General features: G+C 37.2%; 10 protein-coding genes across 26 annotated transcripts; 4 read left to right on the top strand and 6 right to left on the bottom strand.

The window, feature by feature from the left end:
- Positions 1-214: 214 nt before the first annotated feature.
- Positions 215-39,517, bottom strand: LOC123683404 (cytochrome P450 4C1-like). The gene is made up of 12 exons (XM_045622425.1): positions 39,358-39,517; positions 39,000-39,178; positions 37,049-37,155; positions 36,647-36,737; positions 36,126-36,311; positions 30,107-30,176; positions 28,692-28,818; positions 20,349-20,534; positions 5,781-5,849; positions 4,679-4,847; positions 2,260-2,439; positions 215-442 (listed from the first exon to the last, which is right to left on the bottom strand). The coding sequence occupies exons 2-12, from the start codon at positions 39,169-39,171 to the stop codon at positions 282-284; spliced, it is 1,518 nt and encodes a 505-aa protein (XP_045478381.1). The 5' UTR covers positions 39,172-39,178; positions 39,358-39,517; the 3' UTR covers positions 215-281.
- A 43,715-nt stretch (positions 39,518-83,232) lies between these two features.
- On the top strand, positions 83,233-100,065 carry LOC123683199. 2 transcript variants are annotated; one of them, XM_045622105.1, is made up of 4 exons: positions 83,233-83,365; positions 91,384-91,612; positions 92,634-92,896; positions 99,216-100,064. In XM_045622105.1, the coding sequence occupies exons 1-4, from the start codon at positions 83,318-83,320 to the stop codon at positions 99,720-99,722; spliced, it is 1,047 nt and encodes a 348-aa protein (XP_045478061.1). In that variant the 5' UTR covers positions 83,233-83,317; the 3' UTR covers positions 99,723-100,064. The 2 variants fall into 2 exon arrangements, with proteins under 2 accessions (XP_045478061.1, XP_045478066.1); XM_045622110.1 differs by lacking the exon at positions 83,233-83,365 and adding an exon at positions 90,977-91,311 and having other exon boundaries at positions 99,216-100,065.
- A 2,242-nt stretch (positions 100,066-102,307) lies between these two features.
- LOC123684717 (zwei Ig domain protein zig-8-like) lies at positions 102,308-378,034 on the bottom strand. The gene is made up of 7 exons (XM_045624097.1): positions 377,795-378,034; positions 308,578-308,699; positions 244,145-244,326; positions 196,521-196,731; positions 180,404-180,531; positions 143,591-143,759; positions 102,308-102,601 (listed from the first exon to the last, which is right to left on the bottom strand). Exons 2-7 carry the CDS (start codon positions 308,633-308,635, stop codon positions 102,501-102,503), a joined length of 849 nt encoding a protein of 282 aa, XP_045480053.1. The 5' UTR covers positions 308,636-308,699; positions 377,795-378,034; the 3' UTR covers positions 102,308-102,500.
- Positions 119,834-122,032, top strand: LOC123684730. The gene is made up of 3 exons (XM_045624124.1): positions 119,834-119,994; positions 120,362-120,526; positions 121,788-122,032. The coding sequence occupies exons 1-3, from the start codon at positions 119,937-119,939 to the stop codon at positions 121,952-121,954; spliced, it is 390 nt and encodes a 129-aa protein (XP_045480080.1). The 5' UTR covers positions 119,834-119,936; the 3' UTR covers positions 121,955-122,032.
- Positions 208,792-209,437, top strand: LOC123684723 (60S ribosomal protein L18). The gene has a single exon (XM_045624110.1). The coding sequence runs from the start codon at positions 208,829-208,831 to the stop codon at positions 209,393-209,395; it is 567 nt and encodes a 188-aa protein (XP_045480066.1). The 5' UTR covers positions 208,792-208,828; the 3' UTR covers positions 209,396-209,437.
- Positions 378,035-430,794: 52,760 nt separating the features above from the next.
- On the bottom strand, positions 430,795-441,300 carry LOC123674146 (sodium channel protein Nach-like). Its single transcript, XM_045609030.1, has 10 exons — positions 441,185-441,300; positions 439,066-439,272; positions 437,725-438,012; positions 437,317-437,344; positions 436,073-436,201; positions 435,532-435,808; positions 435,020-435,073; positions 434,849-434,969; positions 431,126-431,235; positions 430,795-431,068 (listed from the first exon to the last, which is right to left on the bottom strand). Exons 1-10 carry the CDS (start codon positions 441,298-441,300, stop codon positions 430,935-430,937), a joined length of 1,464 nt encoding a protein of 487 aa, XP_045464986.1. The 3' UTR covers positions 430,795-430,934.
- Positions 441,301-449,396: 8,096 nt separating this feature from the next.
- LOC123676873 (UDP-glycosyltransferase UGT5-like) lies at positions 449,397-477,698 on the bottom strand. 14 transcript variants are annotated; one of them, XM_045613198.1, is made up of 6 exons: positions 477,540-477,698; positions 477,031-477,264; positions 474,664-475,168; positions 450,185-450,474; positions 449,795-450,014; positions 449,397-449,736 (listed from the first exon to the last, which is right to left on the bottom strand). In XM_045613198.1, the coding sequence occupies exons 2-6, from the start codon at positions 477,260-477,262 to the stop codon at positions 449,439-449,441; spliced, it is 1,545 nt and encodes a 514-aa protein (XP_045469154.1). In that variant the 5' UTR covers positions 477,263-477,264; positions 477,540-477,698; the 3' UTR covers positions 449,397-449,438. The 14 variants fall into 14 exon arrangements, with proteins under 14 accessions (XP_045469154.1, XP_045469165.1, XP_045469174.1 ...); XM_045613209.1 differs by lacking the exon at positions 474,664-475,168 and adding an exon at positions 472,110-472,614; XM_045613218.1 differs by lacking the exon at positions 474,664-475,168 and adding an exon at positions 468,550-469,054.
- Positions 477,699-485,431: 7,733 nt separating this feature from the next.
- On the bottom strand, positions 485,432-494,900 carry LOC123682085 (sodium channel protein Nach-like). Of its 3 annotated transcripts, none has more exons than XM_045620485.1 (7): positions 494,594-494,885; positions 492,726-492,843; positions 492,164-492,440; positions 491,567-491,620; positions 487,681-487,798; positions 486,776-486,885; positions 485,432-486,718 (listed from the first exon to the last, which is right to left on the bottom strand). In XM_045620485.1, exons 1-7 carry the CDS (start codon positions 494,779-494,781, stop codon positions 486,513-486,515), a joined length of 1,071 nt encoding a protein of 356 aa, XP_045476441.1. In that variant the 5' UTR covers positions 494,782-494,885; the 3' UTR covers positions 485,432-486,512. The 3 variants fall into 3 exon arrangements, with proteins under 3 accessions (XP_045476441.1, XP_045476460.1, XP_045476450.1); XM_045620504.1 differs by lacking the exon at positions 494,594-494,885 and adding an exon at positions 493,414-493,545; XM_045620494.1 differs by having other exon boundaries at positions 486,525-486,718; positions 486,772-486,885; positions 494,594-494,900.
- Positions 494,901-503,885: 8,985 nt separating this feature from the next.
- Positions 503,886-505,545, bottom strand: LOC123677085 (tRNA pseudouridine synthase A). Its single transcript, XM_045613547.1, has 4 exons — positions 505,169-505,545; positions 504,949-505,115; positions 504,524-504,895; positions 503,886-504,438 (listed from the first exon to the last, which is right to left on the bottom strand). The coding sequence occupies exons 1-4, from the start codon at positions 505,468-505,470 to the stop codon at positions 503,918-503,920; spliced, it is 1,362 nt and encodes a 453-aa protein (XP_045469503.1). The 5' UTR covers positions 505,471-505,545; the 3' UTR covers positions 503,886-503,917.
- Positions 505,546-506,131: 586 nt separating this feature from the next.
- Positions 506,132-517,426, top strand: LOC123677080 (mothers against decapentaplegic homolog 4). Its single transcript, XM_045613535.1, has 7 exons — positions 506,132-506,287; positions 506,832-507,095; positions 507,164-507,365; positions 507,464-507,877; positions 511,635-511,978; positions 513,909-514,299; positions 515,606-517,426. Exons 2-7 carry the CDS (start codon positions 506,850-506,852, stop codon positions 515,851-515,853), a joined length of 1,845 nt encoding a protein of 614 aa, XP_045469491.1. The 5' UTR covers positions 506,132-506,287; positions 506,832-506,849; the 3' UTR covers positions 515,854-517,426.
- The last annotated feature ends 5,261 nt before the right edge of the window (positions 517,427-522,687 follow it).

Genomic DNA, 522,687 nt, shown 5'->3' with positions numbered 1-522,687 from the left:
CTTGAAGTTTACACGAATTGCTTATTACTTATCTGATCCATTTCGTGTCACGCATGAGAATAATATGTCTACCTACATCGTAAATTTCCCTTATAATAATAATCTTAAGTACCTACCTTCAAGGTTGAACCTTTTACCTACCCCAATGAAATATCGTTTAGGAAACCATGAACAGATTGGAGTAGTATCAACTAACCAGTGATTAAAACTCAGATTGACTAGATTATTTATTAACAGCCAGTATGACAACATTACACCATAAATTAAATGAACACTTAAAACTAATTTCTGGGCTCCAGGGATATAAATATTCCTTCTTGTGGCTTAAGGATTATATCCCCGTAGAATTTCATATCTTCTGGTTTGAGCTTGGATTTTATTTTGTACTTTCTCAAGATTGCCGTCAGCATGGTTTTTGTGTTTCTGATGGCGAATTTCTGACCTGAAAATTCAATTTAATTAATTGGTTGATTTCATTCTTACGAATAATAGCATTGAGAATCTAATTTAGGGAGATGCTGGAAGTGATGCATGATCAATTTTACGAAAATTCTAAACAATGTTGAAGCAATCTTTTCATAATTTCAGAGTCATTCATATTGTTATCCTCAATTAGATCATAATAATTCAACTGCTATAAGCCATATGTATTTGAAGAATAATGTATGTCTCAGAAGTTTTGGCAAAAATTTCAACTGTTCGAAATAGTTTGAAAAATTACAAATATCGAGTCGTTTAAAAAAAAATTGAACATAGCCGTACAAATCTGCTTCCGCCGTTTTTTTCCCGAAATTCAAGGTTTTTTGTGAAAGACTGGTAATACATTTATGATTCAAAGTATTGTCCATTGCTGGTCACTACTTTCTCCCATCTTTCGAGCATCGTACGACTTCCACGTTAAAAAAACCTGGTCAAGACCGGAAAAGCTGGTCAGCCAGGGCGTGTGCCATCGATCGGAACTAGTGATAGTCCGAGGGAGCAACGTCTGAAGATTACGGCGACTGGGGTAGGACTTCCCATTTCCAAGCATGTCTCCAAGTATGTCTTGACCACTTTCACATTGTATTGCATCCGTTTGTCTTTCAATGCTCGGCTCAAACACATCAATTGAATTTGATAACGATCACAGGTGATTGTTTCAGTCGGTTTTAATAATTCATAATACACTACGCCGAGCTGGTCCCACCAAATACTGAGCATGACCATGGAACTGTGAATATTAGGTTTGGGCGTCGACGTGAAAGCATGGCCGGGAGATCCCCATGATTTTCTGCGCTTGAGATATTCGTTATTCACCTACTTTTCGTCTTCAGTCACAATACGTTGCAAAAATCCTTTCCGTTTTTGCCTTGCAAGCAGGTGCTAACAAGCAAACAAACGGCGTTCAATATCTCTCGGCTTCAACTCGTACGGCAACCAATTTCTTTGTTTCTGAATAATTTCCATGACTCTCAGGTGTTTTGAAATGGTTGGTTGAGTCACTCCCAATGATCCTGCCAATTCTTTTTGCGTTTGACAAGAGAGTTTTGATCAAGAAATGCCTCCAATTCTGCATCTTCGAAAACCTTCTCTCTTCTATCGCCATACTGGACTTCGAGGTCAAAATCATCGTTCTTGAAGAGTTTAGACCACTTTCGGCACGTTTTTTCACGAATAGCGGCCTCACCATAGGTATTTCATAGCATTCGATGAGCCTCAGCCGCATATTTCTTCATATTGAAGCAGAAAATTTAAGCCTTCCGCAAATGACGAGAATTTGGCTTGCAAGCTGACATGCTTAATTGAGAATAACTTTATGATGCACACAAAAATCGACTAATATTTCGATGGTGTTATGTTTACAAATATTTAAGCTTATTGTATGACATATACGATCTATTTTTCGACTACCATTTACCGCTACAGCCATTGCAGAACGGCGGAAGCAAAGTTGTACACCTAATAGATTCAGCTCTTTATTATGCAGTATAGTTAAGATGAAATAAAATGGAAAGATAATCAATCGACCAGTAACCAGTAAAAATAATATAGAATATTTTATATTCTTAGGTTGGCATCTTCGAGAGTAGTAACCATCAATAACGAACCAAATATACAGTTTTCTCTGAGCACATTGACCGACACTACAAATGATTTATAGGCAACTGTCACTGATGACAGATAATCATGGATGCCAACCTAAAAACAACAAAAACGTTCTCTATGACCCCAACCACCGAATTGGAGTTTAGTCATAGAGTTGAATGAATGAAAACTTACCAATGCAGTTTCTGGGCCCTGCACTGAACGGAATATGAGCATAGGGGTTCCTCTTGGCAACGTTTTCCGGCAAAAAGCGATCAGGATCGAAGCGGAAGGGATCTGGAAACTGCTCTGGGTCCTTGTGGACGTTGGTAATGTGGATGGCCACGCAAACACCGGCTGGTATTATCGTTCCCTCTGTAATGAAGATATGGCTGATTAACAGAGTGGCCTTCGTTACAACTATTGCAGTGCTGAGCACCATCGTGCTCAGATCGCATGTACAACACCGCAAGAGGAGGTTTTTGCGCCTCAGTATCAGATGTAATGTTCTGTTGTGAGAGGCAACAGATAATCTGATTTAATTAACAAAGGGACCCGGCAATCTGGACTTGAGGGAATGGCCGAAGTTTGTTGTTGGGTGTTCCGACTATTAGACGTCTTGGAACATGCTTGTTGCGAATACGTTGGGACTAATTTAATTTTGGGTGATAACGTTCAATGGTCATTGATTATTTGGGTCTTCACTCGAGTGATATCAGTAAACATTCGATTATCTACACATAGGGTAAAACAGGGAGAGATGATTCAATTCGATAATTCGCGTTTTTGGGACACACAGCGCCAGTTGACCAAGGCAGGTGCATACAGACGGTTTACTCTTGCTGTTCGAAAAAAATCATGTTGAAAGTGAGATATACTTACAAGATATTTGGTGATATATAATTGATAAGTACCTAAAAAGATTGCAAGGTGATCCACTATTAATTAGAAATATGCTAAAAGTCGACGTTCTGACGAATTCAGTTTGAAGTTGGGTTATTATAAAAGCTATATTCACTAAGCTAACTCTATCTAATTTCTTGTAACATAAACAGGTGCGTCATCTATCCCATGGGTTTTGGGATAGATGGACGCATGATATTTCGGGACACAGATGACGCATAATAGTTTTTTATTTTCAGACCCAAAATACCGACGTTTTACACTATTTTCAAGAAGAAATTCCACTTTGAGCATTTGAAAGGCCAAAGATTTATCCATGTACCGAGCTGAAGGTTTGAACAAAGAAGGGTACAAAAATATTTTGAGCTTTTGTCTGCACATCAGAAAAAATATACCCAAGAAGTTGATGACAAACAACCTTGCTAGAATAAAACGTGTAAAACGACGTTTGGTAAGTTCTTCCTCTGAAGTAAATGTTGCAATGGAAAATGATTCCATAGACGAAGAAACTTTTGACGAAAATGAATGCTTAGTTTACTTGGAGTGCTACGAAAATAACAAATCTACAGTGGAATGAACTCAGTACGTGGAGTGACGCAGGTGGCTTTATGACACGTGCAAATCCTTTAAAAACTACTATATGTCCTGTGGAAATGAAACAATTGCCAAAAAGTTATATTGAGTCCCTTGAGCAATCTTTCCCAAACCCAATGCGTCGTCTCACCCATGGGATGCGGGAGAGATTGCCAAAATCAAAATTTTGTATTTTATTTTATTTTAGAAAAATGTTTGAGTTTTTTTCATGTTGATGTTATAATATAAAAGATCAATAACCAAAGATTTATTTATGATTTTAGGACCACGATCAGTTCAAGACAGTAGATTTCCGGCGAATTTTTCAGAAGGTGTGGCATCTCTCCCTGTTTTCCTATATTTCTTATAAATTGAATTCGAAGTGAGCCTACCCTTTGCATCTTTTTTGTGCTGAACACTGTTTTAAAAATATCTTCAGAAACTGTAATTCATTTTAACGTATCTTAATTCGATCTTCACTGGGGATATGATTTATCTACAATTTATATACTAACTGACAAAGAAACTGCAACACCGAGAAGGAGCTGTTTAAATTTTAAATTGTTTTTGGTAAAACATAGATAGTATAGCAAACAGTTTATGATTGAAATTTGAAGGAAAAAAACGAAGGGTTTACCATTTTCCCCAATAAATTTGTTAATTATGTGTTTGTCCACCGTGATTATCTATACACTCCCCAACACGTATCGGCATTGATGCAATAAGATGGTCTATTTCTTCTTGAGGGATATCATCCCAAGCTATCTTCATGTCTTAGAGCCGTCAAAGTCTGTGGGGACTGGGGTAAATTTCGAAACCTTCTACCCATGATGTCCTAAATATGGTCTATGGGCGAAAGATCGGGGGATCTGGGTGGCCATGGAAAAAGATCCATATGGGTCGCTTCGAAAAAGCTTAAACTAACTCTGGCAACATAAAGTCCGGCATTATCTTGATGAAATTTTGGATTCTCGAGCCGGTTAAGGTAAGGGAGAACATATGGCACCACTATTTCTTGAAGGTAACGCAGCGCTATCATGTTGTAATTCAATACACATTGAATCTATGAATTTTTCATTTTGATAGCATTCAATATTCTCTCATAATTAAATGGGAAATGAGAAACTAGACTAATTACCAATTTCTGTGTCTTCCTCCAAACGTCTCATTATGTATGGTACAACACTGTATATCCTCAAAGTCTCTTTCATTACTCTCTCCATATACTGCATTTTTGCAATATCCTCAGGCATTATTGGTCTTTCTTCACCATGGAATACCGAATCTATCTCTTCGTAAACTCTTTCCTGAAATATGAAAAAATTTTGAATATATGCTAATTAAAAAATAAAACTTGCATGTGAGGAATAAATTCAAGCAATCTCAAGAGTATTCCAAGCTACTCAAAAAGTCTCGAAATGGCACCTCCAGTGCTGTTTTTTTGCTCGTTAGTATCGAGCTTCAAAAATTAGTCTTCAACGACAACGTACTAATTTGAATGACAATTTATTTGTTTGGATTCCAAACACTGACAGGAGAACTAAAATAGCGGTGTGTGACGTCATCCCTAATAGAGCGTATTGACGAATAAAGTCAAATTCAAAAAAAAGTTGCAATTTGAGCTAAAAATCTTCCTGCTGCACGTCAGTACATTCCTAACTAACCAAAATTTCAGCGTGAATCACTGATGAGGAAGAAATAACGTTTTAAGCTCCACACCCACCTCAAAACTCTGGTAAAAACACGAAAGACCACCGATGTTATTAAAAAAAGTTTCCTGAAAACCCTGACGTTCCTATCAAATTTCTGTCTTACCAACCTAACGACGTTAACATCAAACGAGTCCACTCCGTTCATATTAATCCCCTGATATTTTCTCATAACGGCAAAAATTCACGTGGATTTTTCTTTTTTCATTAAGAAGGACCCCCCAGATCCGACCGGGTACTTCCAAACTTGCCGGCTCATGGGAGAATTATTACGGAATTTGATACAGAGTGGGAATGCGAGAACTTTAAGGCGCTTACGAGATCGCAAGAACTGGAATAACCAACCCCCTCTCCCCCTCTACCAACCCTTTCACCCTCTCGGATTGGAAACTGCGAACGATGGTGGGGATTGTAATTGCTGGGGCTCAATTTATAATGAACAAGATAATTTATTCATTGAGATGCACATAGCCGCATATAAATCTGACTTAGAATTCGACGTTTTGTTACAGTCTGAGAATTTCCACCTACCTGAATTTCGGGGTAATTTCCTAGTACGAATAGGTTCCAGAGGACTGACGAGGTCGTTGTGTCGTGTCCCTGAAAAAGAAAATATGAAGTTTCAATAAAAGTAATAATTTTTAAATCATTCAAAATTAAACAAATAAAATTTTATAAGCAATCAAACAGAATAGAATTGAATGAAAATTATAAGATAACCTTTCACTATTAGATAATAAATTAAAAATATATATTCTTGCTGTGAAAATACTGCAGGAGTATTGAAATTCTGATTTAATCCTTGTTGAATCCCTCGTACTCGAAGTCTTAATCAGGGTGTTTTGGAGTATAGATGGTTTTTTATGTCTTATTTATATAACTATTATTGAGTAACTTGAAGTTAATACATATGAACAACAGGCAACTCAGAATAGATATGTGGATAGAAAGGATTCCATAGGTTTTAAGTTGAAAATTATTCATATCATCTTCGTCTGTGCTGTAAAAAATTCAATGAATTTAATAAAGGATAACCCCATAGAACAACCTTATCGTTGAGGTGGTTAAACACAGTGAAATAGTAAACTAGTGAGATCATCTGCGAATATTACTAGCTAATTATTCAAAGAAACAAATAAATGGGTCTTGATATATTCAGGTCAGTCATCAATAAAAATGAAAGAGAATAAGAGTCACAAGACCGAGCCCTGAAGTACACCCTCTTTTTTCAGGTTACTTAGCTAAGCTATGTTGTCCAACTCGAGCGGACAACCATTGATTGATTGGTTATAAAACTTTGAATCCATTCATTGAAAACGCCCCTGAAACGCAATTAGAACAATTGATTGACTACGAAGTAGACTTCAGAAATCGAATAATAATCCCATCACAAAAAGTCCATCTTCCAAACAACTGTACACTAAGCTCACAAGATCATATGCCGCCCTCTCAGAAACCATGAAGTCAGTTCGTAATGGATGAAGATTTATTAAAGTATATCTGGTCAAAAACTATTCTATCGATCATTTTAGATGAATAATTCAGTGAGGAAACGGAACGGTAATTACTGATGTCATTATAGCACCTTTTTTGTGGATAGGAATGATCCAAGCCTTCTTAAGCAGAGAAGGAATCCTATAGAACCTAAGATGATAGAAACTCTTTTTTTTTTTCTTATTTCACAACAAGTACGTGTATTTTATACTAATTACATTAGGTTAGATTATGTTTTTATTATATTATTTAAGTCGATTCTTGGCGCCAAACCGATAAGTACGGTCGTGTCAAGAAAGCGATAATTAGTGGAAAAGTGAGTAAATTTGAAAAGACTTGTGTGGAGAAGTGAGAGAAAGGTGGAATTCTCAGGTGGTGATAAAGGCAGTTGATGAGATATTTCATAGTAAGAATATAAAGAAGGAAAATATAGACTTAAAAGATTGAGGTTAAAATAAACTAAACAATAACAGAGATTGAAATCATAGGTTTTCTGCAACTGAAGCGCTAGCGAGAGTATCGGGTCGGGACCTGAATCGAGTAGGGGACCGGCGGCGGCGCAACCGTGCTCTCGACGCACAGAGGTAGCGGAACGAGATTTGTGAATTCTGAAGAGAGTGTTGTAACTCTCTAATGAACAAGGGCGATTTCAAAAGAAGTAGAAGTGAAGAAGAAGAGGAAGATATTTTCGCAAAGTCAAAAAAGGTAATAAGGTCACCCAATATCAAAAATAAGGGAAAAGATATGGAAGTCGAGAGTTTGAAGGCAATGTTTGAGAATATGATGGAGCAGATGAAATTGGAGATGCGAAGAAATACGGAGGAAGTAAAATTAGAGATGAATAAATTGAGGAAGGAAATGCAGGTTAGGGAAAGTCAGTGGGAAAATGAAAAGAGAGAACTAGAAAGTAGAATAAGGAATTTGGAGGATAAAGTAGACCGAGAAGAAAGAATGAAAAGGAAGAATAATATAGTTGTGAAAAAATTAAAAACAAGTGATGGAAATGAAAGGGAAAAGATCGAAAAATTCATCAATGAGGAGCTGAAGATAAAGGTAAACATAGCTAAGGCATACAAAATAAATCGAGGAAAGGAAAATGAAATGATAGTTGCTGAAGTTGAAAGCTGGGAACAGAAACAGAATATAATGAGAAAGAAACAAATGTTAAAGGGAAAAGATATCTTTATTGATAACGATCTGACAGCGAAGGAGAGGAAGATACAAAATCAGATTGTGGAAATAAGCAAGGAGGAGAAGAAAAGAGGGAAGAATGTGAGGGTTGGATACAGAAAATTGTTCATAGAAGAGAAGGTTTTTGTATGGGATGAAAGAGAACAAGGTGTAAAGGAACAAGAAGTTCTGAAGAAATCTGACCTGGGTCAGAGTTCAAAAAACCAATAGGGATAGATAAAGGACGGCTGATTATTAAGATGGAGACAAAGCGAGGAAAGGAATATGAGTATAGGAAAACACAAATGGAAGAAATGAGTAAAGAAACTAGAGAAGTAAAAGAGAAAAAAGGGAGAGATAACTGGAAGTTGGCAACCTGGAATGTGAGAGGTATAAAAGGCAGAGAGGACGAGCTAATACAGGAATTGGAGAGGTATCAGATAAAAATATTAACGGTGACAGAAACAAAGAAGAAAGGAATAGGAGAGCAAGTGATGAGGGGTGATCATTTAATGATTTACGGAGGAGTGAAATATGAACAACATGGAGCGGCAGGCGTGGGATGCATAATTGACAAGAATTGGAGAAAATATGTGGAACACTGGCAGGTATATTCGGAGAGACTATTGAAGGTACGTCTGAGGAGAGAAAAATCCGAGTTGTGGAACATAATAGTAGCATATGGACCAAATGAAGACGCAAAGGTGGAGGATAAGAACAAATTTTGGGAAGAATTGAACATGGTAACAGAGGAATGCAGGGGAAAAATCGTGGTGTGTGGAGATTTTAATAGCAGGGTTGGAATAGGAGGAGGAAGAGATGGGATCGTCGGTAAATATGGAGAAACAAAGAAAACGAACAACGGAGAAAGACTTATAGAGTACTGCAGGATGAATAATATGATAGTTTCGAATACATTCTTTGAGCATAAAGATGTACATAGGTACACAAGGCATGGACATAACGTTGACGATAGATCAATAATAGATTACTTCTTAGTAGAAAGAGATAATAGAAGGGACATCGCAGATGTAAGAGTGCACAGGGGAGCGGAAATAGGAAGTGACCATTATATGCTTGTAGCAAAGATAATGAGTGAAGGAAAAGAGAAGGTCGAACATTGGCAACTTAATGAAGGATATGAAAATATAAAAAGCTATAAACTGAGAGAAATGAGTGTAGCAGAAGAATACAGGAAAGATGTAGAAGAGAATATGACTAGGGTGGAAATAGGAGTTGAGGAGGGAGTGGAGGAAGTATGGGGAAGGTTCAAGAATATACTAATGGAATCAGCAAAAAGAGTGTGTGGTAGTGTTAAAATTGGGAGAAACAGAAGGGGCACAGCCTGGTGGAGTGACAACTTGAAGAGACAAATCAAAATGAAGAAAATATTGTGGAAGGAATATCTAAAGAATAGAAATGCATGTAATTATCGGAAATATAAAGAACAAAGGAAGAGAGTTAAGCAAGTAACATTGGAAGAAAAGGAGAAAACATGGAGAGATTTTGGAGAGAGAATGGAGAAAAATTACACGGAAAATAGAAAGCTTTTTTACAGAGTCATGAAAAATATGAGGAAGGGGGAGAAGGTTGACAATACATCGATCAAGTGTAAAAGAAACAGATTGCTTGTGGGAGAGAAGGAAATAATGGAAAGATGGAAGGAACACTTCATTGAATTACTGAAGGGAAATGAAGTCAAAAAAGAAGATACACAAAAAAAAGATAAGCGATGGGAGGACGACGGGGAAGACTTGATAAGCATTGAAGAGGTTAAGGTAGCTCTCAGAAGAGTCAAGAATGGAAAAGCTGCAGGATACGATAGAATTACACCGGAAATGATGAAGAACATGGGAGAAAAAGGTATAAATGTATTCAGGGAAATATGTCAGAAAGCATGGAATTCGAAAGAAATACCACAAGATTGGAAAATGGCGATGATAGTACCAGCTTACAAGAATGGGGACAGAAAGAAATGTGATAATTATAGAGGTATAAACTTGCTATGTACAGCTCTCAAAGTATACGAAGCGATATTGGAGAGTAGACTAAAAATAAGCACAGAGGACACACTAGATAAAGCTCAGAGTGGGTTTATGAGAGGGAGAAGTGTACAAGACCACATTTTCACTCTGAAACAGACCATTCATAAGATGAAAAGAAGTGGAAGAAAGGCTTATTTTGTATTTATAGATCTGGTGAAAGCTTTTGACAGGGTTAGTAGATCGAAAATGTGGGATATATTGAAAACAAGAGGGATAAACAGAAATTTGGTGGAGTCTATTAAAAGTATTTATTGTGAAAGCTTGAACTGTGTTATTGTCAGAAATATGAAGTCGGAGTTATTTGAGACAAAGGAGGGACTGAGGCAGGGTGGAGTGCTGAGTCCGACATTGTTTATACTGTTTTTGGATGAGATAATCAGAGAAGCAAAGGAGAGAACAGAGAAGCTTACAATTGGTTTTAAGAACTTAAGAAGAGTTGTAATATCAGAATGTGCCTTTGCGGATGACATCGTATTGATGGCGGGAACAAGGAGGAGTATACAGGGAAATTTGGATATATGGAATGGAATACTGAGAAAATATGGGATGGAAATAAATAGAAGAAAGACAAAAGTGATGGAAGTGAACGATGAACGGGAGGATGATTGGAGATTGGAAATTGAGGGAGAGGAAGTTGAAAAGGTGAAATGTTTCAGATATTTAGGAGTGAACATAGAAAATACGGGAAGCCAAGACAGGGAGATTAACGAGAGAATTGAAAAAGCCGGCAGATTATACCACACAATTAATAGGAAATTCCTAAGAAGAACTGAAGTCGAAGAGAAAACTAAAATGACCGTGTTTAAGTCGATATTCAGACCTGTTCTGTCGTATGGATGTGAAACTTGGAACACAACAAGGAGAATGAGGAGTAAACTACAGGCAGTAGAAATGAAATTTTTGAGAGGAGTGAAGGGGGTTACAAGGATGGACAGAAGGAGAAATGACGACATAAGAGGTGAATTGGGGATAAAATCATTGGAAAGGTTTGTGGGTGAGAGGCAGTTGGGATGGTGGGGACACTTACATCGTATGGAGGAGGAGAGACCAATCAAACAAATATGGGAGGCAAAAGTCGACAAAAAGGCAAAAAGGGGGAGACCGCAACAAACATGGGAGGATATGGTAGAGGAGGAAATAAAGAAAAGAGGGAAAAGCGTCAGGGAAGCTGAGATGATGACATCAAATAGGACAGAATGGAAGAAATTCATTGAATCAAATTAGAATTATTCTTAAGTTATTGTTAAGTTGGAAAATGTAGATAATGAAACCCATACACCGAAAGGTATCAAATGGGATACAGATTATATATATATATATTTAAGTCGTGAGATCAACTACAGTAGTTTGAATCATTAGTTGTTCAAGTGATTTCCGTAATTGTTGTTAATTTGTCTGACTCTTCTACTAAAAACCGATTCAGGAGAAAATTTCAATGAGGTTTGACTTGAACTGGGATCTTTCAGGCTAAACTTCAAACTAACGTTTTCATACCATTATTTTTTGATTTGGACTCAACATATTTGAAAAGTTCAGTACAGCAAAACAAATCAATAATTTCTTCACAATATTCGGGAAAAACAGATTTAAAATCTCATACGGAGGTACTAAAATGTTTTTGTGAAATATAACCTTGAAAGCATACCTCTACCATAGGGGGGTTACTTCTCAAGATCTGTTGCTCCATAAGAGACATTTGAAAGAATCAATATTTGTGATCGAAGAATAAGGTGAAGAATTGTGGAGCACTGAATCTGAGACACTCTAGTAATAGAAAAATAACTCAAGACGACAGGATTCTGTTTGTGTGAAAAAGGTTCGAATGATTTTCTCAATGACCAAGAATATGAAGACTGAAATGACCACAATTCTGTAGCTGAGGGAAGAAAAAAATTCCTTGGCCATTTATAAAGTATGAGCATTCAAATCCAAAGTAATTATTCACCGTTTTTCCCCCTCAGAGAAAATCCTGCTTCCTCAAATTCCATTCCATAAACAACCTCTTCCCATCAATATAAAATGCAGAACAAACAAAACCACCAACTCAATTCTCGAAATCTCCCCCCAAAGTCCACCAAATTTCCATCTCCCACCCAAATCCCATCAATTGGAGATTTTAATTGAACCCAACATGGAACAAATTCCTTTGTCGGAAGAAAAAAAAAAGATGTGTAGGGGCCGGAGAGTCCAGAGGGACAGAAGGAAGAGTTCCCGGGCGTCCAGATAGAACCGTAAACTTTTTTGGAAGATCTAGCCTAACCTAATCTTGAAGGCCCCAATTTGAAACGCACCTGATTGAAATTTTGTAGTTTTGTGCATAGAAGTACTAAAGCTTCTAGGTATTCTGGGTGACAAGAGGCATACCTCCACCTTAGAGGGATGGGGGTTACAAGAGCTATTGCTCCATCAAGAGATATTTAAAAGAAAAATATTTTTGATCGAAGAATAAGGTGGAGAATTATGGACCATTAATTCTGAGACATCCTTAACATTAGTTATAGAAAAATAACTCAAGACGAAAGGAGGCTGTCTGGGTAAAAAATGTTGAAATATTTTTTCTCAATGACCCAAAATATGAAGACTAATGTGACCACAATTCTGCTGCTGAGGGAGGACAAAATTTCCTTGGCCATTTATAAAGAATGAGCATTCCGATCCAAAGTAATTATTCTCCGTTTTTCCGCTTTGAGAAAATCCTTCTTTCTCAAATTCCATTCCATAAACAACCTCTTCCCATCAATATAAAATGCAGAACAAACAAAACCACCAACTCAATTCTCGAAATCTCCCCCCAAAGTCCACCAAATTTCCATCTCCCACCCAAATCCCATCAATTGGAGATTTTAATTGAACCCAACATGGAACAAATTCCTTTGTCGGAAGAAAAAAAAAAGATGTGTAGGGGCCGGAGAGGCCAGAGGGGCGGAGAGAAGACTTCCCGGGCCTCTAGATAGAACCATAAACCTTTTCGGAAGATCTTACCTAACCTAATCTTGAAGGCCCCAATGTGAAAGGCACCTGATTGAAATTTTGATGTTTTGTTCACAGAAGTATTGAAGCTTCTAGGTATTCTAGGTTACAAGAGACATACCTCCACCTTAGAGGGATGGAGGTTACAAGAGCTGTTGCTCCATCAAGAGATAGTTGAAAGAAAAATATTTTTGATCGAAGAATAAGGTGAAGAATTATAGACCCCTAATTCTGAGACATCCTCAACATTATTTATAGAAAAATAACTCAAGACGATAGGAGTCTGTCTGGGTAAAAAATGTTCAAATATTTTTTCTCAATGACCAAAAATATGAAGACTAAAGTGACCACAATTCTGCAGCTGAGGGAAGAAAAAATTTCCTTGGACATTTATAAAGTATGAGCATTCAGAACCAAAGTGATTATTCTCCGTTTTTCCCCTCCGAGAAAATCCCACTTCCTCAATTCCATTCCATAAACAACCTCTTCCCATCAATATAAAATGCAGAACAAACAAAACCACCAACTCAATTCTCGAAATCTCCCCCCAAAGTCCACCAAATTTCCATCTCCCACCCAAATCCCATCAATTGAAGATTTTAATTGAACCCAACATGGAACAAATTCCTTTGTCGGAAGAAAAAAAAAAAGATGTGTAGGGGCCAGAGAGGCCAGAGGGGCGGAGAGAAGACTTCCTGGGCGTGTAGATAAAACCGTAAACCTTTTCGGAAGATCTAACCTAACCTAATCACGAAGGTCCCAATTTGAAACGCACCTGATTGAAATTTTGTAGTTTTGTGCATAGAAGTACTAAAGCTTCTAGGTATTCTGGGTGACAAGAGGCATACCTCCACCTTAGAGGGATGGGGGTTACAAGAGCTATTGCTCCATCAAGAGATATTTAAAAGAAAAATATTTTTGATCGAAGAATAAGGTGAAGAATTATGGACCACTGATTCTGAGACATCCTTAACATTAGTTACAGAAAAATAACTCAAGACGATAGGAGTCTGTCTGGGTAAAAATTGTAAAACATTTTCATGGCCATTTATAAAGTATGAGCATTCAGATCCAAAGTAATTATTCTCCGTTTTTCCCCTCAGAGAAAATCCTACTTCCTCCAATTCCATTCCATAAACAACCTCTTCCCATCAATATAAAATGCAGAACAAACAAAACCACCAACTCAATTCTCGAAATCTCCCCCCAAAGTCCACCAAATTTCCATCTCCCACCCAAATCCCATCAATTGGAGATTTCAATTGAACCCAACATAACAAATTCTTTTGTCGGCAGAAAAAAAAAGATGTGTAGGGGCCGGAGAGTCCAGAGGGACAAAAGGAAGACTTCCCGGGCGTCCAGATAGAACCGTAAACCTTTTTGGAAGATCTAACCTAACCTAACTTTGAAGGCCCCAATTTGAAACGCACCTGATTGAAATTTTGATGTTTTGTTCATAAAAGTACTAAAGCTTCTAGGTATTCTAGGTTACAAGAGGCATACCTCCACCTTAGAGGCATAGGGGTTACAAGAGCTGTTGCTCCATCAAGGGATATTCAAAAGAAAAATATTTTTGATCGAAGAATAAGGTGAAGAATTATGGACCACTAATTCTGAGACTTCTTCAACATTAGTTATAGAAAAATAACTCAAGACCATAGGAGTCTGTCTGGGTAAAAAATGTTCAAATATTTCTTGTCAATGACCAAAAATATGAAGACTAAGGTGACCACAATTCTGCAGCTGAGGGAAGAAAAAAATTCCTTGGCCATTTATAAAAAATGAGTATTCAAAGCCAAAGTAATTATTCTCCGTTTTTCCCCTCAGAGAAAATCCTACTTCCTCCAATTCCATTCCATAAACAACCTCTTCCCATCAATATAAAATGCAGAACAAACAAAACCACCAACTCAATTCTCGAAATCTCCCCCCAAAGTCCACCAAATTTCCATCTCCCACCCAAATCCCATCAATTGGAGATTTTAATTGAACCCAACATGGAACAAATTCCTTTGTCGGAAGAAAAAAAAAAGATGTGTAGGGGCCAGAGAGGCCAGAGGGGCGGAGAGAAGACTTCCCGGGCGTCTAGATAGAACCGTAAACTTTTTCGGAAGGCGCAGTTTCCAACTTGAATCAATTTACTTGGAACAAAGCCTGACAAGAATCGACTTCGCAACTCCAAGAGACAGATACAAATTCAGGATGGAGTGAGCGAATTGAATCTGGATGTAGCTCGTGGCTTTTTCCGTTCTGCGGGATTGAATGTATGAATTTGAACTCTGGCCCCGTCGGAGATTTATGGACCTGGCTTTCCATGGAGACGCCGTGATGATTCGACCCCAACAAAACAGGGTTTTGGGCCAATAAATTTTTTTTTATAACGCGCCGATGGTAGACGGAAAGGTTGCTGTTTTGTGTTCTTATATTTTATTCGTTGTATTGAATATTGAGTGTTAGAGGGTTGGATGTAGCAAAAACTCGAAGAGACAGGGCTTGTAAATATACTAACTGACGAAGAAACTGCAACACCCAGAGGGAGCTATCAAATTTTGAATAACAAGAAATGGATGATTGAAATTTGGAGATGAAATTGAAGGCTTTACAATTCTTTTCAATGAATTTGTTGATAACGTTTGTCCACCGCGATTATCCATACACTCCCTAACACGTTTCGGCATTGATGCAATGAGATGGTCTATTTCTTCTTGAGGGCTACTATCCCAAGCTACCTGTACTTCATATCTCAGAGCTGCCAAAGTCCGTGGGGGTTGAGGTAAATGTCCAAGCCTTCTACCCATGATGTGCCAAACATGCTCTATGGGCGAAAGATCGGGGGATCTGGGTGGCTATGGCAGAAGATTCACATGGATCGCTTCGAAAAGGTTTAAACTAACTCTGGCAACATGAGGTCTATTACTTCTTGAGGAATTCTCGAGCCGGTTAAGGTAAGGGAGAAGGTGACCTACTAGCGGGTGCGATAGCACTCCACACCATAACGCCTACTATCAGGTGTAAATGACGCTCTAAATCAAACTGAGGTTCACTTCTTCCTCCTCGACGTCGTTTAACCCTTCTTGGGCCATCGATTCTTGATTCTCCTTTGGTGCACATCTCAAGGAGAATCGAGATTCATCAGAAAAGACGATCTGATGCCATGCCACATTCCAATGTTGACGTTTTCTGCAACACTGTAATCGATGCCGGTCATGCTCAACCGTCATAAGGTAACACAAGATGGGGTCGATAATGCTGCTGACTAAAAAAACTTATCCGGCGGTAAACCATTCGGACAGCTACAGTATGGCCTTGTTCTCCCAACCACTCATCGGTCATAGATCGAGTTGTCCTTAATCGGTCTCTATTGGCCATAAGTCTTAGACGAGGATCTTGAACATCATTTGTGCCCCTTCGACGTCCAGTGCCTACTATTCTTCGATTTTGGGCATTATCAAACCACGCTTGACAACATCTCATAACAGTTGTTGGATTTCTCGAAATGACAACCCCGTCGCCCGTAGACCAGTAATTCGACCTCTTCCAAATTCATTTATATGGCGATGAATTCCGCGTACAAGTGCTCTAGGGATTTTAACAACAACCAAACATCGACTTTGGATCTCCTCGAATAGCTGGTTTAAAAAAACTTGCAAAAAACGACTACAATATTTAAGTTACAAAAATTGTTCACATGAAAAAATCTTCAAAATTTTTGTCTCCATATTCAATAATTTACTCCTTGCTGTACCATCTATGTTTTACCAAAAAAAATAATAAATAAAAAGCTCTAGCTGGGTGGTTTGTTTGTCAGTTAATATATAACCTCGAGTATTGGAGTTATTGTTTGGGAGAGGTAGACGTAAGATAGCTTTTAATGCTATGAATAAATATCCCGAAGTGCAAGAAAGCCTGACAAGAATATTCTGTGCCTGAATTTCACTGATCGACCTGTCTGAGTGTTTTCACAAATTCTTATTCGTTGTTGGTTATTGAGGGTGGAAACTTTCAAATGAGACACCCTGTATATTCAAGTATATTCTATTCCAAAAATATGAGATTACCGATCCTCACAGATTCTTGTCGCTACATCCAATCAAGCACAGCTCCCCCGGAACATCGAAATGACCATCCAACTCCTCCCACCAATATCAACCTCGATTCATCAACCCCAAATCCAAAGAAAACCCCGGATGAACCCGTCCTGATGAGGTCCATTGTGATCGGAATGACAAATTACCGGGTATCGTGTAATTCGTGAATGAACGAAATTAATAGGATTACCGACGCTACTCGTTGTCGGCAACCTCCGCGCGGCAATTATCCCTCTCCCAAAATAGTGATGATGAAGTAATATTTCCGCAAGGGTCGAGCCTAGGAAAAAGCGCCCTCTCCCGGCCCAAAATCGGATCCTAACCCGTTCTGAATGCGAAACTATAATTAATGAACGGAGTTCCCCGGGATCTGCTAGCCATAATTCACGGACGGTGCAAGACCTATCTTCAGACAATGTTCGAACGGTGTGTATTGTGCTAAGTTTAAACGTGAATCGGGGAGGTCGGAGGTCGTTGAGTATCCTGTGAACGGTGAATCTGAAAACGGTCTTCCGTTCTGCCTTGTTGGAAGAGAAGGGGAAGAGAGGGAGATCTGGTGCAGTTTGGTAGCGATCGGTGTAATGCTTGGAATGGGGAATTAAATTAGGGGGCATCGTTTGAATATAGATTCAACTAGAATTGCAGGGAAAGATGATTAATTTAGCAATTATTATCCTTCGGCGACTGAAACAATTCTGGAACTTCTAAAAGTCCGGTACTTTCACCTCTAGTTAACTTAATGTATCTGTAAGTGTGAATCAGCTGTCAGCTGCGCGTAAATAGATAATCCCTAGGGTTGCGTTATTCGATGTTTCAATTCAGGGACTTCAACGTGGTATGCGTCAACTTTCACCTTAGATTCTGCTAGTCTGATTTTGGCATTATTGAATGATAATAATTTATCTTTTACTGACACAATTTCTAAAACTTCTAAAAGCCTGGTAGTTTCACCTCTAGTCAACTGAATTTATCTGACAGTGTGAATTCAGCTATCAGCTGCCCGTGAACAGGTAATCTTTAGAAACTTAAGTGCAAAGGTTGCGTTATTCGGCGGTACAACTCAGGGACTTCAAACGTGGCGTTGACTTTCAGCCTAGATACTGCTAGTCCGATTATGTTATTGATGAATAATAATGAATCATTTACTGACAAGATTCTAGAAGAAGCTGATTGAATTAAAATTTTTTGTTTTTGGAAAACATAGATAGTATAGCAAGGAGTAAATGATTGAAATATGGAGAAAAAAACGAAGAGCTTACAATGTTTTTTAATGAATTTTTTAATGATAATATGTTTGCCCTCCGCGATTATTTATACACACCCCAAGACGTCTTGGCATTGATGTAATAAGATGATCTAATTCTTATTGAGGGACACTATACAAGGTAGATGTACTTCATGTCCCCAGAGTCCGTGAGGGCTGGGGTAAATTTCCAAGCCTTCTACCCATGATGTTCCAAACATGCTCTATGGGCAAAAGATCGGGGGATCTGGGCGGCCATGGCAAAAGATTCACATGAGTCACTTCGAAAAAGTTTAAACTAATTCTGGCAACATGAAGTCGGGCATTATCTTGCTGAAATATTAGATTCTCGATCGGTTAAGTGAAGGAGAACATATGGCTTCTCTATTTCTTGAAGGTAACGCAGCGCTATCATGTTACCTCGAATAAAGACTGAAGGTGACCTTCTTGCTTCTGCAATAGCATCCCATAACATAACCCCCACTGTCCGGTCTACATGACGGTCAACATCAAACTGAGGTACACGTCTTTCTCCCCGACGTCATCTAACTCTTTTTCAGCCATCAAGTACACCCAAGCAGAATCGAGATTCATCAGAAAGGACGACCTGATACTATTCTACATTCCAATGTTGACGTTCTCTGCACCACTGTAATCGTTGCCGGCGATGCTCAACCGTCAGAGGAGATAGGGTCGATAATGCTGCAGTCCGAAATACCTTATCTGGCGGTAAACCATTTGGCCAGTTCCAGGATGGCCTTGTTCTCCTAACCACTCATCATCCAAAGAGTTTTCGCAAAACGGTCTCTAATGGTCATAAGTCTTAGACGTCGATCTTGAACTTCATTTGTGCCCTTCGACGTCCGATGGCTACTCTATCTCATAACAGTAGTTGGAATTCTGTTCGTACGGCTAGCGTACGTACCTCTTTCAAATTTACTTAGCTGCCGATAAATTCCGCGTACACGTGCTTCAGGTATTTCAACAACAACTAAAAATTGACTTTGGATTTCTTCGAACAGCTGGTTTGTTCTAAAATTCAAAAAACTTGCAAAGAGGGATTAAAATATTTGAATAACAAAAATTGTTTATATGAAAAAACCTTCACGATTTTTTCTCCAAAATCAATCATATACTCCTTGCTTTACTATCTGTTTTAGCAAAAAAAAAAATTAATTTGAATAGCTCCTTTTGGTAGTTGCAGTTTCTTTATCAGTATACTTTTAGTAAACTTTGTATTCAATTTTTCTTACCCTCAAAATATCTCATCTCATGCAGGAGAAGTAAATTAACTCAATCAGAAATAATTCAATTTTGATGTGGAATGGTAAATTTAGCAACATTAAACGAAAATATTTTTCTGGAAAGCTCTGAAAAACATTCCCATCGAAAATAACAAACCGGAATGGCAACCCCCATGTCATTCTGACGCCACTGTTACAGAAATGAGGTCATTAATTCTTCATCGGAAACCGCAAGAACTCTTTGCCTCATGAAAATAAATGAACCACATCTCTATTTTCTTTGATTTAGTGTCCTAGTCCTCGGAATGTCTCATATATCATCTACCCCTGTTTGTTACAGTTTGTCGTAGAATCTTTGCTGGACCCCTTCATCTCATGTCACGTGATATGAACAGCTTTTTATTAAAGTTTCGCTTCATCAGATTCTTTTCAGACTGTTCTGATTAGATTCGAGATGGATTCCGTTTCTTTAGATGAGTATGTTAGAGGATGAAATGGAGACTGAAGTGCTGCAGGATATAATGACGTTACGTGAGATGGTATTCAATCTCAGTGCAATTTTTGATGAAGCATCTTCGTTTATTGCGATTTGCAGCTTCAGTCACTAGATGCCTAACTCGCTTGTATCAGTGAAGTAATAATTCATGAGATATCTAGGGCGTTATGAGCTATAAAATGACTCAAGAGCCTACCTTTGACTTGAAAGTAATTCATTCACTGCAGTCATTTTAGTCATTCGGAAAAATTATACCATTTCAAGTCATGGACGTAAAACTTCTTATTTCTATGGACTCTGTTTCATTCATTATTTTCATTGCAAAATTTCAAAAGATGAATTGACTCACAGCAAACATGAAGGTGTCAACTTCCTCCCTCAATTCAGTATCGGTCCATTCATTCTTCTCCATGTTTTGCTGCAACAATAGATCCAAGAAGGCCAGTCTTCTCTTCTTACCAAGAAGCATGTCTTCTTCACTCAGTTCTTCAACTCCTTTGGAATTCTGGATTATCTTCTTTCTGTCAGCTATAACCTGAAAAAATAACAATGTTATTACTGAATTTAGCTTAATTTCAGCTATCACCCAGTCAGCTATCGATCCTGAAAATGTCGATTCACTTTAAGATCATATAAATTTTTTTGTTTTTAAGAGCTATTACGACATTAAATGACAATATTAGAGTTGTCAATCCCAACTGATTTTTCAAGCTAAATACTTAGCACTATAATTACTTTAGACATTGAGTTAACTCCAGATATAAAAAAAGTGCAAAGCAAGCTTTTCAAAGCATAAATTAGCTCATTAATTGGTGGCTTGTAATATTCTGTAATAAAATAATAATAAATAATAATAATCTTTTCATAGAGACACGACGAAAGAATCTTAACCAGAATAATCAAATACCATGGAAGTAACTTCTAAGCACGTTGGCTTCTAGTTATGGATCACTGCAAGATCCGAAAAGATCTGGTTTACAGTTAGAACAGGCTCCACGTTTTCACTAGATTCTTCAGGTGGCATTGCTGCCTCAGGAAGCATATAATTAGCAAAATGGTTATCAGAAACTATCGAGTGCAGATTACGAGTGAGAAAGCAAGTGCCTTGACATTGCAAGCCAACGCAAATATGCTTATTGATGAGAAGTTTGTTGGAGTGAGTAGGTAACCTCCTTGAAGCCATCCGAGATACTTCATTAGAACTCTGGAACTGGAAGGTTAGCTGCAGATCTTGCATCAATTCATCTGATGCAGACACAATAGACTTCAAGTTCACGTGAAAGTTAACCCCTTAGTATTACTCAGTAAGCTCGATTGCTGAAGATACGACTAATACTCAAACAATCAATTCCAATGCCTATCATTCTCACCAAGCTGTTTTCCGTCAATATTCTATTGATGATGTTATCGATGTACTCCAACCCTCTTGCTCTCTTCACCGACGTGACCCGAAAACTAAATCCTCTACAACCCCCCAATTCTACCCCGAATATCCGGTAATATTCCAACAGGGACCGCTTCGACGTATTAGCATATAGAACAATCCGACCCGGAAAAAAACATCAAATAAATATTTACGCAGAATATGGAACATCAAAAACCATTCTTAGACAATTCGGCCTCAGCCACCGGAGGGACGCACATTTGCATTCTGACCGCACGCTGACTGTAGCGAATTCACGAAACGTTGAAGCGGATGTGGTATCCTGGGGTTTTCATTTGGGGTACAATGGGTCCTAGGGGTCGGTGCAGCTGTTTTGTGTTGGGTAGATTTGGAGGGAAGACGGTTGGAGGCTCGTGGAAGTGGTGTCATGATTATTATGAATATATGTTGGGATTATTGAGGATTATCTGTATATGAAGGGCGTTTTTTTTAGAGCTATAGAACTTAAAATTGCAATAAAACAACGATGGATTATTCGATTGACATGAATTTTATTTATCCGCAAGATAATCTTGTGGCATTACATTTTAAATATGATTTCTGGCATATGACCGCCACGGCTGGCTCGGATATAGTCCAATCTGGACGTCCAATTTTCGATGACTTTTTCCAACATTTGTGGCCGTATATCGGCAATAACATGGCGAATGTTGTCTTCCAAATGGTCAAGGGTTTGTGGCTTATCCGAATAGACCAATGACTTTACATAGTTCCACAGAAAGTAGTCTAGCGGTGTTAAATATAAGATCTTGGAGGCCAATTCACAGGTCCAAAACGTGAAATTAGGAGGTCACCAAACGTGTCTTTCAATAAATCGATTGTGGCACGAGCTGTGTAACATGTTGCGCCGTCTTGTTGGAACCACAGCTCCTGGACGTCATGGTTGTTCAATTCAGGAATGAAAAAGTTAGTAATCATGGCTCTATACCGATCATCATTGACTGGAACGTTCTGGTCATCATCGTTTTTGAAGAAGTACAGGCTGTTCCACCAGCCCATGAAGCGCACCAAATAGTCAGTTTTTCTGGATGTAACGGTGTTTCGACATACACTTGAGGATTAGCTTCACTTCAAATGTGGCACTTTCGTTTGTTGAGGTAGCCATTCAACCAGAAGTGCGCTTCATCGCCAAACAAAATAACGTTTGCGATTAAATTCGTCCGTGATTTTTTCCTCTACTTGGAGCACTTGTTACACTTGTTGAGTATTGGCTTTGGAAACCGAACTATTCCAGCTGTATTATCTTTTTTTCATCCGTTATTGCCTTCAATCTTTCTAGAATTACCGCTTCCGATATCTTTCCTATGCACGAGAAAAAACTGTTCGGGTGAAAGTTCTGAAAGAATTTATGGTTGGTTCGGAAATCGACCGCTCCATAAATATTGCTCTTTGCTTTGACGCAAGAGAAACTCCAAAATCAATGTACAGAAACTCCAAGTACACATTTCGAAACCACCAATTCAATCGCCGCACCTAAAACTCCCCTTGATGTTATCTCAATAACCAAACCTGTGCAGTATCCACATTTCCAAAGCCTCAACTTCCAGCCAAAACAGGAAATCGGGAACCGCATCGTGACGTCATAAATATTCCGCCAACAAATTTTCATCCCAAAACGTTCCGATGTGATCCGAATTGATAATCACCCCTGTGACGGTCCATCGGGGTTTGGAAGTCAGGAGACATGTCGGACATCTCGACAATGCGGAATCCGAAATTAATAATTCAAGTCAATAAGCCGTGTCACGTGGTGCTGTTACTCCTCCCCGTCGATATACAGGGATGAGTACGGTGGATTTGGGACATCAATACCTAACGGAAGTAATTTCTGTATGTGACGAATTGGTTACGCTATCGCGATGAATGATGTAGGTCTGTGTGTATATCCTGATCGGACGTTGATATGCGGTCGTTTGTATAACTGAGTGATATCTTGTAAATTTCTGTTCAGAATTGATTGGTAATCAGCTGTAGCTGTTTCTGCTGTTGGAACTTGACGCAAGAATTGTTATTATTTGGAGTATGACAGTTTGAGACCTGATAAAGATAAGCTAAGATTTCAAGTAACCAGAGAAAAAAAGACTTGAACAAAAACGAATTCTACTTGAGTGCACAAACTTTCTGTAACAATTGGTGCAAAGTGAAAGAACCTAACTTTTTCTGCCAGAACCCCTGACAACATCGTTTCCTGAGGGCGTATATAGCAGGGAAATCTGCTTTAGCTCTTTCTGACACTACAGTTCTGAGCTCTTGATATCTTCAGGTATCGAGTTCTTCTGGATGGAGAAGGTAGAAACTGGGGTCGAAGTGTCCAATAACTTTTTAATCTTCTTCATTAACGACTCAAAGGTTGAGTCCAGTAACAAGTTGGTCGAGTAGTTCATCCTATTCAGTTCTTAGTGAATAATGTATGTCAACAGAAAGCAGATGTCAGTTAGATTAGATTAGTTAACAGGAGGGGCGAAAGATCATCTGACCTCGCAAGCACCTTGACCTAGAGATCTATTGTGCTTTCTTGTGCTGTTTACTAGCCTGCAGGTGATATCCAAATGAATGTTATTACCTCTCTGGGAGCTACATTCATCATTTGTTCGGGCTTCAAAAACCAAGAGACAAGGTGTTGTATCTTTTTCCGGTGAACAACTTCACATTCGCATAGCAAGTGCTTGGCTGTTTCAATGTCATGTGTCCTCAGACGCTTTTCTATGTTTCAGATGATACCTCGCAGGTCAGTTTCCCCAGTTCTTGTTTACTGAGAGAGGTAACTCTTTTAGTCTATCTCGTCGAGTAGGAGAGTAGTGACTTGGCTTGTATCTGACCATTGATTGTCCGCCAGAACGCAAGCTTCATCTTTTGTTTCCAATTATTCTTCTTGACTGCCATCGCTTGATGACTGGCTGGAAAACCACAAAATGGCTCTAACTCCTTTCTCCGAACAGTTGGTCAGCCGTTTCATAGCCAGGTATTTCGGAGTGGCCAGGCCCCCAAATAAGGTTGATCCGGTTTCTTTCTCTGAATACATTAAGGGACGTTTCACATTCCCATTCAACTTTGACTTAACTTGTGGAGAGTCAGGCACTAGCAGGGCTGCTTTGCTGTCGAAAGCTTTGTATATTTTTGCTCTTTGGTGGTTGCGCCTCGTACAGAGCGTAACGCACTCTCTTATGACAAGGGTTTCTGCGTGGAACACCGAAGGGTAGAAATCCACTATTATAACTACCTCATTCAGAATGCGGAGGCGCCCTAAGTAGCAGTTTATAGTTCACGCTTCTTTGCCACCCTGAGTGTCATCTGGCTGCCTTAATTTCCAGAAATATATCTGGAGAAGGCAAATCCAAGATGATTTGCAAGTCAACTGTTCGACAAATGATTGAAGCTACTGTGATAAGCAGACACGCTGTTCGTTCTAGTTTTTCCAGGATTAATTTTCTCACTTTTGGCCACCAAATGAGAGTCGCTTAGCTCTCATGGATTTGTAGATCCAGTTCGTCAGTTAAGGTTTTAACTTCCACGTTTTTGTGACCATCTTCTGGCTTGTAAAGAGAGCTCTCTCGATGTGAGTTACTTAACTATTGAAGAAAATAGGTTTTCTCGTTCTAGATCTTTTTCATTTGACTATACAAGCTATAGATACATATTCAATTAATGTGGTTTTAAGGAGATCGTTGAGCAAACATTTCAGTAAAACTGATAACTCAGACATTTGATCGAACTTGAATTCAATACCACATCATAAGAAATCTTCAACAAGTGAATCAAACCTTGTTTTACCATCAATCTCCAACCACCTCCGAATCTCCACAAATTGAATACCGTTACACTGCAATCGGCGTGAAGATCTGATACCCTAATGCACCGTTCAATAGCGCATCCCGCCAGATCGCTCAACGGCCTAGCTCACATGGAAATTTATATGGACCGGCTGATGTGTTTGCACAAACAAATTGACCCTGCCGAACAAGTTTCGCCTCATTTAACATCCGGATCTATCCGGATTTCGACCAGTAAGTAGTTTTCATCCATATTGTCCAAATATTTGTCGCACTATCCCTGCGGCACCGATGACATCCGGCCAGGATCCAATTACCTAATCGACGGAATTCTGTTTGACGTCGACGGAATATTGAACGGGCTACAAAGCGATGATTTGTTAGTCAATAGTAGGCGGCTGCAACCTGGCGGCCGGTAGATGAACTATGATGTGTATGAATGTACTTACATTGTTTTGATATTGTTCATTTTGTTGTGTTTACTGATTTGAGATTAGTGTGGTTAGGCTTGTTTGTGTAGGTGTTTGTATGTATAAAATAGGTCTGACATTTTGCGAATGAAAGGTTAGTTTTTATCAAAATCTGGAATGCAATAATCCTAAGAGCAATTCGTTGTTGTGTATATGTACAGAAGAAAAAGAAGAATATCATGGTCATAATTGTTAGCTGACCTGAACAGTTTTGGAAAGGAATTAGTGTCACGTGAAGAGCCATCATTAGATTTAGATTTCCACTGCATCCTCATGATCTGTTGTGACTCCTCAGAGATACTCTCATTATTAGGTGATCTACAGCTTGCTTTCCAGTTCCAGAGTTCAAATGAAATTTTTCGAAACTCTGATAAAACTTGACTTTCTTTATCAAAATTGAGATTAAATTGAGAAGGTTCTGTTTCACTGCGACCTAATGGTCCATTGTGCCCCCCATAAGAAGTATTCTCTCCATAACGTGATTTACAGCTTGCCTTCCAGTTCCAGAGTTTTAATGAACTCCATGGCTTAGAAAGGCTAATTCCTCACTTTTACAAGTTTTGTGTCCAAAGAAGGGTTTTGCGTTGGCTAGCGATGGCAAGGCATTCCGTTACCACGTGATCCGAAGTTTCTTCCTCCTCCCCATATTGTCACTTGTCATTTTCTGTTAGACCCATTCTCATGAGGTGTTTCCTAAGGCTGTGAGGAATTCAGTGAGGAGGTGTAGCATATTTTTACTAAGAACCAAATACTCCTTGGATCTCGTAGAGTCAAAGTTTCGAAGAAACTTTTTGGAGTGATCCAAACCAGGAAGATTCCACCAGAGTATTTTTCTTTCGGTTTCTTCCTTCTCCTGGAACTTTTTTGTAGGTACATTCGTCTTCGCCACAGAAAGGTTCCGGGCCGATGAAAGGAGTTTGTACTGATTTTCTCGCAAGTGCGTTGGCCGCATCATTCCCTCTAATTCCTGAGTGCTGGGAATCCAGATTGAAAAAACCTTGTTATTCTTACCTATCTCATTGAGTTTTCTTCGGCACTCCAATACCATTTTAGAATCAGCGAAATGTGAGCTTAGTCCTTTGATTGCAGCCTGACTATCAGAATGTATCGCTATATCACATTTCTGATAGTTTTTTGGTAGGTTAATTTCTACACTTCTTTTTATTTGCAGGTATTTCTGCCTGAAAGACATTCAGACAGCGACCTAGCGATAGCTGCTTGTTCTGAATACTCTAGCCCATCGTGGTTTTGGAACAATCTGTGTATATTTTGATGGTATTTTTTTCAAGAACTGGGATTGTGGATTCTTTTCCCTACTTTTTCTTTACAATCTACCCTAAATAATTTGCAAAGATGTCTATCATGTTCGAAGTCAGCTCTCACATTGGCCGATTTGGTTGCTGACTTCACGTCAGAGCTTTCCTCATTTTTCTACAGAAAAACAATTTCTTGCTTCGTTCAAAATTGTGTACAGAATGCGTTGTCATAATCATAGAAAATTAAAGCATAATATTGAAAGAAATGCGAAAAGCACTGACGCGAAGTCATGGGCTTTCGAGCACTCGTTCATTGATGCCCCAATTGCACCCTTTGATACTCCGTATACCTAAGATGCAATTGGTGCATGAAACCCTTAACCCTATATTCGGTTTTTGGCCTCCTAAAGTACAATTTGTGCTTGAATCAGCAAACGCTCGAAAGCTCGCGACTTCATGTCATTGATTCAATTTTTCAGCTTCACATAAGAAATCTGTGAATACTTTGTCCTATTATCCAGATGAAATAACACACGAAGAAGAATTTCGTGGAATAACATTCCAAGAAAGAAGAATATTCGATATCAAGAGTATATCGGGTGTCCCAAGGTGAGTGGCCTATTAGATTATTATGGAAACTATTGATGGTAAAAATTTCAAATTTTGTGGATAGATATTTGGCCATGTTAGGTACATTTTTAAAATAATTTCACATTTCCAGTGTTGCCGGATGTACCACAATTTGGCAACAACTTTGTTATTTTGAATAGGACATACGGTATTTCTATTTTTTTTATGATGCTTCATAAAATATTAAATCTATTCACTCTTACTTTTCCATCCCTATCTTCAACGGTTTTTGAGTTATTAATTATTTTTCGAAATTTTTGATCAAATTGGCGTATTACGAAAATGACTCTAGTTCGTTCAATATTTGAGATTTAAGTCAGAAAATTTTGCAAGTCGTTAGATATTGATCTGATCTGTGTCACTGCTCTTGAGTTATGGTTGTCAATAATACGGGACGGACCAAAAAAATTCATCATTTGCCAAGTTACAAAATTGTGAAAAAGTCTATTTTTTCAAATTAGACACCTAGTATATTTTTCAAATTTTGGAATCAGTACAACACACTCTACAATTTTTCTATTCACGTCCCTATACCTATCTCACCTGGATTCAACTTGGCAAATGATGATTTTTTTTGGTCCGTCCTGTATTATTTACAACCATAATTCAAGAGCAGTGACACAGATCAGATCAATATCTAACGACTTGCAAAATTTCTGACTTAAATCTCAAATATTGAACGAACTAGAGTCATTTTCGTAATACGCCAATTTGATCAAAAATTTCGAAAAATAATTAATAACTCAAAAACCGTTGAAGATAGGGATGGACAAGTAGGAATGAATAGATTCAATATTTTATGGAGTATCATAAAAAAAATAGAAATACCGGATGTCCTATTCAAAATAACAAAGTTGTTGCCGAATTGTCATACATCCGGCAACACTGGAAATGTGAAATTATTTTAAAAATGTACCTTACATGGCCAAATATCTATCCACAAAATTTGAAATCTTTACCATCAATAGTTTCCATAATAATCTAATAGGCCACTCACCTTGGGACACCCGATATATATACACCTATCCGATTTATAGCGGAACTTCCAAACTTTCAGTCGTTTCCCAAACGACTTCTATCTCATAAACATCTAAAATGTGTAATGCTCGATATTGTACTCACTTTGTTGGAGAAGCCGTGTAGAATTTCGAGGACTTTCTTCTGTTCCCTGCCTTTTGACGTTAACGCGAAGATGAAATCGGAGTGAAGCCAAGGTCGGAACCATCTATAGATGAATATTTCAAGGATTCTGGGATGGAAGAGAATATTTAGTTACATGCCTGGCAGAGTGCTCATAAATTTAATCATTATCCGGAAAAATTTAAGTTATGTTCTATAAAAGTATTGAATAACATAGAATTTCGTCCAGATGATTCCTTAGACAGTAAAAGGTTTTTTAATGAATGTGCAATGTTTGAATTATACCCCATATTAATAATTTTGGCTGTCGTAAGTGCAGCATTTAGATCATCCTGGCTTTGGATTTTCCAGGTAGCGGGTGTTGAAGGTGCATACAACTGAGACTAAATTACGTCAGAGTTTTCAGAGCCTGAAATATTGATGAAAAGCTATACTATAACATTAGGTTTTTGTAAATAGAGCGCTATCGAAATATTAGTCGATTTGTGTCTGAATCAAAGTTATACTCGATTGAACATGTCAGCTAACTATATAAATTCTCGTCATTTGCGGGAGGTTTTAATTTTCTACCTTGATGTGAAAAATCTCATCGAATGCTCTAAAATACCTATGGTGAGGCCGCTATTGCTGAAAAAGCGTGCCGGGAGAAGTATCAACGCTTCAAGAACAGTAATTTTGACGTCGAAGACCAGCATGGCGGTGGAAGAAATAAGATACAGAATTGAAGGCATTGCTTGATCAGGACTCGTGTCAAACGCAACAAGAATTGGCAGGATTATTGGGAGTGATGCAACAAGCCATTTCAGAATGCCTGAAAGTCATGGGAAAGATTCAGAAATGAGGAAATTGGGTGCTGTACGAGATGAAGCCAAGAAATGTTGAACGGCGTCTGTTTGCTTGTGGACAGCTGCTTGCAAGGCAAAGACGGAAGAAATTTTTGCATCGCATAGGGACTGGAGACGAAAAATGGGTTCACTACAATAATTCCATGCACAAAAATCATGGGGATATTCCAATCATGAATTTTGAGGAAAAATAAGTTTTTATTGATTCTTGCCAAGACTTATTGAGTGAAGTGTTGTACATGTTTCAGTTTTTTGATTGATATTTTCAATATCATGCACCTTTGCCACCTGCTACCTGCTTAAACTTTCTTTGACTAATTGATAAATGTTTCGCAACATTTTCAAATCTTTGAGGTCATCAGTAGGCAAAACTATCTCAATTAACACTCAAAAAATTCACAGATGATTCTCAAAAAGGCCAAACCGAATCACCATGTGGTCCTCATTTTCAATTCTCTCATGATATCCCCATTTTGAATGAACATAATTACGCCACTGGTCAATAAAATACTTAATACATAGGTATATGTTGAACGAATTAGAAAAGCTTACCTATATATAGCTTGGACATATTCAGAATCTGTACATTTCATTGCGTTTATTTCTACTCCCATAGCAGTCTCTGAAAAAAATATTTGAAATTTAATATGATAGGATATCTGATGTTTCGGTAGAATCAACATATTACATGACCTAGCTGGATTTATGGATTTATCTTTTAATATGTAAGATTGACTATTTATTATTGACTTTTTTATCACTGTAATTTTAACATGTAAACTTGACTATTAAGTATTGCCTTCTGTTCTGTGATGCTTTGTTAAATAAATGATTGATTGATTGATATGCCATAATTAATCGAAGGATATTTTATTCTTCTATACTTGCCAAACTTTCATGAGGAAATATAGTGTGGGGTGATATGATTTGAAGGCAAGGTTAGACATTTGGACATATTGAACATTTTTTCGACAAACTTTTTTTTTGAGACACTTCGTACTTTGGTAAGAACCTAGTTGAATTTCTATGTGGACGTAAATAAGAGCACTTCCAAATTTCCTCTCATTTTCAGTCTCGAAAATCCAACCACTAGTTCATTCATGAGTTCTTACCTAAATACAGTTCTATTTTTTCAACAGGAAAAATTGACGCAAGAATTGAAGAGCGTTTCAATGTTCCCGAGTTCACGTTTTTCCTGTGGTGACTCTTCACTTGCTCGAAAGATGGCGCCGCACAATGGTAATTCTAGGAAGAACGGAACCGCATGGAAGATATATCCAACTGTGAAAAATTCACGCTCTGGGGATGGTAGGTGTATATATAGGGTGTTTTTTTCGAGGTATATAACTTTAAGTTGGCATTACTGTTCAAGATGGAGACCGATTCAACAGCTGTCAGGTGATTTATTCTCAGTTTGGTTTGGCAATTTATCATGAATAGACTCACGCCTGAACAACGCTTGCAAATAGTGCAATTTTATCTCGAACATAATGGTTCTGTGCGGAATACCTATCGCGCAGTACGTCCATTAGCGATGAAGCGCACTTCTGGTTGAATGGCTACGTCAACAAACAAAACTGCCGCATTTGGAGTGAAGCTCAAGTGTATGTCGAAACAACATTACATCCAGAAAAACTGACTGTTTGGTGCGCTTTATGGGCTGGTGGAATCATTGGTCCGTACTTCTTCAAAAACGATGATGGCCAGAACGTTACAGTCAATGGCGATCGGTATAGAGCCATGATTACTAGCTTTTTCATTCCTGAATTGAACAACCATGATGTCCAGGAGCAGTGGTTTCAACAAGACGGCGCAACATATCACACAGCTCGTGCCACAATCGATTTATTGAAAGACACGTTTGGGACCGCCTTATTTCACGTTTTGGACCTGTGAATAAGCCTCCAAGATCTTGTGATTAAACACCGTTAGACTACTTTCTGTGGGGATATGTAAAGTCATTGGTCTATGCGGATAAGCCACAAACTCCTGACCATTTGGAAGCCAACATTCGCCGTCTTATTGCCGACATACGGCCACAAATGTTGGAAAAAGTCATTGAGAATTGGACGTCCAGATTGGACTACATCCAAGCCAGCCGTGGCGGTCCTATGCCAGAAATCATATTTAAAATGTAATGACATAAGATTATCTTGCGGATAAATAAAATTAATGGCAATCGAATAAGCCATCGTTGTTTTATTGCAATTTAAAGTTCTATAGCTCTAAAAAAAATCACCCTTCAGTAGGGACCACTGAGTTGTCACACTATTGATTCCGTCAGTGTTAATGCGATGATCAGTCACCCAACCAGCATACATATGTATTTGGAAAATTGTTGTTATGGATTATATTCCTGTAATTATTGTGTTCAATGTATATCCTTGTCAGTAGCTATGAACTAAAAAGCATAAAAACATTTTATTAGGGTCGCCATTCATCCCTAAATCTCGCAACTTCACATCCAACCCTACAAATCCCAACGTCAGTGGATTCCTCGACTTGTCAAAAATTTCACCCAACACAGATTCACGTTGAACACACACGACGTGGCCTCCTCCCTTCTCGACTGAAGTAAAAAAGCAGTTTATCCAGCCTTGAAGTGGATCTTGAGGGCGCAACACTGACAGAGAGTGCCGTGCCTTAGCCGGCAGTTCGACAGTTTGAGCCGGTGCCACAATGGGGGAAAAATGGCGTGGTCGGTAATGCAGCTCTCTACAAATAGAAAAGCAAGCGGAGGATTAGCCTGCAGGAAATTCGTGTCATTGATGTGTAAAGCGGCGAAGAAGGAACGAGGTTATCCCATCTTCCTCATTCTGTGGGGTTCTCGTTTGTTTTGCAGCGGATTGAGGAGGGACTGAAACGTGTAGTTTTTCGAAGACAAAGGGATTTTCAACGGACCGGAGTTGGAATTGTACATGATGTTTTCATTTAGTCGTTGATGTACAAAGTGGATTGCTTTTGGAGAGGGTTGTGGCTTGTTTCATTATGGGGGTAGAGGGGGGTGTTTTGAAAATGGTGATTAGGGTAGTGGAAATATTCAAGATGATTTATATTGGACTGGAAATAGCAGAGAGCCTAATTCAATTGGATTCGATAATGAATTGAAAAAAAAGGTTGAAGAACAAATGCTGCCAATAATTTTTGGTTAACAGGTAAAACTGCAGTTTCAAATGTTGTATTTGACTCGCGTCTCAGCACTTCACTCAAAAAATCCGCTGCATAACCAGTAAAAACACATTTTTTCCCGAATATTGCACTATATCTGTCAAGGTCTTTTTCATGAGTAATTGGTCGATGAACTCCAACACTCCTCTAATTTTACAATGACTTTACTGTAGAACGATTCATCCTTACCTCCATTAGCGCTTAATGCTTTTCCCTGGAGCATTTCTTATACTCACTGGGGGTCAGATCTGGAGGATGATCTTGATGGTCGAATAGTTGGAAGTGCAATTAGTTCAATTTGGCCATGGTGTTCATCAAGAAGCATTGGTGGAAGAGAATTTTCGTGTTTTGCATTGAAGGCCGTTTTCCCTAATTTCTGCTCTCATACGATCCAAGCACTTAATGTAATATTCAATGAACAATATAATACATGTCCCAGAATAATGTAGCCTAGCCTCGCCATCAGTTGATGTTTGAGATTTTAGTCGCTGTGGACGGCTTTCACCGACTGTTTTCCACTCAGTTGACGCTCTGTTTGAATCAAAAGTGTAGTGATCCATTCATGTTTCATCTACTGTCACATATTGATCTAAACAGCGTTTGGAAAAGAAAATGTGTAGTTGCTTTTGATCAGCAGTGAGCAAGCTCGTCATCAATTCAGAGCTAAGCTTTCTCACGAAAGAATGTTTATGCAAAATAGTGCATATCAAGGCTTTTTATATCATCAAGACCACTGCTATCTCATATAATTTCAACTTACCATCGCTCAAAACGATTTTGTGGAGAATTTCATTGTTCTGGTTTGTTCGCAATGCCCAACTTTATCTTGAGGCAAACCTGTTCTTCTTGAAATTGCTCTTAAACTTTCTCAGGAAAGCAAAAAACACCTTAACTGAATAGTCAGAGAATCTCTCGACTATAACAAATCTTCCACCAGGTACAAGCGTCTAGAGCTTGTACACCAAATCGAATTTTTCGGTGACTGTGCACTGTTCTACTCAATTCTCACCCAAAAGGCCCGTTCAGCTAATGTTTCCTTTCTAAATGACTACAAAGTTAACAGGCAATCACAATTTACGCCATTTAAATACTTTCACATAGTGTGAAACTGGGGATTCATGGCTTGACTTGATATTTAAGCTACTCGACTTGATATTCAAGCAGCTTGACTTGAATTCATTTCCAGTTCAAGTCAAGTAGTAGTTTTTCAATGAGAAGTAAGTACTTGACTTTACCTTGAACAACTAGCACTCGACTTGAACTTGAGTTAACTTCAAGTCAAGCCAAACTCAAATAGCTCGAATATTGAGTCAAAGATCTTGAATATCAAGTCAAGCCGTGAATTCCTAGGGGAAAGGAATATTTGACGCGTATACTCCAGGGATATTTAAGGGCAAAACTATTCCTCTACCTAAAACGCAAAACCTACGACAGCTGTATATCACCAGTGGCAACTTATGGTCTAGAAACTTTGGCAATAACGAAAAAAGTGGCAGAACAACTGAGAGTAACTCAATGGGCCATGGAAAGGATTATGCTGGATTTAAGCTTAAGGGACAGAATTCCGAACACCGAAATACAAAAAAAGACCAGGGCACCTGCCATCATGAGTAGAATAGTGAAACATGTGTCAGTGGCAGTGGGTGGCACATGTTGCAAGGCAGAATGTGGAGAGTTGTTCACATAAAGTGACGTTTTGGAGACTTCGAGATACAAAAGAAGTGGAGGATGACCGAGAAAAGGATGAATGAGAACAGCAAAAGACAGAGAACCATGGAAAAAACTGGAAAAGGGCCTATATCTGACACTGGATGAAAGAGGACTGAAAAAGAAAGAAGAAGATATTCCAAACATAAGGTTGGGTTTAATGAGTTAGGGACTCACGCTGTTCTATCTTCCATAAGGTTCCATGCTTTAACAAAGAAAAAAACTAACGTTGTACTTTGGCATTTCACTAGTCAATCTAAATATCAAGACCATAGGTTGTAACTACGAGATACAGTCAAATAACAGAATGTTCTCCCACTTTCAAACGCTTTCAAGACATATTCTCTAAAATGGCCCAAAACTGCCACGAATCCTTTCAGATACGACCAACCCCAAAACCAATCTCGCGCACCCAGACAAACACCCCACAAATAACCTCAAGATACCCGATTATATATCCCAGCGATACAATCGCCGGATTTTTACAGAGCCGTTTTATTTTCGACATTAAATTCAAGTTCCGGACCGCTCTAAGATCCCGGACCCGTGGCGGCGTCTAGGGGGTAAATTCCACGATTTACGATCTGTATAAGGAGGGTCTAACCGCATCACGTGGCACAGCGGATTCCGGCAACTGGGCCAGGCATTATTGCAGACATTCCGCTTGTGAAATTGAAGTGAAAAGAATTATGGAAATTCGGCTCAGCGTGTTACGTCAATTTTGTCGAATTGTACCACCCGTTTGAGAGGAGGGTGTAGTAAGGGGTTGGGAGAGGGTGTGTGGGGGTTTGAACAAACAGTAGCTTTGTCGTCTTCGGTCGCAAGGAGGGTGGGATCGTTCAGGGATGCAGAGGAGCAGAGTAAACGATGATTATAAGAAGATGACGTGGCAGATTGTTTGCTTGAATTTGTGTCTCCTTTTCCGGAATATTCAAGCGTTTGGCTTGAATTTTGTTTGATGGGACAAACCTTAAAACCCATATTAGGAATCAAATCATAAAATAGACGCTATAAAGCGTTTATCTTAGTGAGACTTTCATATCGAATTTTGGTCAGCATTCTGTACCTACTTTATAAATGATAACTTTTTATTGAAAGAGACAAAACTCCTAGCTAATATCTACAGCATTTGAAGTATGTATCGCCAACACTTCATGTGAAAGAAAATAAGTTAGGTGAAATCCAGGCCACCTTCTTTTTTTTGTCTTCCAAGACAATATCTTGAGTGATACCGAAGAATTGATTCTGTTATCTATACTCTCAATAATATTTCAAAACGGATAGTAGATTCTCAATTGATAAACCAAAATTTTTTTATTTTTGTCTATTTCAGCGATGGAAAATAAATTTTTGGTTATACAGGGTGATTCACCGCAATGGCCTATTGGACGTTTATGGAAAACTAATAATGAGTTTGTGCAGAATCGAAAATCATCTAATAGGCCATCGTGGCGAAGCACCCAGTATATCGCAATGATAATAGTATATGTAGTTGAAATATTATTTAGGAAAGGTAAATGAATTTTTTTCAACAAGAAAATATTAGGTATCGCGGGTTGATTATAATGATTTAATCACCAATAGCAAAATTATTATCAGATCAGTTTATCTTCTGGCCAATTATTTGACCTACAAATTCACTAAAATTTCCTAAAGGAGTGGATACACATATAATAAGGAATAGGGTATCACTCACCACAGATGATATCTAGAGCACAATGTGTGACCAATGTACTTATATCGAAGAATTTTCCATCAGCTAGTGGTTTCAGCTCATCCAATAAGAGATGAGCCTTCTCTGAGAATACTTCTTGGAAGGAGTCTAAGATTTTGAAGTGGAACGTTGGGGTTATAAGTTTACGATGCCTTTGCCAATATGACCCTGAAAAACAATTTGATTATATAGGGTTTCATCAGTTTTCAAAAGTAATAAAGATATTGAAAATAATATACATTTCAAGAATTCACAATTCTTGGCTTGAAGGCTGTTACAAAGAATTTTACGCTAAGCATAGATAGTGAACCTCTTGAGATGAACTGCAGTATCAGAAATATGTAGCGTGATGCGCCATCTCTTGTAAAATAATGGTTAGACTTCAAGTGAGATAGCCATCATAAAATTTTGATTATTTCATATGTATTGAAGGTATATACTTAGATATTAATGAGCAAATCGTTTTTCCTTTTCGGATCTGATACCCTGTATGTGATCCTTACCTGTTCCAGTGATCAATCCATCACCTAACCAATGCTTGACGAATGTATAGTTCATTCCTTTGGTAATGTTGACACTGCTCCTCAAAATGATCTGAATAATGAAAAGACGTATATATCATTTCAAATATTTACCAATGAAATGCAAGGTTCTCTCAGTGGTAAAAATCTCAAGACTCTAAATGTCCTCTATCAAATATTTCTCAGAACTATTTCATTTATACGAAAGGGATTGTGATGTATGTGAGATAAATATAAGAAAATACTTTTCGGCGCACAGAATTGAAAATTTATCTGCACGCCGAAAAACTATTTTCTTATTTCATTTATTTGAAAACACTTGAGTTATATTGTAGATGAGTCTTCAGACACCTCCTAATATAATCAAAACCGATGTATACTTACTTCAGCATGCCTGGCTCTTGTCAAATGAATCTGAGGTATAAATCCTACCCAAGATCTGAAAATAGGGCCGAATTTCTCTGTACGATCGTAGATTGACTGATACAGTTCTGTAAGAAAAAATATGTTGAAATACGAGAGGGGAGTCATTAAGTGATAAAAGTTTTTAGGTGAAGAATCAATCAGTGAAAGGGCCACATAAATTAATTGTATATTGGTTCGAAAAAAAAATGGTTGATTTCCTCTTATCTTAAGAAGTGTAGTTTCTGAAAATGTTATCAATAATGGAGAAGCTTCATCGAAAATAAACTTCATGCGATGACTACAAAAATTTAAACATGAAAGAACTTTTCATTTAACAATTCAGAAGAACTGTTACCCGCCACTGCGTTGATTGATATTTGATATTCAGATTAAAGAGTTCAACAACCACTTCATAAGCACTCTGAATTGTTTTTGTCTTTGTTTCAAATTCCCGAATACGATTAGATATTTCAGTATTGAAGGAGACAGTGACAAGATTTTATTTAAAAAAAATGATTTGGAATATTTGTGTTTTTGAAAACGCTACACGAATTTTTTTGTGATCTCTGAAAAACACCCTCAAACACTATTTCACAGTGTTTATAGATTTCGTACTACAAAAAATTTGGTGAGAGTTTCGTGATAAGTTAACTAAGGTTGGTTTGAGCGTGCGTAAAAGAAGGACACTAGTAAACACAATATACGTTATATTTTAACATCCAATTAAAAGTAATTTTGGATCATTCGATTCCGTTCCGATAATTCCGATGTCGAACATGCACCACGCACTGGAAGGTCAATTGTCGAAAATATCGATGAAATCATGGACATTAACGAGTCCGAACGTTATGTACGCACTGTTTCAAATGCCCAAAAGCTAAAGCTTGAAGCGGTTGGTGACTGGCAATGAAAAGTGATTCACTAACGACAACGTCAAGTCAAAACGGTCGTGATCGAAACACGGTGAGTCGGAGGAAACGGTGGCCAAGCAATAATTGATGACCAGGAAGGTATTGCTGCATGTTTGGTGGGATTTGTAGTGAATTATCTACTATTAGCTGCTCCTCTGTGAGACAAATTTTAACTCGGAACTGTACTGTTAACAATTTTCACAAAGCCAGGCGACACACATCGATAGTGACTAGCCAGCAGCTCCGGAAACTAGGTTGCAACCACCTTATAGTCCAGACCTGGCAACATGTGATTACCATCTGTTCCTGTCCATCGCGAACAATTTTATGGTGAAAAACTCGCTTCAACAGAGGCTTGTGAACATTGACTGTCTAAATTTTTGAAAATAGAGACGAGGACTTCTATGACAGAGGCATAATGATATAACCATCAACATGGCAACAAGTTATCGAACAAAACGGTTTAAATTTGACTTCAATCTGATCTGTCTATCTATGGTAATTAAAGCCTTGTTTTTTCATATAAAATTAATGAATTTCTTTTGACTACAACTTATATGTATATGTAAACCTATTCAATAAATATATGTTCTTGAAATTAATTGGTTTCAAACGTGAATTTACCAACTATTCTATGTCTATCTTATCTTCATAAAGTAGGGACAAAATTTGATGGCCTGGACTGAAAGACTAATTCTTTCGGACCGAAAACTGTCTGGGAAAGTTCGTTGCTTAGCGACGATTCGGAATACTGGATTAGCGTATTTTGTAGGTATTCATGAATGATTCCAGAAAAAAAAATTTAACGACCATCTTCATCTTGCCATCTATAAACAAGACCTTCTGCCTTGCCAACATATGTCCTTAGCAATACGAATATCAAGAATTACCTAGCTCAATCAATTTTATCCAATCGTTAAATCGTGATTACCGTCCTTGATGCTCAATATACTATTAATGTTTTATTTGCTAGTTTTTGAATGTGTAGAATCATCGAACTGAGTATGAAATCCACCTACCTTCTCTTGGTGTCGTGAGTTGGTTGAATGTTGTCCCTATAATCGGATACCATGGTGCCCCGCCAAATCGATCCACAGCATCTGCTGCACGTTTACGTTTATCCTTGTCTTTCAAATAAAGAAGGGAAAGTAGTAAAATTACAAAAATAATGAGTATTGTGAACAACCCCATTTCAGATCTGAAAAAAATCAAATTAAGGCTTGCACACTTTTTATTACGTCAAAAATGAAGTAGGGAAAGAAGTTGTAAAACATAAAATGGGTTCGACTAGGGTGAATACATAAAATTGATCGCTGGTTTTCAAGATTCGAACAATTATTTGGAAAATTGAAAGAAAATTGAGAAAATTGGACTTACCTCAGCTGAGGGCAATAAATGTGAGGTAGACAGCGCTACCTTTCAAAACTGACGATACGTGCATCAAATATGTCTCATTATTATCTGAGATTTATCTCTTTCGAACAATCTTATCGAATGGAAAGATTGATCTCACTTCACAATGCATATTTTACACGCCAACAGATCACAAAAGGTTCTATCCAATAATTGAATTCCATAAATAACATTGTTTCGATAAATTCATTTGTTTGAACTTGCGGACCGGTGTTGAAATTTTTTTATCGGTGTATCTTTCCAGAGATCAGTATCATGAGGATTAAGGAGGTTTATGCCTTCGATTCCAATGATACTATTTTCGCCAAATATGTTCTTGAAATTATCTGATGCGGATTTGATTCGTTTTTTGTTTTATTTGCGGAGTTTGCTAGGAAGTTTTTCTTTTCAGGAACGTGAATCATTAATATTTTATATCTCCATTTCATTAAGCTTTTCTTATCTTTCGTTTCCTAACATTAAACAGTATTGAATGGTAAGATGTCGTATTTATAACTGCAATATTTTTGCTTGATGTTTTTGACCTCTCAGGTTGAGTGATTTGGGAGATATGGCTGTGTTTTAGGCTTGGTAATTTAGCACAGTGGTGTTTTGTTTATAGATGCTTATTCATGTATCAGCAAAGAACTTATGAGAAATGTTTTTTCACTGAATAAACATATAGAAACCTAATTTTTCCTGAGGTCCATCAGTTGGTATGGAAAATTCATATTTCATATTTATATTAGTTCCCGAAGCTGTAAACTATTTTATTGAATTTGAGGAGTCATCGTAAGTGCGTGCTTTCTTTATTATCTTTGAATCATAATTTATCTTGTTTATTGAGAAATTGATGGAAATTGATCTAAATATGATTAAACAGTAAAACACTTTGTTTACGTTTATATTTATTGATTATACAACAATTGTTTCGTCAAATTATAGTTTGACTTCATTAGACAAATTGTTCAATTTTTTCGATTCTGACGTTCCAAATTCTGAAATATCGATTTCAATTTTCTTGGCAAAATCCATGAAATGTTTACTGTTTCATTTCTGCTTCCCTCAAAACAACATTTACATCATGCGTTCTAAATTTCCCAGATTGTTTATTGGAGAAAGAACTTGTTGTCTCTCAATACAGGATGTTGCGATTAGAGATACCAAATTTCATCTAGATATAAAGCTACTTGAAATCACCTCATCGTTAAACCAATGAAATCAAATCGCATTTATTCAGGTTATGCGAAAAAATTATCTGCGATATCTCTGAATTTCCGAAAAATCCATTGTTTCATAATCCCAAATTATTGAATTGTGATAATAAATCTTGAAATCTTTACTTTCTAAGTAATTTCGTATCGATAAGTTCTAAGGGTTTTTTATTGATAACTAAATAGATAAACCGATGTTATACAACCTATCACAGCTGTTGATGTTCAGGATATGGGATTTTCCTTTTATCTATAACAAATGTGAAATTGGATGAATTTGAGATAATTTCCGGATTTCAGAGTTGATTTATCTTCATCTTCAGATCACTTGTTTCCTCTCAACGTTTGATTGTTTATGATCTCTTATTTACTTTTACCTATTTACTTACACTTATTAAATAAATAATACTTTGATCCTATTTACTTTAAAATAAATAAATCAAAATGAAATATTAACAGCTGCTGGAGTCAGAAGGGCAAGAAATAAAAAAAATTGTGATGAGTATGAATACTATACCACATGGATATGTTGAAATTATAGTGTTAAAAATAAAAATTGTCTTAGGCCTTTTATGGATATCTCTACAATATTAGGATAGTGTAATTATGAAAAAGAACCAAATGATTTTCAAAATTGGGGTTTGGAGTTATACAATTTCAGGAGGTGATTTTTGAAAATTTTTTGGACTATAAAAGGCCAATTGAGAAGTTCCCGGTGTACTATAGTAAAACACATTTTTTTGGCAAAATTCGATTTTATTATTCAACAAAGTTGCCTTCGAGGGCGATTTAGCGATTATAGTGATCTTCCAACTTTTTGATACCATTTTCGTAGTACGATTTGTCTTTCGCTTCAAAATAGGCCTCAGTTTCGGCGATTACTTCTTCATTGGCGCTAAATTTTTTTCCAGCAAACATTTTTTTGAGGTCTGAGCACAGAAAAAAGTCGCTGGGGTTCAGATACGGTGGATACAGAAGCAATTCGAAGTCCGATTCATGCAATTTTGCCATTGTTTTCATTTGTGACATGGCTCATTGTCTTGATGAAACAGCACCTTTTTTTTCTTCAAATGGGGCCGTTTTTTAACGAATTCATTCTTCAAACGGTCCAATAACGCTATATAATAATCGCTGTTGATAGTTTGGCCCTTTTGGAGGTAATCAATAAATATTATACCCTTCGCATCTCAGAATACTAATGCCATAACCTTGTCAGCTAACTACTGTGATTTTCTTTGCTTTGGATTCGGTTCATCGTGTGCAGTCCACTCAGCTACTGTCGATGGCACTCCGGAGAAAAATTATTGAGCCATGTTTCATCTATTGTCAGATATTGATTCAAAAATTTAGGTTCATTGAACTTAAACAGCTTCAAACTCTGCTCAGAATCATTAGCACGTTGTTCTGATCGATTGTGAGCTCACGCGGCACACAGCTTTCTCATGTACAAATATTCGTAAAGGATATAATGTACACGTTCAGATGACATCTAACAATGTCTGCTATCTCGATCAACTTCATTTAAAATTATTTTGTGAATTTTTTTTGTGTTTTCGTGACAGTCTCTTTTGAGCGTCCACTGCGTTCGCCGTCTTCGGTGCTCATTTCACCACGTTTAAACTTAGCTTACCAATCAATGATGGTTGTTTTTTCTGGTGCAGACCTCGGAAACTTTCCATAAAGTCAAGGTTTTGCTTCAATTCTATTTTTTCCTTCAAAAAGTAATATTTTATCAACACATTAAATTCTTTTTTTCATCTTTCTTCAAATAACAAAAGTAGCTACACACAACGCAATATCTCACAAACTAATGGTTGGAATGCTGTCAAATTTTGACACGTATCGTTTGAAGGTTGGTACTAACTAAAAATCATATGGATTTAATACTTGCACCGCCATCTGTGCATCAGACAGGACACTTTTCAATTGGCCTAATATGTTTACTTACAAATATTTTTCTTTGTAGAATACAGTGGAGAATTGTAAGACAAGCATGTTTCAAGGGCTAACATGAATACCTAAATTTCTCTTCCTATATCAGTACTTTTCTTCAAACTTGTGATAATCAGGTTCTATTAAATTCTGATCAATATGCCTTCGGTGACTCGATAATTTTCCATCAAATCCTAATCCTTAAAATCAATTTGAAGGATTGCAAGGCGCCATTACCATCAATTAAGTGTAATATCTAGCACCTGACGTGAAACTGTTGAATTATTCTGATGGTGAACGATCTTCAACATCTTTAGTGCCTGGAAAATGTCGGAAATTTTCCTGTTATATCCGCTATATCGGTTATGGACGTCATAAATTCGTTTTATGTTCCTCTAGACGATTTATCATAATGGAAAAGGCAAACGTTATTGATCTGAGTACTGTTCCTTCAGATTAATCTTTGCCATAAATACTCTAATCTTGCGAATACCGCAGATATCGAAGTTATACTCGTGGTCTGGTAGATTGAAACAGAAACTGTGTAGTAAATATACAGCTGAAGTGAGGCTTTTATGGCCTGAGAAAATTAATAACTGTTTCGTACCAGAATAAGAAAATTTTACAGCTGACTTCAAGCAATATCCTGATATCAAAAAATTGCCGTAACCTGTCTTGACGTTTACTATCAGGTTTTTTTAGGACAAGGTTTTTTTTCTCATGTTGTTTTTGGTAATGTCTTCTCGATATTTTGATGGTATTTTTGAGTTCTATTTTCCTGTGATGGTGTAATTTCACCTGTTGGAAAATAAAGGCTTATCATATGATGCGGAGTCTGATAGACTCCGTATCACCAGTTATGGGTTAACTTTGCTCCAATGGAAAAAGGAAAAGGACCGAAAGCCCGAAACACGTGTCTACGGTTAGCACTTCTCCTGAGGGCATGTCCAATATTCTTTTTTCTTGCATTACAATAATACCCTCGATGACCTTCTCACACATATCATTACCAGGACTTTGGATTTCACGCAGGTAGCTTTAGCTTCCCACGTCGTTATGTTGGTTGTTGCCCAAAAACATTAGGTCTTCCTGCGGAAACCACAAATGGACGGCTGGCTTCTGTTGTGGACTCCGTTTGTTTGTTGTTTTCCTTCAAGTGTTGCTCATCTTAAACTTCGTCACCGTACTGATGGATCTCCTCGAACAGCTGGTTTGTTGTTAAATTCAATAAACTTGCAAAAAGGACTACAATATTCGAGTAACAAAAATCAATCAATCATTTACGCCTTGCTATACTATCTTTATTCCACCAAAAAGAATTTAAAATTAAAACAGCTCTTTCTGGATGTTGCAGTTTCTTATTCATGAAATTTAGGTAATGGACTAGTTTATTGATGTTGATAATACTATATTTGACACGATTGAATTAAAATATAGAGCAAAACTGATAAATCAGTGAAAAAATTTTGAAAATCCATCAAAAATGACTGAGAAATAGATCATTTAAATTTACGTATTTTAGCGCGGAATGCTTTTGTCTGTGACGTCAAGGCTCTTGCCTGTGATCGCTACACCATAATAGTTATTTATGCAAAATGTGCAAAAAGTGAATGTTTATTGCACCTGACGGAAATTGTCCGACGAGGCCGTTAGGCCGAGTTGGACAACACGTCGAGTGCAATAAACAATTTTTGCACGAGTTGCATACAACATTTTTTCTACGTTCATGCAAAAAGCAAAAAATGTACAATATGTATCATGAGGTGTGGTCATAGTACAGACAGTTTGCTCTATGGAGGTAGACGGTTACAAATCGGATCAGTTTCGATTAAGGAGTTATACTCGGGAAGCCATTGTTTGTTTATCTCTGGCTGCTTACATTGATAAAAAAATAATATAAAATATGTAACTGTTTGAAACGTATTGCCAATCTCACAGCATATCTGATAAATATGTAGTGGGTTTGAACGTTTATGTTTGTCATGATGACAGCACGTTGAAGTAGAATGACAGATGAGTGCAATAAAAACTTTATTGCACTAGTGCAATAAAGAACTCCTTTTTCCACTAAATATAGTCCAATAAAATTTTGCTTTTTGCATGAATGTAGAAAAAAGTAATTTATATGTATGTATATAAAAAGTTATTTCAGCCATCGTGTAGTGAACAAAACACGACACGAACGGCACAAGTGATTGTACACCAATGAATTCGTAAGCACTCTGCGAATACCAGTCGTCTAGTGTGTGCCGTCACGACACTTACACGTACTATAAAATTATTCTTCCAAGCGCAACTTCAAAGTCCAATAACTTTTTTTATTTCTAGAGATATTTCAATGATTTTTCCACATTTTTGTTTCATTTTACTTAAATTTTTAGAATTGATCCTTGACAAAAAAATGAAAACTAGTCGATTGTCAGAAAAATTCTGATATGATAGTAAACCACTAGAATTTAGTCAGTTTAGTAGTGCCTTTGATTCTTCATTTCCAAATTAGGCAAGTTATCAAATGCAACAAACTTATAATCCCTTAATAGACAACAACAGTACTAAACAGTAGTTTTCCCGATTAGTCCTGGCCATCCTGCATACGAAAGAAGACAGTTTCAACTTTAACAATGTATTATTCATTTTTACTGTACGTCAGGAGTTACGAAGCTGTTACTTAACCGGCTCCACCAGCTTTTATCCAGGCTTCGGCTGGACCAACTGCAATATTCAATGATGTGAAACCCCACCATATGGTGACACTCCCTGCTCGACGTAAAGTTCGAGTTTAGTTTTAGTATCATTCGGGAATAAAGCTCACCACACCTGTTATCACTGAATACCTCCACAACTGCTCCTAGATTATTTAGACTTTACGGCACATGAGTTGCTGTAATAGTGCATATAGGCTATCCAGGGCGGCTGTGAACGAAACAGAGATATTTAATCTGTGGAGTGATATTGTTGAAGTCTCTGGAGTTTTCGATGGGGATCGTTAAAGTAATGGACTGCGTTTTTTGGAAATATGCGGGTCGTTAATTTTAGTGTCGGTATCTATTTGTGAAGTTGGTATGTCGGTTGCGAATAGCTTTGGGATGGATTCCATAACTTTCTGCCTTTATACGTGAGGTATTGTTGTATATTTTGGATTAAGCGTGGATGATTTTTATGTGTGGATTTTGGCAGAGATATGGCATCGTATTGCTCTTTTAGTTTTGGAAGGAAATCTTGGAATATTTGGGTTAATTATGGAAAGTACTCGTAATATTTCTCTAGAATTGTATTTGTTTTGTTATTACAAATTTTTGTATTTTTTTTTATAGAGGTTAAGTAAGAGTAGCTATGCTAAACTTCGCTTCTTGATATGTATTTTTCTTTTCTTCAATAAAGGCATTTTATTATTATTATTATTTTTATATGGATAACGGAAAGATTGAGTTTTAGCCGAGACTGACACATTCATAACTGGTAAATGTAGGAAGATAAGATAGATCATTCGATTTAGAAATCCTCAATATATTATGTTGTCTGTACTATCGGCTTCGAGACTGTTTTTGTTAACAAAATATTTCAATAGTTTTTTCTGATCTTATTATCCTTCAGAATTTTTTCTCCAAACAGATTTCACTATCATTTGCTCATGATGTCTATATTTATAGGATTTTGTGCAAGGAATGATCTCATTCGATAAGGTTTGCCTCGGTGATGATGAATTCGTTGTCAAATCCAATTCAATTGGAGATTAAATACATATTTACCAGGAAAAACAGAAAATACAACGATAATTGGAATTCATATTAATTTGGTGGTATTCAAAAATATTGAATAATAAGATTTTCAAATTATTCATTAGAAAAAATGTACATGACATAATCAGTATATCAAAACTACAATATATAATTTTTAATTAGCGTAATATATGAAAATTCATTAAATAATTTCCTGTATTAATTTTAAGAGATGTTTTATAGCTTACCGTATTGTGAAATTTAATTTTGGTCGAAATTATTGTACAACTCTGATTTTAAGATAAAGATTAGATATCAAACGATTAATGATGATTTGAATATTACAGATTAATCGAACAATCCAAAATATTTGTACTTTGTAAGAATGGATTATAGTTAGGAACCTGTATCAGAATTTAGGAGGTAAAATTTAAAATTTAAAATTTCAAATCAATGTAGCATAAAATATAGAAAAAATTTCAAATTTTTATAATTTTTTGCAAAATATAAGGAAATAGGAATTCAAATAATTTTCAAAAAATAATGAAAACACTTTATCATCATGAAACGAGTGGGTTGATTGAAAGTTGTTGAAGAGACAACATCGTGAATTTGAAACGAAAACATGGATGAACCTGAACCTAACAAAATTCATATGAATATATTCTGTACATTAGTTAGAGCAAAAGAAATACGATACATATTTTGAATTCTGAAAATTGTGGAAAGTAACAATCTGAAGCACGATTTGTTTCCACGTTTGAATGAATTGAATTGACCAACATTGAGGTTTTGAGTTATAGATTTTGGGTATGGCTAGACCAGGAATTTAGATGAGCAGAGTGAATTTTTTTTTTAGCTTGGTGATATTTTTTTGTTGAAAGCTTCATCAGAATTGATTCTTAATGTTTCAAATGTATTCCTGCCTTCATTTCATGTCAAACTTGAAACCCGACTCTACTGTCACATCATGTATCCCATTCTACGTAAGATTCAAATTATTAATTCGACGAAATGGAAGACTGTGTTACCAACACCAACCCAAAGAATTCGCACCTAGTGATGATTGAATTGTGAATATGGAGGTCTTTCACAAGGAAAAATTTATGAGCTCACCCATTCAACAGCACTTGAAAATTCCACCCTATAATCGCTGAAATTCCAAGTTAGAGTAGTTTATCAGTTTGGAGCAAATTTGAAGATTGCTTTTGAAGCGAAAACCACTTGAAAGTTCTGGATAAATTGCATTGAAACCTAAAGAATATGGATGTAGCTGGTACTTAAATATTCAGAAGACAAGGAATTTAGATGAGCAGAGTGACATCTTTTTCAGCTTTGTGATTATTTTTTCATTGAAATCAGAATTGATTCTTAATTTTTTTCAATGTCACTTTAAGCAGCGCATCAAACGTAAGATTCAAATTAGTAATGTGACTGAATGAAAAACTGTATCACTTATACTCACTCATTTAACAGCTCTTGAAAATTGCACCCTCTAATAGCTAAATTCTAGGTTAGGTTAGGTTACCAGTTTCATAACTTTTTCAATGTATTCCTGCCTTCATTTTCTATCAAATTTGGAAACCTCATTCTACTGTTACATCAAGTAATCATCCTACGTAAAATTAAAAAAACTATTTATTTGATTTGATGAAAGACAGTGTCACGAATATCAACCCAAAGAGTTCACATTTGGTGATAATTGAATTGTTAAATGTTGGTGTTCCACAAGGTAATACTTATGGGCTCCCTCATTTAACAGCACTTGAAAATTCCACCCTCTAATCGCTATAATTGCAGGTTAGACTATCGGGCCAATGTTCCGATCAGATGTGCTATCCGCAATTGCATGTAATCCTAAGTTTAATGGGAAAACCTCTACAGGGGGCTTATCTGAGCTGCGATCCATATTAACGCTTTCTGCAGACTATAAGGGAAGGGCCGATCATTGAGTGTTTAAACACAGGGCGATCAATCATGCATTATAAACGATTGGGCTGGTACTAATTTTGGACCTAGGGTTCTGTATTCGCTTCGCGTTTCGACCCTGGCGGGGGAGTGAATGCTATAAATTTGATTTATATTCGCTGCTCCACCTTTCCAGGACTCACTGCAGAGGGGCATGACACGTAGGAGTGTACAGAAGGATATGTAGGATTTTTTCTGGATATGGAATGAAAAGTATGAAGATAGTGAGTCAAGTTTGGTATAGTTTGTGAATCTGATGATCAAGGAATTTTGTTAGGTATTTCTTCTCAATAAATAATCAGTCAAGATTCAATAATGAAGAATTCTTTTCTGTTGTATTTCGCCTCATTTGAATAAAAGTGTGAATATTCGTAACTGATGTTATCATTGTTATCAATCTACTTCATTCTATTAATTCCTTCTTGTAGTCAGCATTTTAACAACACGCAAAGAGGAACGTCACGTACCAGAAAGTGTTCTCTTCATCAGGAATGAATATGTCACTGTTCAAGATTTTCCCTATGTCTTCATTATCGTCTGGTAAATCGAGATGTGCTATTTTGTTCTTCGTTTTTTTTCTGGAACACTTAAATATTTCTTAATAATAATAATATCTTTATTGAAGAGAAAAAATATTACAATTCCAAAAAAACAACAGAAAAAAATCACAGGGCGGAGTTCAGATGGTGATGAAGCCATATAACCCTGCTCTTCCACTCAAACCCTGATGAAAAATATATGAAAAAAAAAACTTTCATATACTTCGAGACAATAATGATAGAAAAAGAAGAAAAATAACGTAAGTAACACAAAGAAAAAATGTCAATAACTTTCTAGTTCCAAAGTTAATTATAAGTGAGTCATATGACAAAAAAAAGTTACTGGTTATTGAGCTCTATAAACTACATCCCTGACTTCAGTTCTGAAAGATGATTCAGACAAATTCACAAATGAACTACAAATATATCTGTTATAAAATCTATAGATTAATACCCATTATTATTCTTATTCATCTAAGATGTCTTGAGAACGCAACTAAGTAATCGACTCAAATAGGTCATTTTGAACATTCCCAGAAAAATGTAACTACATGTGGCTAGAGAAGATACTCAACAATTGTAGTCTTGTCACACTCAGTTTTTTCATCGAATAAATCATTTATTCTTACCACTATTTTCAAACTTCTTCTTCTTCACTACCTTCATCTTCGACACTGCAGCTCTAAATAACTCAACAGCACTGCACTTGTACCATTATCTCAAGTTGTTTGACCAGGAGTTGCACAACTAGTGTCAATGTATAGATTAAATTGAGTTTTTATGGGAGAAAAAGTAACTTAGCTGATAAAAAAAAAATATATACATTTGCTGCGAGTTTTGTTGCTATCAAGAAAATAAATAACTTAATAAAAAAATGACTTCCAACACTGGTTATGTGGGTTAAGGGTCCAATCAGAAAAATATTACAAACTATTTTAGAGATGTGCTTCTTGCAAACAAAAAGTTAACAGTTCTAGAAGGTGTTCCCACAATTCCAAATAGAATTAGATGAATTCCTCGTTACTGAACGTCAAACAGTTTCTGTAACAGAAATGAGGAAGAAGAGTAATAAAATATTTTTGGTGCCCTATTTTAACTGTACATGAAATCCTACTGAATATCATTTATTCAATATGTGCGGTGTTACCTGAAATAATATTCATTTCACCATTGATAATTTTAAATAATAAATTTCTGTGATACCACTGATGTAACGTATGGAATAGTACTTTTTTTCGTACGTACGAAAGCGTGGAGTCTGCGAAATGAACCTCCACATTCATATACTTCTATAAATAATACCGAGTTTACCTAGTAACAAAAAAAATACAATAACACTTGTTCTTGGTGCTACTGGCCGAAATCCACAATTATCATTCATTTCAGAGGAATATTATGAAAGATACTAAATACTGTATGGAAGAGCAGACGAGAATACGGCAAATTAATTAAAACATGGTTTTAGAGGTGGCTTCTAATAAGTTACGCATCCTTGAACTTGCTATATATTCTCTGTTTCTTTATGAGATGGAAGCCTGAATAGTCGAGTTGGCAACCTTGAGGCAGATCGAAACATAATATGTAGGTCTTTCGCATGATGTTCAATATTTTTTGATCGGATGAATTCGCGAATTAGAGTATGTCAGGTGGTGTTGATGCAGATAGAGAGCTTTTAACATTTTCTTCTTCACAAAAAATAGCAATTGAGAAGAGGGAGCCCTCACAGAGGTTGTAGAGAAAGGCATAAAACATTCTTCATCATAATTCAGAGTAATCATTTATTTATAACCAAAAAAATGTATAACTATGGAAAATCTCCTCCACCATTTCCTTAAGCATTTCAAATAAACAATATATAGCAGTGGACCCAAGATAGTTCCATGGGGCACACCACAATCAACAGGAGACGAGGAGTTAAGATGCCGGCCAACTTAAACACGCTGACTTCTAGTCGATAGGTAACTTTCTTACCAATCCAGAGGTTGATTTCTAATTCCGTGATCCTCTAAGGTCTTCAGTAGTTCCTCATGATTCGCGGTGTCAAAAGCTAGTTCCAGATCAATAAATATACATGGTTATCATAAATCTTCATAGAAAGGGACGCTCACTTAAAAAATAAAAAGATTGTAATGAGGTCATTGTGTTGAGGTTGAAGTGTCTCTGAGTTCAGTAAAAATTCGCTCTTCCCCTGAAAGAGACAATTTTCTTGGTGATTACATCATCTCACGATCTTCACAGGAACAGTCGTCATAAAAGTAGTTCCAATAGTTTCAGCGCATCTGATAAATCTGAACTGCATCGAAAGCTACCAATCATAGACAAATCAAATTCGCATCAATTCACCGAGTGGAAAACACGAACTCCTATTGTTCTATAGTGTCGACTCCGCTGAAAACATCGAAATCTCTCATATTTATCGCGCGATTTGATACAAAGAAATCGGCTGGGAGTCTAACAGCGTATCCCTTCGAAACTTGTCACGGTATCAAACTTGAGTCGGTGAGATTTATCGTCCTGCACTTATTCGACGCTACTCGGGGACTTTGCCATGCGAAAAAAGTTGCGAACAGGCCTCTACATGAGAGCCCGATGCCGTCCTATATCGGGAGAAATACATTCGCGCCACTCCGGCATACGATGAAATAAATTGTGAGTTATCTGCTCCATAACACATTGATTTACGAGACAGGGGGTTTCTCCCATCGATATCCCCTTTTCGTCAAACTGCCGTCCTTGGAGGCTGAACGGAGCTTGTTACTTGGGCTAGAACGGTTAGGAGTTGGCCTAGAGGAAGGTTTGCAGGAAAGCTGTTAAATTGATCTTATTACTTTTCTACACATAGTTACTCTTAATATCAATTATCTTTATTTGAAGAATAATTGCCCAATTTGGAGATGGAGATAAAAATACGTCAATTACAAAATAAAAAGAAGCAACTAAGCCAACACAAAGTCCTCAATCTCAGAAGGTTCCTGTTGCAACAAAAGCCGATTATGATTGCGTACTCTATAGAGACATGAAATTGTTTGACAAGTTGTTTGTTTGTTCGAGCTATTACATTAGCAAAGCCTAACTGGCATTACTAATTGCCAAACAGTGACATTTTTACAGATTTAAATTGAATTTAGGAGGGTTCCGTTGCACTCCAACCTAATGGTCTATTGTGTCCCCCCATCAGAGCATTTCTCGCCATTACAGCTGGCCTTCCAGTTCCAGAGTTTCAATGAACTCCAGTATCTGGGATTGCTTCTAGAAGGTTTCTTCCTCACTTCTACAAGTTTCTTCTTCAAAGAAGATTTTTCGTTGGTTAGTGATGGCAAGGTATTCCGTTACCAGGTAATCCGGAGTTTCTTCCTTTCCCCCAGAGAATCTGCACTCGTCATTTCCCATTCTCATGAGGTTTTTTCTGAGGCAGCAATGCTATGTTAGGAATCCAGTGAGGAGTTGTAGTATATTCTTACTATGATGCAGATACTTTTTTGATCTCGCAGTGTCAACTTTTGAAGGATGTTTTTGGAATGATTCAAACTAGGCAGATTCTGCAAGAGTGTTTCTCCCGAAACTCATTCTTGTAGGTTCCTCTGCCTCTACCACAGAAAGGTTCAGGCTATTGAAAGGAAACAGCAGCATAGTATGGCTGTGCCTCAATAATGGGTTACCCATGTCTCGAATATAGATCCAAATGTGTCCAGTTCAAGGCATGCACAACAGTAGGTCTGGCTTGGTACGTTATGGCACATCCACAGAAGTACTTATTTGAAAATGGCGAAGGTGCCACTCAAATCGTCAATTCTCATCACTATAGCTAAATTATTATCGTTTTTTTGCCAGAAATTAATGATATGGAATTGGAAGCGATGTGCTTGCAGTAAGATGGTCCAACAAGCCACACAATAGAACCTGTTTTGGCTTAATTAAAAAAAAAACTTCCAAGGCTCATAATTTCTTGTTTCGGCGATGTGAATTGGCCACCAATATCATATGATTTATGGCCTTTGGATTTTTATGATTCTCAGACTATTGATTACCTGAAAACCAATATCCGTCAAGCTATTGATGAGTTATTGCCCGGAATGTGCTAGCGAGTTATCAAAAATTTACCACACATGGATCGAACTGTGTAAGTGATCACGAGAAAGACATTCACATGATATTCTGTTCCACAGATACTGATCAATATCGATATTCTCAATGAAAATGTTTTATTTATGGTTTATTTTTCTTATGGAGAACCAAACTAAGGGATGTCATGGAGGAAGTAGCAGTCAAAAAATGGAGATGGCTGGTCAGATATTCAGACATAGCAGAAGCAGAACCAAGAGAAATAGAGGATGACCACAAAGAAGGTGGACAAAAACTGGCTGAGTCAGGCCAGAGATAGACAGATGTGGGAGAGTAAAGGGAGAAGTGAATGGTGAAAAGCTGAAAAAGAAGAAGACATAATATGGATGTTTAAATCTTGAAAAAACTTGATTGACTTGATTTTTTCATTTCTACGAAGAATAATTGAAAGACCTCTGTATCAACACTACTCCTAGCTACATTTCTTAGAATCAACACAAATAATTATTCCTGAGGAAGCGTCCTAGTGCAGTTACGATTTATGTACAGAACAACACCAGTTCTTTCACAAAGACCATCTAAAGTCTAAATCAAATAATCTTCAATGAAAATTTGTATTATTTATGGTTTTTTTCGGAAATACAAAATGGATAACCCTTTATGAGCAATGTGTCACTTTCAGCACTGAATTTGCTCCCTTTTTCAGTCAACAGAGTTGATCGGAAGTCTTTAAAAGCCAACATCTCCTGAAACCCTCACCCTTTCTAACCACTCACTACCCCCAAACCTCCTAAACGCCGACATCTCAGGAATCAAGTAGACATCTTTTTTTTTCGAGCATGGGTCTCGAAGACGCTCTCCAGGCAATTACTGTAAATTACGGTACTTTGATATTTCCCGTTTCTTGAATCCTAAACCCTACACGAGAAGTAATGCTAGTCATCCGTCTCACAATCCTCCCCCCACCCGTGTTGTACAAAAGAATTCCAGAAATAAAGCGTAGGTCCTTTTTCTCGCGTAATATCCTCGAGGACAATATGAACGATGGTAATCAGTTAGAGAGGGTATTATTATTACCGCCTCACATTTCTTAATTTGGGTTGGTCCACGGGGATGAGAGATCATCTCGCGTCAAGATGCGAAGACAATGATGTAAATGTTTGAGATGGATTATTCTTGGGTGGGGATGGGGTGTTCTTACAGCATCTTGGTGGTATTTGGGGGTTTCAGACAAGAAAAGTGGTCCATTTTTCAGGGGGATTCTTAATACACCAATTCGAGATGGAATTGACAGAATAATTAGATGAAAGGGAAGAGGGAATAATTGGGTTTTTATTGAAGAGGGGATTTTATCATTTATATTTTTCATTCTTGAATGAATGGAATTATAAGGCACAAAGCTGAGAGATTTCAGAGGTATGTATCGCTCGATTACACCACTAGTCTTAATGACAGCTATCATTACCAGGGAAGTGAGCTTTCGAGGTATTTAGCTATACTTTTCGAACAATAATTTCGTTATGATCTGTGTTATTTTCGAATGAACCAAGATAACTATTAGATTGCTTAGATTTTCTCCTTTGAACTGAAAACTTCATTCTCTTGTACAGTTAGGCCTTGTACAGGGTGTACCAAATTCGATGCTCACTGAACCATCTCGAGAACTCTAAGACTTGGAGAACAAATTTTCATGAACTCCGGATCTCTTTTTTCGAAATAATGAGATAACAGAAAACAGAAAACAGATCATAAATATCAAGATGCGAGAATTTAGAAAACGATTCAAGAATTGTTTCCAACTTACATAACGTTTCTAAGAAATGAATTTTTTTAGTCTAAGTATATGATTTTTTGACTTCTTTTTCAATGGGAGTGTTTTTTCTCTAAGTCTTATAGTTATCGAAATGTTCTCAGTGAAAATAGGACACCCTGTACTGCTCAATCTAGGTGTTATTTACTTCGGGAATTAATGAGTGACAATAAGCCAATAAAAATTGTGAAAGTACTTATTACATATCTATCTCTGGATCAGCCGATATTTGGTTTAACATGCTCTTCATTAAGGATTGTTTTCTTGTTGCTCTAGCTTCTTGAATCTCGGGGTTTCTTCATCGTAGTCACAAGCCTTCCTTCTAATGTGTTTGCGTCTTTGAAGGTCTTATTCTATTGAATGATCACCTAGAAATAGTATTTTCAGGTCTTAAAGAATCCATATGTTACTGATGAACCAGGGTGATGTCATGTCTTGTCTCAGGATTATATTCTGCATGACTTGAAGTCTCTGCAGATGAGACATTGCAGTGTAAAAACCAGCTGGACTTGTAGAGAAAAGCTTGTTGAAAATATATATTTTCCTGCTTTTGCAAAGTAGCTGTTGCTATGAAGCCACTGTTGTCTTTTCCCTTTGTATGGCAGAAGTGACACTGTGTTTTTTCCGAGTGAACTTTGTGTCAACTATCACTACCAGATATTTGGCCTCGTCTTTCCATTACATCCTCCTACCGAACATTATGATGTGTTCTAGGAGATATTTCAATTTTCAGCAGGAGAGAATAGCCTTTTCCTTCTTAGGGTTAACTTCGATACTAAATAATGAAGAGACCAAAATCAGGGATGTTATGGAGGAAATAGGGGTCAAAAAGAGGAGATGGGCTGATCACATAACCAGACAAAATAACAGCAGTTGAACACTAAGAACATAACAATGGAAACTTCGCGAAACCAAAAGAAGGAGAGGCAGACCACAAAGAAGATGAGTGCATAATATCCGAGAGATGTTAGATAGAAACTGGCTGAGGCATGCCAAAGATCGACAAATGTGGATGATTATAGAGGACGCTTTCATTCAGAAGTGGATGGTGGATAGGTGAAAAAAAAAGAAGTAATAATATGGGTGTTTCAATCTTGAAATAACGTGACTACAGATATCATTTTTGCATTTCTACAAAGAATAATAAAAAAACCTTTGTGTCAACACTACAACAAGCTACATTTTTTAGAATCAATAGAAATAATTATTTCTTAGGAAATGTCCTAGCAAACAGTAACAATTTCTGTACAGAACGACACCAGTTCTTTCACAAACACCATCAAATGTCAGAATAAAATAAACCTGAAAATATCCCTCTAATTTCCAACTTGAAGTAGAAATTCTTGTTGCCATATATTTTCACCATGACACGACCCAAGCTAGATTGAGAATAAAATTTAACATCCACGAGAAATGATCCTCGTAAAATGAAAACGATTTCGTCAAGTAGTTTCATCCAAACGAAAGGGACGTTTCAACTGTACAGATTTATGTCGACACCCTAAATCTTTTCCTGTGATAGTGAGGAAGATTTAAGACCATTTTAGTTTCAATTTTCAGTACTCGAGATATCATTCATAAAGATATTTATTCATATTGCCTTCGAAATAGCTTTTCGAATTGAAATGATGTAAAAAACTGTATTCGAGAGATGTCTGCTTGGTGATAGATATCTAGACGTTGCGTTCTTGAGAAGTGAAACAAAGGAGTCGAAAGCTTCATTATAACATTCTCTCGACGCTATTTTCTAAATGAAGCAATTACCTAGTAGTTCTCTAAGGAAAGTAATATTTTAACATTACAGACACTCAGGTCTGATGAGAGTATTGTATTTATTCTTCATTATGTCTGACTGATATTGAAATAAGCACTGAAAATAGAGTAAGCGATATTAGAAATGTTCTACCCAGGCAGAATAATGCTCAACTCGAATTCGTTTTAAATCAAAATTCAAACGCTCTTGTGAGAAATTCTATTGATGTAATATTCTCCTATTCTTCATATTCCAAACATGTTCAGTACCAGAGAGAAGTCAAGCAGAAAATTATATTGTTGGTATCAAATACCAATTTCTATCTTCATGCAAAATATTGTGCTGATCACGTGGACACTGGACAGTATTTATTCGTCTTATTCATTGATTTCAGCCTTCGTTCAAATTCTCATGTCGAACATGGTACATGAAACATGATGTTGAGTCTGGATCGAGAAATTAAATGTCAAGTGACAAGGTTTTTTCAATGAAAAAATACGGTACAAACCTAGCACAGCTATCGACCACAAAAGTGGTGTGCTGACTAATTATAACGATGCTACTGAACACTCTGATCAATGTTGTTTCATAAAACATTTTTGTTTTGAGCTTTCATAAATTGAAGTGGTGAAATTTAGCGATGGAGATGAAGATATCAGAAGGTAATATGTTCACTATTTCGTGGGAACAATGGTCCATACATAACAAAGCTATACTCGAAATGGATGCAGCTTTTGTGCACCGCTGATTGAAAGCTTCAATGTTCTGTCGATTTCGAACGCTATTTGAGAGGAATGAATAGGATTTTTACATCGATATGAGACAGTGGATGAAACATGAACTCATTACTACACCGCTGAGTCATAGAGAGAGACGGCTGAGAGGAAAGTAGTCTTTTTCACCAAGATAATGCTGCTTGTCACAAATAGATGAGAATGTAGTGACTCCGCATGCTCGAGAGGTGGCATTGCTGGCTTCGCGTCACTCTATAGCCAGGCATCGGTGAGTTTATAAAGAATCCCCGAATTTGTGCAGAGTCACCTCTTCACGATGGTGTGAGAGAGTGTGTCTTGGGCAGAGATCGCTGGATTGACCTACTCATGAATCCACCAGCGATCTCAGGACGAAACAACGTCCTAGAGACAGGATGCACCTATGTCATTTGGCTCGGGAAAGCATCGCTAAACGAACAATAGTCAAATTGTACGAATTGCGCTTCTAATAGCCTCACAATCCGGCTTGTTCTCTAGATTTGACCTTCAGTGATCATCAGTTTGAGCAGACCTCAATGGAAAGCTACAGGGAAACAAATATGGCTATAATGAAGGAGTGATAGCCAGAATTGAATTAAAAGAACAGAACTCCTATTATAGATAAAATAACGGATAACAATCATCCTATGGTTGATCACATCTCATATATATTTAAATTATTGATATCTTAGGTCTCTCAGAAATAAACGAGCACTAAAATCTCTGCCTCTAAGTCTGAACTTTCTTCGAATATTTCCACGTCAAGCAACCTGATCCCGCAAAGAAACACCAAACCCAATATCGCAACAATGTTCCATCAACACAATTCCCGTATGCGCGGTGAAACAATAAGAAATTGGATAACCAAAGTCGATACGTCGCTTGGTGGGCTACAAAGGCAAAAATGCATTCCACATCGTTGAACGTATCTCCCGGTGCCTCTCGGTCGGTTTCTTCCCATAGTCTGGAACTTTTCCCTGCGCTTAGTATTGCTCACAATGGCGGAATTATTAGATTTCCAATTCGGCCCAATCGAAAGTTTGTGCCTTGCCGAGAAAAAGAGAGGGAGGGAGAAAGGGACGTGTTCCAGATTAAATCAATTCATCAGTGCGGTATTCCCGACTCGATATGATCGAGTTTTATGGATGCTGCGATCCTTTGTCGGCGGAATTGGGAGGTTGATCTGCTGGGTTTGCAGACGAAATTGTCGCGAACGTTGGCCGAAATTCGGTTGCTTGAACGAATAAAAGACATATTGGGTTTGGATAGATCAAAGCGAGTTTTTGGGCTGTTTTCTCAGAGTTTGGCGATCAATTGAAACTTTTATTCGAAGATTTTATCTGCTCATTTTTCGTTAAGAATGTAGACAAATATACAGGGTGGTTGCGAATTAGACGTGATCCTTGAAGGAGGTGTTAGTATCATACATTTGCAGACTATTAAGCCATAACTAAACTGCTCCACATGAGTTAGGGTTATTGACTTAAATTGCAAAAAAATATAGTTTAAATGAGACTTTTGTGATGAGAATTCATATTTATATGATTTCAAGTTGCAGGAAATAAAATTAATTTTAGCCTGTAGGTCTCCAGCGTATACAGGATCGTTAAGAAAAATCAAGTAAAATAACAAAATTTTATTCTCAGAGAATTCAAGCATTTTGAGACTATCAATACAATGTATGGCCTCCACGGGCATCATTAACAGCTCGACATCTTCTTTGTTTACTACACACGAGGTTGTTGAACATTTCTTGAGGAATTTGGTTTCATAAACGGGGCAGAAGCTCTCTCAGATCATTTAAGGATTCTGGGGTAGGTTGATGATTATCTAATCTTCTTTGGAGCAAATACCATCCATGTTTTATGCAATTCAAATCTGGTGAGTGCGGAGGTATTGGTAAATGTGGAATACCAAGCTCCTCGCGCGCATTCTCAACTATGGCTGCACGGTGCGGTCTAGCATTATCGTAGTATCGTAAAAATTTGGCACAACATTGTCAATGACATGCTCCCTATAATGTGAGGCGGTCATATTCCCAGGACAAATGTGTAGATCTGTGTGCCCGTTGAAACATATCCCGGCTCATACCATAACAGTACCCCCACGGAATGGATGGACTTCTTGGACATAGCGACGATTACGGGGTATGTTGCCTTGCCCATTCCAGTCTTTGACGCTTGTAGTCACGTGTTAATGGAACTACTCTCAATAGACGTCTAGAACCTAGATTCACCTCTCTCAAACGTCGTCTGATGGTTTCGATGGAAACTTGGACCCCATCTGCATTTTGAAGAGTATTCCGTAGCATTCTACACGTAGATGTAGGGTTTCTTCTCGCCGAAACGGTGATGAAACGATCTTGAGAAGGTGTTGTTTTTCGTTGCCCACCAAGCCTTGGTCTTTCTAACATGAAACCTGTCTCCCTGAACCTATACCAAAGTCGAGATATCACACTTTGGCTGACTGAGCCTGACGGAGCCTTTCCGCTACAAAAACCTGAGTTAGGCCACCCTGTAGCATTCTGATGGCCTCAGCGTTTATTAATTTACGTCTTGGCATTTCCAGAAAACTAGTTTCAAATCGAAGCCGTTGATAAACTGACTCCATTTCAAAATGAGAACATTCATGAAGCATATCCAAAGAACCTAACTTCAGAAAAAAGGCAACCAGATTGACGAAATGTCTCATACTAATTTTATTGGATCGATTCAAGTTGTTATTGAGTTTTGAATGATTTTACAGCGAAAACATACTTAATAAACATCACCTTGGAACTAACTGTTAGTTCCATTGTTCCATTTTACAGGCTTGAAAAAGGGCACTGCCCAAAACGTTGCCTATCAAATGACAGTTTGAAACAAAACAATAAATATATTCAGAAACAACCCTGAAATTGAATTTCACCATAGAATAAAAGCTGAACAGGGTAAATAATTAAATCAATAAATATTATTATTATTTCCCATGGCGGCTGTATGTCTTCGATAACTTAACGAATTTCATCTGTAGGATATATATCGATTGTGAACATAAATAAAAAAGTGTGATCAACACACACTCCAAAATTTCGATTGTTTTGTTGCTTGTGTGGCAGGTATTCCTGCTCTGTTGAAGCTAACCGTCGTCCCCGTGAATAATAATAATAATAGCATTACTTTATTGAATATGCAATTGGCCATCGACCAAAGGTCCTTCAGCCAGTAATTCAACAATCTTTGGTACATTCAATTATTGTTTTAGATTCAAAAGGTTATTGGTTTACATATTTCAATGTTTTTATATCAAACTGTTGATTTTAGCTAATAGTGGGAGTTCTGGATGTTTTCTCTCAGATGTTTCCCGTCCATCTTCCTGGTATTGAGGAATCACTTCATCCAACTGAAGTAAATTCTTTTCTCATTTTTGAATAGTGAAGGAAATTTAAGAATTCAACGATATTATTCAGGTGACTAGTGAGGTTATTATTGTTTTCCAACTTCAAAATTTCAGATTTTCCAACCAATAGAATATTTAAGTATAACATTATTGTTTTTTCTACCGAAATGTTTTACATATGTTACAAGCAAAATTCTTTCATAGTTCGTTCATATCTTGCACAAGTTGCAATGAATGAATGGAATGACACATTCTCTGCTCATTGCTGCCAGATATCAAACGTTTTCCGACAAATTACATATTTGCATAGATAACTCATCTATTAGCTAGTTTGATATCTATTCGCAGTCATAGTGACGCGACAAGCTGGCTCTATATATCCTAAACGAACACACTAAAGGGTACCATACACAACAAGATTCACCCACACTGTTGCCAATTCCAAATTAAATCGTCAAATTCAACGAAGCGCATTCAATCCCACAACTTCAACACCTCCAAGATTGCATTATCCGCCTGCATAACAACAAAGGATCCAGACTGTCAACGACGCAACCTGAATCATAAGTTTTCCATATTTTATTCATAAACACACCCACCCCATCGTAGTCGGGAATTGGCTGCTCCAAAGCAGCGGATGGAAAAAATACGAGAATTTATTTATGAAACTTCGAAAAGATGGAACTCTCGGAATTGAATACCAGATGGCGGTGTAATGAATTTGCACTTCAGGAATTGAACTAGCGCTGTATGCATGATGAAAAAAGCCTTTACCGTGAATTTTTGATGTTGGGAGAGAATTCGCTCGCAGATGGTTCGATACCCAGCGATTTTTAGCTACGAATGGAATTCGTATTTGAAAATCTCGATTTCAAGAGTGAAGCTTGAATGGGATTCAATGGATTGCATTCTGGATCATTAATTATCGACGTTTGTTGCTGGAACCAAGGTACACATATCTCTTTTTGCGAATTTTTTTCCATTAATTCACCAACTCCATTTAATAGCATCAAAGTTGAAGCCATCTGAAATTTTATTTCCAGTACCTACTCTGAAAATACCGAATAAAACTTAGTAATCAGTGAAAATGAAACGATTGAGTTTTCTGAATCCGCTTAATGGTATTGTTCCTAAGAACATTCTTGATTTATTGTTCTGTTTCCTGGGACTTAAGTCCCTAAAAAACGACCTTCCATAAATGGTTTGTCAATAGATTTCATTTTGAATAGTTTGGTATCTCAGCAGCTGGCATTGAACAAGTAAAAACTACGTCATTACTAAAATTTGAATGATAAACGCTTCAACATAGTACTTCTCGTGTGTATCGATGAATGAGTTTATGGTAGTTTATGAGTTCAACTCATAATTCTATCAGCCGCAAACCAGAATCATTGACAAATTCCTCGCTATTCCCTGCTATTTTCCTGGCTACTCACTCTTGCATTCAGGTCACCTACTACGATTATTTCCTGGCAAGTTTTTACCCTCCTCAGAACGTCCGACAACTGCGTATAAAACTCCCTCAACTTGCATGGTGGCGTCATCATTTGGTGCATCTACCCACACAATTATTGCCTGCAGACCAAATAATCGAAGGGTCATAGTAATTATACGCTCAGATATTGGCTCATAGTCTTCAATGTACTTTTGAATGTTTTTCTTCACCAGTATCGATACACCTGCCTGTGCCTTTCTGAGATTTGTCCACTTCTGACCAACAGTGGAGGTAACCATCTAGGAGTTCATTACCATTACCCTTCTTTTTTATCTCAGACAATACCAAGATGTCCATACTACATTCTGTTACTTCACCCACTACTTCAAACACTTTATTAGTAAAACGTTCCACGTCCCAATTCTCATAGTCCTTAGTCGTCTCCAAGTATTATCATCCAAATTCCGAGGATGATTCGAGGTTCCTTCAGCAAATCATTATTTTTCCGAGTAACAGGCTGCTAGCACATTACCTCAACCCTCATTCTGGAGCACCAGTCTTCTCTTTCTTCAGCTCCCTTTCATCCAGTGTCATATATAAGCCTCATCCAGCTTTTCCATGCTTCTCTGTCTTTTGCTGTTCTCATCCATTGCTTGCCGGCCACATCGACTATGTCGTCTATCCATCTTCTTCTCGGTCTTCCTATGCCTTTTTTTGTCTCTCGAGGTGTCAAAACGTCATTTTGTGTGACCATCTCTCCACACTTTGCCTTGTAACATGTGCCACCCACTGCCACTTAAGTTCCGCTATTGTACTCATTATGTCTGTTACCCTGGTCTTTTTCCGTATTTCGATGTTCGGAATTCTGTCCCTCAAGCTTATAACTAGCATAATCCTTTCCATCATCCTGTGAGTTACTCTCAGTTGTTCTGCCATTTCTTTCGTTATTGCCATATTTTCTAGACCATAAGTTGCCACTGGTAATATACAGCTGTCGTAGGTTTTGCGTTTCAAGTGTAGAGGAATATTTTTGTCCTCAAAGATGAAACTCAGTTTGCCGAAGGCTGTCCATGCTAAGCGGATTCTTCTCCCAATTTCCAATATTTGATTTTCCTCTCCATTTTTAATCATATGCCCCAAATATACATATTGTTCCACCTTCTCTATGCTTATGTTATCGTTAGTGATATCTTCCTGACTATGGCTCATTATCTTCGTTTTGTCCAAGACCAGTAATAACCAATAATATAAAACCTTTAGTAGTTGTCACGGAAACGAATTAATAACAGCTGGCGTAGCCGATATCATTTTGACCGTTTCATAATAGTGTCGTGATTTACCACCAGTTTTTGAATTTGACTAAGTTTTTAGAAGAAGTATAGTACCTAAACAACTCGAGTTTTACGACAATTATGCCATTCTAGAATTACGCAACTTTTTCTAGTCGTGCGTAATATGCTTCTTAAAACTCTTGTTATGTAATATATTATTATATGCGCTTCACTTTCGAAATTAACTAGCGTTGACCCGAATTTGATGATTAATTTCGATTCTACACCCACCCTGAATCACATCAAGACCAGCAAGCATCACAACGTACGTCGAGCCACGTAACCTCCCAAAACCTGCATAATCAGCTTTTCTGCCTTCTCCTTGCTCCGTCCGTTCCCAAACCCTTCTCACCAAACTAGACTTCCCAAATCCCCCAACATTCACCCCTTAAACTCCCTCCTACCACCCCCTCAAGCTTCAATACTGATTAATCACCTCCAGCTCGACGCAGAATCCACCTTATTTTCCGAAAAAGTTATCACTTCTTGAAACTACGTTTACTCCAATTTCTGGCCCATAAGTGGGGTGTATAAATTGGGGTTTCCAATTACATTCTGTCTAGATAATCCCGAAATAAAGATTCGGGTAACAAACGGGTCTTTTGCGTGACTGAATATCCATGCGAACTACCAAGGCAATGAGATGATTTGACTGGCTGCCAGCGTTTTGGCCTCCCAGCTCGCGTAATTCGATTACGATTAATTTTACTCGTTCAAATACTAATTCCTGCTGGCAGCAGGAGCGTTCGTTAACTCGCAGGATGAAGGGAATTAATTTTCGGCAGGACCGGATGAATTTGTATCAAAAGTAATTGGGAGAACGTCTATTATGCTGTTCAAGACTCTTGAAGAAGAGGCGTTTTTTTTTCATATAATATATTGATGATCCTCTGAACATTTTACAAGCCAGAATTAATTCCTGCATAATTTAATATGATGTGTACTTGTGAAACAATTTGAGCCTTGTTGCTCGGCTATGGATACTTTTTTTCTTTTTGTGAAGATGAATTATAATGGCACTTCGTTGGATAGCGAACATCAAACAACTGGGGTTTGCAGTATTCGATGGAATTGACAGTAATTAATTATGTTCGAATGGCGTTTTGCAGTTGCGATTGTGTTTTGCATCAAAGTGAATGGAATTAGCATTGAAACATGGATTTTCCAGGAAGAGGTTCCATTCAGAATACCCCGCTATCTGTCACCTTTTTGTCATCATCATGCATCAAAAGCAACGAAACAATAGCAATTTAGCAAAGTTTCAGAAGAAAAGAATAAATTTTAAATATGACAGTTCAAACTTTTAAAGACCAAAATATGGATAGCATATTATGAAACTATCTAGTTAGCCAATTTGCTTCTGTTGAAAATAAAAAAAAATACTCACAGACTATTGAAGGAGCTGCAAAAATTATACAGGTCTCATTACCATAAATATCCTGGAAAATTTATGAAAAATCTTTCAAGAAAAGAAGTAATTGGTGCCAAAATACAAAAATAGATGAAATTCACAGCGAAAGTGTGTTGTCTCGTAACATACTCTCGCTATAAATTTCATCTATGATTCGATAGAGAACCATTTAAATGCTTCCACGCTTCAGTCACGTTATTCTGTGATAAAAATCAGTCATGCGATCAAAGATAAAGTTTACAGGAAAAGTATTGTAATTTCGAAAAAATGTTTGTAAAAGTAAGTAAAAGCATTTTCAAAGGATTGTCAAACAAAATATATATCTGAATACCATAGATTACCCAAATCATCTCCCTATACTGCATATAAAGCTCATCAACGTTATTCAAGGGTAAAGAAAAGTGCAGTAGAAACTTCGTCAAATACCATCCAATCCAAATTGACGTGATGCGATGAATGTGGAGGGCTCTTTTGGCACCATAAATGTCATACAATACCTGTGGGTTTGATCGAGTTGACAGCGTATGAACGTTAGCCGCGGCGTTGTCCTCGGTGTTAAGAGCTGACATTTTATTTATCTCTTCGACATGAAAACGTTTCGTCAAATCTGTCAATGCAGGGACCAATACACCGAAAGGAGCAGTCGTTATATGACAACTGTTTGAAGGTATTGCGAATTGGGAATTGAATGACTGTAAATTTGGGTCTGATGAGCATGTTGAAGGCATCAGAATAAGTATACTGCATCAAAGAATGCAAGGAAAATTTTTAGAATACTTTGAGTAAGTCATTTCGGTGAGATCGAGAAATTTAGGTTGTTTTTTTCTTTAGGAGTTGAATCTTATGAATAAATTATTCCTTGGCCGACCTGGAGAAAAAAATCAGTTGCTTTGTCTCTATGGAGTACTTGTTGCAGAAAATAAATGTATCAAATATCATGAAAATATACTGACAAAGAAGGAGTAGTATAAAATTTCATTTATTTTTTATGAAACATAGATAGTATAGCAAAGAGTAAATGATTGAATCTGGAGAAAAACATCCTGAATTTTTTTTTATGTGAACAATTTTTGTTACTTAAAATATTGTAGTCGTTTCTTGCAAGTTTTTAAAATTTTCAACAAACCAGCTCTTCGAGGAGATTCAAAGTCGAAGATTAGTTGTTGTTAAAATGCCTAGATCACGTGTACGCGAACTATATCGACAGCCAAGTGAATTTGAAGGAGGTCAAATCATTAGTCTACAGGAGGAAGGGGTTATCATTTCGAAAAATCGCTAACCGCATGCACAGACTACTGTTATCGCATGTTGTCAAGCGTAGTTTGATAAAGCCCAAAAGCGAAGAAGAGTAGGCACTGGACGTTGGAGGGGCAAAAATGAAAATCAAGATCGACGTCTAAGACTTATAGCCATTAGAGACAGATTTTCGACAACTTGATCTTTGGCTGATGTGGAGTGGTTAGGAGAACAAGGCCATCTTGTAACTGTCCGAGCGGTTTACCGTCGGATAAGATCTTTTGGACTGCAGCATTATCGACCCCATGTGTTACCACTGACGGTTGAGCATCGCCAGCAACGATTAGAGTGGTGCAGAGAACGTCAACATTGGAATGTGGAATGGCATCAGGTCTTTATTTCTGATTAATATCCATTCTTCTTGGGTGCACATGATGGCCGAAGAAGGGTTTGACGACGTCGGGGAGAAAGACGTGAACCTCAGTTCAATGTTGATCGTCATGTACACCCGACAGTAGGCGTTATGGTATATGGTGCTATTGCACATGCAATTAGGTCACCTTAAGTCTTTATTCTAGGTAACATGACAGCACTGCGTTACCTTCAAGAAATAGTGGAGCCTTTTCTTCTCCCCTACCTTAACCGGCTTGATAATCTAATATTTCAGCAAGATAATTCCCGACCTCATATTGCCAGAGTTAGTTTAAACTTTTTCGAAGCGACCCAAGTGAATCTTTTACCATGACCGCCCATATCTGCCGATCTTTCACCTATAGAGCATGTTTGGGATCTTTAGGGTAGAAGGCTTGTGAATTACCCTAGCCCACAGGGACTTTGGCGGCTCTAAGACATGAAGAACAGGTAGCTCGGAATAGTATCCCTCATGACGAAAAAGACCATCTTATTGCATCAATGCCGAGACGTGTTTAGGAGTGTATAGATAATCACAGTGGACAAACAAATTATTAACAAACTTATTAAAAAAATTTAAAACCCCACGTTTTTTTCTCCAAATTTCAATAATTCACTCTTAGCTATACGATTAATGTTTAACCGAAAAAACAGATCTTTCTGGGTGTTGCAGTTTTTTTGTCAGTCAGTATATACGAAGGGTGTTTTTTTTAGAGCTATAGAACATTAAATTGCAATAAAACAACGATGGATCATTCGATTGACATGAATTTTATTTATCCGCAAGATAATCTTGTGGCATTACAATTTGAATATGATTTCTGGCATATGACCGCCACGGCTGGCTCGGATGTAGTCCAATCTGGACGTCCAATTTTCGATGACTTTTTTCAACATTTGTGGTCGTATATCGGCAATAACACGGTGAATGTTGACTTCCAAACGGTCAAGGGTTTGTGGCTTATCCGCATAAACCAATGATTTTACATGGCCTCACAGAAAGTAGTCTAGCGGTGTTAAATCACAAGATGTTTGAGGCCAATTCACAGGTCCAAAATGTGAAATTAGGCGGCCACCAAACGTGTCTTTCAATAGATGGATTGTGGCACGAGCTGTGTGACATGTTCGCCGTCTTGTTGGAACCACAGCTCCTGGACATCATGGTTGTTCAATTCAGGAATGAAAAAGTTAGTAATCATGGCTCTATACCGATCACCATTGACTGTAACGTTCTGGACATCATCGTTTTTGAAGAAGTACGGACCAATGATTCCACCAGCCCATAAAGCGCACCAAACAGTCAGTTTTTCTGGATGTAACGGTGTTTCGACATACATTCGAGAATTAGCTTCACTCTAAATGCGGCAGTTTTGTTTGTTGACGTAGCCATTCAACCAGAAGTGCGCTTCATCGCTAAACAAAATAAAATGGACGTAGTGCGCGATACGTATTCCGCACAGAACCATTATTTTCGAAATAAAATTGCACTATCTGCAAGCGTTGTTCAGGCGTGAGTCTATTCACGATAAATTGCCAAATCAAACTGAGAATAAATCACTCAACAGCTGTTGAATCGGTTGCCACCTCGAACAGTAATGCCAACTTAAAGTTATATACCTCGAAAAAAAACACGCGTTATGAGGTCGTTCGAAACCTTTGGTTGATTGAAGAAATTGACAAAACACTCAGTATTTTTGTTTTAGAGAGAGATATATTCAAATATAAGTTAATCTGTTCGCCCCAGTGTCCTATATCTATCCTAAATTTACGCCCATTCACCAATGACTCATTCTCTATAAAATTAATTCCCGAATTCAAATACACCAAATGCTTCGATTCATACTGTTGGTGCCCCTGTATCTCCCCACTCAGGGTTAACATTCAAATGATCACGATCCCGTCTCCATGTCTTGCCACGAACCGAACGTATCGATTGAACAGTTTGCAATTCAGATCTTGTCCATTATGCAGCCTGCACACTGAAACCCCGACGTTGCATTCTAGCCCATTCGCATTGTCGAATAACTCAAGCGAGTTGCTAGAGGAAGAATGCAATAATTCACACTTCGTAAAGTAACCCCCGGAGGAGATTTATAGCACGGAAGTGACACTCAATTACGGCCTACTTTTCCCAGGAAACTCATTATTATTTCAATTTAGTGGCAGAGTTTCGGAACGTATGTACGTTCTCCTATTTTTGCGGGCGTCTCTCTAGGATAATGGAGTTAGTTAGGAAGTATGTAGAGCAGTCATATTATCAGCTGAGTAATTTCGAGAGTTATATTTCACCTTTATGGTGGGTGTTTACCTTGAAATACAGCGGTAATGTTGGCTGGAAAATTATGGAATTGTTGGGAAACGATGCTCATACCCATTTTCCGTGGAATATTCTTGATTGAGAGTTATGAGAAAATTGAGATAGTTTGAAGTATTCTTCAATATGGCTGTTGTCACATTCAGACTCCCTCCGGTATAACTTGGATACAAAGAGAAAAATGAAAAAATGGCCATAGAGATAAATATTAGGAGACTTGTGGAAATATGCTTCCTAATATACTTTGGCGAGACGTTCTCGAGCCAAAATACTAGGTGCGTCTTCTCCCAGGGGTTTGGTGTTTTGTCCCGATTCGCTGGTGGACTCTTCAGTTAGGCTATCCAGCGATATTTCCCTTCACACCATCGTGGAGAGGTGACCCTGTTACGTTGCGACAACCAATCCATATCTGCCGGGGCCGAAGTAGTATGTCACGAAAACCCATAGCGCTATCTTTGAGCAGACAGAGTCACTACAATACTATTCTACAAGAGTTGAGGCAATTCATACATTTTGGGATTGTTTCTTAAGTTTCAATTTTTTCCCAATTTTTTTTTTTTAAATGAGAAATCTAAATGTTTTCACACCTCTCCAAATCTTTCATTGGTCCATTTCTCATGAATTCCAAAGTTCAAGTTGAAAATTTATTTTAAATTTTGTAGTATTGAATTAGTTCACTTAAAAAATTAAGTTCAATAGAGAGTATGGTCTTCTCGAACTTCAATCACAGCTTGACAACGCCTTTGCATACTTTTAATCATGGTTGAAGTAACCTTTGTCAATTTCTCTTCAGAGTTGCGCAGAAGCAATTGAGGAGTTAGTTGGTGAGAATCTAAAGCTTTCTGTAACTGAACCCAAGCGTGTTTGACGAGATTGAGGTCTGGTGAGCAAGGGGACAAGGCCAAATGCGGAAAACCATAGATTTCCAGAGCTTCTTCGACAATTCTCGTTCAATGAGGTGGGGTATTATCATCAAATAATGAGGAATTTGACCCAACAGCAGCATGAAACAAAGAAATGATATAGTCAATAACTTGCTCAATGAAAATCTGCGCATTTATGGTAGCATCAAGCACTAACAATTATATACGTCCGTTGAAACAAATTCATCCTCAAACAAGAATTTTACTACATCTGAACAGACGAACTTTCTGAATCGATCTGAAATTTCTGGGCACCAGAGGATACCCAAAAACGTCGACTATCTGAAAACCGTCCATATCTTCACTCATCTATGCACAACATAGACCTCTATTGATTGTTCCAATTCACGTGCTCATTGGCTCATTCCGATCGCAGTCTCATGTGATTTCGAGTTGATTTTTCTTCTTCTCAAAATTCGTCGAGAATTTAGACTATTGCCTCGAAGTCTTTGCCGAACTGATTCAATAGAAACCAAAACACCAGAAGCGTTCAAAAGTCGCTGTTTCAGTATAGGCATTATTGCAAAACAAATTTTTGGGGTATCGCGTTTTCGTCGGTATTATTGAAACACTTATGGACGACAGACAAGAACTTCATTGTGGTACAGCTCTTAGAAACATCCTTGAACACTCTACTAACTCAAGTGGTTATCACCTCTCAACTTACTCCACTGAACTCTCCTGTTACAAACATAAAATCATATTGTGAATTTCTTCTTTCTTCTCTTATTCTCTAAGTTGTGTGCCTGCGCAATCAGGGTGAGGAAAATATATTCTTTATTGTATCTTTCTTATAACCCTATGAATGAGAAAGTTGTATGCATAAGTACCACGAAAGACCATTGTTACACTAATGCAGGTACATTCATATTAATAATTGTGATGACAGTTTCGGATAGAGACGGAAATTATTACCAATTGCTTTTTGTCGTCACAAATTTTCAGAATTTGAATCAAAGTTGATCGTAAGAACAAAAACTGATCCAAAATTCTTAGAAACGCAAACAAGAACATGCCTGAAACCGAAAAAGTTATCGAAGAGGAAGTGAAAAAACCATTTAGATATAGTAAAGATTTTATTTTCCATAAATGAACATTTGGTTGACAAGAATTGGCAACTTTTGAAACGATCGTAACGGTTTGTAAAGCAGTATATATTTGGAATGATTTAAAGATTCTCCTACATTGAATGCAGCATGTCTCTATTGATGAAAGTGGAGACAAATTTCTTCAAGAAAAGAGTCGAATTCTTGAGAAAATCTGCATTTTATTAGATAGGCCGAGACTAACTGAGTAGAATGTTATAAACAATAAACCAAAATTATGTCAGTCTAGTTTCAACAAACGCACAAAAGCTCGTCAATCGTTTCCACCCATTCAATTTGAGTTCACATGTAACGAAATCTGGCTCAGGTGAGATAAAAGAAAAGCTCATGTCTTCACGATTGTATGTTCACATGAATATAAATTTGGTGAAGGTAACATAAGAACCTCTGCCAATGTATTCAAGAAAAACCTCACGCACTTCATTTTCATTGCCTCAGACACCGGACAAAACCTACGTGACCGATAAATATTCAGTCCGAACTGACCCGCCACCACGTCGACGTCGACACCAAACCGTCCTAACCTCTAAATATTCATCGCCCGATACCGTAACACCGATCCACGTTGCGTAACCGTGATTCTGACGACACGGAGCGTCGGGGGAGACCCCGGAACACCGTGAGCGAATCGCTACGCCCCAGAATTCGATTATACCCATCCTCTGCGACTCGTTCGCTTTAATACCAACGAAACAATTCGACTTCGTGCCGTCGCGTGTTCCGTAGAACACACAGAATTTGCGGCGTACACGTTGGCTCAACTCAAAAGGCATATAACAATTTGCCGTAGCGTCTACGGAATTCAAATATTTACCTTTATCCCCTGTAATGGGGGTGTGTTACCCCTTGGGGTGGTGTACCTGGTAGTGACAGAATATAGACGGGTTGTATGGTTGACGAATGAATATCGAGTGTAGATTCTGATGGAAAAAAAAAGATCCATCTATTGACGGAATGCCTCACCATCGCTTTCCATCACGAAAAATACAGTTTGAATCTCAAAACCCGTGCAACATCCTTTAGAATTACTCAGACTAACAAGATAAAGTTCGTCCTGAAAATCTCTTTTCTCTTAGTTATATATTGCCTTCTATGTCTTTCGTCAATATTTTATACCAACTTGATTGTCATTTGATATCTCCTAGTACTATAAGATGCTGAAACCTTTTTCAGACCACCAAAGTAGTACCTAATGAAACTCTTCAGAATTGTTAAGTTACTAATATGGTTCCACTGTGAAGTAATTGTCGTCAATGCTTGCTGCACAATATTTTGTTGATTATTACATAACTTACAACTAAGTCTCCATTATATATATACCCTACTATGGGTATCAGAGCACTGTGGGGTTGAAGAAAATGAGAGAGCGGATGAGCTCGCAAAAAGTGCATCAAGGTTAAGACCTGCTGGACCTGTGGACCTTTCTGTGGGATAGGAAAAGACCAATACAAAGCTGCGGTTCAGCTATGGGAGTTGAACAGTAGGACAATCCACTGGACTAACACTCCTAGACTTGCTCAGGCAGAGAAATTCGTGAAGATCTCACCTACTTACACCAGAAAGCTCCTGAAGCTGTCACGAGCGGAGCTTCGGGTGATGGTGGGACTGCTGACGGGGCACTGTCGGTACAAACATCATTTCTACCGTATGGGTAAGTCAGCAGACGAGATTTGCAGGCTCTGTGGATCGGAAGTAGAAACGGCCGAACACTTGATATGCAAGTGTCTAGAGCTGGCTGGCATAAGAACCATTCACATGGGCAAGCCGGTCCCGGATACCAGAGAGGTAATGGCCAAGGCCCCTAGGGAGGTTGTCACTTTTATTAACGTCGTTGACGACCTCCCTGGGCTTCTATGAATGAGTAGGGTAGTGAACAAAAGATCTGCATGGTCGCAGTTCCCGGAAGGCTTACCGAAGCAAAACGACCCCAGTTCAAATAGTTATAATAATAATAATTCTCCATAAACAAAAACAACATTCACTATTCACTTAGAGTAGATAAGTAATTCAAACTTTTGTTACGTGTTCCCTTGAACAAAAAGAATTTGCGGCGTACACGTTGGCTCAACTCAAAAGGCATATAACAATTTGCCGTAGCGTCTACGGAATTCAAATATTTACCTTTATCCCCTGTAATGGGGGTGTGCCACCCCTTGGGGAGGTGTACCTGGTAGTGACAGAATATAGACGGGTTGTGTGGTTGACGAATGAATATCGAGGGCAGATTCTGATAGGAAAAGAGAGATCTATTGACGGAATGCCTCGCCATCGCTTGCTATCGCAAAAAATGCTTCGAACAGAAGATTTGCCTAAGTGAGGAAGTAGTCTCTTTGAAGCAATCTGGGATACCGGAGATCATCAGAACTTTGGAACTGGAGGGAGAGCTGTAGACAACGATGACATGGCGAGATGAGGGGCACAACAGACCAGAATCTCTTTTCTACTGTAGTTATTTATTGCCTAGTACTATAAAATGCTGAAACCTTTTTCAGACCACCTTTTAAAATAGTACCTAATAAAACTCTTCAGAATTGTTAAGTTACTAATATGGTTTTGCTGTTAACTAATTGTCATCAATACTTGCTGCACAATATTCTGTTGAGTATTACATAACTGACAACTAAATCTTTCTTATAAACAGTAACAACATTCACTATTCCCCTAAAGTAAATAAATAATTTGAACTTTTGTTGCAATTCGACTTCGTGCCGTCGCATGTTCCCTACAACACACAGAATTTGCGGCGTACACGTTGGCTCAACTCAAAAGGCATATAACAACGATGGTAGTTTTTACACCGTAGATGAATTCCTCCGTTGAATGGAACCGGCTGGTCCAGCTGAGTTGTTGTGCGTTTGTTTTCTGATTTGTTGATGTATGTTTATTTTCGAATTGTATTTTATCGTAGAAATTTTAACATGTAAGATTGACTATTTATTATAGACTTTTTTATCACTGTAATTTTAACATGTAAAGTTGACTATTAAGTGTTGCCTTCTGTTCTGCGATGCTTTGTTAAATAAATGATTGATTGATTGATTGATTGATTGAAATTTGCTGTAGCGTCTACGGAATTCAAATATTTACCCTTATCGCCTGTAATGGGGGTGTGCCACCACTTGGGGTGGTGTATCAAGTAGTGACAGAATATAGACGGGTTGTATGGTTGTTGAATGAATATCGAGTGAAGATTCTGATAGGAAAAAGGAGAACATATATTGACGGAATGCCTGGCCATCGCTTGCCATCGCAAAAAATGCTTTGAACAAGAGATTTGTATAAGTGAGGAAGTAGTCTCTTGAAGCAATCTGAGATACCGGAGATCATTGGAACTTTGGAACTGGAGAGCGAGCTGTAGACTACGATGACATGGCAAGATAGGGGCACAATTGATCAGAATATCTTTTCTACTATAGTTATATTGTCTTTTATTTCTTTCGTCAATATTTTACACCAACTCGATTATCATTTGATATCGCCTAGTACTATAAGATGCTGAAACCTTTTTTAGACCACCTCATAAAATAGTACCTAATAAAACTCTTCAGAATTGTTAAGTTACTAATATTGTCTCACTGTTAATGAATTGCCATCAATGCATCCTTTAGCATAACTCAGATGCTTCTAGTTCATCCCTTCGCCAATGCAGACCAACGTAATAAAGTTCGTCCTGAAAAAACTTTTTTCTACCATAATTATATGTATATTGCCTTTCATGTGTTTCGTCAACTTGAATATCAATTGATATTGTCTAGTATTATGAGATGCGGGAACCTTTTTTCAGATCACCTTATAAGGTAGTACCTAATAAAACTCTTCAGAATTGTTAAGTTACTAATATTGTTTCATTGTTAACTAATTTTCATCAATGCTTGCTGCACAATATTTTGTTGAGAATTACATAACTGACTACTAAGTCTTAATTATAAACAATAACAAGATTCACTATTCATTTAGAGTAGATGAGTAAATTTAGCTATTGCTCCATCACGAGTGAAGAAAAAGATTAGATAAAAATTCTGAACTCACTATTGAACTCACCAGATCATGAATAAATTTATATTCGAAATTGTTTTTCATAATTTCATGGGTCAATTCATGGAAAGAAACTTACCAAAGACATTTCATTGTATAATGTAAAGAATAAATTGACTACATACATTTCCATACCCGAGACAACTTCCAAAGATATCTAACAATTTGCGAAAGCGTCTACGGAAATCAAATATTTACTCTCACTCCCCCTAATGGTGCTTCCACCCCCGGTAAGGGGTCTACCTGGCAGCGATAAAATGTTACACGCGCTTCAAATAAATATCGGTTCTTCCTTGCTCAAGCTACATGCTCAAGGCGGGAGATGACACACAATTAGAGCACATAGCTTGAACACGGTAATTCGCCGGGTTTTGTAAGGCAGTAAGATCGTTATCTTTATCCGTGTTCGCTCTGGGGCAGTTCAATTGGTAGCTCATACGATTGCGTGGGTTTCTGATTGGGAATGAGGGGTTTGTGTTTTCTGTTTTAATGTGGTAATTGGAAAATAGGCTGAATCTACAGCGGTAATTGCTTGATAGGATGATAACAGGTGATTAACTAAGTCCTAGGTCAAGAGCTCTGACGGCACTGCTAGTGCCATACCACTTTATTTTTTTTTTTATTTTATTTTTTTTTTAAACGACTTTATTCTTCAATTAGATACAACAAGGCGACATTTGGCTTGAAGCTACTCTTACATGTAACCTCATCATACCATAACATGTACAACACATCCATGATCTAGCCGGGATTCGAACCTGGTACCTTCGGCATCACAGCCGTCTCCTAAACCACTGTGCCACCAAAGGTAGACTTTTCTCTTTTTTATTTGTGTGTCAAAATTTATGACCAAATATTTGAAGAATTACAAGAAGAAATCGAAGCAATGACTTCAATAATGTTATTGAGACTAGTAATGTAGTTTGAGTTACAATCGGGACATCGGGAAATTCGTCAGGAAGAGACGCAGGGAATGGAATGATCATATTGGTAGAGTGGGCTATGAAAGACTAATAAAGATAGCACGAGATCGAAAGCCCATTGGAAGGAGAGACATAGGAAGACCAAGAAAAATTTGGCTGGAGAGCTGGGTATCCACCTCGGTAGAGACACCGTGAAGAAGAACAGGTTACGTCCTAAATAAAAGAGGAAGAAGAAGAGTTACAATATCCAATTGGAATTCATGGTTGATTGAAACAATACTTTGTTATATGTCGTCAATGATTATTTCTCAACTACATTATTGATAAAGAAGCATTTCATTTGAATAGATTCATGCAGATACATTGACAAAGCTACATAGTTCTAGATTTGAAGTTATTATTATTCTTTACGAAATTAGTTGCGTAAATGTACAAGTTAATAATTCTGTTAAAAAACCATCTTTGGTAATCCCATCAGTATTTGTCTATTATTTCCACCCTGAGAGTACGATGTGACTGGAACCTGAGTAGATGACCTTGCCAGTGACATGTAGAGTTGGTGGATGAAAATTGGCATACTACATTCGAGGGTACATCACATCTGGTAAATATGGGTTATTCAGGAAGGAAGAAAGAAAATCAATAGCAACTGCCATGGATATTGGAATTTGACCTACATTACAGACCGTTCCAAAAAATAACGGTCAAATGCTGACTTCAAACGAGGTAGAATTACCACCAATGACGCTCTGGTCGCCAGATTTGACAGTTGCTTCAGAAAATTCCACGAAATGCTTTTGCGCGATATTATATTAAAGTTGTGTGAGATAGCGGTGCAGTTGAAGGTAGAGGCAGTATATTTGTCCATGAAAGAGCTTTGTTGGAGATAAATGCCATCACTTATCAAACGAACAACGCACCATAGATTCCGAAAGCTGTTTAATCGAAATATACAAAAATGTTTGCGGTGATATATGACAACATGGATTCATCACTAAACTGCTGAGTGAGTTGAAGAGAGCGTCAGCTGATTGGAACGCAGTTGGTGAAAGCCGTCCAAAGCGCATCAACTGGCGAGGTTATGGCGTTCATCGACTATCTTGACAAAAGTAAACCATCAAAAACGTTATTGGATTGACTCAATGCAGAATATAAGAAAAAACGTCGTCAAATGCAATTCTCTTTCACGAAGACACTGTTCTTCGTCCTAAATCGATGAAAACCATAGTCAAATTGTGCTTCCAACGGCTTGAACATCTAGCTCATCATCCAGATCTTGCCTTCAAGGACTATTGGCTTTGTGTATGACTACTGGCTTCTTGCAGACCTCAAAAGAATGCTCCAGGGGAAGAAACTTGGCCTTGACGAAGCACTGATTGCCAAGATTGAAGCCTATTCCAGAACCACCATTTTTCCACAGAAAAGGTATTGAAAAGTTGACGGAGCATTGGAGTACATGTATCATTTTTGTAGTTAACTATGTTGACGGCTGAAGTTAAATTTGAAAAAGAAATGTTTTTTGTATGGTTTTGAAGGGTGCAATTGTTACATGAACTAATGGGTGTGTCTGCCTTCCTAATATTCGTTTCAAAACTGTCAGTTCCTCGAAAGTTTTCGAAATATTTCTCAAAAACCTCAGTTCAATGTTGGCGACAACATTCTGAGAAATTCCGCTGTTTGTAGCTCAACTACAATGATAAAACAACAGTCTCGTCAAAAAAATGCATATTTTTCAACTCTTAATGAAACAAGAGGTCCGTTTTTCAATCTGCTCTTCTTCGCCAATTATTTTCGATTCTGAAAAAACGAATGACTGCAAAATGAACTTCACCTCTCCGTCAATTCAGTCATTTATTTCAGCGACATGGAAAGCCTAACAATCATTAGTAGCACTCAAATATTATGTTATAATAATACTCTTAGGAATGCTCATTACAACAGGGAGCTGAGAATTTTTTTTGTGCCCCCGACAGCCAAAGCAGATAAAAGTGTGCGGTAAAAGCCCCATTTTGCTCTTCATAAAGGAGGAGACGAGGAGTAAATTTTAATAATCCACGCCAGAGAGTTATATTTGAAGTTAACGACCTCTTGTAACAAGTGTTGTTGTGTAATGTAGGGCAAAATTCCGGCCATAAGCACCATAAAACTGCACATAAATCCACTGGGGCGCCTACTCAATATTTCAAGATTTCCCTTAATGATATGACTTGGGGAAAACCTTTGTTGTTTTTATGAAAGAAGATAATGCGAAGAGAGTTGGAGAGGCATTCGGATGGGGATTTATTCTAGGATGGAACTCAGGGGAGTAGGTCGAAGCAGGGGTAACTAGGGGTGAGTTCAAGGCTTTGAATGTTTTGTTAAAGGTATTAGAGGAGATTTTTTGTTTGGATTGTAACCTCTTGTCGAGTACGTCTTGAGATGTAAGGACTATTTCTCAGTTTAAATGATATTCCACAAAATTATAACACGATTAGAGTGAAACTCTCAACTTTGCATTGACTTGTGCGCCAATCTGGCTGATGGTAATGTTGATTGCGATTTCAAACAAACTAGTATGTGTACCTTGTGTAAGGAACAAATCTAACATTTGTTGGCCACGGCTCAGTCCAAACATCACAATGTCTTCCAGGAAGGTATCATTTATCCACTCCTATTGAATTATATATTCATTATTCAACTGCTTTTGAGCAATTTATAGTATTTATCTACTCCTATTGAATTAAATATTCATTATTCAACTACTTTTGAGAAATTAATAGATCTATTAACAAACAGCGTGAGTTATAGTAACTCACTGCTTCAACTCGAAATAATGAATCGGAAAAGATGGCTACTTCTTTACTTCTGTGCTTCAATTCGGTTGGCCGAAAAGGAACATTCCATTATTGTTATCAAGAGGAGGAATGTCACTTTGATAATTTTAACGTTTATAGATAAGTTTTGGAGTTTGTCACAATAATTATTTTTCTATTCTTGTATTTTTGTATTCATTTTTATAGTCGTAGATAAAGTATAGTAATCAACTTGCGGTAATGGTCATAACTCACTTGATGAAATACAGCACTCGCCTGCGGCTCGTGCTGCAAACTTCATCTGCGTGAGTTATGACCTACATTACAGCTTGTTGAATAATTTACTAATTATTAACAATCAACGTGAGTTATAATAACTCACTGCTATAACTCACTATAATAAATCGGAAAAGATGGCTCTGTGCTTCTATATTTCTGTGCTTCTATTCGGTTGGCCGAAAAGGAACATTCCATTATTGTTATTGAGGGGAAGAATGTCACATTGATAATTTTGACGTTTATATGTGAGTTTTGAGATTTGTCAATAAAATTTCTTTCTTTTCTCTATTCTTGTATTTTAGTATTTATTGTTATAATCGTAGATAAAGTATGGTATTCAACTGGAAATGATCACAACTCACTTGATGCAGTACAGCACTCGCCTGCGGCTCATGCTGCAAACTTCATATGCGTGAGTTATGACCTACATTACTGCTCGTTGAAAAATATACTATTTCACTACTAGATTTTAATAGGCAAGTTTGTACAGTATGTATTCAACAACCGCTGTGTAGTCCATCGAAACCATAAAAAAAAACGCAGATTGGACAGAGCCGATGGCATGCAAGATTGAATCGATCTCCTTTTACGAAAATCCCGATTGGCCGCAAAACTCGAACAAATAAATGCCTGGAATACTTTCTCGGGGTTCATTAAAATCCGGAGTAATGAAGTCCGTGAGTTCCCGGACAACAATTGAAGTAGCGAAGGGATCGGAACAAAGGTATTCAGGTAGAAGTTCCGCCCTATCGAAGGTATTTCCGAAATGGGATTTCCAGGATGCTGATCGGGATTATAGATTGGTTTTGGACTATCGCAGCATCATCTAGGATGCCCGAGCTTGGAAACAATCTAGGGAGCGCAGTTTAGTGGTGTGATATTCGAAATATATCGAAATCAATCGAACTTCTCTTTGAAGTACAGAATGCAACACGAAGAAGGCCTTGCAGTTTTTCGATCAAAGATGGCAGAAATGTTCAATGAAAATACAAAAAGAAAGAGAAGTACGATTTTCAAGTGTGCAATATCATACGATATTAATCATCTATCTGGTTAATGTATCAACAAAACCATTGTTAAACAAAATATTTCCGAGCTATTTCATGGAAATCATAATCGAAAGTAAACCAAGGAAAATGTATGTCATCAAGGGAGAGTAGCGATATACCAGTTTCACCCTTATTAGGAATCATCAGTACCGCATAACTCAACCCAAGATGACGAACAAACGAAATAGCAGGCATCTTATTGAACGCTGTCAGCTGTTAACAAATAATATATTATTTATTTTATTTCGCGCTGTACGTCGCTTAGGCTTCACAGAAGATTTTCCTAGTTGACGTGGGAATCTGCTTTTTCGAGGTACCCGTGGAGGAAGTAGTTAGGTTTTGTCCGCTGGGTGGCTCACCGCAGTAATCATACTGAGTTGCGCCTGCCAGCGTCCAATGAGCTATTGCGTTTGTTCGTCATCTTGGGTTGAGTTATGCGGTACTGATGATCCCTAATAAGGGTGAAACCGGTATATCGCTACTCTCCCTGGATGACATACATTCTCCTTGGTTTACTTTCGATTATGATTCCTATGAAATAGCGTGGAAATCTTCTGTTTGACAATGGTTAAGTTGATGGCATTTTTGTTGATACATTAACCAGATAGACAATTAATATCGTATGATATTACACACTTAGAAATCGTACTTCCCTTTTTTTTTGTATTTTCATCATTCATTACCAAGTGCAGATGTTAGCCAATAATATATTATTCATTAGAAATGTTCAACTCGTTGAAAGTTTTATATGTTAAAGTTCAATATCTCTTTCGGAATAATTTAGTAGTCAAGGAAAACTTGACGTTTTATTTTATATTCGAATCGAGATTTTCCAGTACTTTTCTTGAAACATTAAATCGATCTCAGTATTGTATTGGGTTGAAATTCTTTTTCAGTTCGACAGTTCCAGTTCCTGAAGTGTATCCTGCTCCCTTGAATTGAATGACATGATATTCCAAGTTGCAAACCGCATCACATTTGGATTTTTTTTTACCTCAGGCAGGGTGCTAACCTTGCCTTTGAACCCTTCTTCTTTATCCGGGCTTGGGACCGGCATCATAGACACTGAACTACTCTGTCCATCCAGCAGCTATGCAGGCGGAATTCTTTTTATATTTTATGTTTTGAGGGATTATGTGTACAATGTGACAACGTGAGAATTATCGACAACTGACTGCAATCAAAAGAGGTCGCAGATAATGCTCATCCTCTTAATCGACTTACCCCTGGAGTAGGCTCTATTATGCATGTTCTAGAGAAGGTCAAGAAGGTCTCAGACGGAGAAGTGGACAGCCAAGACAAACAAATGATGTCCAGGACCACCATCTTCGATTAATTGCATTCAGACACCGATTCTCGAATACAAAAGCAATAGTCGAACAATAGTTTCGAAATGAAGGACGAGTTACAAAGGTAACCCTTCGTGTTTGTGTTGAAATTCTTGTGGCTAGCGATGAATGCTCACTCCAAGTGTATTTCAGGCAGATCAGATTCAGCAATACATTTTGGAAGTTAGGCTGCTATCAAAGCATTGAGCTCCCATAAAATCAATTATAAGATATTAATGTAGTGCCGAAGAAATGAACTTAACGTGAAGAGGAAGAAATACATGGTCTGTTTAGTCTAGGTCGCTCAAGAATCGGAGGAAATGAAGAGGCCAACACACTTGTCAGAAAAAGAACAAACTTTTTTCATTGGCCAAAACATGCTGTGTTCTGGCCACAGATTTGCTGCCAATCTGCAAAGAAGGCAGCAAATCTGCAGATCTTGCAGATTTGCCTTCAGCAAAATTTTAGAATTCAGAAAAACTTATAGAGAAACACTTTGACGGAATCTTCGTTGGTTGGATCATTTCAAAAAGTTTCTTCTAAACTCTGATAGTGCGAGATCTAAGAACTATTTGAATGTTAGCAACAATATGCTACAACTCCCCATTGGATTGTTTACAGAGCATTACCGTCTCAGGAAGCATCTCCTGAGACTGAGTATTCCAGAAAACGAATGGTGCAGATACAGTGGGGAGGAGGAAGAACTCCAGTTCGACTGGTGACGGAATGCCTCGCCATCACTAGTCAACACAAAAATGCTATGGAAAAGAGACTTGTTGAAATTAGGAAGTAACCACTTTAAATCCATCCTGTTTACTGGAGTCCATTAGAACTCTGGAGTTAGAAGGCTAGGTGTAGACTACGACTACTAATTATGAGAACATCTCTGATAGAGGGCACAAAGGACAAAAGAATCTACAACCCTACGTAAACTTCACAGTAGAATTAGAGCTTATGGCTTGCAGTCCTTTCAATTATGTCTTGCTCATCCGCTGATGGTTTATCAACGACTGAAACGTCTGAAGTGGTATACTGAATTGGGACTTAGGCATGGGATGGTCTTCAGTGACGAATCCCGATTCTTCTTAGAAATGCATGATGGTCAGAAGTAGACCTTGAAGAACGTCTGCACAATGTGCAGTTTTCTGTTGAACGGTATGTGCACCTCACTTCAAGAGCTATGGTATGGGGTTTTCAGTTCTTTGTTTATTCTTCTAATTTCTTAGTTAGTGTTCATCTCAGGCAATAGATATGTCCACTGATATGTTAATGAAGTGTAGAACTATAATTCTTTCGAAAGCTGAAGGACCTGATTTTCCAATATGGCAATAATAAAACACAAAGCCTGTCTTTTGCAAGACATTCTATGGTCCGCTTTAGAGAGACCAATTTCAATATCTAACTGTGGCCGTCCAGATCTCCCGATATTTTGCTTATCGATCATGTGTGAGACATAATGGGTAGAAGACTGAAGCAATTAGCAAATCCCCGACAAACACTAGAATCTCGCATGAATTACAGATTGCTTGAGATGCAATATCTCAGGAGGAAACCACTTGGTAGAAGCCATGCCAAGAAGGGGAGTGAACAACTAATTCTTCAAAAATGCTACTACTACCTTTAACTTTTAATAAGTTGAGAAATTCAGCTAAGTCAAAAACTCAAAAGGCTCCTAGGTATTAGATTTTCATGTCACAGAATATTTATTTGAACCAGGTGTGTTTTTATATTGAGGAAAATACACTGAAATTTTGATATGTTTTGTTCCTTTCTCTCTATCTGATCCGGCTTCCTTCATCATTGTTTTCTTCAGGAGACCTCATAGAGATTATTATTATTTGAACTGGGGACCTCATGTAGATAGTCTCTCAAATCCCTGAAATGACTTTTCAGAGTATTGTATTGATTAGTGACATTTGCGAGACCTTGAAAAGGATTGTTGTTTAAATTATTACATCAAAATTCACATAATAAAATACGTAAATAATCAAATTTGGTGGAATCGCCGATTGCTACTAACTAGTAAATCAGCGCATTCGCCAATTCTATACAATCATACAACTCGGAACGAGCAGGAAGAAGATCTAATCGCCAGAAACGGACGGTCATTACTATCGACAACCAGTAATTACCTCAGTGGACGTCGATAAAATTGCATGCTCTCGGACGGCAGTCGAGAATATACCCATTTCCGATTCAATTCCATTTAACATATTTCCCACAGTGCGATCACGAAATTTCAGTGATGAATATTGGCTACCGTGTTTTATGTTTAATGATCAAATTCTCCCTGGTGAGTCCTGGATTGATTTGTCGATTGTGAATTATAGCCGGGTGGAGGGTGTACAAGGGTGGGGGTCGGTTTCAAAGGGGTTGATTATTTGCAGGGGCGGGGACACCTGATGCTGATGGTTCATTGCAGTAATGACGGAAACAGTTTGAACGATTCATCACACGGAAATTTGCCTTTGCTATGTAGTTTAGTTTAATTCGAGTTTTTCCGAGTAAATGGTGATTGTTTGCAATTTTTGTTCATCCCTGGGATATTTACAGGCGGTGTTTTGCAGTTGAAAACGATACGAATTTTACACATGGTGTCGGTTGTTTTTACGTTGCCTTGAATATTCAGTGGGTGAAAATTGGGTCTTTTTGAATTGAATGATAGTAATCCATATTTCTCTAACTTTGTGACTAATCCGTTCATTCTGCTATACTTTGTAGAAGAAAATCTGAATCGCGCGGGAATATCTTAGTTTCGAACAGATTTTGGAACTTTCCTGTCATGGGATTTATCGATTTTATCTGTCAAATTGGTGATACAGGAAAGAGTTCTACCATAGAATAATCAACATAGATAGAGGGATTATATGCAATTTGTACATGTCGTCAACATGGTTAGATTACGTTGTCGGGTTGTGATATATTTTCAAATCCATAATTTGACTATATCGTTATGAATCTATATTATATTGAATGAAATATATTCATTTGAGCGATCCACAATTAAATATGCAAATTTGAATATTTGGAATCCGATACTTTTCCTTATTGTAGAATTTACAATAAGCAGAATACTTATTATTTTCTGTATCTACCTGCTGAAATCCAAGGTTTGGCAACTTTTGCTCTCCTAGTGTCAGTTGTTTCACGTCGTTTGGCGCACTCTGAGTTTGTTTTCGGAATTTCTGGTATATTTAGGTATTCATATATATTTTGAGTTGATATGAAACGTTGATTCACTATGGGACATAAGAAATGAGTTCTTTGTAGAGATACTCGCGAATTAAGTGAAATATCTTATCGCTGATATGTTTTCATTTCCGCGCGCTTCATGTCAATTTTGATAGTTCATGTTAGAGACAAAATTTGCTCGATGAAAATGACATAGGCTTTCTCTATCTATGTTTATCATTCTGAGAGTTCTGACAACCAAAACTCATCAATGTAGAAATCACTTTGTCTATAATTTCTCACAATTTTTATATTTTTCGATTTTGGATAGGAAAACGTTTTCAAACGATAAGGTTTCACCCAATGACGATAAGTCTATACTCCAATTCGATTCTGTTCGTCCGTTCGACCGTTAACAACCAAACGAAGTGAGCTAGAAACTTGAAATTTTCATTAATGGACAAAACTCGAAAAGGGTTCGCTAAATAATTTTTTCTGTAATAATTCGAAAACTACATATTCAGATCAAATTGAGTTCAATTGAAAGAAAGTCTAATTTATTATCGAATAAATTTTCTGTCACGAAAATCGATTTGGCCTTCTGTAAAGAGATATAAACATCATGCATCTCTCCTATGTTGGATTCGATCTAGGCGCAATCTAGATAATATCACTAGATGATTGATATTGTGAGATTATATGGAGTTTGATGTCAACAGATATGTGATTTGAATATTCCCATTTGAATATCTGTGTTCAATAATTTTGATGTTACAAGACAAAGCAACATTGAATTAAACTACCGAATAGTCATCATATTTTAATTTCTGAAGCAGACTTATGGAACTGAAATTATTTCAACTGATTCATTCGATTGCCATAAGCTAAAAAAAAAAACAAATCAGTATATGATAAATAAATTGTGTACCGTCGAAAATTTATTGTTTTTGCTGCTTTTCAATTCGATTGAGTAGGATATTTTTTTGAGTTATTGCTCAGAAAAATGGCGACAACTTTGAAATCACGGGGCAGATTTGGCCTTTTGAATAATTCAATCGGAGTAGTTAAACTTTCTTCAAGTTTTTCGGGAATATTGTGCTCATATTTATTGGTCAAGAAGTAAAAGTTTTCGAAAATAATTCAGTGGTTGAATAATTTAAAGAGCTCTATATTGAATGAAATTTGTATGCTCTTTAATGAAGTTCATGCTCACCAAGCAAATAAATGAAACATATTTCCATCATATCAATAAAATAATTCGAATTGAAAAATTAGTTTTAGAGTAAACCACTCACTAAAATATTATTGGTGGCAGAACAATGAACAATAACCGAATTATATTTGGTAATGCTCATATCAGAATTAATTTGAATGAATTGACTAAATATGTTTTGTATTTCTCGTTTTATCACGCCCAAACGATATCATGATATATTTCATCATTCGCTTGGAGTGGCAGTGTATAAAAAATGATTTAAATTTGTCACATGAATGAAATGAATGTTTGCAATTTGATGCTATTGTAGTTACACTCATCGGTGACAAAAATTTGAAGGTTTATACAGAGTGACTGGGACAACGGATCAGTGGAGATAGAGGATCTCAAATTGAATGAGGATTGAGGGCTTAAAATGTCCCATAAGGATATTAGGTTTGGAAATATAGTGTGATTTATGAAAAAATGCTGAAACTATGAACTCCCATAACTCCGTCAAAATGTCAAATTTTCAGCTGATATCTTACAGGATTGTTACTATACGCATTCTCCATCAGCTCACAAAATAAAATCGAAAAAATTGCGGGCACGTATCGAAAAATTTCAATTTACTTGTCAGGTGAAAAATATCACTCGGTACACAGGGTGATTCACCTCGATGGCCTATTAGACGTTTATGGAAAACTAATCATAATTTTGAGCTGAAAAATTGCGTATTGAGATTTGAAACAATGATCTTTCTCCCTAAAATATTTTCAGAACTATACAACTTCCGGTTAACCGGAAACAGACTACTACTACTATCTTATTTCAAATAGCACACCTATTACATTATTGCATCATTAAATAGCTTTTTTTTATGACAATTTCAGCTATATGCCATACCTTAGGTGAAAACTCAACGGTTCATGAGTTAATGGGATTCCTATGAAAAAAAATGGTGGCGATCACGATTCACATATTTTTGAATTTTTCGGTAGAAAAAACTTTTTTCGAGAGAACGTTTTTCCTATTCGATTCTGTAAATACGTAGTATCATAAGACTGTTTGCAGTTTGGACCAAAAATGTACAGGATGTTTACAACAAGGTCATGAACTTGGACAACTCAAATTCATCAAATTTCAAGATTTTCGAATTAGACCCTATATTTTTTTATTATTTCAGTTGATTCTACGTACGAAAATAATGGGGATTATTCGAGCAAATGCTATACCTGAAAGGAATACTTCAAGAGTTATCGAGGAAGAACCTTGAATGAGGAAAAACTATTTATTCGCCCTGTATATAATATACCTCCGTGATTTGAACTTTTTATTTATAAAGTGAAAATTGTTTTTATTATTAGTTATTTATGAAATATGAATAGAACGTCATTTTTGTATTTTGTCTCTTCAGTTGAGTCTTTATTTTCTCATATTATATTTTGCATTCGAATCCCGTTCTACCACTCCAGATCGATTCTACTACTGCTACTATCTGAAAGCTTTTAAAATAACGGGTGTTTTTTTCGAGGTATATAACTCCAAGTTGGCATTACTGTTCAAAAAGGCGACCGATTCAACAGCTGTCAAGTGATTTATTTTCAGTTTAGTTTGGCAATTCATCATGATTAGCCTCACGCCTAAACAACGCTTGCAAATAGTGCAATTTCATTTCGAAAATAATGGTTCCACTTCTGGTGGAATGGCTACGTCAATAAACAAATCTGCCACATTTGGAGTGAAGCTAATCCTCAAGTGTATGTCGAAACACTGTTACATCCAGAAAAACTGACTTTTTGGTGCGCTTTATGGGCTGGTGGAATCATTGGTCCGTACTTCTTCAAAAACAATGATGGCCAGAACATTACAGTCAATGGTGTATAGAGCCATGAATACTAACTTTTTCATTCCTGAAATGAACAACCATGATTTCCAGGAGCTGTGGTTCCAACAAGACGGCGCAACATGTCACACAGCTCGTGCCAAAATCGATTTATTGAAAGACACGTTTGGTGACCGCCTAATTTCACGTTTTGGACCTGTGAATTGGCCTCCAAGATCTCGTGATTTAACACCGCTAGACTACTTTCTTTGGGGCTATGTAAAGTCATTGGTCTATGCGGATAAGCCACAAACCCTTGACCATTTGGTAGACAACATTCGCCTTGTTCTTGCCGATATATGGCCACAAATGTTGGAAAAAGTCATCGAAAATTGGACGTCCAGTTTGGACTACATTCGAGCCAGCCGTGGCGGTCATATGCCAAAAATCATACTTAAAATGTAATGCCACAAGATTATCTTGCGGATAAACAAAATTCATATCAATCGAATAATCCATCGTTGTTTCTTTGCAATTAAAAGTTCTATAGCTCTAAAAAAGATTCCCTTCAGAAGTTAATGAATTCAAACCACAGAAATTTTCTTTCGTTTATTCGAGGTGGGGAGCATCTCAAAACTTTCGGACCCCAAAACTGCCACAGATGAAATGGGTCGTGGAATAGATTTTTCTAAATAGGAAGTAACCCATAGCGACGTGGGCAAAAGGACATCGGAATCCTTTCAATTCTGCGACTGCACATATATAATATATGATTTATGGACTCTGGTCCCTCACTGATATGGGTCCACTATCCAATGACAGGAACTTGTTTTCTACACCAGAAGTTTCCAATGCTCTCGTCATACAGAAAATATTTCGCAGGGTGAAAGAAATATCCTGGATATAAATCACGTGGGCGCAGCCTTGAAGCTCGAAATATAACGGTCAGTGGGATGTAATCGCAGGAGGCTGTGGCAGGAATTTTCCAGGTTTGGGCACGGGATATTTTATATTTTTTCTACGCAAGGCAGATATACTAGAAATTATATATATATATATATAGAAAGTATATTTTTTGTTCGGAAGAATTTAGTGCCTGTGATACTCAGAGTAATGAACATAGATAGAGGGGCATATGAGTCATTTTCAGTAAGCAAATTTTGTCCCCAACATGAACTATCAAATTTGACAAGGAGCGCGCGGAATTGAAAACATATCAGTGATACCTACGATATTTAACTCAATTCGTGAGTTTCTCCACAAAGAACGCACTTCTTATGTCCCATAGTGAATCAACGTTTCATATCAACTCAAAATATGTTGAAATAAATACCTAAATATATCAGAAATTCAGAAAAAAAATGTGCGACAAACGATGTGAAACATTCGATGACACAAGGAGATCATAAGCTTCCAAACCTTGGATCATTCCAATTTTAAGAATTAGGTCCAACAATCCTAATATAAAACTTGGAAGTGACACAATAACTCCAACAGATTCATGCAAATACCTAGGCATAAATAATGATAACAAGTTGAACTTCGAAGCACACATAAAACTTCAAAAGAAAAAAACCATAACACGAGCTGGGCATTTCAGATCTCTTACATATAAAAACAAAGGAATCAGTAGTAAAACAGCTAGTACCATATATAAAATGATATGCAGACCTTTATTGGACTATAGACATATCATCTTCTCAAATTCGACAAAAACAGCTCTGAATGCAATTGAGGTAGCGGAAAGAATTTGCTTACGTAAGATAACAAAAATGAGACATCCCAACAACCCACTGCACAATCCATCCAATCAGCTTTTATATCAGACAACGGGAATAGAACCAATACTGGAAAGAATGCAAAAACTATGCAAAAAATTCTTCAATCACCAAAATAATATCAACATAATGGAGCCATTAATACAACATTAAAATAGAGCAACTACACCAAAGGCAAAGTTGCCAGCTTTGCCACTTTTAGAACACTTGGAATCACTAGGATGATGTTTATTTTTACTTTTTTAATACTGGCTGGAAGACTGTGGTCGATAGCCATTTGATTTATCAATAAATTTAATATCTCTCCCTCTCTCTATTTCAAATTCATTTTATTAGCTTCTATGAAAATTTCTCTATACATAATGTTGCGATAAAAAATCCAATGGCTACAAATATATCCAAGCAACAAATACAGAATCACAATTTTATTTGGTCAACCTACTCTGATAAGGTTCACTTATCTCAAGATAGTAGATATATCTTTTGAAATATTATTTTCATCCACAACACATCGCTGGCAAATGGGAATCTTCTAAAAATGAGTCATAGTAAAATCTAAATCAGGAAAAAACACAAACATTAATAAACTATTCGTTGTATACTAACCTAATCACCCTGTTCAATTTAACATGCTCATAATCGTCATATTATATTATTTATGAATTCGTCAACACAACGTCCGCTCCATGGTCCTACATACGGGATTTACATAGCACCGTACAAGATTATACCTAATTGATGTAGGGATGTAGGAAGGGTTGTTACCACCCTCGAATATATGTAGGTCGAGGATTGTGGAGGAACCAGAAGTGTGAATTAATATTTGAATCTCAATTAGTTGAGTAGTGTGGCTTACTAAAGGTTTGAAGTTTGTGTTCCTTTCGGGTTATACACAAGGGACTGTATGTTTTGAGGATTTCCCTAGTTGTTTAAAAATGTTTATCATCTCGGCTGTTTAGTTATGTCAACTGTTGAATTAAGGATATTATAGTTGAGTTGTGCTCCCAGTAGGAGGAGGTTGGTTTTCAAGTTTGAGATTTGGAAATAGTTTAATTGGATTTATCTAGATCCTGAAAGTTTCTTCAGTTATCTTGGATGTAATTGTGGATTATTTTGAGCACTCTTTCCAATAGGTCAATCATTAAGGAATTGTTAGTTTTTCATTTGATACCAGAACACTTTTTTGACATTCATATGAACTTACCACACAAAAAATCCACAAGATCTTGTTCAGCAGTTCACAACATTGAAACGAGATATTACGTGCCTTGGAATTCTTTCTAGTAAAATAGCTTGTTTTACCATTTTGCTGGAACTACATGTCTTCCAATTCCATAAAATAATTCCTGGCCAAAAAAGTCAGTAATCATTTGGTTATAGCAGACCAAATCAGATTTCCTTCTTTCATCTTGAAGAAAATTCAGTGCGAACAATCCTTTCTCCAAATGTTGTTCAAGCACTCAATCGGCATATTTTCTAAGGATTCCATGGTCAGTTGGCTACAGTTCTTGTGTCAACTCAGTATTATGAGAAAGACGATGCAAATTTGGATGCAAAATACGCCAAAGCGTGTCATTAGAGAGGTCCAAATGTTTTGCGCGCTGAGGAATAGATGAATTTGGATCTTCATCAACAGTTTCACTAGGGACAGCAATATTTTCGGTTAAGTGTGTTTTCTTATGATGTATGAGCTTTAAGACATCAGTAACAGATTTAGTCACTTCGAATTTTTTCAATCTCCTACCAATTGTATACACTCTGATGGGTGATTATGTCTACCATTATTCACGAAAAATACTACAGAATCATTATTTTTGTAGTACCTACACGTTCAGCAGTAAATTAACAATCCATATTGTTAAATGGCTCACCTTCAACTAAATATGTGACGCTTCGGATGACAATTCTGTTTGACATATGTCACTGAAACATGGCTTTCAAATCCTACGAACTACGACTTGAATAGGTCAGTAGTACAAAATAATAATGCAATCTTAAGCTTTTTGTAGAAGTTTCTTGTTCACCGTGGCATCATAATTATAAAAATCGAAAATTCAAGCATAATATCGAAAAAACATAGCCAAGACTATCCAAACGCCATTCATTTGTATGCCAATTGCACCCTTGGAGACCACAGAACCCTATATAGATAATTCATTAGATGTGATTGATGAATCACATCTCATCTCCATCTCTGGATTAATAGATTTGGAAATCCATGCGACAATAAATGGCATTTTGAAAAAGCGTGCAAAATGTCTCGATTTCAAGTCAGTGCTTTCCCATTATTTTTTAAATCACATGTGCACATTGTTTAAAATTGATGAAAGTATCCTTTCCAGATAAAAATCATCGAAGCGCAAGAAACCCCTGAAGAGGAAAATACGATAGCAAATAACGATCCCCAAGAGAAGCCAACTACCGGATATCTTCAGGACATTGAGATAATAAAAATTTACATGACATCGCTGAACAGTCTGAAAATTTTCTGGGGTAGTCTTCCTGAAGACATCAAACTCAACAAAACCTACGGAGTATTTTACGATGTTGATACTAAGGAGAATTTGATAGGTTAGAGACATTTCTGCTATACTTTATTATTTCTACTTTCCAGAGAAGGAAGGTCGTCAAACAAATTTGGAAATTTTTGGTAAATCTTTCGCTTCAACTGCTATGCTAAGAAAAAAGATACCAGGGAATTATTCATTGTTTTTTCATTCATTTTTTGAGTTTCGAAATAGCGTCATAGTCGAGAATAATCACAAAATGAAAGAATATTTTGACATTAATTCTCAAGAAAATAATTATAGTTTCCATTATAAAGCCTGATAGTATGAATCAAAGCACTTCTCTTCTACTATTAAATATTTTCAATTCTCCAAAATGATATCATTCTAGTCAAGGTTTTGGTTTGAATGAGCTGCAGTTCCTAATTACACAAATTCAATGAAGATTAGCGATACCACAACATTTTTCGAGATAATAACTGTTTCGCATCTATTATGTCCTGGCTTATATCAGGAAATGGGTCAAGGTCATAACAAATTGGTTTTACAGTTGGTTTGTCAGGCTGATGACAATGCAAGGTACATTGCTTTCACTTATCTGGAAAATGTTAATGGTGAGGAATTTTTCTTTGGAGCTTCATTGCAGAATTGAAGCTTTGTTCTTACTTTTGAAATAGTAATTTACGTGACAAGTCCGGAAAATAGGGTTTTTTTGGACGAATAGACAAAATTCCAGGACGAGCGTAAGCGAATCTGTGAGTCCAAAAAAACCATTTTCGGGCGTGTTGCGTACAATATTTTTTCGGCAACCATGTAAAATAACACTATCGCTGCTGCTTTCCATATTTAATTGCGATTGCGATAAAAAACATGCAAATTTTTGACAACTAATTTCATATGAACTGTCAGCCGTTATCTCGGTTGCTATGGATTCTATGATTCTTTTCTTGTAATTTTATAATGAGGGCAAAATCGACAATATTTTGGCGTTTACAATTTGATATGAACTTTTCATCTATACTCGAACCAAAATTTCATTTTAATGACTAAGTCCTCTCTCTGTCTCTCTTTCTCTATGCCTCCAGAACCGAAAATCAAAACGCAGGACCCCTGCCTGGAAATCCTGAACCTCGACTACTGCAAGAGATACTTTTTCGCTGTGGCCCCCCTTAACAACGGAACTGGTATCAATCCAAACTCCAGCTACATCCGATCAATCTCAACTTACATGGATCCGATGGCTCCGCCCCTGGACTTACAAGCCGTCTTCCTTCCAGCAACAACTCCCTGCCTGCTAATCAAGTGGACTGCTTCGTGTAGGAATATTCCCGATCCTGTTGGATATAAGGTGAGAGCACACGGGAGTTCGAATCGGAAGTCAAAGAGAAACGTCTTATATATGTATATACATTCACCTCATCTTGTATTCTACGAGGCGTATTCTATTCCGCGAATTCGACGAGCAAAAGCCTCAGGATCTTATGTGTATTTCGAATTCAAATTGCAGCGTTGTGCATTTTGCGAACGCCTAAGAGGAGATGGGAGAACTTGACGTGTATGGAGTGCTTTAGATAATGAGAAGTCGTGAATGATTCGTTTGATTCACTCGATAATCTTTCGGAGTGATTCACTAGTAAATTAAACGTAAGCAACAGGGAATGAGCACTCAAGAATAACGTTTTTGAGTTACATACTAACAATGGCTCCAATTTAATGCTAAGAGCTTTCAAGGGGGGATTGTTCAATATAGGGTTGGAATTCAATATTGTCTTTGAATTTCCAGAAGTTCGTTCAAAGAGAGTGATCACATTCAAATTCTCATGAATCTTTATATGCCAGATAATTATCTGAGAATTTCAAATGAAAATAATAGTCAATTAGAAAATGATGTTGAAATTGCAAATTTCTGTGATGTATATTATGTTAATGCTGGTTTGGATCGGGCTTCAAGAATAGGGGAACCCACCTTTGACGTTGCGATGAAATACCCTCCTTTGATTAACTCTATGGCTCTTAGACCTGTTTCCAGGAAACAACTATCATAATTAAGCATTTTAGCTCACTAAAGAACAACAGTGCACCGGGTATAGATGATATACCAACCAAGTTGATAAAAAAATACCACAAACATTTTGGATTCTTTAGTTCACATTGTGAACAAAATCTTATTAACAGATATAGTCCCGTTCTCATTTAAAACATCTGTTATAACGCCTATTCATGAAATGGGCTCTATGACAGTGCATTAACTCAGCTGAATGTAGTACAAAACTTCATTCTGAAAGTAATTCTATTTAAGAAAGAAGATTGAGCTCCACAGAGAGTCTATACATTGAATAGATTCTGAATGTCCGAGGTATATACTATCTTAGTTACCAAATTTTTTGTTTTAAATCCAAAAACGTTCATTTTGTGAACCACTGTTATTAAACAAAACAGAACACGCACGAGCATATGGTGGTGCCCTTTAGGAGTACCAAAGATTCATAACATCCTGAAATAAAGATGATAGCTAATTACAAACGTTTTGTCAATGAATGCAGATATTTCATACATATAAATAGTATTCAAATTCATAAATTGTTATAAGAGGTTGATTGATGGATTCTGTCTTTGATTTTGTTATGTAACGCCATGTCAACGGTGCTTTCTATTTCTTTTTTTGTGTCTAGAATAAATTTCTTTCAAAATTGCACACACAGGTGCATGAGTAGAGTATATATAATGAAATATATTGTAATGATATTTAAACTTCTTTTGGTATTCTTCGGGTATTAATAAATTATAATAATAAAATTTCATTTTATATTAACATCCCAAATTTCAACAGGTGGGAGGTGTTAACTAATGTTCAACCCTCTCCAATCTCTTATATTCATCATCCAGGAGTATTGTCCTCTTCCAGGTCCTCATTTTCCCTCTATTTCGCCCAGGGCCCCCGCAAGGGACATCAACGCCCGCGTGCGGAATATATTTTGGCGCCCCTTAAAGGGGGGATAATCGAAAAATATTTTTTTAAGTTTGTTAAGAATTTCTGTTGTGAATTTTTGTTAAGAATTCAGTGTAGAATGGTTGAAAATCTATCAGCAAACTTCATTGCCTTAAGAACTTTATGGTGTTAGTTATTACATAATACTTTTCAAATGTGTTTCAAAACTTAAGCTGTATTCTTCTATAAATTATTCATAAAGGCATAAACATTCAATTAGGATCAATCCAGAAATTGAATGGATGTTTCTCTAGATTTGGCTGCTGCAAATTTTTTTAGATTATCAATCAATCAATTTTATCGAGTATCTTTTGCTCTATATCTAAGATTGCCAAACCAGAATATCTTTCTTATGACATGGTAGACTTCAAATAGTTTTTAATTATTTTTAATTTAGTGAATGATCTCTCACCAGAAGCAACAGACACAGGTAAAGTGAGAATGATACTTAAGGCAATACTAAGATTGGGTAGAGAAGAAGTTAGATTATTTTCAAAAATATATTGTAGAATTTCAAGAGGTTTTGACGCTCCAGAAAACAATCTTAGGTCTTTTATCTCGTTGAATAAATCATTTTCTTTCACGTCTCTTTTTTTCCTGATCAGTTAGCTTTTGTTGAAGAGTATGACACCATTGTAAAGATGTTTGTCATTTAATTTAGGAATATCACAAATAAAACAAAAAACGTTTTGCACTCGGCTAATGTCAATCACAGGATCAAAAGACGAGATCATCTAAGAAAGTTTTGAGAAAGCTCCCATAATCATATTCAAAAAGTATTTTAGAAGAACCTTGAAAAGGTACTTACCATTTCATAAAATTTAATTTAATCACAACAAAAAACAGTTAAGCAAAACACAATACAAAAAATACAAATCTTGTCAATTTTCAATTATCTGAGTATTTAAATTCTTGACCCTTAAACGTTGCGAAATAAAATCTATTATTTGGATTACGCCGTCTCGCTGTTATAGCGCAGCAAGCAGATTTTGGTAGTTTCAGATATTCTGCGTAACTTGTAGTATTTTTCCTACAGATGGTGTCGAAAGTTTCAGTAATTCCCCTGGCTAAAATTCGTCGTTTCAGTATTTATGATTGTTTATGTTTACCATATGCTTGTGTTAGTGATAATCGAAGAGATTCGTCTCATACCGATTGCGACGTTCGGAAACTTGTATAAATTGCAAGAAAAAAGTTTGAGAAAAAAATTGTTAAAAAAATTTGAAAAAATCTTTTTCGAAAACCTTTGATCCATTGGTTCTTCATGCGGTCTATAAGAGGTTTTGGCGCCCGCGTGCGGTGCACGCGTTAAAAAATGCGTTTTTTGGCAATTTAATGAAGTGCTGACGGTATATGTTAGTGCACTAATGCCTCCGGGTTCACTTATATATCTTTTGTTAATTTAATTCCAAAGAGTTCTTCTGGGAATGTTGTACACTTCGGAAGCTGTCTGTATTGGAATGTTTTCATTTCGAACAGCATTGATTGCTCGGATTAGTGTTTTTTTCCGTTTAATTACTATATTTCCTTTCATCCAACTATCTTTTGTATCGACGATCCATAATTGTGCCTCAAAATAAAACAGGTGAAACAAATTTAGTTTGTGGCAATTTCGTCTACCAAAGGGCCACAGTAGAAGAATTTCCTGAAATGTCGAAATCCTCTCAATCAGTTTTTTTTTAACGTGACGTTCAATGAATATAAAGTAAGCTGCTTAATATATTTGCATGTACCGTTCGCCATATTTTCCGCACAACTCCTAGTATTTCGCATATATACCCACGTTGAAAAATTACCCGTTCACATAACATACCGTAGCACACCATTTAAAGTACGCCAGACGACTGCGACGGTTGCAACACGTGGGTATATAGTGTGGTTGAAGGTTCCGATTCGTGATTTCTGTAAGATGTTGCCAACTTTACGAAAACAACGTGAAACTCAAAATATTAGGCAGTTCGGCAAAGTCACACCGCTCTACCGTAGCTAAGGTATAATAATATTTTGGGCAGACGCATTCTTCATCAGTGAAAGAGCAGTCTCTTCATAGAAAAGGGCGGTCTAAAATAGCACATCCTCAATCCAACATAAACCATTTCAATATGAGAAAGACGGACATACGGCATAAACGTTCAAATTGTGTCGATCCACTCTTCATCTAACAACTAGTTACCCAATACCAAAAGACCAGTCAGCCAAATCATCAGCTTCCTCGCTCACGTCTCCATAATCTCCATTTCAAACCTACAAAAACTCCATGAGAAGTAAAGAACATCGATGGCCAATTCAGAAACAAATCGAACTGAGACAATCACTCAGCAACACGGCAACTTCCAATTCCCCCAGCATCCAATCAATCCGCATCTCCGATACTCAGCATCCAACGACCCCCCGATGGACCCGCAGTAACAACAATTACCACCCGACAAACACGACGATCGACAAGAAAAAAACTCCATTCCCATCTTCCCAAATTAGGCCCGGACTGCATCAATACCTCCCACCTCTCTCTCGTCTCTGTAGCAATTTGCATATTCCTCCCCTTGCTGAAACTCATTTCGTTGCCGGATACGCCTAATAAAGTTTTTTTCGGGCGGTTCGCAGACCACAAAAGCATCAAGGACGGTGCCACACGTTCATTCTTGCAGTTGTATACCTACTTGCTCGCCTACTTGCAAAATGTATAGAACATGATTAATTTCTTTTTATGTATTTTTTTTAGTATTAATTTAGTAAGTTGAAACTAATGAAGGCACTGATCAAAGTTTTTAAGAGCTCTTTCATTGATTCATTAATTCATTTTTTCATTCAGCTATTCATTTATTTATTCATTTATTCATTAATTTAATTATTCATTGATAAATTTAATTATTTATTCATAAATTCAATTATTTATTCATTCATCAATTCATTCATTTCTTTATTTATTCATTCATTTTCTCACTCATTTATTCCTTATTTATTTATTATTCAAACGACAACTGCACCCTTGTAAATCACAAAGCTATATATGAGTGTTTCTATTTTTGATATATGCCAACCGACAAAGAAACTGCCACTCCCAGAAGGAGCTGTTCAAATTTTAAATTCTTTTTTGATTAAACATAGAAAGTATAGCAAGGACTTAATGATTGAATTTGTACAGAAAATCGTGAAGGTTTTTTCATGTGAACAATTTTTGTTACTCTAATATTGTAGTCGTTCTTCGCAAGTTTTTTAAACAACAAACCAGTTCGAGGAGATCCAAAGTCGATGTTTAGTTGTTGTTAAAATGCTTAGAGCACGTGTACGTGGAATTTATCATCAGTGAAGTGAATTTGAAAGAGGTCGAATTATTGTTCTACGGGAGGCAGGGTTGTCATTTCGAGAAAACGAAAATCGTATGAACAAAAATCCAACTACTGCTGTGAGATGTTGTCAAGCGTGGTTTGATAATGCCCAAAATTGAAGAAAAGTAGGCACCGGACGTCGAAGGAACACAAATGAAGTTCAAGATCGACGTCTAAGTCTTATAATCATTAGAGACCAATTTGCGACAACTCGATATTTGGCTGATGAGTGGTTAGGAGAAAAAGGCCAACCTGTAACTCTCCGAACGGTTCACCGCCGGATAAGGTCTTTTGGACTGCAGCATTATCGAACCAATCTTGTGTTACCTCTGACGGTTGAGCATCGCCGGCAACGATCACAATGGTGCAGAGAACGTTAACATTTGAATGTGGAATGCCTTCAGGTCGTCTTTTCTGATGAATCTCGATTCTGTTTGGGTGCACATGATGGCTGAAGAAGGGATAGACGACGTCGGGGAGAAAGACGTGAACATAAGTTTAATATTGAGCGTCATGCACACCTGGGGGCTATTGCACATGCAATTAGGTCATGTTTTGTCTTTGCCTCAAGAAGAAATAGACCATACTTTTTGCATCAATGCCGAGATGTGTTGGTGAGTGTATAGATAATCGCGGTGGACAAACACATTATTAACAAATTCATTGAAAAATATTGTAAGCCCTCCGTTTTTTATCACACAATTTCAAACAGTTACTCCTTGCTATACTATCTATATTTTACCAAGAAAAAATTAAAATTTCAACACCTTCTTCTGGGTGTTGCAGAGTTTTTGTCAGTTAGATGTCCAATCACAAAAAGATTTAGTATTTTGTATAATTTTCTGAAATTCAGCTGGTATTTCCTGAATAGTAAGACCAAAACACTCAGTAAGTAATATTGTTAGAATTCAGATTAGTGATGAATTTGCAAAGTTTCAGAAATGATGAAAACACTTATTATTGAATATTTTGCTTATTCCTCTACTTTTTTCCCTCTTGTATACTAAGTAATTGAAGATTTTGTTCTTTCAAATATTTGAATAGATTCTGAAAATTTTGAGACAATAATCATGAAGAATTTTCAACAATTTTTCAGTGTTATCCAAATATTTGTATGAATTTCAGTGGTTATGAAAGAGCAACATAACTTTCATCTATTACCCCAAATGGAACACTCTGTATTTGTAAAATATTCTGAGAATGTGCTCCTAAATATTTCTAAGATGACTGCAGAAGAAATAAATTCAAACATCTGCTCGAACTGGCGGTCACAAGAAAAACTAATGACAAGGACCACCCTGTAGAATTGGAGGTCACTTATAAACGTCTACTTATCATTTCGTTTTCAGATACGCTTAATAGAGAACTTCCAGGACGGTCCACCGACCACAAAAACATCGACAACACTTCCATCCACAATCTTCCAACATTCCTGCACCGTTCCTGTATCGTACGGGGCTTTATTAGAGATCAGCGTGTCCAATGACGTCCCTGGATCGACGTACGGAGCTCCGATACATGTGCGAGTACCAAGATTCCTGCAACCGTACGACGTGCGCCTGGCCGTCAACGCCAGTAGCGGCGCATTCCTGCTGTACTGGAGGGAGCCATACGTGATTGGATGTGACGGTGGTTATTTTTACGAAGTACTGGTTTATGAAACGAAGAATGTGACTAGGGGTAGTCGCGCCGAAGTTTTTAGGGTGAACAGACCCGGGTTTGTGTTTAAGGGTAACGGTAGCGAATATACTTTTGGGGTTGATCTGGTGTGTTGTGATTATTCGCAGAGGTCAGTGGTGTCGGATTTGGTTTATGGGAATGTGAACGGGGTGATTGAACGTATTGTGCAGTTCTGATTGAGATTATTGACTTTGTTTCGATTAATTTGATGAAATTTTTGAATTTTAAAGGCAGAAACAAACTTAGTCGACGCAAAGCAGACTAAGGGCCAGTTGAACCATTTGCCTAATCGGTGATTAAAAATTTAAACATTCATTACGTTCTGATTTCTCTTGCACCATCTGTCAAATGACGTTTAATGTGGCCTAATCACCGATGACACTAAACAGGAAAATTTGGACGTTTATTTTCCCGATTAGTTTTAAACAGGGTTCTGCGTATAGACCTAATATCAATTTGACATTAGGTCTATGGTTCTGAGCAACTCAAAACGTCGAAACATATGACTTATTGCATAACCTGAATATTATTTCTTTATGGACATAACCTGATGGAGTCATATTGTACGTTTCTGTGTTTGGTTTTGTGAGGAATTTCAGAATTGAAATATGGATTCAGATTCAGATCGTGACATTCATACATTCAGAACATTATACTAGAAAATTGGTAGTCCTGATTTTTCTATGATCACCGTCAATATTTTTAAATGTTGCCAAACATATCTCCTGTTTAGCTAAACATCAATTATTATCAATCGGTGCAATCGGTAGAAATTTTAATCATCGATAAGAACTAAACATTGATTAGGTAAACAGTTTTTAATTTTTGAATGGTGCAATTGGCCCATATAATCACAACTTGACGATTGTTGATGGTGACTGTCGACTACCGATATGAAAGATCCTGTTTTTCTTCGATTCGTCAAGAATACCTATCAGCATTGTCTATTATCCGTAATAATTTGACAAGAGTATGGAATCAACTACATTCCTAAAGATTTCTAGTACTTAATATTTCTTGTACCTGCAGCAGTACCTGTTATAATGGTAGTACTGTGTCTTATAACTCCTCATCAAACTCATTATAAAAAATAATGTTCATTTAGATCATTGTATACTCGTAACAATTTGAATAGTCTATGCAAATATTATTCACACACTGTATGGTGGGAAGAACTGTTGTGATCACAAAAGTGAATTGACGCGTCGATGAGGTCTAGCCAGTGTTAGGTTTCGTTGATTGTAGAATGTTCCTGCCTCAATTGTATGACGTGAAGAGTGAAAGATTTCGGTCTTCTTGTTATCTTATCATTATAACCACAATTTTAATTTTGTTTCCGATTCTGTTCTATTTTTAAGTTATTCAGAAGTAAATGTAGAATACTCAATGACCACAAGGTTGATTTCAGACACTTACAAATAGATATCTAATTGGTTTTCAGTTAATGAAAGTTCATTCGAATAAGAATTAGAATACATTTGATTTCAATAATTTGAATTTAATCGAATATGGCTTTATTACATTTTTATTCTTCCAGATGTTGAAATTTATAGTTATTTTTATATAATTATACTAATTTTTTCAGCATATTCCCTTTTTTATGCTCAATATGGAATATCTGTTTTCGAGTAACTTCCCAAAGACTTACAATCATTAGTTTTTCAATGAAACTTAAATTGTAGTGAGTGCACTGAAGTCCACAATCTTTATATGTGGTCAATGAATCATTTTTACAACGATTTGTTTTCATTCAAATACTAAAAGTAACTGTTTTGTATAAGCGTGATTATGATTTAAAATAGTGGTTCAGCGAATCGTTTTGACAAGGATTTTGTCATCTTCTCAAAACTTAAACGTTATAGAGAAAACCTTCATGTCGAAATGATTCGTTGAACGTTTATAAAGATTCTACGTATCAGAATGTGGTTTCTACAAGTAGCATATAATATTTTCTGCGAACTCAAAGAACTTGATATCATTGAAAAAAAACTTGTTCTTAATTATATTAACATGTTTTCAGTTTTCCACTTTGAAACAATAAAAACTGTTCATTTATTCAGTATCTCGAGGGAGATTTCAGTACGCATGAATTCAAAGAGATCAAGGATATAACGTCATTCCCACAGTGCCAGGATAACGTAAAACTGACACCATAGGTTGATGATTGAGCGACAACGCCCTGTGACGTGGGAATTTTCAACTTATCAAAGGTTGATGGAGCACTGAGAATGAGATAAAAGCTTTCCACCATTTGGGATCATTTCGGCTTGACAGATTGAAAATATAAATGAAAATATATTACCAGGTTTTAAATAGCCATTCTTTCAGAATATGTCATTTTCGGAAATAACTATACCTATAAATTCAGTTGAAATGAATGGGATTTTTGTATACTTAGGAGTTCTTTCTCTTTCGATAGTTTTGAGAAGCTGAAAAAGATCTTTTTAAAACATCAATTGATGGTCTATTTATGTCAATAATTTATAATTGATTAAGATTTGAATATTTAAACAATCAAATTGAGAAATATTTTCTGATTAAAATAACATTTGGAATATTTCGATTTGTTTATACATAAAGTTTCTTGTGATCTTTATACTTCTGTGAAATATTTTTCATAACAAAACTTTTAATGCGATTTGTTCTGCTTGAATCATTCTTCTAATTGATTTCTGTGAATGTTTGCATACACTTTTCATTTCTTACTGAATTGACTAGACACTAAGAATGCTCGAAGTTGATAAAAAAAAGACCAACTTCACATACTATAACCTTATATTTTACAAAATTTTACAGTGTTCTTACAGCTATACTTCGAAAATGCCTTGAAGGTATTGTATGTACAAAAAAGTCACTTCGAACTCTTGAAAATTTCTCCACATTCCCAAATATTTACATACATTTACACACCATACAAACTAGAATGTGCTTAGCGAAGAAGATCGGATGGAATTTCATGGGCCCAAAACGGCAACGAAAACGCTCAGCAAACATGCCGAGAAGGGATATTCTAACCGCAGTTGGCCACCGTGCTGCATTGCCGCTGGGTGCTCTCCTGAAAAAAAAAAAAAATTAATTCAATTTATGTTCGAAGATAAGAAAAAAGAAACATGTTTTATAGTCAATTATTTTGCAATTGTTAACGCTTGGATTATATGGTTCGTAAAAAATAAAGATAGTACAATTTTCTTCCATTTATTTTTATAGTGCGAACTATTACTCTCTTCTCGAATTTTATCTTCTGAGAAAATGAATTGTTGTTTTTCTGGTACACTGAGAGAAATCCATATTTATTTATTAATAAAGCACTTATTTGGAGGTTATTTATTCACAACTATTACAGCAGATTTATATTTAATATATTCATTAATAGTTAAATTATGCATTCACAAAAGTTTATTAATAGGTAATAAAATATTTGTTCAGAGGGTATTTGATATAAATCGGTTATAAATAATTGATATGAACTCACGTTATCTCCACAAATAACATAAATTCATTATCAACATATTTTCAACTGGTAGTTAACGAACATTTGCTATTTATGAAAAAACTCTTACAAGAATTCAATAATTTATTCACTCAGAATATAGGATTTATTAATAATTAACAAACTAACAGAGTTCTAGCGATCAATCTGTGGAAATGTTTCAGAACACATCCCTCAAAGAAAAGCGCATCTCCTTGAAGGATCTGTCCTTAATTTTTTTCCTTTGATTTGAATTTCCTTTTCAAACATGAAATCGATTTTATATCGATACGTTATTTCTTGTATCAAGCGGTGCTTATAACTAACGTATTGTTGAAGACAACACACAAATTTAAAATAATGGTATTCCGACTGGATGAACCTGATACAGGGCATTGAAAACTGCAGTTGACAACATTATCAGAGAATTCGATACGAAACTCAATTGTGGTGCTATTTCATTTAGTTCAATTCGACGCTTTCCTAGTTTACTGTTCAGGCCGGTTTTGCTGCTTATTGGGCTGGCCAGATAATCATTGTATTCTGTTCTCCAGAACATCCATGAGGAGTTTACAGTTACAAATCATCGTTGTGTTGTTTTTAAGAAAATTGGATTATAAATCATTATTCCGTTTTTTCTCAATAATTCCCTTCTTGTTTGAAGAATGAGATCAAATACTTGCTCCTTTCTTCACCGCAACTTGGTTAGTCGAGAGAGAAGAAGAAAGGCTGATTGTTATTCGTTTCCGTGGCAACTACTAAAGGAATTATCTTATTGGTTATTCGACATGCGATTCACTTTACAGATGCTACCGTATTGGTTGTTGATCGTGCTTTATGTTTACGGTGAAGTAAATCGCAGTTTTCCGTTCCACAGTACTCAACTAGACAGTTACATATAGTTGGCGAGTTGAACGATTTTCGTCTTTTTCTGTAGGGGCAGTAGAAAAAGTTGTTTTTCGTTCTCATCGAGGGTTTCAATGATTCCCGTAAACGAATCCATATCATTCAACTTAACAGTTCTATAATTGACTAAATGGGAAAAATGAGGAAACCCCTCGAATTTTTCCAACGTTATACAGCCCGATCTCTGGTTTCGCCTGTATCGCCAAAACAACGTGCGTAAAAAGCGTATCCCCATCTGCATCAAATTCCTACCCAGAGGGGGTTCGTACAGTCGCGTTGCTCGGAGACCAACGCCGCGCGACGCGCGCTCTACCGGATTAATACGGAAGTTCCCGGTAAAAGTTCATCCGAGCCCGGGGTTAATTAACTTTTTTTTTACAGTAGCGTTACGGGGTTCGAATTCCTGATCTGGCGGATATTATTCATTCTGTTTCCGCCCACTGATTCGGAAGCGATGTATCATCGAATCGCGATAGGGATGAATGACGTTCGGTCTCTCGGATTGAAATTAGGTTTGCGCGTCGATTCGTCCCTGTGTCTTTTGGAGGTCTGTTTTGTCCCTGCTCGTCGTGCGTTTCGATTGAGGAGGCTGTGAGCAGTGAATGGGGGTCTGTTGTTTCTGCGTCAATGGAGTCGATATTCAGAAGGGATTTGAGAGGAAGACTGACGTCGACAAAGGAGGTTCAATGAGCTTCTTCATCTTTATATTTTTGTGCGCTAGCTTGTTCACTGAACTGATCGCTCCGTCATTTCGTAATTAGGTTTGAGCCGATGTCACGAAGGAAGAGAGCTGAAAACTTGAAATATCGGATGTCGGGACGCAGCAGTTGATTTCGGTAATAAGCAACATTTGACTATGGATTCCGCAGTGGTACCGGGGTTTTGTGGTATTGAAGGAAATGAAAAGGCCGATGAACTCGCCAGAAGGTCATCAAGGTCACTACCGTCTTGATGGTAAAACCCTTTCTTCTATTTCGCATCAGTGTGACCTTGGCGTGACTGTCACGACCGACCTTTCGTGGTCCAAACATATTGCGCATATTACTACCAAGGCAAAGCAGACTGCTTTCATTCTTTCAAAATCTTTTAACGGCTGTAACAACTCTACGCTCAGTAAACTAATAAAATATTATGTGCGACCTATTCTGGAATATGCAGGACCAGCGTGGTGTCCTTCATCTCGAGCGGACGCAGCTTTTCTGGAGTCGGTTCAAAGGTGGTTAACTCGATTTCCTTATGGACCCATTAGACCTTCTTATGAAGGAAGACTGCAACTCTCCAGTTTGCCAAACTTTGAAGACAGGAGAACAAGAGGCGATATCATTTTTACCTTCAAAGCCCTTCGCAATCATTTTGGTGACGATATCCGTCGCTTGTTTTCCAGAAACCACAATCACCTTAGGGGCCATTCACTTAAGCTTAGGAGAGAACAGTTCCGCACGCCTCAGAGACAGCAGTTCCTCACAAATAGGGTGTTCCACTTATGGAACAGTCTACCGAGTGATCTTGTAGATGCAACCTCCACCAACGCCTTCAAGAATGGATATGACCGATGGATTACCCAACCTCGAGAATAATACGTCATAATTTTTTTCTCATTGTGAACCATAATTTTTGTTTTGAGTTATATTTAGTTTCCGAATGTTATTTTTTTAAATTTGAGCTTATAGGTATTTGTACCTCTACTCTAATTGAAACAATAATAATAATAATAAAAATGAAGGTTGACACCTGTGGGTCCTGAGCTCTCCTGCGGGCTTGGAAAATACCAATACAAGGCAGCAGTCCAACAATGGGAAAGGGACAATAGGAAAACCCTCTGGAGGAATACTCCGGGTCTTGTTCAGGCACACAAATTTATGGTGCTTTCACCCACCTTCACCAGAAAGCTCCTGAAGCTACAACGAGCTGAGCTGCAGATAATGGTGGGACTGCTGACAGGACACTGTCGGTGCAAATACCTTTTGTACCGCATGGGTAATTCATTAGATGTGATCTGCAGACTTTGTAGAAAGGAGGTAGAAACAGCCGAGCACATAGTGTGCAATTGGGATTAATTGGTCTTAGAATCACTCACATAGGTAAGTCAGTTCGGGATACTCACAAAGTAATAACCAAGGCTCCTTAGGATGTCGTCGGTTTCTTTAACATCATTGACGGCGTTTGTATGAATAGGTAGGGTTAAGGACAAAATATCAATTTGGTCGCAGTTCCTGGTAGGCTAACAGAGTCGTAATGACCCCGATTCAGTGCAATAATAATAGTAATCATGAGTTCCTAAAAAGAGGCTGTTGAAATCACATCTTCCAATAATGTTGTGATTTTTATTGATCAACTGTTTTCCATCGAAAGAACTCTCGAACGTTCTCCGAACTCAGTACCTATAATCCGTTCGTTTTAACCCAACACATGTAGGTTATTCAGTTTCTTTCTAGTCATTCCAGACCTTACTTTTTCAACGCGATGGTGTTGAAGAAATAGACTAACTAATTAATTGAATCCTACGTCTCCATGTTCGTTGATGACACCAAATTATTTAATTTTTTTTTATTTAATTATTCTACGCCTATAACTACTAATGACTGCCTTCAAAAAGATTTGTCCACCATCCAACAGTAGTGGAATGACTGACTTATACCCCTCAACACTGGAAAATGTACTGTCCTACACATGGATAAGGAAAATCCTAAATATCAGTATGTCATTAATGGTGTTACACTTTCACATTGCTCGAGATATACTGATCTAGGCGTCACCATAACAGAGGATCTCAGTTGGTCGGATCATATACAGACTACCTGTTTTAGGGCCTCCAGAATTTGTTACATGCTGGAGAGAGTGTTTGGAAGATGTTCAATCAGTACATGTCGTACCCTGTACACGACTGTGCGTCCTATATTAGAATATGTTGTACCTTTTTAGGATGCGAGACTACTTGGGAGAATATCGAGAGGTGAGTCACAAGTTACGAAGATCGGCTTCTAATTTATTTATTTATTTAACACACATGGATCTACCCTGTTTTGAAGATCGTCGCATGCGTGGTGACCTAGTAAAAACATATAGATATTCCGATCAGAGTCTACGAGGTCACCAGTTCAAACGCTACACCGAAAATTTTCATTGCGCAGCGAAAAAAAAAATCCTACCAAATCGGGTTTTTCATGCCTGGAACCGGTTTCCCCCAGTAGTGGTGAACAGTGGTAGTGTGAATTCCTTCGGGAACTATTAAGACCGTTTCATTTCCCAGTTAGATAGATACTATTTGCACTGTATCTGTATTTGTTTACATGTATACTGAGTCTTAAAGATTTTAATCTTGACTCTTATCACAAATGCATAATAATAATAAAATGATAACTCCTTCTGAAAACAGCTAGTATTCATTTCAATTCTTCTTTCGACGAAAAGAGCCTTAATTCCAATATTATTTTCCATGACGCTTTGAACACCTTCAGCGTTCAATCACCTCCATGAAAGTCTTATAAACCCCAATAGTATTCGGAAATCTCATATATACGGATCATCATAATAGAGAAAACTTTCGGTTAAACACGAATGGAGCATGTAATAAATGATGAGCAAAAATTGAGCTGTCAAAACATAAATTGAAAAAGTTGTTGAATGTTTGAAAAAATGATAGACGTATAACGCATGTAAAAAATGGTGTAACCGTTCCCCTGTCCCCATGTCTAAACACGTTTGCACTGGTTCGGAACGAACAAAAACCTAGTACTTTCTGATGATCAAAAAAACCCCCTTGAAAGTTATTGCGATGCACGTCTGAAAAAACTTTTCCCCTCTGCATTTTGTAATTAGTTCCATATAAACCCGAATCCCGCATTATGGAAACATTCGTGGTCGCGGCAAATGTGCGAATGCACTTAGCAGAAAATTTAAATACCGACCGATGCAGCGCAGTGGTGTCTAAATCGAATTAACGTCCAAAAAGTTTCGATAATGTCATTACTCCTGTGTACAAACTCGATCGGATTCATCGACACGTTGAAAATATGGCTTGGGGCTGGACAACAAAACGGAAAGTTTGGATAAAGGTTTGGTTGAACGCCGATTGACAGTGTAAGCAACTGTGTCAACAACGGTATTATCGAATTTGGTTTGTAGTTTCCAATGATAAATATAACCGATAAATGTCAGCAGAAAAATTGCTTTGGAAGAGGCTGAATAAAATTTAATATCTACCACCGTTCAATTTTTCTTTTTGACTAGCCAAATCTGCAAATTTTCTTCTTCCTCTTATAGCTAGAAGAAAAAGACCGTGTCGTCTTAGTTTGATATAGGCCTCATATGTTTGATCTTCGTTCGAACTGGAAATCCATCTTTTGCGTTGTCTTCCCCGGTATTTGCCTGATATGACCATTACTTTGTTTTCGCATCATTGTTCAAATGAAAGAGTTATCCTTTCAAATTATCATCTGATTCTGTCGTCATCTGCAAACTCTATTAGTTGGAGAAGGAATCGAGACATTCTGTTACCCAGCTTGAGGTTCTCCAAGCTTAAAGTAGAGTAGTGAGGAATGTTGGATTGAAGATATCATCCTGTCTTAGATGAGATGAGATTTAAGGGAGTTCTATTTCACTGTGACCTGATTTTTTTTTGTACCCCATCATAGCTTCTCAGCATTACGTGATCGAAAGCTTGCCTTTCAGTTCCATGTATCTAATTAGCTCCAATATCTGAGATGGCTTCAAGGAGTCTACTTCCTCACCTCTACATGTTTTGTCCGAAGCAGATTTTGTGTTGGATAGTGAAGGCAAAGCATTCCGTCACCAGCAGATGAGCAGTTTGTTCCTTCTTCCCACAGAATCAAAACTCGTCGTTTTCTGCTAAATCCATTCTCATAAGGTGCTTCCTGGAGCGACAATTGCCTGTGAGGAATCCACTGAGGAGGTGTAGCATATTATTGCTAAGATCCAGATACTTTTTAGATCTTGCAATGTTTACATTTCAAAAAAAGCTTTAGGAATGATCCAACCCAGGATAATTTCACCAGAGTTTCTCTTCAGGTGTTTCTTTCTCCTGAAACTCTTTCTTGTAGGTACAATTATCTATACCACAGAAAGGTTCCGGGTCAATGAAATGAGTTCGTGCTCTTTTTCTGGCAAGTGTGATGGCCTCTTCATCTCCTACCTGCGTGACCGGAAACCCATATTTGAAAGACCTTGTTATTCTTGCCTATTTCATTCAATGCTTTGATTTCAGCCTGGTTGTCTTATTGGAATAAGGCAAGGTGATAGCCTCTGGATATGACATTGGAATTTCTGTCGAGAACTCATTGTTTATTTCGAGAATTGTGGTGTGGCTTCTGTCGAGCTCTGCGATTAGTCGTATGATCCACAGCTCTTCACCTCGCTTACTAAGTGTATTGGTGACACCTTCCTGAGATTTGTGCATTATCTTGCATATACTTGAAACCAAATATTTGACCAAGGAAATCTTCACTACGTTCGATGTAAGTCCAGACTACAAAGTTTCATCAGAAACTACAGATAATTTATGTTTCTGATTAAGACATCCTCATTGTTGAAACGGGCGTCGAACATTCAGTTGGAAATATTATTACAAACATTGGAAATCAGAAGCTTTGAGCGCTATTTCATTTATGCGCCCATGATACCTTGGAGACCACAGAACTGATTATAAATATTTCCAAGGGACATACCTTACCCTATTTCGTCACTCTGAGTGAAGAATCCCTATAAAGAAATAGGTCTACAATCTTTTGTCAAATTTCTATTCAAATAATCAAATTGTACCCTGGAATCGACTCGAATGTCTTGCATATATACGAATCTACGAATGCTACGATAGAAAGGCGAAATCTGCATTCCATTACCCTTTGAATGTCCCCAACTGGAAAAATGGTGCATATCTATCTTCCAGACTGCAAGATCATCTGCATAACTGATACGGACGAATTCGAGAGGAACATCCAGGTACCTTTCCCGCAGGCAGAGAAAAAGCATAGGGAGACGGTGATTCGATAATTGAATATTTATACTTCAATTTTTCGACGTGGCCTTAGCCTACATTATTCAGTCGTTATCATGTCCAAGATTTATCTTTTCGGTTGAAGAAGTTCGCCCTTTGTGCATGCCATCTTGTGTTTTATTGATGATTACGGAATTTGTAACTATGATTTGAGTGCTTTTGAGTAGATATGTAAATGACGTTCATACAAGTGCAAAAAGCAAAAATAAAGGAAATCTCCTAGGAGAAGTCAAAAGCTGTTGCTTTCTTTGAAGAAATATTGGATGAACTTTCAATTCAATATCTCATAACGTACTAATAAATTTCTGTTAACAATAAAATGTTCACTTACATACAGATCTTCCAGCGAATATGAACATTTTATAATATTACAGATTTTAACTTCAATGATCCAATGATCGAAAGAATGTACATAAGTTTTTCTGAAAATAAGTTTGGAGTCTATACTTCCTGACACTAATTTTTAAGTTATTTGTCCCCAAAGTTCCATAATTATAGAATACAATTACTCTATTGATTAACACAGGAACATCTCCTCAAAATATAGTATTAAAATATTCACCTTTCAACAAAATGTACTTAATCACTCCGATGACAAATTGAAGAAACGAAAAATTTAATTAATTTTTTTTCCGTCATCTCGTTTGATTTCACTCATTTCGTTCGAGAATCAACGAACATTTTGGAAAGAATCAATCCTTCAACAATTATGATTCAAGTTTTGTGTCGAAACATTTCAGCCGAGAATAGAGTGAAGAATCGCTACCTGACCCATCCGTTCCAGCCACAAGTGCTTCCTTGAACTTTTTCATTCATTTTCTATGATTCTGAAGCTGCCAACAACAAGAAAATTCTCAGGCTTGGAATTGCTATTCTGAATTTCGATTTTATAAGGTCCACTGAAATAAAGGGTATTTTTTTAGAGCTATAGAACTTTAAATTGCAATAAAACAACGATGGATTATTCGATTGACATGAATTTCATTTGTCCGCAAGATAATCTTGTGGCATTACATTTTAAATATGATTTCTGGCATATGACCGCTACGGCTGGCTCCAATGTAGTCCAATCTGGACGTCCAATTTTCGATGACTTTTCCCAACATTTGTGGCCGTATATCGGCAATAACAAGGCGAATGTTGTCTTCCAAATGGTGAAGGGTTTGTGGCTTATCCGTATAGACCAATGACTTTACATAGCCCCACAGAAAGTAGTCTAGCGTTGTTAAATCACAAGATCTTGGAGGCCAATTCACAGGTCCAAAACGTGAAATTAGGCGGTCACCAAACGTGTCTTTCAATAAATTGATTGTGGCACGAGCTGTGTGACATGTTGCGCCGTCTTGTTGGAACCACAGCTCCTGGACATCATGGTTGTTCAATTCAGGAATGAAAAAGTTAGTAATCATGGCTCTATACCGATCATCATTGACTGTAACGTTCTGGCCATCATCGTTTTTGAAGAAGTACGGACCAATGATTCTACCAGCCCATAAAGCGCACCAAACAGTCAGTTTTTCTGGATGTAACGGTGTTTCGACATACACTTGAGGATTAGCTTCACTCCAAATGCGGCAGTTCTGTTTGTTGACGTAGACATTCAACCAGAAGTGCGCTTCATCGCTAAACAAAATAAAATGGACGTAGTGCGCGATACGTATTCCGCACAGAACCATTAGTTTCGAAATGAAATTTCACTATTTGCAAGCGCTGTTCAGGTGAGAGTCTATTTATGATGAATTGCCAAACCAAACTGAGAATAAATCACTTGACAGCTGTTAAGTCGGTCGCCATCTTGAACAGTAATGCCAACTTAAAGTTTTATACCTCGAAAAAAAAACACCCATTATTAGACTTGGGTTATTCCACATCTTCTTGATACTATCCCCACGAAATTCTGCACACAGTATGAGGTGGTTTTTTTTTATATCACACTATATCTCAAAACCATCCACTCAGTTTTTTGAAATTGTTATTTAACATTCAAATGCATATCTTCATTCGGTGAAATGCGACCATTTTGAAATGAACAGAAAAGCAAAATTTCGAACGGCCATGTCAACGGAACCTCTAATTAGATTGAATCCACAAACTTGTCTGCTGCATTGAAAATCCTAATCTGTCCTTCAAATTCAAAGTGTCCAGCTTTTCACCTTCGAGAGTTATCTTCTTTATGGTCGGACGGCTTCCATTAGAACAACATTCTGCAATTTGACAACATAATTGTCATCAGTGGATTCAAAAAACGAAGATCGCATCGAAAGCATCAAGCACTCTCTAAAGGCCATATGTAAAATTTTATTATTTCTTTCTTCACCCCACCTGTTCCGCCCCTGATGCGGGGGACCCTCAAGAGAACACCATAGATTCACGATACCTCATAAGAACATCCTCTCCGCTTCAGTATGTAAATTTATCAGTCAATATTCAATCCTAATGACGCTCTTGAAATTCAAATTTCTTGCTCTTTGTCGTGCCTTCTGTTGTTGTTTCATCTAGTCAGCTCGGCGGAATTTGTTTTTATGGTTTTTTTATTGCGAGAGTCGAGGCCTCGGCAATTGAAACGGTTGTTCTTTGAAATGTGCCAGGAGAGGTTTGACTTGAAGTCAGTCTTCCGAATGATATTGCCTACTTTCGGGAAAGCCACATAAAAGTCTGATTTTTCCCGAGTGAATTCGGAATATTTTAACTTCGATATTACTTGAAGAGAGAATTCGCAGCCAAAATTGCACGCTTCAATATTTTTTTCGTATTGATGTTGAAGAACTGATGATTGAATTTCTGATACCCTAGATTTGGCGATATTTATTTCTAGGTTTTTTCATTCCTCATTTTACGTATAAATTCCACTGAGAATTCTTAAAAGGCACGAAACCTATATTATCGCTTTCAAATTTTCAGTGATTTTGGTTTTGTTATATAAGTTTTTCCGTCTAATTTTTGGCCGTTAACCCGATAACTCTTGAAGGAAAATAGCTAAAAACTTGAAATACCCGATGTTGGTTTGAATATGAAATACCACGGTCAATTTCCCAATTCAAAATTTCAAACTTTGTGCATAAATCGATGTTAATCGCGAAACTGCAACAAGACAATTTTCAAGAAAAATATCGTTATAACATTACCTAATATTTTCGTGACCACAAAAAAACCAGCGACGATATTTTGGTTGTTGATATAAAAGTACGATAACAAGCGCAGTGCCAAATTTCAAGCTGATTATTTCATCATAACCCTAGAATCCCGGAAAAAATATTGTGAAACAAATACTCCATAATTCCATGTTTATAGATCTGGTAAAAATTTAGCGGTCAAAAGTCAAATATCAATTTCAGGCTTCGGTCGATATTTTGTGTTCTTTGCATGATCAGAACCATAGGAAATCCAAGCTAAAATTCTAAAAAAAATGAGGGAAGTACGGATGTGAAGTTAGGAGTCCTGTTGTCTTCAAGAGTGCAATTGGTCCTCGAGTTAACGAGCGCACAAAAGCTCTTGACCCATTCTTATTTTGTCACCTTGAACTATTGCATTATTGGGAAAAATGAACCAAATCTATAATTCATATGGGACAATAGTTTGAGTGAACTTTATCACTCAAATAAAGTTTATTAACCTAAGACAATAAATGAAGACATTCATCAAGGACTTTTTTTTGGTAGTCGGAAATACTTATAATATGATTTTTATTTTAATGAAGATAATTGGAAAATAATGAGGGTACATACAATTGTAGAAAGTTGTTATTTCATTGTTGTACGTTATGTTTATTTGCGCTATTCAAGGAACATGTCATTTGATAGAGTTTACTTCAATGTTAATTTATATGTACGCAACATTCTGGAATGTCCCATGTCAATATAAATCACGACCGTCTTTTTTAAAATGAGCTGCTGGAATGGGAGTATATTGGTACTGCGATTACTTCCTAGTAACGGGTGTTTTTTTCGAGGTATATAACTTTAATTTGGCATTACTGTACAAGATGGCGACCGATTTAACAGCTGTTGAGTGATTTATTCTCAGTTTGGTTTGGCAATTCATCATAATTAGACTCACGCCTCAACAACGCTCGCGAATAGTGAAATTTTATTTCGAAAATAATGGTTCTGAGCGGAATACATTTTATCATCGACAAAATCGTCCATCAGAGCAGTTAATTCGACTAACCATAACAGAACGTTTTCGCAACACTTTTACTCTTATTGATAACTCGCATCCTCAGAGACGCCGTACGGTGCGTACAGAAGAAGCTATTGCTGCTGTAGAGCGTAGCATTGAGGAAGACCCGAATGAGTCTATCCGCCATCGAGCACAGGAATTGGATCTGTGTCCATCCACTTTATGGAAGATTTTGCGGAAGGATCTTGGTTTGCATGCTTACAAAATTCAACTCGTGCAAGAATTGAAGCCAAACGATCATCAAGTAAGGCGTAGATACGTCGAATGGGCCCAAAATGAGATTGCCGTTGTTCCCGATTTTCATAAGCGAATTTTGATTAGCGATGAAGCGCACTTCTGGTTGAATGGCTACGTCAACAAACAAAATTGTCGCATTTGGAGTGAAGCTAATCCTCAAGTGTATGTCGAAACACTGTTACATCCAGAAAAACTGACTGTTTGGTGCGCTTTATGGGCTGGTGGAATCATTGGTCCGTACTTCTTCAAAAACGATGATGGCCAGAACATTACAGTCAATGGTGATTGTCTTGCGGATAAATAAAATGTATGTCAATCGGATAATACATCGTTATTTTATCGCAATTTAAAGTTCTATAGCTCTAAAAAAAACACCCTTTATATTCGGTCTCTAATGGCCATAAATCTAAGACGTCGATCTTGAACATCATTTTTGCTCCTTCGACCTCCAGTGCCTAATCATCTTCGATTTTGGGCATTATCAAACCATGCTTGACAACATCTCATAACAGAAGTTGGATTTCTTTTCGTACGGTTAGCGATTTCTCGAAATGACAACAATATTTTACATGAAAAAACCTTCACGATCTTCTTCCCAAATCCAATCATTTACTCCTTACTATACTATCTATATTTCAGCAAAAAAAATCAATTTGAACAGTTACTTCTGGTTGTTGCAGTTTCTTTGTCAGTTAGTATATTTAACAGATCATTTTAACACGATTTGCGAATTCTCTGGAATGAATGGAAGCTGAATTTGTTTGAATTCGTTATCTAGCATAGGCGGAAACTCGACCAAAAATTTGAATCGTTTTTCGTTTCGTTCGTTTTCCATCGAACTGATTACGTAACCCTCGACGCTTAGCAATCAGCGCTTGAGCAAACAAATATTCGAGGGACGGTGAGTTAGCAGCCAGGATGGAATGGGTTATGTAAACTCTCGAAGCCGATAAAACTATCCTTTACTTTGCTGATAAGTTATTTTAGAATTTGAATTCAAGAATAGGAGACAGAACATTCCCCAAGGGGAATGTTCTGTTTCAATTTGGCACCATATTTTCCGGACACCCTGTATTAGAACACGTTACCCCAGCCTGGGTTATACAATTTTTTTTCTCGTCGGTACTAAGCTTCAAGAGATGCGCCTCAAAAGCTTAAGTGGAGATTCATTTGTTGTTGTTTAAAAGATGGATGAAAACGAGATCCTGAATTAATGAAACACTGTCTTTTAATGGAAAAATATATTGTTCGAGTAAAGCAATAACTTGATTAGTGTTATCCAAACAAGTATATAGTCCATCCATTCAACAACGGTTAAAAAGTGCTCCAAGAACAGAAATTTGACTCTAATGAAGAAGGTTGAAGCCTATTTCGAAAGCAAAAACGAACATTTCTACTGAAAAAATATTGAAAACCCAGGGCACGTTGGGCTACATGTATCACTCTTGAAAGTGACATTTTTTTCGAATAGAGTCCAATGTTCAATGGAAAGTCTACGTAATTGGATTGATCTTTCTAATTTCGTCAGAAAATCTGTAATTTCAAATATTGAGCACGATAAGGCCTGAAATGATTGCATTCGGACTTCGATAAATTCGACAAAATGAGGTCATTCAAAAGTTTGTTTTGACAATACTTTGAGAACTAAGAATTAAGAATAGATAAAAGTTTACAACCAGCTGTAGAATAACATAACAATTTCAAGCTTCGTATAGAGTTTATGTTGATTGCATCAACACCAAAAAAAAATATAAATATTTATTGCAGACAACAGATTCAACCTGGTTCATACATTATACATAATCAATTTCAAGTTTCCGGCTTAAATGCGTTATCAAAACCACACACCGAAATTCAAACAGAATGAAGGAAAAAGATACAGATATAACAGTGACAACATCGTCTTTTGCGTATAGATATCTATAACATTTTCAAACTTGGTGCACAACTCGATCTGAATCTCATCACCACATTCGTAAAAAATTCTGGCAGGAAACAACAAAAAACTTATGCAATATTTCCGTAGCACTGGATTCTATTCGAGATGTAATTTGAAGGTTTCAAATAATCTGTGGAATTTCAGGAGGATCTCGTCATCTAGAAACCAACATCAAGATAAATCATATCTAATACATACAGTTCCATGGCCTCCAAGAGCGTAATATGCGCATTGATTTGTGCAAAGTCAGAGCTTCTCTCGAATTTCACATTTACGGAAACCAATAATTATTTTTTTCTGTGACGGGAAAAAAATTTGACATTTTATCTCTGTTGACAGGTAACAAAATTTGACTTTTCACGAAATTACTTTTTTCCCCGGGAAAAAAGTGAGTACTTTTTTCCCGGATATATATATCTACATATAGATAAAGGAAGATATTTTATTTCAGAATCTTTTATTGAACATTAGTTACATTTCCTTTATATCAAAAGTACAATTATTAAATGTGCATTGCGTAAATGACATGTTCCTTGAACTATTCGGTACAACAGACGAATTTTCTTGTGTTGAAATAATATTTTTCTCTGACATGGACACAACTGTTGTTGATGTACCTGGTCGCAAATCGGGTGTTATTTCAGAACTGCCACACGTTCTGAACACTTTATTAGCAATTTCTGTTCTGTGTGCCACTGATTCATCAACATACCCTTCAGCGACCGTTGATGATTTCCAACCGCCATGTTTCTTTAGTGTCATCAAGTCTCCCCCAGATTCAACTAAAAGTGTAGCAGACGATCTTCGAAATGAATGACCTGTATATGAGTGAGCACTTTCAAGTTGAAGAAAATTAGCTACTGTTTCAGGTACCTTATAAAACTGATTTTTACCCACAACCTGATTGATACATTTTCCATTGCGATATGCATAAAACAGGCGGCGATCTTTTGCTGCTGCTGGACGAAGGGCTATGTACATTCGGTAATACTTGATATATTCTTCAGTAACTACGAATCTTCTGTTTACATCATTCTTTGTTTGCTTCAGTTTCACAATTAATAACTTTCCCGAATCTTCAATATCATCCAATGTTACCTGACTGATTTCACAAATTCGACAAGCACCTGCAATCCCAAATACAACAACAACCTTGGCCATTAAATAAACTTCATCCGGTGCATTATTTAAAAAATCACTAATTTGCGTACTCGTAAAAATCGCAGCTTTCTTGGGCGTGTATCCTTTCCCATTTTGTTTCAGAAATGTAATTAGTTTGAAATATTTTGAAATGTCTACATTATTATTGGATCGTAACAAACTTTTAATCATTGAATAATTCGACCACACTGTTGATGGCTTTTGTTGTTGTGCCAGTTCCGAAAAGTAAGCCAATAACACTGTCTCCGAGAAAGAACTGCATTTCTTTTTCATTTTCCAATCCATAAATCTTGAATACGCGGTTTCGTATATTTTCCGCGATTTAGCTGGCAATAACTTTCGTGACGCTACTTGCGCTGCTTCTATCAACTCCGGTGGAGTCAGAGAAAACTCGGAATCAGACATTTTTAACTTTAAATTATTCAACAAGATAACTACTAAACAATTAATACCGAGTTCGCAATTTTTGAATCAAATCACAAAATTAAATTGACAGATATTTGATTACTTTGAAGTTTTCCATAGCAACGCTGGTCTAATTGCAGCTCACTAGTTTAAAAATTCTGACTCTAATGCATTATGTTCTTCCACTATTAAATTGTCGTTTTTTCCATCACAGAAAAAAATAGTGTATTATACACGGGAAAAATATTAGATTTTAGCTCTCGGTTTTTTGTCTCCCTCCGCTTCGCGTCGGGAGACAACATAACCTCGAGCTAAAATCTAATACTTTTTTCCCTTGTATAATAAATAACTATTTATTATATTGAATTGAACATGCGATTTGATTGAAACTGAATTTTTTGCATTTTGCAGCAAGATTTCAGAGTGAGAAGAATTTCATATTGAATCATACTGTAAATCAAATAAAAGTTTTTCGAACAATTAATGCTTCTCTTGATAGTCAGAATTGAAGAATATTCAGACGAACCTTTGAATTCTTTTCTGAATCATTGACTTTAGTGCAGCCATAAAATATTCTGCATGAAATATTCTTCTCAGAGTTCAGCTCAAAAACTTTAGGATGAAGCAATTCTCAAAGAGCGAGCAAATCATCTTTATTTCAATAAACATTTGATCACCACATATATTCCGATAAGGAATTGCTCAGTTATTGATATTCTATTAAAACCACATTTATAAATGACTTGTCACTGATTACAGATTCATCATATTCAGAATTTGTACTATATGATTCAGAAATGAATGACACCAGAGGAAACTGTTGACACTATTCTGCGAATCTTCTAGGAACTTTAATATGTGCAATTTAATTTCTTTAGGAAAGCTGGAAGCTAGAAATTGATTTTCAATTTTAAAACTTTAGTACCAATTCAGGGATCAAAAAGAGCAGATTAGGAAAGTATTCAATATTTCATCATTTTTGTCATTTTTAATACTACTTGAGATATAATAATAATCGTATTGAAGTTTGTTGTTTGGCAATTTCTTTAATGACATTGGTATCTAAGGAGCATAATATGGGTAATTTTTCGAAAAATTTTATCATTCTCGAAAACTTTTGAGTGGAAAAGGCAGTGAACCTTGATTTTTTCTGTTAAAGTTGGCAAAATTATGTATTTTGAGTCCCTAACCGAACGAGCAGATCAGAAATCCCAGTATTCATCGATACTTATATGTTATTCATTAAAAAAATTTTCTTTTATCATATTTGTAGTGATGTTGCATAAATATTTCATATTAATAATCTTCGCTTTTTTTTTTTTTCATATTCAATGAATGATGATGTCCGGTGCCTACTCTCCTTCGATTTTGGACATTATCAAACCACGCTTGACAACATCTCATAACAGTAGTTGGATTTCTGTTCGTACGGTTAGCGATTTCTCGAAATGACAACCCCGCCTCCCGTAGACCAATAATTCAACTTCTTTCATGAACACTTAGCTGGCGATATATTCCGCGTACACGTGCTCTAGGCATTTTAACAACAACTACAATATTCAAGTAACAAAAATTGTTTACAATACCTTCACGATTTTTTTTTCCAAATACAATAATTTACTCCTTGCTATACTATTTATGTTTTACCAAAAAAAAAATTGAAATTTAAACAGCTCCTTCTGTGTGATGCCGGTTCTACGAGAGGTTCTTTGTCAGTTAGTATACTATTTGAAAATTCATCGTGCAGTAAATCAAAAACATAAAACATTATGTTGAGGAATATTTCACCGATTGACGTAAGGTATCTCCTGTTATCGATTATCTCAACGTCAATGAATCGCCCTGTAAGCCTCGCGATATCCAAATATAACGCTGCCACAAGACAGGCGTCTCATAAAGTAAATATACATACATAGGGAAAAAACCTTATGAGAATGCGTTATATCCCCTCTACATATATGATTCACGAGGAAGATAAATCGAATAGGTGAAACTCATGCTCTGATTACTGGATCCACTCTCACCCAAGTCTGTATTTCATACTGAAGTGTAAGTTTCAACCGGCTTGTGTTTTTCTCACTATGGACTCCAAAAAGATAATTTATTTATCGGCTTGCTTCATTTTAGCTGTATCTACAGGTGAGTTTTGATTGAAATTTAGGTCAATTGAATTGTGATAAGTGTCACTATCACTCATTATTTCCAATAATGTTTTAAAGTTCATATTCGGAAAGGAAAAATTCCTTGTATCTAGATTTAAAATTTACATCTTCTCGTGAAATCTGTAATCGATCACCTTATATAATTGAATGAATCGATAACATAAAATCTTTATGTCATAACAACATCATAGAACAAAATGAATATAATAAAAACATGTATTTTAAATATTCTAAAACGTAAACAGTTGTGAGCAATATTACTCCAACTATTTCAACGTGTTCATTATTGGAAAAAATGAAGCAAAATTAGAGCTTCCAGCATAACAAAATCAATTTTTTTTCAGTATCCGCATTGAATTGTATACAGTGCAGCATGTATCTAGATTATAACGACAATAGTACAAATACTAATGATAATACAACAGACACTTGTGATAAGAGAAAGAACGGAACAGGGACACCCTGTGCAGAAGGGGAAGTTTGTTCAACACAATACAATCCCGTTACAAGTGAGTAATTCTATGTTATAGTCATAGGAATATATTTCAACCACCCTTTTGTTGATTATTCAAAGAGAACAGAAATACTGGATACAAGAATACATATAAACATAAATTTTCTATTAATACCAAGCCTTACGTAACAAAGATTATAAAGTGGGTCAAGATCCACCAAATTTATATTTGTGTTCGTATATAAAATGTCTAGAGCTCTCAATTCATCAAGAGTTGAATGTGAATATTATAATATTAGGGGGTTATTTATTGTGGAACACAAAACATTCTTTTCATGAAGATGCATACTCTAAATCCAATATTCAGGATGTTCTACAAGCTCTTTGACAAGTTTTGAGACATTCGTTTACGTCTAGAAGTTATGAGAATTGAAGGGAAATATTTTTTTTCAAGTCCGAACTTTGAGCATTGTTGTTATTTCTTATTTGTTTTGGCACAACTGAATTAAATCAAGTAGTTGTTTATAAGATGTGTTTCAAACAAGATAGACAAGCTATTTCATAAATCCTCATAAATAAAAATCTAACTGATTGAGATCCGTTGCACGAGGTGGCCTTAGAAGTAGTTCCCCATGACCTATCCATTTATTCGGGAAATTTTCATTCAACTTAGCAGAAAGTCGTTCCATTCTATGTGGTGGTTGTACCATCGTGCTAATAGTTGATATTTTCAAAATGTTAAGCTCTAAGATCATCAATGATGTTTAAATGGTGGTGCTCCAAAGAAGGTTCATACAAATCTGCATTTAAAGTGGAAAAAACCTCGCATGACAAGCGAAATTAATCTTTTTTGTACATGTTGTTGAAGTTAACATTGACTAAATTCTAGTTGTCATATTCATCCATACGAGCAAGGAACTGTTACAAATTTCATTTCATATCAACTGGTGTTTTCGTTAGTCGACCTACTTTTAATTCAAAAATCCATCGGACCTCTGTCAAAGTTTGTCAAAGTGCTTGAGAATTCTACTTCATAAAAGAAGAACATTTTGCTATGATCTATTACTTTTTCGGATGAAATTCTTTCAACTAATTTCGCAAATATTTTAAAAATTAATACTGACCATTTTCGGTTCGAAAAAAGACAATTACACAGTCTTGGAAGAAAGAACACAACCGGTTCACCTATACAGTACAAACTCAAAGATTCTGAGGGGTCCCACAAGGGCCTAGCAGAGTCGTGATAGAAAACATAAAACATGAATAAGCAGTCAAAAAAAATTTACCAAGTTCTAACGTTTAGATTTTTGTTTCAGAGTTACTCACGAGAGGCTGTGATAAGAAAGAAATATGCAAGAATGTTCCCGAAAACTACAATTGCTCCACATGTTCATCAGATCTCTGTCAAAGTTCTAGTTTCCAGATACATCCCGTCTATGCTCCTATCGTAGCTTGTTTACTGTTCGCCACCTTAAGCAGATGAAGAATTTTTCACAATTGAAAATCCTTTTGTATCATTTTTCATTAAATTATGGAATATCCCATCAATTATCCAATTTGATATCGATTGATATTATTTTAGAATTCATTAAAGTAATTTATGTATACACACCGTTAGACAATGATGAAACTAAATACTAAATGAAGCTAGCTGTCGCATTGTGTACGAGTACTATTTAAAATTGTGCTGGCCCCCTCTAAAATTTGACATACTAAGGCGTAAAGATTGGCAGAACTATAATTTCGCTTTTCCTTGCCCCCCATTGAAAATATGGCCCCCTCTTGGCGACCCCTGTTTTCGAAAGCTGGCGTCGCCACTGCCCATAATCGACGAGGAATCGATAGTCCTGGGTTTTCGTCAACATAACAGATACAGCAGCAATATTCTCAGTTGTTTTTGAGCGAAGTACATGGATGTGATTTCAAACATCACTAACTTGTCCCAACAGCTCGAATTTTTTCACTTTTTTCAATATTACCGCCGGAGAAGCTGTAAATTTGGGGTGGATTCTAGTCACAAATAAAATAAGTTTTTTTTTTAATTTCAAAAATTTAGAATCATATATATTTAATTTTTTTTTAACAGAACAATTAACCTAATTAATCTATCTAACCTACCTATCTTCTCTAATTATCAGCAAAATCATATAACAACAACTTATAATTACTTATCTTATATTCAAAATTCTTCTCAGGTTCCTAATCAATTCTTTCGACTCAATTCTGCTATCAATTCCACTTCATACATGTCCAATTCAATAAATCCTTCTATATTTATTCATTTATCAACAAATAGCAATAATTCTTTGATTTTTTGAATTGGAATTTCATGTATTATTCCAGGACTAAGCCTTTTAATTAGGTACTTTGAATTCCATATAAATTTGAAATAATTTATATGGAATGTGAATTTTAATCAAATTGGAAATCGAATTAATGATTCTGTGACTATCCAGCCACGCGTTGGGCGCCAATTGATATTTTTTACAGAAATCTATCTTTTAATGTAGATAAATCATTAATTTTCTGAAATTTCGAAAAAATCTTATTTTATTTGTGACTAGAATCCACCCCAATTTTAAAATAAAAAAAAATAATAATTAATCTACATTAAAAGATAGATTTCTGTAAACGAAATCATATCAGTACCTTCCAAAAGTAAAAATCATTAATGAATTTTAGGACAAAAAAAATAAGGAAATATGGTGAATTATTATCATTATAGGCTAGACATAGTTCGAATTAGAAGAAAGCTGCTAGTAGTAATTTTTTCATGTTTTTAGAACCACTCTACCACTAGCACATACCCAAATATCTGAATATTGTTAGACTTGGAAAAAACCAGCAAAATTTTCTAGATTTTTTTCAGATTCATCTCCTGAATCAAACATCTCCGCAAAATATTTAACTTTTTTTTTTAAAAAAACCTAAATTTGCTACAATTCGAGACTAGAATACGCTCTCTCTCTCACACTACATAGAAATCGCCTCTTAACCTTAACTGTTCAACTCCATAAATGAATTTCAAGATCAGAAGCTTTTTCCAAAACACAAAACCTCATCAAAACCATCCGGCTAATCAGAGATGAAAGAATAATCCAATATCATCTCTTGCAAGACCGAAAACCGGAAACGAAGACGCATCTCCCCTGATCCCATTCAATCTAAGCCCTGTCGAAATACGGAAAACATATGATGTGAGCGAAAACGGATTAGAGAAAAACCATCGCCCCTTTATCTCGTTATATTGAAAATTTCCTCTGACAGAGGCCGGGACGAATGTGAACCCGAGTGGGATGCTGTGGCGTAGAAATTTAAGTTTGATAAATCATCGCGGAACCCACATTCGATTTATTTTCGTCAGAATCAGAGTCGTTGCGAGGGAGCATTTGTATTACCCTTGTCTGGACGAAATGGGAAAGTTCTTGATTCGGTTTGTTATTTGAGATGACGACGGTTTTTCCTGGGAAGGAGGTAACGTTCTGGAATATTCGTTCGATTATTGGTTGAATCATTATTAGGATGAGCAGTGGAAGAAGTGATGAGCTTTTGCGTGGTTCTTCAAAGACGTACTTCACTGCAATTGTGTATCTCAGTCAGCATTAAGACATGAAAGGTTTTCCAATAACTGGTTTCATTTTGAATAGCCTGCTATCTGTCACTTTCGAAGCTGTCATCATTTGACACTTGACAAGTGAAAACTACGTCATTATTAAAAATGCAACTATTCACGCTTCAACCACCTACGCAAGAAGACCATTAGGACGGCCATCAAAATGATGGCGAGACAGCTGGCTATCTGAGTACATCCCAGGAAACAAATAAACGGGGATGAAACAGAAATTAAACAGGCCTTTTAAAAGAAGAGGAAGAAGAAACTTTATTCTTTGCAATCAAGGAAATGATGAAGTCTATGTCAATGCTCCATAATCGATTTAAGATCTTGAAAATGGAATTTGTGAATTTATCGAGGAAGTATTGTCGCAAATGTGCGAATTGATCAAGGAAAATTTCATGAAAGGGATTTGGTGCTGTAACCGTAGCTATTAGCTATTTGCTGTAGTTAATGGCATGACTTCCTCTTCAAAATAATAACGCACTCCTTCATCGGCGCTAAATTCATTTCCAGCGAGCATTCTTTTGAGGTCTGAGAACAGGAAAAAAGTCGCTGGGAGCCAGATCTGGCGAATACGATACGAAGCAATTCGAAGCCTTATTGATGCAATTTTGCCATTGTTTTCATTGATTTGTGGCACGGCACATTGTCTTGATGAAACAGCACCTTTTTTTTCTTCAACTTTCAACGATTTCATCCTCTGAATGATCCAATAACGCTTAATAATAATCGCTGTTGATGGTCTGGCCCTTTTGAAGGTAATCAATGAATTTTATACCTTGCGCATCCCAGAATACTAATGTCATAAACTTGCCAGCTGACTGTTGTGTTTCTTCTCGACTTGGATTCGGTTCATCATGTGCACTCTACTCAGCCGGCTATCGATTGGACTCCGGAGGTTCAGTTTCATCGCACTTAAACAGCTTCAAACACCAATCAGAATCATTACCAAGTTGTTGCTTTTGATCGATTTTGAGCTCGCGTGACCCCCATTTTGCACACAGCTTTTTCACGTACAAATATTCGTGAATGCTATGATGTACACGTTCAGATGATATCTTCACAATGTCTGCTATCTCGATCAACTTCACTTTACGGTCATTCAAAGTTATTTTGTGAACATTTTTGATTTTTTCGTCGGTGACCACGGCGTTCGGCGTCTTCGGTGCTCGTTTCATCACGTTTAAATTTAGCATACCAATCAATAATGTTTGATTTTCCTGGTACAGACCCCGGAAACTCTTCACCAAGCCAAGATCTTGCTTCAACTGAATTTTTTTCTCTTCAAAAAGCGATATTTTATCAGCACACAAACTTCTTTTTTTTCAAATAACAAAAGTAGCTACACTCGCAACGCAATATCTCACAAACTAATGATCGGTTTGCTGTCAAATTTTGACACGTATCGTTTGAAGGATGGTACTAACTGAAAATCATATGGATTCAATATCAGCACCGTCATATGTGCATCAGACCGGGGACTTTTCAATTGGCCTAATATAAGCACCCATTGATTTCTTTTGAAATATGCTTGTTGAAAAATGTTTGATCATAGTTTTTTGTTAGTCAATTTTGAGATTTTATTAATTTTAATTCAGAAAGATTGTCATCTTGTAGGTGCTTTGTCCGTGATTAGGTTCATTCATAATATCAATAACCTTAATTTCACATGAAGTTCACGTTCTCACATACTCAGCCTTTATTATTCTTGACTCATGAAGCAAAACGACCAAAACCCAAACCCATACACACTTATCGCTATTTGAAAACAACAAACTATATCGTGTTGTTGAAGTATACGAGCTACATCTAATCCAGCTCCTGGAGGAGCTGTAATCTCAACAGGTTGTTGATCCTGAGCCGTCGTCGAACAACAAGAAAGATTTATATATCGTGTTGTTTCCTGTTATTGTCCAACACGACCTACTGGGATGTAGTTCACACTGGAGGCCTTGCCTTCCGGGGTGACGTCGAAGGAAGGCCTAATCCTTAATTTTCTCCCTTATCCCGGATCATCCTTCCATGGTTCCATCGCCTCCCATCATCTTCACAGTCGGTGTTCTTGGGGATATATAATGTCCAGGAAAATGGGGATATTTATTCTTTTATAAGACTTTCACTATTCCTGGCGTGAATGGAGGAAATGTTTCATTTCCTTCGAGTGAAAAATAACCTAATGACACATAAAGGATGGAGAGGATTTTCAATAATCTTTCTTGAATTTTTCTAGCCTATGTTTTTTGTATTCATGTGTATTAGACAAATTTAAAAAAATTTGCAACAATTTGCGTTATTTGTCCAAAATGAATGATTTCTTCTTCTGACCTACAATCTTTTTCATTGAATATTTGAAGAAAAAGCGGCAACTTTCAAAGTTTTTCGGATGACATGCGATATATTTGTGTGAAGTGGCATATAACCTTACAAATGTTTTTGTGTTTTTAGATTTGTTATTCCAAGGCTAATATCCTCCAAAATTTAGCTGACGCCAGCATTCTTCGAACGGCAACTTCAGCATTGGTTTTTTCTGCTGCTGAACACAGTTGTTCTGTTTGGTTCAATAGTGCTCATGTTCATGAAATTGATGCACAGCTTAACTTTTCTATAAGAATTATCAGTGGAACTATTAGATCTTCACTCTTACATGGATTACCAGTGCTATCACATATACTTCCACTTCATATTCGTAGACAGGTCTCAGTCAAGAAATCTTGAGAAAAATTTCATTTCTACCCGAACTTATTTGCAATTGCATCTTACCTACCAGATTATAGAACTTTCAGATTAAAGTCACGTAAACATTTATGGATTAATCTTCCTTCAATCTAATGAGAGTGACAAGGAAATTTGGTGTTCAGAATGGAGTTCTTGTGATGTCTTCAACAAAGATCTAATTGTTGAGCCTTCAGAGAAAGTTCTAGGTTTCAATATTCCTAGGAAAATTTGGTGTATTTTAAATCGACTTAGGACTGATCATGGTCGTTGTAATAGTATGCTCTTCAAATGGCATTCTATTGATAGCCCACTATGTAAGTGTGGTGTAGAAGAAACCATTGACCACTTGGTCAACACTTGTCCAATTTATAAATTTCATGGTGGTTTCCAAGCTATCCATTGAGTTCAAATCAATATAATGGAAACTAACATTTATTTATTTCTGCTTGTTTTCTTTTTTCGTTTTCAGATTTGATTATAATGTCGTCAACCGTTGGTTTAGAGAAAGAATGGAAAAGATTTAGTTTGGATGAAGGAAGCCCTTCAATGAAAATATGTCAACTTATTCTGTAAACAAATACATAAACCTGTCATTGCATTTGCTGAGGTTATTATGTGTGCTCTTGTATCATACATTGAAATGTATGATGCCCCGTTTGAACTTCTTCTGCTGATACTGAGATTACATCTACATATGCTTTGTTGTTGGAAGTTGATAATTTTTTGTATTGCTCTATCTCCAAAGAATATATATAAGATCCAAGATTTTCAAGACCATTAAAATTCAATGTGTATAATTCCCAATGGCGATATGATCAGGCAACACCAAATATTAAGAATAAAAAGTAACTGTTCTATTTTTCCGTTTCTGTTCTTTCTATTGCCTTGATCGGCTGATTTAGAATAATTCACACCCTTTCACGCACAAAAACAATTCACCAATCGAATGCTAAGACACCCATTTCTTTCATTTCCACAAATTCAGCTCTATCGAATCCAAATAACAAATCTTTCGAATACACCGCCTGCTCCAATAAAAAAAATTATCTACCTCTCTTCATCCGTCGGCTCCAAAGCGTCCCAGCGACTTTTACAACCTCCACACCAAATTGCCAAAACGTAAACAGCTAGCGCAAAGGAGAATAAACGTAGACGTTGAAGCACCAAATCATCTTCAGGCTGGCAGGGCAGGAAAGAGGAGAAATTATGTGACATTCTCAAGATCGGACCGGAATCTAATTTGCTGATGAAATTGAACTGTCCTCGAGCCCCGAACAACAAACAGCAATCCGGGGTGGGCTGTAGGTCGTAAAGCAGTTTTTAGGATAAGATAAGGGGAGATTTATGGTGCGTACACATCCCCCAAGAAAAATTATTGCCGCTCAAATCGCGCAATAAAGTGGACGCGTGCGTTTCACGGCTTGATCCCACGGCGGGATGCGCGGGGAGATAAAGCTCGATGAGAGGATGTAGCTGCGTGGCACTTGGATGTACATCCTGTATGTCCGGTGAAGATAATTCTATGCTGGAGTGATTATTTTGTATGGTGGCTGAAGTCATTTGAGGATAGTACATTGGCGTACAACTTTGCTTCCGTCGTTTTAATCCACGATTCGAGGCTTCATTGTGAAAAACCTAATGATTCAAAGTATTGTCCATCGCTGGTCACTTTCTTCTATCTTTCGGGCAGCGTATGAATCCCGCGTTGAAAAAATCCGGTCATCTTTTGAAGCGATTCACGAATAGATCCAATTTTTACTTCTTCATGAGACCGAAAGTGCTGGTCAGCTAGGCCATTCGCCATTGATAAAAACGTCTGGGGAATACGGCAGGTGGTGTAGGACCATTTCAACGTTTCAGAGTATGTCAAGACCACTTTCGCAACAAGGGGTCAAGCATTGTCATGCTGTTAAATCACTTCATCATGTCTCTCGTTGTATTACGGCTGTTTATCTTTCAATACTCGGCTCAAACGCATTATTTGGATTGAATAACGGTCGCCAGTGATTGTTTTCATCGGTTTTAGCAACTCTTACACTACGCCGAGCTGAGTATGACCTTGAAACCGTGAATATTCGATTTGGCAGTCGACGTGAAACGATGGCTGGGATATTCCCATGATTTTCTGCACTTGAAATTATTGTAATAAACTCATTGCTTGTGTCCAGAAATCCCTTCCGTATTTGCTTTGCAAGCAGCTGTTCACAAGCAAAAAAACGCCTTTCAATATCTCTCGGCTTCAACTCGTACGTACCCAATTTTCTTGTTTCTGGATTTTTGAAATGGCTTGTTACGTCGCTCTCTCCTGCTTCTTCTTATTGCGTTTGACACGAGTCTTGATCGAGTTATGCCTCCAATTCTGCATCTTCGAAAACCTTTCCTCTTCCACCGCCATGCTGGCCTTCGACGTCAAAACCACCGTTCTTGAAGCGTTGAAACCACTCTCGGCACGTTCTTTCACTAATAACGCGGCCGCGCCATAGATATTTGATGAGCCTCAGCCGCAGATTTCTTCATATTAAAGCAGACAATTTAAACCTCCTGCAGATGACGAGAATTCGGCTTACAAGCTGACTTGTTTAATCGAGAATAACTTTATGATGCAGGCACAAATCGACAAATATTTCGATGGCATTATGTTCACAAATACCGAAGCTCATTGTAGGACATCTACGATCTATTCATTTCGACTACCATTTACCGCTACAGCCATCTATTGCAAAACTGATTCAGGTATTAAAGGAACATTTGTAGTTTTATCTGAATCCGTGAATTGTTTTCTAGCTATATTGACTATGGAAAACATTTGTCATTTCTCGTTTTGCCCAGCTACATCCTTTGCGTGAAATTTTCATTTTTTCTTGAGATGAATAGTTTCAACCGAAATCGAATCTTTTACTGGTGCTGCAGCTATCAATACACCTATGTCAGGTCCATCCAATCAGAATACCAAAAACATTCAGAACAGAGTGTCCACCTGTAATTCCTGCAATTTTTAATTTGTGTTTGAAATAAATTTATTTGGAAGTGTATCTAGCTCCGTTTCATTTATATCTTTGTCAGTACTAAGATATTCTTCAAAATGAATCAATATTTCTACTATTCTCGTGCATAAAAAAGACCAGATTACACATTCAAAAGTGTTATTTTTCTAAACTTCCGTTATTTTCAGAAATAAAAAAAAATTGCAATCTCAAGATAACCGGTTTTCTTGCAAAATTATCGTTGATTCTCACGCACTCCTGCAATTATTACCGAAAATGTTACCATAGTTTCATGACTTTGCTTCTCCTACATCAAATTCAGTTGTGCTGATTTGAAACATTTATTATGTCATCTCCCATATCTGATTAATTCCGAAAAAACATCTACTTTGACAACGACGCCATGAATTCCCATTTTGTTCCATCCCAGTTGCCGCTGCAGGATTCAAGGAAATATGCCATAATATCTGCCAGTTCATTTCCCGAATACCATGAAATCCCCTTTCCTCATAGGGCCACCAGAGCTGGCGTAATCTGATTTCCAGACCTGAAAGCTGCACAGGATATAGCGCGAGGTTGACACATTTCAACCGTGCAGTAGAAAAAAGGTCGATTCTGCTCAGTTTCCAACAGGAAAAACGCGAGCGATTTATCAGGACGAAATCCTCGTTAAAGTCTTCTCGTCTGATGAATTTCCGTATTGGAAGCCGTGATTTTTCAGGTGGTTGAAATAATATATCTCCGACGAAAATAATGCCCGTTTTATAAATCAGCGTCGCCCTCGTCTTCTTGGCATCGAAAACTGCATTTTCTTCGATCTTGTATTAGCAGGTATCTTCGACGTACTCGTTCGATATCTCGATGGGATATTTTTCACTTTGTTTGGTTGGGTGGAGGGATATTTTTCAGTTTGGGAATGTTGAATTGCGCAAACAACGCGGTTAATCTGGGGAAATTGTGGATATTAATATCGGATATTGATGTGTGGGAGGTTTGAGAGCTATTTCTTAAAGTGACTTTGATTTGTTGCCTAGGTTTCTCATTCCAAGTTAGAATTTTTCCTTGTTCGAGGAAGCATCATGAGTAGACGATATGTCAATATTTTTTTATGAACAACCTTTGTTTATGAAAAATTTTTCAAACAGTGTGTGTTAAAATAATATTAATAAATTCATAATTTCGTTGTTGGGTGTTTTTAAGCAAACTATCCAACAGGTCAATTCGATTAACCACATTATGTCATAAAAATTTTACTATCAGTTTTACATAAAGACATTTGTTTTTAAATGAATACCCAAATTTGGTTTTTCTGATTTATGCATCGATGCAACTTATCGAATTGATGGTAGTACCGTAAATAACAATTCTTTTGAGAAAAAAACATATTTTCTATGAAAAATACCTACTAATTTCCAAGGATTGTGGAAATTAACAAAACAATTATTATTCTTGTTGAGACACAAATGAACACCACATTTTGAACATTTCAAATGAGAGAATGATTTGCAAAAAGGTAATTTACAACTTTGTCTCACATCATCATAGGTAGGCCAGTGGCCAATAGAATCGGTCCTGACGTCCTTCGAAGGAACATGCGAAAACACTGTGGACTTTTTCTTTTTCGCAACAAGCATATTTTCGACGGAATCCTTGGATGGTCTACCTTGTTTCTTGTTTCAATTTTGTGACTTACAGAGTCATTATGCTATTTCTAGCCGAACATCAACCTGTTTGAGCTCTTGCTTTCCAATCCTCTTGTGGAGCAACCATGTATTTACTAAGGTCATGTCGACTAAATTGTAAAAAAGACGAATATACCATTTCTTAGATCTAATTTTAATTTTATTTCTGCCAATATAACTGTCCATGGCATCAACGCCTCCCATATGAGCATTGTATTCCGGGACTAGGTTTGGACACTCAATATTCACATACTTTTTTGATTTTTTGTCCCACCTTCTCACTTCTTTTGGAGGCATTTTCCCTTTGAATGTTGAGAGAAAAGTAACTGGCTTATTATCTAGCCATGTAGAATCCTACGGTCTCCAAGGACGAAATGAATGAACCACCGCTCAAAAACTCCTGATTACCCGTCAGTGCTTTCCTCAGTTTTTATTTTTCCGATAACTTGCTGCCTCAGACTCATCGAAACTTTTTATTGGCCCTCGAAGTATGATGGTTCCTTCGCCAGACTGCAACACAAGGACGGAAGAACTTCCATTTCTGCCTCGAAGAAATTACGACTCAACTTCCGAGTTAATTATTACGTGACAATATTCGAGATCGGAAAGCAAATTGGGGAAAGTTGAAGAAGTTTCCATCTCCGGCTATAATCAATATCGCGAGACACTCAGAAATTGTGCACGGGTCGGGAAAACTAGAGCGAAAATTAGGAAGATGGAATGATATTTCGTTGTTAATAGGTGTCGTGGAAGTTGAGAGAACCCAATATAGACGGTATTCATCGTGATGAATTGAAATATGATTACTTTTCTTATGAAGGTGTTTTACTTTTTGTGAATATTCAGTTCAGTTGGTCGGTATACCAGCAGTGATACATTTTCGAGCTTTCCTCAAACTGATTCACATCATTTTTAGCTGAGAATTCAAGTAGAACGAAAGAAAGAAAGAAGAAAGAAAGTTCATTCAGAAGTAGGTAACAGAAAATCATTCCAAATTTCTTACAATTACAAACTATAATAAATTTTAAAATAAAACGAATAAGAAACTACGATACTTATTCCATTGGAAAAGATATCAGTGATGAGTACTACCATGATCTGTGTCTTCTCATCTCCATCTGAGAGTGTAACAAAGTTGACAGAATAATGTTTTCTTTCCTACTAGTTCTACTAGTTCATTCAAAAACTCGCCACTTCATGACTCGTTTTTGGATTTCGAACACGAGGAAGAATATTAATTGCCTTTTGCACTTGTATTATAAATAGATTTCCGCTGAATCAAGGGTTCTACAATCTGAGATTTCGTTCTGAATAGCCTGGAAGGTGCTCACTTTTGAAGCTTTTTTATTTTGAATCTTGACAAGTTAAAACAACACCATTACTAAAAATGGAACAATAAAGGATGCAACAGCGCAACAAAATTGTTGAAATTCACTACAGATATGGTGAAAACTTCGGTGTCACAGTTCAGAAAACTAAAGCACTTTTGAGTCGTCGTGAAGCACCTTTCTCGGTGGAGTTGTTGGGACAAAATAGTGATGTGAAGCGTGTCCATCTTCAACGTTTCACTTCTCAGCGCGTTGTTTTGGGCTAGTATCGAAAATGGGGCGAATGGATTGCGCTATCGAGTTATGATTAATATTTTTTTATGGCCGGAATTAGTAGATATTGATGTGGACGACGTTTATACTCAACAAGACGGCGCTATGTGCCACACAAGAAACGAAAAAATCGCAATTTTGCAAGGAAAGTTTCCTGCAGAGCTATTTTTTCAAGAAGTGATCGAAAATGATCACAGAGATTCAACACTTTCAGAGACCAAAGATAATTCTATGCCATGACTCCACAAACGATTCAAAATCTAGAAGATGATATTAGTGAGGTTATCGAGTCATGTAGAATATATATCTGCAATCGTTCCACGACAGCCATTTAGCTGAAATCGTTTTTCATCGTTATTGGCATACCTACTTATCTCTTTACAATGAAATGAACATATATTGTATTCTTTTAAGAAATCTTTTTTTTTTTGTAATATTTACCTCATTGGAAAACCCTATATTAGATTCATTTTATTGAGCATATTTCGTCACTCAACTATCGAAGCAGTAGTATTTGAGCTCTGCTTTTTTAGCATTGAATCTAATCTACTTAAATCAGAATATTTTCAGTTTGGAATGAAGCACAAATTACAGACATTGGCATGAAATGTTTCCCAGGACAATACACAAACAAACTTCATCGAAAAACAACCTCAACTTCCATGTTCCGAGCTTCGTTTTTCTCGATATGGAAATAATAGAACAACGTATAGTGCACGTAGCATTGCCAGATTCACAATAGAAACATCGCAATGCAACTACTCTTTATTATTTATTTTCCTACTGCTACCAATGCTAAATTAACTCAATTATAAATTATTCTGGATGTTTAGTAGGCTTGAACATTCGTTTTATACGCCAACGTCCGATGATTCACATTTGCATTGAAAAAAGGTTGGGCACAGTTTGAGTGAAAAAGTTTTTTCATTTATTTGGAAAAGCTTTATCAAGGTGGTTATAAGGAAAAAACTCTCGCTTTCTCGACTTTCCTAATATATTTTCCTCGAACGTGATGAAGTTTCATGATTCATTTAAACCACAGAATTTATTCAAAGACTCTTTTCTTTCCTCGCTGTGATCAAGAAGTGAGTGAATTATAGCAGGATCTTAAGATGAATTCGATGAATATGTTCCCACTTATTTTAGTTGAGAATGGATGAAATGTCTACTACTGTGCAAGGTTTCCCAAAAACAGGTTTTATATTCATGTTAAAAAAAGAGTATCTATATTTAAGGAGAATTCAATAGATGCTCATTCCATTCTGAAGGAAAAGCTACCTATGCCATTAACGATCGGAAACCATATCAGAAAAATGATCCCAACGGCTATGATTTCAACAATATCCTATTCATTAAATTTTCCATTACCATTTCGAACATTTGCGGCTGTATATCTACGATAACGGCACGAAATCCATATTCAAAGTCTTGAATCGATTATGGGGCATTGACATAGACCTCATCTTGTCCAATCAGTTCGAATTTTTAGACGAATTTCTCTATTGCCAGCTGAGAAGGTGCTTCCTGACGACCCAAAAGTGCTTTAGTTTTTCGAATGGCTACTGCAAAGTTTTCACCATTTTTGTGGTGAATTTTAACGATTTCAATACATTTTTGAAGCGCGTAACGTTCGATTTGGTAATGGCGTTTTAACTTGTCAAATCAAATATCGAAAGACGTCAACTCTATAAGTGAAAGGTGCTCGTATGGCAGGCTGTTCAAAATAAAACCTGTTATTGGAAAACCCCTCAGATATGGGTTCACTCCACAACTGATATGTCTCCTTCAGTCCTATCTATTGCGTCGCAGGCAGTATGCTCTTATTGAGGGTTTTCATTCGCTCCTATATTAATTTGATTCTGGTGTGCCTCAGGGCTCGAATCTTGGGCTACTGCTATTCCTATTGTTTATCGATGCTGTGATTCATATGATTCACACAATACGACTATTGTTTCCGGACCAATAAATTATTTGTTGGAAATACTGGTTTGTAGGACTACTGTGTCTTATGAAGTACTACTACTTCAGATGTATTGCTGGGTTGATGTGAAATGAATTAGTCTGAGGTTGAACTCATCTAAATGAAATGTTACTAGAAAATTATACTCTCGTGTTGATTAGAGCCTCAGAGTCACATAGATAGAGGAAGCAAATGTCATTTTCAGTAAACAAATTTTGTCCCCAACTTGAACTATCAAATTTGACATAAAGCGCGCGGTAATGAAAACATATTTCACTCAAGTCGCTAGTTTCTCAACAAAGAACGCACTTCTTATGTCCTTTAGTGAACCAACGTTTCATACTAACTCAAAATATATTGAAATAAATACCTAAATATATCAGAAATTCAGAAAACAAACTTCAAGCGCGCCAAACGACGTCAAACAACCGATGACACTAGGAGAGCAACAGTTACCAAACCTTGGATTTCAGCAGGTAGATGCAGAAGATGATGAATATTCTGCTTATTATAAATTCGACAATTAGGAAAAATATGGGATTCCAAATATTCAAATTGGCATATTCAATTGTCAATCACTCAAATCAATATTTTTAATTCAATATAATTTACAATTCATAATTGTGTATTTGAGAATATATCAAAATCCGACAACGTCATCTAACATGTTATTATATGTTTATTACCTATGATTAGATCGAATGTTCTGAAGGATTTGGGTGTTCATTTTGAGTGTTAGTTGACTTTTGTTCCTCACATCAATAATTTATTGAATACTGCTTGAATGTTATAATTTCATTTTGGTAATTCTGAGATTTTAACTGAGAACAAAGTACAGTGAACTTCACTGTATTTTCTAAAGATGAACTGCAGGAAAACGTTAATTACCAGAAAAGTTACTTTCTGATAATGAAGCAATAACAATATTCATTTTGTTTTATCGTAAATTTTTGTCAAATTCAAGTTTCTCGCTGTATTAAAATATTTCCAATCGAATCATAGTCCATAATAACAATCAAATATACAAAAACTATCATCCGTCCATCCGGTCGAAAACAATTTCCAGCGTACGGAAACCCCGGAAAAGATCGCATGAATTTTAATGGGTACATCTGCATACATGGCGGACACCGAAAAGATTATATCAAAAATCTGTAATGGTACAGCGGCGAGTCAGTTGGAAATCTGATTAGATCTCTTGGTCCCCGCAATGGGCGAATCGACATTGCATTTTGCGGGATATTCTGTGTTTTGGCACAAACAGGATGGATCCGAATGGACATTCGCGATGACCGAAAGAACTGATTGCCAGTTGAAATCCTATGCGGTTCCGGGTTCCGTAACTGGGTCATCTGGTCCGTTTCCTATGTTGCAAATGATGCATCGATCTCGGAAAGAACCGCTCAGATAGGAGAAATTCGGGGTTGGGTCGGCTTAGGGAAATGGGGAAACTCTCGGGAAAACTCATTTATAGCTGCTGAATTTATCCGGTGTTATCTGAGTAGATACTTACAATAATCAGTTATAATATCACAAGGTCTTAGACAATATTCGATTATACACCGATTCACGAGACGTAGTTCGCGAAACATCACGAGACCGCATCTCGAGTAGTGTTTCGCGAATTATTATACGTCGAGTGAAGAGGTTCGTGTAATCGAAATATATTGTCTATGCTCGAGTGGTATTCGTTATATAACGAATAACCAATTTCACTGAATTTGATTTTTATTTCATGTTCATCGAAATATGAGTAATAATATAATCACTGGAATATTTCATTCCGACCAAGAATTTCTCATGGAATGAATAAAATTATCGAAAAATTGAAAAGCATAGCGAAAAATGCGTCGCGAAAACATCCCGATTACGATGAAACCACAAAAAAAAATGGAAGAGGCACACATCATCAAAAGTCTTGGCCTCCCTAGGTTTCTCAAGAAATTAACAATCTAAATAGAGGGTTTTTTTTTCGAGGTATATAACGCATTACTGGTCAAGATGGCGACCGATGTAACAGCTGTCAAGTGATTTATTCTCAGTTTGGTTTGGCAATTCATCATAAATAGACTCACGCCTGAACAACGCTTGCAAATAATGCAATTTTATTTCGAAAATTAAGGTTCAGTGCGGAATACGTATCGCGCACTACGTCCATTTTATTTTGTTTAGCGATGAAGCGCACTTCTGGTTGAATGGCTACGTCAACAAACAAAACTGCCGCATTTGGAGTGATGCTAATCCTCAAGTGTATGTCGAAACACCGTTACATCCAGAAAAACTGACTGTTTGGTGCGCTTTATGGGCTGGTGGAATCATTGGTCCGTACTTCTTCAAAAACGATGATGGCCAGAACGTTACAGTCAATGGTGATCGGTATAGGCCCATGATTACTAAATTTTTCATTCCTGAATTGAACAACCATGATGTCCAGAAGCTGTGGTTCCAACAAGACGGCGCAAAATGTCACACAGCTCGTGCCACAATCGATTTATTGAAAGACACGTTTGGAGACCGCCTAATTTCACGTTTTGGACCTGTGAATTAGCCTCCAAGATGTTATGATTTAAGACCGCTAGACTACTTCCTGTGGGGCTATGTAAAATCATTGGTCTATGCGGATAAGCCACAAACCCTTGACCATTCGGAAGACAACATTCGCCGTGTTATTGCCGATATATGGCCACAAATGTTGTAAAAAGTCATCGAAAATTGGACGTCTACATTGGACTACATCCGAGCCAGCCGTGGCGGTCATATGCCAGAAATTATATTCAAAATGTAATGCCACAAAATTATCTTGCGGATAAATAAAATTCATGTCAATCGAATAATCCATCGTTGTTTTATTGGAATTTAAAGTTCTATAGGTCTAAAAAAAACACCCTTTATAAGCGCTTCAGCAAAAATACTAATCTACTTCGACTTCGACAAAATGAGCAAGTAGAGTGATGAGGACTATGAGGACTTTACAGAGAAAACATGCAATATGGAATGTATCCAAAAAAGTACTGAAGGAAAAGTACTACAGAAGTTATAATATTACTGTCAATGCATTGATCAAAATGAAATTAAAATCAGCAAAGAAAGCTGAACAAACTGAGAGAAAGCACCTCCACACGATTTCCAAGAAGAGAAGAAACAGTGTTTCTCAAAAAAGACGAATAATACAGATTGGTTTTGAATTGTCATGAGGACACACATTGATACAAAAAACGTGAAGATAACTCCGGACAAAATTGTGTTGATTCAGCAAATATATCTAGAAGTGAATTCGTGCATTGCAAACTTGAATAATTCGTAATAATCAAAATATTTGTCAATATTGACAATATTTATTTGCCTGTAGAATTGAGGTAACCTTATTCAAATGAATTCTGCTCGAGAACAGCTTTATAATATTCAGTCTGTATGCAATCATTGTTCAAATATTCATAGAGCAAATTTCCAATAACTGCTACTCTAATGGTTTCAATATCATTCGATTCTCATATTTGATCACTCTCTAGATTACTCCAGGAGATATCTAACGAGCTAGTCTTTTGTGGTTATTTCATCGGAGTGTTATCGATTCAATTCAAACGAGCCTGTTTCGATGCTTATAAGCACCGCTTCATCAGAACTCTAAACTGACATCTCCGGAGGCTGTTCAAATCGAGAAACTCAGTAAATTTGTTTTCGAGGAAGTTGGTGAGAGAAACAATTATAAACTTGTTTGGATAGCGTAAGGAAGCAAATCATTGGAGTTTCTATTATGTTCTCGTTGGTCGTTTGTTTTCAGTAAAACAATCAACTACGTTGAAAACATTTCCTGCGTACGTTCAACCGAAGAATTCTTCAACATTTAATTTTATAGGACTCTCTTCAACTTTGTAACCAGTCAAATGAAACATGTATGGAAAAATCGATAGTTACTGGATTGATTAACTTGCCTAACATGTTTCACAAAGGTAATAATTAATCAAACTTACACAAAATATAAAAGAATATTTATTGATAATGTGTTACAGTATCCTTATTAGTTTGACACTCTCGCATCCCTCTTGGAATGGATTCCATCCAGTGATTTCCTCCTTAGGTATTGCGTCTTATAGGCAATCTCTAATTCAAGCCGCAGAGCTTCTTGAGCCTGTGGAATATTGGCTTATTGCTTCAGTTTTACCCATCATGTCCTACACACATGCTCTATAATCCAAAGGTCAGGAAATCTAGCTGGCCAGTGTCTTCGAGCGTTCCCTGAAATGACTTACAATGAGACATGCTTTGTATAGTTGAAAAATAGGGTATTCCAACTTCTGAAGAAATCTTTTTTTCACTCCACTAACGAAACGGTAAAAACTCATATTACCTAGATTCCAATTAAGATATGCTTTCATAAATAATAGTAGCTCATACCATAATCTGTGAAGTTTGCTGCACATGACACTCAACAAAAAACTACACATTATGGCGTTTTCCATTTCTACGTCTGACCATTGTGTATTCTCAAGCAGAATGAGTTCTCTAGATCTTTGAGATGTGAGCTCTCTATCTTGCAAACCGAGACACTAGCTGTCTATTCTTGCACCCAAGAGTGTTTCAAAAGAAACCTCAAATAGGCACGTATTTACATCTCATATTGCCAGGGGTCTCTTCTGACATGGAACTTCCGTAAAAACATGAAGCAACTAGCCAGATGTAAAAAAGTAACTCTACTATAGGTATTGGGACATTGTGGTAATGAAATAAATGAAAATGACATGGGACTTCCGTAATAACATAAAGCAATTAGCCAGAGGCAAAAAATTAACTCTACTATAGGTACTGGAACATAATGGTATTGAAGGAAATGGAAATGCTGATGAACTCGCAGAAAGGACATCAAGATTGATACCTGTTGGGCCTGAGCCCTTATGTGGGCTTGAAAAATACCAATACAAGGCAATAGTCAAACAAAGGGAGGGGTGACAATAGGAAGATCCTCTAGAGAAATACTCCGGGTCATACTCAGGCAAAGACATTGGTGTAGTTTTCACCGACCTATACCAGAATGCCTCTGAAGTTACCACGAGCTGAGCTTCGGGTAATGATGGGACTGCTGATGGGATACTGTCGGCGCAAAGTCCTGTTGTACCGCATGGATAAGTCAGCAGGTGAGATCTGTAGGGTCTTTGGAAAGGAGGTAGAAACAGCCGAATACATATTGTGCGAATACCCTGAGTTGACTGGACTAATAGCCACTCACATACGAAAGTCAGTTCGAGATACTCATGAAGTAAAAGGCAAGGCTCCTAAGGATGTCGTTGGTTTCGTTTACAGCATCAACGGCCTTCCTGGCTTTGTATGAATAGGTAGGGTTGAGAAAAAAAGATGAACTTGGTCGAAGTTCCCGGTAGTCTAACAGGGCCATAACGACACCAATTCAGTGCAATAATAATAAGCAGAATCGGTCACTGTAGACCATCTCATGCTATTTCATGTTCCAATCCAGGGCAATCAATTATACCATTATACAGGGTGTTTCCTAAACATGCGGCAAAAATTCAGGGGGTTGTTCCTTGGACTATTTTAAGCATGTTTTGTCCTTGGATGATTTTTGAAAAACCTCTTTGTTTCGAAGATACAGGGCGAACAACATTTTTCATATTTTTAAAATTAATAATAGTTTAAATAAAAATGCGTACCGCACTGTGTTTACTAAGTAGGTACAATTTATTTTTAAATTTGTTTAACAACATTCCAATTACTAAAAACGGCCAGTTTTTTGACTAAAAATTGATAAAATCATTAGTTTATACCACTCCAGTAGAAAATGTGGAAGACTTGCGAAATCGGATCATTGCTGGGTGTAACTTAATAAGAAATGATCCTGGTGTTTTTGAAAGGGTTCGGCAGTCAATGAGGAGAAGATTGGATGCTTGTATGCTGGCTAGAGGTGGTCATTTTCAACAGTTTTTGTAGGTTGAGTTGAATTTTCATGTAATTTTTCATAATAAAATGTTATTATCTGAAATTTTGTTTCCCCTATATCTTCGAAACAAATAGGTTTTTCAAAAATCATCAAAGGACAAAATATTCTTAGAATAGTCCAAGGAACAACCCCCTGAATTTTTGCCGCATGTTTAGGAAACACCCTGTATACATTGCTGTCGATGATGAACCGTCAACGAGAGTAAGAAATATAGGACGGCAAACCTAAGTTCTAATTCGATATTAAACAGTACAAAGGGTTACAATATGTCCTTAGAGTCGTAAATATTGGTCGGCTTTTGATCTTGTACTCGAGAATAGGTCGTTTGATGTCATTACTTAAGGATGGGGGTCCTGCACCTCATTTGCCCACCTTGGCGTCTTTGATGTTCTTGACCCACTCTAGACTATGCTTGATAACACCGTTTTACAGGAGGATTGGTACCGTTTGCGACGATTGACGAAGTCTGAATGGAAAACACTTTCACTTAATCCATTAATGAGAACCCTGCCGAATTCACTCAGTTATCGATATTTTTCATGTTGTAGCACTAACTAGTGGCCTCAAAATGAAAATAACCTTCTGTTCGAAATATATGCAAACTTATAATCGAATGATATTTAAAATATATCCTGAAACGAAACTGAAAATTCTCAAACCACAGAAAACTCCTAGGTCACTTTGAGATGGAATGAAATAAATAGAATGTCAGCATTCAGAGAACCCGAGAGACAAAGAAAAATGCTCCGGATGAAAGCGCACGAAGTGACGAATGAAGACAGATTCCACCTTTGGGATTAATAAGAATTGGTCACGTATAATTTTATCAAGGCGTGGATCAACGTACTCGTACGTTAACTAAGGTTGACAGGGCTTGAAAAAACTGTGATGTAGATGGAGCATCGCTATGGTGGGAAAGTTATTCCGTCACAGTTTTTTCTAATTAATTGAAAACTAACAACCCAGGGAGCAGTCTACTGAAGGATTTGTGTAGTATATACCCTGTAGCTGGTATATTTTCATTTGGTCGAAAACGTTTATCTATTTTCATTGATTCATTCATGCATGCTATTTATCGAAGTCCATTAGAAAAAGATACCTATTTGTATCGATAATTTTCCCCTTTTATCTCCAAGAAAATAATTATAAACGTCGAACAATAAAGCATGTGAAAGGGGCATCAAATATTTCAACGTATGTTATCCACGAGCACAGATAAAAACCTCAGTAAAAGCTCTGTCTCCCCTTATGAGTGTAGTGATTAGTTTGTGTATTTGTTAACGAAAGAGCTTCTTTCCCTTCCGAATAAAATGTTTTCCATCCTTCTTTTTCACCAGAAATTGACGATGAATATATTACAATCAAACCTCAATGCAAAGTAAAATCCACCAGATAGGAGTAATAAAAGTTATTCTTTCCTTTATATTGATTTAAAGTTAGCAACCAATTTTAAAAACAAATCTATAACTGTATGGCTTGCAGGAAACCACCGTCAAATTAATTAATTGGACAATTATCAATCAATTTTCAATAGTTTTTTTTTACGCCATATTCGCATAGTGGATTTTGATAGAATACCATTTGAAGAGCATAAGATTTAAAGGATCATGAAAAGGACTAAGTCAATTGAAGATTGAGACCTGGAACTTTCTCTGAAGGATCAACGATTAGACCTTTGTTGAAGATATTACAGGAAATCCATTCCAAACGCCAAATTTTCTTGTCTTTGTCATTGGATGGAAAAAAAGTATTGATGCAACAGGGATTACGTAACTTCAATTTGTCAGTTTTATGTTAACAAGAGGAGGCTTTATGTGTCAATGCAACACCTCTAAGTGCTCTAAAAAGATCGATACCGATCTATAGCTACTCATCTTAAGAGACAGCATAATACTTTGTAGTTAATAATAGATTTACATCAAGTAAGAACCCAGTTCATTGAATTCTCTCAACCTGTATTTCTACCAGTCCATCATTCTTGTTTGTCTTTGGTCGTTTTTCGTTAAAATGTTTTTTTTATTATTTTGTTGAATCAACTACTGTTCAATTGGGAAGATGAGCAGTGAAAGCTGAATTGATTATAGTTTTGCCATTTATAATTGAAATTATTCCTTTTCTCGTGAGTTTTTGTCACACTATTTCATTGTCTGACATACGTAAATGTGATGTCTGAGAAATCAAAAATGGACATTATAAAAAGAAGTTAACGATGTTGAAATATCTTTAAGATTGTGGAAAAATGATTGCTCAGCTCCGCATGAGATGGAGCAGAATGATAGCAAAAAATCTCACCCAAATTTAACTAACCTTAACATCCAAAATGCTCATAGAAATCTACGAAAGTTGAATCGCAAAAAACTCCAACTCGAACCTAACTACTAACTTCGCCGATACCAACCACCCCAAAGCTGTTAGAACAAGAACTCCAAACCGACTCGCATCTCTAATACCCTCACCCATTTCTAACACACGCCCTGGCCCATTAAGCCGGAATAATGGCTCAATCTAAAGTTCCCACCCACACCTATGCCGGCACATTAAAAACACGTTAGCGATGCAGGTAAAGCGCACCATCCACGACAGGATCTAATTACGATGAGATGTCACTCACCGTTCAGAACGTGTACGATGAGGGTCTTGGGGTTGGCGTTCGAGGGGCTGCAGGTGTACTTGCCGGAATCCGAGTCCTTGGCCTTCTGCACCAGGAGGCAGCTGATGGTGATGTCGCCCTTCTCCGTGTAGACGCTGACGCCGCCTCTGGGCGAGTCGTAATTTATTTCCTGAAAATAAATTCATTATGAATCATTAGAAATTAGGAGATGGGCTCCAGAATTCCTAGTATCGTACAATCAGAACTCGACCATTTATAAATAACTGTTTGTAGATATAAAGGGTGTCTTTTTTAGAGCTATAGAACTTTAAATTGCAATGAAACAACGATGGATTATTCGATTGACATGAATTTCATTTATTCGCAAGATAATCTTGTGGCATTATATTTTAAATATGATTTCTGGCATATGACCGCCACGGCTGGCTCGGATGTAGTCCAATCTGGACGTACAATTTTCGATGACTTTTTCCAACATTTGTGACCGTATATCGGCAATAACACGGCGAATGTTGTCTTCCAAATGGTCAAGATTTGTGGCTTATCCGCATAGACCAATGACTACATAGCCCCACAGAAATTAGTCTAGCGGTGTTAAATCACAAGATCTTGGAGGCCAATTCACAGGTCCAAAACGTGAAATCAGGTGGTCACCAAACGTGTCTTTCAATACATCGATTGTGGCATGAGCTGTGTGACATGTTGCGCCGTCTTGTTGGAACCACAGCTCCTGGACATCATGGTTGTTCAATTCAGGAATGAAAAAGTGAGTAATTATGGCTCTATACCGATCACCATTGACTGTAACGTTCTGGCCATCATCGTTTTTGAAGAAGTGCGGACCAATGGTTCCACCAGCCCATAAAGCGCACCAAACAGTCAGTTTTTTTGGATGTAACGGTGTTTCGACATACACTTGAGGATTAGCTTCACTGCAAATGCTGCAGTTTTGTTTGTTGACGTAGCCATTTAACCAGAAGTGCGCTTCATCGCTAAACAAAATTAAATGGACGTAGTGCGCGATACGTATTCCGCACAGAATCATTATTTTCGAAATAAAATTGCACTATTTGCAAGCGTTGTTCAAACTTGAGTCTATTATGATGAATTGCCAAACCAAAGTGAGAATAAATCACTTGACAGCTGTTAAATCGGTCGCCATCTTGAACAGTAATGCCAACTTAAAGTTATATACCTCGAAAAAAAAACACCCGTTATATATTTGGTTTCAGAGGGTGCATAAAAAAACGAGAATGTAATAGTGAATAGCCACTTGTTCTGAATAAAGTTTTTTGTTTGTAATACAAATATTTTTTCATCAAAAGTTGTTTTTATATCAATTGCTTTTCATTTACGAAACCAGCACGAGTAGGTTATTTCTGATATATTCAGGTGTTCATCTTGATACATTTCGAGTTGATATGAAACGGTGATTCGCAATGGGACATAAGAAGTGCATTCTTTGTGCAGAAACTAGCGAATTGAGTGAAATGTTGTATTTCTAATATGTTTCCGCATTTCATGTTTTGTACGGGGGCTCACAGTATTCTTTCCACGCATAATGTTTCGAAGGGATAACATAAATCAACTCTACTCTGGATACCAACCAATAATATCAATTAAAGGTAAGCCAATTCGAAAAAATCGTCAGAATATTTGGAAACACTCCTTTGGACAAAAAAAAAATTGAGGCACGTGAAAAAGTTCGAAAAGACTGCATATTTTCAGCTGAAAAATTCTCATCAATATTCATTACACAAATGTCTACAAAATTTTTCAATATCTTCAATATGATTGAAATAAGATTCGGTCCGATTTGAAAACAGTTTGCAGACTTCTGATCCCATCATATGAGACTTGTTCAACTGAAAAAAAAGACCTTCTTATTGAGAATTTCAAAAATATTGTTGAAAGTATGGCCTTCTTCATTTAAATGATATGCATATGTTGACAGTACACTATTAGAAGAATAAAATAACGTCGGACAGATTTGAACAGAAAGAACTATGATCATTTAACAGTTGAACAGCTCCAAAGTCCATTCCAATGAATACAAATCTCTGACGTATATTTTTAAATGGAATTATCGATTAGTATACTGAAAATGAAATTGTCAACACAGTTCAGGTTCACCCTGTTCATTCAATGTTCGAATTTGATCACTCAGAAAGGAACTATCAATCCGTATTCATTCCCCATTTCGAATAAAGCAGGTCGAACGATCAATTCTCGCGCCATGTCATCAACAAACAGCCATTACTATAAACTACATCGTTTCAGTCAATTTTAAATGGACTGCAAAGACAGTAATTTCAACAGTACTTCAGTTTCTGCATTCCATTAAATTGATATGGTAGTTTGGTGCATTCTAGAACACTTCCTTTTTCCATTAACCAATAGATTATCTGCAGAAGTCCTAGATTGAATCAACAGTTTTTCCACAATGATTAGGAAATGCAATTCGGAAGTTGAGAAGTGAAAATGTAGTCTAGCTCAGTGAAAAACAGCAAATTTAATACATTCATGAAAGAAATGGACAATAGTTGAGGGAACTCATTCCGGTTAATTGATTCAGATGTTGGAGTTGGAGAAATTAGCATGAATTTCCCGAATGGTAATTTTCCTGGCTTCCATACTGATGAGTTCAACGTGTAATGAACGAATTCACAGTTACGATGCTGCGGAATTGTTCTGAGATAGAAGTACCTATTTAACGTATTAATACTTCAATATAATTGAAACGATTCAAGTTGTAGAAGAGCTAGTAATATTTATTACATGGTTCAGTTGTTGGATTCATAAAGCACATTAACGTTACAACTACATTATTTCGGTGTCAGTTCGAAAAATGAGTCTTTTTCCTTAGCTGTTTATGTTAGCTGTTAGGATTATGGTATCCTTATTTTAGGACGTGCATGTTTCATTGCTGATTGATTATCTTCACAGAAGTAAACTATCAACAGTGAATAAAGGATAATGAAGTTATCATATCTCATTTAAATTAATTTGAAGATTAATTGATAAGAGTAGTTTTTCCTCCACGATTTCGTGCCAACTTAATGGTATTGGATTGGTTGAGTAGGTACACAAATTAAATGCACTAAAGTTTTTTAACAGGGAGTAAATAATAAAGAAACTATTATGGACCAACCAAGAGGAAAAATAGAATTATAGAACAATATTCAATAGTATAACATAAACATTAAGGCTGAAGCTCTGGCTGAAGTATATTATGATATTGATGGAGATTTGATTTTTTCAGAATAACTTCTGTCAACGACTATTGTGTTTGTACTACAATATTAGGTATGTATTCATCGTTATTCATAATTCACTAGTAAATGAAAATTAATTTCTAGGAAAAGTCATAGCTTTGTTCGTTATTTGAATAACCATTAAAACGTTTAAGGTTGAATGATACCTTGATTATGAAGTCCTCCAGAACTGTGACCAGTTCGATTTTTAGTTCCATACCCAGCTCAATAACTCGCTTATCGTTTATCATATTGACAACTCTGACAATATCAGTGTCAGCTTGACTATTGCTTTGGTAAGATTCAGTGCAGATTTTTCCAGATGTGAGCTTCTGAGTAATGTTAGCTCTAGATATTTGCAGACTAAGTATTCTGCGATTTCCACGTACGATTTGTGAAGCCTGTAGATATCATCTAAGGAAAAAGGTTTTTCTATCTTCTATCGAGAATACCCCCACCAGTAGTTAGGATCAGAGTGGAAAAAGCTAGAGCCACATTTACTTAAATAGAAAAGATATTCTGTGGACGAGATCTAAGCCTTTAACTTAAAATTCGCCTTTATGAGATGTTACGTGCTGTCAATTCTTTTCTACGGAATGGAATCATGGACATTAGAAGAATAGGAGCATTCGAGATGTTGATGTACCGTAGGATTCTAAGAGTATCGTGGACAGAGAGAGTAACGACGAGATCTTGGGGAGAATGTAGAAAGAGAAGGAATTGGTACTGATTATTAAAAAGCGCAAACTCCAATACCTGGGACATATTATAAGGGGAGATAGATACCAGTTGCAGCAGTTTATTGTCCAGGGAAAGAAAATGGGCAAAAGATCAATAGAAAGAAGAACAAACTCATGGTTGAAGAACTTGAGAGAATGGCTCAGTTGCAACAACTGCCAATTGTTTAGATCTGCAGTATCGAGAATAGGCATATTTTTGATGATAACCAAACTTTGAAACGAAGACGTCACCTGAAGAAGAAGTAATTACTAGCAGTAGTTAATCAGTATATCAGGAAAGGTCTCATACTCCTCTCTGTCAACAATACCGAACATTCTCCAAGACGCGACAAATTTCGACTTTTTAAGGTTATTTGACTCTTTTCAGTATTATTCGTGGTGTCGTTGGCAACAGAATGATTTCACGATCCATTCTCTGACCTGCAAAGTAACTTCCGGTGTAATTTTTGAATGATTCCTGTTATAAGAAATATTCAGACGTTCCTCTATTGTTCGAAGAATTTCACCAGTTTCCCATAACCACATCATCCTTCATTCTAATTTTAGAGTTGCACAGAGCTGTGAGCAAAGTTCTAAATGAGAATCTTGAATTGAGTAGCTATTCTAGGTTATCTCTTGTTGATTTTATTACCTTTGTCTATTTAGTTGTCAGTTAGACTCTTTCTTGTTCTCTAATTACATCAAACAAGAATAGTTTCCTCTGTCATCACCACCAAATCATCTACAGTTATAACGACATCCGAAAAACATAAATATCTCGTCTATTCGAAACCTCGCAATTTCAGCGGTCCCCAAACAATCCACCAGCCAGACGAGACGTCGCAATAAATTCCGAAACGACCTGCGTCAATATGGAACTGACAGAAAATAGAAAACATATTCATTATTGTTTGAGTAATGGTATTTATTCTGACGCTGAAACAAATGAATTATTCATGCGGCTCGTTTGTCTGTCCATTATTTTCCCGATAAATATACGGCCCTGCTGTATATTGGACATAATGTAGTAATGTGTCGTTTAATGAGTTTCGGAACGGAACCGCGTCCTTTATTATTGGGGAGTTCTTTGGCATACGGGACGGGATGGAATTCATTATTCATTCTTGCACGTCATCACGGACTCATGGCGGATGTTATTATCATTCGCGAGTCGAGCTTGGGCAGGTAAGGTATGCGGAGAATTCTCATTTTGCGATAATCGTAATTGTCGGTGGGGGTTTGAAAAATGTCGACGCTTTCTTTGACGTTGACATGGAAATTTGGAAATGATGTTTTTGACGGTTAATGTTCACTACCTGATTTTATTTGAGCGAGGTGTTATCAGCCAATTTTACCTGCACTTGGAGGATTAGATCGTCTGTTTAAAAATACACCTACCCAACTACATAGTGAAGAGTCCTGATTTTGAGTTGGAACGTTTCTATTCATCATGGAAATAGCCCAAACAACTGTCTTACATTTAGTCCATCATCAATATCCAGCCAAGTAGTGCCGTTCGGTTTTGTGAGGCCAAACGATATTCACTGGACCAATAAATAACATAATAAAAATAAGCGACAATATTAACGGACTAGGCGATTAGGAATTCAATATGGTCAAGCGGAATGGTGAGGATGATGAAGACATCACTGTGAAGATAATTTGAAAGGTGACCGCAAAAGTATCGTTTGAAAAGTATTCCAAGTAGTAGGGTATTATTGCGTTTAATCCGTGCTTCTATATTGAATTCAAATGAGCAAAAGACGCGGAACAGACATCAGCTTTAAAATATTTCCGAGAAAAAAAGGGAGAGTTCAGTGTTTCTCAAATGATGAATCCAAAAGTTTGTTTCTGAAATGTCAGGAGGACACACCCGATGGATTGCTGAAATAGCTATTTTGTGTTTGCGCTGTCGGCTGAATTTGGTGCGGTGGAATATGGAGCAGGTCTCTTACCTCATTCTCAGAGAAACAAGTGTGATATCATGGTTAATTAGAAGGAGAATAATTTCCTCATTTCCTCCAAAATAACACAACGTGAGGAAAGAGCATTAAATCCAAATGAAATGGTTGATCAGAAATGGAACAAATCTTGATTTGTGTCCTATACAATTGTGCAAATAATTTAAGACTAAGCAGGAGGGAATTGGGTAACACCGGATTTAAATCCCTTTACGTAGTTGAGCAGAGGCATGGTATAAGAATATTCCTGTAGCCAAATAAATGGCAAAAACTGGCCTGAATACAGAAAAAGTGAAAAAAATCAATAATTCGATACAATCTACAGCTATCTCAAGTGCTGCAGAAAAACGTGTGAGGAGCAGGCAGCAGCTTATTAGATTGCCATTGAATCACTTGAACCATCACAATGTATATTCAGTTAGTTGAAGGTCAGAAGGTCACCATGAATTAATAATTGCAGAAAAGCGTTAAAATGAGCTGAATCAAGTAGCACTGCAACTGATTTTTGTGTTAAAATCCGATGATGTATCAGCAGCAGCTATCAATGCTCCTGTATCACGCACATCCAATCAGATTACCACAAAATTTGAAATGGGGACTAGGACTCAGGAGCTTTCGACCGACTGTCAGGCGTAAATGCGCATTCGGAGACCACTTAACTGTATATAGGTGTATGTGGTCTCCATAGAGTAATAGACATAGATAAAGGAAGTATACGCAATTTTTACATGTCTCCAACCTGGATAGATTGCGTTGTCGGATTGTGATATATTTTCAAATCTACAATTTCACTATATCGTTATGAATTCACTATAGGCTAGGTTAGGGTTAGGTTAGGTTAGGTTAGTTTAGGTTAGGTTAGGTTAGGATAGGTGAATGTATATTATATTGAGTGAAATATATTTATTTGAGTGATTCCCGAATGAATATGCGAATTTACATATTTAGAATCTTATAATTTTTCTAATTATCTAATTCATAAAGCAGAATATTTTCGATTTTCTGTATCTACCTGCTGAAATTCAAGGTTTGGAAACATTTACTCTCCTAGTGTCATCTGTTGTTTCACATCGTTTGGTGCGCTTGAAGTTTGTTCTCTGAATTTCTCATATATTTAGATATTTATTTCAACATATTCTGAGTTAATATGAAACGTTGATTCACTATGGGACATAAGAATTGCGTTCTTTGTGGAGAAACTCGCGAATTGAGTGAAATATCGTATCACTGATATGTTTCTGCGCGCTTCATGTCAAATTTGATAGTTCATATTTGTGACGAAATTCGCTTTCTGAAAATGACATATGCTCCCTCTATCTATGTTAATAACTCTGAGGTGGATACCAAAGACGCGTATATGAACAAGCTCCCAATAGCTTCCAAATATATGTCAGTGTTTTCCTCATGTTCCACTTCCGGAATCGGAATCAACACATGAAACTTTTTACAATTCAGATAACGGTTACTCATCCATATAAAGTATCGACAAACTGCACCTACTGGTTATTTCATAACACCGCACAGTAGCGTAGCAGAACAGCTATCCATTTCCTCCGATATTGTTTTCCTCGCACAACGCTGAAAATGTTAACGTGTCCGAACGACGACGTCTAGAGATACGCCGATGCGCCGAATATATCAATGAATTACGTCCCTTGAAGGCTTGTGAGTTTTATGAAGCCCGATACGAGCCGGCCGAGATTGCGCTCCCAGATTTCCCAGGCGTATATGATTTTCGGAAGAATTGAAAACTGGATGCGGCCCTAATAATTTTCAATGAACTGCTGCTGCACGGAAAACGGCTGGCAACGAGACGTGGTGGGAGCAGGTGAGATTTTATTGGCCTAGGTTGCCGGGAACGAGTTTTATCGTTGTTTCATTGGACGATAGAGGTTTGGATTTGTAGTTGAAAGTTATGCGGATGATCCGCTGTTTTATGTTGATGTTATTTCAGTTCATAATAGTGGTACAGTAATGGTTTGCGATATTATTCGAATAAACTCTACGTCTATGGAAGGGATTCGCACGAATTGATACTACGAGAATTTTTCTTGGTTGATTCTGTCGCACTCACAGGGTCACATACTTTCTATTCATCTACTTGGATGGTTGAAATTAGTGTCTTCAAATTGAAAATAATATCAACAGCCAGTGCATCACGAAGAGCGAAATATTTTCCAGGATTGATCAGGCAAGGGGGGCATTCATTTTTTGCGAGATCAGACCTCAGCCTGATGCTTAGAACTCGAATGGCCAGGTGTTATGTTTTCTTGGTCTTGCTCTATGGATGCGAGAGCTGGACGGCCTTCGAGATCTATGTGTACCGAAAGATGTTGCGAGTTTCATGGACGCAAAAGGCTACTAACGAAGAAGTGCTTCAACGCATGGTTAAAAAGAGAGAGCTACTGAACACCATCAAAGAGAGAAAAATGCAATATTTGGGCCATGTAATGACATGCGAAAGATAAGAATTGCTTCGACTGATCATAAAGGGTAAAATTCAAGGCAAAAGATCGGTGGAAAAACTCGTGGCTGAGGGATCTCAGAAGGTGGTTTGGTGGTTCATCAGCGGAGATCTTTCACGCTGCTGTTTTCAAGACTATGGTAGCCATTTAGATCGCCGACCTTCGGAAGGAGAGAGCGCAATGAGAAGAAGTAATTGAGAACAATTTACTCTTTATTCGCACTACTTAAATATGAATCTCAGTCACTAGGTTCTATTCGTTCGATACCATTGTTCACATTTCGATTGAAAATATGTCCAGAGTCAATGTAAGAGTGAAGTTGGAGCTCCACGAATCTATGGCCTACCCAAGAACCACAAAGACGGCGTTCCATAAAGATCTATCGTGAGCACCATGAACTTACCAACATATTATGATCTGGATAAAGTCTGAACATCAATGCTTGAGCCTCTTGTTAAGAATTCGGAAAGCTACGTCATGCATTACGATCACTTAGTCGAAAATCTATAACATATGGAACTGGAGCCAAATTACTAAGTTGTGAAGACATAACACAACTCTTCAAACTCTGCCTTACATTCAACTATTTTATTACGCTGTAGTAGGAGAAAAAATCGAGAAAGGGAGTCCACAAGCCCAGCTGTCAAAAAGTGTAGCACCAAATGGTTCATATGGTTCTAAAAACATGATGATTACTGGCGGTTGAGTATTCGAGGCTAGCTTTAAAAGCTTACTATCCTTAGTCCTCTGAATATTAGAAATATAGAATATTTCAGGCAAAGATACTTGCTATTGAAAGATTCGTAGAAATGAGCCTAGTATTGAACTGCCGAAAGAAACTCAACGAAATAGGCAAGAATAACAAGGTCTGTGAATTTTATGTTCTCGGTTGGTCGAGTGCAGATTCTAGGAGGAAGAGAAAGAAACTCTGGGTTACTTGGGGACAGAATTCCTCGTCATCCCTAGCCAACACAAAATATGACTACGACAAGAGTGAAGAAGTAGCCTCCTTGATGTGTAGATTTCATTAGAACTCTGGAAGCCTTCATCTTGGCTGACGTATATGGATAATATGTTTCTCTGGTCAAGATCATTCAAACACATTTCTGAAACCATCTCAATACTAGACACCTACAATTTCAATTCAACATGAAAATTCAGAAAGATGGCGCTCCACCATTCATAGATGCATCATACACATCAAAAACAGGGCTCCAGATATCATTTTCAACAGATCGATCATTACTGTTCATAGGTGTATTATGTGGTCTCCAGAGTTTAAAAAGCTCTTGACTTCATGCCACTGCTTTTCTCATTCTTCTATAACGAATAAAAATGAGGAAAGCACTGCCTTGAAGTCAAGAGCTTTTTGAACTTTGAAGAACACAATATGCTTTACGCAATTAGCTAGGATGAGTAGGTTACAACTCTCTTTATCTTTAATTGCGTGAAGATTTTAATGTTTAATGTACTTGTTAACAACATTGTTACGATATATTCTCATTCACTGATCCACTTCGAGAGATCAAAGTGGATTTTACCTTCTCATTTGAACCAACCATCTTTGACATCTAAAAGATTCATAAACTAATCATGTTGACGCTCTGAAAAACAGAGAATTATTCACCATGCGAAAATTCACCATACGTCCCAGCTGTCTTCCATCTCCTTACGTAACCTCTCCGGAAAACTCCCATCCACCGACCTTTTAATTAAATTAAACATTCTCCACCAGCCGCCCCCTCGTCCTCCTATAAGTTTCAATCGCGTCGACCCAGATCACCGAGAATAATCTATAAACTTGACGGAGGCCGGTATGCCGAGTCACGTAGGGTGGCTTCAATCTACTCCCGACGATCTTGTGGCATTCGGCTTGCATTCTGTGAACTCAGCTGGGTCACGGATCGATGGGGTGGCGGTGGCTGTGTGTGGTTTGTATGTCACGCGGGGGTCGGTCGGCAGATTCAATAGGACAAGGCGATAATCCCGCGGACGATATCCGTTAATGACGTTAACACCTGATAATGACATGTTGTGATTTGTGAGGATGCGGTGTCTCTATCGAGCCTATCTTCTCACCGCTATTTAGTTATAGTATATCCAGAGTCACTTGGAGGAAGCTGACTATTTCGATTATAAAGGGTATTTTTTTTAGAGCTATAGAACTTTAAATTGCAATAAAACAACGATGGATTATCGATTGACATTAATTTTATTTATCCGCAAGATAATCTGGTTGCGTTACATTTTAAATATAACTTCTGGCATATGACCGCCACGGCTGGCTCGGATGTAGTCCAATCTGGACGTCCAATTTTCGATGACTTTTTCCAACATTTGCGACCGTATATCGGCAATAACACTGCGAATGTTGTCTTCCAAATGGTCAAGGGTTTGTGGCTTATCCGCATAGACCAATGACTTTACATAGCCCCACAGAAAGTAGTCTAGCGGTTTTAAATCACAAGATCTTGGAGGCCAATTCACAGGTCCAAAACATGAAATTAGGCGGTCACCAAACGTGTCTTTCAATAAATCGATTGTGGCACGAGCTGTGTGACATGTTGCGCTGTCTTGTTGGAACCACAGCTCCTGGACATCATGGTTGTTCATTCAGGAATGAAAAGTTAGTAATCATGATGGCTCTATACCCATCACCAATGACTGTAACGTTCTGGCCATCATCGTTTTTGAAGAAGTACGGACCAATGATTCCACCAGCCCATAAAGCGCACCAAACAGTCAGTTTTTCTTAATGTAACGGTGTTTCGACATACACTTGAGGATAAGCTCCACTCCAAATGCGGCAGTTTTGTTTGTTGGCGTAGCCATTCAACCAGACGTGCGCTTCATCGCTAAACAAAATTCTCTTATGAAAATCGGGAACAACGGCAATCTCATTTTGGGCCCATTCGACGAATCTACGCCCTACTTGATGATCGTTTGGCTTCAATTCTTGCACGAGTTGGATTTTGTAAGTACGCAAACCAAGATCCTTCCGCAAAATCTTCCATAAAGTGAATGGACACAGATCCAATTCCTGTGCTCGATGGCGGATAGACTCATTCGGGTCTTCCTCAATGCTACGCTCTACAGCAACAATAGCTTCTTCTGTACGACCGTACGGCGTCTCTGGGGATGCGAGTTATCAATAAGAGTAAACGTGGTGCGAAAACGTTCCATGGTTAATCGAATTAACTGCTTTGATGGACGATTTTGTCGACGATAAAATGGACGTAGTGCGCGATACGTATTCCGCACACAACCATTATTCTCGAAATGAAATTGCACTATTTGCAAGCGTTGTTCAGGCGTGAGTCTATTCATGATGAATTGCCAAACCAAACTGAGAATAAATCACTTGACAGCTGTTAAATCGGTTGCCATCTTGAACAGTAATGTCAACTTAAAGTTATATACCTCGAAAAAAACACCCTATACCTCAATTTGGGAACACTCTTACTCAATAGTTCGTAAATTGAACATAGAATTTCGTGATTCCTCAAAACGAAGCACACATATAAAACTTTGTCCATTTCACTCAGAACGATTCGAAGCCATCCCTACGCCTTCAAAGTCAAACAGACATAACGCTGAGTACATAAATTTTCCACCCAAACGCGTCCCCTATCCCAATATGTAAACAGAGATCGGGCAGATACGCCAGGTCAGAATTGGCAGTTGCTCAAAACGAACGGGGTCTGAATTGTCTTATCCCTCGATGTTAGCTACCAGTCGATGCTTGAATATCAATGATATTCCCGTTACAAAGGTTCCTATCGCGCCCGTATTGATGCCGTAGGCTGGATTCCGTCAGTTGATAATCTGGCATAGGAAAGGTCGAAGGTTCATAAGTTTGCCGAACCGTACTTATTGGATCGTAGAGAGGGAAGGGGTGGCACTTCGACGTGCCACTGGATTTTTTCGGAAAAGGGGAATTTTCGCTTTCGTAGAGGTTGATAGGGACGCGTGTTTGTAATGAGTGTTCGTATGAGTGGGTATGAAGAGATTCAGCGGAATTTTGTTGTGGAGTTCTTGACAAGAGAATACGTCGTTGTAAGAAGAAACTCTTGATGTATTGAGTAGGTATTATTATGTTTAATATGTGATTGACCCTTGTCTCAAAAGTTTTGGCGAGAATTCCAACTTTCAAAGATTAAAAATGTCGAGTCGACTTCGAAGAGAACAGTCAGTCAAAGATTTGTTATTGGATGACAGTTGATTCGGTTTACGAAACCAATTGTGTCGTGATGGTTAATCAAATGGATCTTGAAAAAGAGTGTTAATAATTAAGTTAGGTAGATGACTGAAGCTCATCACGAACAACAATATATCATACAATAGCAGAATGTGAGGATGGTTTGCCATTCCTAAATCTTTAGCAATGTTGAAGACCTTGGGTTGGTTCCATAAAAATTTTATCGTGGTGATTTTCTCGATCAAATCTCTTCTGTGTTCAATTTGAGTTTATTTTTGACACTTTTGTCGTAGGACAGTCAACCTCGGACATCTGCACACTATGTGTTCGGCTGTTTCAACCTCCTTTCCAAAGAACTTGCAGATTTTATCTACTGATTTAACCATGCGGAACAAACGATTTTTGCATAAACGGTGCCCTGTCAGCAGTCCTACCATTACCCGAAGTTCAGCTCGTGGTAGTTTCAAGAACTCCCTGATAAATTTTGGTGAGAGCACCACAAATTCCTTTGACTGAGCAAGACAACTGTTGGACCTCTGTCTCATATCAGTCTTTTCTAAATCCACAAAAGAGCTCAGGACCAACAGGTTTTTGAACATTCCTTCATTCTCAAAAAGTTTGAGCGAATTATTCGCTCAATTTTCTTCATTGGAACATTAGGGAAGAAATTCTTGTACCATTTATTGGTAAATTGAATTTTATGGAATTGACTGAAACCTTCTTCCAACAAGGGGGTACAAGTGCAACGGCTGCATTAGTTTGAACACTGAGTATGAATTTCCTCCATGATCTAGCGACCCTATTTTTTTAATTACCCATACCTGATTCAGTCCAAACTGAAGGAGAAAATTATCACAAAAATGAATAAATTAACTGGATAATGTCTCCAATGCCATCACTAAAAGATATGGTAAATGTTTGTGCAGGGAAGTGATCATTACTAGCAGCTCCTTTAAACTATTGATAAACATCGTTAATTGTTGTAACAATCATTTCAATAGTACAATTATGCAGAGGTTCATTCTACGACTTAGGAAGAATTCAAGATAGAAACATGGAACGGAAGGAATGAGAAAAAACTATGGAAATAATTCTCTCGCTCATTTTATCCGGTCTTTAATGTCACCATCATTTCATTTCAATCTTCATCCTCCTAAAAGAGGAAGTATAAAACAAAAACGAGAAACTTGCGAGTCAACCAAAAACCCACACACATATCCACTCGACTCCAAATAGAAAAAAAAAAGTTAACAGGACCCAACCAGCGTACTCAACTCGCCGAATATTTCATAAATATGAAACTCTCAGCGTCAGAACAATACACCCGCAGTTCCAAACTAGTTTATAACTCAACTCCCATCTGTCCATCAAATTAACCGAATAATCGGTTTTTTGTCGAACTCCCATGCCAGAGTTAAACGGCCGCATACGAGGAAAACTAATAAATGACCCCCTGCCTTAGCACTTGCCGTCAATTCAGCGGAATTTTAACATTTTAATGTCCACCCCGAAAATGTGGGATAATTGTCGTTGGACGAAGCGAAGGCTGAGAGAGGTTTTGGAGCATTGACAGTTAGACAAGTGGGGCTACAGGGGATTCTCGCAATATCAAATTTATTATAACGTGTATTAGAGTGGATTTTCTATGACAACAAGTTGCCTTAGCTCGTGTTATATAGATCCCAGATTGGAAATATGTATGTAAAAAAATATTAGTTACAAAACCTCCATTTCAATTTTCTTGAAAATCTGAACTTGAGTGAAGCTCCTTTTCATTTAATTCAATATTTATTCAGCAGAGTAGACCTAGACGAACATTACTGGCGAAGTGTTACCTACATTAGTTATCATAACATTTCTTGTTCGTCTTGTACGTCTTCGATATATTTTCGATTTCAGTATGACTCAGGTTTCCGAATGGAAGCAGAATTCACCTAGACCAAACTCTCGTTGTGGAAATGTTTATCTAACGAAAGAGCAATTAGACTTTCGGATACATATCTGTCCAAACGTGATCATTTTGTCAGTTATAATGGATACAGTTCTGTCGGTTACTCTACATCATCCGGTATACCGCAGGGATCGAATCTTGGACCACTTTTATTCATTTCGTTCATTAATGATCTTCTAGAGTTGATTCAATGCGGAAGACTCTGTTATGCTGATGACTTGAAAATGTTTTCTATCATAAGGAACTTCGACGATTGCGTCAACCTTCAGGTCCAGTTGATGTTGGTGTTGAGTTGGTGTGAGCAGAACAAATTGAGATTGAACGTCGACAAACACAAAATTATGACTTTCTCCAGAAGAACTGAAATATATTCCTACGATTATGAATGCAATGGTAAAAAACTTGAAAGGCATATTGTTCTCAGGGATTTGGGCGTTTTGTTTTATACGGAGCTGTCGTTTGTTGAGCACATTTCACAGATAGTTTTGGATGCTTCTAAGGTGTATGGGTTCATGATTAGGAATTGTAGGGATTTCACCGAGATGAACTGCCTTAAAATCTCATAATGTATCATGTATGTATGTATAATGCAGTTATTCGTTCAAAGTTGGAATATGCAAGTGTGGTGTGGAGTCCTATAATTATAATTATTATATTCTCCATAAGAGAAAACTTGATAGTGTTCAGAGAAGATTCATGAAGTTCCTTCTGTTGACTGATGGAGTGTATCCACCCCAAGGGTGTGACGGTGCAATCTTGTGTGAGCGAACTGGATATTTGAGTTTAGAAATGAGAAGGGGAATTGCTTCTTTATCATTCCTTTTTAATGTGATCCATTATAATGTTGATTGTTCAGAAATATTGTCGAAGGTCAACTTTAACGTTCCAAGTTTCAACTCAAGAATTGTCCTGGTTTTCAAGCCAGATAGAGCTCGAATGAACATTCTGCAAAATGCACCTATTACAAAAATGTGTGAGAGAACTTCAACTCATTTTGTGATGGCCGAGATATATTCTCCTCATCAAGGGGAAATTTGGTCAAGTCATTATTCATTATTTTTCAGGGAATGAATCTTAGATCATGTGAAATTTATGTTTTTCATATCAATGCTATCTGTCGTTACTTTTTTGTAATTTATATTCAGGGAATGTATCTAAGATCATGTGAAATTTTTGTTTTTTATTTTTTGTTTCAATGCTATCTTTCGTTATTTTTTGTAATTTATATTCACATTGTCCTGTAAATGGGTTAAACTGTTGGACAATAAAGCAATTAATATTATTATTATTATAATTTTGCCGATGTTTTTTTTTTAATTGCAATGGTTATCATAACGGGACTGTTCCATCATTAGTTAGTCAAACTTTATCGTTTCACACCATTTCTGACTCAAAATTCGAAAATGGCAGACGTTGTGGAAATTACAAAGAGATCGGTTCATAGAACGAGCGCTCAACTGCAGAATCCTCCAAAACAAGGACCGAATTAAAATACGGGAACTAAATTCTCCTCATCTTGAATAATGAATCTGTCAAGGTGTGGAGGCACCAAATAAATAAAGCGTGGTAAATCCTATTTAAATCAATGCATTATTTAACGAGCGAAGAAAGTAATTTTCATTCTGAGGCTCTATACATCCACTTTGGTAACTCGGAATGGGGGAGAACTTTGGGCGCTTTGAAATATTTTAATGAAGGTGTTAAAGAGGGAAACGAGGCCCCGAAAGTTATCCCTGGGATAGGAAATACGCGAAGCTCGTTGGGCTTTTGATGGATTTTGCGGTCTCAAATTTGGAAGACCCTTCAAGAACGCTGATGGACATTTATGAAGATTCTCACTTCCATTGCTGGGATCGTCTTCAATAATAGGTGTTGTTATGTGATTTGGACTGAGCCAAGAGTAGATTATAGCAGGAATCAATACTGATAGCTATTTTAGCTGAAGAATGATAATCTGATGAAATTTGATAATATGATAAGTCTTTTATTTGATAACTCAACCCAGTTAATTGGAACTCTTGTGCTATATTGATGTATTTGAATTTCATAAGATAATTGGTATCCTGTTATAGTCCAATTGGCAATGAGGGAAATGATCTCTCGAATGTTTCTACTGGATTTCAAAAAGAACGAACCATCAGAACACCCATTAACATAAATTAACCGACAATTCATCTCAATAAATTGTATATCACGTAATCTAAGATGGCACCCAGTGCCATACCACTGTTTTTCCATTACTCGATACCAAAGCTTCAAAAAAAGTGTGTCAAATTTGAGGAGCCAAGAATCTGGATCAATACGTTGAATGTTAAATGACGCTACAGTTGTTATTTGTAAAACTGATAATAATGAGACTGTTGTCTGATAAAATCTTGATACTCGATATATACCAAAGCTTCAAAAAAAAGTGTGTAAAATTGAGGAGCAAAGAATCTGGATCAGAACGTTGAAGGTTAAATGACGCTACAGTTGTTATCTGAAAAATTGATAATAATGATACTTTTGTACTGATTGAATCTTGATATAAATGAAACAAAAAATACACACAAAGCAATGGTTTGATATTCAAACTCTGCTCCATCGACAACAACGGCCTAGGGATAGAAGTTTGGCTCTGAGGAAGAAGTGATTATAGAGGATGAAGTCCATTTTGAAAGCAAAAAAGAAACATTCAGAGAAACGTTTAGCTCTTGGAGGTGACTAGGTTGACGAATAATGTTAAATATAAAAATATATGTTTTGACTTATTCAGTGAACTATTTTACAAAAGTCAATGAACGCAAAGAGCTTGTGGGTTGTGGTCCTTATACTGTGTTTAAAGTAGGTCACGGCCGAGGACAATTTAGGGAAATAAAAGAACGGGATAAAAACACTTTTTCAATTTATTTCCAACCCACTAAAAATGTGTGAAAAAGATGACAATTTGTCTTATCGATTTTTAGTGTCGCTGGTCACTTGGGTCGTTGCCAGTACTTTTTCGTCGGTCTCGGGAACAGATGTAAAAATCTTCTCGTTGTCGGTGCTAGTGTTGAACATATGTTGTAGTTGTAGACTCAATTGAATTATTCGCCCTGAAATGCCGAGTTTTATGGGCATTCATGCCGTTTTCCATTCGACCGTTAGCAAAGCCTTTTTACGGATCTTTTAGGGGTGTGGCTTTGATCATCCCAAGTTTTTTCACCGTTTTTAGCATTTAGGTTCGAAATTTAACTCAACTCGAATATTTTCGAGGGAATCGATAGATTCCCTACAAGCTGACACTTAGTACGTGTTTTTTCCAAATTTTTTCGAGTGTTTATATTGATTAACATTCATCAAGTAGGACTTGTTCAAACCTCAAACTTGAATTTTCACTCCAATAACATTTTCACTTCAATAACAATTTCTTTCACCCATCAAGTCCATAAAAAATCGAAAGTGTAACATCTAAGCCTCCTTCCATTCGCCCGACATACTCCAACAGCCATTCGTCCCATAATTGGTGGCATTACGACGGAACGTCTCCCTCGGGAACCGCGCAGATCCCGTAATTTTTCAAGGCCACATCCCGTCAGCCGTTCGCATTCAATATCGCCCCAGAAAAAATCACATAATCAGGGCACATCCTCAAAACGAATTTGAATCACAATGAACACCCCAAATCCCTGTAACGACGCCTCAATCTCTTCATCCGGCTCATTTAACACCCAGCACTTCGTTCCTTGATTTCCTACATTCTACTCGTATTTGCCTGCAGCAGGACCATTCTTCGCGGGAGTCAGAAGGCAAATCCTGAAAGAGCTGTCTATATTTGTGATTAATCACGTCGTGAAATGGGATTTGAGGGGGCTGTGGAGGTGTTCTTTAGTTATGTGGAGGGAAGAATGGTGTTTGTTTCCAATATGTAGATTAGCCGAAGAGATGATAGCATCTGCCAACATCACTCTGAATTTCAGATGAAGATTTATGATTCTTATATATTTCTTATTGCATTTCCATCATTCTTGAGAAAAATTGTTTGACGACCGTGAGATTCATTTGTAAGGGCGTGTATTGTGTTTCATTGGACAATTATCTGTGGGTCTATTGTGCCCTCCATCATCAGCCATTCACGGCATTAGATGTAAGCGTAGTCTACATCTCGTCGTCTAGTTTAAATATTCTAATGATTTTCAAGAGATGGTATGGCTTCAAAAAAGTTACATTTTTACTTCTACAAGCCTCTTGTCCAAAGAACTGTTTGTATTGGATAACAATGGCGAGGCAGTCCGTCACCAGGTGATCCAGACTTTTCTCCTACTCTCCACAGAAACTGCACTCGTCGTTTTATGCTACACCCATTCTCATGAGAAGTGCTTCCCTCAGTACCCAATATAAGGTTAAATATCCAGTGAGGAGATTCTTGCTAAGATCCAGATACTTCTTAGATCCTGAAGTATTAAAGTTTCGAAGTTTCTTCTTCTTCTCAAGGCATAGTCTTGTTTCTTCCACTATTCAACCTCTTGGGAAGCAGATGTCAAGCTTTCGTGCTATATCTTGGAAGGTTGGCCGGGAGATCTCTCTGAATTCGGTCTTCCATCCTTTGCCCATCTTTCTCATCGATTTTCCATCATTCTATCGACGTGGTCTCTCCAATATCGTCGTCTAGCACTCGTGAATCTTACTATGTCTCGAATTTTCAGATCTTCTCTTATAGCTTCGCTTCTTATTCAATCCCTTAAGCTTACCTCTTTAATAGTTCTCAATATTTTTTATCTCTGCTGCCCCCATCGTATTCTTGGATTTTGTTGTGTCCGCTCAAGTTTCTACTGCATATGTAAGTATAGATATTATAACTATTTGTTTGTTGAAACTCATTTGTTTTTCCATATAAGGTTCTTCAGATAGCCAGAAATTCTTGAGGCTTTATTCACTTGGGTACGTGCTCCTTGTTGTAAGTTTTTGGAGCTTGTTCGACTCTTTAGTATGTACATCGCATAAGCTGCTGAATGGAATTGTCATTTACAGATAATTTACATCTTGTTGGATATTCTGCTATGACCCTGGATACTGACAGATATCAGCATATTGAGGCTTTCAGCTGTTGTCTGGAAACAGCATAGCAGTCGCTGCAAGTTGTCCCGTATTCTGCCATCAGGATGTCATCACAAGCATAGCATAATATCTTTATGGATCTTTGACCCATCCTGTGTCCTCCAGAGACTTTTTTTACACTGCTAATTATTTTATTATTGGAATTGTGATGCTGTTTCCCAAAACCGTAGGCACTATTTGGGTGGAGATAATCTTTTGAAATAACATTGTTTCTAATTTAGGTCCTGCTACTGTTTCGAAATATTCAACCCATGAATATTTTGCCGTAGTATTTCTCTTAAGATTTCTTCTTCTCCTGAATCTACTTCCGGTAAGTAAATTTTCCTATATTAATAGAAAGTTCTAGGCCAATGAAAGGGGTCTTTTTGGTGCGACTAAACAAACGTTGTGATGGTTGCCTATTTCATTGTCTTCGGCTCTTCAATTCATCTTAAATCAATTATTCATTGTAGAAGTAGTGTTATTTTCCTCCGTCAGTTTACACTCCACCTGGTTGATTTATGTGATTGTTACCTGTTTTTTTCATTTTGTGTGCCTTCTGTTGAGCTGATTCTAACGTAAAACTTTCAGGAATCTTTGTGAAAAGGTTTCTGTTATTTCGTTTTATAATTCTACACATGAACTTTTATTTTCATTCATTTCTTCATGTTTCAAATCTCTTCATATTCTGAGAATCTTAGTTAGTGTTTTCTGAATCCACTCCAATCAGTAGCTTATTTCTTTGTAGCAACTCAAGATGAAGTTCGACACATCTCTCATTCAATAATGGATAAATGGTGTAAAATTTTGACTTGGAGATTTTTATTATAATCAATTTTTGTACGATCGATTCAACTACGGGAAAGATGGAATTTTTTCGGTTCATACACATCAATCTCACAGAAATGCCCTCCAGTCTAGACGCTAGATATCGCCATCCTGCCTGCAAATACCTCCAGCAGCATAACAGATGCTATCAGACTACAATAAGCAACGAAGCCATATATACATAATAGGACAAAACTCACGCTAAACCACTTTTCATCATGTACCTCCTAGTCGTGAGCAACGGTATTATTAAATTTCATACGTTGCAACCCCCGCATCCTGTGACGTTCGTATGAGCCCATATCAGATTCCATAAATCATCGAGGTCTTCATACTTCCAGGAAATCCTTTGTGAATCGTTGCTATACGCTTGGTAAAATCGGTATGACTCAGGTTTCTGTAGGTGTTATGACGCATTGACGGATCACTTCAAATGTTGGAATGACGTCTATAAAAGTTTCAGATCTTCAGATGTAATAGCAGAAATACTCGAGGTTTATATGGATGAATTTCTCTACCCGATATGAAGATATAACAACTGGAGCATTTCATTTTGGCGACGCTAGAATAATTTTATTCGAGACGGCTCCAAGACGGTTCCAAGTAATAACAATGCATAACTCTGCAGCTGTGCATCTTTCTGAAAGATGTCCAAAGATCAGGTGACTATTGAGAAACTATAGAGAGTTAGAAACCAAATTTCGTGAAGTTATCTCTAGAAACGAATGAGTTATACAGTGCATCCCATTTTGGGTGAGACAGCCAGGTTTCTCGCTTGTTATTTAAGATAGAGCCTTGCGGTTTTCGCGTTCCTGTCCTACTTTTTCGTGAAACTCAAGTTGGTCTAATCAGATTTTGCATAACTGTTTCCGTTCAAGAGATACAGGGTGATTTTGGAAATTGATTCTTTTCGGACCCCTCCTTTATCTCCGAAGTTATTAGAAATAATGCTGAGGTAAAAACTACGTCTGAATCAGAATTCTGCGTAGAATCTTGTGGCGTACTCACATTTTTTTTTCGGGGTATGGTTTTGAAGATTTAACACAAACCTATATTTTTTCTAATGGAACACCCTATATATCATTATTTCGTTGAAATCGTTATTTTTTTCCCTCCAAAATAATGTATGATACTATGAAGGTAGGATGTTCAGAAATGTTAAAAAAACACTAAAACATCAAATAATGATGATTTTTTGTGAATGGGTCATGATTTTTTAATTTTCAATAAGAGGATTATTACTTTTGATTTTTAAAAGTAGTAAGTCATTGATGATACAAACATTCTTGTTATTATGGCTACAATGCATTTGGGAGCATTGTTTTATCAAGTAGGCATTGGAGAGAAAAAAACCAATCTGATCTGGCTGTTCTCGCTATGAATTATTGTTAACAATTATTGATTCTCTTTTTATATGGGAAATCCATTGCCCATTAACAAAAAATCATGATTATTTGATGTTTTAGTGTGTTTTCAACATTTCTGAACATCTTACTTACATAGTATCATACATCATTTTGAAGGGAAAAAAATAACGAATTCAACAAAGTAATGATATACATGGTGTTCCATTAAAAAAATATAGGTTTGTGTTGAATCTTCAAAACCATACCCCGAAAAAAAATATTGAGTACGCCACTGGATTCTACGCAGAATTCTGATTCAGACGTAGTTTTTACCTCAGCATTATTTCTTATATCTACGTAGATAAAGGAGGGGTCCGAAAAGTGTCAATTTCCAAAATCGCCCTGTATCTCTTGAACGGAAACAGTTATGCAAAATCTGATTAGACCAACTTGAGTTTCAGGAAAAAGTAGGACAGGAACGTGAAAACCGCAAGGCTCTATTTTAAATAACAAGCGAGAAACCTGGCTGTCTCACCCAAAATGGGATGCACTGTAAAAAAAAGGAAAATATCGATTTTCAGTTTTTTCGAAATATCTCGGGAACCAGTGGAGATATTTTGGATCTGTTAACACCAACACACAAATCCCTGAATAACGCAACTTTTTTGTAATTCAAACTACCCTGCATTTTTAACGATTTTCGATATACCTGTAATCCCCGTAGAGGCCATCTGAATAGTTCTAACCTTATATAGGATATGATCAGGATTCAATAAATTCTCTGAAATGAGGTTCGCCAGGTTTTATGGATGAAAATAATTTCCACAATGTCGCCTCATTAGGTAACCTCACAAAGTGTCTTAGTGACCTGATGTTATTTCACCTTTCATCTCTCTTCTCTTTATCCATGAGTATATTCACTATGTATCAGTTTATATCCATGAAATCAATATTTATTCACCAGAAGTAACCTTACATTCGTATCTATTCAGAGCTAGATGCAGATCGCCTTTTTCCTGTCAATAAAACGTTCAGGAATTTATATGAATTTCTGAGATTGCGAATTTCTGAACAGCATGGGAGATCTCTTCTTGGTTGTCGAGGCTTTCGAATAGAATGTACAGACTTTGAATTCACTCACATCGTTCAATTCCAATTCGTGTGACTGAAAAGAATCTTGCAATTTATCGTCCAATATGATATAAAGGCTATTTTCTTTTCTATTATGGCATTCCGATACATATTGGATTTGGCCAGTGCAAGATAAATATTATTAGATAAAACAATGGCAGGGCTAGTATGCGTATTTTGAAATTCTTAATTATTTTCGAAAAATGACTCTAATTTTCTGCAATTGAAAATTATTATCAAAGCACTTGGTAAGCTATCAACACTATCGACTGATTGCACGTTAGTTCGCCATATGGTTCTCTTCAGAATTATCAAGTACTAAAAGATACGAATAGGTTAGCTTCAAACATATTTTCATTTCAAGTAAAAGCGTTTACACTGAAAGAATAAAACACTCACTAGGGAATCTAGGAAGGATTGAATATCTGATCGTTGATTCAAAATTGATGTTCATTCATGTCGAGTCTTTAATGAAAAGATTGGATGGCCACATTCAATACAAAAAATATTTCTTGAATCTTATCATTCATTTATGAAACTCTCTACAATAAATAATCATGCTCAAAACAGTGTGTTTTACCTTTTGAAACGAACTGTTAATATATCAATAATTTTCATTGCTTCTGGAATCGAATCAGTCGAAAGGTGTCCATCGACATTCTTGCAAGAAAAAAATTGAATTTTTATAGCTATAAACTGTATTCACTGGTCTAAAAGTATAGTATACCAAATTGTGCTCTCCAGTACTGTTAAGTACTAAAGTGTTAGGTTTGGATAGTTCACGTCCTACCTCATTTTCATTTGAAAGAAGTGAAGGACTTCTGCAGTTCTCACAAATTACTGATTAACTGATCAACTCTTCAATTTGACAGTTCATCTATGAAATCTATATTGAAATTGAATACAGAAATGATTCGATGGCAACAATTGATACTTTGAAAGCCTCGTCGACTGATTATTTATCTCTTAAACTTTTTTTGAATTGAAAATCATAAGCAAAACAGTTTGTTGGCTTTTCCAAAACGAATTGTTCATCGATCTTTTCATATAACAAAACAGCAATGTCAAGTACTAAATGATACTAAATGATCTCTTGAGAAAGTAGTACCTTATGGTAGTCTTCAGCGTTGTCAAGTGAATACTGAAATATGCATTGTCGTTTCCTGTATATGAATGCAAACATTTCGCTCTTTTGAGTTGAGATTTGTTCTTATCATCGAGGAGATGTTTCGTTGTCATATTATTCTGAATTTCTGAAAATGAATTTGTGTATAGTTTCGATAATTCATACTGAAAGTGTTGGGGGCTGTCAGATCTCGAATCACTTTGCTGACACTCACTCAAATTCACAAAATGTATTCTGTTATACTTGTGTAATTCTTGATTCCATGAATAACAATACTAAGAGTCTCATGAGGCTCCTCTCAGTGAATTCAGTTTTTTTCACATCCCCTTTTTCCACCCTTATAACAATAACATCAATAAAACCACGACAAACGACTCCGCAGGTAGGGCTGTTTATAACAGCGACACTTACGTCACGAACTAACGGTATCGAGTTCATTCAAATGGCAGGCCGCGAGTGCTTTAGCCCCGGTGATCGATCGCTATTCATCCAAAGCCATCTGGGGACATATTTCGCGATCCACTCCTCCTTCTCGCCTTGTTATCGGCGTGGAAAAAGTTGAAAAAGCGTTCTTTCGTGCAGAGTAATAGGTGAGGTCGTTTCATGGGGGTTTCACGACGTATATTAAGGGTTGACTTGTTATCCACTTCACGCAACTTGTGGATCATAATGGCGGCACGGCAGTTTGGGAAGTTTAGTGGGTAGGACATCAAATTGTTTTCACTTTCGCGTCTGCGGCGGTCCTGAATGTGATTTAGATGGGCCCAGTTGTTCCGGCCTTCGACGTGCCTGTGGTTTATTGGCTTTTTAACGCGACCTCATCGGATATGATGAAGGGTTTGGTGCCTGATATTATATAAGTTCTGGTGGGCGACAAAAAAAAATCTTTTCACTATTTTACCGATTTCGATGAAGATAATCTGGAAAGAAAATCGTGAAATTCTCAATGCTAAGCTTGGCACCTGCTTCTGCTACTCTGTGTGCTGGATATCCAGGGTGTCCCGTAAAGACCACGTCAAACCGGGGGAGAATGTAGATCAAAGGATAACCTACCTGCTATGACAAAATTCCTATGATAAAAGTCTTACCGCTTTCGAGATTTTTTGTTTTTTTTTTTAAATAATGAATTTTTGCCCCTTTCAATAGTTTTGCCCTTACGGTTGGTACAATTTTACATCTTTCTGGTTGAATTTTTCAGTAAAATATTGCTGAAGAATGATTTTAACGTTTACATTAAAAACATCATCCGAAAATTTTAAAGGGGGGCTATGAGAAATATTTTTATTGGAAATTTTGGTAGTGGATTATTTTGTTCACGAACTTTAGCCCATCGTAGTGGAAAAAAAATGCACCGAGCTACTGCCGCACATTACACCAATAAATTGTCTATTTGATAGTGGTTTCAAAGAGGTATCACACAAGTCATTTGTTATTAAAAAAAAAAGATAGGGCTGTTTTTATCCAAATGGGTACGTTTCTGACAAAATCAAGTTTGTCAATTCTGTTAAGAAATCTTCGATGTTGCATTACTTAGTGAACAATGGCAATTGTTTACGTGCGAAAATATTACTCGCATAATTATTCACCTCAACGAAATTCAATTTTGCCGGCAAATTTTGGAAAACATCATGCAGATCCAGATTGTTTTAATAAGATCATTCGGAGCGACGAGTCTTCCTGTAACGAAGATGGGTACATGAAGACCTAAATCCTCTAGACTTTTAATATTGGGGCTGCCTAAAAGATAAAGTATACGCAACACCCATACTTGATGAAGCCGAATTGCGGATGCGTTCTCTCAATTCGGCATCATCACGTATGGGTGTTGCGTATACTTTGTCTTTTAGGCAGCCCCAATCATAAGTCCATAGGATTAAGATCAGGTGAACGAGGAGACCCCAAAATTTTACCTCCTCTTCCAATCCACCGGTGGGGATAAGTAATGTGCTGGCCGCTGGGCACCCATCATGTTGAAACCACAGACTACGTCGCAGCGCAAGTGGCACATCTTCCAATAAAATGGGCAGCTGGTTGGTTAAAAATTCCAAATAATTGTTTGCGTTCAGTGATGGCGGCAGTTCGATCGGGCCCAAAATTGCACCATTAAATATTTCAGTCCATAAATTGATCTTGAATCGATATTGTGATCTATCTTCTCTCACCTCGTGTGGATTAATGATATTCCAGCTATGCAAATTGTGGAGATTCATGTACCCATCCTTGGTACAGGAAGACTCGTTGCTCTAAATGATCTTATTAAAAAAAATCTGGATCTGCATGATGTTTTCCAAAATTTGCCGGCAAAATTGAATTTCGTTGAGGTGAATAATTATGCGAGTAATATTTTCGCACGTGAACAATTGCCATTGTTCACTAAGTAATGCAACATCGAAGATTTCTTAACAGAATTGACAAACTTGATTTTGTCAGAAACGTACCCATGTGGATAAAAACAGCCATATCTTTTTTCTTTGAATAACAAATGACTTGTGTGATACCTCTTTGGAATCACTATAAAATAGACAATTTATTGGTGTAATGTGCAGCAGTAGCTCGGTACATTTTTTTTCCACTACGATGGGCTAAACTTCATGAACAAAATGATCCACTACCAAAATTTCCAATAAAAATATTTCTCATAGCCCCCTTTAAAATTTTCGGAGGATGTTTTAAATGTAAACGTTAAAATCATTCTCCAGCAATATTTCACTGAAAAAATTAACCAGAAAGATGTAATATTGTACCAACCGTAAGGGCAAAACTATTGAAAGGGGCAAAAATTCATTATTTTCAACAAAAAAAAAATATCTCGAAAACGGTAAGACTTTTATCATAGGAATTTTGTCATAGCAGGTAGGTTATCCTCTGATCTACATTTTCCCTTGGTTTGACGTGGTCTTTACGGGACACCCTGTATATAATAGCTGTTATAGGTTAATGTTCCTCTGTGACTGATTCTGGAATATTCCAGTTTTGATATTGCTAGAGTTTGGTTTTTGATGTGCGTAGATATTATAATATTTTGGAATTGGGGATTTATGTTGACTTTTGATTGTGTAAATTGTACCGTTTTTGTTTCGAATGTTTTTGTCATCTTTGTTGTGTTTTAGTCCTGAGGAAGCAGATGCAAATCTGCGAAACGTCGCCAAATATAATTTAAGAATTTGATACCATTTTATTTTGAATTCTATTCTTTTTATGACCCAACTCTAAACAAGTAGAAGCAAAAAAACTCGAAACATTAGCTCAACTACTAGGAAAGTTCAACTTGCAAAAGCGAATAACGGAAGCAAAAAAAACTAATTCCACCTGACAAAATGGTGGTTTGAAATTTTCGCCTATCTCGCTGGTTACACATCCGGAAAAATTCCATCCGCATTCCAGTTTTCCGCAGTTCAGAGAACGGAACGAATTGAAAAAAAGCCAAAGCACCCTTATCGTGTGTAGTTCATCATGAACGTACTAACGCACACTCTTCGGAGTCCTTATTTTTCGGCGTATAGGTATATATATTTCGAGTTGAGGGCATACTCGTGTTTATAAATCAGGGCAATGGTATTCGGGGAACGGGCAGAATTTGCGGTAAATTTGATATATGCAATCCCGTCTCTCAATTCCGGGATTTCGGGATTGGGGAGGCTGGATAGCGGACCACAGATCGCTAGACGGAAGGAGCGTTTAGGAAAAAAGTTGATGTATTACGGTTTATTAATTTTGTGGATGTTTTTTTTAGCTGCGACGTTGATGAAGATTACTTTTTCTTGCAGTGAATTTGATAGAGATTAATTTTGGCTTATTATTTCGAGTGAATTACCGTTGAAATCTTTCGCAGGAAAAATTTTAAACTAATCTAACCTAACCTAACTCTACCTGAGGAATAGATGTGAAGGGATCCAAAGCGATGTTTAATTTCATTAGTGTTTATTGTTTTCAACTTTTATTATCATTAGAGAAAAAATATCTTCGAATAGTCCTTTTATGTTGAAAGTTTCCGTTTTGGAATGTAGAAAACCCAAAAATCGAATGGGAACAAACGTCTCTCAGCCATACAGAGCTATCCTTGAAAACCAAATGGTCTATTTGCATGAAATTTGATACGATCTCGTTTACTATATCGCATTCATGAATTTTTGGAGCGACTAATTGATAGAAACATAGACGAAATTCATTTTCAGGAAGTTTTCAATAAATTATAATTAATTGATTGATGTTTATTGCTACGACTATACTGTCTCTGATATTTTTCACCGAAGAGTCCTAGCACTTGAAGTAAAAGAGATATGAATGTCTTGAATTTTCATTGCTACTTGAAGACTTGGGGTACGAATCCCTTTAAAAAAACTCGTATTTGAAGCGTAGTAGCAGAATGGTCCCATAGAGCTTGTTGTTCGAGGCGCATATCTCAATGCTCTCTGATAAACGACAGTTGACCAGGCTTTCAAATTCAGTGTCACAATTAATAATAATAATAATAATTAAAATGTTTATTTGACCCACATACAAAACTTTCTTACAATCTTTATAACATTATGTACTAATTAAACTAACAAGAGTTCCATTAACCCTCAAAATGTCAAAAAAAACATTAGAAAAAAATATATATCTTTCCCGAAGGCACATCCATTGGCAAGCCACTGGATCTGCCTTGTGTGGGAAATTATTATTTCATTTACTCAAAAACAAAAGGACACTCAAAGAGAAGCAAATCCCGAATATATATGAAAAGAAAATACATCTCATCTTGAAAGGGAAGAAAAACTGAGCGAGCAGGTACATTATCTAAACATGAACAAATGAATTTTTTATACAGAGCATTTCTTCGACCACTCCTGCTGACATCATTTTCAACCAAATTTTGATTTTCCTCTTGAATTCATTAAGAGTTGCGGAATTTTTTATTGTTGTTGGAACCTTATTGTAAATAAAGGGGGCTAGGTATGTATGTGACCTCTGACCTATCGTTTTTATTGTTCGAGGAAAAATAATCCAATTTCCTCTATTTCTGGTACTATATTGATGATCATTGAAGCTTACTGTCATCAAGTTCTTTCTCTGGTGAATTGTCAGAGTCAAGAAAAATAGTTTTCGCAGGTCCATAATTCCACTCTCGGCGAATAAGCGTTCAGTCGAAAACAAAAAAGGTTTTCGAAAAATTATCTTGATCAACCATTTTTGAGTCACCTCTAGTTTTTTCAAGTGAGCTTTTACAACAGCACCCCATCCCAATATTCCATAAAGCAGATGAGGCTGGACCAGAACAATGTAGAGCCTCCTCAGCAGCTCTAAATCGCAAAATTCTCTTAAATTCTTGAACTTCGGGACAAGCATGCGCAATTTATTCACCAGATGGTCAACCTGATTATTCCATCTAAGATGAGCATCCAAACAAACACCCAAATATTTGAATTTATACACTGCATTGATCTCACGTGAACAGCCGCATTCTCTAAATGATAATGTTTGGAAATTGGGCATTCCAACAGAGGTGACAGAAAAGGGCATGAAGCACGTTTTTTCATAATTGAGGGTCAACAATCGAGAATCGAAAAAATCTTTTATTATCATGAAATCATCTTCCGCCAAACTCCTTAGTTCCTCCCACGTATCAGCTTGATAAAATATAGCGGTATCATCTGCAAAAGCAACCAATTCACCCCTACTATTCAGAGAAAAGATGGAATTCAGATAGGTAATAAATAGAAGAGGACCCAATATTGTACCCTGCGGTACACCACATTGAACACTAGAAAAAGAACTAAAGGAGCTTCCAATCCGTACACACTGTCTCCTACCAGTCAAATAGCTTCTGTACCAATCCATAGCCCGACCTCCGACTCCATAATCCTCCAATATTCTTAATAATTCTCCATGATTCACCGTATCGAACGCTTTTGCTAAATCTATAAATATAGAAAGACAAGGCTTAGATGAATCAAGTGATCGATAAATTTTGGGTGTCAAATTTGCGAGTGCATCCTGTGTTGATTTGCCGCATCGAAATCCGAATTGTCTTTCATTCAAAATTTTACAATCTTCCAGGAATTTATAAGTTCTTTTATGAATTATTGTTTCCAAAACCTTGGAGATACTTGAAGTCAAGGAAATGGGTCGGTAGTTATTCATCTGTTCTCGAGACCCCGACTTGAAGATCGGTATTATGATACTTTCTTTAAGTATTTCTGGAAATATACCCGACTCAATAGACATGTTGACTATATGTGTAAGTGGTGACAAAATATACTGCGCAACGGATTTAAGTATGTTTGAGGTGATGCCATCCAAACCAGGTGCCTTGTTGGATTTCATGGACCTCACGACTGCCATGATCTCCTGCTGATCCGCTGGCTGAAAAATTAGCTCAAGAGGGTTTTTTTCATTAGGAATTCTATTGTCATTAGATGTTTTTAGTTTTTCCGCTAGCTTCGGTCCGATATCAGAAAAGAATGAACTAAAAGCCTCCGCTATATCTTTGCTGTCATCAAGCATAACATTATCCTGTTGTATTATATCAGGCTCTCTGTTGGGTTTGTTATGTTTATTATTGATAAAATTCCATAATTTCTTTGGTTCATTCTCATACTTTAGCAATTTCGTTCTGTAGTATTCCTTCTTTGCACTCCGTATGAGTTTCTCGAGCAACTTTTTATAGATTTTATATTTAGTAATAAGTTCTGGGTTCAGAGGGTCAATTCTTATTTTTCGAAAAATCATATTTTTCTCATTAACCGACTTAACTATTCCAGGAGTAATCCAGCCCTTACGCTTCATCTCTATTTTTCTTTCCTGTCTCTCAAAAGTGCTTTCTGAAATATACTGTTTGAAAACCGTTAAAAATTCTTCAGTTGATTTGTTTGGATCCCTCTCCTTCAGGACATTGCGCCAATTATGAGATGCCAAGTGATTTTTAAGTTTGTGGAAATTAAGATACTTTTTAGTCCCCTCCTTACGTGCTATCGTTTCGGATTGAATCCTTAGGAACAACATTATCGGATAGTGGTCAGTTATATCACACTGCAAAACAGCCGCCGAAAAATCTTCTTCTCGCATCTCAGTTTTTAGAAATATATGGTCGAGACAGGTCGAACTGCTTGGTCTTGTCACGGAATTAATCAAAGAAATGAAACCCTGCTCGCACATTACATTTTGATACTCTTCATCCACCTCCTTGCCCGACAAAATATCAAAATTTGTGTCACCAATAATTATATTAATGTGATCTCTTTGCTTGTTTTTCCGGAAAAAATCCGTGAAAAATTCATTGAATAATTCTTTAGAAATATCATGTGGTCTATAAACTGCTATAAGATTAATTACACAGGAGCCAAAAAAAGCCTTTAATTGCATTAAATTCAAAACACCATCAGTAAAAGTATGGCATTTAAACTTTATATCATTTCTTACATAAACAACAACACCATCATTCTGGTTAACACTACCATTGTTATATACTAAGCTATAATCGGAAATTTGAAACATTGACACATCCACGATTTTCCATGTTTCAGTGAGAACTATAAAATCATATGAACAATCTATTTCATTCAGAACTAGTTTTAAAGAGTCAAGATTTTTATTTAAACTTCTTATATTAACATGGAACATCTTTACATTGAAATCGCGCTTTACCCTCACAAAATCATTCAAATCTTGAAAACCAGAGAAAATGTCATTATTTGATTTGTGAATAGATGTTATATCAAAATCTTCAAGATAATGATCCATAATTATGCAATAGTATTTGAAGATCTATAGTCCGTTCTTTCACGTAGCTTTTTAATTTGGATCTCATACAAAGGACAAATTTTATCAAGTACAGAGTGATTTACATCATATCTGGTTTTAAATTTGTTATTATTTTCTACACAGTTGATACATGAAAATTTTTTGGACTTACAGTCTTTGTAGTAATGAGAATCAGGACACTGGGAACACTTGGTGGGGCCGTTATATTTACAGTCACTAATTTTGTGGTTGAAGCCATAACATTTATAACATCTTGATACTTTCAAATTCTCCCAAACAGAACATCTTTGGAGTCCGATATATATTCTGCCCGCTGAAATCAATTTTTTGAATGCTGAACCGTTACATTCTATTATACCGTATTGTGATGTATTATTTCTGTTTATTTTAGCTAAAACTAGGTCCAGTTCATCTGTTTCCTCAAGAAAAGAATTTTGGTTTCGAATTGCCTTTATAATATCATCCTTGAAAAAGTCTTTCTCTATGTTCGACACAACAATGCTGGGTTTACGCATTTTCGTTTCTTTTATGTCATAATTTTCTCCCATTTTTGAAGCCAATTCATCTCTCATTTTATTGGTAGATCCATTTGAGTTACATTTAATTAACACACAGCCATCCCTTCTGTTCAATACCGAATTTATTCCTACTGATAGTTTACTCACATCCAATTTATCCACTATATCCTTCCTTGTTCTAGAGCAATCCTGTTTACTTTTCGGTTTGCATACAATGAAAGGAACGTTAGGTATGGATTTATTTCCGTGGTCTGCTCTCTTATTTACGGCTTCCGCATATGTGAACTGGTGGCTTGAAGGTGTTGTAGCCAAGTTATCGAATTCTTCCCGAAGTTTCTTGAGATCCTGTTCTAGAAGTCTTATGATTTCTTTCTTACTCTCTATAAGGTCATCTTTAGTCTCTATTATTTTATTAAAAAGTTCGACGGATTCACCCCTCAAGCAGGACTGGCAGTAAAATTTCATGACGCGTTTGACTTTCAATTCAATCACTGTTATTTCCGATGATGTCAAATTCGCACATTGTTTACAAACATTCCGCGAACAACCATCACAGCTGACCACCGGTAATTTCGATGAGGCGGATTTTTTGCATTTCACGCACTCCATCACCTGTTCCTCTTCCGCTATCTGCACTGGGAACAGATGTTGATTTTCACATTTTCAGTAGACGATTTGGGTCAGCTATATCCACAAAATAACCCACTTGGAAAAGTTCTCCCGGAACTAAATTTGATCCAGTCGGAATCCACAATTTTTATTCTAAATACTGGTACAAAATTCAATTTAGAAGTAGTTGATTTTCCCACTTTAACAGATATTAATATCAGAGCGAATACTCGAGACAACCTCCACAATAGATACGAAAATGGCCTGATTGATTTCCAGATTATGAAGAGAATTCACTCATCACAATTCTACTATCCGTAACCATCCAGTTTAAAGGTAGTATTTCTGAACAGAGAATACCACACACTTCATTAAAAAAAGTGTCAAATTGGCTGAATTCTTCATATGTTATAGTTCAAGTATTTCCAAGCAAGAAGTTCGATAAGCTCAAATTTTTCTATAGGCTAGTTTTGACTCTTAGAGACCCCTGAAAACTCTCATTTGTTCTCCAATTGTTGTATTCTCGAACAATACAAACGTTAAGCTGTATAATCATCACTATTCTGAGATATCAAGATGTTGATAGTCATTAATATGAGATACAATGAGGAGCATTGTGCTTTGGTGTTATAGTTAGCCAAATATACAGTGTGTTCCAGCAATTTACAACTTTTGAAAACTATTTCTTCGGAAATGGTAACAAATCGCCTTAGCGATCTATAATCGAACAAAGTTCATGAATCTTATTCTGCACCCTTACTTTCCACCACATTCGAAAAAAATACAGATTGCTCCTTTCAAAAGGAAGCGAAAGTTATATTCAAAAAGCATGCAGAAGAAAGCTGAAGCTCTAAATATCAGTCAGAATCTCATCTCAATTTTTGTAGTAGTAGTAGTCGTAGAAACAGGAGAAGAGAGGAAGTATCAAAATCGCACTGAGACTTGTAACGAATTTAGAAGCTCCAACTACACTTTAGAATCATTTGAGAGATTAAGATGATTAAGATAGAGAGAGAAGATAATGAGGCAGCTGAGTTAGAATGAGTTCAGCAACACGCAGATTAGAATATTGGTTATTGGTAGCATATTATATTTTCTGGTGAGTCAAGGACTGAACTCAATCCAGATTTGAGAAGGGTTCGCGTTTGGAGAATTTTAGTAAATGTGGAAAGGCTGCAAGAGGTTTATGAGTGTGGCGAATTTAATTTCATCGAAAAAGACATCTCGTTTTGCTGGAGGGATTTCTGAAGGCCGAGGCATACGTGCAACCAATTTTTCAACCTGTTGTTATTCCATATGCTGCTGAAATTGAAGGAGATTCTCTCTTGAATCATGACAATGCCCATCCACACCCTGTCTGCACCGGTTGAACATGCAAGAAATATGTTACGAAGAAGAGTTTCTCATGGGCGAATATACCACAGCAACAATTCTAGAACTTGATTTGAAGTATGTCAATGCTGCTATAGGCGGAGAGAAAATCTAGAGGGGGAGATACTCTTCTAGTCATTACAGTTTAGGGATATTTTCGTTTCTTAAATCTTTGTAATTTATAGTTCTGAATTTTGGTCTCATTGATGTTGACAAAAAAATTAATACTACTAATGAAAATTAAAAACGAAATAGATATGAATTATCAATTAAAAAAAAATTTAAAGGTATAAATCATGAATAAAATGAATATAAATTGATTACAAAACTGAAAGAATGAATCAATCAAAATTAAAAATGAATTAAGAAATGAATTCTCATCTTTTATTAATCTAATTTTGATATTTTGTACATCGTATCATCACACCCGAATAAAAAGTTATGAAATATCCCTAGATTTCTACCGTATGTGTAGTTTAAAAATTCTCAACTGATCCTCATCCGAACCGGTTCCAAATTTCGGTCCTCCGCATCCCGGCTCATAAAGTTCCGGCAACGTAAACGGTCGTTTCCCTCAACTTTCGAAAATTTATGAGGGGGCGACGTGAACCGTGGCGGCAAAACCTGAATATTCTCCCGTCCGCCAGCAGCACCGGAAAGTTGTTGTTATTGTTATAAAGCTTACGGAACTGCTCGTTTTATTTCAGGTAATTCGGGAAATCTTTCACGTCTCGAGGAGGGGGAAGTCGAGAGGAGATTTTTCGTTGCCGGGGGAACATCCTGATTATTTTGCTTCATCGGAGAGAGGCCTGTTATCTTACTCGTATCCGAACACCTTTTTCGCAGGTTGAGTTTTCCGATTTATGTGGGTTGAATGTGGGATTTTGTTATTTTTAAGTAGGCCTAGATGATTTTGCAGTTTGATGAATTTTTTTTCATGGAGTTGGATGGAAATATAGGGAAATACAAAAATCTCAAAAAAATAAAAAAATATAAAAAAGCATCGCTCTGTTAATCTTGTATATTTGTTCCATGAACAACAAAGAAACTTAAATCAACTGAATGTATAATATTTCAGCTCCCTGACACCCGTTTCACACTTATACGGTTCGATTCGGTTCGGTGCGTATTCGATTCGTTTTCGGTAGCCGCCGGAAAAGTGTGAAACGGTGATACGGTGTGTGTTCGGTACCTAATAGATAACTGATTAAACGAAAAGCCCCCTCGACACGAATCGGTTTCGTTCGGTTTCCATTCGGGTCCAGAGTTCGCAAGAGCAATTGGTCGTTTACACACATACGGTTTAGTTTCGGTTCGGTCACGTTTTCGGCAAGGGAAATATTCATTTTCTCATTTTAAATTTTGTAATTTACATTTGGCAATGTCTGATTCACTTGACATTAATATTGAGCGGCTGATTACATTAGTTCAATCAGTCGAGTCGTGAAATCAAACCTTATACTAACCGAGTGTGTGTGAAGAGTTTTCATTCGTTTTAGGCGCTACCGAAAACGAATCGAATACGCACCTAACCGAATCGAACCGTATAAGTGTGAAACGAGTCTGAAGATGGTCACAATGATGTCCGGATGATACAATAAATGAGATAGATCTTATAGAGCTTGACTATCACACCCGATTTCCCCGAATTAACAGAGAAACGTGTTTTGTGTTTGATTCAAAATTATTTTCTGGGAGAGTTTTTGATTTGATAGTATTCAACCCTGATTCAGATGAAAATTAGATAATTTCAAGGATCATGGTCTTAAAGTCCATGAAAGTTCGTACGTTTCCTTAGAATTCGGCTGCCCAGAAACATAATATATACTGGATGGTCCAAAGAAAACTTAACACCTCCATTTTCTGACTTTAAAATGACTATAAAGGGTGGTGCGATAACTAATTTTGAAGATCGTTTCGAGTACTATCTGACCCTAAAATTTCACATCGATAATGAAAGAACAGCGAAATAGTGAAAGAGGCAATGTGGAATTTATATCGAGAATAATATCTGTATCCGACACATTTCAAAGGTATTTAGAAGTTAGTACTCTTTCATTATTTACCTTTCATTTCGATATCCATGGGAATTTTGAAGTGAAATTTCAAGATCAGATAGTACTTGGTAAGATCTTAGAAATCACTCATCACTCATCCCTATTGAAAATAAAGGGGTTGTACTTACTCCCGTTAGGGGTTGTAGTAACGGGGATGCAGAGAGCTCAAAAGTTGTTTCCTCTGGATTCAAAAATTGACGGGTGCGAGTAATTTCTCTACATTTTCATTTCAGAGCCGGAAAATCGAGGTGTTAAGTCGCAGTTGAACCACACTGTATATATGACCATATTTAGGTGAATCCAATCAAAAGTTTGACATATTTTAATGTCTCTGAAGGTTATTCTCCACTAAAACATTCCATCTTGACTAAACGATCAAAGTAGATGATCATAAATCGCAAATGAATAAAGGAACACGAATATTTTATTAATTGTATTCCAATACGAACTAACAGAAATAAGTATAGATACGAATACTCACTAAGTTGTTGTGGCTCCACACGATACTCGGTGGTGGTTCTGGACTGTGCTTGACAATACACGTCAAATTCATCGTGCTTCCTTCGTTTATGTACATTTCTGGTCCACCTAGTAGAATTGTAATTGGTTCTGAAAAATAAAATGAACTTCAGAAACAATTCGATTGCCATAATTGAATCAGGAATTATTATAAATCATTAGTATACAATTTTGAAGTTAGGGGACTCAATTCGAATGAGCTCATAGCATGTGATTTTAAATTAAATGTGTTTTCAATTTTTCCAGCCCTAATACTGAAATAATACACAGATTGAATATATTGAGTGAAATATGCAATGTAATATGGTATAACTATTAAATATTCATTTATATCAATTTAAATTGATGAATTATACAGAGAAACTCATGGAAAATCATTGAAAACCTTCCAAGGTTTATTTATTCTGCTGCATTCAATTACCATTTCCATAATTACAAATATGACATGGGTAAAATACATGTTATTTGTTAATATTGGTCGAAAATTAATTTTTGGACATCAAAACTATACGATTCGCCAATTACAGTTGTGTGATCGGTCAACACATTTTTTTAATCGATTTTCAGATTCTTCTCAAACCAGAAAAATTAAAAAAGTTTGGAAAATTTGAGAGGCTCGTATGTGAATATAGGTATGTTGACTATCACAAAATCTGTGAGAGAAACTTGTGAAGGTATTAGTTACAAGGTGAGTTAATTGCTAGAAATAAATCTCCAGTTTCTACTTCAGATATCCTAAAAGATACTTTTTCACTTCAGATCAGATTAGATTAGAGAAAGGGCGAAAGATCATATATCGCTTGCACCATTACAAGATCTATTGTGAACCCTTGCGCTGTTTACCAGTCAGGCAATAGTGTCTCAATGAACTTTATCACCTTTCTGGGGGGTGCATCCATCATTTGGTTCGACCAAGAGCCAAGTTGTTGTAGCCTTTTCCGGTAAAAAGCTACACATTCGCATACAAGTGTTAGGCTGTTTCAGTGCTCACTTGACAGACGCTTTTTCCATGTTTTTCAGATGATTCCTCACAGGTCAGAGTACCTCGAGTTTGTCCGTCAGTTTACTCAGTTCCTGTTTACTGAGTGGGAAAACTATTTAAGTCTAGCTGGTCGAGTAGTAAATTAATGACTTGGCCAGTCTTAGACCATTGACCGTCCGCCACAACGCAAGCTTCTTTTTATGTTCCCATTCTTCAACTTCAATCACTTGATGACTGGCTGGAAAGCCACAAAATGGCTCTGGACCTGTGAAAGGGGGGACCGACCTGCTCTGCTGTCGGATACTTCATATATTTTTCCGTACAAAGTGCAACACACTCCCTTACAGCAAGGTTTTCTGTCTGAAACACCAAGGTGCAAAACTCCAATCAATATTTCACTTGCTGAACCGATTGTTTGAATTTCAGGAAAGTATTGTAGTGACTCTTTGATTGCCGATAGGTGGCGTCATGGACTGCACATTTCTTGGAAGAGCGGCACCACTTGGAGCTAAAGCCCAACCATACTTCTGCAAAATTACCAATACTTTGTTACGGAGATTGTTCGAGAATATGGCACGAAAACTGAGTGTCATACTGATGGTTCCATCGGCGTTCTTGGTATGAAAGACCTCAATCATTTTAGAATATTGACTGAGAACGCCTTGTCACAGCACGAAAAAGGGCAGCAGTGCACGAGTGCTGTTTTTTGCCAATGATCAGATTTTCAAATTCCCCTTCCTGTTTTACTTTTTTTCGAACAATTCGTTGAATGAATTTAAGAATCAAACGTAATAGTAAAAAATAATCAGAAATGCAAATGTAACCCAAATGATACTGCATTCTCCTCAATTCTATTCCTTGATGGCTGCAACTCCAGAACAGTTTTTCCTTTGATATCAAGATGAAAAAAATCGACTCCTTCAAAATTCCGAGAGGCAGAGTTCAAACATACTATCATCTGAAGGCACCACTTTGCTCCCTCATCAACCAAACTCGATATCCGACGTTCAAAGACCGAGAGAAGCTCCCGTCTGGACCGAGTTAAATCATTTTTCCACAAGACCTCCTACATAACCTGTCCAGCTTATCAGATTACGGGCATCACCCTCCGACAGCTGGGACAGAACGAAAAAAGTTCGATTGTATTTTTGCGTTGCAGCTGACAGTCCGCCCTCCGGGAAAAAATACTTCCTTCTGCGAGAAGAAAAAACGAAGCTCATCTCGATAGTTCGAAAGGTCCAAAACAACCCGGGGCCATCCGAATGTTTATCCGGAAGTTCCGTTCAAACTAATTATTTCGTTAGAGAATTGAAAACGTGGAATTATTCCTGGATGAATTTATGAGGACAGTTTTCTCGTAATTGGATCTCAGGCGACGGTAAAAACAAAGTACGGGGAAACGAGCGTCTGTTTGCTGTTTTCTGATCAGATAATCTACGTACCTAATTTTTAGGTCATTTTTTATGATAATGAATGACTGGATTAGTTCCAATAACAGTTATAAATTGAAGAATCAACACCAGGCTATGAAAGCTAATTGAGTTGTTAAGGGTGAAATGAACATGACGACAAGATGATATGAAGTAGGTATATTTGGTTTCAAGCGCGGTTAGCATATTTCAGCGATCGAAAACACTTATTCCTTGAGAAAAGTGTCCTCTCACTCTCATAGAAGTCCTATTGGCAGAAAACTAGGACAGTCGATTTTCACAAGTCTCTATTGATGCGAATTTTTCATCAACAAAATAATTCGCCAGGTTCGAACTATAAAGTGGATGCATATAAGAACCTCCCAAACCAGCTCCTGGAGCTTCTGACGAGTCAATATCGATGTGGGTGGACTGGTGTTATCCTGATGGAACACAATTTCTCTCCTATTGGCCAAAGCTGGCCGATTCTGAGCAAGTGCTTCTTTCAGACGGTCCAAATGTTGATAGTATAGTTTCGAGTTAACAATTGTGTCGTTGGACAGCAGCTCATACTAGATAACTCCCTAACAACCCCACCAAACACATCTTCTTGGACGTCACCTTGGTCCCCGGATCTGCCAGCACACTGCGTTTCGACCACGACCGTTTTCGCTTGACGTTGTCGTAAAAGGCGCACTTCTCATCATCAGCCACCAATACCTTAAAAAATGGGTCGATTTTGTTGCGATTCAGCAGTCATTCGCAGAGGAAAGTTGAGTCAATGAGGTTTTTTACGTTAACTCTTGTAGTACCCATACATCGAGCTTTTTCTTGAGACTAGCCTTATGCAAATAGTGTCAAAAGTTTTTCTGTGCAATATTTAGCTCTTTGGCAATTGAAACAATGCTGACAGTGTTTTTTTTTTATCAAAAAGCAGTGTTTCATTAACTCAATGTTATGAAATTTTGACACTCATTCTTCAGAGTTTTGTTAGTATCATAAGGTTAAACATAGATAGAGGGAGTATAATCATTTTGAATGTATATTATATTGAATGAAATATATTTATTTGGATGATTTTCAATAAAATATACAAATCCGAATATTTGGAATCCGATATTTTCCTAATTGTCGAATTTATAGTATGCAGAAAATTTACTTTTTTCTGTATCTACTTGCTGAAATTCAAGGTTTGGCCACTAATGCTCTCGTAGTGTCATTCGTTGTTTCACGTCGTTTGGCGCGCTTGAAGTTTGTTTTCTGATTTTCTGATTTTCTGATATAGGTATTTAGGGATTCATTTCAATATATTTTGAGTTGATATGAAACGTTGATTCACAATGGGACATAAGTTATGGAGAAACTCGCGAATTGAGTGTGATATCATATCACTGATATGTTTTCATTTCCGCGCGGTTCATGCCAAATTTGATAGTTCATATTGGTGACAAAATTTGCTTACTGAAGATGACATATGCTCCCTCTATCTATGTTTATTACTCTGAAGTTAGTACCAACCTACAAGAGATTAAAAAAGAGCTCTTTTTGGTTAATACGGGAACAAATAGTATTATTCAACTGATGGCGCCATCTGTGTGCCTGACCCGGAAATAATTGAATGAAGTTGCCCAACAACGGAATAATTTTTCGTGTTAGTGTATGAAAATACACTTTAACATACAGTGGCGTTACGAGAACCCGAAAATGGTTAATCTCAGGGGACCGATCTCCCATTCCTGCTACTCCAAATTTTTCCGGTCAAAACCTCAACCTGCGCCATCAAAATTCAACAGACCCGCTGAAGAACGCTGTCTGTCGTCCCGCATTCATCCGAAACCATTATTCCTGTACTTGATTCCCTTCAAACTCAATTTCGTGGGTGACATTAGCATACGGAACCCATTCAGCTCGGAGTCATTAAGCCCCGTCGCCAGAGGCTCCCGGCGTCCTCTCTGGGTTCAGCCCTCTCTCTAGTCGGCCGAGGAAAATATCTCGGGGCCAGATGCGGCCACGCGGAAGGTTAATGTACCAATTTTGTGCGATCTGGGGGTTGGGATGTCGACTTTGATTTATCGACGATCGTAATTTTTTCCGTTTATGAGAAACCGACTACGCCGACTGTGCGTTATTTGCAGGTTGTGTTTTTCGGTCGGTGGCGCTGTACTGCCCCCAGTTTGTGAGTGTGATAAGGGTATCGTTTCTGGAATATCGTAGCAGAAAACAAGAGATGTAAAATAAATAATAATACACTGCTGATTTCCACAAAATTTATTGATGACGACAATTGTTTCGCTACACTGTAGCTTTTTCAAGTCGGGTGCGTTCAGCACCCGACTCGAAAAAGCTACAGTGTAGCGAAACAATTGTCGTCATCAATAAATTTTGTGGAAATCAGCAGTGTATTATTATTTATTTAAAATGAATTTCCATCAAGTGAAGACCGAATCAATCAAATACAAGAGATGTAGGTAAGGTTTGGCTTGAAATCAAATTTCTTCAAATGGTATGAAATGCCAATAGTGGAACTAGTTTTTCAACTAGTTTGATGAAGAGCCACAAAAAATTGTATGAAGTAGAATTTTCGTAAGAAGCAACACCTTCTGGATGAAGTAGTATTCGTGGTAGTAATAACATAAAACGTTGGATCCAAAATTGTCAATATACTCTTTTGACGGCAGTTGAAAATATGTGGTTCGTTTTATTGTACTTGTAATTTTAATTGATAGCGGCTAAGTGCCAGTTTTCTTGTTCACAGCATTCACATAATTTGAAGGAAGTACTGAAGTTAGATTAACTTTCACGGTGAATTTTGGGGTGACAAATTGGGGCTGATTGAAAAATAGTTTGAAATAATGTATATTATTTTGTTTTAAATTAATGTAACTATTTCTTGTACCTAATTACTATATTTAACATGAATATTTCATCCATTCAAGGTATATCTACTAAAAATTTATTCATTAACCCTTCCAAACTAGTTTGACAAACATTTTGAATTTTCAAACTTGTAACCATTGTCCAGTTTGATTTGACTTGAATCATTTGTCAGAAAGATAGACTTGCTTTTACTTAATTTCAAGTCAATCTCAATAATTCAACTCAAACTTGTGGAATTGTAGTAGAATTTTAAATTTCTAATTGCTGATAAATAAAGAGAAAAAAAATGCAGATTAACCCATTTTAGAAAATTTTCTAATATAACTCTTCGGGTAAGAGCCTGTATTAAAAAAAGTGTCACACCGATGCATTTCCTGACAAAAACGAAAGAAAGACATAATAGTTGCTAGTTATTAACGGAGACCAAGATTCTGAAAAAAAAACTTGGTCTTCAAATCAAAATCCGAAGCTATGGCGAGATATTGAGGGTATGAATTTGATGAATTCAATAATTCATCACATTCAAACAACTGCGGTTTTATGGACTTGTAAGGTAAATGTTTTTTCTTCGGAGTATTTTCTTGAGGTTTGCAAAAAGCAGGTTATTACTATGGGTCAGATTTACTATGGGGGATCAAGAAGTTGGAAGAGCAATTTGACTATAGATTTCATCGACCTCTGATGAGGAGCATTGTGAAAGAAAATTGTTCTTATATAGTATGGAAACTTTGTCAAGATTATCTTGAATGTTCCAAAATACTGTTGCCATCATCTTGCCCCCCTATGTTTGTGCCTTTGGTTGCTTTCATCGATTCCTTCAAATACTGCCGACGGTCTCTAAGATTTCGGAAAAATCCTATTTATTCCGCTCAAATAGCTCCAAACAGTATTCTCAATCTAAGATGCCTCGGTAGTGCAAGCTATTAATCTTTTGCCACTAAAAACCACACTTCCACTCTCAATGGAACTTTATACCTTTTCAATCTCCTTAGATATAAACTCAAATTATTTCATATACATTGTTTGTATATTTATGAAAACACAAAAGATTCTCTTGGAAACAGAATCTATCATGCGTTATAAAATATAACGCATTATGTAAGATAGATAATCATGTTTTCAATAGGAAGACCCTATATTTGTGACAAAACTGAACTGAGAAAAATAATAGAAGAGCCGTTATATTCATAAGCTTTGTAAATCCTATATTGCTCTGAATATAATCATCATGTTGCCAAGTTGAATAAATCGTTCCGTTTATCACTGGGAAGTTTCGGAACAGATTGTCAGGCCGTCATAATAATTAGTAAACTCCTAATCAGCAGCTTCCCACTTTGTTTTCGTTTCATCATCAGATACCATCAAAATTCAAATATGCAATTTTAAACTCAGCGGGATTGGGTGGATCTAAAAAAACGGCTTCAACTGATTCAACCCTCGAACAGAGTATGCCGTTACGCATCGTTTTTTTTTGCCCGATATGACTGCAAATATCCGGCAGCCTCATGGACCGCCCACGCTAATCAGTGGAAAGTGACCGAGTCGCGTTATCGCTGTGACACAGATTGGATGCAGCGAGTTTTAATGGAATTTCGATGGGAGCGGGCGAAAATTGCCTTTGTTGCGTTGATAAGCCTCAAGGGAAAGTCGTTGATGGACGGCCGAAATTTGGCCGTGGAAAAATCGTGACAGAAAATGCATCGAATATTCTCTGCTTTTTTTTTAAGGTGGATGATGAATCCCGTAGGAGATTCACAGTGACGACTTACAGTGGCGTTTAAATATTCAAATTCAAATTCAAATTTATTCATCACAACATCTAACATACAACATTCTAAAATACATAAGTATCCGATCAGAAATGTACGACCTAAGCAAAGCTTGTATTTCATACACTGCGAGCAACAAATATATACGCTACATTAAAAATCAACCAAATCCAAAATAACTGTCCTATAATTTATAAATAAGAAAATAATCTCTCTAGAGGCTGCGAATATAAACTAACATATATTCTCGAATACAGAGTAAACTATATCAGAGTTTTCCACAATGCAAGATTTAAACTTTCTTTTATCTTTTTTGTTCTTAACATTTTTATCCAATTTCATCTCAACTGGAAGTGGGCAATATGGAACGAAAATATGAATTTTTGGTCTCTATCAGAAAATATTTTATTTCAATGAAATATCGTTGTGATGCGACCTAACAACAATAAGGCCTATATGAAATACAGGGTTTTTCAACAAGAAATTTGTTATATTATGAATTACTTTCTATTAGTAAATTTTTATTGTATCAGAAAAGTAAGCCCCAAACTACCTAAGAATTAAGCCCACATGAAATCAGATTCACCATTTTCAAAGTTATTTTTTATTACTTCAATACGATTTTTGATTGTAATTCAAACGATTCTTATATTCGTCCAAGCTTCCACTAGATTTGTCAAACAACGGAATTTCAAAACTGACGTACATAGGCGTACAACTTTGCTTTCGCCGTAAAATACTGGTTATACGTTTATGATTCAAAGTATTGTCCATCGCTGGCCTCTACTTTCTCCAATTTTCCGGGCAGCGTACGAATCCAACGTTGAAAAAACTGGTCATCTTTTGGAGCCATCCACGAATCTATCCAATTTTTTACTTCTTTATGAGACCGGAAGTGATTGTCAGCCAGGCCGTGTGCCATTAATAAAAACAAGTGATAGTAGAAGGAAGCAACGTCTGGACAATAAAGCGGGTGGGGTAGGACTTCCCATTTCTACGTTTCCAAGTACGTTTGACCACTTTCGCATCATGGGGTCGAGTATTGTCATAAAATTACTTAATCATGTCTCTCGTTGCATCGTAGCCGTTTGTCTTTCAATGCTCGGCTCAAATGCATTAATTGCGTTCGATAACGATCGCCTGTTATTGTTTCAGTCGGTTTTAGCAATTGATAATACACTACGCCGAACTGGTCCCACCAAATACTGAGCATGATCTTGCAACAGTGAATATTTGGTTCGGCCGTCGACGTGGAAGCCTGGCCGGAATATCTCCATGGTTGTCTGTGCTTGGGTTATCGTAATGAACCCATTTTTCGTCCCCAGTCACAATGCGATGCAGAAATCCCTTCCGTATTTGCTTTGCAAGCATCTCTCGGCTTCAACTTGTACGGCGCCAAATTTACTTGTTTCTGAATCATTTCCATGACTTTCAGGCGTTTTTTAATGGCTTGTTCCTTCACTCCCAATAATCCTGCCAATTCTTGTTGAGTTTGACACGAGTCTTGATCAAGTAATGCCTCCAATTCTGCATTTTCGAAAACCCTTTCTTTTTCACCGTCATGCTGGTCTTGTTGCGTTTGACCATATTGAAAAACAAGGACCCTGTTGGAAAACTCCTCAAAATAACAACAGCAGAAATTTTCTGGATATTGCATTATCATTATTTGAGATCTGAACCAACCCTACGAATTTCAAGTTTCTAGGTTCTTCTGATCAAAAATCGTCCACTCTGTCATCCAGAGGGATGGACAGAATCCAATTCTAAATTAAAAATTACAGAAATTGTGATGAAATAATAGAGCAATCCATTCGGAGATCGAGCTCTCGAACTTCCTCAACCCAAAAACAATACTTCCTCTCAAAAACAGCCCAGAACGGAAGAAACTTCTTTTCTTCTTCTCCCCGTCACGCCCCCAATCCCACTTCAACCCACTTCAATGTTTCACAATCAATCCGCTGGATATTTCGAAATTTAATTTCGGCCCTTCAAGGCCAGCGCTAAGCTGCACTCCGGGCCGGATTGTATCGGAACTCCGGGCCCGAGGAATAATGAAACGGAAACAACGCGAATTTACTCGTCCGTCGTTTCAGGTCGTTACGCGCGTCGAATTAAGCCCCTTTCACACAGGGTCGACGGGGCGGAGCGGGTAGTGGTTATAGCCGAAGCGAAAGTGGAGACGGTTGTTGTATCTGGTGGTGATAGTAATGTGACGTCATTTTCTAAGGTAGTTTCAGCTCCACTGATATCTCTTCTTTCGAATGGTAGAAATGTCTATCAGGATAAGTTCAATTTGAAAACAGGTTCCTGTGTTATCTAGGGTGGTAGATACAACTAAAAAAGGCGAATCAGATTTTTCTATAATTTACCTTCTCTATATGTCAACTGAATACAAAGACTATGTACTACATATACAGGGTGGCCATTTGAAAACGAAACAGACGAGATTACAGACGAAATAAAGTTTTTCGATAGAAATGCTGGGACAGGTCGATTTCTGTTTCGAGGGGGACAACTTAAGATGTAGGTTACGGACGCATAGCGCTTCAACCCTTGCTGCTACAACCCCCACCCCCAATTTTTGAATAGGGAAGATGGGGTGAGTGATACCTCAATTTATAATGATTTCAGCACAGTAATTGTTTTTTCATTTTATGCTTTAGTTCTCGAAATATTCATGCGTAAGTTAGTTAGGAAGGAAGCCACAGTCATGGTTGTTTGAAGCTCAAAATGTCGATTTTTCACAAAACACTACAAGTTCCATGAAAACACTACTTCATTTTCAAATACTTAGTCAAGAATATTTCGAGAACTAATGCATAAAATGAAAAAACAATTACTGTGCTGAAATAAGTATAAAAATACCTTTCAAATGAGGTATCACTCACCCCATCTTCCTTATTCAAAATTTGGGGGTGAGGGTTGTAGTAGCAAGGGTTGAAGCGCTATACGTCCGTAACCTACATCTTAAGTTGTCCCCCTCGAAACCGAAATCGACCTGTCCGAGCATTTCTATCGAAAAGCTTTATTTCGTCTGTAATCTCGTCTGTTTCGTTTTCAAATGGCCACCCTGTATAGGTAGATATAGCTAACCTGTTAGATATTCATTCAGGACTGCTTTATTAGTACAGGTACTGAGTTGGTATAGGAGAAGAACAATCGGAACGTTCAGCACTTTATTTCCTGCACAAATCTGGTTAGGTACACCATAAATGAATGTAACCCTACGCTCACACCAAAAACAAAAAAAGTTTGCTCGTCTGAGCAAACTCTTTAGTTTGATTGTATCCAGAAATGGAGAGCTTTATCATGATTCTCAAAAGTCTATCAATCTCAACAAGAAACTATTCCTAAAGGGTCATTGATGATCGAAGTGAGTGTCCATTTCTTAAATGATTAGAAATTTTATGGATAATTGGCAATTGCTTGTGAGACTCGAATATAAAGTAGTAGGTAGGATACTTCACCAAGAAATCCAAGAAATGGCAACAGTATTTGGAAAAATACATTCTGAAATAATTCCTTAGTATGAGTACAGGCTGGAAACCATCCTGGAGAATGAACGCTATAAACTGTATTGGGTTCGTATGGTTATGACTAAGAACAGATCATTGTTAGTCGATAAACTTCAGAATACAGCACTACTCTTCCTTGAGTTTCAGATTGGGGAGCGGTGTGAAACGCTTTCAATAAGAACTATTTCTATTATTATTAAGAGCAATTTATATCACGGAAAGAGCAGTAACTGAAATATCAAAGAACTGGATTTTTGTGAGGATCGATGCAATATGATGCAGAAGCGTTGTCTTCAGGTTTATCAAGTACGGTTAGAAAGTTCTTAGTTACTGACAGAATGACATAAGGACGAGCAAGATTGCGAGGACATAGCGAATATTTCTTTGGCGAGGAGCGAGAACTGCGACTAAGAGATGGTAACGATTAAGGACAATGGAGAATAAAAAAGTTCTCCATTCTTTTTTGTGGTAACCAAAAGACGTATGAATGTCCAAGAGCTCATAGTTGGTGCCCTTATCGAATTCTGCCAATTTCTTGTAGATAGCGCATTATGACCCAACCTGCAGATAAGCTCATAGGTATTAACTTCCCTGTTTCGTTCGATCTAAATCTTCGAAGTGTGCGCCAGCCTTAAGGTCGTTAAGAGGGCCGAATCAAGCCACCACGGCGATGCAACGAGCGTGCACCTTCATAACGACAAGCTCCCGAGCACCTGAGCGTGACTCTACCCGATCTGCGGTGATAAAACATCGAGATGGCGTTTTCTAATTAAGGTCGAGGGGGGGGGGGGGGGGGGGTTAAAAATCGCGCCGGATCGTCTTTCAAGAGAGGAATCGGGGCGAAATTCTCTCGTTTATTGCCCGGGAAGATCCCGTAATTAGCCCTTCGGAAAATGGGACTACGATCAGCGCGCTCCGCCGGGTCTTGGTGTGCTTTGGCTTTCAATGTTCGATTTTCGATGGGAGAACGAGCGTTTGTTTTCTGGAGGTTCGCGGCGGGCGCGTGGGAGGGGAGGGGTGTTTTTTCTTCGTTTCTTGAGATTCGTAGTCGAATAGCGGAGCGTTCGATGTTTTAATTGGGTTCATCGGGAAAGATTGCGTGATTATTCTGATCTTGTTGTTTTTAATGAGGTGATTGCGAAAGTTTTGAATACTGAGTATAGGAATTTCGGATTATTGTCCTGGAATTTCAGTAGGTATTTAATTGAACACGATAAGAACTCAGACTCTGATGATGAAGCTAGATAATGATAAGAAAGGAAATCAGACAACCGAATTTAAGTTGAAAGTTAACCACTCGGACTAGTGGAGTAGTAGTTTATAATGGAGCTCATTAGTATAGTCAACCCAGCATAATTTTGAGATCACGATCCATGTCGAAGGTGAAAAAAAAAGAATCAAACTAAGAAAAGAAATATTCAAGAATCGGTCGACGTAAAGGGTGTTTTGTTAGAGCTATAGAACTTTAAATTGCACTAAAACAACGACGGATCATTCGATTGACATTTATTTTATTTATCTGCAAGATTATCTTGTGGCATTATATTCTAAATATCATTTCTGGCATATGACCGCCACGGCTGGCTCGGATGTAGTCCAATCTGGACGTCCAATTTTCGATGACTTTTTCCAACATTTGAGGCCGTATATCGGTCATAACACGGCGAGTGTTGTCTTTCAAATGGTCAAGGGTTTGTGGCTCATTTACACAGCCCCACAGAAAGTAGTCTAGCCGTGTTAAATCACAAGATCTTGGAGGCCAATTCACAGGTCCAAAACGTGAAATTAGCCTGTCATCAAACGTGTCTTTCAATAAATCGATTATTGCACGAGGTGTGTGATATGTTGCGCCGTCTTGTTGAAACCACAGCTCCTGGACATCATGGTTGTTCAATTCAGGAATGAAAAAGTTAGAAATCATGGCTCTATACCGATCACCGTTGACTGTAACGTTCTGGCCATCATCGTTTTTGAAGAAGTACGGACCAATGATTCCACCAGCCCATAAAGCGCACCAAACAGTCAGTTTTTCTGTATGTAACGGTGTTTCGACATACACTTGAGGATTAGCTTCACTCCAATTGCGGCAGTGTTGTTTGTTGACGTAGCCATTCAACCAGAAGTGCGCTTCATCGCTAAACAAAATTCGCCTATGAAAATCGGGAACAACGGCAATCTCATTTTGGGCCTATTGCAAGCGTTGTTCAGGCGTGAGTCTATTCATGATGAACTGCCAGACCAAACTGAGAATAAATCACTTGACAGCTGTTCATTTGTACCGTATTGTAAAGTCAGCAGACAAGATTTGCAGGCTCTGTGGATCGGAAGCAGAAACAGCCGAACACATGGTATGCAAGTGTCCGGAGCTGGCTGGCCTAAGAACCATTCACATGAGTAAGCCGGTCCTGGATACCAGAGAGGTAACTGCCAAGGCCCCTAAGGAGGTTGTCAGTTTCATTAACGCCATTGACGACTTCCTTGGGTTTCTATGAATGAGTAGGGTAGAGAACAAAAGATCTGCATGGTCACAGTTTCCGAAAGGCTAACCGAACCAAAACGACCCCAGTTCAAAAAATAAGAATATCTTATAATAATAGTTCGAGGAAGCACACGAAAATGGGTTCATTGAATTCAATGATATAATTATCGAAATCCTGTATTCCGGTTAGTGAATATTAGCTGGATATTATAGACGAGGTAATTGAAGTGGAAAAATATTGAGAATTGACGGTCTGTCAAAAAAATAACTTGTCGTTCAGGAGAAATGATCTGCTATGGCTTTCATTAGTGACTGCGCCGGTTCAGTTTAGACTTATTCTTTGTGATCGATACTCCACGTAACTGACAGAACGGTATGTGACGTAACTAAATGAGTTGACTTTTGACCTCAGTTTGAAACAATTGCTATCTCTGAATTTGATGAATTGCGACGAAAGGATTGCGAGATCGGTTTGGAAGCGTGCGCTCAAAAACGATTAATATTCATATTGAATCGTACTGCACATCATTTAGCCATCGACCCAGGATTCTCATCGAAATAACGTCAAACACGAAGACGAATTCCTGACGTCAAAACCCTAATTCAGCTATTCACTTCGATCATTCCAACTCCCCCTAATATTCACCAATTTCCCATCATCGCTAGCCTCCCATCGCAGCCGTGAAACTGAACAAGACAAATCGACAAAACCAAGGGGTTATCTGAAGAACGATCCGTCCATATCAATCGAAGAAAGTGCCTCAGCCTTCTCCTTCTCCCGCATCCATCACCATACACCTTCCGTCTCGAGAAACCGGAACCTAAACGACCGATTCCGGTGTTTTCCGGGCACTGGAACTGATCGAACTCGAAGGCAAACACAAATTGCTCTGAAGAGACCAGAACGTTGCTCTCTGAGAGGTTGAATCATTCATTGATCATGGAATGAATCGAGGTAAGATGATAAAAACAGAAGTAGACAGCTTGATAGTGGTATACAACTCTGCTTCCGCCGTTTTTCAATAGATGGCTGTAGCGGTGGGTGGTAGTCGAGATAAATAGATCGTAGAAGTTATACAATATGCTCAGGTATTTGTAAACATAATGCCATCGAAATATTAGTCGATATGTGTCTCTAGCCAAATTCTCGTCATTTGCAGTAAGTTGTAATTTTCTGCTTTAATATGGAGGAATTGCGGCTGAGACTCATCGAATGTTCTCAAATACTTATGGTGAGATTGCTATTAGTAAAAGAACGTGCCAAGAATGGTAATTTCGACATCGAAGAACAGCATGGCGGTGGAAGAGAGAAGGTTATCGAACATGCAGAATTGAAGGCATTACTTGATCACAACTCATGTCAAACACAACAAGAATTGGCAGGATCATTGAGAGTGATACAACAAGCCATTTCGAGACGCCTGAAAGCCAAAGGAATTATTCAGAAACAAGAAAATTGGGTACCGTATGAGTTGAAACCCAAAAATGTTAAACGGCGTTTGTTCGTTTGTCAACAGCTGCTTGTAAGGCAAATAAGGAAGGGATTTCTGCATCACATCGTGACTGGAGACGAAAAATAGTCTATTAAGATAATTCCAAGCGCATAAAGTCATAGAGACATCCCGACCATGCTTTCACGTTGACGGCTAAACCGAATATTCACGATTCCAAGGTCATGCTTAGTATTTGGTGGGAGCAGCTCGGCGTAGTGTTTCATGAGCTGTTAAAACCGACTGAAATAATCAAAGGCGATCGTTTTCGAACGCAATTGATGCGTTTGAGCCGAGCATTGAACGGTCGCAATACGACAACAGACATGATAAAGAGATTTTAAAGCATGACAATGCTCGACCGCATGCTGCGGAAGTGATCAAGGCATACTTGGAAACAATAAAATGGGAAGTCCTACCCCACTCGCTGTATTCTCTAGACGTTGCTTACTCAGACTATCAATAGCACACAACCTGGTAGACCAGCACTTCCAGTCTTATGAAGAAGTGGATCGCTTCAAAAGACGACCAAATTTTTCAACGCGGGATTCGTACGCTGCCCGAAAGTTGGGATGAAGTAGTGGCCAGCGATGGACAATACTCTGAATCATGAATGTATAACCATCTTTTCACAATAAAGCCTCGAATTTCTGAAAAAAACTGCGGAAGCAAAGTCGTATGCCCATGTTACATCCTATGAGATGCTCCTCATTTAGTTTAGTTCAATCAGATTGTACGACGAAAGTTCAGTGGTTCTACTTCAGTCGGATATTCTTATAATATATGAGAACTTTCTGTTTCTATAGAGCTTTTTTGTTTTCAAGGCTAGACAGAAAAGATATATTCAGGCAGGCAGATGGTTATAATAGCACTGTGCACAATTATTTTGACCCTTTAAAGTCATTTGTGTTTGATAGGTTATGTTATTAAATCATGGAAACAAACGCGCTTCAATGCTTTGATATCCTTGATAATTTCATCAAAATCACTGCTCATTTGTGAAACCTGGAAGATTTCATGATGCAGTCTGAAATAGGTACATATTTTCACACCTTATTTTTATATGAAGGATTTTTTCAATATTTACAATTTTAAACGGTCCAATTCTCAATGTTCTTCTGTCTAAATCGTCAATTTTTTTCTGCAAGAAACAGGAGTTTCAAAATTTGCAAGAATTGTTTGAAAAAGGCCATGCTAGGCTTATAGGAGTTGGTGTGCTGCAAAGTCTCATTTACTTCATTTTTATTGACAAAAAATCTTCAGGAGATATATGATGAAAAACTTATGAATATATGTGAAGCTTGCCGACGAATTTCATTCGATTCCATTATAACTCATTCTCATTACATCAACGCTGACAGAATGCCTTGCTTCCAAAATTGGTTTCAAGTTAAATTTAACTTCAATTCAAGATATCCTAGCATTTCATTCATTTAATTTTGATGATAATTATCTTTGACATATTGGTTGTTTGAGCTTCATTACCTAACATAACCTAACATAAACAATGCAGCGATCACACAAGGCGTCGCTTTCAATAATCCAAAATCGGGCTTACCGACAACGGATAGTATCATGGAGATTCCAATAGGTGGCGTCGTCCCCACTTGACATTCATAGACGCCGCTGTCCTTCCGTTGCGGATAGCGGATCTGCAATGTCCAATCCTCGGTCATGGGATTGTGGATGCTCGTGAATCTTTGATCCGACGTGTAGGTCGATCGGCCGACAGTCAGCAGATGTAGGTCCCTGTGCCTTATCCAGGTTACCTGGAACGAGAGAAGACGGTGAGTTAGGACTGATTGAATTACCGGACAAGGACAGTGGCGGAGAAAAGACGCCGGGACTAGTGACCCTTGAAAATAAGGTTTAGTGGAAGTGAAAAGTTTCGTTTTTATCCGCTTTGTTAGTCTTGAATCGTTCATCGTTTCTTTTTGGGATGAAAGTCAATTGAAAATGTGAAATATACGATACATTCTTCTAGAAATTATGTATGTATATAGAAAATATTCTTCGGTCGGAATATAAATTGGATCGAAATGTTATTGTGAATGTAACAGAATTCATCTGATTTTTTTGTTGTAGTTCAATATCCATTTCAACCTTCATTGAAATTTTTCCATTAAAATTTTGTAATTATTAATATTTGAAGCAACATCGGAAAATTTGTAAGCTATTCTTTTATCGATCGCCTAAGATTATGATTCGATAACCGAACAAAATGTCTTTATCTGTTTGACAATTATGTTCAGAAAGAAATACTAGTTTACAATGTTACAAATATTCAGTTTCCTCTATATACGATATCTTAAAACGGTATTGAATTACATCACAGTTATTACAGTAGATTATTATTCAATCTAAAGTCATCAATTTCTCCTTCTTCAGGAGTCTTAAAAACCGTCATCATTATCTCAGCAAATGCAAATTTTTGCTATACAAAATAACAGTTGGTCCAGATTCGTTTTTCTCTGCAAAGATGTATAGAAGAAGAATAGGGTAATATGATTATGAGGATGTTTTGAAACCTCCTGTATATAATTTATAGAATTATATGTATGTATAGAAATTTTGTTGATTTGAGTGTGGTTACTACAACTTAAGTGTTGATTGCTAACTGTGCTTTCATCCTTAAAACTAACATATCATTAAACAATATAGACTGTACCTCATTGTTGAGAAAACCAAGTTGGTATTTTTTAGATATTATAATATTTATTTACATTTCGTGTCATCAATATTAATAGCCGAAACGTCTTTACTCTCAATGTGTGGCAAGTAAACAAGAAAAATCTATCTGCCGACAAACTAAAGAATTCAAGCCGCCACTGCTGCCATAGCCGGGCATTCAGCTGAAGGCGTCAGACTCCTGCGGTTGTCGGCACGGTGTTCCTAATGGAAGCGTGTAAGGGCTGATTTCAATGGCGGCTGGGTCGTGTTGCCGGCGACAAGAGGAGGTGTTGTGTTCGCTGGTTATGGCCGTTTTCTGCTAGGAATACGATAGGATTCGATCTGGCGTGTCTCTATTCAATCGTGCTTATGCGGTTTCTTGCATTATTGAAGGCGAATTCGAATGGCTTCACAGAGAGCGTGGCGTTCCTTTAGATTTGCGTGGGCATGTAACGAGGCGTGTTTTGGTTGAGAAGTATGGCTTGAGTTGAAAGTCTTTTGGTTTCGCTATTAGATGAAGATTTACCTCATAGTAGATATGAAAATTCTTTTATCATGTTCTCCAGCAATGTTATTAGGGTTCAGGATTCGAAGCCATGAGGTATGATGGAAAAAAATATACATTGTTTGAATGTTTCATTTTGTTCACGAAAATTACTATTGTTCTCATTATATCCTTTTGCTCTAGACGACGGATGGAGTTAAAGCAAATCTCCCAAGAATGTCATTGTTAGACTGTCATCTTTGGTTATCATAGACCACGAACATTGACACTATGAATTAATTGAAGTATTTACATATGAAAACTTTTATCCATATGGTGTCTACAAAAGTCCTTTGTTAACCTCAAGATTGACTTGTCATAGCAGTATCTGAGGTAGACCATCAATGTGACCTTCATTTAGAAGTAGATGACCACAATCAATGAAAACGAAATTCCTGTAGTGAGAAATCAATCTTTTAGTGCAACGAAGCAATGGAATGCTAAGCGTTATTCAAAGCCTACTCAATCGACAGTTAAAAGTGACGATAATTTTAAATTTGACTCTGATGAAGAAGTCATTGTTGAAATGGAAGCCTATTTCGAAAGCAATGACGAAGGTGCCTTAGAGTACATGTATCACTTTTGAAGGTTACTTTTTTGACGGATAATTAGGAATTTCCCAAGTGAGAAGAGGGTTTTTATAATGTTTTACTTATCGAAATGTTGAACGAACAAGTAAACAAAGAAATTTCAAATTGAATCAGCTGTGAGTTTCTAATTCACAAAGGTCAATTCACAAACCCAATTCTCACTAACTGAATTTGAAGACTACATACATAAAAGTCTGGTTTCGAGAAGCGACAACCTAAACGTCGATGGATCATGATGGCATGGGGACGTAGAAGGAATAGGCAAGATGCCTAAACAGAAAGAAGAAAGAAGGACAAGATATATAAAAGTGAACAGAATTATTACGAACAGAAGTGTAAACCCACAGGAAACGAAACATAGACAGCTCAGAGAAAATGACTCTAATCACAAGAAACTCTTCAAAGCAAACAGAGGAGCTCCAAATCGGATCAGCCGTCGATTTCAGAACGTCAAGTACCAATCAACACAAGAAACTCGTTACCAAACACAACCGGGGATCCCGTTGACAAACTGACAAAACTAATTCTTCTCCAAACTCCATCAAATACGGAACCCAGCACCTTCCTCCTCGGTCCATCTCTTTCTCTTCAAGCCAAACCTCCTCCAGAATATCAACCGGGACGCTGTAAAAACGGAACACGTCGGGGATTATTAAGTTCTCCCCGACTTGGATCGTCTCTAGGTCCGGATTTCTGCGAAGAATCCGAAACTATACGGCGTCCCGAAGGGCGTCGACGTCGCTGGGTCTCGCGCCCCGATGGCAATTAGGCCGGATGAGACCCTTCAGGAATTTCGCGGGTGAGCGATGATAGGGAAACTAATTAGCTCTTCAGGTTTCGACGTCAGTCGGACGAGGTCGATGTGGAAAAAAATGCGGGGAGGCACTGACGTGAAGTCAGGAGCTACTGAGCGATTTTTCATTGATGCGCCAATTGCCCCAGTGGAGACCTTGAAACTGGAAAATTCCGGGCTTTTTAACCGTGGTCTAGTCGTTTTCGCACTCTAAAGTATCGGGTTTTTCAATGGGGCCTTGACAACTTTTTCTCAAAATAAAATTCAAACCATTTGAGATACGAGGTGTGTATTTAAAGTAAGGTCTCCATTTATTTTTTTCACATTAAATAACATTTATTAACTAAGTGTTGTACATTGCTGTAAAGCTTGAAATCTAAGCTATTTTTCTGCGTAATCACCATTCACTTTGATGAGCTTCCTCATTCGTACGACAAACTTTTGTTTCCTCTCCTCGAACCACGATCCCGCCACCTCGCGCAAGAATGAAATGACCGCTTCATGAACTTCTTCATCGTTCGCAAATTTCATTCCTCCTAGATGTTTTTTAAAAGAATCTCCTGTGACGATTGAATCAAGAAACTCTTTCCCTTCCTCTTCAAAACTGGCGAGAAAGTCTTGGGCACATTGGACACGTTTGACTTTGTGTTCCGGGGCAAGCATTTTCGGGACCCACCTGGCTGACAATTTTCGGTATTGCAGGTTATTCACCAAAATTGAATTAATAGAGTCTTTACTTCACACATCTTGGATTTTTGCGGCCAACTCATTGAGAGTCAACCTGCGATCTTTCATCACAAGCGACTCAACTTTCCGCACTGTTTCGTACGAGTGTGACGGCCTGGGACCGTATTCTCGACAAGTGATCTTTCAAAACGTATACGCCCATTCAATGTTCAGAGCACTGAAAGAACGTATACGTTTTGAAGGATCACTTGTCGGAAATACGGTCCCTGCCGCTGCGCTCCTCGTCGTGAACGTTTAGTCTGCCAGCAAAAAATTCTCTACACCATTTTCGAACGTTTTTCACGTCCATACATCTTTCACGATACACTTCTTCCAATTGACGATGAATTTCTATAGGTGGAGTTTTTTCTTTAGTGCAAAAACTTAATGACTGAACGTAACTCGCACCTGGCGGGAGCGACAACCGGCACTTCGATTGCAAATGGCTGCTACGTCAAGACTGAGCGTCCTAATTAGCTCCACCAGGTGCCGATTGGTGGAGGGGGCCTAACGTATACAACAGTGTTGCCGGAGTTCATCTAGCGCGACTTGCGGCGAAACAATGGCCTTGGAGACCTTACTTACTCCTCGTATTTCAAAAACTGTATTATCGGGTTGAAGTACAATCAAAACATTTATGAATGGAATTCAACTTCGTTCATATGATCACCGCGGGTACGTTTGCAGCGGTCGATTCGTTGGACCCAATTTTCGATGACTCGGCCACACCTTTCAGCCGAAACGGCTGCTATTTCGCGTTCAAGCGGATCAAATTCATCTTGAGCACTTGTTGAGATTTTTACCAATATCTGTATTGGTTTGTGAATTGTTTTTAAGTTGTGTCTTGCAAGAAGTTTTTCCATTTTGTATGTCACTGATGGTATATGAAGGTAAGTTAACTTTCCTATTGAAAATTATTTCTGGGTCCGTTTTCTTGAGGCTGACATCATAGCCTTATTGATCGTTCGATTCATTCCAAACTATAACCATTGGATAAGAATGTTGGCCTCAAAATATTGATTTGCTCCTGGATGTATTATGGCTCACATATACATCGGGCTCTTTCTTCCATTGTTTTGAATACACCTCGGTTTTGTTGTTACGCTAAGTTTGAAAAATTCTCTGGAATAATTCAAATAGCCTAAGGATACTTCTATAGGAACAATTGTGAATAGCAACGCAACATCGAAATTCACAAGTAGGTCATTTGGCTTCAGTATAATATATTTTAGTTTCTGAATTCCCTTGCTTGAAGCTCAAGTATTAGGCAATGAGATGTAGACTTTCAACTCTATCAAATAATCGGTGAAAGTTTTCATTATTATATAACACACATTGTGGTGGAATGATGGAGCTAACTGTTCGCTGAATAATATATAAATATAAATTTTTTTTGCCCAGAAATATGATTCCCCCTACGGTTATGCGTAAAAACAGTCGGTCACGTTCGAAGAAACGTAATGACATCCAGAAATGGGATTACAACCGCCCGATACAAGCCAAAACTCCATTACAACCGGCTCCTGACCTCTCCAGTCTACCGCCCATAAATTATCCTAATGGAAGACCTCCATCCCTGGCCATATTCACGGCACATAAATTCCCATAGATCCGTTCTCGAGACGACAAATCGTATTTTTATTTTATGACGCCAAGATGGGATAGAATGAGATATAACTCCCTCGGTTGTAGAACTTGTACAGGAATATGAATAAATTTGCAGATTTCCAGGCGCTTTGGAGACATAACCAGACGCCTCTTGTCGCAGTCCGGAGCCCTAACCTTTTTTTTTGTTCTGGTGGTGCGAGGGATGAATCTGAATCGGACATGTGTTCAGGGGGGGCAGAAATGTCCGGTACAGAAATACTGCACTGAGAGATAACTGATGAATTTTTATTTGGCGGTACGTTTATAATACTCGAATGAGTCTACTAGATTAATGTTATTCAAAAGAAGTCATGAGTTGTTATGTGTACCGAATACTTTCACATTTGATATCTACAAAAAACTACATGATAGAGTTAGTAAATTTAGGTTTAGGTTAGGAATTAAGTGTAAATAACAAGGTGTGCGTTCATTTTTGGGCAAGGTGTCACCTATGAGATGTGCTTAGTAATTTGAATATTCAACTATTATTTCTATTCTATTTCTATTAGTGATCTCATATCATTTGAGACCCGCGCATTCATCATTTTGAGACGTCTAGTTGACTATACTAACTGACAAAGAAACTGCAACACCCAGAAGGAGCTGTTTAATTTGAATTTTTTTTTGGTGAAACATAGAGGTTTTTTCATGTGAAAAATTTTTGTTAAGTTCTTTAAATTTTACAACAAACAGCTGTTCGAGAAGATCCTAAGTCGATGTTTAGTTGTTGTTGAAATACCTAGAGCACGTGTACGCGGAATTTATCGCCAGCTGAATGAATTTGAAAGAGGTCGAATTATTGGTATACGGGAGGCAGGGTTTTCATTTGAAGAAATCGCTAATCGTGGGAACAGAAATCCAACTACTGTTATGACATGTTGTTGAGCGTGGTTCAATAATGCCCCAACAAGAAAAAAAGTAGGCACCAGACGTCGAAGGGTCACAAAGTTCAAAATCGACGTCTAAAACTTATGGCCATTAAAGACCGATTTACGACAACTTGATCTTTTGCTGATGAGTGGTCAGGAAAACAAGGCCATCCTGTAACTCTTCGTATGGTCTTTTGGAATACAGCATTATCGACCCCATCTTGTATTGCCTCCGACAGTTGAGCATCGCCGGCAACAATTACAGTGGTGCAGAGAACGTCAATATTGGAATGTGGAATGGCATCAGGTCGTCTTTTCTGATGAATTACCCTTGCGTGCACATGATGGCCGAAGAAGGGTTATTCGACGTCGGGGAGAAAGACGTGAACCTCAGTTTGATGTTGAGCGTCATGTACACTGGACAGTAGGCGTTATGGTATGGGGTGCTATTGCACATGCAAGTAGTCTTCATTCGAGGTAACATGACAGCGCTGCGTTACTTTCAAGAAATAGTGGAGCCATATGTTCTCCCTTACCTTAACCGGCACGAGAATCCAATATTTCAGTAAGATAATGGCCGACCTCAGGTTGCCAGAGTTAGTTTGAACTTTTTCGAAGCCACCCATGTGAATCTTTTGTCTTGGCCGCATAGATCCCCCGATCTTTCATTCATAAAGCATGTTTGGGACATCATGGGTAGAAAAATTGAAGATTTACCCCAGCCTCCATGGACTTTGGCGGCTCTGAGACATGAAGTACAGGTAGCTTGGAAGAGTACCCCTCAAGAAGAAATATACCATCTTAGTGGGGAGTGTATAGATAAACGGGTCGACAAACACATTATTAACAAATTTATTCAAAAAAAATTGAGAACCTTCGTTTTTTTCTCCAAATTTCCATCATTTACTCCTTGCTATACTATCTGCGTTTTACCAAAAAAAAATTTGAAATTTAAATAGCTCCTTCTGGGTGTTGCAGTTTCTTAGTCAGTTAGTATATTTATTCATACGTGTTTCGTTTCCTGTATTTTGAGGTTGTGTTATAGCGCAACATAGAGGCTATTATTTTATTAATTTCATTCTCCCCATGTCCGAAAAGAAAATGATAAGACCAAAATCACATAATAAGCAAAGGTTGCGGCCGTCTGGTTTACAGACAAATGTGTTCTGGAGCTGAGGAAGGTTCTCGCGTACCCAGAACACATGTCCCATTTATATTCACACCGCAAAATAGAACATGGGCCCGAACGAGAAAATTTACGAGCAGGTCTACCAACGGACGGAAAAAAGGGACACCCTAGACCGCGACACAAGGCTTCTGGTTCTGTCTACGATGCGCCTTTAAAATCTGCAAATTTATTCATATTTCTGCGATAGTTTTACGTCCTAGAGATTATAAGTGAAATAGGAATAAATTAGTGGATTTTTCTTCAAGATGATCATTTTGAATGGAGTTGTTTTTATATTTGATTTATTCGGTCTTTGATGTTCGTTTATTCAGTTAGTTGTGAATTCGGAGTTGCATTAAATAGTAATAATAACAATTTTCAATTCTCATCGCTAAAACAACAATATAATCTGGGTCAATTTTCAATTTGAATAATATGTGAAATATGTTATTCGAATTCTATACATACAAAATATTACTTTTCGCATGAATTTTAGTACTCAATATAGCATATTTCCGCATTCATTTGCGTGCGCTAAATAATATTTTCCTACTAATTCTACAACTAGTACTTTATCCTCATGAAGTGCAAAAAAATAATTATACTCAATAATCTCATTACTATGAACACGTGTCCTTTCAACTTTTACTAAATAAACAATCCAAGAACGATTCTTTATGCAAACAAGTATTTGTTAGAGTCCGATAGCATTGGGTTGTATATAGTATTTTTTTTGCTTCTCCTTTCCATATCCTTTTCATTCATCAATCATTACTCATCTACAGTTCTGTTAGCCTTCCGGCAACTGGGACCATTTGGATATTTTGTTCTTGACCCTACATACAAACCCAAGGAAGCCGTGGATACTCTTTACGATACCGACAACATCCTTAGGAGTCTTGACTATTACCTAGTGGGTATACAGGACTATATTTTCCATATAAGAGGTTCCCAGTCCTGGATATTCGCGCACCATGTATTCAGCTGATTTAACTCTTTTCTACAGAGGCTGCAAATCTGATCTGCTGACTAACCAATGCATTACAAAAAAAAAATTGCACCAATAGTGTCCTGTCAGCAGTCCCACCAATACTCAAACCTCAGTTTATGGCAGCTTCAAAAGATTCCAGATATGGGTCGGTGAAAGCACCATAAATTTCTTTGTCTGAGCAAGACCACGAGTGTTTCTCCAAAAGGTTTTTTCTTCCGTTTTTAAACCGCTTATATTAGTCTTTTAAAAGTCCAGAAAAAGTCTCAGCGCCAAAAGGTGTTAACCTTACTGCTCTTTCTGCTACTTCATGGGCTTTCTCATTTCCTTCCATACCACAATACCCCAGTAAAAGACATAGCAGTGTAACTCCATTGGCAGTTACTTTATAGTATTCTGTGTCAGCAAAGATTCCTATAGCTTTATAGTACAGCCTACAGCGTAGCATGGCTATTCGTAAGGATATAAATATGCGCCTTTTCAAGGCTCTTTTAAGATATTCTTGAACCTATATATTAACTTTCTTGGTTTGTTTTCTGTTGATTCTTTTCTGGATTGAAAGGGTGGTGAACCTACCACTCACAGTTAGCTCATCCACTTCTGTCAACAGGATTTGGTTGAGTATTGAATTATTACACCCATTGTCTTTTGCATATTCCCTGATTCGAATGCGATTTCAGAAATACATTGCCTATTCCATGGTATTATAAGGTGAAATCACAATTTTGCGCCTGACAATAGTTCATAACATAACAAGAGTTGGAAGAAGTATATTACGCATGACTAGAAAAAGGACTGGAAGTGCGTAATTGTATTACAACTCGCGTTGAATGTATTCAGAATCATTTCTATTGAATATTCCCCAAAATAACATGTTCTTTGATCCAGATCCTCTCAACTTCATTATCAACCATAGCTACAACCACAATTCCTCCGACACCTCAATGAAACTCCCACTGAAACTCCTCGCCAACAATCGTCCAAAACACAAAACCACCTACATAATCGAAGCTCACAATTCCCCACCACATCTAAGGAAAATCCCCTCTCTAATAACCATCATACCGAAAATAAGCTTCGGAAATTAGCCTAAGCCTCCATTCACGCCCACGCAAGAAGTCCCTCCTCGCCGGCATAAAGGTGAAAACAGCGCTTTCGAACCGATACTCCAACGCCTCAAAAGGTGTTCCGTTCTCGCATTCGCGACAAATATGGAATTTATGGCGACAAGAGCGGCAAAAATCGATTTTATTACCCGACACAACGGCAATATCTTCCAGCGAACAAAGAAACTTACTCCCCGTTCATCTTACCGCGGAGGATGCATTGTAACCCACAAACGTATCTGATGCTGAAAGGGTTGTTTAGGAGCTCGAGATGAAAATAGAAAAGGGGCGAAGAGGAGGGGGGCGGTGAGGTTGTTGTTGTTGCTGGAGAGATGCGCTCTTCGATCTAATCAAGGCTGGTGGGTGTGTTTGTTCCAAGGAAATACTACTGCACGTTGAGGTTTATTGCCTTGGGTGTTTTGGATTTTTAGATTCGCTAAATATTTGCAGACTTGTGTTTTCGATGTATTAGGCTATGTATCTAACGAACGAAGAGGTTTGGAGATATGTGATGATATTAAGTTATAGACAAAATTTGCTTTCTTACATTGAGGAAGAATATGGGTTCTATAGGAAACGCTAGGAGATATACATAATGTCTGCTGGTGGGTAATGCGAGTAACATCTTGAGAATAGGTCATATATTATCCAAAAAATCATTCAAAATTTCAAAATTATCAGATGATTTATTTTTGTAATGAACAATGACAGTGGTGTTTAAAATGCATTATCATTATTATTATTTTAACTGGGGTAGTTGGGGCTCGGTAAGCCTTCCGGGAACTGCAACCATGTAGATCTTTTGTTCTCTACCCTACTCATTCATGGAAACTCAAAGAGGTCGTCAATGGCGTTGATGAAACTGACAACCTCCAAATTATGTTTATACCGACAGTGTCTCGTCAGCAGTCCCACCATCACCCGAAGGTCAGCTCGTGATAGCTTCAAGAGCTTTGTGGCGTACGTAGGTGAAATGTTGAAATAATCACAGGGTGATTTATTGGCTCACCTTAAATCTTTGCCAAATGAAAGGTGATGTGATTTTATTGAAGGCACATTATCGAAACTGTAGGATTTTAACTTCAATGCACTGTATGCATTTGAGATGGTAAAATGTGCCCGTCGGCTATTATATAATAATAACCTTCCTGATTATGTTCACATATTCTCAATGAGATCCTTATCGCATCGATAGAAACTACCTCCATCTTCCTCATATATTTTTTTGTTTTTTCCTATGTTTCTGAACCATACAAGACGATAATTATCAAAACTCCCTTGACCTCCTCTTCAGTATCAAAGAAAGAAAGACCAGATACATAGGGCATGTGATGAGGGGTGCGAAATATGAGCTCCTTAGGTTGATGATAGAAGGAAAGATACAGGGAGAAGATCGGTGGGTAGAAGACAAAATTCTTGGCTGAAGGATTTGAGAAGATGATTTGTGGCAGCTACATCTAGAGTTTTGATTGCCAGATGGATCGCCAACCTTCGTTAGGAGATGGCGTACTAAGAAGATTCAATTCCTTGCTTCATAAAATGAAGGCAAACTAACAATTCCTTCTCTTGCCTGAACTAAACTTCCTTCTGAATAAATTAGAATTCTCTTTCTCCTTAGTAGCATTGACTCTAAGCTACTTAGAGTATCTTTTCATCTTACCAACATCTCCAAAATCTAAGTTTGTTATTTTCTATGACCACAAACATAAATATTTCGTCTTCTCCAGATTTTCCTTCAATACTTCAAAATTGCCGTATTAGTTTCCTCATCACTGTATATTTCCATTCCATATATCATAATTTTAAATCAGTTTGAATAATTTACACATGATATGAATATTCTGTGATCGTCTCAATATAATCAAGAAGGACGATATATGAAAACTTGAAAAGAACATTTCCATAGTTATCACGGTAGAAGCATAGTGATATTTTCTAAAGACGTAATAAAAAAACGATTTTGTAGCCTCAACCTCCACAGCAATAACTTTTTGAATAGTTTCCATTGAATCATTTGTTTGAGAACATCTGGCTGAGTAAGTATTAATTAACAATAAAAAGGCATCAACACGAAGAGTTCATTGAAAAATAATGAGCCAAGGCAATGACCTGGAAATGTTCTAAACGTTGAATCCAAGGAATTCCTACGATTCACAACAACCTTTCACCCTCTAGAGTTGCAACATTTCCTGAATATACATATAACACAAAATGGTATTGCTGAGCGAACTCATCCCTCTCATCCCTGAGGCATAGTTCCTTCGGAAACCTCAACCAACCGGAAACGGAGAATGATATCCCCTGGGTGACCAATCCGGGACTAACCTACTGAATTTTTAAAAGGACATCATTAAGGATAACATTCCAGCTTCAACATATCTATCAGAGTGAAAGGACCATCCAACTTTTTAGGTCAGGCACAGACCCTGGATGATTTTATGGTTGTTAGGATCACACCATAACCGATATTTATTTTCTTGACCGTGTGAGCACAAGGACGTGCAGTGGCGTAGAAACCGAGATGTCCTGACATGGATAAATTTATTATGAAGGAGAAAAATCGATGTTGAATACCTATTTAACGTTGGATGTAGAAGTAATTTTCTAGATTGACGCCAAATGGTATTTGTTGTGTTCCGATAGAAGTTAGTTCCTCATCAATACATAGTGAAGAAATTTACATCACATGGAAATATTTCTAATATATATAAGTTAATATAGATAATATAGATGAAACAAGAAGGTTGGAAACATTTCGGGGCATCATGGGTATAGATATTGAACACAAATACGATCGTAAGGTTCGAAGGACCGAACCTAGATCCCAAGATGTATATTTACGACTTTTGGTGAAACTCTACCGATATCTGGCTAGACGTACAGATGCCAAATTCAACAAAATAATATTGAAGAGGCTTTTTATGAGCAGGATCCATCGTCCCCCAATAAGCATAGCTCGCATTGTAAGATTCATGAAGAAACCTGGTCGTGAAAACCTTACAGCAGTAATTGTTGGTAACGTTACTGATGATTCTCGCATTTGGGAGCTTCCCAAATTGACCATTTGTGCTTTGAAAGTATCTGACAAAGTTCGTGCCAGAATTGTGAAAGCAGGTGGTGAAGTTATTACTTTCGATCAACTTGCTCTGAGATCTCCACTTGGACAAAAGACAGTCTTAATGCAAGGGCGTAGAAACGCTAGAGAATCTGTGAAACACTTCGGCCCAGCTCCAGGTGTTCCCCACTCTCACACTAAGCCATTCGTAAGGTCAAAGGGACCCAAGTTTGAACGTGCTAGAGGACGTAGGAAGTCTTGTGGTTATAAGAAATAAGCATTTTATTTTGCTATGACAATATAACATTCAAGTAAAAAATTTCAACCCCCATGTTTCTGGGAAAGAGTGCAGTGACTATTGTATTATATGTTTTTTCTTAGTTGTTTTCAATCCCCTAAATATCAAATTGTCTCCCACTATGATTTGATGCAAAATAACATCAAAGAAACATGTAGTGTTTCGTCGGTGATATGTTTCGAACATTCCAAAATAGGCAAATGTAGATCACAAATTGAAAATTTACTTTTCAAATGAAACTACATTTTCAAGAAGGCGAAAAAAAAACTGTTTCTAAATATATAGTTCACTATTTTTCTTGTGAACGGTTTAATATAATCTGAAGGAGCCTTTTTCCACTCATTAAACTTAATAAATTGAATGAAAATTATCAATGAATAGTAGGAGACACAAAGAATTACCATATGAACTAGAAAATAAAATGAAAGAATACAATTTTCAATTCCAATGGCATCAGATGATTGTCCTCAGGGCACTATAGGCTATTTATGATATATAGGTAAGGTCAGTGTTGAGTCTTTTAATAATGTATAAATCTCCACAGTGCGGTTAGCAATTCTTTGGGGCACTTGAGAGGGTGGCAATATTTGTTCTGCTAACGGGTGTTTTTTTCGAGGTATATAACTTTAAGTTGGCATTACTGTTCAAGATGACGACCGATTCAACAGCTGTTAAGTGATTTATTGTCAGTTTGGTTTGGCAATTCATCATGAATAGACTCACGCCTGAAAAACGCTTGCAAATAGTGCAATTTTATTTCGAAAATAATGGTTCTCTGCGGAATACGTATTGCGCACTACGTCCATTTTATTTTGTTTAGCGATGAAGCGCACTTCTGGTTGAATGGCTACGTCAACAAACAAAACTGCCGCATTTGGAGTGAAGCTAAGCAAGTGTATGTCGAAACACCGTTACATCCAGAAAAACTGACTGTTTGGTGCGCTTTATGGGCTGGTGGAATCATTGGTCCGTACTTCTTCAGAAACGATGATGGCCAGAACGTTACAGTCAATGGTGATCGGTATAGAGCGATGATTACTAACTTTTTCATTCCTGAATTGAACTATCATGTCCAGGAGCTGTGGTTCCAACAAGATGGCGCAACATGTCACACAGCTCGTGCCACAATCGATTTATTGATTGAAACGTTTGGTGACCGCCTAATTTTTAATTTTGGATCTGTGAATTGGCCTCCAAGATCTTGTGATTTAAAACCGCAACTCTCTTTGTGGGGCTATGTAGAGTCATTGGTCTATGCAGATAAGCCACAAACCCTTGACCTTTTGGAAGACAACATTCGCCGTGTTATTGCCGATATACGGCCACAAATGTTGGAAAAAGTCATCGAAAATTGGACGTCCAGATTGGACTACATCCGAGCCAGCCGTGGCGGTTATATGCCAGAAATCATATTCAAAATGTAATGCCACAAGATTATCTTGCGGATAAAAAAAATTCATGTGAATCCAAGAATCCATCGTTTTTTTTATTGCAATTTGAAGTTCTATAGCTCTAAAAAAAACACCCTTTACAAGACGCATAAATTCCCTCTACGCCACTGAGGTCATGCTGAATTTTTAAAAGGGTACCATTAAGATAACATTCCAGCTAGCTACAACATATCTATTACAGGGGAAGGACCATCCAAGTTTATAGGTCACGCAGTCCCTGGACGATTTTATGGTTCTTAGGCTCAACACCATAACCGATATTTATTCCATTTTCAGCATGGGGTCATTCGAGCATGAGGTCATTCAAACAATCGTTCACTTTGCGTTCCTTCACTTGCCGTGGACACGGAACTTCGTAATAAAAAAATAATCATCGGGTTATGGCATGCCTTTACGTGATGTGTATCCAGAGCGGCAGTTATATGTTTAGAGCGATATTGAGAGACTTTGGAGCTGTGCCTTGAATAGCATCAATAACGAAGTTTGGAAAACGATGATTGATCCACTCAGTTTTCATCAGGTTCTTCTCTGCTGTATAACTGATGGTTTTGTATTCGGCTGAGGAATGTTGTGATGCTGAAATTAAAGCAGAAAATAAGAGATTTTAATGAGGTTCCTGGAGTCATAAAACTATGTCATATTGACATCAGAGTCCCGTAATACCATAAAGCAACTAGCTAGTGGCAAATTAAAGCAGAAAATAAGAGCTTGGGTTCTGAATTTGTAGATACATTTTCCGCGAAATCTTTAGGAGTTTATTTCTTTATGATTCAATGTGCAACTTCTTTTCTGTTATCAGACAAAAACTAAATTTTTTTCGGTGAGAATAGATTGTTATAAATTTGAATCTTGGCTGAGAGAAGAACATAGAAGGATCTCTAGATCTCTGGAAAGTGAACCATCTACCTTTGCAAACCGAGACTAGCTGTCTATTCTTGCGCCCAAGAGTATCATAAATTAAATCTCAAAGAAACGCGTATTTATATCATTACGGACAGCCAGATATTCCTGAGATTCCTTGAGTCATAAAGCTATGTCCTATTGACATCCAGATCTCGTAATACCATAAAGCAACTAGCTAGTGGCAATTAAGTACCTCTTGTATGGGAACCGGGGCATTGTGGTATTTGAAGGAAATTGAAAAGTCGACGCACTTATGAAGGGGGCATCAAGGTTAACACCTATTGGTTCTGAGCCCTTTTGTGAGTTTGGAAAGTACCAATACAAGGCAGCGGTCCAAAAATGGGACAATAGAAGAACTCTCTGGAGGAATATTTCAGATTTTGCTCAGGCGAAGAAACTTCACCGACTTATTCCAGAAAGCTCTTGAATCTACCACGAGCTGAGCTTCGGGTGAATATGACGGCTGACAGGACTTTGTTGGTGCAAATACCTGTTGTACCGCATGGGTAAGTAGGCAGATGAGATCTGCGGGCTATGTGGAAAGTAGGTAGAAACAGCGGAACACGTAGCGTGCAAATTTCCGGGACTGACAGTCCTAAGAACCACTCACAAGGGAGAATCAGTTCTGGGAACTCACGAAGTGATGGCCAAGGCTCCTAAGAATGTCGTCGGTTTCGCTAACAGTGTTGACGGCCTCCCTGGGTTTGTATGAATAGGTAGGATTAGTAACAAAAGATCAATTTCGTCGCAGTTTCCGGAAATCAAACAGAGCCATAACGACCTTGATTCAGTGAAATAATAATAATTACATGAACTCAGTCGTTAAGCTATATCATAAAAACCATCTGGAAACATGCTAACGTCGAAAGTTAGTAGATACAGACTGATTTCGCTCATTTTAGATCTAACCAGTTTCGCAAACCCAAACATCGCTGACCAACAAAATGAAAACTGTACCAACAGTTACATTAACGTTATGTTATATTTCATCTTTGTTGGCATCAACGCTTTGAAAAGCCACCATTAATAATTCGGCCATCATGCAAAATCAGAAAAAATCCGAAAGAGGTAAACTTTCATGGACCTTACATATACAACCGACTTAAAATGTCTCCAGAGGAGAAAATTCTGAGTCTTGAGAGCGTAGTTGATATTCAATTGGCTCTCTTCAACTCTGTGCATTTTTCTTTGGCCATTGCTCACATCTTGACTTTTTTTTTTATTTATCGTAAGTACTAACAAAAAAGTGTAAGGCATTTTTGAGGAAGCAATCAAATTTCCTTGAAAATGAGGTATCAGCTCGCAGGGTTGATACAATCTAAATGAAACCGACCGTATTTAATGTTCCCCTCGAATTAGAGTTCACCCCTTTCTGCTTTTTTTCAATCTGCATGGAGGCAGTGGTTCCTTTTCAAATTGGCACACTAATTTGCCTTCAAGCATTCCAATATCCCCTGAATCGAAAGCTACCCAACTCGAAACACACTGTGATGGCTAAAATTAATCCCATTAAGACTGATCCCGACCGTTATTGGATAAACCCTTGAAAATCTTGTACACCATCCGACCGAAACAAGAAGAATCCGACTCCGAGCAATATCATATACATTCCATAGTTCCATATTAATCTCGACGGAATGAATTCCGGCAGGATTTATATCCCAATTTATTCCCCCCGACCCTTGAACGTACAAGGGAACGAATAACATGGACTCACATTTATGAGATTTTCATTTCAAGCAGGACGATCCTAATCTGATTTTCTGAATTATGCTGCTGAAGGTTAATAAGTCGTGCAGGAATTAAATACGCGGAAAGTCCGGGTACGTGCGTCCTGCCGCCGGTTTTCTAATTTGCATTTTGCGTCCGGCAGGAAGAGTTGCCGAGGGTGGGGGCATGAAGGACTTGGAGCGGAAGTAAAACATATCTTTCGTTTTTGAGTGAAACCACAATTTCCAGAAATATTGAACTGTTACTAAGCAAACAGTTAACGTTAACAAAAAAATTCCTGTGGAAGTCAAAGTGATGGTGAAATGAAAGAGAATGTAAACCTTATAAAGAGGATTAGGACTAGTAATGGGTAGCGACCAGAGATCGAATGGAATAGTTGATCTGGATGTTCAAGTTTTGTATGTCACTTAGTATATTTCTCGTCGTACTTAAGATTTATAATATGAAGAAAAACTAACGCTGTAACGGAGAACGGCTGAAGGTAAATAAACCAAACATCGGACTGACAAGAGTCTGGGACAGTAGTTAACCACAACAAAGCATGCCTCCATCGGAAGTTGATATCGATAGTCCAGTTTCACCCCTTTTAGAACACATCAGTACCACAATGACAACCAAGTGAAAATAGAAGAAATTTAAAGCATTAATATTATAAGTGTCAATGCGCAACATGGCGTTCGAAACTAAAACTATCCCCCTGCGGTAACTAAAGGAGCATGAATCTGTATGCCTTCTACTCTTCTTTTATTATCTACGCATAATATGTCATTTTTCCAATTTTTGATTCAAATAAACTAACCGACAAAGAAACTGCAACACTCGGAAAGTGGTGTTTAAATTTTAATTGTTTTTTGATGAAACAAAGATAATATAGCAAGAAGAAAATGATTGAATTCGAAAAAAAAAATCGTCAAGGTTCTTTTATGTGAACAATTTTTGTAACTTAAATATTGTAGTCGTTTTCAGCAAGTTTTTCAAATTTTACAACAAACCAGCTGTTCGAAGAGATCCAAAGTCGATGTTAAGTTGTTAAAATGCTTAGAGCACGTTACGCGGAATTTATCGCCAGCTAACTGACTTTGAAAGAGGTCAAATTATTGGTCTACGGGAGGCGGGGTTGTCATTTCGAGAAATCGCTAACCGTGCCAACAGAAATCCAACTACTGTTATGAGATGTTGCCTACACTGGTTTGATAATGCCCAAAATTGAAGAAGAGTAGGCACCGGACGTTGAAGGGGCACAGATAAAGTTCAAAATCGACGTCTAAGACCTATGGCCATTAGAGACCGATATGCAACAACTCGATCTTAGGTTGATGAGTGGTTAGGAGAACAAAACTATCATGTAACTGTCCGAACGGTTTACTGCCGGATAACGTCTTTGGACCGCAACATTATCAACCCCATCTTTTGTCTGACGGTTGAGCATCACCGGCAACGATTACAATGGTGCAGAGAACGTCAACATTGGAATGTGAAAGGGCTTTAGTTCGTCTTTTCTGATGAATCTCGATTATCCTTGGATGCACATGATGACCGAAGAAGAACTAGACGACGTCGGGGAGAAAGACGTGAACCTCAGTTTGATGTTGAGCGTCATGTACACACGACAGTGGGCGTTATGATATGGTGTGCTATAGCACATGCAAGTATGTCACCTTTAGTCTTAATTTGAGGTAGCATAACAGCATTGTGTTACCTTCAAGAAATATTGGTGCCATATATTCTCTCTTACCTTAACCGGCTCGAGAATTCCATATTTCGCCAGACTTCATGTTGCCAGAGTTAGTTTGAACTTTTTCGATGCGACCCATGTGAATATTTTGCCATGGCCGCCCGTATCCTCCGATCTTTTGTCAGTTAGTATAGTCATTCCCAAAGCTATTTTGAGTTTGAGAAATATTCGAATCGAACAAACTTGTCAGTCTCATCGTCTTGTCTGTTTTATTAATGTAAAAGGAGCGTCGCCAAGGAAGTTTCTTCACTAGAAATGAAAGGAAGGAAATAGTCAATGAAATATTTAGTGTTAGGCTTAAAAGTAGCTAGCTGATTCTCAAGAATAAGCAGGTGAAAATCTTTGACTTAACTCATCACATTAAAATCCTGAATACTAAGAATCCTCATCCAATTCTACTGAATCTTAGAAAACGTCTACTCAACATAAACACATCTTCCTACACCCGGCAGCATGTGTTAATATCAAGTAATCCACTTCCTCAAGTAGTAAGCGATTACTCCTCCGGCATTGTATAAAACCGAAGGAAACCATAATTAATTTCATACTTAAAACCCTAGCCGGCACACATAAGGCACATTTCACGGTTTCACCGACGCATATATTTCGTTTCGCTACCTTTCATCATGCGAAACGTGCAACCCCAAAATTGCAGAACGCTGTCTAATTATTCAGCAGAGTTGTTCGGGGTGGTAATGAGTTAAGTTTCTCATTAAAGGGAGTATATTTAACGGGAACACAATTGTTATCGGTAAATACAGTAAATACAGGCGGCACTAGGTGGAATGATAGAATTTTCACCGCGTTATTGCGGTTGCGTCTTGAAAGGTGGTTTCAGCTGTAATTATATGGCGCTAGGTTCCTGTCGCACATTCCAGGTTGCAAAATACCACGAATTTCACACTTTGGTGATTGCCAAATCAGTTAAAAAAGCAATTGACGAAATGATATAACCACGAATCACGGTAGTTTATGGAAAAAGTTCCTAGGTGAGTACTGATGCTTATGATATAGGTTATGTAGATTCAAGGGGGATTTCATTGCAACGCTATATATGGTCTATTTTGGCCCTCATCAGAGCAGTTCTTGCCTTTGGTCGTCGTAGTCTACAGCTTGTTCCTCAATCCCAAATTTGTAATGAACTTCAAGATCTGGAATGGTTTCAAGCAGGTTACCTCCTAAAAATTATGTTTCCACCTTTTTTCACCTTTTCTTTAAGTTTTTTGCTCAACTTCATATATTGTACCTAAGAGTATAATCTTTTTCAGAATCTTTGGTTTGATAATGGCGAATACGCCGAAACATGTAACCGGATGATTTAATATACAAGGTTCCAACAACAGAAGTGTTTTATAGACTTTTCCTTCAATTTTATACTCAACACTTCAAAATGGGATTTCATGAGATTAAATTTACCTCCTCACTTCTACAAGTATCAGGAGTTTCTAACTCTTCACCACACAATCTGCATTCTTCGTTTTCTGCTAGACTCATTCTCATGACATGCTCCATGAAAAGGCAATGCCCTATAAGGGATCCAGTGAGGAGGTGTATCATATTTCGCTGAGATCCAGTTTCTTCTTAGATCTCACAGTATCAAATTTTTGAAGAGACTTTTTGGAATGATTCAACCCAGGAAGAGTGTTTCTCTTTCGGTTTTTTTATGAAACAATTCATTGAAGGTACATGTATTTATACCACAGAAAGGTTCTGGGGTATTGAAAAGAGTTTGTGCTCCTTTTCAGGCAAGTTTGCCTTTTACTTCTTGAGTGACCGGGAGCCCAGACTAAATAGACCTTGTTCTTTTTGCCTATTTCGTTGAGGTGCCTTCGGCACACCAACACCATCTTAGAATTGATATGTGAGCACAGTGCTTTGATTGCAGCCGGTCAAAATATATCACTAAATCACATTTACGATAGTTTCTCACTAGGTTAATTTCAATACATCTTTCTATTGCAAGTATCTCTGCCTGAAAGACACTTAGACAGTGGCCCTACGATAGTTCACATTTGGTGCCAGACCGAGAATACTCCAGCGCCAGTACCTGGCGTGGTTTTAGTACCAATTGTGTACCATTTGATGATTTTCCTTTTAACCTAAAATCAGTTATCTCGATGCTAATTTTCTTTATCATCTCGCTACTGGAAAGGTCTGCTGATGGCATGTAATTATTAAAAGACGACAAGGCTGCCTGATTTCAAAATAAGTAATGGAAAAGAATATACTTTATAACTCCAATACTATAAGTTTTGGTAACTTGCGGTAAGAAAATATTGTAGTCAGTTCAGTATCAGCGTAGCATTATATTTTCAATTTCACGCAAATGTGGAAAACACTGTTAATATTGTTTCCTTGATGTTCGGCTTATACGTTCATATTTCGTTTTCTCAATTCAGGAGGACCAAAGCAGTATAGCTACTAATTTTTGCAGCAAATTCGATTTGAAAATCATTTGTCGTTTCCGAGAAAATATCTGAACGGTTGACAATCCATCTCGATTTACTTTTTTCAATAAAATGTCACAAAATATTGATTCAAAAAAAGTTTCAACTAGTTCTGTACATTCTCTTTGAAATTGATCGATTTGTATCCACATCATGAGGCAGAAAAATGTTCAAAGTTTTTCCTCAAAATTCGATGAATATTCAGATCAAAAGTTAAAGCACCCTGTATCGACAGCTCGTTTATTCTGCATAACACGCGAAATTTTTGGACAAAGTTAATGATGCACAGTATCCATCAATGGAGAATTTTCTTCCATTCGCCCATAAAGCAAATAAGCTCAATTCATAAAACCCAATCAGTGTTTTTCATTCCGAAAGCACGAACGTTCTGGCCAGATTTGAATATTTCGCTTTAATCCTCAGCTCTTAATGATGAAACCAATTCGAGCAGACTCAAAAATTGGCTTTTCGCAGAAGCCGTATATACGAAATAACCAAATTCACCGTATTCGAAAAATTCTAATTTTTGTGAATGGCTTCATTAAATCCTCATTCAACTGTATTGAATTGCGTCAGTGGAATAACAGATCTGATTTTTTTTCAGTGGAGTTCTCATGAACAATAATAATTGAGGGCTGCTCACTATAACTATAAAATATTAACATCCCGTAGTTCTCCACAAAACGTAGGTATACTTTTTTCTTTGAACAAATCATTTCCTGAAATTTGAAATAGTTTTCTTCCTAGCAGGAACGCAAAGTGCTACTTTTCCGCATGCCAATACAGTTAGACGATCCACTTAGCGCAAGTGCAAACTATTTACCGACTGACATAAAGAACAGATTTCATTCACTAAATGTCATCAACTACTATAATACTATTGAAATATTATAAAGAATAATTTGGGAGTAACAGATAAGGTCCAGATAGCTTATATCAACAATGGGAATTCTACTGTTCATAAACGTTCACCTTATATTTGTGACAGAGAACCTATTGTGTGGCAGATTGTACAACCATATGGTTTTGTAGGATTTACATAGTTTATTCAACTCGGAAATAATAGATAAGTAACTCATTTCAGCTATTTTGGTTGGGTATTCATAGAAACTGTAGTATTATTATTATTTATCATTTGAACTGGGGTCGTTTCGGTTCGGTAAGCCTTCCGGGAACTGCGGCCATGCAGATCTTCTGTTCTTTACCCTACTCATTCAAAGAAACCAAGGGAGGTCGTCAATGACGCAAATGAAATTGACAACCTCCTTAGGGGCCTTGGCCGTTAACTCTCTGGTATCCAGGACCGGCTTACACATGTGAATGGTTCTTAGGCCAGCCAGCTCCGGACACTTGCATACCAAGTGTTCGGCTGTTTCTGCTTCCGATCCACAGAGCCTGCAAATCTCGTCTGCTGACTTTTCCATACGGTACAAATGATGTTTGTACCGACAGTGCCCCGTCAGCAGTTCCACCATCACCCGAAGCTCGGCTCGCGACAGCCTCAGGAGCTTTTCGGCGTAGGTAGGTGAAATCTTCACGAATTTCTTTGCCTGAACAAGTCTAGGAGTGTTAGTCCAGTGGATTGTTTTGCTGTACAACTCCCATAGCTGGACCGCAGCTTTATATTGGTCTTTTCCTACACCATAGAAAGGCTCAGGTCCAGCAGGTGTTAACTTTGATGCACTTTTTGCAAGTTCATCAGCTCTTTCATTTCCTTCAACCCCACAGTGCCCTGGTACCCATAGTAGAGTCACCTTATTTCATCTGGCCAGTTGCTTTAGGGTGTTACGGCACTCCCAAGTCAGCAGAGACCCCTGGCAACATGATTCCAGGAATCTCAGCGTAGTTTGGCTGACCGTGGTGATGTAGATATGCGCCCCCTTGAGATTCATTTTGAGACACTCCTGGGCGCATACATAAACAGCCATTACCTCGGTCTGTAGAATCGAGGGCTCACTTCCCTGGGCTTTAGAGATCCTCAGTTTAGGTCCATATATTCCAATGCCGGTGCCCTTCTCTGTTTTTCATCAATCTGTGAACCAGAACAGACCCTAACAAAATTTTATAATCTACGACCATTCCAGATTTCTTCGCATATCCGCACCGATCTGCGAACATAACAACTCCATAAACAACTAAACCCACAAAGAAAAAACCTCACAATACGACATACAAACAGTGTTTTTCCGTGAGCACCCATCCTCACGAAAAAAATAACTAACCGAAAAACTAGAACGGGCATTTATCCGTGGAATAAATTTTATTATGCCTAGTTCTGAACCCCACAATGCTTCATTGACGTAGACATTAGTCGCTACCATTGTCGGTCGATGAATGTCCCCCCATTCGTGGCGTGAATGCCGACAATTCCTCATTCTATTCTTTCTTCGCTTTCGGGAAACCCGGCCGCCACCATTAGTTTTTGATTTATGAAGAAATATCGGAATGCTGGACTTTCCCATTATGATATCTACGCTCTGAATTATGTTGCGAGGGGGTTTTAATGTGGGAAATCGACGGACGCTTGTCCGAATGGCGCGCTTATCTGATGATGGGGTCCGTACGAAGCCAACTGGTCGGTTTCACAGTCATTGTTCAGTTGATTGCAGTCAGGTTGTATTTGGTGAAATCGGACAGAAATGAACAGGGGGCAGTCTGAACAGATAAGCATAATCTGACTCACTTTAAGTTTTGAAGTTTCACTTTCATATGAGGAGTTTCAGATAAAATATATTAATATGATTTACAGTACAATGTGAACATGAAATACAAAAAATAACAAAAGATAGCATTGAAACAAAAAATGAAAAACAAAAATTTCACATGATCTAGGATACATTCCGTGAAAAATAATGAATTGCCGACTTGACCAAATTTCCCGTTGATGAGGAGAATAAATCTTGGCCAACACAAAAGGAGTTGAAGTATCCACACATTTTTGTAATAGGTGCCTTTTGCAGAATGTTCGTTCGAGCTCTATCTGGCATGAAAACCAAGACAATTTTCGAGTTGAAACTTAACGCTTAAGCTGACCTTTGACAATAGTGTTTAGATCACAGTACAATGAGAATAACTACTAGCTTTGTGTTTATCTCATCAGCAGGTATTGATCAAGCTTCCACTAATAAGAAATTTAGGATGATTGTATTCCAATTATTGTCCTGGGCCTTTCTTGAAACACGTGGTATACAAATGTATAGTGTTCTTCATCGAGTTAATAAATTTCAAAATTTCAAATCCAGAAAATTGGAAAACATTGCAAGATTGTACTTCTTCATTCGGCAGTCTCCATCTTCAAATGGTTGTTGTCTCTAAATAGATACCACGATCTACACCTAGGCAGAAATAAGACCGATATGCAATCGACGGTCACTGCCTGACTCCTGTTGACCATCATAATGATTTGGGCTTATAGTGTCTTATGATTAGACCTGGTTTCACTAAGTGGCAGCATAGGACAGCCAAATGACCTACATGACTTAGAGATCGTTTAGAGGTTGCAGTCTGGCAAAGTGTCGAACACTTTTTTGCAGCTATGTACGTCCTTCGACGAAGTATACCGGTATGGTGCCCTTCTCTCAAGAGCGACCAACTTCTCTTCAAGTCTATACAGTGTTGACATACAGGGATTCACTTTGGGAGGATAAGACCAGGCTATCACGCTCGTTTGAGACTATAAAATCTAAAAACCTTTAGGGATCAACGAGATAGAGGTGATCTTATTATGACTCATCGGGTTCTGCATCGGTTCTTCGGTGTGAATCTGGATCACCACTACATGAGAAGCAGCACCCAACTCCGTGCATGTGCTTTCCAACTGGCAAAAAAGGATTTCAGAATCACACAGTGTCAAATGGCTTTTGATGGAGTATGCCGGACATGTGTGGTGCCTTCTCTCGGGAGAGATCAACTTCTTCTAGAGTCTATACAGCGTTGAAATGCAAAGATTCCCTTTCGTAGGATAAGACTATCATTTTTTTCAATCTGCAAACCTTTGAGGATAGACGAGACAGAGGGGATTATATTGTGATTTATCGTGGTCTGCATGGGTTTTTGGTTGTGAATCGTGTTCAATTGATGAAATAATATTTCCAGTAGAAAAATATCACTGATTTCGAGGCACAGAAGATAAGTCCGCCTCATTTCAATAAAATAATAAATAGTAATATAATAATATGAAGGAGTACTCATGTCATCACTTTAGTATCTCTCCTCTTCTTATCCTTCTTCAGCCCTCTTTCATCCAGTGTCGGACATAGGCCTATTCCAGTTTTTTCCATGCTTCTCTGTCTTTTGCTACTCTCACCCATTGCTTGTGGCTACATCCACTATGTCGTCTATCCATCTTCACTTTGTGTGACCATCTCTTCATACTTTGCCTTGTAACATGTGCCACCCACTGCCACTTAAGTTTCGCTATTGTTCTCATGATGTCAGTTACTCTGGTCTTTTTTCGTATTTCGGTGTTCGGAAATCTGTCCCTGAAGCTTATACCCAGCATAATCCTTTCCATGGCCTTTTGAGTTACTCTCAATCTAGTAGTATCTTTCGTATCAATTGTAGTATCTGTACAAGACAAATATATCCTGACAATTATTAAATTATTCTGTTGAAAACTATAATTTCTTTAGAACGTAGGGAAGTAACCCCTTCGAAGTTATCCCAGATACTGGAGTTTAATAGAACTCAGAAACTGGAGTGCGAGCTGGAAACCAAGACGACTAATTGTGAGAACAGGTATGATGAGGAATGATGTGGATGAGGGCACAATAGACAATCAGATCAAGGAGCAAAGAAACCCCTAGATCTAAATCTAAAGTTCAATCGAAGTCGTTAAATCTGCTCAGTCAATTTGCTCAAGTATTTTATTCATTTTCCTGCTCGATCTTTCACTGAGCTCTCTTCAAATGACCTTCTTCGAAACCCATCGGACAAAGCCATTATCCATATGAAACGAATTAAAACAAAACGACCCAGATCAATACCGGAACCACAAACACAAACTTCACTCTCCCACCACGCATTCCAACTCATCACTCGAAACGAAAAGACAAAGTCGAATTGAAAGAGGCAAAGGAGATCAAAGAGGGCCGCCGGCGACGCCGGGAACTGGAAGAGTCCTTTCTCTTCCGGAAAAGCTTTACGTTTTCTGGATAAACGGTATCCCGACATATATAATATGGGAGGCATTTTAAGTTCACGCACGACGTGTTACCATCGTGTGAAATATATGCAGAATATGCCGGATACTAAACATCTGCGTCTCGGGAATTGACATAATGAATTGTTTAAGGAAACCCCAGAGCGCAGTGTTCCAATTAGAGAAATATATGGGATACCGCTGAGATATGGTGGAGGAAAATAGATGTTATTTGTGTGTGTGTGGAAATCTCGCGTGGTATAGTTTGGGATATTTTTCAGCGGAGTTGTTTGTTTGTTTGGGGGAAAACGGTATTATGAGTTCTCTGTTTGATGTGAATTTATCTGAGCCAATTCGCATGCAGTTCGGGTTGATAATTGTCAGCTATGAAAAGTTCCACAGTATGTTTTAACAGAAATGTTTCAATAGTTTTCTAGAAGTGAAACAACGTAGGAAATGGCTTCAATGAAAGAGTCAGTCGCAGAGGGATATATTTTTCTCGTTTGGAATAGTGGATAGTGATTTCTGCAGGTCTTAAGGTCACAAGGTTCATTACACCGATATGTCCTTGTAGGCTATCGGCTCTATGAACTTCCGTAAATTGAATTTTCCGAGTGTGATTAGGTGAACGAACAATGAATCTCACTTCCATCTATTAGAGTGTGTTGATGAGCCCAACTGAATTATCGAAACTGGCCAACTAAAACCCAAGAAAGATTGACCAATGTCATCATGAGGACAGCATCAACGTTACAGAGAATTCTAAATAGTACTGTGTCGAATTTTTTGCCCTAAAATATAGTAATTCAGATGAAATCATGATCCATACAGATTTGGATGCTACAGCACACATATCTTATCGTTCACGTGATACTCTCCAGATGAAATTTCCGAAACAGGTCTCTTGGCACGAGAAGCTCCAGTGGCTTTCAACTCTTCAGATCTGTATTCCTGTGATTTTTTTCATGTGTTGTATTTCTCAAAGTCGAAGTTAATCATCGTCCAAGAACTCTGGACGACCTGAAGATCGTAACTGAGGAATGATCAAACAAATAACCCTCACCACTTTAGAGTCAACTTCACCAGAAAGCTCAATATGAGGCTTGCTGAGGACATCATTTCGGTAGATGGAATTTTCAAAACACATCTTTGAGAAAACAACATTTTATTACTTCGTCCGAATAATTTTTTTTTATCTCATGCATTTTTTCTATGGCCTTTCGAATATCACCTCCACTGGAGAACTTGCTTGGAATAAAAATTTCACGAAATAGTGGCAGACACAGATCTGGTGTGTGTGGAGTTTAACCATCTGAACAAGATATTGGTAAACGCTCCATTGTCTCGTTTACGAATTCTACCTTTGCAATATTCAATTTTATAGCAGGATCCTTAATTAATCGTTTTATTTTTGGGCCATCTAATAGTTGTGAGTTTTTCTGTGCTCAACTGATGCATTATTAACCCTTTATATGCAAAACATGACCCATTCTCATCAAGAGCCTTTTCAATCTGCTTCAATAAGTCCAACTCTATATGAAACGAAAGAAGTATGATTTCTTCTCCTACTTGCCCAAGTTAGAGGATTAAGAGGGTCAGGTACCTGGTAGGCAATGATTCCATTTATAGATGCATCTGAAATTTACTCAATTACAGACTAACAAAAAAACCATTGTACCTACCTACTTCAATGAATATATAAAACCTAATTTTAGAAATCTAATAAATGAATATACTGAAGGTAACCAAAATTGGTAGATGAGTTGATGTATCTAAAAGAGTAGAGCTGATAGAGAACAACAGATTGCATGTACAGATTTAGAGTCCCAAATATATTTCAAATCAGCTTTAAAATCCCAGGCACCAAAAACAAAAATTGCCATGTAAATGAATATTAATATTGATTTATCGGCCCTGTGGATCTAGCAGCCATATAAATCTATCAGCGCAATTGATCTATCGGCAACGTTGATCCGTCAACTATATCGGTCTATAGTCTTACTTTTTACACCTATAACCTTCAATTTCTTTTAGACCAAATCTACAATTCAACTCCCCAACCCTAAACCAACCTCACAATCCTCAATCGAAGAAAAAAAAATCCCTGACCAGACAACTCCGGAACCGGGATGAAACGCCCACCGATCCAGGGACCCAATCACGCCTGGACAAATCCCGAAACACGTACCGTGTAATCTGGCAGTCGTCCGGGCCGGCCGTAACAAGAAAACGATAACCGTTATCTGTCCGGCGACGCATCCCGCTATCTAAATAGGCGGCATCCATCTTGCCGCGCGCGAATGACAAGGCCGGGAAAAACAAGACGGCAAAAAGTCCCGTATAACACGAGGCTTATCTGCTAGGCTCCGGCCCCGGGATCGCCGGGTCGGAAAAACTGCGTGATCTTCGTTTCCAACGGCCGGCCGGCCAGATGGGAGAGCGAGACCAGTTTCCGGTCCATTTGGATCGGTGCTGAGAAACAGCAGGTGGGACAAAAATAAGAATTAACCGGTTTGAAGGTTGAGGCGTAGGGGTCGTTTGGGATTTCACGGACGGTTGGAGGTATTGATTGTGTGTAGGTGTTTTCTTGAAGGGAAAGTGAGGACTCATAACACGGTACTCAATATGTCCCAGGAGTTTCATGAGGAAAAAGATCGAAAGAGACATATCTGTAGGAATGTTCCTTCGTTGGATCTTTCCAGAAAGTTCCTTTGATACTTTGAATACTGTCAGGTCTAAGACATATCCGAATCTCAGCAAGAATATGCTACACCTCCTCACTGGATTCCTAACAGGACATTGCCGCCTCAGGAAGCACCTCATGAGAATGAGTCCAGCACAAAACGACGAGTGTTGAGATTCAGCACGGAGGACGAAGAAATTCTAAACCACCTGATGATGAAGTGTCCTGCCATCGATAGCCAACGCAATAACTGGTTTGGACCAAAAAAACCTAAAGAAGTGAGGAAATAACCTCCTTAAAGCCATCCCAGATATTAGAGTCCATTAGAACTCTGGAACTTGAAGGCGAGCTATAGACCTAGAAGACTAATTAGCGAGAACAACTCTGATAGAGGCACAATAGACCATAAGGTCGCGGTGCAATAAACCCCCCTCCTCAAATCTAAATCTAAATCCAAGGACCGATGCCCAGATTGCACCGCCACTGCCAATTCAGTTTTTCCTCGTTAGTACCCAAAAGATGGATGTCAAAATTTTCGAACATGGAGTTGAGATATTGAAGTTTTAATGACGGTGAATTGGTTGTTATTAAAAAATTGACGAAGAAGAGATTCATGTAATGATGAAATACGGCAGTCCAAAGGGAATAAAATCTAAACATCAGCTGGAATGATGATGGAATTCATATTTTGAGACGTGCATGATTCATTGTGTGATCGCAATTGTTTCTATTGTTTTCAAAATTCCAAATCATTCTGAGTGAATTTCGAATAATGGAATGGGTTATGGATAGAGCAATGCTTAGCATTGTTTAAGAGACAAAGTATATAAGTCATGAAATCATTAGAAGAACCAAAATTAGTTATATAATAGAGAAAATCGCAGAATTGCAGCGGCTGTAGATAGCGTCCAAAATATCAAATATCAGCTGGCGAAGCAATGGTTTTTATATTTTGTGATGTGTTTGGTATATCTAACTGGAGTCAAACTATCAACAGTGAATATTTTATAACGTATCGTATCAATTGTGTTCAAAAATTGAGAAGAAACTTCCTCAAATGACATAGAATTTTCATTTCCTTTCGCCAACATGCTTCTTCGCACAAATCGATGAAATTCATGGTTGAATTGATCGGATTGTACCTTCAACTGCTTAACCTCCCAGTTCATTTTACAGATCTTGGCCGTAGTGTTCACTGGTTTTTTGCAGACATCAAAAGATTTCTCCGGAGGAAAAATTTGGCTCTTATGAAGCTGTAATTGCCATAGTTGAATTCTATTTTGAAAGCAAAGATGAATCTCTCCACAAAAAAGCTATTGAAGAGTTAGAAACGTGTTGAAATACATATATAGAAACAGGAAGACAGTGGTGTCTGTCTCAAAAATGTTTTGCGGACAAGCAAATTTTAAATAAAACCAAAAAAACGTTCCCATCGAGCTTTGATGGAGTCAACTCTTAATTATGGTGCTGAAGTGTGGGCACTGAGATGTTTAATGTGTCGGCAGTATAGATGGATTACTTGCAGGGATGTCACGAATGAAAAAAAAATCCAAATCATGAACGCAGGTGACAATGGAAACGTTCCACCTCTTTGATAGAATCAATACTTTGTAATTTCAAGATATTCTGCTTCTTCATACTCGCTTGTAATGTAGACCCATAGTTTTGTATTGATAAAAGGGCTTTCTCAAGAGGAATTCCACATTGAAGGAGTCTTGGTTCATCTTTGATTACTCTAGCCTTGCTCTGGCAGTTCTGCTTTCGTTTTTGAAGGGATTGCTGCAACATAATTATGATAGCGATAGTAGGCTGCATGAATAACTAGCTTCTTGAAAATGAAGTTATTCGTAAGTTAACTCGAAACTGAAAACTATAGTTATCAAATCCATTAATGGGGCTAGAGACCCTAAGAGAAACACTTGATTGAATAATTACATTAGATCTATTGATCACTCTCCTTCTATCCAAATGCTAATGACAAAAAAACTCCCTAATGACGAATGAGCGAATAATAAAAATCAGTAAAAAATTCTCGATATCCATCACCCCTATGTGGCCTCCATAAAAAGCCAACTGCTCTCTCCAACCCCCATCATCAAACGCAATTCCCCCCACACGATCAACCTCATCCAAAGTCCATCTCCCACTTCCATGAACTCCTCCAATACGAACAGCTCCCGCGGCGCTGATATTTATAACCTCATCCAGCCTCCGGAGAGCCTGATAAAACTGAGGCAGTTGACGGAATATCGAGAGATGACCGCGCCCCCCCTCTCCGCCTTACACCCCCTCAACTGCACACTCGGAAACTTTTTCAATTTGGAGCGGGCTTCGGAGCGCCCTCCCCGCTGACCGCGGCGGCCATCGGAAACCATTAGCGAGAGTGAAGAGGGCCCTTCTGACGGCCCTTCGTTAATCTGGAGATGAAAGCAATTAGCCGACTGGATCTGCGATCGTGCGGAATGGATATGATGTCGGTGGAGGGATCGAGATTCTTGCACGGTCTATCGGCGATGGTTACGGTGGAAAGGTTTGGAAAGCGATAGCGTAGAGAGGGGTGGAAATCGATAGGGTGCGAGGGTTGGCTTTTTTGTTCAGGCAATTGGTGGCCCTGGTGACTAAAAGTCAAAAGCGGTGTTACCACATGTGCTGCTTTGCATCATAAAAGTACTCAGGACGTTTATATATTATATAGGCGTAGAATTTTGCTCCCGCCCTCTTTTTTTAAAATGTGAGGCTTTATTGTGACGAACAGGTAAAACATTTATGATTCGAAGTATGGTCATAGATGGTCTTTACTTTCTTCCATCTTTCGGGCAGCATACGAATCTCACGTTGAAAAAACTCATCTTTTGAATCGATCCACGAATTGATGAAAGTTTTTACGATCGAAACAAGTGATAGTCCGAAAGAGTTACCTCTGGAAAATACGGCAGGTGGGGTAGAACTTCCCATTTCAACGTTTCCAAGTATGTCATGACCACTTTCGCGAAATGGGGTAGAGCATTGTCATGCTGTAAAAACACTTTATCAAGTCTATCGTTGTATTGCTGCCATTTGCCTTTCAATGCTCGGTTCAAACGCCTTAATTGCATCGATACCGATCGCCTGTGATTGTTTCAGTCCGTTTTAAGAACTCGAAATACACTACGTCAAGCTGGCCCCTCCAAATATTAAGTATGACTTTGGAACCGTGAATCTTCGGTTTGCCTGTCGAGGTGGAAGCATGGCCAGGATATACCCATGATTTTTTACTCTTGAAATTATCATAATGAATCCATTTTCCGTCTTCGGTCACAATGCGATGCAGATATCCCGTCCGTCTTTGATTTGCAAACAGCTTTTCACAAGCCAGCAAACGCCGTTCAACATCTCTCGGCTTCAACTCGTACGGCACCCAATTCCCTTGTTTCTGAATCATTCTCATGACTTTCAGGCGTTTTGAAATGGCTTGTTGGGCCAATCCCAATGATCTTGCCAATTCTTGTTGCGTTTGAAACGAGTCTTGATCAAGTAATGCTTCCAATTCTGCATTTTCGAAAACCTTCTCTCTTCCACCGCCATGCTGGTCTTCGATGTCAAATCACCGTTCTAGAAGCGTTGAAACTACTCTCATCACGTTGTTTCACTAATAGCAGAATAGGTATTTGAGAGTTTTGATAAGCCTCAGCCGCAGATTTCTTATTATTAAAGCAGAAAATCAAAACATCTTGCAAATGAGGAGAATTCGGCTCGTAAGCCTACATGGTGAATCGGGAACAACTTTATGATGCAGACGAAAATCGACTAATATTTCGATGGTGTTCTGTTCACAATGACCTGTGCTCATTTAGGGACATCTTTGATCTATTTATTTCGATTACCACTTATTGCTTCAGCCATATATCATAAAACGGCAGAAACAAAGTTGTACACCTGATAATTTGAAGGACTCTTTAACAAAATGAAATGCTTAAAATCTAAAATGACGGCACGATTGTTGATATTTATCGTAAAACAGTCACATATAAACATAAAACTTGACAAGCTGGTAGTTTGGATAATCGATATTCAGAACTTGACTGAAAGTCCTGATTGGTTTTTATAAAAAGAGTCTGCGTTTCATTCCATAACTCAACTGAGTTGCTTGAAAAATACAAAATGAGTCCGCTGAATGAGAAATGTTTCTAAGCAACTCAATTCATGAGATGAAACACAGGCTATGAGATTATTGACAGAAGAAGCTTTTAGACTTGGCCTAATGAAGGACCATAAACGTACCATGAGAATTAAATGTTTCCAAGTCTCCTTATTACAAAAGTTGATATTTTTACTGCTGGACGAAAAGCACCATAGACTTATAACATCATGTTGGAATGACAGGCATACAAAAACTGGTGAACAAAACTGAAATTAAAACAAGAATTATTTCCCCACACTCCGACTCCATCAGATCTGCATTCCCATCAGACATAATTATTGAATAATCATGTCAATCCGCATCTCTTTCAACCTAACCAAACAACGTCGCTTCTTTCTGCGTTATCCGACAGTTATCATACGTGCATTTGCATCAGGAACGGGAGCTAGGGTTGTTTTGCTCCAGAACTATCCTCTCTGTAATTGAATAATTCCAGCCGGAGGGACGGGTTCGGTTTATTTGCCAGCATAATTTGATAAAACGGGGTCAACATGAGTACCGTAGACGTATCTCTAGTGTCATTATCGCTGTCGACCATCTCGTGATAGATGTTACAGACTATGTATATGCGGCGTAGGAACTATGTTGGCGCGGAGAGTGTGCATGATCAATTCGAGTCTGGGAAGATTGTATCACACGAGTTTTGTTTGTATGATTGATGGATTTTCAGTTTGAATACTTTTTGGTTGTTTGGTGGTAGATTTTTGGTAGGGATGATGAACTGTTCTAATTGTAACAGGACGAAAAAACGTGACCCTCATCGGTTGCCAAAGGAAGGTGCTCTGTGCCCCAATACGAAACACATCATAGGGTTATTGAGAGGTTCAATTCTATTGCTTTCTTTCTTTGAAGTTATGTGAAATATTAATTCTACTTCAATAATTGAAGAATTTCCATCTTTAGGTTAACAACAAACCTCAGATGATGCCGTCATACTGTATTCGATTTCAAGATCTTGCTGGAGATCCGTCAAGATCGACAGAATTGCAAAATTCAGGACTTTACAGTTGTAAAATTAAAAAATGAAGACCTAATCAAAAATATTCTGTTTCACTGCGACCTAATGGTCTATTGTGTCCCCCATCAGAGCTTTCATCTCCATAACGTGATCTACAGCTCGCCTTCCAGTTCCAAAGTTCTAACGAACTCCATTATCTAGGATGGCTTCAAGGACGCTAATTCCTCACTTCTATAAGTTTCGTGTCCAAGGCGTTGGTTAGCGATGGCGAGGCATTCCGTCACCAGGTGATCTGGAGTTTCTTCCTCCTCCCCACAGAATCTGCACTCGTCGTTTTCTGTTAGACCCATTCTCATGAAGTGTTTCTTAAGGCGACAATGCCCTGTGAGGAATCCAGTGGGAAGGTGTAGTATATTCTCACTAAGATTCAGGTACTTTGTGGATCTCGTAGTGCCTGAGTTTCGAAAAAACTTTTTTGGAATGAGCCAACCTAGGAAGATTCCACCGTGTTCTTCTTTTGGTTTTTTCTTCTCCTGAAACTCTTTCTTGTTGGTACAATTGCCTATATGACACAACGGTTCCGGGCCAATGAAATGAGTTGTGCTCCTTTTCTGGCAAGTGTGTTGGCATCTTCACTCCTTTTAATTTTTTCTTTCTACTGCAGTATATGTGGTATAGGTGATTGTATCTAGTACACAAAAGAGTTTCAGGAGAACTAAAACACCAAAATAGTAATACTCTTGCGCAATCTTTCTGGGTTGGAGCATCCCGAAGAGTTTCTTCATGCATTGAATACTGCAAGTATTGGATTGATTCGGCCTTCAATAAAAATTTAATGATATTCATTATTTTTCCACTTTCAGTTATTCGATATAAAAATTATTTCGCTACATAGTATCTTCAGATATTTCACATCTTTGAGTAACTTACTTGTTTAAGTGATATTATTCCTCATACATATAGATGAACAATAATACGTTTAGATAGATAGGAGGTATTGACACTGGATCTTGGAAATTACAGCAAGAAATGGTTGCAGAAGAATATTCAACAGCGTCGAATTGTTTGCGTCCACTTGGTCGTTGAACAATATGCAAGATTCGAGAAGTATCTGGATCTTAGCAAGAAAATGCTACACCTCCTGAATGGATTCTTTGAAGGGAATTACCGCTTCATAAAGCACCTTTCGAGCATTAGTCTAGCAGAAAACGATGACTGTTTATTCTGCAGAGAGGAGAAAGGAACTCCAGATCACAGAATGCCTCGCAAACGAAGAGAATGTTTCAGACAAGACACTCGAAGTGAAAAAGTAACCTTTTTGAAGCCATAACAGATACTGTAGTTCATTAGAGTTCTAGAACTGTGAGGCAAGCTATTGACTACGACTTTTAATAACGAGAACAGCTCTCCAGTAGACCATAAGATGACGGTACAATAAAAGCCCCCTTGAATATAAATCTAATCTACACCATTATAACACACAATTATGAAATCCTCGTCAGAAACTCAATAATTCTCTTAGAACAGATGTCTTCTATTCCAGATATGGCCCTGACGACATTCTTTCGTTTCCAAAACCTAAATCACTATATGAAGTGTTTCTGGAAAGATAATTGGGTTGAAACAGTGACAAACCCACAAAAACAGATCAATCAATTGAGCGCGTTTTGTTTGTTTGCAATAATCTTTTTCAAGGCTATTTTATTCAGCTCTAAACGTTTTGATTGTGAAATGGAAATAAAATTTCTCAATATCTAACGAATAGATATGTATTTATCACTCTCAAATTCAACTATGGCAGAATATCACAGAAAGTCTACTGGAAAACAAAATAAAACAGATGGCTTTGAACTCGGAAACGCATTCTAGATTTCCTCTATTTATAAATGATAAAATCGGCGCATTTGGAGTATTTGGACCTCAAACCCTAAATATTTCAAGTCTTCTCTTTGTAAGGAAAATCTGTTAGCGACATCATAGAATATTCTTATAGAATGTAAGCCGACTTGAATCGAGCGCACAAACAAAAATAACGAATAGATAATTGAAAATGACGAACAATAAAGGGAATGTTTGAACTCCGAAAACAGCCTACGACACAGCAAACATTCCGCATGCCTACGTTAATTCTTTCCCAGCGATATGGAATTCGAAATTCCACCTGATAGGATTATTTTCCAAGGTAAACAATCGTTCTTTTTCTCGTTATCCATGTTGACTTTCAATTCAGTTTCGCATAGAGATAGGAATATAATGGAGCGGTCACCGTTCAAAACGGCATAACAATCAAGTACGTAGCGATGACATCAAATAGAAAAAAAATCACCTATCCGTCCAATTTCAAACTTCTATTTCGAATGTACTGCGGAATTTTTAAAATTCCATCGCGTGGTCCTTAACTCGTTCGTTTATTTACCCCCTCCGCTCGTCCTATTGGAGCGTCCAAACAGTCAACGCCGATGACAAAGTGTTGTTGGGAATGTTGACACTGCGACAGCATCCGGTCATGATCTGGATTGAACGGTTGCGCCTGGGATGAAAACTGGACGTGGACTTTGGACCGTTTCAATTAGTTTTTTCTATCGGACGTTCCGTGGAATAAGCAGTTTTTCACGATGTGCTGGTTCTTTTATTTGACAGATATGAATATTAGAATGGAAAAAAATGATCGATTTGAAAGAGTTCGAAAATGTAGTGTCATAGTCGGATTTCCACCTCAAGTTAGCCTACAAGTTATGTAGGCATCTCCAGAGATTTCTCGTTCAAGATTAAAACTCGAGACTAGATTTCTCCGACCTGTTTGTTTCCAACTACAGAATTAATTACGGGCTGTTGGTTCAATGGCCAGAACCGATTGCTCCTATTCCGAAAGTCAGGAGTTCGAGTCTAAGACTGGGAAAAATATTTTCTCTTTGTTGTTACAGGAGACCAACTACTGTTGGAAAAAATTAAGAGTTTTATACTTGAAGTGGCGATGGGATACAAGTAAAAAAGCCTACACGAGGCAAAACTGGTTTTCCTAGCACATACAAGTTCAAAGTTCCTGAGATGTCTTCCAGAGTCCTAGGTGAGTCAGAATAGAAAAACAGAAACATCAACAACAGTATTAAATTGAGTGTACAACTTTGCTTCCGCGGTTTTGCAATTGATGGTTGTAGCGGTAGGTGGTAGTCGTAATAAATAGATCGAAGAAGTCATACAATACACTTGAGTATTTGTGAACATAACGCCATCGAAATATTAATCGATTCATGTCTGCATCATTACGTAATTCTCGATTAAACATGTCAGCGTCATTTGTGGGAGGTTTCAATTTTCTGCTTCAGTATGAAGAAAACTGCGGCTGAGGCTCATCGAATGCTCTCAAATACCTATGGTGAGGCCGCTATTAGTGAAAAAACGTGCCATGAGTGGTTTCAACGCTTCACGAACGGTGAATTTAACGTCGTAGACCAGGTGGTAGACAGAAGGTTTTCGAAGATGCAAAATTGGAGGCATTACTTGATCAAGACTCGTGTCGAACGCAACAAGAATTGGCAGAATCATTAGGAGTGACGCAACAAGACATTTCAAAACGCCTGAAATTCATAGGAATGATACAGAAACAAGGAAATTGGGTGCTGTACGAGTTGAAGTCGGGAGATGTTGAACGGCGTTTGTTTGCTTGTGAACAGCTGCTTGCAAAGCAAAGACAGAAGGGATTTTTGCATCGCATTGTGACTAAAGACGCGAAATGGATTCATTACGATGATCCCAAGTGCAGAAAATCATGGGAATATCCCGGCCATGCTTCCACGTCGACGACCAAACTGAATATTCACGGTTCCAAAGTCATGCTCAGTATTTGGCGAGACCAGCTCGGCGTTGTTTAAACCGACTAAAACAATCACAGGCGATCGTTATGAACGCAACTGATGCGTTCAAGCTTAGCATTGACAGACAAATGGCTACAATACAACGAGAGACATGGTAAAGTGATTTAACAGCATGACTATCCTCGATCCCATGTTGTGAAGGTCTAAAGACATACTTGGAAACGTTGAAATGGGAAGTCCTACCCCACCCGTTGTATTCTCCAAACTTTGCTCCCTCGGACTATCACTTGTTTCGATTAATGGCACACGGCCCTACTGACCAGCACCTGCGATCTTATGAAGATGTGAAAAATTGGATAGATTCGTGAATCGCTTCAAGAAGATTACCTGTTTTTTCAATGCGAGATTCGAATTCTGCCGGAAAGATGGAAGAAAATAGTGGCCAGCGATGAACAATACTTAGAATCATAAATGTATGACCAGTTATCTACAATACAGCCTCGAATTTCGGAAAAAAACGGCGCAAGCAAACTTGTACGTACGCATATGTACTTTATTCATTAGGTAAAATGACTTTTCTGTTTTTTTGGAATTGCGTGCGTTTCACCACCATTGGTCAATCGATGAATGAGTGCTCAAAAGCTCCTGACTTCACCTCAGTGCCTTCCCAAATTTGAAAAATATTATTTCGATCTTAAAACCTGTTGTAACTCCCTTTCAATCCCATATCAGTATTGAAATTTATTATTTTATTATTAAAATTATATGTTTGTGTGAATTCTTTCTTAGAAATAGCTTATTCTTTTGTACTTCATTATATATGACTTGTTCCATACATTCTTTGTAATGTCAATAAAGAATTAGAATTAGAAAATTAGCTCTAGCGTCATTCAAAGGAAATATTTCATCCGAGAACGGTCCCATCTGTGAACACCCGACTACATCTCCTCGCCGAGATAATACAGGCAAAGAAAATGGACGTTCGGCATTCCTGAAGTGTTTCCTTGAAAGGTGTTTCCTTTAGGTGATCCGCAAAGTACCAGATCTGCCGCGTTAATAGACTTTTTATGAGGCAATCTGAAAAGTGGAGGGTAACAGAATTTTCCCACAGAGGATTGAATCCATTTCCACAGGATTTTTACGACACGCGTTATAACTTCATCCCATGTTCTTTCCTATCCTAAGAGTGCTGAAACAACAGGGGGATTTGATCTTTAATCATGATTTCCTTGTGCTCTGAATTGTGTGATGGAAGTTGACGAGGTGCGAATAGGCTTTTTTGTCAGAATTCGGAAGACCAAATATTAAGACTAAGTGCTATTCATTTATGATCATCTTCAATGTAAACTGTTTGTGTTTTCGACTCTGCACAATATTTGAATCACGATATCATACAGTATGGTTGAAGATACGTCTGGATAGGGAACGTATCTAATGCCAGAAACGGAGATAATATCTCATTTGTTATTTGGAGCGATGATTTGTTAGTCCAAATCTTGCCTATAGATAAAACGCCTTTTTCGTCTTGCTCTCAGCACACCATTTCAAGAAGGTACTTTTTCTTCTTGCAATGCTAATCCACTAATGAGTATTTGTGCTCACCCTTCCTAACTCATTTTTACTTCCCATCGTTTGAATTGGGCTCCATATGATTTTAAGATATTAGTATTCGCAAAATAATAGGATATACCAGACTTTTTGAACACCATCGGAGTTGGCGAATGCTGCTGAGAATGTTACCTTGAATTTGGTGCCAAGGAAAATTGATAATACGCTTACAAATGTTTCATAGATTGCCAAGATCTGAGAATATGATGATTGCCCACTTCTTTCGATTATCTACGAAGAATTTACGTGATGGCTCTATGATAAAAGCTACATTCAGTATAAAAATTGAGGTTGATTTCTTAAAATAATCTCAATTAAATGCTTTTTGAATCTTCAGAAGAGTAAATAATTATAAAAAATAAAGAAATTATTCACTAATGCACAAATCACAACATTTATCAACCAATCACTCAATATTGATTAATAAGATACGTTCAATTAGCATTTGCGAATTCTAAGAATGTTACCGTGATTAGTTATACAACTGACTGTATACAACTGACAAAGAAAATGCAACACCCAGAAGGAGATGTTTAAATTTCAATTTTTTTCTGGTAAAACATAGATGGTATGGCCGGCAGTAAATGATTGAATTTGAAGAAAAATATCGCGAAGGTTTTTTTCATGTGAACAATTTTTGGTACTTAAATATTGTAGCCGGTTTTGCAAGTTTTTCAAATTTTACAACAAACCAACTGTTCGAGGAGCTCCAAACTCGATGCCAGAGTTAGTTTTGAACTTTTTCGGAGCGAACTATGTGAATATTTTGCCATGGCCGCCTAGATCCCCCAACCTTCGCCCATAGAGCATGTTTGGGACATCATGGTTAGAAGGCTTGGAAATTTACTTCAGCCCTCATGGACTCTGGCGACTCCGAGACATGGAGTAGAGATATCTTGGGATAGTTTCTTTCAAGAAGAAATAGACCATCTTATCAACACCGGGCGTGTTGGGGAGTGTATAAATAATCGCGGTGGACAAACACATTATTAATAAATTCATTGAAAAAAACCCTTCGTTTTTTTCTCCAAATGTCAATCATATACTCCTTACTATACTATCTATGTTTTACCATAACAGCTCCTTTTGGGTGTTGCCGTTTCTTTGTCAGTTAGTATATAGAAAATTTGAATGATATTGAAGATTTTGAATATAAATTCTTGATTCAGAAACAGATGTGAATATGAACAAGCCTAGATCAAAGATAAAATACGAAACAACAACTTTACGGAAATATGTTGAATGCCGTCCACAACATTTTGAAAGTTGGCGCTATTTCCTTTAATATTTAAATAGGATTTGTTGTAGGGAACTAGTGGAATACATCAGGTTGGCAAATTTCCTCAAATTGTGCAAACTTTTTACATGAATACATAATACATTGTTTACGTCAGTCATCTGGAATTTTTTGATCCAACTCTGAAGCTGAATTGATTGCTTTGAAGGGGTGTAGGGAATGGATACTTCCAACGCCAGCTTCCGAAGTAACGGGTGTGTTTTTTCGAGGTATATAATTTTAAGTTGGCATTACTGTTCAAGATGGCTACCGATTTAACAGCTGTCAAGTGGTTTATTCTCAGTTTGGTTTGGCAATTTAACATGAATAGACTCACTCCTGGACAACGCTTGCAAATAGTGCAATTTTATTTCGAAAATAATGGTTCTGTGCGGAATACGTATCGCGCACTACGTCCATTTTATTTTGTTTAGCGATGAAGCGTACTTCTGGTTGAATGGCTACGTCAACAAAGAAAACTGCCGCATTCGGAGTGAAGCTAATCCTCAAGTATATGTCGAAACACCGTTGTATCCAGAAAAACTGACTGTTTGGTGCGCTTTATGGGCTGGTGGAATCATTGGTACGTACTTCATCAAAAACGATGATCTCCAGAACGTTAGAGTCAATGGTGATCGGTATAGAGCCATGATTACTAACTTTTTCATTCCTGAATCGAACAACCATGATGTCCAGGAGCTGTGGTTCCAACAAGACGGCGCAACATGTCACACAGCTCGTGCCACAATCGATTTATTGAAAGACACGTTTGGTGACCGCCTAATTTCACGTTCTGGACCTGTGAATTGGCCTCCAAGATCTTGTGATTTAACACCGCTATGCTACTTTCTGTGGGGCTATGTGAAGTCATTGGTCTATGCGGATAAGCCACAAACCCTTGATCATTTGGAAGACAACATTCGCCGTGTTATTGCCGATATACGCCACAAATGTTGGAAAAAGTCATCGAAAATTGGACGTCCAGATTGGACTACATTCGAGCCAGCCGTGGCGGTCATATGCCAGAAATCATATTTGAAATGTAATGCCACAAGATTATCTTGCGGATAAATAAAATTCTTGTCAATCGAATAATCCTTGTTCCATTGCAATTTAATGTTCTATAGCTCTTAAAAAAACACCCCTTACTAAGGGGAGATAGTAATAGAGAGAAAAATTAAAAAGGGATATTCTTCAACTCGTTATCAGTGACAAGTATTTCATTATTATCGAAAAGGTATACAAAAATTTGTCACTATCAATATTGGCATTTCAAAATCCCTCACTGATTTTCGCATCATGTTTCAGTCAATCCACTCCACAAAGCGAATATTTCTCAACGAAATAGGACGATAAGCTCCAAATATTTCATCGACCGTTATCATCGTATCCCTCTCAACATTCTACCCCAAATATTCCTCAGACCTCTGACGTTCAACCCTTCATCCCTCCATCACATCACCAAAATTTCCAACGAGAGCAGGCGGTGTCAGCATCCTGCATATTCTTATCTCCACCTCGTCCACATCTCCTCAAATATCCGAATGCTGAGTGAATTAGGGGAAGAAGAAGAATAATTCAAAGAGACACGACCCCAGATTTCGCAATGTTGGCATCCCGATTGAACTTCCATTGGCTGACTGTGAGTCGACAGGGCTGGCGAAAAAATTAAAAAAGTTGCCAAAGTCAAACAAAAGATTGGTCCTGGTGTGTAGGAAGGGAGTTCCGAAAGAGAAATTTTGCCTTTCTTATTGTCAAGTCGAGCAAATAGTTGGGTAAGAGAACGAGACTGCTCGGTTTCGAAAGTACAACAAGATTTTTTGATACTGTTGGAGTTATAATGAAGTGTTGAATGAATAATTTATTCGGCTTTCAAGCGGCAGAGATGGAATGAAGAACTGGAGCGAGAATTTGAGCAAGTTGAAAACCGTTCCGCATTATATTTGAATTTGTAGTTGGTGGAAAACGGTATGAAAAGTTCCCTTGAAATTATTTACAATAATTGTACCCCGTATTCTGCTCATTTTGAAGAGTTTGTAGCTCGGTATTATTTTGAATCGAATTCATTATTCATCAATAAGCGAAATTTTCGAAAAACTTGTTCATTATTATCAATTCTTTCTACAAAAAGAACTGCCGCCAGGATCGGCAAACCGGACACTTTTCAGGGTGCGAAATTGTAGGGGTGCAAAGTCATTGGATAAAATACTTCTTGACACAAATTTTTTTTTTTACCACTCAACACCCTTTGTAGTAGAATGAAAAAATGCCGAGTATCGGATGCTTTTCAATGTAATGTTCGCTTAGCGCATTTTTAGTTGAAACTACTTTTTCTAGGAGAAGTTCCGCTAGATCAGATCAATAACTTCAACACTTCTATATTTCGAAACCTAAAACTCATCTCAATCATCTTCGTGGAACAATGAAACCTAATATTCAACCTGCAACATTATTTGTTGCACTTTCAGCAGCCATTTCAGTAATGTATGCAATATCAATATCAACTTTATTTCTTTCGAGTTCAAAGTTCAAACAACCTTACATTTCTGTCAGCTGATAAAATAAACTCACAAACCAATCACTACATCTATACGGGGAGTCAGAGTCTAAATTGTACTCTTGTATCATACAGTGAAATATATTTATATATTTCCTCCGCTAATGTAAAATGGTTATTTGACCTGTTATTATCATTTTTTATCATAATACTGAGATTTCATCTAAACATGCTTCACTTTTCGAAGTTGATAATATTTCGTATGGCTCTATCTCAAAAAAATATATTATATAAAACCTCACATCTTCAAAAGTCTTGGCCACCATAGGTTTCCCAAGAAATGAACTATCTATGTTTTTGAAATGAGTTGAATATTTTCCTGTATTTCAACTGCAATATATTTGATAGAAAAATCTTTGTTTGTTACTTTTTGCGTTATGCATTATGAGTCAAAATAAGAATAATAAAAACTATAAATTTATCGATTATTTATTTCCGATTAATTTTAGTTATTCCACAACTAAATCCAAATTCAATAGTCCGTATGACCACCACTTCTTCCATTCAACAGCTCAGTAAGCCCAGGCATCCACGAGTAAAATCATTAGTGAAATTTTCAGGCATATCGTTCCATTCTTTCTGAAGGGCTAAACTCAATTCCTGACAAGTGGGTTTTACCGATTAGATATTGCCATCTCTAAATAATCCCATAGGTAGCTCAATTAGAATTGGTGGTGAGTTTGCTAGCCAATTTATTCTCAGGATATTGTTCTCTTGAAGTATGTTTTGAACCCTTCGTGTATGGTGGGGTGGTGAGTTATTATCCAGATAAATAAAATCATCCCCAAATTCGTTGACAAGAGAAAAATTGATTGGTTCGGTGATGTTTTCTACGTAGATGACTCTAGTTATTGTTCGTTCAACGATAATACTAGGGATAATATGACCAAACATCGTACCCCTTCAGCACATTATTGAAACGTCTTGAAAGGGCACAACTTTCAGGGCAAAATTGAGCCGCTCTAGTCTGCCTGGACCTCTTCAAACCCTTTCTCGTCAACTATCATTTTGTAAACCGAATCGTGACTCGTCCGAAAAAAGTACGTTGCGCCATTTTGGTAAGAGCCAGTCTTGGTGTTCTGCCCATTGCCGATGGGTAGCTCTGTGTCCAGGTAATAGCCTAGGTACTCTTAAAGGTCTCCATCTCTTCATGGTACTAGTTGAGACTACCTATCTATAGATCTTCCAAAAACGACTTCAAAGGGCTGTTATAGATACCATTCGATTCCTTCGAGTAAAATTTGCGATATAATAGTCTTCCTTTGCAGATGTTGCTCTGGGTCGACCAGACACCTATTTCCGGGCAACACTTCTGCCGGTTTCCAGGAAGTGGGCCACTATGAGCCTCACTAAAGTCCGCGCAGTATTCAAACGTTGCGCAATCTGGTAGTTTGAAAAAGCTAGTTGATGAAGGGCTACTATTCTTGCCCAGTCAAACCTTGAAATTGGATGTCCGGCATTTTCCAAGGAAAATGATGTTGATGTTACAACTCTCGTTATTCGCTGAACACTGATCAAATCCGAGTACTACTGAATTCTCCCTAACAAGAAACATTTTTTGCTGGTTCATTTTCCTCGTTTAAGTGATGAGATAGTGAAGATTCCACTCACAAAAAGTCTGCATGTTACATTCAACAGGTTGAGAGTTGATAAGGGAGGTCAAGCTTTTTTACGATGTGTGGACATTTGTGCGCTAGATCCGTAACTTATCGAGTGACATAGTACGAGGAGTGTATTTAAAGTAAGGCCTTAATTTATTTTTTCACATTAAATAACATTTATTTACTAAGTTTTGTACATTGCTGTAAATCTTGAAATCTAAGCTTTTTGTCGACGTAATCGCCATTCACATCAATAAGCCTCCTCATTCGTACGACAAACTTCTGTATCCCCTCCTCGAACCACGATCCCGCAGCCTCGCGCAAGAACGAGATGACCGCTCGCTTGGTATTGCAGGTTATTCACCAAAAGTGAATGAACAGAGTCTCTACTGCACATTTCTTGGAGTTTTTCGGCCAACTCATTGAGAGTCAACCTGCGATCCTTCAGCACAAGCGCCTCAAAACTTTCCGCACTGTTTCGTCCGAGTGTGACGGCCTGCCGCTGCGCTCCTCGTCGTGAACGTTTAGTCGGCCAGCAGAAAATTCTTTACACCATTTTCGAACGTTTTTCACGTCCATACATTTCTCACCATACATTTCTTCCAATTGACGATGAATTTCTATATGTGGAGTTTTTTTTAGTGCAAAAATTTAATAACTGAACGTAACTCGCACCTGGTGGGAGCGACAACTGGCACTTCCATTGTAAATGACTGCTACGTCAAGACTGAGCGTCCTAATGAGCTCCGTCAGGTGTCGATTGGTGGAGAGGGGCCTTACGTATACAACATTATTTCCGGATTTTATTTAGCGCTACTTGCGGCGATACAATGGCCTTGGAGACCTTACTTTAAATACTCGCCTCGTATTTTCGATATACGCCTTCTTTTCAATTTGTAAACCCGAAACCTCTACAATTATCGCCACCAAATTGCATCCCACAAAACTACAAACAACACACTCCATCCTCAGAAACCAAACCTCGTCCCAATCATCTCCGCGCACAAAACAATGGACCCTCTGAGCAGAACCGGATCCTTCTTACATGCACTGGCGGTAATTTCTCCGATGTCAATTTCTATTATCCTCCCCGTTCCCCGTTGATTGTTTCAGACGAAGTGGCTCTGGAAACGCTCCTTCTCGCCTCGTTCGTCCACAATAGCCCGGCAGAAGAGAAAAAAAACGGGGGAATTTATCGTTCGGTTTCTTTCAGTCCGATTCGGTTGTTCGATTCGTTTTCGAACGGATCCATTGACGTGCGAAGTGTGTTTTTTCGGATTGCTTTTCAGCGTACAAAGGCCAGCACTTAACGGGCCTTCCATTGAATCTTCGGAGATACGGGCGGAAAAAATCTCTTTTCTACGTTTCTCTCCGGTTGATCGGACGGGGGAGGCGGGGAGGGTGGCGTAAGCAGGGGTTCGATTCTTGCGTCGGCTATGATTGAGACGTTTTGTCAATTACGAGTCGATATTGTGCGAATGGGGGACGCTGACGAATTCGCGTTATTGTTTCGTGATACGGTATATTTTTAGGGGGTGTGGGTGTGTTTTTTGTACGCTCGTTCGCCGAAAAAATCGTCGAATCGTTTTTTTGAGATGTCTGTATTCCAACGATATGGTTTGACTTACTGATGAAGAATTCTTTGTCGTATTTTCTTCGTTTTGTCCATTCAAATGTGAACATTATAATTGCCGAAAAAAATGAGCTACAAAATTCAAGTTTGCATCTAGAACGCCACAGTTGAGATCGCGAATATAAAGAGAAATTGATACATTTATTTGTGATCATTACAAATAAAACAAAGCTATCACATCGTTTTCATCAAAGTTTAAAAGTCAATTCAACAACCACACAAAAAGACACTCAGCCAGTAATTAATTCGGTTCACCCCATGGTTGTAAGGAGTGGAAAACGCAACACCTAAAATTTATTTCAATTCAACTTTTCGTCTTATTATTTGTTCACCATTTAAAAATTCATTTCCGATAGCCTGTTTCATTCTGAACAAAAAATGTTTCTCGGGTTTTTTTGCCCAAAATAAACCAGTTCGCAGCAAAAAATTATTTTACTAACAACTAGAGAGATACATCGTCATTAATGCGAAAATACGAAACTAATCTATCTAGTAGGTCGCTATTAGCGATAGTGACAATGTAGTTGTTCGTAAAATAATGAACTGATTTATTTTGGGCAAGAAACTCAAAGGACATTTTCTGTTTAGAATTAAAAACGCTATCAGAAAAAATTTCTTAAATGTTGAACAAATAATAAGACAAAAAGTTACATTGGAAATGAATTTTAGGGGTTGCGTTTTCCACCCCTTACAACCATGGTGTAGAACAAATAAATTAGTGGCTAAGTGATTTCTTTGTGGTATAAAACGTCAGGTTGATTTCAATACTGTAACTTTTTTAGTGCTTGTGAAAAAAATTGTTATACAAATTTTATGTACTCCCTTTAGGGGGCTGTATCTTAATAAGGGATGCTCCAGGAAATTTATTTATATGAAAGATCCTATCGTTTTTTCGATGAGGAATCACCTCCTCATATGTTTTACACTTATTCAGTTACACACTGTATAATTCATAAGGAGAAGTGCTACTTTTTATGGCGACCCTGTGTTAAGCCGCTGAACGTACTTACCGTTCTGTTTCCCAAATTTCTAACTCTACAGTACAAATAAGCACTTTTCCCAACTAGAGCCGTCACATTTTTCGTGACACTTCTTTCGAAATAAGGTCCCCTATCGATTATCATCGGTTCCACATCTGCTTCGTTGTCTACATCGTTGGAATTGTCGTCTTCCATCTGGGATTTGCACATTCCTGCAACAAAAAATTAACAATTTTAATCGATCCGACATAAATACCAGAAGATAGGTTAACAATTCAAAATAATAAGAATATTTCCATTTTGCAACGATTCTGCATGCTTCAATTCATGTTACGCTACGCGGTAATTTGTCGATTCGTCGTGTGTGATTGGTCACCAATGAAACGCCAACGGATGCACGTAGAAAAAAACAGAGAGGATTTTCTTAAACATTTTCAATTATTATCGAGACTTCAGGAAATATAGGTGCCTTGTTTTAGATCTCAGCCATTACTAGTTTGATTTGAGATTTAGAATTCAATTTATCGGCAAGAATTGTATCGAAATTCTCGGTAAGTGTTGGCATGAATATTTTCGTTCAGCAAGTAATAATCTCACCAGAAGGAATTGATTAATTTCAAAACAATAGGTTTTTTTTAGAGTTTTTTAGAATTCTTTTTGTCTGGAATAATTTCAACGAAACTCCTTCTCAGGTTTATTTCATGATGAATTTTATTATTTCTTTATAATTTCTTGTTGAGAAATCCGAGAAGGAGTTGCAAATTCAGGTTAACATATTCTAATATCGTTGTCCATTTTCCCAAAGCACCTCCCGTGGGATTGGAACAACATAAACCTCTATTGGGATTGAAAAATATCAAGAAGTAAAACCTCCCTTGGGATTAAACAATTGAAATCTCTATTAGGTTTGAAATATTGTAAAGAAGAACTTCCTTGATATAGAAATTGGAATAGTACGAACGTAAAACCCCTTTAGTTGCTGAAACTAAGAGAATACCTGCGTAATACCTGGAGTTATTACATCAACTTCGCTGAATGGGAATTACTATAGTTTCCTGCTGAGATCTGGTGTTAAGAAGGCTGAAAATAATCTTCAGAAGAGGTTCCTTCCTTATAGCACCGTAATTGATTAAAAACTGGTTTAAGTTAAGTTTTTATTTCAATATTATTTGTTCAGAGTAAAGAAGATCGATCTTTGTATATTTTAATTTAATTGAATTTGTAGAAACCTAGGTAGGAGTTTCGTTGCCAAATAAGCCAAACCACCCCTAGAAATCAGTCTCAGAGTCACATGGGCAATTGTAACGTTACAATTGTTACAGATCCAGGAAGACACATTGAATCTTCCTTCGCCTTGAAAAAACCACACAAGTTTTGGATGAATATTTGAGCGAGTTGAGGGTCGACAATAGAATTCACTAGAGCAAAATCTACATTTTTTCGCAAGTTAGAACCATACAAAATTCAAGGAGAATATTCGAAAAGAAATGATAATATTTTCGTTATTACAGATCCAGGAAGACAAATCTAATCTTCCCCTTCCTTAAAAAAAACACACAATTTCTGGGTAAATACTTGAACGACTTGGACCTTGAAAATGAAGTTCATTAAATCAAATTGCATCAATATTATTCCAAATTCTCTCTCACAAACAATCAACATTAAATTATTTGTTAAATTTAATATTCCAATAACCCGGTAGATGACGCCACATGACAGTTATAACCTTATTCAGCCGAAACCAACCGCATATCAAGCTTCGACGCAATATCGAAACTGTTGAATCCCCGCGGGTAACCAATAACGTCATCAATTTGTCACATCCCATTATCGGATATCTGTTTTATTGTCGGATTAAACATTGCTTAAATTATATGCTGGGCGCAAATGGTGAAATCATTATTTATGTCTCTACGCTTTGATAATTTGCCCATTTAAAATTCGAGGGAGCATGAAATCCAGTGATATCCACACCGATAATCTGATGAACGATTGCTAACGATTGGATTTATGCGATGGTGTTTTTGAAGGGCTAATCGAGTTTGTAGGCATGATTTCCAATCGGTTAACTTTCGGTACTCAAGCACTTTAAGGTATTATATCTTACTCTGAAACAGTTTTCAAGAAATATTACATTGTGAATTGTGTCAATCGATTCTTCGTTCTTTGTCAATTCATTTTGATTGGGTGCTTTATGGTATAATAATTTTCCTTCGATGAGTGAATACATTACGATTGAAATCTGATTGAAAACACACATCGTCCAAGTCTTGGCCCACCCTATCAACTTCCAACTTGTTGAATGTAACATGACAATTTTTGGTGTGTGGAATCCTTAGTATCTTATAACTTGAATGAAAACAATAAATTAGAAGAAAATGCTTCTTGTTCGCGAGAAGTGAATCAGTTTTTAGCGAATAACGATAGTTGTAAAATTGAAAATATTCCGTGGAAAATACCAGAACAACCAATTTCTCAGATTAACAGGGCAAGAAAAGGAGCCCTGCAAGAAAAATTTTAAAAAACCTACATGAGAATTCCATGGTATCTTGTCAATTGATTCGATGACGAAAATCACGGAAATGCTTGCTGTTGGCCGATTATTACATTTTTTCAGAAATTACAGGCAATAAACAAAAATTTTCAAAAAAAAAATGTATCAATTCTCTTGAGGCTGGCACATCATGGGCTCAAGATACAGACTTGAAATCTCAACATGTTTTAGGTCATAGCTCGTTCAATAAAAAACGTGGTTATTTGAGGGGTGTGTGACAAATATTTCAGGAGATATAACGATTCTTGTATTGAAATTCAAATATTTACTGATTTTTCCAAAATTTCCAGTTGAAAAATACTTAAACTTTGAGGTCAACGAAATAGCGGAAAGCGGAGTTGATCTTCATGATCCCTAATCAGCCTGATTTTGAACTCATCCAAAAATTTCTAACGATTCTTGTATAGAAATTAAAATTTTTTTTGAATTTTCCAAAATTTCGAGTTGCAAATTTCTTGAACTTCGAGGTCTACGCAAAATCGATGAGCGGAGTTGGAATTATCGATCCTCAATTAGCCTGATTTTGAACTCATCCGAAAATTCTCATGTCGAAATAGCTGGCCGATTTGTCCATTATTTCAGAAATAATAGGCAATAAGCTGAAATTTTCAAAAAAAAAATTATTAATTTTCTTGGGGCTGCTACATCTCTTGGGCTCAAGATACGGACTTGAAATCGGTGAGCGGAGTTGGACTCAACGATCTTTAATCAGCCTGATTTTCAACTCATTCGAAAATTTTCATATCGAAAAATATTGCTCAAATTTGCGATACCTAGACCTTAAAAAATACGAAAAATCAATAAAATCTACATGAGTATTTGATAGTATTCGGTCAATTGATTCGATATATCGTGATTGAATATCACGAAAATGACTGCAGTTGGCCGATTATTTCAGAGATTATAGGCAATTAACTAGAATTTTCAAAAAAAAAACACTCAAAAAAACAACGAAGGTTCTTTCATTGAAATAGGTATAAAACTCGATCCCCTAAATATTATCATGACTCCAAGGAACACCCTTTATGTATGTATTTCCTCATAGTGTTGACGAAAAATGAAAGAAATAGCTTTGCCGTAGTGTATGGGAACATCGTGTAACCTGTTACACGGTTACCTGCCTAATAGCCTAATGGCCCTTTATTGCCATTTCAATATCATTCAATTAAATCCCCTGGAATTCATCGATCGGTTCGAAAATGCGAGATCAAATGGAACACAGGAGCATTGTACGCTTTCACGTTTTTGCTGCTCTATTTGAGCGTAAAAACTGCATTAAATCTCAGAGAGATCAACACAATGGCGTGATTCTACTGGACTATACGATTGAACTTCAATTCGATATTTCATTAGCGTCTTTTCAGAATTGTTAGCGATAAAATTTCATCGACAATCAGCAACCTCTTCTGAAAATTTTATTAGGTATTTACCTAAAGTTTGCTCTGCGTAATGATGACAATTGAACTAGACAGTGTTTTCAATCAAAGTTATTGGAAAAAGAATAGTTATAAGGGGTTCCTACTTTGTGATTTAAAAAAAAATCAACATTGATATAGCTATAGCGACTAGAATTCACTATTTGATTGATACGTTCTTCATTTTCAAAGATTTATAGGCTAATCAGTCCACTAGATCGAAATACATACCATACAGAGATTTTTGTGTATGTTATAGTCTCATCCGTGACATGAGCATTTTTACTGCCTGTATGTGACAATTATCCTTTTTTTCAATCTACCTAGTGTAAAATGTGCTGTATGTAATGCATTCCATGGTTACCTTGCTCTTGTTCTTGTGGAAATTGAACCTTATAGCGATGTAGATGCAAATTCATGTGCAAAATACACCTTAGCGTGCCGTAGAAGGGGTCCAAATGTTGTACGCGCCGAGGAATGAATAAAAGCTCTTAGCAATATTTTCGGTTGAGTGGGCATTACGATGATGTATGGGCTTTAAGACATCAGTAACAGATCTAGTTTGTTTAAATTTTTCACTGTCTTACCAATTATACGTTCGGATTGACCTGAGCGTATACTGTAATGCACTAACTTACTACTACTACTACTAAATTACCACAATTTTCACACTAGATGAAATTAGATAAACGACATTTTCGTTTGACAAATGTCATTGAAACAGGACTGTTAAATCTGAACCGAACAATGACATGGATAACCCAGTTCATAATAACGTCCATCATTATTCTGTAAACAGATACACAAACCAAACAGTGAACCTATACGAGGACATGGGGTTTTTGCTGAGGTTTTTATCTTCAGGTACTCATACTTTGAAATCTCAGAGTAATAAACATAGATAGGTGGAACATATGCCCCGTTAGCTAATTCTATTTCCAACCGAACTATCAAATTCGACATGAAGCGCGCGGAAATGAAAACATATCAGTGATGCAATATTTCACTCAATTCGCGCGTTTCTTCACAAAGAACGCACTTCTTATGTCTCATAGTGAATCAACGTTTCATTCTCACTCAAAATATATCGAAATAGACACCTAAATATATCGGAAATTCAAAAAACATACTTTAACCGGGCCAGACGACGTGAAACAACCGTTAACACTAGGAGAGCAAAAGTTGCCAAACCTTGGATTTAAGCAGGTAGATACAGAAAATAATGAATATTCTGCTTATTATCAATTCGACAATTAGGAAAAATATCGGGTTCTAAATATTCAAATTTGCGTATTTGATCGAAAATCACTAAAATAAATATATTTCATTCAATATAATATACATGCATAACGATATAGTAAAATTGTGGATTCGAAAATATATCACAATCCGACAACGTAATCTAACCATGTTAGGGAAATGTAAAAATTACATTTACTCCCTCTATCTATGTTTATTACTTCATGCTAATGTATTACATTTCCTCTGATAATACTGAAATTATTTTTCAGCAAATTAATTCCCTGTTTTTCATTCGCTCCAAAAAAAAACAATCCAATCCAATGTATTTTTCAAGCTTCCGAGTTCGTAAAGTATCGAATGGCAATTAAGTAAATGAACACCCAGTATTCATTCAACTGAAATGTTAATAAATACCGAGAGAAAGAGCCATGACGTAGTGCGCAAAAAAAACCGAGTACAATTTTCCGGTTACCTACCTGTCAGAAAACCGAAAACATCGGCATCGGCATACCCGATTCATGAATATGGCTTTTCCAATTTCCGCGTGGAAACCTTAATTCGGGGGGAGGATGATGAACGAGCTTCCATAACAAACTTTTCGCATTTTCCGAACAGTCGATAAAATCTCCCGACATAAATTCGGCAGCGCCAGTTACTGTCACGTCTGCTGGGCAGCTCAGGACTTGTATAACCGGATCGAGATATTTATTTAACGGTTATATGATATCCGAAAGTTCCCCTGATCCACTGAATGAACCTTGCGGAGGGCCATAGAAAACTTCGACGCCTCCAGAATTGGACCGGGAAAGGTCGGGGATTATGCAACGCTGCATTTTTTCCTCGGAGAGAATGCAATAGGCGAGAAGATTAATTTATCACGTCGGAAGTTTGGAGTCAACGGGATTTTTTATTCGGAGCTGTGAGTATGATGAATAGATTTTGCAAATTGGTGGAGGCGCCGGTCGAGATAGGAGGAGTGTTATGTAGAAGTGTCAAAGATACCTATCGATTTGAGAAATTTTTTTATATAGGAAACGAATCTAAGATTTTATTCGTTTAAAAATTCAGTATGTTGTGGTCATTTCAACAATTTCCTTTCCAACATCGCTATGAGGGAAGGGGGTACGAGTATACGTGTTCTAAATGATTCGGTATAGGTTATTCAAATTTTGAGTCAGTATTCTGTTGAAAATGAGAGTGAATTTTGTTTTAATCAATGAATATAGTATTTTTATAATATTCGGAATAACTATAGTATTTTCAAGAAATATTAAAAAGCTGTTAAAGAATACAAAAAAGAACATGATTCCATTTGGATTACAATCTGCGAAATGAATAAGAGCGCTCGTTGCAGGAGTTTTTTGTGCAATTTCATCTACTCATGTGATTAAGATCAATACAATGTACAAAAGAAAATGGTGGACACACAGATCATACTGCTTTGTTTAAAGAATATAGGAAATTAGACAATGAACACACGACTAGAAGTTCGACATCTTGCGGATTGAGTGAAAGAAGGGAATTAAGAATTGAATCTATAAAGGCAAACTTCATTTGTAATACCTAAAAAATAAAAAAAAAGATTCGACTATGTTGATCATTATTATATTCGAGGGTACGATTGAACATAGATTCGATTATTTGGAATATTGATAAGATTTCAGCCTAAAGAAGAAATTAAAATTGTTATTCTCAAAACTAAGCAAATCATTCAAAAACTATATAAAAATTAAATTGAAATCAATAAACTAAAATATATGCTCCTTGAACCATGCAATAACCGAGCATTCTATGTTGAATATTTTCATTCTTAGCTGTTCTGAATTTTCAGGTTCTGGATGTAAATTTTTTGGGGCATGCAACCACACCAAAAAAAGTAGACTGGAGTTGAATCTGGAGACCTTGACGGCCTTGGCTGCCTCAGAATTCAGGATATCCTAGATTTTTGCCGACCCTCTGACCCCACGGATATGGAACACAAGAAGAATGAAGAATACCAACATAAGATTGACAGGACATTCATTCAGAACTAGATTCAACGAACATCGAACGGATTTTACCAAAAATAAGCGATTATCTACCTTTGCAAAAACAAAGATTATGATAACCCTTTCCCTACAATTGACAAAATGACAATTATACATTTGAAATGTAAAGGCAAGACTCTCAACTCTTGAAAATCGAATGAACTTTATAATTTTGACACATGAAGTAGTAATAAAAATCTTATTCAGTAGTATTCTGTGATTCATTCATTCGATGCTTACACTCTTGAATTAAATCATGTGAGATATCATCTGTGATCAGTTCAGTGTGGGGTAAGAAATAAATATCCTTTGATGAGTCTACAGAATATTAATTGACCATTCCTTCTACTGTATAACGATTGACCTACCCTAGCTGGGTACATCACCATTCGGTGAACAGAAATGATTTAAAAATTACGAATGAACAAACAAAACTCTTTTACAAATTCAATCCTCAAGTTTACAATATCCAATTTTATTGAATGTAAAAACATAGAAAGTATAAAACTAGTATTAATCATGAATTCGGTGTGTTTTCTTAACGCAATGAAATATAAGGATACGTGCAACGCGTATCATCATTAACTTACATAGAGTTGTACTTATGTGCATATCTTAGAAGGTATATGGTCTATACAATCAGGTCCAGGGATAGCAAACTGTACGTACGTAAAATTGTTTTATCTAGGAATTCAGCTCAATATAATTTTTGGCATCAGGATTATATTATTCATAGCTAACATTGAAATTCGACTTTTCCATGACACACAATCGATTTATACGTTTGCACTCGCTTTTTAGTAGCTTCAATCAAGATTTTTAACATCGAAACGCCCTCTTAATTCATCTGTTACATTTATGATTAATTCAATTCTATCTAGAATTTCGTTCGTTGCCATCACAATCCATTCGAATATTTCACCCAAATTCATGCAACGGTTATTTCGGTATCATCGATTCCATTTTATTTACGATCAGGCACGCTGTGACCAAAATGAAATTCATTTTTTCCTCTTTCCCTCACTAATTATCGCTCCAATCATCGAATGGAACATTTTCAATATTCATTATGGTGTTCATTGAGGCGAAACCTTATGCATTTTCAGTGATTATCAAGGCACTGAAATGTATTCCATATATTTCAAAATTGTACCAATCCGAATTGGATACGTGTTGTTGGAATAATTGTGAGCGAGGACACAGGACTATAAATTAATTACTGGGATGTACCATTCAATTATTTTCGTTGGAATTTATCGATCGCTTCAAAAATGCTAGATCAAAGAAACACAGGTGAATTGTATGAATTTTCATCACTCGTTGTGTTGAAAAATCATTAGTTAGTGGTTTTGAATTGGTTCGGAAGAGTATTTTTCTATTATATTAAAATTTTGTAAGGTTTTTCTCTATAATATGTACAAACGACTAATACGTACTCTTTGGCTTAAAAATTTCGATTTGATTCTTTTTTATCGTTCAATTTATTGTGATGATTCAATGTGGTATAGAATAGAAAATATAACATTTATTATTTTTTTTGGTTCTTCTTATTATATTAGATATTATTATTCATAGCTTGGTAGCGCAATCCATTTATCGTGACACTTGCACCATCAGCCCAAAAAGGTAACAAACAGTGACACGTTGAGGATGTAGGGTGTTTTCAATAATCATTCTTCGATTTTATGAGCCCAAACACGACAATTCTGGTCACTTAGTTGGCTTTACGACGACCCAAAAGTGTTTTTGTTTTGTGAACTGTTACTACAAAAATTTGAAGTGAATTTTAATCATTTGAAAGCGTTGTTCAAACGTATGTCGTTGCATTTCACGTAATAGCGTAGTTTTTGATAATCTAATGTTACAAGATGACAGCTTGTGTTTACTGAACTTTTGAAGTCTTTAGAACCAAATCTTCATTCAAAATACGGTGGAATGTTGATTGTAGAATGCCTAATACCCAAGATCCACAAAGAATCGACCAACCTGGGTTTTCGCGTACCTACACTACAGGCTTCAGCCAATTAGAGGATATTGATGTGAACAACGTTATTTTTCAAATAGACGGCGCTATGTGCCGCAAAATTAATGAAACAATTAATTGCAATCTGGCAAGGAAAATTTTCTGAATGTGAAATTTCTCTAATTGACATTTATTTGATCATCGAGATGCGTATCAAATCACAATGCTCTACAATTGATGCAAGATCTCAGAGATGCAATTTGTGAATGTGCGAATTGGTCATAGAATATATACGTTGCTGCAACCGTAGCTGTGGCAACCATTTGTCTGATATTGTTTACCATCATTGATGGCAAACCTTTTTCTTTTACAATCAAATAAACATTCATTTATTACTCTGGAAATATACTAGAATTTTTTTCAATTTCAAAATGAAAATTTTGTTGTAAAACCCTTTATTTTCAAAATAGCGTTTTCTTAACATGTTGTCTCAAATCAACGTTCATCTCTATATTAATTTTTTTCGTTGATTCATGAAACATATTTCATTCGAAGAAAATATCAACAGATTGAATCGGTAGGCATATAATTTCCAATAAGTGTAAAAAAAGTCGGATAGAAAATAAGATATTTCCTCCCGAAACATAGGTCTAAAAGCAAAGCTGTAGTACAACGAAAGCTACTGTCACTCGCACGTTTCCACTTTCATTTCTCCTCGAAGACAATAATACACATTACTCCCCTTTATGCGTAGGTATTCCCGCATTCCAGGTATTGTTCCATCGAAAACAGGATTCCGCATACGTCGACGAAAAAGCATTTTTCCGGCATTTTTCCATCGGAAAACAGCCAAAAGCATGCCTTGTTTTATCGAAACGACGACTAGGGATCGCGTGGGTAGATATCGATCATAAAGTTCACCTGGATGACGACCTCGGTTTTGGCGAGCAAGATAAAACTCGTTATAACTTTCATCTAGGCCCCATATCAGTTACGTATTTTGGGACAAGTTCTTACGAGACGGGTGGAATAATTGATATTTCAACCGTGAAATATGATTTTGAATGGTTTCAAGTTCGAGATGAATTCATTTCCAGGACGTAGGCGATGTCGTCTTCAACGCCCAACGTTGGATATAATCAAACATGATTGAAATTAATTTCGAAACTTTTTGATGTTTGGGATGGAAGGTATTTGCTGAAAGTGAAACTATTCCGGAGATTATTCTGTACGGCTCTCTGAAACTATTCAGGGTCAGACTCTTGGAGTAGAGCTCATGAGATATCTGATATACTGAAATAACCCTGAACTGAAATGTAGATGTTAATATAGTGATCTGATCATCTATCATCTTCACCTTCACTTTTCCTGAATAGTTCAATTTAAGATGTAACAGTAATTGTATATAGATCGGTACCCTATTATCCATATAATAATATCCAACAACATACACCTCAGATAGTAGTACCATATCGAACTCTTCAGCGCTGTCAAGTGAGCATTGGAATCCGCTTTTCTGAAATCCTTCAAGAATTACTACTTTCTCGGAGTGGATTCAGTCCACAAAAAAACGATATTCCTTCATTCTGATCCATTGCTATGCAATGAACTTTTCCTGATTATGTGCTTTCATGATTCGGTATTCATAAGATAATGGCTTTCAAGCATGTTGTCATTATTTTTATATGCTATATGCTTTTCGATTTCCTTAAAGGCAATATTGTATTACTCTTCCATAATATGTAAATTATAAATTACAATTAGAAATGAGTCCCAGACCTCGACTGTTAAAACTTTTTTTTGTCCCTTCTTGAGTAGATTGGCGACCAAATTGCAAATTTTCCGCCCTTTCGGCCATTGTGAACTTTCGTTCGGACATTCCTATTTTTCCAGTCTCCTATACTGTTCATATTTGTTTTCCCTTTTTCCTCTTTATGATAATATAAAGCAATTAATACTTGTCAATAGATGTTAATAGCTTTCTATTTGCATCAACATTGTCCAGCACCCTCTTATTCGACACATCATCTGTCCAAGACATCTTGGGAATTCTTCGAAAGACTGACATTTCAAATGCTTCGATTCACCAACTTCGGTATCTATGTTTTCATCCTATATAAAAAAACACAGTTTTTATAGATAGCATTTAATCCCTCGATGACGTAGCTCAATGTCAAAGGATATGATTTTTCTTTCTTCATTCGCTCAAATGCTGATCTAGAAGACCTTTATTCTTAACCTCATTTCAATCATAAAAATGTATTGACCAATGAGGTAAGCTTCAATAGTTATACCTATACTCCTACACTCATATAACCTTTCCACTACAATTTTTGTAGAGAGATTTCACTTTCTCCACTTCTAACATAATCTTCAATATTGGCAATTATTTGTTCATTGGGGCCAGAATCATTTCCCTGGAGCACATTTAACCGTTGTTGTCGATGGGGCGAAGTCTGATTAACACTTATTATGCCATTATTTCGCTAGCACCTTTCTCTATGCGCCAGTCCTGGGACTTATTGAGTGACAGGTTATTTCATGTCTTAACTTCTCAATAATATAAATTGAGATTATACATTGCTACGATGATATTAAATCATTATCATGAAATCCTATTGCATTATGTTTTAGAAGTTATGAATTTTTGAATTCATTATTGATTCTTCAGGGAATAGCGTACTGATTTTTGACGGTGAGGACCTGGGTTCATGCCCACCGTGAAATAATTCCTTCATAAACCTTTTTTTTCTATTGATTTTAGATTACCTTCGAGAAAAATACGATGTCAAATTTGCAGTGTTCCACATTGAAATGAAGTAATCGTTATTTTCCACAGTTACTTCCAGTGATCAGAATCTCCAGTTCCTAATCACAACGCCCCATTATATAACGAACGTAAATCGCCACCAGTGAAAACCATTCTCCAACTATAATTAACGCGAAATGGCGGATGCTGCGCAATGAATCAGGCATTTGTTTCGTGATCTTATCGAATGTTCCGGTCCATCGCACAGACCAGATCTCTCGCAATTATTAAATCCGCATTTTGGCGGCCGAATCTTCGAATTTCTGCGCCTCCCAGGATTGTTTCCAATTAGGAGACTTCGCCCTGGGTAAACTTCGGACCTCTATTAGGACAACGAACGTGGCGCAGAGGATATTTCTCCTCCGGATTTCTCATTAAAGGAACTGCTACTGCGGAACATTCACAATTATTAATTTCGGAACGAAATTAACTAGTGTGAAGGACGAAGATTTATAGAGGAAACTGTTACAATTTAGTCGGGAGGAATGTGCAGATGTTACTGTTGGTGACATTAATGAGACGGTCCTGACGGTCCATTTGGAATCTAAGTGTCCGTGTTGAGAACTCAAAGCTCATAGCTAAGGCTTCAGTCATGAGAATATTAGAAGCTTTTGTAGTAAATTCTTTTTTCGGCAACCGTCCGGGAAGTGCTCACTTCCCGGACGCTTCTTCTCTGAGAAAGTAGCATTTCCCGGCCTAGTCCGGAAAGTACGTACTTCCCGGACTAGGCCGGAAAAGAATCATAGAATCCATAGCAACCGAGATAACGGCTGACAGTTCATATGAAATTAGTTGTCAAAAATTTGCATGTTTTTTGATCGCAATCGCAATAAAATATGGAAAGCAGCAGCGATAGTGTTATTTTACATGGTTGCCGAAAAAATATTGTACGCAACACGCCCGAAAATGGTTTTTTTGGACTCACAGACTTCCAGGACTCGCTCACGCTCGTCCTGGAATTTTGTCTATTCGTCCAAAAAAACCATATTTTCCGGACTTGTTACGTAAATTACTATTGTGTTCTCAGAATTCGGAGAAAAAAAAAACGTCACTTTTTTTTGACGATCGTTTTCTGTTTTCTCCCTTAAATAGCCCGAAGAAATGAAAATCTACTCTGAAAAATTTATTATGTATGTTAATAGGACTGTAAATACGTCAACTCTCGAATACAAAATTCTTCCGCATCTTGTAGAACAAAATCGTGCGAGAATATATCAGGAACGCATAGTTTTCATGGTTATATTTTATTATTATATGTTGGTACTCCGAACTTTCCGCCACGGCTTCATCTGTCAATTCATCAATTTGACTTAAAGAAATCAGTTCTGCCAACCAATATTTTTCAATGCAAAAATCACTAAATGATATTTATGGAAATATTTCATTAATTTCATTAAGAATGCAATGAATCAGAGAAAATAATGTATGATACTCGTACAGAAGGTTCATTCTACCACTCGTTCATTCAAAAACTCGCCACTTCGTGGCTCGTTTTTGAATTTTGAACTCGTGGAAGAATATCATGCCTTCTGCACTTGTATTATAATAGTTATTTATAATACAAGTGCAGAAGGCATTGATATTCTTCCAAGAGTTCAAAATTCGAAAACGAGCCACGAAATGGCGAGTTTTAGAATGAACGAGTGGTAGAATGAGCCTTCTGTACAAGTATTATACATTATTTTCTCTAATTCATTGCATTCTCATTAAAATTAATGAAATATTTCCATGAATATAATTTAGTGATTTTTGCATTGAAAAATGTTGGTTGGCAGAACTGATTTCTTTAAGGCAAATTGATGAATTGACAGATAAAGCCGTTGCGGAAAGTTCGGAGTACCAACATATAATAATAAAATATAACCATGAAAACTGTGCGTTTCTGATATATTCTCGCACGATTTTATTCTACAAGATGTGGAAGAATGAACGGAATAACCACAGAATTAGAGAAAATTTATTATGTATGTTAATAGGACTGTAAATACGTCAACTCTTGAATAAAAAATAACAGAAACATGAAATTTTCAAAGTAGATTCGGGTCAACAAAAATATTCATTTCTCTAATTCTGTGGTTATTCCGTTCATTCTTCCACATCTTGTAGAACAAAATCGTGCGAAAATATATCAGGAACGCACAGTTTTCATGGTTATTTTTTATTATTATATGTTGGTACTCTGAACTTCCCGCCACGGCTTTATCTGTCAATTCATCAATTTGCCTTAAAGAAATCAGTTCTGCCAACCAACATTTTTCAATGCAAAAATCACTGAATGATATTTATGGAAATATTTCATTAATTTCAATAAGAATGCAATGAATTAAAGGAAATATGTAGTATACTCGTACAGAAGGCTCATTCTACCACTTGTTCATTCAAAAACTCGCCACTTCGTGGCTCGTTTTTGAATTTTGGACTCGTGGAAGAATATCAATGCCTTATGCACGTGTATTATAAATAACTATTTCAGAATTATCATCAACATGGCAGAAAAACGAAACTAAGTCAGACAGATCTGAAAATTATTTCAAACATTAATGAGATCTTTGGCATGCTTCCTTGAATTCCAGTAAATCATAAGGTTCTGATTCGGTAATAAGTGCATAAAGTCTCTTACGAAACGTGTTATATTCTGTTGTATAATGTAATGCACATATAAGTCATGCTCCTTTCAGTTAACGTTAATATGTGACAAGGAAAAAAAGTACTCGCTAATTCTTCTCATCTCAAATGCTACCATTGGTTTCTTCTGCCTTTTTTTTTGACATTTTTTAACAAAGTTGTTGCCTGCTTACGGTTTCCTTTATTCTTCGATCTAAATTCGAATGTTTATTTTCGTGGTACATCAGTTTTTGACTTTGATTGAAACATAAGTATATTCTTCAATGCTTCAGAAACTTTATTCTCATCCAGTCGTGCTCTTTTATCTGCATCATGATTTCGAAGCATTACATCGAAATTTTAGCAGGTATTTTTTTTCACGAAATAGAAGCTAATAGCATCTCGTTTCAACTCCCTACTTTTATACGGATTCGAGACCGTCAGTGATATCCACAGATCGAATAACCCAGGCGGCCATCTATCAAATTTCTTCCTGTTTACTTTGTATTCAGATGAACTAACGGAAAATAAAATTCTGCATTACTCAGTGCTCAGCTAGAATTTCTGATACGAGTGATTGATTTTTATTGCTCAAAATGCACTCAACGAATACGTGGAAGTGGAGACAGCATTTCACAAGGTTATAAAAGTTGTTTATCGACTCTATAACTTTGACGTCATGCTTTTGTTCCTAACCTTCAATGTGAGGAGGATATGGAATAAATTTTTTTAATAATAATCCTAAAACCTCTCGTTATCTGAAACGAATAATGACTTTCAGATCAGAAGATTTCGTTCGAGTGAGAGCTAAATATTTGAATTTTAGATAACTCACCCCATCGGCTATCACACAAAATGAGATATTGAGTTATACAACGATAATAATATTTTACATTCGTAGCAAAAAATGTTTCTGCTTCAATGGAATCCACTAATATACAAAATAAAACACCAATCAATTTTAATCACTATAAGTATCAACTCGAGTCATAATTAATTCTTCTGATAAATATAACAATATTTTTTTATTTCGGTTCTACTGAATTAATCGTTGCGCAGACATCGATGAGTAATGTCGGCGTCGAAAAAACCATTTACTGATGCCTTTGGCCTTGCAACTGGTAAACAAAAAGTACCGTCTATTCAACCGGAATCGTAAGTAGTTCAAAAAACCGAATCGTTCAAAGAAATTCTACTCATGGTACAATTCTCTCGCAATTTGGAATAATCATGATGAACATAATATATAATTCATTATTTGCGACTGATTTCTCCTCCATAAAACAAGCAGATGGTCATTCTTTTGGTTTTTCGCATCAACAGACTCATCTGAAATATAATATAATTCCTTATTCATCCTGAGAAATCACAAATTACGAACCACATCCAACGTAAAATCCAGATTATTCAATGAAAAAAACCCTTTCTGATTACTAAAATGATAAATATTTCAATGATCACTTGACTGCACTGAAGAGTCCGATGTGGTACTACTCTATAAGGTGATTTAGAATAAAATGTTTACTGAGCAAAACTATAAACAGTTATTTTCTTTGGAATGAAGAATTAGGATTCGAAGGTCATAAAAGATAATTCAGAGATTTCATCGGACCCTGTTTAAGGGTAAACAAATTAGCCATCTTCATTTTCCATATGTAACTGGTGTTTTTTTTTTCGAGGTATATAACTTTAAGTTGGTATTACTGTTCAAGATGGCGACTAATTTAACAGCTCTCGAATGATTTATTCTCAGTTTGGTTTGGCAATTAATCATGAATAGACTTACGCCTGAACAACGCTTGCAAATAGGGCAATTTCATTCCGAAAATAATGGTTCTGTGCGGAATACGTATCGCGCACTACGTCCATTAGCGATAAAGCGCACTTCTGGTTGAATGGCTACGTCAACAGACAAAACTGCCGCATTTGTAGCGAAGCTTATCCTCAAGTGTATATCGAAACACCGTTTCATCCAGAAAAACTGACTGTTTGGTGCGTTTTATGGGCTGGTGGAATCATTGGTCCGTACTTCTTCAAAAACGATGATGGCCAGAACGTTACAGTCAATGGTGATCGGTAAAGAGCCATGATTACTAACTTTTTCATTCCTGAATTGAACAACCATGATATCCGGGAGCTGTAGTTCCGATAAGACGGCGCAACATGTCACACAGCTCGTGCCACAATCGATTTATTCAAAGACACGTTTGGTGACCACCTAATTTTACGTTTTGGACCTGTTAATTGGACTTCAAGATCTTATGATTTAACACCGCTAGACTACTTTCTGTGGGGCTATGTAAAGTCATTGGTCTATGCGGATGAGCCACAAACCTTTGACCATCTGAAAGACAACATTCGCCGTGCTATTGCCGATATACGGCCACCAATGTTGGAGAAATTCACCGAAAATTGGACGTCCAGATTGGATTACATCCGAGCCAGCCGTGGCGGTTATATGCCAGAAATCATATTTAAAATGTAATGCCACAAGATTATCTTGCTGATAGCTATAGTTCTATAGCTTCGAAAAACAACACCCTTAAGCAGGCAAATTTTGGTAGAGGAATTTTTGAACAATTCTGACCTAGAATAATTCATCAGCGACTCGAGCCAAATTGCTCAGTCGGATCGAAATTCGAAGATCACAGTTGTTTCACCAAAGTTATATGTTCAAGCGCTTCAGTTACGCTCAATCCGTGTTTCCCGACAACCTGTATACACTCACCTTCCTCCCCTGCCATCAGATCGCCGTTACTCACCCCCCGCCGATCAAAATCCAATCGGGAGACCCGAAACAATTAACCACCTCCATATATCCCGCGCGGCATCAAGATACAGGTTAGAACCAATTACGTCCGCAAAACCGGTGTAACGTCAGCGTTACCATCGAGACTCTTCGACGGGGCCGATTGGCCGCAGATTACGTCACTGCCATCGGGAATAATAGGGCTTCAAACGTCGGAAAAAAAACGGGAAAAATTGGGACCCAACTCCAGAAAACGACCTCCGTCATGTCGCGGCCGGTTTGTCGATATCCAGTCGGAACTTGTTCGGGATCGTAAATAATGGAGGATGTGGGATGAGGGGGGGTTCAAGGAAGGAAAGAGAGGGGATCGATTAACATGTTGCTGGGTTTAATCCACTTTCTGATCGAGTTAATGCATAATGCTGCGATTGGGATAATTTTTCCGGTCGGTTACCGTCAGAATCGGATTTATGGAGGGGTGGGGATTTGTGAAATTGGTTGGGATCAATGTGCTTCTGTTCTGGAAAAGGGGGGGGGAGATTTTGTACTGGTAAAACTGATCGGAGGTGTAGAGTATGTAGATTATGTAACAAAACAAGATAAGATGAGATTTGCTGAGATTTAAGCAATATATACAGCATGTTTCCCAATCAGACATGGACCTTGAAGGAGGTGTTAGTATCGCTCATATGCTGTCGATTGAGCTATATTTATTCATGAACGAAAATCAACAGTCTCCGAGATATTTCAATTCTTCTGTTCTCATCTTTCTTAATTTTTCGTAAATATTTCCTACATTGACCAGGGTTGATCTAATTTAAGATTATTTTCATCAGAGGAGAAAATTTATAATAGGTATAAAGAATGCAGAACTATTCGGTATTAGAATTTGTAGAAGAGAGAATAAGTATGATTTGAATGTTGGTATATGAAGAGAAGTAAAGTGAATTTCTCATATAAATTTGCCTGCAACATCCACATAATGTATGACAAAATTTCTTGAGAACTTGCCCGATTCCTTTTTCATTCCCTAAAAAAGTTTTCGTTAGAATGCATGCACTAGTTTTGTTTCAGCAGATTGTGATTGAAATTTTCTTTTCGTTTTATTCAATATAACAATTGTTTCGCTACACAGTAGCTTCTTCAGATATTCAGCATTCTTGAAAAACTGATATTTTCAGTTATTAGAAATGTTAATATTCAAAGAAGCTATTGTGTAGTGAAGCAATTGTTTTATAGAATAATTGAAAGTGGCAATGGAATAACTGTCACGTAGTTCCTGTTGCAATGTATATCCAACAAGTGAAGAATCAATTATATTGCAATTAAACGCAAAATTGCCGTAGAGAATATATTTATGAACTGTGTTTCTTTATACGAGCACGTGCCCTCTTTCTTATTTTTCAGTTGTTACTTTTCTCCAGAAATTTTCTTCAGATTAACGGGGATCAATCACAAAAAAGGACTGCAAGGTTTGCAAGCGTTTGCAGGCCGATACTTGAAAGACTTCTTATTCCTAAAATTATCCAAGGAATCTCTCATTTTCCTTTGTACCTTTGGCAAGTTTTTCTCGAGTCAAGTACGAGGTGCGTCCTCTCTCGAGAGTTTGGTATTTCGTCCCGAGATCGCTGGTAAATTATTCAACGATCTCTGCCTAAGACACACCCTCTCACATCATCGTGGAGAGGTGACCCTGTTGCGTTGCAACAACCCCTTTTTTATCCGCCGGGGCCGAAATAGTGTGGCGCGAAAATCGCGTAGCGCCATCTGTGAGCAGACAGAGTCAGTACAATATAGTTCGCACACTATATTCGAAAATCCCAAACATTATTTTTGGTACGAAAAATATATCGAATAGAAAGTTTCTGAGTATCTAGGGTTAAGCCTCTAACACAGTCAATATTCTGAAACATTCGCGAAATCCTATCTCGTATAGTTTCGCAGATCCCCATTCATACAACCTCATCCCATTATATTGACCGCGTCCACTACGTGACTCTTTATACGCCGTCAAATCCCAATTTGATACGTCGCGATGCCACCGGCGCCGGCAAAAGCGTAAACCGAACGACGTCCTCGTATCGAATCGCAACACGGTAAAAACCGACTCACGTCCCGGAGAGAGAAAACATTCGGGGTCGGAACAGAACGAACTGACAACCGCACACGTATTTTGCATTTCTCGTTCGCCGTAGAAGCAGGTGGAAATTTTTCGATTGTGTACTTTGCGAATTGACTTGTCGTTCGTTCAGACGACGCGAGCGTCCCGAAAAGTGGGAATGCGAAATTGCAGTTGCGATAGAACGACACGGTTTGATGTTTGCGTATCGTATCCGCTTTTTTGTAGGTCCGGTATGTGTTTGAAGCGCGCAGTATAGAGGAAATGTTTTCGATTCCGGAGCGATGTCCTGAAAATATGCCTGTATTCTTTTATGCAATAACTTTGTCAATGCTTTCAGTCTACGACTGAGTGAACGACAGAAGTGAAGGGTGCAACGATTTTGCAGGCTTCAATTCATGTTACGCTACTGGAATTTTCAAAGACGCGGTAATTTGTCAATTCATCGTATGCAATTGGTCGCCGAAGAAGCGCCAAAGGATGCGCGTATCTAGAGAAGGAAAAAGAGGGAATTTTCTGAAAGATTCTCAATAATTCCAGACTTTAGGAAAGATACGTACCTTGTTTTAGATTTCACACATTACTAGTTTAATTTAATATTGAAAAATTTTAATTTAATATGGATAATTTTCAGTTAGAGTTTATAGGTTTAATGTACTTCAACTGTGTAATTTTGCTTAATAATAATAATAATAATAATTTGATTTATCGCCGAGAACTGTGTGTCGAGATTCTAGCACCTCCCGTGGGATTTTAACTACTTACAGAAACCTCTCTTGGGATTGAAAAATATGAAGAAGTAATTCCTTGTTATATAGAAGTTGGACAAGTACATACGTTAAATCACTTTAGTTCCTGAAACTGAAAGAATACCTGCGTAATACCTGCCTTCAATACATCGAATTCGCTGAATGGGTATTGGAGTATTATAGCTTCCAGCTAAGATCTGGTGTTTAGAAGGCTGAAAATAATCTATAGAGTCTGATGAGCAATTGTAACGTTACAAGGGTTTTCCATAAGAGATTTCATGTTGATATTAAAAAAACTTATATTTTGGGAGAAACCAATGAAATGTTTGTACCGACAGTGCCTCGTCAGCAGCCCGACCATCACCCGAAGCTCAGCACGTGACAGCTTCAAGAGTCAGAAGATGGCAGCTTCAAATGTGACAGCTGCTTAGATAGCGCGCCATTCAAAATTAAACTCTTATTGAAAAACCCTAAAGGAATAATCCCTGAACAATTCAGGTGATAGGGAGTAACAGAGATGTAAAAATTGAGACCCAATAACATCGAAACATAAAGAGTTAAAATTTAAATATGTTTCTTGGACAAATATCAAATGAAATCCAATCCAAATTGGGTAACGTTACAGATGATTAATTTAAAATCAGGTATCGTTCAAGGAACACTAATAATAAAAACCACTTGCTAGTCAGTCTGAGCAAAAAATACAGTTTAGATATCTGAATGATTATAACGTTAACAAATTGAAAATTAAGGAGGAATATCATAAGAATAACTTTGATATTCATATGATTTCAATTTGAAATTTTTCTTTTAGATTAAGAACATTTTGAAACTCCCTGCAGAATTTTATAATGATCGCGTATCGAGAATTGAAAAGAACAGATGCGATCGTGTTGACATTCTACATAAAGATAAGTAACATTTCTGAGTAAAATGCAAAATTTCATGTTTATGTGGAACCCTGAAATATTTCAGCCGAATAACAAAAAAAAATACTGATACGACTCGACTTAACTTAATAGACACCCAATTGAACAATAGAAAATATTCTTGTTAAGGAAATTTCTCAGAATCTGCGTAACTACCACGAAGAGTTCATGGGAGAATGAAAAAGAATGCAATTAATCAAAAAACGGCTAAGTTCTTAAAAATAACTTGTTTTGCACTTTCTCTCCAAGTTTTTCATTAACCATTGACAAACTGGATTCGACGAATCAGCCCCAATGAAAAGACGAACTTTCCATCGCCCAACTTCAATTGGTTTTTGTATCGACCAAAAACCCCATAGTCCCAAGAAAACAGAACAACTTTTGTTCGCGTCAGTTTCCACCCCGAACAAGAACGTAAAAAACTTCAGTTCCCAGGGTCGAGCCGTCGTTTTCCCTGCCAGGTAGGGTCTTGGGCCTCGGAGGGGCAGTTCCGCCGGCCGCCACCGGCCATCGGCCTCGGAGTCCTGAGATTTGACGGCCGCAAAACTTCCCTAATGGCCAAAATTTCGTTCACTTACGGATCCCGTGTTTTTACCCAAGGCCCTCTGGGGGTTTCGACTGCTAATGACGTTTTGCCTCCCGCGGCGACCTAACAAGTCCGGCTGGGCGTTGACCGTTTCTTTCAGCGTTGAGGGTGCACTAATTTGTAAAAAGACGTGTCCAATCAGAACACAGTAACTTGAAACCGTTGGTTTTTGACAGAAGTAGAAGACGGACTCTAAACTTCGTGTTGTGTTTGATAATGACGAAGTAAATGATTGAAATATCAACTTGAATACATGAAAATGGGATATAAAGACACACAAGCTTTTTTTTTAACCCACATTATGGGTAGCTATATATATATATTTTGAATCGGGGTAATTGCGGCTGGGAAAAGGTAATCATAGGAATCTTAAGTTTTCTTTCCTACCAATTCATATATACCTGAGGAGGCTGTCGATGGTGTTAACGAAATCGGCAGCATCCCTAAGAACCTTGGCTGTTGCCTCGTGAGATCAAGGAATGACTTTTCAATGTAAGTGGTTCTTAGGCCAGTCAATCCCGGACATCTGCACACCAAAAAATGTCCGGCTGTTTCTACCTTCACTCTACAGAGTCTGCAAATCTCATGAGATGACTTACTTATGCGGTACAAAAGATATTTGCATCGATAGTGGCCTATCAGCAGTTCCACCATCAGCTCAGGTCGTGCCAGTTTCAAGAGAATCCTGATATAGCTCGGAGAAAACATCACAGATTTCTCCGTCTGAACAAGACAGAAATGTTTCTCGAGAAGGTTTATTCTATTGTCGCACTCCTATTAGTCAACCGTTACCTTAAATTGGTCTTCTCCAAGCTCACAGAAATACTCGGAGCCAACAGGTGTTAATTTCATGCTCTTTTTACAAGTTAAATGAATTTATTATTTTCTTCAATACCACGCTCAAGCCACAAAAACACAAAATTCTACCTTATTTGTCATCATAGTCTCCTTCAAGAGGATATATGAATATGTACTCCAAAGCTTCTCCAACTGTTCTGTAACTTTTCTAGAGAAAAATTCCTCATTGCTTTCGAAGGAAGCTTCAACCTTGGCAATGACACCTTTGGACAAAATTCTGTTCCACTGGAATTAGCATGCCAAAAATTTTATTTCGCGTTGAAAGGAATGCAATAATGATTCATTTATATCTACATTAAGTCTTTAACATCTTCTTAACTAATGACGTTGAACAATCGTTCTTCTTCTAGTAGCGATGCTTCCTTCCAAGAATAACCTCTCAGAACCGAGGATAATTTCACATCCATCAGTAAGAAAAAACCTTCTTGATGCATATTCATATCTCCAAAACTGACAGATCATTACGGCATATTCTAGAGTTCAGGCTCGACTCCGATATTGACACAAATGCCGATACTTCCAGGCTATCCGTGAGATCGGCAACAGGTGGCATATTGATAGACATAAACATCGGAATGTTCGCTGGAATTGCAAACTGATAGTGGCACTCTCAGGGATGCGGTCGATATACTGACAGCCTGCGATATTTTCATAGTGATATGGAATGGAGTTAGTAGAGTGAGCTATCTTCAAGCTACCCAATTTGAATAACCAATTCAGAATTGATTTTAATGTCGTATTTTATGACTCGAGTCGTTAAAAGCTCCTCAAATTTCCATAATAATCTATTGAGGATTTCTATACACCAGATTCGATCACGAATCATGATGATCTTCTTGAAACCTAACAGTGTTTTTTCAAAAAGAATGAATGAGGTCTGACGACTTTTTGGAATATTATTTCTCCATATTCATGGCTTTCGTTTCTCAGAAAATAAAGATCAATACCACAAAATTTCTCGATACCATGATGTTCATTTATCCAATAATATCAGTACAACATAGGTAGACCACGTATTACCACTATATTTTCAACTACTTTATTCAGAAGCTTATTTATTTCTTCTTGAGAATTAAAAACCACAGGGTAGTCTATAGCATTATCTGTGAAGAATATTTCATTCATTGTAATTCAAGGAAGTAGTATCATATGTGACTCTCCAGCTCTGTCCAGCTAGCGATCACCTATTGAGGGGATTCCTCAGCATTGTCAAGTTATATATGAAATTGATTTACCATTCATTAATACTACCTGTTTACAACTCAAAGCTAGTTCGAATTGAAATTAGTCATATTTGAAATGTGTCCTCAACGTCTTTTAATGCCGAAGCCTGGCACAAATGCCGGTGTCATGCCACTTTTTTTACCAAGCTTCAGAATACACATCCAGCAGGACAACCTCATCGCAAATCGAAGAAAGACAGAATAAAATGAAAAGAATTATACTCGTTTCACACTTATACTGTTCGATTCGGTTCGGTGCGTATTCGATTCGTTTTCGGTAGCCGCCGTAAAAGTGTGAAACGGTAATACAATGTGTGTTCGGTACCTAATAGATAACTGATAGAACCGAAAGCCCCCTCGACACGAATCGGTTTAGTTCGGTTTCCTTTCGGGTCCACAGTTCACAAAAGCAATTGGTCGTTTACAAACATACGGTTTAGTTTCGGTTCGGTCACGTTTTCGGCAAGGGAAAATATTATTTAATATTCATTTTCTCATTTTAAATTTTGTAATTTACATTTGGAAATGTCTTATTCACTTGACATTGATATTGAGCGGCTGATTACATAAGTCCAGTCGTGAAACCAATCCTTATACTAACCGAGTGTCTGTGGAGAGTTTTCATTCGTTTCAGGCGCTACCGAAAATGAATCGAATACGCACCTAACCGAATCGAACAGTATAAGTGTCAAACGAGTTTCACGCTACCAAATACATGACAACCAAGTTATTCTCCAGATCTGGCTCTGATTACTGATTATCTGTTGGCCTCTGAGGAATAATCTGGGTAAATAAATTCGGCTCTAATGGAGAAGTGATTGCGGGTTTTTAAGCCCATTCTTCAATCGAATACCAATCTTTCTAGAGAAAAGATATTCAAAAGTAAATGTTGCGTTGAAGTACATGTGTTACCCTTGAAGGGGACTCTGTTGACGAAGATAGTTGTATTATCAACAAAAAAACTTGGGTTTTCGCTATATTAAACACAATTTCTGGCCTAATATCATTTTCACATTTTCCTTATAATATTTATCAAATTCCAATATATGAAAATTCAAAGATTCTCAAAGAAAAATCAGAACGATCTTGATCCTTTCACTATCTGAAAAAACCAATCTCTCGGAACTGCTTCATCACGATCCAACGCCACGTCAACACCTCCAACGATTTGTCAACCTATCCCTCATCAATATTTCAAGCCGAGTCAACAGTTTCCGCAAGACCCAAGTCCTCTCGTCTAGCCGCCTCCTTAAGCTGCACTCCATGAAATTTAATATGACGGCGATGACGTCGTCGCCGTCGTAAAAACGATGCCATGATGAACTCCGCCGGCCCTGCCGACTCGCAGTAAATTTTCCAAAAGGGACGTCGTCAGCCAGTCCGGCCTTAATCACGACGCGGCGTTTATTTGATGAAATTATGCCCGCTCAAAAATAATTCCCTCGGTTAATAAACCTGGCCGGGGACGTAAAATCTCGCCGTCTTTGAGTCGACAAAGGCTCTGAGAGGTGATTGCGAGAGAGAGTTGATGGTGCATAACTTTGTGTACACGCTAATGCTGATTACTCTGCAACATAGTTTACGATCGCGATCGTGTTTACGGTACGCCGTCTATCGTAGTTGGCGTTCTGTCTGGCGCGATTACGCTAATGCTGTCGCGAGAGAGATGGATTAGGTCTCTATTATGTAACGTTTTTATCGTATTCTGTAGGATAATGAGCTGCCGAAATTGTTGGTTGAAGAGGCACTTCGTCGTATGAGTATGTTGATTAATCGCTCAGTTAAACATAAAATTTGCTTAAACTTGTGAGTTTAACATAATTTGAACAGAATTTGTATTTAACGATTAATAGTTGTAGGGAAAGGATGTCAGTTCCATGAAAACATAAAATTTTAAAGTACAAAAAAAAAAACAAGAAAATATCAAACATTCGTTCAGAAGGAATTCATGGTTCCACATTTCTACCAACACAGCAGTTGAAGAATATTCACAGCAACATTATAAGCAAATTGGTTTTGTATTTTGCAGTCTTCTCGTCTGATGTACCAATCTTCTTCTTCGTTTAATTATTCCAAGCAATGTTTTCAGGTATTTTGGTTTGTTCACTTATTGCTATGGTGTGGTGCATAGATGACAGCAGTACAACTGCTGTTTATTGGAGAGTGAGATATTTTGTCGAACCATATAAACTTTCTTTCACTTGACGAACCATCTTAAATACCTTTCCTTGGAAGATCCAAAATGTTATGCGAATCAGACTTACTCGAATCTAAATTATGATACATACGTAACTGGTGACAGGGAGTCTCCTCGACTCTGACGACTATGTATTTTGCTATGTAATAATTTTGACGAACTTGCTCTTTTCAGTGTTTGGAGACCGTGGGAAATATTATGATTGGTGTCTGGTAGACTCTTTGTGTAACCGGTTAAACTTGTGAGTTACAACTACTTCACGAAAAATTGTTAATTCAAAAGTTTCTCCTTATTTGGTCATGAATATAATAATCGGAAAAAGCAGTTGATTCATGAAGAAACGAGCCTAATCTGTAAAACATATTTTTTTTCTTAAAATCTGGACTTTATTCGTCAACTTAGTTATCTTCAAGATATACTTCAATCCTCTTCTATCTTCTCAATCCTTTTTCGTCGGGAAGATTTGTCGTTGCTTTCAGAGAAAGCTTCAACCTCAGCAATCACTCCTTTATTGAAGTCAGATTTCATTCTCTGGAGCATTTTTATGTGGTCTGAAAAAAGTAAGTAATACTTGAGGGTCAGATCTGAATAATGCACTGGATGGTCAAGCAGTTTGCAGCGCAGTTCTTACAAATGAACCATAGTCATCGATTTGCAGCAAATTTCGTTGTCTTGGTAAAAAATAATGTTTTTTTTCCATTTGAAAACATTTCTTCTTAATTTTTGTACACAGCCGACTTTATAACGTTATATAATATTTAATGTTGATGTATTTACTCTCGTGAAGATAGCCAATGAACAATATATCATCTTCTTTGTCAGTCTCCATTTGTCCACTCCTGAGACACTCCTGGACAAAGTCCTTGCAATGCTTTGTATCCTGCGTCTTCTGACATCTCCTCTAGTCCTTCAGTCCTGCTACATGACCCACCTGATGCCACTTCAACTCTGGCATCTTCTCCATTATAGTCATGACTTTGATTCAGTTGAGGATTTTTTCTTTCGTAATGCCAAGCATGGCTTTATCCATCACCCATTCAAGCAATTGAATTTTTTAGGAATCATCCGAAATTTCGTTTGTAATGAGAAATAAAGCTGAGACGTTCTGAGTTCTTCCTCTTGCAACATTTGGAATGGAAGCAAGTTGGTACGTCCCAAATATGAATGCTATAACAATGCCAGTTGATGTTTGGGAATTTTGTCGCTTTGGATGGTTTTCACCGACTGCTTTCTGTTCAGCTGACGGTCTTCGACTGTGGAGCATTGTGAGGAATCCATATTTCTTCCACTGTCACATATCAACGCGTATATTCCGCTTCAACACTTCCAATCAAAGTTCAGAATCAACGATGCGTTATTGCTTTTGATCAGGGATTAACAATAGCATTTCGAGCTAAGATTTCTCCTAGACAAAGGATCAAGTAAAAAGGTGACCTTCAACATCATGAACTGACAACAATATCAACATTTCTCAAGGGTTGCGGAAAAGCTTTAAGGATTAATGCTGAAGAAATGAAGCCACTCAAGCATCATATTGCTAACTTTACTAAATTAGATTCCATAATTTGAGGGTACAATGAATTATAATTCTTTTTTTAACTTGAGTCTTGCATTATAAACCCAGATTATAGTCCTTATCCTCTCCGAAATAAATCTCTAGTAATCTCATAATTCGATACTTCTGAATATAAGTGACTACAGTATTTCACTGTTAGCTAAAAACTCCGGGTTGTTTCAATAATCCAAATGGTCGCGGAACTAAAATGATATATCTCGAAACTAGAGTGCGGAAAAACAGGAAAAAAACTCTGCATAGATATAATGTATTTGGAGTTTCCCAACTTCGCCAATAAAAAATTATTCTGAAAGTATAATGACCTCGTCTGGGTATATTTTCTTTTCCAAGTTAGAGACGGAACACGAGACGAGCTCCACATTCATCTCAACTTGGAATCCCCATGACAGATGGCAGTGAAATATTTTTGGGAGAAAGCCTTCGGGATGTTATTTCTCCGTATTCGTTCTGTATCTACGTTGATCAATCTTGCCATTTTTATGAGGAATAATGTATAATTCAATTATTCGAAACTTTTCCGATACTCGTACAAACTTTTTTCATAGAATTCTAACGACTGTAATTTTTTTCTCTATCATCATTTGTGTAAATTTCTCCATATGTTATGGGGAGTTTTCAATGGTGACAACTTGAGGTATTTTGAAGAGATTTTTCAATTGATATTTCAGGTTCAAATTCCTGAATATTCAGTTGTTACGATTACGGCAGGACCATCTTTAGATTTTGGATGAAAACAATATTTCATTCTTTTTATTCTCATTTCGAGTATTTCATCAGAGAATTACTTCTACCAAAGTACGGAATTGAATGATAATGAAAGGAACTCGTAAATGAATTATTTCTCTATCTTCACTCCTGAGGATTTAACAACATGATGATATTCATCAATAAAATAGGTTTAGTGAGTCTACTCCATGAAGGATATTCAATATAAATATAAAAAAATTGACAACTTTGTGTCTATTCCTTCACAATACATAATATCTATATTCATGATATATTCGGTTTATTCTTGTCTTGGAATCTAATTTCAATTCTAAAAAGGACCAAATAATTAATCAACCAAAAGAAAATTCAAAATAACTAAAACTGTACTGATTGAGTAAACGGTTAACAAATTGAATAACTGAATTGATATAAAGAGACGTACGTTTCGGAATTTTTGTATTCAATAATACAATTTTTCCTCGTCAGTGCCTTATAGTTCAACAAAATTACTGAATTTATCAACTTGGTGAATTCATTAAATTGAACTGGTGCTTCCAAGAGGCAAGAAATCGTCCTAACTATTCTTGCAAATTGAAATTAATGGAAACATGGTGATCACAACACTAATCCAGTGCTAATCTTTCCTTGAAATCATTGTTATTGAATCTCAGATTCGTGCTTAAAAATAATTTATTATCACTATTCACTTCAAGAAGCCAGAACATCATCTAAAAGAATATTGATTTGAAATTTTTAATCTGGTTCTTCGAGACTAGGGCTGGATCAGTTAAAACGATTCGAATTCGAACGTTTTCAATCGAAATATTAAGTTTATTTTTTCAGACTTTCTTGTGTTATGGTACTAACATGACTTCGTTGAATTGAATATTCGATTATGTTTTCGGATCAGAAGTATCAATCTCCAAGTGAAATAGTCAAACGTAGACATTTCATATTAAGCTGATTGAAGATGCTGTGGATGATCAAAACTTGTTGAAGCTGACATTCAATAGAGTATTCTTTTCAATAGTGCACACAGCCTGGTAACCAGCATTAGGTCTTAACTCGAGATCTACCAGAAGTGAAAGGGATGAGTCTCATAGCTTCGCCTACCTAAAGTGGAGAGAGTATAAATACCGCATCAAGAGAGAAGCATCATTCATATCGGAGAAATGCAGTGTCAAGTTACAATCTACGACCTAGAATACCTATCTTCAAGATTAAGATGTAATTGAAAAGATTCCCTTTCACTGCGACCTGTTGAAATATTGTGACCTCATCAATTCTCTCCATGAAGTGATCTACAACTCGCCTTCCAGTTCCAGAGTTCTAATGAACTACAGTACCTGATATGGCTTCAAGGAGGCAAATTCCTCATTTCTACGAGTTTCTTGTCCAAAACACTTATTGCGTTGGCTAGTGATGTCCAGGCATTCTGTCACCAGGTGATCCGGAGTTTCTTCCTCCTCCCCACAGAATCTGCACTCGTCATTTTCTGCTATACCCATCTCATGAGGAGTTTCCTAAGACGACAACTCCCTATGAGGAATCCAGTGAGGAGGTGTAGCATATTCTTGCGAAGATCCAGATTCAAAGTTTCATCGAAACTTATTGAAATGATCCAACCCAGGAAGATTCCGTCAGAGTGTTTCTCTTTCTGTTTTTCCTTCTCCTGAAACTCTGTAGGTTTGTAGGTACATTCGGCTATACCACAGAAAGGTTCCGGGATGATGAAAACAGTTTATGCTTTTTTTCTGGCAAGTGTGTTGAGCTGTCTTCACTCCCTCTAGTTCCCGAGAAATTCTACCTTGCTCCCAGTTAATAAAACACACCCAACATCTCTCCTATCCAATTTCGCCAGAAAACTGGATAAGACTCCCCCCTTTCGGATGGTAATTCATCATCCTAATAGACCGATCTCCCCCTCGCCAGACGGATTCCTCAAATTCCCAACACTTCCCGGTCAATCAACCCCTCTGGCAAAAACGCGCACTGCCAATCTGGTATAATTGCACGGGCGCCAAATGAATATCATTCATGACGATACAATCGGCGAGATTGGTTTAATTTGGCCCTCTATTCGTTCGGGCCGTAACTTTGATGAAAGAAAAACCGCGAATGAATATGCAAATGGGTGGCAAACTGCCGGAACGGTCCAATTCGTGAATGCCGGAAAGTTTACGCGTCTGAAGACGACGCGGGAAACGGGAGCAGAAGTGAAGATCCGAGAGGCCGATAGGAAGAGATGTTCTTCGATCTCCAGGTTCTGGATGAATGGGGTACTGATTTATTGCAGCGTCCCGGGGCTGTTAAGCGGTTTCTGTTGGGATGGTATGGGGTGGGGGGGGGGGTAGACGATAAGGAGTGAGAGATAACATCGACCCGTGTAATGGATTCGTGCGTCGTTGTTGTTTTGTTTGGTTATGACGGAGTTGGTAAATTGTGTCATTAGTGGATAGTTGTTGATTGTTTGGGTTTGGGAATGTAGTTCGAGAAGTGTGTTGTCCCTAATGTGTGTTATATTTGTTGATTGTGTCTTTAGTTGATGGGAGTATTTCGTCGCAATGTCTGAAACTTAACTCACTAAACGTCTATGTGCTGAAGTGGTTGTGGAGTGATATAAATAGGAAATCAATAGGATAGAATTTTCTCTGATTTGATAATTATGTTGTATTGTATTTAATAGCTTATGCTAAATGAAGTGAATATTATTATTATTATACTAATAAAGAATTTGTTGCTCCAAACACGATAACTCCTGATCGAAATGACGAAGAGAGTTCAAGAAAATTTTCAGAGTAGATTGGTAGATTCAGTTCTTTAATGGGCAGAATCCCACTAAAAGTTTTTAAAATTTTGACGTCCCAAATATTTCATTCCTGATATTTCAAAACTACATGATTCAATCGATATAAAATTTGCAATGTGTAAAGGCTCTCGATGGGTCATGCTTTACATATTTAGGGGCAAAATTGCATCAGTTGAGCACAGAAAAACTCAAAGCAGCGATATTCGAGAGTCCACAAATAAGACAATAAATCAAGGATCCTGCTTCCATAAACTCAATGAATCAAGTTGAACGAGAAGCTTGGGCATCATTTGTTGCATTTGTAAAAAAATTTCTAGGTAAACATGAAGCTCAAAACTATGTTGAAATGGTTGACAAGATGCTCAATAGTTTCAGATCCTCAGGGTGCAAAATGAGTATGAAAATAAACTTTTTACACAGCCACTCAGACCGTTTTCCAGAAAATTCAGGAGACATGAGTGAGGAACAAGGTTAAAGATTTCACCAAGATATTGAAGTTATGGAACCAAGAAAGAGGGGACATGCACATAATGGCAGATTACTCCTGGAGTTCAAAAAGAGACTGTTCCAAAAAACATCCAAGAATGTCGCAGAAAAAAGCTTCTGAAGTGTTGTCCATTTGATTTTTTCAATGTTTTTTTGCTTGTAAATACGACATTATATTGTAATTTGTTCAATTAAAATAGAAATTTCGTATCTACTTTCGTTTACTATACTTACGGCTTTGAGTTAAAATAATGTAACTTATATTTATCTCAAATTGTATATCTTACGAATTCGAGCTGATAGGTGAAAATGAATACGTTATTTGAATTCAGGATATCAAATTGATATAGAATCAACTCAAAAAATCTCGACACTAAAACAGTTGTTTCCCTATGATTCATTGACCTTTTTATAGAGATGCCACAACCTTACCAGTCAAGAGTGATGTGAAAATATCCACAGTGAATATAACAAGAGGAAGAAATTATTGGATCAGATCCGGCCACATGCAAAATATGCGAGAGTAATGAAAACACGACAAAATATCCTTGCATGATATGGTGCAGATATATTTTGTTATATATCCAAAGGAAGACATTTGGAACTTCCGTTGAAATTGCAGAACTCTTTCATATAAAGCTTTGAAGTTAAATATTGTGAACAAATAAACCTAAAGCTCTACAGCCCTTCCAAATCTGATGTTATTCATAACGAATTATCATTTACCCACCAATTCTGACTAACAGAATGTTTAACTTTTTGAATATCAATAAGAGGAACGAAAATCGCCTTGAAACTGATGAATTCGTCACTCTTTATCTGATGATGCTCTATAGCAGTAGCGAAACATAATTTGATTAATTTCAAAATTATCAATTGATGCTCAAAAATAGCTTACAAAGTGATTTATTCATAAAGATTCTTTCGTGCTTCAAAACGGTCAATGTTTTTCTCAGTTCAATGAAGTAGCTATAGTGAAGTTATGAAAAAAGGATTTCTGATAAAGCATTCAACAATCAAATCAGGATTCTCTGCGTCTATAGCTCGGACACGAAATCGGCTAGCTCGATTGTAATTGGTGACACTTAACTTCCATCTCTCTTGTATTCAGGATCGATCAATTGTTTACTTTCCGTTCCTTCTATCTATATTCTAAGGTTCATTTTTATTGAAAAAAAAATAGAATAAGCACTGAACCATCCCTCAGGAGCCATATATCCTGAAGTGCATAATTCCCCCGATCATAAAATTCAAATCGACCCCCAAATGAAAACAATCTCAAATATTAGACTCATCAAAAAGTCATCCGGCCATGATCGAAACCAATTAGAATATTCATGATGAATTCCGTCCCATTAAACTCATGTGAAATTTGAATCCCGGATACGGAACCCGAGGAGGAAACACCGGCAGGCGAAATCGATGGAGTCAATAGACCCCATCCCGATTTCCATAAAGTAGGAACTGAGAACATCCTCGGATCCATAAACGGAAACATAAAAATAAAGTCGCATAGGTTCCAGAAGTGGTGCCAACATACGTATCGGAAAAAAGAAATAACAACAACTGGTGAATGTTTTGGACGTGTGCAATGGCGCTGAATCGAATCGCTGCAGTGTTATCCATAAAAATCAATTGCCGGATGAGACTCGTGTAAATGAATTGGAGACGGTCCAAGGATGAGACGTTTTCGTGGATTTTAAGTGGTAATCGATTCTTCCTGAATGACTGCGATAGGAGCTGCACTTGTTATTCGCGTTTTTATGCAGTGGAAATTATTATGTCATTTTGAAATATTTTTGAAGAATTGACTTCTTGATGTTATAATGGCAGCGGTCCATTGACTAGAAATACTGTTTTTCTTTTACTCTACTTGCTCAATTTCAAAAAAACTCATTACAATCTCCTTTCTGAATCATAGTCCTATTGTGAGGAACTAGCAAGCCCTACGCCACTGCTTCTTTCTAGAAGGTACCGGACGCACCGAGAGCTCGTTAGAGATAGAGATCAAGTCCATTCTAGAGAGAGATGCCAGCGGTATATCGAGCGGTATATAAACAATGGAAGCCGCAGAGGAGAGAAGTGTCGACGTAAGCGGCGGTCAGTGCCGTAAAATCAAGTAGATATAAGTTGTGGAAATGAATTGAGGTAATAGTGGAAATTAATTATTGTAGTAGTATATGCGAATAGTTGTATATGGATGTGTATCTAAATAAATTAGTGTTAGTAAGAATCGCCGATTTATTCAACCGAAAAACGTCACATTATCATGAAAGGATCAATGCTGGTTCACCCTTATACACACATCGTCAAAAGTCTTTGCCACCCCCTCATCAAATCTAAACTTGTTGAATGCAACACGACAATTTTTTGAGAGTGGAATCTTCATTATCTTCTCAATTGAATGAAAACAATAAGCGAAACATGTTTCTTATTCGGAAGACTACAGGTTTATTTGAAGTGAATCAGTTTTCAGCGGCGGAAGCACCTCTCTTAGGGGCAATAGAAGATTTTTCCGTTGAACAGAAGCGTTCGATGAAGAGGCAGCGGATTGCGGAAGCAACTTCCCTTGGTGGCAATAGAAGGTATTTCCGTTGAACAGAAGCATTCAATCCAGATGCGGCGGAAGCACCTCTCTTGGTGGCAATAGAAGACATTTCCGTTGATCAGAAGCGTTCAATCAAGAGGCGGCGGAAGCACCTCTCTTGGTGGCAATAGAAGATATTTCCGTTGAACAGAAGCATTCAATCCAGATGCGGTGGAAGCACCACTCTTGGTATTTTATAGCAAGATTTACTAATGTTTGACATTTTTTTTTGTATTACGGTTTGAGTTTATAGGAATTATTTCCTCTCCTCTTATGTTTGTATCGATAATCATAATAATAATGATATTGCACTTAAAATAGAGGAAAATGGTCATCTCATTTCCAGAAGATGGAATGCTATCTCTTGAGAATCCTAGGGGGGCCAAAACTTTTGAAGATTTTTATATACTGGTAATCACATGTTACTAATAAAAAGGCTAACCTAGAAAATATTAACAGGAAACATGTGAAGATACTCACTCCTCTTGGCACTGAGCAATTTTACTGAGCGAATTTAGCGGTACGTGAACCATTTTTGAGACTGAATAGGTACTAAAGGGGTATGCCTCAGAGAGGGTGACAGACCAGATTAACACATCACGAATTTATATATTTTAGTCATTCGATCAGAGTTAATCGAGCAGTATTTAGTAGCAATTATCGAGTGTACTAAAACCTGAACAGCTTGTTACATTGTGAACTAGATTTGGGAGATATTGATAATAGATTTGTAGATAATCAAAGAATGTTGAATTAATTCGACCTCACACAAATTCAAACAGGTTAGAGAATCATACCCTTAGGTTTTCTATCATCATCATTCTCAGCTTTTTTTTATTTCTATGAACCTTATAAATATTAATGCTCACATGTGATTCATGTTGGGACCAACATTTTTAATCAGTTGCCTATTCATAGAACTAGCAATTGCTAGATTTTCAGAATAGTTTGTATTATTGTACTAGTTACTAGCACTGACGAACGAATAGGTTTTTGCCAGTTTTTGACTGATTCTTTGAATTGGATTTTGAATTGTCTAATTGAATTCTCACCTGTCCAACGACAAAATTATTGACAATACAAATGTAGTTTTACATTCAGTTAGAATTTTTCACGAGAATATTCTCCCAACTCACTCATTTGCCTCAAAAACAATCGTTCTACACAAAATTCATACATGTATTTCTACTTAAACAAAATGATATTTTCCCCATGCGCTGAAATATTCTATAAGAGACTCGAAAATAGCGAAACATTGCATGAGATCCATCACATATTCCTCCCAGTACGAGTGATCCCATTCAAATATTCGCAAAAGCATACCCGACGTTTCAAGCGTGAAAACAGGAATTCTCGAGACATGTTTTTGTCATTTCGCAGCCTAAAGAGGCGGTACCGAAATGAAATAAATGTCAATCACGCTTCCCTACCTACTTTCCTCCAACGGGGAGCTGCTCTAAGAGGATTCAGCCACTTTGATCTCATTTTGTGCCTCCAAATTAACTGTCTCGAGAAACAGGAGCGAAAAGGTTGTTTACAGCAGCAACTTGGCGTTTTGCCGTCCCGAATCGGGTTCATTTTGGAATCGAGAAACGAACCCGAATTTTCTTTAGTTATTTTCGATAATGAACCTTTGTTGTAACTGCTGGGAAGGAATGAGATTTGAGTTTCACTGAAAAAGCTTTGACTGAATTGATGAAAGATATGATTATATGGAAATGATATATTGTCAGTCCTCATGAGAAAGCATGAATTGGATCACAGCATGAATTTAATAATGGCATATAAATCAAGAGTGTCTTCTAATGCAAAAGCAGTCTTCGAATTATATTCCATCTGCAACCATCCAGAACTGAGGACTTCTGTTATTACTGTATAGTACTAGCAATTTTGAATCTGAAATAATTTTCGTGATTCTCGAATTTTTTGTGGAGAAGTTTTCTGAAACTTCTCTCGTTTTCAAAAGAGGAAAAAAAATCAAAGGTGTGTTTAAAATAACAATGAGAGAATTTCACGATTAGTATCCATCATGCACAGAACTTCTCACTCAATTAGTTTGGGTTCTAACCAGTAAAAATATATATTTTCATACAGATTCGACTTTACTCGTCAACGTAGTGAACTTCAAGAGTAATACTCGTACTCCAGAGGCCAACACACTCGCAGGAAAAGAAGCACAAACTTTCATCATGGTCTGAAACTACCTGGGGTATAGGCAAATGTACCTACAAGAAAGAATTATAGGAGAAAAAAAAACCGAAAGAGAAACACTCTGGCGGAATCTTCCTGGGTTGAATCTTTGACACTGCGAGATCTGAGAAGTATCTGGATTAAGAATATTCTACATCCTCTCGCTGGATTCCTTACAGGCTATTGTCGCCTAAGGAAGCAACCCACAAAAAAGGGTCTAGCAAAAAACGACGAATGAAGATTATGTGGAGAAGAGAAAGATACTCTGGATCTTCTGGTGGCGGAATACCTGGCTATCACTAGCCAAAGCAAAATCTGCTCTGGAACAGAAACTTATAAAAGTGAAGCCATTTCAGATGTTGGAATTCATTAGAACTCTGGAACTAGAAGGCGAGATGTAGATCTCGTAATGGCCAGAATGGATCTGATAGGGGCACAATAGACCATAAGGTCACAGTGCAGAGGAACCCCCTCCAATCGAATGTTATCTACCGTGACTTTTATTTGAGACTGTTGAATCTGTGGACGTTAATGTTACTAATTTGAAACATTAAAATCACAATACGAAGCTTTTCATCCCATTTCAATTATATATTCCGTTGAGGATTGTACGAAACGTACAGGAAATCTTATTCATATCATAATCTTCTAATAATATTCACACAAAATAATTTCAGAAGGTATTTCATATTATTACTTGGTTATCATACATTGTTATTTAATGAATAAGAAAATATTGGGAATATCGGACATAATTTTATTCTATTGTTTAAATTGTAACAACGCCGACGTTTCGAAACATTTCTTTTTTTTTCAAGGCTAGTTACGACAAACAATATTGTACGTTTATTAAAATCATTAAGACAATTTCGATTCCTTGAAGATTGTCTTAATGATTTTAATAATCGTACAATAATGTTTGTCGTAACTAGTATTTCATATTTCTTGATCAAACGTAGATTGAAGGATGTGCGTCTTCAATTTGTTTATAAAATTAGCATTTTCATTTCCGTTCGGAGTACGTTAACCAGAGAAATACCAAGTTACTTTCATATTTCCGGTGAACTGTGGAAGTTATATCGCATCGATAAATCTATTGTCATCATATTTTCATTGGTCTTGACGTCCCTAGAATCATATTATAAATACTTGTTAGTTTTAGGAATAAAGTGCATTTACACACGATCTGCCTTTCAGTCATAACCCTTGAGTCCTTAACAAATCCACTATCTTAAAATTCTAGGTACGTTGTGACGCAACCCCAACATTGGTCCTTCGAGCCGGATTACAACCCAACAGGATTCTTGGTCAATTCGTTTTTCAGTAACTAAGACTACTATTTACTCAGGTCCTGGTATTTGTGATTCTATGTGTGTTCTGTCTTCATTTCCAGATGTTTTGGGAAGTTGATTTGTTTGCATCGCAAACAAATTTTTCTGTTAAGTGGAGGAGTGTAATGAGAAGCATACTGAATCTTCTTTTCAATTAGATGACTAGCGCATCGAAGCAATGGATCAGTATTAGAGGAGAAAAGAATAATATATAGAATAATAAATAACTTCTCAATATTATTGACACATTCTAGAAGACAAAATACCAAGAAGAATCAGTCAAGAGCAGTCAAGGTTAATCGAAAGCAATTCATCGCGGCGAATAGCTTCTTAAAGAAAACAACACAATCCGATATAAACGAAAACGGCCCAAATTCCCAAAGAATACAGATCGCCATCGTCTCGTAACTCAAACGGACAGCAATAACGTCCCGTAGATAACCGGAAAGACAAAGGGGAACCCCCGGTAATGACGACATAATTGCAAACGCAATTTATTATGCCCGATTGAAAGGAATCTCGGGACGCGCAAAAAGCGGAAACGCCCGTTTTGATAAGCGGCGCAAAACTCCTGCGGCCGTCCTGCGGAGCGATCCTCACTCCTGCTGCGGAGTAATTATACCGGTCCTGCGGAGGTGAGGGAGGGGGGGCTATAAGTGGCGTAATTACTTCAAAAAATGGATCGTTCGGCTTCCACCTAATGTGACTTTTCGCTACTTGTTAAGTCGGGGCGCAAACGGCCGTTTCCTGCTGCGATTAGTCCGCAGGACGGACGTCCTTGCGCTACACGGACAATTAAAGCCTTTGTCTTTAATGTTAATCTGTTTCAGAACGTGGAGTTAAGTGGAAAACGATCCCGGAGATCTTTTACGAGGGGGGACTCATGGCGGAGGAGTGGGAGGTGTAAGGGGACGGCTCTGATAGACTTGCAGGTAGAACGAGAAGGGGTGATTTATATACCGGCTGACAAATGTTTGGTTTGTTACATTTGGAGGAGACAAAAGGATATCTTGAGAGTATTCAGATAAGGAAGTGAAATATCAAAGAAATGATTAAAAATAATTCAAGAAGAACTCCATTCATTCTTAAAGACATTAGTAGTGATTTCCATTGTGCTTAGATACAAAATTCATAAAAAATCTCAAACAAGAGGAAAACACTTTGCAGTTAATAAATTTCATTTTTGACTTATTGATCATTCAAACCACACGACAATAATCTCCCTAAAAGTCTTCACAAAATTGAACATTGATAGTTCTTGGCATATTTATTTCTTTCCAACAAGAGCAAATCCGAAGCTTGCTGACTCATTTGCTACAGTTCTCCAAGAATCAACCGATGATCTTCTGACTTCCTGTTCGATATTGATTAAAGAGAAATCAATAATTATTCAATTTATTCACAATGAAATCAATCTATCGTACGCTTTATAATGCTTCATGGAACTTTTCGCACTTCAGCGCACCAACGAATCAGCAACTCATAACTCAATATAGATTATCTTGTGGTTACTTTTGTCAATCTTCAGAATCGAAAAACATTCATTAAACTGAGACAACATGAGTCTCACTGATTCCGTGTAGAGATGAAAAACTGCCTTGTCAACTCAGACCAAAAAAATTCGAAAATCATTATAATTAATAAAGCAATCTTAGAAAGGAAAGAAAATCCTCTGTAAAACTGCTATTATTAGTTTTCGACGCCAACATCCATTCCTCAACTATCCATAAATTCTCCGAATAGAACTCCCATTTCTCACAAGCGCCAATGATAATTCCTGCCGTGTAAGGGTTCAACAACACGAGCAAGTTGAATATCAGCCGATAATTGCTTCGAAACTTCAACCAGCAGCGTCGTTAAACCTCATACCGATCGCCCGACAAAGGTATATCGCTCGACTTGGCTCTACGAAGATAACTCAACCTCCCCCCTGATACTGCTATTTCTAGATTTTCAAAGCGCCCCTTTCTGTTATCGGAAGAAGACTTGCCTGATACAGTACACACAAGTAGAAACGAAGGAGAGGGGGGTTGATATCAATTAGCTGTCGCGTGGAATTAATTAATTAATATGGAACACCGAGCAGCTATGCGTGTAATATGAAGCTCAAAGGCAGCTGAAGGAATTCTTGTATCGTCTGTATCATTTCGAAACCCTTGTGGTGTTGATATTTTGGGGATTCCTATGAGAGGGGGAGCGTAGCTTGTATATCTAAAGGTAGGGAGGTTGGGGATGCAGGTTTTGATCCCTGACCAAAATACTAGAGTTTCAATAGGGTATGATCCTGAAATTTTGATCTGGAGGCTCCATCCGTTTATACATGTTTAATTATCTGAAGTTGCTTATGTGAAAAAAATACTATCACACAAGATGCAGAGTTAATTATAACAAACAGAATAGAACTAGCTTACTATACAGGATCTAAGTCGAAGTGATACCAGTGAGGGCCATATCGAAAGTTTGTGTTAGAGCGACGGTATCTTGGTACCAGCCCTGAAGATTGGGTTCAATCATAGCATGCGCCTGATTGATTGTATAACAATGGCCTCAGCATGATGTGCTTGGGATTTTATGGTCTCAGTATTACATGGGCTTAGTATTAAATTATGAATTGCTAACATACATATTAATAATGTTGTTGAACTCAAGTTCTGTGAGTCAGTTCTACATCAGATGTGGGAGATAAGCACAATATCTCTAGTACATGTCTTTGTTTTGAATTATTTCTACACTTCAACCTTCTATACATATTAAAAGTACAGATAAAAAGAATAAGTACATAACCTCAAGCAGGAATGCTAACCGTAAAAACCTGTTTTGGGCCTCATCAGTACGGTGAAAAAGTGTGAGGATGAGCAACATTTGAAAGAAAACAACTACAAACGGAGTCAACAACAGAAGCCAGACGTCCATTTGTGGTTTCAGCAGGAAGTTTTTCTGCTAAAATTAACAGCAGGAAGACTTCCTGCTGAAACCCCAAATGGACGACCGTCAGCAGGAAGTCTTCTTGCTGCTAGTTTCAGCAGGAAAGCTTCCTGCTAAAACTACAAATGGATGGCAGGCTTCTGTTGTTGACTCCGTTTGTTTATTGTTTGCTTTCAAGTGTTGCTAATCTTAACACTTTTTCACCATACTGAAGAGGACCGAAAGCACGAAACACTTGTCTACGGTTAGCACTTCTCCTTGAGGGTATGTTTTTATTCTTATTCCTTGTTTTATGAACAATCCCCTTATTAACCATTCTACATATTAATAATTTTATTGAACTTAAGTTCTGTGAGTGAGCTCTCAATTCCACGAAGGAGATTAGCACCATCTCTCTAATACATTCTTAATTTCTAATTATTTCAGAATCTTTGAAGAATAAAGAAGATAATAGTCTTCTGATCTGCAATGAAACAAATGAGCGTTTGTAATTACAGTCTGATGTGTACGAAACGCTGGGTCCTGGGATCTGCAGCACAGCCCAAATTCATTGTTATCCATCATCAACTATCGTCTTATCTTAACGAGCTGTGTACCCAACTGCTTCTTTCCGCTTTACTCTCCTTGATTTAAATGCAGGAAAGCTATTCGAAGCTTAATTGCGTACGGTGCCTCTAGAGTTCATTATCCATTTCATAATAGCTTTGCTTCATTGTATCATCCATGCAATTCGAAGGGAAAATATTAACTCGATATACTTCTTATTTTGCGGATATACAAAGTTGGGTTAGGTTAGTTCATAAGGTTATCATGAGAAGAAGTTGAATATTCTGATATTTCGATGAAATAGTTCCTTGAAATCGAGAGCAGCTCAATCACAAATCAACACAAGAAATATCTGCAATTTATTTCAAACAGATCGAAATCCAGGAGTTGATAATGAAATCATGTCGTGATGGGAATGTATTCCATGAAATTCCTTAAGACCTTTGTAGGTCCATTGCAATATCTATTTATGATCGCCAACCACACATCTGAGGCATAATGACTTCAACCAATTTTTTTGCAGTTTGATATTTATTGTCAAAATCTTATATCCTCCGAAATTACTATCTACCTGAACTTCTAGTGTTAGATAGTATAGTCATCTTGCTCGAAATTTCCTGGTTTCTGAAATTGTCAGAATATCCATGGAACGTTCTATTTTTTCTTCAGTTTCCTAGATAATGAAATTTTAATTTCATCCTTAATTTTTTCCGATTCAATCATAGGTTCAAAAAAATCGATATCAAACTGATTTAATATCGTTTCCTTGAATGCAACATGGTCGTTCAAGACGTCCTGTCGGCGACAAAATATGGAAATTTTCTCCTTGCCTACAAAATAAAAACTAAGAACGAACAAGCCTACGTGTACCTCCCTTCCCTCAAAGTTATGTTGGAAATGGAGTTGTTCAAATGAGAGCATCATTTCATCTCTATTCAACTAAAATGGGATTTCATCTCTGTTCTCTGATTGATAGCTAATACTGCTCATAAATAACAGACCTTTATCTTTGAAATCGATAACGAAAAATATGTTTGTAATAATACAATTTGAGGACTTTTGAAATGTCTTGTTGCGTCTTTCTCAATGATCCGGCCAATTCTTGTTGCGTTTGAGACGAGTCTTGATCAAGTAATGCCTGCAATTTTGCATCTTCGAAAACCTTCTCTCCACCACCGCCATGCTGGTCTTCGACGCCGAAATCATCGTTCTTGAAGCGTTGAAACCACTCTCGGCACGTTCTTTCACTAGTTATGGCCGCAATTTAAGTTTTTGAGAGCACTCGATGAGCCTTAGCCTTATTAAAGCAGAAAATCAAAACTTCTCGCAAATGACGAGAATTTGGCTCGTAAGCTGACATGTCCGATCGAGAATAACTTAATGATGCAGTTAAAAATCGACTAATATTTCGATGGCGTTATGTTTACAAATAACTAAGCTTATTGTATGACATTTAAGATCTATTTATTTCGACTACCACTGACCGCTACAGCCCTCTATTGCAAAACGGCGGAAGCAAAGTTGTACACCTGATAGATACAAAAGCTCAGAAAATTATATTAGAAAACTGAAATTCTTGATAACTCTACGAACACCGTCGTCATTTCACAATGTTGCCAAACATACCTCCTGCTTAGCTAAACATCAGGAATCTGCCAACGATGCACTCGGTGAAAATTATAAACATCGGTTAATACTGAACATTAATTATGGGAACAATGTTTATTTTTCGAACGGTGCAACTGGCCCTAAGGGTTGAATAACCAAACGAATGAAAATAAATCATCCACCAACCCCCGTCAATTCCCAAAACATACCGCCAACATTTTACCCGAATACGAATCCGTTATTATCCGTTCCGATAGGCAAGAAAACAACCGGCCGAAGTTTCGGACCCGAAGTTCGACCCCCCCCCTCTCAAAACAGACCCGTCGGTTAAATCGGGTTTATCAAAACAGATTTATGGACCGGCGAACCGGCCGAGACGTTAACTTCGCCCCCCTACAGAAATTACAAACAATTTACGTAATTTCGTGCCTGATTAAACCGGGAGCGGCGCTGCTGCTGCTGCTGCAACAACATCAACACGTGAACTCTGGAACTTATCCAGATTTCGGCCCCGATCGCATTTCGAATTGAATAAGTCCATCGGGGTGGTGTTCCCCATGGACGGAGAGAGAGGATTCGTGGGCCGGGCCAAATCGCATTAAACGGGGAATTTTCTTCCGATAGGTATAGTGGGAGTAGGTATAGTAGGAGTACGATTCTGTGGTTGGTTGGAACGCAGATTCCGTCGAATCGATCATTTGATGAAGTTTGAGTTTCAACCTGCTGGAATGATGGGGTAGGTAGAAGTTGATTCGAGGTCAAGGCTTGTATAGTTTGATCTTAACGTTAGGTGGTTGTGGAGTTGAGTCGGAAGATGTCACTTCTTGCTACACATTTCTTTGAGACGAAGCAGCAACTCTGTATTTAAGATGGAATTCACACACGAGTGTACGCTCAAAAATGACCTAGACAAACCGGATCAAACTAACCATTTCGTTAGAACTGTTGGCAACATCAATTTTTTTCAATATGTGTCAAGGTTTGTACAGGGTGGGCAAATTTCGATGTTTTGGCACTACAATTTAATCAGAGAAGATTGACAAGATCTGATACCCCATTCTTGTTCCTTTTTTCTGAGAAACTAACAAGAGTAGTATTCATTTTTGGCCACCTTCTTTTGTTTTCGAGTTATAAGCGATAATAGGAAAAACAACAATATAGAAAAATTGTATATTTTCGCTAATACTAACGATAGAGGTCTGAAATTAAAACAATATACAGGACTCAATTTTTTCCGTAGAAAACCCTTTTCATTTGAGAGCCTCAATATTTCTATATTCAACTGTTGATGAGCTCAGAAAAACTTGATCCTCACTTAAAGATATTACTGAACAATTGTTATCAATTGTTAACAATGTTATCTCCTCTGGTGTAAAAGTTGTATTCCTAAAACATGGAATCTTGCCAACCCTGTACAACGAATTTCTGTGGGTTGTCCAATAATCTTTGTTCAAATATTTTTTCTCTATCTCTGCTTAGATCACACTATGTCGGGAGCTTTTGGACACTCTTCAATTTCGTGGCATACAGACAATTTTTCAATTTCGGAAAAGGTACCTCCTAGAGCGGGACTAGAACACGCAACCTCCGAATCACTAGTCTGGTGATCTACCATCTGTGCTACCTAGGAAGTTGAAAATTCCAACCGCATACCAGGAACCGCTTCTGCCAGAATCCTATGCGGTTGGAACTTTCGAATTCCTCGGTAGCTCATATGACAAAGCACTGGATTAGTGATTCGGAGTTCGCGGGTTCGAGTCCCGCTCAAGGAGGTTCTTTTTCCGGAATCTAAGTATTGTCTGCATGCCTCAAAATCGTGTCCTTGTAATTAATTCACAGACGTTATAGAACCACTATTTCGAAAAATTTAAGGATTCATCATATAGTAAAGCAACTGTTTATCCGTGGACACCATGTGGCTGATTTCTTTTCACAATGGGATAAAAGTCTCTCGATTCCTCTCAAAATATACTTTTTTTTATCAAGATGGAACATTAAATTCAAAAACCCTCTAATACGTACTGAATGATCACTTAACATCAGTTTTTTTAGACTTGTTTCAATTGATTCATTTGATAAAATTTCGTTCGAATAATAATGTACAAAATGGTGAATGCGTCAATAGTAAAAATAGTTGATCCTTCTCACAAACGAATATATGGATTCAATTACATATACAATAGTGATAATATGCTCCATCTAATCGAGCCTTGATTATGATCAAATTCCATGACCGTTCATTCACTAAGCGTCCAGTAATCAAGGATTGATATCCTTGTCAAATATCAATTCACGCATTATGTTGATATCGAACAGAGGTCGAATATAATTGTCAGACCTAACCAACAAAGGCCGTTTACCCAGACAAAGCGGTCTTACACGATAGATTGCAGATTTATTGAACATTTGCGGTGTTGATAAATCTTCGGTGGATTTCTGTTTTCATTAACATCTAGTCCCAATTACATGGGCTGTTTATATATTGGATCCGAAGCTTGGAATAGCATCAACAATAATAATAAATATTGACTGATGGCAGCGTTCTGATATAATTTCATGTTCATATTTGGAATGTTTGATTTACGATTATCGAAAGCTTTCAGTTTTGCTTACTTTGTAATTATTATTTTCGTGATTCATATTAGGAACAGATCGAAGAAGGAACTTTTAAACATCAAAAATAAAGAATATTAATAAGCTTCATGTGCTTTATAGCATTTGTTATTTTATGCGGCGATTGTATCATTGAGGATCCCATAACTGTATTTCGTTTAGTTTAGTTTATTATATTTGAGTTCATTATATTATATAGCTTCGATGAATTCTACCTTTGAATGACTGTGATTGATTCAGTGCATTCAATGTTATCATTTGTTTATGTTCATTTTGTCCTTATTGTTATGTTATTTTATTAAAATTTTTCTTTTTTCAATTCACAATTATGAATATTTCTATATATTGACTCTGAAGTAATGCCTCTTGTTTTTAATAATTTGTTGAATAGAAAAATAAAAAGGTAGAAAGCTCCTGACTTCTCATCAGTCCTTTCCTCGTTTTTTTGGGTATTATTCATTTCGTTTGAAAATAAGCAGTTCTTATGTTTTCAGTCAACATCACTGAATAATTTGAGAGAATTCACCTTTGGTAAATTGAAAGCAAAATATATTAGTACTAAAATTTCATAGGATACCTTCAAAGTCATAAATTGAAGCCTACGTTCATCAAGTATGAACTTCCTTTTAAGTTACCAGAACTTCATAAGAGGTTTACTTCAAGATCCCAATTTCCTGCAAGAAATTGAAAGCATTTAACCAATGAACTTACACGGAAATCCCCTGGAAAATCATTTTCTTCTCTCCAATATCACATAAATAGTTCTTTCATCTTACAACGAACTCAAATTTCAACGTTTGAATAAATTACATTCAATCATCAATTCCAAGTCTGTTCTCTTACATGCGAACTTTCAGCCAAATGTTCCGCTCGATAAAATTTCCATGGAAAATTGACTTTTCTAATTGAATATCCGTCGCTACTTCAGAATACTTGAGCATGAAACTTCGTTATTAGTTTTGCATATGTTGGAACTAATTCGGAAGGTTAACATTACGGCTGAGGATCGTCATTTTGAGCTGAAGCAATTGAAACTTTTGGTGTAAAAGGGGTGTTTGATAATTCAGTGGGTTATGGGAAAAATAACAATCCTTGAATATGGTTTACTTACAGGAACACGACATTTATTCAAACTTCTGAAGAATCTTACATACGGGATGGCGTTTTTTCGATTTGCTCAATCTGATATAAGTGTTCTTCAATTGTCACATTTCGTGTCAAAGTGACCCATTGGTTTATCATCAGTGAAATAAGCTAACTTGCTCATTTCAATTCATTATTTTTCATCCAACTTCTCATTTAGAATTTTCTACAGGGTTTCCCAATGAAAGGTTTCATTTTGAATAGGACGCTTTCTAGACAGCAGTCATTTTTGAAACTACGAGTATCATCTCAACTGTTTGTGCAGTTTTTGGGCTGATGAAGTGATTGCTCCTAGATTGCTCGTGCAACCATTACGATGAATAAATTGTCTACCTAACTATGATTAATGTTATTTTATTGTCGGATTTGAAAGACATTGATGTAAAAGTCGTTTATTTTCTAAAAGACTATGCTACTTGCCACACAACCAAAAAACAACCGTAATTTTGCGAGGAAATTTTACTAGTCGTATTATTTCTCGAAGACGTGACGCAATTGGCCAGCGAGATCTTGTGATTTAACAACTTTAGACTTTTTCTTTGGAACCACGTGAAAGATGAGGTATATGCCAAATATCCACAATCGATGCAAGATCCTAAAGAGGGAATTCGTGAAGTCATCGAGGTCATACAGCCACAAATGTGCGAATTCATCTAGAAAAATTCCATGAAAATGGTGCTGCAACCTTAGCTGTGGCGGCAGTTTGGCTAATATAGTTTTCTATCGCTAATGGTATACCTTTCTCTTCACATTAATATAAATATCTATTGATTTCAATATCAAAATGGAACCTGTCATTAGAAAACACTCAACTTAATCGAATCTTCTGAACACGAATCTGATATCGAAACTTACTGGCCTGTGAAATGCCAATAAAACATAGATCGACCGATTTTTTCAACACTATGTGATTAATCGTTTCATTGAAATAATTCTCTTGAGAAAACGGATAAACATATAAATCCTTATAAATTCTAGTTTGAAGAGTTCAAATTGTCTTCTTGAAAATTATTAATTTGTATCAAAAGGCACCATAACATGGAAGGAATAAAATTTGCATGCAAACCTGCATTGAACTTTCTTCTTCTTTTTCTTTCTTATATGAGCTGGTAGTTCATATAGGTAGGCATCTGCCTGTTAATAATTAGTCAGCCTCTTCCGACGTAGACGTCCATCATTCTTTCCAACGTTTCGGTGGTCTTCCCTGGGTTCTCTTCCTCGTGGGTTTGTTCTGCCTTGCTCCTTTTACCAGTCTGTTGTCAGGCATCCTGTCTATGTGCTTATTCCAATATTTTCTCCTCTGCCTCACAAACTTTTCCACGTCCTGAATCCCACTTCGTTCTCTCAGTTCCTCGTTTCTCACCCTGTCCAGTAGAGTCTTTCCATGTATTCTTCTTATTATCCTCATATCTGTCGTTCTCATCATTTGTGTTGTCGTTGTCGTATCTGGTTTTGTCTCCGCAGTATAAGTAATGATGGGTCGGATAGCTGTCTTATATATTCTTACTTTGCTGTTTATGTTAGGATATTTGTTGCGCCATATAATATCCTTAAGACAACCTGATATCCTCGACGCTTTCATTGTCTGATTTATTACTTCCCGATTTAAGTCTCCGTCGCTAGTGATGTCTGCTCCTTAGTATGTGAACTCTCTCACCTGTCCCACCATCTTTCCATCAATCTCCAGTTTACATCTTACAGGTTCTTTAGATGTTACCATACCCTTTGTTTTGGTTGTGTTTATGAGCATATTCAATGATTTGGCTTCCTGGTTGAAGCGTGAAGTATTCTCTGTAGATCGTCTTCTGAGTCAGAAATCAACTAAACCCTGAATCATAAAAATTGTAGACGTAACATTGCCCGACCTACTACATTGTAAAATGTCTTTCAGGATGAATTAAACTATTCTATTCTACTGCGACCCGATGCTCCGTCAACCCGTGACTAAGTAAGGTGGCCCGATGCAACTACGAAAGTCCGCAAATTGAATTCAACGGGCCCGATATCACTAACGCAAACTCGGGTGAACGGTGAAAGGTCCCCATAAACGTTACGGTCCCGTAGTCATGGTCAAACATTGAATGTGGACTTTGGCCGTGTCGTAAATAAGCAGAGGAAATTGGGAACAGGTTCACAAAGGGATGTCGGTAACAAACACCGCCGGTTATGGATGGTTCCTTTGATACTCGTTGGGGGACATTAAGGGTCGCATTTACAGTTGACCATTTATCGATATTACTCGAGAACAAATTGGATTGTTTCGGCGGTGGAGGCAGAGTGGCCACGAATTCCACCCTGTGGATTCTGTCGGTTGGTATACGGTGTTGGGAACTGGTTGAAAACACGATATCCGAGCAGATAGAACGTATTTTGTCGAGATCATTTATATGCAACGCGACTTTATGATTCTGCGCTACCGGAATCCTGTCACTCATCAAGATAACTCCTGAAAGAAAGACCAAGAAACTTGAAATTTTTATTGTTAGGTCTAAAGTTTGTTAATGAACTGAATGTGTCCTATAACAGTTCTATTGAAAAGTCCCCGGTTGACCATAGTAAAACACATTTTTTTTGGCAAAATTCGATTTTATTATTCAACAACGATGCAGCGATAATGGCGATCTTCCAACTTTTCGATACCATTTTTGTAGTATGATTTGTCTGTCGCTTCAAAATGGGCTTCAGTTTCGGCGATTACTTCTTCATTGACGCTAAATTTCTTTCCAGTGAGCATTCTATTGAGTTCTGAGAACAGAAAAAAGTCGCTGGGGGCCAGACCTGGCGAATACGGTGGATGCAAAAGCAATTCGAAGCCCAATTCATGCAATTTTGCCATTGTTTTTATTGATTCGTGTGACACGGCGCATTGTCTTGATGAAACAGCACCTTTTTTTTTTTCAAATGGGTCCGTTTAAAGATTTCATTCTTTAAAAGATCCAATAACGATATATATTAATCTCTGTTGATGGTCTGGCCCTTTTTGAGGTAATCAATGAATCTTATACCTTGCGCATCCCAGGGTACTGATGCCATGACTTTGCCAGCTAACTGTTTTGTTTTTCGTCGTTTTGGATTCGGTTCATCGTGTGCAGTCCACTCAGCTGACTGTCGATTGGAGTCCGGAGTGAAATGATGGAGCCATGTTTCATCCATCGTCACATATTGACGCAAAAATTTAGGTTTATCGCACTTAAACAGCTTCAAACACTTCTCAGAATCATCAACATGTTGTTGGTTTTGATCGATTGTGAGCTCGCGCGACACCCATTTTGCACACAGTCTTCTCATGTACAAATATTCGTGAATGATATGATGTACACGTTCAGATGATATCTTCACAAAGTCTGCTATCTCGATCAACTTCACTGTACGGTCATTCAAAATCATCTTGTGAACTTTTTTGATTTTTTGCTCGGTGACAGCCTCTTTTGGGCGTCCACTGCGTTCGCCGTCTTCGGTGTTCATTTCACCACGTTTGAACTTAGCATATTAATCAATGATGGTTGATTCTCCTGGTGCAGACCCAGGAAACTCTTCTTCAAGCCATGATTTTGCTTCAACTGTATTTTTCCCTTCAAAAAGCAATATTTTATCAGTACCTGAAATTCTTTTTGTTTCATCTTTTTTCAAATGATAAAAACAACCTACACTCACAACGCAATATTTCACAAACTAATGGTCGGACTGCTGTCAAATTTTGACACTTTTCAATCCAATCGAACTCCTAATATGAAATTGATGTGAACACCAATTTCAGTTATAGGAGTTCGATTGGATTGAAACATCCAAGTTTGTTCTTCGCAAAATTTCATGAGACTTATACAACAACAAGATGCAACACAATTTTTCATCAAAATTAACTAAAATGAATCAATAAAGTCAAACAGTATAAAAAAAGAATGGAATTAATGAATTCTTCATTTCGTGAAAAAAAAACACTCTCCGACCCCTAATTCACCAATCAAAAGAATCCCACCACAGATAGCCATCTTTCAATCTATATCGACAATCTTTCCGGTGACCTTGAACGTCAACCAATGACGTTCCAACCCCATAATGAACCTCCAACCACCACCCCAATCTCGATCAACCCCACCGTCCAGCCTGTTAATTGCTCCTAGACCAGATATTGCGGGGCCCTTCTCTACCCCTACCCCCAACCCTCCAACAACCCCGAAACAGACGCAACTTCGTCGATTTCCTGGGGGGCGTCGGTATTGTAGACAGGTGTTCTAAACGTCGTTTTATGGCCAATAAATGTGTAAAGTCGTCTGGCGTCGCGACGGCACCGTTATAGTTTCTAGGTTATGCGACAGCGGATTTCGGTAGATAACACCTGCTGTGATCCTTATTTAGTTATATGAGTTTTTCCCAATCTTCTCTATGGAAGGTAGACTTTTTATGGCTGCGGAGATCAGTATGCTTCGAAATAAACAAATTGGAATACAAAATGTTGTTTAAAATTACAAATTCAACATGACAAATATTCCGAACAACTAATAGAAAAATAATTATCCAAAACTACATAATTTAGTTAACGTCCAATAAATTAAATAACCAGAATTAACAAAACACAGACGGAGGTTCTAGGAGTTTGTGTTTTTTCAATCTAATTTTTCTTCATCAGTTCATAGTTCGAAACAATTGAATTGAATTGTCAAACTTATAACTTGTATATTCATTTCACTGATATTCTTATATGCAAGCATATAAGAATATCGTAGTGGATTCTCATCTGGTAATGTCATATCTCTTACTCTTCTGTGAAAAGGATATGCAACTCATAATTTACAATTTAAATCAGAATTTTCCAGAATTCAATTTTATCCTTCGGTTGATGGTGACTGTGATAATTATGTGATAACTCTGAATTCTAGTCAACTTGATGAAGATAATCTAATATAAATATCAATTTTCATATGAAACCATTGTGCCAAAACGTTTATATTTGATATAAGTTTTTGATATATTTTTTGTCTAAGAAAATGATTCAAACATAACAAATATTGAAACCAATATAAGGAAAAATGAACAATTGAGTCATTTCAGTTGTTCAATTTTTATATTTGTCATAAATATAAAAATTGACCACTTTGTGTCTATGCCTTCACAACAATATATCTTCATGATAGATTTGGTTGATTTTTGTCTTGGAATATAATTCCAATTCAAACAATGACAAAATAAATATTCAACTAAAAGAAAATTCAAAATAATTAAAACTGTACATATAGAGTAAATGGTTAACAAATTGAATGACTAAATTAACATAGAGACAGACGTTTCGGAATTTTTGTATTTAATTATACAATTTTTCCTCATCAGTGCCTTATAGTTCAACTAAATTAATGAATTCACCAACGTTTACAATTTACAAACATTGAGTTAGTTCGAAGTTCCTCAATTGCAATTTTTATGAAGTAGATGTACAAGTGGTGAGTTGGTAAATTCAGTAATTTTGTTGAACTATAAGGCACTGATGCGAAAAAATTGTATCATTAAATACAAAAATTCTGTAACGTGCGTCTCTCTTCATGTTAATTCAGTTATTCAATTTGTTAACAGTTCACTCTATTTCTACAGTTCAGTTATTTCGAATTTTCTTTTGGTTGATTATTAATTTTGAATTTACGAATTTGAATTATATTCCAAGACAAAAATAAACCAAATATATCATAAACATATATACAAAATTGGCAATTTTTCATACTTATATTGAATATTCATCATCAAGTTAACTCATTAAACCTTTATAAAAAAACATGTGTTTTGTTGAAATTGTGTTTCTTGACCAAAAGGTATATATTTGAGAGGAAAAATCAGATCGTGAAGGTTTTGCAACAATGATGTCATAATTTTACACATTGGTGTCAAACGTCCAACGTATCTGTGAAGTTTTTTAAGTGGTTTTCAGTTTTCATCGATTTCCAGTCTAATATCAAATCTTGTTATCTTTTTTAGTTTTGTATCAGTTGTAATAATACCCGAAAAAGCCACATAGAAATAAAGGTGAATATAAAACAGTTGGGACAGTTAATTCTGTTTTATTTCATTTCCTACCCTTTTGTCTTCATCGGTTGATCCCTCAATTCTACATCCTCCAAATAAAACTGCATAATATCGCCGATAGGTTTATCCCTACTTTATCGCCTCCAAACTCGAAAAAGTCACCTCCGACCAAGCCTCGGCCGTCACGACTAGCCCCCGTTATAGATTTCAGGTAACGAGGCACTGGATTCCGCCAGATAACGCCCCCGAATCCCCTTGATATACAATTTCGTGACCGGGCCAGACACTATGCTGAGCCCTAAAAATGGTCCTGCAAGGAGGATATCGCCCTGGTCCATCGATCCGGGATCGCGGCGGACCGGACTTCGTATGTAAATTCGTCCGGGTGCAACGGAAGCACACGTATCCCCCTTTATTAGAACGTGGATGAACCCTGTGTAAACTCGGAATAATTTGTGAATATTGGATTTGAAGCGGCCGAGTCGTTATGGCTGGATTACACTAGTGATTAGTGTGTGCAAGTCGGCCAGAGTGCCGGTCGGTGTGAAGTAGGTGCGATTACTTTCGTGGAAATTATGGTTTTAATCGAGTATTCGACCATGAACTCTTGTGCTCATATTGTTGGCTTCTGTTAATGGAAAATATAGTTCGATAGTACGTTGAGTATCTTGAAATCAAAGGAAATCATTCTTGGACGGCAATGAATATTTAATGGATTCGGTTCTTACTTGATGGAAAGTCATTAAAGACAGAAATAAGCCAAGGTATTTTCCACTGAAGATATTAGTGGAAATCACTGCAGGGAAGCATTCTAGGACCCCTTTTGTTTTTAAGATATGTCAATGATCTGCCTAATGTCATTCCCTGTTGGCAAGAATTCTCCAACAATTTTGCAGACGACACTTATATCTTGATAAAGGCCAAATCTTCAGATTCATTGGAAATTCTTACCCAAGATATCATTTTCTCTATTGATGAGTGGTGTTGAGCTTATAATTTGCAGATCAATATTACAAAGACCAACCAAATTTTGTTTTCTCATTGCTGTTCTCGATCTGTTGACATGTCTACTTTTTCCTCTGGGGCACTTACTAAGTTTTTGGGCCTAACTCTTGAGTCACAGCTAAGTTGGCAGCCTTTCACAAAGAATGTAATTGTCAGACTTAGATCTATGATTAATGATCTAAGGGTATTGAAGAATGACCCTTTTTGATGGCTGTTTATTACGTCAACTTTCAGTCCATCCTGTCATATGGATTGATTTTCTGGGGTGGTAGTATACATGCGGAATCAGTTTTCAAATTGCAGAAAATGGTGGTTCAGGCTTTTTCAGGAAGAATGAAATGCTCACACTGTCTGGTTTGTACAGGGTGAGCAAATAAGCGAGGTGAGCGGCTATATCTCAGGATCCACTCATCGTAGAGACTTGCGGTAAAAAATTTTACCACTAAAGTGTACAAGAAAACACAACGGAAATTGTTTTGAAGTTCATACCTCCACCGTTAGGGGGCGTAATAGCTATCGTCGAGTAGAAAAATGAATTTTACTCGAAAATGTTCAATATGAAGTTGAAGAAAAAATATCATCACTGTAATCCTTGTGAAATTCTCTATCCTTTCGAATTGGCTCTTTCGATTTTACGACATCAAATAAGGTAAAGTGAAAGGGATTTGATTGATTGTCACAACCTTTAGACACAATTTGATTTTTCGCCGTGCATCAGTTGAAGAATATCTTCTTTGGGCCATAACTGCAGATCGCCTGAAACTATCGCTTTGCGACCTTCAGGTTTTTTCATGCAAATTTTATGGAACTTTTATTTCTGTTGAGAAAATTTTATCATTCTTTTGAAAATTCGGAGTAAAATGAACAAAACAATGAACTTATGACTTAGCGCCCCTTATCGAAAGCAGCAACAACAAATTTATCATATATATATATTTATATATGTATATTTTGTCCACAATCAACAAGATATTATCTTTCAGACGAGATCTAATTTGCTCAAAAATGTTGAGCCAAACTGAAGTTACAAGCATTTCAATTAGTCAGATTTCTTCCGTTCCCCTACCCTTATTTGATGTCGTTAAATCGAAAGTAGCTTCGTCTCATTGCAATTCAGTCGTCCTCCAGCTTTGGTCTCGAACTAAAAACACTTCTCGGAAAAAATCGTGCATTCGACTGAAATTGTTATTCATTCTAGCCACGAATAGTCAGATCTTCACTCCAAATAAAGCAATAATACTATTCCTAGAGAATCAAAAACTCAAATACTAGTTCGAAAATTGGTGTCAAACCGACAACCCTAACTGGCTAACTCTCAGAGAAATAGTTTGAGCACTGAAAAAATTTCCTCAATAAGCAAACTGGTTGTAGCAAACAAACCGTGATAGCCTTCAGCATGATTCATTTTCAATTAGCTCAGTCTGTCAATTTGCTAGACATCTGTTCCAAAGATGCCTCAAACTCCCCCAAAAAGTCTACAACCCCCAATCTAATTCTAATACTTCCTTCCAAATAGTCGAAGCCACCTTAAACGTGATCAAACAAGGTTAACCAAATCCCATTCCAACCTCCACCACTTCATCGCAAGTTAATTGATCATTTGGGCCGATAACGCAAAGTAGCTGAGTGCTTTCCGTTGTAAGGCTCACAGAAATGAGTCAGCATGTAGGATACGACTTGTCAGAGGCTGCGTCGCATCAGGCATTCATCTCGATGGATATGAAGATGGCAATACCTGGGAGGGAGAACGAATTATGTTACTTCGGGATTTGGGATTAATATCGCATTTGCTGGAAACGGATTCCGTCGTCTCCGCGATGTATGCTGAAGTATTGGTGTGGAAGTTTGGGGTTGGAATGTAATTTGGCGTGAGGTAATTCCTCAGGTGGAAATTTTTCACGAATATATTCGTCTATGGATTAGGGTGTTTGAGCAGGATTAATGGAAAGTTGGCAAAACTTCCGCTGGAGATGATGCCCAAATTGTATGATTCTGTCCAACCGCGAGAGCGTTCAGTATTTTATTAGATGTGTTAATGATTGATAGCTGATATACTGGAAAGAGTTAAAATGAATCAATGAAAACTTTTGTCTCAACTACGAAGATTAATAATTTTCAAAACAAAAGTAGCCGTAACTATGTCTCTAATTTGCCTTCATATAACAATTGAAGAAAGGAACTATAACGTAGAGTGATCAATGAATTTTATAAATGTAGAGGCGAATTCTCCACTTTCACAAGTTTTTGCAGCAGTTAGAAGCGACAAACAATTTCTTCGGGTCCGTTTTCTAAGCCGGCGTCATTTCAGCTTACAGTCTCGTGATGTTTTCTAGACGATTGGCTGCCAGACGAATGGCAAACCGTTTGCTGATAGTAGTAACTGCATGAAAAGTAGGAAACCAGGCAGATATAAAATGCATTGACGATGTTTTGGCAAATTGGTTGCGTCTACTTGATAGTAGTCGCTGGCAACAAAAATGGAGTAAATCCCACATCAAACGTAGCAAGTATCACTTGATATCAGTTCTTAATTCGTATAGATTGAAATTAATCAATTCGCATCTCTCAACAACGTGAACTGAATTATGGAATAAAAACATTCTGCTATTAGTCCCGAACTGGGCACAAAGATGACACCGCCAGAGGTATACACCTTTTTGTTTTCGTTAGTATCGAGTTTAAAAGATGCGTGTTAACATTTCGTGATATAGAATTGAGTATGGATCGAGATGATGAAGGTTAAAAGACGGTACATTTTTTGTTGACCCTGTTTAATCACTATGTTTTCAGCCAATATGTCTTATTCATATCATCTTCATCTTCAGAATTCAATGTTCTAGCATGATCAGTGATGGAGTCTCATTAGCTATCATCTGAGAAAGTAGTACCATTTGTGATTCTTCAGCTTTGTCAAGTAAGCGATCACCTGTGAAAAAGATACCATACAGGATTCTTCAGCTCTGTACAGCTCTGTCAAGCTAGCGACTATCTAAGGAGAGAGTATCGCTGTCAAGCAAGCATTGAGATTCACTGTGAATTGAAGTTAACTTGAGCTAACTGTTCTCCACTTGGAGCTAGTTCTAATAAGTCGTGCTTTGAATAAATTATTTGAAATTCACTTTGAGTCGTCAGCTAGCGAGTTGAGGGTATTCTTCGGCTTTCTTAGCTGCTCTAGGTCTTCGCTCAATAAGTTCCTTCGTTCATCTTCCATCTATGAATCTTGCGACATGTCCCAACTATTTCCATTTTTGTCTGATTACACGTTCGATTATATCAACCACCTTGGTTCTTCTCACCGCTGATCAAGAGCAACAGATTTCAATCGCTTTTCGTATCAGTTTGAGCAGATCAATCAGGTAAGTTGGATGAAACTTGGACCCATCACTCCACTCGAGAGTCAAAAAGAGCATCAAATAGGTCTGGAGCAGTCCATGAAAGCCGTCCAAAGCGACCAAAATCTCAAACAGAAACTGGCAAGGTAATAAAACTTGAGGCACCGTTTCAGTATATGTAGCACTCTTGGATGTGTCTATATTGGAAAATGTCAATATTCTGAAGAAGTTATGGATGGGGTTTATTAAGTGAAGTATTATACATAGCTAAGAATCGACGTCTTTGCATTTTATCCGAAAGGGTAGCTGAATTATCGTTAAAATTGTGGTTTATAGTTGTGAAGTTTTACAGGTACTACATCTCAATCCTGAAGAAAACACTTTACGCAATAATTCCTCGAGTTGAAGTCCAAGTTACCCAACTAACAAAACTCCAAACACAATCCAATTACTCCAAATCGTTCCACTCCGCTCCATTTCACCTCATCTCGAAATAAAGTGCACCTAAGCAACAACACATTAAATCATCGAAAACAATGACTCCCCCTCCTCTTTCACGGCTATCGCCGGCTACAAAATCCGCCCCGTTGTTCCTTCTTCTGGCACCCGGTGTGCCGGCAGGACTCACTCCTGCTGATTTATCGGCGTTGTCGCGGGAATCACGACCGGAGAGAAACAAAGACCGGCGTGTATCGCAACTCGTTTTCGTTACCGTTACGAGAATGGACCGTAGTCGGGCCGAACAGAGTTCGGCGCGGTTCTTCTTCTTCTTCTCGCGCGGGCCCGACGCCTCTGTTTGTGACCGTTCCGACGGCACCTATTTGTACGGCGATAATTGCTGCGAAATTTCGCCGGCTTCCTGCTGACAATGGCGGGGGAATGGCGCTGAACAAACGCGGAACTGTGCATCGTCTGTTTTTGTTTTCGGTGTGGATCGGCCAGAGAGGGGAAAGGGGAACGGACAGGGAGAAAGTTTTCACCGTGAAAACGTCCTCGAGTTGGAGTGGGTAAGGAGGGGAAAGGGGTATTAGAAGTTTGGACAGGGTTGGGACGGAGTAGAGTTAGGATTCGATAGAGATAATGACAATTAAAAAAATGGAGCGAAATTATGTGGAGGTTTTGAGCTCATTGATGTGCCAATTGGACACATAAAGACCTGGATATATGCAGAAATATTAAGGCCTTTTTTTAATTTTCTTCTTGGATTGTTTATAATTCTGATGATGCGATCGAATGTAATGGTTATCCTAAATATACACTTCAAATCTCTCAGTGATCTAATATGTTATCACGGAAATATTGGCCAATTCTCTTTTTGCCACAAGTTTTTATGATTCTGGTGATGCGATCAATTTGAAATTAGGAAGTCAAATAAGCAAGCAACGCTAAACAAATAAGTTCCAAACGATTCCCTAGAAAAGGAGGGAGAGTTCAGTGTTTCTCAGAATGAACAAATACAAAAGATAGGTTCTGAATTGTGAGGATGACCAGATGGATTGCATAAAAAGCTGTTTTGGTTTCGCTTTTGAGACAGCTTGGCGTGGTAGAGAAAGAAGTAGGAAATTAACCTCATTATCCATGTGAAGAGTAGTAAGAAAATCGAAAAAAATAAGTAATAATCCCATTTTCTCAAAAACAACTCAATTTGGGTATAAAGCATTACTCAATTCCATCAGATAGGCAATTAAAAATGAAACGAATCCTGATTTTTGTCCTATAAGATTGTACCAAAAATTCATGAAGAAGCGGATGGGAACTGCCTAAAATCTACTATTTATATCTGTGAATCACTCTTGGAAATCAGTCAAAGTATGGTATGAGAATATTTATATAGGAAAAAACCAATGGGCTCTAGATTGGCTCAGTATCCAGCAAAAACCGGCATGAGTACAGAAAACATAAGTAAATCATTCGATATCTTTTACAGATGTATAAAATCTAGCAACGATAGATGTCGACGAGAACCAGCTTTTTATAGGGCAGGACTGCTTATTCTTGAGCCGGTCATTGATGAGCGTCTTAGTGAATCGCTTGGAGAACAAGTCTCCCACATAGTAAACCGGAAGATCAAAATCAGAAAGGGTATATGGGCCTAAAAAAAATCTCTAGATTCCTGAGAAGGGAATCCTCTATCTTATCAACCGGGACACTAGCTGTTCATAACTGATCCCAAGAATGTTTCGAAAGAAACCTCAAAGGAGAGCGCATTTATTTCACTACGGACAGCCAGGCCACGCTGAAGTCCCTGGAATCACTTGTTAGACCAATATAAGGTAGTGATCCAACAATGGAAGTGAGACAATGGAAAAACCCTCTAAAAAAACACTCCGGATCTTGCCAATGCAAAGAAACTTGAAATGCTTTCTCCAACATATACCAGGAAGCTTCTGAAGTTACCATGAGCTGAACTTCGGATAATGGAGAGCATGCTGAGGGACACTGTTGGTACATATGCCTTTTGTACCGCATGGGTAAGTCAGGTGATGAGAACTGGATACTGTGTGGAAATGAGGTAGAAGCAGCCAAACGCATAGTGTGCAAATGCTTGGGGCTGACGGGTCTAAGAATCACTCATATGGGAAAGTCAGTTCTGGATACTCACGAAGTGATAGCCAAGGCTCCTAAGGATGTCTTCGGTTTCGTTAACCGTATCGACGGCTGCCTTGGGTTAGTATGAAGAAGTAGGGTTGAGAACAAAAGATCAAATTAGTCGCAGTTTCCGGAAGGCTAACCAAAGCCCAACGACGAGTGAATAATAAATATTAACTATTATCTAACTTCTGAGCCCAAAATCAATAGATTGCGTTCGGAGTTCAATTCATAATTTTCAATATAAAACCAGTGAACCATTCATCCCTTTACCTCTACCTCAGATAAAGCAAAGCTAAAATCAACGCCACCCTGACCCAATCCCGCTCATCTCCGAACGAAACGTCACCCCTTTTACCTCTACATCAACTACATCCACACCAGAACTGTCGAAACAACAATCCGACCTCCGAGGTGAGCGCGTCGAACGGAACACTCGTTATCTACGAATTCCCCCATACCTCAGACTACGCCCCGGCGCTTCCAAACTCGCGACACAGAATATCCTTTCATCCGGAGGCTTCCATCGGAAGGGGGCATCATCCTCGGAGTCGGCAAATCGGGTGGGATCCGGCCTGACAATAACGACGAGTTTCTAGGGGGAAGGTTGAGGAAGTGACAGCTGAGAAACGATTCCCAGATGGGGTGAATCGGTGAATATGCAATCCGGATAAATATGGAGCGAACGACGAGTTGCTCCCTCCTTGTTCCGTCGAGTTTAGAGTCTTTTGGGGCGGCGGATTCGAATTTGTGAAAATGGAGAGGAAAGTTTTCGTTGATCAACGGAAAGTGATTAATTCCGGATGAAGTACAGCCGTGTGTGGTAAGCTTTAGGAGTCCATTTGAATTATCAATGTGAAACTAACTATCTCTTTTAGTCAAGCGGCATCTTCTTCATATGGAGAATTTTTATTTTATATTCATATGAAATTACTAACCAAGCTGGAATATTGTGGCATTCGTGGGACAGCACTGAATCTGCTGAGATCTTATTTACATGATCATTCCCAAATCGTAGACCTTGATGGGAAGAGATCTTCTGAGAGGAAAATTTCCGTAGGAGTACCTCAGGGATCCGTACTTGGACCCATTTTATTTGCTATATATATAGATGACTTGGTGCACAACGTTGAAGCAGATGAAGAAGTTCTGTACGCAGATGACGCATCTTTTCTCAACAGAGCAAAGAGTGAAAGTTTATTGAAAGTAAAAACAAACAATTCAATTGAGAGTGCTGTTGATTGGTTCGAGAATAACAGCATGAAAGTCAACACTGAAAAAACAAAAGAACTATTAATAACTACAAAGCGAAGTACCTAACAAGGAAAGTATCTCCCTTCTCGGCTTGACAATCAGTGGAAACCTAGGTTGGGCTCAACACATAGATGAATTGAGTGAAAAACTCTCAACAGCACAGTTCGCAATAAGGAAAATTAAAAACTCACTCACAGAAAAAGAGGCTCTCATGGTGTACCATGCTCAATTTCATGGAAGAATGACATACGGCATTATCCTTTGGGGTGCTTCTACGGAGGCTGGCAGGATCTTCTTGAAGCTGAAGAATGCTGTAAGAACTGTGGCTGGAGTTGATCGAATGACGAGCTCTAGGCCGCTCTTCAAAAAGTATGGAATACTTACTTTCACATGCTGTTACATCCTGGAGTGCCTCTTATATGTCCATAAGAACAAAAACAAATTTCAAAAACACTTGAGCGTCCATGATCATCATACGCGATTCAAGGACAAATATGTGACTCCTTTACATCGTCTGGAGAAAACACGAAAGATGTTTATATACAACAGTTTGAAACTATACAACAAACTGCCGGAGAGCGTAACCTCCCTCTATTCAAATGTCTTCAAGGGAAGAATCAAAGCACTGCTCAGGGAGAATGCACTTTATTCCATGGACGAGTTTTTTTCCCTAAATATTTAGTCGATCACTTGTGATTTTTTTTTCTTGTTTGTCTGATAATTATTGTGTGATTGTGCTATATTGTAATATTATCTGATGTACTGATAGTATATATTAATGTCATATATTGGATTGATTTTGACACCATCTGTGATATTGAGATGAATAAATATTATTATTATTATTATGCAAGGGATAGAAAATACTTTCGAAAACATTTTCTTGGTAGGTCTCAAACAACATTGAATAATATTTGAAGTTTTGAGAATGAATATGTTGGATCTCGATTATGTAAACTATAAATAATGTAAATAGGGTCTTTAATACCCTTTCTCCTTGGAACTGTGCTATTTTGCCAAGCGGGATTAGCGAAAGGTTCAACATGGTTAGGACGGTACTGGTTACATCCCTGATACTGTTTAGAGGCTACACCGGTGTACCCAGAGGAGGTGGGTAGACCAAAGAACATCAATGCATTTCGTTCGGAGTGAGACTATAGATTATCAACAATATAACTTATTAGCCTTTTTACAGCAGTGGATTTGAATCTAATAAGGTAAAAATTATTATGAACTTTTCAGTAATCTTTAGTTCCTTGAGAGTATAAAAGCAGTTTTAGTCACAAACAAGGCGTAGGTGTGTTTTTACCACATTTAGAGAATGATATCAAGGGAAGGGGATTTGGAGAAAATAGAAATATTTAGTTAGAAAACATAAAAGCAACGGTATGAACACAAAGCTTATATATCGGTGTTCCCACGGAATGTTATTGGGATAAAGATCTGAGAATGGACGGAGAAGTGAGCATATATAAGTCATCTGTGAGACCGATTATGACATATTATGCCATCGAAGCGAGAGACGATGCAGCAGAAACGAAGAGGATTCTAAGAACAACAGAAATGAAAACGTTGAGATTAATAACTGGAATGTGAAACCAATAGGCAGAAGACTATCGGGACGTCCTTTCAAACGATGGTGAGACAGCTGACAGCCTACATCACAAATACGCCTACAGAACTAGGAAATATAATAATCGATAAGGAAGGCGAGTTTCAAATGACTATTTAAAAAATTGTAAACGTTAGGGAAAAACGGTTTCATTCATTAGTAGCAGTAGGAAATACAATTTTTTTGCTCGGGTTTTGAAAACGACATCACTAAGATGGAGGCCATCAGCAGCGACACACTGCTGTAGTGGATTTTGAAAGTTTTTATCCACTCGTCGGCATATGACGAGGATTTCTTCACTAAGGCACTGCTTGAGTTCTGGCCGGGTGTATGAAGGATGTTTGAAGACCTAATTTTTGAGGTGGCTCCAAAGGAAGAAGTCGCAGATGCTCAAATTTGGTGAGCGCGCTGCCCTACCCACGTCTCCTCTCAGAGAGAGAGAGCAGTCTGTTTGGGAACATCTGTCTCAAAACAGCGAATGAAGTTCGAGCTGTGTGGGCTCCAGCGCCTTCTTGCTGGAACCAGATGTCACCTAGATCGTGTTCTTCAGCAATTTCTTTCGATTCAGGCTGAAAGAAGGTTTCCAAAATTGACACATAACGCTGGGAACTTACTGTGACGGTAACATTAGCGGCCTATCACTACGAATTGAGACACAGCACAACAAACTGTGACTTTAAGTGAATGGAGTGGTCTATCATGGAGTTTAAGAGGATAACATGCAGCCCAGTACCGGCAATTTAGCTCATTCACTGCTCCAGAAAATTTCGCGAACACAGAACGGTTATTTTCGTAAAACGTGCGAACGGCAAAGCCTCGATACTCTCCGGTCCAAATAAGCACCTACCTGTCCCCACCATATATCAAGCAATGACCTGTCAAAACTCGTCAATCGGCTCTGCCGCAGCCTGTTATAAGGGGTATAAAAAAATAGCATTACTACTTGAGAAAGTAGTTAGGTTCAAATATGTATAATCTTGTAGAGGAATAAAAAAAAAGTACATAGATCGTGAACTTCCTTGTTATCCCAATGCAGATGTCACAAATGAATTCATAAGCTCCCAATTTCGATTTTTAGAAATTAGAATAATCCAATACATCAGAGTAGTTTTGTTATATTGCCTATTTTGGTAATAAGAAATAAATGTGAAATGTACATCATAAGTGACATCAGAACATCTTTTCATATAAAATTATTTCTGATGAAGATACCGGATGTACTCAATCCAAATGCTAATCGAGAAACATAAAGCAACATGAAAGCATTCATTCTATCTGAATTTACCCATCATATTCAAAGCCATTTCATCAGGCAACGAAAATATTTACATTCTGAAAACATCAAATCATATCGGATAATATTTATTGTTTACGAATGGTTCCGGTATTCACACACCGCAAAATCTCGTGTCGTTTCGAACGCGATTGTGCGCTCGAAGCGAAAAAGGGAACATGAAATAATTATTAAAACATATTTCTTCCCGAACGGATCTTCACCCTACCATATATTTCCCCTTTTTTTTATCTTTTTCACCCATGATTTATTTCTCGGTTGGATGAATTCTATACGCTTTGGTTCATTTCGTTTCCATCCCTATCGATCTGATTTATGCATACCATTATTGCTGATCAATAAATTACTGATGATAATAAATCTTTGATTCCTTTAGGCACACATGACAAAAAAGCAGATGAGACAGTTGAATTGCGTAGACCTCCATTTTTCATGTTCAGGTCTTCAATTCAATAAATATTCACAAAATATTCAATTTGCGTCATATAATTTTTACATCTTATTATGAAAGAAAAGATAGAGTTTTTGTTTGAAAGTTCTCGATAAAAGCCTTTCCTCTGTCAAAAAAATTAAAAATGACTTTTGAAATATATTGATGTTTCAAGCCAAAGAGCCTTGTGGATGTTTATGATAGCATGATGAATATGATCAGATAAATGATTTATGAAAGGAAGGGACCAACAGAATCGATGCAGAGTGTTGTAGACCTTGAATTAATTTTGATTGAATTGAGTGAGTCCCTGTGGATAAATTATTCACCCATCAGAGACGAGCAAATAAGAAATTCTTACATCAGGTATACAGTTGTTGAAATTAACTCACCTGATGCTGCGCAAGCTGTGAGGAACACTAGTTTCAGGATTATATCGTCGGCTACCATATTTTTTCTGTTCGTTGGTACTCACATCACATTTAACACCACTAGGTCTATAGAATAGTTCATCCTGTAAAAATTCAGTACTTTAATACTAGTTATCTACATTGTTGAGAAACAGCTAGGGCATATACTCAGTTCATCAATTAGCTCTTTTAGTATATCAAGAGGGAACACGAATACGTGGTTCAGTTCGAAACGAAATTAGAGATATTTCTTCTATTCTAGATATTTACTTTGTTCCAAGCACTGATATATTTTTTGAAAATTCGTGAGAAAAAAACTACCAAAAATCATTAGAAAAGAGGTAAAATTATAATTCATATTTAGTGCTTCCCTCTACTTATTTGCTCCGAAAAAAATTTATTTAGCAATGAAAATAATTCTAACAAACCTTCAAACAATAATCTCAATTTAACATTTCCGCTCACATTCTTCACAAAATATTTAGGTGGCATGAGGAGAATTATTCATCCAATATAGATCTATTACTCTTTACGGTATTCCGTATTCAAACATTCGAAAGCAAGATGGTTTCGGAGCACATTATACATAAAAATTTCAAGATTTTAAATGAATCATAAAACATGGAATACATAGAGTAGAATAAAACTGTATTCTCAACACTAACAGCCAAAACTTGGAGTTTCATGTCATGAAATTTTTACTATCAATCGAAATTTATATGAATAAAGTTTTGTATTCTCTGACCATAATATAAGATAACCTCGGTCTTTACTTATTGAATATTCAATTTGGAATTGGATTTGACTTGCATTCAAGATTAGTGGCTCAAACGTACGATGGGGTTAGTGTAATGTCGAGAGAAGTAAACGGTTTACCGGCAAAAATCAAATTTACAACACCAATAGCGATGTTTACATACTCATTGCCATATACATGTATTGAATCAGGTTTTAACTAATGCGTACAGTTCAATTCAACAAGTTGAAGTTATCTTTCAAGATTTTCAAGATTTTTTTAAAATTATCATCAATTATTAGCATTGGCGACGCTAGCGGGGGGCGCCCGGCCCCCCCCTAAAATTTGACATACTAAGGCTAAAATATTAGCAGAACTATAGTTTCACGTTACTTTGGCCCCCAAAAAAAAATCGGGCCCCCTCTTGGCCACTCCTATTTTTGAAAGCTGGCGTCGTCACTGATTATTAGTAATAAATTTCATTATAATGTTTATTATGCAACTGACATAGTGAACTTCACTAGATAAACTTTCTCTGTAAACGTGAAATATATATGTATATTCTAAAACAAGTTGCAGAATAGGCTCCTATTCCAACACGAATGCAGAATTCATGCATAGGTGTTGGAATTGCCTGCTGCAACGAGTATTAGACGATATTTTCTCTATTTCAGTCAAGGCTTGTGAAATATTGTTGAAACTCAATGGAAAATACAGATTATGCATCCAAGTGACTTTTGTATTTTATCATGGCAGTTGGTGCCATGACTGTTACGAAAATTAACAGATTACTGAATTTGAATTGTACGTTTCGAATCCCTAAATAATTAATGATTACGTGATTTAACACCACCAGAATCAAGAGAAAATATCGAAATTATATTATATTGACAATTGACCTGTGTTGAAATTTGCTAGGATCGAAAGTCAGTGTAGACAACCACAAAACGAAAAATAATATTGAGAACAATGCAGTAATGAGTTCATTACAGCACTGTTTTTAGTACTGTAATGAACTCATTACAGCACTGTTTTTAGTATTGTAATGAACTCATTACGACACTAAAATAGAGAAATGTAATTACAATAATAATAATTTTTTTTTCTGATCTGCCCCACCATCTTATACTGTCACTAGCCGCCACTGTATAGCTGTGGAGTAATTCCGAGTCTAATAATGAAGTCGAATCTGAAACCTCACAGAAGCCTCAATATTTCCCTAGTTTTATTTTCTGTAAAAATTGATACGTTTATTATTGAAAGCTCCCAACTCGCTTTAATAACGACGTTGATCAAAGTGAGCGAGTCGTGGCAATCCGCAATGGGAAAAAATAATATTAAATTCGAGAAATTAAATTCGGTTCATCCCCTATCCTCGTCACGTCTGTTGCTGGTCCGGATGAAAACTCCGGGATTATGGAAACTTAATATCGAGTCAGCAACTTGCATTCCAGACAGGGTTGCAGACCGAACTAGATCCTCCAATATCGGTAGCGAATGGGGAAACGCAGAGAGCGGACTTTTTCCTTTTTCCACGAAACTTTGTGAAATTACACATCTTCCGAGTTAATGAAACGAACTATCAGCCTCTTAGTCCACCGTTGATATTGTTCAAGTTGGCTGTTCCTCGAGCTAGAAGTATCTGTTCAGATAGGAAGAATTTGAATCACGTTTAAAAAGGATTTAAGTTGCTGTTTATTTTATTCGTCCACTCAGATTACTAAGCAGCACAATTCAGATTGGCAAGTATGCATTGTATTTCAAACTTCTCTGAGACGGGTACTTCCATCTCGATTGAATAAAGTTATCTTTAAGTGCAAAATTGGCTATTAGCTAACAGAATTGATGAAAGTACCAGAGTACTTCTATTAAACAACTTTTATCGATGTGCAATGAATGTATTGAAATTATGTTAGAAGTTGGCATTAAATTCAATAGGGTTCATTTTTTCATTGAAAGATGCAATCATTCTCCACTCGTAATTATTTTTACATATGTTGAAATTAAACTTCGATACAAACCGCTGACCACAAACATAGATTACCTTCGGTGATTAACAGCTGGCAACTAATTTCACACCGATAGATAAATTTAGTTGACTGGAGGGGAAAGTATTGAGCTTCAGATCAATGCCACAAGCTTGACGGTTAACTATCAAGCTAAGATAATCAGATGTCAGACCCTAATATGACATTATTTTTAAACTTTCCAAGGTGCGATATTTCCACCTCCGGTGTAATAATTTCATCTGACAGTGTGAAGTTGGTTTCTCGTTGCCCGATGCAAGTTGAGCAACGTATATCAATTCATGGAAATGTAGAAGTAGAAGTTTGATGTGATATTCCAGCAGTTAATTATAATGAATGAAACTAGAGAAATATGAACCAATTTTGGGCTATATTAAGTTAAGAAAATTTACTGAAACTCACCCAAAATTGATAATATTCTAATAATTACCCAGTCGGCTTCTAACATTCCAGAAAGAATTGTACTGAAATGGACCACACATCCCATTATCGTCAAAGAATAAGAGAAGAAGCGTCTTCGACTGAGCTCAGACTTTTTCATTTTTCCGAAAAGTTTTTAATACTTAGTACAAATTACAATTGTCTAAGTTAATGAAACGAACTATCTTCCACTTAGTCCGCTGTTGAAATTACTAAAGTTGGCTCTTCTTCCAACTGGGATCCGCGTCTATTGAGATCGGAAGAGTTCGAATGACAATTAAAGTCGATGAATCTCGCAGAAGTTTTTTTAATTTCTCCACTCGAATGAACTTTCCGCTGATTTGAGTTGCTGGAATTGAATGGCTTGCTAAGTGAAATCGACTTCGTTAAGTCCCCCAAGGTTCTTATACAGAGTGATGACCTATAAGACGTTTATGGAAAACTAACCATGTTTTTCATTTTCGTTTGTGCAAATACGTACTATTATGAGACTGTTTGCTGTTTGGATCAAAAATTACAGGGTATTTATCAGAAGATCATGAAGTTGGACAACTAAAATTCATCAAAACTCAAGATATTCAAATTAGAACCTATATTTTTTTTTAATGCGGTCAGTTCTAAGTATATATGGAGGGGGTTCACTAAAACAAACCCTAGATCTAAAATGAATAGTTCAAGAGATATCCAGAAAGAGCTTTAAATGAGGAGGAAACTGCAATTTCTGTGTGAAATAATCTGTGACTGTGACGGAAAACACAGAAGGAAACTAAAATTTGATGTTTGAAGACCAGCATGACGGTGGAACAGAGAACGTACCGAAGATGAAGGAGGCATTACTTAATCAAGACTCTTTTCAAAAGCCTGAAAGTCATGAGAATGATTCAGAAACAAGGAAATTGGGTGCCGTACGAGTTGAAGTGGAGATATATTGAACGGCGATTGTTTGCTTGTGAACAGCTGCTTGCAGCGCATAGACGGAAGGAATTTCTGCATATCATTATGACTGGAGACTAAAAATGGATTCATTACGATAGTCCGAAGCGCAGAAAATCATGGGGATATCCCGGGCATGCTTCCACGTCGATGGTCAAACCGAATATTCACGGTAGCTCGGCGTACTGTATTATGAGTTGTTAAATTCGACTAAAACAATCACAGGCGCTCGTTATCGAATGCAAATATTGCCTTTGGGCCAAGCTTTGAGAACAAAAATGGCCGCAATACAACGAGAGACATGACAAAGTGATTTTACAGCATGATAATGCTCGACCCCATGTTGCGAAAGAGATCAAGGCATACTTGGAAACGTTGAAATGGGAAGTTCTACCCCAACCGCCGTTATCTACAGACGTTGCTCCCTCGGTCTATCACTTGTTGCGATCAATGAGACACGGCCTGGCTGACCAGCACATCCGGTCTTATGAAGAAGTATCATATTGGATCGATTCGTGGATCGCTTCAATAGATGATCAGATTATTCAACGAAGGATTAGAACACTGCCCGAAAAATGAGAGAAAATAGTGGCCAGCGTCGGACAATACTTTCCCTCGGTTTCTGAAAGACTGATCAAATCTGTGTTCAACGAATAAAACATAGAATTTAACAGCGATGTCAAATCCATTTGGGTTCCTGGAATGTTGTACAGTGTCTGCAGCTTCCAACTTGTAAGGAAAATTTGAAATGCGATTCAGAAACCCAAAATGACGTTTGACGTACAATTTACGTGGAATATTTGACCACTGTGTTAACTGACAGAATGTTTAAATAGAAGGAGTTGACCTCACTTTCAGCAAACCAAATGAGGCTTGACCATAGAATTGACAGCTGTTAAGTTCATTCGTACGTTGATTGGTTTATCAGAAAGTGGCCGTTTGAATCATAAAAGTATAACCAGTTTTTTGCAATAATGCCTCGAATTTCTGAAAAAAACGGCGGAAGCACGTTTTTGGTACGTCTAAGTATAATTTATTAAAGATGTATATATTATTATATATGGAAGGTAAAATTGAAGGTCGTCGAGGCGTAGGAAGAAGAAAATACTCCTGACTGAAGAATATTCTTGATTGGACTGGTATGAACAAGTGCTCCCTGTTTCAGATTGCTAAAGACCGAGACAGATTTGCTGAGATTGTGTCCAACCTTCATTGAGTGGAGATGGTATCTTTAGAAGAAGAAGTATATTATTGCGAAGTTTGTTGGAAAACCTTCTTGGTGCTGCATACATAAAAAATTCCTAAGGACTCTTCTCCTCGCAATGAAAACTCGAAATATCTCACATCCATATGAACTTTTTTCTGTCCATCCAATCTCACTCAGTTAAACGATAAAAAGTCCATCGCCAGTAATTCGCATTCCCAAGCACTCCTTCTGCAAACTCCTGTCTCTCCACTCGAACCGAAATAACCCCTACAAAATTTCGCCAACGCCCGTATCAAAACCCCCTCGGAAAAAATTCCAATCCGACGGGTTCTCATTACAGCCCGACGTCCGGCTGTAAAACCGTCTACTCTGCTACAATATCAGAAAACCAAAATGACGCTTGACGTACAATTTACGTAGAATATTTGACCACTGTGTTAACTGGTTACTTTCAGCAACCCAAATGACGCTTAACCATAGAATTGACAGCTGTTAAGTTAATTTTTACGTTGATTGGCATTTCAGAAACAGACCGTCTGAATCTTAAATGTTAAACGAGTTTTTTTTACAATAAAGCCTTGAATTGAGGAACAAAACGGCGGAAGCAAAGTTGTACGTCTATGTTTATTTTGGCGAAGTTTGGTAGAAAAATTAGTCTTCTAGGTGCTGCATACTTAGAGTATATACAGTTTTGGAAAATTCACTCGGAAACATAGGATTTAGCGTGCCAATTTCCAAGTCGCTCTGGCTCCAATGGAACAGTGGAAGGATCGAAACATGAGTGCGATTCCATACCGAATAAATCCTAAATCCTATGTTTCCGAGTGAATTTTCCAAACCTGTATACGAAATTCTAAGGACTCTTCCCCTCGCAATGAAAACTCGAAATATCTCACATCCATATGAACTTTTTCTGTCCATCCAATCTCTTTCAACTGAACAATAAAAAGTCCATCGCCAGCAATTCGCATTCCCAAGCACCCCTTCTGCAAGCTCCTGTCTCTCCACTCGAACCGAAATAACCCCTACAAAATTTCACCAACGATACCCCCCCGAAAAAAATTCCAATCCGGCGGGTTCTCATTACGGCCCGGCGTCCGGCTGTAAAACCGTCGACTCTGCGACAATATCCTCCCACGCCTGCATCCGGCCGGACCACCCGCGGATACTCCGACAAATTCGGCGGTCTGGCCGGCGTAATTAAGCCGGGAGCTTTTTCCCATTTTCTCCGGGAATTGTCCTTCATTATTTCCTCGGTATATCGCGCTCTACTTCGCCCCCCGCCCCTCCGCCGCCGCTGCTAATGCGGCCGTAATACGTTTTTGCGTATTTTCGTCGGTTCGTGACTGGAATTTCCCTAGTCGGTTTGACGAGGTCCGTCGAAAAAAGAAGAAGAAGAGTGGGGTTGGTTGGGTTAGGGTCTAGAGGGCGCCACCGCTGGCGAGTAATGCGACGTCGTTATCTTGGGTAAAGGGATTGTTTTGGGGTCGGTTGTTACAATGAGAACTGAAAAAGCGTAAAAATTTTTTCTCAATTTCAGTATCGTAATGACTTCATTACAGTACTAAAACAGTGCTGTATTTTGTGGTTGTCGACACTGACTTCCGATCCTGTCAAATTTCAACACACGTCAATTGTCAATGTATTATAATTTGGATATAGCGAAATGATTTGCAAGATTATTTGCAATTTCTCTTAATTCTGGTAGTCTTAATTCAATTTCTTCGAACATAATTCACGAATTTAATGCGTAATCAAAAATTATTTCAAAATTAAACACGTGCGATTCTAATTCATATTCCGTAATGTGTCGATTTCGAAACAGTCACACCAACTACCAAGATACAATACAAAAATCACTAGGTAGTATTATCTGAATTTTTCATTGAATTGCGACAATATTTCACAAAACTTGACTGAAATAGAGAAAATATCGTTAAATACTCATAACAGAATGCAATTTCAACACTCAACTCGCTACTTCGTCGCTCGTCTCTGAAAATGGTGGGGAATATTAGAACGTTACAATGGCCCATGAGACTCTAAAACCTGATTTTTGGGGGTGATTTGGCATATTTGGCAACAAAACTCCCATCCAGTTCTTTACAAATTCAATAAGATTAAAATATACAAAGATCGACCCCCTTCTCTCTAAACAAATAATATTGAAATAAAAATTCAAATTAAATCGGTTTTTTATGAATTACTGTGCTATTAGGATGAAACCCCTTCTTTAGATTATTTTCAGCCTTCTTAACACCAGATCTTCGCAGGAAGCTATAGTACTCCAACTTCCTTTCAGCGAAGTTGATGTAATAACCACAGGTATTACGCAGGTATTCTCTCAATTTCAGGAACTAAAGTGGTTTGACGTACGTGCTATTCCAACTTCTATATCTCAAAGAAGTATTTCTTGATATTTTTCAATCCCAAGAGAGGTTTCTGTTGTTCCAATTCCACGGTAGGTGCGAGAATCCCGACGCAATTCTTGATAGATTGAATTCTAAATCTCAAATTGAACTAGTAATGACCGAAATCTAAAACAAGGTACGTATCTCTCCTAAAGTCTCGATAATTATTGAAAATCTCTCAGAAAATCCCATCCGCTTCCGTCTCCAAACTCGCGCATCCGCATCCCGACCAATCACACACGACGAATTGACAAACCCCGCGTCCTTGAAAACTCCAGCAGCGCAACATGAACTGAAGCGTGCAAAATCGTTGCAATATTTATATTCGATTATTCAGTTTTTCCAGTAGAAACAAAATTAAAGATTTGTTTGTCTCCTGAAGATACTCTTTATAGAACCATAAACCATTGTTGAAGTGTCAAAAAATCATGATTCCACAAATCTTGTCATATAATTCATCGATGAAATCAAATTAGTACCTGAGAAATCTATCAATTCATGAATGTAACAGGCATTTTTCCCAAATATATGGCAACATAAGTCGTACCAACGTGCAACAGAAGAACCTCACATATTTGGCTTCTTTTCAAATCCCTCCGATACAAATCAGCTGAATCCCACTTCAATTTTTTGTGCATCACAATTCCAAAAGCACTCAGTCCTTGCTTCAAGACCCGCCAACTAAAATACAACCTTTCAAGCCACCATCTCGCCAACAAAGAAGAAGACCACATCCCACCACTCTAGGCTATTCCTTGCAACAACCGCCAAACTACAGAAACAACAACAACAAAGTCCTACGAGTAATTAAACCCGAAGGTGGCCCGACCAACATCGACTGTTTATGCAGATGAGCGTGTAGAAGTCAAACAATTTGCACGGCACACGTCTGACAGTTACGGTGGGGCAGAACCACCCTCGTCTTCGATGACGTATACAAACATACGAAATGGGACACGTTCGCGCCATTGATATTCTGCGGGCGAGGAAGTTCGGGGCGAGGGGTTGAAGTTTCAATGTCATCGCTCATTCGTGTACTCGACAGTTGTTACCCTGATTGCGATTAAGGTAACTGTGCGATTCTCGGTGAAGGTTTGTCTGAGACATCATTAGGGTAATTTCTTCAGTAAGGGGGGTGTGGGTGGTTTGAGTCGTGTTGTCTTGAATGAGGGGTTGGATTATCTGATCAAGGAGTGTGGAATGCATGAAGTGAATTGTTTAGTAGGAAGATTTGGGGTTGGTGTTTCAGGGGTATTTCAAATCCTCAATGTGCAAGAAAAATTCTAGGTTGTCTCGAAACGCATTTATTTTGTCGTAATTGGGTATCTTATGCAATACCAGTAGGGGTGAAATTTTGCTGTCTCAAATTTCCTCTCGGGTATTGTTAGATATGACTATGTCACGAGAAAATTACTCAAAAAGTAATATGATAATGTTTGAGAAACCAAAAAAGTTTTGAAGTATAATATTGTAACATAATGATTTTTCATTAATTTCCAAAGTATCAATTGAAATTTTTCTGATTGATAATTTGGAAATCATTTCTCCACGTTACAGCAGACGGAATCAGATTTGATGAATGTTCTGATTCTATCTTCTGAAAATTTCAATTGCAGATAGCAAGATATCAGATACATAATTGTTCCCTCTTGGATTCTGAATAATGTAATAATTGACCTGTAATAATACAGGTCAAGAAGAGCATGCATTATTGGGAATAATGCATTATTTGAATAATAATAATATTATATACTGAATTCGGGTCGTTGCGACTCTGTTAGTCTTCCAATTTGATCTTAACCCTACCTATTCATACGAACCCAGAGAGGCCGACGATACGGTTAACAAAACTGACGACATCCTCAGAAGCCTCGGCTATTATTTGTTGAGTATCCAAAACTGACGTTCACATGTGAGTGGTTCTTAGGCCAGTGAGCCCAGGACATTTGCACACTATATGTTCGGTTGTTTCTACATCCTGCATATCTCATCTGCTGACTTACCCATGTGATACTCAAGGTATTTGCACCGATAGTGTCGTTTCAGCAGTCCCACCATTACCCAAAGCTCAGCTCGTGGTAGCTTCAGAAGCTTCCTGTTATACGTCGGGGTGAATGCACCACAAATTTCTTTGCCTGAGCAAGACCCGAAGTATTTCTCCAGAAGGTTTTATTCATAAAGAATCCTCGAAATTGTCCAGAGTCACCTATTCACGATGGGGTGTCTTGGGCAGAGATCGCTGGATAGATTAACACCAGCGATCTTGGGACGAAACACCGTAATTCCTCGAAAGAGGGTGCACTTACACAGACTTGGCTCGAAAACGACTCGCCAAACCATTATTACATTCGAAATCACATTCCAAATAGTCTTCACTGAGATGTCCTCAAATTCTCAGTCCTGTCGATCAATATTTTTGCGAGGATGCTTATGGACGTCTCTTTGTCAAGGAAATATCCTTTGGCCTCACAAAAATCAATGAACTGTCGCCATATATACCAGCTACGTGTTGAGTTCGGTTTTTTCGGTTCATTTCACCTATATTTGTCTTGATCAATTGGATCCAGCATTCACCAAATGCTACATTTCGAAGTTTATTTGATATATTTCAATTTTGTTAATTACTTCATCAGCAACAGAATATTTTCGCGATTCAATTTTCACTCTGCAGTGGATTTTTCCTATAGTTTCATCCAGTCCAATGAAATTTGACAGAACTAGTATATCTTCTTGTTGTGGAAACGTTTCAAATTCACCCTCTAATTCACCATAGTGGAACGTATGAGTCCCCCCCAAAAATTTAAGGAAATTGTTCCTGATTTTATATTCCGCATCTGACGAAACAAACCTTCATCTCCGAGCCCTTCGACGTGAATTTTTTCCATATGTAACGACGTCCCCCACCCCTCTGCAAATTCAATGAAAACATACAATTCTCATGTTTTATTCAATCCCCCAATAAATAGATAGTTATCTCGGGATTCGAGTTCGACAGCGTACCTCGTTCTATGGAAATGATTACCCCCCCTTTTGTTATGAAAAACATGAATTTGAAGAACAGCTGCGCCCCGGGAGTACAACTTTCCCGAGGGCCTGGAAGGGATGCTGTACTAGATGAAAAGCCCAATTCTGCCAGTCTCGTTTGTATTCCGGGCAGTGGCGGCTCGTACGCAATTGGCCCGCTACGCTTGATGCATTTCCCTCTTGGAACTGGAGCTCACGTAACTTTTCAGCAAAAATAAAAAATCGACTTTATCAACGTCAGTAAAAAATTTATTAAAGACGTCAGTTTCCGTCCAGCTTCACAAAAGAGAACTTCTATTTACGTTCACTTTGACGTTATAAATATTCAATAGGAAAAGTAAATATTACTTCAACTCTCGAATATAATCAACGATAAAGTTACAATTATGAAAAAAAAATGCAACACACAAATTCAGTACATTTTTTAGGTCAATAGTTCAATTTTGAAATGACTTGTTGCGTCAATCCCAATGATCCTGCCAATTGTTGTTGCATTTGACACGAGTCTTGATCATGTAATGCCTCCAACTTTGCATCTTCAAAAACCTTCTCTTTTTCCCCGCTATGCTGGTCTTTGACATCGAAATCATCGTTCTTGGAGCGTTGAAACCACTTTGTTCCACTAATAGTGGCCTCACCATAGGTATTTGAGAGTATTCGATGAGCCTCAGCCGCAGATTTCTCCATATTGAAGCAGAATATCAAGACCTCTCGGAAATGACGAGAATTTGGCTCGTAAGCTGACATGTTTAATCGAGAATAACTTCATGATAACTGAAGCTTATTCTATGACACCTCTGATCTATTTATTTCGACTACCCCTTACCGCTACTGCCATCCATTGCAAAACGGCGGAAGCAAAGTTGTACACCTAATAATTCACAGAGGAAAACAAGCGAAATAACACATCAGAGCTTTACGAAATCAATATAATTTTTTGCACATCGATTAAGATAAATGACGAGAAATCTAAACAAGTTGATTTCACTTTGAGAAGGGAATCTTGCCCATCAGTCCACACTGTCATTAGAAAATGAGTTTTTGCTGTACAAAACTGTTATTATACCAATGTGGTCCTATGGAATAAAAATTTGGGGATGTGCTAGCAAATCGAACGTAGCTATTATGCAAAGACCTCAATCAAAAGCTCTTCGAATGATGGTCAATGCACCTTGGTACGTAAGTAATCAAACGCTACAAGATCTAAGAATACCATACGTTATTGAAGTCATAAAAAACAAAAGCACAAAACACAAGGTTGGAAGGGCACGCAATCATGCTTCTGCAATCACTTCTTTCAGACTACCAGCCAAGAAGATTGAGAAGAATAGGCCAGCTGACTTACTGAAGAACTAGAAGATTCTCTCAATGGAGGGGACTTGCCACGCTATTTCCTAAATGTTAATAATTAGCTCATTTATAATGTATGATCTGATTGCTGATGAAAATTAATAAAAAAAAAACTTGATATCAGATCCCATCGATTCTACGAAGCGTGTATTTAAAGTAAGGTCTCCATTTATTTTTTTTCACATTGAATAACATTTATTTACTAAGTTTTTTACATTGCTGTAAAGCTTGAAATCTAAGCTATTTTTCTACTTAATCGCCATTCACTTCGATGAGCTTCCTCATTCGTACGACAAACTTTTGTATCCCCTCCTCAAAACACGATCCCGCCGCCTCGCGCAAGAACGAAATGACCGCTTCATGAACTTCTTCATCGTTCGCAAATTTCATTTCAACAAAATTGAATGAATAGAGTCTCTACTGCACACATCTTGGATTTTTCCGGCCAACTCATTGAGAGTCAACCTGCGGTCTTTCAGCACAAACACCTCAACTTTCCGCACTGTTTCGTCCGAGTGTGACGGCCTGCCGCTGCGCTCCTCGTCATGAACGTTTAGTCGGCCAGCAGAAAATTCTCTACACCATTTTCGAACGTTTTTCACGTCCATACATTTCCCACCATACACTTCTTCCAATTGACGATGAATTTCTATAGGTGGAGTTTTTTTTTAGTGCAAAAACTTTATGACTGAACGTAACTCGCACCTGGCGGGAGCGACAACCGGCAATTCCATTGCAAATAGCTGCTACGTCAAGACTGAGCGTCCTAATGAGCTCCACCAGTTGTCGATTGATGGAGGGGGGCCTAACGTATACAACAGTGTTGCCGGATTTCATCTAGCGCTATTTGCGGCGATACAACGGCCTAGGAGACCTTACTTTAAATACACGCCTCGTAATTAATAGTGGATGTTAATGTGGAAACCTCATTAAACTATAATACTATACCCATGTCGAATGTTCACGTGCCACCACTGATCCCCCGTTATCGGAGATAGACAGACATATCGGATCGTGCTGGCCCGGAGTCGAAATCAGACCCGATGATTTCCTCGTCAAAATGGAAATTTCTGTATGGGGATATTATCGAAGGAGATCGCTTCGATTGAGAATGGAATGTTTCGGGGTTGGGAACCAATTCCGGACTAACCTCGAATCGGAGATGAATAACAGGTGTTGCCTTCGGGGTGTACGTGGTTTTGATAGAATACAACGTTAATACAAAGCGTGGTTGTCCTTTCCGTGTTCTGTTATTGAATTGAAATAACGGTTATTATCACGTGATCGAGACAAGGAGGTTGATCGCGGGCATGCTGCCAATTGAATTATTCTTATCAATTATGGGTCTACACGAAAGAATAGATTTTCAAATAATCATCATTTGAGACTGAAATTAGTCCTTCATGATTTTCAGATTGATTTTCCATGATATTTTGGATTGAGCTGCTTGAGCAACTATTTGACTTAGAGTCACTACAAGATTTATCAGCAAAGCTTATGCTCGAACGATAATTTGGAAACCTGACTGCAGCGAAGTTACTTATTTGTGGGTCAACATCCAAACTGAGGTACTAACTCCAACCTCGGTCCCTTTGCGTACACTTCTTCAAAAAGATTACTATGGGTAATTTTCATAATTTGTTATTTTACAATATATTCATGATAGTTGTTTTAATTTCATAGATATCACTGTTAGTTTGGTAGCAAAACAACTATTGATGCAATTTGCATTTTATGCGATTACACCGTCTTGTTGAAACCATCTAGTCTTATCTCATCAGTCTCATCTGTCTTCCAAACTCATCTAGCCGTTGGGAAAAAAATTCATGTCAACATATCGATCCCAATTAAGTGTCACTGTGACCCAAAGAACCAGCCACCAATAATTAAACTAAAAGAAACCGCACATCACAATGCGATTACCTGTGAATGTAAAGCATCTGATGCAATTCTCGAGGAATGGTATCAAGCCAGTAGCCTATGTTTTAGTTTTTGATGGTTCCATAAAATGATGGGCTTTATGGACGTTATCATTGAAAATAAAGAATAGCGTACTCAAGAATGGCTTTCACTCGAACTGCATACTCATAACTCTGCACAATCATCATTAATTTTGTGAAAATCATTAATGATATGAAGATCATCATGAAAGATCATCTTTGAGAAGCAGTTTGCGCGCAAAACAATAGGTGATTGCAACTCTTAAGCTCTCACTGCATCAGCTAAAGGACACCAATTCTTCGTCTTGTACTTGTAGTGTGTTTGAACGTAGTGATCACAGTAATAATTGATTTTCGGAGGACAGAGGCTAAATTGAAGCGAATTTAAAGGGTGCAGCTGGGTTGAGATCTCAGAACATCCACTCGAAAAATTAAGTCTAAACGCAAAATGTAGATACGCTCTTCATTGTTCCAGAGTATTATGGCGACTGAACTGTCAGGAACGGAGCCAATAGCTCTCCTCTATGACATCAACCGACTGAAGGGCGCTCATTTTTGAAAAGTTATGTCACAAATTCTGGTGAAACATCCATTTATCTTTCCAGAAGTCAAATCGAACATACAGAAAATAGCAAAAATAACATAATGAACTTCAAACTTAGGAGAATTGAAATGAGGCGACCGTTCGGAATTCCAAAACCCTGTAATTTTGACTGCATTATATTCATTCAAGGACGTGAAAGCGCCGATTTCAATGGTAACATGATGGTGTGGAATCGCAACTTGAAACTTGTTATTATTGTAATTTATTGCATGCAATTTTATCAATAGTGGTGTGGTAAATTGTAAATAGTGTTTAAACCCTCTGCCTCTTCACATATTCTTCTTCCACAAATATATATCCGATTCGAATGTTGGCAATCATAATTTTGTTGGTAGCAGCACGAAATAGTTGTGCTTATCTCTTCCCAAAACAGGTTCTCAGGTTCCCCAACAATGATACCTTTCGAATCCTCTATTACCAGCTTCTCTCCGTTGAATTATTTCATATATACGCCCCAGGTATTCAAACTTTCTTCTCTTAGCTGAAGAAGTACATTGTGGAACAAGTAGGGGCCAACTTTTCTCACGAGTGTCGCCTTTCAGGCTCTTGCCGCCAACACATGAGTGAGAAAAGGACATTTCCTACAACTGCTAAGGAAAATAGCGTATTCCTCATAGCTTACTCAATTTCAAAACTATTTATTGCTCATACTGTGAAAATATTATTCCACACGGCACTTTGCTCACACCTCGCTTGGTAGACCAATGAAAGTCGTGTCTATGGAAAAGCAAGAAATGAACTGAAACTACCAACGATGGCCATTTTGGATTGAGTTGGGTGCATTTCTTGAATTATTTGAATTTTTGCAGTTGTAGGAAAAGTATAGTGTGTAACACGAGGAGAAAGTCCTCTTCACACTCGTGTATTTTCGGCACTCGCCTTTCGGGTTCGTGCCACAAACTTCCAGACTCGTGAGTAAAGTTGGACTTTATTCATTGCAGAATATAATATTTCCTACAACTGCTACGAAAAATAGCGTATTCTCCATAGCTTCCTCAATTTCAAAATTATGTATTGCTCATATTGGGAGAAATATTATTCCACACGGCACTTTGCCGACACCTCGCTTGGTTGACCAATGAAATTGGATTTTTGAGAAGTCATTGGATACAATTGGAGACGCAATAAATGAACAGATACTGTCAACGGAGGCTATTTTGAATTGAATTTGGAACATCACTTGAATTATTTGAATTTGTGCAGTTATAGGAAAAAACGATTTCCAGGCCTTTTTCCATTCTCTCTAGCACTCCTTTCCCTCACATCCTTCACATCTACCCATAATAATAGCCAATCAACACAACCAACCATCCCTTTCGAGTTTTTCCCATTCGAAGGCACTTCATTCCATATCTCCTCTCCACAACATCTCCGCACAAAGACCGTCCAACTCCTCGAGCACGCCCCTCCCCATTGTCGCGTCTCCACGCACATCTCCCAACTCCACCACCTCCCCGAACAAAGATATCCCTCCACCGGAAATGATTGCACCGTTTACCAGCATGACAAACATGTCAGTCTGAACGCGCCACCGTTTTATCCCAAAACAAGGTCCCATTTAGCAGAAGTGGCGTCGGGGAGGTAGGAGAGGGTAGAGACGGGGTGTAGAGTTCGGGGGTCGGAAGGAGAATTAGAAATGAAAATTACGCGAAGCGGAAGATAAAAAGTTGAAATCCCCGTCGCCGTCTACACAGTCCCATCTGAGGGGGGCAAAGTGGAATTTTCGCCTTTACTTCATTATCTGGAAGCGTTTCAGCTGTGATTTTCGTGCTGCTGTGTTGGCTGGATTGACCCAGATATTAGCCGGAGGACGTTGGCTTGATTAGCTTTCGATTGGGATGTGCAGGACTGGAAGATTGGAGTCGCCTCGTTCGTTGGAACGATTGTTGTTCTTGAGGTCGAATTCTGGATAGGATCTGGACGGAGTGGAATTCTCTATAGTTTTGTCCTCATTGCATCCTCTCAAGGAGAAAAAATAAAGAACTGACTGGAGCACTTCTTCTTTTTTAATCAAGCAATTTGCCATTCAATGATGGTGCTCTTTATTCGATACGATTGGACTGCACTTTTAGCTCTTGCTGAGAAAAACTGGTTTTTGTCATCGGCTGTGATAATGCATCAACGTTCGAATGGTACAAGGTACATATGTAACCTTTCTCTCTGAGGATTAGATTCACTTCATTATCTGGAAGCATTTCAGCTGTGATTTTCGTGCTGCTGTGTTGGCTGGATTGACCCAGATATTAGCCGGAGGACGTTGGCTTGATTAGCTTTCAATTGGGATGTGCAGGACTGGAAGATTGGAGTCGCCTCGTTCGTTGGAACGATTGTTGTTCTTGAGGTCGAATTCTGGATAGGATCTGGACGAAGTGGAAGTCTCTATAGTTTTGTCCTCATTGCATCCTCTCAAGAACAAAAAATAAAGAACTGACTGGAGCACTTCTTCTTTTTTAATCAAGCAATTTGCCATTCAATGATGGTGCTCTTTATTCGATACGATTGGACTGCACTTTTAGCTCTTGCTGAGAAAAACTGGTTTGTATCATCAGCTGTGATAATGCATCAACGTTCGAATGGTACAAGATACATATGTTACCTTTCTCTGTGAGGATTTGATTCACTTCATTATCTGGAAGCATTTCAGCTGTGATTTTCGTGCTGCTGTGTTGGCTGGATTGACCCAGATATTAGCCGGAGGACGTTGGCTTGATTAGCTTTCGATTGGGATGTGCAGGACTGGAAGATTGGAGTCGCCTCGTTCGTTGGAACGATTGTTGTTCTTGAGGTCTAATTCTGGATAGGATCTGGACGTCTCTATAGTTTTATCCTCATTGCATCCTCTCAAGAACAAAAAATAAAGAGCTGAGAGGAGAACTTCTTCGTTTTTAATCTACCAATTTGCCATTCAATAATGGCGCTCTTCATTTGATACGATTGGACTGCACTTTTAGCTCTTGCTGAGAAAAACTGGTTTGTATCATCAGCTGTGATAATGCATCAACGTTCGAATGGTACAAGATACATATGTTACCTTTCTCTGTGAGGATTTGATTCACTTCATTATCTGGAAGCATTTCAGCTGTGATTTTCGTGCTGCTGTGTTGGCTGGATTGACCCAGATATTAGCCGGAGGACGTTGGCTTGATTAGCTTTCGATTGGGATGTGCAGGACTGGAAGATTGGAGTCGCCTCGTTCGTTGGAACGATTGTTGTTCTTGAGGTCTAATTCTGGATAGGATCTGGACGTCTCTATAGTTTTATCCTCATTGCATCCTCTCAAGAACAAAAAATAAAGAGCTGAGAGGAGAACTTCTTCGTTTTTAATCTACCAATTTGCCATTCAATAATGGCGCTCTTCATTTGATACGATTGGACTGCACTTTTAGCTCTTGCTGAGAAAAACTGGTTTGTATCATCAGCTGTGATAATGCATCAACGTTCGAATGGTACAAGATACATATGTTACCTTTCTCTGTGAGGATTTGATTCACTTCATTATCTGGAAGCATTTCAGCTGTGATTTTCGTGCTGCTGTGTTGGCTGGATTGACCCAGATATTAGCCGGAGGACGTTGGCTTGATTAGCTTTCGATTGGGATGTGCAGGACTGGAAGATTGGAGTCGCCTCGTTCGTTGGAACGATTGTTGTTCTTGAGGTCTAATTCTGGATAGGATCTGGACGTAGTGGAATTCTCTAAAGTTTTGTCCTCATTGCATCTTCTCAAGAAGAAAAAATAAAGAACTGACTGGAGCACTTCTTCTTTTTTAATCAACCAATTTGCCATTCAATAATGGTGCTCTTCATTTGATACGATTGGACTGCACTTTGAGCTCTTGCTGAGGAAAACTGGTTTTTGTCATCGGCTGTGATAATGCATCAACTTTCGAATGGTACAAGGTACATATGTAACCTTTCACAACATAATACTTCTTTCAATGAGTTCCTGCACTAACCAGTAAGAACACATTTTTTTCTTGATAATTCGACTTTATTCGTCAACGTGATACCTGCACAACGATGTTTCAATAACTTTCCTGGAAAAAGATTCTTTTCTGCATCCATAAGATCCCTGTTTCTTTCCATGGAGTATATTTTTCATATCGAAAAATCACTGTGGGGTCAGATTTGAAGAGTAGATTCAATGATCAAGCAGTTGGAAGCTCAGTTCCTTCAGTTTGACCATGAACCTCATCGATTTGTGACAAGGAGCATTGTCAATACCCGGAACTTGTGAATCTTCATTTAAACAAGAAAACCAGTAGTATGGCACTGACAGTTTTATCTCTGTGCCAAGACCAGGACTCTATTATGGGTACCAAGGCATTGTGGCATTATAGAAAATGAAAAAGTCAATGAATTTGCAAAAAGGGCATCAAGGTTAACACCTTCTGGTCCTGAACCCTTCTGTGGGCTTGGAAAATACCAACACAAGAAGGCGGACCAACAATGAGAGAGGGACAATATAAAAACTTTCTGGAAATACACCGGATCTTGCAGAGGCAGAGACATTTGTATTGCTTTCACTGACTTATACCAGAAAGCTGTTAAAGCTGCCACGAGCTGAACTTCAGGTAATGGTGGGACTGCTAACAGGACACAGTCGGTGCCAATAGTTTTTGTACCGCATGGGTAAGTAAGCAGATGAGATCTGCAGGCTGTATGGAAGGAAGGTAGAAACAATCGAACACATAGTGTGCGAATGACCGGACCCGAAAGGCCGTTGTATTTACCTTTGATGAATGCTATATTTATTCTTTGAGAATTTATTTCCTTGCAAGGTTTCGAGCTCCTATCCAAAGGTTATTAACTTTTGAAGGTATTCGATTCCTACAATTTCAAAATACGCTTTGTTTCAAATATTGCTAGGTAACCAGGAAATCTCACTTTTCATTCAATCCCTTCCCAATTCATTGCATCAACCTGCTCTTTGATTTTCCAACATTTTGAAGTTAGCTTTATACATTAAATTGGAAGAAACATTATCCTGATCTTAAATTAATTTCAGCAATATTTAAAGTTATAATGCAGCTAAAATAGCGCAATTACATGAGTAGAACAACGCTTCGCGTCAAACATTCAAACTCGTTGCCCGTACTTCAAAGGTTCACTTATTGTATCATAATATGCTATTATTTTCTCATAATACTGTAAGGTAAGAAGGTGTTCATTTTATCGCCGCCATTCTTGTCGTGAAAACACCAATAATAAAGTCATTACAAGCAACCTTCGAGATCGTTTTCAAACTTTATTCGTAATATCGTGACAGGAAATAAGTTAAAGAGGATTCACTATGAAATTACGTTCATAAAACTCTACCTACAATGAAAATTGATACCATTATTCCACCTACTACCAATAGACAATTCCAAATAGTACGTTACTGGATTTATTGTCTTAATTGGGTTTTTACAGCTCTATTGCTGTAAAGTGGTAATTTGTACCCATCAAAAAAAAAAAAAACTCGAAAACTCAATATTTATCAAGACATTTCGGAAAACCGATAACGGTATGCTTTTCGACAAATCTGCTGGTCAAAAACAGTGTAGAAAAATATAGGGTGTTCCAGTTTTCCTCTTCATCTCTGAAACGTTTATAATTTTTTTCTATCATCTTTTCATCTGTTATGACTGTTATGAGTACCATATAAACCATAAAATTACTGAAAAAAGGTGTAGAATTCTTTGATTATCCCAAACAAAAACCAAGATATAGTCATTTTTCTAGAGCAAATCAAGATGTGTATGATTTGATTTCTGGATATCTTATTATTTCGAAAAAAGAGATTGGGGTCCTTGAGGATTTTTTCTCTGAATCTCATAGTTCTCGAGAGGCTTTCAGTGACCATCTAACTTGGGTCACCCTGTGCAAGTAGTGATTCTTTATGGTCTTTATGTGGCCTTCGTTCGGGAACCTATATATACACAAAGACAATTCCTATAACCAGGAAAGAATCAGGTTGGTGGAGCTTATTAAGGAACAAATGACAAGAAGGCAACACGTGGAGGAATTAAAGATAGACTCTTTTCTGAGTAATGACTATCACCACACTCACAAACTAAATAATGATCCTAAAAACAATTCCATGAAAAAATGTAAATCTAAATATAGAATATTTGAGCCAAAATCAACCACCAACGAAATCTGAACATCAAAATGAACGGTAAAAAGCTGAAGATAATTTCTCTATGAAAAATACCGTTCGGTTAATATCGTGTACATCCGTAATCATTTCGAAACTACCGCAAAACCCACATCTGAATCCGTAGAAGCTCCAGATCTGGAGTTCAATAGGATACCCTGTCGATATTGCAAAACGCCAAGTTTGGATCAGCTGGAGCAAGTTTCAACGACGAGTTAGTGGAGCATTTCAAACTCTCGACATGGGAACACTGATCGATAACGTTGGGCCTTGAATGGCCCATTAGCAACGCATTGTTCGTGGGTTCTGCAGAGAGAGAGGCATCTCTCGCCAACTTATAATTCGAAGAATCCAGGGAACAAACTCCCATTTGGGTGCATCGGAAAGGAAACTATCCAGGAGGATAGAACTTTGATGGATGTTTGAGAGTTCCCTTTAGATCTTCCGCTCATTTGATGATTTGATTTGGATTCTCTTCGATTATTGTCTGTTCGCACTATTTGATTGTTGATTGTGTTTGATTCTGTTTGAATTGATGGTGCATATCACACATTTGAAAAGCATCAGTGTGCTGGATCTCGCCCTTTCAATTATTTCTATAGCTGTAAAAGTTTTGTTTGTTTTTCATCAAATTAATCGAATGAATACCTCATTATTATTATTGTAAAGCTATGGGAAATGATTATCCAATATAAGAGGCTCATTGTGATCCTAGTACACCTGAGGATTCGAATAATCATCGCTTGGAGAATCGGTCCTGATTGAAGAGACTCTTCCACATTTTGGAGAAGATTTGGTGTTATTTAATGAATAAAACGGCAGATATTTGGAAATGAATGATGAAAAAAGAAAGAAGTACAATTTCCAATAGTGTAATAATATCATATGATATTAATTATCTATCTGGTTAATGTATCCGCAAAATGCCATCAACATAACCATTGTCAGACAGAAGATCTCCACGCCATTACGTAGGAATCATAATCGAAAGTAACCCAAAGAGAATGCATGTCATCGAGGGAGAATAGCGATATACCGGTTCCACCCTTATTAGGGATTATCAGTACCGCATAACTCTACCCAAGATGACAAACGAAATAGCATCTGATGATCCCTAATAAGGGTGAAACCGGTATATCGCTACTCTCCCTCGATGACATGCATTCTCCTTGGGTTACTTTCGATTATGATTCCTACTTAATGGTGTGGAGATCTTCTGTCTGACAATGGTTATGTTGATGGCATTTTGCTAATACATTAAACAGATAGATAATTAATATCGTATGATATTATTACACTATTGGAAATTGTACTTCTTTTTATTTACTTGGATATTGAAGAGATTTCTGAGGACAGGAGCGGATATTGGTCATAGATAGTGACGCGATTGTGATCCTTCTCAATATACCCGCATGTCAAATGAAGAACAACTCCGTGAAAGAGAATTTTCAGCAGATTATGTATTGAAGGATTGCCCATTGAAGTATTTTTGTGGTCTGGATTGTTAGGTTGAGAAATCATTTATAAGTGGTATTGAATTGGTCCAGAAAAGTGAAGTTGACGGAGTATTTTGTATTACTTTGAAATTTCGTAATATTTTCGCCATCAATATGTACAAACCCCCTTTAGTCTATGAATTTCAATATGATTCTTCCTTATCCTTCAATTCATTGTGGTGATTTCAATTGTCATCATTCAATGTAGTATGAAATGAGGACTATAACATTTATTACTACTCTCTGGTTTTTTTTTTATTCGTTTTCAGATTTGATAATATATGCGTCGTCAATTGGAGGATGGAGGATGAAAGGATTTTGTTTGAATGAAGAAGAAGCCCTTCAAAATAAATATGTCGGCATATTTTGTAAACAAATACATAAACCAGTCACTACACCTATACGGGGAGATAGAGTTTTTGCTGAGGTTGTTATTTGTGCTCTTGTAGCATACGTAGAAATGTCTGATGTCCTGTTCACATTTCCACTGCTAATACTGAGATTCATCGACACATACTTCATTGTTTGAAGTTATAAATATTTGTATTGCTCTTTCTCGAAAAATATGTTTGTTTCGAAGACATAGCTTATAAATTTTCAGGGTCATTTAAATAATGGGGAATCGATTGAATTTTCCATTTCCCTATTTATTTTCTTCCATTCAACTCGAAAGAATTGAAAGTTATCTCCTGTGTTTCGTTGACAAATTTCCTACATTCTTCTTCGGTTCATTTTATTCAATGTATTCAATCTATTGATTTGAATTACCTTGATGAGGCATTGTATAAGTTCTCCAAAATCCTTTAGTTTCTGCCTCTATTCAAGCAAAAAGAAGTCAAACTTCAAGTCCTGACAAATTTTCTATATTTTTTTTGGTTGATGGTACTTATTGATTCAAATTACATGGGTAAATGAAATAGCACAAGAAAGATGCTACATCGAGTGCTTTCCTCTATTTTTCAGATTAGGATCCGAATGAGATTATGTTCTATTTTTCTCTTCTTTAGCAGCTCTGTAACATCTCTTAATAGGAATATGGTAATCCCAATTATTATGAAAAGACTACATTTACTCATTAGCACGAAAAATTTTCAGGCTCCACAAAGGTTTGCAACCCAACCGTAAATCTACTTAGTTAGAAAATTCCCCTTTTAATACCTAATTCAACTCCAGGACGAACCCTTTCCCTCCTAATTCAATTCATACCATTCGTATTAACATGCAAGTAGCTGTAGGTATACGAAAAAGGATATAATAAACACAATATACTCCTGTTCGAGAATTAGTTCATCTGTTCGCGGTATGTTTTCGGATATTATAAAAATATATACAATAAAAATGTTGAAAGCATTTTCATGTTTCAGACATCATCACGTTACGCATTTATTCCATTAGGAAATTCATGTTGTAATGGACTTGGCAAGGAAATCATTTTTTAATATGTATATTATTCCATATCATCTTGATATTCATACCCCAGATGTATTTAAGATATTATGTGAGAGTATTTTTCGACATAAAAATATTTTATGAATATGTCGATTGTCAGATTCTTGTTTAATTTCCGCGTTTTTCCCAAGAAGTCCAGTAGATATGAACATTATACCTGAAAAAAATTCTGAACAGGTTTTTTGGGAGTGCTGTAGGATGAGTCTGTCAAGGTATCCAACGCTCTGTGCTAACTTGCGGATGGCCGAAGGAGCTCAACATTTTCGGAATTTTTCCGGTATTTTGCTCATAATTTCTACAGTAAGCGGTTTCCGATCGAAACATTCATGTTCAAAGCTGTAGAACATTGAATTTGCTAAAATTTTGTTTCAATGAACTTTTTCTTAAACCTAATATCAATCGAGATACAGCTGATCAAAATTAGATGAATTGTCTCGAAATGGTAAAAGTAGGCAAAAAACAAAGGTGTCAATCTATCTAATGAAGATAAGCTTGTAGAATCAATGAGTAATAACCAAGAATTAATTGAAGAATATAATTGCCATAAGAATAATGGTAATACAGGGTGATTCACCGGGATGGCCTATTAGACCTTTAATGAAAACTAATCATAATTTTGAGCTGAAAATTTGCATATCGGGGTTTGAGACAATGATCTTTCACCCCAAAATATTTTCAGATCTCTACAACTGCCGGTTATACAGGAAACATACTTCTACTTCCTTATTTCAAATGGCACACCCAGTATATTATTGCATCATTAGATAGCTTTTTCGATGCCAATTTCGGCAATATGCCATACCTTGGGTAAAAATTCAACAGTTCATGAGTTATTGGGATTCTTATAAAAAAATGTTGGCGATGAGCACTCACATTTTTTTTAATATTTCAGCAGAAAAAGCTTTTTTCGAAATTTTTTTTGTTTTCGATTTCGCAAATACATAGTATTATAAGATTGTGTGCGGCTTGAACCAAAAATGTACAGGGTGTTTATAAGAGGATACTGAACTTGGACAACTCAAATTCATCAAATCTCAAGATTTTCAAATAAGAACCTATATTTTTCATTATTTCAGTCGATTCTATGTACAGAAAAATCCCAATAACTCATGAACCGTTGAGTTTTTACCCAAGGTATGGCATATTGGCGAAATTGACATCAAAAAAGCTATCTAATGATGCAATAATATACTGGGTGTGCCATTTGAAATTAGGAAGTAGTAGTCTGTTTCCGGTATAACCGGAAGTTGTAGATATCTAAAATTATATTTTTGGGCGAAAGATCATTGTCTCAAACCCCGATATGTAAATTTTCAGCTCAAAATTATGATTAGTTTTCCATAAACGTCTAATAGGCCATCCCGGTGAATCACCCTGTATACGAGTATTATACAATAACGCAAGCATAGGTTTACAATTTATATACAAAACCTTAACGAAGCCAATAACAATTTGGAGCGTTTTGGGGTTGCTGCACCATCTTCGTCGTCGTCTTAGTCCATATTTTAGACATGGACATGTCTGGTAGGTATAGGTTAAAGTGGGAGATTTTTCTTAGTCTTGTCATCACTATCAACTTCGTTGGTCAGGCTGAAGGTTGTTTGGGTATGGTGTGCCCATGCAGTGCTTGCATAGTGTGGAACACAACAGACCAGTCTTTTTACAGCTGCAGCCAGCAAGATCTTATCTTCAGCGTCAACAATTTGAGGTGAAGCTACCTAAGGATCCTTGAAATCTCCAACATTGCGGAGAGGCAGAGGTCCTTCTGATACATCTCTATCACCTTCTGTTTCCCAATTACAAGGGGTGCTGACGAGGTGTTCATCCACTTACAGCGTACAGGAAAAGCATGTCCTGGGGACCGTGTTTAAAAGAGTGGAAAGAATAAAGGATCATCTTTTCTGTTAATAGACTTTTTCCTTTGACTTCCCTAAAACATGCTTCAGCACTACAAGATCAATGTTTTCCCCCGTACGGACTACACTGTCATACTCCTCGGAAACTGAAACAGCATCAGTCTGTACAATCAGAACATCAGCGTCTTCTACTACCTGCTTGACTTAGATACCCTTGTTTTCCAGTCCACACTTCAGCATCGTTATAAAATTTATCTTGTTTGTGTCTTTGGAGCTAAATTTTGCCTGCGTGACGGTGCTAACTGAGGTTGTCTTTTGGAAAACACAAATTTAAAAGAGGGGATCAGCAAGGAACGTAAATAACATTCTACTACCTTGGTGCTCTAGTATAACCATCAAAAACCACTATGTCATTGCTCCCAAAGTGATTTTTGATATAGTCCACGTAGTTTTGGCAGACTACCTGGAATGTTGCTTCGCTTGGCTCCAATATGCCATTTTGAAAAAATTGCTCTAATTTTGATTAGATGTTCCTCAGTTGATATTGGGTTCAGGAAAAATTTGATGGTCATATACTTCTAAGTTTAGATCTTATGAGAAAAAAAACGATAAAAGTCCTGAAATGTAGAGGTACTTTGGCCATCCTCGAATTAGTACAGGGACCTCGTGTTGAATAACTTGACAGATTCATCCCACAAAACCTCCGAACAACATTCATTGAAGGTTCATTAAGTTCCTAATTTTTTTCACTTTTTTTGCTCTGTCTACTGGACTTAAGTTCAAATACAATACAATAACTTTCATGAGACCAATAAAATGATGAGTTTGTTATGATATTTTACAGACGTTTTCCGTAGAAACAATATGTGAAGTTTTCAGATATTCAATTCGGAAAGTTCAAATATTGAATGCACTCAGAAAATCTGCATAGTCTGCCAAATTGTTTCCGCAATAGTTTTCCAATTCTGATCGAACGACAATTTTTCAACTGCTTTCAATAGAAGGAGGTTAATGGCTTTTCTGTAGCCATAAATGTTGAATAAATCATCTTGAATAACGCATATGGAGCCAATGCAGCTATAGATTGCTGCAGCACGTTAGTATTCAGAGACAAATAGTCGCACATATATATAATACATACCGGTGTAATATGTCATTATAGTTGTTTAGCCTATTGTATTTCTGATCCATTGTGCATCGGTAACTGAATCGAAAATGAGATAGTGGAAGGACAAGCCAGGCACGATTATGATTCAAATGTAACAATTGATCACAATAATAATTGAATAATGTGTATAATAATTTAATACTCTTCGTGCCCAGAAACAAAGATTTCCATATTAAATTATGAAATGACAATGACGAATTCTACTCGTATATTCAGAATCTCATTTCACCATCATTGTGAGATTTGAATCTGTTTATCGAAACCACCATTTACAGATTCGAATAGCATACTATTTGATTGTTCAAATCAAGGATCTCGGATGAAATTCAGTTTCGATTTTGATTCCTTAGTTGATAGAGGATTGTCGAACTGATCAAATCTCCTTAATTATATCGGTATCAAATGAACTTCAATTGCTAAGATCTGTTAAAGATATTGAGATGAATGAATCGATTGAAACTCAATGAAATAAATAAAACATTAAATATCAATGAATGAAAATACATTTTTTTTTCAGTATCGTAATGGGTTCATTACAGTATTGTTTTCAGTAATATTTTTCATTCTGTGGTTGTCAACGCTGACTTCCGATCCTATCAAATTTGAACTCATATCAATTGTCAATATGATATAATTTATATATAGTGAATTGATTTGCAACATCGTTACACCAACGTCCAAGATACAATACAAAAGTCATTAGGATGTTTGATCAGAATTTTTCATTGAATTTCATATTTCAGAACCCTTGACATAAATATAGAAAATTTCGTCTAACACTCGTTGCAAAGAGCAATTCCAACACTCATGCATGAATCATTTGTGTTGGAATAAGAGCTCATTCTGCAACTTGTTCGAGAATATACTATTATAAATTTTGGATTATTCTGTTAGGAAAGCCAATGTCTAAAACTCCCATTCACAGAGCAATAAACACCTCTGTCATTTCAATTATACTCCTCTGATCAACGCTCATAATAATGAAAGAGAAGTAGCAAACTTCTAATCTGATATTACAAATTAGTATTGATACAACAAACTCAACTCGATAATTGATTAACTTCATTAGAGGGATGGAGTGAATAGAAAACAAGATGATTAATTATAATGTTAGATTGGAATTAAAGTACTAATTGCCATTTCTAATTTGATAAGCCAATAATCAGAATATCTAACGCTCCTAGATACGAATAAATATCAAAGCATTCTCTAATTTTGATCTGATCTATACCTCTATTTACGTATTTATTAATTACGTGTTCACTAATTAGTGAGCAGACATTGTTGAACCATCATATTAATTAATTCCATGACTAATGAAGAAATATTTCCACCTGCTCCTCATTGAGATACTCGAGGTAATTCTCCAATGAAATATCAATTTTGTCAAGCGTAACACTATTTGGAGCAACACAGAAGAACTCTTGCTGAATGTTTTCAGTGTTGTCATCAGCTAAGACATGAAAAAGAAACAAGAACTGCCTCTAGGCTTAAATGAGCAATAACTCAATTCTGTAAAAAGGAATGTTTTCAGAAGAGTTTCATTGTTGGAAATTTCCTCCAGGAACAAGAACTTATGGGATATACATATATTGACAGATAATTTTGTGTTGTTGTGGTTTGATTAAATTAGGAGTAACAAATTCCGAAGATGGCCAAATAACCACATGTTATAGAAGATCAACGATGTTCATATCTCAAATGCCGCAATAAAGTTAATACTTCTAATCTAACTAAGGGTTCCATAAATATTTGGGATATATGGGTACCAATATATGTAGCCTCGAAGAGATCAATTTGCAAGTGAATGAAATAAACCCTGGTATTTAGCAGATCGCGGTTTCCACTTCGAAGGGACGTTTTTATAGACCAGTTCAAGTGACTTCGGATATACTATACCAGGGCATTGTGGTACTGAAAAAAATTGATATTCCAAAGAACTTGCGAAAAAAGCATTGAGGTCATTACCTGTTGGACCTGAGGATTTCGGAGGGCTTCGAAAATACCAATATAAGGTCCAACAATGGGAGTGGTACAATAAAATAAACCCTCTAGAGAAATACTCCAGGTCTTGCTTAGGCAAAGAAATTCGTGGAGCTATCACTGACCTATACCAGGAAGCTCTTGAAGCTACCACGAGCTGAGCATCGGGTAATGGTGGGACTGCTGACAGGACACTGTCGGTGGAAAAACCTTTTGTACCGCATGAATAAGTCAGCAGATGAAATTGCAAGTTATGTAGAAAGGAGGTTGAAACAGCTGAATACATAATTTGCAAATGTCTGGGGTTGACTTGCTTGAAAACTACTCAGTCTTGGATGTAACAACGAAGGCTCCTACGGATGTTGTCGACTTCGTTAACAGTATCAACGGCCTTCTTGGTTTTGTATGAATAGTTTCAATGAACTTGAAATCCTCTGAAGCATCTCCAGAGGATTTCGGGACATTCCAAACTCTTCATATTAATGCCGAATATAAACTGATTAATGATAATTTTGATGGAGACAGCCAACAGCTAATTTCACTCTGTCAGTTAATTTCAGTAACTTCGCTATAAATCCAATATCTTCTATACAGAATTTCAAGGAAAAAATTTCGTAAAATTAAGTTTTGTTGCTTTTTCCGACCCCAATAGACTTATCTCTTCGAATCGAAAATTTCCAGCAGAAATTCCCAAGATTCTTTCTTGCCAAACGCTTCGAATTCACGGTATGTATAACGAACGGCGCCCGTCTACAAGAATTCGATAGAACATTAAGTTGGGAAGTTATATCAACGTCTAACTTACCCCGAGTTACGTACACTTTGATGTTCTCGGAAGATATCTCAAGTGTTGAAACTTTTTAAAGGATGGAAACATCCCGGTTGCACTTCGCGAATTGCTCACCTCGTCTGATATCGGCCTCGGCGCCTCGGAACGCTCAGAAAGGGCCGATACAGGCAACTTTAACACTCAACTTTCGGAATAACCGGGAAAGATTTCATTCCGAATTTGTCAGGAATATCAACTTCGAACGTTTTGATTGTTGTTGGGAAGTGCTCGAGTGGAAGACGATCAATTCGAGTTTACGACGCGATTTAACTGGAATATGGCCAGATTAGGTACTTTTGCGAGATGTCTGCTGAACCATGCTTTTTTTTTAGAATTCGGATTTGGAACGAAGTGAGTTATGAAAAGTTTCGCTTTATTATATCCATTTTTAGTTAGTTTGATTGGTAGTTCGCTAGTTCATTAGTTTATTCACTTTGTGGTTTTATCAGTTTCACTACTCCAAAAGTTTAATTCATGTTCTTTAGATGTTTCAGTTTTTAAGTGGAAATGGGCTTAGTGGAAGAATGTCAATATAGTTTATCATGGTGACAGTGTCTGTGTTAACTTTCGGTTTCGTTTTGATATTGAGACTTTTAGTATCAAGTTTGTCATGTACTGAGTTTTTGATAAAAGTTAACAACATCAACTTAGAACAAGTGCATATATACACGTATTTGGGCCATGAGATCGGCATTAGAAGAGATAATCAAACTCACGAAATCGAAAGAAGAATATGTTTGACGTGGGCGGCCTTTGGTAAACTCCGACATGTACTGAAAACAACTGATATCCCAATGTGCTTGAAGAGGAGAGTCTTCAATCAGTGTATTTTGCCTGTTCTCACGTATAGAGCTGAAACACTTACATTAACAAAAAGGAACACTATGGGAGTTACCCTCAGAGATAGAATACCTAACCAAACCATAAGAAACCGAACCAGAGTAAGAGACGCAGTTGAAGCTATCTTACAGCTCAAGTGGAGCTGGACATGTGGCTGCACGGAGGCATACGATAGCTTCGGAAATGTCAGACCGATCTTTGAAGGGGATTCTGCATGAGGATTTATCATTCGAGCAGTCGTATAAAATCATGCTTGTTCAAGAGTAGAGTGCTGCTGAATAGGTGGACCTCAAAAATCGTTGTAAGGAAATGAAAACTTTTTCAGTAACGATGAGGCACATTTCCACCCTTCTGGAACACTAAATAAGCAAAATTTTCGGTACTGGGCAGCATGTAATCCTCTTCAACTCCATGAAAGACCACTCAATTCACCTGAAGTCACAGTTTGATACGCTGTGTCTCAAGTCGGAGTGATAGGCCCTTATTTCTCCGAGGTGGAAAATGTCACCGTCACAGTAACTTCCCAGCGTTATGTGTCAATGTTGGAAACCTTTCTACAGCCTGAATTGGATGAATTTGCTGGAGAACACGATCTGGATGCCATCTGGTTTCAACAGGATGGCGCTAAAGCCCACACGGTTCGAATTAGCTGTTTTGAGACAAATGTTCCCAGGACAACTGGTCTCACTGGGAGGGGACGTAGGTTGGCCAGCGCGCAAACCAGAATTGAGCATCTGTGACCTCTTCCTTTGGGGCCACCTCAAAGATAAGTTCTTCAAACCCTGTCAGAACTCAAGCAGCGAATAACCGAAGAAATCCGGGCCATACCACTCGATATATGCCGAAAAGTGGTCGAATACTTCCAAAATCGACTACATCAGTATGTGGCTGTTGACGGCTGCCATCTTAGTGATATCGTTTCCAAAACTTGAGTAGAAAAACTATATTTCCTACTGCTTCGAATGAATAACACCTTTTTCTCTGAATTTCACCATTTTTTTAATAGCCCTTTGAAACTCGTCAGTCGGCTCTGCCGCACTCTGTAGATTTCCGTCAACACTACGAACTACAGTATCAGTAGCAACTACAGTTGATTTTCAGCGATGCACATTGTTTCGATTCTTCCCAATATCAACTCGTCCCATCAGCTCAAATTCTTTCACCATTTTCACTAACGCCCTCGAAAAAGTGCTTTAGGGCGACCCAAAAGAGCTCTAGTTTTGCGACTGTAACTCCAACATTTTCAGTATTTTTGTAGTGAATTTTGTCAATATCAATGCGTTTTTGGATCGTGTATCTTTCAATTTCAAGGTATGACGTTGTTTTACTCATCAAATGTCTAAAGATGACAGCTGCCCAGATAGGGGGAAAACTCTATAAAATTCCATGATTGTCGTTTCAATTGCTTTAATGATTTTGTTGAATTTGCATTCAGGATCCTCTAAGGAACAATAAAAACGAATTACACTAATTTTTGCTTTTTTGCTCCAACATCCATGCATCTTGACTTAACGAACGTGAAATAGACTATCTTCTCTTCCTTGCATGAAGTTCAATTCATCGCATCGTAAATTCAAGGAGAGCTAGTTACAGTTTGCCAACTAGAGATCATCAGTCAGTTTCCTAGCTAACGAACCATGAAAAAACTAGTTTGCGAAGAAGCTGGAAGCTGAATTAATCGCTTCTATTAGTTAACCCTCTTGCTCAAGTCTATAATTTCGTAGCTTGTACGGCTCAAGTTTCCATATTGAGATTTATGCTGAATTGAAAACTTCATAATCTGTCATAGGAAAGACAAGACCGAGTTGAAATTTCAAGACGTTGTTCGGATTATAATGAGAGAACTAATTGAATCATTAAGTTAATACAGAAAATCGACTACATCAGCAAATTGAAAAAGAGATGTTTGAACAAGTTAAAGAAGATCAACTCACCATTACTGCGAAACTAATTATGTCATGGAAAAAAATTGAATCAAACAATTTTGTAACCAGAACGAACTGTTACTAATATCGATAAGCAACTGACTAGATTTAAACGTCGAAGGATTTTACTTGATAAAGTATTCAAAATGAATAACTAATCCTCACATTCTTGTGTTAAACCTTCATTCCACTGCCAAAGTTTGTATCCAGCGAAAAAAAAAACGAAACGATGCAGAGCTGTACAATCCAATGAAACAGCTAATACATCGAATGAAAAAATCTACATGTGGTTTCATTTCATGAACGGTTTTGTGTTGAAGTGAATATAATTGAATTAGTTATTAAGTTTTCTTCACCTTCTTGGAAGAATATGGCGTTGGCGCTTACACAAAAAAAGGAAAACTGTGAATTGCTTCTCTGATTCATCAAGTATATAATAAATGATTGGAGCTCTAGTACAGGTCACAGGTCATCGTAATTAGTTGTAAAATTCAATATTATTATTTTGGCTATGATTAAATTTTGTGTCATTTCATTTAATAATGAATTTTCATCAGTGAGGACCGAATCCCCTATGGTTGAAATTATATTTCTCTATTTCAGTATCGTAATGAGTTCATTACTGTTCTAAAAGCAGTGCTGTACTGAACTCATTACAACAGTTTTTTCAGTTATATTTCTCGTATTGTGGTTGTCTACACTGACTTCTGATCCTATCAAATTTCAACACACTCCAATTGTCAATATAATATAATTTAGATGAAATGAAATGATTTGCAACACTATTCGCAATTTCTCTAAACTCTGGTAATGTGAAATCGACTTCGTCAGACATAATTCACGAATTTAATGCGTAATTAAAAATTATTTGAAAATTCGAAACGTACGATTCAAATTCAAATTCCGTTATGTGTCAATTATCGTGGAAGTCACACCAACTACCAAGATAAAATACAAAAGTCACTAAAATGTATAATCTGAAATGTTCATTGAATTTCGACAATATTTCACAAAACTTGAGTGAAATAAAGAACTACTGTCTAATACTCGTTGCAGGAGGCAATTCCAACACTCATGCGTTCGAAAATTTTCGTCTTTCGGATTCATGTTGGTATAGGAGCCAATTCTGCAACTTATTTCAGAATAAACTATCGTGAAACTTGCAACGATTTTGCACGCTTCGGTCAATGTTACGCTACTGGAATTTTCGAAGACGCGGTAATTTTTCAGTTGATCGTGTACCATCGGTCGGAGCGCGGATGCGCGGATCTAGAGAGAATCTTCTGAGAGATTTTCAATAGTTGTCGAGACTTCAGCAAGGATACGTACCTAAGATTTAGATTTCAGTCATTCTTAATTTATTTAGAGTTTGGAATCTAATTTATCGGCGAGAATTGTGTCGGGATTCTTGGTAAGTGTTGACATGAATATTTGTATTCAACAAGTAATAATCTCACCAGAACGAATTAATATAATTTGAAACAGTCGTTTTTTTTTAAGAGTTATCCATCTTGTCGAAACGTATTTCAGGTTTGGTAGGATTCTTTTTGTGTCAAACAATTTCAACAAAACTTCTTCTCAGGTTTATTTGATGATAAATATAATGATTTCTTTGTAATTTCTTGGTTAGAAATCCGAGAAGTACTTCCTTTAGATACAGAATTCGGAATAGTACGTATGTTAAACCACTTTAGTTCCTGAATCTGAAAGAATACCCTAAGACGATTGGCCAAAGTACTGTTTAGTGGCGTCCGAGAATGTCAAAAAGAAGCGTCGGACGTCCACAGGCTAGATGAAGAGATGACATCCAACGACATGCGGGAAAAAAACTGGATTCAAACCGCCCAGCAAAGGTTGACATGGAAGTCTTTGGAAGAGACCTATGTCCAGGTGTGGATATCTAGAGGCTAAAGAAGAAGAAGAAGAAGCACCGAATCCACCAAATGATTAGATTTATATTCCTAGGCAAATATGAATGAGCTTAAAAATAAAAGAATTCTGACAGATCAACCACACTCTTTGGGTAGCAAATATTCCATAGATACTTGCGAAAATATCAATTCTGAACGCGCCGTTAGGATAGCTGGTCGGAATTTCCCGAGTGAAGACCGATCAACTCGGATTTATGCGTCGCTTTATCCGGCAACTAGGCGTGATCGTCGATGATTCTGCACCGGGATGATCGAAGTGGGCGAAAATGGAGAAGGAATGGAGTTCTAATGGGCTGCTTGATGGAAATGATCGGATATAGATAGGAAGGGGATCGGTGAATAATGCAGCGATGTTACTTGTTTTGATGCTGACTTCAGCCTGCTGATGGCCTTGGTTAATGGCGGAAAATAAGAGGGGGGAGGTATCTGGGATAAATTGGATGTTTTGAGAGCGCTCCATCTGATGGGAGATTTAATACACCTTTTAGCGAAAACTGATGAGGCTGAATGAAATATTTGTTTTCGATGTTTTTGAGTACTCGTTCCCTGAAAATATAACCCCATGTTGTGATTTTCGATTTTCGAACTGGGAATGGACTCAGAGTACCTACACTCACCTGCAGAAAAACTCGGAAGTCTGCAATTCAAGAACATCGATTTATTAACGCCCTATGAAACAGTTCTAAATATTTGTAGAGTTTACGTTGAGTGTAACACAGAGACCAATTTTTTGGCCAACTTTCAGTTTTTATTCCATCTTTATATCTCGATTCATTTTGAAGATGCGCGTTTTCGAATAAACGCCTGGAATTTTATGAGCACGCCAAGTTCTATCAAGAAACAGACCGATATTATACACAACATTACATTTCGTATCTAGGACCAAAATTCATCAATATATTGCCTACTTCATTGAGAGATGTAAGTACTAAAAAAAAAGTTGAGAGATTAAAATTATTTTTAGTGGAGAATATCGCAGTTTTTATGGATTTGTTTTAAATTAATTTCCGACATCCCCTGCATCACCTGCTTCTTGATTTCTCATTCCGATTTTTGTATGTTTTCACTATTTTATGAATTTAAATTTTTTTTTCTCGCAATTGAACTTGCCTAGTGTAATTTTTTTGTGAGTTCATATTATAAGGTACACTTGGACGAAGTTACACAACACAAGCTTGGCTTAGGTGTCTCGTCCAAATATTGAACTTTGTTTGTATATTACTTTCCTGAATAAATTGATTGATTGATTGATTGATTTTGATATAGCAATAGCAGCACGTATTGAATCAATATTTATTGAAAACGAAGCTCCAAATGCTCAACCTTACAAACAAGACGTACTTCAGGAAGCTAAAGTTCCCTATGCTCCATTTGTTGGAGATTACTTCATTTGAATGCACGACAATGCAAGACCACATATAGCAAATATTGTTAACCATTATTGGGATATCTTGTCGAGACACGTGTCCTAACCTACTGCCACTTCAATTGTGCAACACTGGCGACAAGAATGACGAAACGCAGTGTAGGTCGACCAGAGAGAAAGAAGATGGCTTGATGATATAAGATAATATGAGGGAAATAGATGTTTTCAAATATCTCAGGACCAGGACAGGATGGAGGAGGATGAAAGAGGCCTACATCATGGACTGGATAAGGAAAGGCTGACGAAGAAAAAGATTTGGATGAGGTTGATATCCACCGATTAGAATGATCTGCATGTAGTCCGGATCTGAATCCGATTGAACATTTCTGGAATGAAATTCAAAGAAACATTCGTCGTCTTCCTATACTACCCGAAACACTTGACGAGCTGCGTTTTGCATCTGGAATCTGAAAATGGGGTAATTCCCTAAGATCCCATTATTCGACTAATCAGTTCGATGTTCCGGCTCTAGAGGTGGGCATACAGAATTTTGAAAAATTCCTATTTTGATTTTCTTTTTGTTAAAATTTTCGTTAAATATTGAAACATCGTCAATTAAATGTTTTGCCTAAAACAATTCCTGGCTTTAATTTGAATTCATGTATCTTTAAAAGAAATCAAGAGATCAAGGTGAAATGAAAACTGAAAGATGGTTAAAGCAATGTTCTTTGTAATGAACTAAGCGTAAATTCTACAAATTTTCTGAACTGTTCCAGAAGTTGTTAAAAAGTTAAACTAAAAATACATGTTTTTTCATTTGGTGTAAATAAACTATCAACTTTTTTGAAACACTTTTCTGGAGTTTGTTTTTACAACAAAGAATTCATCTTCAATTAAAAATAAAATAAAACGAAGTAATTCCACTATATTATTTAATTGTTAGCAACAATTGTTTCGCCACACTGTGGCTTCATCAGGCTACATTTCTGAACTGATAAGAGTACAGAGGTTTTCGGAATCTTATATAGGAGCAAAATTGACAGAAAAATATTCGAAAGGGTATCATAACTTTGTAATTTATGATACCTTTTCGAATTACTTCGTTTTATTTTATTTATAATGAATTTCCGCCAAGTAAGGACCGAATCCATTAAATCTTCAATTAAGTTTAAAAAAAATTGAAATTGACGAAAATTTACGAAAGTTCTCGGTAAACGAATCAAAATTTCAAGAGGCCGAGATTTTTTGTCGGTGAATGTATATCTGAAATGTTGAAAAATGGCTTCTTCAAAAGGAGAGGAACATTCACTGTATTGGAAACAACAATGACACCAAGTCTCTTTCTCTAAAACCTCGCTGACAAATCTGAAAAGAATTACTTCGCAAAATTCAATTCACAAAGGAATTAACCATCTTTTAATGATTTTAATGATGCTAGCAAAGATCTCACTGTAATGTTGTGTCTCGATGTTGGGAGTTCCTTTGACCTTGTATACTATTGCACAGTATTTGTGGAAAAAAACAAAACTCACTTCGTATAGTGGACTGTATTTATATTAAACTACACTAATATTTACAGCTTGTCGTTGTCTACCCTTGTAGTCTGGGCAGTTATTTGCGATGTAATGTAATAGAGTACTAAATTCACCCTGTCCGTTTACTATGTACGGCTTCGAGTTTGCGCACTATGAGCGTCGATCTGGGGGACTTGTGTACAAAGACTTAACACTCACACTGACTTGTTTTTTAAAAGTGTGATATCTTGGCAAGCTTCGTTAAAAGATAGTTAATTCCTTCATGGATTGAAATTTGCGAAGTAATTCTTTTCAGATTCCGCAATGAGGTTTCAAATATAGAAAGGGCTGGCGCTGAGGGTAAAACAGTAAAGCGACCGTTTCAAGCGCCTCTATTTGAGGAGTGGCAATTCGGCTCAGTTGGCTGGCCGCCTTTTCATATTCAAGTTATGGTAGAAGGAAAGTAATATTGTTTTCAGTACTTTTGCTGCAAGTGCGCCGAAAAATTCTTTGCTTCGGGCGCCAAAATTACTCGCGCCGGTCCTGAAGTTAGAGGCTTGGTCAATCCAAAGTTGTTCATGAATACCTTATTTCGAAATTATTTCTATTCACAACCGGCAAAATAAGACATCCAACATTACGCCAAGTAGCTTTGCCAACGTTTCAATTCACAATTACGAAGATTCTGATTTGAATAGTCCCATCGAAAGCGCCAGAGGCGTGCTCGAAGCCCCATAAATCTCCATCTCGCGGATTTTTTTCGCAGTTTTGATCAGCATTCACTTCATTTCTCCGAGAAATAATTCCCCAATTTGAAATTCATATAATCCGCAGAGAAAGAGAGGCAAAAAAAGCCAGATGCGGGTTTTTCCGCAACTTTTGAATTATTCAGGGGATTCCCATCTCGACTATTGCCAAAATTAATTTGCTAACTCCACTTAACTTTTCAATTTCGCCCATGAAAAATGACCCATACAGCCACTAAATACCAATTTATTCCTCATGGGAAGGGCAGAATGATTCGGCTGAAAGCTTTCTGAAAACGCAGCAGGATGAAATGTTTTCATTGATTTCGCGAATTATTATTCATTTCCCTAAAATACTTGGGGGGAAAACAACGAGGATATGAATTATTTCAACTGCACAGTAAAACTGCCCTTTTTATCATAAAAACTGGTTATACATTTAAGATTCAAAGTATTGTCCATCGCAGGGGAGTGGGGGTAGAACTTCTGATTTCAACGTTACCAAGTATGTCTTGACCACCCTCGCAACATGGGGTAGAGTGTTGTCATGCTGTCAAATCACTTCATCATATCTCTCGTTGTATTGCGGCCGTTTGTCTTTCAATGCTCGGTTCAAACGCATTAATTGCTTTCAATAACAATCGCCTGTGATTGTTTCAGTCGGTTTCAACAGTTCATAATACACTACGCCATACTGGTCCACCAAATACTGAGCATGACCTTGAAACTATGAATATTCTTTGGCCGTTTGGCTGTTGACGTGGAATCATGGCCGGTATATCCCCATGATTGTCTGCACTTGGAATTATCGTAATGAACCCATTTTTCGTCTCCAGTCATAATGGGGGTGAACTTATTTCAATCAATTAATCCTGTGGCACTGTCTGATGGATATGTTATAACTTTCACTTTCAGATTTTTTTTCATATATTTTTAATATTTTAATTTGACTTGATTTCTCTTCATCATATAATTATTTAATGCATTAATTCAACATTACACAACTAGTTTATTACCAGTAACACATTGACAACAGACATTATTGTACTTAAGAATATAGTGAAACTTTTAGTTCATGATGATAACAATATCTTTTTTGAAACACTGTTCAACCTAGGATAAGCTATCGTTTCTGTATCTGAATTCTATATTATCCTTCCTATGAATCGAAATATGCCTCCCTCTGAAATCTGTACGATGCAAGGAACACTTTTGTTATGGTGAATTCTTAGGTTATTTCACCCTCTGAATACCGTAGTCTTATACCGAAAAGTATAAAAGCTGATTAGGACAACGAGTTCTGAAATGTTATAATTGTGTCTAAATAGGCCTACTCACCTGTGCCAGTGAAACTTTGGAATGAGGGGAATAGGTTAACGAGAATGAACATAGAATTTTATATAACCAATAAAAAATAAATTGCCTTAATGGCGTAATGAAATAACTTTGCCCTCTAAAAGAGCTGAATAGATACTCAAATTTGATTTGGCACTTGAATTAAGGTGCTTTATTTCAGTGAACCTATTTAATAAATTAATTTGGTAGTCTTCATAACGAGAATGTTTTTGTTTTTTTCGTTCGATATGAAATGTAGATCGTGTTCTTTATTTAGGATTTGAAGAAGATGAAGGTAAGACTATTCATTGTAGGAGTTACTGGACAAGCCAATAAACTGGCAAAAAAGCATCAAGAGTAACACCAGCTGTACCTGAACCTTTTTGTGGGCTCTGAAAAATTACTACAAGTAACAGTTCAGCAAAGGAAGTTCACGAAAAAGAGATTCTGTGGTCTTCAAGGGCGTAATTGGCGCATAAATAGAGCTCTCTACTTTACGTCAGTACTCTCTCATTCCTCATGTTATATTATTTCATGAGAGTAACTTTCAATAGTTCCGTCTTGAATCATAATATTATACTATATCAATTATCATAGATAATTGATTCTCTTTTGAATTTCAAAGTAAAATTTATTCATGAAATTGAAGTCGAGAAATAATATTCTTCAAAGTTTAGCTGGTTCTTCATGGGGTGCTGATGTCAGCACCCTTCGTACGGCAGCTTAGGACTTGTTTTGTCTGCTGCTGAATATTGTGCACCTGTTTCTCTAGTTTCTAGATGGCGACTCTATGGACGATGACATCCAGCTTTGTTACCAGCATTTGGGTGATCTTCTGGTTTGTCTCTTGGTATTCGGTTTTCCGTATTTGACGATTTTGAGAAGTTACTATTCTTCATCCTTTAGTTCCATTCTTCCATTTCTGTTGTTTTGGAACTCAGTTATTTATCCGTTATGTATCGTAAAGTTCATATCTCGATTGTCTTAAGTAGCTCGTTCTGCTGCTCTCATCTCCGCAGCACATGTTAGTACTGGTCCCATGCATACCTTATATATCTTCATTTTGTTTGCTATTAACATGTACTAATTTCGCCATGTGGTGTCCCTGAGTCGCTCTATTGTGTCCTCAACGTTTGAATAGAAGGATCGCAAAGATTTTGTTTGGTCGAAGAAGAAACCCTTCAATATAGCTATGTCAGCTGATTCTTCAAACACAAACATGAACCTATCACTACACCCAGAGGAGAAGACAGAGTTTTTACGAGGTATTTATCGTTGAAGTCCCGGTTTACATTTCCTCTGCTAATACTGAGATTTATCTACACATGTTTCATCATTTAAAGTTAACATTTTTTTTTATTCCTCCTTCTCCAAAGAACATATATGTAAAATTCTGGTTTGTATTAGTCCCAGAACACGAAATTTCAACTACTGAGTATTGCAGGGGCTACATTAATATAAATAACGACATTTCGTTTCATTTGGACTTGATTATATCTAACATTCCGGATTTCGTGTTCGGAATAGAGAAACGTGAATATTCTCCCAGACCTTTTTAGCGAGACGTACAGACGAAATTATAACGCGGACTTACGAACCATCCCTGAATTCTAATTTCGGAATACTGCCCCCAACGCCTCCGGCTAACGAAGAATGCGGGCCAATAAAGGATGCATCTAGTAAATATAAGGTTTCCGGAGTCCTGGATACGATTCAAAAAACAGACGAGGTAAAACACGAAAGTCGGGAATGAATGTATGCTGTAAAGTCCGTTAGTGAAGGAACTGCCGAAATAATGGTGAAGCACTGACGTTTCCGTATACACATTTCATTTTTTAGTGCCTGGAGGTCTGCAATTGGCGAATTTCGGAGTTTATGCGTTGCAGATTGTCTCATATTGCAGTATGGTAGAGTTTTATTACAGTTTTCTGAGGTCGTTTTGAACAGGATGTTCCATTGTATTTCATGATGTTCATAATAATTATAATCTCGATCAGCTTTTATGATTTCAATGCACCAATATATCAATGAAAAAGTTGAGGAAATTTTTCGTTGGATGACCAAATCTATTCAAATGTCAACCTCCTGTGAATAACTGAAGAGAATGCTCACTTAGCTGTTCAACACACCTTCTTCAACTTCTTTTCTGCATCTGTCGATTCGCTTTTTGTGTATTTATTCGGTTCAGATTTGAAATCTGAAAGCTATCAAATAATTGCATAAGATAATTTAATCAAGACCAGTTGTCTTACAGACGGGTGAATTTTTCTACTTGTGAGAGTTGTATTACTGGAAAATCACTTTTTTGGACAGTTCAGATTGAACATATAATAAAACATTTAGTTAGTTGTTAAGTGTATTCCCTTTCAACCTTCAAGTCAATCTTCTTCGATATGGATGTTCCTAGCAACATGTATTTCACATTGACCCTGAACAGTCCTGAATTGCGTAGTACATCATTCAGGATCAATTTGTGAGAAATTTTGCAAGTTGAAACACAATTTCACTGATGGAGTCCTTGAATTGTAGGTTCCGAAGATAAATACACATCATTATTGAATCGGTAAGTCTTTCAGGATCTGCGGCCACATAGTTCTTTCATTCTTAGCCCTATACCTTTTCATACAATCTCAAAAAGGACGTCGATACTGTTAACGAAGCCGACGACATCCTTAGGAGCCTTAGCTGTTACTTCCTGAGTAGGTATCCAGAACTGACTTTCCCATATGAATGGTTGTCAAGCAAGTCAACCCTATTTGCACATTATGTGTCCGGCTGTTTCAACGTCCTTTCCTCAGAGCCTGCAAATCTCATCTGCTGACCCACCCCTTGCGGTGAAAAAGATATTTGCACCCACCTTGTCTTGTCAGCAGTTACAGCATTACCCGAAGCTTAGCTCGTGGCAGCTTCAAGAGCTTCCTAATACAGGTCGGTTAAAACAACACAAATTCCTTCACCTGAGCAAGACCAGGAGAGTTCCTCCAGAGGTCTCTTGGACCCGTGTATTATATTGGTCTCTTCTAAGCTCTTTGGCATTGCAGTTCTTTTTGCAAGTTCATAGGCGTTTTAATTACCTTCAATACCATAATGCTCCATTTCTCATAGTAAACTTAAATTATTGCCTCTGGTCATTTGCTTCATTGTATTACGACCTCACTCCCATGTCAGCAGAGACCCCTGGCTATATAATTCCAGAAACCTCACCGTGACCTGGCTGTCCGTAATGATGTAAATATGCGATCTTTTAAGGTTTCTTTTAAGACAATCTTTAGTGTACATTTAGATAGCTAGTGTCTCGGTTTGTAACAATGAGAGCTCACTTTCCAGGGATCTAGAGATCTTCATTTCAGGTCCGTATATCTCAATACCTGGGCTTCTCTTTGATTTTGATCGATCGGTATACTATATGAAGGCCTTTTTGTACAATCGATTCACGGAGGTACACTGAAACGGTCAAAAAACGGTTCAGAAAACTGCTTCGAAAACAAAGATAGTTGGCATTTAATCTGATGTTTTTGCCAACAGGGTTGAAACTAATTGATCCAATATCCCCATATCTTTCGGAGTTAATAATTTGGTTCCAAATACGATTCAAAATATGAGCTGTATAAAATACGAACATCGCGGATGAAAACATGCTTTGAGGTCAGTCAGAATTGAGGAACTTTCCAGATAATGGAGAACCAGTGACGCCATCATATACATTTCATTTTATTATGGCAGGAAATTACTGATATTGGCAAATTTCACGTTTTATGTGATGTATATTGTCCAATATTGCAGCGTGATGGCGATTCAGTCTAGTTTTTTTTCGAGAACACTCGCTAATTCAATGATATATCATGATATGCCTTCCACAATGAGCCTGAATGGAAATTGTGGTGGAGGTAGTGAATTCTTTTCTCGCTGGTAATAAATCTTTTACGTCAACGTCAGGGAGCGGCAGCGCCTTCATGATCCTTTAAAAAATTGAGTGTCGATAGTCTAGATGACTTCCGACACTTCGGTGGTGGGTTATTGAAAAGCCGTAAATTTTCACATTGGCCATTGTTGAGGGAGGATATAAAAGAGTTAGTGACAAGGCAAGTGCAATAACCAGGAAAACTATAAACTTCAACTAGGTTTTCTAGCAACTATATGAGTATGTGGAATCCATCTCATCTTTGATAGTTTTTTGCGGAAAGAGTATTTCAAATTTATTTTTTTATAAATCTTGCAGACTACTACATACACTTATTTATTCGAAATTGTGTTTCTGTTTTCCAGTTTTAAACGTAACAAAATAACTTGTTCCAAATAATGAAGATGAAGACGACGACTGAAGTGTAAAGCCTTTTTTAACTGTATGGAGTGGAGTCTTTCAGAGGCTCGACAGAAAAATGTTACGAATCAGTTGGATAGAATACGTCATAACTAATGGAATGTTGTTAATTTTGATGAACAGGAACTTAATAAATTATCAATAACACGAGGAGAAGAAATATGGGGTATTTTGCCCACATCATGCGGAATGAGTCAAAATATGGCCTACTCCAGCTAATCATACAGGGCAAGGTCGGGGGAAAAAGAAGTTCAAATAGGAGAAGAATTCAATGGCTTAGAAATTTAAAAGTTCGGTTCTCAACAGCAACAGTTGGACATGCCGGGCAGCGGTCAAAATAGCTATAAATATCTCCAATATCCGAAAATTGATTGGCATTATCAAGAAGAATACAAACACTGAAAGGTGAAATGGATATAGATTATATATATACTATCAAGAAGAAGCCAGTATATGTATTAGGTTTACAACTTTATTTCCGTCGTTTTGCAATAGATGGCTGTAGCGGTAAGTGGTAGACGGAATAAATAGATGGTTGATGTCATACAATAAGTATTTGTAAACATAACGTCATCGAAATATTAGACGATTGGTGTCTGCATCATAAAGTTATTCTCGATTAAACATGTCAGCTAACGAACCGAATTCTGGTCATTCGCGGGAGGTTGTAATTTTCTGCTTTAATATAAAGAAATATGCGGCTGATGTTCATCGAATGCTTTCAAATACTTATGGTGAGGCCACTGTTAGTGAAAGAAAGTGCCAAGAAGGTGGTTTTGACTCCGCATACCAGCGGTGGAAGAAAGAAGGTTTTCGAAGATGCAGAATTGGACGCTTACTTAATAAATACTCTTGTCAAACGTAACACGAATTGGCAGGATCAGTGGGAGTGACGCAACAGGCCATTTCAAAACGCCTGAAAGTCATGGAAATGATTCAAAAACGAGGAAATTGAGTGCCGTACGAGTTAAAGCCGAGAGATATTGAACGGCGTTTATTTGCTTTTGAATAGCTACTGGTAAGGCAAGGACGGAAGGGAATTCTGCATCGCATTGTGACAAGAGACAAAAAATGGGTTGATTACGATTATTCTCAGCGCAGAAAATCATGGGAATATCCTGATCTTGCTATCATGTCAACGGCGAAACCGAATATTCACGGTTCCAAGGTCATGCTCAATATTTGGTGAGACCAGCTCGGCGTAGTGTATTATAAGTTTATGAAACCAACTGAAACAATCAGAGGCGATCGTTATTGATGGCCATAAATGCGTTTGAGCCGAGTTTTGAATGACAAATGGCCGCAATACAACGATAGACATGATAAATTGATTTTACAGCATGACAATGCCTGACTTCATGTTGCGAAAATGGTGAAGACATACTTGAAAACGTTGAAATGGAAAGTCTTACCCCACCCGCCGTATTTTCCAGACGTTGCTCCCTCGGACCAGCACTTCTGGTCTAATGAAGAAGTAAAAAATTGGATGGCTTCGAAAGATGATCATTTTTTCGACGAGGGATTCGTCTGCTACCCGAAATATGGGAGAAAGTAATCGCCAGTGATGGACAATATTTCAAATCATGAATCTACAACCAGTTTCCCACAATAAAGCCCCGAATTTCGGGAAAAAAACGTTGGAAGCAAAGTTGTACGCCTATGTAGATTACATGGCAAACATCTCTTTCTGAGGCAGTCATGTTCAATCTCCATTATTTCACTCTAATTTCTTCGAAAACCACAGTTAACGAATTTTGGGTTAAACCTTTCCCGATAGGTACACTTCAAGCTCAACGGCGGTCCGCACGTCTCATCCACCTCCAATACTACCAAAACCACTTCCGGAAACGTCCAAACCACAACGACAAACTATCCAAACGCCGTCGATGGACCAGACAACCCGTAATCCGCACTCAACGGAACGCATCCCCGTGTGCACGGTATGCAGGCCACGGTCCATCGGGTGGAGTCTCGTGCCATTTTCGATAATTTCCGTGACAAGGTCGCGTTTCGAATTTTCCGAAGCGACCGGGCGTAGCGAGGAGCAATTAGCGAGACATCGCCGCCAAATAACTTCGGTAATTGAATTCTAATTTATTTACTGGCAAGGACCGGGACGGGCGAAAACGAGAATTGAATTTTTTTTTTCGGATTAGACTGTTTTTTGGTAGTCGGTGGGTAATTGGGTAATTGAATTGGGGGAGCGGGGAGAGAGAAGGAGCTTCTCGGGTGACTTTTGGTGGGGGAAAAAGTGGGTTTTAAATGTTCGCTTTGAATTGGTGATGTTGTCTTGGAGTATGTCTGTAATAGGGATTCATCAGGTCTGGTAGCTTGATATTGTAACCAACTGATTGACTGGGAAATCAAGCTCGTGATAAATTAAATACTTGACTTGATATCATGCTAATTGATATGCATGGATCGTACAGCATATATTCCCACAATCTTGTACGCGCTCGGACAAAATAATCATGTTCAAACAAAAATACAGTGATTTTGACATCAATCTCTGGAGTTTATCCAAGAAATATTCTCTAAATCGATCGAATGAAATGGCTTGGCTGTATGACATAGACAAATTCTCAATTGAACCTCATGCTGACAATTATGAAGAAAGGTGGATGAAACACGAAAACGTTTTTCCAAACTTGGCTAAAATGGCCAAAGATTTTTGATAACGCTCACATCTTCAGCTCGTGTTGTAAGACAATTTTCCAGTGCTACTCTGAAAGTTACAAAAACCAAGCAGAAGCTCAGGCGAAAAATCCATAAGTTGCCTCATGTGCCTTAGATCATGGATGTAAAAACAGTGCCTGCAGGTTTCTCAATGAAATGTATCAAAGGTAAACCCGTTCACAGTGAATAGAACAGAACATCAATGAATCATTTGAGTGCAAATTTCCAGAAAGAATATCTTCAAATGCTAAAAAAAAGAATTCTATTTCACCAAGACAATGCTCCTAGTCACGAATCGATGAAAACAATATCGAATTGAACAAATTCATCTTCCAATAGCTAATTTCCCAAATCAGACCCCCGATGATAAACGGCTTTATTCAGGCCTCAAAAAAATGCTTCAGAAAAAAAAAAGCTCTAATCAAACAGTGATTGTCGAAATTGCAGCCTATATAGACACCAAAGACGAATCTCCTCACAAAAAAGGTCTAATTTGAAAAAAGAGGTGTTTCAACTGGTCTGTCCTGGGACTTACTCAGTATTTTATTCATGTCTTCTTCTTCCTCTCTGAATAGCAAGAGTTCCTGTTCAATCTTTTACCCTCGTCTGGGATCTTCCTGAGATACCGAACTCCAGCTCTCGTACCACCTTTTCGGTGGTCTGCCTACCGGTCTGCTTATTTTCGATCTCTGAATTTTAGCTCACTTTCCCCACCTGTGTTCTGGCATTCTTCCTTTCTACGTAACCTTCAGAATATTTTTCTTGTTCTGACCCATCGCACTACATCCTATACGCCATATTTTTCTATTATGTCAATACTCCTTACTTGGTCACTGAGTGTGACCCCCTTGACGGTTGGCAACAGTTTTATCTCTGTGGTTCTCAATATTCTTTCTTTGTTGATGTCTCGGCTCTGTTGTCTGATGCATATTATGAGAATAGGTGTCTCACTCACGCTTTGTAGATTCTGGTCTTGCTCTGTGAGCTCATCGCTCTGTTGTTGTCAACAAAACAGACACACAATGGTTTTAGTGAACTCTATCGACTTTTCTACCAACAACAACTAGTACAAAAGTAATACAACCAATAGAAGAAGATCTCTGATACCACATCGATAGGAGGCCAGGTAATCGCAAGTGGCTTGTGACCTGGTTTGCTATCCATAAATCTGCTCAAACATCAATATCCAACCTAACTCGCCGTATTGTATGTTTTTGAATAATTTCAAATCAAATATCTACAAGTCTATTCCAATCAACCATATATTCAGTTATAATATCACAAGAGCATAGCCAATATTCGATTACACACCGATTCACGAGACGTAATTCGAGAAACATCACGAGAGCGCAGCTCGAGAGGTGTTTCGCGAATAAAATCGAGTGAAGAGGTTCGTATAAACGAAATTGTATATTGTATATGCTCGACTGGTAATCGTTACGATCATATAACGAATAATTTCAGTAACTATAACCAAAGCACTGCATGCGAAATTTACTGATTCTATTGATTCATCAGAACATGAGTTGTATAATCACCAAAAGAATTATTTCCGTTGAAATTCCATACTATATTCTTAAAAACCACACCCAAGGTCCAAAACCGAATAGAAATAACCGATACCCAAACCGACTGAAACGCAGGGAACTAATTAAAATTCATATTTTCCCTACGTGGATGTTTCGGCAGGGCCGACAAAACACCAGCATCTACATTCAGGTCGGGGCGTTCATTCAGACGCGTTATCCAATCGGGAACGAGGTCTTTATTTCGCAACAGGGTGATCGAGCGGTGGTAATATCCAACGACGACGCGATCCGTGAACAGAATATCGAAAAGTGATACCAATTAGTTATGTAACGGTTTGGGGGAAAACAAAGGAATGTAGCGGGGTGGTAGGGGGGGGGGGTATGGTGGAACGGGGAATGAGAATTCCGGGCATTCTCGATGTTCTTTTCTTCTGGTCGGAGAGGTTGTTGTTGCCCCCCTTTCGGAAGATGAATGGGGAGGCTCATTGGCGATTGCGATGTCGAAAAGTTTCTCTTCGATTAGTTGTTTTTTCGGCGATTCTAATTGCGTCCTTGTTTGTTTTGATCGGTGGAACATTCTGGGAGAGAACGTTCATGAGTTTTGGCGCTTTTATACAGGGTGTTTCATTGGAATACGGAAATACTTCACAGGTGCATAGGTGTCACCATGGCGGTTCTGGAGATACCCCATTTATTGGTACTTACTCTCTTCGTAGCCGAGATACAGGGTGATTTATGAATTTTGCCCGTTTCTTTCTGAGGCCATATCAAACGAACGACCCGGTATATTTTCTTCATATTTGACAAATATGAAGAAAATATATTCCTACCAGAATCACTTTTTTTAGCATTCGCAATTCGAAAATATTCTAATACCACAATTTTGATTAATATTTGAATAAATTATGTGAAAACCCATAAAAATTTGGGATTTGAAAGAAGAAATATTTCTTATTTCGTTCTGAATTGAGCAGTGACGTGATTATGTTCCTCCTTAAACATATCAAATAAGAGAAAATGAGAGAAATTTTCCCAGAAACGTCAAATAGGCATTCAAACATTCTGAATACAAGATTATGTAATAATTTATATTCGAAAAGAATTTTGGCAATCTCTGTAAACGGGTTTCTAAATGATGATTGAGATTCGTTCCATCCATACTGAGGTTGAAAACTCATGGTCGGCATTTCAACAGAATTTTCCAAACCTCATTCACTGGAATTCATTTCGGAATTTTCTTTAGCCACTCCTCTCCCATTCCAGAGGAAGAGGGACTTTCATTCCTCGAAAATAACGTAATAACGTCACTTCCAAACGAAATCACTATGTTCTAAATTAAAGTCAGTGTATCGCTCAATCAACAACAGGAATAACGTTGAATAACTCCAGAATAACTGACTACTTTCACTTCGATGCGAGCGAGTTCTTCCTCAACTCCATTTAGTTGTTTAATTTCAAAAGCTAATGGTTTTTTGTTGTACCTACTTTTCACAAATATTTTCAAAATACATCAGTGCTTTGTAGGGAGACTATAATATCATCAATCCTTCTGTGGAAATCGAAAACTTAACAAAATTGCTATTTTTTTAGCATTCGCGATTCGAAAACATTGAGATACTACAATGTAGATTATTGTTAGAAGAAATTATGTGAAAACGTCATGAAAATCGATGATTAGTAAGAAGAAATAATTCCTTATAATTTCGCTTCCAATTGAGCAGTCCCTCTCAATCATCAGTTAAGAGAAAATGAGAGAAATTTTTCCAGAAACGTCTCATAGGCATTTCAACATTCTATCAACGAGATTCTGTTTTAATTTATATTCAGAAATATTTTTGGCAATCTCAGAATTCTTAAATGATAATTGCGATCCGTTCTATTCATTCTAAGGCTGAAAACTCACAGTCAGCATTTCAACAGAATTCTTCAAACCTTATTCACTGCGATTCAATTCGGAATTTTCTTTAGCCACTCCTCTTTCATTACAACAGAATATACCTCGAAAATAACATAATAACGTCACTTCCAAACGAAATCACTATGTTCTAAATTAAAGTCAGTGTTTCTCCCAATTAACAACAGAAAATAAACACGAATAACGTTGAATAACTCCGGAAAAACTGTTACTCCGATGCGAGCGAGTTCTTCATTAACTCTATTCAGCCGTTTGATTCTCAAAGCTCATAATTTTTTGTAGAATTCTCTACAAATATTTTCAAAATACATCCGTGCTTTGTAGGAACACCATAATTTCATCAACTTCCTAATGGAAATAGAAAAGTTATCGAAACTACTATTTTTTTTTAGCATTCGCAATTCGAAAACATTGAGATAGTACGATGTAGTGTATTGTTTGAAAAATTATGTGAAAACGCCATAAAAATCGGAGATTTGTAAGGAGAAATAACTCTTATTTCGTTCTGAATTGAACAGAGTCACGTGGTGGTTTCCTTCTTGATCATATGAAATGAGAGAAATTTTTCCAGAAACGTCTCATAGGCATTGTAACATTCTCTACCTATACAAGATTATGTAATAATTTATATTCATAACGATTTTTGACAATCTCTGTGAATGGGTTTCTTAAATTATAATTGCGATTCGTTTTATTCATTCAAAGGCTGAAAACTCACAGTCAGCATTTCAACAGAATTTTCTGAACCTTATTCACTGGAATTCAATTCGGAATTTTCTTTAGCCACTCTTCTTTCATTTCAACAGAATACACCTCGAAAATAACGTAATAACGTCACTTTCAAACGAAATCACTATGTTCTAAATTAAAGTCAGTGTTTCGCCCAATTAACAACAGAAAATAAACACGAATAACGTTGAATAACTCCAGAATAACTGACTACTGCCACTCCGATGCGAGCGAGTTCTTCATTAACTCCATTCAGCCGTTTAATTTTCAAAGCTACAGAAAATATTTTCCAACATTGCGAACGAATAGGTTTTCACTTTGTAGGTACGCCCGTTTCGCCGCGAATGAAAAGAAATCTTTAATTTCTTAATTCTGTTTGTTCTTGTATTTTTGCGCCCCGTTCGAAAAGAATGGCGGTAATTAAAAACGGCGCCCTTTTCGTCGATTTTTTTTCATGTATTGGAATGCGACAGGCTCCGTTTGACGTCAAAGGAAAACCTGGAAAGGAGATTAACAACCGGTGGAAATTTTCACGCGTGATACTGACTGGAAACAATTCCGTTGAATAGAGGGTAGTTCAAATGCACAGTAGAAACTGTGCTCATTTAGACAAGTGACATTTGAATGGAATGAATGGAATTTTTCGATTGGGATCTCCAAAAGGCTTCTACTTTCAATTAGTCTTGTTGAACGACCTGTTAACAATAGAGATTGAATTGGCTGCATTCAGGAACTCCTCGACTCATTGCATTTTGTGATTTATTAGGAATACAGTATATTTAGTTCTTTCCAGAGTTATTGGAAAAATATTGTCAGTTATATTCTTTTTCAATAACGTCATAATCTATATAGGTGTACAACTTTACTTCAGCCGATTTTTTCCTAGATTCGGGGCTTTATTGTAGAAAACTGATTACACATTCATGATTCAAAGTATTGTCTATCGCTGGCAACTACTTTCTTCCATCTTTCGGGACCGGAAGTGCTGGTCAATCAGGCCGTATGCCGTTGATCGAAACGAGTGATAGTCCGAGGGATCAACGTCTAGAGAATACAGTGGGTGGGGTAGGACTTTCCATTTCAACGTTCCGAAGTATGTCTTGCCCACTTCCGCAACATGGGGTCGAGCATTGTCATGCTGTAAAATCACTTTTCATGTCTCTCGTTGTATGGCGGCCGTTTGTCTTTCGATGTTCGGCTCAAACGCATCAATTGCGTTCGATAAAATCGTCTGTGATTGTTTCAGTCAGTTTTAACAACTCATAATACACTAGAACGAGCTGGTCCCTGCTATTAAATGATAGACCGAGTCCTCAAAAATGTCGTACCTCAAAAGAAAAAGACGTGGAAGTCCTGGCTCAACTTAATGTCATAGACTAGCATGGGATGATTAGATTCCTGCTCTGAATGATCTTGAAGCTCTATTTGATCTCCTTTCTCATACTTATCCAAAAAAACGTCGCCATCTAAAAGAAAACAATCAATCTCGAAACAACTTCCTCGAATAGAAGATCAGATTCCTTTTTCGGGCTCAACATGAGCATTGGATTCACGATCCAATATGATACCCGAAATAATAGAGCAATCTGTTTATAGAGCGAGACCTCAAAAATATCGTAAATAAGAAGAAGACGAAGTGGAAATCATAACCCAACTCAATGTCAAAGACTAGCATGAGTTGATTGGATTCCTTCTCTAAATGATCTTGATGCTCTATTCGATCCCCTCTCCATACATATCTAAAAAAACCGTCGCCATCTAAAAGAAAACAATCAATCTCGAACCTCCTCCCATGAATGAAAGATCAGATTCCTTTCTCGGGCTCAACATGAGCATTGGATCTACGTATCCAAGATGATACGAGAAAACCTTAAGCGATCTGTTCAGAGAACGAGCCCTCAAAAATGTCATACATTGAAAGAAGACGACGTGGAAGTCTCACCAAAATGACATAGAGTAACATGAGTAGATTAGATTCCTACTCTAAACAATCTTGGCACACTATGATCCCCTGTCTCAAGCATATCTAAAAAAAAACGTCGCCATCTAAATAAAACAATCAATCTCGAACCTCCTTCCATGAATGGAAGATCAGATTCCTTTTTCGGGCCCAACGTGAGCATTGGATCTACGATCCAAGATGATACGAGGAATAAGAGAGCGATCTGTTCATAGAAGAGCCCTAAAAAATGTCAGACATTGAAAGAAGACGACGTGGAAGTCCTATAGCTCAACAGAATGGCATAGAGTTGCATGAGTAGATTATATTCCCACTCTAAATAATCTGGACACTCTATTTGATCTCCTGTCTCATACATATCTAAAAAAAACCGTCGCCATCTAAAAGGAAACAATCAATCTCGAGCCTCCTTCCATGAATGGAAGATCAGATTCCTTTTTCGGGCTCAACGTGAGCAACCACTTGATCTACGGATCAATATCATACAAGAGATAATAGAGCGATCTGTTCATAGAAGAGCCTTAAAAAATGACATACATTGAAAGAAGACGACGTGGAAGTCCTATCGCTCAACAAAATGGCATAGAGAATCAAAAATAGATTAAATTCCTACTTCAAACAATCTTGGCACTCTTTTTGATCCCCTGTTACATACATATCTAAAAACACCGGCGCCATCTAAAAGAAAACAATCAATCTCGAACCTCCTCCCATGAATGGCAGATCAGATTCCTTTTTCGGGCTCAACGTGAGCAACCACTTGATCTACGATCCAATATGATACGAGAGGCAGGTGACGCGTTTGTATTGGAAACGATTTCAAACACTCCAGCACGGTGTTCGGTGACACACAAATTCTCCCCTCACAAAGGGAATAATCCACGCTCTCCTCCGCGTCCCCTTTTCGCCTGTTTCACCCGTCATAGATCCGAAGGGCAAATAATTTCATTTGTCCCATTGAGGGCCGCCGCGCGGAGGTGAACGATCTGTTTTCGAATTGAATTCGGGGTTTTTGCGAGATCGGAAATCGACTCTGCGGTGTTATTTCACAACTCGCGATTGTTCTTGTGGATATTATGAATATCAGAGGAAGTTTTATCGCGAAGATCACGTGAGGATGAAATAAACATATCGTATAGAATATTTTATGTTATTCGTGTCTTCCCAGCATTGCTGTATGTCAAGCATATAGCAAAAAAAAATTGAGAATCACTGGGGCAGAGACCATGAAGAACACAAAGGTTTTTTCGAACAAAAGGTGTCATTTTGAATAGACCGCTATCTGAGCACTTTTGAAGGTGTCATCTTCTCACATTTGACATATGAAAACTACACCAGTACTTAAAATGGGACGCTTCAAAGTTTCAACAACGCCTTGAAAATTGTTGAAATTCAATACAAAAATTGTGTTCACAATACTTCTGGTTCGTCGTGAAGCATCTTCTCGACCGGCAATAGTGCAACTGATGGAAACATTGGAGCTGTTGGGACAAGTTCGTTATGTGAAGAATGGAAACTATCGTTCAAAAACAATTGAGAATGTTGCTGTAGTTGCTGTAGTTCGTAGTATTGACGAAATCCCAAGTCTTACGATTTGTCGTCAAACTTGCGGGTTAGTCATTCAACAAACGACACTACACCGTATTTCCCATAAAGACTCAGGTCTTAAGGTGAAGCATCAGTTGATACAAGAACTCAAGCCGGTCGATCACCAGCAACATCGTATCATTAGGTCCTAGAAATGCTCAAAATGATCTAGGTTCTCATCGAAAAATCATCTTCATGCTCTTTTCAACCTCAGATGTTAGATGAATAAGCAGAGTTGTCGCGTTTTATGCACAGAAAATCCAAAAATGGTTGTTGAAAATTCTCTCCTTTAGGAGGATCAGTTCCACTGCGACCTCCATCCCTCCATCAGAGCTATTCTCCCCATAACGTGATCTACAGCTCGCCTTCCAGTTACAGAGGTCTAATGAACTCCAATATCTGGAATGGCTTCAAGAAGGCTAATTCCTCACTTCTACAAGTTTCTTGTCTAAAGTAGATTTTGCGTTGGTTAGTGATGACGAGCAGAGCAGAATCAGCACTCGTCATTTTCTATTAGACCCATTCTCATGAGGTGTTTCCTGAGGCGACAGTGCCCTGTGAGGAGTCCAGTGAGGAGGTGTAGGTTATTTTTACTAAGATCCAGATACTTCTTGGATCTCGAAGAGTCAAAGTTTCGAAGAAACACTGGGAGTGATCCAAACGAGGAAGATTCAGCCAGAGTGTTTTCCTTTCGGTTTCTTCCTTCTCCTGAAACTCTTTCTTGTAGGTACATTTATCTACGCCACAGACAGGTTCCTCACCGATGAAAGGAGTTTGTGCTCCTTCTCTTGCTAGTGTGCTGGCCTCTTCATTCCCTCTAATTACTAAGTGATTAAATATTGAAGAGGCCTTGTTATTCTTGCCTATTTCATTGCCTCTGCATCCTGAACGTGTCACTGTCTGATGCGGTTTTTGGGCTGGTGATGTGATGGGACCATACTTAATCGAAAATGAGGCTGGTTCAACTATTAGGGTAAATGGGTTGCACTACCGAGCTATCATCAATGATTTTTATGGCAAGAGCTGAAATATATTGATGTGGACGAAGATTATCTTAAACAAGACGACGCTACGTGCTACACAAGCTTCGAAATTTTGCAAGAAACTTATCCTGGTCCTGTTATTTCTCGGAGAGGTGATCTGAATTGGCCACCAAGGTCTTTTCATTTAACACCTTCAGCCCTATTTTACTTGGGGTCATTTGAAACTGGCATAAAGAACGGTTGGTTGAAGTAAAAGAAAATTCACTCTTACATTCGACTAGAATAAAATATTAAGTCAATTAACTGAATAACATCGTCCATGAATTGTTTTCATTCACAAATGAGCACTGATATTAATGAATCAATTTCTAAACGTTGTCGAAGTGTGTATCTTTCCACGATCGACATAAACTACTAAAAACGACTGACATAAAATAATACGTAGTATGGCCATTAGAAACATTTTATCTTTCCTAATGGAAAACCTAATACTCAGATATTACCGGAGACACAATCCAATAACATAATACTCTTACACCGTTAAGCTCTACTACTGCATACCAGGAACTTGACTAAACGAAGAAAAAATTTAACGGTATGTTCTCCACTGCGAAAGTTTCCTCTTAAATTTCACCGACACTGATTGAACTTAATATTCTCCGTAATATATTCTGAAAGCTAGAGAGTTCGCGATTTGAAAACACAAGAAGTTCTTCGACTTGCAAGCACCAATCCAGCTAAAAGCATAAACGGGGCTGTATATAAATATATATCATATACCGGAATATGGGACTTTTGTTCTTCAGCTTTATGAGGGAAATTCGGATGATGTTGGTTCAGCGAACTCTAGATTAAGTCGAAAATACGAGAGATTGGATAGATTGATTAGATTTCACTCTGACGTGAAATCGTAATTTATTCTCAAACTTGAGAGGGTTTTACGAGAGCGAATTTTATACCTTTTATCGGTAATTTGATTATAAAGCGTCAGATGAACTCTTATAAGTTCTAGGGGAGAAGATGCTCGTTCTTTATCGACAGAATTTGTATTCTTCTTTCTATCTCATCATTTTCTCCGTTCTTCCTGGGTGTCTAGAATGTCTAGATTTTTAAAATGTAGCACCGCAAGTGATTTTAGAGTAATTCGTATTTTATGATCAGACAACTTTTTATTTTATATGTTTAATTCTGCACCGATGCTTCTAAGGATTTGCAACCCATCAAATAGAGCAGGAAGGTTTTCTTAAGACTTATCTTTCAAAAGATGAATTCGATGAAAATACTTCTACATGAAGTTATCCATTGAAGACCATCTCAGTGCAATGAACTTTTTAAATCGTTTCTACAAAAAGTCCTCCATATGGATCAAAATGAGAGAAAGGCACAGTTATTGGGTTATATGGGCCTAGAACGAGGTTCTCTAGATCCTTGGTTAGGTAGACCTCCATCTGCAAGCCAAGACTTTAGCTGTCTATACTTGCGTCCAAGAGTGTCCTCAAATGAGCACTTATTTACATCACAGACAGCCTGGTCAGGCTGAGCTCCCTGGAATAATATAGCCAGGGGTCTCTATTGACATGGGAGAGTCGTAATACCATGAAGCAACTTGCCAGATGCAATAAAGAAACTCTACCATAGGTACCAGGGCATTTTGGTATTGAAAGAAACGAAAAAGCCCATGAACTTGCAAAATAGGCAACAAGGTTGACACCTGTTGGTCTCGAGTCCTTCTGTGGGTTTGGAGAATTCAAGACAGCGGACAATGGAAGTAGGACACTAGAAAAACCGTTTGGAGGACTTCTTTGAGTCTAGCTCGAAAGTTGTAGTGGTTTCACTAACCTATACCAGGAAGCTCTTGAAGCTACCACCAACTGAGCTTCAGGTAATGGTTATACTGCTGACAGGGCACTGTCGGTTCCTATTTACCGCATAGTTGAGTCAGCAGATGAGATCTGCAGGCATCTGCCTGGGGCGGACTGGCCTAAGAACCACTTACATGAGAAAGTCAGCTCTGGATACTCGGAGCATATCAGCAAGGTTCCTGAGGATGTCTTCAGTTTCGACGACCTCTCTGAGTTTGTACAAATAGGTAGGGTAAAGAACGAAAAATCAATATCAATAATATAATTAATTCAGCATCGTTACTTTCTCTTCTGGATTTCAACTTGCCTTGCCTTGCCTTGCTTCATGATCTAATCTAACATTTATGGCACCATTTCCAAAGCCCTGTTTCATCGATGTCCAGAAGCTCGAGCAATGCCCCTTCAGTAGATATTTTTTCATTTCCCTTGATGAATTTAGAAGGCAATTTTTTACTATTGATGGGCTTTTTATTCAGGTGAATCACCTAAAACTTCGCTTTCTCAATATTCAATATATCGAAAATGAATAAAATTCTCCATAACAACAAATTTCTTTCAGATTTCCGTGATTTATAACGAAGCACATCAATCTTGGAGTAGCACTTAACTCAAGGTAGTAATTATTTATTTCTCAGTTGGAAAAAAAATGAAATATTGTCGATAAATGTGTGTATTACGTGTACGAGTTACACTGTAATTTAAAAATCTCACAGGCATGAAACCAGAAGTATTACTTGCAAATTTTTACAGCCTGCAATTGAGATAATCTAACGGCATAGTATTGATCCAAGGGAATTCAAGAAACCACTTAGAGGGCAGATTTCAACTCACAGTTTTGAGTGAGTATGAAGGAAACCATGGTAGTGTTTCAATTCATCAAAAATGCCAACTGTCAAAGATTCCATGCCCAACAAATCGAAGAATGTCATAGTAAATTCAATCTCAGCTCACTTAACATCGAAATGAGATTCTTCTCTTTTGTATTTTCTATTAATCTTTTACCTAATTATATATTTCCTCATTCTTATTCCTGTTTTTTTCTGTCACTCCTTCTAGTTTACTTGTTTCTTTTTTTTCCTCTCTTGTTAACACTTCCTATTCATTCTTGTTGATGATGAGAATCAGATTCGTTTATTTCTTTTATTTGTTCTCCTTTGAAACTACTGTTGTCAATATCTTAATCATAACAACTGCTTCCAAGCAATGAATTGCTTTTTAGTTGTATAGCTCGTAATCAACAAAAATTTCCTTGATTATATAGTATGCTTTCTTCAACTTTATCTTAAAGAAGTGTAACAATTCCTCTCACACCTCAATTCTAATTGAATAAAACGAACCTTCTACAATGCTTCCTCAGAAACGCTCATCAATTTGTGGAGCAGAATTGGGGAAGCTGTTCACGTTTCAACATGTAAATTGGATCTCTTCTGAGCCATATTTTTGTAGCTGGACGTCCCAAACGAGCTACTCTGGATATTTATCGACTGTTTAAGAGAAAAAAGTTTCGGAGATACCACTTAGAAAGAAATCCTGGGATGCGTGAGGGAGAACAATGGAAAGCCCTGCATAACTTCAAGCGATAAAAGCTAATTTTGAGGATACAAGTCCGATTCGAAATACACAAGGAAGTCCAAGTAATGGGAAACTAGCAAAATTAATCTCAGAGATACAAGAGAAGCAAGTGCTGAGAGCTTTCACGGACGGATTGTTCAACATAATCAGAAAATTCGGGGCTTTTTAGCCGTGACCTAATTGGTAGCCTGCAACAGCAGATCCGACTAGATTGAAATTCAGTTTTCGAGGTAAAATAATCATTCGGATGTTCATACTGAATTTCAGGAGGATTGTAAAGGGTGTTTTTTTTTAAAGCTATAAAACTTTAAATTGCAATAAAACAACGATGGATTATTCGATTGACATGAATTTTATTTATCCGCAAGATAATCTTGTGGCATTACATTTTAAATATGATTTCTGGCATATGACCGCCACGGCTGGCTCGGATGTAGTCCAATCTGGACGTCCAATTTTCGATGACTTTTTCCAACATTTGTGGCCGTATATCGGCAATAACACGGCGAATGTTGTCTTCCAAATGGTCAAGGGTTTGTGGCTTATCCGCATAGACCAATGACTTCACATAGCCCCACAGAAAGTAGTCTAGCGGTGTCAAATCAAAAGATCTTGGAGGCCAATTCACAGGTCCAAAACGTGAAATTAGGCGGTCACCAAACGTGTCTTGCAATAAATCGATTGTGGGACGAGCTGTGTGACATGTTGCGCCGTCTTGTTGAAACCACAGCTCCTGGACACCATGGTTGTTCAATTCAGGAATGAAAAAGTAAGTAATCATGGATCTATACCGATCACCATTGACTGTAACGTTCTGGCCATCATCGTTTTTGAAGAAGTACGGACCAATGATTCTACCAGCCCATAAAGCGCACCAAACAGTCAGTTTTTCTGGATGTAACGGTGTTTCGACATACACTTGAGGATTAGCTTCACTCCAAATGCAGCAGTTTTGTTTGTTGACGTAGCCATTCAACCAGAAGTGCGCTTCATCGCTAAACAAAATAAAATGGACGTAGTGCGCGATACGTATTCCGAACCATTATTTTCGAAATGAAATTGCACTATTTGCAAGCATCCTTCAGGTGTGAGTCTATTTATGATGAATTGCCAAACCAAACTGAGAATAAATCACTTGATTGCTATTGAATCTGTCGACATCTTGAACAGTAATGCCATTTTAAAGTTATATACCTCAAAAAAAAACACCCGTTATATGTCATAACATATGAAATCGTTAAAAAACAGCCACATTTGAGGAAAAAAAGGTGCAGTTTCATCAAGCCTTGTCACAAATCAATGAAAACAATGGCAAAATTGCATTAATTGGGCTTCGAATTGCTACTGCATCCACCGTATTCGCAAGATCTTCCCTCAGCGACTTTTTCCTGTATTCAGACCTCAAAAGAATGCTCGCTGGAAAGAAATTCAGCACCAATAAAGAAGTAATTGCCGAAACTGAGGTCTACTTTGAAGAGAAAGACAAATCATACTACAAAAATGGTATCGAAAAGTTGGAAAATCGCTATAATCGCTGTATCGCCTTCGAAGGCAACTATGTTGAATAATAAAATCGAATTTTGTCAAAAAAATTTATTTTAATATGGAAGACCGTGGACTTTTCAATTGGCCTGTTATCATCAGATCTCCATATCTAGATAGCATAGCGTAAAAGGAGAACACCGCAATAAATCATTATCTCATTATTACGGTTCTATAATCAAAAGCTTCTGTCACAAAGTCAATGCATTTCTTGAACTCCAAGAGAATATAATGTGTCCTTTTCAACCCTATACGTTTCTACCAATAAAATGAATTAAATTTATATGGAACTCTATCTTCCCTAATCCAACCTCAAGATGACATCATAAACTGCCACCTCACTTTATCCACTCCTGTCCTCAGATTCAATTAAAAGGTTCTAACCTTACCCAACCCGACCTCAAGATTGTGTTATGATCTCTCTCCCAAATCCATTTGTCTTCGTCAACTAATTTAATGAAATTTACACTGGACCTTTCTTGAACCAACCTCAAGATGGTGTCATGGTTTTTTATCCCATTTTATTTGTTCTTGTCAACGCGTTCAATGAATTTCATAGTAGACCTAAATTAACCTAACCTCGAGAGGGTGATATAATTTCTACTCTCACTTAATTTGTCTATGTTCGTGAATTTAATGAAATTTATCACGGAATAAACCTAGAACATTACTGTACCAGAGACGGTCATCTATTCCGACTAGGATATTTTCGTGAGGGGAATTGTAGAATCCCTCAGAGTTTCAGCATGGGAATTAAGCCTTTGAAAGCCATTCTCGAGTTGGACCCTGAAGATGGCCTAGGCTCGCTATTCAGAAAGGAAATAGTCTTAGAAGAAACGAATGATAGCAAACAACGTTTCGCACATCTGAAAGTGTAAAAATATGTGTTTTCTTTGGAATGTAGACAAACTGACTTAAAAAAACTCACACAACTACAGATAATATTATGATCACCAACATTCATAAGAGCAAAGTTTTCTCTTCTTTATTGTGAAATATTATTATTTTGAGTATCAAGAGGAAATATTCATCCATTCAACAATTAATTGTCAGAATCGTTCAAATCTGAATACTTGGAGCAATGGAAAAACATCACAATCAGCTTCGAAAGAATTTGCGACCTGCACTTCATTTCTAGGGATTTATAAAATTTTGGATCTTACCAAATCTGTGACTATGGTGATGATAAAAAACATTTGACAATTGAAGTAAGTAAAATAAGGAACAAACGGTTAAACTTGCTTGATATCAATAAAACAAAAAGTCGTCCTGGAGTTTGAAGGTGAAGTTTATCCAAAGAATGATGCAGAAATGAAAATGGGTGTTCCCCAGGGTAGCACTATAGGCACCCTTCTATTTATTATAATTTATGTAAAGGTGGAAAAATTCAATTAAGACTGTTTGCTGACGATACAAGAAACTTGATCCGATCACCTTGTATTTCACCTGCTATCGATGATTTCAATTACATTTTGAATTTTATAGTTATGTTGTTGTGAGATCACAATCTCGAAATTAATGTTTTTATAATGAGAAATGAGGGATATATTGTATGTATCAAATTTTCCTGTGTATCCTGTGTTTACCTTTAATAATTTTCGTACCGATATCTACATTGACTCTCACGTCAGTTTTTATCAGACCATGTGGTATCAACATTATGATCTTTATTTGATGAAATCAATATTTTACGTTTTCGGAAGAATCATCCTGTATCTGAAAACAAACTTATAATTGGCAACTGCGATTATTCTTCGAAAATTACTACTTAGACTTCCCTTTGATGTTTAACGGTCAACGTGTACATTTGAATATTTCACATACTAACGACCCTACAAAAAATAAATTACGAAGCGAGAGTTTTAACGACCCTAACACAAACAAGCATCACTGTTGAGAGACATAAAGGACTCCAGAGGTTGTTGTTGTGGAAATCTTCATCAACATCTAGCCTCGCTAGAATTATATACATGGTCCTGCAACAGTGGCGCTGTGCTCCGTATCTATAATTGGAGTAAAGAGAAAAATCTTATTTTTTATGAGGTAATCAAAATGCTTGAGCACTACGTAGGTAATAAATTTTCCAAAAAATCCCGATTTCAATTTGAACATAGTAAATCCATAAACTGCGCAAAAAAATTTTAGTACATCATAAGGTGGAATCCTCTGGTTTTTTCTCAAAACAGCTTATATCTTCCTAGAAGAATAAAGTTGGGACAACACACGAAAATTGATGTAACCCAAAAAATATTTTCATAAGGCAATGCTTATTTTTCTGAAAAAATGCAAAGGCATAGGTAAAATGCGCAAAAGACATCTTGCACAAGAATTCGGAAATCAGTTCACCTTCGAGCTCCATATCAGATTGAAACGAAAATAAAAATTATATTTTTTTCAATATTCCAATTATTTCCTAAAGATAACAATAGATTGGAGTTCTCTGTAATTATAATCATAAAAAGAGAACAAACAGTGATATTTCTGCCGTCATTCTGCCATCCCTCGCTTATCAGCCTGCAAAGTGGACTTTTTCAAGCCATATTTCCGGAGTTTGACATTCTCACTATTCATCGACTATGCAAGAGAGAAAATGCTCGAGAGAGGAGGCAGACCTCATAAGAAGGAGACAACGTGGATAATGAGTTATTATTACTGCCAACATTCAAAACAGATAGGTTCATTCATACATATCAACATCTATTGTATTCAAGTTTATTTTAAACGAAAATGTCATGATAATAGGACGGAAGAAATGGTTCAACGTTTGTGTGTTAATATACAGAGAATTTTTCAATTCTGAAAAAGTAACTCCTCGAGCGGGACTCGAACCCGCAACCTTCGAATCACTAGTCCGATGCTCTAACCAATCGAGCTACCGAGAAAGTCAATTGATCAGGATTTTTATGGAAATGTAACCGAAAAGTTCATCCAGTTATGGTTGCATTTCACAATAAAGAGAACCTAACGGAACCTCGACAGACTTACATAATTTCTATACCCACTTCATTCATCTCCGTCCTTGGATCTAATGAAATTTAGTGCTGAATAAACCTACGACAACATTGTGCCCTGACTTCGCCATCAATCCAGTCTAGGAGATATTCTCCGGAGCAGAATCGGAGAATCTCCTCTCTCAGCATGTAAATTGGACCTTTTCGGTGCCATATTTTCCTAGTTGGATAACCCAGAACGGCCTACGCTGCTCCGGATTCATCGTCCGTTCGGGAGAAAAAAGTTTCGGAGGGACCACTCAGCTTGATTGAGTCGTTTCGTTCAATGAAACCTCTCTTCCGAGCAAAATGTGGCGCGTCCGTCGATAAATCTGGTAATTTCGAGTGATGTACATCCGATGTTTAATCTTTTTACAGAGCTTCGAAGCTGGAGTACATTCGGGATTCCCGTTCCTTGACGGGCTTTGGTGGAGAAACTTTGTGGTTATGTTTTTCCGGTTCAGCGCCATCTTTTGTGTTGATTGGGAAATTGGAGCGGGCCGACTTTGAAAGGGGATTCGATTGACGCTTCGGGATTTTGATGTTAAAAGATGCACAAACATCACGAAGCTGTAAACAGTTTTTTTGGCTTCATTCGAATATATAATCATTTGAATCACTCGCATCATTAAAGTTTGAAAATTATATCGCATCTTATAGTCCGGGAGCCAGTAACAGATATACATGACCAAGTTCCTCTCAAACGGTAATTAGTAGAATGCATCAGATAATAGTAATAAAAAGCCTCGTGAACGTCAGCTACGACTCGCTTGGGAGGGAGAGTGGCGGCAGCCCCCCAAACACGAAGAAAAAAAAAATAAATTCAGTCATTTCCTCCCAACTGAAAATTTTTTAAATTGTAGCTAACCCAATATCTAGACGAAAAAATACAATCAGCTGTCTATAGCATGGTGGATTAAACGTCAGCTGGTGCCTCAAACATGAAAAAAAAAATATTTTCAATGACAGCTCTGACAGCTACTCTGATAATGACCGTTTGCCTAGTATGTTGAAATCAATGATTGAAAGGTCTTTCAAGCGAGAAGTAAATTTATTATGGAAAACTCTTTACTGTTGAACGGTCAAAAAAATACTATTTTGTCACTCAATGGTTTTCATTTAGATTCACTTTCACAACACATAGTCACATTCAATCACAAAGCCTATTTTTCTACGGTCAACATCCATCTCATTTTCAGGAAACCGCCTGATGCAGAATAATCCTACTGTCGAGTACTTCCGATGGATTACAGGGTAAGAATGATACTCAACTCAGAGCCACCGAAACTTGGAATTGTTCACCTCAATATCTTTCAGGAAGGTCTACTCCTTCTGAGACCTCTGAGACTCATCAAGAAAGAAAGTGAACATATACCAATTTCTTCAGCTGACAGTCGAATAACAAATGAAACAATATAGACACCCTAGGTGAAGAACCCAGAAACATTGACTCGCAAATTTTCATTTCTAGGTATGTGGAGGTGGGAGGTGGGCAGGACATGTTGCAAGATCTAACGACGGAAGGTGGACGAGGAAAATTCTGGAATGGCGACCAAGAGCAGACAAGCGAAGCCGAGGCCGACCTCCAACCAGATGTACCGATGACTTGAAAAGAATCCACACCAATTGGATGGAAGCCGCACAGAATAGAGAAAGATGAAAATGCCTTGGGGAGGCCTATGTCCAGCAGTGGACGGTTTAGGGCTGAATGATGATGATGATGAAGTATGTATATGCAGAATGATTTATATGTACCTATTCAATATTGTGAATTTTAAATTCAAATCCATTATCTCAAAGCTTTTGTTCCCACCACATCCATTCATTCTTTAACTGTTACCCAAATCAATAAATGCTTCTCATAATCTCCCTGATGTACTAAAATTATTCCATCCTCTGATGTGAACATACGTGGGTGCAATATGACATACCTACTATATTTATTGGTTCTAATTAATTCGAAGGATGCGTATTGTCATGACAATGTCACCGAGTGTGCACCTTGTACAGACGTTGTTAAATTCTCATCAGGTGTTAACATACATTTTCAATTAGAGCATGAACAAGCACCAATGATCAGCTGAACTGCGTTCCCAACATCGTGTCGGATGATGAAACTTAGTAAATAGGGTTTAGAACAGTGCGCCAGCTCGTTAGGGTTAGAATAATTCCTCATTATTCCATCTCGTGAACAAACATCCCGATAAGTGGTACTTTTAGAGATTTTGATGAGTTATATTGAATATACAGGGTGTTCTGATTTGTTTCCGACAAACTGAAATGGGTGATAGATCACATCATTTTAAGCAAAAAAGTTCCTATGAACATGGGTCCGGAAATGCTTCGTTTCCGAGATACAGGGTGTTAAAGTTGAAAAAATAATTCGCGTTTTCTTTAATATGTTTTGACTGCTTCGAAATCTTTTCATGAAATTATTCCTATTCAAATATTAAATTTAAATTAATTTTGAAAATTTCTAAGGCGAAATGCATGCGGATTTTCTATTGCCCACTAATAAGTAGAAGTGGTATGCTATGTTATTGTTGTTTTTAAGTGTTCTGAATATTCTGTTTCCTGAAATATTGCGTTGTTGGGATGCTTTACGAATACTGAGTTTTTATTTTCTTCGAAGGTCTGTAAAATCCTATTCCTCTGTAGATGATTTCTTCTTTGTATGCTTCGTTCGGGCCTTTGGTAACCAATACCATTTTCCTGTATTTGTTGATAAGCTATTAACTTAGTTAACTATAATTATAATTAATGACATCTGAACCTAACACACTATTGCCGCAACAATTGTTGAATGTAAAACAATCAATCATTCGAAGATGTCATTTGTGCATTCAACAGAACGGTGGACATTTCGAACACCTTCTTTAAAAATTATTATGTTATTTTGTTTTGTTCTAAATTGTTACTTCTAAAAAATATTTAAGTTAAAATTATTACAAATTTGTTTCTACATGTTTTAGAGATTACAAAAATATGGATTTGGCTTCAAATGCGTTTTTCTCTGAAACGGTTGCCCTTAGCAACTTAAATGAGTTATACCTTTTTTAACTAGAAAAGTCAGGGGAATCGATTTTTTCAGTTCTGAATGACTGCACAGAAAAGTTGCTACGGTTTAAAGGGGACGAAATGATTGCCAGTGCGCCCTCTAGAAAATACAACCAAATCGACCAGAAATTTGAATTTCTCACCTCAAAAAACCCTATGTACCAACTTTCATGCAATTATTTGGAATCAGTCGAAAGATATTTAAGAAAACGCGAATTATTTTTTCAACTTTAACACCCTGTATCTCGGAACCGAAGCATTTCCGGACCCATGTTCATAGGAACTTTTTTGCTTAAAATGATGTGATCTATCACCCGTTTCAGTTTGTCGGAAACAAATCAGAACACCCTGTATATAATATATCACTATAAAAAATTGCTCACCTTTCATTTTGACACAAACCAGTGGCAAGATTGAGAATTTTCTTCTTCAAATGATCACAACTAACATGCAACACTATTAGATTGGTTTCCTTTAATCCGAATTGTAAGCTTTCCTAAAAAAATATGAGAGAATGTATTGACTCCTGTTACTCTTTTTTAGACATTGTATTGTTCAAATACAATAAACAGAAAACCTTCTGAAGAAGATTTAATGAAAAAAAGTTGAACAAATTATGAAAATTTTCATCTATTTCGTCGAATCTAAATCAGTAAAACTCAAAAATCCTTCCATTGTCATATAATCACATCTTGCTATAAAATTCTCCTCTATGAATTGACCTCTATTTGGGCAGCTGTCACTTTCGAAACTTTCATCTTTTGACATTTGACAAGTAGAAACTACCCCATTACTAAAAATGGAACGATACATGTTCCTATAATGTAATGAAATCATTTCAGTTCACCACAAAAAGTATCAGTCGCAATTCTTGAGGACTTTCTGGTCGTTTTGAAGCACCTTCTCGGCAATAGAGGAACTGGTGGAAAAAATTAAGTTTTTGGGACAAGTTAGTGATGTGGACAGTCGAAACCGTGTGTCTCTCATAAACTAATGAGAATATTGCTGCTCTAGAATGTAGTGTTGACAAAAACCCAGATTGGTCTATTCCCTGTCTATCTTAGAAATAAGGTATTCCATAAACGACATCATACCGTATTTTGCAATAAAGACTTAGGTCTTAAGGCTTTCGAAGTTCAGATAACACAAGAACTGAATCCAGTTGGTCACCAGTAATGTCGTATCTTTGCTGATTGGGTCCTTGAGGTTCTTAAAAATGATCATCATTTGGGGCTCGGAAAATCCAAGAATGCTTGTTGAAAACCCTTTCCATCCTTAACGTGCCACTCTTTGGTCAGGTTTTTGGGCTGGTGATGCGATTGGACTTCACTTATTCGAAAATGAGGCTGCTGCAGAGGTTACAGTAAATGTATTACGCAATGATAAATGATTTTTCTACTGAAAGTGGAGGCTATTGATGCAAACATTGTTTATTATCAACAATACAGCGCTTAAGTGTGACACAAGCAATGACACGGTAGTAATATTGAAAGAAATATTTCCTGGCCGTGTTATTTCTGGAAGAGTTGATCACAATTGGCCACCCCGATCTTGTTATTTGAAAGCTCTAGACATTTTTGGGAAAACTCGAAAGATAAGATCCATTCTAATGCTCCACAATCGATTCAATTACCCAAAAAACGAAATTCGTGTTATCAAGGATAGTGTGCCAATGGGTCATAAATGGGATACGTTGCTGGAACCGTAGCCATGGCATCTATTTGCCTGATATCATTTTCATCATTAATGGCGTACCTTCCTCTTCACAATGAAATGAACATCCTTTGATTTTTTCTAAAATGTAGGTTTTTTTTCAATTTCAAAATGAAACCTTTCGCTTATTGGAAAACTCTTCATTTCGTAGTGCATTTTTTAGAATCGACTTTTATATGATTCTCAAACCTATAAAAAGTAACACAAATTTTCAAGGTGTAAAGATCAAAGCGAAAAAAAACAAATCTGCATCAAATTTCACTCGCTCTAATACCTTCAAAATAAGATCCAGTCTATATGAATGAGCATTAGACAATAGTCTACTAAATAAATAATAATTTTATTTATTTATTTATTTATTTATTTAGTAGATAGGTGTTCGCTATTGTCTAATGCTCATACTAGATCTACCTAAATAAAAGATTTATAGAGCCGATAGGTCAAAGCAGCAGACAGATCCGCCTAGGTCGATAAAACTTATAGATCCTGAGGATTTTCATAAAAAATGAAGGCGAATAGGACATGAGAAATATTCTTTAATCATATGACAAATCCGTTCATTATGCCATAATTCTGCCATAACTTGTAGAACAAAATTGTACGGAAATATCTCATTTTCACACAGGTTTCATTATTAAAAGTTGGTTGAGAACTCTTGTGTCACGGATTCATCTATTGTCTGGCTAATTTGTGATAATAAAACATTTCTGCCAACCAACGTTTTTTAATGCAAAAATTACTAAACGATATTTATGGAAAAAACCTATTAATTTCAATGAATCAGAGAAAATAATGTGTAATACTAGTAGAGAAAGCTCTTTCTTACACCCGTCACTTCATGGCCTGTTTTTGGATTTTGAACTCGTAGAAGAATATCAATGCCTTCTTCACTTGAATAATAAATAGTTCTTTATAATACAAGTGCAGAAGGCATCGATATTCTTCCACGAGTTTAAAATTCAAAAACGAGCCACGAAGTGGCGAGTTTTTGAATGAACGAGTGGTAGATTGAGCCTTCTGTACGAGTATTATACATCATTTTCTCGAATTCATTGCATTTTTATTGAAATTAATGAAATATTTCCATAAATATTATTTAGTGATTTTTGCATTAAAAAATAATGTTTGGCAAAACTAATTTCTTTAAGGCAAATTGATGAATTGACACATAAAGCCGTGGCGGAAAGTTCGGAGTACCAACATATAATGATAAAATATAACCATGAAAACTGTTCGTTTCTGAAATATTCTCGCACGATTTTGTTCTACAAGATGTGGAAGAATGAACGGAATAACCACAGAATTAGAGAAAGCTCTTTCTAACATCCGTCACTTCAAGGCCTGTTTTTGGATTTTGAACTCTTAGAAGAATATCAATGCCTTCTTCACTTGAGTAATTAAAAACTATTCCGGCACAAAAAAAAACAACTTCAATAAAGCTCAATTCTTTCTTTTTTCATTTTTGTCGGTGGACGAAGTTTCCAACAATTAAACCCATTCAAAACGCTAGACATAAAAAAAACTTCAATTCTACCTTCGATAACACCGGAAAACCTCGAGAAACGTTAATCCATCGGCATCCACCAACTGTGCCACTGTGTCTACCTAACCCACACCTGAACTTTACTCACTCGTCACCAACGTCGCGACGGGACGTCGAAACCGCAAGTTCGGACGTTGCGCGCGATCTCCTCTCGGATGACGGAATTCGACGCCTCTGGTTCCGACGACGGAAGAAGCGATCGGGATGACTGTGGCCGCGACAGTGGATCCCGGGACGACGCCGAACGTCGCGGCGCCGCCCGCACCTGCGCCCCCGTCTTCGGGAACAGTTGCATTCCCGCATCGGCCATAGACTTGGGCGAAACTGCAATTTTCGCGGTTTCCGGTGTTTTTTTTCGAGTCGTCCGTCGAGACGCTCCTCTCGCATAATCATCATCATCAGAAACTACCGATATAATTTACTAAAATACAAAGATAAAAAAACCCCTGACGTGAAGTCAGGAGCTTTCAAGCGCTTGTTCATTCATGCGCCAATTGCACCTTTTCTGAAGATGAAAGTTGACCTTGTCATTCACAAAAATATCAACCCAACCGCATTTTTAACTTTTGAAATATTGAGTATTCTCCAAAATGGACTAGTTTTCATTTTTTTGTTAAGGATTAATTCTAAAAATTTAAGTAAAATGAAACAAAAATGTGGAAGAATCATTGAAATATCTCTAGAAATGAAAAAGTTATGGGACTTTGAAGTTGCGCTTGGAAGAATAATTTCATAGTACTTGTAAGTGGCGTGACGTCACACACTAGACGACTGGTATTCGCAGAATGCTTAAGTATTCATTGGTGTACAATCACTTGTGCCGTTCGTGTCGTGTTCTGTTCATTACACGATGACTGAAATAACTTACTATATACAAACATATAAATTACTTTTTTTTCTTTTTACTTTTCACTCCCCACATAAATATGTTTTGCCATTGATAGACTTCAACAACCAGTACTCAACTACAAACTGAAACGTTTTTTTAGTAAATCATCGTTATGAGTTGAACCATGACTAAGCAAACTCAAAAGTAGATACTTACTTGAAAAGTTTAACTCCTTTTATTTCAGCACTGACATAAGATGGATTTGAAGAAAAAAACTCCATCACTGTGAATATATCTATTTTAGGCAAATTGTCACTTTGTCCTTTCACGAAACCTTCTTTCATTATGGTGACATAAAAACAAAACTCGAGTTAAAACTACAGTGTACAACTACAAACGGCGCGAGAGCCTTGGCGCGGCTAAGTATTCAAACGTAATTTATGGTGTAGCGATCACAGGCAAGTGCCGTGACGTCACAGACCAAAGACGTTCCGCGCTAAAATACGTAAATTTAAATAATCTATTTCTCAGTCATTTATTGATGGATTTTTTCACTGATTTATCAGTTTTGCTCTATATTTTAATTCTTTCGTGTCAAATATAGTATTATCAACATCACTAAACTGGTCCAATATCCAGGAAACATAAAGGAGTCAAAACTAAAGCAGATACTATTTTTTTAAGAATGTCTTTCCATCTTGCTCAGGAAAGAAGCATTTAATTATTGCTCCGCATATTTTCCCTATCTTCAGTGTTGAATCTTCGGCTTTCTATTTGGATGCTTACTGGGAGTAAAATCTAATTAAATTTCTTGTCCAGAATCTAATTATTCACTTCGGTCCGATAGGAAATCCTAATTGAATAAAACAAGGTTAAACAGTCGTTGGGATTCCACTTTAGAAAATTGCAACAAAGGAGTATATTCTTCAAAATCGATACCATTCACATCGTGACATTTCATAGCTTCAAACAAGTCTACTTCAAGCTGGAATCAACAACTAGCATAAAAAAATAATAACCTTCGTCGTTCCAAGTTCATTTGAAACGCTTCAAACCATTCTACTGGAGTAATTCTTAGTCCGTTTCTGGAACTGAAGAATCACGGTATACCCTAATATCGTTGAAGAAGAATAGAGTCCCTCTTTTGTATTCAGCAGTAATTATAATCTGTATCGTTTCTAGGGGTCGATATTGCAATAAGCGATCCTCTTAATTCACCTCCATAATCCTTCTAAACTACCATGCTCAATATCCTCACTATTGTCGGCTTTTCGGGTGTTGCTGCTTCGATTCCAACCAGAGGGATACATTGATGAGGATCCCGAGAAGATTATTCCCGAATAGATATTGAATATTGAATAGGCTCATGATCTGTTTTCCACGAAATATTTTTGAAGCAATCTAGCATGATCTTTTCAAATGTTGATCTATTTTTTGTCTAATATGCGTCTGTATTTTTGTCAAAACTTTAACTTCCCAAAATGAATTGAACTAACTATATTGGCTTGGGGACTCTCGATTGTTTGCTGTAATATAATACAGTTGCTCCAGAAAAAGGAATTTGACTCTAATGAAGAAGTGATTGTCGAAGTTCGAAAGAAAAGATGAATCCTTCTGAAGAAAAGGTATTAAAAAATTAGAGAAGCATTGGAGTAAATGTATCATTTTCGAAGGTGATAATGTTGACTAATGAAGTTGAGTTCTCAAAAAAAAAGCCCTTGTTAGTCCTGGGACATATTAAGTGGAGTCAAAGCTAATAATAATAATAATAATATTTTATTTAATCCTTTAAGACACTACATGGTGTATAGGACAGGTCACAATAAGAAAACTAAACAACTAAGAAGTCACATAAATACTCATTTACAGAATAGAAACCTTTTTTTAAGAGGAGGTTCTTGATTTCTTTTTTGAACAATTTTAAATTCAAAGACTTCACAGATGGTGGCAAATGATTGTATAACTTAATACTTCGGTACAATGGAGAGCATTCAAATTTATGAGTCCTATGTTTAGGTAATAGAAAAATTTGCGTATTTCTAGTTACATAATTATGATGACTTGATAATTTCATCCATTTGTCTTCATTTTCCTTTGCGTATAGTAAGCATTTGAAAATGTATATCGAGGGTAGGGTTAAGATTCCATTCCCAATAAAGACTGGCTTACAAGACGCTAACATATTGAGGTTGAATATTGTACGTAATACTCGTTTCTGAGCTACAAAAACTCTGGAGAAGTCGGGGCTACTTCCCCAGAGCAAAATGTTATAAGACAGATGGCTATATACCAGGCTGTAGTATACACTCATTACAGAGGACCTAGGTAAAACATTCCTAATTCTAGCGATTGCAAACACTGAACTGTTTAATTTTTTACATAACACGTCAATATGAGTAGTCCATCTTAAATTTCTGTCCACATGGATTCCAAGAAATTTAGTTGTTTCTGATGTTGTGATAGTGTTATCCCCACATTTCAAACTAAAGGTACTAACTTCATTATTTTTTATAGAGAAGTAAACGCATACAGTTTTATCAACGTTCACCATCAAATTGTTTGAGCGGCACCAGTTTACAAATTCCCACATAATACATTCACAGGTACTCCGAAGTTCCTCAGGATTCCCGCCAGAAACCACTACAGACGCATCATCAGCAAATAGCGTTATTAAGAAAGAAGCTAATTTTATAGGCAAATCATTTATAAATAATATAAATAAAAGGGGTCCTAGCACGGATCTCTGAGGAACTCCAAGACCAATATCGTGACTTTCAGAATGAGTAGATCCTACTTTAACAGTCATAGTTCTTTCATTTAGGTAACTATGCAACCAGTCCAGGAATACGCCCCTAAAGCCCAAATTATAGCACTTTTCGAGTATGAACTCGAAAGAAAGTGTATCAAAAGCCGAAGATAAGTCAAAAAATAGACCTGCCACGGACAGGTTCCTATCCAAACACTCGTAAACGGATTCGAAAAAATTTACAGCAGCTGATTGGGTTGAATGACCGCTCCTGAAACCGTGCTGAGCAGGATGGATTATGTTAAATCTATTCAGAAAACACATCATCCTGGTGAAAACTATTTTTTCGAATACTTTGGAAAACACGCTCAAAATGGATATTGGTCTAAAATTCATTATGTCATTCAGATTGCTCTTTTTTAATACTGGGATCACTATGGATTTCTTAAGAACATTTGGGAACCTTCCCGTTGTGATTGAAGCATTGATGAGATATGCGAAGTATTCACTAATAATTTGGCTTGCGACCTTCAAAACTTTAGCAGATATGAAATCGATACCGACGCTTTTTTTATTTTTTAAAACTTTAATGGCATCCTCAACTTCGATTTTAGAAACAGGATTGAAAAAAAAACTACTGTTCACCAAAGGAGTCAATGTGCAAGATTGTGATAACTGATCTCCATAACGAACCATCAATTTCGAAGCAGCAATTGTGGAAAAATGTTCAGCAAAAATACTAGCTAACTGACTTGAATCGCTACACATAATCCCATTTAGATGTAAGGTGACATCATTTTGGCCACCACTTGATCTCCCAGTAAGATTATTTACAATATTCCATCTCAAGCTCTATCATATATCCAGAAATATTAGTTTTTCAACTCTCAGTTAATAGTAGTTCTCCTGCTTTTCTTTTCATTATTATTTCTATTATATTATTTGAAACAGTATGGATAAAATCTGAAATTCCTGAGGCTGCAACTTCTCCAGGACGTAAGCTACTACTTTGAAACTTCACTATATTTTAGATCAGAACTAGATTTTCAAAAAACGTTCGTATTTGAGGTGTCTGTGACGGATAATTCAGGAGATATAACGATTTTTGGGTGGAAATTCAATTTTTTCAGTTTTCTCCCTAATTTCGAGTTCGAAATATTTCAAAACTGTGGGCTCTACGCAAAATAGGTGAGCGGTGCCATAATTGACGATCCCTAATTAGCCGAATTTCTATTTCACCTGAAAAATTTTGTATCGAAAAATTTTCGTAAAATTTCCCATACCTAACCCTTTTCATATTCTTTCATGGGACAATTGTACCTTTTTATTGATTGATTCGACTATGTAAATCTGGAAAATGCTTGCAGTTTGGCGATAAGTACATTATTTCAGAAAATAAGAGAAAAAATCTGAAATTTTCGAAAAAAAAATGGATGAAATTCCCGAGGCTGCAACTTCTTCTGGACGTAAGCTACGCCCTTGAAACCTTACCATATTCTAGATCAGAACTAGATGTTCAAAAAACGTTTGTATTTGAGGGGTCCCTGACGAATAATTAGGGAGAAATAACGATTTCTGTATGGAAAATCAATTTTTTCCCAAATTTCGAGTTCGAATTTCCTCGAAACAAGGAGCTCTACGAAGAATCGGTGAGCGGTGCCAGAATTGACGATCCCCGATTAGCCGAATTTCGATCGCACCTGAAAAATTTTTCGAGCACTCATTCTCCCAATCGACAACCCTACTACCATCGTCACAATGTCTCAAGTTTGGAATTTTGAGCCACTTTCAAAATTACATGTTGATCGTTCAATCTGAGCCAAATAAAAAATTGATATGTTTTTGGAAGAAAAACTAACTAAAATATCCGTGACCATGAAACCAACGGTGTTGAGATTTTGGATGTTGTTTTGAAAGAGCAATTTCAAGCTCCATGCGAAATTTCAAACTGAATGATCGAACGCTCAAAAGCTCCCAATTTCACGTCAACGCTATCCTCATTTCTCTTCTATAAAATCGCACTCAAATGTAGGGTCTCCTATTCTTCATTCGATACCTCTTCACGTATAAGACTCGAATCTGTGGGAGTCTCGAAACATTTCCCCCCCCACTCATTTCTCGACATTGTCCACAGAAATGAACGTTAATTATGAAAGTCGACTTCGGGCAAGATTTCCCTGGGGCTGTCTTAATCAAAAACTCCACCGTTTTCTTCCGTTTGCCGTTTCACGAGGATCAATCCTAGAATAACAACAGAATTTTCCGGATTTAGCTTCCAAGTCTAGGTTGGCGTCGTCAAAGAAATTGCGGTTCGATCGGAGAAGAGAGAAAAACAGGATGGGATATTACCGCTGATGATATTTTATATTTCGAGATCCAGAGTCCAAGTCTAGTATTGGTTGAGACGAATAGTTGCGATAGATAAAATTGGTATTATTTTTTTCAATTAAATATATTTCTGTTGTTCGATAAACGAATTGAAGTTTGCGTCGTTCACTACCGCGTCTCTGGAACAATTGAAAACAGTGAAATCTGACGACACCATTAGAATCTCTATATTGAATAATGACTACAAACCAAATTTCGTGGAGTTATCTCCAGAAACAAATGAGTTATACAGAAAAAAAATCTAGATTCTCATTTTTTCCGAGATATCTCGAGAACCATTGGAGATATTTTGGATCTGTTAACACAACCACACTAATCCTTAAATAACGCAATTTTTCTTCAATTTTAGCTACTCTGTATCTCTAACGGTTTTCGATATCCTTGTAGTGCCCCTCTAAACAGTTCTAACCCTTTATACTATTTATCTTCTTCTTCTTCAAGTGCCGTCTTCGTTCCGAAGTTTGACTATTATCAAAGCTATGCCTATTCTCGATACTGCAGATCTAAACAATTGGCAGTTGTTGCAATTGTTTTATTCTCTCGAAATCTTCAACCATGAGTTTCTTCTTCTTCCTATGGATCTTTTGCCCATTATCTTTTCCTGGACAATAAGCTGCAGCAACTGGTATCTATCTCCCCTCATAATATGTCCCAGGTATTGCAGTTTGCGCTTTTTAATAGTCAGTACCAATTCTTTCTCTTCCTGCATTCTCCGCAAGATCTACACTTTCGTCACTCTCTCCGTCCACGATACTCTCAGTATCCTACGGTACATCCACATCTCAAATGCTTCTATCCTTCTCTGATATCAATCTTCTTCAATGTCCACGCTTCCATTCCGTAGAAAAGAATTGACAGCACGTAACATTTCACAAGGCGAATTATAAGTTTTAGGCTCAGATCTCGCCCACAGAATATCTTTTTCATTTTAGGAAATATGGCTCTAGCTTTTTCCACTTTTTATCAATATCATCCAAAAAGCAGTAAAGAAAAGTTTAAGTACACATCCCTCAAGGAGAAGCGCTAACCGAAGACACGTGTTTCGGGCTTTAGACCCTCATTATGTTGCTCATTCCAAATTTTTTTCACCATATTGATGAGGGCTTAAGGCCTGAAACACGTGTCTACGGCTAGTCTTCTCCTTGGCGGATGTGTCCTTGAACTTGTTCTTAGAATTGAATTCCCCGCATCCTTTCGCTTTTTATGTTCATTCCTGGACTCAGATATTACGCAGGTAGCCATAGCTGCCTACGTGGTGATGTTGGTTGTTGCCCTGTAGACCGTAGGGTCTATCTATCAAAACCATAAATGATCGGTTGGCTTCTGTTGCTGACTCTATATGTTTGTTGTTTTACACCAAAAGTTACTCATCCCAACACTGTTTCTGAAGAGGACCTTCTGCCCAAAACACGTGTTCTCGGTTAGCTCTCCTCCTTGAAGGATGTGTCCTCAAACTTTCCCTATAATTTAATGATGATAAATGAGACACCCTTCATCACAAACAAGTGATTTAGTTTTAACTTTCATATATCATGCTCAATAATCTATAGTTGAAATATTTCCAATTCCTTATGTTGCATCCTTCATATACCATGAGACATTGACTCGCAATGTCTTTGTCTTCCCCATCTAATCCTCAATCTGCCACATCACCTGTCGAGTACCTGAATACCTTAAAGCAACCTTTGAAGTCAAAATTTCGAATTCCAATACCCGTGCTTATCACGAAGCTCACTCGACCTCGTCTTAAATGCAGATTTTCGCATATACGCCTCGCATAAGTTATTGTCGGACGCAGACAGCTAACACTCGAGGCCTGTTAAGCTCTACAATAATCCCGATGCATGAAATACCGCCATTTATTATAGTCCGAAATACGGAGAGATATATCAGGCTAGAATTGAGGTTTTAGAGCCAAGCTCCCACGGGAGCAACGAAAGCAAAGAGGAAACTCAGGTTCATTTATTAAACATTGTTCCTTGTTCACATATAAGCGCTGAGCAGGCAGGTGTTTCAGAGTTCTCTCTCTCTCTATGGAATTATTAAAATTCATTATGAGCTATCTGAAGTTCGGGAGGAAGGGAATCGTTCAGACGGATTTGTCGATTTTTTTTTCAAGGTAGTTGGTGGGTACGAGGCTTAAGAATTTATCGTCGCTATTTCCTTCTCGAGGATGTTTCTATATGGGTTGCTGAGAATTATTCAGATGAAACGCTGGTAGGGTCGGAAGCCCTTCTCCATATCTTAATGATCTAAAGAAGACTGAAAAAGATAATTCAATTCAGCGCGTTTCACTGAAGGGCAAAAAATATGCACCTTCATCTATATGGCTAAAAAATTCTGTGTAACGAGCTTGTTTGAAATCAAATGAAATTGTGGAAATTGATAAATAAGCTGCATGTAAAATATTCGTGAAGAGAAAAAAAAAATTGGATACAGAGGTAAAAGATTCACGGAAGAAAAAGTTAATCAATTCATTTGTAGATCCCTAGAAGAGGAATTTTTTGATGATCAGAGTTGCTTTATTAATTGGAACTTGCGGATCTTATAGAATTAATGATTCAACAAGATAATTGATTATTTCAGATAAAAAGACTAGATTAGATTAGACGAGGGGCGAAAGATCCTCCGACCTAAAGATTTATTGTGCATGGCCTCCCTGCTTAACAGTCAGGCTATAGTGTCTCAATGAACTTTATCACCTTTCTGAGGGCTACATTCATCTCTCTGTAAGACTTCAAAAACCAAGAGCGAAGATGTTGAAACCTTTTCACGGTAAAAAGTTTCACATTCGCATAGCAAGGGTTTGGGCGCATGTGTCTTCTAGCGCTTTTCCCATGTTTTTCAGATGATAGCTCACATGACAGGAAGACCTTTTCTAGTCTATCTCGTCGGGTAGGAGAGAAGTGGCCTGATTTTGATCATTGAACGTCCGGCAGAAATCAAGCTTCCTCTTTTGTTTACATTCCTTAACTTCCATCGCTTGATTTCTGGAGGGAAGCTACAAAATGGCTCTGGCCCGATGAAAAGGATTCCAGACACAAAAACTAACAAAAAAAGATATCTTGCAGTTATATGCACTAGTAACATTTGCTGCATAGTAAATGTTACTAGTTTAACATTTACTACATAATAAATGTTACTATTGGATATAATTGCAGGATATCTTTTTCTGTGAGTTTTTGTGTCTGGAATCCCTTTCATCGGGCCAGAGCCATTTTGTGGCTAGTGTGGCATTGTACCAGAAAATCGTCAGCCACATTCCTTGTCAACGCTGGTGGAAAGATATCTCAGATCTGTATGAGATGGGAGTCAAGTAGGCTTTTCAGAGGATATTTAGGAAAAAATCTGACGAAAAAAATTACAACTGAGTAGAAGATCCTGATCGGAGATGTTTCGATAAGGAATTTGCCAAATACTAGTGTGTGAGAGCTAAGTGGAGGTGGGCAGGACATGTTGCATGATCTAACGACGGAAGGTGGACGAGGAAAATTCTGGAATGGCAACCAAGAGCAGACAAACGAAGCCGAGGCCGACCTCCAACCAGATACACCGATGACTTGAAAAGAATCCACACCAATTGTATGGAAGCCGCACAGAATAGAGAAAGATGAAAATGCCTTGGGGAGGCCTATGTCCCGCAGTGGACGGTTTAGGGCTGAATGATGATGATGATGAGGATGAGTGTGTTGATAACAGATCAATTTTGGTAATCACATAATATGCAGTATTACATGAAGAGTACAATAAGTGGCAACTTGCAAGTCATGGGTGCTGAATATTTTAAAATCAGTACCAATGAAACAAGAGAATACCTGGCAATGAATAACAAATAAATCGCCTTCAATTTTGAAAATTTTTTTGCCAAAAGAAGGAAATTCACTTTATCGATAGATTTAAAAAAAAAGAGTGATATAAATACCACATTTTAACCTTTCGTGGTACAACATCGCAAGAAGATGTGGATTCCATTAATTTTTCTGTTATTTACGAAATCATGCACCTAACTCAATCCTTCGACACCAAAATCAGGACGACGTTGTTTCGCAGATTGTAATTGGGATTCTCAAGATCGAATCCCCAAATGCCGAATCTAATCTCCGAGCATTATGTACACAGTATCGGGCTGAAGGTCCTGGACCTAATTCATGATGAAGGTGTCCGATCGTGTTGTTGTGATATCGACAGCTCTGGGAAGTAATTGTCGGCAGGATCGAGACCAACGGGTTTGACGTGGATGAATCTTGACTATCGAATTTTGAAAGCTTAGTGTTGTTGATTGAACGTTTGATTAGGTGAGATGTTAATTAGACGTTACCTCGGAGTTATTGTGAGGATTACAGGTGAAACTGATCACTTCAGTTCGGGACGAGGAGTTAACAAGGATTCGTCGGCATCATGTACAACTTTAGTTCATTTTCAATAACTGATTGGTATCACATGAGTATTATCTTCGACGTTTCGAGGGTTTTGATATTGATATATTTTCCCCAAAAGCCAATACTGCCAATGAGTTTCTTAAAAATGCATACGATATGTTCGAATCAGTTTTCAAAAATTGTGGAATAGGTGTGCGGCAGAGCCGACTGATGGGTTTCAAAGGGCTATTTGAAAAAAAATGGTGAAAATTAGAGACAAACAGTTTTTTCTCTCGAAGCAGTGAGGAATAAAGTTTTTTTGCTCAAGTTTTGAAAACGATATCACTAAGATGGCGGCCGTCAGCAGCGACATACTGATGTAGTCGATTTTGTAAGTTTTCGACAGCTTTTCGGCATATCTCGAGCGGTATGGCCGGATTTCTTCGGTTATTCGCTGCTTGAGTTCTGGAGGGTGTGTGGACAATGTTTGAAGACCTTATCTTCAAGGTGGTTCCAAAGAAAATCTCAAATCTGGTCAGCGCGCTGGCCAACCCACATCCCCTCTTAGTGAGACCAGTCTACCTGGGAACATCTGTCTCAAAACAGCTAATGATGTTCAAGCTGTGTGGGCTGTAGCGCCATATTGTTGGAACCAGATGTCATCCAGATGGTGTTCTTCAGCAAGTTCTTCCAATTCAAGCTATAGGAAGGTTTCCAGCATTGACACATAACGCTATGGAGTTACTGTGACGGTGACATTTTCCTCCTCGAAGAAATAAGGGCCTATCACTCCGAATTGCGACACAGCACACCAAACTGTGACTTTAGATGAATGGAGTGTTTGCAGAGGAGACTGAAACGTTGATAGAAATACTGAAATGGCGCCGAAATACCCGCTGGGTCGGTTATCTTCGTAAAACATGCGAACGGCAAAGCCTTGATGTACTCCGGTCCAAACCATGGTGCTGACTGAAAACTTCTGACTCTAAGGAACACAGAGACCCCTTCCGCACCTAATTGTCCCCACCACATCCCGAGAAATGACCTGTCAAAACTCGTCAATCGGCTCTGCCGCATCCTGTATATTGAAATTATTTTATTATTACAGAATAATCACCCAAACTCTCAGTTATATATTCTTTATTCTGTATTCTATTTTATTGTTCAGTTTTCAACATAAAACTCATCTCACCAATTTCTTCCAAGTTCTTCCGCAAAAATTTTCTATTAATACTCCAAAACAGGATAGTAATAGTTTCGAAAAAAAACTATACAAATTGAGTAATGAACCCAAATAAAACAGTGACGAAATTATAAATATCGAATTCCAACAAGTTGACACAGACACCGAATGAATTCAATGTTTCTAACCATAGAGTAATAAATATAGATAGAGAAAGTATGCGCAATTTTCACATGCACCCAACATAGTTAGATTACTTTGTCGGATTATGATATATTTTCAAATCCACAATTTTGCTATATCATTATGAATATGTATTATATTGAATGAAATTAATATAAATATTTGACCGATTAAATATGTAAATTTAAATATTTGGAATACGCTATTTTTCCTAATTCTTGAATTTATAATAAACAGAATATTTATTATTTTCTACCTGCTGAAATCCAAGATTTGGATGCTGTTGCTCCCCTAGTTTCATCGGTTGTTTCACGTCGTTTGGCGCGCTTGAAGTTGTTGTTTCCTAAATTTCTGATATATTAAGGTATTTATAGCAATATATTTTGAGTTCATATGAAACGTTGATATTATATGGGACATAATCGATTTTTGTGGAGAAACTCGCAAATTGAGTTGAATATCATATTACTGATATGTTTTCATTTTCGCGCGCTTCATGTCATATTTGATAGTTCATGTTTCATGTTGGGGACAAAATTTGCTTACTGAAAATGACATATTCTCCCTCTAGCTATGTTTATTAGTCTAAGCTCCGAACTAACTCTGGCACAAACAAATTCATTCCAGGAAGTGTTAAAATCTCGAAAATCCCTGACGCCTCACGAACAAATGATTACAATCATAAATTGTTCTTCAATTGAAATCAGATTCAGAATATACACGGAGAATGAAAATAAAGTCAAACAATATTCCAAATCAGCTAAAAAAATCTTTCGAAATGTTGAATGTGGTTTTTCTATGGATAGAGCTTACCGGCTCATTATACGTCATGTTAAAACACATCAAACGAAAAAAGGAAAACGAATAAGACAATATAGAGGGTCCTGCGACAACGGCAGAACTTATAATTGAATTCTCGGCAATTTCAAGCAACAATAAACACCTCCTTTTTCAAGTCTAGTAGTAATTGCGACCGCAGTGCCATAGCGGTGTCATACAATAAACTAAGTGGGGAAGGCAGCTATTGCCCGATGAAATTAAGTGAAACTTCAACAACTCCATCGCGTCGGGAGACTTTAATGAAATAATTACAAAGCGTAAACTTGATCGTCCCCCGAAGGACGATGGGAAGGGGTGTAAACAGCGGGCGGCATCGGTATTGTTCAAGTTTACAATATATTGAGTTTCCCGAAGATGTCTTTCCGACGTTGTCGAGGGTAATGTATGAATGGAATTGTTGGAATCTCTTGAATTCGTGTAGGACCCGGAAGTTCACTTCGAATGAAGGGTCCGGGTGAAGAATTTGATTTTCGACAGTGGTCCAGCAAAACCTTCCGCTGCTCCTCCGACTGTGAGGCATTTTATCGATGTTGTAATAGTTTTAAGGTTGTCTTAGTCCTTTATAGTGAGCGCTGTTCATAATTAAGTTGAATTTGATTTCACGGATGTTACTTTCAGGGGATATGAAAAGAAGATTGGCAATAGCCAGGCCTGCAACAACCTAACCTACAAAAATATGGAAAGACCAAACAATTAGAAAAGCTGTGAAAGTAATGCTGACAAACTACTTGATCTTTCCAATTGCGGTCTATTCTTGTGAAATATGGACGCTCAAGAGAATAAATCGGAAAAAAATTGAGGCCTTCGAACTATGGGTATACAGAAGAATCCTTAGGGTGTCATGGGTGGAACATAGAACAAACATTTCTGTTCTACAAGAATTGAAAATCGAAAAACATCTGATGGACCGGATCAACGAAGCGTATCTCAGATACTTCGGACACATTGCCAGAAAAACAGGGTAGATGGAAAATCTGGTGGTTGAGGGTAAAGTCGATGGAACGAGACCTAGAGGCAGATCTCCAATGAGATGAACCGACAAGTTGAAGGAAATGACCAGACATTCGGTACACGAGGCAATACACTTGGCCCAAGACAGAAGCCGCAATAATTAGTATCACTCTAGAGGGTAGAAAGATTGAGATGATGAAAATTGAATGAAACAAGATAGTATAAAATGAAGTCTTGAAATAATTTCAAATTCATCTCGAGAGTTCAACACACCTAGACTAGTATATTGTGTAACAAGTGGAAAAGTCCAAGTTTTCTCGCGAGTGTGGAAGTTTGTGGCACGAGCCTAAAAGGCGAGTGCTGCAAACACACGAGCGAGAAAAGGACTTTCTCCACATGTTGCACACTATACTTTTCCTACAACTGCACAAGTTTCAATAATTCAAGTAATGGACTTGATTTCAATCAAAATGACCTTTGTTGACAGTATGTGCTAATTTATTGCGTTTCCATAGAAAAGACTCAAAAGCCCAATTTCATTTCTACCAAACAAGGTGTCGGCAAAGTACCGTGGGGAATAATATTTCCCACATTATGAGCAATACATAGTTTTGAAATTGAGTAATCTATGAAGAATACGCTACTTTCCATAGCAATTGTAGAAAAATATCTTGTTCTTCTTGCCTATTTCGTAGAGTTCTCTCCAGCACTTCAATACCATCTTGAAATCGAAGATGTGGTAGCTCAGTGCTCTGATTTCAACCTGACTATCAGAATGTAATGCTATATCACATATGTTACATTTAATTGTCACACATATTTCTATTGCAAGTATCTCTGCCTGAAAGACACTTACGATAGTGAGTAAAGACTTGAAGGTATCTTCCACTCCTACCGGTTTAATGGTTTGGCCATTGATATAAAAAAAGGGAATGGTGATCACGAAAAACTTTTTCTTGGAGGGGAGAGTGCGTACAGTTATCGCACTTGGTCGGGTTTAGGGCGAGTCCCTTCTTCTCAAAGAAGTCGATGGAACATTTGAGGAGTCTTTGTGCGCTCTCTATCTGGTCTGCAAAAAGTAATTTATCATCTGCATAGTCAGGGGCTGATATTTTATACTGTCCGAGAGTGAGCCCTCATTTAACGGTCAATTTTTCCAACAATTCATCGAGCACCGCATTGAAGAGGACGGGAGAAAAATGATCGCCTTGTTTTAGGCCTCTTTTCACAGAAACTGTGGCAACTTCTTGACCCAAGGATGATATTGTTACCTCACATCCAGTCAGATTTTCCATGACGTAGTTGGTTGTTTTATCATCAACTCTGAATGTCTGTAGGGCTTTTTTCACAGAGTGATGTGAAACGGTGTCAAAGGCTTTTCGTAGGTCGAAAAGCTCCTGCCCGACCTGCGTTTCCGTTTAATGATGGTATGGACGGTAAGATTGTTAGCAAAGCAGCCGTCAATTTTGGAGAACCCTCTTTGGTTTTCATTGAGGGGGATAGCCTTCAATCGCCTTGCCATCAAGCGATTGAGCATCCTGAGTAGTATGGACGATATGGTGATAGGTCTCCATCCATCTATCTTTGTTGGATCTCCTGCATTCTTGGGAATCAGGCTATTTCTTGATTTCTTTATACAGTCAGGAATATACTGGGTATATATGAGGCAGTTCAATTCGAATGCCCGGTATTTTCTCTGGTCATCTCTGGTCATCCCGTCAGGACCAGGTGATGTTCGTGGGCACTTAAGTATCATTCGTGCAGTTTCCTCCGCTGAAATGGGTCCATATATGTTAATATGTCCCTCTGATTTTATCTCTATAGGATGCTCGTCAGGGATCGAGGAGACTCCCAAAATTCTCCCATATTCCTCTCTGATTTCAGCGTCATATGGTCTCAGTTGTTTAGTACCACCCTCGCTGGGAGTTGAAGAAGATGATCTCTTGTGCTAGTTCTCTACGGTTGGAGTTGTATTTCCTCTGGGTTAGAGCATAATCGTAGACCCGTTTTTTCTTTTTGGGCTAGTTAGGTGACAGCTGATCCTTTAGTATGCGTCTTCGGTTTCTGAGTGGCTTCGAGAATTGGGACAACAGATTTGCGGTCCACTCATTAATTTAGGTCTTGTATCCTGGAGTCCTCAAACAGACAGTTTTGGCTAGTTCAATGTCTTCCCTCACCAGCAGTGGGCTGATTTATATGATATGGCGTCTGACTGGATCTAGTTCTTCCAGGTTAATTTCCTAAAAGGAAACGTCAGCAATTTCTGGATCTTCAAGGTCTATTCCTTGAGAGTCAGAAGCAGGACGTAGTGGAGTGGAACTAACGTTACCTGAGGACAGAACTCGATTATTCCTTTCCTGTTTATACCTTTCGAATATTTTAAGATATTCTGGATGTTCCTCCTCTTTCTGATCGCATCCTTGGATCTTTCGGTCAACTGCATTAGTCGATCGACTAGCTCAGTGCCTCGATGTTCGATCTATTCTCTAGCTCTTTAAGAGAGTCATAGTTACTCCCGTTGTGTACCCGCGCTTTTAAAATAACTTCACGTTGACATTCAGAACACTGGACTCAATTCGATTGAAAAACCCTATAGTTCTGAAATATATCCAAGGCGTTGACCCCTTCAGTCTTTGATCTGACAATTTTCAATTTTCGAAGAGGCAATTAGTAGCAAACCACAAAACTACACAGATCTATCAGAGGCTTACCGGATCCAAAGTTCTCATTGCATCCGACGTATCCCGATCGAAAACTGATAATAAAATTGAACAGAAATTCCAATTTATTTGCTACCGTTTAAATATACCCCTCGCGGGGTCGTTTTGGTCCCTCTCCTCGGGATAGATTGTCGAGGAAAGAGCAACGTTTATTTATACGAGATCCCCCCGAGAGATCTTGTTCTGTGTTTGCTGCCATCAAATTGATGAACTTCCAGTCTCGCGTCTCAAGGGCATTATTGGAAGAATCTTGATTTTGTGCTACAGATATCGGAAGTAGATGGAGACAGGAATTTTCGAGAAGAGATATTTCATCATTCCGAAAGGATTTTGCACCGCGTTTTTTTTTTTGAGCGTTTGTTCTCCTGATAGATCGCTCTATTTTTTTTCAGCACAAAGACTGTAATTAAGTGAGTCCGGAACGGTATTGAATGATAACGTTGGACTCGTTTTCGATTGCAAGTTTCCTTGGAACACATTTTACCAGCAGCTTCTTCAATAGTTTCATCACGCATTTTTGCAATATCTATTTGGAAACTCAGGATATGTAAGCACACTTTTCGATTATTTGAAAAGCATATATGGCTATCCTTAATTTTCATTCATCAAAATAATAAAATTTAGTTTTGTTTAAAATCCAAAATTTCATTTTTGTAAATTTGTGATATAGACATTCGATTCATTTCATTGCAGATTTTTTGATATTCGAATTGTTAATACTTTCATAGTTGGGTCGAGCAAAAATAGTTTACACCTCGAAAAAGTTTTTTGCCCCTGTATTTCATTGCATTTCCTTTTATGTACAGGGTGGGCAAATAAGCAAGGTAAGCGGCTATATCTCAAGATTCACTCATCGTAGAGACTTTTTTTTACCACTAAAGTGTACAAGAATACACACTGGAAATTAGCTATCGTAGAGTAGAAAAATGAAATTTACTCGAAAATGTTTCATCTGAAGTTGAAGAAAAAATATCATCACTGTAGTACTTGGAAAATTCTCTATCTTTTTGAATTGTCACTTTCGATTTAACGACATCAAATAAGGGTAGGGGAAAAGGAGAAATCTGACTGATTGAAATGCCTGTGACTTCAGTTTGGCTCAACATTTTTGAGCAAATTAGATCTCGTCTGAGAGAAAATATCTTGTTGATTGAGAACAAAATATACTCATGATAAATTTTGTTTTTGCTGCTTTCGATAGGGGGCGCTAAGTCAGAAATTCATTGTTTTGTTCATTTTACTCCGAAATTTCAAATGTATTGATAGGATTTACTTAACAGAAACATAAGTTCCATCAAATTTGCATGAAAAAACCTGAATGTCGCAAAGCGATAGTTTTAGGCGTTCTGAAGTTACGGCCGAAAGAAGATATGCTTCAACTGATGCACTGAAAAACCAAAGTGTGTCTTCAGGTTCTGACAGAAACAGAAATCCCAACAAATTTAAAAAAAAAGCCATAAGGTCGTAAAGCGATAGCTTCAGGCGTTCTGAAGTTATGGCCAAAAGAAGACACAATTTGGTTTTTCAGTGCATCAGTTGAAGTATATCTTTTTTCGGCTATAACTTCAGAACACCTGAAGCTATCGCTTTGCGACCTTCAGGTTTTTTCATGCAAATATGATGGAATTTCTGTTTCTGTTAAGAAAATTCTATCATTACATTTGAAATTTCGGAGTAAAATGAACAAAACATTTTCTCTCATTGGTTCGCTGCAATGACTGAAGATCAACGAATGTTTTTAGCAGATGTAAAACCGATAATCACCATAGACGATCTATGGAAAATATAGTGGAAAGTATTAAAAATACCTATATGTCTAAATAAGAAGTGGGGACGGAGCCCTCTTGAAGGTGTCCCAGATACTAGACTTCATTACAACTCTGAAACTGGAAGGCGAGCTGTAGACTACGTAATGGAACCACTCTCAAATCCAATTTCAAATTTCTGAATTATGATCGCCTTCGAAGTAGTAATATCTAACACAATCCATTAGTATTTTTTTTTTCGAATGTACATTCATCAAGTAAGGAGCAAATCTTCGAATGAATAAACATTTACCACCATAGAACCAGAAAGACCTTAAGAAGAAATACAAAATTTCATTATTTCCTTCATCCTTCCTTATTATCCTTCAAGTAGCAAGCAGTAATCAATCGTCTCCTCCTCCATTAACCTTTAACACCAACAATGCAGAGAACCTGCAAGATGAAACATAATTCAGTGAAAGATTTCCAACAGTGAGATGGAAGAAAGAACAAGAACTGGCTCAAAGTGAAAGCATGAATGTTGAGAAAGACAGGGAAAAGTTAAACAGGCAAAACCGGAAAAACCGTAGCTGCTTAAACATTCAAAAAAGAATAAAGATTCCAGCTGACATAACCCAAACTCAATTCCCGAGACAACGAGAAAAGTCCACATCTGGCTCTCAAATCCGCATTCCAATCCGACCAATCACCCGCATCGGTTTGGTGAAGTTAAAACTACCACTACTTTCGAAATTGAGTTTTCCACAATTCCTTCGATTTCTCTCCCACAAACTCGAATCTTCCCGATATTCACGACGTATAGTCTTCGACGTATAGCCACTCAAGAAACCCTTCGGAAATCAGATTATACAACAAACTTTCTAATGAGTTTCCGCCGGCATACTAATAAGGAAAAACTCCGAAAAACCTCTCGTCGATAAAGGCCGTCGAAAGAGCTGAAAGTTCGCGATTTTGCAATCTGCATTTATTCCAATATTACCAATTATTCATCAGGCGGGCCGTGCCCCGTCCGTTCGCTGGAAAAACATCCACTCGCTGGCGCGGAAAGGCCGTCTTGGGAAATCTTCCGGAGGATACATCAGATTCGGGAAAAACTTTGTCATATCGATTTCGTCGCTCGTTGCGTCCGTCTCATTTTCCTCGCTCAACTATTTTCTCAATTCGGTGACGTATGGAGTTTATGGTCATTCTGGGGCTTCGGACGGACTTTAGCGTCTATTTTTGCTCGCTGGTGCTAGAAAATAGGATGTTTCATTCCTGGTCAATACATGTATAGATTTTTCGATACCTGGTTCACGTCAAATATACATATTATCTTTTTAAAAAGCCTCTCGGATAATAATTCATAATGTTACAAGCTATTCAGGTTAGGTTAGTTTAGGTTTGGTTAGTTTCTCTCCCGAGTTCAGCACCTTACCGTAGTGGAAGGGCTTGTACTAACTGCCTGCTGTAAAGTAGACAGTTGAACTAAGACTGAGTATAAAATGTGGCGGGGCTAATCCCAGCTAGCTACATTCCCCATGACTCAATAACCTAATAATCTTGCCAATAACTCACCCACTCCTAAAACCATCCTCAAATCTCTTCCCCTCCAAGCGACAGGTTCTAGCAAAACGAGCAATACGAGAAGAGAAGCAGAGCAGCCAGCCAGCCGGCCGGCTGGGTTCACCAGAGAGAAGATAGGGGCGCAGAACCGACCAGACAGAGGCCATAAAGATAGGTGAAAATCATTGACAGGTCTAGCAGAACGAGACACAAGAGGCTACGAAAGAAGCAGGAAAGGTCAACATTTGGCTGTGAGTATGTCGTAGATTAGGAGCTACTTATGTTTCTGCGGGTTCCAATTTAGGACCTGAAGTGTAATTCTCAGTTCACTATTCGAGGAGTAACTATGTCTTTTATGCCTCTAAAGAAACGAGGATAACAAAAAAGTATGTTAGGTCTCTGCTCAACGCCACTGCTCAAAATCAAAATCACTAAACCCCTTCAAAAAACTCTACGCTTATAATTTTCTGGCACGAACTAAGGTGAATCCTTTGCTGTGAGAACTGGGGATTTGTTTTATTCCTGCTAGTTCGCAAAGGTCGCCAGATCTCAGGGTCAAGAGGCGTTCCCTCTCCCTGTAATTAATTCTAGGGAAGGAGGCTTGCCCACCAAGTCCCTGCGGAGAACTACCTCTGGCTCGAGTTCCGTAATTGGAGCTATAGTGGAAATGCCACATTTTTCAGGCTACCTACTGAATGACTTTACCAGCAGAAACAGATTGCTTCTACCCTATCTCATACTCCATTAGGACAGGACAGTGTATAAAAAATCTGGACATTGCGCCTTAGAATATCAAACCCTTGGTGAACCAGCGACAACAAGACTGAGCACGCGGAAGAAGGTTGGCGACCTTGGAATCTTTCTCAACGATGTGTCAATGGAGGTTTTTAGTGAGTATGTTCACACTATCCAACAGAAGCTGTCGAGATTTGTTGGGTGTCCATAAGGTTGATTTCCCTCCATTTCAAAGAGGAAAAAAGCTAAGTTCAGGTTATTTTTCGAGGTCAGCCACTTGTCGTGGTGGGAGGGCTTGTAGAGTAGACACTGAAACTAAGATTATAGAATGTGGCTCAACAATCCCATGTTTCCCCAATCATCACATTCTCGCCAATACTTCACCCACCCCTAAAAACATCCTCAAATGGCTACTCCTTCAAGCGACAGGTTCAAGCGTAGCTAGCAAGACGAGGCAGAAGGAAAGCAGCCAGCCGGCTGGATCCATCAAGAAGAAAGTAGAGGCACAGAACCATGGCCGAGAAGGAAGCAAGCCTACATTTAGACAACTACCCTCTTATAACTTCCTGGTAAGAACTCTTCTCTCCAGGTGAAACCTATGCTCTAATATGTGCCTTAGTCGTCGCAAGACCCTTGTGCCGAGAACAGGGTCAAGAAGCGTCTCCTTGTGGAAGATTAAATTCGAAGAGAGGAGACCTGACAACCAAATCCTCTCGGAAACTATTTCAAGCTTAAGTTCCATAATCAGAGCTATGAGGGAAACCACGAAACGACGGAGCTCATAGCTGGTTAGTAGCTTCACGCTTTTTAGGCTACCTACTGGATGGCTCTACCACCAGAAACAAATTGCTTTGGCCCTATCCCATCTTCCTCAGAGCAGTACGAATCTATGAAAGTTTTCATCTCTGTCAGCATCATAATCGTAGCATAACTTTATTTCTACTAAGCCTTTCTAGAGAACCTTCTACAGGGTAGGAATTATCATCATCCAAAAGTTATATTCGCGTGAACAAAAAATTAATATTATTCAATGAATTTTGAAAGCCTAGGTATGAAACCTTTAAAATGTAAACTGACCTTGAAATTTTTCTAGAGATATTATCGGGCGAATGGAATGAAATTTGGAGAAAAAAAATTCTAGAAAATATTGAATTCCCAAAAAAAAATTTCGTACACATAATTTTTGAACAAAATTTTTCCGTGAGTCGAACCTCATCGGTTGAGACCATTCATTGCTCAAAATTGAAATATTACACGCATTTATCATCAACTATAGACCTAATAGTTAGGTGGCCTCCATAAACCATGAATTATTTCTCTCTTTGTGACTCCGGACCTCGGAGAAATAAGATGTTATTTACCGTATATTGGCAAAAAACATCCATACGACCTCATAGCCTACTTAATCTTCCTCCAAATCGTCAACAACATCTCCTTCCCCATCCCACCACAAAATCCTAGAAATCTCAGATCCTCAAAACCTTCAAGTTAGACAGATCGCAGTAATTGGTTTAAGCCACCATCCCACCTCCCCCCTATTGTACACCGCCCTCTTTGATGCCGCCATCATCAAATAACATCCAGAAAATACATCGGAGCATTTATGAAAGTCGCTCCAGAGATGCACTTAACGAGGTTCTCCTGTGCGATCCGGGGGCAGATTAGATCTCCAAGGAGAGTACTCCGGGACGGGAAATATATCAAACTGCTCTCTGTAAACTTACCGACATTCCGTTTTCGTTTTTTTTTTCTGCAAAACAGGGGAAGGATACAATGCGCGGTGCAACGGCTGGAAATCCTTCTTGCTATACTCACTTCGAACTCGAAACTGCAGAGCGGGCTGTTACGCCAGAGTTGCCGTGAGTTCCTGACGCCTTGAACGGTTCGAGAGAGGGGCGTAGAGTCGAGAGCTCTTAAACGTAATATGTTGATGCTAAGCATCTGGCGGATAGGTCTTTTTATCGACATCGTCGGGGCCCAGGAATGCTGTATGGTTTCGGGTCGCCGAATTTGTTCGAAGGGTGGGAGAGTTCGGGAGATCTACGATTTGTAAAGTGTCTAGGAAGCGATGCACTTCCTTCTTTTCCATATGATGTACTCAGCAGTAGCATCAGAAGTGTTTGGACTAGATGGCATCATTTTACCTCCTTGATATTTGGGCATAAAGAATTTTACGTTTTTATTTGAACGCTTGTTCCCGCTATATTTTCGGTTATGATTGCAGCAAAACGTAAAATATGGCGATAATTATGCAAATAATTATCTAGAATATGCTTGAAGTTGTTTTCATATTTTAGCGAAAGAACTGCAGTCTGAAGGAGGCATATCAAAATAGGTAGTTAAATGCAATTTTTGTATGATAACACGCCGGCGCCGAGTGAAATTTGTAGAAACCAGTCTATACTTAGCATATTATATTTATTATTTTTTTTTTATTGCGAACTGCAATACCTGGGACATATTATGAGGGGAGATAGATACCAGTTGCTGCAGCTTATTGTCCAGGGAAAGATAATGGGCAAAATATCAATAGGAAGAAGAAAAAACTCCCGGTTGAAGAACTTGAGAGAATGGTACAATTGCAACAAATGTCAATTGTTTAGATCTGCTGTATCGAGAATAGGCATAGCTTTGATGATAGCCAAACTTCGGAACGAAGATGGCACCTGAAGAAGAAAATGAAACATTTGGAGAAGAAAGTATTATCTTGTATTTTATACTTCTATAATGACATATTGAGTTCAGATCATTTTCCAAATGAATTTTGTGAAGCAAATTTGCTATTTGATTCCGATCCAAGTAGTGATCATCCTATAAGTGTTATGGGGGTTCCTTCTATAATTTTGGAAAGGTTGACTCTATCCAGGATTGAACCATATTATGTTGAAGATGCTCTGAAGGGAGGTTTTAGTAAAATAGAAATTGTTCTGATCAGGTTCTTAGTCTTATTACTGCCATTGAATTAGGTTTCAAAAATGAGTTGAAAATAGGAACTGCTTTCGTGGATTTATGTGTAGCTCATGATACAGTGTGGGAAGATGGTTTGATTCCTAAACTCCATGTGCATTTGATTTGTGGGAAAATGATTCGTTTGATCGAAAAACCGTTATCTGACAGGTAGTAGTTTCAAATCGATGAATAATGGTCTTTCGCAAAGATCGGTCTCCCATATTTTTCGATTTACACTTGTGTGATATCCTTGTTACCTTATCTGAGGAATCCATCCATGCCGATGATAATACTCTTGTGTTTCTTATTCTGATTTCAGAGTTATTGAAAATAGTTTCAATGAATATTTGAAATTGATGGGAAAATTGTTTTTAGGGGGCTCTTATCCAAACAAAAGAGAAGTTTTATGTTTTCATTCGAATATTCAAGAAAAATATAGAAAATTCAATTTTGAAGAAAAATTATACTACCAAATATGTTGAAGTTAAACTTGATTCTTCTTTAAATTTCAGTCGAGGAATAATATTCTTCAAAATTTAGTTGGCTCTTCATGTGGTGCTAAAGCCAGCTCATGAATAATGTTGTTCTTTTTGGTTGAATAGTGCTAATGTAAATAAAATTGATACACATTTCTATGAAAATTGTCGATGCAACTATAGGATCTATACTTTTAAATTGGTAACCAGTGCTATCACATGTACTTCCGCCTCATATTCGAAGACAGGTTGCAGTCAAGAAATCTTTAGAGAAATTTAATTTCTATCCGAACCTATTTCAATTACCTTCCAGATACTAAAACTGCCAGATTAAAGTCACATAAACATTTATGGATTGATACATTCCTTCAATCCAATAAAAGTGACGAGGAAATTTGGCGTTCGGAATGGAGTTCTTGTAATGTTTTCGACAAAAATCTAATCGTTCATCCTTGAGAGAAAGTTTCAGGTTTCAATATTCCTAGGAGAATTTGGGGCACATTGAATCGACCTAGGACAGGTAATGATCATTGCAATACTCTTCAAATGGCATTCTATTGAAAACCCTGTACTATGGGAGTGTGGAGTAGAAAAAACCATTGACCACTTGGTGAAAAGCTGTCCAATTTATAAATTCTATGTTGGTTTCCAAGCTCTCCAGTTTCAGATTCTTTTTAGAATGGTTCGCTAAATCACTAATCGCGAATAAATATAATGGGAATTTCAACTTCTATCACTGTCTTCTAGTTCTTTTGTTTTGTTTTCAGATTTTTTTTGCAATCCATCTGGTGTATCTTCATCATACAACCAAACTTTTAAAAATCGTCACTCTCGAGAAATACTGAGCTCTCTTTTTTCTTGGGAATCGTTTAGCGAGAGCTGCTTACTCTTAGTTTATTAATCGTCCCTTGCTGATTTGAATCAAATATGGATTCACACCATTTCTGATGTAAGTTAGACCTTTGAACAGATAGTACTGATAACCAGGCATTTTGTGACATCTTATGAAGTCGTAGCATTTTTCTCAAAGCAGGGTATGATATAATTTTTTGTCTTGGATAACTCTGTTTTCTGTTGACAAATTGGTATATGATATTCCATAAGTGAACATATTCACTTATATCAATTATCGCATCTGCATCTACCAGTTTTAAGAACTACAAATTTATCTCGTATGAATACTCCAAAGGCTCATCATATTAATCACTCTTCATTCAATGGCTTATTTTCTATCTCAGCAAAAAAAATGAAGATTTCCAAATGTCTGGCTGAGCAGTGGAGATCGACATCAGTAACCGTATTAGTGACGACTATGTTTCACATATATGTGAAATTCTTCAAAAATAATGTGAAGATCTGAAAATTCCAGTGTAAATTACAAATCGTATTCATGATCAAGAGAGAGGAAGCTCCTAACTTCAGGACAATGTTTTTTCTATTTTTTCTTCTCAACTGCCTTCATTTCGAATCCGTGAAAGATGTGAGATCGTCGTCCACAAGAGGTGCATGCTACTGAGCTGATTTTAATGAAATTCTTTCCTCAGATTGCCAAACTAATCCCAGCAGATCCAGACGTCATCTAAATACCACCGCTTTTGTTCGAAAACTGATTCCAACAACCTACTTTCACGCTTGACGGAAACCCTCACTAGAGCGTAATTTCCAGTGGAAGAAGTGGGACGTAGCCGTTGTTCAAACAGCCCGCTAGGTGGCGCTTCGGAGCTCCTCGAGTGAAACGTTGAAATGTCTACATGAAAATTTATCATTTTCACTTCATCTCGTTTCTTTGATCTACATAGTTGGACCAGCGGAAGTTCAGAATTGGGTTTTTCATGGTAAGAAGACTTTTTCTCTCAATTATGTTCTACGAACTGGTTGATTTTTGATAAGACAGAAAAAGAAGGTTTGAATTAAATAGCTTTGTCGTTTATCGCTTGAAAATATTCAAACGGATTTTTTTCGAAAGTTATCAATCTGAGCGATAACACATGAAGGAAAATTCAAAATCATGAAATAGTAATTTACGTAACAAGTCCGGAAAATAGGGTTTTTTTGGACGAATAGACAAAATTCCAGGACTCGCTTACGCTCGTCCTGGAAGTCTGTGAGTCCAAAAAAACCATTTTCGGGCGTGTTGCGTTCAATATTTTTTCGGCAACCATGTAGAATAACACTATCGCTGCTGCTTTCCATATTTTATTGCGATTGCGATCAAAAAACATGCAAATTTTTGACAACTAATTTCATATGAACGTCAGCCGTTATCTCGGTTGCTATGGATTCTATGATTCTTTTCCGGCCTAGTCCGGGAAGTACGTACTTTCCGGACTAGGCCGGGAAATGCTACTTTCTCAGAGAAAAAGCGTCCGGGAAGTGAGCACTTCCCGGACGGTTGCCGAAAAATATATTTTTTATCTGTGTCATAAACATATCTTCCAAGTTGTGGTCTAATTCTCATTATTCTTGAATTATTCTCTTTTGGTGTGAATTTTTTTTTCAATGACCTATTCAACTTAATAGTGAATAAATTGTTCAATTCAGGTTCCAGGAGATTCTTTCTTATTTGATGTATGGAAAGTTCTTCAAACAATCAATTGTTAATCACTCGAGTTCGACAACATAACTCGGATGAGTAGAAAATCTGAAGAAGTAAGTGAGTTTCAGGGCTCAGTCCTTGATCTTTTTCGATACATTATGTTCAATAATCACTCAACTGACTATATCAAGAGTGACTCAAAAGAAAACTCGAACAGAGCATATTTATACCACTACGAACAGCAAGGCAACGTGGAGATCCCTGGAATAATAGACAGAGGTTAATACTGACATGGTAGTGCCGTAATACCATAAAGCAACTGGCCAGAGGGAATGGGTAGGCTACTATGGGTAGCCAGGCATTGTGGACAAAAAAAATGAACTTGCAAAAAAGGTATCAAGGTTAATACTAGATCCTGAAACTTTCTGTGGGCTTGGAATAGACCAATATGAGGTAGCGGTCCAACAAAGGTCCAAGGTGCTTTCAATGACCTAAACTAGGAAGCTCTTGAAGCAGCAACGAGCTGAGCTTTGGATAATGATAGGACTGCTGACTGAAGACTGTCGATGCAAATATCTTTCGTACCGCATGGGTAAGTCAACAGATGAGATTCGCAGGCAGAACGGAGGTTGAAACAGCTGAACATTTGGTGTGGAAATGTCCGGGATTGACTGACCATTCTTATGAGAAAATCAGTCCTGGTCACTCACGAGATAACAACAAAGGCTTCTTCTCGAAGAAACTTTTTGGAATGATCCAACCCAGGAAGATTTCACAAGAACGTCAACTCGTTCTTTTGGCAAGTGTGTTGGCCTCTTCATTTCGGCACTCGAGGTTGGGATATGTATATTTATTCCTCGCTTGTGTATTCCCACCTCAACTATTTATAACGTATGTAATTGTAAGGGGTGCCCAGAGGAAGATGATCCAACTAATCTCCAATATGAAATCTAGGGAGTCATGAAGACTCTCTTTTTGTATACGAAATGAAATGATGTGTTTTTGTATTTATATTCTCAACTTCTCGCTGTGCAAAAGTAGAAACATTCTGTCACTTGATAAATAGTTTCATGAATACAAGAGGAGACGATGAGTAAACTTTCTGTATTCAAATGCACCGTACTTTCAAATTGCAACACCTATGTAGATATGGTGACATCAAATTTTTCAACCAGTTGCCGACACATTGAAGGTTATCGAGTATAGGAGATAGATAAAAGAATGGAATCTGGATTTAACCCCAAAATTTATATTATGACATAATGAAAAAGCATGAGGTTATTTCATTAATTATTATTATTCTTCTTCTTTTTCTTGGCATGTCTTATCCATTCCAGACAATGGCAATCAACAAGGCAAGCTTTATTTTATTGGCAGCTTACTACTTTCCACAGATTTTCCACCAAGTGAGGACTGAATCAATCAAATAATAATAGTGTTCATTATTTTTGATTTTTTATAAGATTGTATTTGTTTGATTTTAATCAATTCAGAAACGTGTCCTAAATAAAAGTATTCTGTAGAAAGAAATGAATAAAATTGATGTCATCATGATTACGGCGAAGAATTAAAAAAGACTTAAGAATAAAACAAATACATTTTAAAATTGTATATAGATCAAACGATATGCCTTTTAACTATTCACACATAATATCACCCTCGTATTATAAATAAACAATCAGAGAAACATGTACCCACTTTCCCTTATCGAAACCTTCAATGACAACACGCACTACAAACCGATCATCAATCCAAAAAAATTTTTAATTACACCTCGAAAAATTCCCAACGAAACAGCAGATCAAAGTCACGCAACATTGTAAAACGAGTCGAACGGTATCCGACGTTTATGAAAAGTTAATAAAACCGTTGAAATATGCATATTTCAGAATGTAATTATACAGTAAAACGATGCAGCGAATATAATTACTTCCTATTATTGTCGGGACATTGCTCGGTTGGCACGACTGTGAGTTGGGGGCCGTCGACAGAACTAAATTTATTATTATTTTCCTGATTACGAGGGCGGCCATAAAATTATGTTATCTACGTGCGAATTTCAGCCCGCCAGTGAGGGGAATACGAATATTTCACAAATTGTTGACGAGGCTACCTCACAGGAGAAACGGACCTGCTCCAAGTGATTTGGGACGAAATCGGATCAAGGGCCGTGAAAAGAATTAATCTCAGGTTTAACAACATCCAAACGAATGTACTAAAAACTGTTAATTAATGATTTCTTATAAAAGCTGATTTTAGTAGTGCCAAATGTGACGATTAAATATACAGGGTGTTCTGATTTGTTTCCGACAAACTGAAACGGGTAATAGATCACATCATTTGAAGCAAAAAAGTTCCTATAAACATGGGTCCGGAAATGCTTCGTTTCCGAAATACAGGGTGTTAAAGTTAAAAAAATAATTCGCGTTTTCTTTAATATCTTTCGACTGATTCCAAATAATTGCATGGAAGTTGGTACATAGGGTTGTTTGAGGTGAGAAATTCAAATTTGGGGTCGATTTGGTTGTATTTTCTAGAGGGCGCCACTGGCAATCATTTCGTCTCCTTTAAACCGTTGCAACTTTTCTGTGCTACCCTGTACGTCATTCTGGACTAAAAAAATCGATTCCCATAAACAAAAATGATGTCTGCATATTCTACATTACTATACACAAAAGGCATTTCAAAAATTGTATTAAATTAGTAAAACTGTATTAAGTTATGAGTTAACTATAATTATAATTAATGACATCTAAATCTGATATGATTATTCTGGTTTTCCATGGCAACCACAATAGATTTGAAATGGCTATACACAATGACAGATTTAAAGTGTGTTAGGTTTAGATGTCATTAATTATAATTATAATTTACTAAGTTAATAGCTTATCAACAAATACAGGAAAATGGTATTGGTTACCAAAGGCCCGAACGAAGCATACAAAGAAGAAATAATCTACAGAGAAATAGGATTTAACAGACCTTCGAAGAAAATAAGAATCTCAGTATTCGTAAAACATCCCAACAGCTCAATATTTCAGGAAACAGAATATTCAGAACACTTAAAAACAACAATTACATAGCATACCACTTCTACTTATTAGTGGGCAATAGAAAATACGCATGCATTTCGCCTTAGAAATTTTCAAAATGAATTTAAATTAAATATTTGAATAGGAATAATTTCATGAAGGATTTCGAAACAGTCAAAACATATCAAAGAAAACGCGAATTATTTTTTCAACTTTAACACCCTGTATCTCGGAAACGAAGCATTTTCATGTTAACCCATGTTAATAGGAACTTTTTTGCTTAAAATTATGTTATCTATCACCCATTTCAGTTTGTCGGAAACAAATCAGAACACCCTGTATATTACGAAACGTTAGTTACAACGAATACCTCAACAAATTAGTGACGCGTCGCTTGAGATTAGGGGAACAGGAGTCAAATAAATGTCACATGTAATCCTTTCTAGGATGGCAAAAATAAAAACATACCGTATTTTTCAGGATTTATAACTCGTGTTCTTGCACCTCATACAATAATATAACAGCAGATCGTTTAAAACGGAAATAATTTACGCTTTGCAGATATATTTTCTTATAGTTTCATACTGTACATTTTTTCATTTATAGCGTTTGTTTGATCCCACTCAAAATTTCAGTTGTAATTGTCCAAATATTCAATTACAGGATAAACACTGTATGCATATCAAACTCAGAGTAATAAACATTGAGGGAGCATATGTCATTTTCAGTAGGTGAGCAAATTTTGTACCCTACAAAAACTATCAAATTCGACATGAAACGCGCGGAAATGAAAACATATCAGTGACACGATATTTCACTCAATTCGCGAGTTTCTCCACAAAGGACGCACTTCTTATGTCTCATAGTGAATAAACTTTTAATATTAACTGAAAATATATTGAAATAAATATTGAAATGCATACATAATATTTCAGAAATTTAGAAAACAAACTTCAAGCGTTCCAAACGACGTGAAACAACTGATGACACTAAGAGAGCAAAAGTTGCCAAACCTTGGATTTCAGCAGGTAGATGCAGAAAATAATAAATATTCTGATCATTATAGATTCGACAATTAGGAAAAATATCGGATTCCAAATATTCAAATTTGAATATTTAATCGGGAATCACTAAAATATATATATTTCATTCAATAACAACGAATACCTCAACAAATTAAAGGCGCGTCGCTTGAGATCAGGGTAAAAGGAATCAAATAAATGTCACATGAAATCCACCTTTCTTCTAGGATAACAAAAATAATTACATATTGTATTGTTCGGGATTTACAGCTCGTGGTCATTGAAATCGTTGTCATATCACAGCAAATAGTTCAGAACGAAAATAATTCACACAATTACCGAAAAAACACTGAATGTGTGTATCGCATAACCAAACTAGTACAAACCCACAATATCCCTTTACCCATTTTCCACTTGAGACCAAAAAATAATTGAAAAAACTACCAGATAATAACTCCAAGATTGCTCTTATAATCGCTGTTGCATCAATAATCGAAAAATACATCACTCAAACTATACCGTAGGCCATCAAGATTCAAGACCATCAAAATCTAACCTCCAAACAGGATGTGTAATATTCATTTAGAAATTGGAAATCTTTGAATTTGATTTTTCTTCTTAATGTGACAATAATTGGTATTCCACAAATTTTCTTATGATCGAAGAGATATTATTAAACTTTTAGTTGGGCCAGTGTGTATTTCATGTTTCAAATACAGTTCACAGAAATTCCACTGCTTCATTTATAACAAGACTTGTTTTCCCAATTATGTCACATCTCATCAATGTTTCAAGTTGCCCTCTATGCTGTAAGTGTTTGGAAAGATAGTTAATTCAATGGTACTTGTCACAACATAGAATGAACCAGCCAAAGCATCGGATTTTGATGGAGACAATACAGGCCAATCAGTACTCTGCCATAATTACAGAAAACCGTGTAATTCAGTACACAAATAACAGTTTAATTATGGATTCCCATCAACTTTCGTCCACATCTATTCAATCCAATATGGCCTTTGTGTTTGCCTCATCTATTATGTTATAGAAGTGTGTTTTGGGCATGCAACAGTATAATTATCGCTTGATCACAGGACGTATTTTCAGGAGGATTGTTCGATAGATGTAAGAGGTTCTCGAAAAGTATATCTGAAAGAGCCAGGCATTGTGAGGGATACTAGAATTGAAGGAGAGGATTGTTTTGATAATTATCATTTTCCATTATCCTCCATTTCAGTATATCTACTGGATTATCCATGTCTTGGTCCGGATTTCACAGCTATGTTTTAATGACATATTTCAAAAAGAACTGTCATCCACTTCATTATACAAACATATGTTCAGTTGAAGTTGGTCAATCAACAATATGGATCGTTAATCTTGGATCGTTAATCTTTTTTTTAAATGATTATGAAGTGAGTACGTTTCGTTCATTACGGGCAGGTTATGGCCGACATATTCGCCCAGCTGAGCCTACAATTGGTAAGACAGTAAAAAATTCGAAGGTACTGGATCTGTTACTGATGACTTAAAGCCCATATATTATCGGAATGCATGCTGTACCGAAAATATTGCTGTCGTAAGAGAAACTGTTGAAGAAGATCCAAATCTATCCATTCCTTGGCAACCACAACATTTGGTCTATCAAGGCACTCTATGCCGTAATTTACACCTACATACTCATAAAATTTAGTTGACACAATAACTAAAGCTAGCTGACTATGGAATGCGTAGAGCATATGCCAATTGGGAGCTTGATCATCAATGTTTAAATGACGAATTTTCGCATCGAATTTTCTTCAGAGACGAAGCACATTTCTCACTAGGTGACTTTGTAATCAAGCAAAATTGCCAGATATGGGTCATGTGACCACTGAGAGAACATTACATCCAAAAAAAACGTCACTGTATAGAGTGATAGGCTGTACTTTTTTGAGAATGAAGAATGGTGTCACTCAAACTTTGAATTTTGATCGCTATAGTCTGAATTTTTTGCCCAGAACTAAACATGAATTTAAAAGATATGTGATTCAAGAAAAATAATTCATGCAACAAGCGATACAACACAAACCGTCTTGCCTGTTTTGAAAAAAACAGTCTCAGAAGGCATAATTTCTCGTTTCGACGATGTGTATTGGCCACTAAAATCATGTGATTTATCGCCTATTGACTTTCAGAAAACCAACATCCGAGGAAGAAGCGCTCATAAAATGAAATTTTTTCATAAACTTAGTTCTACTTTTATGCACAAGCGATGAGTAAATATCTCTTCATTTCAAATAGTGAATGAAACATCTAATAATATTCAAAATTTGCTTTTCATAATTGTCATATCAAAAAAACAGAATGAATGAATGAATTCCACGAAATTTGTGTACAACATGTCACTTACCTAGTATGGGAGAATTTTCACGAACTTCTTCAGATTCTCGATAATTAGTTCTCATTCAATTAGAAATCATTCAAATTCATTGATGTCACGTGGAGTTTTCTTCATAGACTCTAAGCGATTTGTTATACATATAAGAACCACATATCCATTTTCATACTCCATGAATATCTCCAATGAATTCCTTTGTCCAGTTTCTTCTACAAAAAAAAAAATCACAATTACTGAAGAATTGGCCGTCAATATAATTATAGTATCATCTAATTATGAAATTAGTGCACTTAGGTGCACCAATATGGACAAGACTCTTTCCAGAGCTACTGCAGCCATGTGGGCCTGCTAAATACTCTTGGAGAATACAAAAACCATCTGGAGGAACACTCCAAGTCTTGTTAAGGTAAAAGAATTTGTATAAATCAAATAATTTGACAATTTTGTGTCTAATCCTTCACAATAATATATCTGTATGATATATTTAGTTTATTTTTGTCTTGGAATATATTCCAATTCTAAAAATGACAAATTTAATAATCAACCAAAAGAAAAATTCAAAATAACTGAAACTGTACAAATTGAGCAAACGGTTAATAAATTGAACAACTAAATTAACATAAAGACAGACGTACGTTTCGGAATATATTCCAAGACAAAAATAAACTAAATATATCATACATATATATTATTGTGAAGGATTAGACACAAAGTTGTCAAATTATTTGATTTATATTAAATATCCTTCATCAAGAAGACTCATTAAACTTTTATAAAAAGAATTTGTGGTGCATTCACCGACATATACCAGGAAGCTCTTGAAGCTACCACGAGCTGAGCTTCGGGTAATGATTGGACGGCTGACAGGACACTATCGGTGCAATTTTTTGTTTGTACAGCATAGGTGAGTCACCAGATGAGAATTGCAGACTCTGAGAAAAGAAGGTAGAAACAACCGAACACATAGTTTGCAAATATCTGGAGCTGACTGGCCTAAGAAGCACTCACATGGGAAAGTCAGTTCTGGATACTCACAAAGTAATAGCCTAGGCTTCTAAGGATGTCGTCGGTTTCGTTAACCGTATCGACTGCCTCCCTGGGTTTGTGTGAATAGGTAGGGTTGAGAACAAAATATCAATTTGGTCGCAGTTCCCGGAAGACTAACAGAGCAGCGACGACTCCAATTCAGTAAATAAATAATAATAATAGATGCACCATTAACATGATACATCGACAATGGAGTTTATTGTTTTTTTAAGGATAAGAATATTATACATATTAAGCTCCTGAGATCAAAAATGTAAACTATTAATCAGTCGAGGCGGCGGGATCGTGGTTCGAGGAGGGGATACAAAAGTTTGTCGTACGAATGAGGAAGCTCATCGAAGTGAATGGCGATTACGTAGAAAAATAGCTCAGATTTCAAGCTTTACAGCAATGTACAAAATTTAGTAAATAAATGTTATTTAATGTGAAAAAATGAATGGAGACTTTACTTTAAATACACGCCTCGTAGGTCCATACAGAAGCACGTTGTTGGACTAACTTTAATGGGACATTGTCATTTCCAGAACAGTTTACACTAATCTACTCAGAATAATGTAAAATTCAACCTTCCCCCTCATTCTCAGAACCGAGTCTGCAGCTCTCGATCATCAGCCGCTAGTGCCTTGTGGAATTCCCCTATATGTCCATAAAAACATCATGATTCTTATTGATCATCGTTATGCCCAAACCCCCACTTCGTCTATCCATAACGGGGCAATCTGCTATCTATAAATCGGAGTACTAGAAACGATAGGAAAATGTGTTCCGAATCGCATGGGAATTGTTACAATTGTGAGAATGAGTTGTGACTAGAATATGGGGCATAATAACATAGATATGGTACACCCAAGGGCGGCATTCGTGAACGTATAGCCGTCCCATTTTTCTCTTGAAGAAAAAACACGCAGTGAAATATGCTCCAATATTTTATCGTATGGCCAGCGTTTTCAGATGATTACGTGTTGAATACGTAAAATGGGGTAGTGGGAAATCCAGGGGATGATGTTCTCGCGTATTTCACGTTGTAATATGCGATGATGAAGCTTTGGAATCGCCGGGAAAGAAGATCTGCAATAAAATATTACATTTTTCACAGTGAAAATGCAACCATCTAATGAGTATGCTCATCCGAAGCTTTTATCTGGCACTCCTAGCCCTAGCTAAATAGTTTGGTTGATGTTTACCTACCAGAAAGCAGTATTTCTATACTCTGTTTACTAGAATTTTGTTTCGAACAGATGTTGTCAAGGGTTGTCGAAATGTTTCTTTCTTCCTTATAGAAGTATTCGTCAAAAAATTTTCGGAATATATTATTTTTCTTATATTTCTCATACCCTTCACTTAGTATATTGTGATTTAGAATTGTTCTGTCCATTTCTCTTTCTACAGATGAATTTTCCACAATACTGAAGCTGGCAATAATCACACCAATTTATGAAAACAGTTGTAAGCGTGGAAAATTATAAACTCATCTGATGATTGAGTCAACTATCGAAAGTATTCGAAAAGATTTTCTAACATTCAATGTAAGATAACATTTCATGAATTTTCATCCTGACAACATATCAGCATAGCTTTGGAGCAGAAAGATCCACTCTAAGTCACAATGTAGCAAAAATATGCTGCACCTCCTCACTGGATTCCTAACAGGGCACTTCATGAAAATGAGTGTAGAAGAAAATGAGTGTCGATTTTTTGAGAGGGAGGAGCAAAAACTTTGGATCACCTGGTGATGAAATGCCGCGCCATCGCTAGCCAACGAGAAAAAAGACTTGTAGTACGAAGGCTACTGGTGAGAACAACTCTGATGAGGGGCACAATAAACCAAATGGTTATGGTTCAATGAAACCCCCTAAATGAATCAAGTTCTTGTGACGAATTTCTGGTATTTGTTTATACACTTATACGCTGAATCATGGAGCTCAAGTCACGAAAATAATTTTCGATGTTACTCTTCCACTGGATCACCTTCAACCTGAGTTTTCATCGAAAAAATATATCAAATAGTTTTCTTAGGAGTGTTCCCAGAATTCATTCACTGTTTCCTCTCTAGCCAGTCTATGATGGTTGAGTTGGGTGACTCATATTCCCGAATGTGTTATCAAGAATTAGGTCTTGGGGCAGCTATTATTTTTTTATTTTTTTTTTTTGTTCAACAACGAGATTCCTGAGTATATTGTGGCTTGCAAAATAATCATTTCTGCTGATCTTACAGTCCTTGCATTGAAAGCTAGCAGCATTGATGAGTAGCAGAGTATATGTGAATATTCAAGGAACTCCTTGATTATGAAGTTGGATAAACCAAGCTCATTAAACTCCAGATTAGGGACAGTCTCGATCTCACCTTGAACCTTCCGAAATGATGCCTCAGTTTTTCTGAGTGTGGCAGTTCTCAGAAAGTTCCAGTTAACAATGACTTGACATGGTCCTTCCACATCGACCACATATGCAATGAAATCCGTCCTATATTGCGATATATCTCCTCAAGATTGCAAAATCACCGGATGTTCTCACAGAGAACAGCTTCCCAGCTACTGAAAATTTATTTATAATACAAGTGCAGAAGGCATTGATATTCTTCCACGAGTTCAAAATTCAAAAACGAGCCACGAAGTGGCGAGTTTTGGAATGAACGAGTGGTAGAATGAGCCTTCTGTACGAGTATTATACATTATTTTCTCTAATTCATTGCATTTTCATTGAAATTAATGAAATATTTCCATAAATATTATTCGGTGATTTTTGCATTGAAAAATGTTGGTTGGCAGAACTGATTTCTTTAAGGCAAATTGATGAATTGACAGATAAAGCCGTGGCGGAAAGTTCGGAGTACCAACATAGAATGATAAAATATAACCATGAAAACTGTGCGTTTCTGATATATTCTCGCACGATTTTGTTCTACAAGATGTGGAAGAATGAACGGAATAACCACAGAATTAGAGAAATAAATATTCTCATGCTTAAAAAAATAAGAAACACTCTTCGTCTTATATGTCAGTTCAAACCTCAAAACGTCTTTTATTCAAGGGAAATAAGAAATTGAATTTCTCTCTGAATGCATTTTGAATGGACAGATTTATGCTAACTAGAAATTCGATAAGCTAAAAAGAAGTACAAAGTTTCATAATAACAAAACTAGGCATGAGAATACTCTATATATTCCGAAGCATGAAACTAAGAAATATGAATGGAGTTATTCAATTACCTGTGCAAACATTATTAATCAATTCAAGATGAAAGTCATATCAAAACTGAATGACATATTTCTGTAGTATTCTATTATATAAGTTTTTTATTTCGGTTTTTTTTTTGTCAGTACAAATTGCATTAAGTATTTCTGTTATCTCTTTTTTTTAGATAATTTGTGCATTTATAAAATTGAAGGTTTAATGAAATGATTTCGAATTCAATTGATATCCCCTCCATTGCTCTCAGGTATTTATCATTGAAACAAACTAGCGCATCGAATGAATATAAAACACCGCGAAATTCATACCTAGCTCGAGTATTTCAAAAAAATACACCTTCGTTATATTTAGTCCGGCGTAGTTCTTTTTACGAATCTCGTAAAGTTGAAGAGAAGAGCCCCTCTTCATTTCCCCCAATTTGATCATCTTCACTTTCTGAATCCAATTCAGTAGAACCACTCATCTCCTCTTCAAATAATTCCTTTCACGTTTTTCTCATTGAGGGGCTGATCCATTCACGGATTTCCATTTCAGACAAGTCAGCATTATGCGGAGCTTTCGATTAATTGCCTAACTCGAATTGAAATGAAAAGCTCACTACGATCAAGGCCAAGCGAGAGGCCAAGTATCCAGAAATTTTGTGTTATGGATGCTTTCCACTTGTTCGTCCAATATCGAACGGTTCAATTTTTTCTCTTAAATGTTTGTGGTGTGTATAGTATGACCGATTTTTATTCAAGATATTCAGGTCTATGTTTACGTAAAAAAATATAAATATCAATATTTATATATTTACTAGTGGCAACCTTGTTCAAAAAAAAATTCTCTAATTGAAAATACAACATAATGGGTCATTAATAATTCAAAAATTTGGTATCTTTAATTGAACTAAAAACATTATATGGGTCCAACTCAATTCTTTGACTAGTTTCCGAAATTGAACTAGTAGGTAGAAGTTGGAAATAGTAATTTACGTAACGGAAAATAGGGTTTTTTTAGACGAATAGACAAAATGTGAGTCAAAAACATGGGCGTGTTGCGTACAATATTTTTTCGGCAACCGTGTAGAATAACACTATCGCTGCTGCTCTCCATATTTTATTGCAATTGCGATCAAAAAACATGTTAATTGTTGACAACTAATTTCATATGAACTGTCAGCCGTTTTCTCGGTTGCTATGGTAATGATCAACTGCATTCATCAACAATATACCTACCAAGATTTTCATATTCACAATGACACAAACGACGTGATTCTTTTCCGGCCTAGTCCGGGAAGTACGTACTTTCCGGACTAGGCCGAGAAATACTACTTTCTCAGAGAAAAAGCATTCGGGAAGTGAGCACTTCCCGGACGGATGCCGAAAAATGGTATTTTTTCAAAGTAACATTTCTAGTAGGAAAACATTCTCAATGAAACACTTTTGCGCGACAAATATTGCTTACCCATAAGGTATTAATTTCTGGTTTTTAAATAAAAATTATTGTTAGATAGGAGGTGAGTCAAACATTATTCGAAATGAAATTCGTTTGGTTCATAATTCACCCTGTAATTGAAATACTCGTCCAATTTTTTGTTATTACTCTTAGTTCGTACACTATTATAATGTCAAACAGTATTGGCTTTACTCTGGCCAGTTTTCCGGATAAACACGGTTGTACAGGGTATCCCAAATACAATGCTCACTAAGAGCATATCAACAACTGTAATACTCAGAGAAAAAAATCTTCAAGGACCGCCGTACCTCCTTTTCGAAATAATTAGATATCAGATAGATTGATTTGTTTTCGAGTTACAGGAGGTTTTTAAAAAATGACTATTTCAAATATTTCCTCGTATTTTTTTTATATTTTAATCAGTCAAGGATGAAATTTCAACCCCTTTTACTGTTTACATCTGATAAAAACATGTAGAACTTTAAAATCGAATAAAAAGTAGTCATTTCCCTATTTACTTCCTCTTTGAAGCTTTTCACTTCCTTATTTTTGCACCAGGCAAAAAAATGAGCATAATGCTCTTACCTTTTCTTAGATTTCTCAGGCAATGATCCATATTGGTTCTATAAGCTGCTGCCAAATATATTCTGGTGACTTCTCATCAGAGAAATGCATTTAAAATCTTGTTTATATGTTCAATATTCAAAAACCAGTTAACTAAAAATTGAAATAACTTCAGTATATTTTTTGACACATTGATTAATCACTTGCAAAGAAAAATCATAGACCATGACAAAAAAATAAAAACATAGATCCATAATGTTAATCATGATTTTTGAAGGGCATCAAATTCTCTCTCGCAAATACGATAATTTTAAAACAAAAAATTAATAGTTAACTACTTGTAAATCTCGACTAACAATTTATAATTTGAAACAGAAAGGTTATCGGGTATGTAGTCAAACTTGAACAATTTTAGCTCTTTATTGCTTCAGCCAAGCTTTCGGACAATAACTTGTCCTTCTTCAGGGCTACTGAAAATTACATAAAGTTGTAAAAAACACACAGAAATCAATACAGCAGAACTTACATCAATGTGAGTCTTAAATGTTAAAATTACTTCAATGTCCATATATAATATGTAACTTGCCAGGAATAACTATACTTTTCTCAATCTTAACAATAGAATCAAACAACTAGTCAAATCTTAAAAGACATATGAACGAATAATGTCAAAGGTTAAAAACATAGAAAAAACACAAAGACAAGAGACAAAGAGAGGAACGACAACAGAGGCCGAGTGACGTCACAAAATGAGGAATCATAAGGCGTTTTATAGTGAGGGAATCATCTGTAATGCATAATCATCTAATTTAACTCATATTAATGAATTGAACGATGTTGCAATAAACGGAATTAATACCATTAAAATCTGAATAGATATTTAAATTTGTTTCATGGCTCATGATTTCAACCGCCTCCAAAAACTCTCGTTTATATTTATTTCGCTCAGCTCTTGAGCACCTAGCATCTGAGAATAATCATAGTATGTCCGGTTTCATATAAATGTTTTAATAATCTGGTGGCTAAAATTGTTCAAGTTTGACTACATACCCGATAACCTTTCTGTTTCAAATTAATATTTATTTTAACACGGATAAATATCTAAATAAAGATATAAATAGGTCGATTAATTGATCTTTTGTTGAAGTTATTATAAATTAAAAATTTAGTTTTCAGTTTTCCCAGATTATTGGAAAAAAGTGGACCTTTCAGAGATGTAGTTATTTAGGCACAGTTGTAAAAGAATTTATCTACTCCTGTTGAATTATATTCTCATTATTCAACTGCTTTTGAGCAATTAATAGTATCTATTAACAAACGGCGTGATTTATAATAACTCAGTACTATAACTCACTATAATAAATCGGAAAATATGGATCTGTGCTTCTATACTTCTCTGCTCCTATTCGATTGGCCGAAAGGGGACATTCCATTATTGTTATTGAGGGGAGGAATGTCCGAGAGAATGTCACTTTAATAATTTTGACGTTTTCAAATTTGGTTGATATCTAATTATTGTGAATGTTTTGCTGAAAACGATTAATTCAGATAGTGAAGATGAAATATTATATAGGTACACATTTCCAAAAGACAAACAGCTAATGTTACCATACAGAATTACTTGCCCGAAAAAAATATAAAGGAGTTTGTAGCAGTAAGGTCATTAAGTCGTCGTTTACAGGAAATGTTTTTTGGTATATTTTAATGCATTTTTATAGGCAACTATTAAGTGTTTTCAATATAGTTCTATGTCTGTACTCTGTACTGGATTCGAGCTAGCCGAAGCTAGTCCGATTGTGATTGGTGACACTAAGTTTCCATCTCTCTTGTAGTCGGGATCGAGCACATATGTTTATTTCCCGTTCCTTATGTCTGTATTCTAAGTCTGTATTTTTTTCCTAGTATTTATTGATATAGTCGTAGATAAAGTATAGTATTCAACTTGCGGTAATGGTCATAACTCACTTGATGAATTACAGCACTCGCCTGCGGCTCGTGCTGCAAACTTCATCTGCGTGAGTTATGACCTACATTACCGCTCGTTGAATAATATACTATTTTTTCAAGGTACAATGGACGTCAAAATAGGTTATTGTGCTTTTTCCAATGTCATGCAGCAAAAATCGATGTCAGATGGCTGTATACAGGTGGATGTCAGTGTGACAGATTATATTATGTATGCAAATCATAGAGTGAAATTGGATCACAACAATGATCTAACAAAATGGAAAATAAAGCTTGAAGAGAGAGAGAGCATAGTCTTTTTCAACATGAGACTGAGACACAAGATGATTGCATTTGCTGAATGAGGTGACAACATAGTTTCGATTGGTTGTAAAAATAATAATAATAAATAAATAATAAATATGTCCAAATGTTTCTTCATGACCATAAAGAAACATTTAGACATATATCACATAAGAATTTTCAAATTTTAAAACTAAGTCTGAAAATTCTAATGAGCAGTGTCTCTCTTTCAGATTCGGATGTTGTAATTATTTTGTATTTATTGTGGCCTTAACATCCACTACAGATTTTGTGAGAACGTGCGTAGAAGAAGAAATTCGCCCATAGCAAACCCACAGCTTAGACGCACTTAAGTATATAAAATTTTCATGATTCTGAAAGATACATCAATTTTTAAAATTGTTTAATGAAAATTTCAGTCCAAAGTATGTTAAAAATTTCCAATTCCCCATTAACCCAAAAATGACTTCAGAAGCATATCATATCTTAAAATCTTCCACATCTACTTTACTTTACGACACTGTATACCGAGTTTGGGACATTCCTCGACAAAACCCGCGAACTCAACCCCTCTAACTCTTACCCCACACACTCCAAGCACACGAAAAACATTAAATCATCCCCACCGACAGCCTCATCATCATCAAAGATGAAGAGTTGCAATTAAGGCTCCTAAAGGTCTCAAGTAAAATTTGCATTTCCGCGGCTGTCGTAAAACGACGCGCACGACGTTCATTACGCCTGGATAAGACGACTCGAAGGACCAACCGGCAGGGGCGGAAGCACTAAGAGGGCAACTAGGGTGAATCTAAGGTAATCTGAAGGGGCAGAGGAAAGAGTTCAAAAATTGTTGAGATGTATAGTTATCCTATTCTGGATCGGAGTTTTCACTATATTATCTTTAGATGATGTAGAGTAAGGATTTGAAAGCATTTACTTCAATATTATTTCTCTTTAGACTATGTATGTAATGTACCGGGTTTTTCACCATAATTTGACCCCCCTATGTTATATATTCGAAATCAGGGAAAAAAGAGATAGTCAAATATAGAAAAATATACAGAGTGTTCTTTTTGAAAAAATGAAGTTACAATCAATATATTGCCCACTCTGTATATATTTCATTTTGTGAAATCATTTGAAAAAACACTGGTCGATTTGGTGGAAATTTGTAGAAAACATTTTTTTGTACCTCTTCTAGTAACAAAGTTAGAGGAGGGGTCAAATTATGGTGAAAAACCCGGTACCTTCAATGAATTCAACATTAGTATTATATGTAATACGCTATTAATTCGCCAAATTTAAAAGCCATTTTATTAGTTCCCTATGTAAATCCTAAATTGAGCGGTCGTTCCCCATATAGATCATTTTATTATTTTATCACAATGTCTGAAATTTTCAAGTTTTCGAACGAGAATGATCAGACTGAAAACATTTTTAACTATGAACCTACCATGAAAATTTCAAGGCTATTCGGTTCAAGAGGTATACTGTTTACGGAAGGACAGAATCAAATTTGACAACAGAGTGATATGATGTGTTTTTCACAGAAAAAAGATCCTAAAATGCATTTAACAATTATTGTTCTCAGTACTCACTGATGAGTTTTTTTCTTAAGGTGAAAGGGCTTTTCGTCATTATAAACTTCAATTTCGAATAACAATCGATTGATGCTTCCAATTCGACAATTTTGGTAGGTCCAGATTTAATGAAAAAATAGAAACAATGAGATTTTCCTTCTATCATTATTGAATTTATCTGTTATACTTAATTGAAATTTGGAAGAAATTGTTTGTCTTGAATGAACTTACTACCTACAGTAATTGTTCAGAGCACTCACCGTTAGGTTTATTCCTTAATATGAAAGAGCTTTTCACCATTAGAAACTTCGATTCCTTTCGATTCATTATTTTCTTGGAACTTCGTTATCTTTAATTTCCATCATTACTGCTTGCAATTCACTTATAACATCATAAATCTATAACAGAGATCATATTTAATACCATCAACATCATTAGATACAATAAAACTAAATTTCAAATATATCTTGTATGAAAAACTTGCATGAAATACCTTGAAAATAACTATCTCGACCAAAAATTGATTGATTCCCCTGAAACTCGTATTTTTGCAAGTCAGTCTCATAGACTACTTCAATAATTCATTACACCAACAATCATCGATTGGTAGGCGGAGTTTAGGAATTTCTTCAATCTATGATCAAGAGTAGGTAATCGAATATTGGAAATCCGAAAACATACAAAACTATGGTTGAATTTCTGTGCTTTCTCATCGAATGACACAATTATCGAATTAAAGTTTTCTGTAACCAAATTGCTAGATCGCAATAGACTTGAATCAAATATCTGGAATTGCAAGTGTGTGCAAGCCTTTTTGCAAAAGAATTTAGATATGACTGGGAACTTTTTCAGTCAATAGTCGTCTCATATTTAATTTGATTCAAGAAAGATTTGATAAATCGAAAGATTTTGCCGAAATGTTTATATATGTCACTTAAGGTATTCGGGGTGTTTCATTGGTAAATGTAGATACAGTTATTCGAGATAAAACTACCCTAGACGAGTTCAAAAAACTTATCAACTACATAGCCGAGATACAGGGTGTTTTATGTAAGTATTTGCCAATTTTTTCTTTTTTCATACTTTTGAATCACCAGTACATTCGATTGAAACGTATGATTTGATTGAACTATGATTTACTTCATTAGGTCTATGGATTCATATTCAAACTAATCCAAAAATTCAGGCCCGTATTAGAAAAATATGCTACTTTTCACAATCCGATTGACAAAAAAACAGATATCTCGTAGGTATCATTTTAAGAAAGTCCTATAAACATGGGCCCACAAACACTTCTTTTTTTAAAATACAGGGTGTTTGTGTTAGTTTATTTCAAATTTTTTCTCATAGTACCTACCTTTCCTTTACAATATATTCAACTGAAATTCGGCTTGCTATTTCAATTTAAAGTTTTCATTGCGTGATATGCTATTTTTGAGTTCAAATCTACAGGGTGATATTTTTGGAGCAATGACCGAAGTTGTCTCCAAACTTCTTTTTGGTGGACCATCGGTAGTTTGAAAAATGTAAAAAAACTTTGGCCCAGTACTATACCTTTTGGTAACCCGTAGTTTTGTCGTATCTGCTACAGATTTCGAGAAAAAAACTTTCAAACAATTCCCTAGTAATCGTCAGAGAAATCCAAACTATGATTTGAATGAATTATGAATTTTGGTACTTATTTATCGATCTGTAGCCAAGATTAAGAGAGATTCGATAAAATCACAAAAAAGTAGGAATACAAGAAACACCCTGTATTTCGAGAACAAAGCGTTTGCAGGCCCATAGGACTCTTTTTCTTAAACCCAACCAAGGAATCTCTCATTTTTCTTCGTACCTCCAATTGACGAACCCCGTGTATGACGAGACACTCTGTACAACTAAAACACCCACCCTGTTAACAAACAGCTACCAGACAAACCGTCCATTTCCGCTCGACCCGGCGCCATGACGTCCCTCCATCCGCCATATCGACACGCATTCAAATCCGGACCTAGATGTCGCCACATCCGACATCATAAAAGCCCGCTAGCGCACATCCCGACAGACGATATGGAGAAACTTCTGCTAACTTCGCGGCAATCCGTCGAAGAATGGAACGGAACGCTCCCCTTGCAGTAGTCTTAATTGGAGTTATAATTCCCGACTAATCTGCGAGAAATGAGTTACGACCAAACGGGCGGAAAGAGAATCGGGACCGTTAGTTACAGGCTGCTGCGGATAGATGGCGCGGATTAAAGAGAATGCCCTGTCGTTTACCCGACTGGCAGTGGCGGCACTCGAGCTAATGGGGTTAAAGAGGATAGTTGTGTATAAAGGCTCTTCCATCCATACATTTGAATGCTTTGGTATGAAGAATAGTATACTGAGTATCTAGAATGATAAATATAATTTTGCTAAATGCTAAACCTACTCTCGAGCTTCCTAAAGAGGGAACATCCAATGGGAATAGGATTATCAGAAACTCACGAGTGCAGATTCTGTGTAGAGGAGGAAGAAACATCTGATCACCTTCTGAAACACTCTTCCTTTCAAGCCTATTCAAAAATGCTTCAGAAGTGACTTGAAGAAGTGAGAACGTTATCTTGTTGAAGCAATCCTTGATACTGGAGTTCTTTAGAATTCTATTTTTTCATTTATTAGTCGAAAAAAAGGTACCTGAAAAAGCATTCACTTAAGAATACGTTCAGCCTAGATTTGAGAAAATTTCATTGGACTGTGACCTAATGGTATATTGTGCCCCCCTAGAGCTGTCGTGATCTACAGCCTTCCAGTTCCAGCGTTCAAATGAACTTTAGTATCTGGGATGGTTTCAAGGAGACTTCTTCAAGTTTCTTATCCAAAGTATATTTTGCGTTGGCTAGTGATGGGGAGTCATTTCGACACCAGGTGATCCGGATTTCCTCCTTCCCACACCGTCTGAACTAATCATTTTCTACTAGACAATCCTCATGAGGTGTTTCCTAAGGCGACAATGCCCTGTGAGGAATCCAGTGAGGATATGTAGTAGGTATATTTTTGCTAAGATCCACATACTTCTCAGATATCGCAGTATCAATATTTCGAAGAAACTTTTTGAAATGATTCAACACTGGAATTCCCTGGATTCTGCATTTCCTTCAATATCTCGCCACGTAAAGCCAATGCAAAAATGCTCTGAAGGAGAGCTCATTAGAACACTAGAAATGGAGAACGAACTTTAGATTGTGTTGTGGTGAGAGAAGCTTTGACTAGGGTCAAAATAGTTCTGTTATTTGTTATTTGAATCGAGGCCTTTGCTGCTCAGTTAGCCTTCCGGAAACTGTGATCACATATTTTGTTCTTAACCCTACCTATTCATACGAACCCAAGGAGGCAGTCGATACTTTCAACGAAACCGACAACATCCATAAGAGCATTGGTCACGGGCATCCAGGACTGTCTTTCCCATATGAGTGGTCAACCTCGAATATCACCATATTTTCAGCTGTTTCTATTTCCGTTCCACATCGTCTTCAAATCTCATCTGCTGACTTACCCATGCGGTACAAAAGATAATTGCACTGACTATTTCCTGTCAGCAGTTGCTCATTACTCGAAGCTCTGTTCGTAGCAACTTCAAGAACTTTCTGATATTGGTCAATAAAAACACCACAAATTTATTTGCCTAAGCAAGTCCTGAAGTATTATCCCAGAAGATTATACAACTCCTATTGCTGGACCGCAGCCTTATACTGTTCTTTTCCAAGCCCACAGAAAGACTCAGGGTCAACAGGTATTAACCTTGATGCTCTTTTCGCAATCTCATCGGCTTTTTCATTTCCTTCAATACCGAAATGCCGAGGTACCTATTAGATTAGATTAGATTCAATTAAGGAGGTTCCGTTTCACTTGTGTCCCTCATCAGAGCTATTTTCTCCATAACGTGATCTAAAGCTCGCCTTCCAGTTCCAGAGTTCTAATAAACTCCAGTATCTGGGATGACTTCAAGGAGGCTAATTCTCCACTTCTACTAGTTTCGTGTCCAAAACAGGTTTTGATGACGAAGTATTCCGTCACCAGATGATTCGGAGTTTCTTCCTCCTCCCCACAGAATCTACACTCATAATTTTCAGTTAGACCCATTCTCATGAAGTGTTTCCTAAGGTGACAATGCGCTATGAGAAATCCAGTGGATCTTGGATCTCGTAGAGTCAAAGTTTCGAATAAACTTTTTCAATTGATCCAAACTAGAAAGCTTCCGCGAGAGTGTTTCTCCTTCGGTTTTTTCTCCTCCAGAACCCACTTTCTTGAAGGTACATTTGTCTACGTCACAGACAGGTTCCGGGCCGATGAAAGGAGTTTGTGCTTCTTTTCTGGCAAGTGTGTTGGCCTCTTCTTTCCCTCTAATTCCTCCATACCTATAGTACACCATAGTACCTCAGCGTGACATGGCTGTCCGTAGTGTTATAAAGATGTGCCCCTCAGAGATTTCTCTTAAGACACTTTTGAGCGCATGTATAGTCAGCCAGTGTACTGATGTTAGATGTTGTTAGATAGAAGGCTCACTTCCTAGGTGCTTTAGAGATCCCCATTTTGATGCCCCAGCTTTTGATCCATCGGTATACTATATGGAGGACTTTCCACAAAAGACCTCAAAGTCGTGATGCAAAGTACCCCTGAAATAGTGATAATTATCCTAATTTTGCGATTCGAGCAAAGAAATTCAAGCCACCTCTGGTAATAGAATAGAACAAACGCCACCCTCAATAAAGGTGATATTTACGATTCCTCTCATCCCTCCATCTCAGAGTTGGCTTCAGACAACTTCCACCCCGTTTTTTCTCAAAGTCGGATAAAAAAAGATAACTCCAGCTTATCATTGTTGTACCTCCCCCAACCGTGAAATTCGGGGATCTAACGAACAGAAAGGGGATGCGCCAACCCGGTCAGAAGTTTAGAATCCTGTCCCGAATGGAACTTTTCCTTTCGCAGGCAACTTTCCGAATGAGGGTATGCCCAGTCGGATATTCAATTTTTGGGGAGTTCGAATTCAAATTCGGCAAACTTGAGTTTTTCCGTTTCCCCCCGAGCCGTTTCCGGAATAACGATGGATTCGGGAATGTTTATGGAATACCTGGAATTCTGTTAGGGTTGGCATGGATCAGTTTAAGTTGTTTCGAGTTTCTTGGGTGTATTCGTTTGGACGGAGATTTAGTGGGGGAGAAGTAATAAATCTTGAATTGCTCGGAGTTTTACTTGATGGATATTCATTTTGGAAGGTTTTGAAACCAGACTCCAATTTACAGATTCGTTTAGTTAACTAACTGAAGTAATCATCATGAGATGTAGATTAGAGTGTGGTTACTACAACTTCAGTATTATACTCTCCACTGTGAACTCGACATATTTATATTTATCTGAATCAATCTATGTAAAAATAAAGGTATGTCTCTTCATTTCTTTGCTCCCTCTTCCATGAGCAACTATCAACTTGTTGAATGTAACTTGACAATTATTTCTGTGTGGAATCTTCACTTAATCTATCGCTTAAATAAAAACAATATTATTATTATTATTACTTGAGCCGGGGTCGTTGTGGCTCGGTAAGCCTTCTGGGAACTGCGAGCATGTAGATCATCTGTTCTCTACTTTCTCATTCATGGAGGTCGCAATGACGTTAATAAAACTGACAACCTCCTTAGGGGCCTCGGCAGTTACCTCTCGGGTATCCAGTACCGGCTTACCCATATGAATGGTAGGCCAGCCAGCTCTGGACACTTGCATACCATGTGTTCGGCTGTTTCTGCTTCTAATCTCATCTTCTGACTTTCCCTTACGGTATAAATGATGTTTGTACCGACAGTGTCCCGTCAGCAGTATCACCATCATCTGAAGCTTGGCTCGTGACAGCTTCAAGAGGTTTTTGGGGTAGGTAAGTGAAATCGTCACGAATTTCTTGGCCTGAGTGAGTCCAGGAGTGTTAATCCAGTGGATTATCTAGTTATTTAACTCCCATTGCTAGACCGCAGCCTTATATTGGTCTTTTCCTGGCCCACAGAAAGGCTCAGGTCCAGCAGGTGTTTACCTTGATGCACTTTTTGCGAGTTCATCAGCTATTTCATTTCCTTCAACACCACAGTGCTCTGGTACCCATAGTAAAGTCACTTTATTGCCTCTGGCCAGTTGCTTTATGGTGTTACGGCACTCCCAAGTCAACAGAGGCCCCTGGCAGTACGATTCCAGGAATCGCAGCGTGGTCTAGCTGCCCGTGGTGAATTAGACATGCGCCACCATGAGGTTCATTTCAAGACACTCCTGAGCGCATACGTAAACAACCAGTATCTCGTTCTGTAAAATAGCACGCTCACTTCCCAGGGCTTTAGTGATCCTCAGTTTAGGTCCATATATCCCAATGCCAATACCTCTCTTTGATTTTGATCCATCAAAACCATATGGATGATTTTTTGTCCAAGCAATTCACGAAACTTATTCCACTAGGACATTTATGACCGTCGTCATATCATATCCTCATATGTCCAACCCAGTTTCCAGGTAGGAGCTTTCCATCGAGGGAAATTCTCATTGCTTCCAGCAATCTACATTTCCTCACATGTAAATATAAGGGAGGCAAGTCAAGTATGACCTCCAGCGCTGCTGTGGGAGCTGTACGCATAGCTCCTGTGACACCAATGTATGCCATAAATTAAAAAAAAACGATAAATAAAACAGGAATAAAACAGGTTTATTTAAAGTTAGTCAGTTCTCAGCGAACAACGAGAGTTGTGATATTGGAAATATTCCGTGGAATATGCTGATCTCAGCATATGTCTGGATGTCTATCCAGTTTCTCAAATTGACCTGGTAATAATAGTTGTCCTACATCAAGAAACTGTTAGTCTCTATCTCTTGAGTTCTGTTGTTATAGTTAGTACCGTTTCATTACTAAAGACATCTCTGTAGTTTTATGTACCTACTTTTCAGCTGAAATAAGACTCTTATAGCTTTATTTTTCATCGGAACAACTTTTTTCACATCATGACTGTGCTCCCGCAACATATTTTTATATAAAGCCAGTCTATGGAAGGATGAGAAGTATACCAGCCTGTAGATATTGACGTTGAAATTTATCCTCATCCTCCTGATCATGGTGACAGAAATGGATAAATGTTTGCATAATTTATTCACGTGCTCGTTCCAGGTTAAACTTTCTACCCTTCGATATGTTATTTATAAAATAGTTCTTTTAGACAAAGTGTTTCCACACTTTCTTGCCATTTCGCTCAAAAATTTCATCTTCTCGTACAAAATGGATTTTGATATTGATTGTTTAGGATAGATGTATCGTCTGTTTTTGCACAAGTTGGGTCAGCTGGTATGTTATCGAATATATTATCAATGAACAAGATGAATATGACTGGGCTGAGAACTGAGACATGGGTCACACCACACTCCACCTCTTGTAGCTCAGTGATCTCCCTTTTCCTAAATTAAGTATGAACTAATTCACATACTGAACAATTCAATTAATGTTACAATACTATGCTACAAACACTCTAATTGCCTTCTTGTGATTCCCATCCAAAATTTCATAAAGCCAAGCTTCTCTTCCCCTAATCTCAGAAATCACAACCACAAGCGTTGATTGGATTCGACATCAACCCGCTCAAGAACTCGAATAACCCACCCTCTCTTTGTCTCTGCAGCATCTCCCGAATAATTTTCTTATACCGGGAACTTTTTGCGGCAAACCAGCCATCTCGATGTTGCCGTAAATTCAAGTCATGTTACAAGAAAGTTGATCCCCTCCGCCATATCAAGCGCAAACCGCCATACTTGTGGACGGATTTAATTTTAGTCTTGCGTCGTTGCAAGAAACAGTTAAAGCGGGCTGGGTGAAATGAATTCGAGGAGTACAAGGAATATAAATATTTCTTGTCCCCTGAGAGGTGGCAAAAACTGGAGATCATGTTGTCAGGGAACGAAGTTAGGTTAGAATTCGGAAGTATCTCGGAGATGTTTCCGGCGGAAACGGGACGGAATAAGTTTTTATTATTCATTGGATCATGTTTGGGACGCGTGCGGAAGTCGGCTGGTTGTTCTTCCTCTGCAGCGAAATCAGGGGCTGCAGTCTTCAATTCGTAATGTTCATTTGTAATTTGAAGCACCATCAAGGGTGTAGAGTGTTGAATTCTTGATAATGGAAAGTATTAGAAACAGCTGTGATAATGCTAAGCTTTTTTACACTCTCGTTTCTTCGCTTTCTCTTCGAGAGTTTAAAATTTCAAGTTAGAGGTCGAAATACGCCAACTTGATTAATTGATGAGCCATTTGGTCGGTTATTGTGAATCCTTCATTTTTTTCATTACAATTAGGTCCATTCAGAAACTATGGATTGTTTTTCTTGCAGTTGATTGATACTATAAAACGAAACGATTGAATATGAGATAGGCTTTTGTTCGTCTTAAACGTTTCTGCATAAAGGTATGAACAGACCGACTGCAGGAGCAGGAACGGGAGAGATGCACACCTACGCGAAAATAATGAGGCACGATTATTAGTATGAATCTAAAATTATGTATTAAAGTGACAGTTTTTCAGAAGAAGAAGTTTTACTCTTTTACTGGTGAAAATAACAAAAAAATCGTTTAACATCTGTGTTAATAAATTAAATTAATTTTATGACATTCAGACAATTTTCCAAATCTGCAAAAGAGTACCTCCTCGAGCGGGACTCGAACCCGCAACCTCCGAATTACTAGTCCGATGCTCCAGCCTTTGAAATATCGGTAAGTCGGAAGATTCAGAAACCTGAATCAAGCTGAAGTCGCTATATGTCGGCGATGCAAGAGGAAAGGTTAATTGAGTCGCGATGATCACTGACGGTATTATATTCTTTCTAACTTCAACTTTCCTCAACCCTTGCGAATTATATATATAGTTCGTAAGGCATATTGACATTCAATTCTGGGATTAGTGGTTCCTCATTGCGAAGAATATTCAGCTTCCCCGATAGCTCAAAGGCTGGAGCATCGGACTAGTAATTCGGAGGTTGTGGGTTCGAGTCCCGCTTGAGGGGCTACTTTTTTCAGAATTGAAAAATTTGTCTTAATGCCATAAAATTAATATTATACTTCATTATTATTTATTATCAATTCAAATATAAGAGTAGAGAAAATAATTCCTATAAACTCAAACAGAAACACACAAAAAAAAAGTTTACATATACTACATGAACAGATCCACTCGACAAATGGTTCTATCTCTCGAAGATTGTGTTGGTTAGAAAGCTGTGGCATTGAGGGGTTTTAAATTTTCCTTCGCGCTTTAAACTAATTAGAACTGTCTCTCAAATCGTTGTTATTCAGGGTATATAGGCCGCAAACACGATCACCGAAGTCACCACGGAGTGATCGGAAGGAAAATACCAGATCACCTTTCTCACGTCGTGAGAGAAAAGATGACAGTCGGAAAGGATTGAGCCTTTCCTCATAGGACGGACGAGTTATTCCAAATGGTTTACGAGTAATCCAATGCTGCACTGACTCAAAACGGTGTTTATCGGTAGGTGTGAATGGCCACCAAACCGGACCAGCATACTCTAAAGATGGTCTAATGTAGCTGGTTTGAAGAAGATTCAGATTGTTAATGTCAAATCCGCAAAATGACTTATGAATAGCATAAGTCAACTGTTTGGCTCTGGCAGTGATAATGGATATATGGTTAGACCTGTGTAGATCTTCGGTAATAGTCACACCCAGGTCACAATGACCTGAAACACTTCCCAGCGTTATATCACTGATGCTGTACTTCTTTCTTGGGTGGTTTATACCGATATGAAGTACACTGTGTTTATCTACAGTCAAGAGGAGTAACCAATTATCATACCAAACACTAATTTCATGCCGGTCACGTTGCAGGCTATCATAGTTAGACAGAGGAAAGTTATAAATTTTAGTATCATCTGCAAACATAGAACAGGCTGAATAGAGTAAACTGGTGGAGTCAGAAGTGAACAATAAAAATAATATAGAACCAAGAACAGAACCCTGGGGGGCACCAGATATTAACGGCATATCGTGAACAGAGAAAGACTATTGAGTATGCATTCTTACATATTCTAATTAATCACAATATTATGATACCTACTATATTTATCTACCTACTATATACATCTCAAGCATATTAGACAAAGTGATAGAAGTTACAGTAAAATATTTTGGGAGTATTAGAATATGCTAAATCTGAAACAGTGATTTTTCCATCATTATACACTATAATAATTATTTCAGTAAAATTGATTATTGATATTAACTAATTTTTTTCCCTGGAATGGCAGTTAACTGCAAAAATTGGGAAGCTTCTTCAAGTCTAAAACGTAAAACTGTGTATAAAGTCTCGAACATTAAAAAGAACGAATTCTATCCTGCTGCATACAATAAATAAATAACAGAATAAAAGTTGCAAGGCCTCATTTCCTCGAATCAATTTGCCTTTCCGAGATGTGTTTCTTAACCAGCAACCTCAGGGTACAGTAGTAGATTATTTCACAAATTGTTATTACGCTGCAACCTATGAAAAGACTGTATATGCCTCCGAAAGATGCTGAAACAGGAATTCTATTCATGTCGCTTGCAATGGCTGTTTCGAGTCGAAACTCACCAATCAGGCTCACCGTTGAGAATAAGAGGTCCCGTTGAAGGATTTTTTGGAATTTCACGAAATATATCTTGAGCTGGGTGGTATGCTCTTCTAGGTTTTCGATGTAATCTCTGAAAGGAAGGAGATTAATTCAATATTCTGTGGACTATATTCGCAACTTCGATTTATTGTTATCAATAAGATGAATATTGGAATTCGCGAAGTAGAAGAAATTTCAAATCAACCCCTGAATATATGGCAGTTCGAGTTTAGGTATGTGTAAGCTCGATAAACTCGTTTTATCCATTTTTTAAACAACAATGAATACAACGTCACTTCACCTCTAATATTCTCGATGCAGATTCAACTCTTCATTCAGAAAATTCGACATGTATCTTTTGGTAGCTTTTTTTTGCTCTCCATCTCAAGAAAGGGGATATCCTGTAATTTTCGAAGAACATCGTGAAAACCAAAAGAAAAAAGGTTGGGAGTTGTTCCAAAATTTTTGGAGGTTTTACCCTCGGAAAATATTTTCATAGGCAATGTGTTCCAAAGCCTCGCTGTTCGTTGGATGAACGAGTCTTTAGAGATGTTTTGCAGGTCTCCAAAGTTACCACGAAGTGGTGTGAAGACTGAACACTATGGGTCAATCTCAAATATGCAGCCAGAGAAATGATTGCTCACATTTCAGTAGAGCATCGCCCATAAAGATAACCATAAAATAAAACCACATTGCCCACTTATTTATAAGCGAGGCATCACAGACGAGACGAATTGCCCATTTTGGACTGAATCCAATAGTTCTAGGTACTTCTCTCCAAACATTGAAACACAACTCCAAGACTGGTTAAATCTGTGCCTTATAGACCATAAGCAGCTGACCCAGAGTGAAATGGCTCCTGGCACAAAATAGAAGACCAAGTTTTTGGGATGCACTTTTTGCAATTGATTTCACATTACTTTTATTGCCGATACCATTGATATCGATGACTTCAATCGTATGTTTACTCCTGAAAACTCTACCAAGTTATTGGATCCCCATTCCAGAATTGTTGCCAAGTTTTTATTTATGTAGGTAGTTGACATTTCTTCTGCGTTCGTTTCTGTATGGTGGACTGGTATGGGAGCCCATGAGGAAAACGTGGTATGGAGGGTATTATATTCATCGAAGCTGTATACTGGGTTCAAAGTTGCTTTCAGCATATCACTACTTCATATTGTTGATATGAAGTAGGAAAAAAGGTGGAGCCAGAACAGACCCCTGCGGAACACCTGCATTTTGGGTAGAGAGTCAGATGAAACTCCTTTGACCACTATATGGACAGACCTGCTATCAGCAGATAACAATATGGTGGGGGCAACCATAAGATGGAAGCTTGGTGAGGAGTCACTGGTGCCAAACTCGATTTAATGCCCTGGGGATATCTAGTTCGTAGGTAGAGTTTCTCCATAGATAGGTTCCATATATGTGAGACCTAAGCAAGTAGGTCACCAGTTGATTTTGGTACCTACGAGAAAAAACTGGTATGGCACTGCCGGTGCCAGTTGTGGAGATTCAAAGTAAAAGACTTTCATCATAAGCATGCCTTGCGGTCGTCAATTACAGGTTTTTGTATTAAAAGAAATTTTTTGATTGAAGAGGAGAATAATAAGGTTGCTTAATCCCTCTCCAAATTTCCTGTAAAATCACCTAATGAAATTTGGCCACCCTGTATAAGTCGTAGATAAAAGTTCTACCTTCGTAAAAACCCGTCGAGCAGTTTTCCTCTTGGCATTATCCGAAAGATATTTAGTAATTTCAAGAGTCCCGTACATCGAACTCCCTCTCTATCGTAAAAATCCCAGTTGTCTTCGATTCCCGTGTTTCCAGCATTAGGGAGAACGTTAACTACGCTTAAATCTAACGAAGCAATTTATGGAGCGCGCTGGGGACCCAATGCGTTTACCCTCCATTAGTGAATTTAGTGCAACACATTACCCCGCAAACATCTAATGGTATACAATGAACGTTAAGACCAGTATTCTGTCGTCGAAACGTTTGTTTTCCTATTTACGATCATTATTATGCAATGTTCTTTAATCTGCCAATTAAGCGGGTATTGAACATTATGTTTCGGCCTTTCGGAGTTACAGGGTGTGCCGATATTAGAACAAAAAAATGATGGTTGGACGCTCGTTCGTTCAAGCGACAACTGAGCTCTTAGGGACCACAGAGTTACAAATAGGTATATATGATCTCTTAGGACGCATTTAGCGTATGAATAAAAGATCATTCAGAATCTCCTGATTTTTCGTGAGAAATTTTCTTATTTTTGTATTCCATTTGAATTTCCTATGGTTCTGACTATTATTTTGACAACAAATTCAGTACAAAGCCTAGCGTTGTTGTGCTATATGCACTGACAAGATTTCAATCTAGTTGGATATGTCCCGGACCTAACCCGTTTAATTTGCATTATCTGTTTGAAACAGAATTCATTTTCTTTTGGACTTTGTTTTTCATGTCTATCGCTCTAATAACGTTATGTGATAATCACTATTGATTCGGCAATGTCGATTGTCCTTCTATCACACTTAAAAGTTGTAAATTATGTTACTGGCTTTGCCATATGTACATCAGGTACATTATTATTATTATTCTCTGAATCGGGGACGTTGCGGCTCTGTTAGTCTTTTGGGAACTGCGACCAATTTGATCTTTTGTTCCTAACCCTACTTTCATACGAACCCAGGAAGGCCGTCGACATCTTTAGAAGCATACTTTATGAGTTTCTAAAATTGACTTTCCCATGTGAGTGGTTCCTAGGCCAGTCAGCCTCAGGCTTTTGGACACTATGTATTCGGCTGTTTCTACCTCCTTTCCACAGAGTCTGCAGATCTCATCTGCTGACTAACCCATGCGGAACAACAGGCAACCACAGTGTCCTGTCAGCAGTCCCACCTTCACCCGAAGCTCAGCTCGTGGTAGCTTCAGGAGCTTTCTGGTATGGGTCGGGGAAAGCACCACAAATTTCTTTGCCTGAGCAAGACCCGGAGTATTTCTCCAGATGGTTTTCTTTTATTGTCCCACTCTCAATATTTGAGGTCTGCCTAATTTTGGTCTATTTCAATCCAACAAAAGGGTTCAGGACCAACACGTATTAACCTTGATGCCATTTTTTCAAGTTCATTGGCTATTTCGTTTCCTTCAATACTTCAATGCCCCGGTACCCATGGAAGAGTTGCTTTTTTCCTTTTGGCCAGTTGCTTTATGGTATTACGGCACTCCCTTGTCAGTAGGGACCCCTGGCTATATGAGTCTAGGTATCTCAGCGTGGCCTCGCAGTCCGTAGTGATGTAAATATGAGCCTCTTTGAGGTTTCGTTTGAGACACTCTTGGGCACAAGTATAAACAGCTAGTGTTCCGGTTTGCAAGATAGAAAGCTCTCTTCCCAGGTACATAGGTTGATTAGGGTGGTAATATATTCTGCTTAAGTTTCTTTATGGTTCTGATGACGTTATCCAAATGAAATTTTGCAAGAATCTTGTAATGGTTCCTCTTTATACACACGCAAACTCTCAATACCATTTGATCTGTAATCGCAGAAATATTGAGTATTTCTTCTTCCTTATTCTTGTGATTTCTAATACTCTTCACAGTTCCAAGTCACCAAGTTGAGAGTTTAAGTTAAGTTATTCATATTCTCTTATCGATTTTGTTTATTCAATTCACATTTTGAACTAACTCTTGAATGTGGCCATTACCTAGAATGAATGTAATAGAAATCTCCTTTCTCCAACTTGACCTGGGTTGTTTTCACCTCATACAGAGTATCCTCGCATGAAGCCGGACAATCATTACTAAAATCTTGCCAGCTTCCGTTTCCTGGGAATGAGGCTCATCAGAATTTGAGAAGGTTTATTGAATAAACTTACTGGTTGAAGCCTGGATGAAACAGGGAAGCTGAAGGATGTTACACTTGGGAAATTCTGAAATATAAAATCGCTTAAGTAAACTCGAAAATTTACATATTCAACTGAATGTAATTGGAGATGAATATGTGATCGCAGCGCTTTGGAACTATGTATGGCATGGGTAAAAAGGTTTCGGAATCTCTCAGATGAGGAGGGGATGAACCTCTTAGCTCCGCCCTTTCCGGTGTAGAGAATATAAATACCGCATCAGCAGAGAACCATCATTCATTACGTCGAAATACAGCTTTGAGTTTTAATGAATAGAACCTAAAAACCTGCAAAAATGCTTGCTTACTGTGGTAAAAAGCTAAACTTCAAGTGAAAACTGTCAAAAATGAAAATCTTCACATCATACTAAACTAATTCAGTTGGCAAGTTCCTCGATATGAGGATGCTACATTCTTTCCAAAAGTGAAAAATGATTTTTCTTCTAATTCAAATCCCTCATCAACTCCAAAAATGAAATCGTTAACCTGAAAAATCGTAGTAATATGGGACACAGCCACAAGCATCCATGAGTTCATAAGCTTCTTTTTCTATGAGACAATTTGCATCAGAGTATGTGGAGAAGTGTTTCACTTTCACCTCTCCTGGAAATACACAGCCTCTTTGTTCCAGAGATAGCTCTGACACTCCTGAACTGCATAGTATCTTGGTTCCGAAGATCTGTATCTGAGTTTGGGTACCGGTGGTTATAATCTTCTTCAATGCTCGAAAATCTGGATAACTGAGGGCATCGTGGAAGAGAATCTGTAAAAATATATTTTGACAGAATCATTTCCTCAGAGAGGTTCTAGGTTAGATATTCATTAACGTATCTACTAGTCAATTAATTAATTAGAAAGTGAAAAATTTCACTAAAGTTTAATCAATAATCGATATCAAAAATTCAATTGATGATTCTTTTCTCGCTCTTGGACATATGAAGATTCAATGATCTCACTCTACAGATACATTATTTTCTTGTTATTTTATTCAACTTGTTGAAAAGTAACTAACTATTGTGTTCATTACCCTCAAGCCAGCGCCTTGGATATAGGTATTTTTCTCAATTTTTGGATTTATGACCAATGACAATGTTCCTTCAGTTCCATAGTTGTCAGTATAGGTTCGTTTATTCTTCAACCTGTTGAGAAACAAACACTTTTAGAAATAATCACAGTGAAATAAAACAAACGGTTCACTCGAATGAAATTGAAATTCAAAGATGACTCTTGTTGACATCGTCAAAAGTCTTGGCCCTCCTTATCAACTCTCAACATGACAATTCTCTGTGTGAAATCTTTACTTGAAATCACTCAAATGAAAACAATGAATCAGCAAAAAATGTTTCTTGTGCGGAAGAATCCAGGTGTTTTCTAAAGTAGATCAGTTGTCAGCGAATATCGAGAGTTGTGATATTGAGAATATTCCGTGGAAAATGCCGGGACATCCAATTTCTCAGTTTGACCGGGCAAGAATATAGAGTAGTCCTATATCAAGAAGCTTCGTCGATTACCAGTTGGCACAACATTTGAATAGTCCACGAACTAAAGCGCACGGTGGCCCTTATCCTGGAAACCGGAAGCGTTACCCGGAGACCGGAGCCTGGTCGATCCAGAATAACATCTGCTAGGGAAGACAATTATTTCATAAATTTTACTCGAAGGAATCGAACGGTAGCTGTAACAGCCCTTAGAAGTCATTTTTTGAGGTCCTATAGACAAGTAGTCTCAACTATTACCATAAGGAGACGGTAGATTTCTCAAATTCAAGGGCTAAAAGACTTTTAAGAATACCTCGGCTATCACCTGTAAATAGAGCTACCCGTCGGCAACGGGCAGAACACCACCAGACTGGCTTTTACCACAATGGAGCAACGTACTTTTTTCGGATCCGTCACGATTCGATTTTTAAAATGATAGTCGACGAGAAAGGGTTTAGAGAGGTCCAGGCCGACTAGAGTGACTCAATTCCTCCCGTAAAGTTGTGCCTTTTCAAGGCGGATCAAAATTATGCTGGGGGGATATAATGTTCGGTCGGCGTACCCCTCTTATTATCGTTGAACGAACAATGACTAGTGCCATATGTACAAAACATTATTGATAATTTCATTGATGAGGATGATAATGCCCCCCACCGCACACGAAGAATTCAAAACTTTCTTCGAGAGACCAATATCCAGAGAATGAACTGGCCAGCAATCTCACAAGACATGAATCCAATTGAGCACGTATGGGATTACTTAGGGAGAGCAATATTCAAACGCCAAAACCCACCTTCATCTTTTCAAGAATTGAGCTCAGCCTTCAGGAAGAATAGAACGATATAACTTGATGACTTGATTCATGGGATGCATAGGCGTATTGGGCAGTTGATTGAAAATAGAGGTGGTAATACGGACTATTGAATTTAGATTCAATTGTGAAATAACTATAATTAATCAAATGTATTTACTATAATTAATCAACACATTTAGATTTTTTCTCATTTTTCCTATTTTGTCACATCCTGCATAAAGCAAAGAGTAAAAAACAAAGATTTTCTAACAAATAAATTGCAGTTGAAATAGAGGAGAGTATTCATTTCATTTCTAAAACACAGATTTCTAATTTCTTTAGAAACCTGGGGGGGCAAAACTTTTGACGATTTGGTGTGTATTTTTATTTTTTGATGACACTTTTTACCTCCAATGCCCATAGAAAGTACAGCATAATCCCAATTTTGTGTAAGTATCCCTAAAAACCTCTACGCAATTCACTATCCTGAAATTCCATTGGCAGCTCATTAACATCTCTTTACAATTCGGTCCAACTTCTCGCAAGACATCCTCCAAGTTGTATTTGTTCTCACTCATTAAAAAATGTAGTGACTTCAGGTCCTGTAAATTCCAGTACACTTGATCGGAGTTGGTGAAAGCTTGTAGTTGAAAGAACAAATCAACTAAATCGTCTTCACTGATGTTGTCGTATTTCCTAAAATGAAAAATACTTTGGCAAGGCATATTCAATCTCAATCTAGGAACCACTGTTGGAATCATCAGTATGGCAACTAAGTGTTCCCTGCCATATACACCATCCACCTAACAGTCTTTACTTCTACAATTCTTATCTAATATTAATTGATTTTGGTGTAAATATTCTCTTTAGGTAAAAGACGTTTCCAGAAATAGAAAAACTGCTTTTAGAAAACATTTAAAATTGAACGTTCATTGCCTGTATCATTCACGCCTCAAACTCTATGAACTAATTTTCTCCTGTCTGATGCAATGAATGTGCAGTGCTAATTTAACAGAAATGTATTGACTTAATTATGATGAAGTTCTAAAGTTGGGTCATTCCAATCACGCAAAATAAATTGCATTGAACGTTCTGGAGCAAGCTAATTCAATCCAGAGATGGTACTCTATTTTATTGCTACGTGAGAGAACAGTTATTTGTGTTATTGTTTCAAAACTTCAAAGAGTTGTCACTTCATAGGTGAAAATTAGAAAAATATAATTATATTGATATTTTGATTTGGAAAATGGTTTTCCATTGAAGACATTTGAACATTGACTGCAAATAGGAATCTTCTGAGGAAATTGATGACAAAGTGCCCATTGATGTTCTTTGTATTTGATTTTTCAAAACTAGTGCAATCGTTAAATGTTTCTCCTTCATTTGGAACTGCTAATCGTCTGGAATTCATTCTATCGAATTTATTTTTGCTTATATGGGTTGAGTAACTGTTACTTTATAATTTTTAGCGGTAAATTTCAATTTTGGCCTTCGGAGATATATTTATTAATTTATTTTTAGCTAGTATCAGGACTAACATCGATCAACTTATTTCTCAAAAACTAAAGCTGACAGAAACATATCGGTGGCGTTTTTGAACACATTAAATGCATCAAAAATTAGTTCATGGATTCATGGACCCAATTTTTTTTTCAATTTTGTTGTTATTGATTCACCTATACATTACTAAAATTCAAAAATGAAGTACACAATTCCTTCAACTTTTTTGTATTTTGCCTCTGAACTTACAGGGTTTTGACAAAAGTCCTCACTTTGGATTCAAGAACCAGGTTTTCATTACAGATTGTTACCGCAGGAAAAGGCATAGCAAGTGTTGGTGCATGCAAGGTGGTTATTGTTGTCCTCGTTGGGTTACTGGTATATCTATTCCAGAACAATGTCGTCATGAAGATTGCCATTGCTACACCACAAAATGTTACCAGAGCCCAAAATATTCTAGAAAAATCATTAGATTCATCTGGTGATAAAACACTTTCAACACAGAAAAGGAAGATTTTCACAAGCACTTAGCGCGGATAAGCAATGCCATAACAGGCCTATTGAAAAGTCCCCGGTCTACCATAGTAAAACACTTTTTTCGGCAACCGTCCGGGAAGTGCTCACTTCCCGGACGCTTTTTCTCTGAGAAAGTAGCATTTCCCGGCCTAGTCCGGAAAGTACGTACTTCCCGGACTAGGCCGGAAAAGAATCATAGAATCCATAGCAACCGAGGTAACGGCTGACAGTTCATATGAAATTAGTTGTCAAAAATTTGCATGTTTTTTTATCGCAATCGCAATAAAATATGGAAAGCAGCAGCGATAGTGTTATTTTACATGGTTGCCAAAAAATATTGTCCGCAACACGCCCGAAAATGGTTTTTTTGGACTCACAGACTTCCAGGACTCGCTTACGCTCGTCCTGGAATTTTGTCTATTCGTCCAAAAAAACCCTATTTTCCGGACTTGTTACGTAAATTACTATTTTTGGCAAAATTCGTTTTTATCATTCAACATACTTGCTTTCGAGGGCGATACAGAGATTATAGCGATCTTCGAACCATTCGATACCATTTTTGTAGTACGATTCGTCTTTCGTTTCAAAATAGGCCTTAGTTTCGGCGATTACTACTTCATTGGCGCTAAATTTCTATCCAGCGAGGATTCTTTTGAGGTCTGAGAGCAGGAAAAAGTCGCTGGGGGCCAGATCTGGCGAAAACGGTGTATGCAGAAGCATTTCGAGGCCCAATTCATGCAATTTTAATATTGTTTTCATTGATTTGTGACATGGTGCATTGTCTTGATGAAACAGCAACTTTTATTTCTTCAAATGGGACTTCAAATTTTAACGATTCAATCCTTTAAACTATCCGATAATGCTATATAATAATCGCTGTTGATGGTCTGGCCTTTTGGAGGTAATCAATGAATATCATACCTTGTGCATCCCAGAATACTGCTGCCATAACCATGCCAGCTGACTGACTTTCCTCACTTTGAATTCGTTTCATCGTGTGCAGTTCACTCAGCTGACTGTCGATTGAACTTTGGATCGAAATGATGGAACCATGTTTCATCCATTGTCACATATCGACGCATAAATTCAGGTTTATTGCACTAAAACAGCTTCAAACACTGCTCGGAATCATTAACACGTTGTTAGTTTTCATCGATTGTGAGCTCTCGCGGCACCCATTTTGCATACAGCTTTCTCATGTACAAATATTCGTGAATGATATGATGTACACGTTCAGATGATATCTTCACAATGTCTGCTATCTCGATCAACTTCACTTTACGGTCATCCAAAATTATTTTGTGAACTTTTTTGATTTTTTCGTCGGTGACAGCCTCTTTTGGGCGTCCACTGCGTTCGCCGTCTTCGGTACTCATTTCACCACGTTTAAACTTAGCATATGATTGTTGATTTTCCTGGTGCAGACCCCGGAAAGTCTCCATCAAGCCAAGATTTTGCTTCAACTGTATTTTTTTCCTTCAAAAGCAATATTTTATCAGCACACAAAATTCTTTTTTTTTCCAACTTTTTTCAAATGACAAAAGTAGCTACACTCACAACGCAATATCTCACAAACTAATGGTCAGACTGCTGTCAAATTTGGCACGTATCGTTTGGAGGTTGGTACTAACTGAAAATCATATGGATTTAATACTAGCACCGCCATCTGTGCATCATACCGGGTTCTCTTCAATTGGCCTAATATGTCAAACAAAATACACGATTTTCAACGGCGAAATTAAATTGTCACGCCCTTTACATCAAAACAAACTCTGGATATCTTCTAGACAGACCACCCAAAGGTCCCTGTCTGGACAAACCTAGCATCGTTTTTCCATTTCAAAGCACCTACCTTTCCGACAAACTTATGTTTCTCTGACACACGTATTTGAGACCGTGTATGCTAGTCTGCTCGGTGAAATCCCTGAAGGTATCGGCCAATATTCGATAAGACGCCTTTCTTCTCATGGTTTCTCTCCTTCCGGATTTCACCTACCTACTTCACAACGTCGTTTACTCGTTCAGCGCGACGAAAAACAGAAAAACCCTGCTCTCCAGGCCTCCTACAATTTGTGGCGGTGCTAATGGCATAATTTAACGTTTCCGTTCGATTTTCTGTTTACTCAAGTCTAGAAATCGGAATAAGTTATCGGGTTTCGTGATTCGGTAATGTTTGGATGGAGTAGGTGTAACTGATTGTGTAAAAACATTGCGGATGTTGATGTTTGTAGTGTGTCGGGTGATGGATGTTTTGGAGGGATTTGAAGGGGGTGGTTTTTTTGTTCGATTTCCTGTTCACGAAATTCAATTATGGGTGTTGCTGGAAGGGGGCGGGGTAGGTTAGGGAAGCCAAGGATTCGGCGTTCATGTTTAACTTTTTTTTTGTTACGTATACAGGGTGGCCATTCGAAAACGAAACAGACGAGATTACAGACGAAATAAAGTTTTTCGATAGAAATGCTCGGACAGGTCGATTTCTGTTTCGAGGGGGTCAACTCAAGATGTAGGTTACGGACGCATAGCGCTTCAACCCTTGCTACTACAGCCCTCACCCCCAAATTTTGAATAGGGAAGATGGGGTGAGTGATACCTCATTTGAAAGGTATTTTTATACTGATTTCAGCACAGTAATTGTTTTTTCATTTTATGCATTAGTTCTCGAAATATTCTTAACTAAGTATTTGAAAATGAAGTGGTGTTTTCATGGCACTTGTAGTGTTTTGTGAAAAATCGACATTTTGAGCTTCAAAACAACCATGACTGTGGCTTCCTTCCTAACTAACGCATGAATATTTCGAGAACTAATGCATTAAATGAAAAAACAATTACTGTGCTGAAATCAGTATAAAAATACCTTTAAATTGAGGTATCACTCACCACATCTTCCCTATTCAAAAATTGGGGGTGGGGGTTGTAGCAGCAAGGGTTGAAGCGCTATGCGTCCGTAACCTACATCTTAAGTTGTCCCCCTCGAAACAGAAATCGACCTGTCCGAGCATTTCTATCGAAAAACTTTATTTCGTCTGTAATCTCGTCTGTTTCGTTTTCAAATGGCCACCCTGTATAATTCGGTTATAAAGGGTGATTCGATTTGTGGTTTATGATTGCAATGTAGAAAGTGTGTTAGTTCCGTGAATATCTAGTCAAACCGTGTATCATTACCTACGAAAATGACACACTTTCCAGTACTTCACATTGCTATCATAATAATGACTACTATGTTGAAGTAGATCCAAAGATCTATCTGAGGTGATTTATTAGCGATTAAATTATTTATCAAGTACTCGATGTGACATTGATAACCTACTACATGACATGAACTTGAGTTAATTTCAAGTCAAGCCCAAGTAAAATGAGAACCTTGATGACGAAAGCACACAAGCACCATCCGAAAAGCAGCATTGAGAGGACGACACTGCCGAGGAATGAAGGAGGCAGAGGTCTGCTAGACATCATGGAACTTGCCCATGGTCAAATTGAATGCCTACGAACATACAGACAAATCAGGCACGTCAGAGATCTACAAAGTACTGTGTGAAGCAGACGAATCAACACCTTTACAACTGCACAAGGAGCAATTGTCATACAACCACCAGACAATCCAAGAAAAACTGCAAAGATGGTGAGAGAAGCCCCTGCATAGAAGACATTTCAACGAGGTGAACCAGGATCATGTCGACATTGAAGCGTCGAACTATTGGCTCACATTAGGTGCGATGTATCCAAAAACGGAAGGTTTTCTTTTAGCCATCCAAGATCAAGTGATCTCAACGAGAAATTACTGCAGGCATATCATAAAGGATCGAACTATTACTGACGATTGATGCCGATATGGGTGCCCAAGCAAAGAGTTATTCCAACATATCACAGAAGGATGTCCAATGTTTGACAGACACGATGCAGAAGAAAAGATACTACACCAAGAATTGGCCACCATATTAAAACTAATTAATTTTGGAAAAATGCCATACTACAAGTATCAACCGGAGACCATCCTGGAAAACGAACGCTATAAGCTGTACTGGGATCGTACAGTTTTGACTGATAAAACAGTCCCTCACAATAGACCAGATATATAACTAGTCGATAAACATCGAAAGACAGTAATACTCATCGACGTAGCAATACCAAATAACAACCTGCGTCAAAAGGAGTTCGAAAAAATGTCAAAATATAGGAACCTCGAATTTCAGATGAGGCGATGGGGAATGGTATCAACAAAAACTATTCCAATTATCATCTCAACAACTGGAATAGTACCAAAAAATCTTAAAAGGAATATCAAGAAATTAGGACTTAGTTAGTATATTTGTAATATAATGCAAAAAGATGTTCTTTTAGGTACTGCAAGGACGATGAAAAATTGCTAGGAGGTGACGGACAGGTCCAAGGATCGGCGAGGTCATGTGAAAGAGCACCAGAAGTTACACGAGGACCAGGGGAACTACAAGGACCGGACACGACCGAGCTCTATCTTTATCATATTTTAAATATCTGTGTTTCAGTGAATATTCCACTTAACGGGGAGTAAGAAAGCCGACGGCGAGAGGAGTTTATATCCTATGCGTATAGGCTAAATTCGAGGATAGATCAGATATAATAATAATATATTATCAGATCTTTGGATCTACTTATGGTCGTCATCCAAGATCACAGTTACATTATTGGAACCTTGTATTAAATTAGTCAGTAATATATTCAGACCCTATATAGAATAATAATTTGGGGACAGTGCAGCGATGCTTCAAGAGTCCTGCTACAACAAAAGAAGGCCATTTGAGTACTTTTCAGTATGAAAAGTACAGAAAGCTGTCGGGAGGTATTTAAAAGGGAGGGCTTGCTCACCTTAACATCTGCCTATATACTTGCCTCAGTGAGCTATGTGCACCAACATCTGAAGCAGTATCCAGCGGGCTCAAATTACCATGAACATAACACTCGAGGAAAAAGCTCACTGGTGATACCTCACTCCAGGATAAAGAAGATCCAACAAGGTCCAAACTACACTGCGGTTAAACTTTATAATAGACTCCCCCAAGAATTCAAAACGCTTCCATTCGCTCAATTTAAAGGGAAGGTGAAAAATTTGTTACTCAAGGAAACAATTTACGACTTGAGGGAATTTTCATCTTGAAATGTCATGAAATAGTTTGTTTGAAATACGTCCTATGTTATATACCTATTTGTAAATTTTTGCTGTTGTGACTTACCACGTAATATTGATGGTGCATTTTTATGCTTGTATCTCTACATGTCATAAATAAATAGTAAAATAGTAAATTATAGGAAAAGTATGCTTTTTCATGCCGCATCCACATCTACATACCCCTTAGGCATAATTAATCCCAATATTCATGCACCACCACTGTCCTTAATCAATCCACAACTCCCAGCTCTAAAATCACCTCCCCACGCTACCTCAATTTATTTACGTCTGATGGTAAGAACCATAAATCTGGCGGTGGTTTAGCCCGGACAAAAATTGAGTCTGATTACCTCCTCGCCCAAAACCGCCCCTGAAATTTTCATCTCAGACTCCCGAAACGGGTCGAGGATGAAATATGCGAAATTGAAATTTACGTTGAGAAAGGAAACTAATAATTCCATTACAGGTTTACGTCCAGCCTGAGCTTGGAATACCGAGAAAATTAACTGAGGACTTGAAAGGTCACGTATAAATAACGCTGCCATTGCGGTTAAGTTGATGCTATCCAGTTAGGTTAGGTGAAATTCGAACGATTGTCGCAGTTCGGAAATATCGGCGGATTTATGGGATCAAGGAGGCTGGGACAGCTTCGACAATTTTCCTTCGGTGCTTGAATATTTATGCGGAATCGTAAAGCGTTAATGTTCTAGTTGTAGATCTTGAAGTTGTGGACGATAATTCAATTTCCAAGGAAATTTTAGTTTTGGTCTCCTTTATATCATCCATATAAAGGTTTGAAATATTGCTTGTAAACATTTATGACTACTGTAACAGTGGGGGTTGGAATAAAGTAACTATACTTTGGGTATTGCGGGTTTGAAGGAGAAATGACGATGAACTTGCGAAAAAATATCGAGATTAACACCTGTTAGTCCTGAGCCTTTCTGTGAGTTCGGGAAAGACTGCCTGTACACATAATCGATGAAAGTCTGTATACCCCCGTACATCTGGGGGGTCTTCGTGTGTTCTCCTTCTCCAGGAAGATCCCAATATCCCAATAATCATAATGGCTAGAGTAGAGAAAACGAAACGATCCTGTGAACTTTTTGATGGAGTAATGACATCTAATATTTCCTGGACCGACCGCGTGAGAAAAATGATCAAGCCACATCTCAACACCAAGCATGCGGTCGACAAGAACAATGCAGAAATATTGGAGAAATCATTCTATGGAGGAGGTACAGGACAAGCTGAGAACGACGGTGCCTCAAATTTTTACGTTTATTCACCGCCGATGGTGTGGTCAGGGAAGGACTACATCTCAGCGATCAAGCTGAGAACTAAATCGCTACCCACGAGAGGGCTGCCGTATGGCCCCCGTGAATCCAGGATGTGCAGAGTTGGTTACGGCAAGATGGAGTCCCTTTTCCACATGCTCCAACAATGCCCACTTGGCTTTACCAAGCGGATGAACAGACACAATTTTGTCGTGAGGAGGATCGTCGACGTAGCCCGAAAGGAGGGGTGGGAGGTTGTCGAGGAGCCTCACATCAAGGACAGCAGGCTCAACAAGCCCGATATGGTCTGTACTAAAGGTACAGATGTGATAGTTGCAGACGTGGGGGTGTCATGGGAGGCCCCTAGGTCGCTCTCTGAAACATATCATCTGATGAGAGCGACATATGATCAGCCAGAGCTGTTGGAGGTGTTGGCAGCAAGTAATCCTGGCAAGAGCATCAGAGTCCTACTCTTCATTATCGGAGCAAGGGGGTTTTAGTGCCGAAAATGCAGTGCGCTTCTTCAAGCCCTCACAATAGACACCATGCAAATTAGAAGGGACCTCCTGATGACAACTCTACGACGATGATGGTCCATCCACAAAGATCTCAGACACAGAGCGTGGTATTAGCATTTCATTGTTTGCTACCTCTGGCAAGTTTCACAAAACGTAATTGATCTTTTGTGCGTGTTGCATGTGTTCGTGTTCGGGATTATGGCCTATTCGCTCTAAGTGTGTGAGAGTGAACGGTTGAGCGTTATCAGAGATAATTTTTGATTTTCACTTATACCATTGTTCACTGCCTACATTCCATTCGTTACCTTGTGATATACTTACCTATATGTACCATTGAATTGTACGCTTGCACTATTTGTAATTCACACTGTTTGCCTGAATAAAGATCTTCAACAGCGGTCCAACAATGGGAGTGGGAGAAGAGAAAACCCTTCTAGAGAAACACTCTGGGTCTTGCTCAGGCAAAAAAATTGTGTTGCTTTCACCGACCTATACCAGGAAGCTTCTGAAGCTACCATGAGCTGAGCTGAGGCTACTGACAGGATACTGTCATATACCTTTTGTACCGCATGGGTAAGTTAGCAAATAAGATATGTTGGCTCTATGGAAATGAAAATGAAGTAGAAACAGCCAAACACATAGTCTGCAAATGTTCGAGGCTGACTGGCCTAAGAACCACTCACATGGAAAAGTAAGTTCTGGATACTCACGAAGTAATAGCCAAGGCTCCTAAGGGAGTCGGCGGTTTCGTTAACCGTATCGATGGCCTCCCTGGATTTTTATGAATAGGTAGGGTTAAGAACAAAAGATCAAATTGATCGCAGTTCCCGGAAGGCTAACAGAGCCGCAACGACCCCGATTTGAGTAATAATTATAATTATAACAGTGATTGTTTATAAACTTAAAAAAAAAATACATGGTAAGTCGAAATGGACATATGTATATAAGAGGAATTTGGAAATTCTCTTAGAACATTGAAAAGTCCGCAATCACAATAGCACATTAATATTTCTAAAACTTCAATGCAAAATACTCATCAACTTAATAAAAGGTTTTTTCAATGAGATCTCTTTCATCTCTTCCACAAATTGATTACTGGATAATATCTTCAGATAGTTCGGTATCTTGTTGAATAATTTAATGAATATATAGTTTGTCACTATCTGAGTTCGGTGAGGTGGAATAAGTCACCTCTTTTCCTCATGTCATACTGATGGAAGTCCCCTAGAGCAGAACATCTTTGGCCATTCTCAAGTGTATATACTAGGCTACTCAGTATATAGGTGCACAGATGGTAGAGTGAGTATTCTTTTTTTTTAAAGGTTTTTTGCAGCCTGTTGTTCTGCAGACCCTAGATAAGGCTCTTATTGCCTCCTTTTGCTTGAGACATACTCTCTTCGCAGCATAGCTATATCCCTGATTCTTTGATCTACTGGGCGCGTTTGTGGGCGTCCAATGCCCAGGGATCCGAAGGGCCCATAAGGTTAGGTTCCACCACAACTTCTGGTTATACCTTTCGGTAGTTATGGGAAGATTGAATCGAAGAATGTAGACGTCAACTGAATCATTCGGGTCAAGAAATCAATCAAACAATGAATGTACCAATCCTCATTTGGAATAATATCTCTAGGAATAGGAGTCACTCAACTTAACCACAAAAACCGGTTCTAAAGAAAACTGCGATTCATTTGAGGGACTTATTTGATACATTTTTCCGATAAATACTCAAGTTGAATTTACAGTCAAGTCGATATACAATAATGACGAATTTCAAGTTTATTTCAAACATGACAAGAAATTTTGTATTTCTTCTTCTTAGTTGTGAACTGAAAATCTTCAATGCCATATATTCCAATGTTTTAGATATTTAATTACTTTCACAAGCAGGAACAGGGTCTTGTCGATCTCACGAAATAATGAATTCCTGAAAATCTCAATTGTGCGAATAAATTCATTAACCGCATCCGCGGCAACAACACAAAGAAGATCTCATGCCGTAATAACGCCCTTATTTATGCGCAAATATCCTCGAGCAAGCCAAATTGTTAATATCTCCCCCTCCCTAGGAAAGCAATATATCTTGGACGAGATATCCAGAACTCATAATTTAAGCTCGAAATGAAAACACGATCAAAGAGTGTAATGAATTTACTTTCGAGAGCAGGAGGAGATTGAAGATAACCTGCATTAACAACGTAGTAGCTTCTTCTGGCCGAGCAACTAGCCTCCGGTTGTTTTCAGACGAAAAACCAACCTTTTTGTACAGTTGCGTATCTCACGAAGTTTACGAATTTAATTTGGGTGGTTTCCTTGACTACAGTCTCGATTTGGGTATTTCAGAGAGGGGGTGTTTCGAGTTTTTCATACGAGTGTAGGATGGCCTGGAAATGAAATAACTTTTGATCAGTAATGAGAAAAGCAGCACTTTTTATTTTCTCCGATTGAAATTTGTCAGCAACTTTCCTTGAAAACTATAAGAACCTTATTAATACACTCCTCCGCAGAAATCATTGAGCAGACCTACCCTCAATGCAATAAAGATGCACGAGCTATGTAACCGAGTATTTTCTCATTGATGAAACCTTATTCACCAACCCTCAATGAACAACTATTTATTTATCTATTGGACATTGAATATAAAGTATTAGGTTAAATTTTCAACGAACAAGAAGCCTCTGATAATTGGAATAAATATATCCAATTGTAAGTGCAAGGATATTCTCAGCACTTCACTCAATAAGTTCTGGGCTTAACCATTAAAAATATATTTTTCTTAAAAATTTTACCTCAAGAGTGATACATCTACTCCAACGCTCCTTTTCAATACCTTTTTCATAGAAAGATTCGTTTTTGCTTTCGAAATAGACTTCAACCTTGGCAATCACTTTTTCATTAGAGCCAAATACTTTCATTTTATATGGCATCGCACTCATGTTTCGATTCTTCCTCTGTTCCATTGGAGCCAGAGCGACGACTTGCAGATTTGTACGCTAAATACTAGGTTCCGAGTGAATTTTCCAAATCTGTATGTTGTGTTTCAATGTTAAGATGAAACCAGTAATATTCTATTGGGATAACTCGAAATAATGAAATAAAGTTCAAACACGAAAAAAACATTATTCGATATCAATTAAAGTTTTATTCAATACTTCACAATTATATATCTCACTCTTTCTTCGATTTCTTATTTTTAGTCTTATTTTTATTCTTGAAAAATAGCTTTCTAATTATCCATCTCATCGATAGTATAGAGGTAGTTAACATTATCACAATAACAACGAGATAGAAGAGCATAATATCCACCATATACAACTGATACCATTCCAAGTCCATACCCAAGTTCCTCAAATGTTCACCTCCTTTGTGTTCAATAATGTGTTCCACCCACCAGATGGCCTTATCCATAGGATTCATAGGTTGCTTCCTAAGCAAGGAAGATCGCTTCTTAGCCTTTTCAGTGTACCTGCAACGAGAACTGGTTAGAGAATCCTTTGAAAATAAAAAAAAGGTGAAATACTTACGAAGGATTCTTCAGGATTTGTTCCAAAGCTTCATCGACCGTTTTCTGGTTTATGTCTTCATAAAATATCCTGACAGCGTAACCTGATTTGACTGCGTTTTCAATGTTAGTCTTCTGGTCGGCGAAAAGAGGAATCCCTATCATTGGTACTCCATGGTAGACAGCCTCAGTATTGCCTCCAAGTCCACCATGGGTAATAAAAGCCTTTATATTTGGATGTGCTGCAAATTTATTAGGAGTTAAAATCAATCATTCTTCTTGGAGCAACAAGAAGTTTTAATCAAGCCACCACTAATGATTGCTTATGATAATACTAATGAAGATTGATAAAGGAGAAAAAAAAATGATTGCTGCAATCATTTCATACCGACAAAGATACACAAATACTGACCTAATATATCATTTTGTGGCAACCACTTGGAAACCAAAACATTCTTCGGGGCATCCTTCAAGTCAATTTCTGATTTGAACAAAACCTTGATGGGGGCAATTTTCCTCAAACCCTCCATAATGGCATCAAGCTTATCTTTTTCCACTTCAGCAATCTTCATATTAGTACCAAAACTAAAGAGAATAGCTCCATCTTTTGCCGAATCTAGATATTTCTGAAGGTTGTCTGGAAGTTTCTTTGTAGTTTGTGCATAGAAACCTCCAATTTGTACCATATTGGGTACATAGGGCCTGAAAAAACAAAATAACATGAAAATATAAGAGTTTTCTAGGTATTCGCAGTTATAGTTTACAGAATAAAAAAATACTGTTCAAGAGTAGGTTGAAAGTAGCTATATCCTCAATATCACACGATGGTGCTATTGAAACAAATATTCTAGATCTTCTACATTTTTGTTGAAACGAATGAAGAACTATAGGTATAATTTGAATACGAAAATGATCAAATTTTTCGCGAACAATTATTTTCTTGTGAAAAAAAAATTTGAAAAATCAGTCAGCAATATGTCATTAAATCTTCTCACGTAATCAGATGCACTTGTAAAACCATGATGTTTTTTAAATATCTTAATTGCCTACATGCTACTATTGTCTAATATTTTTCAAGTGTAATCAGTTAAATTTTATAAGTAATATTTCTCACAGAAATCTCACCTAGAGGGTTCAATACTAGGATGAGAATTCACCAAAACCAACGAAACGTTATCCCTCAGTTGAGAAATTGTGGGAGAATTTGGCAAATAAAAATCCGTCACCTCTTTATCTATAGGATGGATGAAATTTTTTTCCAAAATCGTATAAATGCAAACCATCGTAACGAAGGCCAGTCTCGACAGAAAGTATTGTGGTGACCTCATACCAATTTGCAAATTAGGAACATAAGGGAGATTTGGATTGGCAACAAATTTGTTAACAAAACTGCTACCACCACCAGGATAAAAAATTATTATTGGAGCATGCAAGTGGTGGCTTAGAGCAAGGATTCCAATGCTCAGAAATCCAACAGACACTACAAGATCGTATATGTCTCTTGATTCTATCAAATTCTTCACTGCTTCATTTTTCCAGAATTTTTCAGCGTTACTCCTAGTCGATTTTATGAAAGCCATGGCTTGGTCGAATAGAGTGCTGTTTGGTTTGGCTACAGATAACATGCTACCTATTAAGTATATGCTCAAGTTACAATTAACTCTACTCAGAGAATTTCAACAAAGAGCAACAAGCATTATTGACAAATTCACACAATGAAAATTGAATTTTTGGTACAGAAGTAGGATTAGAGTTTGTTAAGTAGAATATTGTTTTAATTTATTATTCCAAGAGAATGTTAGTGCTAGGCAGATATACAAGAATTTGGTAGTATTATGATAGTTGTGAATAGTTAGTGGCGTCAAGAATTATGTCAGGACTAGAATACATCCTTGTGGAATACCTTAAACGAAACGTAAGATCAAATCATTCAAAACTCGCGAAAGGACACGATGTAGAGTAGAAGACGATATATGGTTCTTATGCACGACACCACAATATTGATTACTCACTTGAGGTCTCTATTATCTGTTCGTTGGACGATGGCAGATATGCCAGTCTAGTAAACTCCTTGGAAATTGTTATACAATACAATTATTCTCATCTAATCAAGTTGCTGAGGCTTTAGATTCATAATTCATTAATTAATGACTATTTATTCATTTCGTAAACAAAGCTGATTGTGGGTGAACACAAGTTATTTCCAACTATTTTTTGAAAGATTAAGGGTGAATATTGAAGGCGGGATTGCTGAACTCCACAAAATGGTCTTACCTTGCCGACTCCAAACTAGTATGAGCATTGACCATCACCAAAGAAACATTCTTCTTGAGCTCTGAAACTGGAGGTGAATTTGGAAGGTAAGACAGCATTGGACGTTCTTGTCTTGGTGCCATTATATATCTCTCCGTAAGAGAGAATAAGCACACCACGGATGTCGTCAGCGTCCTCGCCAAAAAGCTATTACTAGACCCTACGTCCATCATGAATGGATCTTCGTAATAGGGTAAATTTGGATTTGCCACATATTTATTGATTGCACTAGAAGAAGCGGCAGGAAAGAAAATTATAGTTGGCGCTCCCAAATGATGATTCAAAGCCAAAAGACCATCGTTGAGAAAATTCAAAGATATTATGACGTCATATTGTTCTCTAGATTCGATGAGGTCTTGGATAGGTTTGTTTTTCCAGAATTTCTCGCTAGTAGTTTCTATAGACGAAAGAAATGTGCTGACTTTATCTATAAAGGTGCTTTTTGGATTTGTCACTGACGAAAAGGAACCTATCAATTCAAAATTCAAGTCTTTAATTTAGTTTCTATAGTTTGGACTTTATGAAATAAATGATATTATTAAAAAGGCTGATGATGAAAAGCAATCTGCGATGTAAAGGCAAGGTTATGAGAAAATGATTCAATATAAACAAAATTTCTCATTTTGTTGAATTATATGTCATGCTTTTCAAATAATTGTCTCTTTTTTTATGATCTTCACGGCCTCTTCGCTACGAGTTGTTCCTAAATATTTTCTTCAGGTAGGTATATGTTTTGAATTTTTATCATCATATGAAGGAAATTTTCAAACTTGTTGCTATATCGCAGGTTTAGATAATTTTGCCTATAGAGACAGTACTTAGGATTCTCTTGAAGTGTTTATATTTTTTGCAATGGGTCTTAAACGTAATCTGATTCAAGGAATCTCCAACACGACTTCCTTCAATTCGATATTTATTAGGTTAAAACTTCTATCAATTTTCATGACATAACTTTTCTCTAGCTGATTCTATTTTTGTAATTAGAGAACGTGAAGGCTTTCCTCTTTCTTCAATGAATTTTTGCATAAGGAGCAATAATCACAAGTCAAAATTATATGTTTTTCAAAATCCTTTCAATGAAGAATAAACTAAGCTTTAACAAAGCCACTAAAAAGATTAAGGTGAAGAAATGAAGATTGGAACATGCAAATGGTGGCTTGAAGCAATGATCCAAAACTAAAAAATCCAAAGCACATACGTCATCGTATCTATCTCATGACTTAAGCAAGCTCAACACGTCGTCTAGTCTCATTATTTTTTGGCCCTACTCTTAGATGATGATTAGAATTGGTTTGGCAACCAATAACATACGGCTTTTAAAAATATGTAGTTGTTTTTGACCAATCCTCAAATTAGCAATTATAACTTCGGTACAGAAGTACGAACAGAGTTTATTATTCCTGATGACCAATTTAAAAAAGAATGCTCGATAGATTCATACAAGAATGCAGGAGTAAATATCAAAGGCTTTGAGATCAGCTAGTTGAGTAAAGAAATATGTTAGGACACCAATCTAACCCCTTGGAAACCACCAATGACGACTATTCGAGGAAAAGCTTACGAAACTTGTGAAAGATGATATTGTGAATGAGTGCAAGATAACTCATTGATAAATCCAGTACTTAATTGATGAAAATTCATAATCGAATAGAATTTAGATTTTATATCCTATAGGATCACTTGTCCAAGTCATTTAGTATTTATAAATCACTATTCACTCAATTTTGCATATGAGTGCTGATTGTAGGAAAACACTAATTAATTTCCAATATTGAGGATGAAATTCTCAAACTTCACAGAATGGTCTTACCTTGCCGACTCCAAACTAGTATGAGCATTGACCATCACCAGAGAAACATTCTTCTTGAGTTCTAAAACTGGAGGTGAATTTGGAAGGTAAGACAGCATTGGACGTTCTTGCCTTGGTGTCATTACATATCTATCTACCAGAGACGACAAGCAAACCAAGGATGTCGTCAGCGTCCTCGCCAAAAAGCTAGTACGAGACCCTACATCTATCATGAATGGATTGTCCACATAGGGTAAATTAGGATTTGCCACATATCTATTGGTTGCACTGGAAGAAGCAGCAGGGAAGAAAATTATAGTGGGCGCTCCCAAATGATGATTCAGAGCCAAGAGACCATCGTTGAGAAAATTCAACGATATTATAACGTCATATTGTTCTCTGGATTTGATGAGGTCTTGGATAGGTTTGTTTCTCCAAAAATTCTCGCTATAAGTTTCTATAGATGAAAGAAAGGAGCTGAATTTTTCCATGAAGGTGCTTTTTGGATTTGTCACTGATGCCAAGAAACCTATCGATTCAAAATTCAATTGGTTAATTAACTTTCTACAGTTTGGTTTCTGAAGATCTCTCAACAAATAAATGAAATGATTAAGGATGGCAAAATGCAGTCTCCAATGTAACGTCAGGGTTGTGAGGAAATGATTCAATATAAAAAAAATTATACTTTCAAATCGTATATCTCGCTTTTCGAAGAATTGTGTATTTCTTCACTGCCTTTTTACTCTGAGTTATTCCTGAATGTTTTCTTCTGGTATATTTTTTGAAGGATTATACAATGGAGATTTTCCAACCTTTCACTCTATCGATAATTTACAAAATTGTCCAGGTAGGTAAAACTCTAAGGATTGTCTTGAATGTGTAGCAATTATATTGTAACTAGAATTCCGTAACATATCTCCTTCCTCCTTGAAATACTATAAACGTAGCTCGAAATAAGTCCTTCAATTCGATATACCGGGTGAGTCAAAAATGTGTATCAAGCTTTTTGAGGGTGATAGTACATTGAAAAATGAGTAGAGTTTGATGAATAAACTTATGGTCCAAAATTCATATTAAGGAAGAAATATCCTTCCAAGGTTGATAAATTCGAAAAAATTTGTCCGCATAACTTCTAAACGGTGAATGCCACCAGATTGAAATTTCGTGCTCAGCATCATGAATTTCGTGCATCTTCGGTACAGAAGGACAGAGTTTATTATTCGTAATGATCAATTTCAGAGATAATGCTAACCAGATTTTATACAAGAATGAAGGGGTATAAATCGAAGGCGTTAGAATTAGCTAGAGGAATAACGAATTATGTAAGGACAACAATCTAACCCCCTGGAAATCACCAATGAAGAATTTTCAAGAAAAAGCTTGCGAAACTTATGAAAGATGATATTGTGAAGGAGTGCAAGATAACTCATTAATGAATCCAGTACTTAATTGATGAAAATTCATAATCAAATGGAATTTAGATTTTATATTCTATAGGATCACTTGTCCGAGTCATTTAGTAAAGTATTTATAAATCACTATTCACTGAATTTTGCATATTAGTGCTGATTGTAGGAAAACACTAATTATATTCCAATATTGAGGTTGAAATTGTTACTCTTCACAGAATGGTCTTACCTTGCAGACTCCAAACTAGTATGAGCATTGACCATCACCAGAGAAACATTCCTCTTGAGTTCTAAAACTGGAGGTGAATTTGGAAGGTAAGCCAGCATTGGACGTTCTTGTCTTGGTGTTATGACATATCTATCCACCAAATACAATAAGCAAACGACGGATGTCGTCAGCGTCCTTGCAAAAAAGCTAGTGTGGGGCCCCACGTCCATCATAAATGGATTTTCATAATAGGGTAAATCAGGATTGGCCACATATTTGTTGGTAGCACCGGAAGAAGCGCCAGGGAAGAAAATTATAGTTGGCGCTCCCAAATGATGATTCAGAGCCAAAAGACCATCGTTGAGAAAATTCAGCGAGATTATAACGTCATATTGTTCTCTGGATTTGATGAGGTCTTGGATCGGTTTGTTCTTCCAAAAATTCACGCTATAAGTTTCTATAGACGAAAGAAATGGGCTGAATTTTTCCAAAAAGGTGTTATTTGGATTTGTCACTGACGCCAAAAAACCTGGCAATCCAAAATTCAATTCGTTAACTTACTTTCAATTTAGTTAGTGGTTTAGTTAGTTCAGGTTAGTTTGATTCCTTATGATATAAAGGAAATGGTTAAAGAGGCTTATGGCAAAATGCAGTCTCCAATGTGATGGCTGGATTGTGAGAAAATATGAAAAATTTTCATTTTTTCAAGTTATATATCATGCTTTTCAAAATATCATGTCTATTTGTGATCTTTACTGAGTTTTCGCTTCGAGATATTCCTAAATTTTTTTTCTGGTATATTTTTCGAATTCTCATAATAACATACTGGAAATAATTGTGCCTATAGGTAAAATTCTTATGCTTGTCTTTACAAAATTTATATTTTTTGTAATAATCTCGTAGCTACAATTCCGTAACATCTCCATATCCTCCTTGAAGTGGTTCAAACGTATCTCGAGATGGAGAATGTTCAACTCTGAATTCCTTGAATTCGATATTTATAAGGTGAATCTCCTTTAATCATTTTCCTGCATTTCATTATCAGGACATACATTTTCTGTGCTGGATCTATTTTTGAGATTGGAGAACTTGAAGGCTTTCCTCGTTTTCAATGAGTTTTAGCATAAGGAACAATGTTCTCAAATCGAAATTATTTCTTTTTCAAAATTCTTCCAACGTAGAATCACAAAACTCCCTAGAATTTGTTTTCAGTAGCATCTTAACGTTACGCTTTGTCGCGTATTTATTCATAGGATACATCGAAATGTTCTCCGAAACCGTGAAAAATCAAACCCTTGTGTGAAGGTTAATATCAATACAAACTCATTAGTTTGTATTGAAATTAATTGTATTAATATGTCATTTGTCAATTGGTATGCGATCAAACCATTGGTTAACCTCATACCAATTGACAAATGACAAATCCTCAAGATGACAATTATATTGTCGGTATTGAAGTACGAACAGAGTTTGTCAATCCCAATGAACAAATTCTTTGCCTGTTCACAGAACTAGGAAATTCGAAACATCTTCATTTTACCAGGTATTTTATAGTGTGTAGAATATTTTGGTGAAAATTATATGTTTTAATAAATTGTAATTATATGACTTGACCTATACCCAACATTGGGTCCAAACGAAATGAATAAATTATCAATATTTTTTTTTTAGTGCAGCCCTATCTCGATAGAAATAATTGGGTTAGCCTCATATACCAATTTGCATATTAGAGACTTAAGCATTATTTGTATAATCAATAAATTTTCTTCACAAAGCCACTACTTGCTTCAAGGTAAAAATAAAAATTGGAATGTTGCGATAATTTTTTTTGGAAAATGGTTGCTTAAAGCAATGGACGGAATACTGAAAACTCCAAAGAAAACACCACATAGTATCTATCCCACGATTCAAGCAAGGTCTTCATGTCATTTCTCCATCATTTTTGGTCTTATTTTTAGTGATGACATAAAAGATTTAGCTTGCTCTAGCCTTGAGATATTTTGTTGGGCAACCAATAACATACAGCTCATTAAGGATATGTATTTGTTTTCATCCAATTCTCAAAATAAAAATTATATCTTCATCTTCGGTACAGAAGTACAAACAGAGTTTATTATTCCAAATGATCAATTGCTAACAGAATGCTAAGATTAAAACAAAAATGTAGGAGTATAGATCAATTGCGTTACGATTAGCTAGTGGATTAACAAATTATGTTAGGACAACAATCTAACCCCCTGGAAACCACCAAAGAAGACTCTTTGAGAAAAGCTTGTGAAGGAGTCCTAAATAACTATTCCACAAACCCAGTACTTATTTTATGGAAATTCATGATCAAATGGAATTTGGATTTATATTCCATAGGATCACTTGTCTAACTCATTCACTAAAGTATTTATAAATCACTTTTCACTCAATTTTGCAGATCAAAGATGATTGTAGGAGAACACTATTTAATTTCCAATATTTAGGTTGAAATTTTTAAACTTCACAGAATGGTCTTACCTTATCGACTCCAAACTAGTATGAGCATTGACCAGCACTAGAGAAACATTTTTCCTGAGTTCTGAAACTGGAGGAGAATTTGGAAGGTAAATCAGCGTTGGACGTTCTTGTCTTGGTGTTATTATATATCTCTCCACCAAAGAGAACAAGCACACCACGGTAGTTGTCAGCATCCTTGAAAGAAAACTAGTTCGAGACCCCACGTCTTTCAAAAAAAGACTCTCGGTATAAGGAAGATTAGGATTTGCCACATATTTATTGACTGCATTCGAAGAAGCCGAAGCGATGAATACTACAGTTGGAGCTCCCAAATGATGATTCAGAGCCAAGAGACCATCATTGAAAAAATTTAGAGATATTATAACGTCATATTGTTCTCTGGATTTGATGACGTCTTGTATCGGTTTGTTTTTCCAGAATATCTCGGTGTTAATCTCTATAGATGAGAAAATGCTGCTGATTTTTTCCAAGAAGGTGTTTTTTGGATTTGTCACTGCTCCCAAGAAACCTATCAATTCAAAATTCAATTCGTTAATTCACTTTCTATAGTTTGGATTATGAAGATCTCTTATGAAATGGATGAAATGATTGCTGATGGCAAAATGCAGTCTCCGATATACTGGCTAGATGTTGGCAAGCTGATCAATGTAATAAGAAAAATATTTCATTTTCTCAAATCATGTATTATGCTTTCCAAAAAATGATGTCTTTCTGTTTATGATCTTTCCAGCCTTTTCAGTTCGATTTATTGCTAAATGTTTTCTTTTGTTATAGTTCTTTGATTGTCATTATTATTTGAATATAATTTTTCAAGTTGTTGCTCTATTTCTAGTATGCATTGTGCCAGTAGGTACAGCTCTTAGGATTGTTATGCCTGTTCAAATTGGTCCCAAAAAATGTTCAGTTTGAGGTATCTTCAACTCCAAATTTCTTTAATCTGATATTTATAAGGTGAATCTTCTATAAATTTCATTCTTCATCTCATTATCAAGATAATTTTTTTTGCTGAAATTATTTTCAGCAAATATATTATTTGAAAATCATTTCGTATTTAAAATGCTTCAAGTGAAGAATCACAAAACCCTCTAGTTCTAGTAGGTATATCATCCTAGTACAATTTTACAATTGAAGAATTGTAGTCAAGAATGATTCTCAATCTTTCACTAAGAGAAACCATAAATTCAATCATTTCCTTAATATAGGTTATTTTATTGATTTGATGGTGAAATTATCTCAAGAAATGAATTGAATAATTACGAGGCTGAGGGCACAATGGAGTCTCTGATATAAGGGGTGAACTTTGTGAAAATGATTACCTTGCAGGTATCTTCTTTCAATAGTCTTAATTCCTGTAGAGGTGTCACATAAATCTTGAATCGATTTTCTTCGTCATATCATTTTTGATATTGTTTTCATCATCAGGACACACATGTTTCCTTGAGATAACTCTTTTTATGTTCAATGAAAATAGTCTTTTCTGTTCCTTCAATAAATTCCAGCATAGGGATTAGGGAATAAGAACATTTTGGAATCAAAATCCCACCTCATAAATCCTTAACCATTCTTCAAAAGTTATTTTTCGAATGAGCAAAGTGTAGCAGGTGCCAATTCCATTATATTTTTGCACAAATTTTTGTTATAATCACATAATTCATATTAATGGCATACCAATAACATTATTGAGTACATTATGAACTTGGTCATAATCTAAATACTTTATGGACCTTAGGCATAATGTAAATAGATGAATAATTTTTATATCTATCAATTACTGCCACATACGTTAATGCAACTCTTATGAAAGTAAACAGTCTTGCACTGAAAGAACTATTGAAGCTGAAATAGTTCTTTGCCATTGCGTCGTTCTCTTGAGTAGTGTTGTTATATAATTGAATAGCTCATTTGGCATGTTATCTTAATTTTTGCCACGTAACAATTAGTTGTGACAAAGAGAACAACCGAGTTGAAGACATCAAGGACAATAATACGATATGCACTGAACGATAGGAAGAAGAACACAGCCATTAGAGAAAATTGTCCAAAAGATTATATTGTATAATGGATAACAGGCCTTTGAAGATAATGGAGCTGATTTACGTCTACTATATAGGATGAAAACTTTAGAAACTGAAGAAAAATTTAATGTGCGCTTTTCAGTTATTAAGACACAATCAATAGTCATCTCTAAAAATCCTATTAGATGCAAATTGGCAGTCGATAGTAGACAACCAAAAAAATGGTATGAGAACTGGAGTTCAGTATCTTAGGAAGATCCCAGAAAAGGGTCAAATGTACAGGATTGAACAGAACCTAGTACTATTGAAAGAGAAAGAAGAAGACATGGAATAACTGGCAAAAGGAAGGAATGGGGCCAGCACATTGATAGAATGAGTACAGACAGGATGGCTAAGATTATAAGGGACTACATACCTCGCGAGAGACAGTTGGCACTCTATATACACTGCGCAAAAGAATAAACGCACATTATGGAAATCTCAAATTTATTCTACAACTGAAGGTGTTCTCAATGATAATTATTTTTATCAGAATTTTGCATGCATATGTTATCCACTTTCAACGTTTTTCTTCAATACATATGTTTTTTCCCAGCAGAAATAAAAAAAGATGAGATTATCAGATTTTGAATGTATTGGCTCCACTCTGAAATCAGTTGTCCTCGATCAATTCTAGTGATCAATAGCTTTTCTTTCGTTTGATTTTCTACACTCGATCGCTATGCAACGCGAAACACGCAATTTGACCCAAGAGGAATGTGCCCAAACGGTTTTGCGAGAAGAAGAGTGGACATACACAGGAATTGCAGAAAGGTTTGGAGTTTCCCATACAAGTGTGTCCAAAATGTTGCAGCGATTCAGGAAGACAGGTATGAATGTCCGAAGACCAGGACAGGGTAGACCACGGGTAACAACTGCCATTCAAGAACGTTACTTGAGAGTTTCTTCGTTGAGACAACGGTTTACAACCTCTCGCCTCCTTCAAAATCAGCTTGAGCAAACTCATGGGATGCAAATTAGCACCCAGACAATAAGAAATTTACTCAGAGAATATGATTTAAGGCCTCGTGTCGCGGCAAGAGGCCCAGCTCTTACCCCAGCCCATCGAAGGGTGCGTTTGGATTTTGCGAGAGAGCATATCCATTGGGGAGAGGCTGATTGGGAAAGAGTTCTCTTCACAGATGAGTCTAGATTCTGCCTCTACCATTGTGATCGACGTTCCCTTGTATACAGACGTCCACATGAAAGATATGCTCAGTGCACTCTTTCCCAATCAGCTTCTTCCCAATGGATATGCTCTCCAAACGCGCCTTTCGATGGGCTGGGGTAAGAGCTGGGCCTCTTGCCGTGACACGAGGCCTTAAATCATATTCTATGAGGGGATTTCTTATTGTCTGAGCGCCAATTCGCACCCCATGAGTTTGCTCAAGCTGATTTTGAAGGAGGCGAGCGGTTGCAAACCGTTGTCTCAACGAAGGAACTCTCAAGTAGCGTTCTTGAATGGCAGTTGTTACCCGTGGTCTACCCTGTCTTGGTCTTCGGACATTCATACCTGTCTCCCTGAATCGCTGCAACATTCTGGACACACTTGTATGGGAAACTCCAAAACTTTCTGCAATTCTTGTGTATGTCCACCCTTCTTCTCGCAAAACTACCGCTTGGGCACATTCCTCTTGGGTCAAATTGCGTGTTTCGCGTTGCATAGCGATCGAGTGTAGAAAATCAAACGAAAGAAAAACTATTGATCATTAGAATTGATCGAGAACAACTGATTTCAGAATGGAGCCAATACATTCAAAATCTGATAATCTTATCTTTTTTTATTCCTGCTGGGAAAAAACATCTGTATTGAAGAAAAACGTTGAAAGTGGATAACATATGCATGCATAATTCTGATAAAAATAATTATCATTGAGAACAACTTCAGTTGTAGAATAAATTTGATATTTTCATAATGTGCGTTAATTCTTTTGCGCAGTGTAAAAAAGGAACCGGACGAACAATGTACCTCCCAAAAGAGCAGGAAAGTGAACAAGGTACTTATTCATCTGTGTTTGTATAAACACATAATTGATTTCCACATTTTTTCTATTACAATGAGTAGGAAATATGTAGGTAAGGAAGATGGTTCTCACCTTGTAGGTTCCAAACTTGTATGTGCATTCACCATCAGCAAAGAAATGTTCTTCCTCAGCTCTAATATTGGTGGAGATGTCGGAAGGTAAGACTGTGTTATACTTTGTTGTACCGGAGTCATTATAAACATATCTATTAAAGCCACAATCCCGGTCAACGTAGTTGTCATCATCCTTGCAAAGAAACTGGTATGCGGACCAACCTTGATGAGGAAAGGATTATCATAGTAAGGCAAATTTGGATTTGCCACGTATTTGTTCGACCCACTCGTAGTAGCTGCAGGGTGAAAAATGATGGTAGGGGCTCCCAAATGATGGTTAAGTGCCAATAGTCCATCATTGAAGAAATTCAGGGATAGGACGACGTCATAGTGATCTCTTGATTTGATCAGATCTTGTACGGGTTTGTTGTTCCAAAACTTCTCAGTGTTTTTGCCGAAGGACGAGACAAAGGTGATTGTTTTCTTCAGAATGTTGCTTTTTGGGTTAATCAATTGCGTCAGGGAACCTATTGAGCAGTTACGTGGTATTTAATGCATTTTTCATTTGTTGGATTCGACACAATATACAGATTGGCCACTTTTTTAATAGGATTGTATTGGTAACTTCAAAACCATAAGAGTTAGAAGGTCGGTCAAATTGAGAAAAAGTTGCATGCAAAAAAAAAAAAAAACAAATCGGGATTATCAGGGCCGGTTATTGAGATATCATAAGAAAAGTCAATTTTGTCATTTCAATTTTTCTTTTTTTACCACTTTATTTCAAATATTATCGAAAAATGTTACAGAAATTTTTTATTCGACAGTGAATTTTCCTCAATTTGACGTGATCAGATTTCGTTTCCAACGTTTCGTACTCTCTGAGCCACCTTCAACCTCATTTTTTTCAATACGGACCTGCATATTTCATGACACTTTTCGAAATAACTTTTAACGCTGAATTCAACGATATATCATACAATGTCATTCATTTTCAGGTGATTGCATGTTGTTGATTAAACTAGAGGTATCGGAATGTAATACAGATCCGACCCAAAGAAAATTGGATAAGGGTCAAAATCACCTGAAAATCAACTTTGAATGACATTGTATGATATATTGTTGAATTCAGCGTTAAAAGTTATTTCGAAAAGTGTCATAAAATATGCAGGTCCATACTGAAAAAAAATGAGGTTGGGGGTGGCCCAGAGAGTACGAAACGTTGTTTACGAAATTTGAAAACGTCAAATTGCGGATAATTTACTGTCAAATGAAAAATTCCTGTTAAATTCTTCGATAATACTTGAAATGAATTGGGGAAAAAGGAAAAATCAAAATGACAAAATTTATTTTTCTTATGATATCTCAATAACCGGCCCTAATAATCAAGATTGGTTTGAACTGCTTGATAATGCTTCTATGTATGCAACTTTTTCTCCATTTGACCGACCTTCTAACTCTTATGGTTTAAAAGTTACCAATACAATCACATTAAAAAAGTGGCCACTCTGTATATGAAATGAATCAATTGATTGTGGGGTACTCATTATTACAATATAGTTGGCTCTAGCGGATGCGCATGTGCAAGCTGCCACATTCCGAAAAATAATATTGAAGGATCTAACGGCCTCAGAGGCTTCGAATGGAGCTTGGAAATGGTAATATTCGGTTTGGCCGTCAGCGTGGAAGCATGGCCGGGATATCCCCATGATTTTCTACGCTTGGGATTATCGTGATGAACCCATTTTTCGTCTCCAGTCACAATGCGATGCAGGAATCCCTTCCGTCTTTGCCTTGCAAGCAGATGTTCACAAGCAAACAAACGCTGTTCAACATCTCTCTGCTTCAACTCGTACGGCACCCAATTTTTTTTCTGAATCATTCCAATGACTTTTGGGCATTATGAAATGGCTTTTTGCGTCACTCTGAATGATGTTGCCAATTCTTGTTGACAAGAGTCTTGATCAAGTAATGACTCCAATTCTGCATCTTCGAAAACCTTCTTTCTTTCACCGCCATGCTGGTCTTCGACCTCATAATCACCGTTCTTGAAGTGTTCAGTCCACTCTCGGCACGTTCTTTCACTAATAGCGGCCCCATCATAGGTATTTGCGAGTATTCGATGAGCCTCAGCCGAAGATTTCTCCATAATAAAGCAGAAAATTGAAACCTCCCGCAAATGACGAGAATTTGGTTCGTAAGCTGATATGTTTTATCGAAAATAACTTTCTGACGCAGATACAAATCGACTAATATTTCTACAGAAGCAAACTTTCCGCTGCTTTTTATTTTTTTTTTTTCATTTTATAATCATAACCGCATGACCTTTTTTGGTCTATAAATATATACACAAGCTGAAGCTCTACCCTCCAAACTTAGAAGTCGAAATTGCTCACAATTTCGATAGCAATCAAAATTACTAACCTTGGTGGCTCAATGCTCAAATGTGAATTGACGAACATCAGAGAAATATTTTTCTGAAGCTCCCATAACTGTGGAGAGCCCGGAATGTATTTGTCCATGACTTTTTGTAGTGGGGGGACAACAAAAAGCACCTCCATAGATCTCATCACAAACGTGATTGTCGCGAATGACAGTCTTGAGATGAAGGAACCATCTTGGCCATCGAGGGCAGGAAAAGATGCTGCAGGACCTATGTTCGGATTGGCAACGTATTTGTTAACCATGAAGTTAGAAGCTCCGGGGAAGAACTCTATGACTGGTAGTCCTAGGTGATGGTACAAGGCTAACTGGGCATCGTAAAGAACTGGTATAGCGATGGCAACATCGTATTCTTCCTTAGATTTTATCAGTTCTTGTATCGGTTCCGCCAGCCAGAAATCCTCTTGGCCAGATCTCAAAAGTTGTAAGAATACAAAGAGCATTTGAATGATGGAATTTTTCGGATTTGCCATACCCTTCATGAGACCTACAATTTAAATAGAAATCTTAAGAATGAAGCATTGACGTGAAGGCAATGCTTGTTCGCCTTCACATCTACACTTAAAATCCCGTCTAAAATTTCAAGACTTTCATTTGGCCATCAAAATGCTTAACCCATCCAGATTCTGAAGCTGTTGAATGCTGCTTATATTCATTCACATAAAAAAGCAATATAGTTTCAATTTTTTCATTGCTTTTTTCATATAGCCTTTAGTTAAAATTCTCATCAGAATCTGCCCAATAATTTCCAAAAACTTTTCCATAATAATATGTTTTTCTGATACTCCCCAAGAATGAGTTCTCTTACGTCTACAATCATGCAAATATCTCCTATGATGGTGAATTTTTATTCCATTTTTCCTACGCTCTCTTAAAGATGTGTAAATTTCAGTGAAAAGGATTTCCAATAAATATTTCACCAGAAACCATGACTTGCAAATGTATACTTAATACTGTTAAGAACAAAATCATGCAAATGGTAATGTTTGATGAATTTTATAATTATGATCAATAGAATATATTTTATTCAGGAGTTTAATGTTGTATTTTTTCGATAATTGTAAAATTGGTATTTCCCACCAGCAATTTTCATAAGTAATTGCACAAGTGCATCAAAATTACCGATAATTTTGCATGACAGCGTGTTGTCATAAAAACTGCATGAGTTCATTTTCATTTTTGGAGAAAGAGCCCGACACCGAAGGTGGAGGGCTCTTTCTCCAAAAATGAAAATGACCGAATGCAGTTTTTCAAAGAAAACACGCTGGAATGCGAAATTATCCGGTAATTTTGATGCACGAGTGTAATTCGGGGGAATATTTCCCGAATAAACTGTTACATTACCTGTCAAACTGATTTAGAATGGAATTGCCATAGATTCGAACTGTGTAAGATGCATAGAAAGTAAGCATCTATGAACAGAACAATTATCGCAGTGCAGTTTCGCTTCCTACAATGCAATTATCGCTGTAATTTTCGATAATTGTTCTCCAGATACATAGAATTTTTGACAGGAGGGAAATATTCAATAATATTTGTAGTATTTTTATTATATTTCATTGTTGTGGCAGAACTTTTTACTTCTTTATATCCATGAAACAATGAAACTCAATAGATGACATCTGTAGATACTTCCATTTCCATACAGTAGAGATGAAGGTTCGATTATCAAAAAAACTCATCAATACAAAAACTTACTATTTCTCATCATCAACACAGCAATAAATTCCGAGAAAATTCCACACCATTTGGCAACATCTCAGAAAGAATTTACAGATTCAGAGATTTTTCCATAGGCAAGAATAGGTATCTTATGAAATTTGTTTTGACATTGTCGATTTCATATTTGGAAATTCAACAGAAAATGATTCTGTATCTTTTCAACCAAGCCAAATCGTAAGAAATGGTAAAGAAAAAATTGTTTATTTTTTGTTATTTTTTTTTTCGAACGTTCAATAACAACGTCATATTTTTACTGACAGGATCATCGAAAGATAATACTTTTCCTCTGCCGGAGGGAAAAGTATTGCCTAACAATAATAACTATCAAATATTATACTTCATGTATGTCAAAATTAATGAAACATAACTAGGCAAATTTTTCATTGATCAATCAATTATAACGATCTTTAAAAGAAATCTTATTCAAAGTTGGATCTCCAGATTTTATGGATTTCAAAACGTTTGCAAAGAAAATAACATATTTCATTCAGAGGACAAGTGACTTTTTATGGCTCACCTTTTCATTACACAGGCTCGCCATGAAAAGTGACACTTCTCCTCCCTATGAAATAATATACTATTCCATTAACTTCAGGAATCTTCGGTTGAAATATTTGTACAAGTCAAAGACTCACCCTGTATAATGAGTTGAATTATTGAACTATATTTTCTTACAGTTAATAAACTAGGAAATTGCCCTAATATTAAAGCTATTTGACTTGGGCTTGACTTGATATCAACTCAAATTCAAGTTGAGTAGTAGTTTTTTCAATGTCAATTCAATATAAATACTTGAATCGACATTGAAAAACTACAACTTGACTTGAACTTGAGTTGATTTCAAGTCAAGCCCTTCAAGTAGCTTGACTCAAGTTCAAGTAAAGTTGTAGTTTTTCAATGTCAATAAGTATTTATTAATCAAGTAGTTGACAGTGAAAAACTACAAGTAGATCTGAATTTGAGTTGATTTTGAGTCAAGTTGTAGTTTACCTTTGCAACATACAAACTATGTTTATTGAAGGGATTCACGGCTTGATATTCAAGCTAATTGACTTGGGCTTGACTTGAAACCAGTTCCCTGCCTATTTTCACCTTCACGAAAAAAAGTCAAATGAGCTTCGTTGTTGAGAATGTTATTACAAATCGAAAAAAATATAGGGTGTTCCATTGAAAAAAAAATCATTTTATGAAATATTTTGACAACGCGACTGTCAATTTTTTGTTTGTTTTCGGCATCGAGAAGACCACTAAAAATGCTACTAGTTTGCCCCTTTAATCGACATCGTAGCATCAATAATAACGGAGTTAGCAATGGTGCCGACTTAATTTGAAACACCCTGTATATGAAATGAATCAATTGATTGTGGGGTACTCATTATTACAATATAGTTGGCTCTAGCGGATGCGAATGTGCAAGCTGCCACATTCCGAAAAATAATATTGAAGGAATAAACGGCCTCAGAGGCTTCGAATTGAGCTTGGAAATGGTAATATTCGGTTTGGCCGTTGGCGTGGAAGCATGGCCGGGATATCCCAATGATTTTCTACGCTTGGGATTATCGTGATAAACCCATTTTTCGTCTACAGTCACAATGCGATGCAGGAATCCATTCCGTCTTTGCCTTGCAAGTAGATGTTCACGAGCAAACAAACGCTGTTCAGGATCTCTCGGCTTCAACTCGTACGGCACCCAATTTTTTTTCTGAATCATTCCCATGACTTTTAGGCATTATGAAATGGCTTTTTGCGTCACTCTCAATGATGTTGCCAATTCTTGTTGCGTTTGACAAGAGTCTTGATCAAGTAATGACTCCAATTCTGCATCTTCGAAAACCTTCTTTCTTTCACCGCCATGCTGGTCTTCGACCTCAAAATCACCGTTCTTGAAGTGTTCAGACCACTCTCGGCACGTTTTTTCACTAATAGCGGCCCCATCATAGGTATTTGCGAGTATTCGATGAGCCTCAGCCGAAGATTTCTCCATAATAAAGCAGAAAATGGAAACCCCCGCAAATGACGAGAATTTGGCTCGTAAGCTGATATGTTTTATCGAGAATAACTTTCTGACGCAGATACAAATCGAATAATATTTCTGCAGAAGCAAAGTTTTCGCTGCTTTTTATTTATTCATTTCATTTCATAATCATAACCGCATGACCTTTTTTGGTCAACAAATAAATATATACACAAGCTGAAGCTCTACCCTCCAAGCTTAGAAGTCGAAATTGCTCACAATTTCGATAGCAATCAAAATTACTAACCTTGGTGGCTCAATGCTCAAATGTGAATTGACGAACATCAGAGAAATATTTTTCTGAAGCTCCCATAACTGTGGAGAGCCCGGAATGTATTTGTCCATGACTTTTTGTAGTGGGGGGTCAACTAAAAGCACCTCCATGGATCTCATCACAAACGTGATTGTCGCGAATAACAGTCTTGAGATGAAGGAACCATCTTGGCCATCGACAGCAGGAAAAGATGCTGCAGGACCTATGTTCGGATTGGCAACGTATTTGTTGACCATAAAGTTAGAAGCTCCGGGGAAGAACTCTATGACTGGTAGTCCTAAGTGATGGTACAAGGCTAACTGGGCATCGTAGAGCATTGGTATAGCGATGGCAACATCGTATTCTTCCTTAGATTTTATCAGTTCTTGTATCGGTTCTGCCAGCCAGAAATCCTCTTGGCCAGATCTCAAAAGTTGTAAGAATACAAAGAGCATTTGAATGATGGAATTTTTCGGATTTGCCATACCCTTCATGAGACCTACAATTCAAATAGAAATCTTAAGAATGAAGCATTGACGTGAAGGCAATGCTTGTTCGCCTTCACATCTACACTTAAAATCCCGTCTGAAATTTCAAGACTTTCATTTGGCCATCAAAATGCTTAACCCATCCAGATTCTGAAGCTGTTGAATGCTGCTTATATTCATTCACATAAAAAAGCAATATAGTTTCGATTTTTTTATTGCTTTTTTCATATAGCCTTTAGTTAAAATTCTCATCAGAATCTGCCCAATAATTTCCAAAAACTTTTCCATAATAATATGCTTTTCTGATACTCCCCAAGAATGAGTTCTCTTACGTCTACAATCATGCAAATATCTCCTATGATGGTGAATTTTTATTCCATTTTTCCTACGCTCTCTTAAAGATGTGTAAATTTCAGTGAAAAGGATTTCCAATAAATATTTTACCAGAAACCATGACTTGCAAATGTATACTTAATACTGTTAAGAACAAAATCATGCAAATGGTAATGTTTGATGAATTTTATAATTATGATCAATAGAATATATTTTATTCAGGAGTTTAATGTTGTATTTTTTCGATAATTGTAAAATTGGTATTTCCCACCAGCAATTTTCAATAATATTTGTAGTATTTTTATTATATTTCATTGTTGTGGCAGAACTTTTTACTTCTTTATATCCATGAAACAATGAAACTCAATAGATGACATCTGTAGATACTTCCATTTCCATACAGTAGAGATGAAGGTTCGATTATCAAAAAAACTCATCAATACAAAAACTTACTATTTCTCATCAACACAGCAATAAATTCCGAGAAAATTCCACACCATTTGGCAACATCTCAGAAAGAATTTACAGATTCATAGATTTTTCCATAGGCAAGAATAGGTTAGAATTATGAAATTTGTTTTGACATTGCCGATTTCATATTTGGAAATTCAACAGAAAATGATTCTGTATCTTTTCAACCAAGCCAAATCGTAAGAAATGGTAAAGAAAAAATTGTTTTTTTTTGTTATTTTTTTTTTCGAACGTTCAATTTTTACTGACAGGATCATCGAAAGATTATACTTTTCCTCTGCCGGAGGGAAAAGTATTGACTAACAATAATAACTATCAAATATTATACTTCATGTATGTCAAAATTAATGAAACATAACTAGGCAAATTTTTCATTGATCAATCAATTATAACGATCTTTAAAAGAAATCTTATTCAAAGTTGGATCTCCAGATTTTATGGATTTCAAAACGTTTGCAAAGAAAATAACATATTTCATTCAGAGGACAAGTGACTTTTTATGGCTCACCTTTTCATTACACAGGCTCGCCATGAAAAGTGACACTTCTCCTCCCTATGAAATAATATACTATTCCATTAACTTCAGGAATCTTCGGTTGAAATATTTGTACAAGTCAAAGACTCACCCTGTAGAATGAGTTGAATTATTGAACTATATTTTCTTACAGTTAATAAACTAGGAAATTGACTTCATATTAAAGCTATTTGACTTGGGCTTGACTTGAAATCAACTCAAATTCAAGTTGAGTAGTAGTTTTTTCAATGTCAATTCAAGTACTTGATATATAAATACTTGAATCGACATTGAAAAACTACAACCTGACTTGAACTTGAGTTGATTTCAAGTCAAGCCCTTCAAGTAGCTTGACTCAAATTCAAGTAAAGTTGTAGTTTTTCAATGTCAATAAGTATTTATTAATCAAGTAGTTGACAGTGAAAAACTACAAGTAGATCTGAATTTGAGTTGATTTTGAGTCAAGTTGTAGTTTACCTTTGCAACATACATACTATGTTTATTGAAGGGATTCACGGCTTGATATTCATGCTAATTGACTTGGGCTTGACTTGAAACCAGTTCCCTGCCTATTTTCACCTTCACGAAAAAAAGTCAAATGAGCTTCGTTGTTGAGAATGTTATTACAAATCGAAAAAAATATAGGGTGTTCCATTGAAAAAAAAATCATTTTATGAAATATTTTGACAACGCGACTGTCAATTTTTTGTTTGTTTTCGGCATCGAGAAGACCACTAAAAATGCTACTAGTTTGCCCCTTTAATCGACATCGTAGCATCAATAATAACGGAGTTAGCAATGGTGCCGACTTAATTTGAAATACCCTGTATATGAAATGAATCAATTGATTGTGAAGTACTCATTATTACAATATAGTTGGCTCTAGCGGATGCGAATGTGCAAGCTGCCACATTCCGAAAAATAATATTGAAGGAATAAACGGCCTCAGAGGCTTCGAATTGAGCTTGGAAATGGTAATATTCGGTTTGGCCGTTGGCGTGGAAGCATGGCCGGGATATCCCAATGATATTCTACGCTTGGGATTATCGTGATGAACCCATTTTTTGTCTACAGTCACAATGCGATGCAGGAATCCATTCCGTCTTTGCCTTGCAAGTAGATGTTCACGAGCAAACAAACGCTGTTCAGGATCTCTCGGCTTCAACTCGTACGGCACCCAATTTTTTTTCTGAATCATTCCCATGACTTTTAGGCATTATGAAAGGGCTTTTTGCGTCACTCTCAATGATGTTGCCAATTCTTGTTGCGTTTGACAAGAGTCTTGATCAAGTAATGACTCCAATTCTGCATCTTCGAAAACCTTCTTTCTTTCAACGCCATGCTGGTCTTCGACCTCAAAATCACCGTTCTTGAAGTGTTCAGACCACTCTCGGCACGTTTTTTCACTAATAGCGGCCCCATCATAGGTATTTGCGAGTATTCGATGAGCCTCAGCCGAAGATTTCTCCATAATAAAGCAGAAAATGGAAACCCCCGCAAATGACGAGAATTTGGCTCATAAGCTGATATGTTTTATCGAGAATAACTTTCTGACGCAGATACAAATCGAATAATATTTCTGCAGAAGCAAAGTTTTCGCTGCTTTTTATTTATTCATTTCATTTCATAATCATAACCGCATGACCTTTTTTGGTCAGCAAATAAATATATACACAAGCTGAAGCTCTACCCTCCAAGCTTAGAAGTCGAAATTGCTCACAATTTCGATAGCAATCAAAATTACTAACCTTGGTGGCTCAATGCTCAAATGTGAATTGACGAACATCAGAGAAATATTTTTCTGAAGCTCCCATAACTGTGGACAGCCCGGAATGTATTTGTCCATAACTTTTTGTAGTGGGGGGTCAACTAAAAGCACCTCCATGGATCTCATCACAAACGTGATTGTCGCGAATAACAGTCTTGAGATGAAGGAACCATCTTGGCCATCGACAGCAGGAAAAGATGCTGCAGGACCTATGTTCGGATTGGCAACGTATTTGTTGACCATAAAGTTAGAAGCTCCGGGGAAGAACTCTATGACTGGTAGTCCTAAGTGATGGTACAAGGCTAACTGGGCATCGTAGAGCATTGGTATAGCGATGGCAACATCGTATTCTTCCTTAGATTTTATCAGTTCTTGTATCGGTTCTGCCAGCCAGAAATCCTCTTGGCTAGATCTCATATGTTGTAAGAATACAAAGAGGGTTTTAATGATGGAATTTTTCGGATTTGCCATACCCTTCATCAGACCTACAATTCAAATAGAAATCTTAAGAATGAAGCATTGACGTGAAGGCAATGCTTGTTCGCCTTCACATCTACACTTTAAAATCCCGTCTAAAATTTCAAGACTTTCATTTGGCCATCAAAATGCTTAACCCATACAGATTCTGAAGCTGTTAAATGCTGCTTATATTCATTCACATGAAAAAGCATAGTTTCAATTTTTTATTGCTTTTTTCATATGGCCTTTAGTAAAAATTCTCATCAGAATCTGCCCAAAAATTTCCGAAAACTTCTCCATAATAATATGTTTTTCTGATACTCCCCAAAAATGAGTTCTCTTACGTCTACAATCATGCAAATATCTCCTATGATGGTGAATTTTTATTCCATTTTTCCTACGCTCTCAAAGATGTGTAAATTTCAGTGAAAAGGATTTCGAATAAATATTTTATCAGAAACAATGACTTGCAATTGTATACTTAATACTGTAATCATGCAAATGGTAATGTTTGATGAATTTTATAATTATGATCAATAGAATATATTTTATTCAGGAGTTTAATGTTGTATTTTTTCGATAATTGTAAAATTGGTATTTCCCACCAACAATTTTCAATAATATTTGTAGTATTTTTATTATATTTCATTGTTGTGGCAGAACTTTTTACTTCTTTATATCCATGAAACGATGCCATTTCCATACAGTAGAGATGAAGGTTCGATTATCAAAAAACTCATCAATACAAAAACTTACTATTTCTCATCAACACAGCAATAAATTCCGAGAAAATTCCACACCATTTGGCAACATCTCAGAAAGAATTTACAGATTCATAGATTTTTCCATAGGCAAGAATAGGTATCTTATGGAATTTCTTTTGACATTGTCGATTTCATATTTGGAAATTCAACAGAAAATGATTCTGTATCTTTTCAACCAAGCCAAATCGTAAGAAATGGTAAAGAAAAAATTGTTTTTTTTGTTATTTTTTTTTTCGAACGTTCAATTTTTACTGACAGGATCATCGAAAGATTATACTTTTCCTCTGCCGTAGGGAAAAGTATTGCCTAACAATAATAACTATCAAATATTATACTTCATGTATGTCAAAATTAATGAAACATGACTAGGCAAATTTTTCATTGATCAATCAATTATAACGATCTTTAAAAGAAATCTTATTCAAAGTTGGATCTCCAGATTTTATGGATTTCACTTTTTCATTATACAGGCTCGCCATGAAAAGTGACACTTCTCCTCCCTATGAAGTAATATACCATTCCATTAACTTCAGGAATCTTCGGTTGAAATAGATAATATGTATAATAAATTGAATTATTGAACTTTATTTTCTTACAGTCAATAAACTAGGGACTTGACTTGATATTAAAGCTACTTGACTTGGGCTTGACTTGAAATCAACTCAAATTCAAGTTGAGTAGTAGTTTTTTCAATGTCAAGTCAAGTACTTGATATATAAACACTAAAATCGACATTGAAAAACTACAACTTGACTTGAACTTGAGTTGATTTCAAGTCAAGCCCATCAAGTAGCTTGACTCAAGTTCAAGTAAAGTTGTAGTTTTTCAATGTCAATAAGTATTTATTTATCAAGTAGTTGACAGTGAAAAACTACAAGTTGACCTGAAATTGAGTTCATTTTGAGTCAAGTTGTAGTTTACCTTTGTAACATACATACTTTGTTTATTGTAGGGATTTACGGCTTGACTTGATATTTAAGCTAATTGACTTGGGCTTGACTTGAAACCAGTTCAAGTTCAAGACAAGATGTTGTTTTTCAATGTTGAGTCAATTATTTATTTACCAAGTATTTGACTCGACATTGAAAAACTACCACTCGACTTGGACTTGAGTTGATTTCAAGTCAAGAAGCTTATCAAGTCAAGCCGTGAATTCCTACAATAAACAGACGAAGCATGTTACAGAGGTAACCAATTACAAGAATTTGATTATATGTGCGTAATATTAAAACCACAGAATATTTCCTGAAAGACCAAAACGTCTTCTTTCTCATACGTTATAATTCATAGGAATTCCAAATCATTTCTCACCTTGGTGGCTCAATACTCAGATGAGAATTCGCCAGAACTAGAGAAACATTCTTCACGAGCTCAGAAATCGGGGGGGAACCTGGAATATATCTCAACATGATTTCTTCTTGCACCGGTCCCATGACATACCTCTCCATTAGACCAATGTAGACAACCACTGATGTCCCGTGTAATCTGCCGAGAAAGGTTTCAGGAGATCCAGAGTTCGTGTGTAAATTGACAGAGGAGGAGAGTGTGGGGTTCGCAACGTACTTATTCACCAAAGAGTTAGCCCCAGAAGGATTGAAAATTATAACTGGTGCCCCCAGGTGATGGTACAAACCCAGAAGTGAATCGTTGATTACAGGTATGGAAATAATGACATCGAAATGCTCCTTAGATGAGATCAATTGTTGGATTGCCTGGTTCTGCCAGAACTTCTCAGATAATGGCCGTATAGATTCGAAGAAGGTTAGGGTTGCTTGGATGAATGTGGTTTTTGGATTCGCTATATTACGCATCATATCTACCAAACAAAATCATTCCATTTAGAACAACTTGAGTACAAAGATAGAGACAATACGGATTAGGTTGCTCACTTCTTAAAGACAAAGGCTCAATGGTTTTGCCACGGTGAACAGAAGTATATTTCTATTTAGTAGGTTTTATCCTTGACATGAATTCAATTAAATTTTTGATTGTTTCGGTCCCTAATTGACGAAATTTCATCTTAATATGATTAGGTTAGAAAATGTAGCGTTTTCTGGGAAGAAAATTGCCGTCGGTGATCTTTAGAATAGAGCAGTCTGATGATCGAAAAATTGAAATTAAAATTGTTTCAAAGATTCAATTTCTACTCTAATGCTTTGGAAATTTCCATATCAAGATTTTCATTTATATGGAGGTTGAAAAGATAATTAATCATTCTCTACGAATGCTAAGAAATATCACCTTTACATGAATAAGGTTATAACCAATTCAATTGGAAAACCCTTTACTATTCTTGACCTCCTTCACAAAGCATGGTTTTGCTCTACTAAATACCACTGCCATCTCGATGGATAAAATTAAGTTCTTAATATTTCAATCGATTTAATCACTGAGAATACTTTCCCTTAAATACGAAAAACGGTACAATTGCTAACTAAAAATTTCATATCAGCGGTAGCTCAAACTATCAAAGAAGGAGAGCTCAAAAATACAGTCTCATTACATTCTGTTCAGTGTAGCGGGATTAGTATATATTATGCAAACTATTGAAAAAATATACGAATTGTTAGTTCAACATAAATCAAATTATTCTACAGACACTGTTAGTTCATATAGTTTATAAACCAAAACTCAAGATACATTTTCAGATCCAAATTGAATTCTTCAATACCTTAAAATTCAAACGAAAATTCATTTTCCGTTTCATTTTCGATCAGAATTTTAACAACATTTTGTGAAAATGTAAAAATGAAAGGATATTTCAGTAACAATGAGACAGTGGATCATGCAACATCGTACGTTTACCTAAGATGTATTCTTATCAGCTCGATTATATACAGTACTATCGAGTCAATACGTTATTCGCTTTGACAAATAACAAGGCTGATTGGTTATATTTCATGCTACAGTTTCATATTACGAATAGAGGGTAGAACTATATATAACAAGGAAGAGTCCAAGATTTATTCATCATGCAAAAGTTTCTGAAAACAGGCGGAGAGAATTTCCAGAAGATCAGGTTTTTATTTCTTTATGCCATATCTCAACGAAGATTATAGTTCATTGTCTCTTGAACTGTTTGGCCGATTTTAGCGATTATTTTTTAATTGTAGCTAATTCCTTAGGAACATTACTGTTCATATGACGTCCTCATTTACGCCTTTTTCTGTTATATCCAAGAGTTAACAAAAACACTGAAAGAATTATGTTGATGAAAAAGTACATTGTATCAATGAAATCAAGTGCATAGATGATTGTCATGATTCAATACCATGGATAATTTTTATTCAGGTTTGCTGTGATTTCTCTCAAAATTAAAGTATCGTAATTCCTAAAAAGAGCAAATGTTCAGAAAAGATGAGGCAACATTTAAATGTTCGTGAAAATTGTTGTCTTACAACGATGCACCATTCTTTTTTTTCTCCTGTATACAACAAAAAACGAAGTAACTGAGGATTACATTTGAACAGTTCTCCTGATAAATGAAGCTTCAATTGAAAAAAAATTGCGTGTATATATATTTTAGTCGCATGTTATGTATATCCCAGTCAAATGATAAAATTAGCTCGGTTAAGTTTATGTTAATTCTCATGATAAATTTAGTAATCTCCCACAACCAATTGTTATAACACTGGATAAGCATGATAGATGAAGTTGTGATATCTGATTGAAACTTACCCTCAATTCCTGTCAATTTGATCTGTTTGAAGTTCGGTATATCAACATCGTCAATGAATGGACTTAGCAACGTTACATTGTGTCCTTTTTTGGCCAATGCTTGAAGCAAAGCACTGCCAAGGATGTGATGACTCTTGCTTGGTGTCCAAAACACTCCTAGGATTTTTGAACCTCCTACACCTTGAGATAAATAGATGACTGCAATAGTCACCAATAAAAGAGGTAACTTCATACCTGAAAAGAATCCTCTAATTTATGATCGGTTAAACACTTCTAAACAATAATATACTTAATTATCACAACAACGTTATCACAAATTGAAGAAAATCGTTGCCACTTTATTCAGTAGAATTGGTATTTGCCTGATGTAACATGTGAAATAACAATGACATAATTAGGCGTTAAAAACTTACTACTGGCGATGAGATGACAGATAGTGTTGTTATAAATGAGGATCAAGGTCAAAAATACTCTCAATTCGTTCTTAAATGGTATAGAAGACAATTTACCTTGAATTTGTTGGTGTTGATGTTTCGATCACGAATCGTGTAGAATTATCTACCGAAGGAAACAGACTAGGATGATAAACATAATTCCCAACTTGATAAGATAAAGGGAATTGATAAACACGGATTGTCTACATCTCAAGTGGCTTTCACTTCGTTCAGTTTCATTTACATTCAATGAGAAGTTCAAATAGATAATTGATAAATGATAAGCCATTTTTACATTAGAAATCATTTGTTATTATGCACGGTAAATATTATGCCATAATCATCTTCATATTGTAATGTAAATATGCATCTGAAAGTGAAAGCGATATAACAGGGGTATTTAGGTAGCATTGGTCATCAAATCGTAATCTACATTATCATAAATAAGAATTTTTTTATTACAATCTCATTGCCTATGGAATCGTCTCCATCACAATATTAATTATGACTCATCTATGAAAGATTCTGGTGTCGCGGCGTTTTTCCTGATCTAGTCAAAACAATCATTTTTGTAGAATATTGTATACCTGACGTATAATCAACCAAAGTCCAAAACTCCGACACACACGTGTAAACAAATTCGATAGCACTTTTTGCACCGACTAGTCAAACTCACGTCTCGATTCCGTGGGAATATCGGCCTATGTAATTCGGCGATAGATACATTTCGACAGATGAAAGAATTGTTGAAATTGATTCAGCATTGAGCCTATTAACAACAAAGATACAAACAAAAGTTACCTCTTTATAAGGCCAATTAACAAGTCCCCATTCTGATGCACAGATTTGACAGCAGTCCGACCATTAGTTTGTAAGATATTGCGTTGTGAGTGTAGCTACTTCTGTTATTTGAAACAAGATGGAAAAAAAGAATTTCGTATGCTGATAAAATATTGCTTTTTGTAGGGAAAAAATGCAGTTGAAGCAAAATCTTGCCTTGATGAAGTGTTTCCAGGGTCTGCACCAGGAAAATCGACCATCATTGATTGGTATGCTGAGCTTAAACGATGGTGAAATTAGCACCGAAGACGGCGAACGCAGGGGACGACCAAAAGAGGCAGTCACCGAAGAAAAAATCAAAAAGTTCACAAAATAATTTTGAATGACCGTAAATTCATGTTGATCGAGATAGCAGACATTGTGAAAATATCATCTGAACGTGTACATCATTTCATTAATGAAAAAGCTGTGGGCAAAATGGGTGCCGCGCGAACTCACAATCGATGCAACAACGTGTTAATGATTCTGAGCTATTTGAAGCTATTTGGGATGCGCAAGGTATAATATTCATTGATTACCTCCAAAAGGGCCAGGCCATCAACAGAAATTATTATATATAGCGTTATTGGATCGTTTAAAGGAGAAAATCGTTAAAGAACGGCCTCATTTGAAGAAGGAAAAGGTGCTATTTCATCGAAACAATGCGCCGTATCACATATCAATGAGGACAATGGCAAAATTGCATGAATTGCTTCTGCATCCACCGTATTCGCCAGATCTGGCCCCCAGCGACTTTTTCCTGTTCTCAGACCTCAAAAGAATGTTCGCTGGAAAGAAATTCAGCGCCAATGAAGAAGTAATTGCCGAAACTGAGGCCTATTTTGCAGCGAAAGACAAATCGTACAACAAAAATGCCAACGAAAAGTTGGAAGATCGCTATAATCGCTGTATAGACCTCGAAGGCCACTATGTTGAATAATAAAATCGAATTTTGACAAAAAGATGTGTTTTACTATGGCAGACCGGGGACTTTTCAATTGGCTATTGGCTTCCCCTAAGCTCAAGATACGCATCACTACTTTTGTTGAGGTATCAGTTCAGTTTCCGCTGTTACTTGATATTTGTAATTCTAATTCTTTTGCGCTTAACATTATTGCTTAACGATTATTAGAAGTAGTTTTATAGTTTACTCTTAGTCATCTAAACAAAACTGGACTTGGATCCTGCTAGTTAATTTGAAGTAAAATAAATTTAAGTACTAGTTGGTTGACCGAATAACAGATGGAAAGGTTGAGTGTTATAGAATTATCGAAAAATTGATCCTAACATCGTTGGAGACATTGAACTGTCGAATCTGATCAAGCATTCTCCTTAGGCCGGCCATCCACGTACAGTTGAAACTGTCAGTTTCGACTGAACAGTTAAAACTGTCAGTCGAAACTCTACGTGAGTGGGTATTTCAGTCTCAGTTCAACTGAACAGTTCAACTGAGAGAAATGAAATTGTTCATATTTTTAACTGAAAGGTTTAACTGAACTGACAGTGTGTGGGGGTTCAACTGTGGAGTTCTCAGTTGATTTCGTGTCGAGCAAGGGTGCGCATCACAATGTCGCGTAAACATAACCAGGTTATAGTCGATTTTATCGAACTATATAGGTCGGAACCTTGTTTATGGCAAGTGACATCGGCTGATTATCACGATCGCGCCAAAAAAGATGCGGCATACAGCAGACTGGCGAAAAAGTTGGAAGAAATGGAACCTGGTACGACCAAGAAATCGGTGCTGTCAAAAATAAACAGCTTGAGATCTGCTTACCGCAAAGAAAAAAAAAAAGTTGAGGCTTCGAAAAAATCTGGAGCATCTGTGGACAGCATTTACAAGCCGGTACTTTGGTACTATGACCTGTTTGATTTTCTGAATGACCAAGACACCCCGAGAGTATCATATTCTAATTTAGAGAGTAGTGAAAAGTCATGCGCAAATAATTGAGAAAATCTAATGGTTCTTGTCCTAATTCTCTCAATAAATTTATGTGTGAAGATAAATTTCTTATTTGTAGCCACTGCTTGCACCACTGTTCATGCTTTCTCTTCTTTATTCTTGGTAAAATTGCAAAAATTAAACCGAGGACCGCCAGATCGTCGGACCTTCTCGAATCCATCATGGAACAAACTGAAGCTTTGAACTGCACATGTGTGCACATCTCAGTTCACAGTTGAAACTGACAGTTTTAACTGTTCAGTCGAAACTGACAGTTTCAACTGTACGTGGATGGCCGGCCTTAGGGTATTCTAAATCTGGCATAATTGTAGAATACATTTTTGCCAACATTCAGATCGACTGCGTTCCATTATATTCCGATATCCATAGAAACGCGAATAGTTTATGAATACACATATCCAAATAATAAATTGAAACAGATAAATGGAGGAGGGGAGTTTTATAGTAACCGTCATAAAATAAATTGACATTTCCATGTGAACGCAGTGTACAGAATATTCGGAAAGTTAATAGGCACCAGTTGGAAATTGGAACAACTGTTGGATTGATAGAAAATTGCTTCTCGTTTTGTTACAGTCATATGAAATTCGTCATACTGGTATTGTTAGTTGAAATTTTTCGAAAAAATTGGGTTCCATTGTATCAAGATCGACATGGAATCAATTGAAATATACATATAGATTGATGGTTTTAATTTCCATACAATATGAAAAAAATGTGTTCTTTTCACTTCACTCAATAAGTAGTTAACATAGTTCTCTTGAAGTTTAATACTCATTTAGTACTCATTTCAAAACCTTTCAGGTAAAAATATTCGTCTTTGCTTTCGAAATAGGCTTCAATCTCGGCAATAATTTCTTCATTCCCTGGAGCATTTTTTTGAGGTCTGCAAAGTGGACCAGATCTGGTGAATAAGCTAGGTGACCAAGCAGTTGAAAGTTCAATGAACACAGTTTTGATCGATTTGTAATAAGGTTCGTTTTCTTGGTGAAAGAGAATTATTTTCTTTTTCATTTGGGGGAAATCTAGATCTCCATAACAAACAGTTTTCCTGTAGAGTGGATAGATCTACTGTAGATGTTCTTTCGTCTTCTCCTTGGAGAGGTAGAAAGCACCCTCACCGCGAAGAAAATTATACTATAGAATATAAGGGGAGTTTATCAGAGCCACTGCAGCCATGTGGGCCTGCAAATGACTCTTTGGAAAGACATGGGCATACACAACAGTAATACGCCCCATGGTCATCTACAGCATGGTGGACAAAGATCGAAGAGTTCACTAGATGCAACCAACTGCAGAGATTGCAAAGTCTAGCCAACTATGCATAAAACTCCCCACAGCAGCACTTGAGGTAATGTTTGGTCCCTTACACTTCCATATGAGGCAATGAGGTTATGGAATTAGACTGACCAGAGGGAATAAAGTAACTATGGGTATCGAGGCATTTTGATATTCAAGGAAATAAACAAGCAAATAAACATGATGCGAAAAGAGCATCAAGGTTAATACCTGTTAGACTTGAGCGAGTCTATGGGCTTAGAAAAGACCATGAAAAAGGCAGCTATCCAACCATGGGAGTGCGACAATAGAATAAAACTCTGGAGGAACAGTCCTGGTCTTGCTCAGACGAAGAAATTTGTGGTTCTTTCACAGACCTATACCAGAAAGATTTTGAAGCTACCACGAACTAAGCTTCGGGTAATGGTGGGACTGCTGACAGGACACTGTCGGTGCAAATACCTTTTGTACAGCATAGGTGAGTCAGAAGATGAGATCTTGCAGGCAGTAGAAACAGCTGAACATATGGCGCCTCTCATTCTTCAATATCTTTCTTTTGTAGAAAGTTTTAGGTTGCATTAGCGCCAAATTTCTTCATCTGAAACAGTGGCAAAGAGCTCAGCTCAAATTTCAGTTTGAGTAATACTCTGAGAATGTTTGCTAACAGTAACTTTTTTGAGGTTAACAAATATCACCAAATTCACCTGTGATGCATTCGAATGTAGGCAAAGACGAATGTTATAAATTCGAAATGAATATTTCGTATATGAATGCGTAGTAAAAACTGATACATACTAAAAAAATTTATACCAGAATCGGTCAGTTAGCTTAATCAATCCAAGTCGGCCATATATTCATTTAGTGCCCAATATTTCAATACACAAACGATGGCTATTTCATTTATTCATGAGTCGGCCTATTGATTCTCGATAAAATATTTATGCATCATATTAAAGTTCAATATGAATTTCCGCAAACGAGCGATTTTCTAATAAAGCAAAATAGCGACAGGCATAAAATTCACGCTGCGCCAAAACCCCAAAAATAAATCAGAATTAAAATATAGCCAGCGGTTTCAATTCATCAGTTTTAACGATGAAAATTTTTTCCGTTTTAAAATGGTAAGTACCGGGTTTTTCACCATAATTTGAGCCCCCCCCCCCTTTAACTTTGTTCCTGAAAGAGGTACAAAAAAATGTTTTTTACAATAGTCTAATGAAATCGACTAGTGTTTTTTAAAATGATTTCACAAAATGAAAAATATACACAGTGGGCAACATATTGATGGCAACTTTTTTCAAATGACACCCTGTATATTTGTCTATATTTGACTAGCTCTTTTTCCCCTTATTTCGAATATATTTCATATGTTTGGCCTATCTCTTATTCTGAGTACCACAGAGTTTCAAATTTTAAGAACAACCTCGCAAGCTAAGTAATCAGTTTTCAAGTGGAAGACTGCGATAATTCAAAATGCTCTTTTTTGAGTTATCTCGTTGACAACAATATATGTTATACGTTTGTCATTGAATGAAACTATTCATCGAATATGCACTAGACAGAAGCGGAAAAATTTGAAATATTTTCACTTTATGTGAAAAACAATAAAAATAAGAAAGCTACAAGGAGAGAATATATGGAGTTGCATCCAAATCATCCAATTCCAATTTATAGTGAAAAACGTATGTCATATCGTTACCTACGAAATAACTCAAAAAAGGGCATTTTGAGTTATCGCAGCCTTCCACTTGAAAACTAATTACTGAGCATGCCAGGGGGTTCTTAAAATTTGAAACTCTGTGGTACTCAGAATAAGAGCGATAGGCCAAACATATGTTATATATTTGAAATCAGGGGAAAAAGAGCTAGTCAAATATTGTAAAATATACAGGGTGTTCCATTTGAAAAAATGAAGTTGCAATCAATATGTAGCCCCTTCTGTATATATTTCATTTTGTGAAATCATTTTAAAAAACACTAGTCGATTTCATTAAACTATTGTAGAAATCATTTTTTTCTACCTCTTTTAGTAACAAAGTTAAAGGGTGGTCAAATTATGGTGAAAAACCCGGTACCTACAGATGGAGTGAAGAATGGCTCCTATATTGGCTCGCTGAAGTTATTCTGCACAAGGGGTTAGAGAATGTTAATTATGACGTTCAAGAGATTACCTGTTGTGAATGTAAATTATGTTAGATAAAGGTACAAGCATTTCGCTTTACCCTGATTTATCGATGTTCTTTGTCTGAGGCATAGATAACAACTATAATCGTGTATGCATAGAGTTCACTGTTCAGAATATTATCAAATTCGGTGGTTTAATCCGTAAATTGAAGTGCCAATCAAAACGGCGAGGAGTTTTCAACCTATTTCAATGATGGTTATCACGATGTTCTTTGAACATTACAGGATATCTCCTTTCGTGGGAACCAGAACATAAAAAAAATGCATCTTCTCCCAGGGGATTACGATATTTCACCCTGGGACCGCTGAGGGAATCATCAGTATGGCAACTCATTGTTCCCTGCCATATTCACCTTCCAGCTCTATAGCAAAAAAAGAACGGTGGGGTTTTTGCCCCAAGCTGTGCAGTTCTGCTGAGTATTGAACAGTTTAATTTGCCTCTTTCTTGAATTTAACAGAACACCCAGTAAAAGTTAAAAATGAAATGTAATAGGGATATAGGAAAAATCTTCTGAAAGCAGAGCTTCTAGTTACGAAATAAACATAGAATTTTACAAACGGCTTTGAGCTTGCATATTTCTTTCAGGGTAACATACATTTATAAGAGAAAAATAGATGAAACCAATCAATAAGCTATCTACACTGTATCCGTAAAGTATGGAACAATGGATGGAATAATCCTGAAACACGTCGATTTTTATTTAAATTTTCTGTTTTTCAAAATAATAATCTAATATACAGGGTGAATAACTTTCGAGTAATGACGTAACTGTCATTTTTTTTTTAATTGGAACACCACCATTTTGTCTCAATTTTCCGATTACTCTAGCTGAGCTGATTCCAAAAGTGTATCACATGTTGATTCCAATTGGTACAGGGTGGACAAAAATACAATAGTTTTGTATGTGCTCATAAAGTAACGCGTAACGTTCTTTATTAGTTAAATCAACAATATTATCAAAAAAACTTATTGTCTAGCGGCAATTGGTTTGAATGTAACACCCTGTAGTTTGTTACATTTTTAGATTAATAAAAATGAGCTGTTTCCAAACATGTTCAGTACTTGTGGTCTAGCAGACAGAATATGAAAGAAATTATTTCTTACTTTTATACATTTTGTTTAATATAAAAATGTAACAAATAAGTATAGTGCGCTCCTTCTCCTCTGGAAGGTCATTGGTACTGGCAGGGGAGTGTGTAGTGACTCTGTCTGCCCGAGAGGTGGCGTTATGGGTGTCATGACATACTCTAGAGTGGCCCCAGTAGGTTTATGAGGCTCGCTTCGTTGCAGCAGAATCACCTTTCCACGATGGTGTGAGAGGCTGTCTTAAGCACACATCGTTGGGTAGCCCAACTGAGGACATCTTAATACCTATAGAGAGGGTGCATCTACGACATTTGGCTCTAAAAACACTCGCCTGAGTCCTAATGTATAGTTGAGAAATCGAACTGGTGCTTGCGATGCTTTCATGACTTTATAATTGGTTACCTTCTATTTTTTGAATGAAACGTGGCGAACACAACACCACTCTTATGCTAGGAATATTACCTATGATCACATTTTCGCTCAGTATATTCAAATACGAATGTTGTACTACATCCAAATGCAAGTTTCCAACTGAGTGAAATTATAATTTTTTTTTGAAATACCTGAACTAAAATTTTAGTGATAACTAAAATAATGGCAAAGGTTTTCCATCACAATCGATCAATGAAAGGCATCTTGGCTTAACTATTTAATGTCAAATTTATTATACAAGAACAAGAAAGAAGTACACATAGCTCATTCATAATTATGTGATCACATTTTTCCATTGAAAACAAATATGGTTCTTTTTAGGACATTGGTGGCACAATATATTTAGGTACTACTTACAAAGCGAAATCTAAGCCACTGACGAACGAAACGAAGCAAGTGCATTTCAAAAGACAAATTTACTAGATTACGTCACAACCATGAAGAAATAGCTCAAACATTACTGGATTGCTGACGTAGTAGGTTCATTCAGTGGCGTATCAAACGAAGACGACTAAACATTACAAATTGAAATAATTCTCAGAACAGGGAATACATCTTTGAAATATTTGTAAAAATTTCTTCGTTTCCTTTTATTTATGATGAATTTCCATCATGTTAGAACCTCATGTATTCAATATTCAAAACAGGGATAGTCGTTAGAAGTTGAATTTATAATTTTCACATTTTAAATATCAAATGAGTCTACTTGGTGAAGACAATTCAATATAAATATCAAAATTATGACAATCATTATGCCAAAACCATCCCTATCTGACATTTGTTTTTATATATACTTTTTTTGTCTGGAAATACAATTGCAACTGACAAAAAATCAAATCCAATCAAAAGTTAAATCTAATCTTATAGATCAGAAAAATGAATTCAGAACTTTATGTATCCATTTCATTACTTTGCATTTGAGGATGAACACCGTAGGCTAACTGAAAAAGACGCTACTTTGACAGAATTTACAGAATAAGCGATCTCAACATCTAGAACCATTCCTCTTCTGTGAAATATAATATGCAAATCATCAATTTACAATTGAAATAACAATTTTCGAGAATTTAATTTTATCTTTCACCTGATAATGACTCTTATCAATAGATGATTGCTCCAAATTATGAATATTTCAGCAGAATATCATCATGATATTGATATTTATAATTTTCACAGCATCCCCCCTCTTATATATCGACACTGTCCACCTTAACGAGCCGCCACTGTCACTCGAATGCACAGAGCCCGTGGCCAAAGCTGACCAATTCCACCGAAAGTAATGCCTTTAGATCCTCCCCGCTTCATCTCTTCTCTGGGTCCAGCCGCTCCTAAATTCACTTTCAGGATTATTCGTCCTTTTTTTGTGTCCTCTTCTGGCCCTCACCAGCCAGCCTAAATTCACCAAAAAGCGTAGCGTGCCGTGATAAATCACTTCAACAATTGTTATGATGCTGCATCCCATAAATAATCCGTATATACCACCGATGGAGGCTGAAAAGAGTTCAGCAATTAGAAATGCTATTTTTTTTTCGGTATTCGGTTACCTACACAGTAGACCCAGAGATGAGGCTACTACGTCCCTGGACAGTAGGGTGTGTGTGCCGGTGAAGAAGACGTTGATTCTCACGCCGGGGTCTTCTGATATTTTGTGTTTGTTCCTGGAAGAATATTTGGAATTTTGAAACAGAATAATAAAAAATGAGGAATGCACTGACGTGACCTAATTTTGGGTTATCGCGTTTTCGTGGAGATTTTTAAAACACTCATGGATGACAGACCACAATTTTATTGTGGTACAGCACTTGGAAATAACCTTGAACAATCTACTGGTCATTACCTATAACTTACACCACTGAATTCTCCTTTTCCCAGGTTTATACCTAGGTTACAAACATACTATCATATTGAATTCCCTCTTCCTTTTCTTATTCTCTAAGTTGTATGGCTTCGCAATGTTAGCATGGTGCCTGCACACTTATTAGGGTAGGGGAAAGATAGTCTCTATTGTATCTTTCTGAGAAACATATGAATGAGAATACTAATGCAGGTACATTTATATTAAGTATTGTGACGACAAATTCCGGCTAGACATGTCTGTGTCTAGCCGGAATTTGTCTAATTGCTTTTTGTCGCCACAAAATCAAGAAAATGTTGAAGAATAAAATACATCCAATATTTAGAGCTTTTTATCACTAAACCCCTATACCCATGAAAGGCCATTCAGTGCTTTAAAAATTATGTAAATCAATGCAATTAGGTAAATCAATGCTTTAAAAATTAGGTAAATCAATGCATTTTTGAACATAATGTGCTTATTTCACCGAAATACCCAGTTTTGGAATTTTACATGCTAGTTCTCCAGGTGAACAAAGCGGAAGGAATAAGAGAAAAATAACCTCTTCCGAAATGAATCTAGGACAGTGTTCGAATAATTATTAAGAAGGTATACTCACTCTTCACTGAGTGCAATTGACACATTGTTCATCTGTACTCTACTTGAGAATACCTTGTAGATGATATTCTCACATCTGGGGGGACAATTGATATCGGTTGTATCTCTTGCTCGACGTTCTGGAAAGGTACATTTTAAACGAGGTTGAAAAAATCTAGAATTTTTTCATCTAGGTTGAACGATATATTCTAACTGACAAAGAAACTGAACCCAGAAAGGAGCCGTTTAAATTTTCAATTTTTTTGGTAAAGCATAGATAGTATAGCAAGGAGTAAGTGTTTGAATTTTGCAGAATAAATCGTGAAGGTTTTTTCAAGTAAACAATTTTTGTTACTTGAATATTGTAGTAGTTTTTTGCAAGTTTTTTAAATTTTACAACAACCCAGCTGTTCGAGGAGAAACAAAGTCGATGTTTAGTTGTTGTTAAAATGCCTAGAGCACGTGTACGCTGAGTGAATTTGAATTGCGACAATTCGATCTATGGCTGATGAGTGGTTAGAAGAAAAAGGCCATCCTGTAACTGTCCGAACGGTTTACTGCCAATAAGGTCTTTTGGACTGCAGCATTATCGACCCCATCTTGTGTCACCTTCGACAGACATCGCCGGCAACGATTTCAGTGGTGCAGAGAACATCAACATTGGAATGTGGAATGTCATCAGATCGTCTTTTCTGATGAATCTCGATTCTCCTTGGGTGCACATGATGACCGAAGAAGGGTTAGACAACGTAGGGAATAAAGACGTGAACCTCAGTTTGATGTTGAGCGTCATATACACGGTACAGTAGGCGTTATGGTATGGGGTGCTATTGCACATGCAAGTAGGTCACCTTCAGTCTTTATTCGAGGTAACATGACAGCGCTACGTTACCTTCAAAAAATAGTGAAGCCATATGTTCTCCCTTACCTAAACCGGCTCGAGAATCTAATATTTCAGCAAGACAATGCCCGACCTCATATTGCCAGAGTTAGTTTTAACTTTTTCAAAGCGACACATGTAAATCTTTTGCCATGGCAAGTTTGGGACATCATGGGTAGAAGGCTTGGAAATTTTCCCTAACCCCTACGGACTTTGGCGGCCCTGAGACATGAAGTACAGGTAGCTTGGGATAGTATCCCTGAAGAAAAAATCTTATTGCATCAATGCCGAGACGTGTTGGGGAGTGTGTAGATAGTCGAGTTCTTATCGATCATCCTGTTTTTTATTGAATTTCATAATGCATGGAATAAATGAATCCTGAAATGAAATGTTTTTCGACCTATATCTTCGCAACATTTTTTAAAGAATAATAATAAAATATCCTTAAAATATTCCAAGGAATAACCTCTTGATTTTTTCTGTATGTTCACCTAACTCCCTGCCTTTTCATTGAACAATACGAAACAATGGTCTCCAAATGACCCATTATCGAAATTATCTGTCTCAAATCCCTACTCCTAATCACTCCGAATATTTGATCCACAAGTTTCAAATGCCGCAGCAAAATATTTATTCTCGTGGGAGAGGGAAAGCTAACCTAAAAAAAAAGAAGATTCCATAACTGCGCAGAGCAAACGAAAAGTTACAATGCTCGACTCCATGGAACGGTTGTTGGGAAAACCCCCGTCAAATTTGAGTTGGCTGAAGGGCGGTAACGTCACTCGTTGGACTTCAACTTTTGAATATTTGTCTTGGGAAAGTTCAAAGCCAGTGCAATCGAGGCAAGAAATTGAGTTCTGTCAAACAGATAAATGGGGAGTTGGGAAGTTGTTAATCGGGAGCAAATATGGCGGATGAGTAAATGGAAATACACGTCTATAAATGAGAAGCGTACCGACGTTCAGAGAATTAATGTACAGGGTGGGCAAATAAGCGAGGTAAGCGGCTATAATTCAGGATCCACTCATCGTAGAGACTTGCGGTGAAAAATTTTACCAATAAAGTGTGCAAGAAAATACACTGGAAATTATTTTGAAGTTCATACCTCTACCGCTAGTGGGCGTAATAGCTTAGTCGAGTTGAATTATGATTTTTATTCGAGAATGTTTCATATCAAGTTGATGGAAAAATATCATCACTGTAATCACTTGAAAAATTTTGCATCATCTTGAGTTGTTACTTTCGATTTTACGATATCAAATAAGAGTAGGGGAGAGGGAGAGAAACATAATACCCAAAATTGTTCACTCAACTTTGAAATTGGGAGAATCGGGACTACTCAAATAAACTTATCTTCATCGAAAAAGTATTCAAAAATCATAAAATGAAAAAAAATTAAATAGCCAAAAGATTGTTAACTTGCCCTTATCCCGCGGTGCTAGGTGAGATATTAGGCCCTGTCTTAACCTAGTTTTAATTTCTTTAAAAATTCCACTCGAAACGTGTAATTCCTTTTCAATAACTCCACTCCCGATTCGCGCACTCCGAGCTAATCTAATTTATACCAATACAAATTCAAAACTTCATCCCAAAAAATTCCTCTATTTCTGACCTAACTCAACCTTTCTTAGAGTTAAAACAATTCCTTCTTCCTTAAAAACTTCAAATTCCTTCAACTCTCTATCATCTACTAAATTTTCTTTATTTTTGACTCAAACTTGTTAAAAATTACTCTGATCTTCAAAAGAAATTGTTTTAATCTAAGTCCGGTTTCGCGACCGACGTTCGAATTCTAAACCCTTCTCAATAAGAGACCCTAAGCAATACTGACTTCCTTCTTAAACCTCAACAAAATCGTAACCTCGTACTTATCCAAGATCGCCTCGACAATTACCCAAGATGCCATGCCAATTAAATCATTGGTTAGAAATTTTTTTATCCTTCTTCAATTTTTCATCAACAGACCCCACCTTCAACCTCAGTTCAAACTAGATTTTTCTGCGGTCTCAGCAAGAACCATACTTCGATTTTGCCTAACGAACTTTTTGCTGTGTCATCTGAGAACGACCATAACGGTTCTTCGCATGTATCGATAAGTTAAGATTTAGTTTATTCTTTCTTATCTGTGAAAAATATATCGATTTCACCAACGCAGTGAGACGATAACTAAGAAAAACAATAATTGAAAAATAAAACATCCTACTCCTGAAATAAGATCAGTTTACACAAGTCGCGAACGCTCTTTTGAATTTAACGTATATCACCTCTGAATAATGATTCCAATAATTTCAAAAATTTCCAAATTTCCGATTTACTACAGTGCCGACGAAATGGTTGAGCTTATTTTCATTAACTTAGTTTGAAGTCGTCAAATCGAAAGGTAAATTGAAAAAGTGAGAATATGAACACTCACTTAGGATACACATTAATATATCATACGATATATATATATATATATATTCTTTTGAGAAAGAGCAAATACAAAATATTAATTTTATCATACGATAAAAGAATATTATAATTGATGTGTAATGAAATGACAACACTTCTTACATTTCTTGAGAATGATAAGATGAAAATGGGGAATCAATATTCTTTTTGCTTGTAGAATTGAGAATTATTCCTGAAACATAAAGAAGGCGTCCCAAAAACGGAATAAAAGTGGGCAAAATACATCAAAGTAAACCCCGACAAACCTAATGAGTGTCTTCCCTGCCTACCCACTACCGACGACACTGACCTAAGATTATTCTACTTAGACTTAATTTTACTGTATATTTAGATAGTCTGAGCAGCATATTCAAATCAGACATCAGTTAGCACATAATTGGTATGAAAAACATCACTATTAAAACATAGAGTACCTAACCATGTTTTCTGGAAAATTTATAATCAAGAATGTCATTGTATTCTTTATTAACTCAATCGGTGTAATGTATTCAACTTTTACTCATGAAACCCTCAAACGCATTAGACCCGATGTCAATGGTTTTATAAAAGTCTGTATATCCTAAGAATTACATCTTACCTCTTATAAATCTCTGTAAACATTCCATCTGACTGATGCTGCATTTTGGTTTTGCTGAAAATCATATTTGAATAAAACAATATAAACACATCGTCAAAAGTCTTGACCCCCCTAGGTTTCTCAAGAAATAAACAATCTATGTTAAGGAAATGAGATGCATATTTTCCTCTATTTCAACTGCAATATATTTAATGAATGATATATAATTGGCTAACACCCGCACTTGGTAATGAATGATGAAAATACAAAAAGAAAAAGAAGTACGATTTCCAAGTGTGTAATATCATACGATATTAATTATCTATCTGGTTAATGTATCAACAAAAATGCCATCAACATAACCATCGTCAAACAGAAGATTTCCACGCTATTTCATAGGAATCATAATCGAAAGTAAACCAAGGAGAATGTATGTCATCAAGGCAGAGTAGCGATATACCGGTTTCACCCTTATTAGGGATCATCAGTACCGCATAACATAAGTTGACGAACAAACGAAATAGCAGATTAATAATATTACTCAATGATAGTAAAAGCATGCTGATTATTTTTTCCATGAAATAGACCAATATAGTTTCGAAAAAGTACTCCTCCTACCTGAAAAAGTGTAATAGAACGGTACGCATCCGCAAAATTTGAAGATCAATCTAGAATAATTCTCCACCAAACAATTTGCGAAGTAATAGCTGTGATGATATTTCAAGGGTTTTTCGCCAGAAAATACGCATTTTCTCTGATTCCTGGTCAAATACACAATGTCCTCTGTGTTCGTCAATTTATTTGCGGTAATTTGAAAGAAAATAGAATTGCCAACTGAAACTGTCCTGAATGTTCTATCGAATCCTGGATATTCTAAGGAATTGTGGATTGTTACCTGAAATGCATCACGAAAAAAAATCAGGAAAAACAATAGAAATTGGAGCTTCTATGACTACTAATGCAAAAAAAAGTATTAGGAATAATGAGTTATACAGAGTAGTCTATCTTAAAAGATCCACTGAAATAAGTTCTTGTGGAGGGACTGAATGAAGTAATATTTCAAAAGGAAGTTTCTTAGTATTCAGAGAAACATCAAATACAGACGCCAAAACTAAAATCTACGAATTGATCGTTTGATGTTTTATTTCGTGTTAACATATTATTTTTAATGCGTCTTTACCTTGATTCCCACAGATTTTTCTTTAGAATAATCAACTTTTTGTCGTAGAGTATTGATGGTTACTGATAGACCACTGCTTGAACCTGTGAAAATTGTATGCTCGGGCTTGAAGTCAAACCTGAAATGAAATAGATCATCAACGATCTCAGTTTTCTTACATAAGATCGATTTTTTTATTTTAGGGAGTACAATTATGGTATTCATAAAAGTTTTGAAACATCTCATTGGATAGGTTGCATTTTGAATGACCCTCTATCTCGGCAGCTACATCTTTTGACATTTGACAAGTGAAAACTACGTCATTGATATTGTTAAAATTCGCTACAAAATTGTGAAAAATTTTTGAGTCGGCTCGGTCGCAGGTACTTTTTCGCCGGTCTCGGGAACAGATGTGAAAATCTTTACTCTTCTCATTGTCGGTGCAAGTGTTGCACATATGTTGTAGTTGTAGACTGGACTGAACTCAATTGAATTATTCGCCCTGAAATGCCGATTTTTATGAGCATTCAGGCCGTTTTCGTTTCGACTCGAATATTTTCAAGGGAATCGACAGATTCCCTACAATAGCATACTTATACCTTCCTCTTTGCAATGGAATAAACAACCATTGATTTCTCTTAGAATAACTCGTTTTTTTTATATAAAATGAAACTTCTTATTGGAAAACTCTTTATAATCTAATACTAACCCAAAAACAGGTTCAGCTCTGTGATATTGCATTCAAGCACGAAATGGACAGAATATTATTGGCAAAACCCACATCGGCCACTATATGTCATGCTCAGACAAATGATATTCCATTATCTGTCTGACGGCTATTACAGAGAACGCTGAATGCTTTGTGCATCCATTCAAATAGATAAGATTAACAATAATTTCATGTCAATAATGCTGACTACCCAGATACGTTCTGATCTATGAGGAATATGGTGGATTTGATATTGACCCTTCGAGAAAAAAAATTTGAATCACAGGGATATGAAACCATAATTCCACGGAATTGAAGGAATCTCAATCTCATCTCACGAAAAAAAAATCAAATCGGGATATGTAAGAAATTTAGCATAATGAAAAACTTATTTGTCATTCATCATAATTCATCCGGTATTATTAGGCCAATTGAAAAGTCCTCGGTCTCATGCACAGATGGCGGTGCTAGTATTAAATCCATATAATTTTTAGTTAGTACCAACCTTCAAACGATACGTGTCAGAATTTGATAGCAGTCCGACCATTAGTTTGTGAGATATTGCGTTGTGAGTGTAGCTACTTTTGTTATTCAAAGAAAGATGGAAAAAAAGAATTTCGTGTGCTGATGAAATATTGCTTTTTGAAGGGAAAAGATACAGTGAAGCGAAATCTTGGCTTGGTGAAGATTTTCCGGGGTCTGCACCAGGAAAATCAACCATCATTGATGGGTATACTAAGTTTAAACGTGGTTAAATGAACATCGAAGACGGCGAACGCAGTGAACGCCCAAAGGAGGCTGTCACCGAAGAAAAAATAAAAAAAGTTCACAAAATAATCTTTGAATGACCGTGAGGTGAAGTTGATCGAGAAAGCAGACATTGTGAAGCTATCATCTGAACGTGTACATCATATCATTCACGAATATTAGTACATGAGAAAGCTGTGTGCAAAATGAGTGCCGCGCGTGCTCACAATTGATCAAAACCAACAATGTGTCAATGATTCTGAGCAGTGTTTGAAGCTGTTCAAGTGCAATAAACCTGAATTTTTGCGTCAATATGTGACGATGGATGAAACATGGCTCCATCAACACAAAAAAATAACATATTTTCGCAAGAGAAGTGAAATTTCCTGGTTTTCCTTCAATTTCTTGCCCCACTGAAAAAATATACTATTACCTTGAGCCATAGTAGTTAAATGAACAGCACAGTCCATCGTTTGTAAGACTATTTTCGAAAATTTTCAAACAATCAACATTTTCTCCATTCCATCTGCACTGTACCAACATTTCCTCACAAGATGGTGCGATACGATCGAACACCATTAAGGAGTCATCATATCCAATCTTCTCAAAAATCATTTGCATTTTGAAAAGATTCGTCTCGTTGTAATAGTCGGTTGCCTCGAAAAATCCAAGAAACTGGGGTATATTTTCCTTGAGAAATTGTCTCTCATTTCCATTCAAATTTCTGAATACATACAAAAGAATTGGTAAACTATAGCTGAAAGCTAGAAATAAGGGTTTATATATGGAGGGGATACTAGGGGTAATATCCCCCCGATACTTCCAAAATATAAAATTTCAGATTATAAAGATTTAATAGGTCTACTTGATGAAAGAAGTTCAAATAAATATAAAAATTTGTGTCTGTTTTCATGTTAATTTAGTTATTCATTTTGTTAAACGTGTACTCAATTTGTACAGTTTCAGTTATATTGAATTTTCTTTTGGCATACTTTTCATAAGAGACGAAATTTTATCTAAAAATGTGGATACGTGTTCAAATTGTCTATTCTCCCTGTTTTTGTTGTTAAAGTGTGTTATATGTAAAAATTCCCACGCACAAGTCCATGGATTTTTGTGGGTTTTAGGATGTTTATTTATTAATTTATATATGTAATTGTTGACTTATTTGGGAATAAACATATATTTATTTATTTATTTTTAGAATTGGAATTATATTCCAAGACAAAAATAGCCAAAAATATCATAAAAATATATTATTTTATATTTATATTGAATATCCTTAATCAAGTAGACTCATTAAACCTTTATAATTTGAAGTACCTAATCATTTATTGATTAAGAGTCATTCCCAACCAAAGGATAAATTTAAAATTCCTGAAATTGTTATTTCAATTTTAAATGTCAATTTGTATATTTAGTTCACAAGAATAACAAGAAAGAAATTTAAACTACCTACCTGAAGTAATTACTTTTATCATTTTACTTTTCTTTGAAATCTATAGTCAAAAATATACTTACAATGATTCGAGAAAAGGACTTATCTTGGAATATAACATCAAGTTGGAGTTACATATTGTAACTGCTGGAAAAGGAACAAGATAAACAGGTCCATGAAAAGTTATAATAGTCGATCTCATTGGATTGTCGATGAATCTCTTCAGATGCAAAACGCTCAGATAGACAGCTAGTATAACCATCGCACAAATTACTAATCCCCAAAACGCTCTGAAATTGAACAAAGATACTCAGATTCAGTGCTGTATATACGGATTATAATAGACTGATGAATATCCTCAATTTCGTTAATTGTTTTCCGTGGAATTGACGTCTTGCAGTCATATTTCAAGCGAATAAATTCATCAGGAGAAGTTATCTTTTCGTCAAACTTTGAAATGCATAGAGCATATGAAACTTCTTCATTCGTAGCTCATAGTTTCGTGTTTTATTTATTTACATAAAAAGGACTACTTAAGCATCATTATCATTTCTAGTGATAATGAAGCGCTCGACTAGCTGGTGAACCCTTTAGATAGGTATGGATTCCATAAATTCCATGGTGAGAAATGAAAAGTTTCGAAAAACAAAAATGTAGCTAAAGACTTGCATATACATTCACAAATACAGAAAAAGATGAGAGAAGCTACGAACAAAAAGTAAGAGGAAAGTTGCAAAGAAATATAATAAAGGCGTTGCAAGGAAAGTACCTACTCAAAAAGATCAAGGACAACAGGTGTGTGCAGGAAAATATCACTAAACTCAATCAGAGACCTATCGAAAATCGTTATTGTTAAAGATCATGCAAAAACAGATGTTTAGATGTTACTTAACAGGTGTATTTGTGATGAACAATAAACTGATTTATTATTATTATTATATTAATACTTAGCACATATAGGTAAAGGAAAAAAATGTGGCTCTATCAGCAAGATGATGAAGAAGACTCGTTTTCAACAAAGTAGTGCCATTTTCGACAGAGCAAGCAATAACACGAATATTCTCATCAAAATAGTTCATATTAATATTAGATGTACAACTTTGCTTCCACCGTTTTGCAATAGGTGGCTGTAGCGGTAAGTTGTATTTCAAATAAATAGATCGTAGATGTCATACGATCGTATGACTAAGCTCATCGATGAGCTTAGGTATTTGTATACATAATGCCATCGAAATATTTGTCGATTTGTGCCTGCATCATAAAGTAATTCTCGATTAAACATGTCAGCTTACGAGCCAAATCCTCGTAATTTGCGGGAGGTTTTAATTTTCTGCTTCAATATGAAGACATCTTCGGCTGAGACTTATCGAATGCTCTCAAATACTTATAGTCAGGCCGCTATTAGTGGAAGAACGTGCCGAGGACGGTTTCAACGCTTCAAGAAAGGTGATTTTGGCGTCGAAGACCAGCATGGCGGTGGAAGAGAAAAGGTTTTCGAAGATGCAGAATTGGAGGCATTACTTGATCAAGACTCGTGTCAAACGCAACAAGAATTGGCAGAATCTTGGGATTGACGCTTGAAAGTCATGGGAAAGATTCAGAAACAGGGAAATTGGGTGCCGTATGAAAGATGGGGAAAGGCGTTTGTTTGATTGTGAACAGCTGCATGCCAGGCAAAGACGGAAGGTATATCTGCATCGCATTGTGAGAACAGACGAAAAATGTGTTCATTTCAATTATTCCAAGTGCTGAAAATCATAGGGATATCCCGGCCATGCTTCCACGTCGACGGCCAAATCGAATATTCATGGTTGCAAGGTCACACTCAGTATTTGGTGGGACCAGCTAGGCGTAGTGTATTATGAGTTGTTTTAACCGACTGAAACAATCACAGGCGATCGTTATCTAACGCAATCAATGCGTTTGAGCCGAGCATTGAAAGACAAAGGGCCGCAATACAACGAAAGACATGATAAAGTGATTTTACAGCATGACAATGCTCGACCCCATGTTGCGAAAGTGGCCAAGATATACTTGGAAACGTTGAAATGGGAAGTCCTACCCCACCTGCCGTATTCTCTAGACATTGCTCCTTCGGACTATCACTTGTATCGATCAATGACACACGGCCTGCCTGACCACCACTTCCGGTCTTATGAAGTAGTAAAAAATTGGATCGATTCGTGGATCGCTTCAAAAGAAGACCATTTGTTTTCAACGCGAGATTCGTACGCTACCCGAAAGATGGGAGAAAATAACTGCCACCGATGGACAATACTTTGAGTCATATGTGCATAACCAGTTTTTTACCATAAAGCCTAAAACTCCGGAAAAAAAAACGGCGAAAGCAAAGTTGTACGCCTATATCTTTAATAACAATGTAAATATTCACTTACGTACCTTTCGCAAAAAGTGGAATCATCATCAATCGTATATTTCAAACCGTGAATACTGGTGTTCTGGAAAAACTCAACAACGGTCCTTTTCAGAGCGTGTTTAAAATTCTCCTTTCTTTTTGAATGCATAGCCAACTAGCCACCTATACATACGAGCAAACAATAACTGTACATTCAAAAACGGACGAATCTCAACAATATATCAATCAACAACATACACGAATTCGTTGCAGGGTTGAATATAAAAAATTTCATTGAAATTCCACAAAGCATGGAACGCATGAAAGAGATAACCACAAGCGTTGTTAATTAACAAGTATGATTAGGAATTATCACAGAGGGCGCTGTGTAGATGTCAGTGATTATTTCGGTGGAATATTTTCATGGAATTTTGTTGAAAACTATGTTTGACTTGTTATCTGATGGCGTTCAATCCCACACCAACTGGATATTTCCATTTGAAGCAATAGATTTTTAGATACCATATGTATTTCTATATAGGTATAGTTATGTGGTCTTCAGGGGTGCAATTAACGCATGATTTCACATCAGTGTTTTCCCGGGATGGCACCGAGATGGTTCTGGATATGTAGGGTTTTTTTTTTCGTTTAAGTTGGCATTACTGTTTAAGATAGCGATCGATTTAACAGCTGTCAAGTCATTTATTTTCAGTTTAGTTTGGCAATCCATCATGATTAGACTTACGCCTGAACAATGCATGCAAATAGTGCAATTTAATTTCGAAAATAATGGTTCTGTGCGGAATACGTATAGCGCACTACGTCCATTTTATTTTGTTTAGCGATGAAGCGCACTTCTGGTTGAATGGCTACGTCAACAAACAAAACTGCCACATTTGGAGTGAAGCTAATCCTCAAGTGTAAGTCGAAACACCGTTACATCCAGAAAAACTGACTGTTTGGTGCGCTTTATGGGCTGGTGGAATCATTGGTCCGTACTTCTTCAAAAACGATGATGGCCAGAACGTTACAGTCAATGGTGATCGGTATAGAGCCATGATTACTTACTTTTTCATTCCTGAATTGAACAACCATGATGTCCAGGAGCTGTAGTTCCAACAAGACGGCGCAACATCTCACACAGCTCGTGCCACAATCGATTTATTGAAAGACACGTTTGGTGACCGCCTAATTTCACGTTTTGGACCTGTGTATTGGCCTCCAAGATCTTGTGATTTAACACCGCTAGACTATTTTCTGTGGAGCTATGTAAAGTCATTGGTCTATGCGGATAAGCCACATACCCTTGACAATTTGGAAGACAACATTCGCCTTGTTATTGCCGATATACGGCCACAAATGTTGGAAAAAGTCATCGAAAATTGGACGTCCAGATTGGACTACATCCGAGCCAGCCGTGACAGTCATATGCCAGAAATCATATTTAAAATGTAATGCCACAAGATTATCTTGCTGATAAATAAAATTCATGTCAATCGAATAATCCATCGTTGTTTTATTGCAATTTAAAGTTCTATAGCTCTAAAAAAAACACCTTTTACAACATTTATTGGCTCGGACTGTATTTATTACTGAGATTCAAGGGGTGTTATGAATTTGGCTTGTTTCTTCCTGGTGTCATATCAAGCGAACAACCCTGTATATTGTATTCATATTTCTTATTTGATGTTCAAATTAATAACTTAATTACAACAAGGAAAATCCAGGTCCACCTTAACAAAAAATTACGTTGTGTTCTTCCATGAAGCGATGCTAATATGTATTAGGTGTACAGTACAGGGTGGGCAAATAAGCGAGGTAAGCGGTTATATCTCAGGATCTATCCTGAGAGAGCTATCGCTTTGCGACCTTTTGGTTTTTTCATACAAATTTGATGGGATTTCTGTTTCTCTTGGAACTTAAAGACACAATTTGGTTTTTCGCAGTGCATCAGTTGAAGAATATCTTTTTTCGGCCATAACTTCAGAACGCCTGAAATTATCGCTTTGCGACCTTGAGGTTTTTTTATGCATTTTTGATGGAATTTCTGTTTCTGTCAAGAGAATCCTATCATTACATTTGAAATTTCGGAGTAAAATGAACGAAACAATGAACTTCTGACTTAGCGCCCCCTACCGAAAGCAGCAAAAACAAATTCATCATGACTATATTTTGTCCTCAATCAACAAGATATTATCTTTCAGACGAGATCTAATTTACTCAAAAATGTTGAGCCAAACTGAAGTTACAGGCGTTTCAATCAGTCAGATTTCTCCCTTTCACCTACTCTTATTTGATGTCGTTAAATCGAAAGTGACAATTCAATAAGATAGAGAATTTTCCAAGGATTACAATGATGATATTTTTTCTTCAACTTCATATGAAACATTTTCGAGTAAAATTCATTTTTCTACTGGACGGTAGCTATTACGCCCCCTAGCGCTAGAGGTATGAACTTCAAAACAATTTCCAGTGTGTTCTCTTTATCACTTTAGTGGTAAATATTTTTCTCTAATTCTGTTGTTATTCCGTTCATTCTTCCACATCTTGTAGAACAACATCGTGCGAGAATATATCAGAAACGCACAGTTTTCATGGTTATATTTTATTATTCTATGTTGGCACTCCGAACTTTCCGCTACGGCTTTATCTGTCAATTCATCAAATTGCCTTAAAGAAATTAGTTCTGCCAACCAACATTTTTCAATGCATAAATCACTAAATTATATTCATGGAAATATTTCATTAATTTCAATGAAAATGCAATGAATTAGAGAAAATAATGTATAATACTCGTACAGAAGGCTCATTCTACCACTCGTTCATTCCAAAACTCGCCACTTCGTGGCTCGTTTTTGAATTTTGAACTCGTGGAAGAATATCAATGCCTTCTGCACTTGTATTATAAATAACTATTACCGCAAGTCTCTACGATGAGTGGATCTTGAGAAATAGCCGCTCACCTCGCTTATTTGCCCACCCTGTACAACTTTGCTTCCGCCGGTTTGCAATCGATGGCTGTAGCGGTAAGAGGTAGTCAACATAAATAGGTCGTAGATATCATCATTTAGATTTAATTAAGAAGGTTACGTTTCATTGTAACCTAATGGTCTATTGTGCCCCCCATCAGAGCTATTCTCTCCATAACGTGATCTACAGCTCGCCTTCCAGTTCCACAGTTCGGATGAACTCCAATATCTGGGATGGCTTCAAGGAGGCTAATTCCTCACTTCTATAAGTTTCGTGTCCAAGGCGTTGGTTAGCGATGGCGAGGCATTCCGTCACCAGGTGATTCGTAGTTTTTTCCTCCTCCCCACAGAATCTGCACTCGTCATTTGCTGTCAGACCCATTGTCATGAGGTGTTTCCTAAGGCGGCAATGCCCTGTGAGGAATCCAGTGAGGAGGTGTAGCATATTCTTAGTAAGATCTGAATACTTCTTGAATCTTGTAGGGTCAAAGTTTCGAAGAAACTTTTTGGAGTGATCCAGAACAGGAAGATTCCGCCAGAGCTTTTCTCTTTCGGTTACCTCCTTTTCCTGAAACTCGTTCTTGTAGATGCATTTGTCTACACCAAAGAATGGTTCCGGGCCGATGAAAGGAGTTTGTGCTCCTTTTCTGGCAAGTGTGTTGGCCTCCTCATTTCCTCTGATTCCCGAGTGCCTGGGAACCCAGATGAAAAGGTGATAGAGAGAGTGGCCTATGAGGCCACTCTAAGATTATCTAGGGAAGGTACCGGCAATGAGAGAATTAGGAATAAGAGATATCATCATAGCCGTATATAAAGACGGCTGTGATATCATATAATAAGCTTAGATATTCGTAAACATAACGCCATCGAAATATTAGTCAATTTGTTTCTGCATCATAAAGTTATTCTCGATTCAACGAGCAATGTGAGCTTACGAGCCAAATTCTTGTCATTTGATGGAGGTTTTAATTTTTTGCTTTGATATAAAGACATCTTCGGCTGAGGCTAATCGAATGCTCTCAAATACCCATGGTGAAACTACTCCCTGACGTTCTTTCACTAATAAGTGAAAGAACGTGCCGAGACTGGTTTCAACGCTTCAAGAACAGTCCTTTTGGCGTCGAAGATCAGCAAGGCGGTGGAACAGAGAAGGTTTTCGAAGATGCAGAATTGGGGGCATTACTTGACCAAGACTCGTGTCAAACGCAACAGGAATTGGCAGGATCATTGGGAGTGACGCGAAAAGCCATTTCAAAATGCCTTAAAGTCATGGGAATGATTCATAGGAAATTGGGTACCGTACGAGTTGAAGCCGAGAGATGTTGAATGGTGTTTATTTGCTTGTGACCAGCTGCTTGCAAGGCAAAGACGGAAGGGATTTCTACATCGCATTGTGACTGGGGGTGAAAAGGGGGGAAAACCGAATATTCATACTCAGTATTTGGTGGGACCAGCTCGGCGTAGTGTATTATAAGTTTTTAAAACCGACTGAAACAATCGCAGGCGATCGTTATCGAACGCAATTATATCATTTGAGCCGAGCATTGAAAGAAAAACGGCCGCAATACAACGAGAGGCATGATAAAGTGATTTTACCCCATGTTGAGAAGGTGGTCAGGATATACTTGGAAACGTTGAAATGGGAAGTCCTACTCCGCCCACCGTATTCTCCAGACGTTGCTTCCTCGTGCTATCACTTGTTTCGATCAATGCCACATGGCCTGGCTGATCAGCACTTCGAGAAACGAGGGCGGCCTTCATTACCCAAGGAGAAGTGGCCGAGTGTTTCATTCTAGAAGTCAAAACTCAGAACATCAGAAGGAGTAGCCGGATGAATCAAGAACAAAACATCATATAAAAAGGACCCATGGACGACCAGTTGCTTCGAAACCAGAGCGAGAGAAATTTACAGTATCCTGTGCGAGACATCCAGGCCTATAATCACGTGCTCCAGGGAAAAAGATAGTTATCAAACGTCAATCTAGTGCAAGCATATTATAACCAGACCCTCTTAGCTAAAGAAGAAATCAGCAAGACGGCCATCAGGACGCCATTTGCTATGTTCGTTTGGACTATGAAATGCTTTCCAGACCTTCTAGAGGTTCATCAATGAACTTCTACGAGAACTAGACTTCTGATCCAACCCTGTAGTAGCCCCTGCTCTACGACCTACTCACAGCCAAATGTTGGCATCTTCTTGCTTCCTTCTCGGCCTCTTGTGTCTACTGCTGGACCTGTCAATTTTTTCCACCTTCTTTTAGGGCCTCTGCCTAGTCGGTTCTGACCTCTACCAATACCTTCTGTGCTGACCTCAGGAGAGCCCCTTATATAACTGATATATTTTGGGTATATATTAACAACCAATAGCATAATACAGTGTGGCATTTACCGTATCCAGTTACACATTAAGGGGGCATAGGAGAGTAAACTTATATAAGCTAAATGTTAATACTGAAAATCTGTGTATAATTCTGCTCTTACTGTTTCCTTCAGATTATCATGTTGATAGCAATCTCAGAACCATAGAAAATTCAAGCACAAAATATAAAAAAATGAGAATAAAATTGAAGGGACTCGAGATCTTCCGAAACTGAATATTTTTATTTCAAAATGAGTGGGCCCTGGATTTGAATCCAGCCGCAGAATATTATTCTTTTGTTGTTTATTGTTATAGGCGTTTTCCAAATGTCAAAATATTTTGCATAAAGAGTAAACAATAAATCCTATTGAAAACTTTGCAGTGTTTCTTTGAAAAGTCATCATTCAATTCTTGTATCTAAATTAGAATTCTCCAAAAAATTCAGTTTTAAGAAATTATTTATTCTATATGTTTAACTATTATCTCCAAATATATTTATCTCTATATAATTTATTATTGGCTTTAATGACTTATAATTGGCACCTGCTCTCCTGCTTCAGGACATACTGATAGTATGTCCTGTATATCTATCAAAACATTTCATAGCAAAAAACTCTTTATTTTTAAAAGTTACATCAACTAATATTTTCAGCATTTTGAACTAACTTTTCTTCTTTTACTCCAGTCCGATCTTTTGCTTCCATAGAGTTTACACTTTCTGTATCATTTTTATCATCATCCTTGCAAACTTCAATATTTTCATCATTTAATTTTTCCTCATCCTCATCATCGTCAGCTGTATCTTCAAAAATATCGTACCTGTGGCCCCTGAGTTTACTCAACCATACCAACATTTCTTTTTGAGATATTTCAGTTTCAGTAATAACAGGTAATATGTACTTATTTTTAAATGCTTCAACGTCATTTTCACACTCTTGCCATTCTAATTTTTGATGAATACCATCTTCACCATATCTCAAATTGTACCTGTCGTAATGAACAAACTCTAGAAGAAGTCCTAAACCCGGAGCTCTGGGAACATTAACCTTTTCATTTGTCAATGCTTGAAGAAGTGTTGCTTCATTAGTGTGATTCCTAATAACAGCCAGCATTAGAGCTACCATTTTTCTTATTTGGTGAAGCATAAAACTTTGACCTGGAAATATAATAAAGTAACAATATTTGATTTTAGATTAATCCAAAACCACACTCAAACCTTAATTAAAAAAAAAAAAAATTACCTTGAACTTTCAGAACAGCAAATTCGACATCATTCCTAAGAAAGGGCCTTTCACATATAAATGATATTATATATCGATTAGCACTTGGATCTTGATGGTGCTTCTTAGATGTGAAATTATGAAAATTTTTAGAACCCACATACATACTCAACACCCTATTGACTCTGGCGAAAGTTTCATCATCTAACCTGAAACCATGTTGTTCTACCTGAGCATCCTTATCGGCAAATGCGACTGTTGGTAGAGTATAACTATAAGTCCTACTGTCACAATTAGTTTTAGAATTAAAACCTTTAGTAACTTTGTTTACACAAAACACTCTTATCACTTCAGGTAACTCTTTATTTATACTTTCAATGTCCACTTTGTCAGCTGAAAAAGAAATGGTAATCACTATGGTAAATCAAGAACCACAATATTATTACGTAATTTCAAAGAAACGACTTGTCTTACTGCTGAAACACCCTTGTCTGTTCTAGCAGCTCGTTGAAATTGCATGTTTTGGACGACATCAAAACATTCTTGATTAATATGATTCGTTTTGAATAGTGCATTGAATAAATCTTCTTCAATTGTTTTCATAGTTGGATTCCTAAAAAATGAAATATTCTGTATAAAAGAATATGGATTCTTCACAAATTTCACCTTTGCATACCAAAATAACCAACACCACAATAACCCATTAACATTGCGTATTTTCTCCGTTTAATTCTCTCAAAGGGCTCGGAATTCTCATTGGTTTTACTTATTTTTGAATCTCTATTATCGGATCTTCTGTCTTGCCATTGCCTTTTTTTGAGTCTACCATCATATTTTAATCTTTTTGCTTTGTTTTCTTCCTGCATTATAGAACTTTGCACTGTAAATTGTTGTTTAATAAGACTGGTACTAAAATTATAACAATATTTCCTAGGCAAAAATAGAATTTCTGAGTATATTTTCAACATTGGTTTGTTTGTAACCAATTTTTTCAGTCCTTCAGTGCCTCCAGGTAACCTCAACTTACAACTTATGATCCAAACCATAGAGTAATAATAGTCTGAGATTAAGATGTCTAAAAACCAGGTGTATGAACTGATTAGCTTTTTTTATTGATTGTATAGCAGTATTTCCTGATTATATTATTGATGGGAAAAATGAAATATGGAAATTTTTTTCCCTTTTTCATTTCCACATTTTTTAAACCAATGTATTTAGTTTTATTCGTGGTAGCTCTTTGCTAGCCCGAGAGATGGCGTCCTGATTATAAAAATTGATGCATGCATTTAGAAGGTTAAAAACTAGGGATCCAAGCACAGAACACTAATATACCAAGCTTATTTGAAAACTTCAGAATGATAATTAAGACTAGGGTTGCCGTTTTATTAATTCAACTTTAATCAAGGATTTTTTCAATTGATTTTCCATCAAAACACAAATAAAAAATAGATTTGAATCACGCTACCTGTATAGAAACAAGTACTTTTTGTTATCTGTGTTACTTATCGCCTTCTCTGCTGAATCCCCAATCTGAATCTGGTGGCAATTTTAGATTTTTTTAACAGAAGAATCTAAACAATATAATCAGACACTCCTTCGAAGAATAGGAAATTAAGAAATTTCTTACAAAATTCTATGTGTGCAAAGTTTAATGGCGTTAACGACAGTTTGTATTGTAAATATGTGTTGAAGTTAAAAATTGCTGGAAAAATACGATTTGGTTTATGAATTAACTTAACATGATATGATCTGCAACTTGTATGCTTCAAGAAAAACTAGAGAGGTGTAAGTTTCTTTTCTAAGATGTGCATTCATTCATTATTCATTATAATAATATTTTCATTATTTGATACGCTCTATGGACCTTCCAGCAGAAGAATCCGCTAAAAATATATTATTCTACAAAAAAGGCTATTATTTCATTCGATTTCATTTTTAGAAGGTGTATTGATAAATTATAATGATCACCTGAGAAAATATCTTTTTATTTTTATTTAAGCTCATCGAGATCCTTAACCAGTGTTCTATTGGTTTCAAGTTGTTATCTTTTATTACTGATTATGCTTTGAAAATATGTAATACTTCTGTCAAACAAATGCTTATTTTGTTTACAAATCAGACTTTAAGGATTTGACAATGTGAAGTATTTAAGCATATGTAGCTTGATTTTTGAAAGAAAAAAAAACAGTATTTATCAGTTATCACAACTAAAGCTACTGATTTAATGTTGACTTGGTGGATTCAATAAACAATGATACTTGGAACAACTGCGAAATAAATTTTTCGTGGAAATCTCAATTTCAACAAATATTTTTCATCGATAATTTAGGTTGCCTTAACATCAAACATGTCAGGAATCGGAACAAATGCACCATCCTCAGCAGATGCTTGTTTGAGCATTGTCCACAGTTTAATGTGTCACAGACAGGGAGGTGAAAATGAGGGTTTCGCTAAGAGAGCCGTGGAGTCCCTTGTTAAAAAGTTGAAAGAGAAACGGGATGAGCTTGACTCCCTAATAACAGCAATCACAACCAGTGGTGCTCATCCAAGTAAATGTGTAACCATTCAAAGAACATTGGATGGAAGGCTTCAGGTTAGCAATATGTGCTTTATGAGAAGATTAAAAACAGAATATCTTATCAAAATTTGACATTTTTCCAGGTGGCTGGACGGAAAGGATTTCCCCATGTAATTTATGCCAGGATATGGAGATGGAGCGACTTGCATAAAAATGAATTGAAACATGTGAAACATTGCCAGTTTGCGTTTGACCTAAAATGTGATTCAGTGTGCGTGAATCCTTATCACTATGAAAGGGTCGTGTCCCCTGGAATAGATTTATGCGGTCTCACATTACAATCAGGTTAGTCACTACTGTGGTTTTTGTACCGAAATTATATAATACAATATCAAATAAGTAATAGGAATTGGAAATAAATGCATTCTCTATTTAATCATCAGGAGCTCCTCGCATGGTGAAGGATGAATACACAGTTGGTCCCGTTCCTGGTTCAAGCATGGAGGTTGACAATGAAATAAACAAGAACGCTCCACAGACTATTCAACATCATCCATTCCAGCAGAACTTCCAAATGAATGCTCTTCCAGCTCCTCCAGCATCGGACACAAATCAAATTTACAACTCACCAACACGTTCTTTGCAAGGAAACAAAATGGAGAAAAATACGGATAATAGAAATACCCAATGGCTGCCTCATATGCAGATGGGACATATGGGCGGTACGGTTTTCACACAGATCAACACCTCGCAGCAAAACTCCCCAGGTTCTACGACGCTTCATATGGTGTCTGGACATAACAATCACCAGATCTACACGAATGCGGAGAACCCGGAGAATAAGCCTATGATGACAGGTATGGTGATCAATTGATGAAAAATTGAAAAATGATACCTTTGTCTTCTCGGATTTCGAGTATTTGAGGGGTTCAGTCAATTGAATTGAAATAATAATAATAATAATAGCAGTTCTTTATTGATCCAGTAAAAGGCCATCAATTTATGAGCTATAAGCTTTGATTCGATGAAAAATTGAAAAATGATACCTTTGTCTTCTCGGTTTTCGAGTATTTGAGGGGTTCAGTCAATTGAATTGAAATAATAATAATAGCAGTTCTTTATTGATCCACTAAAAGGCCATCAATTTATGAGCTATAAGCTTTGATTCGATGAAAAATTGAAAAATGATACCTTTGTCTTCTCGGTTTTCGAGTATTTGAGGGGTTCAGTCAATTGAATTGAAATAATAATAATAATAATAGCAGTTCTTTATTGATCCAGTAAAAGGCCATCAATTTATGAGCTATAAGCTTTGATTCGATGAAAAATTGAAAAATGATACCTTTGTCTTCTCGGTTTTCGAGTATTTGAGGGGTTCAGTCAATTGAATTGAAATAATAATAATAATAATAGCAGTTCTTTATTGATCCAGTAAAAGGCCATCAATTTATGAGCTATAAGCTTTGATTCGATGAAAAATTGAAAAATGATACCTTTGTCTTCTCGGTTTTCGAGTATTCGAGGGGTTCAGTCAATTGAATTGAAATAATAATAATAGCAGTTCTTTATTGATCCACTAAAAGGCCATCAATTTATGAGCTATAAGCTTTGATTCGATGAAAAATTGAAAAATGATACCTTTGTCTTCTCGGTTTTCGAGTATTTGAGGGGTTCAGTCAATTGAATTGAAATAATAATAATAATAATAGCAGTTCTTTATTGATCCAGTAAAAGGCCATCAATTTATGAGCTATAAGCTTTGATTCGATGAAAAATTGAAAAATGATACCTTTGTCTTCTCGGTTTTCGAGTATTTGAGGGGTTCAGTCAATTGAATTGAAATAATAATAATAATAATAGCAGTTCTTTATTGATCCAGTAAAAGGCCATCAATTTATGAGCTATAAGCTTTGATTCGATGAAAAATTGAAAAATGATACCTTTGTCTTCTCGGTTTTCGAGTATTTGAGGGGTTCAGTCAATTGAATTGAAATAATAATAATAGCAGTTCTTTATTGATCCACTAAAAGGCCATCAATTTATGAGCTATAAGCTTTGATTCGATGAAAAATTGAAAAATGATACCTTTGTCTTCTCGGTTTTCGAGTATTTGAGGGGTTCAGTCAATTGAATTGAAATAATAATAATAATAATAGCAGTTCTTTATTGATCCAGTAAAAGGCCATCAATTTATGAGCTATAAGCTTTGATTCGATGAAAAATTGAAAAATGATACCTTTGTCTTCTCGGTTTTCGAGTATTTGAGGGGTTCAGTCAATTGAATTGAAATAATAATAATAATAATAGCAGTTCTTTATTGATCCAGTAAAAGGCCATCAATTTATGAGCTATAAGCTTTGATTCGATGAAAAATTGAAAAATGATACCTTTGTCTTCTCGGTTTTCGAGTATTTGAGGGGTTCAGTCAATTGAATTGAAATAATAATAATAGCAGTTCTTTATTGATCCACTAAAAGGCCATCAATTTATGAGCTATAAGCTTTGATTCGATGAAAAATTGAAAAATGATACCTTTGTCTTCTCGGTTTTCGAGTATTTGAGGGGTTCAGTCAATTGAATTGAAATAATAATAATAATAATAGCAGTTCTTTATTGATCCAGTAAAAGGCCATCAATTTATGAGCTATAAGCTTTGATTCGATGAAAAATTGAAAAATGATACCTTTGTCTTCTCGGTTTTCGAGTATTTGAGGGGTTCAGTCAATTGAATTGAAATAATAATAATAGCAGTTCTTTATTGATCCACTAAAAGGCCATCAATTTATGAGCTATAAGCTTTGATTCGATTCAACATAGTTGCCTTCAAGGGTGATACATCGCTTATAGCGATCTTCCAACTTTTCGATACCATTTTTGTAGTACGATTTGTCTTTCGCTTCAAAATAGGCCTCAGTTTCGGCGATTACTTCTTCATTGGCGCTAAATTTCTTTCCAGCGAGTATTCTTTTGAGGTCTGAGAACAGGAAAAAGTTGCTGGGGGCCAGATATGGCGAATACGGTGGATGCAGAAGCAATTCGAAGCCCAATTTATGCAATTTTGCCATTCTTTTCATTGATATGTGACAAATCCCGCAATTTCGATCCCGCAGAATTTCAGAGGGATCCCGCATTTGCGGGATTGGATTTCCTAATTGTCACATATTGACGCAAAATTTCAGGTTTATTGCACTTAAACAGCTTCAAACACTGCTCAGAATCATTAACACGTTGTTGATTTTGATCGATTGTGAGCTCGCCCGGCACCCATTTTGTACACAGTTTTCTCATGGAGAAATATTCGTGAATGATATGATGTACACGTCCAGATGATATCTTCACGATGTCTGCTATCTGGATCAACTTCACTTTACGGTCATTCAAAATTATTTAGTGGAGTTTTTTGATTTTTTTTGTTGGTGACAGCCTCTTTTGGGCGTCTACTATGTCGCCGTCTTTGGTGCTCATTTCACCACGTTTAAACTTAGCATACCAATCAATGATGGTTGATTTTCCAGATGCAGACCTCGGAAACTCTTCATCAAGCCAAGATTTTGTTTCAACTTTATTTTTTCCCTTCAAAAAGCAATATTTTATCAACGCACGAAATTCTCTTTTTTCCATCTTTTTTCAAATAACAAAAGTAGCTACACTCACAACGCAATATCTCACAAAATAATGGTTAGACTGCTGTCAAATTTTGACACATATAGTTTGAAGGTTGGTATTAACTAAAAATCATGGATTTAATATACAGGGTGGCCATTTGAAAACGAAACAGACGAGATTACAGACGAAATAAAGTTTTTCGATAGAAATGCTCGGACAGGTCGATTTCTGTTTCGAGGGGGACAACTTAAGATGTAGGTTACGGACGCATAGCGCTTCAACCCTTGCTGCTACAACCCCCACCCCCAATTTTTGAATAGGGAAGATGGGGTGAGTGATACCTCAATTTAAAGGTATTTTCATACTGATTTCAGCACAGTAATTGTTTTTTCATTTTATGCATTAGTTCTCGAAATATTCATGCGTTAGTTAGTTAGGAAGGAAGCCACAGTCATGGTTGTTTTGAAGCTCAAAATGTCGATTTTTCACAAAACACTACAAGTGCCATGAAAACACCACTTCATTTTCAAATACTTAGTTAAGAATATTTCGAGAACTAATGCATAAAATGAAAAAACAATTACTGTGCTGAAATCAGTATAAAAATACCTTTCAAATGAGGTATCACTCACCCCATCTTCCCTATTCAAAATTTGGGGGTGAGGGTTGTAGTAGCAAGGGTTGAAGCGCTATGCGTCCGTAACCTACATCTTAACAGAAACAGAAATCGACCTGTCCGAGCATTTCTATCGAAAAACTTTATTTCGTCTGTAATCTCGTCTGTTTCGTTTTCAAATGGCCACCCTGTATATATTGCATCGCGGCAAAATGACCATCCAGTCGACGCCGCTAAGACAAAAATAAAAATAAAATACTAGCACCACCATCTGTGCATCAGACCAGGGACTTTTCAATTGGGCTAATACCAATCTCAGACAATGATTGGGGTCGTCTAAAGAATCTTGATATTGTTGTTGTTGCTGTTGACATTGTTATGCTTTTTTCTAGGAAACAATTCCCCAATCGTTCCTTCTAGGATCAACCATGATGGTAACTCTAATAATTCCACCCTACAGGTGGGTAGTATAGGGAACGTCCAGGATAACCAACAGCAACAGAATGTATCGATGGCACAGCCGATGACAGGAACAGAGAACAATTGGAGTGGCACCAATACACTGATATATACGCAGTCTATGCAACCGCCCGACAAGAGAACCAACTTCTGGAGCAACGGCCAGATGGAGAATGGAGTCAACATGGGCGGACTCCTGTCTAGCCAGCCTCCTCCAGAGTATTGGTGTTCCGTTGCTTATTTCGAGCTGGACATTCAAGTTGGAGAGACTTTTAAGGTCAGTTTAACGTTTTGGTTTCTGGAATAACTAGTACGTCCCCTGAATCTATCTAGCTGTCTGTCTAGGTTGTCTCAAATAGGGGATTTTATGTCCGATGTGTGTCAAAAGAAAGTTCAAAAGTTAAAAAATTGATTAAAAGAAAATAATCTGTGTGTCAAAAAAATGTTTATCAGGTATGAAAATATTACAGGGATTAAAATCTGAAATTAATAAATATTGACTTGATTCCTTAACGGATATACACTCCACAAAAAAATTAACGCACATTCTGAAAATCTCAATTTTAATGAAAGTTAACTCTACATTGAATTTATAACTTATTTTTTATGTTCTCTCGGGAAGGTTTTGAACGAAACAAGACACATTAAATGGAAGAAAAATTCAGGATTTCACCGAATCTTATGTGAAAGTAGAGAAATAAACAATTTTCAAAATACCGGAATGCTGTTAAGTGATTTAATACTTGGTATTTCCACCCCTTGCGTTAATTACAGCTCGGCAACGACGGTTCATACTCAAAATGAGTGATCTTAAAATGTTCTGATCTAATCCTTCCCAGATTTCTCTGAGTTGGATTCCTAAGTAATTAAGAGTAGCTGGATGATTTTCTGAACTTCTCAGCCTTCTATTGAGGTTGTCCCAAACCTGCTCAATCGGATTGAGATCTGGACTTCTTGCTGGCCATTCCATTCGAGAGACTTCAACCTCTTCAAGGTACTCCTGAACGATGCGCGCACGATGGGGTCTGGCATTATCGTCCATAAAAATGAAATTTTCACCAATGTATGGGGCAAATGGCGCTACATGCTCTTCAAGAATGTTCCTTATATACCTATCAGCATTCATAGCTCCATTATCAACGACCACTAGGTCTGTGCGAGCAGTCAAAGATATTCCCCCCCATACCATAATCGATCCTCCCCCGAAACCAGTAGTATTCAGGAAATTGCACTGAGCATATCTTTCATGTGGACGTCTGTATACAAGGGAACGTCGATCACAATGGTAGAGGCAGAATCTAGACTCATCTGTGAAGAGAACTCTTTCCCAATCAGCCTCTTCCCAATGGATATGCACTCTCGCAAAATCCAAACGTGCCCTTCGATGGGCTGGGGTAAGAGCTGGGTCTCTTGCCGCGACACGAGGCCTTAAATCATATTCTCTGAGGCGATTTCTTATTGTCTGAGTGCTAATTTGCACCCCATGAGTTTGCTCAAGCTGATTTTGAAGGAGGCGAGCGGTTGCAAACCGTTGTTTCAATGAAGAAACTCTCAAGTAACGTTCTTGAATGGCAGTTGTTACCCATGGTCTACCCTGTCCTGGTCTTTGGACATTCATACCTGAATCGCTGCAACATTCTGGACACACTTGTATGGGAAACTCCAAACCTTTCTGCAAGTCTTGTGTATGTCCACCCTTCTTCTCGCAAAACTACCGCTTGGGCCCATTCCTCTTGGGTCAAATTGCGTGTTTCGCGTTGCATAGCGATCGAGTGTAGAAAATCAAACGAAAGAAAAACTATTGATCACTAGAATTGATCGAGAACAACTGATTTCAGAATGGAGCCAATACATTCAAAATCTGATAATCTCATCTTTTTTTATTCCTGCTGGGAAAAAACATCTGTATTGAAGAAAAACGTTGAAAGTGGATAACATATGCATGCATAATACTGATAAAAATAATTATCATTGAGAACACCTTCAGTTGTGGAATAAATTTGAAATTTCCATAATGTGCGTTAATTTTTTTGCGAAGTGTATTAATGTAAGTACCATACACGAAAATCCAGAATAAAGACTAAAGGGTAACATACACGAAAAATCCGTATAAAGATTAAAGGGTACCATACACGGTCGGTTTTCTTTGAACCACTTCTGGATCCATCGAATAGAATATTGTTAAATTTCACCCGCGATATTTCCAGGTGCTCTCCAGCTGCCCGAGCGTGACGACCGACGGCTACGTGGACCCCTCTGGCGGAAACAGGTTCTGCCTGGGGGCGCTCAGCAACGTGCACAGGACAGAGCAGAGCGAGCGGGCGCGACTCCACATCGGCAAGGGCGTGCAGCTCGATCTGCGCGGAGAGGGCGACGTCTGGTTGCGGTGTCTTAGTGACCACCCGGTGTTCGTTCAGAGCTACTATCTGGATAGGGAGGCCGGCAGGCAGCCCGGAGACGCCGTCCATAAAATATTCCCCTCTGCCTACATAAAGGTCTTCGATTTGAGACAGTGCCATCACCAGATGACGTCTCAGGCGGCGACCGCTAGGGCGGCGGCTGCGGCGCAGGCAGCGGCAGTGGCGGGACATATACCAGGTGAGTAAAATAACCTTAAGGTCGAGTTGTACGAAACAACGTTCATCTGTAGATCAACAGAACCTTTAGTTATTGGTGATCCCAGTCCAGAAGAACGGGCGCTGTTCCAACTCATATTGACTGTGGTTCAACTGAACGGCGATTTCTAGTGACATTTCTTGGCAGTATCTAGGCAGTTGGTGTGACTGTTACGAAAATTGAGCTATAGAACTTTAAAATGCAATAACAACGATGGATTATTCGATTGACATGAATTTTATTTATCCGCAAGATAATCTTGGGGCATTACATTTTAAATATGATTTCTGGCATATGACCGCCACGGCTGGCTCGGATGTAGTCCAATCTGGACGTCCAATTTTCGATGACTTTTTCCTACATTTGTGGCCGTATATCGGCAACAACACGGCGGATGTTGTCTTCCAAATGGTCAAGGGTTTGTGGCTTATCCGCATAGACCAACGACTTTACATAGCCCCAGAGAAAGTAGTCAAGCGGTGTTAAATCACAAGATCTTGGAGGCCCATTCACAGGTCCAAAACGTGAAATTAGGTGGTTACCAAACGTGTCTTTCAATAAATCGATTGTGGCACGAGCTGTGCGACATGTTGCGCCGTTTTGTTGGAACCACAGCTCCTGGACATCATGGTTGTTCAATTCAGGAATGAAAAAGTTAGTAATCATGGCTCTATACCGATCACCATTGACTGTAACGTTCTGGCCATCATCGTTTTTGAAGAAGTACGGACCAATGATTCCACCAGCCCATAAAGCGCACCAAACAGTTAGTTTTTCTGGATGTAACGGTGTTTCTACATACACTTGAGGATTAGCTTCACTCCAAATGCGGCAGTTTTGTTTTTTGACGTAGCCATTCAACCAGAAGTGCGCTTCATCGCTAATGGACGTAGTGCGCGATACGTATTCCGCACAGAACCATTATTTTCGAAATAAAATTGCACCATTTGCAAGCGTTGTTCAGGCGTGAGTTTATTCACGATGAATTGCCAAACCAAACTGAGAATAAATCACTTGACAGCTGTTAAATCGGTCGCCATCTTGAACGGTAATGCCAACTTAAAGTTATATACCTCGAAAAAAAACACCCGTTATTAATGATCCACCATGTTATTTGGATCTACAAAAGCTATGAGCTTAAAATACCCTGTCAGTTTATGAACTGCGTAATCAGTAATTGTCTTCCTTAATTTCGAAATTGCTCATATCTTACAAGCTTCACCTTAACCCTTCAAAGTTTCACTTTTGCCGATTGAGATCATCAGGTTTACGAAATATTTCTGTCTAGGTCCCCACTCAGTTGGCGGCATAGCACCAGCTATCAGCTTATCTGCAGCTACGGGAATTGGCGTTGATGACCTAAGGAAACTCTGCATCCTGAGACTGAGTTTTGTCAAAGGTTGGGGCCCCGACTACCCAAGACAGTCGATCAAGGAGACTCCTTGCTGGATCGAAGTGCACCTGCACAGGGCACTTCAATTGCTGGACGAGGTCCTCCATACGATGCCCATAGATGGTCCCAGAGGAATCGAATGAGTTGGAGTTGTTGGAAGCGACGTTGATGTGAGTCGAGAAACTGATACTGACAACCGTTGATGTTCCTTTTTTTTTCTATTGGACGATTTTTAACCCGTTGCAAAAGTTTCCTTGAAATCCGGTTTGCTTTGACACCGCAGATTGTTAATGGCTGTTGTTCGAGGGGATTTCTTCTCCTTTTGCTTTTTTATTTCGAATCCCAGTAACTTTATTCGTAACTTTTTGAACAAATTCCTTTTTACTAGTAAGATTCAAAATGTAGCATCGCTCTTATGACGATACCATCATTAAACACTAATGCCAACGTTACCTGTTAAAAATCGTTCATTCCTTCTTCTCTAAGTTAAACAATGACAAAAGACTGAAAATATGGTGTTTGAAAATCTGTAGTGCCATTTCCACAAGTCCTCGATCTTTCTATTTTCAGCCCCTTAAGAGATACCTATACATTTTTCACACAAACTCAATTTTAATTTGAAACATTAGATATGTAACTTGAGATATTATTATAGTCGTAAACTAACATATTTTTCAAAAGAGGTTAGACGATCGTTTTTACATAAACGCTACAGATATAGAAGAATTATAACTGATTGAATTGAATTGTAATTTATTATGAATATTATTTATCCCAAAGTTTGTATTGGTTTCAAATGAGTTTACTAAGCTTTAAATTTTTGTGAAGTTGTTTTGAATTTATCTATTATTGTTTGAAAATTTTTCTGTTTTTTTATTAATGTGCTTCGAGATGACGAAATTTATGATTGAGAGTATATTGAGATTGATATTTAAGTGGAGAGTATATACTATTTTGAAAATATTTTTTATACAACAGGGTGTTTTTGTGTTTGAAGGATTCTAGCCAAACAAAATAACTTCTCGCAATTTCAAATTGGTTTTTTGATGAAATATTTGCGTGTCTTCTGTTTTCTATTTCTTTTTTTTATATTTCTTCCATGTGTCTCCTTTTGAACAACCTAGATAAAAGGCCAACAGTTATCACTTCTTAACTCAAAGTGTCCTTGAAGTTTTTTTTTTTTGTTGACACATGAAACACCCTGTCCAAATGAAAATTTTCAGTGTAATAGAAAGTACTATTTTAATGATGATTGATAAGCTTATATTATAGAAATAATAATGTTCTCAATATTTTCAAATAGAACAAAGAGTATGTGATACTATGAACTGTAGTAATATAAGAATTAGGTCATAAATGCTAGAAATCTATCATTACTCCATTTTCAATTTATATCGGACCTAAATGGATAGATGATGTTGATTATCTTGTGAATATTTATTCATTTAATTTTGTTATTGCTTCTTATTACGATTATTATGTAATCTTGAGCTTAGTTTAAGAGTTTTGCATATTTGGCTGAAGTTTTATCATATATATTTGTATATTTATTTATGTCCACATCTAGCTATTTCACGAAAATATACAGTTCTGTCCAGTTCTTCAATTTGTTTAGGCACTTAAATTGTTTTTTTTTCTGATAATATGTGGCATGTGTTAGTCTACACGATGTGTTAATTATACATTGATTTTATTCAAATAAAAATATTATTTCAATATGAGATTATTTGTTTTACCCAGTTGAGATTAGTTATTTATAATACAAGTGCAGAAGGCATTGATATTCTTCCACGAGTTCAAAATTCAAAAACGAGCCACGAAGTGGCGAGTTTTGGAATGAACGAGTGGTAGAATGAGCCTTCTGTACGAGTATTATACATTATTTTCTCTAATTCATTGCATTTTCATTGAAATTAATGAAATGTTTCCATGAATATAATTTAGTGATTTTTGCATTGAAAAATGTTGGTTGGCAGAACTGATTTCTTTAAGGCAAATTGATGAATTGACAGATAAAGCCGTGGCGGAAAGTTCGGAGTACCAACATATAATAATAAAATATAACCATGAAAACTGTGCGTTTCTGATATATTCTCGCACGATTTTGTTCTACAAGATGTGGAAGAATGAACGGAATAACCACAGAATTGGAGAAAATCAATTTAGATTACCTGATTCAGCACTTGTTAAAATCAATGCGGTATTAATTAAATGCTTCATGAATTGAATTTCAGTTAGGAAAGATAATTTGACTCAATAAACTGTTGTATTACCCAAAATAGTTTTCAAAATATAAAAAGTTCAAGAGAAAACATGCCTTTGGAGGAAATTTAGTATTAGGCCAATTGAAAAGTCCCCGGTCTGATGCACAGATGGCGGTGCTGGTATTAAATCCATATGATTTTTAGTTAGTGCCAACCTTCAAATGTTACGTGTCAAAACAGCAGTCTAACCATTATTTTGTGAGATATTGCGTTGTGAGTGTAGCTACTTTGGTTATTTGAACAAAGATGGAAAAAAGAGAATTTCGTGTGCTGATAAAATATCGCTTTTTGAAGGGGAAAAATAGAGTTGAAACAAAATCTTGGCTTGATGAAGAGTTTCCGGGGTCTGCACCTGGAAAATCAACCATCATTAATTGGTATGCTAAGTTTAAACGTGGTGAAATGAGCACCGAAGACGGCGAACGTAGGAGACGCCCAAAAGAGGCTGTCACCGACGAAAAAATCAAAAAAGTTCACAAAATAAATTTTGAATGAACGTAAAGTGAAGTTGATCGAGATAGCAGTCATTGTGAAGATATCATCTGATCGTGTACATCATATAATTCACGAATATTCATACATGAGAAAGCTGTGTGCAAAATGGGTGCCGGGCGAGCTCACAATCGATCAAAAGCAACAACGTGTTAATGATTCTGAGAAGTGTTTGAAGCTGTTTAAGTGCAATAAAGCTGAATTTGGTGCTGTTTCATCAAGACAATGCGCCGTGTCAAATCAATGAAAACAATGGCAAAATTGCATTAATTGGACTTCAAATTTCTTCTGTATCCACCGTATTCGCCAAATCTGGCCCTAAGCGACTTTTTCTTGTTCTCAGACCTGAAAAGAATGCTCGCTGGAAAGAAATTAGCGCCAATGAAGAAGCAAAAGTGGTATTGAAAAGTTGGAAGATCGCTATGATCGCTGTATCGCCCTCGAAGGCAACTATGGTGAATAATAAAATCGAATTTAGCCAAAAAAAAGTGTTTTACTATGGCAGACCGGGAACTTTTCAATTGGCCTGTTAATTATACTTTAGGAACAGGTTTGAATATCCCTTTTCACTTGCTGGTCAAACGGAGAATTTATATGGATGAATATGTTGTACGAGAATTTTCTCCTTTCACTAACTGCTGCGCATGTTTATTTTGATAAATGAGTTTTCCTCTAAAAGTCTCTGCGTAAGGATAAACGGGAGTATATTTGCAAGATCATAGTGTTGCTGAGTCAAAGAGAGCGTTAGCTGAGTGTAAAGCATTATGTGAAGGCCATCCAAAATCTTAAACATCAACTGGCAAGGCTATGGCATCCATATTTTGGGGCGGGTATATGTATATTGTCCATTGGCTATCTTGACAAAGGTAAAACCATCAATAGTGAATACTACATAACGTTTATTGGATCGATTGAGCGTAGAAATGAAGAAAAAACGCCCTCAAATGCAAAAGAAAAAAAATTGATGAAAACCATAGTCAAATTAAACGGGTTAGGCCCGGGAGTTATTGAGTAAAGTGGTATTTAAAATTCTTCTTGGTAATTTTTTTATTGAAGAAAAATATTCAATATAAAATATACATTCAATTCATTCTTTATTGGCTAAATAGCTTCAGTACATTAACATTTTCACCAATTTCAAAGAACAGATGAGTTCCTATTTTATCAAATACGATAGTTGAAAAAGATGTGTAGGGAATCTTTATTTTCAGAGAAATGGCGTTGTGAGCTCGACAAAAAATGACTCTTTTTAATTGAAAAAAAAAAATCTAAATGTTATCATTTTATTAATTTTGAATAATTAATCCTTAGGAATATCATTTGCTGAGGTTCCACAATTTATTAAAAGACTTCAGGTACAAATTCTTCCTTATTTTTATTATGGAAATTACTCGTTTCAAAGAAGAATCACATAAGTTGTCAATGCAGATTAATTGGTGATTTTCTATTACAAATTTCACACTTGCAAGTTCAGCAAAATAATGACAAGTTTCGAGTTTCAATAGATGATTTATTTATTAATGCCAGCAGGAATGAAGTTATAAATCATTATTAAGAACTCTGTTGAATATGTCAATAAAACGTTGACAGTTTTTTTTTTCTGAGGATTAATGGTCCAATATAAAAGTCTTAAGATGGTATATTATAATAAGTTCATCTCAAGTTTAGCAATCGATTTTCATGAATAAATTATGGTTTTTTTCTGGCTGTGAATAACTTTCATCGGAATATCGAACGAGACATTTAATAATGGAAGATATTTGATAACATTATTATTTTGTACAAAATATAATTTTTATTCGATGTATATTCCTTATCTTATTTATAAATATATTTTCTTATTTTATTTACAGTTAATATAACTTATATTTATTCTTACGTATCACATTCTTTCTCACATTCATTTTCACAATATCCAAGCTGAGGAAAATAGTTTCGATAAAATTAGCCAAATAATAACATTATATAGTATTATTTATATGTATACACCTTGTTTCAATGCTCTCTTCTACTTTTGGTTCATGGTTTTCGATCCTCATAAATTGTTGATAATGCCATATTTTTTGAATAGGTATTAGTTTTATTCTAGAAAAGAAGTCCTGAATTTCAGGGAAAATACGAAGGGAATGAAAATATGGCAAGGTTCATTTGCCAAAATTGAAATTTCTGTCAGAACTATTGTCAGATATCTAGGAATGATTTATTATTATATAAGTATATGAGCAGGTAAACCATTAATAATAGGTATCATGAGAAATTGTTCATTAAAATCCTACATTAAAAATTTAATCCCCCATTAAACGTAGCAGGTAGCAAATAGGCTCCTCCTGCTGAAGGATTAAAATTTTAATGGTGGCATTATATTTTAATGAACGTTCCTACAATTGGGTGTAAACTGAATCTTTCGAAATTCCTGAAAATTCGAAATAGTGTGCATTTTCCCAGAAAACGGAAATCGATATGAATGTTTTTTTTAAAGTTTGGTAAATCTGTTCTGAACGGTTGGTTTAGTAAACTCAATGATATTCTTTATGTTAGAAATTGTAACATTTTTTGGGTTCAAACAAATTTATCACGATTTCAAAATGAAAAAAAATCTACAATTGAAATTATTACTTGATCCGAATGTTATGGAATGTTAAGTGTTCACAACAGTTGTACCAACCTTTTCAGATGTACCCATAGTTCATAGCGCGCGTTGTTTTGGAGAAAAAATACAGTGTTATTTCTATTTAATGGATTCGGTCGTTACTTGATGAAAATTCGTTACAAGGGCGCAGAAATGGGGGGGTAGTGGGGGTAATTATCCCCCTCAAGATTTACAAAAACGAAATTTGAGATCTCGCAAACACGAAGAAAGAAAATTTTTCCATAAAATGAATCATTTCACTTTCCTTTGAATTCGACACGTCAGTAAAAAATCGCACCCCTTTACGTTTTATGGGTTTGTTATCGCTTCCAAGATGAGTACTTTTATTGCACTACGAGCACGTCTATGTCCGAGGTTCATTATTTTCCTTTATATATCCGCTTTCCTGGCATCGCCCCTTATTTGCTATCTGTAATTTTTGGATTCCTCATCGGTATACACTTATCCGTTGTTTTAGGTTTTTTGTATCATTCTCGTCACAATATTTCAATATGTAGTTTTCAAAGAACTGAACTGAGTAATTCGCATTAAAAATTGTCTGGTTTGTGTTTTACTATTTATTGAAATTGTATTTGTGAAGACATCAGTTTTGAATTAACTATATCTACAGGGTGTACCTAAATTGTAGATATAAATGAAGATTAGAGGTTTCTCGGATAATTTCAAGAAAAAAAAACGTATAACATGAGTCCCCAAACACTTTGTTTTTGAGATACAGGTGTAAAAATTTGAGTTTTTTCTCATAGAACCTTCCCTCCACAAGATATTTAATTTGAATTAGCCATAGATATTCCAATTCAAAGTTTTCATCATGTAATATGCTGATTTTGAATGCAAATCCATAGGGTGATATTTTTTCTGGAAGGGTGCCCGATTCTTTCCTTCAGAACTATATTTTGGTGAACACCTGGTAGTTGTAAAGAGAAACTCTGGTCCAGTACTACACATTTTGGATTTTTGTCGGTTCTTGTGAAACAATTATCCTTAGGAAGATTCAAATTATTATAAGATCCGGTAAACTGTGATAAATAAATTGATTAAACTATTTGGTACTTATTTACACAATCTGTAAAGAAGCTTATAATAGATTTGATAATCTGCTATAAGCATCACAAAAAGTAGGACTACAAGAGACACTCTGATTCTCGAAAACAATTAAAGCGTTTGCGGGCCCATATATAAGACATTTTATTCTTCAAATTATTCAAGAATCTATTATTTTTCTTCATTCTTCCAATTTAGGAACAACCTGTATAAGGTAAGAACAATCGAATCGGTAATCAAAAAAATGCTATTATTTCGAGTATTTTGTTGTTCAAACTTCGTTATCAAACCTTTCTTTCTCACATTACAGATATGAGTAAATGAACAAAAAAGGTCTACGCCCTTGCATAGGTCCATGGAAGGCGTTCATTTGAAGTGTTTTCTTGGAATGACGCAATAATAACTCACTAAAACATTGGCATGTCTTTCAGAAACACCCAGAATAGAATTCAAACAAATGAATTGAAAAAGAATGAAAAATTAATGCGGCGACTGGACATTTCCAGATTTGATTCGAATCTCACTTG

This window comes from Harmonia axyridis, chromosome 1 (genome assembly GCF_914767665.1).
Source record: "Harmonia axyridis chromosome 1, icHarAxyr1.1, whole genome shotgun sequence".
Lineage (NCBI taxonomy): Eukaryota > Metazoa > Arthropoda > Insecta > Coleoptera > Coccinellidae > Harmonia > Harmonia axyridis.
The sequence above is the reverse complement of the archived record's forward strand: the minus strand, read 5'-3'. Positions and strand labels throughout refer to the sequence as shown.

Coding starts and splice junctions, on each gene's coding strand:
- LOC123683404 (XM_045622425.1), bottom strand. CDS start 39,171: ATGGGGTTGTTCACAATACTCATTATTTTTGTAATTTTACTACTTTCC. Junction 36,312..36,646: donor TGGATTGATCACTGGAACAG/GTAAGGATCACA, acceptor ATTGTTTTTCAG/GGTCATATTGGCAAAGGCAT. Junction 4,848..5,780: donor GAAATTACCCCGAAATTCAG/GTAGGTGGAAAT, acceptor TTCATATTTCAG/GAAAGAGTTTACGAAGAGAT.
- LOC123683199 (XM_045622105.1), top strand. CDS start 83,318: ATGAATATTGGCTACCGTGTTTTATGTTTAATGATCAAATTCTCCCTG. Junction 83,366..91,383: donor TAATGATCAAATTCTCCCTG/GTGAGTCCTGGA, acceptor TATCCTTTCCAG/ATAAAAATCATCGAAGCGCA. Junction 91,613..92,633: donor TACTAAGGAGAATTTGATAG/GTTAGAGACATT, acceptor CTATGCCTCCAG/AACCGAAAATCAAAACGCAG.
- LOC123684730 (XM_045624124.1), top strand. CDS start 119,937: ATGGACTCCAAAAAGATAATTTATTTATCGGCTTGCTTCATTTTAGCT. Junction 119,995..120,361: donor CATTTTAGCTGTATCTACAG/GTGAGTTTTGAT, acceptor ATTTTTTTTCAG/TATCCGCATTGAATTGTATA. Junction 120,527..121,787: donor ACAATACAATCCCGTTACAA/GTGAGTAATTCT, acceptor TTTTTGTTTCAG/AGTTACTCACGAGAGGCTGT.
- LOC123684723 (XM_045624110.1), top strand. CDS start 208,829: ATGGGTATAGATATTGAACACAAATACGATCGTAAGGTTCGAAGGACC.
- LOC123684717 (XM_045624097.1), bottom strand. CDS start 308,635: ATGGTAGCCGACGATATAATCCTGAAACTAGTGTTCCTCACAGCTTGC. Junction 180,532..196,520: donor CATGATACTATCCGTTGTCG/GTAAGCCCGATT, acceptor TTTATTTTTCAG/AACCAATTACAATTCTACTA. Junction 143,760..180,403: donor TGTGGAGCCACAACAACTTA/GTGAGTATTCGT, acceptor ATTTATTTTCAG/GAAATAAATTACGACTCGCC.
- LOC123674146 (XM_045609030.1), bottom strand. CDS start 441,300: ATGAGAAGAAAGGCGTCTTATCGAATATTGGCCGATACCTTCAGGGAT. Junction 435,809..436,072: donor TCCAAGGCGCTGGCTTGAGG/GTAATGAACACA, acceptor ATATTTTTACAG/ATTCTCTTCCACGATGCCCT. Junction 431,236..434,848: donor TTCTATTACATTCATTCTAG/GTAATGGCCACA, acceptor CCTTCCTTTCAG/AGATTACATCGAAAACCTAG.
- LOC123676873 (XM_045613171.1), bottom strand. CDS start 477,262: ATGAAGTTACCTCTTTTATTGGTGACTATTGCAGTCATCTATTTATCT. Junction 450,475..462,146: donor ACAAGTTTGGAACCTACAAG/GTGAGAACCATC, acceptor TTGTTTTTTCAG/GCCCTATGTACCCAATATGG. Junction 449,737..449,794: donor CAAATCCTGAAGAATCCTTC/GTAAGTATTTCA, acceptor TTCTCGTTGCAG/GTACACTGAAAAGGCTAAGA.
- LOC123682085 (XM_045620485.1), bottom strand. CDS start 494,781: ATGCAAATGATTTTTGAGAAGATTGGATATGATGACTCCTTAATGGTG. Junction 491,621..492,163: donor GTTCTATTACACTTTTTCAG/GTAGGAGGAGTA, acceptor TATGATTTTCAG/CAAAACCAAAATGCAGCATC. Junction 487,799..491,566: donor TTTACAGAGATTTATAAGAG/GTAAGATGTAAT, acceptor GTACCTTTCCAG/AACGTCGAGCAAGAGATACA.
- LOC123677085 (XM_045613547.1), bottom strand. CDS start 505,470: ATGTTGAAAATATACTCAGAAATTCTATTTTTGCCTAGGAAATATTGT. Junction 505,116..505,168: donor GGTTATTTTGGTATGCAAAG/GTGAAATTTGTG, acceptor TTCATTTTTTAG/GAATCCAACTATGAAAACAA. Junction 504,439..504,523: donor TGCTGTTCTGAAAGTTCAAG/GTAATTTTTTTT, acceptor TTATATTTCCAG/GTCAAAGTTTTATGCTTCAC.
- LOC123677080 (XM_045613535.1), top strand. CDS start 506,850: ATGTCAGGAATCGGAACAAATGCACCATCCTCAGCAGATGCTTGTTTG. Junction 507,096..507,163: donor CATTGGATGGAAGGCTTCAG/GTTAGCAATATG, acceptor ACATTTTTCCAG/GTGGCTGGACGGAAAGGATT. Junction 511,979..513,908: donor AAGTTGGAGAGACTTTTAAG/GTCAGTTTAACG, acceptor CGATATTTCCAG/GTGCTCTCCAGCTGCCCGAG.